Source organism: Ranitomeya imitator, chromosome 1 (genome assembly GCF_032444005.1).
Source record: "Ranitomeya imitator isolate aRanImi1 chromosome 1, aRanImi1.pri, whole genome shotgun sequence".
Classification (NCBI taxonomy): Eukaryota; Metazoa; Chordata; class Amphibia; order Anura; family Dendrobatidae; genus Ranitomeya; species Ranitomeya imitator.
The window spans coordinates 1,047,004,818-1,047,581,533 of record NC_091282.1 but is presented as its reverse complement, the minus strand read 5'-3'; the positions used below and the strand labels follow the sequence as shown (position 1 = coordinate 1,047,581,533).

The following is a 576,716-nucleotide window of genomic DNA, read 5'->3' as shown; positions in this document are numbered from 1 at the left end:
CGCCTCTTAACAGTTGTTGAAGAGATGTGTTGCTGCTAGAACTCTGACCTGGTCTCTAATCTGAGCTGCTGTTAACCTGCGATTTTCTGAGGCTGGTGACTCGGATAAACTTATCCTCAGAAGCAGAGGTGACTCTTGGTCTTCCTCTCCTGGGGCGGTCCTCATGTGAGACAGTTTCTTTGTAGCGCTTGATGGTTTTTGTCACTGCACTTGGGGACACTTTCAAAGTTTGCCCAATTTTTCAGACTGACTGACCTTCATTTCTTAAAGTAATGAAGGCCACTCATTTTTCTTTACTTAGCTGCTTTTTACTTCTGCACAACACAACTGATGGTCCCAACCCCATTTATAAGGTAAGAAATCCCACTTATTAAACCTGACAGGGGACACCTGTGAAGTGAAAACCATTCCCGGTGACTACCTCTTGAAGCTCATCAAGAGGATGCCAAGAGTGTGCAAAGCAGTCATCAAAGCAAAAAGGTGGCTACTTTGAAGAACCTAGAATATAAGATATAATTTCAGTTATTTCACACTTTTTTGTTAAGTATATAATTCCACATGTGTTAATTCATAGTTTTGATGCCTTCAGTGTGAATTTACAATTTTCATAGTCATGAAAATACAGAAAAATCTTTAAATGAGATGATGTGTCCAAACTTTTGGTCTGTACTGTATATATAAGCAGAGCACCATCTGAAGCCCCCCCAAAGGCCCACCCCGGAGTGCGAGTATCTCATTAGCTGAAAACTATAAATACAGATTAAACAACAACCACAAGACGGATTTCATCAACCCAGGTATCATTTTAATCAGTATAATGGCACCAACCTGACAGTGTCTGTTGTTTACCGATCACAATCTAGCTGACAGGTTCCCTTTAAGTATCAAAGCCAATTTTTTGTTTTTGCACCACTGCTTTCAGAAAGCCATAACTTTTCATCGATATAACCATATAATCGCTTTTTATTTGCAAGATGTGTTGTATTTTTCATTATCACCACATAATATATTGATGAAAGTGTACCTGTTGTTTCAGTTGCATTTTCAAAATAAGTTGTGGTGTCTGCACATGAAGCATTATATGAAATGCACTCAATTTTTTAGCAGTTTTCCCATTTTTTGATTGTCACTACAAGCTTCAGCAGTTTCTCCTTGTGTGTTCTGCCTTTTTCCCCTTCAGCATCTCCCCAGTCACAACTCTATAAATTTTTATCCTGTACTTGTAACTTGCAAAACACAGATTTGTAGACAGATTTGAGCAAAGAGTTAATGATCAGTGCAGGGAGAAAAGAAGTAACTAATGAGTTGGGAAAGAAACATATTTCTTTAAAAAGATATATTACAAATTTATTTTGCTTGTTCAACACGTTCGACTATCCCTTAAATACAGAACTTTCAACAAGACTAAGCGCTAAAATTGGTGCATCTAATGGATGTACCATTTCTGGGGTGGCTGAGGGCAATGATATTAGTCTGGGGGAGAGATCAATATCCATGGCCGCTTTCTAGCCTATTAATATCAGCTCACAGCTGTCTGCTTAGCCTTTGCTGGTTATTAAAAATATAGGGGACCCCATGCTGTTTCTCTAAATTTTTTAAATAAATAATTTAAAAAAATGGTGTGGGGTTTCAACATGTTTGATAACCTGCCAAGCTAAATCAGACAGCTGGGAGCTGGTATTCATAGCCTGGGAAGGCCTATGGATATTGGGTCCTCCCCAGCCTAAAAATAGCAGCCCGCAACCACCCCAGAAAAGGGGCATATGTTAGATGTGCCAATTTTAGCACTTTGCCCCAGCCTTTCCCACTTGCCCTTGTGCTTTGGCAAGCGGGGAAATATTTTGGGGTTGATGTCAGCTTTGCAATGTCAGCTGACATCAAGATCGGGGGTTAGTAATAGAGATGTGTCTATCAGATGCCCCCATTACTAACCCTGTAATGAAAATTAATAAAGATACACACAAAAAAGTCCTTTAATTGAACTAAAAAACACCCCAACAAATCCACTCTTTTTCCCATTTATTAATATAAAAATAAAAAAATTAAAGTAATCCTTATCTGTCTGCAGTTAATCTAAAATGATTATGTACCACAACAAGCATCTACTCTGCTACATCTGGTTGCATTGGTGAGCGGTGACATGTGTAATGTGACTGCTCAGCCCAGCAGCCAGAACACAGTGAGCTTAGCGTGAGAACGTGGCTGCAGTGGCGAGTGGTGACGTCATTAAGGTCTTGTTCTCACACTACGCTCAGGGTGTTCTGGCTGCCCGGGCTGAGTGGTCACATAACTTATGTAATGCAACCAGATGATTAAGAGTTGGTGTTATTCATGGGACATCATCATTGTGGAGTAATGTAGGACAGGTGAGGATCATTTTGACTTTTTATTTTTATGTTAATAAATGGAAAAAATTGTCAGGGAGTATTTTGTTCAATTAAAGGACTTTTTTTCTGGGTGTCTTTTTTACTTTTGACTACGGGGTTAGTAATGGGGGTGTCTTATAGACACCTCTCCATTACTAACCGCTGGGTTTGATGTTGGTGGACAAAAACAGCTGGCATCAATCCCAAAACAATTACCCCACTTGCCAGCGCATCAGAGCAAGTGGGAGAACCGAGGCTAAGGGCCAGAATTGGCGCATCTAATAGGTGTGCCATTTCTGAGGCTGCTCAGGGCTGATATTATTAGTCTGTGAGGGAACCAATATTCATGGCCCCTTGCTAGCCTATTAATATCAGACTGTAGCTGTCTATTTAGCCTTTGCTGGATATTATTTATATAATTATAGGCGCAACCCCGCTTCATTGTTTTGGGGGGGAAAGATTTCACTTTTTAATAATCATACTGCAACCACCGCGCTAAGCTCAGGCTAGAAAAAAAAAATCAATATACTTACTTCTGTTATGGCTGTTTTTGTACTATATGGTGACCCTTATGGGTAAAGGGTTACACCTAAATACAGCAATTCACTGAAAGGAAAAATATACAGGAGGTCGGTATATTGATTGGGGCCGTACAAATAAATTACCAAGGATATTGGTTAAGTAAACGTCAGCCCTGAGGAAGAGGGGAGTTACCCCTCGAAACTAGTTGGCAGCTTGTCTCTCTTGCGCTCCCGTCCCTGCTTTTTGTGATGTCACACTAGCTCCGCCCCCATCTTGGCACCGCGTCCTCAGCATTGCTTCCGGCCGGGGCACGCGAGGCGCAGGTGCTTCTCCTGCTACTCACTGGGACGTTACCGTCCAGGAACCTCAGCTTCAGGCACTGACCACACAACGTCTGCTGAGCTCATTGAGTGTTGCAACTGGCACCGCATTCAGAGGATCACTTTGCCATCTTCACTGCATGTTTTTTCCTAAGCAGGATTTGGTGAGTGCCAGTTGATTTCCATAGATACTGCTGCAACCTATGTGGTATTCAATAATCCAATGATTTAAGGTACCATTAGTATTATTTGCTCTATTTTTGCTTTATCTATTTATCAGCATTTGGTTTACTACACCGTGGAAACAGTAACGCTCAACCTCACACAATTACACTCCAGGTGCAGCCTATATGGTCTTATAAAAGGACTAAGTGTATTCCACCAATATCGCTGATAATTCATTTATACGGTCAAATCAGTATATCGATTTTTTTGTATATTTTATTTTACCTTCCAGCATTGGTTTATCACACCGTGGAAAGAGAAACACTTAACGCCACATAGGAACACCTTATACGGTCTTATAAGAGCAGTGAGTTTACTTAACCAATATCTTTGGTAATTTATTTGTATGGCCCCAATCAATATACCGACCTCCTGTATATTTTTCCTTTCAGTGAATTGCTGTAATTAGGTGTAACCCTTTACCCATAAGGGTCCCCATATAGTACAAAAACAGCCATAACAGAAGTAAGTATATTGATTTTTTTTTTCCAGCCTGAGTTTACCGCGGTGGTTGCAGTATTATTATTTAGTCGGCAACATTTTTTTTAACAGTGTCTTGCACAGAACCTGTTTTAACCACCTGCGGCTTCTGGGGCTTCCACCTTATCCTTTTCAGGTGATTTAGCGCCAGTGTATATACAATTTATACCTTTTTAATAATCACTAAAGGATATGCAGACAGCTGAGAGCTGATATTAATAGCCTGTGAAGCCCCATCTTCATTGCCCCCTTCCTAAAACAATAACACCAGCCCCCAGCTTTCTGCTTTCTCTCAGCTAGCTTTCTCTCACAACATTTTTTTTCTTTTATTTATTTGCTAAATGCATGTACAGTAAGCTACACACACACACTTTATATATTGCACAGACATCTATATTACTCTGCAAAGGCACCATCTTGTGAATACTCTCATCAGCTTTGCCTTCTTTTGCTGCTATAAGGGAGACCAGGAGTACGGTCATGAGAGTAGCACTCATCAGCCGATGCCTGACCGACAGTAAACTTTTCACCGCCTGTCACAGCTGCTGCCTCACACACTGTCCTCTGTGTGATAGCGTAGTAACCACAATGCTGTGACCGGCGGTAACATCAAGAAGGTTACCGCCGATCAGAGCTGCTGTTTCCCGCACTGTCACAGTAGGTGATAGTGTGGAAACCACCAGATAGAAGATAGCGAAAAGTGACACCATTCTAAATACTGCACCCCTCAAGGTGCTCAAAACCACATTCAAGAAGTTTATTAACCCTTCAGATGCTTCACAGGAAATTTTGAAATGTGGAAAAAATTGAACATTTAACTTTTTTTTCACAAAAAATTACTTTAGATCCACTTTTTTATTTTGACAAGGTAACAGGAAGAAATGGACCACAACATTTTTTATGTATTTTCTCCTGCGCATGCCAATACCCCATGTGAGGGAAAAAAAACACTGTTTTGGTGCACGGCAGAGCTCGAAAGGGAAGGCGCGCCATTTGACTTTTTGAATGCAAAAATTTGCTGGAACAATTGGCGGTCGCCATGTCGCGTTTTGAGTGCCTAAACAGTGAAAATTCCCCACAAGTGACACCATTTTGGAACTAACTTAGGGAGCTGATCTAGACATGTGGTGAGCACATTTACCCTCAGGTGCTTCACAGAAGTTTATAACATTGATCCGTAAAAATAAAAAAAAATCTAATTTTCCCCACAAATATGTTTTTAGCACAAAATATTGCGTTTTCATAAGGGTAAAAGGGGAAATCACACCACACAATTTGTTGTACAATTTCTCTTGAGTACGCCAATACCCCATATGAGGGAGAAAACCACTGTTTGGGTGCACGGCAGAGCCATGTCACGCTTGGAAAGCCTCTGATGTACCAAAACACTGGAAACCCCCCATATATGACCTCATTTTGGAAACTAGACCCCTCAATGAATGTACGTAGATGTGTGGTGAGCACCTTGAACCCCCAGGTGCTTCACAGAAGTTTAAATTATAACGTTGAGTCATGAAAATAAAAAAAAAATAACATTTTCTGCAAAAATTTTTTATTTTGGCCCCAAATTTAGCATGTTTATAAGGATAACAGAATAAATTGTTGTGTAATTTCTCCTGAGTAAGCTGATACCGCATAAGTGGGGGAATACTACTTTTGAAGCATAGTGCAAAGGTGTAAAGCTCAGAAGGGAAGATGTGTCATATTGGAGTTCAGAGTTGGCAGAGCCCTGAGATGCCTGAACAACAGAAATCCCCTATATGAACTCATTTTTATTGTTTATATATATTTTTATTCATATATTTATTTATATATACAATATCTTGATTTTTTTTTATTATTTATTTTTTAATATTTCTACAATTATTTAAAAAAAAAAAAACTAACTTTTTTTTTTTACTTTTTTACTTTGTCCCACTATGGGACTATCATTTTTTACAATCGAAATTATGTAATAATTTGTTCCTGGTTAAATAGGCCCAGGGCACAGGGATGGATTATTACGTCTGATGTCAGAAAGGGGTTAACTCCCCCTTTCTTTTAACAAAATATTCAAAAAGGTATTTTTTTACACCCTTCCCAAAAACTCAAAATAGTACCTGAAATACGACAATGTTTTACAGAAATAACATACAGCGATATAAATAGACAATTGAAAAAGGTATAGCTCTTCACACATGATGTAAAATAGATATTTTTGTGTGATTTTCTTGATTAAAAGAAGTTAAATTTAAAAAAAATTATAAATTCAATATCAATTTAATTGTATTGACTTGCGCAATATTAACTATAACATTATTTATCTTGTACGATGCACACTGAAGACAAAATACAAAAAATAAAAACAGAATTGTTGAATTTTGTTCATTGAGCCTCACAAAAAATGAAATAAAAAGTTATGAAGTAATATAAAGTGGCATGTAAAAGTTTGGGCACCCCTGGTCAAAATTACTGTTAGGCTGGTTTCACACATCCTGATATTTCAAGTACCGGAAAAAACAGTACCGGAGATATCAGTGTCCGTGTGTCCATCTGTGTACTACATGCGGCCCACGTGTGGCAACTGTGTGGAGCCCCCTGCGTGTGGTGCTGAACGCGGCTGTCATCCGTTCTCCCCTGCTTGGCCGGCGAGCAGGGGAGAATGAATGAACGAGAAGCAGCGGGCACAAGCTCAGTAACTAGCGCTGACGCCACTGAGTCTGTGCTCGCTGCCGGCATGAACTCCTGTGATATCAGGGCCGTGGGAGAATGCAAGTGATGGGGTCACGGCAGTTCAAGCTCTGTCACAGTGACCTCATCACTTGCATTCTCCCACGGTTCTGAGGTCACAGGAGTTCATGCCAGTGAGCGAGCACAGACTCAGTGACGTCACTGTTAGTTACTGAGTCTGCGCCAGCTGCGTATCATTCATTCCCCAGTAGTTTACAGCCGGGCAGTTGCATTAGCACCGCTCCCAGTTGTAAACTGTCTATCCCCTAGATAGGGATTACAGTGTGGGACTGACTGAACGCCGAACCGGTATGGGTATATTGTCGGTTTGTTCTTTCTTTATTTTTTTTTACAGGAGATTGAGGGTGTCGCTTGGATTACCAGTATAATAAAGATGGTAAAACTGTGTGGTGTGTGATTTCATTAAAAGACTATTCTTACTGTGTGGTGTGTTTAACCCCTTTCTATGAAGGATAAGCTTGGCACACACTGAGTGGGATGCAGTGAAAAAGATTTTAATGAGAAAAGTACATACAGAGTGACGTTTCGGTCAAACATTGACCTTGATCAATGTACCTCTCACAAAACCACAAAATAAAGTGGGTCACTATGATGATCATAAGTTGAAGCCCTGCCAGCTGCAGAGAAATGGAAGAGAGGATGGACGGCACAGGTGCCAGAGGAAGGAACGGACGCGGTTTCCGCCGCTAGTCCAGGGACTGAGTGTGTGCCAAGCTTATCCTTCATATTATAGGGTTTGGGCGCCTACTTGAGCACCACTGTACTAAAGCTGTGCCTACGGCTATCTACTTATACTGCTTTAACCCCTTTCTGACATCCAACCTACTATCCTGTCCATTTGGGCTGGGCCCGTCTGACCATGGACGGGAAAGTACGACGAAGCCGATCTTGGATGGGTGTCAGCTGATTCTCATAGATGACACCCGGCACTAAGTGCCAGGAGCAGTCACAGATGGCTCCCGGCACTTTAACCCCCCAGAACATTGCGATCAAACAAGACCAAATAAATTAACACAGTCTGAGAAAAAATAGGCAAAGACGTCTATTCATGAAATCCATAAACACAACCTCAATAATGAACATAGAGGTACGACGATAAATTGCAACGATGTTAAAGATTAAAAAATTTAATCTTTATTAACATTAGATAAAATTATATAATAGAACATACAAGGAGTGCGGGATCATAGGAAGATAATAAATAGCTGCACATAGGATATTGCACTACATGAAATAAGGTGAAAAGACTTTCCATACAAAAAATGAAACGTGGAATCAATTTCAATTCATGAATGTCATGTAAAGTGCATAGTGACAAGTGCATGAACAAAAGAAAAGCTAATGCACGCCCCCCTAAAAGAAGCATAACGCGAAACGGTGCTGTCCGGGTGAAAGCGCAAGGCAGCGGGGACTCTTGCATCCAGTACTTTATAGGTATTGTACCACACAAGATACTATGAGCTACACATTAGCTTTTCACTTTTTTTATTGACACTTGTCACTTTTCTATTGAGATTAGGCTAAGACCATGTACAGTTCATAAAAAAATGTCATTTGCACTATGCACTATGCATTTTACATGATATTCATGAATTGGAATTGATTCCACGTTTAATTTTTTGTATGGAAAGTCTTTTCTCCTTATTTCATGTAGTGCAATATCCTATGTGCAGCTATTTATTGTATCCCTATGCTCCCGCACTCCTCGTATGTTCCAGAGGCTTGATTTCACTTTATTCTATTATTCTTTTGTGACGCCCAGGAGAACGGGATACCCAGCACCGGACCAATGGAGTCTGTCTCTTGAGGGGGATGTCACGGGTGGCTTGACCCGGTGCTGTGGCCTCAGGCAATGCACAGTGTAAGGGGTATCATGAGGGGACAGGCACTTACTTGATCAGCAGCAGGTTCTCCCAGCGGTGACGATCCTGATCCTGGATAGATGGCTATTGTCCAAATGAAAGACTGAGGCACTGAAACGTTTAACCAGTTTACTTTAACATAAAAGGATTTACAACCAGTCCTGTCACCGGAGTCTGTATGGGAACTCTGAGTTACTTTGACCCTGCCGAGGTCTTTGCCTCTTATTGTGCGCAATTTCTGTGTGGCCCTGCTGCTGTATGTAAACTGGCTGCCGGCCCAATCTGTCCCCTCCGGGTCCTGGTTCGACGGGCAACCCGAGTCCTTTTATCAGCTTACCCCCTCCGGGAGTACAGCTGAACTCTGTATCTGTTGCTGCGTCCGGCCCTAGTGAAGCTGATATCACCTCACGTTTTTCCGGTTGCTGTATTATATATAATGAATACAGCCACGGATCCGGTATCCGTCTTTGCGCCTGTTCTGGGTAGTGATTAATGCTACCCGGTTCTCACAATGTCCTTTTTCTCTGTCCCTCTTCTCCTCAGGCCGGTGATTTAGGCCTGGAAACCGTCATAGGGCTGTTAGAAATTCAGCTGTATGACCTCTCACTTTCAGCTCCTTAGCCCAACTGCCATTTCTTCTCTCAGACCAGAATGGATCAAGGGGAGTCTCTGGAGCTCCCCCTTCTGGCCGGAGGTGGTAGTGCAGTCTTGCTATTTTAGTATTTGTACTTACTGTCAGTAACTATTTTTGTGGCAAATACCCCTAGGGGTGCCACATTCCCCCTTAGTTAAGAACAGTACTCCGGGACTGTGGGACGATAACATTTTGAAATAACAATTAATATGTACAGAGTCTTAAAAATGAAAAGTTACAAAAACCACTCAAGGAAACAAAAATAGAGTTCTGTAAAAAGTCACTTCAAATAGCGTCCATTAATACAGTTCTACCCTTGAAGGTACTCAATATAAAGTCTAAAGAAAGTTCAAAAAGAGCAAAAAGCAAAGTTCAAAAAGCAGTCTTTCCGGAGCTTTGATTTAGTGCCTCCGGGCTGATAACAAGTTCAAGAATATGCAAGAAGTTCATACAGACAAGTCTCTGTAGGCACTGGGCTTAAACGTTGAAGACTGATAACAATGACTATACTACATTTTCTGTTTAACTATATACGGCATAACATATATACAATTCACATTATGAGCTTTATAGTTGGTAATCTGCATACCTGGCCGGTAATTGACCCTGGGTACTACGCTGTGATCTACGTAATAGCGGTGTCTCTTCATGTGGTGTACTACTGTCTACTGCGGATGTAGTATCTGCCCGCTCTGCTAAAGATAATTCCACGACTATGGAGTTGGCAAGTCCACCGTGAATGGGATTACTCTGACCAGGAATCTGTTCTTCCTGGCCTGGAACCTCCTGTAGTACGGGGTCAGCCTCTTCCTGTCTTGGGACTTCTGGTATTGGGTTCGGTGTTGGGTAAAAGGCCACCATGGGAACCACTACTGCACCATGGTATGTTAGTAGGGTTTTGGGAAAGTCTCCTATACAGGTGTGATACACTTCCTCTTCTTTTTCCTTTACTGGTTGAACCTGTATGGGTTGAATAACTTCTGGTTCTGGCTGGACAACGTCTGGCTCTTTCAATGCTTCCGGACATAATTTAAGATTGTCTCTTGACACTAGTACAGATGTTAAGCCTCCGTTTTTGCTAATGAGACACATTTTAGGATTATCCACTCTTGTTGGTAAAACTGTGTAGGGTACGGCTTCCCACTGATTGTCCAGTTTATTGGTTCGACGATTTCTCTTGAGCACTTGGTCACCCGGTCTTAATGGGGTCGCTAGAGCATTCTGGTTGAAAGTTCGCTCTTGTCTTTCTCTAGTTTGCTGAAGGCTTCTTTCCACACTCTCTTGCACTTGGCGATACTGCTTTTGCCGTATGATATCCCAATTGGAGTCTTGAACTTCTGCGTCTGGTTTCAGAATTCCCATTTCTAGATCGATTGGTAATTGGCCGGGTCTTGCACGCATAAGGTAAGCTGGGGTGCAGTTGGTGGAGCTCACCGGGACATGATTATACAGATCCACCAAGTCAGGCAATTTCTCTGGCCATTGATTCCTTTCTGTCTCAGGTAAAGTCTTTAGTAGGTCTATTACAATATGGTTCATCTTCTCGCATAAGCCGTTTGTTTGTGGATGATAGGCCGTCGTCCGGATCTTTTTGCAACCATACATATTACAAAATTCTCTGAAGATCTCTGATTCAAAGGCTGTACCTTGGTCGGTGAGAACCTGTTCCGGATATCCATGGGGTCTACAAAAGTACGTTTGGAACGCTTTGGCTGCTGTTTTTGCTGTCAGATCTTTTACGGGTACTACTACCAAGAAACGTGAATAATGGTCCACGATGGTCAAGGCATAGACATAGCCGGACCGGCTTGGTGTCAACTTCACGTGGTCCATGGCTACAAGTTCAAGTGGTTGTTTGGTGATTATGGGCTGCAGTGGTGCTCTTTGGTTCTTTTGATCGTTTCTTCTGAGGTTGCACGGGCCACAATTTCTGCACCACTGTTCGATTGATTTTCTCATCCCGATCCAATAAAATTTTTCTCTTAGAAATACTTCTAACTTTTTCCAACCGAAGTGACCAGCACCATTATGGTAAGCTTCGAGGACCATCTTCACATCTTGTTTAGGCACAATAATCTGCCAAACCAATTCATGTGTTTTCGGATTGGTGTATCTTCTACAGAGCTTCCCTTGATACAGGAACATTTTGCCTCTCTCTTTCCAGAGTTGATGCGTCTCTTCTGGGGCATCCTCATCGGGATATGCACTTTGCTCAGTCAACAGTTCCTTCACCAACTTCACAGCCGGATTGCTGTCTTGGGTGTCAGCCCATCTATGGTGTGCTAACGGATTAAAATTCACCTCTTGTTGTTTCTGATAGGTACTTGACTGATGATGTTTTGCCTTGGGACGATGGAAGGCTGGTAGTTCAATTTCTTCAAGCTCCCCCGTTTCCTCTTCTACATCTCTCAAGTGTGGCATCCGGGATAGGGCATCGGCATTTCCATTCTTGCGACCTGCTCGATACTTGATTATGAAGTTGTAATTAGATAACCGGGCTATCCATCGCTGTTCTAACGCACCTAATTTGGCTGTGTCCAGGTGGGTCAACGGATTGTTGTCAGTATAGACAATAAATTCTGCAGCGGCCAGATAGTGTTTGAAACGCTCCGTCACAGCCCAAACTACTGCCAGTAGTTCCAATTTAAAGGAGCTGTAATTTTCTGAATTTCTTTCAGTAGGCCGGAGCTTTCTACTTGCAAAGGCGATGACTTTCTCCCGACCTTCTTGCTTTTGTGACAGCACCGCTCCTAGTCCCACATTACTGGCATCGGTGTAGAGGATGAAAGGTTGATGGTAATCTGGGTATGCCAGAACCTCTTCTCTGGTTAGTGCCTTCTTTAGTTGTTCAAAGGAGTCTTCCCTTTCGTCGTTCCACTGAAAAGGAGGGTTTCGGTTTGAAGGTTTCTTCGTCTGCCCTACCAAGGTGTCTTGCAAGGGTGCTGCCAACTTGGTAAATCCTTTTATAAATCTGCGATAGTAACCCACCAATCCCAGGAATTGTCTCACTTCTTTTGCGCTGGTAGGTCTTGGCCAATCCCTTATGGCACTTATTTTCTCGGGATCTGGTGCTACTCCCTCCGAACTCACGATGTGTCCCAGGTACTGTACCTTTGGCTTGAGAAGGTGACATTTGGATGGCTTGACTTTCATGCCATACCTGTATAAGGCTTCGAACACTTCTGCCAGGTCTATTAAGTGTTGTTCATAAGTCTTTGAGTAGACGATCACATCATCTAGGTACAGGAGGACGGTCTCGAAGTTCTTGTGTCCGAGGCAGCATTCCATCAGCCGCTGGAAGGTACCGGATGCGTTGCAGAGTCCGAACGGCATGCGATTAAATTCACATAGACCCATTGGTGTGGTGAATGCCGTCTTTTCCTTATCTCTCTCAGCCACAGGGACTTGCCAATACCCGCTTGTTAAGTCTAAGGTGGAAAAATAATTAGCAGATTTCAAAGCAGTTAAGGACTCTTCTATCCTAGGCAAGGGGTAGGCGTCTTTATGGGTGATGTTATTAATCTTCCGGTAGTCTACGCACATTCTCATGGTTCCGTCCTTTTTTTTGACAATCACTAGAGGGGCCGCCCAGGGGCTACAGCTGTCTCTTATTACCCCGGCCTGTTTCATTTCCCTCAGCATATCTTTTGCACATTGATAGTGAGCAGGCGGTATGGGTCTATATCTTTCTTTTATTGGGGGATGGTCACCTGTGGGGATTGTGTGTTCTACCCCTTCTATCCGTCCGAAGTCCAATGGGTGTTTACTGAAGACTTGTTCATATTCCGTCACTAGCCTATACACCCCTTGTTTTTGATGGGTAGGTGTTGAATTTATGCCCACGTGTAGCTGTTGGCACCAATCCTCCATTTCTCCATCTGAGCCATTGCCTTCCACCTGACAGGTTGGTTCTAAGGGCTCAATGGTTGTGATGGCATTGTTGTCAACAGTATATAGCTTTGCCATTGTAGCATACCTTGGCAAAGTGACCTCTTCCTCTCCACAGTTCAAAAGTCGTACCGGCACTCGTCCCCGGTGTACCTCGACTATCCCTCGTGCTGTGAGTATAGTGGGCCTGCTGTCGGTGTACACTGGTTCTATTAAGGCTTGATAATCTCGTCCCTTAGTACCAATGGCTGCTCTACACCACACCAGCATTTCTGTTTTTGGTGGGATTACAATAGACGTTGGATCACTTACCCTCGCACTGCCGATTTCTCCACCGGCAACTTCTACCTGCTGCCTTAACATCAATACTTTTATTTCCCTCCGGAGAACTCTCTGCTGGCAGGATTGGGCAGTTTCAGCAATTTGCTGTAAGACAGAAATGACTTCGGAAAAGCAGTTCTCTAACACATTCATTCCTATCAATACAGTTGGTTCACAGTTCCGCCGGTCAACATCAACAACAATTATACCCTGTTTCTTCAGTTCTACTTTACCAATCTTTATGGTCATCTCCCTGAATCCTAGTTTCGGTACCAACTTACCATTACTGGCCCATATATCTAGTTCAACATCAGAGGGCCCTTTATCAATATCTGCATCAGCCCAGTACCTCTTATAAAGGATATACGGTATAGACGAAATCTGGGAACCTGTGTCCAGCAAAGCGTTGAGGGGAATTCCGTCCAGCACGATAGGGATAATGGGTCGTCCTCCGATGTACCTGTCGTGCCAGGGTGTTGGGCCTTGAAAGTTCATTCCTGCGAAGCGGCCCGCATTCCCAGGGGATTCCCGTTTAAATCACAATCTCGTGCAAAGTGGCCCGGCTGCTGGCAACGGCGGCAAATGGGCTGTCCATCCGGTTGGTAGCGGTCGCGGGGTCGTCCTCTCCATGTCGGGTATCTCCGGGGTCTCATCCATGGAACATCCTCTCTACAGTTTGCCAACTCCATCTTGTGTCCTCTCATCTCCTGCATGGTTTTAGCCATTGAAGCAACAACATCAGCTAAAGAGTCAAGCTTTTGTTGAAGAGCCTCATTAGTACTGGGCCCCAGGGGCTTAGCAATGGCCCCAGACATAGCTGATGTCACTGGCACTCCCTGTTGTTGAGGTGCCTCTGCCATGGGTTGCGCAGGATCCTGATCCCGAGGTGCCTCTGCCAGCTGGAGACGTATAGCGCTCTCCTTTAATTGGGCAAATGTCAATTCAGGGTTCTTAAAAACAAGCATGCTCACATGCCCCCGGTGAGAAGGGGTGTAGAGTCCATCAATAAATTGATCTCTTAGCAGTTTATCCGCTCCGGTGTTAAAAATGGGTTCAGCCAGTGTAAGTGATTTAAGGGCTTCCTGCAGGTTTAAGGCAAAGTCTCTCACGCCCTCATTAGCTTTTTGTTTGCAATTAAAGAATTGTATTTTAGCTTTGCTGCTGGCCGTGGTTTCAAATGTAGCTTTTAATCCAGCAAATATGCGTTCAACAGTGCCTTTTAGATCAGCTGCCCATGCTGTGACTTCTCGTTTAGCATGGCCACTTAACTGCATCATCAGGAGACTAACACGCTGAACTTCACCCACAGGGAACATGTCAAAATGGGCCAGCATCTTTTCTCTGAAATCGTCAAGGGTATTAGGCTCACCCTCATACATTGGAAGCCATGGGCCACCCGGGGTATATGGCATCAGCACCGGCATGATGGGCGCCACTCCTTGCACCGCTGCGCTGCCGGACTCTCTATTGACACTCTGTCTTTCAGCTGCATTAGCGTTGCCGGGTGCTGCGGCGTCTCCGTGCTGCGACATACTGTGTCCCCTTAGTTAATCCGGACCCTTCCGGTCCTCCGCTTCCGTCAGGATAGTGTAGATTCGTTCCGCTGTGCAGCAGGATCGATTTTCCCCTTGCTCTGATGTCAGAGCGCTCAGCTTGGTGCCGCCCACAATGACACGCCCCCTGCTGCTCCCACCCACCGCGCTCTGTAATGGCGGATTCTGAAGTTTTTCAGTTAGACTGGGGCTCAGGTGATGGCGTAGCTCAATTAACAGTCTCGTGCCTAACGGTTATGAAGTGATTACCTCAGGGGATGGCGGCCATCTTTACTCCATTATAACCAATGGGGAAAAGTCACTTTCAATAGTTTTCAATGGGGAATGGATTTTTCTTTAATAAAGTCAATTTTCAAGATTTTTCATCCCAGTTTTCACAGTTTTGGGCTCCAATCACGGCACACAATACCCGGTATACGGGCTGGCTAGATCCTGTTCGTGACGCCAATTGTGACGCCCAGGAGACCGGGATACCCAGCACCGGACCAATGGAGTCTGTCTCTTGAGGGGGATGTCACGGGTGGCTTGACCCGGTGCTGTGGCCTCAGGCAATGCACAGTGTAAGGGGTATCATGAGGGGACAGGCACTTACTTGATCAGCAGCAGGTTCTCCCAGCGGTGACGATCCTGATCCTGGATAGATGGCTATTGTCCAAATGAAAGACTGAGGCACTGAAACGTTTAACCAGTTTACTTTAACATAAAAGGATTTACAACCAGTCCTGTCACCGGAGTCTGTATGGGAACTCTGAGTTACTTTGACCCTGCCGAGGTCTTTGCCTCTTATTGTGCGCAATTTCTGTGTGGCCCTGCTGCTGTATGTAAACTGGCTGCCGGCCCAATCTGTCCCCTCCGGGTCCTGGTTCGACGGGCAACCCGAGTCCTTTTATCAGCTTACCCCCTCCGGGAGTACAGCTGAACTCTGTATCTGTTGCTGCGTCCGGCCCTAGTGAAGCTGATATCACCTCACGTTTTTCCGGTTGCTGTATTATATATAATGAATACAGCCACGGATCCGGTATCCGTCTTTGCGCCTGTTCTGGGTAGTGGTTAATGCTACCCGGTTCTCACAATGTCCTTTTTCTCTGTCCCTCTTCTCCTCAGGCCGGTGATTTAGGCCTGGAAACCGTCATAGGGCTGTTAGAAATTCAGCTGTATGACCTCTCACTTTCAGCTCCTTAGCCCAACTGCCATTTCTTCTCTCAGACCAGAATGGATCAAGGGGAGTCTCTGGAGCTCCCCCTTCTGGCCGGAGGTGGTAGTGCAGTCTTGCTATTTTAGTATTTGTACTTACTGTCAGTAACTATTTTTGTGGCAAATACCCGTAGGGGTGCCACACTTTATTCTTTATTCTATTATATAATTTTATCTAAAGTTAATAAAGATTCAATTTTTTATTCTTTAACATCTTTTCAATTTATCGTCATACCTCTATGATCAAACAAGATTGCAGAGTTCCGGTGGCATAGAGAAGCATCGCGCATAGATGGAGCTCCCTGCATGCTTCCCTCAGACCCCCTGAATAACACGATGTGATAGCGTTGTTCTGAGGTTCTCCCTGCCTGCAGACCCCTGGATCCAAGATGGCTATGGGGTCCTTCTAGGTCCTGCAGGGAGGTGGCTTCTGAGTGCCTGCTGAGAGCAGGACCTGAGAAGCCTCCTTCACTGCATGTCAGATCGCTCATCTGACACAGTGCTGTGCAAAGTGTCAGAGCAGCGATCTGACTTTGTACAGTGATGTCCCGCCCCAGGAAAATGTAAAAAAGTTTTAAAAAAAATATTATACTATGTAAAAATATATTTTTTTAAATTCCTAAAGAAAACAAATATTGTTCCAATAAATACATTTCTTTATGTAAATAAAAAAAAATAAAAGTACACATATTTAGTATCGCCGCATCTGTAACGACCCGACCTACAAAACTGTCCCACTATATCAAATTACAGATTCAAAAAGCAGAAATAGCTAATCTTAGCCAGAAGCATTCTTGTACTTGCTCCTCTATCAATAGTAACTAACCTAATACAGATTAGTGGACAAGTCCATATAGCTACCACAAGATGAGTACCAAGTACCCACAGACCACTATATCACAATACTATAAAATCAATAAAGTTTATTGACAACAAATTTTAAAATTATACATAACACCATGTGAGTTTTATCAAAGAGAATTAGTCAAAATTCCATGAGCAGCGGAAATACCGCATCCAACCATGTCATGTCAAGCATTAAGATACATTGAGATCAATATTACTCTCATTTAAATATAAGATCCCCAGAAACATCCTTTAAGGTAATTTCAACATTTATTGTTCCCGGATGATGAGAATTCAATATATAATATGAGTGGATTCATGCTTACCCATAGTCAGTGCACCGCTGCCCAGGAACGCCCCGACGCGCGTTTCGCCCGTGCTTTTTCAAGGGGAGTGTCCCCTTGAAAAAGCACGGGCGAAACGCGCGTCGGGGCGTTCCTGGGCAGCGGTGCACTGACTATGGGTAGGCATGAATCCACTCATATTATATATTGAATTCTCATCATCCGGGAACAATAAATGTTGAAATTACCTTAAAGGATGTTTCTGGGGATCTTATATTTAAATGAGAGTAATATTGATCTCAATGTATCTTAATGCTTGACATGACATGGTTGGATGCGGTATTTCCGCTGCTCATGGAATTTTGACTAATTCTCTTTGATAAAACTCACATGGTGTTATGTATAATTTTTAAATTTGTTGTCAATAAACTTTATTGATTTTATAGTATTGTGATATAGTGGTCTGTGGGTACTTGGTACTCATCTTGTGGTAAAACTGTCCCACTAGTTAACCCCTTCAGTGAACACCGTAAAAAAAAATGAGGCAAAAAACAATGCTTTGTCATCATATCACCGAACAAAAAGTGGAATGACATGCGATCAAAAAGATGGACATAAATAACCATGGTACTGCTGAAAACGTCATCTTGTCCTACTTAAAACAAGCCACCATACAGCATCATCAGCGAAAAAAAAAGTTAGAGCTCTCAGAATAAAGCAATGCAAAAACAATTATTTTTTATATACACATACACATGATGGATACACATGATGAGAGCATTATACTGCCTCTGTACAAATCCCTAGTTAGACCGCACATGGAGTACTGTGTCCAGTTTTGGGCACCGGTGCTCAGGAAGGATATAATGGAACTAGAGAGAGTACAAAGGAAGGCAACAAAATTAATAAAGGGGATGGGAGAACTACAATACCCAGATAGATTAGCGAAATTAGGATTATTTAGTCTAGAAAAAAGACGACTGAGGGGCGATCTAATAACCATGTATAAGTATATAAGGGGACAATACAAATATCTCGCTGAGGATCTGTTTATACCAAGGAAGGTGACGGGCACAAGGGGGCATTCTTTGCGTCTGGAGGAGAGAAGGTTTTTCCACCAACATAGAAGAGGATTCTTTACTGTTAGGGCAGTGAGAATCTGGAATTGCTTGCCTGAGGAGGTGGTGATGGTGAACTCAGTCGAGGGGTTCAAGAGAGGCCTGGATGTCTTCCTGGAGCAGAACAATATTGTATCATACAATTATTAGGTTCTGTAGAATGACGTAGATCTGGGGATTTATTATGATGGAATATAGGCTGAACTGGATGGACAGATGTCTTTTTTCGGCCTTACTAACTATGTTACTATGTTACTATGTTACTATATATAAAAGCGCCAAAATATAAAAAAATATAAATGAGGTATCGCTGTAATCGTACTGACCCGAAAAATAAAACTGCCTTATCAATTTTGCTACACGCAGAACGTGATAAAAGCCCCACCCAAATGAAATTCATGAATTGCTGGTTTTTGTTCATTCTGCCTCACAAAAATCGTAATAAAAAACGATCAAAAAATGTGCCCGAAAATGGTACCAATAAAAACGTCAGCTCATCATGCAAAGAACAAGACCTCACATGACTCTGTGGGCCAAAATATGGAAAAATTATAGCTCTCAAAATGTGGTGATGCAAAAACTATTTTTTGCAATAAAAAGCGTCTTTTAGCGTGTGACAGCTGCCAAACATAAAAACCCGATATAAAAGCCGGCTTTAAATGCTAACTCAAACCCCCCTTTATCACTAAATAATAAAATAAAACAAATGTATTTATTGCCATTTTCCCATTAGGGTTAGGGCTAGGGCTAGGGCTAAAGTTAGGGTTGGGGATAAAGTTAGGGTTAGGGTTGGGGCTAAATTTAGGGCTGGAGCTAAAGTTAGGGTTAGGGTTTGGAATAGGGTTAGTGTTGGGATTACAATTACGGTTGGGATTAGAGTTAGGGGTGTGTTGTGGTTAGGGGTGTGTTGGGGTCAGGGTTGTGATTAGGGTTATGGTTAGGGTTGGGATTAGGGTTAGTGGTGTATTGGGATTAGGGTTGGAGTTAGATTTAGAAGGTTTCCACTTTTTAGGCACATCAGGGGCTCTCCAAACGCGACATGGCATCCGATCTCATTTCCAGCCAGGTCTGCATTGAAAAAGTTAAATGGTGCTCCTTTCCTTCCGAGCTCTGCTGTGCTCCCAAACAGTGGTTTACCCCAACATATGGGGTATCAGCGTACTCAGGACAAATTGGACAAATAATTTTGCAGTCCAATTTCTCCTGTTACCCTTGTGAAAATAAAAATTTGGTGGCTAAAAAAAATCATTTTTGTGGGAAATAAAAGATTTTTTATTTTCACAGCTCTGTGTTATAAACTTCTTTGTAACACTTGGGGGATTAAAGTTCTCAGAACACATCTAGATAAGTTCTTTGGGGAGTCTAGTTTCCAAAATTATGTCACTTGTGGGGGTTTTCTACTGTTTAGGCACATCAGTGGCTCTGCAAACGCAACATAACGCCCGCAGACCATTCCATAAAAGTCTGCATTCTAAAATTTCCTGATAGACAGATGTGCTGACTTTGGTCTTGATAAACCACAGTGGACCTACAACAGCAGATGACATGGCTCATTAAACCATCACTTATTGTGGAAACTTCATACTAGACCACAAGCAGCTTGAAATGTGTTCCTCTCCACTCTTCCTCCAGATTCTGGGACCTTAAATTCCAAATGAAATGCAAAATTTACTTTCATCGGAAAACAACACCCTGGACCACTGAGCAACAGTCCAGTTCTTTTTCTCCTTGGCCCAGGTAAGACGCTTATGGTGTTGTCTATTGGTCATGAGTGGCTTGCCACAAGGAATGCGACACTTATAGCCCATGTCCTGGATATGTCTGTGTGTATGGGGTTGTCACAGATCCCACCATGCTGCCAACATGTCACGGATTCCACCGTATATGTCAGGGATCCCACCAATCTGTCACAGTTGACGGGGAAGATACCTTTATCATCCCCACCACTCACACCAATTTGTCACGAACCGGGGTTGTTTGGTTGCCCCTGGTGACTTCTGAAGGGGATTTATCTATATCCCGCTTCCCAGTTGCGGTTTGGAACTGGCAGCACTCTGGCGCCCCCCTTACCCTCAGGTCAGACTAGGTACTGCACCTAGGTAATTAGTCACCAGAAAGGCTGCCTGCTATGTACTGGCTATTGGGTACACTGCAGCGATGACAATATAACTACTCCCACTCAAGTGGGAACAATAATTATCAACGCCGCCATCGCTACAAAGCCTCCCAAACGCACAGAACAAAGTATGCTGCCACCAGCTCCTATTCTCTTAGGATTAACGGGTCCAGAGCCAACCCAAACCAGTAATGTAATTCACTTCAGAGGACATGACAGTTCATTTAGAGAGCAGGGAGAGACAAGCTAGTAAATTATATTTTTTTACTCCAAAAAAGGTAGGCATTGTTTACAAGGTATAAAAAGATATTATAAAGAAGACAAAATCATGTGTACAATGCAATTACAAATAAACAAGGATTAATATTGAAAGAAGAACACTTACATTTCGTTCAGATCATTTAATCTTTTGACTGGTCGTGTGCAAAGGAGGGGGGGTGACATCTAGATGCATACCACACATCTAGACAGCAGCTAGACCCCAGACACAAAGACACTCCAAGAATGCTGTCTCACTAAGTTATTCTAGCCCAAAACCCAGGCTCTCCCCCTGTGGTGACATCACATAGAGGCTGACACCTCCCCTTTACTTAGAGCTATGATAACAATTTTTATGCTTAACTTGCTGTCTGAACCTCGCATAAGTACAATACCATACTCATGATGTTCCCCATGTCAGGGGCATTCTTTTAAGTGTGAACACAGAGTAATTACATGAACCGCTTACTGAGAAATCTGCACTTTGCACTCATTACGTTTAGCTGCTAGCGCTTTCAGTGAGTGATAGATCTATTGATGGACATCCAGAATATATAATTCTTATAACCCTAGCCCCGATAGGTGCCATTATATATCACATTAACAGAACAAAGAATCTCAACAAAGAAAGTACCAGTTTTGGCTGGTATTATGCGGGAGGAGGGAATGAGTAGTTTTAGGGAGAATGGTTTGATTGCAGCATAGAACCATAAAAATTCTTCTGGGAGGGGGAAATGAGAGGTTTAAGATTCACACACTCACAGCAGGCAGAATGAGAAAAGGGGGTCAGAATGGCCGGCAGCGTTTCTTGTAAAGTTAGGTAGATACTCAAACATGGCATATTCACATTATCGTGACAGGGGTATACTTTGTCCTTGCATTTTCTACTCATCCCGGTACTGTACGTTCCAATATATACATGGTTATTGTATTGTTTTACTGCCATTTGTTGCTATTATTAATATAAAGTGTTGTATGTATATTTTCTTGCTGCTGTGTACATGACGTTTTATAGGAAAGCATAGTAACCATTTGTAGGCCCTAAATGGGGGCATTTTAGTATACATGAATAAGATAGGATACAATATAGTAAACTGTAGGAGGGGTTAGCTGTGGAGTAAGTGAGGAACACTTCCTGGGAATAGGCAGAAGGGGCTAGGGAGCCTGAAGTGCCCTAGCTACACAGCACCTGCAACTTTTAAGGGAGTACCCAGCCATCCAAAGTCAGTGGGACAGCATAATGACAGACAAAACAGCCACAGTATCTTTAAGAACTTGGGGTACAGGATAAGTCACCGCAGCACAACAGGGCAGGTCGCTCACTGTTGTGAATTCTGTGGCTGAGTTCACTTCTGTGGTCACAAGTGGTATTGCAGTCTCTGGGCTTCCTCCCTCAGGTGTTTTGGTGAGCTCGTTGGCTGCCTTGCTATTTAGCTCCACCTGAGTCTGTCTTCCTTGCTCCTTGTCAATGTTCCAGTGTTGGATCTGAGCTACTGCATCTTTCCTTGGGCCTGCTGCTCTGCTAGATAAGTGCTTCTAGTTTGTTTTCTGTTTTTTTCTGTCCAGCTTGCTATTGTCTTTTGCTGGAAGCTCTGAGAAGCAGAGGGGTGCACCGCCGTGCTGTTAGTTCGGCACGGTGGGTCTTTTTGCCCCTTTGCGTGGTTTTCGTTTTAGGGTTTTTTGTAGACTGCATAGTTCTCTTTGCTATCCTCGCTCTGTCTAGAATATCGGGCCTCACTTTGCTGAATCTATTTCATTCCTACGTTTGTCTTTTCATCTTGCTAACAGTCATTATGTGGGGGGCTGCCTATTCCTTTGGGGTATTTCTCTGAGGTAAGTCAGGCTTGTATTTCTATCTTCAGGCTAGTCAGCTCCTCAGGCAGTGCCGAGTTGCATAGGTAGTTGTTAGGCGCAATCCACTGCTGCTTATAGTTGTGTGAGGATAGATCAGGTACTGCAGTCTACAGAGATTCCACGTCTCAGAGCTCGTCCTATTGTTTTTGGATATTGTCAGATCACTGTATGTGCGCTGATTACTGCACGCTGTGTTGCCTGATTGCCAGCCATAACAGTACAAGGAGCCACACCAATGATTCCCAATAGAGGGAAAAAAGAAATCCTGACATCATTTTTTTTTCTTAGCTCTGTCTTCAGTCTTTTTTTTCCCCTAGACATTAGAGTGCTTCAGGACACAGCTGTGGACATGGATATTCAGGCTCTGTGCTCCTCAATGGATAATCTCGTTGTAAATGTACAAAAGATTCAAGATACTATTGATCAGAAATCGATGCTAGAACCAAGAATTCCGATTCCTGATTTGTTTTTTGGTGACAGAACTAAGTTCCTGAGCTTCAGAAATAATTGTAAGCTATTTTTGGCCTTGAAACCTCATTCTTCTGGTAATCCTATTCAACAGGTTTTGATTATTATTTCTTTTTTGCGCGGCGACCCACAGGACTGGGCGTTTTCTCTTGCACCAGGAGATTCTGCATTGAGTAATGTTGATGCATTTTTCCTGGCGCTCGGATTGCTTTACGATGAGCCTAATTCAGTGGATCAGGCTGAGAAAAATCTGCTGGCTTTATGCCAGGGTCAGGATGATGTAGAAGTATATTGTCAGAAATTTAGGAAATGGTCAGTACTCACTCTGTGGAATGAATCTGCACTAGCGGCTTTGTTCAGAAAGGGTCTCTCTGAAGCTCTTAAGGATGTAATGGTGGGATTTCCTATGCCTGCTGGTTTGAATGAGTCTATGTCCTTGGCCATTCAGATCGGTCGTCGCTTGCGCGAGCGTAAATCTGTGCACCATCTGGCGGTATTGTCTGAGAGTAAACCTGAGCCTATGCAGTGCGACAGGACTATGACTAAAGTAGAACGGCAAGAACACAGACGTCTGAACAGACTGTGTTTCTATTGTGGTGATTCTACTCATGCTATTTCTAATTGTCCTAAACGCACTAGGCGGTTCGATAGCTCTGCCGTTATTGGTACTGTACAGTCCAAATTCCTTTTGTCCATTACCTTAATGTGCTCTTTGTCATCGTATTCTGTCATGGCGTTTGTGGATTCAGGCGCTGCCCTGAATCTGATGGATTTGGATTATGCTAAACGTTGTGGATTTTTCTTGGAGCCTTTGCGGTGTCCTATTCCGTTGAGAGGAATTGATGCTACACCTTTGGCCAAGAATAAGCCTCAGTACTGGGCCCAGCTGACCATGTGCATGGCTCCTGCACATCAGGAAGTTATTCGCTTTCTGGTACTGCATAATTTGCATGATGTGGTCGTGTTGGGGTTGCCATGGCTACAAACCCATAATCCAGTATTGGATTGGAACTCTATGTCGGTAACCAGCTGGGGTTGTCAGGGAGTACATGGTGATGTTCCATTTTTGTCTATTTCGTCATCCATTCCTTCTGACATCCCAGAGTTCTTGTCGGACTTTCAGGATGTATTTGAAAAGTCCAAGTCTGATGCCCTACCTCCGCATAGGAATTGTGATTGTGCTATCAATTTGATTCCTGGTAGTAAATTCCCTAAGGGTCGTTTATTTAATTTGTCCGTACCTGAACACACCGCTATGCGCAGTTATGTGAAGGAGTCCCTGGAGAAGGGACATATTCGCCCATCGTCGTCACCATTGGGAGCAGGGTTCTTTTTTGTAGCCAAGAAGGATGGTTCGCTAAGACCGTGTATTGATTACCGCCTTCTTAATAAGATCACTGTTAAGTTTCAGTATCCCTTGCCATTGATTTCTGACTTGTTTGCTCGGATTAAGGGGGCTAGTTGGTTTACTAAGATTGATCTTCGTGGTGCGTATAATCTGGTGAGAATCAGGCAGGGAGATGAATGGAAAACGGCATTTAATACGCCCGAGGGTCATTTTGAGTATCTGGTGATGCCGTTCGGACTTGCCAATGCTCCATCTGTTTTTCAGTCTTTTATGCATGACATTTTCCGTGAGTATCTGGATAAATTCTTGATTGTTTACTTGGATGACATTTTGATCTTCTCAGATGATTGGGAGTCTCATGTGAAGCAAGTCAGAATGGTTTTCCAGGTACTGCGTGCTAATTCCTTGTTCGTGAAGGGATCAAAGTGTCTCTTCGGTGTGCAGAAAGTTTCATTTTTGGGGTTCATCTTTTCCCCTTCTACTATCGAGATGGATCCGGTTAAGGTTCAGGCCATCCAGGATTGGACTCAGCCGACATCTCTAAAAAGTCTGCAGAAATTCCTGGGCTTTGCTAATTTTTATCGTCGCTTCATCTGTAATTTTTCTGGCATTGCCAGACCGTTGACCGATTTGACCAAGAAGGGTGCTGATTTGGTTAATTGGTCTTCTGCTGCCGTGGAGGCTTTTCAGGAGTTGAAGCATCGTTTTTGCTGTGCCCCTGTGTTGTGTCAACCTGATGTTTCTCTTCCGTTCCAGGTCGAGGTTGATGCTTCTGAGATTGGTGCAGGGGCGGTTTTGTCACAGAGAGGTTCTGGTTGCTCAGTGATGAAACCATGTGCTTTCTTTTCCAGGAAATTTTCTGCTGCTGAGCGTAATTATGATGTGGGCAACCGAGAGTTGCTGGCCATGAAGTGGGCATTCGAGGAGTGGCGTCATTGGCTTGAGGGTGCTAAGCATCGCGTGGTGGTATTGACTGATCATAAGAACTTGACTTATCTCGAGTCTGCCAAGCGCTTGAATCCTAGACAGGCCCGTTGGTCGTTATTTTTTGCTCGTTTTGATTTTGTGATTTCATACCTTCCGGGCTCTAAAAATGTGAAGGCGGATGCTCTGTCTAGGAGTTTTGTGCCCGACTCTCCGGGGTTATCTGAGCCGGCGAGTATCCTCAAGGAAGGAGTCATTGTGTCTGCCATCTCCCCTGATTTGCGGAGAGTGTTGCAGAAATTTCAGGCTAATAAACCTGATCGTTGTCCGGCCGAGAAACTGTTCGTCCCTGATAGGTGGACTAGGAAAGTTATCTCTGAACTTCATTGTTCGGTGCTGGCCGGTCATCCAGGAATCTTTGGTACCAGGGAGTTGGTTGCTAGATCCTTCTGGTGGCCATCTCTGTCACGGGATGTGCGTGCTTTTGTGCAGTCCTGTGGAATTTGTGCTAGGGCTAAGCCCTGCTGTTCACGTGCCAGTGGGTTGCTTTTGCCCTTGCCGGTCCCGAAGAGGCCTTGGACACATATTTCGATGGATTTCATTTCTGACCTTCCCGTTTCTCAAAAAATGTCGGTCATTTGGGTGGTCTGTGATCGCTTTTCTAAAATGGTCCATCTGGTGCCCTTGGTTAAATTGCCTTCCTCCTCTGATTTGGTGCCTTTGTTCTTCCAGCATGTGGTTCGTTTACATGGCATTCCTGAGAATATTGTTTCTGACAGAGGTTCCCAGTTTGTCTCGAGGTTCTGGCGAGCCTTTTGTGGTAGGATGGGCATTGACCTATCTTTCTCCTCGGCCTTCCATCCTCAGACTAATGGCCAGACCGAACGAACCAATCAGACCTTGGAAACATATCTGAGATGTTTTGTTTCCGCTGACCAGGATGATTGGGTGTCATTTTTGCCGTTGGCTGAGTTCGCCCTTAATAATCGGGCCAGCTCGGCTACCTTGGTCTCTCCATTTTTCTGCAATTCTGGGTTCCATCCTCGTTTCTCTTCAGGACAGGTTGAGTCTTCGGACTGTCCTGGTGTGGATTCTGTGGTGGACAGGTTGCAGCAGATCTGGACTCAGGTAGTGGACAATTTGACCTTGTCCCAGGAGAAGGCTCAGCTTTTCGCTAATCGCAGACGCCGTGTGGGACCCCGACTTCGTGTTGGGGATTTGGTTTGGTTATCTTCTCGTCATATTCCTATGAAGGTTTCCTCTCCTAAATTTAAACCTCGTTTTATTGGTCCGTATAGGATTTCTGAGATTCTCAATCCGGTGTCTTTTCGTCTGACCCTCCCAGACTCCTTTTCCATACATAATGTATTCCATAGGTCGTTGTTGAGGAGATACGTGGCACCTATGGTTCCATCTGTGGAGCCTCCTGCCCCTGTTTTGGTGGAGGGGGAATTGGAGTATATTGTGGAGAAGATTTTGGATTCTCGTGTCTCTAGACGGAAACTCCAGTATCTGGTCAAATGGAAGGGTTATGCTCAGGAAGATAATTCCTGGGTTTTTGCCTCTGATGTCCATGCCCCAGATCTTGTTCGTGCCTTTCATGTGGCTCATCCTGGTCGGCCTGGGGGTTCTGGTGAGGGTTCGGTGACCCCTCCTCAAGGGGGGGGTACTGTTGTGAATTCTGTGGCTGAGTTCACTTCTGTGGTCACAAGTGGTATTGCAGTCTCTGGGCTTCCTCCCTCAGGTGTTTTGGTGAGCTCGTTGGCTGCCTTGCTATTTAGCTCCACCTGAGTCTGTCTTCCTTGCTCCTTGTCAATGTTCCAGTGTTGGATCTGAGCTACTGCATCTTTCCTTGGGCCTGCTGCTCTGCTAGATAAGTGCTTCTAGTTTGTTTTCTGTTTTTTTCTGTCCAGCTTGCTATTGTCTTTTGCTGGAAGCTCTGAGAAGCAGAGGGGTGCACCGCCATGCTGTTAGTTCGGCACGGTGGGTCTTTTTGCCCCTTTGCGTGGTTTTCGTTTTAGGGTTTTTTGTAGACTGCATAGTTCTCTTTGCTATCCTCGCTCTGTCTAGAATATCGGGCCTCACTTTGCTGAATCTATTTCATTCCTACGTTTGTCTTTTCATCTTGCTAACAGTCATTATATGTGGGGGGCTGCCCATTCCTTTGGGGTATTTCTCTGAGGTAAGTCAGGCTTGTATTTCTATCTTCAGGCTAGTCAGCTCCTCAGGCAGTGCCGAGTTGCATAGGTAGTTGTTAGGCGCAATCCACTGCTGCTTATAGTTGTGTGAGGATAGATCAGGTACTGCAGTCTACAGAGATTCCACGTCTCAGAGCTCGTCCTATTGTTTTTGGTTATTGTCAGATCACTGTATGTGCGCTGATTACTGCACGCTGTGTTGCCTGATTGCCAGCCATAACAGCTCACCATGAGGCAGGTCATTGCTGGGGCTGATGCCCTCAGAGCCAGTGCGAAACGGGTGAGGGAATATCCGCATGCAGTGAGGCTGGTGTTAAGAAAGGCAATTCAGTACTACAATGGACATAGCGGTCAGAGCACATACAGTAACATAGTAACATAGTAACATAGTTAGTAAGGCCGAAAAAAGACATTTGTCCATCCAGTTCAGCCTATATTCCATCATAATAAATACCCAGATCTACGTCCTTCTACAGAACCTAATAATTGTATGATACAATATTGTTCTGCTCCAGGAAGACATCCAGGCCTCTCTTGAACCCCTCAACTGAGTTCGCCATCACCACCTCCTCAGGCAAGCAATTCCAGATTCTCACTGCCCTAACAGTAAAGAATCCTCTTCTATGTTGGTGGAAAAACCTTCTCTCCTCCAGACGCAAAGAATGCCCCCTTGTGCCCGTCACCTTCCTTGGTATAAACAGATCCTCAGCGAGATATTTGTATTGTCCCCTTATATACTTATACATGGTTATTAGATCGCCCCTCAGTCGTCTTTTTTCTAGACTAAATAATCCTAATTTCGCTAATCTATCTGGGTATTGTAGTTCTCCCATCCCCTTTATTAATTTTGTTGCCCTCCTTTGTACTCTCTCTAGTTCCATTATATCCTTCCTGAGCACCGGTGCCCAAAACTGGACACAGTACTCCATGTGCGGTCTAACTAGGGATTTGTACAGAGGCAGTATAATGCTCTCATCATGTGTATCCAGACCTCTTTTAATGCACCCCATGATCCTGTTTGCCTTGGCAGCTGCTGCCTGGCACTGGCTGCTCCAGGTAAGTTTATCATTAACTAGGATCCCCAAGTCCTTCTCCCTGTCAGATTTACCCAGTGGTTTCCCGTTCAGTGTGTAATGGTGATATTGATTCCCTCTTCCCATGTGTATAACCTTACATTTATCATTGTTAAACCTCATCTGCCACCTTTCAGCCCAAGTTTCCAACTTATCCAGATCCATCTGTAGCAGAATAATATCTTCTCTTGTATTAACTGCTTTACATAGTTTTGTATCATCTGCAAATATCGATATTTTACTGTGTAAACCTTCTACCAGATCATTAATGAATATGTTGAAGAGAACAGGTCCCAATACTGACCCCTGCGGTACCCCACTGGTCACAGCGACCCAGTTAGAGACTATACCATTTATAACCACCCTCTGCTTTCTATCACTAAGCCAGTTACTAACCCATTTACACACATTTTCCCCCAGACCAAGCATTCTCATTTTGTGTACCAACCTCTTGTGCGGCACGGTATCAAACGCTTTGGAAAAATCGAGATATACCACGTCCAATGACTCACCGTGGTCCAGTCTATAGCTTACCTCTTCATAAAAACTGATTAGATTGGTTTGACAGGAGCGATTTCTCATAAACCCATGCTGATATGGAGTTAAACAGTTATTCTCATTGAGATAATCCAGAATAACATCCCAGTGATCTGACAATAACCCAAAATCATAGAACGAGCTCTGAGACGTGGGAACTCTGCAGACCGCAATCCCTAATCCTCTCCAAACAACACTAGAGGCAGCCGTGGATTGCGCCTAACTCTGCCTATGCAACTCGGCACAGCCTGAGAAACTAACTAGCCTGAAGATAGAAAATAAGCCTACCTTGCCTCAGAGAAATACCCCAAAGGAAAAGGCAGCCCCCCACATATAATGACTGTGAGTTAAGATGAAAAGACAAACGTAGAGATGAAATAGATTCAGCAAAGTGAGGCCCGACTTTCTTAACAGATCGAGGATAGAAAAGGTAACTTTGCGGTCTACACAAAACCCTAAAGAAAACCACGCAAAGGGGGCAAAAAGACCCTCCGTACCGAACTAACGGCAAGGAGGTACACCCTTTGCGTCCCAGAGCTTCCAGCAACAAATTAGACAAACTGCACAGAAAAAATAGCAAACAAATAGCAAAGAAGAACTTAGCTATGCAGAGCAGCAGGCCAAAGGAATGATCCAGGGAAAAGCAAGTCCAACACTGGAACATTGACAGGAAGCCAGGATCAAAGCATTAGGTGGAGTTAAGTAGAGAAGCACCTAACGACCTCACCAGATCACCTGAGGGAGGAAACTCAGAAGCCGCAGTACCACTTCCCTCCACCAACAGAAGCTCACAGAGAGAATCAGCCGAAGTACCACTTGTGACCACAGGAGGGAGCTCTGCCACAGAATTCACAACAGTACCCCCCCCCCCTTGAGGAGGGGTCACCGAACCCTCACCAGAGCCCCCAGGCCGACCAGGATGAGCCACGTGAAAGGCACGAACAAGATCGGGAGCATGGACATCAGAGGCAAAAACCCAGGAATTATCTTCCTGAGCATAACCCTTCCATTTAACCAGATACTGGAGTTTCCGTCTAGAAACACGAGAAACCAAAATCTTCTCCACAATATACTCCAATTCCCCCTCCACAAAAACCGGGGCAGGAGGATCAACAGATGGAACCATAGGTGCCACGTATCTCCGCAACAATGACCTATGGAATACGTTATGTATGGAAAAAGAATCTGGAAGGGTCAGACGAAAAGACACAGGATTAAGAACCTCAGAAATCCTATACGGACCAATGAAACGAGGTTTAAACTTAGGAGAGGAAACCTTCATAGGAATATGACGAGAAGATAACCAAACCAGATCCCCAACATGAAGTCGGGGACCCACACGGCGTCTGCGATTAGCGAAACGTTGAGCCTTCTCCTGGGACAAGGTCAAATTGTCCACTACATGAGTCCAAATCTGCTGCAACCTGTCCACCACAGTATCCACACCAGGACAGTCCGAAGACTCAACCTGTCCTGAAGAGAAACGAGGATGGAACCCAGAATTGCAGAAAAATGGCGAAACCAAGGTAGCCGAGCTGGCCCGATTATTAAGGGCGAACTCAGCCAAAGGCAAAGAGGACACCCAGTCATCCTGATCGGCAGAAACAAAGCATCTCAGATATGTTTCCAAGGTCTGATTGGTTCGTTCGGTCTGGCCATTAGTCTGAGGATGGAAAGCCGAGGAAAAAGACAAGTCAATGCCCATCCTACCACAAAAGGCTCGCCAAAACCTTGAAATAAACTGGGAACCTCTGTCAGAAACGATATTCTCTGGAATGCCATGTAAACGAACCACATGCTGGAAGAACAATGGCACCAAATCAGAGGAGGAAGGCAATTTAGACAAGGGTACCAGATGGACCATCTTAGAAAAGCAATCACAGACCACCCAAATGACTGACATCTTTTGAGAAACGGGAAGATCAGAAATAAAATCCATAGAGATATGTGTCCAAGGCCTCTTCGGGACCGGCAAGGGCAAAAGCAACCCACTGGCACGAGAACAGCAGGGCTTAGCCCGAGCACAAATCCCACAGGACTGCACAAAAACACGCACATCCCGCGACAGAGACGGCCACCAAAAGGATCTAGCCACCAACTCTCTGGTATTAAAGATTCCAGGATGACCAGCCAACACCGAACAATGAACCTCAGAGATAACTTTATTGGTCCACCTATCAGGGACAAACAGTCTCTCCGCTGGACAACGATCAGGTTTATTAGCCTGAAATTTTTGCAGCACCCGCCGCAAATCAGGGGAGATGGCAGACACAATTACTCCTTCCTTGAGGATACCCGCCGGCTCAGACAAACCCGGAGAGTCGGGCACAAAACTCCTAGACAGAGCATCCGCCTTCACATTTTTAGAGCCCGGAAGGTACGAAATCACAAAGTCAAAATGGGCAAAAAACAGCGACCAACGAGCCTGTCTAGGATTCAACCGCTTAGCAGACTCAAGATAAGTCAAGTTCTTATGATCAGTCAATACCACCACGCGATGCTTAGCTCCTTCAAGCCAATGACGCCACTCCTCGAATGCCCACTTCATGGCCAGCAACTCTCGGTTGCCCACATCATAATTTCGCTCAGCAGGCGAAAACTTCCTGGAAAAAAAAGCGCATGGTTTCATCACTGAGCAATCAGAACCTCTCTGCGACAAAACAGCCCCTGCTCCAATCTCAGAAGCATCAACCTCGACCTGGAACGGAAGAGAAACATCTGGTTGATACAACACAGGGGCAGAAGAAAAACGACGCTTCAAGTCTTGAAAAGCTTCCACAGCAGCAGAAGACCAATTGACCAAATCAGCACCCTTCTTGGTCAAATCGGTCAATGGTTTGGCAATACTAGAAAAATTGCAGATGAAGCGACGATAAAAATTAGCAAAGCCCAGGAACTTTTGCAGACTTTTCAGAGATGTCGGCTGAGTCCATTCATGGATGGCTTGGACCTTAACAGGATCCATCTCGATAGTAGAAGGGGAAAAGATGAACCCCAAAAATGAAACCTTCTGCACACCAAAGAGACACTTTGATCCCCTCACAAACAAAGAATTAGCACGCAGGACCTGAAAAACTGTTCTGACCTGCTTCACATGAGACTCCCAATCATCCGAGAAGATCAAAATGTCATCCAAGTACACAATCAGGAATTTATCCAGGTACTCTCGGAAGATGTCATGCATAAAGGACTGAAACACTGATGGAGCATTGGCAAGTCCGAATGGCATCACTAGATACTCAAAATGACCCTCGGGCGTATTAAATTCAGTTTTCCATTCATCTCCTCGCCTGATTCGCACCAGATTATACGCACCACGAAGATCTATCTTGGTGAACCAACTAGCCCCCTTAATCCGAGCAAACAAATCAGATAACAATGGCAAGGGGTACTGAAATTTAACCGTGATCTTATTTAGAAGGCGGTAATCTATACAAGGTCTCAGCGAACCATCCTTCTTGGCTACAAAAAAGAATCCTGCTCCTAATGGTGACGATGACGGGCGAATATGCCCCTTCTCCAGGGATTCCTTCACATAACTGCGCATAGCGGCGTGCTCAGGCACGGATAAATTAAACAGTCGACCTTTTGGGAATTTACTACCAGGAATCAAATTGATAGCACAATCACAATCCCTATGCGGAGGTAGGGCATCGGACTTGGGCTCATCAAATACATCCCGGTAATCAGACAAGAACTCTGGAACCTCAGAAGGGGTGGATGACGAAATTGACAGAAATGGAACTGGCATAGGAAATCCCACCATGACATCCTTAAGGGCTTCAGAGAGACCCTTTCTGAACATAGCTGCCAGCGCAGATTCATTCCATTGAGTGAGCACGGACCACTTTCTAAATTTCTGACAATATACCTCTATCTCATCCTGACCCTGACAAAGAGCCAGCAAATTTTTCTCTGCCTGATCCACTGAATTAGGTTCATCGTACAGCAATCCGAGCGCCAGGAAAAACGCATCGATATTACTCAATGCAGGATCTCCTGGCGCAAGAGAAAATGCCCAGTCCTGAGGGTCGCCGCGCAAAAAAGAAATAACAATCAAAACCTGTTGAACTGGATCACCAGAGGAGCGAGGTTTCAAGGCCAGAAATAATTTACAATTATTTTTGAAACTCAGAAACTTAGTTCTATCTCCAAAAAACAAATCAGGAATAGGAATTCTTGGTTCCAACATAGCTTTCTGATCAATAGTGTCTTGAATCTTTTGTACTCTTGCCGAGAGCTGATCCACAAATGAAGACAGACTTCTAATGTCCATCGCTACACCTGTGTACTGAACCACCCAAATGTCTAGGGGAAAAAAAAGGCAAAACACAGTGCAAAGAAAAAAAAATGGTCTCAGAACTTCTTTTTTCCCTCTATTGAGAATCATTAGTACTTTTGGCTTCCTGTACTGTTAAGAAAGGCAATCCAGTACTACAATGGACATAGCGGTCAGAGCACATACAGTGATCTGACAATAACCCAAAATCATAGAACGAGCTCTGAGACGTGGGAACTCTGCAGACCGCAATCCCTAATCCTCTCCAAACAACACTAGAGGCAGCCGTGGATTGCGCCTAACTCTGCCTATGCAACTCGGCACAGCCTGAGAAACTAACTAGCCTGAAGATAGAAAATAAGCCTACCTTGCCTCAGAGAAATACCCCAAAGGAAAAGGCAGCCCCCCACATATAATGACTGTGAGTTAAGATGAAAAGACAAACGTAGAGATGAAATAGATTCAGCAAAGTGAGGCCCGACTTTCTTAACAGATCGAGGATAGAAAAGGTAACTTTGCGGTCTACACAAAACCCTAAAGAAAACCACGCAAAGGGGGCAAAAAGACCCTCCGTACCGAACTAACGGCACGGAGGTACACCCTTTGCGTCCCAGAGCTTCCAGCAACAAATTAGACAAGCTGGACAGAAAAAATAGCAAACAAATAGCAAAGAAGAACTTAGCTATGCAGAGCAGCAGGCCAAAGGAATGATCCAGGGAAAAGCAAGTCCAACACTGGAACATTGACAGGAAGCCAGGATCAAAGCATTAGGTGGAGTTAAGTAGAGAAGCACCTAACGACCTCACCAGATCACCTGAGGGAGGAAACTCAGAAGCCGCAGTACCACTTCCCTCCACCAACAGAAGCTCACAGAGAGAATCAGCCGAAGTACCACTTGTGACCACAGGAGGGAGCTCTGCCACAGAATTCACAACAGGCTGGCCTGTGATGACTCTGAGGGGCCATTGGAAGCGGAAAGATTAGGGAAAGATGAAATAACGTGTAACGTATATGCTGTCAATGATGTTGTAACCAGTCTAGATGTGCTGTGAAGACATGAAAGTAAAGTTATATGTTTTGAGTTGCACCTGGACTGTGTCTCTGTTTATTCAGAAGCGGCAGGAGGTGATCTTAAGGATTGGAGAAAAGACAACGGCACAGATGATGCAGAAACAAATAAACTTACAGTGAAGCCTGATTTATATGTATTGGGAGGCCAGGGCACGTAAGACCCGATGAGCTAAGCCACAACTACAGCCCTGGCTGACCTCTACGTGTGTGGTGGAAACTCCAGCAGCAGTCCACTCCTTGTGAATCTCCCCCAAATTTTTGAATGGCTTTTTCTTAACAATCCTTTCAGTTGTGCGGTTATCCCGATTGCTTGTGCATCTTTTTCTACCACACTTTTTCCTTCACTCAATTTACTGAGATAATGACTTTTGTGTTTTCATTGGCTGTAAGCCATAATCATCAACATTAACAGAAATAAACACTTAAAATAGATCACTCTGTTTGTAATGACTTAATGGAATATATGAGTTTCACTTTTTGTATTGAAGAACTTAAATACCGTATATACTCGATTATAAGCCGAGATTTTCATCCCATTTTTTTGGGCTGAAAGTCCCCCTCTCAGCTTATACTCGAGTCATATACCGGGGGGTCAGCAGGGGAGGGGGAGCGGGGGCTGTGTAATTATACTTACCTGCTCCTGGCGCGGTCCCTGCAGTCCCTGGCTCTGCAGATTCTTCCTGTACTGAGTGGTCACATGGTACCGCTCATTACAGAAATGAATATGCGGCTCCACCTCCCATAGGGGTGGAGCCGCATATTTATTGCTGTAAATGAGCAGTAACTGTGACCGCTCAATACAGGAAGAAGCCGGGACTGCAGGGACCGCGCCGGGAGCAGGTAAGTATACGGGGAGTGCAGCGCTGCGTGATATTTACCTGCTCCTCGTTCCAGTGCGGCTCCGTCTGCAGCATCCTCTGGGAGTGACGCTCAGGTCAGAGGGCGCAGTGACGTAGTCAGTGCGCGCCCTCTGCTGAGCGTCAGTGCTGGAGACGGAGCCGCACGAGGAGCAGGTAAATATTGAAAGCGCCGGCGTCCTGAGCGAAGAGAGGTGAGCATGTGATTTTTTTTTTATTGCAGCAGCAGCAGCATTATATATGGCACAGCTTTATAAGGAGCATCCGTGGGGCAATAATGAACGGTGCAGAACATTATATATGGCACAGCTTTATAAGGAGCATTCATGGGACAATAATGAACGGTGCAGAACATTATATATGGCACAGCATTATAAGGAGCATGTATGGGGCCATAATGAACGGTGCAGAACATTCTATATGGCACAGCTTTCTATGGAGCATCGATGGGGCCATAATGAACGGTGCAGAACATTCTATATGGCACAGCTTTATATGGAGCATCTATGGGGCCATAATGAACGGTGCAGAGCAATATATATGGGGCACAGCTTTATAAGGAGCATCTATGGGGCCATAATGAACGGTGCAGAGCAATATATATGGGGCACAACTTTCTATGGAGCATCTATGGGGCCATAATGAACGGTGCAGAGCAATATATATGGGGCACAGCTTTATAAGGAGCATCTATGGGGCCATAATGAACGGTGCAGAGCAATAAATATGGGGCACAGCTTTCTATGGAGCATCTATGGGGCCATAATGAACGGTGCAGAGCATTATATATGGCACAGCTTTATAAGGAGCATCTATGGGGCCATAATGAACGGTGCAGAGCCTTCTATATGGGGCACAGCTTTCTATGGAGCATCTATGGGGCCATAATGAACGGTGCAGAGCAATAAATATGGGGCACAGCTTTCTATGGGGCATCTATGGGGCCATAATGAACGGTGCAGAGCCTTCTATATGGGGCACAGCTTTCTATGGAGCATCTATGGGGCCATAATCAACGGTGCAGAGCATTCTATATGGGGCACAGCTTTCTATGGAGCAATAATGAACGGTGCAGAGCATTCTATATGGGGCACAGCTTTCTATGGAGCATCTATGGGGCCATAATCAATGGTGCAGAGTATTATATATGGCACAGCTTTCTATGGAGCCTCTATGGGGCCATAATGAACGGTGCAGAGCATTCTATATGGCACAGCTTTCTATGGGGCAACAATGAACGATATGGAGAATTATATGTGGCACAGCTTTATATGGAGCATCTTATGGGGCAATAATGAACGGTATGGAGCATCTATTTTTATTTTTGAAATTCACCGGTAGCTGCTGCATTTCCTACCCTAGGCTTATACTCGAGTCAATAAGTTTTCCCAGTTTTTTGTGGCAAAATTAGGGGGGTTGGCTTATACTCGGGTTGGCTTATACTTGAGTATATACGGTAAATTAAATTTTTGATGATATTTTAATTTAGGTAGAAGCACTTGTATATGTAGTCATTTTTTTACATTTTAAAAATTGCAAAAAGAAAAATGGGCAGTTGCAAAAGTTTGGGAGATTTGTGTGCTCAGATAATTTTGAACAAGTTTTCAAACCTTAATTAGCCTGTTACAGTTATGGCTTGTTCACTATCAATGTTAGCAAAGGCAAGATGATGCAAATTTCCTAGGTTTAGAAGATTCCAGCCTCCTCTAACCTTGTGCCAAAAAACAACATTCATGGGTTCTTTTAAGCAGTTGTCTAGCATTCTGAAAATGAAAATGGTGGAGGCCAACAAAGCAGAAGGCTATAAGAAGATAGCAAAGTGTTTTCAAATTGCCCTTTCCTCAATTCGCAATGTAATTAAGAAATGGCAGTTAACAGACACAGTGGAGGTCAAGATAAGGTCTGGAAGACCAAGTGAAATTTCAGTGACTGCTGCATGTAGGATTGCTAGAGAGTCAAATCAGAACCACCGCTTGATGACAAAAGACCTTCAGAAAGCTTTAGCAGAGTTTGGAGTTAAGGTACGCTTTTCTACTGTTCAGAGACCCCTGCACAAATATGTCCTTCAGGCCGGCGTCACACACAGCGTATGCAAATACGGTCCGTATATTACGGCCGTAATACGCTGAAAAGTCCCGAAAATAGTGGTCCGTAGCTCCTCCGTAGGCAGGGTGTGTCACCGTTTTTTGCGCATGGCATCCTCTGTATGTAATCCGTATGGCAGCCGTACTGCGTGTTTTTATCGCAGGCTTGCCAAACCGACATGTGTGGTTTTTTTTAACCCTTTCATTCATTTGGATTAATAATGGATAGGTGTCATAATTGACGCCTCTCCATTATTAATTAGGCTTAATGTCACCTTACAATAGCAAGGTGGCATTAACCCTTCATTACCCCATATCCCACCGCTACACGGGAATGGGAAGAGAGTGGCCAAGTGCCAGAATAGGCGCATCTTCCAGATGTGCCTTTTCTGGGGTGGCTGGGGGCATATGTTTTTAGCCAGGGGGGGGCCAATAACCATGGACCCTCTCCAGGCTATTAATATCTGCCCTCAGTCACTGGCTTTACTACTCTGGCGGAGGAGAAAATTGTGCGGGAGCCCACGCCAATTTTTTCCGCCATTTAACCCTTTAATTTAGTAGATAGAACGGCCAAATTTTGCAGAAACACACTACTGACATTAGTAGTGTGGAATCTGCAAAAAAAATGGAGAGAAGACCTGGTTTACTGTATGTAAACCATGTCTCAAATCATGTCGGGTTTAGGAAGGAGAAAGAAAAAGCCGGTAATTGAATTACCGGCTTTCAAGCTGTATAGCGCTGGAATAAATATTAATATATATACATATATGTGTCTCACTGACATATATATATATATATATATATATATATATATATATATACCTATTCTATGTGTACACATTTATTCTACCTATTGGACTGTAAGCTGTCAGTGTGATTTTACTGTACACCGCACTGAATTACCGGCTTTTCTCTCTAACAGCGCTGCGTATTTCTCGCAAGTCACACTGCTTGTCCGTGTGTAATCCGTATTTTTCACGCTTCCATAGACTTTCATTGGCGTATTTCTTGCGCAGTACGGTTACAAACGCAGCATGCTGCGATTTTGTACGGCCGTAGAAAGCCGTATAGTACTGATCAGTAAAATACGGCAGATAGGAGCAGGGGCATAGAGAATAATTGTGCCGTATTTTTTGTGAGTTTTACGGACGTAGTTTCTGCGCTCTTACGTCCGTAAAACTCGCAAGTGTGACGCCGGCCTCATAGAAGAGTCATCATAGGAAAACATCTCCTGCGTCCTCACCATAAAATTCAGTGTCAGAAGTGTGCAAAAGAACATCTGGGGACTGATAAGGTTAAAATAGAAATCTTTGGCCGCAATGATCAAACGCATGTGTAGAGAAAAAAGGGCACAGAATTTCAAGAAAAGAACATCTTGCCAACCATTAAGCATGGGGTGAATTAATCATGTCTGAGGTTGTGTTGCAGCCAATACAGGGAACATTTCATGGGTAAAGGGAAGAATGGATTCAATGAAATTTGGACTTTTGAACATTTCAACAATGAACAATTTCAACAATGAAATTTCTTGATCCAAACAAAACAACATCTGTAATAATGCTGAAGTTGAAAGGAGGATGTCTCCTACAAATGGATATTGATCCTAAACATATGACAAAATCCACAATAGACTACCTACAATAACAGTAGTTATGACCAGGGGTGCCCAAACATTTAGATACCACTGTATGTAACATCCCAGAAAAAAAGATCCTAATATAGCTATGTCAATGAAAAAATACAAATACTATTGCTCTCCTAAAATGTGACAGTGAAAAAAAATTATTCAAGGGAATCTGTCACCAGTTTTTTGCTATTTAGCCAGAAAACAGAATCATAGAAGAGCAGAGACCCTGATTCCAATGATGTGTCACTTATTAGGCTTTTTGCTTCAGTTTGAATGCATTCGATGTTTTATCAGCAGTAGATTATCACTACCTTTCTAGGTCTCATGTGCAACCCAGGCAGGCCAATCTGTGCAAATCCACCCTCACCACTGATTGACAGCTTGCTGACAATATACAGCAGGCACAAGAAGCTGCCCGTCAGTGGTGTGGGCAGGGTTATACACAGCTTATCATTGTGAGCAACGCTACATCTACAACAGAGAAAGCATGGGCTCTATCCAAACTACACCAAGTAGCCCAATAAGTGATACATCACTGGAATCAGGGTCTCTGCCCATACATCATGCTGCTTTCAGATAACATAACAAGAAACCTGCTGATGTATTCTATTTAGAAATGTGTCCAAAAGGCCCAAAGTATGCATATTCTTAAGGGGTTAATAATATGCCATCCGTGTAATTAAAAAAAATAAATAGATAAAAAGGAAGACTCATAAATGCAATAAAACCTGCTCATTCTGGAAATGACCTGAAAAACAGCTACATTTCTTTTTAATGCTGCGGAGAAGCTGAAGTACTGTAAAGTGTATGAAGAAATAAAACAATCTCTTGCCATCGTGGTAGAATTTACTAGCCCAGCTAAGAACACATTCATAAAACCTTCAGAGCATTAGCATAGGCACATAAAGCTATTCATCTGAGACCACGTGCCTGCAATGCAATAACAAGCTTTTTGTCGGAAATATAAATCGCAGCTAAGCCGTGGTGTTTATTTTCAAAGCAATGTCTATTACCTTGACAAATGTTCCTTCTCAGTGACATGACTGCACCAGATGCTGAGACTTTTTATGAGATTGTGCAATGGGATAAGGAAGGATAAGGCAGCCATTGATTGTTCTTTAACAAGACAAGGTTTTTTTTTTAACATAGGTGAAAATACGATGAAATTACTTTAATCTGGAATCCAAAAATTTGCAAAGTCTGATCATTTGGCATCTAATTCCAGGGTATGATACTAAGGCCGCGGTCACACTTGCAACTGCAATGCAAGAAACTCGCGCGAGTCTCTCGCATCAATACCCGGAACTGCCGCCGGCACTCGGAACCGGAGCGTGTGACCTTGGCCTCAAAAACATGACAGCGAGCTCGCCCATACCCGGCAGGTGATGGCTGTGTATTACAGCCAGGACCTGGCCCTAACAATCACGGGTGGAAGAGGGCTCCACCTACGATTGTTAACTTGCTAAAGGCTGCTGTCGATCTCTGAAAGCTGCATTATACACTCGCCAACGTGTGCGCACGTCATAATCTTCGCATTAGTGCGCCCGTAACATGATTGTGAGTTGCCTATGCATTGTCATGGCAGCCGGGGGTCAGCTGATGATCCCGTGACTGTCATTATGGAATTTTTCTTTTAAACACTGCCTGTGTCCAGGCTTCAAAGTAGACCGTGATTTCTTCTATGTGCAACGATGTATATCATCTTCAAGTCCCCTAAGAGGGCTAACAGTAAGAGTATAAAGTGAAAAAAGGTTTTAAAAAATAATAATGCCTTTTCCCCCAATGAAAATACAGGTAATAAAAAAATGCACATGTGGAATCATCACGTTCCGAAAAGTCCAATAACGCCAAAATTACCTGTTTTTTAGTCACCACAATTCCACAAAGAGAAAAAATGGAAACACAAAAACGGAAATGACTGCGGCATGAAGGGGTAAAGAATTCACCAATGGTTGGAATATGCTGATGTCAGCAGATGCTTTTCTTGATTGGATTGATATGACCAATGTGTACTAACTCATGAATGTTCTGTTGCATTAAGGGGATGGCTATGAGTGCTGCTTATATAGTTTTTACAAGTAACATTTTTATACACAGCCGATGACATAAAATCCACCAATCACAATAGGCAATGTCACAGCTCCCCCTGCTCCCCCTTCACAGTCACATTTGCACATGCTCATTACATGCTTCAATACAAAACATAGTTTCAGAGTCGGTTCATTGTGGCTAAAGTAAACGTGGATTGTCATGATCCATTCCGGGGTGTTGTTCCGTCTGCCCTTTTTTCCAGGTGCATCATGTCAAGGGTTAACTTTCCTCTGCCTCATTCTGGGTTCAGGTTTGTTATTTAGCTCTGATACATCCTGCTGGCGGTGTCAGCTATAGTTCTGCCTTCAGCATGTGTACCTGAATCTGGTAGATCTTGATTTGTCCTGCTGTGATCCCTGACTTGCCCTTTGTCTGTTGACTCCCTCTGTCTGCCTTTTCCCTGTAAGTTTGTTTGATTCCCTGGTTTTCACTTGGCTTGTATTCGGACTCGCTTCTGCCTTCTGTCTTTGTCTTATCCACTTCCGACCATTGCTGAACCCCCTGGCTTGTTCCTGATCACGTGTACTGCTGCAACCTCTGGTACTTCTGCTTCTGACTGTTTTTTGACTTGGCTTGTCTGACCACTCTATCGCCACTTGGTGGCACCTGTGCTGCTGCTCTGTGGCGCTACTCTGTGTGTGCAGCCTCACTTCCCTCACAAGCTCCCCCTGGTGGAGGTTGCGCTTTACTGCACTGCAGCAGCATGACATGGATTTCCTGAAACAGGAAATATGAAACCACCCCAGTGGCAATTGGGACAATTGCAAGATCTCTCTTTTTTATTTCTAATACAGATTGAATAAAGAAAAAAACATTGCCTAAAATCTTTAAAAAAAACATTTATCACAAAACTTGATTTAAATAATAGGTCATTTCTGATTACACATTCTCTTTAGCTAATCATGAGCAGCTGATTATGATAGAGCTGGCACCTGAAGTAAAACCTGTCAGCAGGTTTTTAATCTGAAGACAGAATAAGGTAAAGGCTCAGACACAAATTTCAGGGATATTCAATTATTAGGCTGTTTGCTGTTGTTTCCATACAATGAATGTTTTATCTCCCAGAGATTAGCACTTCCCAGACAAGCTTCCTCATACCAAGTGGTTAGACCACGCCCCTTTTTCTGATAAGCAGCTTACTATCAATAGACAATGCAAAGCCTGGAGGGTGTAGAGTTAGCTTTCTGAGCACTGCTACATGCTACATCTAAGAACTAAGTGATATGTTGCTGGAATCAGAGTCTCTTTTCCAACATTATGCTGCTCTCAGATAAGGAGGCAAAAACCTGCTGACAGATTCCCTTTCAATAGTATGTCATCGTCATTTTTTGCTCTAACCATACTTCCTACTTTTGAAGTTCTTTTGATTTGCATTAGAATTCACATTTTAGTTCCTCACAGACAACTAGATGATCTTTGCAGGATTGAAAATTACAGGATTTTTCAGCATTAAAAAAAGTCTTCTTTCCAGAATTGTAGTTCATCCCCATGTAAATTAATGCGCATACATATTAGTCCTCAGAATACCCTAGGCAAAAACATGGGTCACACGCCATAAGTATCACATCTACCCAGAACCAGTCACGAAACAAGCAGTGTATATAAAAGATCAGTAAAGTTTATTTATAACAAATACATAAAATCATTCAAGTATATACTGGATGCCTCAATCCAAACTAGAAAACAGTAGGTAAAAAACACACCAAAAATATTCCATATTGCTCAATATATATTAAATGACAGGGTAGTATATTCAATCAGGAGAAACAATCATACTTCATGGACAGACCTAAAATTACCATATATATTTGTATAATACAACCACTTAAGTCTCCATAAAGATTGCATCCCAAATCCCTATATCAAAATATACAAAAAATTGGCTTGATGCCTAGTATATACCCACAGTCTAAAGTGCATAAATAGCAAAAAATTACATATGTGGTGTGTGTTCGCTGCTGCATCAAACTCCGATGCATGTTTCCCCTGAAGAAGGATAGGCGAAACGCGCGTCGGGGTTTGATGCAGCAGGGAACACACGCCACATATGCTAATTTTAGGTCTGTCCATGAAGTATGGTTGTTTCTCCTGATTGAATATACTACCCTGTCATTTAATATATATTGAGCAATATGGAATATTTTGTGGTGTGTTTTTTACCTACTGTTTTCTAGTTTGGATTGAGGCATCCAGTATATACTTGAATGATTTCATGTATTTGTTATAAATAAACTTTACTGATCTTTTCTATACTCTCCATGTAAATTAATGTAGCCAAATTGCAGGAAAAAGTAGTGTTTCTTTTAAGCTGTCCTAGGCCAAACCGTACCTGGGGATGTAAAATAGCCCAGGCCAAACTGCACCCTCCAGGCTACAATATACCCCTGTATTTTATGAGCCCTTGTAAATTAGATGCCATTTTTTATCATTTAAAACTGACTTACACGTAGTGGGAAGGTATTTGTGTTGTTAATCACATGATGAAGATGGATCTTACAATACAATGTTACTGGTGATGGACACCAGTCATTACAGCTGAGATTACAATGCTGTCCGATAAGATAAGAGCTTTTACCTTAAGGTACCTTCACACTCAGCAACTTTACAACGAGAACGACAACGATCCGTGACGTTGCAGCGTCCTGGATAGCGATCTCGTTGTGTTTGACACGCAGCAGCGATCAGGATCCCGCTGTGCCATCGCTGGTCGTAGCTAGAAGTCCAGAACTTTACTTGGTCGTCAGGTCGGCATGTATCGTCGTGTTTGACAGCAAAAGCAACGATGCCAGCAATGTTTTACATGGAGCTAACAACCAGCTACAACGATAAGTGAGTCGCCGTTACGTCACAGGATCGCTCCTGCATCGTTCTGGAGCTGCTGTGTTTGACGTCTCTACAGCGACCTAAACAGAGACGCTGCAGCGATCGGCTCGTTGTCTATATTGCTGCAGCGTCGCTAAGTGTGACGGTACCTTTAGAATGCAACTGTAACTTGATCTTATCACTTCACTGGTTTTCTCTCCCTGTCTCTGATTGGTTGAAAAGTGTGTAGATCTCTTTCTATCATCCTCAGTCACACAGCTGCTTTTATTGTGTAACTACTGGGAAGTGCGGTAGGATTCTTTACCTCATTTTATTTTTGTAGAAGTCTAATATTTTTACTGATTTAAGTTTTTATGGTTCAAGTAACAAAAGTCGATTTATTTAGAACTTTAAGATTTAAGTCAGTTTTCTTCTCACATAACTTACCTGAGAAACTTGAGTCCCCAATAAGATTTTGAAAATTAAGTAATTCTTGTGTACATCACTCAACGCTGCTGATACCAAGGAGGATATAATGTAGCATGAAGGGATATGAAATGGCTTAGGCTAATTTATACCCAAGAGTATAAATTGGTTTAGGCCATAGTATACCAGCAGTATAATCAGGCCTAGGCCGATTTAACCTGGGGTATAGTCTAGACTCTGGGTATGCTGTGGCCTACTGTTTCATAGCAAAATTAGAGCTCTAAGGCTAGTTTCACATTTGCGTTTAAATCCGCAGCGTTTAAAACGCATCCGCAAGTGGTGGAAAAAACGCATGTAAACGAGTACAAACACAGCATTCTTTAGATGCATGCGGTTAAAAAACACCGCGTTTGTACGCGTTTACATGCGTTTTTTCCTGCGTTTGCGTTTTTGGTGCGCATGATGAGAAATTTCACAAGAGAAAAATCAAGATAACCAGACACCGCCAATGGGACTACAGAGGGCGTGTATTATGGGATCTCTATATATAGACCTTAGGGCTACTGAAATTTTAACAGTTTGCTACTGTATCCTGTGTCATGATGGATCTTCGCATGGAGAGCTTTTATTTCAACCTGGATTTCAGCTTCAAGCTGTTTCTGGCCTGTGCTTTTGCTTGGGAGCAAGACAGAAATCGTGAAAGATGGAGACAACGTAGGCGTTTTTGGAGGCACCCCATTATCGAACTACGTGAGAGCCGTGGAGCCTATCACACGCTCTATGCCGAGCTTAATGCCAACCCGGAGAAATTCCAGGAATACACACGAATGTCGCAAGACTCGTTCCGGGATTTGCTTTCTCGTGTCCAAGGAGCCATACTGTTATGAAAGGCAATTCAGTACTACAATGGACATAGCGGTCAGAGCACATACAGTGATCTGACAATAACCCAAAATCATAGAACGAGCTCTGAGACGTGGGAACTCTGCAGACCGCAATCCCTAATCCTCTCCAAACAACACTAGAGGCAGCCGTGGATTGCGCCTAACTCTGCCTATGCAACTCGGCACAGCCTGAGAAACTAACTAGCCTGAAGATAGAAAATAAGCCTACCTTGCCTCAGAGAAATGCCCCAAAGGAAAAGGCAGCCCCCCACATATAATGACCTATGGAATACGTTATGTATGGAAAAAGAATCTGGAAGGGTCAGATGAAAAGACACAGGATTAAGAACCTCAGAAATCCTATACGGACCAATGAAACGAGGTTTAAACTTAGGAGAGGAAACCTTCATAGGAATATGACGAGAAGATAACCACACCAGATCCCCAACACGAAGTCGGGGACCCACACGGCGTCTGATATTAGCGAAACGTTGAGCCTTCTCCTGGGACAAGGTCAAATTGTCCACTACATGAGTCCAAATCTGCTGCAACCTGTCCACCACAGTATCCACACCAGGACAGTCCGAAGACTCAACCTGTCCTGAAGAGAAACGAGGATGGAACCCAGAATTGCAGAAAAATGGCGAAACCAAGGTAGCCGAGCTGGCCCGATTATTAAAGGCGAACTCAGCCAAAGGCAAAAAGGACACCCAGTCATCCTGATCGGCAGAAACAAAGCATCTCAGATATGTTTCCAAGGTCTGATTGGTTCGTTCGGTCTGGCCATTAGTCTGAGAATGGAAAGCCGAGGAAAAAGACAAGTCAATGCCCATCCTACCACAAAAGGCTCGCCAAAACCTCGAAACAAACTGGGAACCTCTGTCAAAAACTTATATTCTCTGGAATGCCATGTAAACGAACCACATGCTGGAAGAACAATGGCACCAAATCAGAGGAGGAAGGCAATTTAGACAAGGGTACCAGATGGACCATCTTAGAAAAGCGATCACAGACCACCCAAATGACTGACATCTTTTGAGAAACGGGAAGATCAGAAATAAAATCCATAGAGATATGTGTCCAAGGCCTCTTCGGGACCGGCAAGGGCAAAAGCAACCCACTGGCACGAGAACAGCAGGGCTTAGCCCGAGCACAAATCCCACAGGACTGCACAAAAACACGCACATCCCGCAACAGAGACGGCCACCAAAAGGATCTAGCCACCAACTCTCTGGTACCAAAGATTCCAGGATGACCAGCCAACACCGAACAATGAACCTCAGAGATAACTTTATTGGTCCACCTATCAGGGACAAACAGTCTCTCCGCTGGACAACGATCAGGTTTATTAGCCTGAAATTTTTGCAGCACCCGCCGCAAATCAGGGGAGATGGCAGACACAATTACTCCTTCCTTGAGGATACCCGCCGGCTCAGACAAACCCGGAGAGTCGGGCACAAAACTCCTAGACAGAGCATCCGCCTTCACATTTTTAGAGCCCGGAAGGTACGAAATCACAAAGTCAAAACGGGCAAAAAACAGCGACCAACGAGCCTGTCTAGGATTCAACCGCTTAGCAGACTCAAGATAAGTCAAGTTCTTATGATCAGTCAATACCACCACGCGATGCTTAGCTCCTTCAAGCCAATGACACCACTCCTCGAATGCCCACTTCATGGCCAGCAACTCTCGGTTGCCCACATCATAATTTCGCTCAGCAGGCGAAAACTTCCTGGAAAAAAAGCGCATGGTTTCATCACTGAGCAATCAGAACCTCTCTGCGACAAAACAGCCCCTGCTCCAATCTCAGAAGCATCAACCTCGACCTGGAACGGAAGAGAAACATCTGGTTGACACAACACTGGGGCAGAAGAAAAACGACGCTTCAAGTCTTGAAAAGCTTCCACAGCAGCAGAAGACCAATTGACCAAATCAGCACCCTTCTTGGTCAAATCGGTCAATGGTTTGGCAATACTAGAAAAATTGCAGATGAAGCGACGATAAAAATTAGCAAAGCCCAGGAACTTTTGCAGACTTTTCAGAGATGTTGGCTGAGTCCAATCATGGATGGCTTGGACCTTAACAGGATCCATCTCGATAGTAGAAGGGGAAAAGATGAACCCCAAAAATGAAACCTTCTGCACACCAAAGAGACACTTTGATCCCTTCACAAACAAAGAATTAGCACGCAGGACCTGAAAAACTGATCTGACCTGCTTCACATGAGACTCCCAATCATCCGAGAAGATCAAAATGTCATCCAAGTACACAATCAGGAATTTATCCAGGTACTCTCGGAAGATGTCATGCATAAAGGACTGAAACACTGATGGAGCATTGGCAAGTCCGAATGGCATCACTAGATACTCAAAATGACCCTCGGGCGTATTAAATGCAGTTTTCCATTCATCTCCTCGCCTGATTCGCACCAGATTATACGCACCACGAAGATCTATCTTGGTGAACCAACTAGCCCCCTTAATCCGAGCAAACAAATCAGATAACAATGGCAAGGGGTACTGAAATTTAACCGTGATCTTATTTAGAAGGCAGTAATCTATACAAGGTCTCAGCGAACCATCCTTCTTGGCTACAAAAAAGAACCCTGCTCCTAATGGTGACGATGACGGGCGAATATGCCCCTTCTCCAGAGCGGCGTGCTCAGGCACGGATAAATTAAACAGTCGACCTTTTGGGAATTTACTACCAGGAATCAAATTGATAGCACAATCACAATCCCTATGTGGAGGTAGGGCATCAGACTTGGGCTCATCAAATACATCCCGGTAATCAGACAAGAACTCTGGAACCTCAGAAGGGGAGGATGACGAAATTGACAGAAATGGAACATCACCATGTACCCCCTGACAACCCCAGCTGGACACCGACATGGATTTCCAATCTAATACTGGATTATGGGCTTGTAGCCATGGCAACCCCAACACGACCACATCATGCAGATTATGCAACACCAGAAAGCGAATAACCTCCTGATGTGCAGGAGCCATGCACATGGTCAGCTGGGTCCAGTATTGAGGCTTATTCTTGGCCAAAGGCGTGGCATCAATTCCTCTCAATGGAATAGGACACTGCAAGGGCTCTAAGAGAAACCCACAACGCTTAGCATACTCCAAGTCCATCAAATTCATGGCAGCGCCTGAATCCACAAATGCCATGACAGAATACGATGACAAAGAGCAGATCAAGGTAACGGACAGAAGAAATTTTGACTGTACCGTACCAATGGTGGCAGACCTAGCGAACCGCTTGGTGCGCTTAGGACAATCAGAGATAGCATGAGTGGAATCACCACAGTAGAAACGCAGCCCATTCAGACGTCTGTGTTCTTGCCGTATAACTCTGGTCAAAGTCCTATCGCACTGCATAGGCTCAGGTTTAAGCTCAGGTAATACCGCCAAATGGTGCACAGATTTACGCTCACGCAAGCGTCGACCGATCTGAATGGCCAAAGACATAGACTCATTCAAACCAGCAGGCATAGGAAATCCCACCATGACATCCTTAAGGGCTTCAGAGAGACCCTTTCTGAACATAGCTGCCAGCGCAGATTCATTCCATTGAGTGAGCACGGACCACTTTCTAAATTTCTGACAATATACCTCTATCTCATCCTGACCCTGACAAAGAGCCAGCAAATTTTTCTCTGCCTGATCCACTGAATTAGGTTCATCGTACAGCAATCCGAGCGCCAGGAAAAACGCATCGATATTACTCAATGCAGGATCTCCTGGCGTAAGAGAAAATGCCCAGTCCTGAGGGTCGCCGCGCAAAAAAGAAATAACAATCAAAACCTGTCGAACTGGATCACCAGAGGAGCGAGGTTTCAAGGCCAGAAATAATTTACAATTATTTTTGAAACTCAGAAACTTAGTTCTATCTCCAAAAAACAAATCAGGAATAGGAATTCTTGGTTCCAACATAGCTTTCTGATCAATAGTGTCTTGAATCTTTTGTACTCTTGCCGAGAGCTGATCCACAAATGAAGACAGACTTCTAATGTCCATCGCTACACTTGTGTACTGAACCACCCAAATGTCTAGGGGAAAAAAAAGGCAAAACACAGTACAAAGAAAAAAAAATGGTCTCAGAACTTCTTTTTTCCCTCTATTGAGAATCATTAGTACTTTTGGCTTCCTGTACTGTTATGAAAGGCAATTCAGTACTACAATGGACATAGCGGTCAGAGCACATACAGTGATCTGACAATAACCCAAAATCATAGAACGAGCTCTGAGACGTGGGAACTCTGCAGACCGCAATCCCTAATCCTCTCCAAACAACACTAGAGGCAGCCGTGGATTGCGCCTAACTCTGCCTATGCAACTCGGCACAGCCTGAGAAACTAACTAGCCTGAAGATAGAAAATAAGCCTACCTTGCCTCAGAGAAATACCCCAAAGGAAAAGGCAGCCCCCCACATATAATGACTGTGAGTTAAGATGAAAAGACAAACGTAGAGATGAAATAGATTCAGCAAAGTGAGGCCCGACTTTCTTAACAGATCAAGGATAGAAAAGGTAACTTTGCGGTCTACACAAAACCCTAAAGAAAACCACGCAAAGGGGGCAAAAAGACCCTCCGTACCGAACTAACGGCACGGAGGTACACCCTTTGCGTCCCAGAGCTTCCAGCAACAAAATAGACAAGCTGGACAGAAAAAATAGCAAACAAATAGCAAAGAAGAACTTAGCTATGCAGAGCAGCAGGCCACAGGAATGATCCAGGGAAAAGCAAGTCCAACACTGGAACATTGACAGGAAGCCAGGATCAAAGCATTAGGTGGAGTTAAGTAGAGAAGCACCTAACGACCTCACCAGATCACCTGAGGGAGGAAACTCAGAAGCCGCAGTACCACTTCCCTCCACCAACAGAAGCTCACAGAGCAAATCAGCCGAAGTACCACTTGTGACCACAGGAGGGAGCTCTGCCACAGAATTCACAACACCATACGGCAACAGGACACCCAGCTCCGTAGAGCGATTCCACCCAAGGAACGTCTGCTGGTTACATTAAGGTACGTTCAAAATCTAAACCAATGACAGTCCAAATTTAGTGTTTTCTGACATGTATTTTTTGGGTATTTTCCTTTCTTTCTTTATCGTAACCACACCATAAAAGGAATTGATTGTAATTTTTTTTTGTGTTTGTTTTTCTTCCAGATTTCTGGCCACCGGAGAGAGTTTATCATCCCTCCACTTCCAATATCAGCTTGGAATATCCACCCTGTCCAGAATAGTTGTGGACACCTACCGGACTTTGTGGAATGTACTCCGGGATGAGTTTATACCCCTACCCACCTTGGACATGTGGCTTGAAATTGCGGAAAAATTCTGGAATGTGTGTGATTTCCCCAACTTAGGAGCAGTGGATGGAAAGCACATTTGCATTATCAAACCAACCAGAACAGGATCCGATTACTTCAATTACAAAAAATATTTTTCTGTGGTGCTCATGGCAATAGCCGATGCGAACTGTCGCTTCATCGCCGTGGATATTGGAGCTTTTGGCCGTGGCAACGATTCCCAGACTTTCAAGAACTCGGATATGGGCCGCCGTGTGTATGGCAACATTTCAATTTTCCACCGCCACAACCTCTCCCCAACACTCAAGGTCCACCGATGCCTTTTGTTATGGTTGGGGATGAGGCCTTTCAGATGTGTGAAAACCTACTGAAGCCCTATTCCAGTCAGGACTTGAACCACACTAGAAGGATCTTTAACTACAGACTGACCAGGGCCCGAAGAACAGTAGAGTGTACCTTTGGCATTCTGGTCACTAAATGGCACATTCTTGCATCAGCCATAAATCTAAAAGTGGAAACAGTCGACAAGGTGGTCAAAGCCTGTGTGGTTCTGCACAATTATATAATGGTTAAGGAGCAACCCAACATTGAACTGGATGAACCAGTTGCACACCCACTGCCCGATTTCCAGCATCACCCGCTGCGGTCAACTGCAGCCGTTGGTCACATGCGGGACCAATTTGCTGCCTTTTTTGATTCAGATGTTGGACGTGTGTCATGGCAGGACAATGTTGTGTAAATGTCCTGTTGTAATTACATTTGTACCAGTAATTTTCTACAATGATAATAATATTTCTCATTAATAAACTTTAGTTTTCGTTGTGTTGACCGTCTCTCCTATCTTTTTCCTCTCCAAACCAAGGCTGTCCTAAAACTGGCAGTATTTGATCTGTATTTAATATCAGTTTTTGTAATCCAAAATCAGGGGTGGGTGATAAAGGCAGAGGTGCTAGTTATTATGTTAATATCATAATTTACCTCTAATTGTTCCACTCCTTGTTTTGGCTTACAAATACTGATATAAAACACTGGCCACATACTGCTAGTAATGGCAGCCATGTTACTTTATTGGTAAGCTTGTTGACGTAATTCAAATCAAAAAATATTTTGTTAACAACTCAAAAAATTATTTTTTACTGCGCCGGCTTGGGGTAGAGTGATGTAAAGGGGGTGTGTGTGAAGAACTGAGGCCTGGCTAACCGTGGACGACGCAGAGGTGGCAGGAGAAGGGGCAATGAAACTAGAAGGGTCTGGAAGTTCGGGGATGGGGCTTGACACATGAGAGGCTAGAGACGCACTGGAAGGGTGAGACAAACCTGACATTACAGACACATTGGTAGGTGAAGGGGAAGGAATGCTCAGAGTCCTCTGTTTTTTTTTCTGTGCTTTTTTTTTGTTTGCCTGGTTGGGGGAGGTCTTGGTGGGTTCATATGGCGTGGCGTGTTGGTGGGTGACCTGTCAGGGTCCGGCTGCACTGTGTCAGAGTCCATAGTGCTCATAGATCGTGCAGCCATGCCAGAGTCCATAGTGCTCGTAGATCGTGCAGCCATGCCAGAGTCCATAGTGCTCGTAGAGCGTGCAGCCATGCCAGAGTCCATAGTGCTCGTAGAGCGTACAGCCATGCCAGAGTCCATAGTGCTCGTAGAGCGTGCAGCCATGCCAGAGTCCATAGCACTTGTAGAGCGGAAGGCCAGGCCAGGGTCCTGCTGCATCGTGGTGGTGGCGGTATGGAAGGCCATGCCAGGGTCCTGCTGCATCGTGGAGGTGGCGGTATGGAAGGCCATGCCAGGGTCCTGCTGCATCGTGGTGGTGGCGGTACGGAAGACCATGCCAGAGTCCTGCTGCATCGTGGTGGTGGCGGTACGGAAGGCCATGCCAGGGTCCTGCTGCATCATGGTGTCAGTGGAGGAGGTCCAAGCAGAAGCAGCGGATGTCATGGTGGTGGCGGTGGGATGTGGCAACTGTCCACACCCTCCCTTTTATCACCTTGATGGTGGGGGGTGGCTTATCAGTGTCTAGACATGGTTTTCTCAATTGAAACGCATGCGTTCAAAAACGCAACCAAACGCATGTGCTTAAAAACGCATGCGTTTACATAGACAGCAATGCGTTTTTTACGCAAACCTTGCGCAATCGAACGCATGCGTTTCCTGGCGGCAAATAGACGCCTCTAGAAATTACTACATGTTGCATTTCCACGCCAAGCCGCAAGCGATGAAATGACGCATGCATCATCAAACGCGGCAAAACGCAAACAAAAAAAACGCATGCGTTTTTAATGTTAAATATAGGAATACACGACGCATGCATTTATATGTGGTACAAACGCTGTGGCAAAAAACGCAAATGTGAAACCAGCCTAATCTATGTGTGCAACATAAAATTGCAGACAGGTTGCACAAATGTTTTTGGTCATGAATTGCTGGGAGCACACAGTGACATATTTTGCATGACAGCAATTCTCTATGATTTTGTTGTAAGAAAAAATTGCATAATTAGAGAAAATGGCACAGAAATTACGGTGACATGAGACTTGCAATAAAGTTAATGGCAATCAGTCAAATGCGAATAATGACCAATAAGAGAAATTCCAATCAATTTGGAAACCTTTGCGGCTTTGTGTTGCAAGATGTCACAGGTCTAAAAGCAACACCATAGGAAAATATTAGATGCTATGTTGCAATGTGACACTGCAATTTGAGTATACCACGACATGTCACTGTGTAGCCCTTGCCTAAGAGTGCTTTCACATTGCATTCTGGTGGTTCCGTCGGGGCTTACATCCAAACCCCCAGCAAAACTGCATTTGAACATATGCTCCGACTGGGCTATCTACTATATAATTGTCTAAGGGTCACTTCTGTCTATCTGTCTGTCACGGAAATCCCAAGTCGCTGATTGGTCACGGCAAAATCAGCGACGGGCAAAGTCCGGCAGCAAAATGGCCGCTCCTTACTTCCCGCAGTCAGTGCCCGCTCCATACTTTTCCCCAGTCAGTGCTCACACAGGGTTAATGGCAGCGTTAATGGACCGCGTTATGCGGCGGTGTAACGCACTCCGTTAACGCTGCTATTAACCCTGTTTGACCAACTTTTTACTATTGATGCTGCCTATGCAGCATCAATAGTAAAAAGATCTAATGTTAAAAATAATAATAAAAAAAAAATTAGTTATATACTCACCTTCCGTGGACCCCACGGATCCAGAAGAGGCCTTTCCCACTCCTCGCGACGCTTCGGTGACCGCTCTATGCATTGCAATCTCGCGAGATAATGACGTAGCGGTCTCATGAGACCGCTACGTCACCATCTCGCGAGACCGCAATGCACTCTTGGGACCGGAGTGCGCGAGGAGCATCGGTAAACGCTTCGCCTGGATCCGGGGGCCAACGGAAGGTGAGTATATAACTATGTTTTATTTTAATTCTTTTTTTAAACAGGGATATGATGCCCACATTGCTATATACTACGTGGGCTGTGTTAGATACTATGTGGGCTGTGCAATATACTACATGGGCTGTGTTAGATACTGCGTGGGCTGTGCAATATACTGCGTGGGCTGTGCAATATACTACGTGGGCTGTGCAATATAATACATGGGATGTGCAATATACTACGTGGCTGTACTATATACTATGTGGACTGTGCTATATACTACGTGTGCTGTGTTATACACTATGTGGGCTGTTATATACTACGTGGGCTGTTATATAAAACGTGGGCTGTGTTATACACTACGTGGGCTGTGTTATACACTACGTGGGCTGTGTTATATACTGCGTGTGTGGGCTGTTATATACTACGTGAGCTGTATTATATGCTACGTGGGCTGTTATAAACTACATGGCTGTGTTTAATGCTATGTGAGCTGTTATACACTCCGTGGGCTGTGCTATAAACTACGTGGCTGTGCTATATACTCCATGGGCTGTGTTATATACTACATGGCTGTGCTATATATTCTGTGGGCTATGCTATATACTCCGTGGTCTGTGCTATATACTACGTGGCTGTGCAATATACTACGTGGCTGTGCTATGTACTATGTGGCTGTGCTATTTACTACGTGGGCTGTTATATACTACGTGGCTGTGCTATATACTATGTGGCCGGCCGCAAACAATCAGCGACTGGTGCAATCCTGTGTATTCAATGTATTATTCTAAAATCTTTATATATAAACTACATACATATTCTAGAATACCCGATGCGTTAGAATCGGGCTACCATCTAGTAGACTATAATGGTGATGGTAGAGTGAACATGCATTCTACCGTGCATAATTTTCAAATGTATACGCCTACTGGAGGCAGACACTCAGGCGCAGTCTACTACATCTAAGGGTGTGCCACCAGTTGAGATAAACACTTGAAAATGATGCATGGCAGAGCACACGTTCGCTCTGCCGGCACCATTAGGGTGGAGGAAACCAGTTTTGTGGGTAATTCAGACGTAAGCCCTGATGGGGCCAATGGGTGCCGAAACGCAATGTGAAAGCACCCTGAGACTTCTACAGTCAGCCGATTTATGTGTTTCGGATTGCTCCTTCCTCAGGGTCTTGCAAAGTCCCAGACCTTGAGGAAGGGGCAATCTGAAACTTGTAGGTCATCTGTGTTGGTTCCTGTGTGTAGATTAACTTGCTTGGTGTTGGGACTGAAAGACATCTTCCTTATATCTGCAGGTGCTCCACTGCTGCTTTATGGGTTATTGAGGCAACAAAAAGATATATGGTTATATATACTGACTGTAGATGTCTTGGAAATGTATGGAAATAAAACGGAATGTTAAGCTGGACGCTCCATGTGACATTTGCTATACCACTTATTGTAGGGGTCTTCTTATACTGCCCAGTGCCTGGAGTACCCCCTTAGTTACTCCCTTGTTTATTCACTAATTGATATTGCAGTTCATTGTAATAACTCAGATCATGTTGAGCTAAACACAATGAAGTTCTGTATCACTAAGAACAGCCACTTGTCATGCAGTACACATTTCCTAAAAAAAAAAAGAAAAAATGGTATTTGCAGTTTATTGCGCACCCCCTCGGTATCTGTCTGCAGGTAATCTTCTCTGCTCCTCTGCCTCTGTTTGGCAAATACACGCTGTGAGCTGGATTGCATAATAATGAATTGTCTAATCTTTTACACTCTACAGAGCAGGAATATGCTTAAAAATATTCATTTGTGTCATTTTTCTTAAGCATTTATTCCTTTGCGGTATAGGAGGAGCCCACTGGAATAAAGAAATAAAAAAGAATAGGTGTCGCAGCTGTAAAATGCTATTCATCATGACACCGTTGCATCTTACCCTGCCTTGCATATCAAGTGCCTTCTTTACTGCAGGACAGATTGTGTCTAGGGCTGCAGAATGAGCTCAGTGGAAAGTGAGTACAGGGTCATCAAATATGGGATTTTAGGATTTTGCATAGAACAAAAATCAGAGACACACAACCCTGACGATGATAAAGTGGACATCTGCAATAATGGCCGGTTCTACACAGTCGCTGCTAAATGTGTCACAGTGAAAACCATTAGTGAAGTAATAGATCGGCATGACTTGTTCCTAATGGTAGACGCATACACTGACAATATCTCACAGAAACCATTTTTTTTCTATTAGTACAGTGTCCTTAGAGCCCATTACCAGAATTTCTGTCATTGAGCCTCATTTGCAGAAAGTGCAATGGTCAGGGGCAATTTTATAGAAAATGAGGACATAGTTATCAAGCAAAGAACATGTACGTAAAAAAAATGGACATCTGAATGAAGCCTTACATATCACATTAACTCTTCTCCTCCTACACAGCCGTAAGGCTTCTTGCCGACCACCTTAAAACACGTACAGATGGTATATATATCTCACATAGCTTTATTTTCACATGTTTGTCAAAGGTAAAAAACCCAACATAAAAAACACAACATTTTACAGTCCCGGCAAAGTGAGTGAGATTTCTGAAATCTCATGCAAATGCTCCTAATTTTTATCTTACAGGTTTGAAGCATCAAAGCATTTTTCAAACCTGTTCTTTCAGCATTTTTGCTGCTCTTTTCATTCAAAAGGGGAAAAAAACACAAGTAAAAATATGTAAAAAACATTCTGCTCTGTATTTTTCTTGCCAACATTCTTGCTTATGGTGCAGAAAAATCTGCAGAAAATACTCATAATGTAACCCACCAAATAATTTTTTTTAACCCTACTGTTTGCTAAATGGTGGCTCCAGTTTAAGCTCAACCAAAGGTGAAAAATGCCAGAATAATAAATTGCTATACAGTTATTTCACTCTAAGGCCACATTCACATGTTCAGTATATGGTGAGCTTTTTACCTCAGTATTTGTAAGCCAAAACCAGGAGTGGAACAATCAGAGGAAAAGTATAATAAAAACATATGCACCACTTCTGCATTTATCACCCACTTCTGGATTTGGAGGTAGAAACTAGCCAAATACTGAATGTGTGATTGTGGCCTAACAGAGCATAGTCCTGGGGATGTCTTCGAGACAGCTATTAGATCATAAAATGTAATTATTTATTGATTTTTTAATCCAATAATTTGGACGTGGGGGTAGTTTTACCATAACTCTATATTGTTATTTCAGTTCCTATGGTACAAATATGGAATATGTGTAAAGAAGACCGGTTTATCGAATTCACTCCACTATTTTCCCTTCTAATGTAAAGAATACAACACGGCCATTGTTTCTGCTATGAGGCATGATTTAGCGTAGCTGGTAACAGATTCATTAAAGTTGTGATGTTCACCAAGTTTTCAAAAGTGAGAACAGTTCAATGAGTCTGCCAGGATGTGCTGTCATGTGAAATGGCCCGTTTGGTCAGGGAAGGTTCCACGTTCCAGTTCAGCAATCAGGGTCGTACTATAATTTAACATGTCTTTTACTTCTGCATTTATGGTTTATTCCAGAGCATATTCCTAAACACATAAATTATTACTAATCTTTGACATAAATATGACATGGGTCGTGGAGAAATGAGTATGCTTATATATTGCATGAACCTGTAGCAACATGTTGATTTTTGATGTAAAGAACATTATCATTGTTTCATTCACATCTGAGCGGTGCACCGCTGCTTATCGATTATATGAAATGCACCATATGAAAGAAAATCACCACTACTGGAACCAGGGAGCAGCACAGACTTGGCGCCTCACATGTATCTTCTATTGTTGTTTTTCACAGATTGAAGAAGTACCCATTATTGCCTGAACAGTTCTGTTTGTCCACAAAATCATGGAAACGTCTGTCTGTGAGCAAAATCACTGATGTAAGTGTATGGGTCTGTGAAAATCACAGACAGCGCACAAATGACATCAGTGTAAAATCCATGTTCTGTCAGTTTTTCTCATTGCAGTATATAGGACAAGTTTTAGGATTATTTTCCATTTGCATACTAGAAAATCACCGAGGAAACACTGATAGCTAAAACTGACACACTGACAAGACGCTGATGAAAGTCTGATCCAAAACACTGATGAAAATTGGTCTGTTTTTTCACAGACATCTTAATGAGGCAATGATGGAAAATGCCTTTTCCACACCTGCCTCTGGAGCCCGCTAATGAACAGGCGACTTAGTGCAACAAGGGTGTCACTTACGTCCCACTGGAAGACCTGGAATTAGCTGGTCACGTCAGGTAATGAATCACAGGTCTTCTTTAGAGATGGTGTGATTCATGTCCATGCTGCTGAGACCATACAGCCTGGTTGTACATAGCTGTAACTACTTATCATTTACTCCCTGTATATATACTGGCGCTGGGCGGTTAGTCCCTTCCGGTGAGAGATTCGTCTTCCTGTGCTGAGTACTAAAGATGAATGGTTGGATTGGAGTTGTTGTAGTAGCGTTATGTGGTTTGCTGTAGTACGTGTGTGTTTATCTCCTGGCCCTTATTCCCACTTAGTTTATGCCTCCCTGTCCCTATCCTTCTAACTATTGTTTGTTTGTACTTTTGTATGATAGAGGTTTTCTGTTATCCCTGTTTCGTATTTGTATGCTGCAGATTTGAAATTACACAATATAGCCTTAAATCCATGCATGTTTTTTATTACAATATATAGGTTGGTTATTATGAGTATGATTTCTGCACTGAAAATCTTCACAACAGCATGCAAAACAGCCTTTAGTTTATGGACTGCTTTGGAGCTACATCTGTGCTGAATATGTAAGCAAACTGAAACAAATTAAGACAGATCACATTAAAATCATAAATATGTAGAAATAAATATACACCAGATGGGCACCACTCATCATTTAGTCCCATAGTCATGCAGCCTGCCTTTACAAAGATGTATGAAAGAATGGGTTGTTCTGAGCAACTCGCTAAATTTGAGCAAGGTCCTATAATAAGATGTCACCGATGTAACAAGTCAGCTCATGACATTTCTTACATCAGCAATATTCCACTACCTAGTATGAGTTGGAAAGTGGAAGCATTTCGGACCCACAACAGCTCGGCCATTAATGGTCAGACTACGTAATAGAATAGAGCAGGGTCACAAAGATCTGAGGCACATGGTACATATAAGTCACAAATGCTTTTCTGACTCATTAATTACAATTACAAAACAGCTCTTGCATTAATTTCAGCACAAAAACTGTGCATGCAAGCCTTACATCACCAAGCACAATTCCAAACATCATATAGAGTTATGTAAAAACATTGCCCTGGACTCTGGAGTAGTGGAAATGTGTTCTGTGGAGTGACAAATCACATTCTCTATCATGGATAAGTCCCTACAGTTTGACACTGGCTTGCAAGTTACTGTATATCATTTAAAGAGAACTTATTGATAAAATTATTAACGTGCCAGAATTGATGGCACCACTTTCTAATATCCAATAATGTTAGGGCTAAAGTGTCTATTTTCATGTGATAAAGTGCCCCATGCTAAAGAGGTTGTCTACTACTTTTTTTACGTTCACAGCCTATCCTTAGGATATGTCATCAATATCTGATCGACCGGTGACCGGCACCCAGCACCTCCACCGATCAGATGTTATTGATGTCGGTGCTGGAGGCAGCAGCCGCAGGCCGTAAGTGCTCACTTACCGAGCTGTCTACTTGTAGTAGCCACCGCAGGGTACTGCACATTCGCCTCCTACTCAAATCAATAGGAGGCGGATGTGTAGTACCCTTCAGCGGCCACTACAAACTAGATGGAGTAGCGCCACAAATGCATGCTTCCAATCACCACCGATAACAGCTACTTGGAGGGGTGTCGAGTGTAAGACCCCGGTTGATCAGACGTTGATGACTTATCCTAATAAATAGAAAATAATATATACAGATGAAGCAAAGCAGAGTTTATCATGACTCACAAGGTGCCATATTGATATCTTGTCACCAAAGGCTATCTCAGTTTAGTGTATGTAGATAACTTTGTACAAGCCGTTGACCAATAACAAGTAAGGCGTCAAATTACACTTATTTGTGCAGTGATATCTCAATACTATGTAAGGCTATGTTCACGTGTCCAGCAATTATCACTTAACATAGAACCAGCAGAAATCCACTGGCAAAAAGTTGTGCGGATACAACTTTTTAGTATGTTTTAAAAAACTGATCTCTGCTGGATCTGTTTTTTTTTAAACACTGAAGTCTATGGAAAATGGATCTGTTAATTAGCCATTCATTTTTCTTTCATTTGTAAAGATTCAGTTTTTTGCTTACTGGATCTGTTACAAATGGAAGAAAATTGATGGATAATTAATGGATTCATTTTCCACAGACTTCAGTGTTAAAAAACAGATCCAGCAGAGATCAGTTTTTTTAAAAACTGACTAAAAAGTTGGGTCTGCACAAGGTTTTTGCAAATGGATTGCTGCTGGATCCGTTCTAACTGATAATTACTGTACATGTGAATGTAGCCTAAGCCGTACTCTTTCTTTAAAATAGCCACAATGGTCACAATGACACATATGGTTCTGCTGTAAAACGTGTATCTTTGTGGTTTGTAGCATGGATCAGTTGGTGATGGGGAGAGCTTGCTCTATGCGATATTGATGCTACTGGATGCTGGTCACCTAGGGCATGGATCCCGCTGAATCACCTATATAATAGACCGGTTCAGCCCTGAGTAAGGGTATGTTTCCACGCTCAGGAAATGCTGCGTTTTTGATGCTGTGTTTAGATGTTACAGCATAGTGGAGGGGATTTCATGACATCCCGTCTCCACTATGCATTGAAAGACGCATGTGGCAGACCCGCGGAAACGCACATGCGGCACGTCTTTTAAGAACACAGCATGTCCTTACATTGCAGAAAAAGCACAAGGACAGCGCAGGTGACCTGCCAGTGACCTCTGGTGCAGATTAGGTCAGGATTTTACCTGCATAAAATCCTGACCAAATCCTGATGCAATCCTGAACGTGGACACATACCCTAAGAGGAGGAGGAGAAGAAAATGGAAGTGCAGAGCAGTGTGCACTTATTAGCACTGCCAGTCTGGGCAATGTGCTACCGCTGAGCTAGCCAGGAGGTCTGTATTAGTGATGATCATAGCAGAGCTGCTGGAAAAACCCCAGAGCAGCCAACAGACCTTAAAGAGGTGCCAAAAATATATTGTCCAACATCCTAGAAGTGAGAACTGATTGCTGTAAATTCTGTCTCACAACTGTGTGGTCTGCATTATATTCCCTGGTGGTCATCCAAAGGTTCCACTAGTCAGGTCCTATCCTTTTTATTATCTGTGTCGCTATTTTAAGGTTCCTACAGCCCTCAATGGTTGTTACTGTGCTGGACAAAAAATTCATACTACCAATTAGTCATACACATCTACTCTTCTGCAAAAGCCAGTCTTCCGATCTAGGGGGTATTGCAAACTAGAAGTGGAGCCATATCAGGAAAGATTGGACACTTACCGTAATAGAAAATGCAGCCTGTCCTGTGAAAACCAGATATTAAATTATAAATGTGACTAGACCAACATTGATTTCTGCAGAAAATTACAATGAATTACATTTAATTAAATGTAACATTTTCCTCAATTACATAACAATTGTCCGAGTAACAATTAAGCACAAAATGTGACCCCAACGACTGCTGTACTAGAATGATACACGAATATAAAGCAGCACATTGCTGGGGATGATTAACATAATTATTCTTATTGTGAAGAATAGGAGATCAGGCAATAATACAGAAAGTATGTTGGAGAATTTTACAGGATCCGAAGTAACAAGCTCTGTAACAAAGGTATGAAATGAATAAAAATAAAATGTATTTACACCTACGGTACTTAGGCCCTGACAAAAAATCATTACATTTACATGTCAAATGACATCACAATTGTGACCCTGAATATAATTTCTCAAATTAAAAGTAAAATCTGTTATCATTTTTACCTGACAATGACAATGTTGATATAAATCTTGCATACCTTGCTCACCTTAGATGTCATCTCCACAGGTATCTCCTCACAAAATCTTGTATGTATGATATTTCCTGATATAGGAAATTTTAACCTATTCTCAAGACAGATGTTAATTTGCTGATCACTGGGGATCTACCGTAAGTGATGGAACCCACACCAAAATACTCCATTACAATAGAATGGTGGCCACTTTATTCCTTGTCTATGCTGTAGTCTCTCCAGTAGCAGTTGGCTATCTTCATCAGCATGCATGGCCACCATTACATTCTAATAAGACATTTCAGAGCCCTGTTCTCGGGATTGGATCCCAGCATTTGAACCCAAAGAGTTCTGTAAGCTACTGTATATCCTATCTTTCAGACAGGTGATAATTTACCCAGTTGGTAACAACTCTTGAACTCTTTCCACATTAATATAATAATATACAGTACAGACCAAAAGTTTGGACACACCTTCTCTTTTAAAGAATTTTCTGTATTTTCATGACTATGAAAATTGTACATTCACACTGAAGGCATCAAAACTATGAATTAACACATGTGGAATTATATACTTAACAGAAAAGTGTGAAACAACTGAAAATATGTCTTATATTCTAGGTTCTGCAATGTAACCACCTTTTGCTTTGATGACTGCTTTGCATACTCTTGGCATTCTCTTGATGAGCTTTAAGAGGTCGTCACCGAAAATGGTCTTCCAACAATCTTGAAGGAGTTCCCAGAGATGCTTAGCACTTGTTGGCCCATTTGCCTTCACTCTGTGGGGTCCAGCTCGCCCCAAACCATCATCTGGCCAGGTCATCTGGCGTAGCACCCCATCACTCTCCTTCTTGGTCAAATAGCCCTTACACAGCCTGGAGGTGTGTTTGGGGTCATTGTCCTGTTGAAAAATAAATGATGGTCCAATTAAACGCAAACCGGATGGAATAGCATGCCGCTGCAAGATGCTGTGGTAGCCATGCTGGTTCAGTATGCCTTCAATTTTGAATAAATCCCCAACAGTGTCACCAGCAAAGCACCCCCACACCATCACACCTCCTCCTCCATGCTTCACGGTGGGAACCAGGCATGTGGAGTCCATCTGTTCACCTTTTCTGCGTCGCACAAAGACACGGTGGTTGGAACCAAAGATCTCAAATTTGGACTCATCAGACCAACGCACAGATTTCCACTGGTCTAATGTCCATTCCTTGTGTTCTTTAGCGCAAACAAGTCTCTTCTGCTTGTTGCCTGTCCTTAGCAGTGGTTTCCTAGCAGCTATTTTACCATGAAGGCCTGCTGCACAAAGTCTCCTCTTAACAGTTGTAGAGATGTGTCTGCTGCTAGAACTCTGTGTGGCATTGACCTGGTCTCTAATCTGAGCTGCTGTTAACCTGTGATTTCTGAGGCTGGTTACTCGGATAAACTTATCCTCAGAAGCATGGGTGACTCTTGGTCTTCCGTTCCTGGGGCGGTCCTCATGTGAGCCAGTTTCTTTGTAGCGCTTGATGGTTTTTGAAACTGCACTTGGGGACACTTTCAAAGTTCTCCCAATTTTTCGGACTGACTGACCTTCATGTCTTAAAGTAATGATGGCCACTCGTTTTTCTTTACTTAGCTGCTTTTTTCTTGCCATAATACAAATTCTAACAGTCTATTCAGTAGGACTATCAGCTGTGCATCCACCAGACTTCTGCACAACACAACTGATGGTCCCAACACCATTTATAAGACAAGAAAACCCACTTATTAAACCTGACAGGGCACACCTGAGAAGTGAAAACCATTCCCGGTGACTACCTCTTGAAGCTCATCAAGAGAATGCCAAGAGTGTGCAAAGCAGTCATCAAAGCAAAAGGTGGCTACTTTGAAGAACCTAGACTATAAGACATAATTTCAGTTGTTTCACACTTTTTTGTTAAGTATATAATTCCACATGTGTTAATTCATTGTTTTGATGCCTTCAGTGTGAATGTACAATTTTCATAGTCATGAAAATACAGAAAAATCTTTAAAAGAGAAGGTGTGTCCAAACTTTTGGTCTGTACTGTACCTTTGTATTACTCAGTGGCCGCTTTTTTCATTTTGGCTTATTTGTATTTGTAGTTAAATTAATTTAGCTTCAAAAAGACTTTTCAACAAAATGTATAAAAGTGACCATAGACTTTTACAAATCTGTTCAGCCAAAATCTATTCCTCTGAACTGCCTCATACACATATGCTTAATTTGGGTGAGCTGAGTGTTCTTAATATGGATAGGGGAATAAGCAGCTGCCAAACACCTCTGGTGGTCACTTATCTACCTTGAGAACAGAGGATATGACATGTTGAAATTCAGGTATGTCTAAAGGACCCTATAAAAATTAGATTAATGTTGGCCAAACCCACAGATATTGACTGGTTTGGCCCACAGTTTAATATGTATGGTGGCATCAGCTGACTGATGGTTGGGGAAGATGTTGATCAGGCATGTCCGATTTTGGACTGCCTATTGTTTTGTTAAGCCGTTGGTCGACATGTCAGTCAGCAGCTTTCTTATAATGAGGTTGTTAGGTGTCAAGTTCCCGCCTCTGCACAGGGGGAATCTCAAACCATCTCTGCTGCGGTCTCTCATTCTTCTCCAGCCACAGTGTAGTCTGCTCAGCGGAGACGTCGGTCCCAGCGTCTTGCTCAGTCTCACTCTGTGCATAGGGTTGCTGCTGCTTTTCCAGCTTCTTCCATTGAAGCCAGTGCTGGGCAGCGGCGAGCAGACGCTTCTGAGACTAAGTCCTACTTTGCACACACTGAGCATGCCCAGGGCAAGATCTCTCAGTGGAGATCTAGGGTCACATGCTCAGGTACTGCAGCGACTTCCATTGGTCCTTCTCACGGAAGGTCCTGTAGGTACTAGGACTAAGTTCTGCTTTGGACACTGAGCATGCCCAGGGCAAGATCTCTCAGTGGAGATCTAGGTTCACATGCTCAGGTACTGCAGCAATTCCATTGGTCCTTCTTTGAAAGGTCCTATACGTGCTGCAGCTATTTAAGGCTCGCATGGCCGCACGGCCATGCGCTAGTGTACATTTGTAAACATGTGTGTGTTGTGAGTGAAAGTCGCTCTTTAAATAACCCTCCCTATTGGATGACTGTTCGCGGAAGGTGTATGATTGCTATCTAGCGCCCGACTTATCCACTAATACAGCATCTAGTTGCTGTGTCTGCCAGTGCGGCGCCGTGCGCTTTCACAGCGCTTTCCTGACCCAAGCCTGGGTGGTTAGTGGTGTCCGCCAGTGCGGCACCGCACGCACTCTTGTGCATTCCTTTGTTATTATTTTGGTTACACTGACACCACAGTTGCGGTGTCGACTGCAAGTAGTCTACACAGACTCAGATCCCAAGTCTTAGGACTGAGCTGGGAGACTCCTTGCTTGTGCTCTTGTGTGCGGTACCGCGGCCCTGTGACTTAACAGGGGTTGCTTCCTTCACACAGGGTGAAGTTAACCCATGTATTCACATTGTACCACCATATAGTCCGTCATTACTTGGCAGCAGGTTCCATCTCTGCACGGTGCTCCCCGGGCTGCGAACGCACCTTACTCTACCTATCTTATTATTTGGTGCGTTCCACTAGCCCTAACAGAGGTAAACGAGCGCTCCTGAGAAAGGGAGTGTCAGCTGAGATGGTTGTCCACTGAGCGTTTGGCAGAGGCATCATTTGGCAAACAGCCACATAATGTGTATGGCTGGCTTAACTAAAAAAGATTAGTATACAAAACCTCTGACCATAAAGTTTACATTCTTGTCATTACATCTCATTTGCGACATGGTGTTTTCTCTTTGTGTGACCCTTTAAACACTAAAGGTGGTCATACACATTAAAAAAAAAGTTGGCTAAAGCCTCTAGTTACACTGCCCGAATTATCCAACGAGTATTGTCATATCCCTACTCTTCCCTATGCTAGTTGTTGGAGTTACGATAGAGTGAACATTTTGGATTTTGGCATTCCCAATCATTTTTTTTTATTCAGCATGAGATAACCTATAGCCAAAGGTGTCTGCCATCAGCTTACAACATTTCTCTATAAAAATCACATGCATGCTTGGCCAAGCTGTGCATGCATGTGTATGGAGGAATAGCTATGAGTATTCAGCCATCTAGCAGCTTTATTTTCATTTTCTGAAACCAATTGGGAGTTTCCTTAAGGTCTGGGTCACACTTGGTGAAATACATGCAGTCGCAAACTCCGGTCCCAAGTGCCGGCGGCAGTGCCAGGACTTGATGCGAAAGGCTCGCGCGAGTTTCTCGCATTGAACTCGCAAGTGTGACCCCGGCCTAACTGTGTGTTTGGAATCTTTGTCTTGCTGAAATGTCCACCCTCATTTCATCTTCATCATCCTGGTAGATGGCAGAAGAATCAAGAATGTCTCTACACATTTTTCCATTAATCCTTCCTTCAATTATATGAAGTTTGCCAGCGCCGTATGCTGAAAAACAGCCTTACACCATGATACTCCAACCTACAAACTTCACTGTTGGTATGGTATGTTTGGGGTGATATGCAGTGCCTTTTGCCCTCCAAACATCATGTGTATTATGGCATCCAGAGATTCATTTTGGTCTCATCTGACCAGACTGTATATTCCCAGTTTTTTGCAGGCTTGTCTCCAAATGTTGTTGTGCAAACTTTAAATGCGCTTGAATATGCTTATTGTTCAGTAATGGGGTCTTGCAGAGTGAGCGTATATTGAAGAAAACAGCCGCACTCAGGTTTGGATTTTTTTAATGTATAACAGGAGTAAAAAGTTTATTCAAGTCACCACAATGTTAAGGCAATTAGGAGAGGGACTCCGTGGTAGGTATAGGTAATGTTTCGACCCCGAGGTGGGTCTTTGTCAAACCTCACTTGAAAGAGGATAGAAATATTAAAATGGAGATGCAGTGTAGAGAAATCTGGAGAAATTCCCAGTACGGACTATAGTTAATGCATGTGGAGATCCGAAATGGCACGGAAGGGGTATATCCCTGGGAATAGTGCAGGAGCTGGAGCGGTGCCTGGTGGTGCGGTCCGGTCCGATGGGCATCGCAGGACCGGCGCCTCCCATCTTCATGCGAGGACGTCCTCTTCCTTGCTTCTGTCGCGGCTCCTGCGCAGGTGTAATTCTCTGCCCTGTTGAGGGCAGAGCAAAGTACTGCAGTGCACAGGCGCCGGGAAAGGTCAAAGAGGCCTGGCACCAGCGCACTGCAGTACTTTACGCTGCCCTCAACAGGGCAGAGAATTACACCTACGCCAGAGCCGCAACAGAAGCAAGGAGGATAACGACATTGTATGAAGATGGGAGGCGCCGGACCCGGACCTGCGACGCCCATCGGACCGGACCGCCCCCCAGGTGAGTATAATCTAACCTCTTTTTCTCATCTTTCAGGTTACATCGGGGGCTTATCTACAGCATTACAGAATGCTGCAGATAAGCCCCTGATGGTGGTGGCCGCAGTTTTTAAATAGATAAATGATAAAAACTTGCTTTGGCATGACAATTTTTTATTGGCAGGTATAAGTGGAATGAATTAAGCTGTAAAATAAGTATGAGAGATTATTTAAATAGTGAAAACACTTAATATGTAGCATAAGATGGTGAAAATTGTTTCAGGAACTAGTATTAAAGCATTCATGTGACATCTACTTTTACTTCGTCACTTTTCAAAAGTGGTGAATGTGATTTAAAAGAGCGAAAATGGAATAGAATGAAGGATAACTAGGACAAAGGAAAGAAAGAAGGTAGGAGTCCGAGGAGAAGAAAGGGGAGGACAACACGATGAGAGGGCTAGAAGGATGATTTGCCCCAGCATATATTAGGAAAGCAATTCTTGCATTAGTGTCCTATGGTTTGTCTACAATAAGTCAATTTTTTGAGCTGTGAACAATGTCTCTGTGACTTTTTTTATGTTATTGTTGTGTATTGATTTTTTATGGAATAGTTAATCATTCAGTGTACAAAGATCGACATCTTCTATAAAGTAGATACAATTGACTAATAAAATGATAAAGATTTATTACCAAAGAAAGCTTGTATTTATCAGTTCCTATGTTCTCGTACTTCTGGATGCTGATTTAACACATATTCTTTTAAGTATTTGCTTTTTCTAACTACAATGGTTGGTTCTGTGAATAACCGCTGTATATACAGACAGTATTTCCTTTCTCCACATTCAACTTATAGATGACCTTTGGGTCTCAGTTTCCACATGCACATGTGTTTGTACAATCACACAGCAAGGGGGCATCATATACAATTTTTGGTTGTTTTTAGTTTTGTGACAAACGATTATTGTTTAGTGCCGAGGGACTCACTAAACTCTAAACATCCTATTAATACACGGGTGATTTAGGCTGAAGCTGAGCATTTCTCCCTTTCACAACTTGAAGTAGACATTTCCTATAGGCACACATCTATATTCTGTCAAACATCTGTTATTAGAGTGAATTATGTGTCTAATACATAGGTCAATGCACTTGGGCAATTCATCATGACACTGCAGCCATAGGAGGATTTAGTTGCACAATGAAGTTTTTTATGTGTTCTTCATTAATGCTCATGTCATAGATACAGTACTTTTTAATCATGATATTACACAACCTTTATTTTTTATTTTTATGATAAATCAAATTAATGCAGCAACTTAGAAACTACTGCCATCTGCCACCAACTGGAAGCCTTCAGAAGTGTAGATATGATACAATGGCTTAATTAAAAGCATCTATATCATGTCTATGTGCAGTGAGGTCAGAAAGCTCAGATTGCCTTCATAGACCTTCTGAAAAAGAGGTGCAAGTGCCACTTGCACTTGTAAAACCCTGGCAGTCAACAACTCCAATGTTCCATATCTCATTTCTGATCATAGCAATCTAATATTCAACTGTATTTAAAACGTAACTTATCTTTTTTTTTTTTTAAAGGAGTTGGTCAGCATAAAAACTGAACTTAAATTTAGCCCCGTGGTACAAATTTTACTAATTTTATGTGAAAACAGATGTATCACATATGTAATTGAGGAAGCTTCAGTGCATAATTGGCATGCCCAACTGATTTATACACTGTTCCATCCCCTCAAATAACAACGTACACTCCTATTATGTTATTATTCAAATATTCTGTGTATGGGAATCCTGACTGAGCATTGAGCTTGGGAGCAGAGAGGCTAAAAAAGGAAAAGTCCAGTAATCAGACTCTTTGAATGGAGTATAAAAGTCTTTGCTGAGCAGCAGTTGTAAGCAGCTTCTAAAGGAGCATGACATTTATATGGAAACAGCACTGTGGTACATAATCTTATGTATGTATCACACTCACACACAGGTAAAGGGAGTAAGGAAGATTAGTGTTACAGGTTTTTACCATGACAGATAGGATCCAGAAGACAGCAGTGTCTGATTTTTTCTACTCCTGCACTGGTTAGAAGCACTTCACCTTCATAATAAACGGTGTAAATTTATTTTAGCAGTGCAGAGGTTTAGGCTTTCAGCTTTGCTTTTTTAGCCACTCCCATCAACTAAATAATCTGGGTCCTGGTTAGTTCTCATTATCAGAGTGAGCTTTTTTTGCATGCCTGGAGGTTGCCTTTGGTAGTTATTAGAGTAGGCGGTTGATGGATTTATCTGTGTCTGTTGTTAGGTTTTTAGTGTGTGATAATTCCCTTTCTTCTCCTACTTTGGTTTTTCCCCATCCTCCACTCACCAGTTCATCCTTCTGTTATTTGTGTGTATATTTGTATGTTTGGTATTTTTCATTACCCCTGTTCATATTACCTTGTTAGTCTGGTTGGTCTTTTACGGTACACTACTACTCCCCTCTTCCCTGGGTGGGGGAAGGGTACAGACTGAGGGTGGGTTCAGGAGCTAAGGCAAGGTACGCCAGCCACACAATTAAAAACACCACCTTGGACCAGACTCCCTAAAACACCGTCAAAGGGTTTCTCTTGCCTCCTAAAAACCAGAGGGGAGCCTTCAACACTGTTATGAAATTGACAGGAAAGTGTCCGGGTGGACATGAAGACCCAGGATGAGAAACTTAAACCACGTTCATAAAAGGGGAGAGAGCGAATTGTATAAAGAACCAAAAAATAAATGAAACTAGAATAACCTCCCAGAAACATAAGAGGTAAAATGAAAAGGTGCTGGGAAGGTAGACAAACAGACACACAGCAAGAATATAAGCTACTCAGCTCATATTCTTGCCGTGCAGTCTAGCAGGGAAAATTCCCTAGCTAAAGGGCTGGAACTCCTTAACACAACTCCACCTTGAAGCAGGGCCGGCGTCAGCACCCGGGCAAGTGCCGGGGCCCTGAGCAGGCAGGGGGCCCACTCGCCATCGGGGACACTGGCGCACTATAGTGCCAGCCCCCGCGAGTGGACCCCCCGCCTGCTCCGGGCCTCGGCACTTGTGATACTTACCTCTCTCGGTTCAAGCGCTGCAGTGTCTTCCATCCTCTGACTGTGACGTTCAAATCAGAGGGCGCGATGACACCACCAGTGCGCGCCCTCTGCCTGAGCAGTCGCAGCACAGAGAGCAGGAAGACGCCGACGGTGAGGAGTCCAGAGCAGAGCAGCGTCAAGCAGTATGGAGCATCATATGGGACCCATTCTGTATGGAGCAATATATGGGACTCAGTATAGTGTATGGGGCCAATCGTATACTGTATGGAGCATTATATGAGGCCCATTATATATGGAGCAATAGATGGGGCCCATCATATACTGTATGGAGAATTATATGTGGCTCACTATACTGTATGGAGCATTATATGGGGTCAATTCTATATGGAGCAATATATGCAGCTCATTCTGTATGGAGCACTCTGTGGTGCCCATTATACTGTATGGAGCATTATATGAGGCTCATTATTATTATTATTATTTTTTATTATTATAGCGCCATTTATTCCATGGCGCTTTACATGTGAGGAGGGGTATACATCATAAAAACAGGTGCAATAATCTTGAACAATACAAGTCACAACTGGTACAGGAGGAGAGAGGACCCTGCCCGTGAAGGCTCACAATCTACAAGAGATGGGTGAGGATACAGTAGGTGAGGATAGAGCTGGTTGTGCAGTGGTTTGGTCAATCGGTGGTTACTGCAGGTTGTAGGCTTGCCGGAAGAGGTGGCCACTGTACTGACCGCAATCCTGAACTTAACACCGCAACTAGAAGTAGCCGTGGAGTGTACCTAATACACCTAGACACCTCGTCACAGCCGGAGGACTAATTACCCCTAAAGATGGAAAGAGGAATACTATCTTGCCTCAGAGAAAATCCCCAAAGGATAGGCAGCCCCCCACAAATATTGGCGGTGAGTCGGAGAGGAAAAAACATACACAGGCAGAAAACAGAATTTAGCACAGGAGGCCACACTAGCTAAATAGGACAGAATAGGACAGAGTTCTGTGCGGTCAGTAAAAAACCTTTCAAAAACATCCACTGCAGAAATAACAAAAAATTCCCACATCTAACTAATAGATGTGGGAATAAAACTGAAACCAGCACACAGCAGTGTGCCACAGATACAAAGAGCCAAACACTTATCTTTGCAGAATTTGCAGCTAAGCAGGTGAGGCCAGGCAGAGATCCAATACTTCCAAAGAAACATTGACAAGGGCTAATGAATCCTGCACACTTAAATATCCCAGTCCGAACAGCAATTAGCAGATACACCTGGCCAAGACTGTGACTCAGAGACAATTGCATTCCCACCTACAACCACTGGAGGGAACCCAAGAGCAGAATTCACAACAGTTACAGTAGTCGAGGCGGGAGATGATGAGGGCATGGACTAGGGTTTTTGCAGATTCTTGGTTTAGGAATGTACGGATCCGTGAAATATTTTTGAGTTGAAGGCGGCAGGAAGTGGAAAGGGCTTGGATATGCGGTTTGAAGGAGAGATCAGTGTCAAGGATTACCCCGAGCCCGAGACAGCGAGCTTGTGGGACTGGGGAGAGTGGGCAGCCATTTACTGTAATGGATAGGTTCGTTGGGGGGGTCGCGTGAGATGGGGGAAAGACAATGAATTCTGTTTTGTCTATGTTAAGTTTTAGAAATCTAGTGGAGAAGAAGGATGAAATAGCGGATATACATTGAGGGATTCTGTTTAGTAGGGTGGTGATATCTGGTCCAGAGATGTAGATCTGTGTGTCATCAGCATAGAGATAATACTGAAAACCATGAGATTCTATGAGCTGTCCCAGGCCAAAAGTGTAAATGGAGAAAAGCAGGGGCCCTAGAACTGAACCTTGCGGGACTCCAACAGATAGGGGGTGAGGTGAGGAGGTGGTGTGTGAATGGGAGACGCTGAATGTTCGGTCAGTTAGGTATGACGAGATCCAGGATAGGGCCAAGTCTGTGATGCCAAAGGATGAGAGGGTCTGTAGTAATAGGGAATGGTCCACTGTGTCAAAGGCAGAGAACAGGTCCAGGAGGAGGAGGATAGAGTAGTGTCGCTTACTCTTGGTGGTTAATAGGTAACCTTTGGGCAGTTTCAGTGGAGTGGTGTGACCAGAAGCCTGATTGTAAGCGGTCAAAAAGGGAGCAGGAAGAAAAATGGGAGGACAGTTCAAGATGGACGTGTTGTTCCAGTAGTTTTGAGGCATAGGGGAGAAGTGATATAGGGCGATAGCTAGATACAGAGGATGGGTCAACAGAGGGCTTTTTGAGGATAGGTGTGATTGAGGCATGCTTAAAGGTTGAGGGGAAAACACCAGTTGTTAGTGATAGGTTGAAGAGATGAGTTAGAGTTGGGATGAAGACTGTGGCGAGGTTTGGGATGAAGTGGGAAGGGATTGGGTCAAGTGCACAGGTGGTCAGATGCAATCTTGAGAGTAGAGTGGAGAGTCGATCTTCTGTAATGGTGGAGAAGTTGGTTTTCGAGGTGGAGGGCTGGATAGTTGGGAGGAAGGGCTCTGGGGGTAGTCGACTAAAACTGTCTCTGATGTTCTCAATCTTCTGCTTGAAAAATGAGGCAAAGTCTTCAGCTGAGATGAGTGAGGAGGGAGGAGGTGCTGGGGGATGGAGGAGAGAGTTGAAGGTGTTGAATAACTGTTTAGGGTTGTGAGACAGGGAGGATATGAGAGATGAGAAGTAGGTTTGTTTAGCTGTGGTGAGCGTGGTATTGAATGTAGAGAGGGACTGTTTGAATGCGATAAAGTGCTCGTTGGAGTGGGATCTTTTCCATCTCCGCTCTGCAGCCTTGGAAGCTCGCCTCAGTTCTTTGGTCAGGCTGGTGTGCCAGGGCTGTCTGTTGATTTTGCAAGCTTTGGTATGTGTGAGAGGGGAAAGAGATTCCAAAGCTGCAGCTATTGTGGTGTTATATAGAGCGGCAGCGTCATCTGCATTGTGTAGGGAACTTATGTCTGTGAGAGGGAGGAGGGATTCAGAGAGTGAATGTAGATCAAGGTGTTTAAAATTTTTGTGAGGGTGTGCAAGTTTTTGGGGTGGGGTGTTATGATCAGGTGACTTTGGAGCAGCATGAATAACTTTCACTGGAGTAGGTGGTAGCTATACTGACCGCAAACCCTGATCTTAACACCGCATCTAGAAGTAGCCGTGGGGTGTGCCTAACAAAACCTAGACACCTCGACACAGCCGGAGGACTAAATACCCCTATAGATGGAAAAGGAATTTCTACCTTGCCTCAGAGCAGAACCCCAAAGGATAGGCAGCCCCCCACAAATATTGACTGTGAGTAGTAGAGGAAAAGACAAACGCAGGCAGGAAACAGGATTTAGCAAATGAGGCACACACTAGCTAAATAGGAAAGGATAGGACAGGATACTAAGTGGTCAGTATTAAAAATCCTTCCAAAAATATCCACAGCAGAAAATACAAAAACTCCACCATCTAACTAAAGATGTGGAGCGTATATCTGCAACTCCAGAGAATCCAACAAGACTGAGAAAACACTGACACAGTCTAAGCTGGACAAGAGAAAAACAAATGAATAGTACAGAATATAAGCACCCTGCATGTGTGCCACAGAAACAAAAAACCAAACACTTATCTTTGCTGAATTTGGCAGCTAAGCAGGAGAAGTCAGAAAGTGATCCAACACTTCACAAGGAACATTGACAACTGGAAAGGGCTAATGAATCCTGCACACCTAAATATCCCAGTCAGAATTGCAATCAGCAGATACACCTGGACAGGTCTGCGACTCAGAGACAACTGCATTCCCACCTACAACCACTGGAGGGAACCCAAGAGCAGAGTTCACAACAGTGGGGATTGTAGACAAGGAGTGCAGAGGGAAGAGAATGTGAGTAGATTGTGGTCAGAAAGAGGAAGAGGTGAGTTAGAGAGGTTAGATAAGGAGCAGAGGCGGGTGAAGATGCGGTGCAATGTTAGACCATCTTTGTGAGTGGCTGCAGAAGACCATTGAGTGAGGCTGAAGTAGGAAGTGAGAGATAGAAGTTTAGTGGCAGCTGAGAGGGAAGTGTCAATGGGGATGTTGAAGTTGCCCATGATGATAGTGGGGATGTCTGCAGAAAGGAAATGAAGTAGCCAGGTGGTGAAATGGTCAAAGAAGGTGGTGGCTCGCCCTGGGGGGCGGTAAAAGACAGCCAGTTGGAGGTTGGTGGGGGCATAGATGCGCACAGAGTGCACCTCAAAGGAAGGGAGGATAACAGAGGGTGGCAGTGGGATTGGGGTGAAGGAGCAAGTACCTGACAGGAGAAAACCAACTACTCCGCCATGCTTGCTGCTGGGGCGGGGTTTGTGAGAAAGGTGAAAGCCACCATAGGAAAGTGCAGCAGGAGAGGCTTTGTCAGAAGGGGTGAGCCAGGTTTCAGTGATGGCGAGGAAGGAAAGTTTGGTAGTAACAAAAAGATCGTGGATGTAGGAAAGATTGTTGCAGACAGAGCGAGCGTTCCACAGAGCTCCTGTTAGTGGGACTGGGAAAGTGGGGGCTGGGCGAATGGGTATAAGGTTAGAAAAGTTACGGAAATTTGTGATGGAGCGTGGATGGGAGGTAGAACTGAGTGTGGGGATGTGGTGAAGAGGACCAGGATTTGGAGAGATCACCAGCAGTGAGAACGAGCAGAGAAAGTGTTAGCAGGTGGGAGCAGGAGAGGGCATGAGGTGGCTGTCTGTGCTTGGAGACAGAGGATTGAATGTTAAGGAACAGTTCTGAGGAGGAGGTGAGATGAGTGGGGAGGATTGAAGAGGAGATGGACAGTTATTTACTAACTGTCCCTCTTGAAACTCGTATACATGTCCCGGTTTTCCGAGTCATCTGCTGGGACATTGGGTTCGTCTACGGACAATTACGAGGTGAATGCTATTTTGGGGTGCAAGGTGGTACATGGCAAAAAATTTTATTTGGTGGACTGGAAGGGTTATGGTCCTGAGGACAGGTCCTGGTAGCCTGCTGAGCACATTCGGGCTCCGCAGCTCATTGCTGCCTTCGAGTGTAGCGAGGTCCAAGGGGGGCCCTAGGAGGAGGGGTAATGTTCGGGGTCGATTTCCCGCCTCTGCACAGGGGGAATCTTGGGCCATCTCCGCTGCGGTCTCCCATTCTTCTCCTGCCGCAGTAGAGCCTGCTCAGAGGAGACGTCGGTCCCAGCACCTCGCTCAGTCTGACTCTGTACAAAGGGTTATGGCTGCTTTTCCAACTTCTGCCATTGAAGCCAGTGTTGGGCAGCGGCGAGCAGACGCTTTTGGGACTAAGTCCTGCTTTTCCCCTTCTGAGCATGCCCAGGGTAAGATCTCTCATTGGAGATCGAGGGTCACATGCTCAGATACTGCAGCAAGACCCATTGGTTCTCCAGGAAGGTCCTGAAGTTCCTCAAGCTCTGTGGCAGCCTCTCATTGGTCCTTCTAGGAAGGTCCTGCACGTGCTGCAGCTATATAAGGTTCGCATGGCCGCACGGCCATGCTCTAGTATCAATTTATGTATGAGCTCAGCGCCAGTGTGGTCATGTTTGTGTGCAGTCAGGTACCCGGCTGAAATAAGCCTCTAGAATGCTGGAACCTCCGGCGAGGAGTTTCGTGCATCTGCTCTAGTAAGTAGCTGTGTTCCTTTGTGAGCCAAACAGGGCACAGCGTTATCTTTTCTAACAGACTCTGTGAAGTAACAGAGTCTGTTTATACTGCTTTTTGTACCGCCATATCTAGCAGCAGGTGCTTTCCTGCACGGTGGATCCCGGGTTGCGAACGCACCAACTTCTTCTAATAAATATATATTCGGATAAGCCCCCGATGTATCGTGAAAGATGAGAAAAAGACGTTAGATTATACTCACCTGGGGGGGCGGTCCGGTCCGATGGGAGTCGCAGTCCGGTTCGGGGCCTCCTATCTTCATAGGATGACGTCCTCTTCTTGTCTTCACACTGCAGCTCCGGCACCGTCTTACTTTGTCTGCCCTGTTGAGGGCCTCTCTGACCTTTCCCGGGGTGGGGGTGACAGGTTCCCTTTAATAAATTAGGAATCTTAGACTGAAATGTCTCAACTCTAGCACTGGAATACATTTTTGGAGTAATTATTGCCAGTAAGGTAGCTAAACTTTCACAAATTTGAAGGGTGGGCATAGCCACGCCCTGCCCATTCTCTGTCAATAGTGGCATAGCTGGTCTGACTGAAGTGGAAATGCTAAATTCGCAATATTTTTGCTCAACTTCTTAGCTATGCAAAAAATTAGATTTTTTTAGGTGTTTTACACTAGAACTCTGGCATAAACACCTCAACCCCTTAACAACCGATATGCCTTTTAACGGCAGCAGTTGAGGGTACTTAATCCTCAGCACCACTTTTTAATGACGCTGAGAAATAAGGGTATAGCACCCCGAGCATCAGAAAATTGCTGGAGATCATGATTCGGCTCTGTTTTTACCATCCCCAGGGTTGCGATGAATAATGGCGACCGCAAAAAAAAAGTCAGATTTCCTATTTATTTCTTTCTCCTCTGATATGACCTAGCATACCAGAGGAGACAGAACTGGGGTCCCCCGAGTCCACCCCAGTGTCTCTGGTCCCTCCGGCTCTGTCCCCGAGCCCTTGGCATCTTATTCCAAGAAGAAAATGGCAGGCTCATCACAGTGCACCCGCAGAGATCTGCCTGCCAGCAGCTGGCAACAATAGGGGATTTTTCCTATTTGTTCATTTTGATCACTGTGATAGACCCTATCACAGTGATCAAAATGTTAAAAATAGTAAATCAAACCCCTCTTTACCACTCCCTTAGTTAGGTAAAAATAATAAAATAAAAAAAAATGTATTTTGTTCTGTTAGGGTTGGGGCTAGGGTTGGGGTTAGAGCTAGGGTTAAGGACAAGCTAAGGTTAGGGTAGGGCTAGGGTTAGGTTTGGGGCTAGGGTTAGAGCTAGGGTTAGGGTTGGCTCTAGGTTTGGGGTTAGGGTTGTGTTGGGGTAAGGATTGTGGTGGGGTTAGGGCTGTGTTAGGGTTAGACTTGGTGTTAGGGTGATGTTGAGGTTAGGGTTGCGGTTACAGTTATGGTTGGGATAACGGTTAGGGTTGGAATTAGTGTTAGGGGTGTGTTGGGGTTATGGTTGTGGTTAGGGTTATGGTTAGGGTTGGGATTAGGGTTAGGGGTGTGTTGGGGTTAATGTTGGGGTAAGGACTGTGTTATGGTTGGAGTTAGTGTTTAGGTACATCAGAGGGTCTCAAAACACAACATGGCATCTGCCATTGATTCCAGACAATTTTGCATTCAATAAGTCAAACGGTGCTCCCTCCCTTCTGAGCTCTGCCATGCGCCCAAAATGTGTCTTTCCCCCACATATGGGGTATCGGCATACTCAGGAGAAATTGTACAACAAATTTTGTGGTCCATTTTCTCTTGTTACCCTTGTGAAAATAAAGTTTGAGCCTAAAGTAAATTTTTTGTGAAAAAAGTAAAATGTTCATTTTTTTCCTTACACATTGCTTTAGTTCTCGTGAAGCACCTTAAGGGTTAATAAACTTCTTGAAGGTGATTTTGAGCACCTTGAGGGGTGCAATTTTTAGAATGGTGTCACTTTTGGGTATTTTCTGTCATATTGACCCCCCAAACTCACTTCAAAAGTGAGGTGATCCCTAAAAAAAAATCATTTTGTAAATTTTGTTGGAAAAATGAGAAATCGCTGGTAAACTTTTAACCATCAGGCTTTGTGCACACGTTGCGGATTTTGTTGCGTATCTGCAGCGTTTTTGGACACGCGGAATTGCACCAAATCCACAATGCAGTGCACAACCAATGTTAATCTGTGTGAATCCAAAATTGGTGTGCACATGCTGCAGAAAAATCCGTGTGGATTCACAGTGTTTTATTTTCCGCAGCATGTCAATTCTTTTTGACCCATTGACTTTCATTGAGTCGGTCAACTCCACAGCAAAACCACAGGTGTAAAAAGATTTGCGGATTTGTTGCGGATGTGCATGCGAAAAATGCTGAAGAAAAGCCGGAGGAAGAGTGTGTGGGCGGAGAATGTGTGTGGGCATAGACTATGCGTGTGCGAAGAAAATGGGCATGTCTGTGTGCAGGTGTCTGTGTGTATCTGGTTGTGTCTGCAGGGACCTGCGTGTGTGTGGGTGGCTGTGTGTGTGCGGGGCTGTGTGTAGGCAGGCATCGTCCCATGGGACTACTAGTCCCATCCGGCTATGTGTGCTGTCACAAAGAACAGTGACAACATTAGCCGATGATGGGATAGTAGTCCCATCATCCGGTTACTGTGTTGAATATTAGAAAAAAAAGAAACATTTACATATACACATACAGTACATACATATACACATAGAGTACATACTTACCAAACAGCAAATCCCCGACACCCTCGATTGCCTGCAAAAAAAATAAAATACAGTAATAAACCATCCCAATACTCCCTGTTCTAATGTAGCCCATTTAATAACGAGTGTCCCACGACGATATCCCTTGAAGAGCTGTCACATCGGGAGATGGGACCGCTCTACATGGGCTCCGGTGATACACTGAGAGGAGGTATCCTCCCTTACTGTATCACTCCGCCACTTAGAGGTCACTGGAGTTCGTTCTGTCACTTGCGGCACTGCTGCATGAAAAAATTATCACGCAGCTGTAGTGCCCTAAGGTGAGAGCACGAACTCTGATGAACTACACTGGGGGAGTATTGTCTCTGGTCAGTGTATCATCGGAGGACCCTGTAGAGTGGTCACATCTCCTCATGTGACAGCTCTACATGGGAGATCGTCGTGGGACACTTGTTATTAAATTGATTACATCAGAACAGGGAGTATTTGTGGGGGTTTTGCAGGAGATTGAGGGCGTCGCAAGGAATAGGCGTATAATAAATATGGGACACTGTGTTGTGTTTTATTTCACTAAAATACTTTATTCTGTATCTTTATTTAACATGTAACAACTATAAGATTAGTAATGGATAGGTGTTTTATTGACACCTCTCCATTACTAAGCTGTGGGCTTGATGTCACCTTACAATACAAAGGTGACATCAACCCCACAACTATTACCCAACCTGCCACTGCTACAGGACAAGTGGGAAGAGAGGCTAAGTGCTGGAATTGGTGCATCTTAGAGAGATTTCTGGGGTGGCTGAGAGCTGGTGTTTGTATCCGGGGGGCAATATCCATGGCCCCTTCCTTGGCTATTAATATCAGCCCGCAGCTGTCTGCCTAGCCTTTTCTGGTTATTAATTATAGGGGGACCCGAAATCATTTTTGGGGAGCTATCCTATTTTAATAGCCAGTAAAGGCTAAGTATACAGTTGTGAGCTGATATTATTGCCTGGGAAGCTCCATGGCTAATACCCCCTTCCCAGGCTATAAAAGTTGGCCCCAGTCACTGGCTTTCCGTCTCTGGTTTGGAAAATTGTGCAGGAGCCCATTTTTTTTAATGAAACAGATATTGCGTTTAAGGCCGGGGTCACACTTGCGAGAAACTTGCATGAGTCTAACACCTCAATACCCAGCACTGCCACCAGCACTCAGGGCCGAAATGTGCAGCTGCCTGTATTTCTATGCAGCTGAACGCTCCGGTCCAAGTCCTGGCAGCATTGCTGGGTAATGAGGTGCGAGTTTCTCACAAGTGTGACCCCGGCCTAACGCAGATTTTGTGTGTGTGTGTGTTTGTCTTTATTTAGCTCTTTATGTACCATTTTATTATGTTTATTACTAAACATCGGGCTTGGTGTTATCTATCTATCTATCTATCTATCTATCTATCTATCTATCTATCGCTACAGCTCTGGCAAAAATTAAGAGACCACTGCGAAATGTTCAGTTTGTCTGATTTTTCTCTTTATAGGTATAGGTATATTTTTGAGTAAAATGTAAATTGTTCTTTTATTCTTTAAACTTCTGACAACATGCCTCCGAATTTCCAAGCAACACATTTTGTAATTTTTTTCTGACAAAGAAAAATGGTCCAAAAAAAACAAACAGTGCTTTCAGACCTCAAATAATGCAAAGAAAACAAGTTCATAATCATTTAGAAACAACAATACTAATGTTTTGACACAGGAAGAGATCAGAAATCAATATTTTGTGGAATAACCATGATTTTTAATCATGCGTCTTGGCATGCTTTCCACCAGTCGTTCACACTGCTTCTGGTGCAAAAATGTAAGCAGTTCTTCTTTATTTGATGGCTTGTGACTATCCATCATCCTCTTGATTACATTCCAGGGGCTTTCAATGGGGTTCAGGTCTGGAGATTGGGCTGCCCATGACAGGGTTTTGATGTGGTGATCTCTTAATTTTTACCAGAGCTGTATAACTATCTCTATCTATTTATCTATCTATCTATCTATCTATCTATCTATCTATCTAAACATTATTTGTCAATGGAGTATGTAAAAGAAGAGATTGGACAAGGAAATTACATCACAATTCTTTTTTTTTATTTTTATAAATAATATATCTTTATTTAGCTTACAAAAACGCATGAAAATCCGCATCAAATCAGCGAGATTTTCAATGGCGTTTTCTGCCAAGAGAGGAATAATCCACTCAGAAAATTCCACATGCAAATCTGCAATGTGTGAACATACCCTTATAATGTCCTAACAAAAAAAATAATTTTTTCCAAAATTGTGCTGATGTAAAGTAGGCATGTGGGAAATTTTATTTTTTAACTATTTTGTGCAATATGACTCTCTGATTTAAGGGCACAAAAATTACAAGTTTGAAAATTGAAAAATTTTCCAAATTTTTGCCAAATTTCCATTTTTTTCATAAATAATAAAGTCATGTCGAATAAATTTTACCACTAACATGAAGTACAGTACGTCACGAGAAAACTATCTCAGAATCAGTGGGATTCGTTGAAGTGTTCCACAGCTATAACCTCATAAAGTGACACTGGTCACAATTGTAAAAATTGGCTTGGTCATTAAGTACAAAATTGGATCTGTCACTATGGGGTTAATGAATAGGACCCAATGATTTTTGTTCAAGTATTAACAAACCAATCAACGATGAAAGCGCCTGATTCTGAGCTTTCGTTTGGTGACTGGTCTTATGTTTACACTACCAGCTTTCATATTTATCATTATTGATGCTGTACACACCCATGCACACTCACTGAATCTGACACACAAATGTACACACACGCACACACACCCTGTATGTTGCACACACATGTATATATACAGTTATGGCCTAAAGTGTTGGCACCTTCAAATTGTTATAGAAAATTATTGCAATTACATATGTTTTGTTATAAACATGTTTATTTCCTTTGTGAATATAGGAATAACACACAAAAACAGAAAAAACTGCAAATTTGACATACCGTATATACTCGAGTATAAGCCGACCCCCCCTAATTTTGGCACAAAGAACTGGGAAAACTTATTGACTCGAGTATAAGCCTAGGGTGGAAATGCAGCATTTACCGGTGAATTTCAAAAATAAAAATAGATCATTCTTGCCCCATAGCTGTGCCATATAGTGCTCTGCACCGTTCATTATTGCCCCATAGCTGTGCCATATAGTGCTCTGCACCGTTCATATTGCCCCATAGCTGTGCCATATAGTGCTCTGCACCATTCATATTACCCCATAGCTCTGCCATATAGTGCTCTGCACCGTTCATATTTCCCCATAGCTCTGCCATTTAGTGCTCTGCACCGTTCATATTTCCCCTTAGCTCTGCCATATAGTGCTCTGCACCGTTCATATTGCCCCATTGCTCTTTCATATAGTGCTCTGCACCGTTCATATTTCCCCATAGCTGTGCCATATAGTGCTCTGCACCGTTCATATTTCCCCATAGCTGTGCCATATAGTGCTCTGCACCGTTCATATTTCCCCATAGCTGTGCCATATAGTGCTCTGCACCGTTCATATTTCCCCATAGCTGTGCCACATAGTGCTCTGCACCGTTCATATTTCCCCATAGCTCTGCCATATAGTGCTCTGCACCGTTCATATTTCCCCATAGCTGTGCCCCATATAGTGCTCTGCACCGTTCATATTTCCCCATAGATGCTCCACATATATCTGTGCCATTGCTGTTGCTGCTGCAATAAAAAAAAAAAAAAGCCACACTCACCTCTCTTGCTTGCAGCTCCCAGCGTCTCGTCCCGGCGTCTCTCCGCACTGACTGATCAGGCAGAGGGCGCCGCGCACACTATATGCATCATCGTGCCCTCTGACCTACACAGTCAGAGCGGAGAGACGCCGGGAAGATGGAGCGGCGCCGGGAAGATGGAGCGACGCCCGGCGGCTGGCACGGGGACAGGTAAATATGCGATACTTACCTGGTCCCGGCGTCCGGCTCCTTCTCCCGGACAGCTGGTCTTCGGTGCCGCAGCTTCTTCCTCTATCAGCGGTCACCGGCACCGCTGATTAGAGAAATGAATAGGCGGCTCCACCCCTATGGGAGGTGGAACCGCTTATTCATTTCTCTAATGAGCTGTCCCACGTGACCGCTGAACAGGGGAAGAACTGCAGCACCGAAGACCGTGGGACAGGCAGAGGGAGCGCCAGGATCGCTGGAAGCAGGTAAGTATGCCTCAGCGCCCTCACCCCCTCACCCGCCGACCCTGCCACCCACCTTGACTCGAGTATCAGCCGAGAGGGGCACTTTCAGCCCAAAAATTTAGGCTGAAAATCTTGGCTTATACTCAAGTATATACGGTAATTTCACACAAAATCCCCAAAATAGGCCAGACAAAATTGTTGGCACTTTACTAAAATAGTAGGCAAACAACTTTGTTTCAAGCATGTGTTAGGTGTCAAGTTCCTGCCGCCGAACAAGGGGAATCTCAAGCCACCTCCGCTGCGGTTTCCCATTCTTCTTCAGCTGCAGTGGAGCCTGCTCAGCAGAGACGTCGGTCCCAGTGCCTGGCTCAGTCAGATACTATGCGCTTGGTTACTGCTGATCTTCCAGGCTCAGCTATTGTTACCAGCACTGTTCAGCAGCGAGCAGACACTCCTGGGACTAAGTCCTGCTTTTCCTCTACTGAGCATGCCCAAGGGATGACCTCTCATTGGTGGTCGGGGTCACATGCTCAGGTCCTGAAGCAGTTCCTATTGGATCACTAGGAAGGTCCTGGAGAGCTTTCTCTATAAAAGGTTCGCATGGCTGCACGGCCATGCGCTAGTATCAACTTATGTTCTTGTGTGTATGAGCTTAGCTACTTTGTGGTCTGTGTCAGCATGTGCTCAGGGTCGGCTGTATAGCCACTAGAATTCTGGCACCTCTGGAGAGGAGTTTGTGTGTGTGAATTTAGGGCTGGCGTATAGCCACTAGAATTTCGGCACCAGAGGAGTTGTTTGTGTGCTGTTGCTAACTGTATGACCACTGTATGCTACATGCTCCGTTAGTGAGCTGTGATCCTCTGTGAGGTTAACAGAGCACAGTGTTACCTTTAATCCCGGCGACTCTGTGAAGCAACAGAGTTCACTTCTATACAGACCGGGTGACGGAACCCATGTCTATTCAGGCGTAGTACCACCATATAGTGCCACCATTTACTAGCAGCAGGTTCCACTCCTGCACGGTGGACCCCGGGCTGCGAACACACCTATACTATCTCCATATTTACTCGGTGCGTTCCGCCAGCCTTAACAGCATGTGATGCTCGTTCAATCTCACGTGTGGCAAGATACAGGTGTGGGCATTATGTAAATCCCACCTGAAACCAGATAAAAAAGGAAGAAGTTGACTCCATCTTTGCATTGTGTGTTTGTGTGTGCCACACTAAGCATGGAGAACAGAAAGAGGGGAAGAGAACTGTCTGAGGACTTGAGGACCAAAATTGTTGAACAATATCCACAATCTCAAGGTTACAAGTCCACCTCCAGAGATCTTGATGTTCCTTTGTCCACTGTGGGGAACATAATCATGAAGTTTATAACCTATGGCACTGTATGTAGCTAATCTCCACGGATGTCTACAGTAGAGAAAATTGATGAAAGGTTGCAATGCAGATTAGTAAGGATGGTGGATAAGCAGCCCCGATCAAGTTCCAAAGAAATTCAAGCTGTCCTGCAGGCTCAAGGTGCATCAGTGTTAGCGTGAACTATCCGTCGACATTTGAATTAAATGAAACGATATGGCAGGAGATCCAGGAGGACCCCACTGCTGTCACAGAAACATAAAAAAGCTTGACTGCAATTTTCCAAAATGTACATGAGTAAGCCAAAATGCTTCTGGGCAAGTGTCTGCTGGGTCTCCTGCCATAGCGTTTCACTTTATTCAAATGTCGATGGATAGTTCTCGCTGACAGTGATGCACCTTGAGCCTGCAGGACAGCTTGAATTTCTTTGAAACTTGATTGGGGCTGCTTATCCACCATCCGGACCAATCTGTGTGGCTACCTTTCATCAATTTTTCTGTGCCATCCACATCCAGGGAAATTAGCCACAGTGCCATGGGTTGTAAACTTCTTGATTAGGTTCCGCATCAAGATTTCTGGAGATGGACTTGTAATCTTGAGATTGCTGATATTTTTTAACAATGTTGGTTCCAAAGTCTTCATATAGTTCTATTCACTTTCTGCTCTCCATGCTTAGTAAGGCACACACAGACAATGCAAAGATTGAGTCAACTTCACCCTTTTTTTGTTTCAGGTGTGATTTTTTTATATTGCCCACACTTATTACTTGCCATGGATGAGTTTGAACAAGCATCACATGCTTGAAACAAAGTTGTTTACTCACATTTTTTTAAAAGATGTCAACAATTTTGCCTGACCCATTTTTGGGGTTTGGTGTAAAATTCTGTTCAATTTGCCTTTTTTTCCAGTTTTTTTTGTGTGTTGTTCCCATACACAAAAAGGGAATAAATATGTGTATAACAAAACGTGAAATTGCAATAATTTTCTGGGAGAAATACTTCATTTTCTGGAATAAATTCAACATTTCATTTTCAATCATTTCAACAGTTTCGGCCATGAATGTACATTCATTTATACATACACACAGCCCATTCACATGTATATACGCAGCACATACACATACTGTATGTATATACACAGCACATATATACACATGTGTATACAGTTATAATGGGGGCCAGGGTGGTAGCCGTACCGAGGGATTGCTGCTGCTTCCTCATCACACCCCAACGTTCTGCTACAGAAATATCATGTTCATTTTGTGGTGTGTTGTGTGTGACACGTATTTCACCCACCTGGGGGTCAGGGATCTCTTCAGCATGCAGAGCTCCAGTCCTTTTCAGACACACACAAATATAATCAGAGTCCTTGTTCTTTTCCAATGAAACTTTACAGAACTCAGGCTTCTTCATAACAGTTACAGTCCATCCATTTTCACAATACATGAGAACTCCATCTCCTGCGCTTTGCCTGGTCTGCTCCTTCTGCATATCTTCCTGCACCATGGTTTCCAGGCCCAAAACTGCCTGAACCATACAGTTAGCTGATACTGAGTGCTCCCGCGTCCACATCATGGGCGAAAAATCAGGTTCAGATCCAACCATGTATATACTCCAGCTCCAGATAAATGGTAAAAAACTTTTTCTTTATTGATCCAATGTAATAAAAACAGGATAATCCTTACAGATGGCAGACAGAATAAGTGATTGCGCAGAGAACGGCTACGCGTTTCGACCACAACGGGTCTTACTCATGCCTAGATAATCTCAGAAATGGTAGCTATATATATAGCACCCTAGAACCTATCACAAGCATTTCATCCGTCACATGACTAAATACACAGGTCCTGGAAGTGCATAAAAGACAAATACAGATAGTATGGTAGCTATATATATAGCACCCCAGAACCTATCACAAGCATTTCATCCGTCACATGACTAAATACACAGGTCCTGGAAGTGCATAAAAGACAAATACAGATAGTGCATATAAAAGTAAAATAACGCATACATAAATGCAAAATATAAAATTGTCAAACTTACCTATTGCCCTAATTAGCAATAATGGTAAAGTATTTCGTTTCTTTTATTCATACCCGCGGGGAAGCGAGTGTTCAGACTGTACATCCAAAACGCCTCCCTAGTAAGTAGGCGTCTTTTTATATCACCCCCGCGGCTTTGAGGAAAAACTCTCTCTATACCGTGTACTCTAAGAGCTGCGGTGTCTCCATTATGTGTCATACCGAAGTGTTTGGATACCATTGAGATATTCCTATTAATCATATTGTAATTTTTTGCGTCCCTGAGATGTTCGGAGACGCATGTTTTCAACTTTCTTGATGTGCACCCTATATATGAAATTTGGCAAATTAAACAGTCTATTTTGTAGATCACATTTTTATTGTGACAATTTATAAAACTATTAATTTTGTAACTTTTAGTTTTTTCGGTATTTTGAAAGGTGTTGCCTACACAAGAATGCGCACAGGTACTGCAAGCCGCAGTGCCGCATCTAAAGAAACCCTTGCATTCAAGCCAGGTTTTGGATCCTGATCTGTACGGTATAGTTGATGAACCTATAGCTAGTAAAACCTATGTAAAGCCCATCAGTGGAAATACTATTCTCCATGCGACCAGTAGCCACCCAGCCCACACAATCAAATCTATACCTGTGGGTGAGTTTACTAGGTTAAAACGTAATTGCAGTAGGGATGAGGATAAACTAAAAGAATTCAGTGAACTTAACGAAAAATTAAAAGCCCGTAAATACCCCAATTGGTCGATTAATAGGGCCAAAAATATAGTGGACAAAAAACGCAGAGAAGATTTTTTGGTAAATAGTGCTATGAGTGGATCTAATAAAAAGAGATTAAGTGATAAACCTCATGTATGTTTACAGTTCAGTTCTCAGTTTAATCATATCAAAAAAATTATCAATCATAGATTACCTATTTTATATGAAGACCATACACTCATGAATATTCTGAAAGATGGGGTTAATGTGGTGGCGAGAAGGGCTCGAACTATCGGGGATCTAGTAGCTCCGAATTCGTTTCTGACTAAATCAGGATCCAAAACCTGGCTTGAATGCAAGGGTTTCTTTAGATGCGGCACTGCGGCTTGCAGTACCTGTGCGCATTCTTGTGTAGGCAACACCTTTCAAAATACCAAAAAATCTAAAAGTTACAAAATTAATAGTTTTATAAATTGCCACAATAAAAATGTGATCTACAAAATAGACTGTTTAATTTGCCAAATTTCATACATAGGGTGCACATCAAGAAAGTTGAAAACACGCGTCTCCGAACATCTCATGGACGCAAAAAATTACAATATGATTTATAGGAATATCTCAATGGTATCCAAACACTTCGGTATGACACATAATGGAGACACCGCAGCTCTTAGAGTACACGGCATAGAGAGAGTTTTTCCTCAAAGCCGCGGGGGTGATATAAAAAGACGCCTACTTACTAGGGAGGCGTTTTGGATGTACAGTCTGAACACTCGCTTCCCCGCGGGTATGAATAAAAGAAACAAAATACTTTACCATTATTGCTAATTAGTGCAATAGGTAGGTTTGACAATTTTATATTTTGCATTTATGTATGCGTTATTTTACTTTTATATGCACTATCTGTATTTGTCTTTTATGCACTTCCAGGACCTGTGTATTTAGTCATGTGACGGATGAAATGCTTGTGATAGGTTCTAGGGTGCTATATATATAGCTACTATTTCTGAGATTATCTAGGCATGAGTAAGACCCGTTGTGGTCGAAACGCGTAGCCGTTCTCTGCGCAATCACTTATTCTGTCTGCCATCTGTAAGGATTATCCTGTTTTTATTACGTTGGATCACTAAAGAAAAAGTTTTTTACCATTTATCTGGAGCTGGAGTATATACAGTTAGGTCCATATATATTTGGACAGAGACAACATTTTTCTAATTTTGGTTATAGACATTACCACAATGAATTTTAAACAAAACAATTCAGATGCAGTTGAAGTTCAGACTTTCAGCTTTCATTTGAGGGTATCCACATTAAAATTGGATGAAGGGTTTATGAGTTTCAGCTCCTTAACATGTGCCACCCTGTTTTTAAAGGGACCAAAAGTAATTGGACAGATTCAATAATATTAAATTAAATGTTCTTTTTTAGTACTTGGGTTGAAAACCCTTTGTTGGCAATGACTGCCTGAAGTCTTGAACTCATGGACATCACCAGACGCTGTGTTTCCTCCTTTTTGATGCTCTGCCAGGCCTTCACTGTGGTGGTTTTCAGTTGCTGTTTGTTTGTGGGCCTTTCTGTCTGAATTTTAGTCTTTAACAAGTGAAATGCTGCTCAATTGGGTTGAGATCAGGTGACTGACTTGGCCATTCAAGAATATTCCACTGCTTTGCTTTAATAAACTCCTGGGTTGCTTTAGCTTTATGGTTTGGGTCATTGTCCATCTGTAGTATGAAATGATGACCAATCAGTTTGGCTGCATTTGGCTGGATCTGAGCACACAGTATGGCTCTGAATATCTCAGAATTCATTCGGCTGCTTCTGTCCTGCGTCACATCATTAATAAACACTAGTGACCCAGTGCCACTGGCAGCCATGCATGCCCAAGCCATCACACTGTCTCCGCCGTGTTTTACAGATGATGTCGTATGCTTTAGATCATGAGCTGCACCACACCTTTGCCATACTTTTCTCTTTCCATCATTCTGGTAGAGGTTGATGTTGGTTTCATCTGTCCAAAGAATGTTCTTCCAGAACTGTGCTGGCTTTTTTAGATGGTTTTTTTAGCAAAGTCCAGTCTAGCCATTTTATTCTTGATGTTTATGAGTGGCTTGCACCGTGCAGTGAACCCTCTGTATTTACTTTCATGCAGTCTTCTCTTTATGGTAGATTTGGATATTGATACGCCGACCTCCTGGAGAGTGTTGGTCACTTGGTTGGCTGTTGTGAAGTGGTTTCTCTACACCATGGAGATTATTCTGCCATCATCCACCATTGTTGTCTTCTGTGGGCGCCCAGGTCTTTTTGCATTGATGAGTTCACCAGAGCTTTCTTTCTTTCTCAGGATGTACCAAACTGTAGATTTTGCCACTCCTAATATTGCAGCAATTTCTCAGATGGGTTTTTTCTGTTTTCACAGCTTAAGGATGGCTTGTTTCACCTGCATGGAGAGCTCCTTTGACCACATGTTTACTTCACAGCAAAACCTTCCAAATGCATGCACCACACCTCAAATCAACTCCAGGCCTTTTATCTGCTTAATTGAGAATGACATAACGAAGGGTTTGCCCACACCTGTCCATGAAATAGCCTTGGAGTCAATTGTCCAATTACTTTTGGTCCCTTTAAAAACAGGGTGGCACATGTTAAGGAGCTGAAACTCTTAAACCCTTCATCCAATTTTAATGTTGGTACCCTCAAATGAAAGCTGAAAGTCTGAACTTCAACTGCATCTGAATTGTTTTGTTTAAAATTCATTGTGGTAATGTCTATAACCAAAATTAGAAAAATGTTGTCTCTGTCCAAATATATATGGACCTAACTGTACATGGTTGGATCTGCTGCTGCTTGGAGTCCCGGGTCAGGACTTACTTTCGTGCTCCACATCTGATGGTCTGGTTGGTGAGCTGGCTGCGGCTTTTGTTAGCCGCTTTTCTTTTTTTGAAAAATCAGGTTGCCTCTGCAATTCCTGTTCGGACCGTAAGTCCCGGTCGTCACAGGAGGTAACCCACAGACTAGCCACTGATTCTTCCAGGCTGCCTCGCTTCCCATGTGCTCCAAGATCTAACATCTCCAGACCTCCTTCCTTCAGTTCTCTTTCTGTCTCCTTCCACTATAACTCACCACACAACTACTACCGCTCCTTCTAGAACAATTCTCCTCACACTGCTCTAGCTCCTCCCACTAACTGAAAATCGCCTCAGGAAGACAATCTCCTGCCACTACACTGGCTCCGCCCCCTTTCTCCACTGTCACTACTCCTGCTGAAACCAGTTCTTATCTCAATCTAATGTCTAACCCTATAGTGCCCTCCACTGTGCTAAATCCTACATAACCCTGACTGAACACTAAACCTAACTGTATCACTACATATCCCCACCTCTATCCCTTACACCTAGAGACATATAAACATTACTTGCACAATGTATAAACACAACTAAATTGGCCAGCACTCTAAAATAGAATCAAATGCTACCATATTACATGGTACACATTTTAAAACATATAAATCGAACCCGGTTTTATTTGACAGGTATGCACAGGAATGCAGGGCCCAAACCATCCACCTGCACACCCCCTTACACACTCAACATTTACGTACACATGTATATACACATAGCTCATACACACATGTATATACACACAGCACATAGATATATATATATGCACAGTAGGTACACATATACATACACATGTATATATACAGAACATACATGCACGCGTATACACACACACAGACAAACACTACAGAGGACTTACCAGCCTGTCTCCTCTTATCGTCTAGTCTTCCGCAGGGTAAAGGACCTTTGGTGACATCATAGCCACATAACCATGCTGTCACCAAAGGTCCAGCTGCAGTGTTAACCTTTGAAACAATATTTATAATACACAACTTATGTTATCATTGCAGTTTCTGCTTGAAATGCTGGGGGAATGGGGGTTTGGGCAATTGCTCACTTTGTACCCCAGTTAAAACTGACCCTGATTATGAATTAATCAGGAGGATACTTTGTACAGGATCTTCATCTCTTGACCTAAGTGGAAAGTATAGGTACATGTGGTTTTTCCTGAAGAAGTAGTAACTATATACTCCGAAACGTGTTGAAATAAACCACCACCTTACTGTACCATACTGGTATATAAGTCTCAATTCCGTTGTCAGCGCGGAATTTGTCCACTAACTCCCTTTACAGTCTGAGAACATCCAGGTTGTATGTTTTCGTTTTGGATTGTAAATGATTTTTCATGTTTTGTGTGAAAATTTGCTTTAAATTTAGGTAAGAAATATAAAACTTCCCTATGCACTTACACACTACATTACAATCAACTAGAAAAAAGGGTGAATGAACAGCAGAAGGAATAACTAATCACTATGTGGAATTGCCATGCTTGATTTGCTTTCATATAAATCCAGAATACTGAAATGTACCCTCTGGGATAACAAAGACATCCTCCTCCCAAGCAACAGTTGCTTTGTGTGTATCCTTCACCTTCTCAAAGTACGATTACGGTCTTTTTTGGTAAAGGATTTTATTAACGTCCCTTGTTTGAATCTTCTGGGAACTAATTTGCTGTCCTCGTCCATGACTTCAAAATTTCAGCAAAATTGAAATTCTCATATTTGGCAATCCAGATAACTTGCTTAACTGAGCTCTTACGAATTCTTGGGCAGCATCAGTTTTCAGCTGTGTGAGACTTTTTGAGGTTTTGTATATTTTTATGCTTTAGTAAAACTGTCTTGAAACTTCCTTTTAACCCTGTTTGTATTACTCTGGGGGTCTGGAACATATCAGACAGGAAAGTCATTTAATATGGAGATAATTGCTCTATAGGCACTGTAGGATTTCCCCTGAATGAACTTGATTGAGTAACTGTTATGTTCAAAGTGTCTGAAAGATGAAAGATGAAAACTCACTTCTGCTGGGTATATTTACTCGGTATATTACGGGATTTCCTTGCAATGACAACAAACCTGAGCATTAGTTGCGCAATTAATAAGCTCTATAGTTACTGTAACAGCCAGACACAAATTGTTTGATCCTCTAATTTTCCCATAAACTTCAATTCCATCAAGAAATAAAAAAGGGAAGGTAGGGAAACAATAAGGATCTGGGGAGGAAGCTGTTTTCAGACAGCGCATGGTACATTTCAGGTTAGTTAAGAGACATGAGGAAACAATGTCTCCCCCAGCAGCAGGACATGGATTGTAACAAAACGCACGACTAATTTATTTTGCAGTTTTAAATCTGGAAATGTAATTCTTTGGATTACAGATCACTGTAAAAATCATCACTAAACATGAACAATATTGCACGCCAAGTTTGCATTCGCAAAACATTGACTCAAAGCAGTTTATCGAAATGTGTTTGTTTGTCTTAAACAACAAATGTTTAGTTTAGTAGAATTTGCGCTTTTGCAATTGCTGGTAGAGTTTTCCCATCATCTTTTTGCCAAGACCTTTTTATCTGGTGGCCCTGGGTGAAACCGTGTGGAACAATGCACTATCTGGATGGAGTTTGCATGCCTGCCTTGTGCTTGCTCTTGCCATGCTTAAGAAAGTGGCTTAGGTCAGATCCACACAGGGCAGCTTTGAATGTAATTGTTTTGATACAGTGCTCCTAATCTCAACACAAAGACATAAGTTTAAAGTGAACCTGACAGCTGATACATGCTACCTGATCCTTGGGCAAAGCATAGTGCTTGTATAGGGAGTTATCTAGGGGAGTGGGCAGGGAGAAGCCGCTGTAGACCTGCCTGTCCAACTAGTCTCCCATGCAGCACAGTCACTGATGGCATGCAGGAAGCATCCTCCCAGGGGCGGCTACAACATTGGTGCAACCTGTGCAGCCTCGTAGGGGCTCAAGAGGTAAGGGGGCCCACTTCTACTGATAAAGCAGGTGGAATATTACATTATAATGAGATATTGGACTGAAAAGCGACCAAATACTGTTCTTGCACAGGGGCCCGCTTCTGTCTGTGTCCGCCACTGCTTCCATAAAAAAAATTGTTAAGGACGTTATTCTCAGAATTGAATTGTATTACAGATGAAACGTATCTGAACACTTAGTGTTTTGTTGCTGGATCCTCTACGATCTCAAAATTTGGGTCTCGTGCCCAATTAAGTGGAATAGGAGAAATAATGGTATGCACTCAGATCGAAAATGTTCACGGTGCTGGTAAGACAGACCCGAAGGCCCGAACAGTCATATCAGAAAAAATACCGCACTCAGACTTGGTGTGATGCAAAAAGGTTTTTCAACACATTTATTGTAGCCAAAAAAAAGGAAAAGGTAATCATAGAAATACATGAACAGACGTGTTCAAATCAGACCAAACCCAACGTTTCGACCCACCTGGGTCTTACTCATGGGGTTGCTGGGAGATAAAGAAACAGTGTAAATAGCTGGTAATAATATGGCCATAATACACAAAATACAGTAAAGGAAGGTCAAACAATAAATAAAATATCACCAAAATATATACATAAGTGGAACAAATACAAGGATACAAAACCCAATATAAACACTATATACATTAGAAAAAACTCATGAGGTTCAAGTGAGATGTAAATGGATTTTCCATACTATATACAAGAGGGAGGTAGTAGGAAGGGAAAGAGGGATGGAGAACGAAGGTTGCACAAAGAAATGGTTACCTTGGTTTCCAGAGATATGCACATATATGGCAACTAAAGGAAGCAGAAGGGCAAATTCTCTAATACGAGTCCTGTCTCTGTGATAAACAAATGAGTGTTATAAAATAGTAAAAGCCTAGAAGTCCTAGCCATAGGTAGCTGAAGGGGAGGGGAGGGAGGGGGGGGGGGGTTGTGACAATATAATGTGGCCCAGTATGTAGTATAATGAACAGACTATGTAATATAAGCAAATAAAATATACCTGTACTGTCTACGTAGGGTTCTCCAGTGTCCAGGTATTCGACTGTATACAGTAAGACGATTATACATCTAAGGGAACTTAGTCTTATATAGCGTGATCCTGAAACATGAGGGAGCCATATGAGGTATATAGACAGGGATAAGAGATGGGAGGGGTGGGGGGAGGGTGTTTACCTAAGGTATTCTGTAGCAGTGGTGCCCGAAACAGTCCAGAAGGGTATACAGGAGTAAGAAGATCTACAGGCCCTATTAAATATAGCCGGGTTGAGCGTACTGCAAAAAAAGGAAAGTAAAAGGGGGAGGGGAAGCCTTGAATAGAGTGGAGTGTGAAATGTAACGGATAGTAAATGTATGGCATATTGTACCTGGATGGTCCTGTACAGACGGCGCACTAAAGCCAAGAAGGTAAAGCTTCAAAGGAATGATGGTGGGTGGTGGATAGTAGATGCCTAAAGTTCCTGTAGAGCCTGGAGTACTGGACCTAGAACGATGTTAATGCAGGGTGAGGTGCATGGGAAATCCATGCTGGCGCAATGCATGTGAGCAGTATAAACATCTGGGGTTCCCGATTAGAAGTGAGATAAAGCGGTGGAGCAGTAGCTCCTACTATGTATGAGGTCGTGTAAAAGGAGCAATATAGGTGGGAGACCAAAGGTGGCGCAGCGCAAAGGGGACGGCATAAAAACCCACCAATATTGCTCCTTTTACACGACCTCATACATAGTAGGAGCTACTGTTTCGGGCACCACTGCTACAGAATACCTTAGGTAAACACCCTCCCCCCACCCCTCCCATCTCTTATCCCTGTCTATATACCTCATATGGCTCCCTCATGTTTCAGGATCACGCTATATAAGACTAAGTTCCCTTAGATGTATAATCGTCTTACTGTATACAGTCGAATACCTGGACACTGGAGAACCCTACTTAGACAGTACAGGTATATTTTATTTGCTTATATTACATAGTCTGTTCATTATACTACATACTGGGCCACATTATATTGTCACAACCCCCCTCCCCCCCCTCCCCTCCCCTTCAGCTACCTATGGCTAGGACTTCTAGGCTTTTACTATTTTATAACACTCATTTGTTTATCACAGAGACAGGACTCGTATTAGAGAATTTGCCCTTCTGCTTCCTTTAGTTGCCATATATGTGCATATCTCTGGAAACCAAGGTAACCATTTCTTTGTGCAACCTTCGTTCTCCATCCCTCTTTCCCTTCCTACTACCTCCCTCTTGTATATAGTATGGAAAATCCATTTACATCTCACTTGAACCTCATGAGTTTTTTCTAATGTATATAGTGTTTATATTGGGTTTTGTATCCTTGTATTTGTTCCACTTATGTATATATTTTGGTGATATTTTATTTATTGTTTGACCTTCCTTTACTGTATTTTGTGTATTATGGCCATATTATTACCAGCTATTTACACTGTTTCTTTATCTCCTAGGCAACCCCATGAGTAAGACCCAGGTGGGTCGAAACGTTGGGTTTGGTCTGATTTGAACACGTCTGTTCATGTATTTCTATGATTACCTTTTCCTTTTTTTTGGCTACAATAAATGTGTTGAAAAACCTTTTTGCATCACACCAAGTCTGAGTGAGGTATTTTTTCCAATTAAGTGGAATGGCAGTAAAGTATTTTTAATGATGGAAATAGACAAGAGCCAATGTACCTGATAAAATCATACATAGGAACCCTTTGTATTCACACCAGGTATGCCAATAATTATTGTTTGTAATCCCTGTACTCTTAATAATGGGTGATAAATACTATATTGCTGGGGTAAATGTACTGGAAGTGAGATTACCCTATACTTCAGTCCTTCAGAAGGGAACCTGTCACCTGCAAAGACACTTTTTCTCTGCAATTATATTGCAAATCTGAAGGTAAATAGTGTTTGAATTATGTTTGGCTGCATTACTGGAGCAGCGGCTGCAGGTTGAAATGAAGTTATATCCTCCCGGTACCGCTTGCTTACAATCATCAGGGAAGTGCAGGGAGCTGTTATAGTCACCGCTCACAACACTCAAAAGTCCACCTGATGAAGACGGTACTTCTGTTGAAATGCGTTGTGGCTTAAACCCCATTCTGGTGTCAGAGTTTCCTTTCAGCACTCCTTTGACCGAGTTTCACCCTTTTCCAATTGAATAGAATGACAGTAAAGTATTTTTAATAATGGAAATAGAGAAAAATAATAGTCACTGCTAGAAATAGTCACTGCTCACAACACACTGATTTACAGCCTACACACACGCTGCACACATATGCTGAAGAACAGGCTGTTAGTCGAGCCTAGCGAGATGCAAATGAAAGCCACAAGGTTTAAATGATGAAAACACAGGTTATATGGACTTTTTTCTCACAAAAATATATATTAATCTACTCAGCTCCCCCTGCTCTATAACATGGTGCTTGCAGAATGGACAGCATTTTCATGGTGACAGCTTCCCTTTAAAGATCAGTCTGGGACCTTAGGCAAAGAAGAGACTAATCCGGTGTCAGCCATGGTTGGCTTTTCCCCACCATGCTCCAGGTGATTGACAGCTCTCTTCCATGTGTGTACTTCGCGGGAGACCTCTCAATCAACTGCAGGAGTGCATGGAAAAGTCTTCACATGGTGTTTTCAGTGAGGTGTATCAGCTGACTGGCATTATCAATTCCTTGGATATATTTTTGTATCCCTTTCCTGCGTTATACAATTCAACTACTCAGCTTTTTTGCACACACACTGATTACAAGCAAACATGTCACAGGTGAGAATGTTACCTTTAGCATCCATTCAGGCCATAATCACTAGGGTATGTGAACTTTTGATCAGGGTCATTTGGATGTTTTGGGTTGTCATTATGATTTAAAAAGAGAAAACACAGTAGTTTGACAATAAATGGCTTCACCTACTTTGAGCACAACTGTATACCTGACTACCATTGTGCAGCCAGGCTCTGATTTGTGCTGCCTGCAGGCTGGGCAGTATAAATCGGGTGATAGGTTCCCTTTAAAACCTAAATCCACTCAAAATGTGACTATCCTGGTTTCAGTCCGCCTAACCCCAGCCTCTCAATGCCCCAATGTCCTTGTTGCAGAAGTCCTTGGGTCTGTTAGGGAACGTTTCCATGTTCAGGATTTCCAATTAGGTATTTGAGGAAGAAGAAAAGAGGAGATCATAACAGCAGACACATATAAAGATTAGTCTGAAGCTTCTCCTTTTATTCTTCTTACTATGTGATGTCTGTTTAATTTCCTAAATCGAAAACTAATGACTGAATGGCTTTTGGTTTTCTTCTCTGAAATTTTCTCAGTTTATGTTGTTTTTCCCTAAAATAGTGAAAGAGGTGAACAGTAGGGTTGAGCGAAACGGGTCGAAATTGTTCAAAAGTCGCCGACTTTTGGCAAGGTCGGGTTTCATGAAACCCGACCCGACCCCAGTGGGGGGTCAGCCATGAAGTCGGCGATCTTTTGAATCTGGAATCGGAATTCCGATCCCGATTCCCGATATGTTTAAGATATCGGGAATTGGTATCGGAATTCAGATTAAAGTGTAAAATATAGAATTAAAATAAAAAATATTGCAATACTTACCCTCTGACGCGCCCTGGTACTAACCGGCAGCCTTCCTCCTTCGAATCCGCGCTTCTAGGACCTTGCCGTGACGTCGCGGTGATGTCGCGGCTTGTGATTGGCCGCGCGGCCGCCCATGTGACCGCTCGCGCGGCCAATCACAAGCCGCGACGTCACCCGCGACGTCACCGAAGGTCCTGGAAGGGCTGATTCTTAGGAAGGAAGGCTGTCGGAAGGAAGCAGGGCGCGAGCGGTCACATGGGCGGCCGCGCGGCCGCCCATGTGACCGCTCGCGCGGCCAATCACAAGCCGCGACGTCACCGAAGGTCCTGGAAGGCTGATTCTAAGGAAGGAAGGTTCCCGGTTAGTACCAGGGCGCGTCAGAGGGTAAGTATAAGGATATTTTTTATTTTAATTCTATATTTTACACTTAAATATGGATCCCAGGGCCTGAAGGAGAGTTTCTGCTCCTTCAGACCCTGGGAACCATGGAAACCCAATGCACTGCATTGGGTTTCGAGTTTCGGCCGACCCCGACCCCGACTTTTTTATAGGATCGGCCGATTTCACTCGACCCGACTTTTCCAAAAGTCGGGTTTCGTGAAACCCGACCCGATCCTATAAAAGTGAAGGTCGCTCAACCCTAGTGAACAGTAATAACGAGAAGTGTAATTATTTTCTGAATAATGATAAATTATAAAAGCAAAATAAAAATAAAACACTTATAGAATAATTATATATGGACAGCTCTTTTTATACAATTGTATGATGGGTGCCTAATAAATGGCCCAGAAATGATCTTTATTTTCTCAAACTGGATGGGAAGTGCCTGTTATATTTAAAAAAAAATGTCCTATTAATTAAAGTTAATCTGTCACCAGACTTTTGCTCTGTCATCTTACATAGCATCAGGTGTTATGAACTGGTGGTTTAGGAGCAACATGGGACGAGCTCTGAAGGAGGTGGTACCTGTACTGACCGCAGTCCCTAAGCTCAACACAACACTAGAAGTAGCCGTGGGATGCTCCTGTCACTCCCTAGGCACCTCGTCACAGCCTGAGAACTAACTACCCCTAAAGATAGAAACAGGAAAACTATTTTGCCTCAGAGAAAATCCCCAAAGGATAGATAGCCCCCCACAAGTAATGACTGTGAGTGGAGAGGGAAAAGACATACACAGAATGAAACCAGGATGTAGCACAGGAGGCCAGTCTAGCTAGATAGATAGGACAGGATAGAATACTGTGCGGTCAGTATTAAAAACTACAAAAATCCACACAGAGTTTACAAAAAACTCCACACCTGACTAAAGGTGTGGAGGGTAAATCTGCTTCCCAGAGCTTCCAGCTTAACTGAAATAATCCATACTGACAAGCTGGACAAAACATAGAAAGCACAGAACGAATAAGTCCACAACCTGTGGACAGAAAAGAGCAAGCAAGGACTTAACTTTGCTGAACTGCTCAGGATATCAGGGAAATCCAAGAGAGATGTGAATCCAACCAGGAACCATTGACAAGTGGCACTGCTGAAGGGAAGAGCCAGGCATAAATAGCCGAGCAGAAAGACAATCAGTGGAAGCAGCTGCACACTGCTAAATCCAAGGAGCAGCCATACCACTTAAAACCACCGGAGGGAGCCCAAGAGCAGAACTCACAAAAGTGCCACTTACAACCACCGGAGGGAGCCCAAGAGCGGAATTCACAACAGTACCCCCCCTTGAGGAGGGGTCACCGAACCCTCACCAGAGCCCCCAGGCCGATCAGGAAGAGCCAAGTGAAAAGCACGAACCAAATCGGCGGCATGGACATCAGAGGCAACAACCCAAGAATTATCCTCCTGGCCATAACCCTTCCACTTGACAAGATACTGAAGCCTCCGCCTCGAAAAACGAGAATCCAAAATTTTCTCAACCTCATATTCCAACTCTCCCTCAACCAACACCGGGACAGGAGGATCAACCGAGGGAACAACGGGCACCACATATCTCCGCAACAAAGATCTATGGAAAACATTATGAATGGCAAAAGAGGCTGGAAGAGCCAAACGAAAAGACACCGGATCGATAATTTCAGAAATCTTATAAGGACCAATAAACCGAGATAGGGGAAGAAACCTTCATAGGAACGTGACGAGAAGACAACCAAACCAAATCCCCCACACGAAGCCGGAGACCAACACACCGACGGCAGTTAGCAAAACGTTGAGCCTTTTCCTGAGACAACGTCAAATCGTCCACCACATGAGTCCAAATCTGCTGCAGCCTGTCCACCACAGAATCCACACCAGGACAATCAGAAGGCTCAACCTGCCCCGAAGAAAAACGAGGATGAAAACCAAAATTACAAAAGAAAGGTGAAACCAAAGTAGCCGAACTAGCCCTATTATTAAGGGCAAACTCGGCCAGCGGCAAAAAAGCCACCCAATCATCCTGAGCAGCAGACACAAAGCATCTCAAATAGGTTTCCAAGGTCTGATTAGTTGGCTCAATTTGGCCATTAGTCTGAGGATGAAATGCCGAAGAAAAAGACAAATCAATGCCCATCCTAGCACAAAAGGCCCGCCAAAACCTAGAGGCAAACTGAGAGCCTCTGTCAGACACAATATTCTCCGGAATGCCATGCAAACGAACCACATGCTGAAAAAACAATGGAACCAAATCTGAGGAGGAAGGCAACTTAGGCAAAGGTACCAGATGGACCATTTTAGAGAACCGGTCACAAACAACCCAGATAACAGACATCTTCTGGGAAACAGGAAGATCCAAAATAAAATCCATGGAAATATGCGTCCAGGGCCTCTCAGGGACCGGCAAAGGCAAAAGCAACCCACTAGCGCGGGAACAACAGGGCTTGGCCCAGGCGCAAGTCCCACAGGACTGCACAAAAGCATGCACATGGAAGGCCACCAAAAGGACCTAGCAACCAAATCTCTGGTACCAAAAATCCCAGGATGACCAGCCAACACTGAACAATGAACCTCAGAAATTACCTTACTTGTCCATCTATCAGGAACAAACAGCTTCCCCACAGGACAGCGGTCAGGCTTATCAGCCTGAAATTCCCGAAGCACCCGCCGCAAATCAGGGGAGATGGCAGAAAGAATCACCCCTTCCTTAAGAATGCCAACCGGCTCAAGGACTCCAGGAGAATCAGGCAAAAAACTCCTAGAGAGGGCATCAGCCTTAACATTCTTAGATCCCGGAAGGTACGAGACCACAAAATCAAAACGGGAGAAAAACAGGGACCATCGAGCCTGTCTAGGATTCAGCCGCTTGGCCGACTCGAGGTAAATCAGATTCTTATGATCAGTCAAGACCACAACGCGGTGCTTAGCTCCCTCAAGCCAATGTCGCCACTCCTCAAACGCCCACTTCATAGCCAACAACTCCCGATTGCCGACATCATAATTGCGTTCCGCAGGCGAAAACTTTCTGGAAAAAAAAGCACACGGTTTCATCAAAGAACCATCAGAATCCCTCTGAGACAAAACGGCCCCTGCCCCAATCTCAGAAGCGTCAACCTCAACCTGAAAAGGAAGAGAAACATCCGGCTGACGCAACACAGGGGCAGAAGTAAATCGGCGTTTAAGCTCCCGAAAGGCCTCAACAGCCGCAGAGGACCAATTCATCACATCAGCGCCTTTCCTCGTCAAATCAGTAAGGGGCTTAACCACACTGGAAAAGTTGGCAATGAAACGGCGATAGAAATTAGCAAAGCCCAAACATTTTTGAAGGCTCTTCACAGATGTGGGTGGAATCCAGTCATGAATAGCTTGGACCTTAACAGGATCCATTTCCATAGACGAGGGAGAAAAAATAAAACCCAAAAAAGAGACCTTCTGAACTCCGAATAGGCACTTAGACCCCTTCACAAATAAAGCATTATCACGAAGGATCTGGAATACCATCCTGACCTGCTTCACATGAGACTCCCAATCATCGGAAAAAATCAAAATATCATCCAAATATGCAACCATGAATTTATCAAGATAATTGCGGAAAATATCATGCATGAAAGAATGGAACACAGATGGAGAATTAGAGAGCCCGAATGGCATCACGAGGTATTCAAAATGGCCTTCGGGCGTATTAAATGCAGTTTTCCATTCGTCACCCTGTTTAATACGAACAAGATTATATGCCCCTCGGAGGTCAATCTTAGTAAACCAACTAGCCCCCTTAATCTGAGCAAACAAATCAGAAAGCAAAGGCAAGGGGTATTGGAATTTGACCGTGATCTTATTAAGAAGACGATAATCTACACAGGGTCTCAAGGAGCCATCCTTCTTAGCAACAAAAAAGAAACCCGCTCCCAATGGTGACGAAGACGGCCGAATATGCCCCTCCTCCAAAGATTCCTTAACATAGCTCCGCATGGCGGCATGCTCTGGCACAGACAGATTGAAAAGTCGGCCCTTAGGGAACTTACAACCTGGAATCAAGTTAATAGCACAATCACAGTCCCTATGTGGAGGAAGGGAACTGGACTTGGGCTCATCAAGTACATCCTGGAAGTCAGACAAAAACTCAGGGACCTCAGAAGAGGGGGAAGAGGAAATTGACATCAAAGGAACGTCACTATGTACCCCTTGACAACCCCAACTAGTCACAGACATAGTTTTCCAATCCAGCACCGGATTATGTTCCTGTAACCATGGAAAACCCAGTACAACAACATCATGCAGGTTATGCAACACCAGAAAACGGCAATCTTCCTGATGTGCTGGAGCCATGTACATGGTCATCTGCGTCCAGTACTGAGGTTTATCCTTGGCCAATGGTGTAGCATCAATGCCCCTCAAAGGAATAGGGCTCTGCAAAGGCTGCAAGGAAAAACCACAGCGCTTGGCGAATTCTAAGTCCATTAAGTTCAGGGCAGCACCTGAATCCACAAATGCCATGACAGAAAAGGACGACAATGAGCAAATCAGGGTCACAGATAAAAGAAATTTAGGCTGTACAGTACTGATGGTAACAGACCTAGCGAGCCTCCTAGTACGCTTAGGGCAATCGGAAATAACATGAGCAGAATCACCACAGTAAAAACACAGCCTATTCTGCTGCAAAACACTTAATAACCACCCACTGGAAGAGTGTATCCCACCCAACACTAGGTGAATGGTTCAACAAAATTGACCACATTTATAGAATGGAGGAACTATCGAGCTGGGAGACGCATGCCCATGATCGCTTTGTTGTGAACTGGCTTCCATGGAGAACATTTCGTTCAGTTGCTCCTTAACATTGCAACTTATGTCTTCTTAATACTGAGAATCCATGCTACCGTATTGTTTGCTTTTTGAGTGCTACAACCATGTGTACTGGAACTGTTATGTTCACTGTTTCCCCTTCCCTTTCTCCTATTTCCACTCCTCTAATCACTACTCCTCAGGTCACCCCCTCCCCTAACCCTTCCTTCCTTCCCCCTCCTCTCCCTTCCCTCTCCTACCACTTCCCAAAGTTTGTGGTCCGGATTCGCTTATAGCCATCTTTATAACAGTTATGATTTATTTACTTGTCTTAACATTACTTGCATGTAACGTCTCCGACCTTTACGTTAAATAAAGAATTAAAAAAAAAAAAATCACAGCCTATTCTGACGTCTGAATTCCTGCCGTTCTGTTCTAGTCAAAATCCTATCACATTGCATAGGCTCAGGACTCTGCTCAGAGGACACTGCCATATGGTGCACAGCTTTGTGCTCGCGCAGACGCCGATCAATCTGAATGGCTAGAGACATAGATTCGCTCAAACCAGTAGGCGTAGGGAAGCCCACCATAACATCTTTAAGGGCTTCAGAAAGACCTTTTCTGAAAATAGCAGCCAGAGCATCCTCATTCCATTTAGTGAGCACAGACCATTTCCTAAATTTCTGGCAGTATAATTCTGCCGCTTCCTGACCTTGACACAGGGCCAACAGGGTTTTTTCTGCATGATTCACAGAATTAGGTTCGTCATACAATAATCCGAGCGCTTGAAAAAATGCGTCTACATTCAGCAATGCTGGATCCCCTGATTCAAGGGAGAATGCCCAGTCCTGAGGGTCACCACGCAGCAAGGATATGATGATTTTAACTTGCTGAATGGGATCACCAGAAGAACGGGGTTTCAAAGCAAAAAACAATTTGCAGTTATTTTTAAAGTTCAAAAACTTGGATCTGTCCCCAAAAAACAAATCAGGAGTAGGAATTCTAGGCTCCAAAGCCGGAGTCTGGACAACATAATCTTGGATACTCTGTACTCTTGCAGCGAGTTGATCCACACGAGAAAACAAACCCTGAACATCCATGCCAGAGCATAAATCCTGAACCACCCAGAGATCAAGAGGAAAAAAAAGACAAAACAGAGCACAGAAAAAAAAATGGCTCAGAATTTTTTTTTTCCTTCTTTTGAGATGCATTTAATTCATTTTAGGCCACTTGTACTGTTATGAACTGGTGGTTTAGGAGCAACATGGGACGAGCTCTGAAGGAGGTGGTACCTGTACTGACCGCAGTCCCTAAGCTCAACACAACACTAGAAGTAGCCGTGGGATGCTCCTGTCACTCCCTAGGCACCTCGTCACAGCCTGAGAACTAACTACCCCTAAAGATAGAAACAGGAAAACTATCTTGCCTCAGAGAAAATCCCCAAAGGATAGATAGCCCCCCACAAGTAATGACTGTGAGTGGAGAGGGAAAAGACATACACAGAATGAAACCAGGATGTAGCACAGGAGGCCAGTCTAGCTAGATAGATAGGACAGGATAGAATACTGTGCGGTCAGTATTAAAAACTACAAAAATCCACACAGAGTTTACAAAAATCTCCACACCTGACTGAAGGTGTGGAGGGTAAATCTGCTTCCCAGAGCTTCCAGCTTAACTGAAATAATCCATACTGACAAGCTGGACAAAACATAGAAAGCACAGAACGAATAAGTCCACAACCTGTGGACAGAAAAGAGCAAGCAAGGACTTAACTTTGCTGAACTGGTCAGGATATCAGGGAAATCCAAGAGAGATGTGAATCCAACCAGGAACCATTGACAAGTGGCACTGCAGAAGGGAAGAGCCAGGCATAAATAGCCGAGCAGAAAGACAATCAGTGGAAGCAGCTGCAGACTGCTAAATCCAAGGAGCAGCCATACCACTTAAAACCACCGGAGGGAGCCCAAGAGCGGAATTCACAACAATCAGGTAGGGACAGGGATCCTGATTCCAGTGATATATCACTTAGTTTAATGGGTGCAGCAGTTGTGATAGAATAGAATCACATTTTTTTCTATTACTGATTTTGCAGAGCTGAAATGTCGAGCTGTGTATAACCCGCCACAACACTGATTGGCTGCTTTCTGTGTTTGTTGTATAGTTACAGAAAGCAGCTAATCAGTAGTTGGGGTGTGGTTAGACTAGGAGGCACAAGGCCAGTTGTCCTGGGGTAGTGATCTGTTAGCGGTAAAACACTGATTGTATTGAAACAGCATTAAACAGCCCTGTAAGAGACACATCACTGGAATCAGGCTCACTTCCCCTATATTATGGTGCTCACAGGTTACATAGCAAAAATCTTGTGACAGATTCCCTTCAATTCTTTATACGCAATGCATTTTTTAAGTCTTCTAGTTCAGATGATAGCATTGGCTAGAAATCTCCGTATAGAGCAGGGGTGGGGAATCTTTTTTTCTGCCAAGGGCCATTTAGATATTTATGCCATCCTTCGGGGGCCGTACAAACTCCGCCCATGGCGTGCATCATGACTATGGCACTGATGTCAGGATGTAATCTTTCATTGCATGCCCTTCAGTGTTCAGTAGTGAACACTGCATGTGTGTGCTAACAGAGCAAGAAGAAATTAATGAGCTGGTTGTAATCAAAATACAACTCTCTGCCCAAGAATTCGGTCCCTAAGAATCTGCTCGGGGGCCTGATAAAAGGACATCGAGGACCGTAAATGGCCCAGGGGCCTGAGGGTTCCCACCCCTGCTATAGAGTGATGATCCCCCATTCATTTATGCTCCCTCCAAAATGATTTTCTATTCTATTCCTCTGACGTTCAGTCGCAGCTCTGATTAAGTCAGGATATAATATACAGTATATGTATGTATGTATGTGTGAATATAATTTTTTACTAAAGCTTCATTGATTTTGGTTTAATAAGGCCAGATTGGCCATTGTCCTGTAAATGGAGTCACCTCATTATCTACTTATCCATTATCCACTGTCCAGATTATTTGGTTAACTAGGGTAACCTGTAGTAGACAATGTGCAGAGCCATTGAACATGTGTTCCTTCATGAACTCATCAATTTAATGTCTTTGTAGTGTAGAGATTAATATGGCAACCATCTACACCCATGGCCACACTTAGGCTCACTAATCATACATTCATCTGAAGGGCATCTAGAGCTCTCCAGGGATTTTTTTTAGTTATGAAGAAATCTAAAAACAAGGCAGAAATCCGTGTTGTGTACATTGGTGCAATATGTTTCTTAATTCCTATTTCAGACTCACTTCATGCTTCTTTCTTTTTTGCAATGCGTGATACCTAACAACCCCAAACACTTCATAACAGATTCATTTTATGAGACCATCTAGATTTGCAGTGAAGCGCTTTTGTCAGTTAAGTCAAATACTCCATGCATTGTAAAGCTATTTAATTTGCACAAAACCATTTACAGCGTTGCTGTGCCAAAGAATATTGTATATATCGGTCCTTCAGGAAATGAATTCAACGAGTTCTTGTAACTTTCTGTATTATCCTCAAACTTCAGGAGGTTTTTTCAAGGAAGAAAGCAAATTACTACAATTTAGCCAAATAGTGTGTTTGTGTGTCTAAGCAGACTGCAAACCTTAGGAGGGGGGAGCAGGCACATACTATAGCTGTGTACAGTATGGGGGACAGTATTGGGGACCCCAAAACATGTGGTCCTTCAAAAAAATGTTACTGGCTATCTACCTGTTATAAACTTGGAAAGGAAAATAGAAGTGTGATTTCTTGGAGCATTAGAAACTGAGACTCCATTCTGTTGTGAATTCTGTGGCAGAGCTCCCTCCTGTGGTCACAAGTGGTACTTCGGCTGATTCTCTCTGTGAGCTTCTGTTGGTGGAGGGAAGTGGTACTGCGGCTTCTGAGTTTCCTCCCTCAGGTGGTCTGGTGAGGTTGTTAGGTGCTTCTCTACTTAACTCCACCTAATGCTTTGATCCTGGCTTCCTGTCAATGTTCCAGTGTTGGACTTGCTTTTCCCTGGATCATTCCTGTGGCCTGCTGCTCTGCATAGCTAAGTTCTTCTTTGCTATTTGTTTGCTATTTTTTCTGTCCAGCTTGTCTAATTTGTTGCTGGAAGCTCTGGGACGCAAAGGGTGTACCTCCGTGCCGTTAGTTCGGTACGGAGGGTCTTTTTGCCCCCTTTGCGTGGTTTTCTTTAGGGTTTTGTGTAGACCGCAAAGTTACCTTTTCTATCCTCGATCTGTTAAGAAAGTCGGGCCTCACTTTGCTGAATCTTTTTCATCTCTACGTTTGTCTTTTCATCTTAACTCACAGTCATTATATGTGGGGGGCTGCCTTTTCCTTTGGGGTATTTCTCTGAGGCAAGGTAGGCTTATTTTCTATCTTCAGGCTAGTTAGTTTCTCAGGCTGTGCCGAGTTGCATAGGCAGAGTTACATTTCAAAAACCTGACCTGCACATCCAAACATAGACTGAGTGTGAACAGGTGCTGAACCCACAGTCGCCAACTCGTATATAGTTAAATAAATAGGGCAGCACACTGCAGCGCCAAAACATGCAAACTTGAAAAAACGAAATTTGAACTGCATTACTGCACTAGAAATATGAAAAATGAGAGCTTTTAGCGCACAAAAATGGCCAATTTTATGTGTACCTCGTAGCCACGTTAAGGCATCTCTCTTATACGAGGTCCTACGTTTGACCTACCTCACTGAGAATAAACGTCTCCATCTGAATGGGTACATGTAAAAACCTCTTCTTGGACTCAAATTCTCTCTCTATGTGGAGGGGTATTGGACCTACTATAATTAAAACACCTGAAGCTAGGAGGCGGGGAGTGCACGATCAGAAGGCTAGAGAATACATTTCAAAAACCTGACCTGCACATCCAAACATAGACTGAGTGTGAACAGGTGCGGAACCCAGAGTCGCCAACTCGTATATAGTTAAATAAATAGGGCAGCACACTGCAGCGCCAAAACATGCAAACTTGAAAAAACGAAATTTGAACTGCATTACTGCACTAGAAATATGAAAAATGAGAGCTTTTAGCGCACAAAAATGGCCAATTTTATGTGTACCTCGTAGCCACGTTAAGGCATCTCTCTTATACGAGGTCATACGTTTGACCTACCTCACTGAGAATAAACGTCTCCATCTGAATGGGTACATGTAAAAACCTCTTCTTGGACTCAAATTCTCTCTCTATGTGGAGGGGTATTGGACCTACTATAATTAAAACACCTGAAGCTAGGAGGCGGGGAGTGCACGATCAGAAGGCTAGAGAATACATTTCAAAAACCTGACCTGCACATCCAAACATAGACTGAGTGTGAACAGGTGCTGAACCCAGAGTCGCCAACTCGTATATAGTTAAATAAATAGGGCAGCACACTGCAGCGCCAAAACATGCAAACTTGAAAAAACGAAATTTGAACTGCATTACTGCACTAGAAATATGAAAAATGAGAGCTTTTAGCGCACAAAAATGGCCAATTTTATGTGTACCTCGTAGTCACGTTAAGGCATCTCTCTTATACGAGGTCCTACGTTTGACCTACCTCACTGAGAATAAACGTCTCCATCTGAATGGGTACATGTAAAAACCTCTTCTTGGACTCAAATTCTCTCTCTATGTGGAGGGGTATTGGACCTACTATAATTAAAACACCTGAAGCTAGGAGGCGGGGAGTGCACGATCAGAAGGCTAGAGAATACATTTCAAAAACCTGACCTGCACATCCAAACATAGACTGAGTGTGAACAGGTGCTGAACCCAGAGTCGCCAACTCGTATATAGTTAAATAAATAGGGCAGCACACTGCAGCGCCAAAACATGCAAACTTGAAAAAACGAAATTTGAACTGCATTACTGCACTAGAAATATGAAAAATGAGAGCTTTTAGCGCACAAAAATGGCCAATTTTATGTGTACCTCGTAGCCACGTTAAGGCATCTCTCTTATACGAGGTCCTACGTTTGACCTACCTCACTGAGAATAAACGTCTCCATCTGAATGGGTACATGTAAAAACCTCTTCTTGGACTCAAATTCTCTCTCTATGTGGAGGGGTATTGGACCTACTATAATTAAAACACCTGAAGCTAGGAGGCGGGGAGTGCACGATCAGAAGGCTAGAGAATACATTTCAAAAACCTGACCTGCACATCCAAACATAGACTGAGTGTGAACAGGTGCTGAACCCAGAGTCGCCAACTCGTATATAGTTAAATAAATAGGGCAGCACACTGCAGCGCCAAAACATGCAAACTTGAAAAAACGAAATTTGAACTGCATTACTGCACTAGAAATATGAAAAATGAGAGCTTTTAGCGCACAAAAATGGCCAATTTTATGTGTACCTCGTAGCCACGTTAAGGCATCTCTCTTATACGAGGTCCTACGTTTGACCTACCTCACTGAGAATAAACGTCTCCATCTGAATGGGTACATGTAAAAACCTCTTCTTGGACTCAAATTCTCTCTCTATGTGGAGGGGTATTGGACCTACTATAATTAAAACACCTGAAGCTAGGAGGCGGGGAGTGCACGATCAGAAGGCTAGAGAATACATTTCAAAAACCTGACCTGCACATCCAAACATAGACTGAGTGTGAACAGGTGCTGAACCCAGAGTCGCCAACTCGTATATAGTTAAATAAATAGGGCAGCACACTGCAGCGCCAAAACATGCAAACTTGAAAAAACGAAATTTGAACTGCATTACTGCACTAGAAATATGAAAAATGAGAGCTTTCAGTCCTTTATGCATGACATCTTCCGAGAGTACCTGGATAAATTCCTGATTGTGTACTTGGATGACATTTTGATCTTCTCGAATGATTGGGAGTCTCATGTGAAGCAGGTCAGAACAGTTTTTCAGGTCCTGCGTGCTAATTCTTTGTTTGTGAAGGGATCAAAGTGTCTCTTTGGTGTGCAGAAGGTTTCATTTTTGGGATTCATCTTTTCCCCTTCTACTATCGAGATGGATCCTGTTAAGGTCCAAGCCATCCATGATTGGACTCAGCCGACATCTCTGAAAAGTCTGCAAAAGTTCCTGGGCTTTGCTAATTTTTATAGTCGCTTCATCTGCAATTTTTCTAGTATTGCCAAACCATTGACCGATTTGACCAAGAAGGGTGCTGATTTGGTCAATTGGTCTTCTGCTGCTGTGGAAGCTTTTCAAGACTTGAAGCGTCGTTTTTCTTCTGCCCCTGTGTTGTGTCAACCAGATGTTTCTCTTCCGTTCCAGGTCGAGGTTGATGCTTCTGAGATTGGAGCAGGGGCTGTTTTGTCGCAGAGAGGTTCTGATTGCTCAGTGATGAAACCATGCGCTTTTTTTTCCAGGAAGTTTTCGCCTGCTGAGCGAAATTATGATGTGGGCAACCGAGAGTTGCTGGCCATGAAGTGGGCATTCGAGGAGTGGCGTCATTGGCTTGAAGGAGCTAAGCATCGCGTGGTGGTATTGACTGATCATAAGAACTTGACTTATCTTGAGTCTGCTAAGCGGTTGAATCCTAGACAGGCTCGTTGGTAGCTGTTTTTTGCCCGTTTTGACTTTGTGATTTCGTACCTTCCGGGCTCTAAAAATGTGAAGGCGGATGCTCTGTCTAGGAGTTTTGTGCCCGACTCTCCAGGTTTGTCTGAGCCGGCGGGTATCCTCAAGGAAGGAGTAATTGTGTCTGCCATCTCCCCTGATTTGCGGCGGGTGCTGCAAAAATTTCAGGCTAATAAACCTGATCGTTGTCCAGCGGAGAGACTGTTTGTCCCTGATAGGTGGACCAGTAAAGTTATCTCTGAGGTTCATTGTTCGGTGTTGGCTGGTCATCCTGGAATCTTTGGTACCAGAGAGTTGGTGGCTAGATCCTTTTGGTGGCCGTCTCTGTCGCGGGATGTGCGTGTTTTTGTGCAGTCCTGTGGGATTTGTGCTCGGGCTAAGCCCTGCTGTTCTCGTGCCAGTGGGTTGCTTTTGCCCTTGCCGGTCCCGAAGAGACCTTGGACACATATCTCTATGGATTTTATTTCTGATCTTCCCGTTTCTCAAAAGATGTCAGTCATTTGGGTGGTCTGTGATCGCTTTTCTAAGATGGTCCATCTGGTACCCTTGTCTAAATTGCCTTCCTCCTCTGATTTGGTGCCATTGTTCTTCCAGCATGTGGTTCGTTTACATGGCATTCCAGAGAATATCGTTTCTGACATTGGTTCCCAGTTTGTTTCAAGGTTTTGGCGAGCCTTTTGTGGTAGGATGGGCATTGACTTGTCTTTTTCCTCGGCTTTCCATCCTCAGACTAATGGCCAGACCGAACGAACCAATCAGACCTTGGAAACATATCTGAGATGCTTTGTTTCTGCCGATCAGGATGACTAGGTGTCCTTTTTGCCTTTGGCTGAGTTCGCCCTTAATAATCGGGCCAGCTCGGCTACCTTGGTTTCGCCATTTTTCTGCAATTCTGGGTTCCATCCTCGTTTCTCTTCAGGACAGGTTGAGTCTTCGGACTGTCCTGGTGTGGATACTGTGGTGGACAGGTTGCAGCAGATTTGGACTCATGTAATGGACAATTTGACCTTGTCCCAGGAGAAGGCTCAACGTTTCGCTAATCGCAGACGCCGTGTGGGTCCCCGACTTCGTGTTGGGGATCTGGTTTGGTTTTCTTCTCGTCATATTCCTATGAAGGTTTCCTCTCCTAAGTTTAAACCTCGTTTCATTGGTCCGTATAGGATTTCTGAGGTTCTTAATCCTGTGTCTTTTCGTCTGACCCTTCCAGATTCTTTTTCCATACATAACGTATTCCATAGGTCATTGTTGCGGAGATACGTGGCACCTATGGTTCCATCTGTTGATCCTCCTGCCCCGGTTTTGGTGGAGGGGGAATTGGAGTATATTGTGGAGAAGATTTTGGATTCTCGTGTTTCTAGACGGAAACTCCAGTATCTGGTTAAATGGAAGGGTTATGCTCAGGAAGATAATTCCTGGGTTTTTGCCTCTGATGTCCATGCTCCCGATCTTGTTCGTGCCTTTCATGTGGCTCATCCTGGTCGGCCTGGGGGCTCTGGTGAGGGTTCGGTGACCCCTCCTCAAGGGGGGATACTGTTGTGAATTCTGTGGCAGAGCTCCCTCCTGTGGTCACAAGTGGTACTTTGGCTGATTCTCTCTGTGAGCTTCTGTTGGTGGAGGGAAGTGGTACTGCGGCTTCTGAGTTTCCTCCCTCAGGTGATCTGGTGAGATCGTTAGGTGCTTCTCTACTTAACTCCACCTAATGCTTTGATCCTGGCTTCCTGTCAATGTTCCAGTGTTGGACTTGCTTTTCCCTGGATCATTCCATTTTTGCCTGTAGGACATTATTGCAAGAGAGCTTGGCTGAGTAGATTACACAAGAAGGAAAACACACAGCAAGTCAGCAGGATCTAGGAGCAACATGGCAGATGTGACAACCTACATGGTGAGCTGCAGCATGTGCTACATGTTCACAGATCGACCAGAAGAAGAATCCAATTTCACCTGTCAGAAGTGTAGACTAGTGGCCCTTTTAGAAGAAAAGGTGCGAGGTCTGGAAGAAAGAATAGCAACTTTGAAACTCATCAAAGAGAATGAAGACTTTCTAGACAGAACAGAAGCATCTCTACTGGTCACAGAAGGTGCAAAAAGTGTCAGAGAACCTCCAAAAGCAGATGAGTGGAAGCATGTGACCAAAAGAAGCAAGAAGACCATGGAGAAATCACCAACCACACAACTGAAGAACCGATATCAAATCTTTGTAGAGGATGAAGATGGCACACCTAAGAATGAAGCAATACCAGCAAGCAAAAAAGAAAAGGGCACACAGCAACAAGTGACAGCAAAAAGTACAGCCAAGAAGCTACGAAGAGTGGTGGTGGTGGGAGACTCACTACTGAGAGGCACCGAAGCAGCCATCTGCAGACCGGACATAACTGCAAGAGAAGTATGCTGCCTTCCAGGTGCGATGATCAAGGATGTGACCGATAGGATACCAAAGCTCTTCAGCTCCAAGGACGTCCACCCATTTCTTCTGATACATGTTGGCACCAATGACACGGCAAGGAAGGACCTACCGACAATCTGCAAGGACTTTGAAGAGTTGGGGAAGAAAGTAAAGGAACTGGATGCACAGGTAGTTTTTTCTTCTATCCTTCCAGTAGACGGGCATGGCACCAGGAGATGGAACAGGATCCTTGATGCAAACAACTGGCTAAGACGATGGTGCAGACAACAAGGATTTGGATTCCTGGACCACGGTGTGAATTACTGGTATGATGGACTCCTCGCCAGAGACGGACTACACCTCAACAAACCTGGGAAACACACATTCGCCAGAAGACTCGCTACACTCATCAGGAGGGCGTTAAACTAGAAGAAGAGGGGACGGGAAGAAAAACATTAGACTCGAACAAAGACGACCCAGGAAAACATACTCAGAAGGGAGGTAAGAACATTTCTAAAACAATCCACAGTGAGGAGATTGGAACAAAACAAAATCCTCTAAACTGCATGCTCGCAAACGCCAGAAGCCTGACAAACAAGATGGAAGAACTAGAAGCAGAAATATCTACAGGTAACTTTGACATAGTGGGAATAACCGAGGCATGGTTAGATGAAAGCTATGACTGGGCAGTTAACTTACAGGGTTACAGTCTGTTTAGAAAGGATCGTAAAAATCGGAGAGGAGGAGGGGTTTGTCTCTATGTAAAGTCTTGTCTAAAGTCCACTTTAAGGGAGGATATTAGCGAAGGGAATGAGGATGTTGAGTCCATATGGGTTGAAATTCATGGAGGGAAAAATGGTAACAAAATTCTCATTGGGGTCTGTTACAAACCCCCAAATATAACAGAAAGCATGGAAAGTCTACTTCTAAAGCAGATAGATGAAGCTGCAACCCATAATGAGGTCCTGGTTATGGGGGACTTTAACTACCCGGATATTAACTGGGAAACAGAAACCTGTGAAACCCATAAAGGCAACAGGTTTCTGCTAATAACCAAGAAAAATTATCTTTCACAATTGGTGCAGAATCCAACCAGAGGAGCAGCACTTTTAGACCTAATACTATCTAATAGACCTGACAGAATAACAAATCTGCAGGTGGTTGGGCATTTAGGAAATAGCGACCACAATATTGTGCAGTTTCACCTGTCTTTCACTAGGGGGACTTGTCAGGGAGTCACAAAAACATTGAACTTTAGGAAGGCAAAGTTTGACCAGCTTAGAGATGCCCTTAATCTGGTAGACTGGGACAATATCCTCAGAAATAAGAATACAGATAATAAATGGGAAATGTTTAAGAACATCCTAAATAGGCAGTGTAAGCGGTTTATACCTTGTGGGAATAAAAGGACTAGAAATAGGAAAAACCCAATGTGGCTAAACAAAGAAGTAAGACAGGCAATTAACAGTAAAAAGAAAGCATTTGCACTACTAAAGCAGGATGGCACCATTGAAGCTCTAAAAAAACTATAGGGAGAAAAATACTTTATCTAAAAAACTAATTAAAGCTGCCAAAAAGGAAACAGAGAAGCACATTGCTAAGGAGAGTAAAACTAATCCCAAACTGTTCTTCAACTATATCAATAGTAAAAGAATAAAAACTGAAAATGTAGGCCCCTTAAAAAATAGTGAGGAAAGAATGGTTGTAGATGACGAGGAAAAAGCTAACATATTAAACACCTTCTTCTCCACGGTATTCACGGTGGAAAATGAAATGCTAGGTGAAATCCCAAGAAACAATGAAAACCCTATATTAAGGGTCACCAATCTAACCCAAGAAGAGGTGCGAAACCGGCTAAATAAGATTAAAATAGATAAATCTCCGGGTCCGGATGGCATACACCCACGAGTACTAAGAGAACTAAGTAATGTAATAGATAAACCATTATTTCTTATTTTTAGTGACTCTATAGCGACAGGGTCTGTTCCGCAGGACTGGCGCATAGCAAATGTGGTGCCAATATTCAAAAAGGGCTCTAAAAGTGAACCTGGAAATTATAGGCCAGTAAGTCTAACCTCTATTGTTGGTAAAATATTTGAAGGGTTTCTGAGGGATGTTATTCTGGATTATCTCAATGAGAATAACTGTTTAACTCCATATCAGCATGGGTTTATGAGAAATCGCTCCTGTCAAACCAATCTAATCAGTTTTTATGAAGAGGTAAGCTATAGACTGGACCACGGTGAGTCATTGGACGTGGTATATCTCGATTTTTCCAAAGCGTTTGATACCGTGCCGCACAAGAGGTTGGTACACAAAATGAGAATGCTTGGTCTGGGGGAAAATGTGTGTAAATGGGTTAGTAACTGGCTTAGTGATAGAAAGCAGAGGGTGGTTATAAATGGTATAGTCTCTAACTGGGTCGCTGTGACCAGTGGGGTACCGCAGGGGTCAGTATTGGGACCTGTTCTCTTCAACATATTCATTAATGATCTGGTAGAAGGTTTACACAGTAAAATATCGATATTTGCAGATGATACAAAACTATGTAAAGCAGTTAATACAAGAGAAGATAGTATTCTGCTACAGATGGATCTGGATAAGTTGGAAACTTGGGCTGAAAGGTGGCAGATGAGGTTTAACAATGATAAATGTAAGGTTATACACATGGGAAGAGGGAATCAATATCACCATTACACACTGAACGGGAAACCACTGGGTAAATCTGACAGGGAGAAGGACTTGGGGATCCTAGTTAATGATAAACTTACCTGGAGCAGCCAGTGCCAGGCAGCAGCTGCCAAGGCAAACAGGATCATGGGGTGCATTAAAAGAGGTCTGGATACACATGATGAGAGCATTATACTGCCTCTGTACAAATCCCTAGTTAGACCGCACATGGAGTACTGTGTCCAGTTTTGGGCACCGGTGCTCAGGAAGGATATAATGGAACTAGAGAGAGTACAAAGGAGGGCAACAAAATTAATAAAGGGGATGGGAGAACTACAATACCCAGATAGATTAGCGAAATTAGGATTATTTAGTCTAGAAAAAAGACGACTGAGGGGCGATCTAATAACCATGTATAAGTATATAAGGGGACAATACAAATATCTCGCTGAGGATCTGTTTATACCAAGGAAGGTGACGGGCACAAGGGGGCATTCTTTGCGTCTGGAGGAGAGAAGGTTTTTCCACCAACATAGAAGAGGATTCTTTACTGTTAGGGCAGTGAGAATCTGGAATTGCTTGCCTGAGGAGGTGGTGATGGCGAACTCAGTCGAGGGGTTCAAGAGAGGCCTGGATGTCTTCCTGGAGCAGAACAATATTGTATCATACAATTATTAGGTTCTGTAGAAGGACGTAGATCTGGGTATTTATTATGATGGAATATAGGCTGAACTGGATGGACAAATGTCTTTTTTCGGCCTTACTAACTATGTTACTATGTTACTATGTTACTATTCCAGTGGCCTGCTGCTCTGCATAGCTAAGTTCTTCTTTGCTATTTGTTTGCTATTTTTTCTGTCCAGCTTGTCTAATTTGTTGCTGGAAGCTCTGGGACGCAAAGGGTGTACCTCCGTGCCGTTAGTTCGGTACGGAGGGTCTTTTTGCCCCCTTTGCGTGGTTTTCTTTAGGGTTTTGTGTAGACCGCAAAGTTACCTTTTCTATCCTCGATCTGTTAAGAAAGTCGGGCCTCACTTTGCTGAATCTATTTCATCTCTACGTTTGTCTTTTCATCTTAACTCACAGTCATTATATGTGGGGGGCTGCCTTTTCCTTTGGGGTATTTCTCTGAGGCAAGGTAGGCTTATTTTCTATATTCAGGCTAGTTAGTTTCTCAGGCTGTGCCGAGTTGCATAGGCAGAGTTAGGCGCAATCCACGGCTGCCTCTAGTGTTGTTTGGAGAGGATTAGGGATTGCGGTCTGCAGAGTTCCCACGTCTCAGAGCTCGTTCTATGATTTTGGGTTATTGTCAGATCACTGTATGTTCTCTGACTGCTATGTCCATTGTAGTACTGAATTGCCTTTCATAACACCATTCATCAAGAATGGCGTTGTTCAACCAAGTCTTCATGAAGAGGCATGTTGGAGCATGATGAGGGGACATGTTGGAGTCAAACCTCCTAATGAATCAGGAACATCTTAAAAATGCCCTTCCATGCACCTTGCCATAAACCTTATTGCAGTCAGTGACTGGAGTAATATTTGTGGCATAAGTTAAGCTGCAACCCACATGGTTTAGGCTACAACCAATATGAATTAGACAAGTGGTCATCATGATGTCCAATCTCACCCCAGTTCTGCACCATAGTTGTGGCATTGTGCAAAAATAATGTGACCTTTCAAAGTGTTTAACACAAGAAACTTGTCGTAAACACTTTGATGAATCAGCTTCTTAGTTTATGAACAGAAGTTAAACTCTAGATAGCAATGAATTAAATTTAATGTTGTCCATCATTCTTTTTCCTGTACCCATGGTGGCATATGTGTATTGGATGAAGGCACCATTACAGTCAGTGCACGCTGGACTGGCAGTCACAAGCATTAATAATTAGCCATGGTGCACACCGCTCCCCCTCAAATATCTAATTGGCGATGATGTGACCCAGCTATAAATAAGACATCACTGACCTCCTGATCGAACTTCCTGCATCATCTTCAGGCGATGATGTGACCCAGCTATAAATAAGACATCACTGACCTCCTGATCGAACTTCCTGCATCATCTTACAGCTGATAATTTGGCTCTTCTGACTTGGTTCCCATTGAAGGATGCAGACTGGATATTCCATGAGGGTTGGTAAGTAGACCATCTGATGGCTGACCTGTAATAGCAGAGCAGAAACAGTTGAGAAGTTGAAAATTCATGATGGGAATTAAAGTGAAATAAAATTCAGTGTAAGTTTAAATTGTCATTGTTACCAGTGCTTCCATCAGAGCTCAGCCTAGAGATATAGCAATGTAATGAGGGCCCATGCTAGTCTAGTAGGAGCGCAGCACAAGGAGCTAGAGCATCTTTATCTCTGGTGACAATCCGACCATGACTACCAATCATGAGAAGTTAAAGGACTTACCCCAAATGGACAGCACCTGCATATGTGCACTACTTTCCAGAGTTGTCACTCATCTGAGGTAGAGATTCAGTTCCCTAGTCCTATATCTAAATGTACTTGGGCAGGCAATGTGGCTTACTAGAACCCCTACTGGTGCCTGGCACCTAAATGACATGTCGGGCCGAACCCCCTCTAGTTTAACTGTTGTTGCTCATAGCCGTTCTCTGTAACCATAGAAAAGAGCTGCTGGGAATATATGCATCAGATGTCAACATCTGATAAGAAGTATCAAAGAAAACGCTGAGCCTTGAGGACAACTAGTTGAAGACATCATTGCAAGAGTGCAACGAGGATCCCAGATAGTGGATCTACTGGATCCTCCTTGTATTCCTGCAGTGATGTCTTCAACCAGCAGCACCCGAGGCTCAGCATTTTCTCTGATATTTGCTATGGATTGTTTTGCATGGATGCATTGACCTTACAGTAATTCTGAGCAGTTGCTGCGAATGGTTCCTCGTGAACACAGATTTGTGTATTTGCTAATTGCTTCCATTAGCCAAATAGTATAATCTTTTTGTGCTGTTTTGGCTAATATAAAAGTGGATCTGTCTCAATGCTATACAATATAGCTTTACACAGGGCAGCATAGTCTGATGAGCGTATTGCTTTAATGAACTCAGTACTTTTACAACCACTTAATTAGTCCATTGTCATAAGGCAGCAAAAAAAAAATACAGCTTTGCTAAATTGCCTGTATTGCACCAAATTTATGTCACCACCCAGAGAGAGAGATGTTAGAAATGTCCTGCCCATATCCCCATGTTTATAACTAGGAGAAAGTTGGTCAGATGCCTCCTCAATCCAGATATAGGTTTCATGATCATCACCACTAGGTATAGTTAATCATCATTCATGGTAACAATGTCAGGGGTTACTGTTGTTTCTGTAATCCTCTATAATGGTGCCTAATGTAGAAAGCTTCAACAAGACTCATATACTCCAGGAAACAAATCCACGGGACTCGGGCAGGAGTAATTAATCACATTTATATTTAATCACCTTGTGCAGGATAGGTAATTGCAAGGAAGGATCCACTACAGAATGCAGCCAAGAGGAGGCATCTGAGGATGTGACATGGCCATTGGTCACATACTGTATCCTGACAAATGCATGTCATGCACGCTATCATAAAATAAAGAAGCAATTGACTCAACCTTGGAGAGTGTTGTAAATTTGTCGAAGTATATTAAAGGGAACCTGTCACCCCGTTTTTTGAGATTGAGATATAAATACTGTTAAATAGGGCCTGCGCTGTGTGTTACTATAGTGTATGTAGTGTACCCCGATTCCCCACCTATGCTGAGAAATCACTTACCAAAGTCGCCGTTTTCGCCTGTCAATCAGGCTGGTCAGGTCGGGAGGGCGTGTTCACAGCGCTGGTTCTTCCTCAGCTTTACGTTGGTGGCGTAGTGGTGTGCGCCTGTTGAAGTGACTAATCCACTGTGGGCACGTGAACAAGCAGCGCGCGATCTGCGCTGTCATCCCTTTCGTCGGTGGGGGCGGCCATCTTCCTGGGGCCGCGCGTGCGCAGATCGAGTGCTCTGCTGCACGGGGCTTCAGGAAAATGGCCGCGGGATGCCGCGCGTGCGCATTAGAGATCGCGGCGGCCATTTTCCCAAAGCCGAGTTTGCATCTCGGCTTTGGGAAAATGGCCGCCGCGATCTCTAATGCGCACGCGCGGCATCCCGCGGCCATTTTCCTGAAGCCCCGTGCAGCAGAGCACTCGATCTGCGCACGCGCGGCCCCAGGAAGATGGCCGCCCCCACCGACGAAAGGGATGACAGCGCAGATCGCGCGCTGTGTCTTCACCACTACGCCACTACGCCACCAACGTAAAGCTGAGGAAGAACCAGCGATGTCACCACGCCCTCCCGACCTGACCAGCCTGATTGACAGGCGAAAACGGCGACTTTGGTAAGCTATTTCTCAGCATACATGGGGAATCGGGGTACACTACATACACTATAGGAACACACAGCGCAGGCCCTATTTAACAGTATTTATAGCTCAATCTCAAAAAACGGGGTGACAGGTTCCCTTTAAGGAAATATGCATCATGGTTCGTGCCTTCCTTCCTTTATTTTATTGCTTTCTCTTTCTGTCTTTCTCTTTCTGTCTCTCTCTCACTCTTTCTTTCTTTCTCTTTTTAAATTTGAAATTGTACAGAATAGTATTAAGTAGAATATGGGTACATATACAGTATGTATATATTTTTATATTTATTTTTTTAAACTGGCATTTCTATAAGGCCAGTTAAAAAAAGCTAAATGGTTTCACATGTGCCAATAACTGTAGTGATACCATTGTGGAATTTATAAAATATTTACCTAAGTTTTCTATACATGTATACACAGTTATATTGCCTGGATACATTTGGCTATGCTGTATCTTTAATATTCTCGGACTTGCCTGCTTTAACCTTGAAAACATGCAAGTCACGAAATGTACAGCTACCTACACATAATCATATCTTATTTTAAAACTGCAGCTGTGATTTATGTAAAACTATGATTTTAATATCCCAAATCCTGTTTTTCTCACACTCTTCGGCTCAGTTTTCCATTTGACAAATCTCATTCTCACATTTCTAACATGGTAACGGCCCAGCAGTCCCAGCGGAACTAGATGAGTTTACAATACGTGGGGCGATACAATTTACTGTATCTAAAATAAAAAATAATAACACACAACTATTAAGCTGGCAATTTTCTTATGTTTTATTTGATGGCATGGAAAACATAATTTAGGCAGAATTTGCGTTCTCTGCAATTATATAGTTTTTTCTCTATGAACTTTGATTGTAAGCAATCTGTTGAAAGTTTCTTCCTTGTGAGATGCCCAATCATTTCATCAAATTCGAACAATGATTGAAAATCTCCTGCCTTAAAGGGACTCTGTCACCTGAATTTGGAGGGAACAATCTTCAGCCACAGGGGCGGGGTTTTCGGGTGTTTGATTCACCCTTTCCTTACCTGCTAGCTGCAACATTGGATTGAAGTTCATTCTCTGTCCTCCGTAGCACATGCCTGCACAAGGCAATCTTGGAGGACAGAGAATATTGCAGCCAGCATGCAGCCGGCGGGTAAGGAAAGGGTGAATCAAACACCCGAAAACCCCGCCCCTGTGGCTGAAGATTGTTCCCTCCAAATTCAGGTGACAGAGTCCCTTTAAGTTTTCATTGAAGACACCCATGTAGGATAGCAATGATGATTGTGCTAAAAAATTGCAGACTGTAATTGTATAATTGGAGGTGCTTAACCTTTCCTAGGTCATGAACTATTTGCAAGCTCAATAGATGGTGGATAACAACCACATTAGATATTTTAAGAGAAAAATCAAGAGGTGGCAAAGCAATTTAGCTTTAATCTTAGTTTTTGAAGACATTGACAATTGTTTCAACAATATCTAGCAAGCTTATCAATTTTCCAAGGCAAGCATCTGGGAGGAGGAAAGACTTGTGACAATAGTGACAGAATTGCATACCTTTAAAAGGCAGAAATAAGAACATATATTTTGGCACTTACAAAGTAATTTCCCCTTAGTGTTCTCACGCACTACGATATCCTTTCATAGACCCTGTGAATGATGATACCAACAAAAATGCTCCGCAAACACAGTATTGTAGCCCCATAGTGAAATTTTTCACAGTACCCCATATGCGCAGAATGATGACCCCATAGTATCCTCTCTTCAAATTATGATGCAGTGACCCCAACAAAAAAATAATGGTCCCCACAGTCTCAAAACACAGTATGACAGCCCCCACAGTCCCACACCACACTATGATGAGGTCAGACATATAGGGAAATTGATGGAACAGGCAGATGATGGCTTCTTGTTTTATCATTGTTTTCTACTATATTTGTATCCAAGATGCAGATACTGTTGTGTGACGGTGAAGGGGTCGTGGTGGAGCATGTGGTCTGCCGCTATTGGCAGTACGCCACCTCTCTTGATTCTTGCTGTAGATATATAGGATGTTGGAACAAGTGGGTGGACGCTGTGGAGGGGACGGATCCTTTCAGCACCAGGTTCCCCAACTTATGAGCTCTGACTGCAGTACACCACCACTCGTTAATAACCAATTATTTTTTCATTTTGACCTACATTTTCCACATGCACACTAAATTTGTGTTGAATAAGTGCTCACAAATAGTATTTAGCTGACTATATGACTAATGGTATCTATAATTTGTCATGTGGTTGTATGGACCTGACAGGTACAGACATGAGAGTAATCTACTGAGAGATCAGTAAATTAGATAAACATATGTAAGGTATATGTGTGTATTATGATTATAGAACAGTATTTCTTACAGATGGTATTTCTATGATATGGAAAGCCTTTTCCGTTAGTAATTATTCTTTATTCCTTTAGGATTGCCCCATTGCCTCAACAGGACTTGAAATGGAAGAACCATGCTAGAAGATTGGAGAGCTAACATGGGTAAATAAACATATAGAATTATCTCTTCTGATTGATTTAATTCACATTATGGCTACTTGTTTACATATATTTATGCCTTTAAAAGATCAATTATATGTAAACACACAAAAAATGAAATTAGGCAGCACCAACAAATGACAAAAAATACGGTACAGACTAAAAGTTTGGACACACCTTCTCATTAAAAGATTTTTCTGTATTTTCATGACTATGAAAATTTTACATTCACACTGATGGCATCAAAACTATGAATTAACATATGTGGAATTATATACTTAACAAAAAAGTGTGAAACAACTGAAATTATGTCTTATATTCTAGGTTCTTCAAAGTAGCCACCTTTTGCTTTGATGACTGCTTTGCACACTCTTGGCGTTCTCTTGATGAGCTTCAAGAGGTAGTCACCGGGAATGGTCTTGTTTTTTGTTTGGCTTTTTTGCTAGGTTCACTGAATGCTAAAATTGACCTGCCATTTTGATTCTCCAGGTCATTACGAGTTCATAGACACCAAATATGACTAAGTTATTTTTTACCTAAGTGGCAAGAAAATTTCCAAACTTTGCTAAAAAAAAGGCACAATTCTCCGTTATCTGTAGCGTCTCCATTTCTCATGATCTGGGGTTGGGTGAGGGCTTATTTTTTACTCGTCGAGCTTACATTTTTAATGATACCATTTTGGTGAAGATACGTTCTTTTGATCGCCCGTTATTGCATTTTAATGCAATGTCATGGCAACCAGAAAAACGTAATTCTAGCGTTTAAAATTTTTTTCTTTCTACACCATTTAGCAATCAGGTTAATCCTTTTTTTTAATTGATAGATCGGGTGATTCTGAATGCGGCGATACCAAACATGTATAGGTTTTATTTTTTCTTATTTATTGTTTTACTTTGAATGGGGCGAAAGGGGGGTGATTTAAACTTTTTTTTTGTCATATTTTTTAAAACATTTTTTTTTAACTTTTGCCATGTTTTAATAGCCTCCATGGGAGGCTAAAAGCTGGCACCGCTCAATCGGCTCTGCTACATAGGAGCAATGCTCAGATCGCCCCTATGTAGCAGAATTACTGCATTGATATGAGCGCCGACCACAGGGTGGCGCTCACAGCAATCCAGCATCAACAACCATAGAGGTCTTCAATAGATCTCTGGTTGTCATGCCGATGCATCGCTGACCCCCGATCACGTGACAGGGTCAGCGATGCGCTCTTTTCCTACCCGATGGCCAGAAGCGCTAGTTAAATGCTGCTGTCAGTGTTTGACAGCGGCATTTAACTAGTTAATAGCGGTGGGTGAATCGCAATTCCGCCCCCCACTATTGCGGGCACATGTCAGCTGTACAAAGCAGCTGACATGTCCCGGCTTTGATGCGAGTTCACCGCTAGAGCCTTCATCAAAGCGGCAGTTCTGACCTTGGATGTACTATCCCGTCCAAGGTCAGAAAGGGGTTAAATAAAACGTTCCTGTGCTGAGATAATCTTATACGGCTGTGTGCACACGTTCAGGATTTTTCAAGTTTTTTTCACATTTTTTTCGCGAAAAAAACATGATAAAAATGCTTAAAAAATGCATACGTATGCATCCCATCATTTATAATGCATTCCGCAATTTTTGTGCACATGTTGCATTTTTTTCCACGAAAAAAACGCATCGCGGTAAAAAACGCAGCATGTTCATTAATTTTGCGGATTTTTTGCGGATTTCCCACTATATTATTGCATTGGGAACCTCTGGAAAAAAAACGCAAAAAATCTGCAAAAAAAAAACATGCAAAAAATGCGAAAAATCGAGAAAAACGCATGCGTCAATCCTGACATGTGCACATAGCCTAAATGTGCCCTTGCTGTGTACTGTGTACTGTAATGGCCGTGTCTGACCGTACAAGAACATGGTCTGATCATGCCACAGCTCCTGGGCAGGAAGGGGGAAGAAAAAGAGAGTATACAGGCATTAAAGCTGATTCTTTTTGTGAGGCAAAACATTTCCCTGCCTGTTTTTAAATAATATTTTACCTCAAAGAAAAAATCGGTTGTGATCCCGTGCTGTCCTGTCTGTACAGTATATTCTCTCCCCCCCCCCCTGCCTAGGAGCTGTGATATGATCAGACACAGCAGGAGCACATTTATAAGATTATCTCAGCACAGGAACATTTTATTTAAATGCATTCAATTGTGGAACTTATTATTATTCCAAGATCTATTGATTAAAATGAACTTTTGTTTGTGGGAAAACCCTCTTAATTGTTCACCAATAAATTAATATGAAAACATTATAATGTAAAAGTAGTATTACATAAATATATAATGGAATAGAGCATAGTATATCAAATAGGTGATTTCACAATCCATTATTGAATAACTCAAGATATATTTAGTGCATAACTTGTTAATGATAATACTTGTGGTGAATAATTAAGCTGGGAGATTCACTTAATCAATATATATATATTGATTTTAGATATCGTGCTCCAAAAGCAACTCATGTGAATACATAGTAACATAGTAACATAGTAACATAGTTAGTAAGGCCGAAAAAAGACATTTGTCCATCCAGTTCAGCCTATATTCCATCATAATAAATACCCAGATCTACGTCCTTCTACAGAACCTAATAATTGTATGATACAATATTGTTCTGCTCCAGGAAGACATCCAGGCCTCTCTTGAACCCCTCGACTGAGTTCGCCATCACCACCTCCTCAGGCAAGCAATTCCAGATTCTCACTGCCCTAACAGTAAAGAATCCTCTTCTATGTTGGTGGAAAAACCTTCTCTCCTCCAGACGCAAAGAATGCCCCCTTGTGCCCGTCACCTTCCTTGGTATAAACAGATCCTCAGCGAGATATTTGTATTGTCCCCTTATATACTTATACATGGTTATTAGATCGCCCCTCAGTCGTCTTTTTTCTAGACTAAATAATCCTAATTTCGCTAATCTATCTGGGTATTGTAGTTCTCCCATCCCCTTTATTAATTTTGTTGCCCTCCTTTGTACTCTCTCTAGTTCCATTATATCCTTCCTGAGCACCGGTGCCCAAAACTGGACACAGTACTCCATGTGCGGTCTAACTAGGGATTTGTACAGAGGCAGTATAATGCTCTCATCATGTGTATCCAGACCTCTTTTAATGCACCCCATGATCCTGTTTGCCTTGGCAGCTGCTGCCTGGCACTGGCTGCTCCAGGTAAGTTTATCATTAACTAGGATCCCCAAGTCCTTCTCCCTGTCAGATTTACCCAGTGGTTTCCCGTTCAGTGTGTAATGGTGATATTGATTCCCTCTTCCCATGTGTATAACCTTACATTTATCATTGTTAAACCTCATCTGCCACCTTTCAGCCCAAGTTTCCAACTTATCCAGATCCATCTGTAGCAGAATACTATCTTCTCTTGTATTAACTGCTTTACATAGTTTTGTATCATCTGCAAATATCGATATTTTACTGTGTAAACCTTCTACCAGATCATTAATGAATATGTTGAAGAGAACAGGTCCCAATACTGACCCCTGCGGTACCCCACTGGTCACAGCCACCCAGTTAGAGACTATACCATTTATAACCACCCTCTGCTTTCTATCACTAAGCCAGTTACTAACCCATTTACACACATTTTCCCCCAGACCAAGCATTCTCATTTTGTGTACCAACCTCTTGTGTGGCACGGTATCAAACGCTTTGGAAAAATCGAGATATACCACGTCCAATGACTCACCGTGGTCCAGTCTATAGCTTACCTCTTCATAAAAACTGATTAGATTGGTTTGACAGGAGCGATTTCTCATAAACCCATGCTGATATGGAGTTAAACAGTTATTCTCATTGAGATAATCCAGAATAACATCCCTCAGAAACCCTTCAAATATTTTACCAACAATAGAGGTTAGACTTACTGGCCTATAATTTCCAGGTTCACTTTTAGAGCCCTTTTTGAATATTGGCACCACATTTGCTATGCGCCAGTCCTGCGGAACAGACCCTGTCGCTATAGAGTCACTAAAAATAAGAAATAATGGTTTATCTATTACATTACTTAGTTCTCTTAGTACTCGTGGGTGTATGCCATCCGGACCCGGAGATTTATCTATTTTAATCTTATTTAGCCGGTTTCGCACCTCTTCTTGGGTTAGATTGGTGACCCTTAATATAGGGTTTTCATTGTTTCTTGGGATTTCACCTAGCATTTCATTTTCCACCGTGAATACCGTGGAGAAGAAGGTGTTTAATATGTTAGCTTTTTCCTCGTCATCTACAACCATTCTTTCCTCATTATTTTTTAAGGGGCCTACATTTTCAGTTTTTATTCTTTTACTATTGATATAGTTGAAGAACAGTTTGGGATTAGTTTTACTCTCCTTAGCAATGTGCTTCTCTGTTTCCTTTTTGGCAGCTTTAATTAGTTTTTTAGATAAAGTATTTTTCTCCCTATAGTTTTTTAGAGCTTCAATGGTGCCATCCTGCTTTAGTAGTGCAAATGCTTTCTTTTTACTGTTAATTGCCTGTCTTACTTCTTTGTTTAGCCACATTGGGTTTTTCCTATTTCTAGTCCTTTTATTCCCACAAGGTATAAACCGCTTACACTGCCTATTTAGGATGTTCTTAAACATTTCCCATTTATTATCTGTATTCTCATTTCTGAGGATATTGTCCCAGTCTACCAGATTAAGGGCATCTCTAAGCTGTTCAAACTTTGCCTTCCTAAAGTTCAATGTTTTTGTGACTCCCTGACAAGTCCCCCTAGTGAAAGACAGGTGAAACTGCACAATATTGTGGTCGCTATTTCCTAAATGCCCAACCACCTGCAGATTTGTTATTCTGTCAAGTCTATTAGATAGTATTAGGTCTAAAAGTGCTGCTCCTCTGGTTGGATTCTGCACCAATTGTGAAAGATAATTTTTCTTGGTTATTAGCAGAAACCTGTTGCCTTTATGGGTTTCACAGGTTTCTGTTTCCCAGTTAATATCCGGGTAGTTAAAGTCCCCCATAACCAGGACCTCATTATGGGTTGCAGCTTCATCTATCTGCTTTAGAAGTAGACTTTCCATGCTTTCTGTTATATTTGGGGGTTTGTAACAGACCCCAATGAGAATTTTGTTACCATTTTTCCCTCCATGAATTTCGACCCATACGGACTCGACATCCTCATTCCCTTCGCTAATATCCTCCCTTAAAGTGGACTTTAGACAAGACTTTACATAGAGACAAACCCCTCCTCCTCTCCGATTTTTACGATCCTTTCTAAACAGACTGTAACCCTGTAAGTTAACTGCCCAGTCATAGCTTTCATCTAACCATGTCTCGGTTATTCCCACTATGTCAAAGTTACCTGTAGATATTTCTGCTTCTAGTTCTTCCATCTTGTTTGTCAGGCTTCTGGCGTTTGCGAGCATGCAGTTTAGAGGATTTTGTTTTGTTCCAATCTCCTCACTGTGGATTGTTTTAGAAATGTTCTTACCTCCCTTCTGAGTATGTTTTCCTGGGTCGTCTTTGTTCGAGTCTAATGTTTTTCTTCCCGTCCCCTCTTCTTCTAGTTTAACGCCCTCCTGATGAGTGTAGCGAGTCTTCTGGCGAATGTGTGTTTCCCAGGTTTGTTGAGGTGTAGTCCGTCTCTGGCGAGGAGTCCATCATACCAGTAATTCACACCGTGGTCCAGGAATCCAAATCCTTGTTGTCTGCACCATCGTCTTAGCCAGTTGTTTGCATCAAGGATCCTGTTCCATCTCCTGGTGCCATGCCCGTCTACTGGAAGGATAGAAGAAAAAACTACCTGTGCATCCAGTTCCTTTACTTTCTTCCCCAACTCTTCAAAGTCCTTGCAGATTGTCGGTAGGTCCTTCCTTGCCGTGTCATTGGTGCCAACATGTATCAGAAGAAATGGGTGGACGTCCTTGGAGCTGAAGAGCTTTGGTATCCTATCGGTCACATCCTTGATCATCGCACCTGGAAGGCAGCATACTTCTCTTGCAGTTATGTCCGGTCTGCAGATGGCTGCTTCGGTGCCTCTCAGTAGTGAGTCTCCCACCACCACCACTCTTCGTTGCTTCTTGGCTGTACTTTTTGCTGTCACTTGTTGCTGTGTGCCCTTTTCTTTTTTGCTTGCTGGTATTGCTTCATTCTTAGGTGTGCCATCTTCATCCTCTACAAAGATTTGATATCGGTTCTTCAGTTGTGTGGTTGGTGATTTCTCCATGGTCTTCTTGCTTCTTTTGGTCACATGCTTCCACTCATCTGCTTTTGGAGGTTCTCTGACACTTTTTGCACCTTCTGTGACCAGTAGAGATGCTTCTGTTCTGTCTAGAAAGTCTTCATTCTCTTTGATGAGTTTCAAAGTTGCTATTCTTTCTTCCAGACCCCGCACCTTTTCTTCTAAAAGGGCCACTAGTCTACACTTCTGACAGGTGAAATTGGATTCTTCCTCTGGTCGATCTGTGAACATGTAGCACATGCTGCAGCTCACCATGTAGGTTGTCACATCTGCCATGTTGCTCCTAGATCCTGCTGACTTGCTGTGTGTTTTCCTTCTTGTGTAATCTACTCAGCCAAGCTCTCTTGCAATAATGTCCTACAGGCAAAAATTCGCGCGCCGTAAGGCGGTTTGGTGATGCTTTCGAAGCAGCTGGTCCCGGCTGTACCCAACGATCTTCTAGCTTAGGGAGACTTCGCTTCTCCCAGAAGGCACCTGGAATATGCAAATTAGCCTCCTGAAGCTTGAATCCCTGGTTTGGTGATGCTTTCGAAGCAGCTGGTCCCGGCTGTACCCAACGATCTTCTAGCTTAGGGAGACTTCGCTTCTCCCAGAAGGCACCTGGAATATGCAAATTAGCCTCCTGAAGCTTGAATCCCTGGTTTGGTGATGCTTTCGAAGCAGCTGGTCCCGGCTGTACCCAACGATCTTCTAGCTTAGGGAGACTTCGCTTCTCCCAGAAAGCACCTGGAATATGCAAATTAGCCTCCTGAAGCTTGAATCCCTGGTTTGGTGATGCTTTCGAAGCAGCTGGTCCCGGCTGTACCCAACGATCTTCTAGCTTAGGGAGACTTCGCTTCTCCCAGAAGGCACCTGGAATATGCAAATTAGCCTCCTGAAGCTTGAATCCCTGGTTTGGTGATGCTTTCGAAGCAGCTGGTCCCGGCTGTACCCAACGATCTTCTAGCTTAGGGAGACTTCGCTTCTCCCAGAAGGCACCTGGAATATGCAAATTAGCCTCCTGAAGCTTGAATCCCTGGTTTGGTGATGCTTTCGAAGCAGCTGGTCCCGGCTGTACCCAACGATCTTCTAGCTTAGGGAGACTTCGCTTCTCCCAGAAGGCACCTGGAATATGCAAATTAGCCTCCTGAAGCTTGAATCCCTGGTTTGGTGATGCTTTCGAAGCAGCTGGTCCCGGCTGTACCCAACGATCTTCTAGCTTAGGGAGACTTCGCTTCTCCCAGAAGGCACCTGGAATATGCAAATTAGCCTCCTGAAGCTTGAATCCATGGTTTGGTGATGCTTTCGAAGCAGCTGGTCCCGGCTGTACCCAACGATCTTCTAGCTTAGGGAGACTTCGCTTCTCCCAGAAGGCACCTGGAATATGCAAATTAGCCTCCTGAAGCTTGAATCCCTGGTTTGGTGATGCTTTCGAAGCAGCTGGTCCCGGCTGTACCCAACGATCTTCTAGCTTAGGGAGACTTCGCTTCTCCCAGAAAGCACCTGGAATATGCAAATTAGCCTCCTGAAGCTTGAATCCCTGGTTTGGTGATGCTTTCGAAGCAGCTGGTCCCGGCTGTACCCAACGATCTTCTAGCTTAGGGAGACTTCGCTTCTCCCAGAAAGCACCTGGAATATGCAAATTAGCCTCCTGAAGCTTGAATCCCTGGTTTGGTGATGCTTTCGAAGCAGCTGGTCCCGACTGTACCCAACGATCTTCTAGCTTAGGGAGACTTCGCTTCTCCCAGAAGGCACCTGGAATATGCAAATTAGCCTCCTGAAGCTTGAATCCCTGGTTTGGTGATGCTTTCGAAGCAGCTGGTCCCGGCTGTACCCAACGATCTTCTAGCTTAGGGAGACTTCGCTTCTCCCAGAAGGCACCTGGAATATGCAAATTAGCCTCCTGAAGCTTGAATCCCTGGTTTGGTGATGCTTTCGAAGCAGCTGGTCCCGGCTGTACCCAACGATCTTCTAGCTTAGGGAGACTTCGCTTCTCCCAGAAAGCACCTGGAATATGCAAATTAGCCTCCTGAAGCTTGAATCCCTGGTTTGGTGATGCTTTCGAAGCAGCTGTCCCGGCTGTACCCAACGATCTTCTAGCTTAGGGAGACTTCGCTTCTCCCAGAAGGCACCTGGAATATGCAAATTAGCCTCCTGAAGCTTGAATCCCTGGTTTGGTGATGCTTTCGAAGCAGCTGGTCCCGGCTGTACCCAACGATCTTCTAGCTTAGGGAGACTTCGCTTCTCCCAGAAGGCACCTGGAATATGCAAATTAGCCTCCTGAAGCTTGAATCCCTGGTTTGGTGATGCTTTCGAAGCAGCTGGTCCCGGCTGTACCCAACGATCTTCTAGCTTAGGGAGACTTCGCTTCTCCCAGAAGGCACCTGGAATATGCAAATTAGCCTCCTGAAGCTTGAATCCCTGGTTTGGTGATGCTTTCGAAGCAGCTGGTCCCGGCTGTACCCAACGATCTTCTAGCTTAGGGAGACTTCGCTTCTCCCAGAAGGCACCTGGAATATGCAAATTAGCCTCCTGAAGCTTGAATCCCTGAATACCTTTGCAGTGAAGTTACAAAACGCAAATAGAAAGGAATGGCAGAATCAGGGGAGTTCAGGGATTTCACCAAGGCATTTAATGGGTTTGTCCACTACTAGGATAACCCCTTCTGATTCCTCATGTTTGGCCCCATTAAAATTTGATTGCGCACAGGGCTCGTGTAATGTAACAACCTCACATGAGCCATGGGAACACGAGTGCCAACACCGCTGGAACGTTGCCGGCACGGGAGGTGAGTAAAGGTGTCTTTATTTTAATGAGGCCACACATGAGGAATGCGAAGGGGCTGTCCTTGTAGTGGACAACCTCTTTACTTCAATTTTTGAGCCAGTGATTGGCCCTCTTTAACACTGATAAAACATCAGCCTATGCATAGACTGTAAAATAAATTTTTAAGTCAATATACAAAAGAAAATGAATACATGGGTGAAGATTTGATTCACCCTTTAGCATCTAAAACATCTAACTCTGTCATAACAAAAGTATATAGGTATTTGTATGGGACATTGCCTATGCACTAAGTCATCAGTACAGTAGTAATTAGGTGTGGTAAATGTTCTTACCTTGTACAATGGAAAACATCACAACTTTGTCTCATTATATTTCATTTGAGAAAAATCCTAGTAATTCTTTGTGAAATGTCAGCAGACTTGGGTGAAGGGAAGAATTGTGCCATAGAGAGTAATGTTGCTCACGCTGACATCAGAAAGGTGAAGTGAGTTAATTGGCTGTGAACTCCCAGGACCTGACAGAAAAATGACTGGCACATTCAAACTAGTGTGAATACGTGCATACCAGGAGCAGCTACCTCCATATACAATATACAAAAAAAGGTTGCACTCTATCGTGGCAAAGCATGTCTAATATGAAAGACATGAAATATGAATAGAAAAATGGCATTTGAACCTTAGGAAAAATATTTGAGAGATGCTTTGCACAGGATTTGGCCAAATAGTGTGAGCCCATCAACCATCGTCAAGGTGGTCTCATTAATCTGATGGGTCCCTGACCACCCTGTCCAAATGTGAACACTTACCGAAGGCTAATATCTGTATGCTTGGGTGAATGTGGACACCTCTGTCAGCAAAGCCTACATATGGGTTAGTCGGGAGCAAGTGTGATTAGATGTAATTAAAAACCACATGGTGAAGGGAGGAGTGCTCAGTCAGTAAGCTAACATAGAAATGACAGAAAATCGACTGGCACATCCAAACTAGTGTGAATAGGTGCATACCAGGAGCAGCTACCTCCATATACAATATACAAAAAAAGGTTGCACTCCCAGGACCTGTTTGACGGCACTCGAGCAGGAGACCTTTCTCATGGTCGCGGTGCCATCAGATAGGTAATAGGAGTTCACAGGCAGACACTGAGCACACGAATCATGCAACCATGCAAGCTGCCACCTAGATGTAGCTGAGCTAGACCCGTCGTTGGACAAATGGATTATCATCTCTGCAGAAAAGTGAGGCATATTGTTGTTTGTTTCATTTAACTTTTTTTGCAGAAGACAATGGCGTCGGTGGACAATTCCTTGGATATCTCTTTGTATCCCTTTCCTGTTTTATACAGTTCAACTACCTTTTCCCGTAGATCCGTTGACAATTCTTTTGCTTTCCCCATGACTCTCAGTCCAGAAATGTCAGTGGCTGGATGAAAGCTGCAAGAGTCTGTCTGGATCCCTGAAACTCACTCAGCTTTTATGCACACACACTGATTACAAGCAAACAGGTCACAGGTGAGAATGTTACCTTTAGTAGCCATTCAAACCCATTTGTGTTAACTTCTGTGCATGCTACCAGGCCAAAATTACTAGGGTATGTGAACTTTTGATCATGGTCATTTGGATGTTTTGGGTTGTCATTATGATTAAAAAGAGAAAACACAGTAGTTTGACAATAAATGGCTTCATCCAACCACTAACCATGAGTGGAGAAAAAGTTTTGTTGTTATCATTCATATTCTCTGAAAAAAGGCCAAGAAAGCAAAACTGTATGTAATGTATATACATATATTTACGTGTGTGTCACTGACATCTATATATCTATCTATTCTATACGTATACAGTATATCTATTCTATCTATTCTATTCTAACCTGACACCCTGTGGTTTTACTGTACTCGGCAGATGAATTGATGGCTTTTCAAAGGACATCGGGGCATAAAAATCGGACAGCACTCGCATTGTCTGTGTGGCTTCCGAGTTTATAGCACCCATAGTCTTGCATTGGCTAGTCTTGGGTGATACACGCACATCAAATATACCTGAGAAAAAAACGCTGATGTGAGCTGCCCCATAGATTAACACTAGGCCGAGTTCTATGCAATGTTTCCTCGCATGGCACTTGGCCATATTCTACGGTAGTGTGACTCTGGCCTTACTCTCAATAACACTGACTAAGAGTAAACACAGGTACACTTAAACAGAATTAACAGTTAAAAGTGAGCAAAATGCAACACGATTAACCCTTACCAATACATTGACAGTATTGTGCCAGTACTCATTTACTAGCAGCATTTTTCAAAGTGTCTCTTTGAGAAGATATTTGCGCATATGGGTGGATGACAAACTCATATTCAGTAGCCAGTGTCAGACAGCTGCTACAAAGGCAAATAAAATAATGGGATGCATTAAAAAAGGCATAGATGCTCATGAGGAGAACATAATTTTACCTCTATACAAGTCACTAGTTCCACCACACTTAGAATATTGTGCACAGTTCTGGTCTCCGGTATATAAGAAAGACATAGCTGATCTAGAGCGGGTGCAGAGAAAAGCGACCAAGGTTATTAGAGGACTGGGGGGTTTGCAATACCAAGATAGGTTATTAGACTTGGGGCTATTTAGTTTGGAAAAACGAAGACTAAGGGGTGATCTTATTTTAATGTATAAATATATGAGGGGACAGTACAAAGACCTTTCTGATTATCTTTTTAATCATAGACCTGAAACGCATCCTATGCGATTGGAGGAAAAAAGGTTTAAGCATAATAACAGACGTGGATTCTTTACTGTAAGAGCAGTGAGACTATGGAACTCTGCCGTATGATGTTGTAATGAATGATTCATTACTTAAATTTAAGAGGGGACTGGATACCTTTCTGGAAAAGTATAATGTTACAGGGTTTATACACTAGATTCCTTGATAGGGCGTTGATCCAGGGAACTAGTCTGATTGCCGTATGTGGAGTCGGGAAGGAATTTTTTTCCCCAGTGTGGAGCTTACTCTTTGCCACATGGGTTTTTTTGCCTTCCTCTGGATCAACATGTTAGGGCATGTTAGGTTAGGCTATGGGTTGAACTAGATGGACTTATAGTCTTCCTTCAACCTTAATAACTATGTAACTATGTAACTATATACTGAATATTCAGATGTAAGATGGTAAGATGGTACCGGTATGTTCAGAAGCTGAAGTAGAAGGGTCCTTGCTGGGCTGAGTCCTGATTAACCAGAAATGACGTATTGAAGCTGATGAACTGAATGCCAATCTCTCCAATGCAGGGGTTCCCTAAAGGTACCGTTACACTAAATGACTTACCAACGATCACGACCAGCGATACGACCTGGCCGTGATCGTTGGTAAGTCGTTGTGTGGTCGCTGGGGAGCTGTCACACAGACAGCTCTCTCCAGCGACCAACGATCAGGGGAACGACTTCGGCATCGTTGAAACTGTCTTCAATGATGCCGAAGTCCCCGGGTAACCAGGGTAAACATCAGGTTACTAAGTGCAGGGCTGCGCTTAGTAACTGGTTACCATTGTAAACGTTAAAATAAAAACACTACATACTCACATTCCGATGTCTGTCATGTCCCCCGCCGTCAACTTTCCGCACTGACTGTGTCACCGCTGTGCTCTGCTTTACGGCCGGCGCTGACAGTCAGTGCAGGGAAGCTGATGGCGGGGGACGTGACAGACATCGGAATGTGAGTATGTACTGTTTTTTTTTTAAACTTTTGCAATGGTAACCAGGGTAAATATCGGGTTACTAAGCGCGGCCCTGCGCTTAGTAACCCGATATTTACCCTGATTACAAGTGAACACATCGCTGGATCGGCGTCACACACGCCGATCCAGCGATGACAGCGGGTGATCAGCGACCAAAAAAGGTCCTGATCATTCCCCAGCGACCAACGATCTCCCAGCAGGGGCCTGATCGTTGGTTGCTGTCACACATAACGAGATCGTTAGCGGGATCATTGCTACATCACAAAAAGCGTAACATTGCAACAATATTGTTAACAAAATCGTTATGTGTGAAGGTACCTTAAAGGGAACCTGTCACCCCAAAAATCGCGGGGGAGGTAAGCCCACCGGCATCAGGGGCTTATCTACAGCATTCTGAAATGCTGTAGATAAGCCCCCGATGTTACCTGAAAGAGGAGAAAAAGACGTTAGATTATACTCACCCAGGGGCGGTCCCGCTGCTGGTCCGGTCGGATGGGTGTCACTGGTCCGCTGCGGCGCCTCACATCTTCATTCCAAGACGTCCTCTTCTGATCTTCAGCCACGGCTCCGGCGCAGGCGTACTTTGTCTGCCCTGTTGAGGGCAGAACAAAGTACTGCAGTGCGCAGGCGCCGGAAAGGTCAGAGAGGCCCGGCGCCTGCGCACTGCAGTACTTTGCTCTGCCCTCAACAGGGCAGACAAAGTGCACCTGCGCCGGAGTCGTGGCTGAAGATCAGAAGAGGACGTCTTGGAATGAAGATGGGAGGCGCCGCAGCAGACCAGAGACACCCATCCGACCGGACCAGCAGCGGGACCGCCCCTGGGTGAATATAATCTAACGTCTTTTTCTCCTCTTTCAGGTAACATCGGGGGCTTATCTATAGCATTACAGAATGCTGTAGATAAGCCCCTGATGCTGGTGGGCTTACCTCACCCGCGATTTTCGGGGTGACAGGTTCCCTTTAAGTCTTTAGAGATGGAAATGCCATCTTGAAATTTTAGGGAATGCCAACCTCTCCAATGAAGGGCTTCCTTAAGTCCTTAGTGATAGAAACGCCATCTTGAAGCTCTTAGGGAATGTTGACCTGATTAAGGGAATGCCGATCTCTCCAACGCAGGACTTCCCTAAGTCCTTAGAGGTAAGACCTCACATGGCCTAGACCAAGATGCTTGCTGTGAACTAGGTATTCCTCACTGAGCCGGCTCATGTCAAGCCAAACAACGTGTCCCAAAACCAACAACAACAGATCCAGAGTCGCAGCGCCCGGACCCTCCTTCAACTCCTCGCAACCACCCACCAACCTTCTAGAGTCTCCAAGAATCTCCGGCCTCTCGCCTCTGCCCTCTATTGGCCAAATCATATATTACATCACAAATCTTCAACAATACAGTAAACTATGATTAACCCTTACATTAGGAAACTGTAAATTGTCTTGTAAATAATTAATAGCTACTGCTGTAAAAAAAAACAGATTGTATGCAGACTGTACACCAATAACAAGTGAGAGAAAAATTGTCCCACTTTTCTAGATGAAATGCAGAACAATGTTTTCTAAGGTCATGTGATCCTACCCTAAAATGGTAAGGTCTCAAGACTGTTTTCTCCACATCTGAGAAAAACGGTCTGATTATTCTGATCAGACTGACCAGAGTTTGATCAAAGTGGCACCAGGTTTTCTCGGACATGGAGGAAAAGAAAAGTTTCTCCACCTTTTCGATTCTGTCATTCTGTTAAAATCAGACTGAAGTTGGATGTTATTGAAGTGCGGTCTGATTTTTTTCCACTGACCCATAGACTTGTATTGCCTATTTGATCCGACGCTCAGATTAAAATCGGACATGTCTCCAATTTTTTTTCTGCAAATTTTTTTTACACTCACAACTCAATCAGAGGAAAAATCGGACATGTGCACAGGCCCATAGAGTAACATAGGTACAAATTCTATCAGTGAAAACCACAGCTAGCACTCGTCTGAGAAAATCGATTGTGTGTTTGAGAGTAATAATGGCAATGAATCCTTAAACATCAGTTGCAATACAGATGTTCCAATCTGTAGACTTGAATGGGCAATTTTCGTTCGAGACTCAGAAAAAAATAGTGCATGCTGTGATTTATTTCATACGGACACTCAGACATCTGAACAGTCCTATTGGATAACATTGGTGCTATCTGATTTTTACCAGCACCCATCAGTCATATACGTTCCTCTAAAGGAGCCCTAATACCAATCCTAAAGCTCCTGTATCTGTGCCACTTTGCCTCCCAACTTGTCAGAATCTTCAATGGTAATTGTGCTAGATAATATATAGCAATACATACAGTACATATTGTCTAACAAGCAAGTATGCAATTCAGGAAGCTGGAAAAAGCTATGTCAGGCCGTATTCACATGTTCGTTTTTATCTCCATAATTTTATCCTATTAGGGAGCAAATAAACAGAAATAAAATGGGTTTCAAATGGTTTTTCTCTTTTCTAAAAGTCATCTGCTTGCATCTGCGTAAGGGAGTCACGGTGGCTGTCCTGAACCCCTAGGCATTTCACGGTTCGCTGTGTACATTGTACAAAATGTATGTATATATATATATATATATATATATATATATATATATATACAGTCAATATATATATATTTATATTTACGTAATGTCATCAATGTGTGTTATGCAGGGAAAACGTAGTGTTGGTAATAGACCACAAGATGGAGGCATTTTGGTAGTGCATCAGTGTGAATAGGAGGGGGTAGGAGGGGTCACTGTAGTAAGGGGAAGCGAGCTTCCTGGTTAGAAGCAGAAGGACCTGGGTGCCCATTGAGCTCAGGTGGGCTATTAGCCGGAGCAGCTTAGATATCCCACAATGTTCCATTTAAGAGAGCAGCCCAGCCATCCAGAACTAGGGGATTAGCATAGCCCCAGCAACAGTAGCATCAGCAGCTTCACGAACTAGAGCCATAGTGAAAGGACACAGTAGGAAAGATGGGCAGGTCGTTCACCATGTGGCGGGTGATCGTGTTTGCTGATGCCCTCGGATCTGGCGCGAGGCGGTTGAGGGAGCTCCCGAATGCACAGAGTCTGGACGGGAGGACGCTTAGAAATGGTGTGATATGGTAGGACCCGGTCTCGAGCCGTGTGAGAAGGAGAGGAGTGAAGGGAAAGCTGTAGTGACGTGTAACGTGAAACCTGATGTTAATGCTGTGGCGGATCTAGATGCGCTGTGAAGAAGTCAGAGCAGGGCCGGACTGGCCATCGGGCAGTTCTGGCAAATGCCAAAAGTGCCGGTGGCAGTAGTGGGCTGCTCGAGTGTGCCGCTGTCGGCACACTGCCCCCATTGTCGGAACACTCCCCCCACTTTCGGCACACTGCCCCCGCTGTTGGCATACTCCCCCCGCTCTCGGCACACTCCCCCTGCCGTCGGCACACTCCCCCCACTCTCGGCACACTCCCCCCGCTGTTGGCACACTCCCTCCTGCTCTCGGCACACTCCCACCGCTGTCGGCACACTCCCCCTGCTTTCAGCACACTCCCTCCGCTGTCAGCACACTCCCCCCACTGTCAGCACACTCCCCCCACTGTCGGCACACTCCCCCCACTCTCGGCACACTCCCCTAGCTGTCGGCACACTCCCCCCGCTCTCGGCACACTCCCCCCGCTGTTGGCACACTCCCCCCGCTGTTGGCACACTCCCCCCGCTGTCGGCACACTCCCCCCACTGTCGGCACACTCCCCCCGCTGTCGGCACACTCCCCCCGCTGTCGGTACACTCCCCCCGCTCTCGGTACACTCCCCCCGCTCGCGGCACACTCCCCCCGCTGTCGGTACACTCCCCCCGCTCTCGGCACACTCCCCCTGCTCTCGGCACACTCCCCCTGCTGTCTGCACACTCCCCCCGCTGTTGGCATACTCCCCCCGCTCTCGGCACACTCCCCCCACTGTCGGCACACACTTCACCCACTGTTGGCATACTCCCCCCGCTCTTGGCACACTCCCCCCGCTGTCGGCACACTCCCCCCCGCTGTCGGCACACTCCCCCCGCTCTCGGCACCCTCCCCCCGCTCTCGGCACACTCCCCGGCATCCCGCATTCAACTATACCGGCATCTATGACGCTGGTACAGTTGAATGCAATGATGGAGGAGAAAGCGTCTGCTGTCGCTCCCTCTCCCATCATTCCCTGCTCTGCCTCTGACACTGCGGGTGCGCAATGACATCATATCATCGCGCACCTGCTGTGTGTCGGGCGGGCAGACTGCAGCTGCTGAGACCGGAGCCTGGAGCAGCGCGAGCACGAGGAGAGATGAGGAGAGTGTTTTTTTTTCTTATATATACATCAATGAGTGATAACTGGATTGTGGGGCTATGGGGGGGTGCTGCATTACATTCTATGGAGGCTGTGCTGCATTACATTCTATGGGGGCTGTGCTGTATTACATTCTATGGGGGCTGTGCTGCATTACATTCTATGGGGGCTGTGCTGTATTACATTCTATGGGGGCTGTGCTGTATTACATTCTATGGAGGCTGTGCTGCATTACATTCTATGGGGGTTGTGCTGCATTACATTCTATGGTGGCTGTGCTGTATTACATTCTATGGGGGCTGTGCTGTATTACATTCTATGGGGGCTGTGCTGTATTACATTCTATGGGGGCTGTGCTGTATTACATTCTATGGGGGCTGTGCTGTATTACATTCTATGGGGGCTGGCTGCATTACATTCTATGGGGGCTGTGCTGTATTACATTCTATGGGGGCTGTGCTGTATTACATTCTATGGGGGCTGTGCTGTATTACATTCTATGGGGGCTGGCTGCATTACATTCTATGGGGGCTGTGCTGTATTACATTCTATGGGGGCTGTGCTGTATTACATTCTATGGGGGCTGTGCTGTATTACATTCTATGGGGGCTGTGCTGCATTACATTCTATGGGGGCTGTGCTGCATTACATTCTATGGTGGCTGTGCTGTATTACATTCTATGGGGGCTGTGCTGTATTACATTCTATGGGGGCTGTGCTGTATTACATTCTATGGGGGCTGTGCTTTATTACATTCTATGGGGCTGTGCTGCATTACATTCTATGGGGGCTGTGCTGTATTACATTCTATGGGGGCTGTGCTGTATTACATTCTATGGGGGCTGTGCTGCATTACATTCTATGGGGGCTGTGATGTATTACATTCTATGGGGGCTGTGCTGCATTACATTCTATGGGGGCTGTGCTGTATTACATTCTATAGGGGCTGTGCTGCATTACATTCTATGTGGGCTGTGCTGCATTACATTCTATGGGGGCTGTGCTGCATTACATTCTATGGGGGCTGTGCTGCATTACATTCTATGGGGGCTGTGCTGTATTACATTCTATGGGGGCTGTGCTGCATTACATTCTATGGGGGCTGTGCTGCATTACATTCTATAGGGGCTGTGCTGCATTACATTCTATGGGGGCTGTGCTGCATTACATTCTATGGGGGCTGTGCTGCATTACATTCTATGGGGGCTGTGCTGTATTACATTCTATGTTGGCTGTGCTGCATTACATTCTATGGGGGCTGTGCTGTATTACATTCTATGGGGGCTGTGCTGTATTACATTCTATGTTGGCTGTGCTGCATTACATTCTATGGGGGCTGTGCTGTATTACATTCTATGGGGGCTGTGCTGTATTACATTCTATGGGGGCTGTGCTGCATTACATTCTATGGGGGCTGTGCTGTATTACATTCTATGGGGGCTGTGCTGCATTACATTCTATGGGGGCTGGGTGCATTACATTCTATGGGGACTGTGCTGCATTACATTCTATGGGGGCTGGGTGCATTACATTCTATGGGGACTGGGCTGCATTACATTCTATGGGGCTGTGCTGCATTACATTCTATGGGGCTGTGCTGCATTACATTCTATGGGGTCTTTGCTGCATTACATTCTATGGGGTCTGTGCTGCATTACATTCTATGGGGCTGTGCTGCATTACATTCTATGGGGTCTTTGCTGCATTACATTCTATGGGGGCTGTGCTGCATTACATTCTATGGGGGCTGTGCTGCATTACATTCTATGGGGGCTGGGTGCATTACATTCTATGGGGACTGGGCTGCATTACATTCTATGGGGCTGTGCTGCATTACATTCTATGGGGCTGTGCTGCATTACATTCTATGGGGCTGTGCTGCATTACATTCTATGGGGTCTTTGCTGCATTACATTCTATGGGGTCTGTGCTGCATTACATTCTATGGGGGCTGTGCTGTATTACATTCTATGGGGCTGTGCTGCATTACATTCTATGGGGTCTTTGCTGCATTACATTCTATGGGGGCTGTGCTGCATTACATTCTATGGGGGCTGTGCTGTATTACATTCTATGAGGGCTGGCTGCATTACATTCTATGGGGGCTGGCTGCATTACATTCTATGAGGTCTTTGCTGCATTACATTCTATGGGGGCTGTGCTGCATTACATTCTATGGGGGCTGGCTGCTTTACATTCTGTGGGGCTGGCTGCATTACATTCTATGGGGGCTGGCTGCATTACATTCTATGGGGCTGGCTGCATTACATTCTATGGGGGCTGTGCTGCATTACATTCTATGGGGGCTGTGCTGCATTACATTCTATGTTGGCTGTGCTGCATTACATTCTATGGGGTCTTTGCTGCATTACATTCTATGGGGGCTGGCTGCATTACATTCTATGGGGCTGTGCTGCATTACATTCTATGGTGGCTGTGCTGCATTACATTCTATGGGGGCTGTGCTGTATTACATTCTATGGGGGCTGTGCTGCATTACATTCTATGGGGGCTGTGCTGCATTACATTCTATGGGGGCTGTGCTGCATTACATTCTATGGGGGCTGTGCTGTACTACATTCTATGGGGGCTGGCTGCATTACATTCTATGGGGGCTGGCTGCATTACATTCTATGGGGGCTGGCTGCATTACATTCTATGGGGGCTGGCTGCTTTACATTCTATGGGGCTGTGCTGTATTACATTCTATGGGGGCTGTGCTGCATTACATTCTATGGGGCTGTGCTGTATATTATTCTATGGGGTCTTTGCTGCATTACATTCTATGGGTACTGAGCTGTAATGCTGGATACAGCTGTGAATATATGTTATAGAGTCGTGTTACACTCCCCTCACTTCTTGTAACCTACAAAGATATTATACAGTCACCATGCGACAAGTGGGCCTGTGTAACTTCAAATGCCAGGGCTGAATTTTAGTCCCAGTCCGGCCCTGAGTGAGAGTAACGTTTTGCGTTTTGAGGTGTACCTGGACTGTGTCTCTGTTTATTCACAAGCGACCGGGGGAGACCTTGAGGAACAGAGGAGAGGCCCTGTCAGCACAGAGAATGGACAGGCAAGAAAGCTGCCAGGGAAACATGATTTTTATGTAAAAGGAGGCCAGGGCACGCAAAGCCCAATAAGCTCGGCCATGGCCGACCTTTACAACTGTTCCATCCATTTTTTGAATGGATCAAAAATGTACAAGGTCAAATCTTTACAAGGTCAACAAAACCACAAAATCTTAAGATTCAAGTGTTTTATTGTGGATATTTTGTTACAATTAGTATTTCGTCATGTCACCCTCACATTTTACCACCATCTGCTGTCATAAGCCAGTTTTGCCATTAGACAGGGTTGATTATCTCCCCCATTCTGTGTACTTTTAAGAAGTGAAATCATGGCGCAATTTCTACACGTAAAGTTTTTTTTTTGCCGACACTGTAGTCTGCACAACTTTTTTATTGTTCCAAAAAAAAAAGGTAGTAGATTGATGAGTTTTTCTGAACATTAAATTCTACGGGAAACAAGTCAGAACGGATGGTCATCAGCTATGTCATCGATACGTTTCGTACTCAGTGCGCTGGCCCAGAACAATAGAGGTGTCCAGAGACATCTGTAGTAAAACCACATCTGTTCATAATGAAACAAAAGAGGAGGCAAACCGGTAAACAAAAACAAAGTATCCATTTTTACATTTTGTTGCATCCACGTTAAAAATAGAAACTTTGGTGTCCGTTTACATCAGCTGTTTTTACAAAGAAAAATAGAGCGACAAAAGTCCCAGATAAAAAGTAACAAGTTTTATTTAGACAAGAAATTGAAATCATAACAAACCTGCATGTGTTACAAGGGGATCCCAAACCGTCATGTGAACAGAACCTGTGTGCCTCGCGGTCCCAGCCATATTGGTGTAGAACGTAAGCCTGTAGACTGTAAGACGGCAACGTAAGCATGGTCAGTATAATTATTTATGTTTTGTATCACATGTACAGGACCATGTAATCAATGGTGTTATAAAAATAAACAATAATAATATTGGTTGTTAGGCTACGTTCACATTTGCGTTGCGTCGGGCGCAACCGCGGCGACGCATGCGTCATGCACCCCTATATTTAAGATGGGGGGCGCATGGACATGCGTTGTGCTGTGTTTTGCGACGCATGCGTTTTTTTTGCCGCAAGCGTGGGGCGCAGAGGACGCAGCAAGTTGCATTTTGTTTTGCGTCCAAATTTTGGCAAAAAAGGACGCATGCGTCACAAAACGCTGCATTTTAGCGTGCGTTTTGTTGCGTTTTTGTTTGCGTTGTGCGTTGCGTCTCCGACGCAACATCGCACAACGCAAATGTGAACGTAGCCTTAACCAGTTGCTCCTGGAAAGATGTAAGTGAAAAACTTCTGAAAATAGTTTTTAATAACTTTCTAGCAGAAGAAAGTTCAGGAACTTGTGATCATATTTTCTCTTTTGGGGGAAATGAGGATCCTATTATTATATATTTGGCATTTTCATGCATTTCATTAAACAAAAGCAGAAAGCACTCCTCTATCGCGTGCAGAGGACAGGATGTGATGTGAGGAGGTGTTAGGACACACTTTCCCCTGTCCTATAGCTGTGTGCAGGCTGTGGTGCTGCTAGCAGTGAGTGATAGATGCTTACTGCAGTGTGATGATGCTAGCAGAAGGCTTTGCCCTTGCTGGGATCACGTGACCAGGAGCAGGCACAGCAGCAGCACCAGGCAGCAGAGCAGAGAGGCACACTACACTGTCTGTGCTGGGAGGAGGTAGCACTGCAGGGACCAGGCTGCTGCCACCACACACTCACACACTTGTTATTCCCATCAACTTTTCCTGCTTCTTTTTCCTCTCTTATCTTTGCTCCAGAGGATTATATGATTTTCCTATTGACAATATCAGCATGCGATAATACAGAGCATGCACCTGATTCTATGGGAAAGGACAAAAACCCAGCAGAAGAAAACCAGATGTGAGTGGAAATATTGAAGGTTTTTTTTTTTTCTTTTCCTCATTTGCACATAGGACAAATACAGGAGACAGGATACTGCATTTCTTCCAGGAAGGAGGGAGTTATTTTTCTGGATCTCAGCATTAGTCTAACACAGTCTGCCAGGTCATCTGGACCTGAAGAACAGTCCTTGATTTTAAATAGGAGCTGCAGACACAAGAGGGGATAGTCTGGAGGTTTTATGCCCTTCACTCTGAGGATAAGTGTGGTCTCCCACTGACTGGCACAGGAGACACATGCATGGCACTGACAAAGCCTTTTGGAGACTGAGTCTTTTGGATTGCTAGGATGCCACGCAGAAGGTGCAGAGGTGATAAAGGCATGGGATGCTGCAGCCAGTCATTGCCCCTACTGCTGGTGCTGCTCTGCATGGGCACTGGCTGCAGAGCTCAGGTGCACAATCTCAGCCTGGCAGTGGATGAAGGACTACCACCAGGAACCTTGGTAGGGGATATCAGGGCTGGACTGCCAGAAGGGAGCCCTGGTGAAGGCTTTTTCCTATCTGAGGAGGATGGAGAGTCTCCAGTGCTCAGGGACTTTCACATTGACACCGAGACTGGCATTGTCAGGACACTAAGAATTCTGGACAGAGAGCGAAGACAACGCTACAGCTTTGTGGCTGCCACTTTACTAGGGGATGTTGTCCAAGTGGAGATCAAGGTGCAAGATGTTAATGACCACTCACCCACCTTTCCTGTGGAATCGCTGAGACTGCAAGTATCTGAGCTGACACCACCTGGAACCACCTTCAGGTTACCTGCAGCCAGAGACCTAGACACTGGGGAGTATGGACTCAGGGGTTACACTTTGATTAGGGGGAGCCAAAGAAGTGCCTTCACCCTCAGGTATGGGGAGAGTAGATCTGGCGTGGGTGCTGGGAAGGATTTTGAAGTTTTGGAGAAGGCAGAAAAGAATGCAGGGGTGCAGAGTGAAAAGGCTGATAGGGAAATATCAACTGTCCAGGAATGGCAAGAACAAGATAAGTTTGAGCAGGACAATGTGTATATTCATGTAGATGTTGCAGACTTTATAAATGAGACTAGTGAAGGGTTACAAGCAGAACATAGAGGGACATTGGTAGCAGAGAAGTCTTACAGTGAATTGGGTATACTGGGACAAAGTGGGAAATCAAGTGCAGAAGGACCAGAGCATACAGATGCTGAGCTTGAGTATGCAGATGGCATGTCCTTGATTACAGATACAAACCAAAATCAGCATGAATATACATCAGAGGGCCATGGCCCTAGTGACCAAGAAGGCTATCTATATGATTGGTATGCAGGGGAGAATAGTGACCGATCGGCTTCATATGGAAAGCTACAATCATATTCTAATTTTCATCCCTTGGATCTTGTACTAGTGCGCTGGTTAGATAGGGAAGAGCTTGACAGGTATCAGCTGGAAGTTGAGGCTTTTGATGGTGGCTATCCACGAAGGACTGGAAGACTTTTAGTAGACATCACAGTGTTGGATGCAAATGACAACCCTCCAACCTTTGACCAGCCAGAATATAAAGGATGGGCTTGGGAAAATGCTCCAGTAGGCACACCAATTTGCACAGTTCATGCAACTGACCCAGATTTAGGTAGCAATGGGGAGGTTAGGTACACACTACGATCTGATGAGGGCTACTTTTTAGTTGAAGAAAGCAGTGGAATTTTAAGGGTTAATCGACCCTTGGACAGAGAACAAAAGGCTCTTCATCAACTTGTGGTACAAGCCAAAGATGGAGGATCACAACCTGAAGTGTCAAGTGTCCTTGTATTAATAAAAGTTCTTGATGTTAATGATAACAAACCCCAAATACAAATTACACTTCTTACTGACAGTGGGCGCCCAGAAATATCCGAGGGAGCAAGGTTTGGCGAGTATCTTGCAAGAATTTCTGTATCCGACCCTGATTTAGAGCAACAGGATATTCCTTTGGAGACTCCTAAAAGTCAGGAAAGAAGGGAACAAGAAGATACTACTCTGTACAGTGATGCACTGGAGGAAAATGATGGCATAATAAGACAGTCATTATTTGATACAACACCTAACAGTAATAAGGAGCAAAGAAAACAATATAGGCACATAATGAGGGAACGGCAAAATGTTGACTATAGTGCACCACAGCAAGTGTCTCTGAGTTTAGAAGGTTCTGACGGCTCTTTTTCTCTGCGTTCTGTTGCACCTCAGATATATTTTTTGTGTGTTGAAGCACCCCTGGATCGTGAGCAGAAGGATTTTTATGAACTGAAATTACTTGCTAAAGATTCTGGCTCTCCTCCTCTACACACACTTAAAACTCTACTAGTTGCTGTCACTGATCTGAATGATGAGACCCCTGTTTTTACTCATCCTGAAGGATACCATGTCACAGTTTCTGAAGCTGCATCTGCTGGTACTGCTGTCCTGACCCTTAATGCCCAGGACTTGGACGATAATGGCCCAAATTCTAGGATCACTTATAGCCTCCAAGACAGTGCAATGTCTTCAGGCTTTATGGTAGACCCACTTACAGGTGTTCTCAGCATTAATAAAACACTTGACTTTGAGACAGAAGCTGCATTGAACTTAGTGGTTGTAGCTACTGACCATGGTATTCCTCCACTGTCTGCCACTTGTCCAGTGACTATAGTAATTGAGGACGTCAATGACAATGAACCCGTGTTCTTGCAACAATTCTATAATGTAACCCTGCAAGAACACTCCGCCATAGGACACTGCTTCCTTCAGGTAAGAATAAATAAAGTATAAAGTGTCATGAGACATCCCTGTTTAACTCCTCCCTGCTCAAATGACATTCACACAGGAGAGGCTGAGAACTATTACAGGTGTTTCCCATGATTAAATGTTAATCTACTCTGTTAGGTTAGGCAAAAACAATTTTTCAAAGAAAATTATTAAATGATTGCAATCCATACGTATTAGATCACCTCCTACTGTTGGTCATTGTGATGCTGAGATGAAGCCGATTCTAGTGTGCTGATTCCAACGGATGCACCCATACAATAGAAGGAATAACTCCATGGCCCGGGAGGATTTGGATAGTGGCATGGAGGCACAGTACTGACTTTGTGTGAGCACAAACATAGAACACAGGTGAACGTTCTGGTTTAAAAAAAAAAAAACACTATCAAGAACAAACATGTTACCGCAATATTTAGACACTGTCGAATTATTAAAATGTAATTCTGATTGAAAAATGTTTGTAATATTAAAGAGAATAAATTAATATTTGTGGGAACAACCCTTTAAATAGCTCCACCCACTGGACTCACACTGCACATGAATAACTTACACGAGCTGCAATGAGTAATTTCCCGCAGAACTATATATATCCAGCTTTTTAGCATTCTGCCTTCATATATAACTTGTATAAAAACTTGATTAAAGGAACCTGTCATGTTAAACTCTATTAACCTGCAGGTATGGGGTTAATCCGCAGGTTAATAGCGTTCAGAAGCTGTGTGGCTTCCGCACTGAAAGACTGGCTGTCTGGAGGAAATTAACTTTATTCACCCCCAGCAGCCTCCAGCTTTCAGTCATGGCGATGCGGCCAGCACGGGTTCCATCACCACCCAGTACATAGTGGTGGCTGAAATCAAACCCGACACTGACTGACAGCCTGCTCAGCAGTTCATCACGACAGAGCCAGCTGTCAGTCAGTGCCGGGGTGTGGTTACGGCTGCCGCTCACTCTGTACTGAGTGGTGACTGAAGCTACGTCGGCCACATCTCTATGACTGAAAGCAGGAGGCTGCTGGGAAGGAAAAAGTTAATTTCTTCCCAGTAGCCGGGCTTCTGACTGTTATTAGCCTTGTAGATTATCTTGAAGTTATCTGCAGGTTAACAGCGTTTTTTCACATGACAGAATCCCGTTATACAATCAGTAGAATTTGAACAGTATTCACTTAAATGCCTGCTCTCTCATGGGGAACTTGTTTCCCAATAATCGGGCAGCATAAACAGACTGCCAATCAGCTGACAAAAATGAAAAATGCTTGGTTGTAAGGTGAAAAGACTTTTAAGCTTGTTTAAAAATCATCGTTCTCGGAAGCACATCATTGTGTGAACACAATGTGCTGCCGAAAAGAATGACAATCTATACATAAAGAATGATCTATTACTAATTGTTCAGTGCACAGTCGCTATTAGACATTTGGTAATCAAGTCATTCAATAGCCACCACCAGCTAGTGTAAGCCCACCGTTAGACTATTTCTATGTTAAGTATAGAATACTATTCCTGTATTATGCATTGATAAGGTGTCTGAATATGGCATGAGTAAGTATGAGAAACTCAGCATCTCTTAGCACAAGTAGAGAGACAATCGCTGCTGATTATCCTGCTCCAATCACAGGTAAATCTGCATTAGCGCAATGGCTATGCTTATATTTCAGACTGTTGCTTTGAAAAGCTGCTGTGCCAACTTTGGAGGTAAAATGTCTGACAAATCTCATTTACAGATTAATATTTCACTATGACAGCCTGCAAAATTAATTCTCAGAAAAACATATATCCTGTGGTTGTTCTTGTTTGAAGCTATCAATTATGTCGCTAGATGTCGGATAATTATTTTTTTCTTTATTACTCTTTGTTTTTCTTTTTGATTCAGGTTTTTGGCTTTTGAATAGAAATGAGCAAATATTTCAATATTCGGTTCGGTTTGCGATCGATGTATTTGCAATATTTGCTGAACATAACTGAACGCCATTGACGTCAGTGGGAGTACTGATGAGCGAATAAGTTCGGAAACATCAAACATAAATTTGGCACGAATATGGCAAAATAGCCAATCGTTTTCCGAACATATTCACTGATCTCTACTTTTGAATCCACATTTTTTGGGGGCTATTGCATTAAAATGTCTTATTTGCGATGTGATTACTTTGTCATATTTACTCACAACAGGAAAACTCTAATTTCTCTATATTTTTACCAATAGCATTTTATCTAATACTATAGCTAAAAGGAGTTGTCTCAACATCATAAATGAGTGACATTGCAAAGTGCTTCTAAAAACCAACAACGTAGGAATTTTCTTGTTAAAAATCCTTTCTGTACATTAGAAATGGAAGGATTAATTCTAGAGTTTACTACTCAGTCTATCTACAATGGCTGGTCGCATCACTGAATTTGGACAGCTCCACTCCCCCTGCGCGCGCCACTGATGCTGCAGAAACAGCAAGGCCTCTGCATTCAACAGCAGCAAGCGCCAACTTTGGGTCAGTAGTGTAACCATACCGCTCGTCTAAATTTTCAATCAGTCAGGAGATCCTGCCCCCTAGGAACTGGAAAGCAATGAAGCTGTCCAATCCTCAATAATGCTATTGTAGAAGTGGAATTCATAACCATTTTTGGATTGTTAACCAAAATAACTGCTTGGAAAATTTTAAGGACCACAAAAAACTCTTCTTCCAGGAAAAAAATGCCACACCCTCCTATAAGCTGTTTCTTTAGTTCCATTCTGAGATGCAGTACCGCACATAACCCATGGACATGAGAGGTGCTGTTTTTTTAAAAAAAGCTGTCCCTTCTAATTCTAGTCAGACCTATTCAAATAATATTACACTTTTAAAAGTTTTTTATATGCCATAGCACCTAAAATACCCTGTAGATTGGTAAGTATTGGGTACTGAGACCACTACCAATTACTCAAAAGACAAAAGCTCCAACTCCTGCATGAGCATGAGCTTGTGCTCATAGACTTTCTATTGAGCTTGTATACTGCTATATGTGCTCTTATATAGAGGCTTAGCTTTTCTGCACAGTCTGTAGATTGGCCTAAGGGGGACCACAAGTTTGATTGCAATGTAATAATGCCTGCTTCAATGTCCTACAATATTGTATGCAGTGCCCAATGCTGCTGGGATTACTAGGATTACTATATTGAGCCTCTGAAAGCTCGGTCATGATTCAGCTAGGATCTGTTTTCCAAATATGGAGCACACTCACCACAATCATAAAGACTTGCATATATACATAGGCATGTAAAAGTTTGGGCAGCTCTGGTCAAAGTTACTGTTATTGTAAAAAGTTAAGCAAGTTGATGATGAAATGATCTCCAAAAGGCCTAAAGTTAAAGATGACACATTTCCCTTGTATTTTAGGCAAAAATATACATATACTAGTTAACGATCCCAGCGTTGCCCGGGCATCGTAACTGACTACAGTCGCGCTCTCTCCGCCTGCAGCCCCGCTCTCCACTCGCCGTCCTGCTCTCTCCCTCTGAAGCCCAGCTCTCCACCCGCTGTCCTGCATTCTCCCTCAGCAGACCCGCTCTCCATCCACCATCTCGCTCTCTCCCTCCGCAGCCCCTGTCTCCACTGGCCATCCCCCGCTCTCCCTCAGCATCCCTGCTTTTGCTCCACAGCCCCGCTGTCTAGCCTCCGCAGCCCAGCTCTCCATCCACTGTCACTCTTTCTCCTTCTGCAGCCCTACTCTCCAATCGCTGTCCCACATTCTCCCTCCACAGCACCGCTTTCTCTCTCAGCAGCCCCTGTCTCCACTAGCCATTCTGCTCACTCCCTCCACAGCCCCGCTCTCTACTGGCCATCTCACTCTTTCTCTTTGCAGCCCTGCTGTCCAATCGCCGTCCCACTCTCCACTCACTGTCCTGCTCTCTCCCTTCGTAGCCACTGTTTCCACTGGCCGTCCCGCTCTCTTCCTCAGCAACCCAGCTCTCCACCATCATCCCGCTCTCTACCTTAACAGCCCCGCTTTTCACTCGCCATCCTGCTCTCTCTCTCTGCAGCCCCGCTCTCCATGCGGCATCCCGTTCTATCCCTCCACAGCCCTGCTCTCCATCCATGTCCCGCTCTCACTTCACAGGCCCACTCTCTCCCTCCACAGCCCCATTTTCTCCCTCCACAGCCCCGCTCTCCACAAGCCGTCCCGCTCTATCCCTCCGCAGCCCAGCTCTCCATTCATGTCCCGCTCTCTCCCTTGCAGCTCCGCTCTCCACCCGCATCCTGCACTTTCCTTCTGCAACCTGGAGTGGGCATGGCTTGATACATACACACACATACATACACTCAGCTTTATATATATAGATTGTCATTTTTTGTTTTCATTTTAAAAATTACAAGAAGGAAAATGGCCCAATGCAAAAGTTTGGGCACCCTTGGAAATTTGTGTGCTCAGATAACTTTGACCAAGTTTTCACACCTTTATTAGCCTGATTTATGCTGCACTTTTCCTGCTAACATGTCTGTATTTGTGGCAGAAATGTCTGCAGCAAATACTTAAAGGGAGTCTGCTCAACGCATGTACGCCTGTTCAATGCATCATGCTGGGGCCAAACATTTAAGTGCATCTTCCTGCCTGCTTAGTTTTCCTCTATCTCCGCCCTTTTCTAGCTATATCAAACCAGAGCTGTGAATCAAGGAAGAGAGGAATGAAAGGGGCAGATAGAGGGAAAACATAGGTGGGAAGGTACATTTGCATGATTGACCCCGCCAAGGGTGCACCGAGCACCTGTACTTGGTTGGAACAGAGTCCCTTTAACATGAGCACATCCCTTTACCCTTTTCCTAGGCATGGATTGATATCAGATAATTGTGTCTTAATATTACTTGTGTTATTAGCTAAGTATTTATGTGTTTTCAAAGTATTTGCAGTGTAATCATTTGCAATATATGTATATACAAGCCCTGTCAAAAATTATGGAATCACCGGCCTTGGAGGACGTTCATTCAGTTGTTTAATTTTGTAGAAAAAAAGCAGATCACAGACATGGCACAAAACTAAAGTCATTTCAAATGGCAACTTTCTGGCTTTAAGAAACACTAAAGAAATCAAGAACAAAAAATGTGGTAATCAGAAATGGTTACTTTTTTAACCAAGCGTAGGGGAAAAATTATAAAGTCACTCAATTCTGAGGAAAAAATTATGGAATCATGAAAAACAAACAAACAAAAAAACACTCTAATGCATCACTAGTATTTTGTTGCACCACCTCTGGCTTTTATAACAGCTTGCAGTCTCTGAGGCATGGACTTAATGAGTGTAAACAGTACTCTTCATCAATCTGGCTCCAACTTTCTCTTGGTCCTTGTCATGGACCATTTTCTTCAACTTCCACCAAATATTTTCAATTGGATTGAGATCCAGACTATTTGCAGGCCATGACATTGACTTTATGTGTTGAATGTTTTCACACTTTTTGCTCTATGGCAGGATGCATTATCATCTTGAAAAATGATTTCATCATCCCCAAACATCCTTTCAGTTGATGGGATAAGAAAAGTGTCCAAAATATCAACATAAATTTGTGCATTTATTGAATATGTAATGACAGCCATCTCCCCAGTGCCTTTACCTGATATGCAGCCCCATATCATCAATGACTGTGGAAATTTGCATGTTCTCTTCAGGCACTCATCTTTATAAATCTGATTGGAATAGCACCAAACAAAAGTTCCAGCATCATCACCTTGCCCAATGCAGATTCATGATACATCACAGAATATGACTTTCATCCAGTCATCCACAGTCCACGATTGCTTTTCCTTAGCCCATTGTAACCTTGTTTTTTCTGGTTAGGTGTTAATGATGGCTCTCGTTTAGCTTTTCTGTATGTAAATCCGATTTCGTTTAGGCGGTTTCTTACAGTTTGGTCACAGACGTTGACTCCAGTTTCCACCCATTCATTCCTCATTTGTTTTGTTGTGCATTTCCTGTTTTGGAGACATATTGCTTTAAGTTTCTGGTCTTGATGCTTTGCTGTCTTCCTTAGTCTACCAGTATGTTGGTCTTTAACAATCCTCCCATGTTGTTTTTATTTGGTCCAGATTTTAGACACAGCTGAATGTGAACAACCAACATCTTTTGCAACATTGCGTGATGATTTACACTCTTTTAAGAGTTTGGGTAATCCTCTCCTTCCTCTCCTTTGTTTCAATTGCCATCTCACTTGTTGGAGCCATGATTCATGTCAGTCCACTTGGTGCAACAGCTCTCCAAGGTGTGATCACTCCTTTTTAGATGCAGACTAACGAGCAGATCTAATTTGATGCATGTGTTATTTTTGGGTATGAAAATTTACAGGGTGATTCCATAATTTTTCCCTCAGAATTGAGTGAGTCCATAATTTTCCCCTATGCTTGGTTAAAAAAGGTAACCATTACTGACTACCACATTTTTTGTTCTTGATTTCTTTTAGTGTTTCTTAAAGCCAGAAAGTTGTCATTTGAAATGACTTTAGTTTTGTGCCAGGTCTGTGATCTGCTTTTTTTCTTCAAAATTAACAACTGAATGAACATCTTCCAAGGCCGGTGATTCCATAATTTTTGCCAGGGTTTGTATATATAGAGATAGGCAAATGACATACACTGCCTATAACTATGGGTTTCTAAGCAATGTTAGCACAGGTTTATATTTTTTTACGACACCTGTTGGTATTTTTTTTATGACAGTCCCGTATCAATCAGTAGCCAGCTACTCAGAAAAACTTAATTGTCATTTCTGGAGACTATACATGGCTCAATTTACAATCCAAACATCGCGTTTTATACACCTCACTTAAGAGGTCATTAGATATCAACACAGTGGTTAAAACCACAAGCAAATTCTATTTATTAAAAGTTTTCGAACGGTTATTTATCCTGACCTCTCAATCAATATGTTAAAACTATAAAAGATATCAAATGTCAGAGTCTAAAGGGAATAGCAGATTCTCCCTTCCATGTGCGCTGTAGTTTTGACCTTCTGTTCAGTTCTGTGGCATATGGCAAAGTGTTAGAGACAGAGCATCTGGATGTCTTCTGACTCTTAATTGCAGAAAGCTTTTTATTTTTACTGTATTTTTTTACAATTATAAAGAATGTTTTACTGGGGTTTTTAATGTTTATGGTTTTCCCCTCATACATGTCAAACAATTCAATTTTTGAATATATTTTTACAATTAAATTACTTTCCCATGTAATACTATGCAGTAAATTAAGTAAAATGCATCTTACAGAATTCAGAATGACACAAAAAAGAAAAGAAAAATATGGAAACACACCTTTAGTATTAACTCCTTTACTCCCCAAGTTGGTTTGCACATTTAATGACCACGCCAATTTTTACAATTCTAAACACTATCAATTTATGAGGTAATAACTCTGGAATGCTTCAATGGATCCCACTGATTCTGAGAATGTTTTTTGTGACATATTATAGTTAATGACGGTGGTCAAATTTCTTTGTTATGACTTGAGTTTATTTGTGAAAAAAAGACCCTGAAATTTGACAAAAATTTGGAAGATTTTGCACTTTAAAACTTTGAATTCTTATACCTTTTAATTAGAGAATTATGTCACACAAAATAGTTAATAAATAACATTTTCCACATGTCTCCTTTACATCAACACAATTTTTGAAACATTTTTGTTAGGAAGTTATAAGGGTTCAAAGTTGACCAGAGATTTCTCATTTTTCCATAAAAATTTACAAAACCATTATTTTTAGGGACACCACACATTTTAAGTGACTTTGAGGGGTCTGTATGATAGAAAATGCCCCAAAGTGACACCATTCTAAAAACTGCACCCCTCAAGGTACTCAAAGCCACATTCAATAAGTTTATTAACCCTTCAGGTGCTTCATTTTTGGAATGTGGTAATAAAAAAAAGGAACATTTAACTTTTTTCACAAAAAAATTATTTTAGACCCTCTTTGTTATTTTTACATGGGTAACAGGAAAAAATTGACCCCAAAATTTGTTGTGTGATTTCTTCTGAGCATGCCGATACCCCACATGTGGGGGAAAACTAAAATTTGGGCACACGATAGAGCACGGAAGGGAAGGAACGCCATTTGACTTCTTGAATGCAAAATTTGCTGGAAAAATTTGCAGACACCTTGTCATGTTTGGAGAGCCCCTGATGTAAATAAACAGTAAAAATCCACCACAAGAGACACCATTTTGGATATTAGACCCCACAGAGAACTTATCTATATGTATGATGAGCACATTGAACCCCCAGGTGCTTCACAGAAGTTTATAAAGTTGAGCCATGAAAATAAACAAAAATCACATTTTCCCCGCAAAAATGATTTTTATTCCTAAATTTTGAATTTTTATAAGGATTACAGGACAAATTGCACAATACAATTTGTTGTACAATTTCTGCTGAGTATGCCTCTACCTCACATGTGGAAGAAAACTACTGTTTGGGCGCATGGCAGGGTTCGAAAGGAAGGAGCATCATTTGACTTTTTGAATGCAAAATTAGCTGGAATCATTAGTGGATGCCATGTCGCGTTTGGAGAGTTCCTGATGTGCTTAAACAATAGAAACCCCCACAAGTAACCCCCCCAATGGAAACTAGATCTATCAAGCAATGTATTTAGATGTCCGGTGACCCCCAGGTGCTTCACAGAAGTTTAAAATGTTGAGACGTGAAAATAAAAAAATAAAAATTCCCCACAAAAATGTTATTTTAGCCCCCCCCTTTTTTTTGCTTTATCAAGAGTAACAAGAGAGATTGATCCATACAATATGTTGTGCAATGTCTCCTGAGTATGCCAGTACCCTATTTGTGGGGGAATACTACTTTTGAGGCACAGTGCAAAGCTCAGAAGGGAAGAAGCACCATTTTGAAGTTCAGATTTTGCTGGAATGGTATAAGGGTGGAATGTCACATTGGCAGAGCTCCTAAGGTGCCAGAAAAACAGAAACTGCCCATGTGTGAACCCATTTTCCAACCTAAACCCCCCCGTGAATTCACCTGGGGGTGCAGTGATCATATTGACACCACATGTACCTCAGAGAATTTTATACCATTGAGTGGTGAAAAAAAGAATAAATTACATTTTTACCATTAAAATGTTGTATTAGCCCCAAGTTTTTAATTTTTCTAAGGGTTAATAGGATTTTTTTTTTACAACAAACTTAGGTCCCTTTTTTCCTGAGTGCGCCAAAACCCTATATGTAATCGGTGCAAAGCTCAGAAGGGAAGGCATGCCATACTTCAGTGTAGATTTTACTGTTATTGTTTGCAGGTGCCATGACCCACTGGGAGAGCCCCTGAATTGACAGAACCGCCGAACCTCCCCATAAGTGACCTCATTTTACAAACTACACTTCTCAATGAATTCATCTAGGAGTGCAGTGATCATATTGACACCACGGATATGTCACAGAATTTTATACCATTTGGCATTGAAGAGAAAATAATTACATTTTTCCCACCCAAATTTGGTTTTAGCCCCATATTTTACATTTTTGCCCAAGAAGTGGATAAAACTGACATCATAGTTTGTTCCACAATTTCTACTGAGCGTGGCAATACCCCATATGTTGATGTGCAGCACTGCTTATCCATACGGAAAGATTCGGGAAGGATGGATCGCTATTTGCCTCCTGAAGCGTAGATTTTCCTTGAATAGTTTGCACACTTCATATACAGACCCCCTAAGTGCTAAAAGAGCAAAATCCCTCCCTGAAGTGACCCCATTTTGGAAACTATACCCCCTTGGGGAATTTATTTACAGGTGTAGTGATAATTTTGACTCCATGGGTGCTTTCCAGAAACAAGCAGCAATGAATGTTATTGAGTGAAAATTGCAAACTGCAGTTGTAGTGACCAGTACACTGTTGTGACCAGCACATTGCAGTGACCAGTATGTTATGCCCAGCCCGTGCTTCTGGAGGCATGCACCCATAAATTAGGCAGGCCCTCATCGCTTCAGAAATGCCAAACATGTTGACTCCTTATGTGGTTTAGGTACACTGTGGGGCTCAGAAGAGAGGGGAGATTTGGATTTGATGGTGCAGAATTTGCTGAATTTCTATTGAGGGGTGAGGAGATATTTTGCTTTTTCCAGAGCCTTTGTACAACTAGTAACGTGGAAGCCTCTTATATCTCCGTTAAAAGTTAATGGACCTGAGTGGGGACTTGCTTTTTTGTGGATTGAGTTGAAACTTTTGTTAGGAACACACTTAACTGTCGCTCTACACTGAGCACTTATATCAAGGTTTCCATCAAAATATCTGAGTGACGTGATTCAGATGAAACACCTGAGGGATCCATTCACTATAATGAGGCAACAGTGTTACTCTGGAGATAGACTCCTCTGTTCAGCGGTGTCCTTTTCAGAAGTGCACAAAACTGGCTGACGACACTTTCATGCAATTCTAAAAAGACTGACACTGCCAGATCATGGGCTAGACTACGTCCAGAGTGCCTCCATCTGCCTCACTATAAGCAATCTTCCACCGGAGGTTCCTTTTTAATCACGTATTTCAGCGATTTACATGGAAACCTCCAGTTAAGTGCTAGGTGCAGAGCACAGGATAAATGTGCGCCGAGCCTTACTGCGATTTTTGGGAGGCAGAATGAAAAAATCAACAGCATGTGAAGAATTGGTTTAATTTTTTTTACGCTGTTCCTTGTATGGTATAAGTGATTAAACGTCTTTATTATTTGGGTTGGTGCGATTACAGCGATACTAGATTTATATTGTTTTTTTTCTGTTTGACTGCTGTCACCTACACTAAAAAAATGCTTTTTATTGTGCATCGCCATATTTTAAGAGTTATAATTTTTCCAGAGTCGTTTGAGGGCTTGCTTTTGCGGACCGAGTTGACATTTTTATTGGTACCATTTTCACTCACATGACATTTCTTGATCGCTTTGTATTCCGATTTTTGGAAGGCAGAATGAGCAAAAACCAGCAAAATGTAGTTCCACAAGTGGTAAAATTGATAAGGCAGATTTATTCTTCGGGTCAGTACAATTACAGTGATATTACATTTATATCTTTATTTACATTTTGGAGCTTTCCACAATAAAATCTATTTTATGGCAAAAATAATTTTGCTTTTTTCCACTGATGACGCTGTATGGCATCTTGTTTTTTTGCCGGACAAGATAAGGTTTTCAGCGGAACCATGTTTATTTATATCTGTGTTTTTGATCATGTTTTATTCCAGTTTTTGTTCGGCAGTATCATGATAAAGCATTGTTTTTTGCCTAGTTTTTTTATGGTGTTCAGTAAAGCGGTTGACTAGTGGGACTTTTATAGGTCGGGTCGTTGTGGACGCAGCGATACCAAATATGTGTATTTTTATTATCTGTATATTTATCACATTATATATATATATATATATATTTATTAAATTTTTTTAATCTTTTTTATATTTTTACAATTTTTCTTACCTTTTTTTTTAACTTTTTCACTTTGTTCCACAAACTGTCAGCTCTGTACTGACAGAGAAAGTTTTTGATCATGCTCTTAGCTGGCTTTGGTGACCCAGATGCCATCATGACGACATCAGGTCACCATAGCAACAATCGGGATCCCGCGATGATGTTGCGGGGTCTCTGATCCAAGGGCAGAGGGGCTTTCTTCCCTCTGCCTGCTCCCAAAATGCTGCGATCGATTTCAATCACAGCATTTAGGGGGTTAAAGTGCCGTACGACCCAGGTCAATAAGTACCATGTCACAGGGATGTATGGATGGGTGGGAAAGGGGTTAAATGAATGTACAGGTGTACAAATGTACTATGTGGCCAAAATGCAAAAATATATAAAACAGTACCTTCTCAATGCATCAGAACATTGCAATTAATGAATACATATACTTCAATATTGCTGCAAATGTTGAAAACATAAGGTGCTTAGTTATCGTTTGCTGATTGAAGAGCGCAACCACGTCAAGGTGACCTTTTAATATGGAATGTCCTACCATGGGGCTGATTTGGAAAGGAAGGACAGTTAGTGGTTAGAAACCTTCCATATTAAAACAGGGTTGGATGGCATTTGCGCTCTTTGATCAAAAAATGCTAAGTAAATTACGTTTTTAGGGTAAGTTCACACGTGCCGTTTTTGCCGCTTTTTTATGCTAATTTTCAGCTGCTTTTTACAATACCAGCAAAGGTTATGCGATTTCAGAATTCTCATGCACACACATTGGGTTTTTGTGTGATCAGTATTTTGTGCTTTGCAGCATTTTTTTGACAGGGCATGTCACTTCTTTCAGCGTTTTTCCAGTGTTTTTTCAGCGTTTTTCACCCATTGACTTGAATGGATGGTGAAAAAACGCTGCAAATATACAGGTTGACTTTTCTTGAAGCGTATTTGCTGCAGAAAAGTCAAGGACAGCCGGATGTGACGTCACACTCGGCTCTTCTACATCTAGATGGCAGGCTGCATGTTGCGTCCATACAGCCTGTCATCCAACAGAGCAGACCTGATGCCCATTCACTTGAATGGGGGGTCCGACAATGCAATGTTTGACACGCTGTCAGATGCATGACAGCAAGGCAAACACCACTTCTGATCGGCGGGGAAATCCTCCCCATCGGTCAGAGAGCCGCAGTTCCCACGTTGTCAGAAGACAGCGGAAGTGCTCAGCTGTGATCAGAGGTGTAAACTCACCTTCGATCACTGGTGTCAGCTGATGGGACAACTGCTCCCTTCATCTGACACATGCTACCGCTAATTACAATGAGAGCAGGAGCGGCGGATGGGAGTATTCATCTGCCGCTCCTGCGCTATAAATAAATTAAATAAAAAAACCAGTGTGGGTTCTCCCCTAATTTTGATACCCAGCTAGACAAAACTAACAGCTTGGGGCTGCAACCCCCAGCTGTCAGCTTCAGCAAGACTAGTTATCAAGAATAGAGGGGTCCTCATGCTTTTTTTAAAATTATTTAAATAATTTAAAAAAATGGCTTGGGGTCCCCCCCATTTTTGACAACCAGCCTTGCTAAAGCTCACAGCTGGGGGCTGCTATTCTCAGGCTGGTAAGGGGCCATTGATATAGGCCCCCCAGCCTAAAAATAACAGCCCGCAGCTGCCAAGAAAGGGTGCATCTATTAGATGCACCAATTCTGGGGCTTTGCCCGGCTCTTCCCACTTGCCCTGTAGCGGTGGCAAGTGGGATAATAAGAGGTTAATGTTACCTTGCTATTGTAAGGTGACATTAAGCCGGCTTAGGCTTCTTTGACACTTGCGTCATTTTAGATCCGTCGCAATGCATCATCTTGGGAAAAAACGCATCCTGCAAATGTGCCCGCAGGATGCGTTTTTTCCCATAAACTTGTATTGCCGACGGATCGCGACATATGGCCATGCGTCGCGTCCGTCGTGCACTGGATGCGTCGTGTTTTGGCGGACCATCGTCACGAAAAAACGTTCAAGGGAATGTTTTTTCGTACGTCGGGTCTGCCATTTCCTACCGTGCATGCGCTGCCGGAACTCCACCCCATCCTCCCCGAGACTTTAGAATGGGCAGTTAATGCATTGAAAAACTGCATCCGCTGCCCATGTTGTTTCAAATTGTCACAGCGTCCGTCGGTACGTTTGGCCAAGGCTTAGCGACAGCCGCGTATCAATGCAAGTGTGAAAGAAGCCTTAGTAATGGAGAGGTGTCAATAAGACACCTATTCATTACTAATCCTATAGTAATTAAAGGGTTAAATAAACACACACAGTAAGAAAAAAGACTTTTAATGAAATAAAACACTGCACAGTTTTGACTTTTTTTTATTGTTCTGCCGTTCCAAGCAAAGCCATGATCTTCTGTAATAAAAATAAAATAAAAATGCAAAGTATACTCCCTGATATGTCGTAGTCCGATATAATGAGTGTCCGACGCAGTATCTGGGGGAGATAAAGATTACAACGGGGAGCGCTGCTATTGTGACCGCTCTCAGCTGTAAGCGACTGGGGAATGAATGAGACGCAGCGGGTGCAGGGTCAGTAACGAGTGGTGATGTCACCGAGCCTCACTAACTCACAGCCTGACCTGAGGTAACCTCTGCACAATGGGAAAATGCCAGGGAAGAGGTGTGGCTGCAATGCCTGGCACACAGTGAGTGTGCGATGACGTCATCGCGCACCCGCAGTGTCAGGCGGAGCGGGGAATGATGGGAGAGGGAGCGTCAGCTGATGCTCTCTCCTCCATCATTGCTTTTAACTGTACCGGCAGACACAGGTATAGTTCAATGCGGCAGCGGTGGGGGAGTCGGCGCTGGTGGCAGGCGGGCCCCCCTGCCTCACAGGGTCCCCATAGCGGCTGCGTGATAAGCGTGATCTGGGGGCTTCTGAGAGAGTGGAGGCCCTAGGCAGCTGCTTGGTCTGCCTGCCCCTCACGCCGACCCTGCATGTAATAAATGTTGGTATGGATGTTCCCTGAATTGAGCTACAGAAAAGTATAATTGCAATATCTAGTTGAGGACGTTGAGCTACAAGAGAGATATGAGCTCTGAAGTATGCAGAATTATAACTCTGATCTTTTATACACTCAGTCTCCAAAGGTATCCTCCAAATTATGTTATTTTATACAATTGAAGTTTAATGTCCGCTTACAACTTAAGCTAATTTGGTCTGTCCAATGAAAGAGGTGAAGACAATGCAAACCTTTCTTCCACCCTATATGGCTTAGAATCATTGAATCATAGAATGGTAGAGTTGGAAGGAACCTCCTGGGTCATCTGGTCCAACCCTCTGCTCAAAGCAGGATTCACTAAATCATCCCAGACAGATGTCTGTCCAGCCTCTGTTTGAAAACTTCCATGGAAGTCCCAAAGGACAAGGCTTAAAATAACAATCCCTGTCCTCAAAGAGATCAAGCATGCCATATACAGTGGGAATAAAGTGTTGATACGTTGACATGACTGCAGAGTCTTCACCTCCTTGGTAGAATAGGTCTAATTAGCATATGTAGGAAAATTGAAATTAAATATTGTTTTATTGTTTTTACCAAAATGATACATTGACTGTGATTACAAGAACACCTTTGGTAGACTTCAGGAACTATTAAGTAGTGGTGGTGCTTTCAGCAAGCAAAAGCCTTCTGACAGATCCCCTTTATCCAGTAGGTAGGTATGTTACTTGTGAATCGGGCTTATTATACGTTCCCTTTGCCTGTGCCATTTAATTTCAGTATTTTATCATACGGCAATACAGGGCCATTATGTCTGTTCTGTAATATCATGCTGCATGGATATATTTAATCATTACGTTATTCATACTCTCCATTTCTTTTAAAATTACATTGGCTTTAAGGTGCTCATATACATTAGGGAAATGACGGCTTAACCCAACAACATCAAATTTTCAGGGAAAATTGGATCAGGCATGTTGGATTTCAACATGCTTTATCCTTTGTTTCCGCATGAGATACGCTTTTGCATGCCACTTTTGCATGCCACTGTACAGACAGATACAGACACAGAACCATATCCTTGTGTGGATTTGGGGAATATAATAATATTGATCGTAGTGAGAAGAAACTATATTTTATGCCATCCAACAAATGCTGTGTGTGATTAAGTACTATAATACTTCAGAGTTTTGAAGAGACATTGAGAATTAAGGACATAAGGTTTTGCCTTTAAAAGATGAGTTTGTGATCCATTGCGCAGTGATATATTTGTTGTGGTTGCTACTTGACAAGGCCACTTTGCAGTCTGGTTAACTCTTGAAACAAGCGGTCATCGTCTAGTGCCCTATTCTTAACCTGATACTGTGTTTATATTACGAGTAATGTCAGAAAGCAAAGAGCGTGAACAATTGTAAATCCTTTTCCACTTAGATGCTGTCAGTATTAAATTCTGATGTCCTGTGATAACTCTTAACCAGAGTGAATGTCCCTCAGCAGCCAACAACTGTTCTCAAGGTGCATCTCCTTTGATCAAGCAATTTTGGCATTCTTTTTTGAAACCCATGTAATGTGAAACATTCCTTTTTATAAATAAATTGTGTAATCAGTACAAGACTATCTGATCATGTGTCCCCCTTTGTTATCGATTTAGAGTCTTAACTGGACAAGGCTGTAGACATACATAAGCCTTTACTCAGTAGACATGTATGACCCCTTAAACAGTCGTAAAGATTTTTACTTCATAGGTCTACAAAGCAATCATGAATGTAAGATTATTTTATTGGCAGTCAATTTGCTTTTGGACTAGAAAAACATGAAACTCCTAAGTATGGTATACTAGTTAGTAATGAGGTTGGTCTTGAAGACCAATGTGAAATCTCAGAGAAATTCACAAAGTTCTCCAGAATCAATCACTAGTTACTGCTGAATTCATAATTGACCTAATTATTTTAGGATGTTCTTCAAACTCATTATTTATTTAGCTATGTACAGTATGTGTTGAACGGACAAACAAACATTTCACAATCACTTGGTCTGTGTCTGAGTAGTAGAATCTTTTAGTTGATGTTTCAAGGAAGAAAAGTGTGATCGGTTTTGGAGAAGAACCAAATCTTCATCATGAATGGTATTTTAAACTTTGATTTTGAAGAAAAGCTAAGATGGACTGGCAGGAGATAATTACAGACCTCCACACTCTTCAAGGAAATCTGACATTGTCTCTCACACTTAGAAGGACCACCAGCACTTGTAGCCTAGGCTAAGAGAATGAAAAAGATGATAGCTAAGAACTGCGGTAATGCTAAATGATCTATTGTATTTTGATGGTTTAATACGTGAGAAGGTCTAGAATAAACTAAACGCTAAAGAGACTTTAATTTGAGGCATTGGATTGAAATAGGATATATTGAGCCCTGGAATTGTGGGATGTCATTATATGGCTCCTGAAACTAAATTGATGAGATGCCATATGTAAAAACTACTTTTTTCTTGAATAGTTAGATTCTAAGTTGCAGGACTTGTACTCGTCTCCACTTTCATGCTTGTAATGACTAATGATTTTCTTCTGATCATCTTCTCCCATGCAGATCTTTGCATCTGATCCATGACTCCAACGCTCCATTACATTTTCCCTTAGCCTCTCAATTTTCAAAGAGTTTTTCAAACTTCATCCTCCTCCTCTTATTTTACTTATATTCTTGGCCCAATCTCATTAATTTAAGGTATGACATTATTTATGTTTCGTTTCAGAGTTTAGAATTTACACAAAATGTAACTCTATTTTGTATCTTCTTTTGTTCTACTTTTACTTCACTTGAATATTAAGAAATGCAGGTATAAAGATTTTTGAAGATAACCTAAATAATCTACCTGGTATAATTCTTGAAACAAATGTATGCATAGGAGAAGTAACACCAGATGTATCATAGGGATACGGAAGTGTGGGCTGAAGAATTAAAAGGGTTGTCCACTACTCGGACAACCCCTTCTGAATTCCCATGTTTCCCCCCTCTGAAAAATAATTACACCTACAGTATACTCACCTCTGGTGCCAGCGCCGTTCCAGCGTTCGTGGCACCAGCTCTCCTGGGGCTCACATGACATTATGTCACGTGATCCCTATGGTCAATCAGTACTGGCTTCACTCTCCCTGCCTTTGGAGAAATCAAGACATCCAGATGCAGCTCTCACTTCCTCCAGATGTGAATTACGTCCGTAGGAGAGTGGAGTCAGTGCTCATTGGCCACAGGGATCGTGTGACATTCCTAGGAGAGACAGTGCCGACACCTATGGAATGGAGCAGGTGCTGGTGGTATGTAAAAGTTTTCTTATTTTACAAGTGGGAAACATAGGGATTGAGAAGGGGTTGTCCAAATAGTTGACAATTGCTTCAAGTCCACATCACGCGGTTGTGCGTTGCAATAATCAGTCATCATAAAAAATGTGGCATGTTCTGTTAGATGCTAATTATTGAACTAAAACATGAAGCAGAACATCACACTATACGACTGCTGTACAGATGGTGGACTACTCTCCAAACACAAAGTAAACCAATGGCCACCTGCTATATCCGTATGTGGTTCCATATTCCCCACCATAGTAAGGGTCAAATTGAATGTTCCCAAGCCCTAAGGTAAATAAAGCCTTATCTGTTATCAAAATGTATAATTTATTGACTGGATAAGTGTTACTTGTCATATCAGTGGTATTCCAACTGCTGGGATTGCCCTTTCCTACTAGCACTATTCTGGTGGGGTGATTATAGATTAGTAGCTTCATACACTCCAGCAAGTGTATAAAAATATATATAAAAAATTAACATTTGGAAAGAAAAACGCAATTGCTATCAATCCCTGGTGTACAGTAAGTAATGGAGAGGTGTCTATCAGACATCCCCACTACTAGCCCAGACCTGGCAAGACCCAGCGACTCTGAAGATCGGTGATGGTAGTAACAATACCACTCTTCACAGTCGCCGAGCTCAGCGCAAGACCCAGAATATCTGAAGAGCGGTGACGTTACCGCTCTTCAGAGTCACCAGGTCTCATGCTGGGCAGCGGAACCAAAAGTGGCTGTAGGCAAAGTTTATGGAGCATCAGAATGAGGTTCCATAGCCTTTGGTCATCTCATCCCTTCATTATCTATGAGATCCAGTTATGTAGGTAAAGTATCGACTTTTCTTGGTACTGCAACTAAAAGCAAAAAATAGGACTGAGCTGTAATGCTGGATACAGCTGTGATTATATGTTATGTAGTCATGTTACACTCCCCTCACTTCTTGTACCCTACAAGTGTACAAAGATTTTTACAGTCACCTTGAGACAAGTGGGCCTGTGTAATTTCAAATGCCAGGGCTGAATTTTAGTCTCAGTCCGGCCCTGTTGAGAGGCCTCTAATGGGGGTGAATGTGGTAAGGTCTATCCTTGTGGAAAGTGCCATGCTGATGTGACGAGACTTATAAGCCATGTAATGCTCTTTGTGAAATCAAATATGCAAATCGTCTCTTCAGAGAGGACGAGGACATCAGCTCTAGTGCCACCTATTGGAAATAGCAATTTTAAAAGTCATATCCATCCTTTAGCAAACCTTGCCACATGACTTAGGATAAAAATGGAAATTCTTTGTGATAATTCTTTATCAAAAATTGGATAAAATGTGACCTTGCATTTGTTTGTTAAATAGTGACTTATGTATATGTTGTAAATATGCCATAATTATACCATTAGTTTAAGGGGTTTCCGGCCTTAGGCTACAAGTCTACAGTTACTGTATGTGACTGCACACATGTGACTCACAGTGCGCTCATGTGACTGCAAGTATGCTGTTTGCATACTCCTGGCCACAATCTGACTAGACGTGTCCAGCTTTGAATAATACACTTGCACTGGGCGAGGCCATGCACGTCTAGTCACGTGGCTATATGTATGCAAATCGCAACTCGCGGTTTTGCATCTACTGTTCCTGGCGCCGGCACTGGAGAATCCTCACAGTGTGCAGATTTAATCCTCTGTAAAATATATCTGGTATCGTAGCTCAGTTCCAACTACTATGCTGCAAAAAAAACTAAAAAAATGCAGTAATACCAGACACGTGAATGGACTAGAGCAGCACTGTATCCAGAAAACTCTGCAGAGTATTTTTCTTCGAACCAGTGAGAGTCCCAGTAGATGGATTTGCTGCATTCCCACCTTGATAACATATTCTACTTTTATGCCATGAATATTTAATAACACACAATCTATTTAACAATGCATTACAGTATAGTTTTCACATTTTCTGTATTTCTGAAAGAAAATAATACTTAAATTTAATAATTACTGCAGAATCTGGGGAGCAGAACAGACAATGAGGACCACAAGCCAGCTAATAATTTCTGGGTTGTTCATAAATGTTCATTCCATGATGTCCCACATTACTTTGATGTCAGTGTTTGGAATAGACTTTTTCATTTTTCTTCTATATGCAAAGAGAGTCATAAGATGAAAGACACTTCAGCTCAGACCTCTTTTCCTTTGGGATACACTACAGAAAAGGACTCTGGACATAAATAGGATTAAATATAAAGATTTATTCTGCGGGGGGCAGCATTTGATCTTTTTGGATGATAACTGGCATCTTTTGTGGGTTAAAACAAAGTAACTCACAGAGACCTGCCCAATGTAGCATCTAAAATTAATCCCTGGCATAAAACTATTTTTTTGGCTTCTATGTAACTCTTTCAGTAGCCTTTTTAGTTGGCCGAATGACTATCTTCTCACAACTGTCTAAATTGTTAAATTGCGTTTTGTGTTAAAAATTCTATATGGACTTATTGTTACAAGAAGATAATTGTTTGCTAACTGCATTGCTGTTCTAACCTTATATGTGTGTAATGGTATGTAAGATGGCGGAGACGGGGATAACAGGACATTGAACTGGGACCTGTGCTGTACCATGCTAGGAAAGGTCCAGTAAGAGACACACCGGAAGAGTACAGAACTTAAAGAAGCTGTCCCATTAAGTTTTTCATTGATTACATTTCTGTGTTTATGTGCATGTAGTGTATTGTGTGAATTGATCTAGTCACCGACCTCTACTCTCGACACTCCATGAGCTTACATTGTAAAAGTCACTTCTGGGTCACCCAGAGCGTAGCGTCACCCCAAGAGTCTGCAGAGCGGTGATACACTCAGAGGAGAAGAGGAGAAGAACGACGCTGGATCCCGGGGATAGCATCCGTAGGTAAGTATATTAATACACTCATACTACATTAAATGCATATATACACACATTTAATGAATAAAAAGCTTACTGGGAGTGCTTCTTTAAGGGGTACCTGTTTGTGGATTCATATTGCCTGAACCGGGTAGCATACATCAGACGTTGGCTGCATTATTGCGGCCAGATACACTTTAGTCTGAAACACTGCAGTGTTATATAAAAACTATACTTAGAAAATCCAGCTGGGGACTATGTGTTTTGGTTGACTATGCCAAGGGGGACCCCTGGCAGCATTCCTCTTAAACTGGCAGGTCTTTCTATAAATGTGTTTGTATATGGAAAGACCTGTCAGTACAGAGGAGATGGGCAGGGAGAAGCCACCCAGGACCTGTCATGGATTAGGTGAGCTGGAGTAAAATATGCCAAATTTACCAAAAGGCATCTGACTCTTAATGAATTCAGTTCATTCTCCAACTGCTGGGTGCAAGTGTAAGAAATGTTCTCCTGTCAATGACCAGAGTGCATTTTTGTTGTAATTTACACCTTTTTTTTGTCAATTGTGATAATGAATTTGTCTGGCTGTGCTCGGCCACAACATTATATGCTAAGCTCTGCCCACTTGTCAAAAAGTTGTCCGAGCTGGACAGTACTGATGTAAAAATGCTAAAAAGTCACTACATTTTTGCACAACTGTGAGCCTAGATATCTACTTACGTAGCCATTTTTTAAATCCCTTCTCATTTATTGGAGATAAAAAAGCAAAGACAATTTGCAAATATTCATCGTTAAACATTTCCTAAAGTGTTTTGTCTATTCTATACAGAGACAGACAGACCTTTGTGTTTCCATGGTAACAGGCATCAATTGTGTATAGTCATGTTGGACCTGTCTGCATACCACTTTTTCATAATATATGTCTGGTAGATTAATAATACGATTGGTGCGATCAGACAGGGGCCCAAGAGGTAAGGGAGCGCATTTTCACCTCTGAGACAGGTGGAATTCTGTCCTTTGTAGCGTACAGACATGAGAGAATACTACGGTAGAAATAGACTGCAAAGTGGTTATATGCCAATGCCATTCATTTTACCCTTCAAGACCAAACCCTGTGGCAAGCAGTGCTTGACTACAAAGTAAAGATGATCAAATCTTTTTAAATTCTAATTTGCCAAGGTTCATCAAATTCTTCCCCTAAAAATTAAATTTACAGCTTATTAATTTGCCACAAACCGTAATACTGCAAAGCCTCCAATCCCTGAAAGATGTGTGTAAGACACGGAGGTCTCCAAGGACAAGTGCGTTCAAAGTTAATAATGCAACAACAGCTCTTTTAATAACTTACTGACTTTTCATGTTTTTTAACATTAATGGACAGTCCAAAAATTATCACTCACAGTCATTTGTGAACAGGTGCATCATTGTTTGCAGATTATTTACTCAAACTGATGGTGTTGCTGTCAGAAATAACATCATCCTGCAATCATAACTGTGTTTGGTAGTAAAACTGCCCAGATGGCTGGTTCCAGAGATGCTTCTGCTGCTAGTAGTTTCCACATTCCTAGTGACAGTATGTTTTTTTTCCTTTTGCGCTACCCCATCCGTTGCCATTTTCACTTTTTATTTTACCATACATTACATACTACTGTAGATTTTGACAATCCCAATTATTCAACTTTTGCCATATATAACAAGGAATGCTAGGTAGATAGGTAAAGAAAGTAAAATGTGTTAGCAAGCCATTGTGGCATGTACAGGTGTCAAATTGGGCTAGTTAAACAGGTGTGCAAAATACGGACATGCACAGTTAAACTTCTACATTATTAAAAATATTTATTTTTCTCCAAATTCAATTTCTTCCCCAAGAATCGTGATAAGAAATGCCAGATGTGAAAAAATAAAATTGCTTGCACGCAACACACACTTTTTGTGAGTTAGTCAATATCAGTTAAAATGTCTGAATTTTTGGGAATTTTCTTTTGTATTTAAAAAAAAACCAAAACAAGTATTCTACCCTTCACAAAAAGATTAGCACAAAAAAATTCAAAAACTCGTTAGAGTCACTTGTGACAAGCAACCACTCCATCTGACACTGATTTAATATTTTTCTTCTGTTAAAATATTGAACTACTTTGCCTGTGCTGTTTTCTACCTTTTTATCAATTAATTAAAAAGGTGTAATACACCACCTGTAATACAGCAGGACACATCATCGATCAAACACATTGAGATTAGCACTGCTATCACTTCACCTATCACTTTTCTGTCTTTCGCCCTCTCCCTCCCTATTAATTAAATCTCTAAATTATTCACAGACTACTACTCATCTTATTCACTACTGCTGCAGTTATAGAACACATTGTTTTCTGGAATATTTGTTCAAGGCTTTAGGACTTCTTCTTCCTATCACTATTGCTGAGCTCTGATGTCTTCTCACTATCCTGAAATCACCCTAAAATAGCTTCTACATTCCCTGCTTAGGCTTTTATATAGGCTATAATAGTCTCTCCTGGTTGACTGTACTTTGCCATGTGACATGAGAGCTTGAAGACATTGCGGGGAAACTCACATGGTCGTGCCAATCTTCTGTGGCTGATGCAATCTAAAGGCAGTTAGCATATTTTGGGTGCAATTTGCATGAATCATGTCACAAATTGTTTAAATTTGCTGGGACCTGCAAATTTCAGGAAATTTGACTTCAATTAAATTAACATCAAATCAATTTGGTCATCTCTACTACAATTTAATTTTGTTATAATCTAGGAAAGTAAGTTGTTTGGTCCAATGCCAAATTCTTAGTAATCTAGACTATTGGAATACATTTTTTTTTACATGACACCTTGGGATAACGGGTAATCTTATCCACTTTATAACCTATGATGTATAGGTACCTCATAAGTCACCTGCCTCCCTTTGATGCGTGTTCCGGTGCTGAGCCTGCATCTTTTCAGGCGCATGACAGCTGATTTGATCAGCTGTCATATGTCCCCAACAGCCACGAGTGGAATTGCAACCCACCCACTGCTGTTAACATGTTAAATGCCACTGTCAATCTCTGATACCCGCATTTAACTTGCTCTTACCGGAAACATCATAGACCCGCCCATTGGCACCACTGTAACATGATTGCAGCGCTCTGATTGCTTGGTATGACAGTCGGGGTTCTGCCGAAGACCCCCATGCCTATCAATGTAGATCTCCCATGGGTGCTTGCCTGTTACCGGCATTCAAAGGAGATGGTTAATTCTGCTATACATAGCAGGGCTGAAGTCCTGCTTTAAAAATATTTTTTAAAGTTTTAAAAGTTTTTTACAAAATTTTAAAAATATAAAAGTTCAAACCACCCACCCATTTGACCCATTCAAAATAAAAAAATAAAAAACCCACACATTTTTGGTATCGCTTCATTCAGAAATGCCAAACTTTCAAAATATAAATTAAACTAATCCATAATAAACTATAAAAAAATAAAAACTGCTGAATTACTTTTTTTGGTCATTGCAAGATTGCAATAAAATGCAATAAGAGGATATTGGAACATCGTATCTACCCCAAAAATGTATCAATAAAAACGTCATCTCAGTGCACAAAAAGTAAGCCATCACACAGCCCCAGATCCCCAAAAATGGAGACGCTACGGGTCTCAGAAAATGTCGCCTTTTTTTTTTTACAAACTTTGGAATTTATGTTCACCACGTAAATAAAAAATAACCTAGACATATTTGGTATCTGCGATCTCGTAATGACCTGGAGAATTATAATACAAAGTCAGTTTTAGCATTTAGTGAACTTGTTAAAAAAAATCAAACAATTGGGGGATTGCACTTTTTTTGCAATTTTACCGGGCTTAGAATTTTTTTTTGCATAGTAAAATCAATGGTGTTGTTCAAAAGTACAACTTGACTCGCAAAAACAAGCCCTTACACGGCCATATTGACTGAAAAATGAAAAAAGTTATGGCTCTGAGAAGATGAGGAATAAAGAATGAAAAAGCAAAAATGATAAATCCCAAGGTTGTGAAGTTTTTAAAGAGGTTGTCTTATTGAGGCAATACCTTTTTATATTGAAGCTGGCAATTAGCTAATCATCGAAGGTCTGGCTTCAGAAATGCGTCTGATTTGAAGTTCCAAATTATTTTTTCTTTTTAGTAAGATTACCAACAGAGTTAGAAATATAGTTTATGAATCATAAATTCATATGATGATTAGATGTTACAATTTGTATGACATAGTGACTTTGGTCTTGATGAAACCACACTGAACAGCTTCCAAGCATTCATAATTACTAAGCGAGGCTCTTAAGACATGGCTCTTAATTACGGGTAGCTGACTAATGTAATGAAATCACATTTAAAAGGTTTAAATTGTTGAAATTAACTTTAATTAAAGGGAACCAACAAGTCATTTTATTGCAGTGTGATAAGTTATGTAAAACACAGCAGAGAAAGGTTTATTTTCATAGGGATGGAAAAAATATGGCTATCAAACTTGTCTTCCGCTTAGTCTACATCTCCCTGCCATTTAATGAACAGAACTGCAGATGTGACTCGAGTTTTGTTACCAATTAATCATTTTAATTTTAAAGGTCTGATGTTTGATTGTTTTGTTTTGTGCCATTAATATAGGCTCGTTGCATGTGTTTCCTCCGTTAATTGTAGCACAGATACCTGTATACCAGGCAATTAACAGTAAAAAGAAAGCATTTGCACTACTAAAGCAGGATGGCACCATTGAAGCTCTAAAAAACTATAGGGAGAAAAATACTTTATCTAAAAAACTAATTAAAGCTGCCAAAAAGGAAACAGAGAAGCACATTGCTAAGGAGAGTAAAACTAATCCCAAACTGTTCTTCAACTATATCAATAGTAAAAGAATAAAAACTGAAAATGTAGGCCCCTTAAAAAAATAGTGAGGAAAGAATGGTTGTAGATGACGAGGAAAAAGCTAACATATTAAACACCTTCTTCTCCACGGTATTCACGGTGGAAAATGAAATGCTAGGTGAAATCCCAAGAAACAATGAAAACCCTATATTAAGGGTCACCAATCTAACCCAAGAAGAGGTGCGAAACCGGCTAAATAAGATTAAAATAGATAAATCTCCGGGTCCGGATGGCATACACCCACGAGTACTAAGAGAACTAAGTAATGTAATAGATAAACCATTATTTCTTATTTTTAGGGACTCTATAGAGACAGGGTCTGTACCGCAGGATTGGCGCATAGCAAATGTGGTGCCAATATTCAAAAAGGGCTCTAAAAGTGAACCTGGAAATTATAGGCCAGTAAGTCTAACCTCTATTGTTGGTAAAATATTTGAAGGGTTTCTGAGGGATGTTATTCTGGATTATCTCAATGAGAATAACTGTTTAACTCCATATCAGCATGGGTTTATGAGAAATCGCTCCTGTCAAACCAATCTAATCAGTTTTTATGAAGAGGTAAGCTATAGACTGGACCACGGTGAGTCATTGGACGTGGTATATCTCGATTTTTCCAAAGCGTTTGATACCGTGCCGCACAAGAGGTTGGTACACAAAATGAGAATGCTTGGTCTGGGGGAAAATGTGTGTAAATGGGTTAGTAACTGGCTTAGTGATAGAAAGCAGAGGGTGGTTATAAATGGTATAGTCTCTAACTGGGTCGCTGTGACCAGTGGGGTACCGCAGGGGTCAGTATTGGGACCTGTTCTCTTCAACATATTCATTAATGATCTGGTAGAAGGTTTACACAGTAAAATATCGATATTTGCAGATGATACAAAACTATGTAAAGCAGTTAATACAAGAGAAGATAGTATTCTGCTACAGATGGATCTGGATAAGTTGGAAACTTGGGCTGAAAGGTGGCAGATGAGGTTTAACAATGATAAATGTAAGGTTATACACATGGGAAGAGGGAATCAATATCACCATTACACACTGAACGGGAAACCACTGGGTAAATCTGACAGGGAGAAGGACTTGGGGATCCTAGTTAATGATAAACTTACCTGGAGCAGCCAGTGCCAGGCAGCAGCTGCCAAGGCAAACAGGATCATGGGGTGCATTAAAAGAGGTCTGGATACACATGATGAGAGCATTATACTGCCTCTGTACAAATCCCTAGTTAGACCGCACATGGAGTACTGTGTCCAGTTTTGGGCACCGGTGCTCAGGAAGGATATAATGGAACTAGAGAGAGTACAAAGGAGGGCAACAAAATTAATAAAGGGGATGGGAGAACTACAATACCCAGATAGATTAGCGAAATTAGGATTATTTAGTCTAGAAAAAAGACGACTGAGGGGCGATCTAATAACCATGTATAAGTATATAAGGGAACAATACAAATATCTCGCTGAGGATCTGTTTATACCAAGGAAGGTGACGGGCACAAGGGGGCATTCTTTGCGTCTGGAGGAGAGAAGGTTTTTCCACCAACATAGAAGAGGATTCTTTACTGTTAGGGCAGTGAGAATCTGGAATTGCTTGCCTGAGGAGGTGGTGATGGCGAACTCAGTCGAGGGGTTCAAGAGAGGCCTGGATGTCTTCCTGGAGCAGAACAATATTGTATCATACAATTATTAGGTTCTGTAGAAGGACGTAGATCTGGGTATTTATTATGATGGAATATAGGCTGAACTGGATGGACAAATGTCTTTTTTCGGCCTTACTAACTATGTTACTATGTTACTATGTATTGTGTCCTTTTTTGCAGCGAGCTAAAGAAAAAAAACAGTAATTATTCTTGCTGCTCCCCTTTCTTTTTACTTTCTCTGTAATCCTAAAAATACACGACATACGGAGGCATTCAGAAACTTTAAGAGTAATGGCTATATGTGAAGCGCACTTTGAATGTATGGTGAAAGCAATTTGTGCAGACAATGAGAGTTCAAATGAGAAAGGAGTGTGGTAGATAGAACGACAGAGAATGGAGAGGCAGTGATGATAAATAACAAGCCGAGAAAATTCAGAGGAAGGAAAGAACAAGTTTGAGAACTATAATTTTACTGGTAAAAGCTTAAAACACTCAAGTCTACAAATCATAATAGTGACTTATTTACGTGGGGAGAAAGAACAGTGATTAGAACATACTGTACAGTATAAAGTGGAATACTAATTATTACAATAGTATTAGTATGTCCATTTTACCTGTCATCATCATAATCAAGCTCTAGAGCAGAGGTCCCGAACCTGTAGCTCCACATGTGGTGCCCTGTGCCATGAATTGTGGCTCGCGGCAGTATACCAGCTTGGGGCATTAGCTCCAAGTCTAGCAAACAGATGTGAAGAGCACATATCAAAATGGTGAATTTTGTGAGTAACCCTGCACAAAAGAGCGGATTTGGATGCACATATACTGGTCTTAGGGTTTTAGAGATAATTTAAGTATGTTAAGCTGGAGACATGATGATACTACCTGTCAGAGGAGGTGCTTGAAATGAGATACAACAGTGTGATGAGAGAATACTGAATGGAGGTATTATGGGAACCCTTAGATCTTGGTATTCTGCTTTGAGGTAATTTCTGTGGAAAAGCTTTGGTTACCATTATACTCGTAAAGGGGGCTTTGGTTTTTCACTACTGTGAGGGGGTGGGAGCTGGATGTGGTTCCCAGTCCTCTCTCAGACCTGGATGTGGCTCTCAAGGTCAGAAAGGTTGAGGACCATTAACCTAGAGAATCCTCGGACAATTTGAACACTTTTAACTGAAACAAATAAAGCCTGAATTATAAAATAAGTTAAAGAGATTTTTCCATTTCAATTACATTTCTCTTCTGGCTGCAGTTTGCTAAAAAAAAAAAAAAGCAACACATCACGCTATACTCACCTTCTTCAAAGCATTGGCCTAGTCCGGTTGTGTGGTATTGGCTGCAGTGATGATGTGAACTTGACAGTGCAGAAGCAAATCTGTGAGCTTAGCGGCTTTATTGAGGCGTGCCTGTGTTAATGGGATACCCCGTTCAGAGGCGTTGAGCTCACTGATTGGCTGCAGTGCTGTCAAAGTGATGTCAATGGCAGACACCAGTAGCAAAGACCCGGACCTGGTGGACTAGGCAAAGGTGAGTACAGCATGATTTATTTATTTTTAGTGCAGACTATAAAAGAGGTATTTAAGTGAAAGGGAACACCAAGCACCTTTAAGTACCGTACATCATATATGCTTATGCTTATTTTTTTTTTTAGAAAATTACAAATTGTGAAAATGCCACCCAAAACTTTATATTTATGGACACTTTCATGTATTTTGAGGCAAAACGTTTTACCCAAGCAAAGCCTTAGAAGCCCAAGGCATACTAAATATAAAAATTCAAGATGTGTAGAGTTCATTCATTCCTTTTTATATCATGTCCTCCTTCTCACCTTACAATATAGTTACCCAGACTAGCTAGGCCAAAAACTGGGTGATTATGTTTTGTCCAAATGCTGGTACACTTTTCAGATGAAATACGTCGCAGTTCGGATAAGGGAGGATTATAGCTGCATGTATTCGATAATTTGTAAGAGGATGATAACTAGAAAAGGTCCATGCCTCCCCCTGAGATCACTGAAGACTATACAAGTAAAGAGAAGACACTAGTAGGCTGTGGATGATAGCACCATGAAGAAAAGTCTCTCTCAGATATTCATGCAAAAATATATAAATCTTACACTGATCAGAGATAATGTTAAAGTATTTTTTGGAACCTCACCTAAATTTCTGCAATCATTTCATGTGAAGAAAGATCCAAGGATTGCGCAGCTCCAAAAATAACTTACGGTATGTGAAAAAAACTTAACTTTTATTCCATGACTAAAATAGTATAGCCACATTAAAAAGACAAGTTAGGCAATGTTTTGGCCATGTTTGGCCTTTTTCAAGCCAGAAAAAGTAACAATACAGCTTGGAACTTTTGCTGTTTCCTGGACGTGGTGAGAAGTTTTACTGAGTTAGCACAGAATCTACCAATGATGCATGAGATTTGCCCACTCAAATCGCTTCATGTGACTGCAGATTGGCGATTGCATGCAATGCACACACTGTCAGGATTCCCTTCAATTGCCAGATTGAGGGACTGGTCTTGTGAACACCAGAAAGCAATCTTATAATGGCGGTCACATGCTGACTAGATTATTGCCATTGAGAATGCTTGATTGATGCTCAGTGGAAAGATTTTCTATTGAGAAAAGTGGATAAAAATCTAGTGGGCATGTGACCCTCCGTCCACTTGATGTACCAATTGAGGGGAATCCTGACAGTGACTGTAGAAATTTAGTTTCAACCCCTTTAATTAAATTGTCATGTTAATGACACCAATGAAGAGATGGGATGTGTTAGGTAGCAAATGTATGGACAGTTCTTAAAGTTGATGTGTTGGAAGCTGAAGAAATGCCTAATCATAAACCTAATAGTAGCAGTGTAGTTTACCCAATGCCTTTTAATGGGTGAAAATACCAGACAAAAATTGAAACTTGCATAAAAGCATTACAACCAAAGTCATGGGGGTGCAACTACTACCTTTGCACCCATAGATTTATGCCTTTTAGCCGCGAATCATCAAAGCAATGTTGACAGAATTCGCGTGTAAATTGATTTGAAAAGTAGGAAATTTGTCGCAACTAGAAGTTGCACAAAAATGTTGCTTTTGGCATCTTCCCACCAGTTTCTCTAAGTGACGCAAAAATGATGGGCACTGGGGTGTGATGGGGCGTGGCGGTGGCGTGGCACTGGTGCATGATTTCCAGCGCGGTGCACAGAGGTGCATGCCGCTCGTCAGACGCTCCCGATTCATGAAGAAAGCGTGAAACTTTTCGTGACTCAGGAGTGTGTGGCGCCACCTCATCAAATCCAGTGAGAAAATTGCTGGTCTTGATGAATCAGGACCTATCTGTAATGATGAAGACAAAGTGTAAAAGTTTATTTGGATATTATAAGAAGTTTAAAAGGCGTAGTGTCCACTTAAAACACTTTTCGTTATTGTGGTAATGATAAAGTCTATACCTTTAGGTTGGAAAGCTGGACCCATTTCTTGTACAATATTAAATATTGTTTTGTACATTAATATTAATCATCTTTGTATTATGATATACATGCCACAAAGTAAAACTAAAGTATAAAGCAAAAATAAACAGTGTATACCCCCTGAGAGAGGAAGAACTTCTATTGTATATACCCTGCACCAAAATGCTGTTTATACAGAACATACAGTACTTGTGTTCTACATAGCAAAAACCTTAACAAAAATAACGATATGAAGCAAAATCACAAACAAGTCCTTGATAAAAGTGATGGAAACGCATATACAGCACAAGCCGACAAAAGGGATTCCAGACAAGGCTGTATATGTTTTCTGCTAGGATCACATTACTTCACTGCATGAGCAGCTTCTGAAGCATGGCTGATGATCTGTATTTACCGGATGTCATATACAAACAGCAGCCTTCTCTCTTTGTAGACGTCGTCCTGCTCACTGCGCGACATTTACAGTAATGTTCTTTATCAAGTGGATCAAGTATTCATAGTAAATGTAAACATGGTGGCTCTGAGGGTCTTATTCAAGGTTTACCCCTGGTTACTGCAGTGGAATTTGTTATGGTTTAGCTTGATAAAGATATTTCTGCTTCCAAATGTTCTTGTAAGTAGCAATGAATACAGAGCAGAGCAACTCTTTGATGTAGGGAAGAACTCCAGCAGAGAGAGACATAAACTCTGCTGTTAGTCTTCTCCAGTCTCCTTCAAAACCTGCTCATTAAATATAATAAATGAATAATAATTAAAAACATTGAATCAGCAGCAACATATTCTCTTCCACTAGGAGTTAAAGTAGTGGCACATGACATACACATAGCATAAACCATGTAAAAAAAAAATGTAAAAAAGAAACTACGCCTTAATTAACAAGTAAACAAGTACAAAAACATAAATCACACTGTAGTGAGCAACCAGGTAATGACAACACCTAAAATCAAGTAAAAGTACCCATAAAAACCTCTGCAGTATAATATATGGCTCAAATCACCCCAATGCAGTGGATGAGGATAAACCGTCCAGATAGAGCATGAGAGTAGTACCTACGATCCTCTGTTGTGCTCTGTTTTCTTGTCCGTGAGAGATGACTCAGCATCACATTATGTCTGGCTCAATGTGATGCTGAGTCACCTCTCACCGATAAGCCGTGAGGTGGGATAGTCAAGGAGTCTGAAGTCAGAAGCCAGGAAGGTACATCATAAACAGAAGGAAGAGAGAAAGCCGTAGTTAGATAATGTTTCGAGGTCAGAATACCAGGGGATAGCAGATCAGAGCAAAAAGGGTTAAACAGATGGACGATCAAAACGAGGTCCAAGGTCAGGCAACGAAAGATCAACAAACATAATGCAAGGCACAGAGAGAAATAACCACACAGTAGCTGAATGTACATCTGGCAGAGGCCTGGAAGAAACAGCCCAGTTAAGTAGCTTGGCATTCACCTGAGACAATGAACACCTGGAGACAGCCAGCACCTCTCCTTCTCAGGTTGGACAGCCCAGGGATTATCAACACACGGACAGCTCAGCACACCCTTGCACCAGACTGGACAATTGAGCTGACAATTAAAGTACTGACATCTTCAGCATGCCCCTGTACGAGATTGGATGGCCAAGCTGTTAATAACTGCATCCCAGACACACTGAAGGGTGGAACCGTGTCAGGCAGTACCCAAGTGTGGACCTGTTACTTGTAAAAAATTGGCCTCAATTGTCCCTCCCAATGTGTTTCGTCCCCAGTATCGAAGACTCTTTGGGGGAATGTGTTTTTGGGGGGAAGGAAAGAAAAACAGGGTCCTTTCGTGGTAGGGTACCCTGATGTAGGCATGCAGAGTGCTACATAGCCAATATAGGTGGGTGATATCTACTTACTTGAACCATTTATTATACTGCATAGTAATTTATGGGCACTACTACTTGATTTTAAGTGTTGTCATTATGAGTGATCACTACCATGTGATTTATGTTTTTGTACCAGTTCATTAAGGTGTAGTTCCTTTATTGCATTCTTTCCTTAAAAGTTAGGTTTTATATCCTATCAATTCATTTCGCTCTTTGATGTTGTTACTAGACTCTGGAAATCTTCCTAACTGGAGCTTCCTGTTATAAGGGCTCTGTGAGACAACTGCTATTCCCGTTCTTGTGTTTTTCATGGGCAGAACACGTACAGATTATAGTATAGGGGCCTTTTCACATGTGGGTTTTTTTGCACACTGATTGCCAAAAAAGTCATACCATTTTTCATCTGATTTGCAAATAAAATTCTCCCATTCAAATGAATGGATCTGTGACAAAAGCAACCCAACATAATCTGTCTTTAATTCGAGCACTTTCCATTTTGTTTTTACTGAACCTTTATAATTTTTTTAATGGAAGAAGAACAAATGATATATAGGGTATAAAAACTATCACACAAATCAAAAACTTATATCGCACACTGACATAAAAGGTACATTTTTCAAATGTGAGAAAAAGAATGTACTTCTGAATGAGGCCTAAATTTTAAGTTTTATTTTTACATTAAGGGTATGTTTCCATGTGCCGGATTACATCAGGATTTGCTGCGGAATGGACACTGCGTACAGCCACAGTGTCCAATTCCGCAGCATCCAGATGTTACAGCATAGTGGAGGGGATTTTATGAAATCCCATCTCCACTATGTGTGCACGGCCATATCCTGCGGCCCTGCGTATCCGGACATGCGGCGTGTCTTTATAGACTGCAGCATGTCTGTTTATCTTGCGGAGACGCTCCATCTCCGCAAGATAAATACCACAGTCAATGAATACGATGCGGTGGTTACGCATATGTTCAATTAACACATCTGCAATCACCATGCATAAAACAGGGGGCGGCACTTTGGGCGGAGCGGGGTATCCACTGCGTCCAAAGCGCCGCCATTATGCCCCGTGGACACATACCCTAGGTTTTTAGTTCTCATACAGATCAGTAACTTTTTTGTGTGTGAAAATGTCTGCTCTAAGATGGGGTAACAAAAATCTGGTGACAGATTCACTTTAATAGGGGTTCTGGTTCAACTACCCCCTCACTTAAATTCTGTCTAATTTAAATATTACTGTCAAATGGATGAATGGAGTATGCACAAAAGTAAGTGGTGGCCTAAGGACCCCTAAAATTCACCAAGGTGGCATTAAATCAGCAAAAGTTAGTAGAGTTTGCTCAAATTTGTTGCATTTTCCTGTAACCATCTAATGGAAAAAACTTTTAGTAGTAATAAATCTACTTGTTATGTGTAAGCTGGACATACCTGACACGTTAGTATCACGTCTAGTCTCCTGAGACTGTGCAGCTGTCATAATTGAATCCCATTTGTCTTTCACTTGCAAATCCTCCAGTTCTTTACTTTTCAATTCTAAAAAACATTAGTTACTAACTAATAAATCAGAAGATCAGTTCAAGCATAACAGCTGAAGGCAACAACATCCCGAAGCTAGCTGCCCCGGACGTGTTTCTGGCTAATAGCCCGTGGTTATTTCCTCTGAGTGGCAATTAGCCATAAAATTTGTTAGGAGTAGTGAGCTAAGGGACATCAGTGCTTTCGGCTGTGTTGATCTCTGGATTGTCAGAACTTTGGTTTGATGGATTTTCATCTCTTCTTCCTGCTGTTTCACTCTTAATGTAATGCATTCACCATACCAGTAAATCCAGTAAATGGTTTCAACTTATTTTCAAGCCTTAGTTGAATATAAAGAATTTAATAAAGTCTGTTACCTGCTATAGAGGTCATTCATTATTGCATTCCAGGCAAGGGTTGCATGTACTTGTGTAGTGTTACACATATATAGAGGTGTAATTTAAAGCTCCTGGGTTCCAATGCCACATTTGGAACATATAATACTGATACCCGCATATGTGGCAGAGAGGCTTCTCACTAATCTAATTTTAATTAGGTACTGACCATCCAGTTTATAGAGGTCTCCCACACCTTTGGAGACATTTATTTTTATTTTATTTACTTAAATGTAAGTGTATTGGGGTAAAAATAGTTTTTTTTCAATTTTGTTTCAGTAACACACACTTCCACCAGTTCACTAATGAATTCTCAGTTGACTCATTCTGTAGACAGCAATAGGATAGTGCAACACAGAACCTTTAGAAAGCAATGGGTGTAAAAGTTTAACAAAACCCATTTGCTAGAGTGACTTTTAACATCAAATATATTCATTTAAAGGAATTTTCCAAGAATGAGATACAATAGAGTGCCTGATATAATTCAAACTGCAGTCTGTCCTAGTCATGTGTCAGGACAGGATGCAGACTGAAGATTAGTGTTGAGCCACCTCCCTAGTGTTTGGGTTCGGTTCGTCGATCAGGGACGTGTTCGACGAAATGTTCGTCGAACGTTCGACGAACACCGTCGAACCCCATTGAAACCAATGGCAGGCAAACACAAACACATACAAACACATGGAAAACACATAGAAACACCTTAAAATGTGTCCAAAAGCTGACAAACTGCTCAGAAGACACAACAAACACATGGAAAAGTCACAACTACATATAGTCATGTGAAAAGAAAAGAGGTGAAGGAGTAAAAGGAGGAGGAGACACAGATATAGGCATAGATAAACTTGGCACACACAGAACGTAGATGTGGTGAAATTTAATGAGGTAACAGTACATACAGTAGACGTTTCGGTCAATTTTGACCTTCATCAATGTACCTCTTACTATTATATAAAGTCTCGGGGTCATACATGAGAGAATTCTCAATACTAATGGTTTAGCCGGAAATGTCGTAGCGACACCAGGTCAGGAGATGTAAGGGACGTGGGATGGACGCAGTATCCACTGCTTGTCCAGTGGTCACAGAGGATGAAGAGGACATGGATGCACTTGATGGGGCAGACGGTGGTTGACCCGGCCCACTAGGCCGCATTGTAGCACAGTGAGCTTCCCACTGCAACTTATGCCTCATATCCATGTGACGGTTCATGCATGAAGTACTCAAGCTAGTGATTTTTTGGCCTCTACTGAGATTTTGTTGACAAATCTTACAGACAACATGAGTTGGGTCATCCTTTGCGATGTCAAAAAATGCCCAAGCTATGCAAGGCTTAGAGCCCGTGCGACCTGAAGAGCCACCACGACTTCTGGTCTGAGGCACAGTTGGGGTTGAGGATGCAGTTGTTGATGTGCTTCCAGTACTCCGTCTCTGTCCAGGAAGGTGCACCGTTACCTCGTCATCAGACTCGTCACTAGCATCCTCCTCCACCTTCTCTGCTGACCTCATGGACTGGCGGACTGGGGGTTGACAGTAAGTGGGGTCTACAACTTCGTCATTATCATCCTGTGTGTTCTCACACCCGTCGTCGTCCTCAGAGCCAACCTCTTCCTGCCCCGACCAAAAAGTCAAGTTTTCGTTCCAATCAGGTATCTCAGTCTCATCATCATCTTTCTCATTGTCTCCACCAACAGGAGTTACAGTTTGGGAACGAGGGTCTACATTATGCTCAGAACCTTCTTCATCTGGGCCTGGATCTGACTCACAAAGATTCTGGGCATCAGTGCAGATCATTTCCTCGTCTGGATTCACAGAAGCTCTGGAGCAGACCTCTGATTCCCAGGCTATAGTATGCGTAAACAGCTCTACAGTCTCAACCATGTGTGTTACCCCATGCTCAGACGGGCAACTGGAGACTTGGGAGCTGTGAGGAAGCAAGTGCGATTAGGGTGACAACTCTGAGGACTGGAGTAGTTGTGATGTTGAAGTTGACATGGAGGAGAGCCCACTTGAACGAGCACTTGAAATCCATTTATGCACCTGCTGTTTTTGTGCCTCATCTGGAATTTTTGGCGATGCTTGTAGCGATGGTCGTAAGAAAGGGATCATATCAGATTGTCAACGAAAAGAAGTAAACATCTTACTTTGGCTGGAAGATGGTCTTTCTTCTGCAGATGTTACTGTTGCTTTACCACCTACCCCACAGACACAACCTTTCTTTCCCTTTCCAACACGCCTATTCCCCTTTAAACCAGCAGCAGGCTTTTTGCCACTCACTTTAGTGCTTAACTAATTGGCAACTCTGTATCTGTAGTTGTTGGCACAACAACCGATGGATGAAAAGTATAGTTTGTTTCACAGGCGGGCTACTCTGCTGATGTGCAAACACTGCTCCTAGGCCCAAAACTATTAACTGGATTAGATGCAGTGAAAATAGAGATACACAGGCGGTGTAGTTAGTTTCACAGGCGGGCTACTCTGCTGACCTGGAGACACTGCTCCTAGGCCCCAAACTAATAACTGGATTAGATGCAGTGAAAATTGAGATACACAGGCGGTATAGTTTGTTTCACAGGCGGGCTACTCTGCTGATGTGCAGACACTGCTCCTAGGCCCAAAACTATTAACTGGATTAGATGCAGAAAAAATAGAGATACACAGGCGGTGTAGCTAGCTTCACAGGCAGGCTACTCTGCTGACGTGCAGACACTGCTCCTAGGCCCTAAACTATTAACTGGATTAGATGCAGTGAAAATAGAGATACACAGGCGGTGTAGTTAGTTTCACAGGCGAGCTACTCTGCTGACGTGCAGACACTGCTCCTAGGCCCAAAACTATTAACTGGATTAGATGCAGTGAAAATAGAGATACACAGGCGGTGTAGTTAGTTTCACAGGCGAGCTATTCTGCTGATGTGCAGACACTGCTCCTAGGCCCAAAACTAATAACTGGATTAGATGCAGTGAAAATAAAGATACACAGGCGGTATAGTTTGTTTCACAGGCGGGCTACTCTACTGACGTGCAGACACTGCTCCTAGGCCCAAAGCTATTAACTGGATTAGATGCAGTGAAAATAGAGATACACAGGCGGTGTAGTTAGTTTCACAGGTGGGCTACTCTGCTGACGTGCAGACACTGCTCCTAGGCCCAAAACTATTAACTGGATTAGATGCAGTGAAAATAGAAATACACAGGCGGTGTAGTTAGTTTCACATGCGGGCTACTCTGCTGACATGCAGACACTGCTTCTAGGCCCAAAACTATTAACTGGGTTAAATGCAGTAAAAATTGAGATACACAGGCGGTGTAGCTAGCTTCACAGGTGGGCTACTCAGATGACTATCAGACAATGCTACTAGCCCAAAAGGATTGGCTGAGCTAGATTACACCAAATGCTGTGACAAACACTTGCACAGCACTGGCACAGACCTGCCTGGCAAACAGTGCTATGAACTGCTGTAACCTACCCTGAAAAGGGCTGATATTACAACTAGTCTTGACTCCTCTCAACTCCCTATACCTATCTCTCTGACAATTCGCTCCAAAAAAACACTCTTAGTCTGTATAGCGCCCACAGCAGCAGCGGTGCCGTCTAACACTAAGCTGCAGCAGTGAGGAAATGGTGGCGACGGGGCAAATGGCTGGTTCTTATAGGGCAAGGACATGTGACATACACAGCCAATGACACATGCCCTTACTTGTGTGCATCACATGCACATTGCTGTCTGTGTGTGCACTGCTGATAGGCTGAGAGACTGCACCGCCCCACTGTAAATGCGGGAAAGAAAAAAAAATGTAGATCGGCGTTATTTCAGCACAGATCTATCCATCGCCCCCCCCTGCCCACTATACACTGAAACAGTCTATTAACAATGATAAACAGTTTTAATGTGCAAATCAAGCTAGGCTTTTGGTGAACGAACAGTTATCAAACAGAAACTCGAACATCCGAATTTTAAGCAAATTGTTCGGGTTCGTCGAACGACTCGCACATCGCTCAAAACAGCTTGAATTTGAAATTGGCGAACAGTTCGACTCGAACACCGCTCATCTCTACTGAAGATATACAGCTCTTGAGACCTGTGTCTCAGTTGACAAGTGCTGCATCACACATACCTTTTCTGTTGCTGGGAGCATGGATGCTATATGTGAAGAAATACAGGTGCTACTCACAAAATTATAATATCATCAAAAAGTTACCGTAATTTATTTCAATTCTTCGATACAAAAAGTGAAACTCCTATATTACATAGAGTAATTACAAACAGATTGCTCTATTTGAAGTGTTTATTTCTGTTAATGATGATGATTATGGCTTGCAGCAAATGAAAACCCAAAAGTCATTATCTCAGTAAGTTAGAATAATTGACAAAAAACACCTGCAAAGGCTTCCTAAGCATGTAAAAAGGTCCCTTAGTCTGTTTCAGTAGGCTCCACAATCATGGGAAATCATGGAAAGTCTACTTCTAAAGCAGATAGATGAAGCTGCAACCCATAATGAGGTCCTGGTTATGGGGGACTTTAACTACCCGGATATTAACTGGGAAACAGAAACCTGTGAAACCCATAAAGGCAACAAGTTTCTGCTAATAACCAAGAAAAATTATCTTTCACAATTGGTGCAGAATCCAACCAGAGGAGCAGCACTTTTAGACCTAATACTATCTAATAGACCTGACAGAATAACAAATCTGCAGGTGGTCGGGCATCTAGGAAATAGCGACCACAATATTGTACAGTTTCACCTGTCTTTCACTAGGGGGACTTATCAGGGAGTCACAAAAACACTGAACTTTAGGAAGGCAAAGTTTGACCAGCTTAGAGATGCCCTTAATCTGGTAGACTGGGACAATATCCTCAGAAATAAGAATACAGATAATAAATGGACAATGTTTAAGAACATCCTAAATAGGCACTGTAAGCGGTTTATACCTTGTGGGAATAAAAGGACTAGAAATAGGAAAAACCCAATGTGGCTAAACAAAGAAGTAAGACAGGCAATTAACAGTAAAAAGAAAGCATTTGCACTACTAAAGCAGGATGGCACCATTGAAGCTCTAAAAAACTATAGGGAGAAAAATACTTTATCTAAAAAACTAATTAAAGCTGCCAAAAAGGAAACAGAGAAGCACATTGCTAAGGAGAGTAAAACTAATCCCAAACTGTTCTTCAACTATATCAATAGTAAAAGAATAAAAACTGAAAATTTAGGCCCCTTAAAAAATAGTGAGGAAAGAATGATTGTAGATGATGAGGAAAAAGCTAACATATTAAACACCTTCTTCTCCACGGTATTCACGGTGGAAAATGAAATGCTAGGTGAAATCCCAAGAAACAATGAAAACACTATATTAAGGGTCACCAATCTAACCCAAGAAGAGGTGCGAAACCGGCTAAATAAGATTAAAATAGATAAATCTCCGGGTCCGGATGGCATACACCCACGAGTACTAAGAGAACTAAGTAATGTAATAGATAAACCATTATTTCTTATTTTTAGGGACTCTATAGCGACGGGGTCTGTTCCGCAGGACTGGCGCATAGCAAATGTGGTGCCAATATTCAAAAAGGGCTCTAAAAGTGAACCTGGAAATTATAGGCCAGTAAGTCTAACCTCTATTGCTGGTAAAATATTTGAAGGGTTTCTGAGGGATGTTATTCTGGATTATCTCAATGAGAATAACTGTTTAACTCCATATCAGCATGGGTTTATGAGAAATCGCTCCTGTCAAATCAATCTAATCAGTTTTTATGAAGAGGTAAGCTATAGGCTGGACCACGGTGAGTCATTCGACGTGGTATATCTCGATTTTTCCAAAGCGTTTGATACCGTGCCGCACAAGAGGTTGGTACACAAAATGAGAATGCTTGGTCTGGGGGAAAATGTGTGTAAATGGGTTAGTAACTGGCTAAGTGATAGAAAGCAGAGGGTGGTTATAAATGGTATAGTCTCTAACTGGGTCGCTGTGACCAGTGGGGTACCGCAGGGGTCGGTATTGGGACCTGTTCTCTTCAACATATTCATTAATGATCTGGTAGAAGGTTTACACAGTAAAATATCGATATTTGCAGATGATACAAAACTATGTAAAGCAGTTAATACAAGAGAAGATAGTATTCTGCTACAGATGGATCTGGATACGTTGGAAACTTGGGCTGAAAGGTGGCAGATGAGGTTTAACAATGATAAATGTAAGGTTATACACATGGGAAGAAGGAATCAATATCACCATTACACACTGAATGGGAAACCACTGGGTAAATCTGACAGGGAGAAGGACTTGGGGATCCTAGTTAATGATAAACTTACCTGGAGCAGCCAGTGCCAGGCAGCAGCTGCCAAGGCAAACAGGATCATGGGGTGCATTAAAAGAGGTCTTGATACACATGATGAGAGCATTATACTGCCTCTGTACAAATCTCTAGTTAGACCGCACATGGAGTACTGTGTCCAGTTTTGGGCACCGGTGCTCAGGAAGGATATAATGGAACTAGAGAGAGTACAAAGGAGGGCAACAAAATTAATAAAGGGGATGGGAGATCTACAATACCCAGATAGATTAGCGAAATTAGGATTATTTAGTCTAGAAAAAAGACGACTGAGGGGCGATCTAATAACCATGTATAAGTATATAAGGGGACAATACAAATATCTCGCTGAGGATCTGTTTATACCAAGGAAGGTGACGGGCACAAGGGGGCATTCTTTGCGTCTGGAGGAGAGAAGGTTTCTCCACCAACATAGAAGAGGATTCTTTACTGTTAGGGCAGTGAGAATCTGGAATTGCTTGCCTGAGGAGGTGGTGATGGCGAACTCAGTCGAGGGGTTCAAGAGAGGCCTGGATGTCTTCCTGGAGCAGAACAATATCGAATCATACAATTATTAGGTTCTGTAGAAGGACGTAGATCTGAGGATTTATTATGATGGAATATAGGCTGAACTGGATGGACAAATGTCTTTTTTCGGCCTTACTAACTATGTTACTATGTTACTATGTTACTATGGGGAAGACTGCTGACTTGACAGATGTCCAGGCAGTCACTGACACACTCTGCAAGGAGGGTAAGCCACAAAAGGTCCTTGCGAAAGAAGCAGGTTGTTCACAGAGTGCTGTATCCAAGGATATCATTGGAAAGTTGAGTGGAAGGAAAAAGTGTGGTAGAAAAAGGTGCAGAAGCAACCGGGATAACTGCAGCCTTGAAAGCATTGTTAAGAAAAGGCCATTCAAAAATTTGGGGGAGATTCACAAGGAGTGGACTGCTGCTGCAGTCATTGCTTCAAGAGCCACCACACACAGACGTATCCAGGACATTGGCTTGAAGTGTCGCATTCCTTGTGTCAAGCCATTTATGACCAATAGAGAACGGAAGAAGCTTCTTACCTGGACCAAGGAGAAAAAGAACTGGACTGTTGCTCAGTGGTCCAAGGTGCTGTTTTCAGATGAAAGTAAATTTTGCATTTCATTTGGAAATCAAGGTCCCAGAGTCTAGAGAAAGAATGGAGAGGTACACAATCCAAGCTACTTGAGGTCTAGTGTGAAGTTTCCACAATCAGTGATGGTTTGGGGGGCCATGTCATCTGCTGGTGTAGGTCCACTGTGTTTTATTAAGACCAAAGTCAGCGCAGCGTAGAGCACTTCATGTTTCCCTCTGCCGACAAACTTTTTGGAAATGGAAGTTTCATTCTCCAGCAGGACTTGGCACTTGTCCACAGTGCCAAAAGTACCAATACCTGGTTTAAAAACAACAGTATCACTGTGCTTGATTGGCCATTAACATGAGAGAACATTCACAGCATGCTGCGATTGGCAGCAAGATTTGGCTCACTCGCACCCATAGATTTGTATGAAACATTGCACTACATTCAGATATCACCCGAATGCAGTCTAATATACGACGACGTCGGCAGCTGAGGAGATGGAGACATTACTTTCTCCACCTCTGTGAGAGAGGATCGGAGCACAGTAGCATGACACTCGGCCCCCGATTGCAGCAGAGCTGGAGCCGAGGGTCATTATTATATCACATCCAATGCCATATGCTGATGTGACTCCAGCCTAAAACAGATAAAGATGGAGGTGGATGAAGCTGGAGATAACTCCTTCTCCCCCACCTCTTGGGCTCAGTGAGGAACAGATATATTTCTTCACATGACAGCTCCCAGCTGCCAATGGAGGTATGTGTAATACAGCTCTTGTCAGTTACACAAGTCTCATGAGCTGTATGTCTTCAGTCTGCAGCCTGACTGACACGTGCTGTAAGTAGAACGGGCTGCAGTTTGAATTACATAGGGGAAGCCATTTTATCTCTTTCTCGGAGAACCCCTTTAAGTTTATAAAAACCCAAAGGTGGACAACTCCTTTAATCAATTCAGTAATGGCAAAATGTTCTTTTGGTGGTCTTTGGTCCGTTAAGATGTAGATAGGCATAAATTAAGAAGTGTTACATATTTTTGATGGTGCCACTTCATAACTTTATATTGAACATATAATATTAATATTCGATCAAACTTCGTTAAGCTGTGAGTATTTTTATATATTTTTCATATGGTATGCCCCCGTCATAATAATTGTATATTCAGGGGTAGAACGTGCTAAGCTGAAAGCCATCTGATGAAAACGTGGCAATGATTTATTTAGTGGAGGAATAGTACAAAGTCTTCCAATGTTTTTTTTAAGTGACAATGTATGTTTTGCGTGCCCTGATTCACCCTTCTGAACATGCCAACAATCTGGTTGATTTGGACTGAGGAGAGATTTTGCTTTTAAGACTGTTTAATTTTACACCATAACTGTCTAAATGAAATGCGTGTTTAAATAACATTTTTGTCACAGCTCCCTCTTATGTTCTTAGAGGAATAAACTTTAGGTGACGGGGTTACATTTCACTTTCAAACAATACAATTTTTGGCTATGGGTCAGTTAGGACTTTATATGCTGTATAAACAATGCTGGAGTGTCCTTTCTACGTACTGATCCTGGACTGAATTATCCTGCTGCCTAGATAATTCTGATAAGTGAGGTCTCATACACATAGTAAAAGGGAAGGACAAGAAAAATGCTCCATTTGTGAACCCTGACTGGTGAGGAGACTTTGATAAGTACAATGTTGCTTACCAGCAGTGGTTCTGCTGAGCAGGCACAACACTGACAAAGGCTGTATTAGATGTACCAGAGTCTGCTGAACCAACTGCAGGCTCTGAATGCCTAAACACTGGGAACTGAAGCCCGAGGCTTTATGAGGCTGCATTATACTCTATGGTGGGCTGCATTATACTCTATGGAGAGCTGCATTATATGACATGGGGCTGCATTATACTCTATGGGGGCTGCATTATACTTTATTGGGGCTGCATTATACTTTATTGAGGACTGCATTATACTCTTTGTGTGACTGCATTATACTCTAAGAGGCTGCATTAGATTCTATGGGGCTGCATTATAATATATGGGCTGCATACACTGTATTATACTCTATAGGGGCTGCATTATACTAAAAGGGACTGCACTATACTATATTGGGCTGCATTATACTATGTGGGGGCTGCATTATACCTCTATGGGGTCAGCATTTACTGTATGGGGGGCTGCATTATACCTCTGTGAGGGCTGTATTATACCTTATGGGGATGCATTGTTCCTTAGTTGGGGCTGCATTGTACCTCTTTGGGGGTTGCATTATACTCTATTGTGGACTATGGGGAGTGCATTATACTATATATTTGTATACATATGCTGGCTGCATTATACTATATGGAGGACTATGGTGTGCATTATACAATATGGAGGACCACGTAAAGTGCATTATACTGTATGAAGGACTATGGAGAATGCATTATACTATATGAAGGACTATGGTGTGCATTATACTATGGGGAGTGCATTGTACTATATAGAGGACTATGGGGAGTATATTATACAATATGGAGGACTACTGAGAGTGTATTAAACTATATGGAGGACTGTGGGGGTATATTATACTATATAGAGGACTTTAGGGCACATTATACTATGTGAAGGACTATGGGGATGCATTATACTACATTGACCTACTGTCTCTTTCCCCATCATCCTGTATCAGTCCCTCTGTATCAGTCTGTAATTGTTATTTTGCTTACTGTAACTGATATCTGGAATTTGTATGTAACCCCTTCTCATGTACAGCACCATGGAATCAATGGTGCTATATAAATAATAATAATAGTAATAATTGAGGACTATGTGGTATATTATATTATATGGAGGACTATGGGTTACATTATAATAAATGTAGGACTATGGGGTGCATTATACTATGTGCATTCATCGAGTGATTGGATTGCTTATGCCAGAATGAAAAATATTGTTCTCAGAAGCACATTGCCTCGTGAAAACTGCAGATATGCTGCTGATAACATGATACTGTATGGGGACAGATTGATCTACTAGTGATCTTTCTGTTACCCTCGTTTTTCCTCAGTCAATGTAAACAGGCCAGGAAACAAGTACTGAAGGACTTAAATATTGTCAATCATGCTCATTTAATGGCCTTAACTCAGTGCATGTAAAGAACACAAAAAGTACCCTTTTGTATAAACACGGAGGACCGTGAGAACAAAATAAACCTATACAAAAAGTAAGTCCAACAAATTTCCACATAAAATATAAATTTTATTGAGACATACATTTAAAAAAACTTTTTCTTAACCCCTTTACCCCCAAGGGTGGTTTGCACGTTAATTACCAGGCCAATTTTTACAATTTTGACCACTGTCCTTTTATGAGGTTATAACTCTGGAACGCTTCAACGGATCTCAGTGATTTTGACATTGTATTCTCGGGACATATTGTACTTCATGTTAGTAGTAAAATTTACTTGACATCACCTGTGTTTATTTGTGAAAAAAATGGAAATGTGGCGAAAATTTTGCAATTTTCTAAATTTGAATTTTTATGCCCCTAAATCAAAAAGTTATGTCACACAAAATACTTAATAATTAACATTTCCCACATGTCTACTTTACATCAGCACTATTTTGAAACCAACATTTTTTTGTTAGGGAGTTCTAAGGGTTAAAAGTTGACCAGCAATTTCTCATTTTTACAACATCATTTTTTTTAGGGACCACATCACATTTGAGGTCACTTTGAGGGGTCTATATGATAGAAAATACCCAAGTGTGACACAATTCTAAAAAGTGCACCCCCAAGGTGCTCAAAACCACATTCAAGAAGTTTATTAACCCTTCAGGTGTTTCACAGGAGTTTTTGGAATGTTTAAAAAAAGTGAACATTTTACTTTTTTTCACAAAAAATTTACTTTAGCTCCAATTTGTTTTATTTTACCAAAAGTAACAGGAGAAATTGAACCCCAAAGTTTGTTGTACAATTTGTTCTGAGTATGCTGATACCCCATATGTGGGGGTAAACCACTGTTTGGGCGCATGGCAGAGCTCAGAAGGGAAGGAGCGCCATTTGACCTTTTAATGCAAAATTGACTGGAATTGAGATAGGACGCCATGTCACGTTTGGAGAGCCACTGATGTGCCTAAACATTGAAACCCCCCACAAGTGACACCATTTTGGAAAGTATACCCCCTAAGGAACTTATCTAGATGTGTGATGAGCACTTTGACCCACCAAGTGCTTCACAGAAGTTGATAATGTAGAGCTGTAATAATAAAAAATCATATTTTTTCACAAAAATGATCTTTTCGCCCCCAATTATTTATTTTCCCAAGGGTAACAGAAGAAATTGGACCCCAAAATTTGATGTTCCATTTGTCCTGAGTACGCTGATTCCCCATATGTGGGGGTAAACCACTGATTGGGGGCATGGGAGAGCTCGGAAGGGAAGGATTGCCAATTGACTTTCCAATGCAAAATTGACTGGAATTGAGATGGGACGCCATGTCACCTTTGGAGAGCCCCTGATGTGCCTAAGCATTGAAACCCCCCACAAGTGACACCTTTTTGGAAAATAGACCCCCTAAGGAACTTATCTAGATATGTGGTGAGCACTTTGACCCACCAAGGGCTTCACAGAAGTTCATAATGTGGAGCCGTAAAAATAAAAAAACATTTTATCACAAAAATTATATTTTAGCCCCCAATTTTTTATTTTCCCAAGGGTAACAGAAGAAATTGGACCCCAAAAGTTGTTGTACAATTTGAACTGAGTATGCTGATACCCCATATGTGGGGGGGGAACCACCGTTTGGGCACATAGCAGAGCTCGGAAGGGAAGGAGCGCCATTTTGAATGCAGACTTGGATTGATCTGCAGGCGTCACATTGCATTTGCAGAGCCCCTGATGTACCTAAACAGTAGAAACCCCCCACAAGTGATCCCATGTTGGAAACAAGACCCCCCAAGGAACTTATTTAGATGTGTTGTGAGAACTTTGAACCCCCAAGTGTTTCACTACAGTTTATAACAAAGAGCCGTGAAAATAAAAAATATTTTTTTTCCCACAAAACTTATTTTTTAGCCCCCAGTTTTGTATTTTCCCAAGGGTAACAGGAGAAATTGGACCCAAAAAGTTGTTGTACAATTTGTCCTGAGTACGCTGAACAATTTGTCCTGAGTACGCTGATACCCCATATGTTGGGGTAAACCCCTGTTTGGGTGCATGGGAGAGCTCGGAAGGGAAGGAGCACTGTTTTACTTTTTCAACGCAGAATTGGCTGGAATTGAGATCAGACGCCATGTCGCGTTTGGAGAGCCCCTGATGTGCCTAAACAGTGAAAACCCCCCAATTCTAACTGAAACCCTAACGCAAACACACCCCTAACCCTAATCCCAACCCCTAACCATAACCACACCCCTAACCCTAATCCCAACCCTAATCCCAAATGTAATCCAAACCCTAACTTTAGCCCCAACCCTAACCCTAACTTTAGCCCCAATCCTAACCCTAACTTTAGCCTCAATCCTAACCCCAACCCTAACTGTAGCCCTAACCCTAACTTTATCCCCAACCCTAACCTTAACTTTAGCCACAACCCTAACCCTAACTTTAGCCCCAACCCTAACCCTAACTTTAGCCCCAACCCTAACCCTAATCCTAACTTTAGCCCCAACCCTAACCCTAAGTTTAGCCTCAACCCTAATCCTAACCCTAATGGGAAAATGGAAATAAATAATTTTTTTAAAAATGTTATTATTTTTCCCTAACTAAGGGGTTGATGATGGAGGGTTTGATTTACTTTTATAGCAGGTTTTTTAGCTGATTTTTATGATTGGCAACCGTCACACACTAAAAGACGCTTTTTATTACAATAGTTTTTGCGTCTCCACATTTTGAAAGCTATAATTTTTCCATATTTTGGTCCACCGAGTCATGTGAGGTCTTGTTTTTTGCGGGACGAGTTGACGTTTTTATTTGTACCATTTTCAGGCACGTGACATTTTTTGATCGCTTTTTATTCCGATTTTTGTGAGGTAGAATGAACAAAAAACAGCTATTCATGAATTTCTTTTGGGGGGGCGCTTATACCATTCCGCGTTTGGTAAAATTGATAAAGCAGTTTTATTGTTCGGGTCAGAACGATTACAGCGATACCTCATTTATATCTTTTTTTATTTTTTAGTGCTTTTATACGATAAACACTAATTTATACAAAAAATAATTATTTTTGCATCGCTTTATTCTGAGGACTATAAGTTTTTTTATTTTTTGCTGATGACTTTGTTTGGTGACTCACTTTTTTACGGGACAAGATTATGTTTTCAGCGGTACTATGGTTATTTATATCCATCTTTTTGCTCGTGTATTATTCCACTTTTTGTTTGGCTGTATGATAATAAAGTGTCATTTTTGCGTCGTTTTTTAAAATTTTTTTTATGGTGTTCACTGAAGGGGTTAACTAGTGGTACAGTTTTATAGTTCGGGTCATTACGGACGCGGCAATACTAAATATGTGTATTTTTATTGTTTTTTTAAATTTAGATAACAAAATGAATTTATTGGAACAATATATAAATATATTTTTCTTTATTTAGGATTTTTTTTTTTTTACAAATGTAAATGTTTTTTTTTTTTACTTTTTTACATTGCCCCAGGGGGGACATCACTATATATGATCAGATCGCTGATCTGACACTTTGCTGTGCGATCTGACAGGCACTGCGGTGAGGCTTCCTGGTGCCTGCTCTGAGCAGGCGCTTGAAAGCCACCTCCATGCAGGACCCGGAAGGCCCCCTGTGGCCATTTTGGATCCGGGCCTGCAGGGAAGAGGAGGTAGTAGACCCTCGGAGCAACGCGATCACATTGCGTTGCTCCGAGGGTCTCAGGGAAGCACACAGGGAGCCCCCTCCCTGCGTGATGCTGCCCTATGCCACCGGGTTACTGTCCGTGACCGCTCCTGGCATATTGTGCCGGATGTCAGCTGCGATAGTCAGCTGGCACCCAGCTGCAATCTGCCGCGCTCACCCCAAAGTACTTTTCCGTCCATGGGAAGTAGGGCTCACCCCACATGGACGGAATAGTATGTCCAATGGTAGAAAGGGGTTAAAAAAAGGAGATAACAATACACAAGACAAAAACAAGCCAACACTGAGCAGAGAGATGAAGTCCAAAATTATCTACTATAGAATTGTCTAAGGGTCACTTCCGTCTGTCTGTCTGTCACGGATATTCATTGGTCGCGGCCTCTGTCTGTCATGGAATCCAAGTCGCTGATTGGTCTCGCCAGCTGCCTGTCATGGCTGCCGCGACCAATCAGCGACGGCCACAGTCCAGCAGAAAAATGGACACTCCTTCCTCCCTGCAGTCAGTGCCCGCTCCGTACTCCCCTCCAGTCAGCGCTCACACAGGGTTAATGGTAGCGTTGACCGCGGTGTATCGCACTCGGTTAATGCCGCTATTAACCCTGTGTGACCAGCTTTTTACTATTCATGCTGCCTCACTTGCTTCAATTGTCTCCATGGGAGACTAGAACCTGCAGTTGTCTATTCGCCTCTGCTACACACAGGCAATGATCAGATCGCCTGTGTACAGCAGAAATGCTCATTTTCTATCAGTGCTGACCGCTGGGCGTTGCTCATAGTGATCCGGCAATGACAACCACAGGGGTCTCCTGCAGACCCAGGGTTGTCATGCCAACCCATCGGCGACATTAAATGCTGCTGTTAGAGATTGACAGTGGCATTTAACTGGTTAACAGCCGCAGGTGGATCGCAATTCCACCCGCCACTGTTAGGGGCACATGTCAGCTGTTCAAAACAGCTGACATGTGCCTGCAAGATGTGGGCTCATCGCCGGATCCCACATGAAAGGGAGGGACACAATGTTAGGACTGGCGGAACGCACCAAGAGAGATGATATAGATGCGTTCGCAGTCCGGGGTCCACCGTGCAGGTGAAACCTGCTGCTAGGAAATGACAGACTATATGGCGGTATCCAAAAGTATACACGCGTGGGTTAAACCTCACCCAGCGTGAAGAAAGCGATCCTGTTGCGTCACAGGACCGCGGTACCGCACATAGAGCGCGAGCAAGTGGTCAGCGAACTTAACCCCAACAGGGATTGTAGTCCGATTAGACCCTTGCTGGCACTACACCGCTACTGGGTGTGTAAGGAAATATATAATTATAGCACCGAAGTGCGAACTGTGCCGTGCTGGCAGGTACCACAAAGCACCCAGACGTGGGTCAGGAAGCGCACACGGGCGCGTGGCACCGCACTGGCGGTCACAGCAAAAGACGCTGATACGTGTGTGACACGTTGAGTGATTAGTCGGGCGCTAGATAGCAGCCATACACCATACGCGAACAGTCATACAATAGGGTAGGGGTATTTAAAGAACGACTTGCACTCACAACAAACACGTATTAAATTGTACACTAGCGCATGGCCGTGCGGTCATGCGCAGTTTATATAGTTGCAGGACAGGAAGTGGCCACAGAAACTTTGCCCTTCCAAGACCTGCCAAGAGGACCAATAGAATGCGCTGCAGAGTCTGAGCACATGACCCTCGATCTCCAACGGGAGATCTTGCCCTGGGCATGCTCAGTGTGCGCAGACAAGGACTTAGTCCCAGAGAAGTCCACTCGCTGCTGACCAGCACTGACTTTAATGGCAGGAGCTGAAGAAGCAGCAGTAACTCTCTGAACAGAGTGAGACCGAGCAAGACGCTGGGACCGATGTCCCTGCTGAGCAGGCTCCACTGCGGCTGGATAGGAATGGGGGACCGCAGCGGAGACGGCTCGAGATTCCCCCTGTGCAGAAGCGGGAACTCGAGACCTAACACACAACATGCGCTGTACATGTGCGCTGCATGTTGTAAAGGGATTAAAGAGAATCTGTCAGCAAGATTTTGCTATTTAATCTGAGGACAGTATGAGGTAGGGGGCTCTGAATTCAACGATGTGTCACTTATCAGCTGTATGCTTTTTCTTAAGGCCCCTTCACATTTAGCGACGCTGCAGCGATACCGACAACGATCCGAATCGCTGCAGCGTCGCTGTTTGGTCGCTGGAGAGCTGTCACACAGACCGCTCTCCAGCGACCAACGATGCCGGTAACCAGGGTAAACATCGGGTAACTAAGCGCAGGGCCGCGCTTAGTAACCCGATGTTTACCCTGGTTACCATGCTAAAAGTAAAAAAAAAAAAACAGTACATACTTACCTACAGCCGTCTGTCCTCCAGCGCTGCGCTCTGCTTCTCTGCTCTCCTCCTGTACTGTCTGGGAGCCGGAAAGCAGAGCGGTGACGTCACCGCTCTGCTTTCCGGCTCACAGCCAGTACAGGAGGAGTGCAGAGCGCAGCGCTGGAGGACAGACAGCTGTAGGTAAGTATGTACTGTTTGTTTTTTTTTACTTTTAGCATGGTAACCAGGGTAAACATCGGGTTACTAAGCGCGGCCCTGCGCTTAGTTACCCGATGTTTACCCTGGTTACCAGTGAAGACATCGCTGGATCGGTGTCACACACGCCGATCCAGCGATGTCTCCAGGGAGTCCAGCGACGAAATAAAGTTCTGGACTTTATTCAGCGACCAACGATCTCCCAGCAGGGGCCTGATCGTTGGTCGCTGTCACACATAACGATTTCATTAACGATATCGTTGCTACGTCACAAATAGCAACGATATCGTTAACAATATCGTTATGTGTGAAGGTACCTTTACAATTAAGTTTTTATCACCACCAACCATGCCCCCTCCTGTGTTAAGCAGCTCACAATCATTAGACAATGTACACAGAAAGCTGTAACTCGATGGTGTGGCCGTATCACAACTGCTGCACCCAGTAAACTAAGTGATACATCATTGGAGTCAGGGTCTCTTTTCCTACATTATGCTGCTCTCAGATAAGTTAGCAAAAACCAGGTGACAGATAGCCTTTAAAACACTTAATATCTGTCTTCACGGGTGAAATTGTGGTTAACATATCCACTATACCACTCAATTAGTCTCTTCAACTTTATAAGGACAGTCTTCTTTTTATTGAGTGTGTTTACATGGAAACATATAGTAAAGGAAATTCAGTATTGTGAGAATGCACTGCAGATGTATTGTGTGACTCCAGGACCATCTGTAAACAAGGACCTTATTAATTCAATGTGTGTGTGTAGCAATTCTGCACCCTACATTTTACTACTTCATTTAGTCAAAACATTTCAGTTTGATGGCAGTTTTTCTTCCCGATTCATCAATCCCAGCTGATTAAGTGTAGCTCACATCTGCTTCTCAGTCTCCTGGTTTCCAGTGGCGAAGCAGCAATGTGGAGCTCAGCTCCGAGACGATGTGCAATCAGTAGAGGAGACGTGCTGCTTATAAATAAAATACATCTTTAATAAAATTAATCACGCCAAGCTTAAAGAGGATACTGTGAAGGGATTATATTAACCTCTCTCTGTATTTTATCTTTCTGCTGTTCAGTACAAGATAGATAAGTGAATTTAGCCGATATTTAATTTTCAACAGTGACGGTGGATAATCTCGAGAAATGGCTGGGCAAGAGTTTTATGATAGCTCAAGAAATGACAGCTTACCATGGATAGAAGAGATATAAAATTACAAAACCACTTACCATTATCTGTCATTGAGTGGTGCTCTTCTGTCAAGTCTTAAAAAATATATTCATCTGTTCGGTAGCTTCATTAGTTGCCATATCACCTACAACATAGCTTTTTTAGGCAGCAGAAAAGTGAATCTGCTTAGTTAATCGCTGTCAGTTTTGATTATTTGATTGCAACATGTATTATCCATTGATTTTCTGGTAGATAATCCACTGTAAAATAGAGAGAAGTTCCATTGGGTGGGATAATCATGTCCCTACTGCAAGGGGGCCCCCGGACCTGGGCATTTTCTTTGTGCCCACAAGCCCCAGAGCGGTATTCTGTTGAATCTCTAGGTTTGATCTCTGATGAACCAGACAGGATCTAGGTCGCTGAGGCAAAGACCATGAAACTGACACAAGGGGGCCACACCGCTGAAGAATATTGTACAGAGTTCAGCAATGGTCCACTGATCATCTGTGGAATGATGCAGCAGTTCTGCAAAGGTCTTTCCAAATCTCTTAAAGGGAATCTGTCAGCAGGTCTTTGCTTTGTAATCTGAAGACAGCATGTTGTTGGAGTTAAAAGACAGATTTCAGTGATGCCTCTCTTATCAAGCTCAAAATTTTGGTTTATTAGTAAACATTCTTTTAGCACCAGGAGTTTATCATTTCTGGGACACAGTGTGCCTGGGTATCCGACATGCCCCCTCCTTTGATAAGCATCTCAGGGTCTATAGCATTGAGAGCCTGGTGTGGGTGGATTAGCTTTCTTATTCTGCTACATTGCTAAACCTAAAAGCTCTGATGTCAGAATGGCTGCACCCATTAAACTAAGTCATACATTGTTGGATTCAGGGTCTCTTTGCCCACTTCATGCTGCTCTCAGATGAAGTAGCAATGGCCTGCTGACAGATTCTCGTTAAGGGCAATCTGATTCTTCATACTCGACCTTGTTCTCTTGGGAAGACCATGACCCAGGCCATATGAATAGATCTCAGAATTCGGGATTTGGGAGAGGAAAGGTGAATACAGGGTGCTTTGGTCATTCCCTCTGAGACTATTTAGCTGAGGTGGAAGTCATGGAAGTTGGAGTTTTCAGCTCTCATGTTGTTGAGAGGAAAGGTCAGCACAATATCGGACTCTGCCTCTCCTGTTGACTAGCTGGGCACTTTCTTATGTATTGTTCGATCTACTCTCCAGCAAGCAAGTGTTTGGGAAATGCCTAAGTCTGAATAATTTCCTTGGGGGTCCCCATGATTTTTACTCCGACAAAGGACTGCTTAATGTGAAGCTACTTTTCAACAACCAGTCGTTTTCAGCATTAGCTTTCTTTGACTGCAGGTCTGCAGCCAACTTTATTGATTTGGGCTGGTTATGAAATTAGTATTAGGGACACCTCAATTGAATAGACTAAAATTTTTGCCTTTGATACCTTTACTTCAGAATCTTGTCAAGCTGTTCAAGGTGAAGTTCAGTACGTAAAATAGGGGGCAGGTCAATTAAGGATCAGTGACCTGTCATAAGCCATACAGATGAATATGTAAGCAGAGCACCACATGAAGATCCCCCACAGGTCGCCCCGAAGCATGAGAATCTCATTAACTGAAAACTGAAAATAAAGATTAAACAACCTGTAAGATAGTGCTTACTGCATGTGTTGGGAGGCACTCGCTTAGCAATGGGATTAAGGCACATGGGCACATTTTCTCACAAAACAGTCTATTTGGTTTATTTACACGTTATAAACTGCATAACGTAAAGTCCAGTACATTACATCCACTGAACATCATAAGCACCAACAGTCTGTTCCAATAGCAGACTTTTTAGCACATGGCTTTAATCAGTTTTCAGACACTACACCCACCAGTCCTCCTTTGACTAGTTCCCAGGGGTGCCCGTACACCATATCAATGTCTCTACTATCACAGCACGACATTAAGTTGCAGTCTTTAAACACGCCGGACCTCACTTCATCCAGTTACCGTGGGAGACCACACAGTTTGTAGTAACTGACTCTCGTCAGTGCACACAGTCCCCAATACTCTGGGTTACCTTCCCGGAAGCTCCTGCTCCACATGCTGACTCCTCATCAGTCCTCACTCATGGGGAAACTGCCTTACTGGGATCACCGTCCCGGACCATGCCTTGCTCACGAGGCCATCCGACAATTCCAGACCCACAGAAGGATGGTAGCTTTCCCAACACAGTAGCCATCACAGGCTCTGCAGGACCATGGCCTCACATGTGCTTTTCAGGAATCCGATCCTACTCCCAGGATCTTCCAACACAGGCCACTCAGGTACACGGCCTCTCCGTGTGCTATTCAGGGATCTGGTCCACACACAGGACCTCCCAACACACAGGCCTTCAGGTCCATGACCTCTCCATGTTCTCTTCAGGAATCCAATCCTACTCCCAGGACATTCCAACACACAGGCCATCCAAGGCCTTACACACTGCCCATCATGTGAACAGACCTCAGTCACATTATATACCTGTAACCACCCCCATAGTTGGGAGGTGTGTGTAGTTAGTCAGACCCACACAGCTCTCCGACTAACACTGTAAGCCTCCCTTATTATAAACTACACAAACACTTATTGGACTACAGGTCCCAGAACAACATTACTGGCTTACAGTGCAGAGAATCTCCTCTGCGACACATACCGGCCATTCACAATGATGCCAGTCACCGTCTCATTATCACAGTTATGCCTGTGACTGCCATGCACTCCCATGGCCTCAATACACCTCCGTGCATATTCTGGGGAGAACATACAGCGCCCCCTAGCTGTAACAGGGGTCACTGCCTCACAAACCACAAGACGGGTTTAACCAACCAAGGTATCATTTTAATCATTATAAAGGCACCAACCTGACAGTGTCTGTCGGCTACTAAGCACAATCTGCTGACTGGTTCACTTTAAAGAGTGTTTCATGTCCGCTCATGTGCTAATTCAATCCTATCTCCAATTGCCATTCATTCTGGAGGTTGATGATTCGGAAGTCTGGGTACGGGCCGCATTATCTCAGGGTCCACTCTGACTATCTTGCAGCCATGTGCATTTTTTTAGGAAATTTTCATCTGCCAAAATCAATTATGACGTTGGGAATCGCAAGCTACTAGCTGTTAAATTAGCTGTTGAAGATTGGAGTCATTTTTTGGAGGGGGCATTTCATCAAGTCATGTGGTCACTGATCATAAGAATTTAGCTTACGGTATATTGAATCATCTAAAAAGTTAACCCCAAGACAGGCCATATGTGCTTATTTTTTTCTACGTTCAATTTCACTATCACATTCAGGCTGGGGTCCATCATAGAGTCTTGATTCCATTTCTCCTATAAAACCTGCATCCTCCATTCTCAGGGCACAGTGGTTTCCATGGTATCATTTTAGATGGAAACAGAGTTACGTAGAATCCAGTCTTTTGCCCCTTCTGCTACTCCAGGGTCCAAATGATTTGCACCTGTGTACCTAAGATTGCATCTGTTATAAGAATGTCATGATTCTATCTTGAGTGTTAACCCTGGGATCACATTGCTAGGCTTTTTTGGTGACCTATATATAATGATGTTACAAATTTTGTTCCACTTGTGAAGAAGTCTGTCATAACCGGCTGGCCAGGAAAATGGCTCCACTGCCGATTTGAGAACGACAGTGGACTCATTTGTCCATGGATTTCATCATGGATTTGCCTTTCTCTGGTGGGAAAACTATTATTTAGCTGGTGGTTGACCGATTCAGTAAACAGGCATATTTGTTCCTTCATCGAGATTACATAATACTGGAACACTATCCAGGTTTATTAGTCATGTTGAGAGATTGCATAGAATTCCTATTAACATTGTGTCTGATAGGAGAGTGCAATTTGTCTCAAAATTCTGAAGAGCTTTTTGTAGTAAATTGAGGATTAACTTGTCTTTTTCCTCTGCTTACCATCCTGAAGCCAAAAGTCAGACATAAAGGACAAATCAATTGTTGGAACAAATTTTAAGGAACAAATTTTAAGGTGTTTTGTTGAAGCCCAGCAGAAAAATTGGTATGCATGTTACATCTGGCTGAGTTTGCCTTTAACAGTCGGGTCAATCAGTGGATTCTACTGGATTCTCACTTTTTTTTGTAATTATGGCTTTCATCCCCATTTTGGGGAATTCTCTAGGATGAGTTCTGGTTGTCCTGAAGTGGAGGTCGCCTCAGTGAATGATTGGTCAACCACTCTATAGAATGCAGGGGCATGTGGGGCTGTTAGTTTTGTGAATGACAGGCCAGCCGCCCAATCAGTGGCAGGGGCGTGCTGGGCTGTTGGTATTGTGAGTGACAGCCCAGTTGCCCAGTCAATGGTAGAGGCGTGCTGGGTTGTCAGTATTGTGTGTGACTGCCCAGCTGTCCATTTAGGTCAGGCATGCTGGGTTTCATCCAAGTGTCTCCCATTCTGAATGATTGCCTGGCTTTTTAGTTAGCTGACGATGGTTAGATCATGGCCAGTCGTAGTTTCATCTCAGTGGTGTGTGTGCTTTGTTCTCTAGTGCTCTGTTATTCTGATCTTTTGCTGTCCGACCTTGGACCTTGCCTTTGACCATCCATTTTCCTAGCCCCTGTGTCTGAATTCACTACCTCACTGGAATTCTGACCTGGAACTGTGATCTGTGTACTTCTTTGTCTTGCTCTTCTGTTTATGATGAACTTTGTATTTGATCCTGGACCTCTTGACTCCCCTGCCTCCCATCTTGTCCGTGACTAGTGACGTTTACAAGTGTCACAGATCCAGTAATTTTTTGTTTACATTTTTATAGTTAATATTTTAGTGTCAGATACATCTAAATCAGTGGATATCAGAGTAAGATCTAAGGAAAAATATATATTTTTGCTATATTGTTAGACATGCAATGTCATCTGTACATCTGTACTCATTTGTATATCGATGCATCCCTTTTTTTACAGTACATTTTTTTCTGTTTAAAAAGTTTGTCTGACCTGATGTGCACCCTGGCTTTATAATGTGGGGCTTTGAGAAATTGGCTTCATTGACCTTTGACCGTTGTGCACATTAACAATTTTTGAAATATTGTGTAAAATTGTTTTCTTAAATAGACATGTTTCATACATTTCTGATCTTCACAACCAGATGGATTTATAACTCCTTTCTGAACTCAAGGTCTATTTATTCAACTCGATTTCTACTCATTGCTGGATTAATATTCTGTCATCTACTAAGGCCAGAAAGTAAAAATTGTTCTGGATTTATCTGTTTGTCCATCTTCTCTCAAACCGTATTATAATTTCTCCATGATTAAATTGACATTATCCACTGTGTAAATTATGATGCATTTAACTGCTGATATTAATCATGTATTATCTAATATTTCTCTTAATTACAAAGATTTATTTTGATAATGTGGATACACATCACTTAATATATCAGGTAGCTCTAATAGGGTATCAACCCTTAATTCAATGTAAAAAAAACCTTTATATTTCAATTAATAATACTGAAAAAGTTTTAACTGTAGCAACCCAAAAATATACATAGATGACATTTTGTTCTTATAATGTAAACATTAATCAGACTTACCAAAAATAAAGAATCGGATGAAGGACTGCGTTATAAAACCAAAACGTCATAGATGTATTATTTTAGATTTTTTTTTTGCCTTTTTTATTATTGTAAATTGCTACAATTAAACTTTTAGAGCATTACTATTTGTAAAGTATATTTTTCAAAGTGATTTTTCATTGTTAATGAAGTGTTGGAAAAGATAACATGTTTGCGCAATTTTGTATGCTATTGACTCAGTTACAGAAAGATCATGGCAATGGTAGGCAATAAGATATGAAAAAAGTTATGATGGAACAAAGCCACCAAATCAGTTACATAAAGATTTCACCAGAGAAAGATTATAATATACAGCAAAAATGAGAATTAAAATATAACTTTTAATGTACCTAATAAAATGTAAAAGGAAAAATAAAGTGCCATCAAAATTTCCACTATGCTCAAAATACGTGATTTATGCAATAGACTTTCCCAATGTATACACCAAACTTGTAGCCCAATCACTATTATTTCATGCCAGACAGCTGACTTCCTTGGTAAATGATCATATACAATGTAGTATTGTTTTTTGTTTGTTTTTTTTCTAGAATCTACCGCTTTGAAATATGTACTTCTGAATATAACGAAAATAGATTTTCAACTTCCCGAATGTAATGCAAAAGAAACCACTCTAGTGTTTGTCAGGCTCGTCATAGGCTATAGATATCGGTAGAGGGTGCAGCTTAGGCTATGTTCACATTTGCGTTCTGCCGGGCTGCTTCGGGCGCAGCCACGGCGACGCATGCGTCATGCGCCCCTATATTTAACATGGGGGCGCATGGACATGCGTTGCATTGCATTTTGTGGCACACGCGTCAGAGCGCAGAGGATGCAGCAAGTTGCATTTTTTTTACGTCCAAAATCATGCCAAAAAAGGACGCACGCATCGCAATGCGTTTTGCATGCGTTTTGGTTTGCATTGTGCGTTGCGTCGCCGACGCAGCCCCGCACAACGCAAATGTGAACGTAGCCTTAGTAGGACCGTATTTTAAGACACATTGAGAATTGTCCTAATTTGTTGCCTTGGTCAAATACTTCACTTTTCCTCTCTTTTCTAGATGTCTACGCGTGGTTTCTGATTTTAAACATAAATGTAATATTAGACAAGTAGAATTTGACTACATCTAAAAGATAAAATATATCCAGCACCTAATATCATCCATGTAACTGTTCCCTTTTTACTAGTATCAATTAGCAATAACTGTAACTAAACATTTATTGCACTAAGAACATAAATGTTTTGATTGTTCTTTCACACCACTCTTTAAAAAATCTTAAAATCCCAATGAATTAAAGTTTTTTCCAAGGACATAGATAAATAGAAAGAGGTTAAAGAACAGGGGTGTTTGTAGAGATCACTGACCGCTCACATCCCTCCACCTCCGCCCAGAAGGCAGGGAATGAGCCGCTTGCTTCTAGAAGAATATAACTTTATTTTCTGCCTTTAATTTTGGCCTTATGTATGGAGGATCGGGAGAGTTGCCAGAAAGCCAACCAGTTATTCGGCAGTAAGTATCTAATGTTTATAGCCACCGATAACTTGGTGGACATCATAAAGACATTTTTGAGCAGGGGTTATGGCTCATGGTCCGATAGCCCTTTCCACAATGATAAATTCAGTGGACATGTACCATGTGATAAAACAAGAAGATGTCTCAAGCATAGGCCATAGTTTTTTACAGTTTTGAACAGTTTGCAGACAATTTACTAAAAAATGTCCTATATATTTATCACTTTTACATCTGGTGTTACCTTGAAAGGATATGTTCTCACATTTTCTAGAATCAGCAGTAAAATAACTATTTACAATACTGTACATAAACTTGGACGACATATTCATCTTTTGTTGGAATGTAGCATCAGAACCCAGAGAGAAGTCTTTGAGAAAGAAAGAGATTAATTCAAGAGATTAGGAGTAGTCAAACAACACCATCATGGTCTTGCTATAATTGCTGGATTTTCACATTTCTCTTGGCCTAAAAGAAGAAATAATGGTTTTAACAATGTTTTACCAATGACCCATATTGGATGAGTAATCAGATGTACTGGAGGAATTTTCAGTGCATTCAGGCCCAGTAATGTGAAGAACACATTTATTGAGAAGGATCAATCATTTTTACTAAAAGTATAATGTAACCTTGGCATAGACAGATGGATGCTGCGTTCACACTGACAGCCAGCAAGACAATTGGCCGTTCGTGAAGTAAGGAGGGGGTGGTAAATCTCCTATTTGTATGTGAAAAGGGAAACATAATTGTAAGGGGCCATCTACGATTTAAAAAAAACAGTTAAAAATAATAAAATGTGTAAAAATAATAAAATCATCATTACTCACTTATTCCATACAACTCTAGTGCCAACACTTTAATCTATGATCTTTGAGCTATTGGACCCACAGTGATCACATGCTTTAACCCCTTTACCCCCAAGGGTGGTTTGCACGTTAATGACCGGGCCAATTTTTACAATTCTGACCACTGTCCTTTTATGAGGTTATAACTCCGAAACGCTTCAACGGATCCCAGTGATTCTGAGACTGTTTTCTTGTAACATATTGTACTTCATGATAGTGGTAAAATTTCTTCGATATAACTTGTGTTTATTTGTGAAAAAAACGGAAATTTGGCGAAAATTTTGAAAATTTCGCAATTTTCCAACTTTGAATTTTTATTCTGTTAAACCAGAGAGTTAAGTGACACAATATAGTTAATAAATAACATTACCCACATGTCTACTTTACATCAGCACAATTTTGGAAACAAAATTTTTTTTTTCTAGGAAGTTACAAGGGTTAAAATTTGACCAGCAATTTCTCATTTTTACAACAAAATTTACAAAACCATTTTTTTTAGGGACCACCTCACATTTGAAGTCATTTTGAGGGGTCTATATGGCAGAAAATACCCAAAAGTGACACCATTCTAAAAACTGCACCCCTCAAGCTGCTCAAAACCACATTCAAGAAGTTTATTAACCCTTCAGGTGTTTCACAGCAGCAGAAGCAACATGGAAGGAAAAAATTAACATTTTACTTTTTAGTCACAAAAATGTTCTTTCAGCAATAATTTTTTTAATTTCCCAAGGGTAAAAAGAGAAAATGAACCTCAAGAGTTGTTGTCCAATTTCTCCTGAATACGCTGATACCCCACATGTGAGGGGGAACCACTTTTTGGGCGCATGGCAGGGCTTAGAAGGAAAGGAGTGCCGTTTGACATTTTCAAGCTAAAATTGGCTGGAATTGAGATCGGACACCATGTCGCGTTTGGAGAGCCCCTGATGTGCCTAAACAGTGGAAACCCCCCACAAGTGACCCCATTTTGGAAACTAGACCCCCTAAGGAACTTATCTAGTTGTGTCGTGAGCACTTTTATCCCCCAAGTGCTTCACGAAAGTTTATAACGCCCGGGCGTGAAAATAAAAAATCCTATTTTTTCCACAAACATGATGGTTTAGTCCCCAATTTTTTATTTTCTCAAAGGAAAAAGGAGAAATTGGACCCCAAAAGTTGTTGTCCAATTTGTCCTGAGTACGCTGATACCCCATATGTGGGGGGGAACCACTGTTTGGGTGCATGGCAGGGCTCAGAAGGAAAGGAGCGCCGTTTGACATTTTCAAGCTAAAATTGGCTGGAATTGAGATCGGACGCCATGTCGCGTTTGGACAGCCCCTGATGTGCCTAAACAGTGGAAACCCCCCACAAGTGACCCCATTTTGGAAACTAGACCCCCTAAGGAACTTATCTAGTTGTGTCGTGAGCACTTTTATCCCCCAAGTGCTTCACGAAAGTTTATAACGCCCGGGCGTGAAAATAAAAAATCCTATTTTTTCCACAAACATGATGGTTTAGTCCCCAATTTTTTATTTTCTCAAAGGTAAAAGGAGAAATTGGACCCCAAAAGTTGTTGTCCAATTTGTCCTGAGTACGCTGATACCCCATATGTGGGGGGGAACCACTGTTTGGGCGCATGGCAGGGCTCAGAAGGAAAGGAGCGCCGCTTGACATTTTCAAGCTAAAATTGGCTGGAATTGAGATCGGACGCCATGTCGCGTTTGGACAGCCCCTGATGTGCCTAAACAGTGGAAACCCCCCACAAGTGACCCCATTTTGGAAACTAGACCCCCTAAGGAACTTATCTAGTTGTGTCGTGAGCACTTTTATCCCCCAAGTGCTTCACGAAAGTTTATAACGCCCGGGCTTGAAAATAAAAAATCCTATTTTTTCCACAAACATGATGGTTTAGTCCCCAATTTTTTATTTTCTCAAAGGTAAAAGGAGAAATTGGACCCCAAAAGTTGTTGTCCAATTTGTCCTGAGTACGCTGATACCCCATATGTGGGGGGGAACCACTGTTTGGGCGCATGGCAGGGCTCAGAAGGAAAGGAGCGCCGCTTGACATTTTCAAGCTAAAATTGGCTGGAATTGAGATCGGACGCCATGTCGCGTTTGGACAGCCCCTGATGTGCCTAAACAGTGGAAACCCCCCACAAGTGACCCCATTTTGGAAACTAGACCCCCTAAGGAACTTATCTAGTTGTGTCGTGAGCACTTTTATCCCCCAAGTGCTTCACGAAAGTTTATAACGCCCGGGCGTGAAAATAAAAAATCCTATTTTTTCCACAAACATGATGGTTTAGTCCCCAATTTTTTATTTTCTCAAAGGTAAAAGGAGAAATTGGACCCCAAAAGTTGTTGTCCAATTTGTCCTCAGTACGCTGATACCCCATATGTGGGGGGGAACCACTGTTTGGGCGCATGGCAGGGCTCAGAAGGAAAGGAGCGCCGCTTGACATTTTCAAGCTAAAATTGGCTGGAATTGAGATCGGACGCCATGTCGCGTTTGGACAGCCCCTGATGTGCCTAAACAGTGGAAACCCCCCACAAGTGACCCCATTTTGGAAACTAGACCCCCTAAGGAACTTATCTAGTTGTGTCGTGAGCACTTTTATCCCCCAAGTGCTTCACGAAAGTTTATAACGCCCGGGCGTGAAAATAAAAAATCCTATTTTTTCCACAAACATGATGGTTTAGTCCCCAATTTTTTATTTTCTCAAAGGTAAAAGGAGAAATTGGACCCCAAAAGTTGTTGTCCAATTTGTCCTGAGTATGCTGATACCCCATATGTGGGGGGGAACCACTGTTTGGGCGCATGGCAGGGCTCAGAAGGAAAGGAGCACCGTTTGACATTTTCAAGCTAAAATTGTCTGGAATTGAGATCGCACGCCATGTCGCGTTTGGACAGCCCCTGATGTGCCTAAACAGTGGAAACCCCCCACAAGTGACCCCATTTTGGAAACTAGACCCCCTAAGGAACTTATCTAGTTGTGTCGTGAGCACTTTTATCCCCCAAGTGCTTCACGAAAGTTTATAACGCCCGGGCGTGAAAATAAAAAATCCTATTTTTTCCACAAACATGATGGTTTAGTCCCCAATTTTTTATTTTCTCAAAGGTAAAAGGAGAAATTGGACCCCAAAAGTTGTTGTCCAATTTGTCCTGAGTATGCTGATACCCCATATGTGGGGGGGAACCACTGTTTGGGCGCATGGCAGGGCTCAGAAGGAAAGGAGCGCCGCTTGACATTTTCAAGCTAAAATTGGCTGGAATTGAGATCGGACGCCATGTCGCGTTTGGACAGCCCCTGATGTGCCTAAACAGTGGAAACCCCCCACAAGTGACCCCATTTTGGAAACTAGACCCCCTAAGGAACTTATCTAGTTGTGTCGTGAGCACTTTTATCCCCCAAGTGCTTCACGAAAGTTTATAACGCCCGGGCGTGAAAATAAAAAATCCTATTTTTTCCACAAACATGATGGTTTAGTCCCCAATTTTTTATTTTCTCAAAGGTAAAAGGAGAAATTGGACCCCAAAAGTTGTTGTCCAATTTGTCCTGAGTATGCTGATACCCCATATGTGGGGGGGAACCACTGTTTGGGCGCATGGCAGGGCTCAGAAGGAAAGGAGCACCGTTTGACATTTTCAAGCTAAAATTGTCTGGAATTGAGATCGCACGCCATGTCGCGTTTGGACAGCCCCTGATGTGCCTAAACAGTGGAAACCCTCCACAAGTGACCCCATTTTGGAAACTAGACCCCCTAAGGAACTTACCTAGTTGTGTCGTGAGCACTTTTATCCCCCAAGTGCTTCACGAAAGTTTATAACGCCCGGGCGTGAAAATAAAAAATCCTATTTTTTCCACAAACATGATGGTTTAGTCCCCAATTTTTTATTTTCTCAAAGGTAAAAGGAGAAATTGGACCCCAAAAGTTGTTGTCCAATTTGTCCTGAGTACGCTGATACCCCATATGTGGGGGGGAACCACTGTTTGGGCGCATGGCAGGGCTCAGAAGGAAAGGAGCGCCGCTTGACATTTTCAAGCTAAAATTGGCTGGAATTGAGATCGGACGCCATGTCGCGTTTGGACAGCCCCTGATGTGCCTAAACAGTGGAAACCCCCCACAAGTGACCCCATTTTGGAAACTAGACCCCCTAAGGAACTTATCTAGTTGTGTCGTGAGCACTTTTATCCCCCAAGTGCTTCACGAAAGTTTATAACGCCCGGGCGTGAAAATAAAAAATCCTATTTTTTCCACAAACATGATGGTTTAGTCCCCAATTTTTTATTTTCTCAAAGGTAAAAGGAGAAATTGGACCCCAAAAGTTGTTGTCCAATTTGTCCTGAGTACGCTGATACCCCATATGTGGGGGGGAACCACTGTTTGGGCGCATGGCAGGGCTCAGAAGGAAAGGAGCGCCGCTTGACATTTTCAAGCTAAAATTGGCTGGAATTGAGATCGGACGCCATGTCGCGTTTGGACAGCCCCTGATGTGCCTAAACAGTGGAAACCCCCCACAAGTGACCCCATTTTGGAAACTAGACCCCCTAAGGAACTTATCTAGTTGTGTCGTGAGCACTTTTATCCCCCAAGTGCTTCACGAAAGTTTATAACGCCCGGGCGTGAAAATAAAAAATCCTATTTTTTCCACAAACATGATGGTTTAGTCCCCAATTTTTTATTTTCTCAAAGGTAAAAGGAGAAATTGGACCCCAAAAGTTGTTGTCCAATTTGTCCTCAGTACGCTGATACCCCATATGTGGGGGGGAACCACTGTTTGGGCGCATGGCAGGGCTCAGAAGGAAAGGAGCGCCGCTTGACATTTTCAAGCTAAAATTGGCTGGAATTGAGATCGGACGCCATGTCGCGTTTGGACAGCCCCTGATGTGCCTAAACAGTGGAAACCCCCCACAAGTGACCCCATTTTGGAAACTAGACCCCCTAAGGAACTTATCTAGTTGTGTCGTGAGCACTTTTATCCCCCAAGTGCTTCACGAAAGTTTATAACGCCCGGGCGTGAAAATAAAAAATCCTATTTTTTCCACAAACATGATGGTTTAGTCCCCAATTTTTTATTTTCTCAAAGGTAAAAGGAGAAATTGGACCCCAAAAGTTGTTGTCCAATTTGTCCTGAGTATGCTGATACCCCATATGTGGGGGGGAACCACTGTTTGGGCGCATGGCAGGGCTCAGAAGGAAAGGAGCACCGTTTGACATTTTCAAGCTAAAATTGTCTGGAATTGAGATCGCACGCCATGTCGCGTTTGGACAGCCCCTGATGTGCCTAAACAGTGGAAACCCCCCACAAGTGACCCCATTTTGGAAACTAGACCCCCTAAGGAACTTATCTAGTTGTGTCGTGAGCACTTTTATCCCCCAAGTGCTTCACGAAAGTTTATAACGCCCGGGCGTGAAAATAAAAAATCCTATTTTTTCCACAAACATGATGGTTTAGTCCCCAATTTTTTATTTTCTCAAAGGTAAAAGGAGAAATTGGACCCCAAAAGTTGTTGTCCAATTTGTCCTGAGTATGCTGATACCCCATATGTGGGGGGGAACCACTGTTTGGGCGCATGGCAGGGCTCAGAAGGAAAGGAGCGCCGCTTGACATTTTCAAGCTAAAATTGGCTGGAATTGAGATCGGACGCCATGTCGCGTTTGGACAGCCCCTGATGTGCCTAAACAGTGGAAACCCCCCACAAGTGACCCCATTTTGGAAACTAGACCCCCTAAGGAACTTATCTAGTTGTGTCGTGAGCACTTTTATCCCCCAAGTGCTTCACGAAAGTTTATAACGCCCGGGCGTGAAAATAAAAAATCCTATTTTTTCCACAAACATGATGGTTTAGTCCCCAATTTTTTATTTTCTCAAAGGTAAAAGGAGAAATTGGACCCCAAAAGTTGTTGTCCAATTTGTCCTGAGTATGCTGATACCCCATATGTGGGGGGGAACCACTGTTTGGGCGCATGGCAGGGCTCAGAAGGAAAGGAGCACCGTTTGACATTTTCAAGCTAAAATTGTCTGGAATTGAGATCGCACGCCATGTCGCGTTTGGACAGCCCCTGATGTGCCTAAACAGTGGAAACCCTCCACAAGTGACCCCATTTTGGAAACTAGACCCCCTAAGGAACTTACCTAGTTGTGTCGTGAGCACTTTTATCCCCCAAGTGCTTCACGAAAGTTTATAACGCCCGGGCGTGAAAATAAAAAATCCTATTTTTTCCACAAACATGATGGTTTAGTCCCCAATTTTTTATTTTCTCAAAGGTAAAAGGAGAAATTGGACCCCAAAAGTTGTTGTCCAATTTGTCCTGAGTACGCTGATACCCCATATGTGGGGGGGAACCACTGTTTGGGCGCATGGCAGGGCTCAGAAGGAAAGGAGCGCCGCTTGACATTTTCAAGCTAAAATTGGCTGGAATTGAGATCGGACGCCATGTCGCGTTTGGACAGCCCCTGATGTGCCTAAACAGTGGAAACCCCCCACAAGTGACCCCATTTTGGAAACTAGACCCCCTAAGGAACTTATCTAGTTGTGTCGTGAGCACTTTTATCCCCCAAGTGCTTCACGAAAGTTTATAACGCCCAGGCGTGAAAATAAAAAATCCTATTTTTTCCACAAACATGATGGTTTAGTCCCCAATTTTTTATTTTCTCAAAGGTAAAAGGAGAAATTGGACCCCAAAAGTTGTTGTCCAATTTGTCCTGAGTACGCTGATACCCCATATGTGGGGGGGAACCACTGTTTGGGCGCATGGCAGGGCTCAGAAGGAAAGGAGCACCGTTTGACATTTTCAAGCTAAAATTGTCTGGAATTGAGATCGCACGCCATGTCGCGTTTGGACAGCCCCTGATGTGCCTAAACAGTGGAAACCCCCACAAGTGACCCCATTTTGGAAACTAGACCCCCTAAGGAACTTATCTAGGTGTGTGGTGAGCACTTTTATCCCCCAAGTGCTTCACGAAAGTTTATAACATCCGGGCGTGAAAATAAAAAATCCTATTTTTTCCACAAACATGATGGTTTAGTCCCCAATTTTTTATTTTCTCAAAGGTAAAAGGAGAAATTAGACCCCAAAAGTTGTTGTCCAATTTGTCTTGAGTACGCTGATACCCCATATGTGGGGGGGAACCACTGTTTGGGCGCATGGCAGGGCTCAGAAGGAAAGGAGCGCCGTTTGACATTTTCAAGCTAAAATTGGCTGGAATTGAGATCGGACGCCATGTCGCGTTTGGACAGCCCCTGATGTGCCTAAACAGTGGAAACCCCCCACAAGTGACCCCATTTTGGAAACTAGACCCCCTAAGGAACTTATCTAGTTGTGTCGTGAGCACTTTTATCCCCCAAGTGCTTCACGAAAGTTTATAACGCCCGGGCGTGAAAATAAAAAATCCTATTTTTTCCACAAACATGATGGTTTAGTCCCCAATTTTTTATTTTCTCAAAGGTAAAAGGAGAAATTGGACCCCAAAAGTTGTTGTCCAATTTGTCCTGAGTACGCTGATACCCCATATGTGGGGGGGAACCACTGTTTGGGCGCATGGCAGGGCTCAGAAGGAAAGGAGCACCGTTTGACATTTTCAAGCTAAAATTGGCTGGAATTGAGATCGGACGCCATGTCGCGTTTGGACAGCCCCTGATGTGCCTAAACAGTGGAAACCCCCCACAAGTGACCCCATTTTGGAAACTAGACCCCCTAAGAAACTTATCTAGGTGTGTGGTGAGCACTTTTATCCCCCAAGTGCTTCACTAAAGTCTATGATGCCCGGTGTGAAAATAAAAAATTCTATTTTTTCCCCCACAAAAATGATCTTTCAGCCCCCAATTTTTTATTTTCCCAAGGGTAACAGGAGAAATTGGACACCAAAAGTTGTTGTTGAATTTGTCCTGAGTACGCTGGTACCCCATATGTGGGAGAAAACTACTGTTTGGGCACACTTCGGGGCTCGGAAGGGAAGTAGTGATGTTTTGGAATGCAGACTTTGATGGAATTGTCTGCAGGCATCATGTGCCATTTGGTGAGCCCCTGATGTGCCTAAACAGTAGAAACTCCCCACAAGTGACCCCATTTTGGAAACTTGACCCCCTAAGGAACTTATCTAGGTGTGTCGTGAGAATTTTGAACCTCCAAGTGCTTCACTAAAGTCTATGATGCCCGGTGTGAAAATAAAAAATTCTATTTTTTCCCCCACAAAAATGATCTTTCAGCCCCCAATTTTTTATTTTCCCAAGGGTAACAGGAGAAATTGGACCCCAAAAGTTGTTGTCCAATTTGTTCTGAGTATGCTAGTACCCCATATGTGGGAAAAAACTGTTTGGGCACTTCGGGACTCAGAAGGGAAGCAGTGACGATTTGGAATGCAGACTTTGATGGACTAGTTCTGAGGGCGTCATGTTCCGTTTGCAGAGCCCCTGATGTGCCTAAACAGTAAAAAAACCCACAAGTGACATCATTTTGGAACCTAGACCCCCAAGATCTTACTTAGATGTGCCCCCTCTTTGGAACTAATCTACTGGTTCCTGTTAAGTAAATTAGTAGTGCATGGAGGTGTGGTACAATTTGAAGCAGTCCTTCATACACAGGCCAGGTTTGTCGGGGCAGGTGTCGCATTGATAGATGGTGTCCTTGCGTACTCCTCTTTTGTAGCACACTCGGCACCTTTTTTGCGGCTTACTTTTTCTATCAGTTGGCGGGACCACCCCCGGAAAATGCTGACCTGGTATGATACGAGCACCCTCAGTTCCGGAAGTACTTGAGCCCGCTCCTTCCCTCGTGCCAAATATCAGGGCCTTAACCACTACCTCCTGGAACTGAAGGTACGACGTATCAGTGTGTCGTGCACATCGTGACAGCAGGAAAGCGTTGAGCATTGCCATTTGTACGATGTACACGGACAGCTTTTTGTACCACACCTTGGCCTTCCTCAAAGCACTGTACGGTTGGAGGAGTTGATCGGAGAGATCAACGCCCCCCATGTTTTTGTTGTACCCCAGTACACAGTCCGGTTTGCAGACCTGTGTTGAGGTACCCCGTACACTGCTGAGGGCACTGCCATCACCGTGTATGGTGGTCAAGAGAAGGACATCCCTCTTGTCCTTGTACTTGACCACCAGCAGGTGGTCGCTACATTGGGCTTTGCTCTCACCTTTTCTGAGCATCTGCCCAAGTAGCGTCTTCGGGAGGCCTCTCTGAATTTTGCGGACAGTACCGCAGGCTGCGGTACCTCGCGCAGAGAGGGATTTGTAGAGTGGGATGCTGGTATAAAAGTTATCAGTATAGAGGTGATAACCTTTATCCAGCAGTGGGTGCACCAAATCCCACACAATTTTCCCACTCACTCCCAGGATGGAAGGACACTCAGGCGGTTCAATCCTGCTGTCCTTCCCTTCGTACACTCTAAAGCTGTAGGTGTACCCTGAGGTACTCTCACACAGCTTGTAGAGTTTGATTCCGTACCTGGCCCTTTTGCTGGGCAGGTATTGACGGAATCTGAGCCGCCCCTTAAAATGAACCAAGGACTCATCCACACAGATGTCCCTTTTGGGCACGTACACTTCAGCAAACTTTTTGCTGAAGTGTTCGATGACCGGCCGAACTTTGTACAGACGGTCAAAATTGGGGTCATCTCGTGCGGGACACCGTGCATTATCGTTGTAATGCAAAAACTTATGGATGGCCTCAAAACGCGTCCGAACCATGACCATTCGGAACACTGGAGTGTTATATAAAATATCTACACTCCAATATTGCCGAATTTCTGGCTTCTTCACGATCCCCATATGGAGGACCAGGCCCCAAAACTGCATCATTTCAACTGCGTCCACAGGAGACCAGTTAGAAAATGATGAACGGGGGTTTTGCTCCAAAAATTGCCGAGCATACAAATTAGTTTGCTCCACCATGAGGTTAACGAAAGCCTCAGAGAAAAAGACTTTGAAAAAGTCTATTTCTGTGAGGCCGGTGGTGTCAAACTTGATTCCTGATTCTGCCACAAAATCAGGAATCAGTGGCTCGTAATTTTCGGGGGGCGAGGTCCATATGGGGTCCGAAGAGGGTCGCGCTGGTTCATTTTCAGGAGTGGGCGCTGCCTGATCTTCTCTCCTGGGGCGTCTGCGTGGCGGTTCCGCAGGACCCAAGGAGGAAGATGAGGAGGAGGAAGAGGATGAAGAATCTGAAGAGTAAAGGAATATGGGATCCTCTCCCTCGCTATCAGTGTCGGAGGCAAGGAAAGCATATGCCTCCTCCAATGAATAGCGCTGCTGGGACGAACGGGACATTTTTTGTGTGATTATGGTGCTTGGGTGTAATATTTATTGATAACTGTGTACGTATGGGGGGGGGGATAGTGTTTGGTGCAAACTATTCTGAAAGGAAAAAGCTAAAGGGAAAAAAAATACCTGTAAGGCTAGGTTCACACTAGCGTTGCGCCGCCCTGCGTCGGCGACGCAACGCGCGACGCACGTAAAAACGCGCGCAAACGCGCGCAAAAACGCGCGCGTTTTGCGACGCGTGCGTCGTTTTTGACGAAAATCGGACGCACAGAAAATGCTACAATGTAGCGTTTTCTTGCGTCCGACGCTAGCGTCGGAAACGACGCACGTGGCGAAAAACGCCACCAAAACGACGCACGCGTCCCCTATGTTAAACATAGGGGCGCGTCGCCGCTGCGTCGCCGCTGCGTCGCCGGCGCGTCGCCGGCGCAACAGCGACGCACATTGGCGGAACGCCAATGTGAACGTAGCCTAAAAGGAAAAGTCTAAAACAGCAGGCCCTAGCTCTGATAAGTGAACTGCGTCACTTATCAAAGTTCGGCGGCTGCTGGGTGTGTGAACGGGGATGTGTAAAAAAAAAAAAATGAAATGAAAGGCACGGGTTCAGATGCAGCGGCGGGGTGCGTGGATGGGGATGTGGGAAAAAAAAAAAAGAAATGAAAGGCACGGGTTCAGACGCAGCGGCGGGGTGCGTGGACGGGGATGTGGGAAAAAAAAAAAGAAATGAAAGGCACGGGTTCAGACGCAGCGGCGGGGTGCGTGGACGGGGATGTGGGGAAAAAAAAAAAGAAATGAATGGCACGGGTTCAGACGCAGCGGCGGAGTGCGTGGACGGGGATGTGGGAAAAAAAAAAAGAAATGAAAGGCACGGGTTCAGACGCAGCGGCGGAGTGCGTGGATGGGGATGTGGGAAAAAAAAAAAGAAATGAAAGGCACGGGTTCAGACGCAGCGGCGGGGTGCGTGGACGGGGATGTGGGAAAAAAAAAAAGAAATGAAAGGCACGGGTTCAGACGCAGCGGCAGAGTGCGTGGACGGGGATGTGGGAAAAAAAAAAAAGAAATGAAAGGCACGGGTTCAGACGCAGCGGCGGGGTGCGTGGACGGGGATGTGGGGAAAAAAAAAGAAATGAAAGGCACGGGTTCAGACGCAGCGGCGGGGTGCGTGGACGGGGATGTGGGAAAAAAAAAAAGAAATGAAAGGCACGGGTTCAGACGCAGCGGCGGGGTGCGTGGACGGGGATGTGGGAAAAAAAAAAAGAAATGAAAGGCACGGGTTCAGACGCAGATGCGGGGTGCGTGGACGGGGATGTGGGAAAAAAAAAAAGAAATGAAAGGCACGGGTTCAGACGCAGCGGCGGGGTGCGTGGACGGGGATGTGGGAAAAAAAAAAAAGAAATGAAAGGCACGGGTTCAGACGCAGCGGCGGGGTGCGTGGACGGGGATGTGGGAAAGAAAAGCGAGCACGAGTGTTGATCGGTGAACTGCGTCACCAATCAACGCTCGGCGGCTGCTATATTTGGGCACGGACGGACGCGGCGCAAAGTGGGGGTGGAGGGGGAAGGGGAAGGGGGGAGGGGTAAGGGGGGGTGAAGTAAGATCGGGCCGGGATCGGGGATGAACACTTACGGTTGTAGTCTCTCTTCTTTCTTCTGTCTTCTTTCTTCTGTCTTCTTTCTTTAGCAAGAATTGTGGTGTCACAGGCTACTGTGGCACCACAAGTCTCAGCACAGGAGGGGATCTGTCAGCGTGACCGCTCTTCAGGAATCCTCACCAAGTGTGAGGATTCCTGAAGAGCAGTCAGACAGGTCAGGGACAGGTGAGACAGGTCACAGAGCGGTCACACCGCTGCTGTGACCTGTCATTGGTGGGATCGAATGATCACATCGATCCCACCAATCAGAGGTGGCCCTGGTGACGCCGGTGTCGCTAGGCACCAGCCTATGATCGGAGCTCACAGCTCCGATCATAGGCAGGTCACCGGCAGGTCACCAGCAAGTGACCGGCAGGTGACCGGCAGGTCACCGGCAGGTCACCATCAGGGCACAGCGCGGGCACACCGCTGCTGTGCCCTGATTGGCAGAGCTGCAGGAGGTGGTGGGGGAGGTGGCAGGCAGATGAGGCTGGATTTCCAAGCAGGGCACAGCGCGGTAACACCGCCGCTGTGCCCTGCGATCGGCGCGATCGACGGCGATCGATGTGATCGTCGATCGCGCCGATCCGGCGGGACTGTTCCTGATTGGCGCGATCGACGATCACATCGATCGCGCCAATCACAGCTGCAGGAGCCGGAGCCTTCCTCAGCTGCCCTGCGGCTCCGGATCAGGCACTTTCAGGCAGGGCACAGCGCGGTAACACCACCGCTATGCCCTGCGATTGGCGCGATCGATGTGATCGTCGATCGCGCCAATCCGGGGGTTTTGGCCGGTGCCTGGGTTGCCAGGCACCGGCCCCAGGATCGAGTACATCGGTACTCGATCCTAGCCTGGAACCTCACTGTTTCAGCCAAGCTGATTGGCTGAAACAATGAGAAAGGCTGTGATTGGCTGTTCAGAATTGAACAGCCAATCACAGCGATCGGGAGGCGGGGGAGGGGACGCCATACCCCAGGATGCCGAGGCCATCTTCCCTGAGGTAAGATGGCGTCGGAATTTTAATGTGATCACCGCGACTTAAGTCGCAGTGTCGCATTAAAGGGCATGACGTACTATCCCGTCCCTGGTCATGGGGGCCCACCCCACCTGGACGGGATAGTACGTCTGATGTCAGAAAGGGGTTAAATCATTCACATGACCACTTCAGCCAATCAGTGGCTTCTGCTGTCACAAGGGCTAAACGTCACTGATGACGCAAATGATTGCGCATAGTGCAAATGCGAATAATGAATTTTGCTGCAGGACTAGAACAGATGAAGTGTTAAAATCCAAGACAGCCTCTTTAAATCTAGTTTGAATTACTTTTCCCTACTTGCTCCATCAATGAAAGAATGTATCAGTCTATTGCTTGTTCTTTTTTTACAAGGAAGCGAGTACAATATACAGTGTATAGATAGAAGATGAAGAGTATAATGAACAACTAATTAATGGATGCAATGATAGTCAACTGTGCTTTTGATAGAGGCCTCCTTCAAAGGAAACCTGTCATCATGAAAATACAGTCCAATCTGTAGGTATCATGTGATAGAGCAGGGGGAGCGGAGTAGATCGACGTATAGTTTTGTGGTAAAAGATTCAGTATAACTTGTGTTTTATTTATTTAATCCTCAGCTTTTTCTTGGATTTTGGGTCCAGTGGACGGTCTTATTAGTGACTGACAGCTATCTATGCATACTAATACAAAGCTGTCAGTTACTGATAGGACAGCCCACTGGACCAAAAATCCCAGAAAGAGCTGAGGATTAAATATGAATAAAACACAGGTTATACTGAATCTTTTCTCACAAATATATTTATCAATCCAATCCACCCCCTGCCATATAACATGATGCCTGCAGATTGGACTGAATTTTCCTGGTTACAGGTTCCCTTTAAGATTATTGAAATAGGAGGTGTTCCACCAGTAGCTTTCCTACTCTTGGAATAAAGGATGAGGCATAATAAAATCCACAACCTGATCCTCCTTTTCACACTATATCCTGGGAAAACCTAATACACATGAATCCTAAAGGGAGCTCTGAAATGCCCCATCTGAAAGAAATGGTGGCCAGCTATGCATACCCCCGTCACTATAATTGCCACCCCAATACGCAAGTTATTACCTAACTTTAGTTTGAACAATTGGAATAACCCTTTTAATAGTTGACTGGTCCTGACTAGGTTTTGATCACTTATATCTGTTGTGTGTTTGCACTTTACCTTTACCATTTTGTGTCTTATTCCACATTCACACTAGCAGTATTTGGTCGGTATTTTTCCTCAGTATTTGTAAGCCAAAACCAGGAGTGGGTGATAAATGCATCGTGCATTCTCATTTCACTACCTCCACTCTTTCCTCCTCCTCTTTCTAATGTACTGATTGTCATTTTTTACCCTTAATTTGCAATTTATTGATTATCAGAAATATGCCTGAATTGAATGAATTCACTTAGCATTGGAAAATTTGGGAACAATTGTCTAAAGATTTGAAGCGTTCTTTGCATATGTGAAGTCTGGATTCTCAAACATGTCCTTTATTGAGGCCACGCATTGTTTTAGTGATCATAAGTAACTTGTTACTTTTTTATAGAGCTAACTTGTTTCTTCAGATTTGATCCCTTTGTGCCGTGTAGATGCTGCATGCCCCAGCTTGTATTTTTGAAGTGAAAAGTGTTTCAGCCTCCAGCCTTCCGGCTAACATGTCAGTACTTGATTAAGAGATATTCACTGAGATGATTAGAGATACGTCTTGCAGTTTCTCACCTGTAATCCGCAGGATTACTTCTACAAGTTCTTAATTCACAGTTATTTATATTTGAGCTCCTAGCTGCCCATATTGGCAAGCAGCAATAAAGTGATTATGTGTCACAATCCCATTGTGTCTAGTGTATTAATTAAAGGTAGAATTCGCCTTTTATGCACATAGATATAATGGTCAATTTCTAATATACCATATAGCAACATTTTTCATTGAAGAAGAAAGCTCTGACATGGAGTCATGAAGACCCCAGATGAATCTCCAAAGCAAAAGGTTACGTGGGGGTTTAACACAAATACAAAGGCTTGCCTAGATATTTACACTTCAGTGATGCAAAGTTATAGCATTCTGCTTCCCTCTCTTGTACTGAAATTGTCTTCTTGACTACTTGCATATAAGGATATGGACATCTGCTTACGACATTTGTATGGAACCAATTTTTCAGAACGTAAGGGCTCATTCACACATTAGTTTCTGTGATTTTCATGAGTGTTTCATCAGAATGTCATCAAAGTTTGGTCAAAGCTCCATCAGCTTTTTATCACTGATGAGAAAAAAACGTTTCTCAGCCTTCTACCAGTCAATGAAAAATGGACTGCACATGGAGGGCATCTGAATGCTGTCAGATTTTTTCTCTGAATCATAGGCTTGCATTGCTGATTTTGATTCCACAATCGGATCAGTATTGGCCATGTCACTGGGATTCTGCACGGACCACCCAGTCTGAAGAAAAAAATTGGACATGTTAATAGCCTCATAGTCTGTCATAGGCCCTAGTGTTATCTTTGGAAAAACCCTGATGAAGTTTTAAAACTTCAAATATTTTCTGTATTTAACTCCTACGCAAAAAATGTGTCCTCACTTTTAGGCTATATTCACACATCAACACCTACAAGAAACAAAATGAGCAAAAACCTACTGTAACTAAATAAGCTAAAAGCAAAAGTGCATTTAAATAACACAGAGTTCTTACTAATACTGTTTTTAATTAAAAATAGCATAAAAGCCATCCCACCACGACAAGGTGACCCTGATTGGGACGGTCCTATGCTGTTTAATATTAAAAACCTTACCATGTGTCAGAATTAACGTCAGTGTGTGAATAAGGGCAGACAAAAGGATCAGGTCCCGACCTATGGATACCAGTCTGGGGAAGCCTTTAAATGTAATTTCCAGCTCAGGAGAGGGAGGCCACACCCTGTCTTGCACATAATGCAAAAGTGCAGAGGAAAAAAACACAAAAATTGAGCTTGGTTTAAGTTGGTATACATGCAGCACATAAACTCATGTTCACATTGGCCACAAAGCATACAAAAACTACAAGAAACAAAATGAGCAAAAACCCATCAGTATTTTTTATCATTATTTCATCAGTATTTGCTAAAACCAGGAGTGTTTCCAAACCACAGAGTAGGTGTCAGTCTTTCCATTATAGTTTCTATCTGTAAGTTCCACTCCTGATTTTGGCTTACAAACACTGATGCAAAATACTAACCAAATACTGATGAGTTAATTAGGCCTTACAGACATCAAACATACCTTATTGTTTGGTCCTGCATGTACCGTGTACTCCCTTCCACCCGCTCAGAAAGCAATGATCAGAGGGAAGAGTGAAACATGCTACAGGTTAGATATAAAGGCCTCTGATTCCTCACTGAATTAATCACTTTGCACCATTTTTTCTGAAATAAAAATACAGGTTCTAATACGTCTTATTCACTATTTAATTAGTGCCTTTTTATGTGAATTTTATGTGGCTTCTACTTTTTTTTTTGTTTGCACAATGTAGGTTTGGTTTTTCTTGTGACTTTTCAAAATGTCACACAATGTTGGCACGATTGTACTCCAGCACTGGACTACCAAATCTGTGTCTTTTTATTTTTGCATGGTGAAGACTAATTTGAGATACTTTGAAATATCATGCTATGTTTTTCTCTAAAAGGTGTAAAAGACAAAAAAAAATTGCAAGTTCATAGACCCACGTGTACCATTATGAAGAATTTAGTGCAGAAAACTGCAACTAATACCACAAGACAAAAAAGAAAAGTCCCTTAAAAACATACAAATCACTAATCAGGGACAGTATTTTCTGAAAGACACGTAGATGTGCATTGGCGGTCTATGGCAGGTCATTTATCAGTTTGTGGCGGATGGCATACAGTATTTCAGGAATAAAGTAGATCATGTGTGGATTGGTACACATGGAAATTTCATAAAAATGTTGTCCAAACATAATGTGAACATGGCCTAAGGCAGTAAAGAGCCAGAGATGTTCAGATTCAGGAGCTGGAAATGCCGAAGGCGCAGTCTTGGAAGCTCAAGAGCTGATGGCGTCGGCTGAGGATACTGACTCTTCTGACTGTTCTGAATCTCCCAAGTTGCACGTCATGTTAACAAGAAGTTCTGCTTCGAAACCTGCAAACACTTTTTACTTATATTTGGCTATAGATACACCATTTTTTGTGCTTTACTCAAAATTGAGCTATAAAAAGACAGCCAACACTTGTAAATTTACCCTAAAGCCAGCTGTTATTTATGGGTGAATAAGATGGCAACTCTGATCTCGCCTGAGGTAGAGCTCAGAAGTGGTCCCAATATATCCTACCGCTTTACCGATTATTTACACAGATTACTGGGATACAATAAGAATTTGTTCTAATCGCCCGCTATGTCCAAGTTCTAAACAAAATAATAATAATAACTAAACCTGTTTCCCCTGAGGTGTCTTCTGGTTTTTAATAGACTTTCTAGCTTAATTCCACTAATTGCTCTTTAATCACTGGCAGTTTATACTTTCGTAAATGGGACAAATCCTTATCCTTCTCTTTCCTAATGATTTATTTATAAAACCTCACTGGATTCACTATGATTGCCAGACAAACATTTCATATTTGGTTTCTCCGCTCCATACTTTTATTCCATCTAATGATCTGGATCTAGTTAAAAGCAATGTGGAAGAAAGAAGAATAAAACAGCAGAAGATTGAAGGCTGAGATTGTCCATTAACCATAATCCACTTGCGGGCCTCCAGCCGAAATGACATACTGTATTATTATGTACCAGCTTTGTTTTTTGCAGGTCTGTAATTTTAGATCTCTAAAATATGTAGTTTTACCGTTTATGTGATATAATGGAAATATCTATGGGGAAGCAAAGAAAATACACTCATAGACCCCGATTATTTAAAACTGGTGCTTCATACGCCAGACTTAAAGAGTAACCGTCATTTTAAGCAAATATCTCATAGATATTATCAGAGAAATCTGCTTCTTGCTCTGTCAAAATTAATCAGTCATTATCAAAGTTCTCAATTCTGAGGTAAAATCTGTAGTCAGTGAGGACAGATGTTCCCATTACTGAGACAGGAGATGGCAGGCGCTACTGATAAGATTATATGTAGATAAGAGGGAGGAGCTCTGTCTGTGGCTCCTCCCTCCTACCATCTACATATAATATTATCAGTAGCACCTGCCATCTCTTCTCAGTAATGGGAACGTCTGTCATCACTGACTACAAATTTTACCTCAGAACTGAGAATTTTGATAATGACTGATTACTTTTGGCAGAGAAAGAAACAGATTTCTTTGATAACATATAATACAAAGTTGCTTAAATTCAAGTGAACTCTTGATTTATGAAATAAAAAAATGACGGTTACTCTTTAACCCCTTAGCGACCGCCGATAAGCCTTTTAACGGCGGCCGCTAAGGGTACTTAAACCACAGCGCCGTTAATTAACGGCACTGTGGAAAAACTACATAGCGCCCCCCAGAGGCCGATTTTCTCCGGGGTCTCGGCTGCCGGGGGTAGCCGAGACCCCAGAGAACATGATTCGGGGGGGTTTTAACCCACCCCGCATTTGCGATCGCCGGTAATTAACCGTTTACCGGCGATCGCAAAAAAAAAAAAAAAACGCGATCTCTTTTTAATTTCTCTGTCCTCCGATGTGATCGCACAGAAAAGGGGTCCCAGCTGGCCCCCCAATACTCACCTAGCTCCCCCGATGCTCCTCGTTTCTCCCGGTGGGCGCCGCCATCTTCAAAATGGCGGGCTCATGCGCAGTGCGCCCGCCAGCTGGCACCGGGAGAATCTTTGGGGTCTCGGTTGCCGGGGGTAGCCGAGACCCCAAAGAGCATGATCGGGGTCGGTTTTACCGACCCGTTTTGCGATCGCCGGTAATTAACTGTTTACCGGCGACCGCAAAAAAAAAAAAAAAGTAAAGTGTAATTCTCTGTCCTCTGATGTGATCGCACATCAGAGGACAGAGAAATAGGTGGATTCGGGGACCCTACAATACTCACCTGTGTCCCTGGATCCTCTTGCTGCTCCTCCTGGCCGCCGGCAGAAGAAAATGGCGGGCGCATGCCCAGTGCGCCCGCCATCTGTCTCCATCTGCCGGCCGGCAGGAGAACAGCAGTTGGGGCTAAAATTAGGGTTAGGGGTAGGGGTAGGGTTAGGGGTAGGGTTAGGGGTAGGGTTAGGGTTAGGGGTAGGGTTAGGGGTAGGGTTAGGGTTAGGGGTAGGGTTAGGTGTAGGGTTAGGGGTAGGGTTAGGGTTAGGGGTAGGGTTAGGGGTAGGATTAGGGCTAGGGTTAGGGCTAGGGTTGGGGCTAAATTTAGGGTTAGGGTTGGGGCTAAATTTAGGGTTAGGGTTGGGGCTAAATTTAGGGTTAGGCTTCTTTCACACTTACGTCGGTACGGGGCCGTCGCAATGCGTCGGCCCGACATACCGACGCACGTTGTGAAAATTGTGCACAACGTGGGTAGCAGCTGTAGTTTTTCAACGCATCCGCTGCCCAATCTATGTCCTGGGGAGGAGGGGGCGGAGTTACGGCCACGCATGCGCGGTCAGAAATGGCGGATGCGACGTACAAAAAAACGTTTCATTGAACGTTTTTTTGTGCCGACACTCCGCCAAAACACAACTGATCCAGTGCACGACGGACGCGACGTGTGGCCATCCGTCACGATCCGTCGGCAATACAAGTCTATGGGCAAAAAACGCATCCTGCGGGCACATTTGCAGGATCCGTTTCTTGTCCAAAACGACGGATTGCGACGGAATGCCAAACGACGCAAGTGTGAAAGTAGCCTTAGGGCTAGGGTGAGGGTTGGGGCTAAAGTTAGGGCTAGGGTTGGGGCTAAAGTTAGGGTTAGAGTTGGGATTAGGGTTAGGGTTTGGATTAGGGTTGGTATTATGGTTAGGGTTGGCATTAGGGTTACGCTTGGGATTAGGGTTAGGTTTGGGATTAGGGTTAAGGTTAGGGTTGTGATTAGGGGTGTATTGGGATTAGGGTTAGGTTTGAGGTTAGGGTTGAGATTAGGATTAGGGGTGTGTTGGATTTAGGGTTTTGATTAGGGTTATGGTTAGGGTTGACATTAGGGTTGTTTTGGGGTAAGGGTTGTGATTATGGTTAGGGTTAGTGATTAGGATTATGGATCAGGTTGGGATTAGGGTTAGGGGTGTGTTGGGGTTAGGGTTGGAGCTAGAATTGGGGGGTTTCCACTGTTTAGGTACATCAGGTTGTCTCAAAACACGACAGCCAATTTTGCGCTCAAAAAGTCAAATGGTGCTCCCTCCCTTCTGAGCTCTGCCGTGCGCCCAAACAGTGGGTTATCCCCACATATGGGGCATCAGCGTACTCGGGATAAATTGGACAACAACTTCTGGGGTCCAATTTCTCTTGTTACCCTTGTGAAAATAAAAACTTGGGGGCTACAATATATTTTTTGTGAAAAAAAAAATATTTTTTATTTTCACGACTCTGCATTCTAAACTTCTGTGAAGCACTTGGGCATTCAAAGTTCTCACCACACATCTAGATAAGTTCCATGGGGGGTCTAGTTTCCAAAATGGGGTCACTTGTGGGGGGTTACTACAGTCTAGGTACATCAGGGGTCTGCAATCGCAACATAATGCCCACAGACCATTCTATCAAAGTCTGCATTCCAAAAAGGCGCTCCTTCCCTTCCGAGCTCTGCCGTGTGCCCAAACAGTAGTTTACCCCCACATATGGTGCATCAGCGTACTCGGGATAAATTGGACAACAACTATTGCAGTCCAATTTCTCCTGTTACCCTTGTGAAAATAAAAACTTGGGGGCTACAATATCGTTTTTGTGGAAAAAAAAATATTTTTTATTTTCACGACTCTGCATTCTAAACTTCTGTGAAGCACTTGGGCATTCAAAGTTCTCACCACACATCTAGATAAGTTCCTTGGGGGGTCTAGTTTCCAAAATGGGGTCACTTGTGGGGGGTTACTACAGTCTAGGTACATCAGGGGTCTGCAATCGCAACATAATGCCCACAGACCATTCTATCAAAGTCTGCATTCCAAAAAGGCGCTCCTTCCCTTCCGAGCTCTGCCGTGCGCCCAAACAGTGGTTTACCCCCACATATCGCGCATCAGCGTACTCGGGATAAATTGGACAACAACTATTGCAGTCCAATTTCTCCTGTTACCCTTGTGAAAATAAAAACTTGGGGGCTACAATATCTTTTTTGTGGAAAAATTTTTTTTTTTATTTTCACGACTCTGCATTCTAAACTTCTGTGAAGCACTTGGGCATTCAAAGTTCTCACCACACATCTAGATAAGTTCCTTGGGGGGTCTAGTTTTCAAAATGGGGTCACTTGTGGGGGGTTACTACAGTTTAGGTACATCAGGGGCTCTGCAATCGCAACATAATGCCCACAGACCATTCTATCAAAGTCTGCATTCCAAAAAGGCGCTCCTTCCCTTCCGAGCTCTGCCGTGCGCCCAAACAGTGGTTTACCCCCACATATGGCGCATCAGCGTACTCGGGATAAATTGGACAACAACTATTGCAGTCCAATTTCTCCTGTTACCCTTGTGAAAATAAAAACTTGGGGGCTACAATATCTTTTTTGTGGAAAAAAAAATATTTTTTATTTTCACGACTCTGCATTCTAAACTTCTGTGAAGCACTTGGGCATTCAAAGTTCTCACCACACATCTAGATAAGTTCCTTGGGGGGTCTAGTTTCCAAAATGGGGTCACTTGTGGAGGGTTTCTACTGGTTAGGTACATCAGGGGCTCTGCAAACGCAACATAATACCCGCAGACCATTCTATCAAAGTCTGCATTCCAAAACGGCGCTCCTTCCTTCCGAGCTCTGCCGTGCGCCCAAACAGTGGTTTACCCCCACATATGGGGTAGCAGCATACTCAGGACAAATTGGACAACAACTTTTGGGGTCCAATTTCTCTTGTTACCCTTGTGAAAATAAAAACTTGGGGGCTAAAAAATCTTTTTTGTGGAAAAAAAAATATTTTTTATTTTCACGGCTCTGCATTATAAACTTCTGTGAAGCACTTGGGCATTCAAGGTTCTCACCACACATCTAGATAAGTTCCATGGGGGGGTCTAGTTTCCAAAATGGGGTCACTTGTGGGGGATTTCTACTGTTTAGGCACATCAGGGGCTCTCCAAACGCGACATGGCGTCCGATCTCAATTCCAGCCAATTCTACATTGAAAAAGTAAAACGGCACTCTTTCTCTTCCAAGCTCTGCGGTGCGCCCAAACAGTGGTTTACCCCCACATATTGGGTATCGACGTACTCAGGAGAAATTGCACAACAACTTTAGTGGTCTAATTTCTCCTGTTACCCTTGTGAAAATAAAAATTTGTGGGCAAAAAGATCATTTTTGTAGAAAAAATGCAATTTTTTTTTTCATGGCTCTACGTTATAAACTTCTGTGAAGCACATGGGGGTTCAAAGTGCTCGCCACACATCTAGATAAGTTCCTTAAGGGGTCTAGTTTCCAAAATGGTGTCACTTGTGGGGGGTTTCCACTGTTTAGGCACATCAGGGGCTCTCCAAACGCGACATGGCGTCCAATCTCAATTCCAGCCAATTCTACATTGAAAACGTAAAACGGCGCTCCTTTACTTCCAAGCTCTGCGGTACGCCCAAACAGTGGTTTACCCCCACATATTGGGTATCAGCGTACTCAGGAGAAATTGCACAACAACTTTTGTGGTCTAATTTCTTCTGTTACCCTTGTGAAAATAAAAATTTGTGGGCAAAAAATCATTTTTGTAGAAAAAATGTGATTTTTTTTTTCACGGCTCTACATTATAAACTTCTGTGAAGCACATGGTGGTTCAAAGTGCTCACCACACATCTAGATATGTTCCTTAAGGGGTCTAGTTTCCAAAATGGGGTCACTTGTGGGGGGTTTCCACTGTTTAGGCACATCAGAGGCTCTCCAAACGCGACATGGCGTCCAATCTCAATTCCAGGAAATTCTACATTGAAAAAGTCAAACGGCGCTCCTTCACTTCCAAGCTCTGCGGTGCGCCCAAACAGTGGTTTACCCTCACATATGGGGTATCGACGTATTCAGGAGAAATCGCACAACAACTTTTGTGGTCTAATTTCTCCTGTTACCCTTGTGAAAATAAAAATTTGTGGGCAAAAATATCATTTTTGTAGAAAAAATGTGATTTTTTTTTTCACGGCTCTACATTATAAACTTCTGTGAAGCACATGGGGGTTCAAAGTGCTCACCACACATCTAGATATGTTCCTTAAGGGGTCTAGTTTCCAAAATGGTGTCACTTGTGGGGAGTTTCCACTGTTTAGGCACATCAGGGGCTCTCTAAACGTGACATGGCGTCCGATCTCAATTCCAGCCAATTCTGCATTGAAAAAGTCAAACGGCGCTCCTTCACTTCTAAGTTCTGCGGTGCGCCCAAAAAGTTGTTCACCCCCACATATGGGGTATTGGCGTATTCAGGAGAAATTGCATAATAAAATTTATGGTTACATTTCTGTTTTTACACTTGTAAAAATAAAAAAAATGGTTCTGAATTAAGATGTTTGCAAAAAAAAGTTAAATGTTCATTTTTTCCTTCCACATTGTTTCAGTTCCTGTGAAGCACGTAAAGGGTTAATAAACTTCTTGAATGTGGTTTTGAGAACCTTGAGGGGTGTAGTTTTTAGAATGGTGTCACACTTCATTATTTTCTATTATATAGACCCCTCAAAATGACTTCAAATGTGATGTGGTCCCTAAAAAAAAATGGTGTTGTAAAAATGAGAAATTGCTGGTCAACTTTTAACCCTTATAACTCCCTAACAAAAAAAAAAATTTGTTTCCAAAATTGTGCTGATGTAAAGTAGACATGTGGGAAATGTTATTTATTAACTATTTTTCGTGACATATCTCTCTGATTTAAGGGCATAAAAATACAAAGTTTGAAAATTGCAAAATTTTAAAAATTTTCGCCATATTTCCGTTTTTTTCATAAATAATCGCAAGTAATATCGAAGAAATGTTACCACTAACATGAAGTACAATATGTCACGAAAAAACAATCTCAGAATCAGCGGGATCCGTTGAAGCGTTCCAGAGTTATAACCTCATAAATTGACAGTGGTCAGAATTGCAAAAATTGGCCTGGTCATTAAGTACCAAATTGGCTCTGTCACTAAGGGGTTAAATCTGGCGTACAAAACACCAGTCTTAATGAATCAGGGGCTTTTCCAGAGTTCTAGGCACAGTGGTATTACAAAGGTACAAGAAATATTTTCTACAGAATGACTAAATAAATATCTACACAATGCTTTGAAACACTTACATCTACTATATAATTGTCTAAGGGTCACTTCCGTCTTTCTGTCCTTCTGTCTGTCACTGATATTCATTGGTCATGGCCTCTGTCTGTCATGGAATCCAAGTCGCTGATTGGTCGTGGCAAAATGCCCACGACCATTGCCACTACCAATCAGCGACGGGCGCAGTCCGGCGGCAACATGGGCACTCCTTCCTCCCCGCAGTCAGTGCCCGCTCCGTAGTCCCCTCCAGTCAGCGCTCACACAGGGTTAATGGCAGCGCTAATGGACCGCGTTATGCCACGGTGTAACACACTCCATTAACGCTGCTATTAACCCTGTGTGACCAACTTTTTTACTATTAATGCTGCCTATGCAGCCTCAATAGTAAAAAGATCTAATGTTAAAAATAATAAAAAAAAATAAAAAAATCATCATATACTCACATTCTGGCGCCTTTCCCGCTCCTCGCGACGCTCCGGTGACCGCTCCATGCAAGCGGCAGGTTCTGGTGACAAGGATGGTATGCGACAAGGACCTGCCATGAGGTCACGGTCATGTGACCGCGACGTCATCACAGGTCCTGCGCCCATACCAACCCTGCCACGTGCACCGCACACAGGGCCAGGACTTCAACGGAGGGTGAGTATATGTTTATTTTTTATTTTAAGTCTGTATACTACATGGCTCTGTGCTGTATACTCCGTCACTGTGCAACATACTACGTGGCTGGGCAATATACTACTTGACTGAGCAATATACTACGTGGCTTTGCAATATACTACAAGGCTGGGCAATATACTATGTGACTGGGCAATATACTACGTGACTGCGCAATATACTACATGGCTGGGCAATATACTACGTGGCTGGGCAATATACTACGTGGCTGGGCAATATACTACGTGGCTGGGCAATATACTACATGGCTGGGCAATATACTACGTGACTGGGCAATATACTACGTGGACATGCATATTCTTGAATACCCGATGTGTTAAAATCGACCCACCATCCAGTATTATAATACTTGTGTATTTTCCACATGTCACAGAGTGTCTATAAAAATGATTCACCCTCCGTCTAATGGACATGTTTTATTCTTTAACGACTGTGACTCATAATGGATATAATGAGTTTCCGTGATGCCGATCGACAGTAATTGAAATCATTTGATATCATAAATGGATATTTTACAATATATTGGAAAATATCTTCTGTATTACACAGTCCTTCCCTTTCTCCATAGACAATGGAATAATTAGGTCCTGCATGCTACATTGCACATATGGGAGTCTGAGAATAGGCAAGGGTTTTACCACTTCTGGGTGTTTTTTGTCTTTCGGCCTGCATACTAACATATGCCATTACTTACTCATTAGCAAGTTCACTGCTAGGACCCTCACAGTCCCCAAAACAAAGACGATACAGGAGTAACTGACATCCAACCTTACAAAATATGCCCTGCTGCTCTTGACTCAGTGTGACTCAGAAGAGATTTCCAGCAATAAATGGTCCCTAAAATTTGATGTTGGCTTTATACTCCCACCTACAGTGGTAGCAAAACCCTATAAATGTTGACTTACATACAGTATTTATATAGTGGAATGAAAAATGTACTATTGAAAAAATATCTTTTAGAAGACAGAAAAAAAAGTAGAAAATAGTGTCACTGTGAAAAGGGTTGTATTCTTTGGAAAGGCTTACTATGTTTTATCCCATTGCATCACCTCAGTAGCATAGCTAATGGGTGGGAAGAGGGGGTGGTTGCCCATGCCCCTGACCTGGAGGGGCCCACCCTTAACTACCGCTACTCCTAACTGTATCGGCGTTCATAGCATGGGGGCTACTACTTAGGGGGCCATCATAAGAATGAGGTGGCTACTGTTAAAGGGGCCATCATAATAGTGTGGGAGCTACCACTAAGGGGGTCATTATAATAGTGTAGGGGCTACTACTAAGGGGGCCAACATAGAAGTGTGGAGGCTATTACTAAAGGGGCCATCATAATAATGTGGGGGTTATTACTAAGGGGGCCATCATAATAGTGTGGGAACTACTAAGAGGGCCATCATACAGTGTAAGGGCTACTAAGCAGCCATTGTTCAACATTGGGCGACTAAGCCCTCACACATAGTAGGAGCTACTGAGCGGGCCCAAATGTGTGGGTTTGTAAGGGGGCCATGATACAGTGTGTGGGCAACTAAGGGGGCCATCATACAGCTTGGAAACTACTTGGAGGTTTTGATAAAGTGTTTGATGTACTAAGGGGGCCCTTCGCCAGAAAGGGGGCTATTAAGTGGGCCTTGCTACAGAGTTGGAGCTTCTAGTGGGGCCATAAGAGTGAGTGCGATTAAGTGGGCCATCTTACAGAGTGGTGGTACTACAGGGACCAATATACTGTGGAAGCCATCATACAGTTAAGGGACTACTGTGGGGACTGTAATACAAGTGAGGGGCCATCATACAGTGCGGATGCTATAGTGGGGACATCGTACAGTGTTAAAGCCATCAACCAGTGTGATGGCTACTAAGGGACCATTATAGAGTGTTGAGTCTGCTAAGGGACAATTATACCATGTGGAGGCTACTGTGAGGCCGTCATACAGTGTGGTGACTACTGTAGAGGCATCATATAGTTGCCGTGGCATTGTACTGTTTATAGTGGAGCTGTAGGGACATCATACTGTGTATAAGAGAGTTGTGGTGACCTATTGTGTAGAAGGGAGCTGTACAGGGGAAGCCTCAGGGGACACTATTAATGTTAAGAGGACACTTATTGTTATAGGGACACTTAAGGTATTTTGACTGTCAAAGTGAGACACAGGGGGTATTATTACTTTCTGGGGGGCGGCAAAATGTGGGCATTGTTTTCTAGAGCACTAGTGTGAGTAATATTTTCTAGAGGTCTCTGTTACCATTTAGAGGGCACAAAGAAGGCATTTTCCATTGTAAGTGGCACAGTTATGGCATTACTCTGTGAAGCACCAAAAGGAGCACTGTTTTCTACCACACAGTAGGTGCAGTAATAGGGACACATACAGCAGCAGCGGTTCAGTATTGGGGTATCAGCTGGATGAGCAGTTTGTTCAGATTGGGGATAGATGGGGAAGGTGCAGGAACTGTGAGAAGTCAAACATGTCTTTGTTGTAATCTCTACTGACAAGTTGTAGCTGGAGAAGTCGTCATGTCGATCTGGGCCAGATGGGAAAAGTGAATGACTCCATCAGAAAAAGCATCTGCTGTAAGTCACTATCTATAACTGTACTGTTATCTCTTATATGCTCTGGAGGACTGGTATCTAACACTATATGGTGACCATATGGTGGTAATATCAATGTTGGTCTTTGTATAGTGATTTAGTTTCAGTAGCAGCCTGATCATTGGCTGAGTTTCCCCTATACCAATTATTAGGGGGTGCTACCATAGTTGTAATCAGGGTTACCTGGTTAGGGGCCAGCTCAGATGTTTTGATCCCTGTAAGCTGAATCCCTAGCTACACCCATGCGTCTACTTCGTACACAGACAAAGTGGTTGATACATGCACATGGTCCTGCCTGGTCCACAGCTCAGTTCTATTCAATCCCATTAAAGTGAATGTAAATACCTATAGTATCAGGCACAGCCATCAGGTACACAAGTCACTTTGCTTCTGTTAACAACAACATTAACCCTTTTATTTTGCTGATTGGCAACGTTTCTAAAGGCCATACTCCCAAGTATTGAAAGTAGAAAAAACTTTTAAACTCTCCTCAAAGCTCTATGACACAAGCAGACATATAAACCTTTGTTTTCTTTAATTGCTTTATATTGAACGTTTAGACAGGTGACAATTTGATAGCTGGAAATCTAAAAGTTTTCCATAAGTCCAAGTATTGCAAAAAGGCAACTAAAAAAACCCTTCTGAGTAGAGTGCTTGCAGGCTTGTTCAGGAGTGACAGCCATTTCTGGATCATCTCAAGCATCTGTTTGGAAATTCTTAAGGATATAGCTTTTTCAGATCTTGCGTCCATGTGACTTCCTTATCGAAAATTGTACAGATCTGATTAGGAAAAGTAATTCATGCGGTTGATCAAATGAAGTCTGTGTTTTGACTTGGCTTGTTAACGCATATGGTACTCTTCTTGTTTTAGCAAGCTCCGGGAACCAACCCAACAACAATCCTGAATTAAAAGTACGAATTGCAAACAATCTGACACTAATTTGTAGATAAATGATTCAATGCGGCTTTTCATCTTGAATTTAAAGCACCTTAAAAAAAATGAAGCTCTAACAAGCATTTACGCAATGGAACGTTTTTGGGTTTTACACACATTCATTCATAATCCGCATCCAGATAAAAAAACCATAACATCTATTTTTGGATGCAATTACAACTAAAAATATATTTTTCGTGTTTGTGTTTGTTCTTTCCACTTGTTTAGTTTCATGGTTATGCATGTGAACTATTTTACATGTAAGTCTGCTGTTGGGCACCATACATGTCATGGCTACGGAATTTAAAAGATACACAAATATAGGTCACATATTATTCATTATGTAAGTTATTTACATAGAAAGTACTCCAGTCAAAAGTTTGGACACGCCTGTTCATGCAATATATTACCTTGTTCTTATTGGAATGTCCACATTGTAGATTCAGACTGAAGGCAGCAAATCCATAAAACAACCCACATGGAAACAAGTAGTACAGAGACAAGTGTGAACAAACATACATAGAAAATGGTAAGAAAAGCCCAAGAAGAGTAGATAATTTCAAAATGCAAAAAAATGCTTTTATTGAACATAATGTGGCTGCACATTAAAAATTACACAAAAATTACACAAAAAGACAAGATTCAAAACAAGTAGCGGGTGAACGGGCCGAGGAGATGTAACTAATGCAAGGGATAATATGATTAAATAAACAATGACAAATTATTAATCTCTAGTAATCAATTCAATTTCATATGCATGATTGATTATACCAACGAGAATGGGTACAAAAATGCATATACCGCAAGTATATATATCAAACTGTGTGATAAATAGTAATAATTAATCAACTTAACAATAATCAATTATCCATATACATATTGTAAATAATAATAAACTTCGTGATCAATGTACTATAGTGCAATACAAAGTGACCAGTGCAGCACAGAAATGGAAATGAAATTCAGCGATACCCAGGAAAACCAATTCATACTGACCCAGCTGCATGGTATGGTCTACTTCCCCTCACCGCATGTGAAACAACCCAGAATATGTGTTAAATCTTAGATTCCTCAGAGTACCCCCCTTTTACTCTGAAGTCAGCTTTACACCCCTTTGACATTCCTAAGGATAACTAAACTCTGGTAATGTACAGTATATTTATTGTTTCCATTGCTTTTATAGCGCCAACACATTTTGAAGCAATGTACAGAGATTGTCATCATTCACATCAGTCGCTGTCCACAGTGGGACTTAAACACACACTAGAGCCAGTTTGATAGGCATCCTATTAGGAGTGGCTTTGGCAATGGGAGAAAAAAACTTTTTTAAAGAAGTTGTGCACTACTTGGGCAACTTCTTCTCTTACTCCTCGCTTGGCCCCCACAAAGTTGTAAAGCCTGTACTCACCTCCCATGCTGGCGCCGTTCCCATGGCATAGGCACTCAGTTTCCCAGGGCTCTCATGTGGTGTTGTGACACATGACGCCAACGCCTAGTCAGCACTGATGTCAGTGTCCCTGCCTCCTGTTGAATTGAGCATGAAGAAGAGGTGAGAGCGCAGCCGCAGCCCGGACTTCCTCTTCATGTTCGATTTATCCAAATGCACGGACAGTGACGCCAGCGCTGGTTAGGGGCCGACGTCACGTGTCACAACACCGCATGAGAGCCCTGGGACCATGAGTGCCGACACCACGGGAGCGGCCCCAGCATGGGAGGTGAGTAAAAGCTTTATTATTATAATAAGTTCTTGTTCCTGATCATCGGCCCACGTAAACATGCTTCTGATCAGCCGTTTAACAGTGAAAACATGATAGAACAGTCAAAGCTGTCAAAATTTGGAGAACAGTCAAAAGCTTGGAAGGTTAATTGAATTATTATTATAAATTATTACGGGCAGCACGGTGGCGCAGTGGTTAGCACTGCAGCCTTGCAGCACTGGAGTCTGGGTTCAAATCCCACCAAGGACAACATTTGCAATGAGTTTGTATGTTCTCCCTGTGTTTGTGTGGGTTTCCTCCTGGTACTCCGGTTTCCTCCCACATTTCAAAGACATACTGATAGGGAATTTAGATTGTGAGTCCCATTAGAAACAGCGATGATAATGTGTGCAAACTGTAAAGCGCTGCGGAATATGTTAGCGCTATATAAAAATACAGATTATTGTCAGCAGCATATTGCCTTGTGGCTACACTGAGCATGCATTCTGTGTAGGGACAAAACATTCTTATGATGTCCACACTCAGTTTTGTTGGCTCGTATTAATAGGCTATTGAATGAATACCATTCAATTTGTATATAGTTTATCAATAGAGATGAGCGAGTTTGCTCAAGTCCCTGCTTATTCGGCGAGCTATAGCGCTTACTGAATAAGCTGCAGAGGGAACCCGGCTTCCTGGATCGTTCCGGCTGATCAGCTGTTCGGCTCTGCAGCTGCATGTCTCGCGGCTGTGTGACAGTCATGACACATGCATGGAGAGCCCAACAGGCTCTCCATTCATGTGTTGTGACTGTCACACAGCCGTGACACGTGACCTCGGCGTCGCCACCTCCCAGGGTAATCCAGGGTACAGGGATAGACTAGGTGCATGCTAGTGTGAGGATAGGGAAGGAGTTCCTTGCCCTGAGGAATTCTGCAACAGTACTGACTGTGACATTCAGGACATTTGCATATCAATTGAAACACTGATTTATCAGTAATGGAGGAATGGTCTGGCCATATAAAGGTATTTTTGGACTTATCTTTCAAAGAGTGCATGCACACATTAAAAGTTTGGGGTGTGAAAACTTGCTGATAGATTCACTCTAATGCTATGAAATTATTTTTGCTCTTAAGCTTTTTAAATGTCAGATGGTAACTCCCAGAAAAAGAAGCAAAGTCTTATACATTTCCTATGAGACTTGTTTGCTAATGTTCCTAACCAGTGAGGATGGAAACCATGGCACTCAATATCTTGTATTAGTAGAAAAAGATTTGGAATATGTTTAGAAAGAACCATAAGGTCTCCCTATCAGTAACATGCTCTTTAATCCAGTACTGGCTCAAAGTTTAGTCTTCTGATATGAAACACATTTAGAGAGTCATTCAGCTGCATAATGTAAAAAAAACTGCTTTTATCTGTCTCCCTCTTTTTGTCCAGTTTGTATCATCAGCAAGATTTGTATGTCTTACTGAACCTTAAATTTCTTGGAATAGAGTTTATTTTATTTACTGCATTCTTGAAGTCAACTCCTCGGTATACGCAAATGATGTTCTACTTTTGTCCAAAATTACTAGGCAATGACGACTTGAATTTTTTTCAGAACTGTACAACTTCAATGAAGTTCACAGTGAATTCCTGCTGCTCCATGGCATGTAGTATTGATATATGTTGCCAACATTAGGGTGGATTTAGCGATTTGTCCTAGTGGTTAATTCTGTGGATACATTTTGGTGCCTCTTTAGTCTGCCTAGAATAAGATTACACCATCTATTTTGTGATTTATTTTGTGCCAGAAATTTCCACCAAAACTTTTGCACATTATTTCCAGCACAGTATTTCACTTACAGTAGGACACACCTCATATTTGTTAGTATACTTTTCTTGTCCAGCAATCCACAGCAAAAATACAGATGTAAAAAGAGTTGCGGATTTGAGTGCCAAAAACGGTGCATTAAGGAAGGAGGAAGAGTGTGTGGGCAGAGAATATGAATGTGGGCAGAGACTATGTGTGAGCGGAGAATATGTGCGGGTCTGTCTGTGGGTGTCTGTGTGTATCTGTGTGTGTGTGGGTGTCTGTGTGTGTCTGTGTGTGTGTGACTGTGAGGCTGTGTGCAGGTGTCTGTGTGTGTCTGTGTGTGCGGGTGTCTGTGTGTGTCTGAGTGTGTGTAGCCAGGCATCGTCTGATTGGACTACTACTCCCATCTGGCTATGTCTGCTGTCACATATAACAGTGACAGCAAGAGCCGATGATGGGACAGTAGTCCCATCATCCGGCAACTGTGTTCTATTGTAAAATAAAAAAAAAATTCATACTCACTAAATACCTAATCCCCGACGCCAGTGTCTCCTGCAAAAAAAATAAAATGATAAACCACCATACGTGTGTGTGTCTTTAATTGTGTGTGTCTTTATTTAATATTAATGAGGGTATTTGGCTGAAGAGGTTGAATAAAGAAATTGCATAACTTTAAAAAAAATATTTTTAAAGGGAACCTGTCACCCCGAAAATCGCAGGTGAGGTAAGCCCACCGGCATCAGGGGCTTATCTACAGCATTCTGTAATGCTGTAGATAAGCCCCCGAAGTTACCTGAAAGAGGAGAAAAAGACGTTAGATTATACTCACCCAGGGGCGGTCCCGCTGCTGGTCCGGTCGGATGGGCGTCTCTGGTCCACTGCGGCGCCTCCCATCTTCATTCCAAGATGTCCTCTTCTGATCTTCAGCCACGGCTCCGGCGCAGGCGTACTTTGTCTGCCCTGTTGAGGGCAGAACAAAGTACTGCAGTGCGCAGGTGCCGGAAAGGTCAGAGAGGCATTTTTCATATGCGCATCTTTGGTCTACATTATCCAACAGCATAGATACTCAAGGCAAAAACAAACAATATACACAGAACAGTCATAAACATTATCTAACAAATAGTCTAAAGCATTTAAAAGGATATACAATCCGTATCCCAAACTAGCCTTTAATCAGGAAAAAGGCCTCCAAATACATTAGATCATTGTTGGCCAAACCTACACTTTTGGTACATCACAGTAGATAAAAGCAAACTAGGGTTGAGGTATAATGCAAGGTAATTTATAGAAAATGAAAAGCAATAGAGATGGTGTAAGGTGTCGAGTTCCCGCATCTGCACAGGGGGAATCTCGAGCCATTTCTGTTGTGGTCTCCCATTCCTCTCCTGCCGCAGTGGTGCCTGCTCAGCAGAGACGTCGGTCCCAGCATCTGGCTCAAGCTGATGCTGTGTGGCTGGTTACTGCTGCTCTTCCAGGCTCTGCCTTTGTAGCCAACACTGATCAGCAGTGAGCAGGTCTTTCTGGGACTAAGTCCTGCTTTTTTCATACTGAGCATGCCTATGGGACGACCTCCCATTGAAGGTTGGGGGTCACATGCTCTTGTCCTCTTGCGGCTCCTATTGGACCATCTGGAAGGTCCCGTAGCACTGCTGCTATAAAAGGTTTGCATGGCCGCTCGGCCATGCGCTAGTGTATACTTGAAAACGTGTGTGTGTAGATGTGTGACTGTCGCTCATTAATCATCCCCCTTCCTAGTGTTGTTGACTGCTCGCGAATGGTGGATGCATGCTATCTAGCGTCCAACAGTGCTATCTGCTCACTATGCACACGTTGCAGTGCCCGTCTCTACGGCACCGTGCGCCATATGTGCGCTTTCCTGACCTCCATCAGTATAGGGTGGGAATTCCCGCTTGAACTGAGCATCTGACTCGAGGCAGTCAGAGCCAGTTCAATCACCAGATTAGTGGGGGTGATTCTTAGGGATCCCACTAGTGTCTTGTAGCTGCACCTTGTGACTGCTAACAGGGTGCAGCGTATTGTGCGACTCTGTGATGCAACAGAGCTCACTACCATTTCACATGGGGTGAAGTCTAACCCATGTGTGAGCTAAGTGTCCATCCGCCATTACATAGCAGCAGGTCCCATCTCTGCACGGTGGACCCCGGGCTGCGAACGCACCTCGTATCAATTCCTTTATTATTTGGTGCGTTCCGCTAGCCCTAACAGATGGATAAGAAAAGACTTCAGATAGATGGTGAAGTCCGCATTCTCACATTGGGAATGTTCATTTAAAAAGTGAACCAAAAGTAGTAGCTGATGGTGGCCCTCTGAACCTTTGGGAGCCAGTTAGATGTTTGTTTAAATTGGACTGAGATCAGATCATTTTTTTCCATCTTCTCCTCATCCAAGAAAATCAGATCGCAGTATGATAAAACTCTGATCAGAGTATGATTAGCACAATCATATCCGATTCTCTCGGATGAGAGGAAACTTACTGCTGTGACCCTAGCTTAAGACTTAATGAAATTTTGAACCTTGGTTTGCTCATATAGCACCTTAAAGTCTTCAGATGAGAGAATAGGGGTACAGATCCTGCTATCAGATGAGCTCACTGACAGATATCGCTGCTAAGCCACTATGTAGTCTGCTACGAATAGTGAAAACTAAGGGCTGTAAAAGCCAAGCAGTAGAAATTTTACATAAAAATCCTATTACAAGAATTCTTTGCTGGCCAAAAATCCAAGGTTTACGTTAAAAAAAATTGCCTTCAACCTCCACTTGAATGTGTTTATATCCTTTAAAGGTTAGTAGGTGATGAAATGAGCTCAACTTGAATTCTAAAGAAACAAAGGAGCATGTAAGGCTAATATACGTCAGCCTCTGAAATAACATCAATTTATTCACCAATCTTTTAGGCTCTCTCTCCAATTTTACAAGTTGAAACAAGTGTGAGACGTAGCTTAGATAAAAATCTATATATATTTATGTGAGCTTCTTAGTCTTAGCCCCAGAACAATGATGAATATTGTGACGGATAAATGGTCTATTGCAGCTTTTCCTGCTCTCTGGTGAAGCCAATAAAAGACTGTTCTGCTGTAGTCTAGCACTAGAGATATTTATTAGTGACTGTTACGGTAGTAATTGTTCCTTTCTTATCAGGTGGGGTGGAAGGTACAGATTTATTAGCAAAACAGCTTATAAATGTGTTTCATGGAAGCCTGGAATATCCAGGGTCTTGTTTTTTTGTGTGTTGGCTTGCGTTTAATACTTGGGGGGTAGCTCTATTGCTAAAGTACACAGTTGAATACAGTACATGAAAAGGAAAACGTTTCCCTGCAATTTAAGTGCTCCCAGGTTTCTTTTTATGCGCTGCGCTTTGTACTTAGAAACATGTGCATAAGCACATTAAACAAGCCTAGACTGGTTGCTGAGAGGCAATTTGCTGGCACACATCAAAGATAGCTCAATATCACTTTGCACCATAAAACCCTCCCGTTTCAGAAGAGCCTTTGGCTGTGACACGTAACAAGGACTTGCATTCAAAGGCCCAGCAAACCCAAAAAGGACGCACAGGGGTCCTGACTCCTAACACAGAAATTTTACTTGCCAATTTTATTGCCGTTGCATGTTTATTTCTCCAACTGTTCTTACATTATATGTGGCGTGATATAATTGCTTGGAACAAGTCTCTAAAGGGTCTGGTTTACCATGAATAAAAGTATTGACCAGAGGCCTGACATTGGGATACTGGTATGTAGCCGAGTAGCCGGCAGCATTCACCTGCTTTACTCACTTTTACCACCTATTATAGTGTTACATGAGATGCAAACATAATAGAGGCATATATTCATACAAGTCTGTGTCTATTGCTACTTTTGTAAAAATTAAAAGAATAAAATAAAAAAATGTAATAAATATCAGAATATGCTGAAAACACTAGGCACGGCATTACAACCATTGCTGTCCATAGTTACATAACTAACAAGGCTGAAAAAAAGATACAAGCCTATTAAAACTGACCTGTAATGCTACAGAATTGATATGGAGGAAGGCATAATCGATATGAGGCAATTGCTCATATATTATCATAATGACAGTCATCCTATCCTGTGTATTTTTTGTATAATCAAAGCGTTGACCAAGAATTCTGGAGGTAAATTATTCTTGTGCCACTATTTTCTTAGGGAAATGTGGCATAAGAAGATTAGGTTGTTTAAATGAAACAAGCATATGATATCTGTTCGTTCAGCTCTGAGGGGACCACCGAACCCATACGAAAAATCCATCCACATTCCCTTTGGAGTAGGTATCTGTCATAATCTCCACCCCTCGGGTTTGGCTTTACTACCTGTAAAACAATGAACCCAATCTCTCTAAGGTCACCCTGATGTTTACAGTTCATGTGCCTGGCTCATGGGGTATCACGTTTATGTCTGATGTCCCCAACGTGCTCGCCCACCCTTCTCCTGAACTCTCTCCCAGTCTTGCCTATATAGTCCATAGGACATGTACATGTGGCCAAATAAATGACACCTGTGCTTTTGCAGATAGAAAAGCCTCTTTGATAGAATTTTTTGCCATTGAAGGAACTTCAAAATGATTTGCACGGCTTCATCCATTTACAGTTTACGCAATCACCACAATTAAAAAACCCGCAGAGTTTACGATCTAACCATGTACCCATTGGGGTCGGTTTTCTGAAGAAACTATGCACCAAGTTATCCCTAATGGACCCCCCTTTTCTGTATGTGATCAGGGGTGAAAAGCCAATCACATCTTTTAAATCAGGATGTGCAGTCAGAATGTCCCAGTGTTTCTTCAGGACTTCCATAACACGTTTATTCTGACAAACATAGGTGCCAATGACCCTGGTAAAGCCATAATCAGACTGATTAGATTTAATGCGACTTTGAAGTAACTTACTCCTATCACATGAGAGGGCATGTGTCTATGCAGATTCAATTACATGCATCGGGTACCCCTTATCATGAAACCTTGCACTCAAGTCAGAGGATTGTGCATGAAAGACATCCACGTCGGAACAGTTCCTTCTTAAGGTACCGTCACACTTAGCGACGCTGCAGCGATACCGACAACGATCCGGATCGCTGCAGCGTCGCTGTTTGGTCGCTGGAGAGCTGTCACACAGACAGCTCTCCAGCAACCAACGATCCCGAGGTCCCCGGTAACCTGGGTAAACATCGGGTAACTAAGCGCAGGGCCGCGCTTAGTAACCCGATGTTTACCCTGGTTACCATCCTAAAAGTAAAAAAACAAACGCTACATACTTACCTACCTCTGTCTGTCCTCGGCGCTCTGCTTCTCTGGTCTGGCTGTGAGCGCCGGGCAGCCGGAAAGCAGAGCGGTGATGTCACCGCTCTGCTTTCCGGCCGCTGTGCTCACAGCCAGACCAGAGAAGCAGAGCGCCGAGGACTGGTTACCAGTGAAGACATCGCTGAATCGGTGTCACACACGCTGATTCAGCGATGTCTACGGGGAGTCCAGCGACGAAACAAAGTTCTGGACTTTCTACCCCGACCAGCGACAGCACAGCAGGATCCTGATCGCTGCTGCCTGTCACACTGGACGATATCGCTAGCGAGGACGCTGCAACGTCACGGATCGCTAGCGATATCGTCTAGTGTGACGGTACCTTTAGCCTCAGAAATTAAGGGGAAGTGGATGATAACTATCCCATCTAAGTAAGCTGTTGGTACTAGTGGGTTTCCTGCAAATTTGAGTGTCCAGGCTACCATCTACATTTTTACGAATGAGAATGTCAAGGAAAGGTAAAGTGTCCATACCCACTTCAGAGGTGAGTTTGAGATTTTTAATGTTCACATTTAGTTCAAAATGTGGTATTAAAGGTATAAATGCTGCATCCGGACAAAAACTAAAAAATTAAATGTAAAATTATATTACAGAAACCCCAAACAGGAGTATATGGAAGAGCTTTAGTCACAAGCTGATAAGGACATTTGTGCTATTTCATTGTTTTTGTGGGTTTCTTCTACTGGAGGTGAGAAGGACGTCTTTGGCCTTTATTTCCATCTGGGAGAGGGAAATAGGATGGTCTATCTCATTTGAAACTTGAACAAAGCATTAATTTTTATACAAAGATTGTTTATTGATTATAATGTACAGGATAATAGTTGTTAGCTCCAGTATAGCTGATATAATAATCCATTCTTGCTCTATGCCATTTAAGCTTTCAACATATATTTTTGTTGGTGATGTATGAGAGCTAGAGGGGCATGAGTTATATTTACTGGCATTGTTGTCCAATGTTAAAACAGTTGTGAATTCTCAGAACACCACAATGAGTAACTTATCACTTGAAATGGCTCTACTATCTATCCTGCCTGGACCTCTGGCAAAATTTTGGAAATCAGCTTCTTCTCTACATGAGTTCATTGGGCCAACAAGGTACAGAGCAAAATGTGCACATCAAAACGTGGTCACTTCACAAAAGCTTTCTTATTCTGCATTCATCTATAGTATAGTTATTTTGAAAATAACTGAAAAAGGTTTCAGGTCGAACCAGGTCTACTTGAGTGTAGTGTGGAACTCCCATCATCTACAACAGCGCTGTCTTCTTCAAATTTCGTTCCTCCACCCTATACCCATTGTAATGCAAATTGTATCTTCTACCTGCTGGCATGACTTCAGCGGCGGATTTTAACACAGCATTTAATTGGAGGTGTGACAAGGTGATCATAGAATCATAGAATGCTAGAATTGGAAGGGACCTCCAGGGTCATCATGTTCAACCCCCTGCTCAATGCAGGATTCACTAAACCATCTCAGACAGATGTCTGTCCAGCCTCTGTTTCAAGACTTCCATTGAAGGAGAACTCACCACTTCTCGTGGCAGTCTGTTCCACTCATTGATCACCCTCACTGTCAAAAAGTTTTCATAAGCTAAACATTCCAAGATCCTTTAACCATTCCTTGTAGGACATACTTTGCAGTCCACTTACCATCCTGGTCGCTCTTCTGTGAACTTTTCAATGTCCTTTTTAAAATGTGCCCAGAACTAGGCACAGTATTTCAGATTAGGCCTGACCAAGTAGGAGTAGAAGGGGATAATTACTTCACGTGATCTAGACTCTATGCTTCTCTTAATACATCCCAAAACTGTATTTGCCTTTTTTGTTGCTGCATCACACTGTTGACTCATGTGCAGTCTGTGATCTATTAGTATACCCAAGTATTTTTCAAACGTGCTGTTGCTTAGTTCTATTCCTCCATTTCTATAGATGTAATTTTTGATTTTTTTTGCCCAGTTGTAAAAGCTTGCATTTCTCCCTATTAAATACCATTCTATTAGTCACTGCCCATTGCTCAAGCTTATCTAGATCTTTCTGAATCCTTTCTCTATCTTCTCTAGTGTTAGGGTACCGTCACACTATACGATTTACCAACGATCACGACCAGCGATACGACCTGGCCGTGATCGTTGGTAAGTCGTAGTGTGGTCGCTGGAGAGCTGTCACACAGACAGCTCTCCAGCGACCAACGATGCCGAAGTCCCCAGGTAACCAGGGTAAACATCGGGTTACTAAGCGCAGGACCGCGCTTAGTAACCCGATGTTTACCCTGGTTACCAGCGTAAAAAAAACCAAACAGTACATACTTACATTCCGGTGTCTGTCCCTTGCCGTCTGCTTCCCGCACTCACTGACTGCCGGCCGTAAAGTGAAAGCACAGCACAGCGGTGACGTCACCTCTGTGCTCTGCTTTCACTTTACGGCCGGCAGTCAGTGAGTGCGGGAGGCAGACGGCAAGGGACCTGACGGACACCGGAATGTAAGTATGTACTGTTTTTTTTTTTTACATTTACGCTGGTAACCAGGGTAAACACTGGGTTACTAAGCGCGGCCCTGCGCTTAGTAACCCGATGTTTACCCTGGTTACTAGCGAACGCATCGCTAGATCGGTGTCACACACACCGATACAGCGATGACAGCGGGAGATCCAGCGACGAAAGAATGCTCCAAACGATCTGCTACGACGTACGATTCTCAGCAGGATCCCTGATCGCTGCTGCGTGTCAGACACAGCGATATCGTATGGATATCGCTGGAACGTCACGAATCGTACCGTCGTAGCGACAAAGGTGCCACTGTGAGACGGTACCCTTAGATATCCCTCCTAACTTTGCATTGTCTGCAAATTTGATCAGTTTACCTTCAATTTCCTTATCTAGATCATTAATAAAAATGTTGAACAACACTGGGGCCAGGACAGAGCCTTGTGCTACCCCACTTGAAACACTGTTCTAATTAGATATGCAACCATTTATTACCACTCTTTGAGTATGATCACTGAGCCAGTTATGAATCCACATAACCGTAGCCTTGACAATCCCATACATGGTAATTTTTTCAATAAGTATAGTATGAGATACTTTATCAAATGCTTTGCTGACATCAAGATATACTATATCTACTGCAGTTCCTTGATCCACCCATTCAGTGATTCCATCATAGAAGGAAATTAGAGTAGTCTGGCATGACTTGCTTGCTACAAACCCATGCTGTCTCTGGTTAATTACTGTATTCTTATCCAAGTACTTACATACATGCTGTTTAATAATTTGTTCAACTTTGTTTTCTGGTATGGAAGCCAGACTCACTGACCTGCAATTTCCTGTCTTCTTTCCTTTTTTGAAGATAGGGAAAAACATTTGCTCTTCTCCATTCTTCTGGGACGTCTCCTGTTCTCACCTGACCACAACAAGGTGATCTAGTGAGCATTATCTCAGCTCTACCCTTAATGTACAAGTGTTACCCTGCATGCTCTTGTCTCCTTTCTGCCTTACTCTGAATTCTACTCCTAAATGACTTAAGGTACTGTCACACTAGACGATATCGCTAGCGATCCGTGACGTTGCAACGTCCTCGCTAGCGATATCGTCCAGTGTGACAGGCAGCAGCGATCAGGCCCCTGCTGGGAGATCGCTAGTCGGGGAAGAAAGTCCAGAACTTTATTTCGTCGCTGGACTCCCCGTAGACATCGCTGAATCGGCGTGTGTGACACCGATTCAGCGATGTCTTCACTGGTAACCAGGGTAAACATCGGGTAACTAAGCGCAGGGCCGCGCTTAGTAACCCGATGTTTACCCTGGTTACCAGCGTAAAAAAACAAACAGTACATACTTACATTCAGCTGTCTGTCCCTTGCCGTCTGGTTCCTGCACTGACTGCTGGCCGTAAAGTGAAAGCAGAGCACAGCCACAGCGGTGAGTCACCGCTGTGTGACTCACCGCTGTGCTGTGCTTTCACTTTCACTTTACGGCCAGCAGTCAGTGCAGGAACCAGACGGCAAGGGACAGACAGCTGAATGTAAGTATGTACTGTTTGTTTTTTTATGCTGGTAACCAGGGTAAACATCGGGTTTCTAAGCGCGGCCCTGCGCTTAGTTACCCGATGTTTACCCTGGTTACCGGGGACCTCGGGATCGTTGGTCGCTGGAGAGCTGTCTGTGTGACAGCTCTCCAGCGACCAAACAGCGACGCTGCAGCGATCCGGATCGTTGTCGGTATCGCTGCAGCGTCGCTATGTGTGACGGTACCTTTACTGGATGACCTACTGAGTTTCCACTCTGTACTAAATCTTGGGGATCTGATATTTTAGCTATGTATTATTGATACAAATACATGAATCATCCGAAGATTATTTCCATTAGTCGCACAATTCTTGATAGGCATAAGAATAATTTCTTTATAGTGACTAATCCTTCCCTTTCTATTTTTAGCTTTTCCTTTTTTTTCCATCTGTCTGATGTTGGAGGTCCTGTCTCCCAACTCTCTACTGCTTTATTACATGTTTCCTTATTTATGTCATTGAATGCTATGTATGATGTGATATTTAGGATGAATAGTAAATAAATTGCCTTAGTTAATTTTACTGCAATAAACTTTAATATAAGCTACAAATTTAGAGCAGGATGAGGTTAACCCTAGAATTCCATTCCCATTATGGCATACTCAAAAGAGTTTGAATGTGGGAAGCTGTTGGTCAGTTTCCTTAGCTTGAACAATTGATGGTCAGACGTCAATTTTTCTTTCAAGAGAAGTTGTTCCATATGGATTACTCTATATGGGAATTTTACTTATATTGACTTGAAGGCTTTCCTTGTATTTGCTTTCAGTTTTCATTTTATTCTAACATACAAATTAAAAATGATCAACTGCCTATATCCAAATGCTTCTCTTGGGACATTTCCAAAGATTGACTTTTGAACAAAAACAGTTTGTTTAGATTTATAAACTGTAGAGATGAGCTCATCTTTAAACATTCAAATGCGCCATCGTCACTGAATATTCATTAAAAATTCAATTCCCAAGAAATCGATTTGCAGTAAATTGCAAGTACTCAAAAGTGTCCAGTTGTCAAGAAAAGATGTGTAGCACACGGAGGTTTCCTTGAACTGTATTCAACCGATTTCAATCAAATGCAGCATTAGTAATGTCAATCTGAACTCAATGTACAGTACATGGCTATGGATGAATGGATGGTACCGATAACACAATGTCTGTCCTGTGACCTGTCTCTTATCTGTATAATTCTCTTTTCCACAAACAAATCTTTTTACACTGTTATGCTGTCATATACTATCTGTACAGTTTCTTCAGTGTTTTATGGCTTTCTCTCACTATCTCTATGGCTAAGCTGTGAGCTGTGACATTTTATCATTATCCATATTTACCATAAAATGGCCGCTGTATTCGGTGCTTATACTTTGATGCAGGATATGATAGCCCCTCCTAATTGGCTGAACTATACCATGTGATGTGATAGTTGCAAGAAATAGATTTTTCCTGGTTTAGTGAATTCCTAAAGTTTCTACACCAATTTAATTTGCACCTAATCGATTCGTTCTCAGCTAATAAGCTATAATGCAAATAATAACTATAACTATGGGCAGCACGGTGGCGTGGTGGTTAGCACAGCAGCCTTGCAGCGCTGGAGTCCTGGGTTCAAACCCCACCAAGGACAACATCTGCAAAGGGTTTGCATGTTCTCTCCGTGTTTGCGTGGGTTTCCTCCGGGCACTCCGGTTTCCTCCCACACTCCAAAGACATACTGATAGGGAATTTACATTGTGAGCCCCATCGGGGACAGCGATGATAATGTGTGCAAACTGTAAAGCGCTGCGGAATATGTTAGCGCTAAATAAAGATTATTATTATAATGGAAAAAGTTTTTTTTTTACTTCTTTGATGCATTTATCAATAAATGTCAGTAAATCAGTATATAAATATATAATATAAGGTATTTTTTTATTTTGGAAGATTTTTAAAATAAATGTTGTGGTATTTTTACTAAGATATACTGGTTTTAATTAAAGTGTACACTTACTTAGATTATGTCTTTAAATATTGTCCCCTGGAAAAGTTCTTTAATGTCTGAATTGTTAAAATAATAGCTGAAATAAAAGTAAAATTAAAAAAAGAAATATTATAGTAAAATCAGGAACCCAAAGGAAAAGAGAAAGGGCCTATACATTAATTTGCATGTGCTATTAACATAGTACATACAAACAGATAGCTACATATGCACATGGCTAAGTAAAGGAACTCATCATTCACCGATAGAAAAGTTAGATGCTATATTGCCTTTTTCAGTGGAAGTTTTTCATTTTGAATTATAGGTTGTAGTAAACATACTGATTACAAGTGAAAGCAGATGTAAATATGTTGTATTCCAAATTATAATGATAAAGCTTTAGAATTAAACTTCTCAGGTGTACAAAGCTAAAAATCATTCCAAACATAATCTATCCAACTAAAACAAGAAAACTGAAACAATAATTTATCTACACCACCTGCAGAACGTACAAAGCTCTAAGCATGAGGCTGAAATGAGTACATTTCCAGTATAAACCAAGTTCCAAAAATGGATAGTAATTTTGGATGAATATTTATAGATAAAATAATTAAAAAATATGGGTATTAATGTATCTTACTCTGATTGGATCACATCTAATAGGAGTGTGTATAAGGACCATTAATGGTCCTTCATCTTTGATCTAAGGAGTCAAGATGAAATATTTGTAGATGTTAGCGCTCTCAAGTTATCATCATAGAAGGAGACAGTATAGTATTATGGATGGATATTGGAAAGCTGAATGATTGGAAAGAGAAGTTACAAATGATGTTTAATGTGGATAAAGGTAAAGTTATGCACTTAGAATAATAAGAAAGCCCATTCATGTACTTCAGCTCTGGCAAAAATTAAGAGATCACCACATCATAATCCTGTCATGGGCAGCCCTATCTCCAGACCTGAACCCCATTGAAAAGCTCTGGAATGTAATCAAGAGGAGGATGGATAGTTACAAACCATCAAACAAAAAAGAACTGCTTACATTTTGGTGCCAGAAGCAGTGTGAAAGACTAGTGGAAAGCATGCCAAGACGCCTGAAAGCTGTGATTAAAAATCATGGTTATTCCACAAAATATTGATTTCTGAACTCTTCCTGAGTTAAAACATTAGTGATGTTGAAAGGAATTTTCCAAGCAGAGCTGTGTACTAGATCAGCCTGCAGCAAAGGAGACATCTCCCATCCCAGAGCCAGGTCAGGGCTCTAACTACAGGCAAGAGCCATATATAGCAGATTTAGAAGAGAATAAGGCTGATATATCAAGTAGTCCCTGCCTGTCTCAATTTGCAAGTAATACAGACCAGGAATTCTCTTCAGACTCTGAGTTTACAGCACCTGATGATGCTCATGATAAATGGAGCTCATATATGAAACAACTTCCCACAAAAGCAGATTTTAAATTGCTTATAGCTGAAGTGCGTGATGCATGCAGAGTGGAGATTGCGACTGTAAGGAGGGATATTCAACTTATTTCACACAGAGTTGAGACCCTAGAAGATGACCATGATCTAACCCGTACATATATTTCTCAGCTCCACTCCACGGTTATGGAGCAGCATGAAGCAATTTGTGACTATCAAAGACACCTGGAGGATTTGGACAATAGGGGTCGCAGACATAATATTAGCGTTCGTGGCTTGCGAGAACCTCACGGCGAGGAAAATCTTCCTAAGATTTTACAGAATATTTTTAACAAAATAATGGACGCTCCTCCTGCTCAACAGATCAAACTTGATAGGGCACATAGAGCACTACATCCTAAAGGATCATCTCCACTGCCCCGTGATATCATATGCTGTGTCACAGAATATGGACTAAAGGAAGAAATAATGTTCCATGCCAGGAGAAAACGGAGCATTGAGTTTGTGGGAAATCAACTCCAGATTCTGCCAGACCTCTCCTGGATCACTCTGCGTCTGCTACTTCCTCTTCTAACAACATTGAAAGATAACCAAATCATGTAAAGATGGGGGTTCCCATTCAGCCTTACAGCCATAAGAAATGGCCGCTCATCCACCCTTAGAGTTGCGGCTGACCTGCACCAGTTTTGCTCAGCCTTAGAACTTCCAGTCCCAAAACTACCAAACTGGGAACTGACCCCCCTGCTCCACTGCCGTCCCCAGCTTGGCAGCAAGTTTCAGCTAAAAAATGGCGTGCCTTCCCCCCGGTCCTATCTCAGGAGAAATACCACCACCCTTCTAGGCACTGATGGAAAATTAAGAGGATTATTTTGCCTCTGTCGTCAACATGAACAGACCCTGGGACTTGCACTACGGATCATCTTATATCTACAGAAATATGATCGCATAAAATAATGCTGCCTCAACTGCAAGGCTGGCAGGGAGTGCAAGAAGTCACTCTAATGGCTCAGACTACTTGAAATCTCCAGAATCTTCTAGTTCGTTTTTTTCCCCTGTTTTTTACCCCCCATTTTGACATTTCCAGTTTCCTGATGTCAGTTCGGGCGTCAGAGAAGTAATATGGTCAATGTGGGATTTAGACCATGGTTCAAAAAGTAATCAGACTTGTTTTTGGAGTCTAATTTCGAATGGGGTCACACTTGGTAACATGACCAAGAGTTTGTTTGTTCCCTACCTTCCCTTCTCCTTCCTCCCTTCTTGTCTTCCTTCTTTTCTTTTTCTTCTCCTAGGTAACGGCATCATGTATCTATCCCAGTATGGAGTGAGCAGCTTGGTGGGCAACTACTTGGTCAAGAGAGGGGGCCAGTGGACCTGGAAGGGGGTGAGATATATTGCTTCATCTCGTATATATTGTTTTTTTGGAGACAGTGGCTCTATCATGGTGCGTCTCATGTCATTAAATGTTAAGGGGCTCAACTTGGATGTTAAGAGACGCCTCCTTCTACGAGAATTGAAGTCTTCAAAGGCAGATAATGTGTTTCTGCAGGAGACGCACCATGATGGAACAGGATTCTTCAATTTTGCTAGGGGAAGATTTCCAATAGTATATACAGCCACCCAAAATAGGAAAAAAGCGGGAGTGGCGATTATGGTAGCTCAAAATTGCCCTTTGCAGGTTATTAGCTTGGACTCAGACCCTAATGGACGATACTTGATCCTAATGGGAACTTTGAAGGGAGTCCCTGTGATGCTATGTAACGTATATGTCCTCAATTCTGGACAGTTACTTTTCCTAAATCGGGTATTAGCTAAATTACATCAAACCCCATCACATGCGCTATATTTGGGGGGTGATTTTAATTTGATTTTTTTCAGCATTAAGGGACAGGCTTTCTGTAAGTGGCGCCCCAACCCCATTGACTTTGACTAGACAAATGAAGGCGTTCCGTGCGCTAATTCGAAAGCATGGCCTCTATGACCTGTGGCATACCTCTAAGCCGACAGCCAAGCAATACACATTCTATTCACATCCACACTCAACCCACACACGGATAGACTCTTTCTTTGGCAATCTCTTGGCTTTGCGAGGTACTGCAACAGCAGACATTGGCCAAATTACGTAGTCGGATCATGCGCCACTGGATCTCCGCCTGGCCTCCTCGTCAAGACGGGAATGTCATTGGAGGCTAAATGATTAATTACTCAAGCATCCAATGCATAAAGCCAAACTCCAAGAACAGTTGGAGGATTACTTTACTCAAAATAAAGACTCTGTCCCTTCACTCTCCTCAGTTTGGGAGGCGCATAAAGTTGTAATGAGAGGGAACTGCATTTCATTAGCATCACACATAAAAAGAGACAGTAATCATCAACAGATGACTCTTTTGGCACGTCTCAAAAAGTTGGAACAAAGAATGTCTGTGCAACCCTCTAAACGTACACTTAAAAAAATTGTTGAGGTAAAGGATGGGCTGAGGGATCTCGCTATCCAGAAAGTTAAAAAAATGATGGTGTATACTAAGCAAAAATACTATGAGAGGGGTAATAAGGCCCACTTTCACTTGGCAGCTCAGTTGAGGGAGAGATTGGTTCAGGCTTTCCGCTTTGCCATCAAAAATAAACAGGGACACCTCATATATGACCCACAGAAACAAGCAAACATATTTCAGGATTACTATTCCCGTCTATATTCATTACCCTCCACTCTGCCCATAGACCAGATTGATAGATCTGAAAGACTCAAAACATACTTGGACTCCTGTCCATTACCAACCTTGAGTGCGGAAGCCCTTTTAACACTAAACATCATAATAACCGAAGAAGAACTGGAGAATACAATTAAAGAATTGCCCCAGGGTAAAGCCCCAGGACCTGATGGGTTCACATATTTGTACTACAAAACATTCCAGAAAGAATTAATGGCCTTTATGTTACCGCTCTTTAATTCCTTCATGTCGGGTTCTCCCATTCCCCCCTCTATGCTGAGTTCACATATCACAGTAATACATAAACAGGGAAAGGACCCTGCTGATTGCACCAGCTATCATCCTATATCCCTACTAAATGCCGATCTTAAAATATTTACTAAAATCCTGGCTAATAGATTTAGTTTGCTTCTTCCGGATTTAATCCATCAGGTCGGTTTTGTGGCAAATAGGCAAGCGGGTGATAACACTAGACGCACGATAGATCTTGTTGATGTCCTTGAAAGAAAAGGGCAATCTGGTCTTCTACTCAGTTTAGATGCTGAGAAGGCATTCAACCGACTGAGTTGGCCTTTTTTATTTGCGTCTTTACGCAGGTATGGCCTATTGGGTCCATTTCTTCAGGCTATACAAGCTTTATATTCCTTGCCCAATGCTGTGGTTAAACTCCCTCATGCATCTTTCCTCTCGTATCAATATCTCAAATGGATCTAGAAAAGGGTGTCCTCTCTCTGTCCCTGCTGTTTGTCCTCTGTATAGAGCCCTTGGCTTCCAAAATAAGGAATAATCCAGATATCCAGGGCATTAAGGTACAGGAGAGAGAGTTCAAGTTGTCTCTATTTGCGGATGATATTCTCCTCACCCTCACCAACCCACACATTTCCCTCCCTAATCTCCAATATACCTTGACAGAATATGGACTACTCTCAGGGTACAAGGTAAATACAACAAAGACTGAAGCACTCCCTATTAACTTACCGTGCGCAATGGTGGACGCTCTGAAATCAAAGTTTAAATTTGCTTGGAAGGACACCAAAATTAAATATTTGGGTATTTTCCTGACTGGCTCTTACGACTCCCTTTATAGACATAATTTCTCGGCCTTCTTTCAAGAGATTAATGGGTTACTTTCTAGATGGTCTAAACTTCCTCTCTCACTTTTTGGCAGAGCAAATGCGATAAAGATGTCTATTATACCTAAGTTCTTATACATGGTGGAGGTTTTGCCAGTGCCGATCGCACGAGCGGTGTTGAGGAGGTTTCAGACTGTGCTTAATTTTTTTTTGGGTCAGAGACGACATCGGATATCCAAATCAGTCCTCACATCTCCAAAAACACAGGGGGGTATTGCCTTTCCAGACATCTGTAGATATTACTTGGCCATGCACCTTAGAAGAATACCAGCTTGGGCCTCCTTGCGGGCTTATAGCAAATGGGTAGAAATCGAGAAACTTTGGATGGCTCCAGCACATCCCAATTCATTGCTATGGGGAGATGGGAGTACATGCCCCTCAATGCCTCTGCTGGGCTCTATGGCATTTACAATGAAAATTTGGAGGATACGCAGCAAGACCTTTCCATTGATCTCCCCCAAGTCCCCTATGATCTCCTTCCTTTTTACACCCTCTATACCTGATAGTCTTACTGTAGCTATGACAGAACCATGGCTTCAAGCACAATTATTTTTTTACGCGGATATTGTAGACCCCTTTAATAGAAATATTCTTCCTTTTCAGACTCTTAGAGAGTGGTTTAAACTCCCACTTAGGACCTACTTCTCATACTTACAAATCCGCCACCTGGCCTTAACTTTATATAAAAACACAACGTTCTCCACCCCCACTCCCTTTGAGCGACTCTGTAAAGGGAATCCCTCTACAAAGGGTTTGATCACAGACATTTATAGTATGCTGTTCACTCCGCCATCAGACCCCCCTCCTAAACATGCTTACATGATAAAGTGGCAGAGATACCTGGGGAGGGAACTTCCGCTTCCTATCTGGCAGGTCATATGGTCTAAGGCAGCTAAATAGTCACCATGCATAGCACAAAAGGAAAATCAGTACAAGATACTGATGCATTGGTATCATACGCCGGAGGTTTTACATAATATTTACCCTGCCACATCGGATAAATGCTGGAGATGCCTGGGGGCTCATTGCCACATATATTCTGGGATTGCCAGACTCTATCCCCATTCTGGAAGAGAGTACAGGGGTTGATTTCTCAGGTGTTAGATGTAGAGATTCCTCTGGATCCTGTGACTTTTTTGCTTAATGTTCCCACCGTGCCCATGACAAAGGGCCCTGCCTGCTGCTCCTCCATATCCTAACATCGGCAAAGTGTCTATTAGCCTCGTACTGGAAGAAAAGATCAGATCCCGCTATGAAAAAACTCCAGATGAAGATTAAAGAAATGAGAAGTATGGAGAATCTTATGGCCTGTATTAATAATCATGGGATGACTATGTAAGTAAGCTAACCAACTGATGTTACGTGCCTTTTTTCTTTCTTTCTGTGTCTTTTCCCCTCCCTGACTTTTTCCCTATCCCTTCCTTGTACCCCACCTACTCTTAGATGATGCACTAGATGTTTGCCCTAAGTTTAGTAGGAGCAGCAGTGCTGCGCACTGTGCCACTGGAAGAAACATCTAAAATGTTTTGCAATGTTTTGCTTAATTTAGCTACAACTATACTTATGTTTATGATGTTATTTGAATGAGAAAAAGGAAAATTTTTCAAAAATAAACAGAAATGATGACAAAAATGCATCAGTTACCATAAGGCTGTAACTAGTCCAGAGCCAGTTCTAACATTTCATCGGATGTTGTGAACAGGCCACTGAACTATTGACTGCATCTGTCCAGCGTAAATAACTAATATGTCATACTGGTGCAAACAGTCCACCTTGCAAGCAATGGGATTTATTCCTCCATCAGTTTACATTTGGATTTTAAGTTAAATGCTGGATTGAAATTAAAAGAAAGCAGTCATATGTGATCACATCCTTAAAGGACTTGTTAAACGCAACAATCACTGGAACTGGAGTCAAATTTATAACCTATAGCTTGCCACAGCTCGTCATGAATTTGATGAGTGGGCGTCACTACATCTTGTTGCACCCCCGTCCTGCCCCAGCTTTGCCTATGTTTGAGAAGCTGGCCAAAATTGGTGTGAAAACGCCAAAAGTTGCAAAATTTTTGTGCAACTCTACATTGCTGATAAACTTAGTGAGTTTTTAGAACAATTTACACAAGAATGCTGGTGTAATTGCTTTGATGAACCAGGGCCTATGTACTTCAATTTTGCCTCCAAGGTGTTGGTGCAACTTGCGCGATTTTTCACCATGTCATAAATCCTGCATTTCTTTCTAATTAATAAATCTCCTGGTGTTTAGATGCAGCAGTACGAGTTACCATTGAAACAAGTAAGCAACCATTTTTATCACAAGGAGCACGTCTTTCAAAAATGACTTAGTATATGCAAAAAATATATTCAACATATCTGTATAAATATAAGGGGCATATATCTGTATGATGCGGATAGATTATAGGATAGCAAATCCACAACGGGTTAAGATTTTTTGGAGCTACTTCCTGTGGTTAGAGGATGGAGAAATGGTTTTGGCTGTAGAGGGCTGGGTATAGGTTCTTTTGGCAAACAGAAATCCCAGAGACAGGTCCCTGAAGTTGTAAGGATGACATTTAGATTTAATAAATGTCACAAACAGTTTCCGAAACGCCAAATGGGTTCCAAACAAGAGTGAACTAACTCACAACACATTTGTGTTTTTCAGACGGATTTTTAAAGTTCATCCAAGTTCTTCTGAAAGAAAAATCTATCCCCTTCTGGAATTTAGTTCACACTGTCTGAATTTATGCTTCACAGAAACACGATGAGCTAGAACAGATTAAGAAATTCAGTGCAAATTAAAAGACTTAGATGTCTGTCGGAGATGAGCTGTGAGGCCGTAGCAGACGTTAAGAGAAAAATTTCCTGTCATGACATTTGCTGAATTACGTAGAAAATTCTGTCAGAAGCTCCTTAGCAACAGACGGCAAACCGCTACTATGTCTGCAAGTCATGTTACTAAAATAAAAGTGTCATCTTGTCTGTTGATAGCGCGCGCTTGTGTCAGAAGATTAATGTCAGACGGTATCCCAGTGTGTTAGGAGTCGAGTTTCCTCTGCTACACAGAGGGAATCTCGATCTGTGTCTGCTGCGGTCTCCCATTCTGCATCGGCCACAGTGGAGCCTGCTCAGCGGAGACGTCGCTCCCAGCGTCTCACTGAGACTGGTACTGTGCAAAGGGTTACTACTGCCTCTTCAGGCTCTGCTATTATACCCTGCACTGATCTGCAGCGAGCAGGCTTTTCTGGGACTAAGTCCTGCTTTGCACACACTGAGCATGCCCAAGGCAAGATCTCTCAGTGGAGATCTAGGGTCACATGCTCAGGAAGGTCCTGTAGGTGCTAGGACTAAGTCCTGCTTTGCACACACTGAGCATGCCCAGAGCAAGATCTCTCAATGGAGATCTAGGGTCACATGCTCAGGTACTGCTGCAAATCCATTGGTCCTTCTTTGAAGGGTCCTGAACGTGCTGCAGCTATATAAGCTTCGCATGACCGCACGGCCATGTGCTAGTATACAATTGTTATCGTGTGTGTGTTGATGAGTGCAAGTCGTTCCTTAAAAAACCCATCCCTTGTGTATGACTGTTCGCGTAAGGTGTATGGCTGCAATCTAGCGCCCGGCTGAACTCACAGCTTTAACACACGAAGCAGCGTCTACTGCTGTGACCGCCAGTGTTGCGCCGTGCGCTATTAGAGCGCTTACCTTTCCCAAGTCTGGGTGGTTAGTGGCGTCCGCTAGTGTGGCACAGCATGCACTTCTGTGCATTTTAGTTACCTCTGATACCCCAATTGTGGTGTCGATCGCAAGAGGTCTACACTAACTCTAATCCTGTGTCCTGGGATAGAGTTCTGTGGTTCCTTGCTTGCGACGTCATTCGCAGGTCCTTAATTCCTAGAATTAGGAGTTTTGTGAATGAGAATGACGTCGCACCGGTCACATGGGCGGCACGCGACCAATCAGAAGCCGCGACGTCATTCGCAGGTCCTGAAGGCGCTCATTTTAAACAAAGAAGCCGGCCGGTTACCAGCGTGATGTCCAGGGGCCGCCGGAGAGGTGAGCATATCAATATTTTTTATTTTAATTCTTTATTTTACACATCCCTATTGATCCGATACCGATACCCGATACCACAAAAGTATCGGATCTCGGTATCGGAATTCCGATACCGCAAGTATCGGCCGATACCCGATACTTGCGGTATCGGAATGCTCAACACTAGTGACCACACATAATGTTCATCAATTCATGAGTATTCAAACAGCTGTTTGGAAGGTTTTTTTCCCCACAGTTTGGCTCTGCTATTTGGGCACCATACTATGTTGTAGAACTACGTCATAATCAGACATTGTTTGGTATGGTTATTCGCACACTGTATGGCAGTACTCTTCGTGAGAGAGTGCTAATAGAAGGAACAGCATATGTTACCCATCCAAAATAAACCCATTTCTATACCGAGTGACCTCACCAACTTCAGGAATAGCACAAAGGTTTTTTACACTGTGACTCAGAACATCACATCTTGCAAATTTTGTGGCTGAAGATGAAGGAATGCAAAAATGACAAAGTGTGAGATTCCCAGAAAATATCACAACAAACAAAAAGCTGAATAATTGGAAACACTTTAAATTTTTTTTACAGAAAATGAAAAACGCATGTAAAGAAAGGCTAAACTGGGTCAGGCATTAAAATATGCTCACGCATATGTATACAGTTGTTTAAGTACATGCAGATTAGAAGAAAACTACAATATACAGCTCTGGCAAAAAAATAAGAGACCACTGCAAAATGTACAGTTTGTCTGATTTTTCCCTTTATATGTATATTTTTGAGTAAAATGTAAATTGTTCTTTTATTCTATAAACTACTGACATGTCATGTCTCCGAAGTTCCAAGCAATACATTTTGTATTTATTTTCTGAAAATGAGAAATGGTCAAAATAACAAAAAAATGCATTGCTTGCAGACCTCAAATGCAAAAAACAAGTTCATAATCATTTAGAAACAATAATACTAGTGTTTTAACTCGGGAAGAGTTCAGAAATCAATATTTTGTGGAATAACCATGATTTTTAATTACAGTTTTCATGCGTCTTGGCATTCTTTCCACCAGTCTTTCACACTGCTTTTGGGTGACCTTGTGCCAATATTGATTTCTGAACTCTTCCTGACTTAAAACATTAGTATTGCTGTTTCTAAATGATTATGAACTTTTGTTTTTTGCATTACTTGAGATCTGCAAGCAATGCATTTTTTTTTTGTTATTTTGACCATTTCTCATTTTCAGAAAATAAATACAAAATTTATTGCTTTGAACTTCAGGAGACATCATGTCAGTAGTTTATAGAATAAAAGAACAATTTACATTTTACTCAAAAATATACCTATAAAGAGAAAAATCAGACAAACTGAAAATGTGGCAGTGGTCTCTTAATTTTTGCCAGAGCTATACTTATCTATTTATTATCCCTCTATATGTTACCTACAGATCCAGGAAAGTCTACCTCTAATATAAAGTTTAGATAGCATTGACATATCATGCCGCAAAACAGTGTAAATTGACTAATCGATTAACCTTCTGTGAGAAGTTATGGTGGGGAGTTGTGAGTCATGATAACATTTACTACATACGTGTCTATTTATCTATCCATCCATCTATCCAGCAATCGATCTCTGATCATCCCTTGATGGACGCTAGCTAAATAGATTTTACGTACTGCAAGTTGCAATATTTTCAATATTTAGATTAATCTGCTACATTTGACCAGACTTACACATTGTAACTTTGTATAAAGTATAATGCAAATAAAATTGTAAGCTCATTTGTGGTCTCAGACCCAAGTGGACATACTGAGGATGCGTGGGTGTAGATAGATTTTGCTAAGCTCATCAATAAGACCAATCTTTTTTGCTTACACACCCAAATAACAATTACACTAACTTATAAAAGACTTGTACTGACCATATAAGAGACTCTACTGCCTGCAGAAACCTATTCTGGATGACGTGCACACTCTGAGTGCTACAGAAATTAAGTATTGTGAGAGACAGATCATTAATTCTAATATTTAATTATCTACTATATAATTGTCTAAGGGTCACTTCCGTCTGTCCTTCTGTCTGTCACGGTTATTCATTCGCTGATTGGTCTCAGCAGCTGCCTGTCATGGCTGCTGGGACCAATCAGTGACGGGCACAGTCTGGAAGAAAATGGCCGCTCCTTACTCCCCGCAGTCAGTGCCTGTCGCCCGCATAGTCCCTTCCGGTCACCGCTAACACAGGGTTAATGCTGGCGGTAACGGACCGCATTATGCTGCGGGTAACGCACTCCGTTACCGCCGCTATTAACCCTGTGTGTCCCCAACTTTTTACTATTGACGCTGCCTATGCAGCATCAATAGTAAAAAATGTAATGTTAAAAATAATTTTAAAAAAATAAACCTGCTATACTCACCCTCCGTAGTCCGCTGAGCCGCCCCCGTCGGCCGCCATCTTCCGCTGCAGTTTCCGGTGGCAAAGATGGTATGGCAGAAGGACCTGCCATGATGTCACGGTCATGTGACCGCGACATCATCACAGGCCCTGTGTGCCTGCACTAGAAAGACCTGCCATGACTTCACGGTCATGTGACCGCGACGTCATCACAGGTCCTGCGCCCATACCAACACTGGGACCGGAAGCTGCTGTGGACTACAAGGGGCCTTCGGAAAGGTGAGTATATGTTTATTTTTTATTTTTTCACCTGTGACAAACCTGGCTGGGCAATATACTATGTAGCTGAGCAATATACTCAGTGACTGGCCAATATACTACGTGGCTCTGTGCTGTATACTACTTCGCTGTGCAATATACTATGTGGCTCTGTGCTGTATACTACGTCACTCGGCAATATACTACGTCACTGGGCAATATGCTACGTTACTGGCCAATATATTACGTGGCTCTTTGCTGTATACTACGTTGCTGTGCAATATACTACATCACTGGGCAATATACTATGTAACTGGGCAATATACTACGTGACTGGGCAATATACTATGTGGCTGCGCAATATACTACGTGACTGGGCAGTGGACTACGTAACTGGCCAATATACTACGTGGCTGCACAATATACTACGTCACTAGGCAATATACTATGTAACTGGGCAATATACTACGTGACTGGGCAATATACTACGTGACTGGGCAATATACTACATAACTGGCCAATATACTATGTGGCTGCGCAATATACTATGTCACTGGGCAATATACTACGTGGCTGGGCAATATACTATGTGGCTGGCCAACATACTACGTGGCTGGGCAATATACTACATGGCTGTGCAATATACTAGGTCACTGGGCAATATACTACGTGGCTGGACGATATACTACGTCACTGGGCAATATATTACGTCACTGGGCAATATACTACGTGGCTGAGCAATATACTACGTGGCTGGGCAATATACTATGTGGCTGGGCAATATACTACGTGGGCTGTGCAATATACTACGTGGCTGTGCAATATACTACGTGGCTGTGCAATATACTAGGTCACTGGGCAATATACTACGTGGCTGTACAATATACTACGTGGCTGCGCAATATACTACGTGACTGGGCAATATACTACGTAACTGGCCAATATACTACGTGGCTGCACAATATACTACGTCACTAGGCAATATACTATGTAACTGGGCAATATACTACGTGACTGGGCAAAATACTACGTGACTGGGCAATATACTATATAACTGGCCAATATACTACGTGGCTGCGCAATATACTATGTCACTGGGCAATATACTACATGGCTGGGCAATATACTATGTGGCTGGCCAACATACTACGTGGCTGGGCAATATACTACGTGGCTGTGCAATATACTAGGTCACTGGGCAATATACTACGTGGCTGGACAATATACTACATCACTGGGCAATATACTATGTCATTGGGCAATATATTACATCACTGGGCAATATACTACGTGGCTGGGCAATATACTACGTGGCTGGGCTATATACTATGTGGCTGGGCAATATACTACGTGGGCTGTTCAATATACTACGTGGCTGGGCAATATACTACATGGCTTTGCAATATACTAGGTCACTGGACAATATACTACGTGGCTGGACAATATACTACGTCACTGGGCAATATACTACATCACTGGGCAATATATTACATCACTGGGCAATATACTACGTGGCTGAGCAATATACTACGTGGCTGGGCAATATACTATGTGGCTGGGCAATATACTATGTGGGCTGTGCAATATACTACGTGGCTGGGCAATATACTACGTGGCTGTGCAATATACTAGGTCACTGGGCAATATACTACGTGGCTGGGCAATATACTACGTGGCTGGGCAATATACTACGTGGCTGGGCAATATACTATGTGGGCTGTGCAATATACTATGTGGACATGCATATTTTAGAATACCCAATGCGTTAGAATCGGGCCACCATCTAGTTCCATAATAACAGACTCAGTTCCAGAGGACTGAAGCAGAGCAAAAAGTGATGTCAAGATTGAAAAAGGGGTAAAAGACTGAGCCTAGAAACTATTGGCCAGTAAGTTTAACCTTTATTGTGGGCAGAATGTTTGATGGTTTTCTAAGAGATGCTATTATGGAATTTCACAATATAAATAACCTTATAACCCAGCACTAACATGGATTTGTGGAAAGGGTCCAAGTGCCTTGATTGATGTTGCCAATAATGAACTGTGCTGGTATAGTGTGGTTTGGTCACTGTTCTACCAGCACATTTCCAAACAAACTGCCGACTTGCATGCGTGTGATGTCACTATGTAGTACGGACTCTCTCTGGAAAGCCACTATACCGACAGTTCATTATTGGCCTCATCATTCAAGGCACCTGGAACCTTTCCACAAACCCAAATCCAAATGACGGACAGGTATGGTATATTGTTGGTTTATTATTTTATTTTTATTACAGGAGATCAAGGGCGTCACATGGATCAGGAGTAACAATAAAATGGTCAAACTGTGTTGTGATTTATTTCATTAAAAGACTTTGTAAATCAAATCGGATGCTAGGTGTGAAAATCGCATTGTACTCGCCTGATACTAGCATGGCACTCACATAGCACTAGTGATGAGCGAGTCTACTCGTTGCTCGGGTTTTCCCAAGCATGCTCTGGTGGTCTCCGAGTATTTATGACTGCTCGGAGATTAAGTTTTCATCACTTCAGCGGCATGATTTACAGCTATTAGCCAGCTTGATTACATGTGGGATTCCCTAGCAACCAGGCAACCCCCACATGCACTCAGCCTGGCTAGTAGCTGTAAATCATTCAGCTGCCGTGATGAAAACTAAATCTCCGAACACTAACAAATACTCGGAGGACACCCGAGCGTGCTCAAGAAAACCCGAGCAATGAGTACACTCGCTCATCACTACATAGCACTCATCCTTTTTTTCCGTCCAGAAATCGGACCTTTTTTTTTCTCGCATATTGGTATGAGCCCTTATTATGAGTCTTAGACCTCATGCACATGGCAGAATTGTATCTAGGATCTTGTACCCTAGTTCCTATTATAGAGCCAAAAATCCTGCGGGAACTGAATATAGAATTATTTGGTGAGATTTAGGAAAAATGTGTAAAAATGAAAGCTGTGTTGTAATTTTTTCATATGGGTGACAATTTATTTTCTCTTAGACAATTTTTGTACACCTGGCAATGCTTCTTGGGGAAGAAATATAACATGAGATGATTATACCGTATATCAAATGATGCAATATATTATGCATATATTACACTATGTATACTTCGGTTAGCCTTATATGATTTAGTATATTATTTTAATTAATTTTAATATTTTAAATTCCTTTTTTTTGTGAGCAGTTTTTACATTTTTATATTTAATATATCCTTTAAAAAAACTAATGTAGTGGAAGCAATAGCATCCACACAATGTGGGTGCCATATGTTGACGTAACAAAATGTAACACATTAATTATTTGTTTTTTCATGTAGCATTTTTAATTTCTTTGGAATGTGTTTCTTGGAGAGGTTAAATGCTTACAGAATCTCAAATTCCCATTTTGGTAATGTAATTTCTTGAAGTATGGAAATAACAGATATCAGCCACTTCAGCTAGGGTAAGAAGTGGTTTAGTGTCCAGGTCTACAATCCAAGTGTGTATCCTGTCCTCTGAAATGAACGCGCTTGGAATGTCTTTCTATTATCTGCGCCAACTAGTGGGAGTAAAATGCTATTTATAGAAAAAAAAAGGAAGAGGAAGCGAAGAAGGTTATTAAAATGCAATAAAAATTAGATTATGTTAGATCAATTAATATACCAGGGATGAAAATTCTACAGCTGAGTTTATGACATAGTGTGGTATTCTTGGATAACTGCTAAATTGCTGCATTTGCTCAAGGTTACAGCACCTTTTTATGTTGTGACTAGTCCATTCAGTGCCAAAGATAACTTTACAGCTTTTTTTAAATATGTTGGTTAACTGTTTCCCCATTAAAAATGTCCCTATAGCCGAAAATGGGACTACAGCTTTGCATAAATAGAGCAGCCCAGGTATTAATTAAGAAGGACTGTAAAAAGCAGAAAGCCGGCACTCATTCATATTTGTATGAACCATCAACATACCACCTATTAACTATCACTAATGTATGTTCAGTTTATGCATTAAAATACCGCGGTCTTTTGTTGCTTCCAGCTCTGCAGTTGACTGCAGTTGTGACCATCCGAATCACTTCAGCATCTTTTATGTGGACCAGAAGTCACTTTTTCAATGTAGGTCTACAAGACTCATATACTTATGTTAAGAAAGGAAATAATTGAGGGCGGTGTGAGCCAGAAAGAAAGAAATGCAGTTACATGATGCAGGAGAGTGATCGGAGCTGCTCTGGAGATGGTACAAGACAGCGACTGTATGTATTTTTACTGTGCAGCACATTGTATGGGTAACTAAAAAAATAACTTTTGGTAGGGATTGTCCATAGTGAAAAAAAAAACTTTATTATAAATATAATTAATGTATGATACATTAATGAGGTGTTAGAGATGGTATAGCCAATATTCCCAGTGCAAGATGGTGGCAGATGACATTTAGAAGTTTACTTACATGTATAACCTTTCACCTCTTCCCCATATGTAACATATGTACAGTGGGTACGGAAAGTATTCAGACCCCTTTAAATTTTTCACTCTTCGTTTCATTGCAGCCATATGGTAAATTCAAAAAAGTTCATTTTTTCTCATTAATGTACACTCTGCACCCCATCTTGACTGAATAAAAAACAGAAATGTAGACATTTTTGCAAATTTAATCAAAAAGAAAAACTGAAATATCACATGGTCATAAGTATTCAGACCCTTTGCTCAGACACTCATATGTAAGTCACATGCTGTCCATTTCCTTGTGATCCTCCTTGAGATGTTCTACTCCTTCATTGGAGTCCAGCTATGTTTAATTAAACTGATAAGACTTGATTTGGAAAGGCACACACCTGTCTATATAAGACCTCACAGCTCACAGTGCATGTCAGGCCAAAGGAGAATCATGAGGTCAAATGAACTGGCCAAGGAGCTCAGAGACAGAATCGTGTCAAGGCACAGTTCTGGCCAAGGTTACAACAGAATTTCTGCAATAATCAAGGTTCCTAAGAGCACAGTGGCCTCCATAATCCTTAAGTGAAAGAAGTTTGGGACCACCAGAAATCTTCCTAGACCTGGTCGTCCAGTCAAACTGAGCAATCGTGGGAGAAAAGCCTTGATGAGAGAGGTAAAGACGAACCCCAAGATCACTGTGGCTCAGCTCCAGAGATGCAGTAGGGAGATGGAAGAAAGTCAACTATCACTGCAGCCCTCCACCAGTCGGGCCTTTATGGCAGAGCGGCCTGACAGAAGCCTCTCCTCAGTGCAAGACATGTGAAATCCTGCATAGAGTTTGCTAAAAAACACATGAAGAACTCCCAGACTATGAGAAATAAGATTCTCTGGTCCGATGAGATGAAGATAGACCCTTTTGGTGATAATTCTATGCGGTATGTGTGGAGAAAACCAGGCACTGCTCATCACCTGCCCAATACATTCCCAACAGTGAAATGTGGTGGTAGCAGCATCATGCTATGGAGGTGTTTTGAGCTGCATGGACACGACAACTGGTTGCTGTTGAAGGACACATGAATGCAGCCAAGTACAGAGATATTCTGGATGAAAACCTCTTCTCTGGACCTTAGACTTGGCCAAAGGTTCACCTTCCAACAAAACAATGATGCTAAGCACACAGCTAAAATAACAAAGGAGTGGCTTCAGAACAACTCTGTGAGCATTCTTGACTGGCCCAGCCAGAGCCCTGAACTAAACCCAATTGAGCATCTCTGGAGAGACCTGAAAATGGCCGTCCACCAACATTCACCATCCAACATGACGGAACTGGAGAGGATCTGCAAGGAGGAATGGCAGAGGATCCCCAAATCCAGGTGTGAAAAACTTGTTGCATCATTCCCAAGAAGACTCATGGCTGTACTAGCTCAAAAGTGTGCTTCTACTCAATGCTGAGCAAAGGGTCTGAATACTTATGACCATGTGATATTTCAGTTTTTCTTTTTTTAAAAATGTGCAAAAATTACTACATTTCTGTTTTTTTTTCAGTCAAGATGGGGTGCAGAGTGTACATTAATGAGAAAAAAATGAACTTTTCTGAATTTTCCAAATGGCTGCAATGACACAAAGAGTGAAAAATTTAAAGGGGTCTGAATACTTTCCGCACCCACTGTATGTCACATTGTGGGTGGCAGGGTAAAGAGCAGGTTAAATGGAATCTGTCACCAAGTTTTTGCTGTTTATAAAGCACCATCATATTCCGCAGCGCTTTATATACATTATCATCGCTGTCCTCAATGTGGCTCACAATCTAAATTCCCTATCATTATATCTTTGGACTGTGGGAAGAAACCGGATAATACAGAGGAAACCACACAAACATGGGGAGAACATACAAACTGCTTTCAGATGTTGTCCTTGGTGTTTGAACTTAGGCCCCAGCATTGCAAAGCAGCAGTGTTACCCACTGAGCCACCATGGTGTGGGTGAGGTTATACACAGATTAACAACTAAGCTCTATAGATGTGAAGCAGAGAAAACTGTGATTTTATCATAACTAGTTCACCTAGCAAACTAAGTGATACATTGCTGGAACGAGGATTTCAGCCCCTACATCATGTTGCTGTTAGATTATATAGCGAAAACTCGCAGATTTGTTCCCTTTAAGGAGCTTGATACGTGATGGGTGCAAAAGTGACTCTGACTCTCTACCACTCTGTGGTCCCCGTGCAGCATGATGCCAGGAAATTATGGGTTATCATGGAAGTTGAATGAAGTACTTAGGGGAGTGCACCGAGAAGACAACACTGGTATTTCAGTGTACCAGCAATGATCACAAGTTCAAAAGAGGAATAAAAAATGTAAAAAGTTAATATAAGTTAAACATTTTTTTAATTTAAATAAAAAATCTAAAAACAATGCTGCATCTACTGTATAAAATGTGTAGGTATTAATTAAAATGTAATAAAATGCTACCCAAATTTTTCAAAATCCCGAAACGCTACCCGATCAAAAGACATTCACCCTGCCAAATACAAGCCCTCACACAGCTTCATCAACTGACAAACTAAATTTTTGGGGCTCTGAGAAAGTTGCAAAGCAAACCAAAATTTTTATTTTTTCGAAATATTTTGATTTTTTAAAAGCAGTAAAACATACAAACTATGACATTTTTCATTACATTAGATGGTAAATTAAAGGAAGACATTCTGCAAATACAAGTCTAAAAAAACCTAACTTTCATACCAGTCAGTTGTCAGAGAAGTAAAGAAGGTATAAATAATAATAAAGAAGGTATGGCTCTTAAAAGATTGAGATGAAAACAGAAAAGAGACAATAGTTGCAGGATAAACCAGTAACTCCATGTATGAATCGTATTTACAGTAAGTGTTTAGTTACTTTCATTAATGGGATTGACAATTTTCTATCTATAGTGTATATAAAATACATTTTCATTATTTCATTTCCCTAGTGTATAGGGGTAAGATTACCAAAGGTGAAAAAAAGATCATCGTATCATTTCCCCTTCATTAGACACATTTACTATTGGAGAATAATGTGGCTACAGTGAATGGAGGTAAATATGTGTTTAAAGCTTGATCCCTCTTCCCCTAAATGAAAAAACAAGCTTTGGATTATAAGTGAATATTTTACTGAACGCAGCTCAGTCCTAGCAACCACTGATTAAATTCTTTTCAGCTATATGACAGTTCTTTATTAGCTTCATTAATTACAGAACAGTCTCACAAATGGAACTCTTGATGATTAAAGGACCAGAGACCCCAGACCAGATGTGCTTGCATCTCAAATTGGCTCCAAATTTGCCATTTTATCCAAATACATCTTGAGAGAGGTGACGGTGCCTTGTGGGTGGTGCAAGTGCTAGGAAAAACAGAGTTTACAGCTGTACTAATAGCTTAATTTTGGTTGTAAGGAAATTGAAATTGCCTGCGTTATTAAGTTTAATGATTATCCACTATCTCATAAGACTAGAGATGGTCAGGAACAGTGTATAGGATGTTAAAGGGGTTGTTCTCTTTCAGTAAATGAATGTCCTCAGCTGCAGGTACTCACCTTCCCTTGGTCCACCGGCGAGTCTCACTGCCCCTAAGGGTGTCCAGCTTTGGCTGCATCTCTGACATCACTTCAACAGCGTGGCAACCAATTAGTGAGCTTTTCTGCTCAGAGTGGGACACTTGTGTACATTGAAGCACCCCGCTCAAAGCCGCTGAGCTCACTGATTGGCTGCCACACTATCGATGGGACGTCAGAGCCGCAGCCAAAGTAGAACATCGGGAGCAGTGGCATGACTTATCGGTGGACCCAGGGAAGGTGAGTAGGGCTTGGTTTGTTTCTTTAGTATTTGGCAGCCAGGAATTAAAGGTGTTGTCTGGGACTTTAACATTGATGGCCTGTTCGCGAGATAGGTCATCTGTGTCAAATCGGTGGGCGTGCGAAACCCAGCACTGCCACCAATCAGCTGTTCCCGGTGGCTGTGGCAGTCAGAATGGCTGAGTTGCTAAGCTGCACTTCACAGCTCTGTTGAAGGAATAGTGCTGCGGTCTGATACTGCACATCTGCTTCCTATGCAGATCAATAGGGGGTGGATAGGTAGTTTCTGGCCAAAGCCATTATTCCATCAACACCGGGAACAGCTGGTTTAAAAAGGCTATACATTATCAGCAGCCACTCAATGGCTAAAGGTGAGGTGAGCATGATTTTTTTCATTTTTAACCGTTTGCTAGCTCGCCACTGTTAAGCAGGATGGTGGCTGCAGCTATCTGCCATTTTGCTGAACTCACGGGGAGCGAATTACCAAAAAAGACCTCTATTCTCCATAATGCATATATTTGTAAAATTTGAGAAGATTTCAATCCCAATCAAATAAATCCGTCTCTTGATTCCAGCTATATTAAAACAAATATTTAGTTATCTGTATTTTTAATTGGTGCATGGAGTAAGGACAACTGGTGAAATGGCAGAAGAATCATTGCTTTTATTATTTATTTATTATGCTTTGCTTATATAGCGCCATCATACTCCGCATCTCTTTACATATATTATCGCTGTCCCCAATGCGGCTCACAATCTAAATTCCCTATCAGTATGTCTTTGGAGAGTGGGAGGAAACTGGAGAACCCTGAAGAAACCAAGCCAAACACGGAGAGAACATACAAATTCATTTGAGATGTTGACCTTGGAGGGACTTGAACCCAGGACCCCAGCACTGCAAGGCTGCAGTGCTAACCACTGAGCCCCTGCGCTGCCCAAAATCACTGAGTTAACAACTTTCAAACTCAAAGTTTATTCTGGCTGATTTAGAAAGATGCATTCTGTTTTCTTTTTCACCATGTGGCAGGCCTCACTAGTCCACAAGGTGTTTTGGCAGCACAAGGGAGTGCTATACAACATATGGGAGGTGGTTTTAATGTTATGCCTAATAGGTGCATATAACCACTAGGGTTGAGCAAAACGGATCCGACAAATTCAAAAATTGCCGACTTTCGGCAAAGTCGGGTTTCATGAAACCCGACCCGATCCTAGTGTGGGATCGGCCATAAGGTCACCGATCTGCGAGCAAAAGTCGCGTTTCATATGATGCTTTCAGCTCCATTTTTCAGCCAATGAAGGAGGACGCAGAGTGTGGGCAGCGTGATGACATAGGTCTCGGTCCCCACCATCTTAGAGAAGGGCATGACAGTGATTGGCTTGCTTTCTGTGGTGTCACAGGGGCTATAAAATGGCATGCACGCCGACCGCCATCTTACATCTGCCGATCTTAGCATAGGGAGAGGTTGCTGCAACTTCATCAGAAGAAGGGATATAGTTAGGGAGGGAAGATTAACCCCCAAACTGCTTGTGCTGTATCGATTTCCACTGTCCAACACCACCATTTTTTTGCAGGGACAGTGGAGGCTATATTTTTGTGCATCAGCTCTGTAGCTTATTAGGCTGCCTTATAAGGCTCCCTGATAGCTGCATTGCTGTTTGCACGCTGCTGTGCAAACCAACTGCTTTTTTAAAAGCAAAAATCCTGTTGCTCCTTTCTGCACAGTTATCTTGTTTATTTGTCCACACTTTTGTGTGCAGCAGTCCTTTTTATTGCTGCCATACTTTTCCTGAGATCATTGTAGGGAAATTGAAATTGTACTACATCCTTGTAAAAAAAAGGGAGATTCAAATTCTCACAAAGTGGATATACTTCAGTCCTGTTAGTTTGTCGTATATCAGCCAACCACTTTCTGCCATTTACATTGTGTTGTTTTATGCACAGGGCCTGAGTTTTGGTTCAGTCTCCCTCAAAAAAAGGGAGATTTAAATTCTCAACAAGTTTATATACACCTTCTACCTTGTTTTACAGTACAATATAACGGTTGTTATTTTGGTTAGATTTTCCAAAAAATGAGGAAGTCTGGTGGAAGAGCCCGTGAGCGGTGGTTGCCAGCTGGTACTGATGGTGGTGGTGGTGGTGGTGCATCTGGTGGTAGTGGCAAATGCACAATAGCACCTAAAGGTGCAAACTCTTCATTAAACCTTCATTAAAATGAAACAATCATGGATTTCAAATTATTTTGCCCCACCGTCTCCTGCTGACAGGTAGCTTGCCTGAAAAATGTCTTGCTTTTGGCCTCCTTTTACTGACTTCTCCATTTCCTCCATTTGCAGCTGCTGAATGTCCACCATAGGCCATTTTTATACCTCCCTAAATAGGCTGACTCCCCCCACAGGGCCGTGGTCACCACCTGGCGCAAGCACCCGTGCGAATGCCGATTGCCTGGACAGGTGGGTGTGCCCACTATTGGGCAATGGCAGCAGCACAGGTTCCCTCATAGTACAAAGAAGTGTCTCTGATGGTGGTGGTGCACAACCAACGTCAGACACACCGTTGTAATATGAGGGGCCCTGTGCCAGTACCGCCGCCCACGAGAGAGTGTTCCCTGTTATGAACAGGTGATTCAGAACCACAATGGACCTAGTGGTTAAGAGCACACAAAGTGACCTGATAGTTACTAACATAGGACGAGCTCTGAGACGTGGGAACTCTGCTGACCGCAATCCCTAATCCTATCATACCACACTAGAGGTAGCCGTGGATTGTGCCTAACACTCCCTATGCAACTCGGCACAGCCTGAGAAACTAGCTAGCCCTGAAGATAGAAAAATAAGCCTACCTTGCCTCAGAGAAATTCCCCAAAGGAAAAGGCAGCCCCCCACATATAATGACTGTGAGTTAAGATGAAAATACAAACACAGAGATGAAATAGATTTTAGCAAAGTGAGGCCCGACTTACTGAATAGACCGAGGATAGGAAAGATAGCTTTGCGGTCAGCACAAAAACCTACAAACAACCACGCAGAGGGGCAAAAAGACCCTCCGCACCGACTAACGGTACGGAGGTGCTCCCTCTGCGTCTCAGAGCTTCCAGCAAGCAAGAAAAACCAATATAGCAAGCTGGACAGAAAATATAGCAAACAAAAGTAACACAAGCAAAACTTAGCTTATGCAGGGCAGACAGGCCACAAGAACGATCCAGGAGAAAGCAAGACCAATACTGGAACATTGACTGGAGGCCAGGAACAAAGAACTAGGTGGAGTTAAATAGAGCAGCACCTAACGACTTAACCTCGTCACCTGAGGAAGGAAACTCAGAAGCCGCAGCCCCACTCACATCCACCAGAGGAAGCTCATAGACAGAACCAGCCGAAGTACCACTCATGACCACAGGAGGGAGCTTGACCACAGAATTCACAACAGTACCCCCCCCTTGAGGAGGGGTCACCGAACCCTCACCAGAGCCCCCAGGCCGACCAGGATGAGCCAAATGAAAGGCACGAACCAGATCGGCAGCATGAACATCAGAGGCAAAGACCCAGGAATTATTTTCCTGACCATAACCCTTCCACTTAACCAGGTACTGTAGTTTCCGTCTCGAAATACGAGAATCCAAAATCTTCTCCACTATATACTCCAACTCCCCCTCAACCAAAACTGGGGCAGGAGGATCAACGGATGGAACCATAGGTGCCACGTATCTCCGCAACAATGACCTATGGAATACGTTATGGATGGAAAAAGAAGCTGGAAGGGTCAAACGAAAAGACACAGGATTAAGAACCTCAGAAATCCTATACGGACCAATGAAACGAGGCTTAAACTTAGGAGAGGAAACTTTCATAGGAATATAACGAGATGACAACCAAACCAAATCCTCAACACGAAGTCGGGGACCCACACAACGCCTGCGGTTAGCGAAACGTTGAGCCTTCTCCTGAGACAATGTCAAATTGTCCACCACATGAGTCGAAATCTGCTGCAACCTATCCACCACAGTATCCACACCAGGACAGTCAGAAGACTCAACCTGCCCTGAAGAGAAACGAGGATGGAAACCAGAATTGCAGAAAAACGGCGAAACCAAAGTAGCCGAGCTGGCCCGATTATTAAGGGCGAACTCAGCCAAAGGCAAAAAGGACACCCAATCATCCTGATCGGCAGAAACAAAACATCTCAGATATGTTTCCAAGGTCTGATTGGTTCGTTCAGTCTGGCCATTTGTCTGAGGATGGAAAGCCGAGGAAAAAGACAAATCAATGCCCATCCTAGCACAAAAGGCTCGCCAAAACCTCGAAACAAACTGGGAACCTCTGTCAGAAACGATGTTCTCCGGAATGCCATGTAAACGGACCACATGCTGGAAGAACAATGGCACCAAATCAGAGGAGGAAGGCAATATAGACAAGGGTACCAAATGGACCATCTTAGAGAAGCGATCACAAACAACCCAAATGACCGACATTTTTTGAGAGAAGGGGAGATCCGAAATAAAATCCATAGAGATATGTGTCCAGGGCCTCTTCGGGACTGGCAAGGGCAAAAGCAACCCACTGGCACGAGAACAGCAGGGCTTAGCCCGAGCACAAATCCCACAGGACTGCACAAACGAACGCACATCCCGCAACAGAGACGGCCACCAAAAGGATCTAGCCACCAAATCTCTGGTACCAAAGATTCCAGGATGACCAGCCAACACCGAACAATGAACCTCAGAGATAACTCTACTCGTCCATTTATCAGGGACAAACAGTTTCTCCGCTGGGCAACGATCAGGTTTATTAGCCTGAAATTTTTGCAGCACCCGCCGCAAATCAGGGGAGATGGCAGACAAAATTACCCCCTCTTTGAGAATACCCGCCGGCTCAGACAAACCCGGAGAGTCAGGCACAAAACTCCTAGACAGGGCATCTGCCTTCACATTTTTAGAGCCCGGAAGGTACGAAACCACAAAGTCAAAACGGGAGAAAAACAGCGACCAACGAGCCTGTCTAGGATTCAACCATTTGGCAGACTCGAGATAAGTCAAGTTCTTGTGATCAGTCAAGACCACCACGCGATGCTTAGCTCCTTCAAGCCAATGACGCCACTCCTCGAATGCCCACTTCATGGCCAGCAACTCTCGATTGCCAACATCATAATTACGCTCAGCAGGCGAAAACTTCCTGGAAAAGAAGGCGCATGGTTTCATCACCGAGCCATCAGAACTTCTTTGCGACAAAACAGCCCCTGCTCCAATCTCAGAAGCATCAACCTCGACCTGGAATGGGAGCGAAACATCTGGTTGGCACAACACGGGCAGAAGAAAAACGACGCTTCAACTCTTGAAAAGCTTCCACAGCAGCAGAAGACCAATTGACCACATCAGCACCCTTCTTGGTTAACTCAGTCAACGGTTTAGCAATACTAGAAAAATTATTGATGAAGCGACGATAAAAATTAGCAAAGCCCAGGAACTTTTGCAGACTCTTCAGAGATGTCGGCTGAGTCCAATCATAAATGGCCTGAACTTTAACAGGGTCCATCTCGATAGTAGAAGGGGAAAAAATGAACCCCAAAAATGAAACCTTCTGAACACCAAAGAGACACTTTGACCCCTTCACAAACAAAGAATTAGCACGCAGAACCTGGAACACAATTCTGACCTGCTTCACGTGAGACTCCCAATCATCCGAGAAGACCAAAATATCATCCAAGTATACAATCAGGAATTTATCCAGGTACTCTCGGAAGATGTCATGCATAAAGGACTGAAACACAGATGGAGCATTAGAAAGCCCGAATGGCATAACCAGGTACTCAAAATGGCCCTCGGGCGTATTAAATGCTGTTTTCCATTCATCGCCCTGTTTAATACGCACAAGATTATACGCACCACGAAGATCTATCTTGGTGAACCAACTAGCCCCCTTAATACGAGCAAACAAATCAGACAGCAGCGGCAAGGGGTACTGAAATTTGACCGTGATTTTATTTAGAAGGCGGTAATCAATACAAGGTCTCAGCGAACCATCCTTCTTGGCCACAAAAAAGAACCCTGCTCCCAATGGCGACGACGACGGGCAAATATGACCCTTCTCCAAGGATTCCTTTACGTAACTCCGCATAGCGGTGTGTTCAGGCACAGACAAATTAAGCAGTCGACCTTTAGGAAATTTACTACCAGGAATCAAATCAATAGCACAATCACAATCCCTATGCGGAGGTAGGGCACTGGACTTGGGCTCATCAAATACATCCTAGTAATCCGACAAGAACTCTGGGACCTCAGAAGGGGTGGATGATGAAATAGACAGAAATGGAACATCACCATGTACCCCCTGACAACCCCAGCTGGACACAGACATTGATTTCCAATCCAATACTGGGTTATGGACTTGTAGCCATGGCAACCCCAACACGACCACATTATGCAGATTATGCAACACCAAAAAGCGAATATCCTCCTGATGCGCAGGAGCCATGCACATGGTCAGCTGGGTCCAGTACTGAGGCTTATTCTTGGCCAAAGGCGTAGCATCAATTCCTCTCAATGGAATAGGATACTGCAAGGGCTCCAAGAAAAACCCACAGCGCCTAGCATACTCCAAGTCCATCAAATTCAGGGCAGCGCCTGAATCCACAAATGCCATGACAGAATAGGATGACAAAGAGCAGATCAAAGTAACGGACAAAAGAAATTTCGACTGTACTGTATCAATGGTGGCAGACCTAGCGAACCGCTTAGTGAGCTTAGGACAATCGGAGATAGCAAGAGTGGAATCACCACAGTAAAAACACAGCCCATTCTGAAGTCTGTGTTCTTGCCGTTCAGCTCTGGTCAAAGTCCTATCGCACTGCATAGGCTCAGGTCCATGCTCAGATAATACCGCCAAATGGTGCACAGTTTTATGCTCACGCAAGCGTCAACCGATCTGAATGGCCAAAGACATAGACTCATTCAGACCAGCAGGCATAGGAAATCCCACCATGACATCCTTAAGGGCTTCAGAGAGACCTTTTCTGAAAATTGCTGCCAGTGCACATTCATTCCATTGAGTGAGCACAGACCACTTCCTAAACTTCTGACAATATATCTCTACCTCATCCTGACCCTGAGACAGAGCCAGCAAATTTTTCTCTGCCTGATCCACTGAATTAGGTTCATCATACAGCAATCCGAGCGCCAGAAAAAACACATCAATATTACATAATGCAGGATCTCCTGGCGCAAGGGAAAATGCCCAGTCTTGAGGGTCGCCACGTAATAAAGAAATAATGATCTTAACTTGTTGAACTGGGTCACCAGAGGAGCGGGGTTTCAAAGCCAGAAACAGTTTACAATTATTCTTAAAACTCAGAAACTTAGCTCTATCTCCAGAAAACAAATCAGGAATAGGAATTCTTGGCTCTAACATAGAATTCTGAACCACAAAGTCTTGAATATTTTGTACTCTTGCAGTGAGATGATCCATACAAGAAGACAGATCTTTAATGTCCATCACTACACCTGTGTCCTGAACCACCCAAATGTCTAGGGGAAAAGAAAGACAAAACACAGTACAGAGAAAAAAAAATGGTCTCAGAACTTCTCTTTTCCCTCTATTGAGAAGCATTAGTACTTTGGGCCTCCAGTACTGTTATGAACAGGTGATTCAGAACCACAATGGACCTAGTGGTTAAGAGCACACAAAGTGACCTGATAGTTACTAACATAGGACGAGCTCTGAGACGTGGGAACTCTGCTGACCGCAATCCCTAATCCTATCATACCACACTAGAGGTAGCCGTGGATTGCGCCTAACGCTCCCTATGCAACTCGGCACAGCCTGAGAAACTAGCTAGCCCTGAAGATAGAAAAATAAGCCTACCTTGCCTCAGAGAAATTCCCCAAAGGAAAAGGCAGCCCCCCACATATAATGACTGTGAGTTAAGATGAAAATACAAACACAGAGATGAAATAGATTTTAGCAAAGTGAGGCCCGACTTACTGAATAGACCGAGGATAGGAAAGATAGCTTTGCTGTCAGCACAAAAACCTACAAACAACCACGCAGAGGGGGAAAAAGACCCTCCGCACCGACTAACGGTACGGAGGTGCTCCCTCTGCGTCTCAGAGCTTCCAGCAAGCAAGAAAAACCAATATAGCAAGCTGGACAGAAAATATAGCAAACAAAAGTAACACAAGCAAAACTTAGCTTATGCAGGGCAGACAGGCCACAAGAACGATCCAGGAGAAAGCAAGACCAATACTGGAACATTGACTGGAGGCCAGGAACAAAGAACAAGGTGGAGTTAAATAGAGTGGCACCTAACGACTTAACCTCGTCTCCTGAGGAAGGAAACTCAGAAGCCGCAGCCCCACTCACATCCACCAGAGGAAGCTCATAGACAGAACCAGCCGAAGTACCACTCATGACCACAGGAGGGAGCTTGACCACAGAATTCAGAACAGTTCCCCCCCAGCTCGAACAGTGCTTTACCACTTGCAATACTTACCTCTCCCTGCTCCACCACTGTGTAGTCTGTGCTGTTAAATCCTTCAATGGCACTGCCAATACAAATTAGTTGAAATGATAGATGATAGTTAAAATATAAAGGGGCCCTGGCCTCCATTTAGACCAGTTAATACTTTGCGCATACTACCACTGTCTGCTACTCAGCAGAGGAGCACACCCTGTACCTAGCTATTCCACCTGTTTATTTATGACCAATTTTTTTGGCAGACATTTAGCCCACTTTATTATTTGGGCCTACTAACTTAGTCTGCTACTCATTACAATTTTCTGACACTGAACAAAGCAATGCCGCCTGTTTAGTCCTGTTACCAATTTTGAACTGCAATTAGCCTACTTTATTATTTGGGCCTACTAACTGTGTCTGCCACTCATTACAGTATTCCTCCACTGAACAAAGCAATGCCGCCTGTTTAGTCCTGTTACCAATTTTGAACTGCATTTAGCCTACTTTATTATTTGGGCCTACTAACTGTGTTTCCTCCTCATCCTGCCCATTGCTCTGCCACTGCTAGATGAGTCTGCTGGTACATTGACCCAGACCACTACATTCCCCTTGCACTCTACACAGCCAGAATCTGACCCTGCTGAAAGTCAGGTTCCCCTTCCCGCATACTATACCACCTTACACGGGGACAAAGAGGAAGGTGCAGATGAAAGTGCAGGTTCCTTCATCAGGTGGGGGGAATACTTGTTGGCGACGTCACTGGCACAGGGCCCCTCATAGTATGCAAAAGTGTCTCTGCCAGTGGGAGGCGCCACCAGCCGTCAAACACACCACCGTACTATGAGGGGCCCTGTGCCAGTGCCAACTAGTGGGCCCCCCTGCTTGCTCAGGATCACAGCACTTGCAAAGTTGAAATACTTACCTCTCCCTGCTCCACCGCTGTGATGTATTCCGCGTTTCCTAGGCCCACGAAAATCTTGAGTCAGCCCTACCCCCCACAACTTTAGCCAAATGACCCCCAGTTTTCAATGCCTAACTATTATTATAAAGTAAATTAAGATTGACAAGCTTAAGTAATAAGAATTTATGTTTTTGGCATTAAAATGGGCACTGTAGGTGTTTTCCTGTCCTCCATTCACTGCCGACTTTGATTCCCCATTGACTTGCATTGGGTTTCGTGTTTCTGTCGGCCCCCGACTTTTCGCAATAATCGGCCGATTTCACCCGACCCGACTTTTGACAAAGTCGGGTTTCGCGAAACCCGACTCGATCCAAAAAAAGTAAAAGTCGCTCAACTCTAATAACCACTATGTAGGTGTTACTCAAAGGCTAAGATGAATATGTAACATTTTCATATTAAAATAAATAAATTGCAATGGACAAATATCAGTGTTATTGTGCTTTTTCTGATATTCACACACATCTGTAGTGTAGTCCAGCATGGAGATGTTTGTCAGTGACAGTTACAATATATGAATGAGAAGAATAGCAGTGATCTGCTTTATTTCTACAGAAAGCCAGCATTTATTAGAAAAAGAGCTAGAAAGTCATGAGGACATTTTTGTGTTTGATTCCATTGTGTTATTCTCCTGGCAGTACCACCAAAGCCTCACAAAGACTCTTACAGCGTGTATTGCTGCAATGTAGACACAATGACATTGATTGGTCCAGTCTAATATTTTCTGTATCATTCTCTAGTTACCCAATAATATTAAATGCAATTATTTTGGAGTTTTTGATTGACTCGTTTATTATATACAAGTGTTATATTTTGTTATTCAATCATAATCGCACAATGACACCTTAGAGCAGTTTATCCGTAACGAGCTTCAAGGGTTTTACACTCTTCTATTGTGTGAAAAGAAAGGCTAATTATTTAGGTTTGGGTAACCATAGCAATTTTTTCCTAAAGGAAAATTTTAAGTCACCTTTTATTACTATGTCATTTTCAGCTCTAGAATTCTGTTCAGATTGATTTCCTAATATGTCATAGATCTGTGTTTCTGATACACAGGTGTCAAATCCATCACCAAAACATAGAATTAAATGCTAAAACTGTAGCTGTCTGCAGCCACCACAAGTGGCAGCATGTTGGCTTTATACAAACCGATTTGTGCGTTCAGTATTGTAAAAATACATGGTAAGCTCTTTTCCTTTTTTGTAGGGCTGACAGCAGTCAGATTTTCCTTCATCGATGTGATGCATTTGAAGATGTGTATCAGAAAAAAAACACAAATCGCTATATTAGGAAATTAATCAGCACTAAATTTTCAATGTTCTTAGATTAATTGCTTGAGGACCACCAAACGACTTTAAAACATATTACTATGGAATGATGTTTTAATTATGTTAATTAATACAGCTGCAAGAATGGGGAGCCGGCTATGAAACTCCCCATAGTGAAGACAGAGATGTTTTATTACCACCTCTGCCCTCCTGATCACTGTAAACAGCGCTGCCGGAGCTTCATCCTACAGTCCCACCAATCATGTGATCATTGGGTGCCAGGAATGAGCAGGAGCAGATAGGTCCTAACAGAGCCAGATCAGATCTGTAGTGCAGCCAGGAGGCTGAATTTGGCCTGTAACTGAAGCTAATAATACCAGCCCGAGTTAGTGAGGAAATCAGATCTCCGAAATACATATAGTTAAATTTTTAAATGCTTAACAAAGATCTTTTATAAAGTTATTGGGTACAATGTGTGTCTAAAATGAAAAAAAAAAATTACATAAAAAAACCCTAAAGTACCATTTATAATTAGTAGAGATGAGCAGGTTGAAGAAATTCGAATTTGCAAATCAAATGAATTTTACCACGAAATTTGTTTTACAGCATATTCTCTGTGAATTGAATGTCTCTTCAAACCAGAGAGTATAATAAACATGAGATGTAGAAAACCACACAAAAATAAGTACTGTAATTCCTCACTGCTCAACTCCACTGCTCTGTCCCGTATGGTCCTCAGCGCGTCTTCTTACCACCGCTTGAAACCCAGGCCATCTTCACGCTGGGCTGGGACTTCCAGCAATGACTGTAATCTCATGACATCATGACCTTACGACGCACATTCACCTGGCTGCCACTGGAAGTCCCAGCTAGTGTGAACCGGCCCAGTGTTGTGCAACGATGGTCAGAAAAAGCGCCAAGGACTGTAGGAGGGACAGTGAGTAGCGGATGTGGCCCAGAGTGGTGTTTTTTTTAGCCTTTTGCAGACCCTGTAGGATTCTGTAAGATGGCTAAGTGAATTTTTTTTTAAAACCCATATTCTGGAGAGTCCGTATTCTGGAGAATACCAATTTCTGTAAAATTCAATTAGAATTCAGTTGCATTTGAATATATCAGTCCATCTTTAATAACGACAAAAGTTTAATCTATCTTTTTTGTTATCCTGACAGCCGAAGTTTCTCTAATTTTTTTAGTTTATAGTAACGCTCTACAAATTTGTAGCAATAAACGTAATCTATACTGCCGGAAATAATTTCTCCATGCTGCAGTCGCATAAAAAGAATTTATGGGTTTTATTCTAGAAAAGTACGTTTTAATGTAGGTAAGTCTATGTAGCTTATAAAAATGCCATTATTAATAGGAAACTCATATGAACACTGGGAAATTCATTCGGACAAGCTATTTTGTGCAGAGAAACACAATATTTAATAAATGTGTCAGGAACACACTTCGCCTACCTGTATTTTATGGATGAAACTGCGAGGATCATATTCTAAAAAGTAAAAACATCTGAGTGACGTTTAGCTCTGGGTTGCCACTAATATTGTGCTGTTTTTATAAGTATATAGATTGTTTTATAGAAGTACAGTTAGTTTAAATACATTTTTAATAGGTTTTACATAAAGCTGGAAAAATATTATACCATTGCTCGGGTAATAGAGTTCCTTTTGTGCAGATCTGGTGCAAGACAAATCCCAGATTTGCACTATAAATTTAATGCAAATATATATAGTACCATTTAGTAACAATATCTTATTTAAAAATCCACAGTTCAGTAAAGGAGATGTCCAGTAAAATAAAATCATTTCATTTAGGGAATTTTAAAGAAACACTCCCTTTTAAAGTTTTTATTCTTTAATATATTGCAATTATCATATATAGCATCGTGTGCTTACAATTGCTCTTTTTGTCTTTCTACTTACCCAGTACTTACCCAGAGCCCCTCTATTTATAGTATGATGGCCTCCATAGGTTCCTATACATAGTGTGATTGTCCCTACAGCTCCCTATATACAGTATGAATACCCACAGCTTCGTATATACAGTGTGGGGGCCGCACAGCTTTCTTTATACAGTATGATATCCCCACAGCTACCTATATACAGTAGAATGTCCCCACAATTCCCTATAAACAGTATAATGTTCCCACAGCTTAATCTATACATTATTATGACCCCCACAGCTCCCTATATACAGTGGTTTGCAAAAATATTCACCACCTTGGATTTTTGCCTATTTTCTTTGTTAAATATTTTTGTAATCAGATTTGCATGTGATGCATCAGCAATACATACCGTATGTACTCGAGTATAAGCCGACCTGAGTATAAGCCGACCCCCCTAATTTTGCTACAAAAAACTGGGAAAACTTATTGACTCGAGTATAAGCCTAGGGTGGGAAGTGCAGCAGCTACCGGTGAATTTCAAAAACAAAAATAGATCATTCTTGCCCCATAGCTGTGCCATATAGTGCTCTGCACCATTCATTATTGCCCCATAGCTGTGCCATATAGTGCTCTGCACCATTCATATTTCCCCATAGCTCTGCCATATAGTGCTCTGCACCGTTCATATTTCCCCATAGCTGTGCCATATAGTGCTCTGCACCGTTCATATTTCCCCATAGCTGTGCCCCATATAGTGCTCTGCACCGTTCATATTGCCCCATAGCTCTGCCATATAGTGCTCTGCATCGTTCATATTGCTCCATAGCTCTGCCATATAGTGCTCTGCACCGTTCATATTGCCCCATAGCTGTGCCACATAGTGCTCTGCACCATTCATATTGCCCCATAGCTGTGCCATATAGTGCTCTGCAGAGTACATATTTCCCCATAGCTGTGCCATATAGTGCTCTGCACCGTTCATTATTGCCCCATAGCTGTGCCATATAGTGCTCTGCACCGTTCATTATTGCCCCATAGCTGTGCCACATAGTGCTCTGCACCATTCATATTGCCCCATAGCTGTGCCATATAGTGCTCTGCACCGTTCATATTTCCCCATAGCTCTGCTATATAGTGCTCTGCACCGTTCATATTTCCCCTTAGCTCTGCCATATAGTGCTCTGCACCGTTCATATTTCTCCATAGATACTCCACATAAATCTCTGCCATTGTCGCTGCTGCTGCTGCTGCAATAAAAAAAAAAATGCCATACTCACCTTTCTTGCTTGCAGCTCCCAGCGTCCGGTCCCGGCGTCTCTCCGCACTGACTGATCAGGCAGAGGACGCCGCGCACACTATATACGTCATCGCGCCCTCTGACCTGCACAGTCAGTGCAGATAGACGCCGGGAAGATGGAGCGGCGCCGGGATGATGGAGCGGCGCCCGGCGGCTGGAACATGGACTGGTGAATATGAAATACTTACCTGGTCCCGGTGTCCGGCTCCTTCTCCCGCACAGCTGGTCTTCGGTGCCGCAGCCTCTATCTCGGCCTTTACTCGAGTATATACGGTAGTCTAAGTTGATGAAGTGAAGCAAGAAAATATAGACATAAATTAAATTTATGGAATCAAAATAACTAAAATTTGGCATGTCCATATGTATTCACACTTTTTGCTATGAAACCCCTTAAAATTTCTGGTGCAAGCGATTACATTCACGTGTTTAGTGAAAGGAAGTCCACCTGTGTGCATGTCTGTCAGTATACAGCTATAGGGGCTTCAAAACCATTAGGCAAGAGGCTCCACTAACCAAAAAACACTAAAAAGACCAATGAGATCTCCACACAAGTCAGGGACAAAGTTGAAGAAGTAGAAGTCAGAGTTGGGTTATAAAAAAATATCCCAAACTATGATTATCCTCAGGAGCACCATCAAATCCATTATTATCAAATGGAAAGAACATTGTGCCACAACAAACTCTCAGCCCGGACAAGGTATATTTCAATGTAACGTTTCGGTCTTTATGACCTTCATCAGACTAGTGTACAAACAAAGAAAAAACAGTATCGTAACAGCCATATACAATCCATTATACACATGTTAATATAGCGGTGACCGGAGGGGAGTATGCAGGCGACAGGCACTGACTGCGGGGAGTAAGGAGCGGCCATTTTCTTCCAGACTGTGCCCGTCGCTGATTGGTCGCGGCAGCCATGACAGGCAGCTGGCGAGACCAATCAGCGGATGAATAACCGTGACAGACAGAAGGACAGACAGACGGAAGTGACCCTTAGACAATTATATAGTAGATATGAAATAAAGTAAACTGACTGAATGTTATAGGGGAGGGAAAAGACTGCCCTCACGGGCTTACAATTTAAAGGTTTATATTACAAGACTCTGCCCTCACAGGCTTACAATCTAAAGGGTTACATTACAAGCAATGTTTTTAATATTTATTCTAATTATTTATTTTTTTAAGTGAGTAAAATTTTAGGAGAACTTACACAGGGATTCAGATTTTGATGTGATGAAAACTATAAAAAATAAATAATTAAATAAATTAATAAATAATAATAATAAACTACAGGCAACATCAGCCTAAGGCTGTGTGCACACAAACAATGCGTTTTTGGTGCATTTTTGTGGTGATTTTTCAGCACGGAATTTGGAATCCTTATGCCAGAAAAGCCAATGAGAATCCAGTTCTGTGCACATAATCAGTAATTTTTTCTTTCCAGATTTGTGCTAAATCCGCATCATGTCAATTCTCTGTGTTTTTGCCGCATTTTTCACCCATTGACTTTAATTGAGTCAGTTAAATTCGCAGCAAAAACACAGGTATAAAAATGTTTGCGGATTTGCTAAATTTTTGCTTACATTATTACTGAATTCCTATTCCATCTGTGTGACAGCGCGAGAAACATCGGCGTGGCTGTTCTAATCGGCGGTAATGATACTGCTGGTATATCATAACCATTGGTCATAGCGCTGCGGGGTCATACTGTGAGATGACAACGTTACCCCACAGAATTGACTGTGATCCATGGTAAAAAAAACTTACAACAGGTCACCTGCTGTCACTGATTACTGCGATAGCAGGTTGCAGCTGATGGGTGTAGTCATCAGCCGGTGCCTATGCTCAAAGTAAAAAAAAACAAAGTTAAAAAATAAATATTGACATAAAATTAAGAAAACCACAGTATATACTCACCTTACACCTAATCGCTGAAACCCTTTGTCTCCTGTAAAAAAAACCTCACCATATATTCACCTTAACGCCTAATCCCTGATGCCCATGTCACCTGGAAAAGAGAAAAAATAATAAACCATCATTCACCTATCTGCCATAATCCATGATGTCTTACAGTGATTTGGATCACTTGCAGAGCAGTCACAGTCACATCAGTGACTGCTCTCAAAATCATCAGGATTGTAATGGAACATTATGGATTGTTATCTTCTCGCTGGACAGGTGAGGAATGTTGTAGTTTATTATTTTATTTCATTTACAAGTGACATTGGATTTAGTGGAATGAGCAATAATGTAAGTATGGTTTAATTTAGATTCAATAAAGGAGTCTGTGTCATTATTTCAATTAAAGGACTTTATTCTGTGTGTGTGTTTTTTATATCAATTTGGAGTAAGTAATGGGGACATCTTATAGATGCCTCTCCATTACTAACCTCTGGGCTTGATGTCACCTGACAATACAAATATGACATCAATCCCCCAACTATCACCCCATTTGCCACGATACCAGGGCAAGTGACAAAAGCCAGGCCAAATGCCAGATTTGGCGCATACTATGTATGCATTTTTCTGGGTCGGCTGAGAGCTGATGTTTTTAGTCTGGAATGGGGCAAATATCCATGGTCACTTCCCAGGCTATTGATATCAGCCCGCAGCTGTCTGCTTAGCCTTTGCTGGTTATTAAATATAGGGGGACCCATGGCATTTTTTGGGGTCCTCCATTTTAATAACCAGGAAAGGCTAAGTATACAGCTGTGAGCTGACAGTAATAGCCTTTGAAGCTCCATGAGTATTACCCTCAGGCTATAAAAATTGGCCCCAGCTGTCTGCTTTCCCTCTGCTGGTTATGAAAATTACGCTGGATTTTTTTCAGAAAATAATTTATTAATTAAATACATGTACAGTAAGCTGCACACGCACTGTACTAATTATATATGTCATTGACATCTTTATATCTATCTATTGTATGTGTTTATACAGTATCTATTCTATCTATTCTATTTTGTCAGATCATGCCGTGATTTTACTGTATGCAGCAGTTGAATTGTTGGGTTTTCAAGGACATCAGTGTGTAAAAATTTGACGGCACTTGCATGGTTCGAGTGACGTGCAATTTTTTTCTCATGTCCATTGACTTGTCTTAGCCAGTCTCTTCTGATATAGAGGACAATTGCAGCATGCTACAATTCTAAATTCTTGGTGTGTGTTTATTTAACTCTTTACTTGCAGGTTTACTAATGAGGGTGTCTGGCTGATAGCTCTTCATTACTAAACCAAACCTAAGGCTTGGTGTTAACCAGCCCCAGATTAAAAATACCAGCCCTCAGCTGCCCCAGAAATGGCACTTCATATATGAAGGGCCAATTCTGGCACTTAGTCCAAGCTCTTCCCCATGCCCTGGTGCAGGATAATGGGATTAGGGGTTGATGTCAGCAGCTGTCCCTCAACACACCAACAATTTTGCTCATACTGTATGATCAGCGTAGGTTACCAATAACATTATTTACAAATTGCCTAAGGCAAAGGATTTCGAACTAAAGATCCCTAAAGTAAAAAATAACTTTTATTAATTTTAATTATAATACGTAAGGTATATGCTCATTTAAAACCACATATAGTTTGAGATTACTAGACCACTCTATACTTTATAAGATAAGACAAAAGGAGATTTCACTTCTTTATAAAGGTAAGCTTTTATAAGATATTTTGAATGATAATAGTGTTTCCAAATATAGCACTATAAGCAGCTTTGGTATTCAGTATTAGTATAACTTGAAACGTAAAAAAAAACATATCACTGAGTGACAAGCTTAGGCCTATAATTCTATTGCCTAGTTTTTTAAGTGCTCTTGTGCTAGCATAGATATGACAATTTTCTGCAATATCTAGATTCACCTGAAATCTATCTGCAGTGTTTTATTATTGCACCATGTGGCCACAGACCACACGTTATTGCTCTGTGTCTATTAGCTCACACTATATTGCTTATTTAAAATATAGAACCAGCACCAATCCCTAATCCCATTACACGATGTGACTGCACTAGGGCATCAGGAAGAGCCTGGGCTAAGTTCAAGAATTGCCCATAATCCTGTAGAATGTAAGCCCACAAGCGCAGGGTCCTCTTCCCTCTGTACCAGTCGGTCATTGTTAGTTTTGTTTACTGTAAGTCATATTTGTATTTTGATGTAACCCCTTCTCATGTACAGCACCATGGAATTAGTGGTGCTATATAAATAAATAATAATAAAATAATAATAACTGGCGCTTCAAATATGAAGTGCCCTTTCTGGGGCCGCTGAAGGCTGGTATTTTTAACCTGGGAAGGGGCAAATAACCATTAAAAAGAAAGGTTGAATATTATTGTGCATATTTAGACCATATCAATCTGATGTCTTTATAACATTTATCATTAGTAAGGCCTAATAGGTTATTTATAAATTAACTCTTAAGAATTAGACCCTAATGGCAAGTGATCGACCAAACTTAAAATAGGTTATCTTCTGCTTGACCGTTGGGGCTCGGTTATATTAGAGGCCCACTATTGTGCAAGAATTTTGGCACAGCAGATGAACCTTTGGTACTCTGGTTGGCCAGTTAGGACCCTGGTTCTGAAGTAACCATTCACCATACTTGCCAACTTTTTACAGTTGGATACCAAGAGACGGAGAATTGGGGTGCATGAAATTCAGTACAAATTTTACTATTTGCATAACTAACCCCATTTGTAATGTCCCATATGCACTCTGTTCCCGCCACTTCTATATGTTGGGGTTCAGTGTTTTGGGAGGCATCTGATTGCCCAGAAGATTTGACAATTGTTTTACAAGTTTGTGAGTTTCCCCTTCTTCCGGGAGACTCTTAGACATTCATGGATAGTTGACAAGTGTGCTGTACACTATGTACTCACTCCTGCACAACAGTATGAAGTGAGCAGGTTGGCATATTTTATTCTTCTACTCATATAATATCTCTCTTATAGGATCAATAGTTCATGCATGTCACTTATTGAAAGTCATCAGTCTGTTTTGTTTCACTCATGTATAGGTGAACATGAGCAATAGTTTAAGTTATTCCCGAGGTATGGTCCAGTCTTGACAATCATTTGTGACTTTGATTGGCATTTCATGATTATTTCATCCTTGGATAGAAAGTTTGAACATTTTCTGTCTTTGATACATTTCATGCTCCTAATACTCAAAAAAGAAATAATAATACATTTATAATCGACATACATTATTAGAAGATGAAATATCATTTGTCACTTTCTTTTTCCAGCTGTACATTATGTGTTGAAAAAAAATCAGTACAATTTATATGTGAAAAGCAAATATAATTATTATTGAAACTTTAATAGGCATCCAAGGCAGACATCTTTTGAACTTCTAAGTGTTTCTTGTTAGCGTGACATGTGTCTTCATTGAAAATACGTTTTTGTTTTGAAGCTTTTTGTGTCTACACATTAAATCCTGAAATAAATACAGTAAATTAATATAAGCCATTATGAAGAGGCTGTTTTTTATTAGCACTCAATGTGATGCGAGTATTAAACTGAGGAAGGAATGTGGGAACCGGCCAAAATACTAGTGGCTAGTACTCTGCTGCAGATCTGTTATTTCACTTGCTAATATGAAAACAGAAAACACGGGTTTTGGATAATAGTATAGAAAATAAATGGTGATTTCTACAACATTTGCAGAAAAAAAAATAGTTTTGTCACTCTTGTCTGTTGTATAAAAAACTTATAGATTATGATCTGGAGTTTCCAGTAGACTCTTGGAAAAAAAGGGAGAACTGCTTGGTTCCTGTTGGAGTTGTCGAATTCACTGGGCACCACTAAATCCTCTTGAAACTGTTCTTGTGTGAAGGGGCCATGAAAGTGGTGTGGATGGGTAAGAGAAGTGGAGTGAAGAGGGCATGGGAGAGTAACGTAGACTAATGGGGAAGCATTTTTTATGACTGCCCCATGCACTGTTCCTCCAGAAGGGCTTAGCTAAAAGTTGTCAAGTATGATCTGAAGTCAAGAGCTGCACCCAGTATGCTTTTCCGCAATGGAGGATGAGAACCTGGTTTCATTGTCATACTGTGCATTCCTTTTAGAAGTACTTTATTTAAAATGACCAGTGACATTGTAGCTCCCCCAACTCTCTTCAACTTCTAGAATTGACACTAGTCCTCCAAGTACAGTATGTTAATAAGTGATCTGAAATGTGGCAAAAAGTGGTCTTGCAATCTTGTTTTTTTTGTACAAATTCTAATAAAAATTAAAAACTGAAATTGTATTGTGACAATGGTGCTCCTAATCACTGAGCCATCCCATTTATTTATATACTCTGCTCAGAAAATAATATTGCTGAATATACAGTAGATAGATATAGGTAGACAGGAATAGACTGACCAGAAATGGAACTTATTGGGAAGTTTAAAAATTCAAATGTTCCTGTAGAACATAATTCCAGGGATAGGCTTTTATTTTACTTTGTCTAAAACTTTAATAAAACTTAATACAACAATTATGCAGGAAATTATATCTGCTTGTGTATGTAAGAATCCAACTACTTGGGAGGTAATTGGCAGCAGGAAAACAAAGAATGCCTATAAGGCACATGCCATAAGCAAAATCCAATGTGTTTTCAATATGGTCTCAGCGCCTAGAAACATGGCCAATATTTTGACTTCTCCTTCATTAACAGTTGATTTTACTGACTTCCCATTAGCATCTACTAAAATAGACATTTACTGTATTTTACTGTAGCCATTATTCTTGCTTCTTATACGGTTTTTTTTTAACGATCATGTCACACTTTCAATCCCAGCTACTCTACTGGTGCTTTTGGTATATGTATTATATATACACAGGTGCTACTTTTCCAGAATAAGTTAATAGGTTATTTTAACATGTTATATAAAACAAGGGATACAGTCTAAAAAGGAAAATTAGTAACCATGTTTATCAGAATAACTTACAGCAAGTAGTCGATAAGCTAGGGACAACCATACTGCATAGTGTCCAACCCTAGCAAATACTTTCCAAGAATACTGCTATTGGGCCTATATTATTAGAGTTGGATAATACCACTATATGCTTAATATATAAAATGTTAGAAAATGAAAACCTAGAAAATGTCTAATGTTACCAATACAATCATAGTGTAGAAATGAAAACTGGTAAGTCCTATTTTTTTTGCAATTTCAGGAGTTTGGTAAACAAGGTATACATTGGGAAATGTATTTGGTAAAATACTGGGTAAACTCTATAATATAGTACACCGTGTCATCACCGTCAAATGTGAATAAAAAACTGCGATATATTGTTATGTTCTCAATTTGACTGACAATTCATCCATGTTGCTGACTTTTCGTCTTAAATGATGAGTGCATAAAAAGAATGCTATATATAACCCTATGGAGATTTAACCTAAAGTCCCCAAGCTCCAAAGCTAAATCTGTAATACTGTAGGGCCGTCATATAGCTCTGTTTACTCCGCAGCGCTTTACAGGCAAATTGTCATTTATAAGACTTGTGGCTTCTTATGTGTCAGAGATGTCTCTGAGTTATGACTGTTATCAGAGCCTGGGTACGACTGCTATGTATGGATCTCCTATAGCAATGTCATTGTCGTTTATCATTTGGTGTAATTGTTCTCGGTGACTCCTATTTTATGATGATTATTTAGGTATCATAGTATAAATAAATGAATTTACAATGATTGCAAGTGTAACATGTATGCAATGCATGTGTGAGTGATTGTGTGGTATGTATGTGTAGTGTGCGAGTGATCATGTGTGTAAGTTTTGTGTGTAGTGTGTGTATATGGTGTGTGTGTCTGTGTGTGTGGTTTGTCAGTCATTGTGTGTGTATGTGGTGTGTGTTTTGTGTCAGTGTGTGTATGTGGGGTGTGTATATGTGAGGTGTGTATGCATTGTATGTGAGTCAGAGTGTGTGTATGTGAGGTGTGTGTGTATTGTGTGTGAGTCAGTTTACGTTTATGTGTGGTGTGTGTGTCAGTGTGGGTGTGATGTGTGTATGTGAGTTAGTGCGTGTGATGGATGTGTGTGTGTGTGTTGTCTGTCTATGTGTGGTGTGTGAGTCAGTGTGTGTATCTGGGATGTGTATCTGGAGGTGGTGTGCTTGTGTATATCTGTATATATGGTGTGTGAGTCAATTTGTTTGGTGCATGTGTATATGTGGGTGGTGTGTATGTGAATTAGTGTGTGTGGTGTATGTAGGTGTGGTTTGTGTTTGGTGTTTATATTATTGGACATTAGATTTTAGCTTTACTTTACTATTCAGAAAGTTAACATGTGGATGATGAGATGATTACTATTCATATAGAGGGTCACAGCAACAAGCATTTTTTGTGTTAATTGAATTTAAATAAATGTGTTACCTCCTGTGTGTTGTGTTCTCCTGTATTCATTCATGGTAAGGGTACGTCTTCACGGGCCATATTATCGGTGCTTTGGACGGAGCGGCAACTCCGCTCTGCTCAAAGTGCCGCCGCCTTCTGTACGCGTTGTGATTCCGGATGTGTTCAATTAACACATCCGGAATCGCCGCATCCTACACATAGGACTGTGTTATTTACCTTGTGGAGACGGAGCGTCACCACAAGGTAAACAGACATGCTGTGGTCCAAAAAGACTCAATGCATGTCCGGAAACGCGGAGCTGACGGATGCGTGTTCGTACACATAGTAGAGACGGGATTTCATAAAATCCCCTCCACTATGCTGTATGGACACTGCGGATTGAACGCTGCGGCTGTACTCAGTGTTCAATCCGCAGCTAATCTAGATGTAATCCAGCCCGTGGAAACATACCCTAAGACACTAAAGAACAATAGTCAATAAGATCATTTAAAACGTTAGTTTTGTTCTGCATAATTAAAACACATATAGACAAACATTAAGTTACAATAAAGACAACGCCAGTATAAAAGGTAACAGAAACTGGATAACAACTACATATAGAGAAAAGTATTAGCCAGAGTAGTAAGCCATCACATATTGATTAATAAGAAAAGATTCAGGTTCAATTGTGTAAAGGGAACAAATAGCCAATCCGACCCACTGTATAGTATGCTGTGCCAAAAAATCTGCAAATTCATTACCGAGTCGTAAAAAATATTGAATATTTTGTGAAATTGCTTGCAAATTTCATTTGATTGCTGTTTCACATAACGTAGGCATTGTGCAGTGGGTCTTTGAAAATGTAATCCGATTTAAAAGGTCTACTTAGCCATGCTTAATACAGGATTTCTGGAGATTTTAGCAATTACATCTTACTTGTGCCTCATATTTTACCAACTCTATCACCTTTAAAAATAACATGAAACCTGGAAAAGTCATGCACATTATTATTTCTTTATCTAGTCCATACAGGTGCTAATACAGATACAGAACATGTGTGTCAAAGAGGCTCCACATTTAGTCCATTCTTCTTCACTAAGTTATTATAACTGTTCAGTAATTTCTGCTGAAATTGAAAATTTCCTGCAAGTGTCAGTAAACTGATTTTTTTATGCACAATCCAAAGCATACATACATTTTGCAGAGGGTACCACTGTGTATATATACTGTATATATATAGTAGTACATACAGTATATGTATCTATCTATGTATATTGACCACGCCACCAATTTTCAAAGTAAATATATTTCTAAAGGAGCTATTGACATGAAATTCTCCCCAGATGTCAGTAACAGCAACCCATCCAATCCACACAGGCAAAGAAATCAAACCATAAATGTCCATCAATCAAGCTATGTGTAATAATAAGAAATTACACAAGGAAAAAGTAATGAACGCATGAAGAAAGAAAGATGCAAAAAGTCATGAAAAGTCATGAGACCAGATGATATCAATCAGTAACACATACTGTTTATATATACAGTATATGCATTGGGGGAAATATGTACTTGATCCCTTGCTAATTTTGTAAGTTTGCCCACTGACAAAGACATGAACTATCTATAATTTTAAGGATAGGTTAATTTTAACATTGAGATATAGAATATCAAAAATAAAAAAACAGAAAATCACATTGTATAAATTATATAAATTTATTGGCATTTTGCAGTGAGATATAAGTATTTGATCCCTTAACAACCATTAAGAGTTCTGGCTCATGCAGACCAGTTAGATACTCCTAATCAACTTGTTACCTGCATTAAAGACAGCTGTCTTACATAGTCACCTTTATAAAAGACTCCTGTCCACAGACTCAATTTATCAGTAAAGGCCCCTTCACATTAAGCGACGCTGCAGCGATACCGACAACGATCCGGATCGCTGCAGCATCGCTGTTTGGTCGCTGGAGAGCTGTCACACAGACAGCTCTCCAGCGACCAACGATCCCGAAGTCCCCGGGTAACCAGGGTAAACATCGGGTTACTAAGCGCAGGGCCGCGCTTAGTAACCCGATGTTTACCCAGGTTACCAGCGTAAAAGTAAAAAAAAACAAACAGTACATACTTACCTACCGCTGTCTGTCCCCGGCGCTCAGCTTCTCTGCACTCCTCCTGTACTGGCTGTGAGCACAGCGGCCGGAAAGCAGAGCGGTGACGTCACCGCTCTGCTTTCCGGCTGACTGACGCTCACAGCCAGTACAGGAGGAGTGCAGAGCACAGCGCCGGGGACAGCCAGCGGTAGGTAAGTATGTAGTGTTTGTTTTTTTTTACTTTTACGCTGGTAACCAGGGTAAACATCGGGTTACTAAGCGCGGCCCTGCGCTTAGTTACCCGATGTTTACCCTGGTTACCAGTGAAGACATCGCTGGATCGGTGTCACACACGCCAATCCAGCGATGTCCACTGGAGATCCAGCGACGAAATAAAGTTCTGGACTTTGTTCAGCGACCAACGATCTCCCAGCAGGATCCTGATCGTTGGTCGCTGTCACACATAACAATTTCCTTAACGATATCATTGCTACGTCACAAAAAGCAACGATATCGTTAACGATATCGTTATGTGTGAAGGTACCTTTAGACTCTAACTGCTACAACATGGGCAAGACCAAAGGGCTTTCTAAAGATGTCAAGGACAAGATTATAGACCTGCACAAAGCTGGAATGGGCTTCAAAACCATAAGTAAGATGCTGGGTGAGAAGGAGACAACTGTTTGTGCAATAGTAAGAAAATGGAAGAAATACAAAATGACTGTCAATCTGGGGCACCATGCAAAATCTCACTTCGTGGGGTATCCTTGATCATGAGAAAGGTGAGAGATCAGCCTAAAACTAGACATGGGGAACTTGTTAATGATCTCAAGGCAGCTGGGACCACAGTCACCAAGAAAACCATTGGTAACACATTACGCCTTATTTAAAGCCTGCAATGCCCGCAAGGTCCCCTTGCTCAAGAAGGAACATGTGCAGGCCCATCTGAAGTTTGCCAATGAACACCTGGATGATTCTTTGAATGATTGAGAGAAGGTGCTATGGTCAGAGTAGACAAAAATTGAGCTCTTTGGCATTAACTCAACTCGCCGTGCTTGGGGAAGAGAAATGGTGCCTATGACCCAAAGAACACCGTATCCACTGTCAAGCATGGAGGGGGAAACATTATGTTTCGGGGGTGTTCCTCTGCTAAGGGGACAGGACTACTTCACCACATCTGTGGGAGAATGGATAGAGCCATGTACCGTAAAATCATGAATGACAACCTCCTTCTCTCCGCCAGGACATTAAAAATGGGTCGTGGCTGGGTTTTCCAGCAAGACAATGACCCAAAACAATACAGCAAGGCAATCAAGCAGTGGCTCATAAAGAAGCACATTCAAGTCATGGAGTGGCCTAGCCAGACTCCAGACCTTAATTCCATAGAAAACTTATGGAGTGAGATGAAGCTCCAAGTTGCCAAGCGACAGCCTTAAAATCTTAATAATTTAGAGATGATCTGCAAAGAGGAGTGGACCAAAATTCCTCCTGACATATGCGCAAGCTTCATCATCAACTACAAAAACTGACTGCTGTGCTTGCCAACAAGAGTTTTGCCACCAAGTATTAAGTCTTGTTTGCCAGAGGGATCAGCTACTTATTTCTCACCGGCATCCCTGGCTCCTTATTCCGGACAGATGGTCTCCGGGTGCCGCAGCCTCTTCCTCTGTCAGCAGTTACCGCTCATTAGAGGAATGAATATGCGGCTCCACCCCTATGGGAGTGGAGTCCATATTCATAACTTTAATGAGCGGTACCACGTGACCGCTGAACAGGGGAAGAGCTGCAGCACCCAAAGACCGTGTGACAGGCAGGGGGAGCACCAGGAGCCCTGGAAGCAGGTGAGTATGCGACAGACCTCTCTCCCCCTCACCCGCCGACCCTGCCGCCGACCGTGACTCGAGTATAAGCCGAGAGGGGCACTTTCAGCCCAAAAATTTGGGCTGAAAATCTCGGCTTATACTCGAGTATATACGGTATGTGCCTTTTTTCTCCTTTTTTTTTTCTAGCTGTTCCAACACACACAAAGGAAATTAACATGTGCATATCAAAACATATGTAATTGCAATAATTTTCTGGGAGAGATACTCTGGAGCAATTTCAAGGGTGCCAATACTGCCATGAATTTATATACATGCATAGTCATGTTTTTGAACATCCTGAACTAGACAGATAGGCTTTTTAGTGCCCACTGATATTCCACTGCTCCTCTTGCTGTGATGTCGAATCCCAAAAAGATTCTCCTTGCTTACTCTTCCAGCAGGAAAAAGCATGACAAGAACTCATGTGTATGCAGTTGAAACCAGAAGTTTACATACACTATACAAGACGCATATGCATGTTTTTCTCAATATCTGACATATCAGAATAAACCTTTCCCATTTTGGTTCGTTTGGGATTATCAGAATTATTAATATTTTCCAAATGCCAAAATAGTGAAAGAGATAATGTTTTACGGCATTTTTATTGCTTACTTCAAAGTAAAAAGTTTACATACACTAAGATTACTATACCTTTAAACAATTATGGACTGCCCATATGATGATGCCATGTGTTTTGGCAACATCAAAGTTAATATGAGACACACCTGTGGATGTATTTTAAAACACACCTGAAACACACTGCTTCTTTGTGCAACATCATGGGAAAGTCTCAAGAAATCAGCCAAGATATCAGGAAGAGAATTATGGACTTGCACAAGTTTGGCTCATCCTTTGGTACAGTTTCAATATATCTGAAGGTGCCTCCTTATGGGAATGTCCAGCAAACATACCGCTCAAGGAGACGGGTTTTCTGTCTCAGAGAGGAACATACAGAGAGGAACATGCATTCACATGTGCATATTAACCCAAGGATAAAAGCAAAAGACCTTGTGAAGACGAAGGCGGAAACTGGTAAGATTTTGTCAATATCCACAAAGAAACGAGTACTGTATCAACATGGGCTGAAAGGCCACTCTACTAGGAATCCATGACTCCAAAATAAACAAAAAAGCCAGATTAATGTTTGCAAATGCACACAGGAACAAAGACTTTATTTTTGGAGACATGTCCTGTGGTCTGATGAAACTAAAATTGAACTTTTTGGGCATAATAACTATCATTATGTTTTGAGGAAAAAAGGAAAAACTTCAAAGCCTAAGAACACATTCCAAATGTGAAACACAGGGGTGGCAGCATCATGTTGTGGGGTTGTTTTGCTACAGGAGGGACTGGTGCACTTCACAAAATAGATGTAATCATGAGAAAAGACGATTATGTGGCAATACTGAAGCAACATCTCAGGACATCAGCCAGGAAGTTAAAGCTTGGATCTTCCAAAAGGACAATGAGCCAAAGCATACTATCAAAGTGGTAATAAAGTGGCTTAAGGATAACATAGTCAATGTTTTGGAGTGGCCATCACAAAGCCCTGATCTCAATCCTACTGATTTTTTTGGCAAAGCTGAAAGGCTGGTGCAAGCTAGGCGACCTACAAACCTGATCAGTTAAACCAGTTTTATCAGAAGGAACGGGCCCAAATTGCAACCAACTATTGTGAGAAGCTTGTGGAAGGTTTATTATGATTTCATGTGAGATATTGAGCAAAACATGCATATGTGTCTTTTTATATAGTGTATGTAAACTTCTGGTTTCAACTGTATATAAAAAGAAGTCACTTATCCATATAATCCTTTTTCTAGTCATGCAGACATGTGATTGCTAACGTCAGTTACTGGTCACAGTGGACACATTCTGTCCCATGACAAAAGAGATAGCAATGAAGTCATTGGAGAACTCAAGCACCACTAGGTGATGCAGAGCAGATGATCGCTAAATTAGTTTGCCACCTAATATGCTTTTTAATGTGTTGTATATGCCTGATTAAAGTTTGATAATTAGAGCAGGTGAGAATCTGAGCGAATCGGGCCGATTATGCAAATGATACTGATCAAACGCCAATCAGTGTTTAATCAGAGTTTGAGCATGGTGCGATCTGATTAAACTCAATCTTCTCCATCGTCTTCATTGTATCAGTTCATGCAAATGTCATCCGAGTGCAGTCTGATGGTTTCAATGGACTCATTTATTTTCAAGGCCAAGTGCCATCTGAATATCAAATGAAACTCGAGCATGCAGCAAGATCGGACATGTGTATTGCCCCATAAAATAACATTGGTCCGAGTGCGATCCAATGTTTTTTCAGTACACACTCAGACCAAAAATACGCTCATCAGCACCTGTCCTTAATATCTTTATTTACTGAGATTATGACTATGTTAAATCTACATACCAGTAATAGAATAAAACTTGCTGAGGCGTAGACTAGCTGACTTTTTACAATTTGTTTATCATTTTGCCGATTTCCTTTTGCATTGCTCCTGCTTATTAACATGAATTAAATTATATAATAGTGATGAGTTTTTCTTAAATAAGCTCATCCATGCAATCATTTGTTTTCACCTTCCCATACTAGCTGTATTGCAAGTAACAAGCAGTTGCCTGTGTATATGAGGGGATGGGCTGACGATGAACGATGGATTTTATGTCAACATTAAAAATATGATCAATGAAAATGAATGAATTATCTTTCGATTGCTGGCTTGTTTAAACTGGACCTCGATTCTTGTAAATGATCATTTGGGCAGTTATTACCCATTTGTAATAAAGCTCTTATCAAGTGTTATTCTTCCTGATATTTGTAGGTGGCAGAAGCTATGCCTTTTCTTATATTATATATGACTGATTATTCTTTTATTCAATAAAATAACATAACATTCGCTTTTTTTTAATTAAAAAATGTACTAGTGGAATAGTTTGCATGAGAGGAAGTAAAACTTTCTTTCGTGCAAAATTTCAAGTTTCAAAATACGCTGGAATATTCATTTTATAAAAAAAAAAAACGTATTTAAGCTTATTTTTTACAGGTTTGTCTTAAATCTGGGTAAGACATAAGAAAAACATATACACAGATGTTCATTTAGCTATCACGGTATAGGAAAACAAATACATCCTAAAATATTAACTGAGCTAAACTGTCCCACACTTTCACTCAATTCAGAAAGTGAGTGCCATGGGAAAAGTGAGAGAGGTTTAAGCCTTGTTAATGCAGAGCAGTCTTTTGGAACATATTTGTCCACATGCCTTTTTACATGATTTTTTCCATAAAAAAAGTAAAATAAAATGAAAAGTCAATTTAACAAAACAAAATACTAAACCAGGCAGAGTTTATAAAAACCTGAAAAACTAAAGATTAGTATTTATTTTAGCGTTCTATTGGTTACCGTGTATTAATTCATTAAAGGGAATCTATCAGGCCATTTATGTTGTCCACACCCTGGCTTCACAGATACAGCCAGGCATTTTATTCTTTGAAACGGTCCGCAATTTCAAAGAAGATATACTTTAAAGATCTTGCCAGGGACCACAGCCGGAGATCAGACTAGCCTGGCACCAACCCCGGCCGCCTTCGCTTGGCGATGCTAGAGGTGATTGATAGATCTTTTCCTCCTGTGTACATAGGGAGAGACCTGTCAATCACCTGTAGTGGCTTTGATAAAAAGATTACAGCCAACTATTCTGGTCTCTGGCTATAGTCCACGGCCAGATCTTTGAAGCATATCCTCTCTAAAACACCAGGCTGGGATTCATACTGCCCACAGGTGACAGATTCCCTTTAATAAATGTCTTTAAAGGTCCAATCTGTGTTTTAATGATTCTGTTACCTTCGTAAATAACAGTAATCCTTTCTGCAGCTGATGATTGGCAGCGTTGGATATAGGAAGCTGTGCAATGCATTTAAATAACATTTGTTAGTCTAGTTTTACCCCTTTTTTGTACTTGAAAGGTTAAAGCTTATTTTTCAGCAAGTTACATTAGTTTTTCAACAAACTGCTGATCATATAAGTATTTCATGCTCAATAGTCTATATAGTTTACAGATTATGGTAAAACTGAAAAAATCCAGCGAGTACAAAGTCTAAGAGTAACTATGAAGGGATATATGGAGTGTGATGTGTCAAATCCAATAAGAGGCGCATACCTCCTAATCAATGTGGTGCATATTAGACTGTCCGTGGGCCACAATCCATTTTTCTGTTATACTTTATCCCACTTTCTATCTTTAATTATTTTAAATCTAACAGGAAGTGTATTTGGACACCCCGCTCTCACTAAGTCCATCCCATTTTTTAAGAATATTCTGCAGAAATCTCCCAAAATCACATAATATTTGCACAACTACATGTGGCATGTAAATTTGTAATTTGTCTGCCAGTATTATGGCATAAAACTAATTATTAATCCCTCTCCAGTTAAAGTTAGTTTTATCCATTGCTTTAGTACCAAGGCTGGAGAAAAACAATGAGATGAAGGTTTCTGCAGCGTTCTTCTAAACTTCATCTTAGCATACAGTTCTGTTATGCAACTACATTTTTTATATCATATCTCAGCATTTATCATTTTTATTTCAAGGTTACCAGATGTAGAGTACTAATCTGTATCTCATTTGTTTTTCTATTATTATCTAGATGGATCATTTGGAAACTTTAGATTCAGCATTGATTTATTATACTTGATTTATTCTTTTTTTATACTGTAATTTTCTTTTTGAACTTTAAACTGTAGTTTAAATGTCTTTATTGGTAGTCTCAATAATAAACAAAATGTCTGCAGATTTTACGTTTTTTTAACATTTTTTTCATTTTTGTATCTGAGTTTTATTTAAAAATATTAAATACACCAAATTAAATCACGGTGGGCATGCAGAAAATAGATGAACATGTTAAAGGTAAAGCCCAGTATAAAATATGTTCTCATTGCACCCACTTGACATCTAACCTTATTACAATTCTGAAAAACATGTAACCAGGAATAATCTTTCCATGTTTGGGGTTTGCAGGGATTTTACATTGATATACAAGGTTTATTTGTTGAAGGGCACATATCTTCTGTTACTAATACACTAAAAGTAATTTTATCCTGTCCATTTGCTTGACTAATATGTAGTATCTGCTCTATCATGGCAATTCCATCTCATTGCATATAAAAGCAAACATTCAGTTCTTGGTCTCAAACATTGTGTTTTTTGGAACCTACAGGGAAATTATTTTGGAGATGTGTGGAGGAGACAGATAACAGAAAGCTTTGAAAATCATTATCAGTAGTTTAAATTGGATTCACTCTGGAATGGGAAGCCAGTGAATGGATTGGCAGAAGGGAAAGGTGGATGAGTAGCTAGGGGAGAGATATATTAATTGGGCAAGGAAGTTAAGACTGGATAAGTGTGAGAGGATATTGCAGTAGTCAATTATGAAGGCATGAACTAACATTTTAGTAGATGAAAAATCTCCCAAAAAGATTCTGGAAATATTTTTGGTTGGAGGCAGAAAGAGGGGGTAATGGCTTGGATGTTTGGTTTGAAGGACAGGACATACAGTAGTCAAAAGCTTACAACCAATCATAAAACTTGTGATACAAGGGAAAATGTGATGTCATTTATTGTGATAGATCAGGTAGGAAGGTTGAGTGAGATGAAGGAAAAATTATGAGTTCAGTTTTGGACACATTGAATTTTAGAAAGTGTGATGAGAAGAAGTAAGATATAGCTGACAGGCTCTCTATGAGAGGTGACATCTCGACCAGAGAAGTAAATTGAGTGTCCCAGGCCTAGTATATAGATGAAGAAGAGTAGAGGTCCTAGGATAGAGTCTTGAGGAACACCAACAGAATGGGAGATGCAATTGTGCGATTAGTGAGGTATGAAGAGATGAACGAGAGAGCGAGGGCCAATATGGCTCTCCTTCCTTTCTGAGCTTTGTACTGTGCCTTAAAGTAGTTTTTGACCACATACGAAGTATTGGCGTACTCATGTGATTTTGCGTAACAAATTTTGCTGTTACATTTTCTCCTTTTAAAAATGTAAAACTTGGGGCCAAACCAACATTTTAGTGGAAAAAAATCTTAATTTTTCATTTACTGGCCCCATTGTTATATAAAATTCCGTGAATCGCTTGATGGTTGAAAATGCTCTCTACTCCCCTAGAACAATACATCGAGATGTGTAGTTTCCAAAGTGGCATTACTTGTGGGGATTTCTGCTATTTGGCATGTCAGGGGCTTTTTAAATTTGATATGATATCCGCAACCTATTCCAGCCAAAGTGGCCTCTCTTCTCTTGCAAGCCATGCACCAACACGGTAGTTTTCCACCACATATGGGGTATCAGTATACTGGTAAAATATTGAAGGAGATATATGTGTCGCTCAGGATGTTAGCTCTGAGATATAAACCTCGAAAAATATCCCAGCATACTAAGTGCTTAATAGGCCATATACATCCCAGCATACTAAGTGCTTAATAGGCCATATTAAGGCTGTTCACCATATCTCCACCCCAGTATGTGGTCCTGAAGGTAAATGTTCAGCCTTTGTACTCATGCAGTGGTCGCTGTGCGCATGTTAAAAAGGACTGATCCCCGCAGCTGCACAGACTGTACTGTATACTATTTTGCTTTTCCTGTTATTCCACATGGGCCTTCTTTGTTTACCTAACTTTGGACTGTTTGTACAGTACAGTTTTAATAAACCAGTTGAAAACTTAAACTTAAAGTGTAGAGATGGGCGAACCCGAACAGTAAAGTTCAGCATCCGTACCGAACACCTATTGTTCGGGCCCGGACAATGAACACAGACTTCACCAGGAAGTCCATGTTACTGTTCGGGTTCGGCTGCCCAAACATCGCGTGTTTGTCACCCTGTCATGTGCATGACAGCGCAGAAAACACAGCTTTTGATCGGCTGTGAAATCATCCACGCCAGTCAAAGAGCCCCTGTTATTGGTGTTTTCCTCCAGTCACTAGTGTATGCTTATGGGACAACTGCTCCCATCATTCGACACCTGTTGCCGCTAATAACAGCAAGAGTGCTGCGCAGTAAATAAATAATTTAAAAAAAAACCTGGCATGTGTTCCCCTGTATTTTTGTTAACCACCCAGGCAAAACTCACAGCTGGGGGCTGCAACCCTCAGCTATCAGCTTCAGCAAGGCTATTTATCAAGAATACAGGGGTCACCACGCCGTATATATTTTAATTATTTAAATAAATAATTTATAAAAACGGCGTAGGGGTCCTCCACATTTTTGCTTCCAGCCTTGCTAAAGCAGACACTTAGTGGCTGGCATTCTCAGGCTTGTAAGGAGCCATGGATATTGACCCACCAGCCTAAAAATAGCAGCCCGCAGCAGCCCAGAAAAGGCACATCTATTAGATGCGCCAATTCTGGCACTTTTCCTGGCTCTTCCCACTTGCCCTGTAGATGAGGCAAATGGGGTTAATATTTGTGGGGTTGATGTCACCTATGTATTGTCAGGTGATATCAAGCCCACGGCTGTTGGGGCTGGCAGAACGCACCAAGTAATTAGTAGAGTAGCATAGGTGCGTTCACAGCCCAGGGTCCACCGTGCAGGAGTGAGACCTGCTGCTAATAGATGACGGCACTATTTGGCGGTATAGACACGAGTTCTGTCACTCGGTCTGAATATGAACGGAACCTGTTGCTACACAGAGTTGTAAGATTCCATGTGGGAATAATACCCTAACTAGGGTTGTGCTTGCTCAGGAACTCTTCCATGCTAACCGCACACAAGAAGCAACCTGATGCTAAGCCAAGCAGCTAATTGCCCCCACTTGTTAGGTGTCGAGTTCCCGCTTCTGCACAGGGGGAATCTCGAACCATCTCCGCTGTGGTCTCCCATTCTTCTCCAGCCACAGTGGAGTCTGCTCAGCGGAAACGTCGGTCCCAGCGTCTTGCTCAGTCTCACCCTGTTAATAGAGTTACTGCTGCATTTCCTGCTTCTGCCATTGTAGTCAGTGCTGGGCAGCAGCGAGCAGACGCTTTTGGGACTAAGTCCTGCTTTTCGTGTTCTGAGCATGCCCAGAGTGAGATCTCTCAGTGGAGATCGAGGGTCACATGATCAGATACTGCAGCTAGCTCATTGGTCCTTCTTGGAGGGTCCTTGTTGGTGCTAGGACTAAGTCCTGTTTTGCACTCTGAGCATGCCCAGGGCAAGATCTCTCAGTGGAGATCTAGGGTGACATGCTCAGGTACTGCAGCAACTCCATTGGTCCTTCTCTGAAGGTCCTAAACGTGCTACAACTATTTAAGGCTCGCATGGCCGCATGGCCATGCGCTAGTATAGTCTTGATAATATGTGTGTGTTGATGGATGTATGTCGATGGATGAAAGTCGTTCTTTAAAATCCCCTCCCTATTGTATGACTGCTCGTGGAAGGTGGATGATTGCTACCTAGCGCCCGACTTAACCATTAGCACGTTACACTCATTACAGCCTCTAATTGCTGTGACCGCCAGTGCGGCGTCGTGCACTTTCACAGCGCTTTCCTGACCCAAGCCTGGGTGGTTAGTGGTGTTCACCAGTGCGGCACCACATGCACTCTCGTGCTTCTTTATTATAATTATTTCAGTCACTCTGACACCTCAGTAGCGGTGTCGAGCACATGAGGTCTATATGTACTCAAATCCTGTGTCTTGGGATTGAGTTCTAAGACTCCTTGCTTGCGCTTTTGGTGCGGTACCGCGGTCCTGTGATGCAACAGGGTTCGCTTCCTTCACAGAGGGTGAGGTTAACCCGTGTGTGTATTCATATTGTACCGCCATATAGTCCGTCATTACTTGGCAGCAGGTTCCATCTCTGCACGGTGGACCCTGGGCTGCGAACGCACCTTACTCCATCTGTCTTATTATTTGGTGCATTCCGCTAGCCCTAACACCACTGATGCTAACTGCCTGCCTGAGAGTATTCCCAAAGCTAGACGATCACACACCACATGTAGAGAGATTGGTAGTGTATCATGCAAATCTTCTATAGTTGCAGCAACTTCAGGGCCTTCCTAGAGGACCAATGGGAGTTGCTAAAGGACCTGAGCATGTGACCCCCGACCTCCAATGAGAAGTCTTCCTTTGGGCATGCTCAGAAGGGGAAAAGCAGGACTTTGTCCCAGAGGCGTCTGCTCGCCGCTGACCAGTACTGGCTACAATAGCTGAGCCTGGAAGAGCAGCACCAACCAAGTGCAAAGTATCTGCCTGAGCCAGACGCTGGGACTGACGTCTCCGCTGAGCAGACTCCACTGCGGCTGGAGAAGAATGGGAGACCGCAGCGGAGGTGGTTCGAGATTCCCCCGTGCAATGGCGGGAACTCGACACCTAACATTACCCCCCCTCCTAGGGCCCCCGTCCTTGGGCCTCGCTATGCTCAAAGGCAGCAATGAGCTGCGGAGCTCGAATGTGCTCAGCAGGCTCCCGGGACCTGTCCTCAGGACCATAACCCTTCCAATCCACCAAATAAAATTTTTTGCCATGTACCATCTTGCACCCCAAGATAGCGTCCACCTCGTAATCATCCGTAGACGAACCCGATGTCCCGGCAGATGACTGGGAAAACCGGGACATGTGTACGGGCTTTAAGAGGGACACATGGAAGGTGTCAGTGATGCCTAGGTGTGGAGGAAGGGCCAAATGGTAGACCACAGGGTTAACCTGTTTCAGGACCTTGCAGGGACCCAAGTAGCGAGGTGCAAACTTAGTGGACTCAACTCGCAGCCTGATGTTACGGGCAGAGAGCCACACTAAGTCGCCAGGAGAAAAGGTCAGAGTGGTGTGCCGATGTGCATCAGCGGAGGACCTCATTCTCTCCTTGGAGGCCTGGATGGCATCCTGTGTGCGGTCCCAAATGTCATGCACCTCAACAGCCCCGTCTGCCACCCTGGAGTCGGCGGAAGACACGGGCATGGGCACTGAAACCCACGGATGCTGGCCGTAATTAAGGAGTAATGGGGTCTGATGAGTGGAATCGGCTACGGCATTGTTCAGCGCAAACTCCACCCACGGTAGCAAAGATGCCTAGTCATCTTGCCTGGCTAAAAAATGTCACAGATATGTGACCAGGGTCTGGTTGGCCCTCTCTTCCAACCCATTAGTCTCGGGATGATATGCTGAAGAGAGATTCAACTCAATGCTGAGTAGACGTCAAAGCTCTCTCCAGAACCAAGATGCAAACTGGGGACCCCAGTCACTGACAATTTTGTCCGGCATACCGTGTAGGTGAAAGATATGTTTAATAGACAACCTTGTCAGAGCCCATGCAGAAGGTAGCTGTGGAAGAGGCACCAAGTGCACCATTTTGGTGATCACCCAAATAATGGTGCAGCTACGAGACTTGGGTAAGCCCACCACAAAATCCATCCTGACCATCTCCCAGGGCCTGTCCGCCACCTGCAGGGCATAAAGTAACCCAGCTGGCCGTTGTCGAGGAGACTTATTCTTGGCGCAGGAGACACACGCCCGAACATAGTCTCCGACGTCATGGGCCATATGCGGCCACCAGTATTTTCTTGCCAGCAGCTCAGATGTCCTTTTAGTCCAAAAATGTCCACCCACCCTGGACGAGTGAGCAAAAGAGAGAACCTCCGGATGAAAATTTGATGGTACAAAAGTCTTGTTCGGGGGCACAGACTCTAGCAAAACCGGAGCCACGGTTCTCAGACTCTCAGAAGGGACAATAAGCCAAGGCTCCTCCTCAGATGACACCACGGAGTGAGAGAGAGCATTGGCACGAATGTTCTTCTCCCCTGAGAGAAAATGGAGGGTGAAATGGTATCGGGAAAAGAACAGGGACCATCTAGCCTGGTGAGAATCTAGCCACTGGGTAGTCTGAATGTACACTAAATTTTTGTGGTCTATAAAAACTTGAAATGGAAAACTAGCACCCTCCAGGAGGTGTCTCCACTCTGAGAAAGCCAACTTCATGGCCAGCAACTCCCTGTCCCCGATGGAATAATTCCTCTCCACTGGTGTGAAGGTCTTGGAGAAGAAGAAGCAAGGATGCTTCCGACCTTGAGCATCCTTTTGGAAGAGGACTGCTCCAGCACCAATGGATGAGGCATCCACCTCCATTATAAATGGCTTACCTACATTGGGGCGATGTAGGATGGGAGAGCTAGCAAATTGAGACTTAATAGAAGTGAGGGCCTTGGAGACCTCCTCCGACCACAATTTGGGATTTGCTCACTTCTTGGTGAGGGCTACCAAGGGAGCTACCAAAGTTGAGAAATGCGGGATGAATTGGCAATAATAGTTAATGAACCCTATAAAGCGCTGCACCGCTTTAAGAGAACGGAGTTCTTGCCAGTCCATCACAGCCTGTAGTTTGGCAGGATCCATAGCCAAACCCTGGGCGGAGATGATATAGCCAAGGAAAGTTAGGGACTCCTGCTCAAGCACACATTTGGTAGACCACAGAGGAGGTGGTTGGAGATTCCCCCTATGCAGCGGTGGGAACCCGACACCTAACAACGGCTTAGTAATGGAGAGGCGTTTATAAGACACCTATCCATTACTAATTCTATTGTTGTAAATAAAGACACAGCCAAAATAAAGTCCTTTATTAGAAATAAAACAAAACAGTTTTCCTTTTTTATTTAAATATAACAAACACAGTTATACTCACCAAACGCTTATTCCACTGAAGCCCTTGTTCTCTGTGTAATAAAACTAAAGTAAAAAAATAACAATATCCCTCACCTCTCTGTCATTCTGTCCCACGCTGTAATCCATGTCTGAAAAACACTCACAGTGCTAGCGGGGATGTCACCGAGGTCACGGCAGTTCAGCCCCGCTGGGAACCTCTGGAGCCTCAGTGACCAGAGGTAACCTTGGTGATGTCACCTCCAGTCACTTAGGCTGCACTCGCAGCAGTTCAGTCACCAGTGGTTCTCAGCCTGGACGGTCGCATCTTGGCACCGTACAGGTTGAAAACTGTTTTTCCCCAGACATGGATTACGGTGTGGGACATAACATTTTTCACTCTTTGCTTTATTGCAGCCATTTGATAAATTCAAAACAGTTCATTTTTTTCACATTAATGTAAAGGATAAACTGAAATATCACATAGTCATAAGTATTTAGACCTTTTGCTCAGACACTCATATTTAAGTCACATGCTGTCCATTTCCTTGAGATCCTCCTTGAGATGTTCTACTCCTTCGTATGAGTCTAGCTGTGTTTAACTAAACTGATACGACTTGATTCGGAAAGTCACACACCTGTCTATATAAGACTTCACAGCTCACAGTGCATGTCAGACCAAATGAGAATCATGAGGTCAAAGGAACTGGCCAAGGTGCTCAGAGACAGAATTGTGGCAAGGCACAGAACTGGCCAGGGTTACAACAGAATTTCTGCAGTACTCAAGGCTCCTAAGAGCACATTGGCCTCCATAATCCTTAAATGGAAGAAGTTTGGGACGACCAGACATTATCCTAGACCTGGCCGTCCAGCCAAACTGAGCAATCGTGGGAGAAGAGCCTTGGTGAGAGAGGTAAAGAAGAACCCCAAGATCATTGTGGCTGAGCTTTAGAGATGTAGCAAGGAGATGAGAGAAAGTTCCACATAGCCAACTATAACTGCAGCCCTCCACCAGTCAGGCCTTTATGGCAGAGTGGCCCAATGGAAGCCTCTCCTCAGTGTAAGACATATGAAATCCCACATAGAGTTTTCTAAAAAAAAAGTCATGAAGAACTCCCATACTATGAGAAATAAGATTCTCTGGTCTGATGAGACGAAGATAGACTTTTTAGGTGACAATTGTAAGTGGTATGTGTGGAGAAAACCAGGCACTGCTCATCACCTGCCCAATACAATCCCAACAGTGAAACATGGTGGTGGCAGCATCAAGCTATGGGGGTGTTTTTCAGATGCAGGGACAGCACGACAGGTTGTAATTGAAGGAAACATGAGTGCGGCCAAGTACAGAGATATCTTGGGTGAAAACCTCTTCCAGAGTGCTCTGGACCTCAGACATGGCCAAAGCTTCACCTACCAACAAGACAATGACCCTAAGCACACAGCTAAAATAACAAAGTAGTGGCTTCAGAACAACTCTGTTACCATTCTGGACTGGCCCAGCCAGAGCCCTGACCTAAACCCAATTGAGCATCTCTGGAGAGACCTGAAAATGGCTGTCCACCAACGTTCACCATCCAACCTGACAGAACTGGAGAGGATCTGGAAGGAAGATTGGCAGAGGATCCAGGTGTGAAAAACTTGTTGCATCATTCCCAAGAAGACTCATGGCTGTATTAGCTCAAAAGGGTGCTTCTACTCAATACTGAGCAATGGATCTGTATGCTTATGACCATGTGATATTTCAGTGTTTCTTTTTTAATAAATTTGCAAAAATTACTATATTTCTGTTTTTTTCATTCGAGATAAGGTGTAGCGTGTACATTAACCCCTTCATGACCCAGCCTATTTTGACCTTAAAGACCTTGCCGTTTTTTGCAATTCTGACCAGTGTCCCTTCATGAGGTAATAACTCAGGAACGCTTCAATGGATCCTAGCGGTTCTGAGATTGTTTTTTCGTGACATATTGGGCTTCATGTTAGTGGTAAATTTAGGTCAATAAATTCTGTGTTTATTTGTGATAAAAACGGAAATTTGGCGAAAATTTTGAAAATTTCGCAATTTTCACATTTTGAATTTTTATTCTGTTAAACCAGAGAGATATGTGACACAAAATAGTTAATAAATAACATTTCCCACATGTCTACTTTACATCAGCACAATTTTGGAAACAAAATTTTTTTTTGCTAGGAAGTTATAAGGGTTAAAATTTGACCAGCGATTTCTCATTTTTACAACGAAATTTACAAAACCATTTTTTTTAGGGACCACCTCACATTTGAAGTCAGTTTGAGGGGTCTATATGGCTGAAAATACCCAAAAGTGACACCATTCTAAAAACTGCACCCCTCAAGGTGCACAAAACCACATTCAAGAAGTTTATTAACCCTTCAGGTGCTTCACAGCAGCAGAAGCAACATGGAAGGAAAAAATGAACATTTAACTTTTTAGTCACAAAAATGATTTTTCAGCAACAATTTTTTTATTTTCCCAATGGTAAAAGGAGAAACTGAACCACGTACGTTGTTGTCCAATTTGTCCTGAGTACGCTGATACCTCATATGTGGGGGTAAACCACTGTTTGGGCGCACGGCAGGGCTTGGAAGGGAAGGAGCGCCATTTGACTTTTTGAATGAAAAATTGGCTGCACTCTTTAGCGGACACCATGTCACATTTGGAGAGCCCCCGTGTGCCTAAAAATTGGAGCTCCCCCACAAGTGACCCCATTTTGGAAACTAGACGCCCCAAGGAACTTATCTAGATGCATAGTGAGCCCTTTAAACCCCCAGGTGCTTCACAAATTGATCCGTAAAAATGAAAAAGTACTTTTTTTTCACAAAAAAATTCTTTTAGCCTCAATTTTTTCATTTTCACATGGACAGCAGGATAAAATGGATCCTAAAATTTGTTTGGCAATTTCTCCTGAGTACACCGATACTTCACATGTGGGGGTAAACCACTGTTTGGGCACATGGTAAGGCTCGGAAGGGAAGGAGCGCCATTTGACTTTTTGAATGAAAAATTATCTCCATCGTTAGCGGACACCATGTCGCGTTTGGAGAGACCCTATGTGCTTAAACATTGGAGCTCCCCCACAAGTGACCCCATTTTGGAAACTGGACCCCCCAAGGAACTTATCTAGATGCCTAGTGAGCACTTTAAACCCTCAGGTGCTTCACAAATTGATCCGTAAAAATGAAAAAGTACTTTTTTTTCACAAAAAATTTATTTTCGCCTCAATTTTTTCATTTTCACATGGGCAATAGGATAAAATGGATCCTAAAATTTGTTGAGCAATTTCTCCCGAGTACGCCGATACCTCATATGTGGGGGTAAACCACTGTTTGGGCACACGGCAGGGCTCGGAAGGGAAGGCGCGCCTTTTAACTTTTTGAATGGAAAATTAGCTCCAATTGTTAGCGGACACCATGTCGCATTTGGAGAGCCCCTGTGTGCCTATGCAATGGAGCTCCCCCACAAGTGACCCCATTTTGGAAACTAGACCCCCCAAGGAACTTATCTAGATGCATACTGAGCACTTTAAACCCCCAGGTGCTTCACAGAAGTTTATAATGCAGAGCCATGAAAATAAAAAATAATTTTTCTTTTCTCAAAAATGATTTTTTAGCCTGGAATTTCCTATTTTGCCAATGGTAATAGGAGAAATTGGACCACAAATGTTGTTGTCCAGTTTGTCCTGAGTATGCAGATACCCCATATGTGGGGGTAAACCACTGTTTGGGCGCATGGCAGGGCTCAGAAGGGAAGGCACGCCATTTGGCTTTTTAAATGGAAAATTATCTCCAATCATTAGCGGACACCATGTCGCGTTTGGAGAGCCCCTGTGTGCCTAAACATTGGAGATCCCCCACAAATTACCCCATTTTGGAAACTAGACCCCCAAAGGAACTAATCTAGATGTGTAGTGAGCACTTTGAACCCTCAAGTGCTTCACAGAAGTTTATAACGCAGAGCCATGAAAATAAAAAAAAAAAATTATTTTCTCAAAAATGAATTTTAGCCCGCAATTTTTTATTTTCCCAAGGGTAACAGGAGAAATTTGACCCCAAAAGTTGTTGTCCAGTTTCTCCTGAGTACGCTGATACCCCATATGTGGGGGTAAACCACTGTTTAGGCACATGCTGGGGCTCGGAAGTGAAGTAGTGACGTTTTGAAATGCAGACTTTGATGGAATGCTCTGTGGGCGTCACGTTGCGTTTGCAGAGCCCCTGATGTGGCTAAACAGTAGAAACCCCACACAAGTGACCCCATTTTGGAAACTAGACCCCGAAAGGAACTTATCTAGATGTGAGGTGAGCACTTTGAACCCCCAAGTGCTTCACAGAAGTTCATAACACAGAGCAGTGAAAATAATAAATACGTTTTCTTTCCTCAAAAATAATTTTTTAGCCCAGAATTTTTTATTTTCCCAAGGGTTACAGGAGAAATTGGACCACAAAAGTTGTTGTCCAGTTTCTCCTGAGTACGCTGATACCCCATGTGTGGAGGTAACCCACTGTTTGGGCACACGTGGGGGCTCAGAAGGGAAGTAGTGACTTTTGAAATGCAGACTTTGATGGAATGGTCTGCGGGCGTCACGTTGCGTTTGCAGAGCCCCTGGTGTGCCTAAACAGTAGAAACCCCCCACAAGTGACCCCATTTTGGAAACTAGACCCCCCAAGGAACTTATCTAGATATGTGGTGAGCACTTTGAACCCCCAAGTGCTTCACAGACGTTTACAACGCAGAGCCGTGAAAATAAAAAATCATTTTTCTTTCCTCAAAAATGATGTTTTAGCAAGCAATTTTTTATTTTCTCAAGGGTAACAGGAGAAATTGGACCCCAGTAATTGTTGTGCAGTTTGTCCTGAGTATGCTGGTACCCCATATGTGGGGGTAAACCACTGTTTGGGCACACGTCGGGGTTCGGAAGTGAGGGAGCACCATTTGAATTTTTGAATACAAGATTGGCTGGAATCAATGGTGGCGCCATGTTGTGTTTGGAGACCCCCTGAAGTGCCTAAACAGTGGAAACCCCTCAATTCTACCTCCAACACACCCCTAACCCTTATCCCAACTGTAGCCGTAACCCTAATCACAACCCTAACCCCAACACACCCCTAACCACAACCCTAACCCCAACACACCCCTAACCCTAACCACAACCCTAATTCCAACCCAACTCTAAGGCTATGTGCCAACGTTGCGGATTCGTATGAGATTTTTCAGCATCATTTTTGAAAAATCCGCGGGTAAAAGGCACTGCGTTTTACCTGTGGATTTACCGTGGATTTCCAGTGTTTTTTGTGCGGATTTCACCTGTGGATTCCTATTGAGGAACAGGTGTAAAACGCTGCGGAATCCGCACAAAGAATTGGCATGCTGCGGAAAATACAACGCAGCGTTCCCGCGCGGTATTTTCTGCACCATGGGCACAGCGGATTTGGTTTTCCATATGTTTACATGGTACTGTAAACCTGATGGAACTCTGCTGCGGATCCGCAGCGGCCAATCCGCACCGTGTGCACATAGCCTAATTCTAAAGGTATGTGCACACGCTGCGGAAAACGCTGCGGATCCGCAGCAGTTTCCCATGAGTTTACAGTTCAATGTGAACCTATGGGAACCAAAAATCGCTGTACACATGCTGCGGAAAAACTGCACGGAAACTCAGCGGTTTACATTCCGCAGCATGTCACTTCTTTCTGCGGATTCCGCAGCGGTTTTACAACTGCTCCAATAGAAAATCGCAGTTGTAAAACCGCAGTGAAATGCTCAGAAAAACCGCGGTAAATCCACGATAAATCGGCAGCGGTTTAGCACTGTGGATTTTTCAAATCCGCTGCGGAAAAATCCGCATAGGACCAGAATACGTGTGCACATACCGAAACCCTAACCCTAGCCCTAACCCTACCCCTAACCCTACCCCTAACCCTAGCCCTAACCCTACCCCTAACCCTACCCCTAACCCTACCCCTACCCCTAGCCCTAACCCTACCCCTAACCCTACCCCTAACCCTAACCCTAACCCTACCCCTACCCCTAACCCTACCCCTAACCCTAACCCTACCCCTAACCCTAACCCTACCCCTAACCCTACCCCTAACCCTAACCCTAGTTCTTACCCCAACCTTAGTGAAAAAAAAAAAAATTCTTTGTTTTTTTTATTGTCCCTATCTATGGGGGTGACAAAGGGGGGGGGTCATTTACTATTTTTTTATTTTGATCACTGAGATAGGTTATATCTCAGTGATCAAAATTCACTCTGGAACGAATCTGCCGGCCGGCAGATTCGGCGGGCGCACTGCACATGCGCCCGCCATTTTGGAAGATGGCGGCGCCCAGGAAAGAAGACGGACGGACCTCGGGCGGCCAGGTAAGTATAAGATGGGGGAGATCAGGGCACGGGGGGGGGCGTCGGAGCACGGGGGGGTGGATCGGATCATGGGGGGGGTGGATCGGAACACGGGAGGGAGGATTGGAGCACGGGGAAGGATTGGAGCACGGGGTGAGGGATCGCTGTGCTGGGGGGGTGGATCGGAGCACGGGGGGGTCGCTGTGTGCGGGGGGGGGGATCGGAGTGCGGGGGGGTTTGATTGGAGCGCGGGGGGTGTGATTGGTGCACGGGGAAGCGGACAGGAGGACGGGGGAGCGGAGCACAGGACGGAGGGGAGCGGACCACAGATCGGGGGGCTGGGGGGGCGATCGGAGGAGTGGGGTGGGGGCACATTAGTATTTCCAGCCATGGCCGATGATATTGCAGCATCGGCCATGGCTGGATTGTAATATTTCACCAGTTTTTTAGGTGAAATATTACAAATCGCTCTGATTGGCAGTTTCACTTTCAACAGCCAATCAGAGCGATCGTAGCCACGAGGGGGTGAAGCCACCCCCCCTGGGCTAAACTACCACTCCCCCTGTCCCTGCAGATCGGGTGAAATGGGAGTTAACCCTTTCACCCGGCCTGCAGGGACGCGATCTTTCCATGACGCATATGCTGCGTCATGGGTCGGAATGGCACCGACTTTCATGACGCAGCGTATGCGTCAAAGGTCGGGAAGGGGTTAATGAGAAAAAAATGAACTTTTTAGAATTTACCAAATGGCTGCAATGAAATAAAGAGTGAAAAATTTAAAGAGGTATGAATACTTTCCGTAACCACTGTATATGTTTTTTTTTTTAAATGTTTCAATTCTGACATGAATGACTTAAAGGCATGTTATTTATAATTAAGAAAAGCTTTCTTCGAAACTTACATTACAATTGATGGAAATCGGTGTGGTCCTGATTTTTCCATTTAGAGAGTTAATTTTGTAATGTTTGCTTGCTTTTTTCATGTTTTTTTAGTCGTAAGATGGGTTTTTATAACAGTTGCTCAATCAGTCTGGAAGTTTAGCACAGATGTTACCCAAATGTATTTTTTTCTAATTTAGCTTGTGAATGTTTCAGAAGCATTCTAATTAAGGTATTTATTCAAGCTTTTGCATGTTTTTTTCAATTTTCAACAAGAAAGAATCATATAGCTATTGTAGGATTACTTATTGCAGAAGTCAATTTAAAGGAAAATTCCAGTGCTCACCTAATGTGCCCTCTTTCAAAATACATTATTTGAAAACTAAAATTATACTTATTTTTTATTTTTACCTTTAATGTGGAAGTATCTAAATACTACTATGTGACTTATATATGAGTTGCTGAGGAAAGTCTAGAAAACTGCACCAAATATCTACAATGGGAAATGTTTTATAGTTTTCTGTTGCACAGGTCGTACGACCACATTAAAAGTTAGTTTTTGAGAAAACAACGGGATCTTTCAGCACATTTTTACATATGATGGTATAGCTATATTGAAGCTTGTATCAAAAATAACAATGATACCTCTTTTGTAGAGATCTGATGTGTTGGTCATGAGAAATCTAATGCAGGAGAAGTCATATACAAATGAGTGGATGTGCTAAATTATGAAGAAACCCCATCTTGACTGAAAAAAACTGAAATGTAGAAAATTTTGCAAATTTATTAAAAAAGAAAAACTGAGATATTTAAACTGATAGGCCTTGATTTGGAAAGACACACACCTCTATATAAAGGCCCCTTCACATTAAGCGACGCTGCAGCGATACCGACAACGATCCGGATCGCTGCAGCGTCGCTGTTTGGTCGCTGGAGAGCTGTCACACAGACCGCTCTCCAGCGACCAACGATGCCGGTAACCAGGGTAAATATCGGGTAACTAAGCGCAGGGCCGCGCTTTGTAACCCGATGTTTACCCTGGTTACCATGCTAAAAGTAAAAAAAAAAAACACTAGATACTTACCTACCGCTGTCTGTCCTCCAGCGCTGCGCTCTGCTTCTCTGCTCTCCTCCTGTACTGTCTGTGAGCCGGAAAGCAGAGCGGTGACGTCACCGCTCTGCTTTCCGGCTCACAGCCAGTACAGGAGGAGTGCAGAGAAGCACAGCGCTGGAGGACAGACAGCGGTAGGTAAGTATCTAGTGTTTCTTTTTTTTTACTTTTAGCATGGTAACCAGGTTAAACATCGGGTTACTAAGCGCGGCCCTGCGCTTAGTTACCCGATGTTTACCCTGGTTACCAGTGAAGACATCGCTGGATCGGTGTCACACACGCCGATCCAGCGATGTCAGCATGGAGTCCAGCGACGAAATAAAGTTCTGGACTTTATTCAGCGACCAACGATCTCCCAGCAGGGGCCTGATCGTTGGTCGCTGTCACACATAACGATTTCATTAACGATATCGTTGCTACGTCACAAATAGCAACTATATCGTTAACAATATCGTTATGTGTGAAGGTACCTTTAGACCTCACAGCTCACAGTGCATGTCAGACCAAATGAGAATCATGAGGTCAAAGATTAGAGGATGAAGAGTTAGCAAGAAATACTGTGAAGAAGCGATCTGAGAGATAGTATGAGAACCAGGAGAGAATGGTTTCCTTGAGGCAGATGGAGCGGAGAATAGTGAGAAGGAGCTGATGATCCTCAGTGTTAAATGTGAGATAGATCCAGGGGAAATAGCAGGGAGTAGTGACAATTGGATTTTGCTGATAGTATCTCATTAGAGACATTAGTGAGGGCAGTTTCAGTAAAATGTTAAGAGCGGAAACCAGTTTTTAAAGGGTCAAGAAGAAAATGATCTGAGAGATAAGGGAGCTTAGTCACCAGAATTGAGATTCACACCCACATGGTTTGTGCTGAAGTTTGTATCCTCTATGCTACAAGTTTGTGAATAAAGAAATTTTATCTTCACGGATTTTGTGGAGCTGGACATTCCTTTTTTTTAATGTGCTAAATTACCCATGACTAACAGATCCCTACAATAAAAGATAATTTTTAAAAAGCCATCTCTGGACCAGAAAAGCCATCTCTGGACCAGAACTGCGCTGCTAACTACAATTCGGTCTCTAATCTTCATTTCATCTATAAACTCCTGGAACGCTTGTTCCACTCCCGTCTCATCTGCTATCTCTCAGATCACTTTTTTTCTTGTCCCTTTAAAATCTGGTTTCCGCTCTTCACATTCTACTGAAACTGCCCTCACTAATGTCTCTAATAAGATACTATCAGCAAAATCCAATTGTTACTACTCCCTGCTATTTCCCCTGGATCTCTCCCACATTTAACACTGAGGATCATCAGCTCCTTCTCACTATTCTCCGCTCCACCTGCCTCAAGGAAACCATTCTCTCCTGGTTCTCATACTATCTCTCAGATCTCTTCTTCACAGTATTTCTTGCTAACTCTTCTTCCTCTAATCTTTGACCTCATGATTCTGATTTTGGTCTGACATGCACTGTGAGCTGTGAGGTCTTATATAGACAGGTGTGTGCCTTTCCAAATCAAGTCCTATCAGTTTAAACACAGTTTAAATATTTCAGTTTTCTTTTTTAATAAATTTGCAAAAATTTCTACATTTCTGTTTTTTTCAGTCAAGATGGGGTGTAGAGCGTACATTAATGAGAAAAAAATAAACTTTTTTGAATTTACCAAATGGCTGCAATAAAATAAAGAAGGAAAAATTTAAATGGGTATGAATACTTTCTGTACCCATTATTTAGTATAGTTTTTAATAATTTTTTTATATACCTCAATAGAAACTTATATCTGATGAAAAAATGTAAACATTTTCTAAGGCCTGAGTTTCTGCATAATACAGAATAATTATTAATGGGGAAGATGTTGTCACTTCAGAAGATGTAATTCTGTATCTAACTTCCTATCCAGTACTAAAAGTGCTAAATCAATCTATATATGCTTTATGTTTTTTACAAATCCGGTATATGCCACAGAATAGATCAAAGCAGAGAAGTTCACATAAAGGAAAGTATTGTCTAAGTTATGGTCACGCCAAAGAAATTGAAGTAGGTGAGAACTTTCTTGACTGAACATTTTGGGGACTTTTTTTCATTGTCACAATTTACAGAGTGAAATTTCTATCTGAAATCCATCATTTCAACCACTCATAAATATTCCTATATTGTCATGTGAGTATCTGCAGCAGTTGTCACTGCTAAGTCAGGTTCTGGTTAATTAGAAAATTGCTAAAATTATACATTTATTAACTAATATTCTAGCTGTAGAAGGATTGGCAAACATTTGGGAAAATACATTAAACTGTCATAGAAAAGTAAACATTTTTGCGCTATGTGGAGTTATGTAAAATTGTTGTGAATTTTGATGGTTGGTGCCAGCTTGGCCAACTTTTTGAAAACTTTGAGGATCTTAGTGGAGGGTGGAGACTACTGCGGCCTGGCTGATTGTCTGTAATTTATTGCCACAAATGTGGACTAAATTATCGCAGACATGAACTACTGTCCATGACAGGAACACGTTTCTGATTCTCGGTCACGGTCAGCTGAAAGATTCGGCGAATTTATTAAGAGGCATGTGCCTCATTAGTAATTTGGTGCATCAAATACTCCGATGGGACATGGGTTAACACTGGCTTACAAAACACAAATCTTGATGAATTCCCTATGTACTTAAATTACCCCAAACTTCTTGTTTTGTAGAGTGATTTGATGAAATTTGCAATGTGGTGGCAGTTGTGTTAGCAGTTTTGCTTTTCTGAAAGGGAAATCCCTGATTTGAATCCATGGTTGGGCAATGTTGGCATCCAGTTTGTGTTTCCCAGATTCCAAAACCATTCAAAAACTATTTGAACCTTTTGGAATATGTGTGTGTGTTAATAGGTTTGTGCAGAGTTGTATTCTTTGCTGTAAAATGGAATTTGTTACTTGATTCCTGCTGCCCAAATTATGGACCAACATGATTGCAGCCAAGAATGAAAACAAAGTTTCAAGAGCTGTAGCTTGATGAGGACTGTAAGGAGAGATGAGACTAGTCCGACGTGGCCTGCCGGCTCCCCCCTCCAGTAAATTGACAGGTCTCTCCCATTTATGTACATATGGAGAAATTAAGAACTATATACTTGGTAGTTAAAGAGAACCTGACAGTAAGATTTTGCTTTGTAAACTACAGACTGTTCCAGTGAAGAAATCTGTTTTTGGGTCATTGTCCTGCTGGAACACTATGTTCTACTTTTCATACCCATAGTACTCTAGTGTATAAAGTAACTCATTTTGTAGGATATTCACATATAGCTTGGCATTGAGATCACTATTGCTCCTGACCCAGTATCCAATGCCTTTGGTTATGAAATAACCCCATATCATCAGGCTTCCTCCACCCAACTTCACAATTCCTTCAGTTTCTCGATCCACTAGCCCCTTTGTCCCTTCTTTCTTTCAGACCCATTTGCACCCATCATATCCTAGTCTATTGACTTTCGAGAACGATGGGCAACAGATGCGCAGATTCAGAATTAATATAGACTTTTAGATGCGAACGCCCATGCACCGCCACCGGTGCCATTTTGTGGGAGACCTAATGATTTTGCCACATTTTCATTAGTAAATCTTCCCCTTTGCTCCCATCAATATTCTTCTGATTTCCTCTGTTGGAAGAAGATGGATGTCATCTTGTAGCAAATGGCTCTTTTCTACATTAGAACTGCAAAACTTGTAGAACTGCCAAATACCAAAGATTTAGTGTAATTCTATATTTTATGCATACAAATAAAGTATATGAACTGAAAATGTATGTAATTAATGCAAATGTAAGTCATCATAAAGCAAAAAAACTGAATAAATTGAACCTGCCCACAAACTCTGCTATTTTAGCCTGGGAAAACAATCTGTCTTTTGTGAAATATCAGATGCCCTGATCCGCATCTGTGAGGTTTAAATGGAGCCAATAAGATTTTTGTTTGTTTTACAATCTTAATGAATCCCTTTTGCTATGAGTTTGTTGCAGAGGCAGGCGGCCAAGTAGAGCGCCTCATGTCTGTGTCCCTGTGACCAAGAAGACTTTGGATAATTACAAATGATACTCAGACTTTAAGGCAGAAAGCTGCATCAAAATGAACTTTGGCCACTTTAGTCTGTTACATCGTTTACTTTATAGCATAGTAGTTTTATACACCAAGTGCATCCTCATATTACTTATATCCTGCCGGTCATTACGTTACCTGACGTTTCTGACTTTGACCTTAGAGGATACCCCAGTGTGAGATACTGGGCACTAAAGGTTATACTCGTTAAAACTGGACAATAGCAATTACCTCATCTTCAACAACCTTTAGTAGATATAAAACCTCACAATAAACTTGTCCTGTGTTTCAGGGTGAAATCATTGTCTAAATTGAGATAACATCTTTATTTCCTCCATACTTCTGCATCTTTTCGACAAGTGGTATTAGTAGATTTGTAAAGTTTATAACATGGGAATGGTTTGGTTATAAAGCAAGTTCATGCAAAATATCGATAGATTATAGTAGGACTGTGTTCACAAAGGGTATTCCTGGTCCGATGGACTGTATTAGTAAAAGGAATATGTCATGTAAAATAATGCTAATAGCCTGTATATATGGAGTTAATCTGCAGGATAATAGCATTCTGAAACTGTTCGGCACAGGCGCTGAAAGCCCCACTGCCAGGAGGAAATGAACTTTATTCCCCACAGCAGCAAGTTCCCACAGCAGCATTTGGCTTCTATTCATAGGGGTGGTGCCAGCATGGTTTCAGCCAAACCTTTACACATAGAGAGTGATGGCTGTAAACGCATTCCCCGGGGGCCCACTGTCAGTGCTGGGGACTCAGTTACAGTCACCGTTCTCAATACACAGAACAGTGACTGAAACTGTACTGGCGCCACTACTATAACTTCCTCCCGGCATAGGGGCATTCAGTGCCAGCACCAAATAGAACTCTATTATCCTGCAGATTAAACCAATATCTGCATGTTAATAGCGTTATTTTACAAGTAGGGTCCCTTAAAGGGGTTGTCCGGTCAAAAACGATAAGTCTGTGTGCTGTGGGGATTCGCCGATTTCAGACCGGGCAACAGAGGGTGTTTATGAATTATATATACCCCTGTCCAGTGGGCACAGCTTGTTCCCCATACACATGCATTGAGCCAGGGCCGTGCCCCAACTAGTGATGCGGACGGCTAGTGGGCATGGCCGTTTAGAGAGCCCACCTTGCTCCATACAAGTGTATTGAGAGCGAGGCCACGCCCAATGGCAGAGGGTATGTATAACTTATGCATACCCTCTGTTCCCCAGTCTGAAGCCGGTGATTCATAAGTTTGCAGTCACACAGAGTGACGGCAGAGATATCTGGTTGAATTGCTATACACATCTACTCACTGAGGTCAATGTTAAAGAGTTTGTGCTGTACTAAGGTATAACATTGGAATAAGTCTTCAATTTGAGATCATGTTGGATATAAACTAGATAAGGCACGGCTCTGTAAATTGTTTTGCGGTCACTCCTTGGTGCTGCACCATGTGAATAGGAGATAATGTTAATTTCCTATCCTAAGGATAGGTCATCAATATGTTAGCACAGGATGACTCCTTTAAGGACTTAAGGGTTATTTTCACTGTATCCTTACATGGGTGAGACATGATTTATTTGTCATTGTTCAGACCACTGATGATGGTGCAATGGAAACAGCCTAGAGAGGCTAAAATTATTATTATTATACATTTTTAGAGCGCCATTTATTCCATGGCGCTTTACATGTGAATATGGGGCAAATATAGACAAATACATTAAACATGAGCAGATAACAAGGCAGACGGGTACATAAGGAGGGAGGACCCTGCCCGCAAGGGCTCACAGTCTGCAGGGGATGGGTGATGAAACACTAGGAGAGGGTAGGGCAGGTTGTGCGGCGGTTCAGTAACTTCAGGATCACTGCAGGCTGTAGGCTTGTCGGAAGAGGTGGGTCTTCAGGTTCTTTTTGAAGGTTTCTATGGTAGGCGAGAGTCTGATGTGTTGGGGTAGAGAGTTCCAGAGTATGGGGGAAGCACGGGAGAAGTCTTGGATGCGGTTGTGGGAAGAAGAGATGAGAGGGGAGTAGAGAAGGAGGTCTTGAGAGGATCGGAGGTTGCATGTAGGTAGGTACCGGGAGACCATGTCACAGATGTATGGAGGAGACAGGTTGTGGATGGCTTTGTATGTCAGTGTGAGGGTTTTGAACTGGAGTCTCTGGGCGATAGGAAGCCAATGAAGGGCTTGACATAGGGGAGAAGCTGGGGAATAGCGGGGAGACAGGTAGATTAGTCGGGCAGCAGAGTGTAGGATGGATTGGAGTGGTGCCAGAGTGCTAGAGAGGAGTCCAGAGAGTAGGAGTGGCTAAAATGTCCTATTTCTTTCAAATTCCTATAGAAATGGGTGTGACTTAGAAAAATGTCATAACACAGGGAGTTCCACCACTCCTCTTGGGCTATCTGCACAAAAGCTGTTCTACCCTGTATGCACACATGGATTTTTCCTCTCTGAACCCTGTACACACAGGTTATATACAGATGATCAGGTTTTTAAATACATCAGATAGGGATTGCATACATTAGTTAGGACTGCTCTGATAAGGGTATACCGTGAAGATTGGTAGAGCAGCTTAGTATACATTTTTTGCAAAAAACGTATCAACCAAATACCCTGTTTTTTACATCTTTTACTAGCACTTGCGGATTACTGCAACATTTTTTCAAACTGAGTGTTTTTGGTTTTACTATTCTCTTTTGTGTCTAATAAGTTTAATTGCAGAAAGAAAACAATGAAAATCGCTAAAAAAAATTTAAAATAGTGTACAAAGACACTTTAAAATACATATCAGAGAGGATCAGTGACCTAAAAATATATATAATAAATAAAAAGAAATAAAAGTAAGCCAGAAGACTTTTGTAAATTAAGAACATAAAGAAAGGGACAATAAAAAAGTCAATGAAGTCAATTGTAACAAAAGAAACAGTGCGCCCAATACATAAGCATAAAGTAATAATATTCCTGAAGAAGTCATATACAAAACACACATCTGAGTGTCAGGCATAGGAGCGGGACACCAGTAACTGCATAAAGCCGAGCGTTTTTGTATTTCAAATCTTGTGATTATCAACTGTTTTTTTCTAGAATAAAATGTTTTACTTAACTTTATTATTGTCTTATGCATCATTACACATTAGGATACTTTTTAGGCTTTTTATATATTTTGGGATACTTTCTGTCATTGTCATTGTTAGCACTGTTATGGGAGCAGTACATTTGTTATTGGAACTTTGCGGTTGGCACTTATGTGGCATGAGAGTTACTGGCAAAGTGTGTTGTAGTGTTTGTGTATGTCTTTACGATAAGTGCATTTATATGTTTGTGTATGTCCTTATGTTCCTGTTCTGTGGAGCATTTTCCTAAAGTTCTGTGGGCTCCCCTTCATATATACACGCATTGGATTATTACTTAATTCTACTTTTTAATTAAATACTCTGGTTTTTACTAAATAATATTTGCAAGCTCCCCAGGTCCTGCATCTAAAGCTAACAACTCTGGATATTAACCTCTAGTGTAGACTAGTGGTATCACTTCCCCTTTGAGAAAACAATCACGCAAAACGCACCTCAGGGGCTGTGGGAAGGCCACTTAGCAATCCGGACCAACTATGGGTGAGCAGACTCTTCATTCCATTACCATGTGTGAGTATAGGATGTATTAGATTAGATTACCACATGGGTCCATAGTGTTTTGTAGATGGAGCATTGGCTTGTGGCTACTAATACCTAAGCAGTTTTGCTTATTCACCCAGGTTATATTGTGGGCCTGTGTCCTACCTTTAGTGTATCGGTTGGTTCTTTCCTCCTCTTTGCATGTCGGATGTTTTATGTATTCTGTCATGTGTGATTTTTTTTGTATTACATTTTTAAGATTTGAATAAAAATGTACATTTTAATATTACAATTTGGTATATATATTCCTTCACGCAAGTTTTCAATATGTTCTAATTTGGAGTAGTGCACCTACTAATATATGGTATATTGCCTTCTGATTTTTGGGAGAGCCAAAACCATTGAATATGCTCTCGGCTATTTATATAACTATGTGCTTGTTGATTATTGTATCTGCAGCTAAAGAGAATGTGTCCTTTTTCCTGACATTTTCTGATTTAGTCCAGTAATGGAAGTGCATTGAACAGCAAGGTGGATTGCAGCTGTGGGGAAAAAGAAAAAAACAAAATCTTTAAATCTTCAGCTTAGCGAATGTGAACGAGCTGAGTGTGACCTGAGCGTAAGTTTGAACGCCGATAAGTGTGTGACTTGTGATTCAGTGACTTTGGATTCAGGGAGTTTCCAAGGGAGGAATTATTGAATTGCTAGCTGTGTTTTATCGATACTTTGCATTTATTTTTTATTTAACGTTTTTGTTTGGTGAAATCCCCATTAGGAAATGTGCTCCACTATTGTTAATGCCATCCAGCAGGGCCGCCATCAGGGCATTACAGCCGTGACTGGTGTATGGGGCCCGGTGGGCAGAGGGGGCCCGCATCGGGCCCCGTCTCATCTGCTCACCGGGCCCCTACCGGCAGCCGCAGGCTAAACCGGGCCCTTAGCGGCAGCGCTGCAGCTGTTTAATGCTTTTGACGCTCTCCTGCATAGTACACGCCTGCGCAAGGCAAGATTGCCTTGTGCAGGCATGTACTACGGAGGACAGAGAATGAACTTCAATCCAATATTGCATGCAGGCAGCGAGTAAGGAAAGGGTGAATCAAACACCCGAAAACCCCGCCCCTATGGCTGAAAATTGTTCCCTCCAAATTCAGGTGACAGAGTCCCTTTAAGAAAGAATAGAGGTACAGAGAGGAACATCAAGTGCATGTATACTGATGCCAGAAGCCTTGCCAACAAAATGGACGAATTAGAATTAATGTTGTTGGAGCATAATTATGACATGGTGGGGATATCTGAAACGTGGCTGGATGAGAGCCATGACAGGGCTGTTAACTTGCAGGGTTATAGTCTGTTCAGAAATGACCGAATGGATAGGCGATGGGGGAGGGGTGTGTCTATATGTAAAATGGTCCTTAAAACCCATCCGGCGTGATAATATAGGTGAATCTAATGAAAATGTAGAGTCCCTGTGGGTGGAGATTAGGGGAGGGGGAAAAATAATAAATTACTGATAGGAGTTTGTTATAAATCTCCAAAAATAATGGAAGCAAGGAAGAATATCCTCGTAAAGCAAATAGATGAAGCTGCGACTCAAGGGGAAGTCATTATTATGGGGGACTTCAACTACCCTGAAATAGATTGGGGAACGGAAATCTGCAGTTCCAGCAAAGGTAATCGGTTTTTGACAACTATGTGAGACAATTACGTTTCACAACTGGTTCAGGACCCAACAAGAAGGGGGGCACTGCTAGACCTAATATTAACCAACAGGCCAGACCGCATATCAAATATAAGGGTTGGGGGTTACTTGGGAAATAGTGATCACAAAATAATAAGTTATCATGTATCCTTTAAAAAGATGTGTAATAGAGGGGTTACAAGGACACTAAATTTCAGGAGGGCAAATTTCCAACGGATGAGAGATGATCTTGGTGCAATTAACTGGGACGATATCCTGAGACATAAAAATACACAAAGAAAATGGGAGACATTTATTAGCATCCTGGATAGGACCTGTGCACAGTATATACCGTATGGGAATAAACATACTAGAAATAGGAGGAAACCAATATGGCTAAATAGAGCTGTAAGCGGTGCAATAAGTCACAAAAAGAAAGCATTTAGAGAATTAAAGAAGTAGGTAGTGATGAGGCATTAAATAAATACAAAAAATGTAATAAATTCTGTAAAAAGCAAATCAAGGCAGCAAAGATTGAGACAGAGAGACTCATTGCCAGAGAGTAAAAATGATCCCAAAATATTCTTTAACTACGTAAATAGTAAGAAATTAAAAAATGATAGTGTTGGCCCCCTTAAAAATAGTCTGGGTGCATGAGGATGAGGAAAAAGCCAATATGCTAAATGACTTTTTTTCATCAGTATTTACACAAGAAAATCCCATGGCAGACAAAATGACTATTGATAAAAATTCCCCATTAAATGTCACCTGCTTAACCCAGCAGGAAGTGCGGCGGCGTCTAAAAATCACTAAAATTGACAAATCTCCGGGCCCGGATGGGATACACCCTCGAGTACTGCAGGAATTAAGTACAGTCATTGATAGACCATTATTTTTAATCTTTAAAGACTCCATAATAACAGGGTCTGTACCACAGGACTGGCGTATAGCAAATGTGGTGCCAATATTCAAAAAGGGGACAAAAACTGAACTCGGAAATTATAGGTCAGTAAGCTTAACCTCTACTGTGGGTAAAATCCTGGAGGGCATTCTAAGGGATGCTATGCTGGAGTATCTGAAGAGGAATAACCTCATGACCCAGTATCAGCACGGGTTTACTAGGGACCATTCATGTCAGACTAATCTGATCAGCTTCTATGAATAGGTAAGTTCCGGACTGGACCAAGGGAACCCAGTGGACGTAGTGTATATGGACTTTTCAAAAGCTTTTGATACGGTGCCACACAAAAGGTTGATACATAAAATGAGATTAATGGGGATAGGGGAAAATATGTGCAAGTGGGTTAAGAGCTGGCTCAGGGATAGGAAACAAAGGGTGGTTTTTAATGGAGCACACTCGGACTGGGTAGCGGTTAGCAGTGGGGTACCACAGGGGTCAGTATTGGGCCCTCTTCTTTTTAAAATATTTATTAATGACCTTGTAGGGGGCATTCAGAGCAGAATTTCAATATTTGCAGATGACACTAAACTCTGCATGTTAATCAATACCGAGGACAATTTTATATTACAGAATGATTTATGCAAACTAGAAGCTTGGGCTGATAAATGGCAAATGAGCTTTAATGAGGATAAATGTAAGGTCATGCACTTGGGTAGAAGTAATAAGATGTATAACTATGCGCTTAATTCTAAAACTCTGGGCAAAACCGTCAATGAAAAAGACCTGGGTGTATGGGTGGATGACAAACTCATGTTCAGTGGCCAGTGTCAGGCAGCTGCTACTAAGGCAAATAAAATAATGGGATGCATTAAAAGAGGCATAGATGCTCATGAGGAGAACATAATTTTACCTCTATACAAGTCACTAGTTCGACCACACTTAGAATACTGTGCACAGTTCTGGTCTCTGGTGTATAAGAAAGACATAGCTGAACTAGAGCGGGTGCGGAGAAAAGTGACCAAGGTTATTAAAGGACTGGGGGGTATGCAATACCAAGATAGGTTATTACACTTGGGGCTATTTAGTTTGGAAAAACGAATTCTAAGGGGTGATCTTATTTTAATGTATAAATATATGAGGGGACAGTACAAAGACCTTTCTTGTAATCTTTTTAATCATAGACCTGAGACAGGGACAAGGGGGCATCCTTTACGTCTGGAGGAAAGAAGGTTTAGGCATAATAACAGACGCGGATTCTTTACTGTAAGAGCAGTGAGACTATGGCACTCTCTGCTCTCTGCTCTCTGCTCTCTTAGTGATTCATTACTTAAATTTAAGAGGAGATTGGATACCTTTCTTGAAAAGTATAATATTACAGGGTATATATACTAGATTCCTTGATAGGGCGTTGATCCAGGGAACTATTCTGATTTCCGTATGTGGAGTCGGGAAGGAATTTTTTTCCCCAAAGTGGGGCTTACTATTTGCCACTTGGGTTTTTTTTGCCTTCCTCTGGATCAACATGTTAGGGCATGTTAGGTTAGGCTATGGGTTAAACTAGATGGACTTAAAGTCTTCCTTCAACCTTAATAACTATGTTACTATGTTAATAACTATGTTACTATTACACGTGGAACCAGAAACAGAATCCAGAAACACATGGGCTACTTGCACATTGAACAAGTCTGTAGGAACATGTTCACACACCACCAAGAAACTTGAAGACACAAAAGAGCACAGTGAGGTCAAAAATACTCTGTTGTAAAAAAATCACTGCTCTATATGGGTATACCTTGACGATTGGTGGAGCAGCTTAGTATACATTTTTTTGCAAAAAAACGTATCAACTAAATACCCTGTTTTTTCCATCTTTTGACTAGCACTCGCTTATTACTGTGATTTTTTTTACAACAGAGTATTTTTGACCTCACTGTGCTCTTTTGTGTCTTCTAGTATTACACGTGGAGCATTTTCTTAGAACTCTGGAATGTGCCGTTCCTCCTTTACTATTCCTAGAAAATTAGGAATAAATTGACAATGGGGTGTTACCATTCCTTCTAATCAAAGGGGGCGGGGTCTCTACACAGTCTAAAACTGTCATCAATAATTGGACAGTCCTAGGCTGTGTAAGGACACACCCCTAACTGGTAACACCCAGTTGTCAATGTTTATATATTCTCGGAGTGTTGCCATAGTAAGGTACAACACAGAGTTACAACACAAGATGCTGCCGCACTGTCATTTTATGGGAAATACAGGTATTTACTAAAACAGACAAGTCAGGAGTGGTGATGATGAGTAGAGATGAGCGAACCCAGATGTCTCCTGGAAGTCCATTTTACAGTTTGGGAGTCCGAGCAGAGAGACAGAGAGGGAGAGGGGGAGAAAGGGAGCGAGACATCCAAAGTTTGGGTCCCTATTGATTTAAAGCGGGTTCGTGTTCAGGTTCAAGTTTGTCTACAGCTCTGATACCTGAACCGAACTTTGGGCAACAGTTCAGTAGGGCACCAGAACCCAAACTTCCACGGATCCGCTCATCCCTAGTGATGGGTACTCTTTAACTTATTGACTAGAGAATTATTGGTGTTATGGGGAGCATTGTCTTAATTGTTTTTCTAATTTGTGGGAATATTGAGATCTTCCTTACTATATACATTGCAATCTAGTCTTGGAAAAGCGTAAAATTATAGTGCAATGTCATTAGCATTTTTTTTATATTCATCAGTTTATTTGAACTGTGAAAATTCTGTGCTTTGATTAATACGGTAACTGGTTTTATAAACAAAGCATGTAATGAACCTGCATTTCTCACTCCCATAGTCTTTCAGTATTTCATTATTCTGCCATCTACAACGACTCACAGCCAAAAGACTAACATTGCAGTCTAGTAAGGAAGACGAGTATCACAACAAACGGGGTAAAATCCCGGTAGCAATGCAGATATGACAAGGTAGCCTCCCGGCCTTCCCTATTGCTGCGCAGCTGGGCGATCCTACATGTCAGAGGGAATTTAATAGCACGGTGTAAAGCCAGTGCTGTTTTCATATGAAGAACTTCGTTCCGCTACATCCGTCTTCCAGAATAAGCATCTGCGGTGATTTTATTGTTTGCAGTTCTTTAAATCATGCTTCATTTGCCATTGAAAAGCCAATGCAATAAAACAGATCAATGGTATTAATGTAGGAGTGGGTGGCACTATTAATGAGAGCTCTGCTGCTTGTAAGACTGGGGTTCGAGTTACTTTCCTGTGGATGTACTATAAAGCTCTTATTGTGCTTAAACTACATATGCAATTAACTCCTTGCAGTGCAACTATTTCAGATTGCTGTTTTCTCTTATAAGTCTTTGAAATCCCTTGTCCCCTGCTGAGTTTGTTGTTTAAAAAAATTACTGTGCTTTACTCACCCTCTCCAGGTCCAGTGCTGAGTTTCTACAGTGCTGAGTTTGTCTACAGTGCTGATGTCGCATCCACAGCGCTAAAGCCAGTCAGTGAGCTCAATGGCCCTAAAGCCAGTCAGTGAGCTCAACGGCCCTAAAGCCAGTCAGTGAGCTCAATGGCCCTAAAGCCAGTCAGTGAGCTCAATGGCCCTAAAGCCAGTCAGTGAGCTCAACGGCCCTAAAGCCAGTCAGTGAGCTCAATGGCCCTAAAGCCAGTCAGTGAGCTCAATGGCCCTAAAGCCAGTCAGTGAGCTCAACGGCCCTAAAGCCAGTCAGTGAGCTCCACGGCCCTAAAGCCAGTCAGTGAGCTCAATGGCCCTAAAGCCAGTCAGTGAGCTCAATGGCCCTAAAGCCAGTCAGTGAGCTCAATGGCCCTAAAGCCAGTCAGTGAGCTCAATGGCCCTAAAGCCAGTCAGTGAGCTCAACGGCCCTAAAGCCAGTCAGTGAGCTCAACGGCCCTAAAGCCAGTCAGTGAGCTCAATGGCCCTAAAGCCAGTCAGTGAGCTCAATGGCCCTAAAGCCAGTCAGTGAGCTCAACGGCCCTAAAGCCAGTCAGTGAGCTCAACGGCCCTAAAGCTCCATGGCGCTAAAGCAGCTCTGAGGCGTGTGCGTAGTATACACAGGCAGAGCCATTGAGCTCACTTAATAATTGCAGAACTGTTGATGTGACATCAGCACTGTAGACAAGATGATGAGCAGCAGTGGACACACAGCACTGGACCTGGGAAAGGTGAGTAATGCAGTTTTTTTTTTTTTAAAACCATCCAGAGCTGGGTGACAGGGGTTTTCCAAAACCCCAAAAATCCCTTAAGGCTATATAATTATGACAACAGGGTAGAACAGAACTTTCTATCATCTTTTTGCTCCTTCAGGGAGTGCAGGAGACCCTAATACATATACCAAGGAAAGTGGTAGCGCTGATAGCTTCCAGGAAACCCCTAACTTGCTTCCAGGAATCCCAAAGGTCCCATAGAGCCATCGTTGGGAAACTCTTCCCTAGTTTTGTACATGTGTGTGTTGTGAAACGCCCAAAGAGATATTTTCAGCTAAAAAACAATTAATATGCACTGTATTAATTTCTGCTCGTTGCTTATTATTCCTACAACATTGAAACAATAAATCTGAAAAACAAAAAAATATTATTTTAAGATGTTATGGAACAATTTGGAACTTACAGCTGAAATTGTTTGTATGCTGCTATGTTAATATACAAAAAAAGATCTGAGCTACTACACAGACTCTGGATTAGGAGAGGTCCCCACTGCTGTGTCTGTGTGTATATGTACGGTATGTTTCTGTGCTTATGTGTCTGGTGGGTTAATATGACTTGATGAGTTTCTAGATTTCTCACATTACCATTTCTTAACATCAGCACATTTCTTCCTACTGCGTCTGCTAAAAACTCTCAAACCCTTTAATAAAAATATAATACCTTCCATCGTAAAAAGAGTGCACCTATTGTATTACCACACACTCCCCTTGAAACCTCTTGGCATTTTAACAGTTGGGGTGGGAAGAACAGATTTTAGAAGTTGTGACTTAATCTTTTTTTTGACAGCTTTATGCTCCATGTAAAATGTGTTTCAACACTACAGATGCCTTAGATCACCTTAGAGCTAATGTGTTTAATGGATAAGGATTAAAATACTGAGGAACAAAGATAAAGGGATAACAAAGGCTTATAAGTGCCATATGGGAGGAACATTCACGCACCCGCAGTTTTATAATAAATGTGTGTTGACTGCTTGGTTTATCTAAATTCTCAAATCCATCTGGATTTATACCTTTAATAAAGACTATAACTGTATTTTATTTCCCCTCCTTTTAGCCAACCTGTTAATACGTGTCTCAGCTGTTATGTATAGATGATAGAAATGGCAAACTTATCTCATGCATAATTGCAACTATTAATAAGGAAACACAATCATTGTCTGTGGCTAATCCAACAGCTCGAATTACAGGCAATCATCATTATACTTCTTTTTTCTTGTTTAGCTCCATTTTTGAGCTTTAGTCATATGTATGTAACTCATTATTTTACATCAGTATTTGTAATAGTCCATTTACACCTGCACTAAACAACTGATCATCAGCTACTTTGCTGATCAGTGGTCGTTTAATATCCTGTTTACAGGCAGACGGGTTTCAGACACACACTGAATGATCTGCAGTAGATCGGATCAGTGCGTAGAGGCTGCTATTGTTTTCGGTATTGGAAGGTGGGGTTGGAAGCCTTCCTTCTAGCGCTCTGTTGTAGTCCCTTGCTGCCTTAGACCTCACACAAGGTCCTCACGTTTCCTCTCTGTCCCCCTTATTGATCACACCAGCACCTGTGATCCGGTACCCTAGACTGTGGCTGCCTGAATCATACAGAGGTAAAGAGACTGCAAACCTGTGTCTTCCGTTTCTTTCTACACCACCTACCACCTGTCCCTACTACACCGGGAGCCCTGGGGACCCAGCTTCACCTGTGGGAAGCCATACCATCACTGCTGCCATAACATCACCCCAGTGGACCCCTTTAGGCAGTGTCAGTCAACCCTGACCGAATAGCACAGGTGGCATCAAGAACTTTTATTATTCAACTAGCCCCTTTAACATGGGCGCCCAGGGCCACGGACCGGTACTGAGTACCCCACAGCCCTGGCGGGCATTCCATATCCGCACCCTCTAATACCCCGTTTAGCATTTGCCTTCCAGGACTGTATTACCACTCCAAGCACCAAGTCAATGAAGCAATACTCTGGGTCAGATTCTTATTAGTCTAGTGTGTTCTCTGGTCCTAAAGCCGTCAGACTGATATCTGCTACCATGCTCCTTTCTCCATTTTTTTTTTTCATTTATGCTCCATCTTTGATTTTGACATACATAAACACTTGCAAAATTGACCAAAATACATTAGTTTGAAAGTGGCCTCACAAAATCTGTACTATAGGTTAAAACAGTTTTTAGGCATAATTATGTAATCAATATTGTTTTATGCAGAAGACATAGTATGCACAATATAACTAAATTGCGATGTCCTAAAGAAGTGCCACCTCTTTTTCCAGGTGAAGGCCAGCGATGCTGACTCAGGTTCCTTTGGCATAGTCCGCTATTCTCTGTATGATCGGTTCCACAACACTAAAGAGTCTCAGAAGTTCTGGATTAATCACGATTCTGGACGTATTTGTGTATCACAAGATATGGATAGAGAAGGAGAACCTGGAAGTTATGATCTTATTGTAAAAGCAGAAGATGGGGTAAGTTTCTATTCCTCCAGCTTTCCTTTAGAAAGTACAGTATCTTCTAAACAAGATGTCAGAATCTCATTTAAGAGTCTTAACTAATGAATCAATGATACTTAAAGGGGTTGTCCTGTCTAAATTAATAAGTCTGCAGTCACTCTCCATGAATAACCCTAGGATTTGCCGCTTTCTTTCAGTTTGTGGAAATTGGACTGTACTCAGATGTCATCCGAGTGCAGTCCAGTGGTTTCCACAGACTCACTGACTTGCATGATCGAGTACGATCCACATTTCAGATTAAAGTTGGGCTTATTGCCGTGGAAAAATTCTGACATGTGCCCGGCTCCATAATATAACGTTGGTCCGAGTGCGATCAAAAATTTTGTTGGATCGTACTCTAATCGAACATACAGTCATCTGCACCTGCCCTTAGGCTGAAATCAGGTGGACATTACTGGTCTGCAACCACAATGTGTTGTGTTTTTAAAGGGCATCCTATGTAGAAAAACTTATCCAAGCTTCTCCATTTATTTTGGCACCAAAAATACTTTTAACTCTTTTCCACTGGCACCAGCATTTTTCTAAAGATGGTAACGGTGTTAATAAAAAGAGCCATAAAATGGGCCTGCAGTGCGGCTTTCCTGGCACCTGACGGCACAGAAAAATGTCTTACAGGGGATGTCCAGCCTTAGGTTACAATTCTGCAGTCACTCTCTGGGCTCTCATCATTTTGACTCTTCCAGGAATAATTAGAATATATTTTATTAATTGTTATTCATAGAGTTTTATTCTTACATTAATCAAAAGTTACCTAACGTAAACGTAAAAAAAATCTGCACGTGTGGAATTTTTACATTTTCATGAAAAACTCCGGAATCTGTACCGTATGCTTGCCATCGACTTCTCATGATGGGAAAAACATCTTATTGTAAATGTATGTGCCAGTTTTTGCACGCTGTTAGGAGTCGTCTGACTAAAACACAATGTAAATGCCACCCTAGGCAAAATGTACAGCTTCGTTGGCTGTAATGGAACAAGTCAGAGTCAGGCATCACATGGCATAAAGCAATGTTTATAGGCATCGAGGACTTTATTGTCATTGATTGGATTTAATCATGGCATATGAAGCATGAAGAAGCGTGCCGTCACTATTACATTGTTCAGTGTTTATGTGACATAACGCCCCTTTACAATTAGATGGCACATATTGGAAGAAGTTTGCAAAGCACCATGTAATATGTTCTGCTTTGAATTTATATAAAAAAATAAAAATAAAAAAAAAGATTATAAAATTTTATAAGGCAAGAATATTTTAGGAAAAATAGACAGTTTTTAGAATGTTTGTATGCTTAGTTAGAATGATGTTTCTTGAATGCATTGTTTGGCTGTACATACATTTTACAGCATTTTGTTAAAATCTTTAAAAAAAATCATGACTTCCTCGTGTTTCCATTGCATCTTCCATTAATAACATGTATTTTGATGGTATTTTCAGTCCTGCAGAGGATCATAGAGAAAAAATGCTACACAAATATAGCACCTAAAAAAAATAGCACCTAAAGGGCAAGAATGTAGACGCTTCAATAAAGTCATTCTAAAGTCCCATGTAGCCTCACAGTTTACCATTTTGGCAAGGGGATGTTCCAAATGGCTTCTTAGGCCAGTTCACACGTCCAGATAATTCTGGTACCGGAAAAATCGGTACCGGAATTATCCGTGTCCGTGTGTCCGTGTGCTTATGTTGTACATCAGTGTGGCACACGTGCGGCAGCCGTGTGCCGCCCGTGTGCCGACTGAGGACCACACGGACCGTGCAGGAGACAGCGCTAGAGTTAAGCGCTGTCCCCTGCGTGCGGTGCTGAAGCCGGTATTCATCCCTTCTTCCCAGCAGCGTTCGCTGGAAAGAAGGAATGAATAATCTTTTTTTTTCATTTATTTTTGTTTTTAAAATAAAGTTGCCGGTAATCTGCCCCCTCCCACCCCCTGTGCGCCCCCCCGCTGGCATTAAAATACTTACCCAGCTCCCTCGGCGCTTACATCCTCTCAGCGTCGCTGCTTGTCCTGTATGAGCAGTCACGTGGTGCCGCTTATTACAGTAATGAATATGCGGCTCCACCCCTATGGGAGGTGGAGCCGCATATTCATCACTGTAATGTGTGGCACCACGTGACCGCTCATACAGGACAAGCAGCGACACTGAAAGGATGTAAGCGCCGAGGGAGCTGGGTAAGTATTTTAATGCCAGCGGGGGGGCACACAGGGGATGGGAGGGGGCAGATTACTGGCAACTTTATTTTAAAAACAAAAATAAATAAAAAAAAAAAGATTATTCATTCCTTCTTTCCAGCAAACGCTGCTGGAGAGAAGAAATGAATGGGGCTTCAGCACCACACGTGGGGGGACAGTGCTTACAGTAGCGCTGTCTCCTGCACGGCACACGGACTGCACACGGACAACATCCGTGTGTGGTATATGTTTTTTTTACTTTAATGGGTCCGTGTGATCCGTGCGCTCCCATGAACACTGACATGTCTCCGTGTTTTCCAAACGGACACACGGTCCGTGAAAACACGCTGACATGTGCAGAGACACATTGATTTTAATGTGTCTATGTGAGTCAGTGTCTCCAGTACTTGAGGAAACTGTCACCACACGTACCGGAGCCACTGACGTGTGAAACCAGCCTTAAATGCCCATTTTTTGAAGTTTACAATTCTTGTTACTTATTGATCTTATTGTTAGCTAGCAATGAAATGAGAGAAAATGAATTCATTTATAATTGTTTGCTGAACATCTCCAAATACTCTGCTGAATTAATTACCCCATGACAGAATAATCTGGCTGTAAACAAGTTTGATCTTTGTATATGCTATAAAGATTGTAATACATGAAGAATAACAGATGCTCGATGTAATGTCATGTTCTTTTTCCTAATAGAAATGCTCTTTATAAATACATGCTTAAGACATTACAGGAGTAGTTTGCAATTAAAGTTTATGATACACCTAAATCTCTATCTGTTTAATGTCAAAATAATTTTTTTCCTAATATACAGTACTTTAATTAAAAATTCCCTGACATCACTTGTGGGGGCAGCACTGGAATCTGTTCGCTTGTTCTTTACTTACATTGTGCAATGACAGTGCGCTCTGTTGCTTGTTGATCACAGACGGTGAGAGAACGCATTGTCACTGTGCATCGAGAAGAACAGTGCACAGTAAAAAGATCTTATCAAGCATCTGATGGAAACGATATCCAATGCATGCTCAGTACAGCAAGGACAATCCCAGTCCCTGAAATGGGCGTCACTGATTAAGGGGAGGTGTCAGAGGCTGCAGCATTGACCACAGCCTATGCCCCTGATGATAACTTGTTTGAGTATCCCAATATGCATTGGGATTCACAAAGGAAGTGTCACCAAAGAGGAAGTAGTAGAAAAAAATAAAGCACTTAAATAAACATGGGAGGATGTGGAATTTTTAATTAAAAAATATTAGAAAAAAGATTAGATTATGACATCAAATATAGATATAGGAGTAAAATAAAATGTATCCCTTTAACCTTTTCATTGTGTTTTCTGTGTATTCAAATTTCATTATGCTAGTATCTCCAGACAATCTGGTATCTTCAAAGAAGCACTTTATTTAGCCTGTGAATGGTGCCAGGAGGTACAAATAGTAAAAAATGTTGGGAAGTTTAATAAATGTTGAAAAGACCTTCAAATGGGACTCCAAAAAATCTTCTTCAGACCCAATAATGAAGCATTTACTTACCATTTCATGACAGGGCCTTTTTCCCTCATTTGTGACCAAATACCATCTCTGCCTTCTATATGGGTAATCTACAGTAAAGGAAATAAGTATTTGATCCCTTGCTGATTTTGTCAGTTTGACCACTGACAAAGACATGAACATTCTATAATTTTAAGGGTAGGTTAATTTTAATATTGAGGAATAGAATATCAAAAATAAAATCCAGAAAATCACATTGTATAAGTTATATACATTTATTTGCATTTTGCAATGAGAAATAAGTATTTGATTCCTCTGGCAAACAAGATTTAATACGTGGTGGCAAATCCCTTGTTGGCAAGCACAGCAGTCAGACGTTTTTTGTAGTTGATGATGAGGTTTGTGCACATGTCAGGAGGAATTTTGGTCCACTCCTCTTTGCAAATCATTTTGAAATCATTAAGATTTTGACGCTGTCGCTTGGCAACTCGGAGCTTCAACTCCCTCCATAAGTTTTCTATGGGATTAAGGTCTGGAGACTGGCTAGGCCATTCCATGACCTTAATGTGCTTCTTTTTGAGTCACCCCATTGTTGCCTTGGCTGTATGTTTTGGATCATTGTCTTGCCGGAAGACCCAGCCACGACCCATTTTTAATATCCTGGCTGACAGAAGAAGGTTGTCACTCAGGATTTTACGTTACATGGCTCCATCCATTTTCCCATTGATGTGGTGAAGTAGTCCTATACCCTTAGCAAAGAAACACCCCCTAAAACATAATGTTTCCACCTCCATGCTTGATAGAGGGGACGGTGTTTTGGGGTCATTGAGAACATTTCTCTTCCACCAAACACGGCAAGATGAATTAATGCCAAAGAGCTCAATTTTTGTCTCATCTGACCACAGCACCTTCTCTCAATCACTAACAGAATCATACAGTTGTTCATTGGCAAACTTCAGACGGGCCTGCACTTGTGCCTTCTTGAGCAGAGGGACCTAACGGGCATTGCAGGATTTTAAACTTCTACGGCATAATGTGTTAGCAATGTTTTTCTTGGTGACTGTGGTCCCAGTTGCCTTGAGATCATTAACGAGTTCCCCGTGTAGTTTTAGGCTGATCTCTCACCTTCATCTTGATCAAGGATACCCCACGAGGTGAGATTTTGCATGGTGACCCAGATTGATGTCGATTGACAGTCATTTTGCATTTCTTCTATTTTCTTACTATTGCACCAACAGTTGTCTCCTTCTCACCCAGCATCTTACTTATGGTTTTGTAGCCCATTTCAGCTTTGTGCAGGTTTATGATCTTGTCCCTGACATCCTTATAAAGCTCTTTGGTCTTGCCCATGTTGTAGAGGTTAGAGTCTGACTGATTAATTGAGTCTGTCAACAGGAGTATTGTATCATACAATTATTAGGTTCTGTAGAAGGACGTAGATCTGGGGATTTATTATGATGGAATATAGGCTGAACTGGATGGACAAATGTCTTTTTTCGGCCTTACTAACTATGTTACTATGTTACTATGTTAGGAGTCTTTTATAAAGGTGACTATGTAAGACAGTTGCCTTTATTGTAACAAGTTGATTAGAAGCATCCAACTGGTCTGTGGGACCCAGAACTCTTAATGGTTGATGGGGGATGAAATACTTATTTCTCACTACAAAATGCAAAAAAATGTATATAATTTATACAATGTGATTCTCTATATTTTATTTTTGATATTCTATCTTTCAATGTTAAAATTAAGCCACCCTTAGAGTTATAGACTCTTCATGTGTTTGTCAGTGGGCAAGCTTACAAAATCAGCAAGGGATCAAATAATTATTTCCTTCTCTGTACATAACTGTCAGACCTCGTGCAGTAGCTTACTAAGTGATATTTTGGAATGTCATTGCAGAGTTTGTCATGGCCAAAAGTGTTAGCACCCTTGAAATTATTCCAGAAAATAAAGTATGTGTCTCAGAAAAGTATTGCAAATACACATTTTTTGTTATGCATGTTTATATACCTTTGTGTTTATTGGAACAATACAAAAAAACAGGAAAACAAGGAAAATTGGACATAATTTCACACAAAACCCCCAAAATAGGTCGGATAAAAATGTTGGCACCCTCAACTTAATATTTGGTTGCACATCCTTTGGAATAAATAGCTGCAATCAATCACTTCCTATATCCTATAACCATCAACAAACTTCTTATACCTCTCAACTGGAGTTTTGGACCACTCTTCGTTTGCAAACTGCTCCAGGTCTCATATTTGAAGGATGTCTTCTCCTATACAGCAATTTTAAGATCTCTTCCCAGGTGTTCAATGGGATTTAGGTCAGGAACCATTGCTGGCCACTTTAGATCTCTAAATAATAACCATAGTCCTTTATGGAATGTACCAAAAAAGGACAAAAAGTGAGGTAAACAATTTCAATAAAATTAATATTTATTAATACAATTTTTAAAAATAATTAATTTTATAATAAAACAGACAGTAAAATGAGACCTCCAAAATATATAGGGGAAGGAAAGATGGCCAGCAACCAATGTGACAATAATTTATGACTGAAAAAATAGTCTAATACTATTGATGGTTACTCTAGAAATAATAAAAGTGCACAATAAGTTCCCATCCAAAGCGGTGAACCTTGGTATCCTAAAATTTCCACACCTCGATAAATAAATTATTAAGGGCAAAATGCAAGGCAAAAAGAGCTGATGCTAAATTTAGCTTGTAAAGCTGAGAAGGAATAAATCCTATGCTTGCCAAGGTATAGCTAATGAAGGAGGATAGAAATAGCAAGGATCCAAGGGGTTAAGTGTATGGAAATGCCTGTTTTGCACCATAGTGGAGGTAAAGGCAAGTGCTGTGGAGCTGTGCACGAGATCGTAGGTGCTGGCGATGCTTCCCCCTCACCCGACGAGCGCCGTTTCGCAGAAATGCTTCTTCCAGGGGCGGGTGAACTTTAGAACTCTCCAGCACTTTGTTTCCATCCATTTCTGGGTGCTTCTTGAAGTATGTTTCGGGTCATTGTTCTGCTGGAAGAAATATGAGTCAGGTCGCAAATTCAGCTTTCTCACACTGGGCACTGCATTTGGTAATCTTCAGACTTCCTGATACCTTCCACACAATCAAGGCACCCGGTGCCAAAGGCAGCAAACAACCCCAAAACATCTTTTGAACCTCCTACATATTTGACTGTAGGTACTGTGTTCTTTTCTTTGTAGGCCTCATTCCGCTTTTGGTAAACAGTAGAATGATGTGCTTTACTAAAAAAGTTCTATCTTGGTCTCATCTGTTCACAAGACGTTTTCCCAGAAGGGATTTAGCTTACTCACATACATTTTGTCAAACTGCAGATCAGCTTTGTTTATAACTCTGTGTCAGTAGTGGGGCAATCCTGGGTTTTCTGCCATAGCATTTCATTTCATTCAAATGTCAACGAATAGTTCTCACTGACACTGATGAACCCTGAGCCTGCAGGACAGCTTGAACTTCTTTGGAACTTGATTAGGGCTGCTTATCCACCATCTGGACTATCCTGAGTTGCAACCATTTTTTTCCTGCTGTTCACATCCAGGAAGACTAGCTATAGTGCCATGGGTTGTAAACTTCTTGATGATGCTGCGCACCATGGACTAAGGAACATCAATATCTCTGAAAATCGACTTGTAAATAGAGATGGGCGGACACCTGGATGTTTGGGTCCGGCCGAACAGTTACAAAAAGTTTGGTTTCGGGTACCAGAACAGTACCCGGACCCAAACCCGGACCTCATTCACTTGAACAAGGGGCCCAAACATCCAGTGTTTTGCTGCGCTGTAATGTGCAAGACAGCATGGCAAATGCTGCTTCTGATCGGCGGTGAAATTATTAATTAATTAAATAAATCATTTAAAAAATCAGCGTGGGGTCCCCCCCATTTTTGACAACCAACCTTGCTAAAGCAGACAGCTGGGGGCTGGTATTCTCAGCCTGGTAAGGGGCCATGGATATTGGCCCCCCCAGCCTAAAAATAGCAGCTCGCAGCCACCCAGAAATGGCTCACCTATTAGATGCACCAATTCTGGCACTTTGCATGACTCTTCCCACTTGCCCTGTAGTAGTGGCAAGTGGGGTGATAGTTGGGGGGGTTGATGTAACCTGTGTATTGTCATGTGACATCAACCCCACGGCTTAGTAATGGAGAGGTGTCTGTAAGACACCTCTCCATTACTAAACCTATAGTTGTTTTATAAATAAATACACAGCCAGAATAAACTCCTTTAATTGAAAAAATGACAAAGACTCCATTAATAATCTCATTTAAACCATACGTATGACCTTGCCTAATTCCACCGAAGCCCTCTATCTTCTGTAATAAACCAAAAATAAAAAACAACAATATACCATATGTACCTGTCTATTGCTGTGGCCCACCCGGTAATCCATGTCTGGGGAGAAATAGTTTTCAACCTGGACAGTGCCAAGATGCGACCATCCAGGTTGAGAACCACTGGGGAATGAACTGCTGCAAGCGCAGCATCAGTGACTGGAGGTGACCTCATTGAGGTTACCTATGGTCACTGAGGCTCCGTTCCCAGCCGTGCTGAACTGCCATGACCTCGGTGAGATCCCTGCTAGCAGCGTGAGAAAAACTCTCTCAAAAGGTTTAACAAAACGTATAAAACAATAAAGAATATACAATAATAATAATAATTTTTTATTTATATAGTGCCAACATATTCCGCAGCGCTTTACAACTTATAGAGGGGACTTGTACAGACAATAGACATTACAGCATAACAGAAATCACAGTTCAAAATAGATAACAAGAGGAATGAGGGCCCTGCTCGCAAGCTTACAAACTATAACGAAAAGGGGAGACACGAGAGGTGGATGGTAACAATTGCTTTAGTTATTCGGACCAGCCATAGTGTAAGGCTCAGGTGTTCATGTAAAGCTGCATGAACCAGTTATCTGCCTAAGTATGTAACAGTACAGAAACAGAGGGCTATTAACTGCATAAAGTGTATGAGAACATGATGCGAGGAACCTGATTATGTTGTTTTTTGTTTTTTAATAGGCCACACAGGGATAGTTAGGTTAATGCATTGAGGCGGTAGGCCAGTCTGAACAAATGAGTTTTTAGGGCACGCTTAAAACTGTGGGGATTGGGGATTAATCGTATTAACCTAGGTAGTGCATTCCAAAGAATCGGCGCAGCACATGTAAAGTCTTGGAGACGGGAGTGGGAGGTTCTGATTATTGAGGATGCTAACCTCAGGTCATTAGTGGAGCGGAGGGCACGGGTAGGGTGGTAGACTGAGACCAGAGAGGAGATGTAGGGTGGTGCTGAGCCATGGAGTGCTTTGTGGATGAGGGTAGTAGTTTTGTACTGGATTCTTGATTGGATGGGTAGCCAGTGTAATGACTGGCACAAGGTAGAGGCATCGGTGTGACGGTTGGTGAGGAATATGATCCTGGCTGCAGCATTCAGGACAGATTGGAGTGGGGAGAGTTTGGTAAGAGGTAGGCCAATTAGTTGAGAGTTACAATAGTCCAGACGAGAATGAATAAGTGAAACAGTAAGAGTTTACAATTACATGAAATAAAATAGGATTAACAAAAGAACTTACTACACCAATTCACAGAGATAATTCAGTTTAGCAAAGGAGAGCACTTCAATTGGAGACATTCAATGAAAGGAATTCATACATACACCGATGTGTATCTCTCTACAGGAACCTAACTTTTCTGGACCTTTTAACAGCACCTGAGTTACTCCCCTTTGATGGCCTCATGTGGGCCTGGATGTGAAATGTTCACACTCCTTCATGATTTTTTGAAATTCGCAGCTTATGAGATATCTTCACTCCTGATGATTGCAGAAGATTGCGATCACGTCATGTTTTTTTCTCAGCATTTTACCATTACCCAGAGACCAAACATGGCATGGCTGTTGTCAGCAATCTGCTCACTATTGATTTGTGGCTTATAGGCTAGGCAGGGGTTACAGTTATGAGAAAATATGTATCTTCTGCCTTGATTCATCCTGAATCTGAAAATGTATGTCCTATTACTATTGAATCTGTGCAAGCCACAATTTTCATAATTTTCTTTCGGAGACCCCAAGTCTGGGGGTACAGTAGCTTCTTCTTCATGTCTATGTGTAAACACATCTACCCTTGTTATCCAACCCTCTGAAAATACCTTTCCTGCCTTAATTACATGTCCAATCTATATACCTTTGTCTATGCACAATAGACATCCTTGTTGGCACTGCAGGGTCCATTGCTTCAAAAAGGAGCTGCCTTTGTACCAGTCTAATTCTAGTAGACTCAGACTATTAGCTATTTTTGCTACAGCAATTCCATGTGAGAGAAGTAGGATGGAAGGGGTGAAAGACCCTCTCACTAGGGGCTTCAGATATTTTTATATTTTCTATTACAATAGCCTTAATTAGTAGGGATCTGATCACATAAATGAGAAATGAGTCCAGCTTGTATCCTGGTGCTCCATGCAAAATTAATGTTCTGGTGATCAGTGGGGTCTGACTGGCAAGACCCTCACAATCATTAATATTTGTTATCCATCTTGCGTATAGGTGACAAACGCTTCCTGTTGGAATACTTTTTAGTACAATATTCTCAAAAAAGCTGTTACAATAAAAGTTTTGCATAAATGAAAAATTCTGCATACATTATGTTACTTAATTGTTGCTCTGCTGAAATCTCAAAGACTTTGTTATATGCACTTTATTACACCCGAAGATTAGTTTCCATATGGTACTTTTTAATCCAGCTCAGCATCTGTCTATAAAACATTATATCCAAGCAAACGCCATGTATGAATGGAGGAGTGAAGAAACATTTGTATATATAATTCATCATTTCCATTATAAAATGTCATCTCACTACATCAAAACTCCAGAACTTGACAGGTTTAATTAATTGTACTGAAAATTTGGGACACAGCGATACGACACGTTAGCCATTTTCCTCAGTTGCATTATTCTGAGGCTTTTTCTATTTCTACATTATCATTTTTTGCCTTTCTCCAATTGCTGATAAGGATTTCATGTTAGGATAATATGGATTGCCTTGAAGGAATAATTCATAATCTGAGTATTTTTTTTAGATTCTCTTGGTGTTTCAAGCTTTCAACATACCGTATTTTCCGGCGTATAAGACGACTGGGCGTATAAGACGACCCCCAACTTTTCCAGTTAAAATATAAAATCTTCTCAAAAGTCGGGGGTTGTCTTATATGCCGAGTGTCGTCTTATAGGGTGGGTGCGGAGCAAGCTGCGGTCGACGTATATAGTGGGGGGAGTGGTCCCGATGACGAGGTGAGGGAGCGCCTCACCAGGAAGGTGTAAGTGAAGCAAACTGTCAGCGTCTGGGATGCCAGGGTTATGCAAAAAAGAGATAGAGAGCGGTGCTGTGCCTAGAAAAACACTCCTCTTTCACTCATCTGGCTCGCCCTTGTATCCTATTATCTCCTTCTCTGCCTCTGCTTCACTTACACCTTCCCGGTGAGGTGCCCCCTCACCTTGTCATTGGGGTCGCTCCCCCCACAATATGTGGCGACCGCAGATTACTCCGCACCTGCCCTATAAGATGACACCTGGCGTATAAGACGATACCCGACTTTTGAGATTTTCAGGGGTTAAAAAGTAGTCTTATACGCCAGAAAATACAGTACTTTATTCCTATTTAATCCTCATTTAGATGGCCATGATGCGGTTACATTTTTGTAACCCTACTACAACAGGCAATAAAGCACCCTACATTCACTTACATTTTAATTCATGTATATTAATAGGAATACAAGTATTTAATATACCTTATTCTTCCTTTCTTAGCCATGTTAAAGCCCTTCTTTACCTTTTCTTTTGCTGTCAGTGATCCAGAACTCTATGAAATTTGTACCCTGAACAGCTGAGAAGTGGATACAGTTGTATCCAGTCTAGATAATCCTCCTGTAGGAAACAGTCTTGGAGCCAAACTGATACATTTTTCCTACACTGACACTTTGTAGTAAACTATCAGAAAGATTTGTGTTGCTGCTGAATTAATAGCCTGTGTTCACTGGAGTATCAATTTAGGCCACAAAACATTTGGCACCACTATACATGAATGAGTGCACTTCCTCTATTATTCAGACACTATTCAATCTTTAACCTTTTGTCATCTACCGGAGCAAAAATAATCTATTAATTTATTAAATAAGATATGGAATAGCCAGATAATGTATAAATTATTAGTGAAGTACCTGGAGTCTTTAGCCCTAACATCTCTCTTAGACACAAATAAAGGGAACCCGTCACCAGGTTTTCCCCATATACAGTAGGTACAGAACCTGTAAGCCCTCTATTACAGAATACTAGAATGCTATATATATGTCCCCAATCTGCTCTACAAGGCCCCCCAAAAAGCTTTTATTATACTTACAGACAGTGTGGTTTGGTCCGATTTGCGTCTCTGCCCTTAACCCAGTACCTCCTTTCTTTTTATTATTGCTGTCCTCCTTCAATACTTTGTGAGAATAAGGTGTCCAACATCATCCACACAGTGTCCTCCATCGCGCTCCTCTGCAGGAAATCTTCTCTCTGCCCTGCTAAGGGCAGATCACAGTACTGTAATGCGCATGTGCCGACTCCGGTTTTAACCTACAGGTCAACGGTGCGCTTTGTCCTTTCCCCAAGCATGCGCAATGCAGTACTTTGTTCTACCCTCAGCAGGGCAGAGAGAAATAGGCCTGCACAGGAGCATGACGGCGGACACTGTGAGGATGACGTAAAACAGGTCATCCGCATAAAGCAAAAAGGAGGACGGCGACATTAAGAAGAGAGGAGGCACTGGTTGAAGACTAGAGGTTGCCATTCAGACTACGCCTTCTGCAAGTATTATAGAAGCTATTTTTTATGCCTAGCATAGCAGAGTGGGGACATTTATACAGAAATCTAGAATACTGTATATGAGGGCTTTCAGGTACTAGCCCTACTTTATATGGGAAAAACGTGGTGACAGGTTCCCTTTTATCAAAAAAACCCATTGCCTTAAAGTATAATACACTGCTCAAAAAAATAAAGGGAACACTTATACAACAGAATATAACTCCAAGTAAATTAAACTTCTGTGAAATCAAACTGTCCACTTAGGAAGCAACACTGTTTGACGATCAATTTCACATGTTGTTGTACAAATGGAATAGACAACAGATTGAAATTATTGGCAATTATCAAGACACACTCAATGAAGGAGTGGTTCTGCAGGTGGGGACCACAGACCACATCTCAGTATTAATGCTTTCTGGCTGATGTTTTGATCACTTTTGAATGTTGGCTGTGCTTTCACACTAGTGGTAGCATGAGATGGACTCTACAACCCACACAAGTGGCTCAGGTAGTGCAGCTCCTCCAGGATGGCACATCAATGTGAGCTGTGGCAAGAAGGTTTGCTGTGTCTGTCACCGTAGTGTCCATAGGCTGGAGGCGCTACCAGGAGAAAGCCCAGTACACAAGGAGATGTGGAGGGGGCTGTAGGAGGGCACCAACCCAAAAGCAGGACCGCTACCTCAGCCTTTGTGAAAAGGGGAACAGGAGGAGCACTGCCAGAGCCCTGCAAAGTGACCTCCAGCAGGCCAAAATGTACATGTGTCTGCACAAACGGTTAGAAACTGACTCCAAGAGGATAGTCTGAGTGCCCGACGTCCACAGATTTGGGTTGTGCTCACAGCCCAACACCGTGCAGGACATTTGGCATTTTCCACAGATCACCTGGATTGGCAAATTCACCACTGGCACCCTGTGCTCTTTACAAATGAAAGCAGGTTCACACTGAGCACATGTGACAGACGTGACAGAGTCTGGAGACTCCGTGGAGATTGATCTGCTGCCTGCAATATCCTTCAGAATGACCGGTTTGGCAGTGGGTCAGTAATGGTGTGGGGTGGCATTTCTTTGGAGGGCCGCACAGCCTTCCATGTGCTCCCCAGAAGTAGCCTGACCGCCATTAGGTACCAAGATGAGATCCTCAGACCCCTTGTGAGACCATATGCTGGTGCGGTTGGCCCTGGGTTCCTCCTAATGCAGGACAATGCCAGACCTCATGTGGCTGGAGTGTGTCAGCAGCTCCTGCAAGATGACGTCATTGAAGCTATGGACTGGTCCGCCCATTCCCCAGACCTGAATCCTATTGAACACATCTGGGACATCATGTCTTGCACCATCCACCAACGTCATGTTGCACCACAGACTGTCCAGGAGTTGGCGGATGCTTTAGTCCAGGTCTGGGAGGAGAACCCTCAGGAGACCATCCACCACCTCATCAGGAGCATGCCCAGGCTTTGTAGGGAGGTCATACAGGCACGTGGAGGCCACACACACTACTGAACATCATTTCCTTGTCTTGAGGCATTTCCACTGAAGTTGGGTCGGCCTGTAACTTCATTTTCCACTTTGATTTTGAGCATCATTTCAACTCCAGACCTCCGTGGGATATTAGTTGTGATTTACGTTGATAATTTTTAGATTTTATTGTTCTCAACACAGTCCACTATGTAATGAATAAAGATTTACAACTGGAATATTTCATTCAGTGATATCTAGAATGTGGGATTTTAGTGTTACCTTTATTTTTTGGAGCAGTGTATATTAGAACCTCAACCAATCTAGTAATCATTTCCAAGTTGTTACATATAGTGTATATAGACTCTGAGAAACTACAGGAACAACTCGCAATGGATGTGTAGTCTCCAGTCCTGATGCTTATCAACAGGTGTCCTTCCCCATGGGGCCTCCATAGTCGTGTATCTCTTGTGTTTGAAAATTAAACTATGACCAGAGATAACATTGTCAAAGCACCGAAGCTGATTTACTTTTTCCCATAACATATGATTTCAGTTATTTAGTCCACTTAGTTTATTTGACCTGACTGTAGACCTTATCAAATCTTTAGTGGAATGACAGATGTGTATTCTTCATCCATGACATGCATATTTTTATTTCCTTTGCCTACTGAGAATATTTGATTTTATTTTCAGGCTAAATATCATCCTCTTGTAGCTACCTGTAATTTCCTTTACTTGATAAAGAATTTCTAGCTAACTGGTATTTAGCATTCCCTGTGATGGAAAATAGGAATACATTTTTAAAGGTTACCTCTACTTTTCTATAGATGGAGCAATTATTCAAATTATCTATAGTCAGATAGGCACTTATCTAATGAAAAGGAGACTCCAGCCCATTTACATTGTTAACAAAGTGCATTATGTGTATTATAAGGCAGATTATATGACTTCCAGCCCAATATCTAAAATGGTATTACCCACTGAGGTTTAAACGGAAACACTACAGTGGGAATTGAGAGACTCACCATGATATCATGGGAAGAACTCATGGAGCAGCAATTATTTAACAAGTGTTTGCCAAAGTATAAATCATTGGTTTCGTATGCAGTCATTACAGGGACTATGTGTATTAGATATGAAGTTTCATTAAATAAAACCTGTTATCAGGATTTTATATACCAAACTAAGGACATATAAGTAAAGATCTTCAATGCTTATTAAATCCTTACCTTTATTGTAGAAATCAATTTTGTTGTTTTAGAGACATCCATAATTGAAATTGCATGATAATGAGTTGAAAGCAGAGGCATAGCTAGGGTTTTGGTCCAAGGGGGGCGAAGCTTCTGAGTGGGCCCCTAACCAGATAACCTTGATTACAACTCGTGATGCCCCCTAATAGTGGAGGAGAACCTCAGCAGATGACCGCGCTGTTACTGAAGATAATCTCTATATAAAGACCAACATGGATATTACCAGCCCTACAGAACATATAACAGATCACAGCACAGTTACAGATAATTTCTTACCTCTGACGTTCTTTCTAATGGAATCGTTCATTTTTCCCATCTTTTCCATCTGGCCCAGAACGACATGACAACTTCTTCCAGTACAACTTGTCTGCAGAGATTACAACAAAGACACATTTAACTTCTCATATTCCAGCCCCATCACCATCTATTCCCAACCTGCACAAACTCCTCATCGTCTTTATACCCCAATACTGAGCCACTGCTTCTGTATGTGTCCCTATTACTGCACCTGATACCCCAATACTGAGCCGCTGCTGCCGTATGTGTCCCTATTACTGCACCTGATACTCCAATACCGAGCCTCTGCTGCCGTATGTGTCCCTATTACTGCCCCTGATACCCCAATACTGAGCCGCTGCTGCTGTATGTGTCCCTATTGCTGCACCTGATACCCCAATACTGAGCCGCTGCTGCCGTATGTGTCCCTATTACTGCATCTGATGCCCCAATACTGAGCCACTGCTGCCATATGTGTCCCTATTACTGCCCCTGATACCCCAATACTGAGCCTCTGCTGCCGTATGTGTCCCTATTACTGCCCCTGATACCCCAATACTGAGCTGCTGCCGCCGTATGTGTCCCTATTACTGCACCTGATACCCCAATACTGACCCGCTGCTGCCGTATGTGACCCTATTACTGCATCTGATACCCCAATACTGAGCCACTGCTGCCGTGTGTCCCTATTGCTGCACCTGATACCCCAATACTGAGCCGCTGCTGCCGTATGTGTCCCTATTACTGCACCTGATACCCCAATACTGAGCCGCTGCTGCCGTATGTGTCCCTATTACTGCACCTGATACCCCAATACTGAGCTGCTGCTGCCGTATGGGTCCCTATTACTGCATCTGATACCCCAATACTGAGCCACTGCTGCCGTATGTGTCCCTATTACTGCCCCTGATACCCCAATACTGAGCTGCTGCTGCCGTATGTGTCCCTATTACTGCCCCTGATACCCCAATACTGAGCCGCTGCTGCCCTATGTGTCCCTATTACTGCCCCTGATACCCCAATACTGAGAAGCTGCTGCCGTATGTGTCCCTATTACTGCCCCTGATACCCCAATACTGAGCCGCTGCTGCCGTATGTGTCCCTATTACTGCCCCTGATACCCCAATACTGAGCGGCTGCTGCCGTATGTGTCCCTATTACTGCCCCTGATACCTCAATACTGAGCCGCTGCTGCCGTATGTGTCCCTATTACTGCCCCTGATACCCCAATACTGAGCGGCTGCTGCCGTATGCGTCCCTATTACTGCCCCTGATACCCCAATACTGAGCCGCTGCTGCCATATGTGTCCTTATTACTGCCCCTGATACCCCAATACTGAGCCGCTGCTGCCATATGTGTCCCTATTACTGCCCCTGATACCCCAATACTGAGCCGCTGCTGCCGTATGTGACCCTGTTACTGCCCCTGATACCCAAATGCTGAGCCGCTGCTGCCATATATGTCCCTATTACTGCCCCTGATAGCCCAATACTGAGCCACTGCTGCCGAATGTATCCATATTACTGCACCTGGTACCCCAATATTGAGCCGCTGCTGCCGTATATGTCCCTATTACTGCACCTGATACCCCAATACTGAGACATTGTTGCCATATATGTCCCTATTACTGCCCCTGATAGCCCAATACTGAGCCGCTGCTGCCGTATGTGTCCCTATTACTGCACCTGGTACCCCAATATTGAGCCGCTGCTGCCGTATATGTCCCTATTACTGCACCTGATACCCCAATACTGAGACGTTGTTGCCATATGTGTCCCTATTACTACACCTGCTGTTTGGTTCTCTGTGCCCTCTAAATTCGAAAGCAACCCTCTATAGTATAGTAATGCCGGGTGCAAGTTCCCTAGAAAACAGTGCCCATATTTTGCCCCTAGAAAGTAATAATGCCCTGTGTGCCCTTTTGATAGCCACAGTAACCTGAGTTCCGCTATAACAATAAGTACCCACTTTACATTTAATAAAGTCCCGAGTCTCCCCCTGTACAGCTCCCCTATACACAGTATGCTGCTCTCTTATACACAGTATACTGACCCCTTAGTAGCCCCCAAACTGTTTGATGGCTCCAACAATGTATAATGACCCCCACACTGTAATCTCCATACTGTATGATGGCCCCCTAGATAGCCTCCATATACTGTAACATAATTATTATTATTATTATTATTATTATTATTTATTTATATAGCACCATTGATTCCATGGTGCTGTACATGAGAAGGGGTTACACACAAGTTACAAATATCACATACAGTAAACAAACTAACAATGACGGACTGATACAGAGGGGCGAGGACCCTGCCCTTGCGGGCTTACATTCTACAGGATTATGGGGAAGGAGACAGTAGGTTGAGGGTTGCAGGAGCTCCGGTGTTGGTGAGGCGGTAGCTCCGGTGTTGGTGAGGCGGTAGCTCCGGTGTTGGTGAGGCGGTAGCTTCGATAGTGATGAGGCAGCAGCGGTGTCAGTGCAGGCTGTAGGCTTTCCATAAGCCTACATAATGCACCAAATAGTCCACAATATAGTATAATGCACTCCCCATAGGCAGACTTTATAGCATACGGCAGCCCCCATAGGCAGACACTGTAATAAGGCAGCACCCTCATTGTCAGACCCTGTAATAAGGCAGCACCCCCATATTCAGACCCTGTAATAAAGCAGCCCCCATAGTGAGACCCTGTAATAAGGCAGCACCACCATAGTCAGACCCTGTAAAAACGCAGCCCCTGTAATAAGGCAGCACCCCCATAGTCAGACCCTGTAAAAAGGCAGCACCCCTATAGTCAGACCCTGTAATAAGGCAGCACCCCTATAGGCAGACCCTGTAATAAGGCAGCACCCCTATAGGCAGACCCTGTAATAAGGCAGCACGCGCATAATCAGACCCTGTAATAAGGCAGCCCCTATAGTCAGACCCTGAAATGAGGCAACCCCCATAGGCAGACCCTGTAATAAGGCAGCACCCCCATAGTCAGACCCTGTAATAAGGCAGCACCCCTATAGGCAGACCCAGTAATAAGGCAGCACCCCTCTAGGTAGACCCCGGAAGAAGCTCAGGGCGAAACGCGCGTCGGGGCGCACGAGGAGGGCACTGACATCTCGTACCCTACATCTTTGTTCGATTCATCTAGAAACAGCTGGCCCAAGGTATTGGATTGCATGTATAGGTATATGATACATTGACTAAGGCTGGCACTGTCTTTTCTTGGGGGCATATGATATAGATCACAGCACACTGGGATAAATTTAAGACCCAGCCACTTCACAAGGATATTTATATCGTATATAATATGGTCCCTATTGGTCCTATAATTTCATAATACAGTATAATAATACCTTCTGTTTGGCTAAGTTGTTATGGCTATACAGCCTTTATTGGTGTAAGCATTAAAATTTAGGTGTGACATTATAATATTTAAAAGTAATGGTATATTGATACCTGAACTTACCGTATCGATATTTTTGAGTGCAGGGTCCTTCAGTAACACTCTGCTTTTGTGATATCTTGTCTGTTTTGTAAAGAATGTCTTAATTGTGAAATTGTGAAAATAAAGAACAACAACTTTTTATTTATGGTTCTCTTCTTGCGGCCAAAACAATTTAAGTCAGCGGTGGTTGTAGAATAATTGTTTGAAGTGCCATAGTAGTGGATTGGTGTATGAGACATAGAGGTTTTGAGACCCTGTAATAAGGCAGCACCCCTAGAGGCAGACCCTGTAATGAGGCAGCACACCCATAGTCAGACCCTGTTATGAGGCAGCCCCCATAGTCAGACCCTGTAATGAGGCAGCACCCCTATAGTCAGACCCTGTAATAAGGCAGCCCCCCAGTAAGACCCTGTAATAAGGCAGCCCCCATAGTCAGACCCTGTATTAAGGCAGAACCCCTATAGGCAGACCCTGTAATAAGGCAGCACCCCCATAGTCAGACCCTGTAATGAGGCAGAACACCCATAGGCAGACCCTGTATTAAGGCAGCACCCCTATAGGCAGACCCTGTAATAAGGCAGCACCCCTATAGGCAGACCCTGTAAAAAGGCAGCACCCCCATAGTCAGACCCTGTAATGAGGCAGCACCCCTATAGTCAGACCCTGTAATGAGGCAGCACCCCTACAGTTAGACCCTGTAAAAAGGCAGCCCCCCATAGGCAGACCCTGTAATAAGGCAGCACCCCTATAGTCAGACTCTGTAAAAAGGCAGCCCTGTAATAAGGCAGCACCCCTATAGTCAAACCCTGTAATAAGGCAGCACCCCTATAGGCAGACCCTGTAATGAGGCAGCACACCCATAGTCAGCACACCCATAGTCTTCTTGGTTCCTGCGCTGCTCCCTCTGATCTCCTGACAGAGGGCGCCGGGCAGTGACATCATCGCACCCGCTGTCAGTGTCGGCAACGTCAGACGCCGACACTGACAGGGGGATGATGGGAGAAGGAACCTAGTGCTCCTTCTCCCATCATTGCGATCAGCTGTATCGGCTAAATGCCGATACAGCTGATCTTCTGATGACGGCGGGGGGGCCCACTGCTGGCACCGGGCCCCACTGCCTTCTCAGGGGCCCCATAGCGGCAGAGCAGGGAGATCGATTCTGCATGCACCAATACAGTTACAGTAGCGTAGCTTAGGGTGGGCCCCCTCAGAGCACCGGGCCTGGGTGTTGGCCCCCTCTGCCCCCCTGGTAGCTACGCTACTGGTTGAAAGTGCAGTGGGATGGAGAATATATCAGCTTCTCTACTTAATTCCCGCCTGCTACCTTCCTTCTGTCTCTGACTGACAGGTCACTGAAACAGAAGTGACCTGTAAATCAAAGACAGAAGGCAGGCAGCAGGTGGGGAATAGGGAGAGAAGCACATACTGTGGTAGATCGGTTCACTCAGCTGTACAGGGATGTAGATATGTGAACACTGTCTCTTTAAGATCTTTACTGGTTTCTACTATATAATTGTCTAAGGGTCACTTCCGTCTTTCTGTCTTTCTGTCTGTCCTTCTTTCTGTCACGGATATTCATTGGTCGCGGCCTCTGTCTGTCATGGAAATCCAAGTCGCTGATTGGTCATGACAAAACAGCCACGACTAGTGTTGAGCGATACCGTCCGATACTTGAAAGTATCGGTATCGGATAGTATCGGCCGATACCCGAAAAATATCGGATATCGCCGATACCGATATCCGATACCAATACAAGTCAATGGGACATCAAGTATCGGAATGTATCCTGATGGTTCCCAGGGTCTGAAGGAGAGGGAACTCTCCTTCAGGCCCTGGGATCCATAGTGAGGTGTAAAATAAAGAATTAAAATAAAAAATATTGATATGCTCACCTCTCCGGCGGCCCCTGGACATCACGCTGGTAACCGGCAGGCTTCTTTGTTTAAAATGAGCGCGTTTAGGACCTGCGAATGATGTCGCGGCTTCTGATTGGTCGCGTGCCGCTCATGTGACCGCCAAGCGACCAATCAGAAGCCGCGACGTCATTCTCATTCACTAAATTCCTAATTCTAGGAATTTAGGACCTACGAATGACGTCGCGGCTTCTGATTGGTCGCGTGGCGGTCACATGAGCGGCACGCGACCAATCAGAAGCCGCGACGTCATTCGCAGGCCCTAAACGCGCTCATTTTAAACAAAGAAGCCGGCCGGTTACCAGCGTGATGTCCAGGGGCCGCCGGAGAGGTGAGCATATCAATATTTTTTATTTTAATTCTTTATTTTACACATCCCTATTGATCCGATACCGATACCCGATACCACAAAAGTATCGGATCTCGGTATCGGAATTCCGATACCGCAAGTATCGGCCGATACCCGATACTTGCGGTATCGGAATGCTCAACACTAGCCACGACCAATCAGCGACGGGCACAGTCTGGAAGAAAATGGCCGCTCCTTACTCCCCGCAGTCAGTGCCCGGCGCCCGCATACTTCCCTCCAGTCACCACTCACAGAGGGTTACTGCCGGCGGTAACGGACCGCGTTATGCCGCAGGTAATGCACTCCGTAACCGCTGCTATTAACCCTGTGTGTCCCCAACTTTTTACTATTGATGCTGCCTATGCAGCATCAATAGTAAAAAGATCTAATGTTAAAAATAATAAAAAAACAAAAAACCTGCTATTCTCACCCTCCGTCGTCTGACGATGCGCTCGCGCCTGCCGCCATCTTCCGTTCCTGGCGATGCATTGCGAAATTACCCAGAAGACTTAGCGGTCTTCGCGTTCATCCTGGGAACGGAAGATGGCGGCAGCCGCGCGCGTATCGCCGGAGCTTCGCTGGATCCCAGGGGTGAGTATATAACTATTTTTTATTTTAATTATTTTTTTTAACAGGGATATGGTGCCCACACTGCTATATACTACGTGGGCTGTGCTAGATACTGCATGGGCTGTGCTATATATTACGTGGCCACTGTTATATAATGCGTGGGCAGTGTTATATACTACGTGGCTGCTATATACTGCGTGGGCTGTGCTATATATTACGTGGCCAGTGTTATATACTGCGTGGCCTGTGTTATATACTACGTCGCCTGTGCTATATACTGCGTGGCTGCTATATACTGCATGGGCTGTTATGTAGTACGTGGCTGTGTTATATACTGCGTGGCCACTGTTATATATTGCGTGGCCTGTATTAACGCATCGGGTATTCTACAATATGTATGTATATAGCATCCACATAGTATATAGCACAGGCCAAATAGTATTTGTCTGCTGTATACTACATGGCTCCTATATACTACATGGCCTGTGCTATATACTATGTGGCTGCTATATACATACATAAATACATATTCTAGAATACCCGATGCGTTAGAATCGGGCCACCATCTAGTATTATATATGAAGCATAAACCATAGTGAAGTCAAAAGAAAAATGGCCATTTTGTCAAAAACAGGAAAAGCAAAACAAAGAGGTAACATAAAGCACAGTCCTTGTAGTAGCGGGCATCCGCCCTCTCGGGGTTCAGCAAAAACATGCGGTTCTGGTTAGCCCAAGCACAAAACACTTCTCTGTAGTTAGCCTCTCCAGACACACTAAACACTGAACACCTCAGGAGATCATCTATTTAAACCCCAGACCACACCCTGGGGTGGAGATAAGGTGGACAACCTCCCACCCGTTCTATGGTTGCCCACAAAAACCCAGCCCACAAAATGACCGTTTAACCCCTCTCAACACCTAGTGTTCTGGAGCAAACATCTGGGTTTAAAATCACTGAAGCTAATATCCTCAGTGAAACATACTGTATCTCTCTTCCAGCACTTTGCCAGTGACTTTGTCACAATATACAGTATATGACTTCTTTTGAAAAGTAACCTAAATTGAGAGTCAAGCTTTATGTGCAAATATTTGAAATGGTAAATACATTCACAATTATAGATATATTAATATATGAGAGTGCATTATATATTTTGGGTGAATACTCAGAGCCTATGACTTAACCTTCATGGATCACATTCTAATACCCTGATGAATTTGTCGCAGAGGTCGGCTATTTATTTGGGTGAGATCAATCCTTTTTTCCTTCACTTTATACACAAAATGGATTGATTTTATGATGTGGATATACTGTTGATATCGAATACCCAATAAAATTGGTTTGTATTTATGGAAGGTACAGTATCAGTTCAATTTGAAATTGTTTATAAGGGAACTGTGACTGACTTTTGAGATAATTAGATGCATTTATTGTCTCACCTTATCACTCATTAATGAGTACAATGTACACAACACTATACTTAGTTGACAACTGATTGATGCACTGAAACTAGAGGTACTGTCACATTTAGCGACGCTGCAGCGATATAGACAACGAGCCGATCACTGCAGCGTCGCTGTTTAGGTCGTTGTAGAGACGTCAAACACAGCAGCTCCAGAACGATGCAGGAGCGATCCAGTGACGTACTTATCGTTCTCGCTGGTTGTTCGCTCCATGAAGAAACATTGCAGGCATCGTTGCTTTTGCTGTGAAACATGACGAATCACGCCGACCAAATAAAGTTCCAGACTTTCAGCAATGACCAGCGATGTCACAGCGGGATCCTGATCGCTGCTGCGTGTCAAACACAACGAGATCGCTATCCAGGACGCTGCAATGTCACGGATCGCTATCGTTGTCGTTCTCGTTGTAAAGTTGCTCAGTGTGAAGGTACCTTAGCATTGAGATAACTGGATTTACTGCATATCTCGCCTTTTTGACTGATTGATGAGTGGAATTACTGATGTTTTTTTAAACGTCAAGTTTCTTCTCGTTTCGTCTCTTTTTAGACCTTTTTAATTTATTAATTAAAAGTTAAATTTTAGTCCTAATTGCTGGTTCCCATTGTCATTATAGTTGGACTCATTCCTTTTGTTATAAAATGAATACTGGCTTTCTTTGTGAAATAATAGGGGCCATCATAAGGTTAAAAAAAATAAAAAGTATACTCACCTCTAGCCTCTCCGCTCGTTACTGTCACCTGTCCAGCCCTCATTGGATCTTCTTATCACCCTGCTGAGACCTGAGTCCCCATATCAGAATTGGAAGTCCCAGTCTAACATAAAGAGGTCTTGAACCATTGTGTGCATGTGCACAAGGTTATGGCGCAAATTGGGATGTCAGGAAGTTGTGATCTTTCGAGTGCTTGTGACTTCGCCTCATTAAAGCCAGAAGTTCCAGCCATGCATGAGAAACCAGGGATTTCAGAACGAGCTGCTACAATTAGAAGATGCGGCGAGGATTGTACAGGTGATGGTGAGGAGCAGAGGGACCGGAGAGGTGAGCGATAAGGAAGGTATAAAGAGTTTAGTTACTTTGTACATCTTACATATATTATCCTCTGGGGTCTAGAGAGATCCCAGGTGATAATAAGGGACATTAAGTTTGGGGAGAATAACTTACATGCGAATCCAATTTCCCCAGAAAATCCACATTAACAGGCAAATTAATATTTTGCGTGATCTGCACAATTGAAATATGTGACTGGAGAGTCATCACTTGCAATGATTCTTCTTGCTTAGCTTTGAGAATTGTCCTGATGGAAATGGCCATGAAATCCTTGTACAATTTTTAAACCCGGTTGCTCATCAAAAGTTGGAACATTGGAACATATTGGATTATATAGAAGATATTTTAGAATGATCAATGAATTAAATTATAGCAAGTCTTGCGATTGCATGGCTAGTACAAATGATGCATTTTTAATACTTTATTACCATATTTCGTTATTATTAAATTAAATGAATTTACTTGTAAAGCTTCACTATCTGTAAATTAATGAGCATGAGAAAATCACACTTGAATTACATAATTTTATAACTTTATAATGAAATGAGGATTTTACAATAGAAAACCCATATTTCAAGCACTCCCAACTCTTATTACTTCTGTACCAATTTTTTTGCAGACATTCAAAGACAAGGTCAATTATAATTGCAATCAGACTGCCAGACATTGCACTGTAAAAGTACATAGACAGTGAATTATTCTAACATTTATTAGTAAGTAAAACTAGTCACTCATTCCCTTAAAGGTTACCTTGTAAAATATTCTTAAAATCCATGTTTATAAAAAAAAACAAGAAAAAAAAAACATATTTCTGAGTTTTTAAACCAAGTGATTCCTAGCCGAAAAAGAACGCTTTGTGGTAGTTAAAGCTGTTAAATGGAATCTATCATGTAAAATAACACTATTAACCTGCAGATATGGGTTTAATGAGAACCCCGCTGTTGGAAGAAATTTAATCAGACACTTTGTACAAGTGAATTTGCATTGAATATACCTCAAAAAGAATGACCGACCTCTGAGCAGCAGATTCCAAAAATAATTAACACTGCACAGTGGATATAAAAAGTCTATATGCCCCTGCTAGGTTTTTATAACGTAAAAAAACATACCAAAAATAATTTTCAGTATTTTTCCCACCTTTAATGTCACCCATCTGTGCAAATCCATTGAGAAACAAACCAAAATCATTTTTAGAGGGAAAATAAAAATAACGAAACTAAAATAACGTGATTGCATAAGTGTGAACACCCACTTATAATTGGTGATGTGGTTGTATTCAGAATTAACTAATTACATTTATGCTCATGTTAAATAGTAGTCAGTAAGCATCTACCATCATTTATACTGATTCTGATTAACCCCATATAATTTTATCTGTTCTAGTAGGATTTTCATGACATTTTCTTAGTTGCATTTTACAGCAGAAACAGCTTACAATACAGCAAAGGGATCTCATTGTTGAAAGTTAGAAGGATGCAGAAAAATTTTAAAGGCTTTAGATATACCATGGGAAATTGTGAAGATGGTCGTTAATAAGTGGCTTAAATTTTGTACAAAAGTGATATTACCTATACCTGGACATCCCTCTAAAATTGAAGAACAGACAAGAACTTGTGCCAAATCTTGACAAAGATAACCAACAAAGTATCTCAACTCATTAAAAACACACACTTTGTGTTAGATGAACCTTTATTGCCTTACTATTTCCAAGGTAATCACCTTGTAGCTAATGAGGCAAAACACCGCTTATTGTCTTTTGGCTACTGGTCATTTTTTAATCCCTTTATGACCTCCTGACAGAAGGGAAATGCGTCAGGATACAGTAATGTGGAATGAAGATATCTGGGTTTCTGAGATAAGTCTGTCTTCTACAACCAAATCATTATTTGGCTTGAGGTAACATAGTAACATAGTTAGTAAGGCCGAAAAAAGACATTTGTCCATCCAGTTCAGCCTATATTCCATCATAATAAATACCCAGATCTACGTCCTTCTACAGAACCTAATAATTGTATGATACAATATTGTTCTGCTCCAGGAAGACATCCAGGCCTCTCTTGAACCCCTCGACTGAGTTCGCCATCACCACCTCCTCAGGCAAGCAATTCCAGATTCTCACTGCCCTAACAGTAAAGAATCCTCTTCTATGTTGGTGGAAAAACCTTCTCTCCTCCAGACGCAAAGAATGCCCCCTTGTGCCCGTCACCTTCCTTGGTATAAACAGATCCTCAGCGAGATATTTGTATTGTCCCCTTATATACTTATACATGGTTATTAGATCGCCCCTCAGTCGTCTTTTTTCTAGACTAAATAATCCTAATTTCGCTAATCTATCTGGGTATTGTAGTGACATGTGGTACTGAAGTGCTGGATATATGTCAAGGTATGTGATGGATTAGTTATATTGCGTGGTCTCTTAACTTTGGCAGTTTTATTATTGGTGCATATTGGGGCACTAGCAAGGAAGCTGACATTGGAGCGGGGCGATATATCGGTATATCGTTTATCTATCTAAGCTGCCAATCTCCAAAGTTAAGAAGGGCCTTCAAAAAGTGTTAAATATGAGCAGTTACTGGGTCTTTGCTCAGTATTTATTATTTTTTGCATATCTAATATCTAGTGGTGGATAAGGTGGTCACATTTGGCTGAGTTTCTCATATAGAATTTTAGTGTTCGCCATTCCAGTAGTGTCTTCTGATGCATTTGTCTGTCTTCCATTGTGCTCTTTTAGCTTTTTTGAGGGTGTGTATAATTTTTTTGTTTTCTTATATTTAATTGATACATATGTTCATACATAGTGCATGTCTTAAGTGTGTATAGCAATCACTTGGCCGATACAGAGGTCTTCTTCCACACTTATCTGGTACGCTGTTGTATAGGGTATTTACTCTATTTTCATTTTGTAAATTGGTTTTGTACGCGGGCTGGGTCTTTAATGTGGACTTTAATATAAATCAGATAAACTAGCTAGATGCAGTCTCCAGCATCCCTTACAAAGTCACTGAAAACGGTTGAAGGAGGAAGCAGAATGCTTAGATATCTGCTAAACTTTCTTTTCTCCTTCAATACAATTATTTTTCAGACTGTGGGATTGAGAGTTTCAAGGGCATGCATGAGGCTGTAAGGCAGCTCCGATAGTGTGCATCAATAGGGGGCTGCTGAAGCCCTCCCCATGTCCTAGGTATAAAACATTCTAAAATGCATTTTCAATTTTGGCTATAAATGCCTTTTGACTGAGTTTTAAATGATCGGTTTCATTAGAACAGTTTTACATTTTCAAGGTGTCTCCAAATTTTCATCTAAATTGCTTGTCCGTGTCCAGAATCTACATAATTGGCTTTTGATGGAAGCACGTTAGTCCTTGACACTGACAAGAATAGCCTCAGACTCTGACACAAATGTATACTCGATAAAATGTAAAACCCAATATAATGCAAATATATTCTACCCATAATAACAACATTATACCTGTCTCCTTGTCCCTGAAACCATTATTTAGTCAGCTGAGATATTCTTATATTCAGCCAGTGAGCAGTTTCCGATAACTGATGTGTTGTTTATTCCGGTAGATCAATCCACCATAATCAATATGCATTAACTTACCTTCAGAGAAAATTAACTAATATTTCTAGCACAATTGTCTGGTTGTGGCAGTGCGCACTCCTGCTCAGAATGCAAAGAAGAAGGATTCTTATCGATGGTCTAGAACATTTGCTGTCACTGTAGCCATAAAATGGCAGTTGCTGTCATTGCAGTGACAATGAGTTAAGATTTCTTTCTTCTGTTTTCTGGTTGTATATTCCTTGACACTCAAATAAGAATCTTAAGGGGATAAAAGATGTAGAATATAGAAAAAACGAATGCTTTTTTATATTTCAACTAGCTGAAGAGCCCGGCGTTGCCTGGGCATAGTAAATATCTGTGGTTAGTTATAGCACCTCACGTCTCTTATTTTCCCATCACGCCTCTCATTTTCCCAATCGCATCTTTCATTTTCCCCCTCACATCTCTCATTTTCTCCCTCACACCCCTCATTTTCTCCCTCACTCCTCTCATTCCCCCCTAACACTTGTCATTTCGACCTCACATCTGTCATTTTCTGATCACTCCACTATTTTCCCTCACTCCTCTCATTTTGTACTCACACCTTTTCATTTTCACCTCACACCTCTCATTTTCACCTCAGTATATACATGTTTGTCATCTCCCTTATATATATTATACACCTGTATGTCATCTCCTGTACATAGTATATACCTGTATGTCATCTCCCCTGTATATAGTATATACCTGCTGTGTGTCATCTCCCCTGTATATAGTATATACCTGTATGTCATCTCCTCTTATATATAGTATATACCTGTATGTCATCTCCTTCTATATATAGTATATACCTGTATGTCATCTCCTCCTGTATATAGTATATACCTGTGTGTCATCTCCCCTGTTTATAGTATATATATGTGTGTCATCTCCTCCTGTATATAGTATATACCTGTATGTCATCTTCTATATATAGCATATACCTGTATGTCATGTCCTCCTGTATATAGTATATACCTGTAGGTCATCTGCTCCTGTATATAGTATATACCTGTGTGTCATCTCCTCTTGTATATAGTATATACCTGTATGTCATCTCCTCCTGTATATATATGTACCTGTATGTCATCTCCTCCTCTATATAGTATATACCTGTGTGTCATCTCTCCTGTATATAGTATATATCTGTGTGCCATCTCCCCTGTATATAGTATATACCTGTGTGTCATCTCCTCCTGTATTAGACCTCGTTCACACGTTATTTGCTCAGTATTTTTACCTCAGTATTTGTAAGCTAAATTGGCAGCCTGATAAATCCCCAGCCAACAGGAAGCCCTCCCCCTGGCAGTATATATTAGCTCACACATACACGTAATAGACAGGTCATATGACTGACAGCTGCCGTATTTCCTATATGGTACATTTGTTGCTCTTATAGTTTGTCTGCTTATTAATCAGATTTTTATTTTTGAAGGATACCAGACTTGTGTGTGTTTTAGGGTGAGTTTCGTTTGTCAAGTTGTGTGTGTTGAGTTGCATGTGGAAACATGCATGTAGCAACTTTTTGTGTGTCGAGTTGCATGTGACAGGTTAGTGTAGCAAGTTGTGTGCAGCAAGTTTTGCGCATGGCGAGTTTTGCGCGTGGCGAGTTTTATGTGTGGTGCCTTTTGAGTATGTGCAAGTTTTGTGTGAGGCAACTTTTGCATGTGTTGCAACTTTTGTGCATGTGGCAATTTTTCCGCGTGTGCAAGTTTTGCGTGTGGCGAGTTTTCCATGAGGTGAGTTTTGCACTTGTGGCGAGTTTTGCGTGAGCCTAGTTTTTGCATGTGGCGAGTTCTGCGCGGCATGTGGCGAGTTTTGAGTGGCGACTTTTGTGTTTCGACTTTTATGTGGCGATGTTGGTGTATGTGTGGTGAAATGTGTGCTGAGGGTAATATGTGTTCATGCACGTGGTAGTGTGTGGCACATTTTGTGTGTGTTCATATCCCCGTGTGTGGTGAGTATCCCATGTCAGGGCCCCACCTTAGTAACTGTACGGTATATACTCTTTGGCGCCATCGCTCTCATTCTTTAAGTCCCCCTTGTTCACATCTGGCAGCTGTCAATTTGCCTCCAACACTTTTCCTTTCACTTTTCCCCATTATGTAGATAGGGCCAAAATTGTTTGGTGAATTGGTAAGCGCGGGGTTAAAATTTCACCTTACAACATAGGCTATGACGCTATCGGGGTCCAGACGTGTGACTGTGCAAAATTTTGTGGCTGTAGCTGCGACGCCTCCAACACTTTTCCTTTCACTTTTTCCCCATTATGTAGATAGGGGCAAAATTGTTTGGTGAATTGGTAAGCGCGGGGTTAAAATTTCACCTCACAACATAGGCTATGATGCTATCGGGGTCCAGACGTGTGACTGTGCAAAATTTTGTGGCTGTAGCTGCGACGCCTCCAACACTTTTCCTTTCACTTTTTCCCCATTATGTAGATAGGGGCAAAATTGTTTGCTGAATTGGAAAGCGCGGGGTTAAAATTTCACCTCACAACATAGCCTATGACGCTCTCAGGGTCCAGACGTGTGACTGTGCAAAATTTTGTGTCTGTAGCTGCGACGCCTCCAACACTTTTCCTTTCACTTTTTTCCCCATTATGTAGATAGGGACAAAATTGTTTGGTGAATTGGAACGCGCGGGGTTAAAATTTCGCCTCACAACATAGCCTATGACGCTCTCGGGGTCCAGACGTGTGACTGTGCAAAATTTTGTGGCTGTAGCTGCGACGGTGCAGATGCCAATCCCGGACATATACACATACATACACACACACACACATACACACACACATTCAGCTTTATATATTAGATTTACGCAATTTCATTTAATGAGAGGTTACTGGTAGAACATTGTGCGAATCGATTTGCAAGACCTAATCTATCAGCTAGGTCAGGAAATTGACCACCATCGGCCAAGTGAGTAATCTGAGGCTGCTAGGTGGGAGTGCTGAGAACCACATCCAACATGCCAGCATCCACGTTTCCTCTTTGGATGAAATGTTAGGGATGTGCGGCATGGTTCGCAAGTGATGTCGCGCCAGGTCAAAAGAAGAGTCATTGATGCTGGCAGGTTAGAAGAGGTTCTCAGGGCTCCCACACAGTGGCCTCAGATTGCTAACTTGGCCAATGGTGGTCCAGTGAGTCGACTTGCACCAACTCTAGTTACTGGTTTAGATTAACATGGCAAAACAAATATAATCATGATTTCCAGTATGCCAATTGATAGAGTTGAACAAGTTTACACAGTCATTAATTTCTTCCATTAAAGAAGCACTTCCATGTATACATTTTATTATTAAATGTGTGTGTGTATGTGCATGTAATGTAGTGTGTGTATGAATATACTCACCTACCACTGCTCTCTCCAGGATCCAACGACATTCTTCTCCTATTCTGAGTGACGCCACTGCTGTGCAAACTGTCCAAGTCGTGCTATGCTGTGTGACCCGGAAGTTCCTTATACAATGTAAGGCTATGGAGCGTCAGAACGAGACGCTACGGACTTTTATTGTAAAAGAGACTTCTTACTCACACATAGAGCATAGAGTGAGCCGGCTAGTGGTAATTGTGGTGACATCACTGGGAAGAGCAGAAGAATGAAGATAACGGCATCGGACACCAGAGAAAGCCGCGGTATACACTCACATTACATTACATGCACATATACTCACATTAAATTACATGCACATATACTCACATTTAATAAAAAAATACATAGAATTGCTTCATTAAGAATATTGCTTACAAACACCAAAAATTGTCCTTCAGAGAAGTCATCAATGCATTAGCCCTGTTCCCTGCAAGGTTTAGTATGATGTTAACGGTAACAAACTTAAGAGGTTGTCAGCAATAATTCATTATTACAACCTTCAAAATATCATGTAATTAAAATATGGTGTCATCTGAATGAGTCTTTTGTGATCTGCTGCTCACGGATTCAGAATACGTAGGCCAATACAACAATTGGTAGAAATAATACACCTCTTCAGTGGAATCATTTTCATCAGCTATGAAGATCATTTTACTGCCAATTCATCTGAAAAGGACAACCTTTTCTATTAAAATTTCAATGGGTTGTTTAAAAGTTGGAAAGAAGCCCTAATTAGACATTGGCACAGAAAGTCCCGAGTAATAGAGAAAGAAGCGTAAAATAGAGATTGAAATGACCCTGTTTAAAGGTAGCAAGGAATATTCTGGAAGCCAAATTGAAATATATTGCCTGATCTAATTATCACTGCTCATATAACAGGATGATTGAATAACACTCATGTCCTTTGATTTAGCTATAAATATGGAGTATTAATATACACTATTTTATGAACATCTTGAATGGGAAACCTGAAGGCCTCACAGCGACAGCTCTACTTATGATAAGCAATAATTGAAGGGGTTGTACAGTCTTATAGGGAAAGTCTGTAGTCACTCTATGAATTGTTACACTGCACACACCGCACACTGTCAGGATTCTCCATGCCGAGACTGCATGGTCATGTGATCTCAAGTATTCGATTTGCCACATTCTGACTAGACGTGCTCGGCCTCATTCAAGTCATTTGTATTGATCGAGTCCCAGCACGTCTAGTCCGCATGAGTTGTTTCTCTAAATTCAACACAAAATGGCACTTTTATTAACTACTACTGTCTCAGAATTAATTATCCCCCAGAATAGAATCCCTGATATGGTCATGTTCCCATGTAGCATAAATACTACATTTTTTCTGTTGCTTTTTTTGGGAGGGTGAGTGAGTCTGGTCTGTTTAACTGTCCAAGCAAAGTGAATAAGATCTTACAAAAACTCACGTCCAATGTGCCTGCGCTTCCATAAATGCTGCTCAAATGTGCATTTTTTATTTTTCTATCATCATCCTATATTTTTTTTAAACAGGGCGGTCTGAGTGCTCAAGCCTTTGTTCGAGTCGATATAGAAGATATAAATGACAATGCACCAGTGTTTGATCAAACAAGTTATGTGACAAGCATCAGCAGTCATACTCAACCAGGAACAGAGATACTTACCGTTGTGGCTAGTGATAAAGATGGAGGAATGTTTGGGGAGGTGCTATATGAGCTAATACCTGGAGATAAGACACCCATGTTTACTATCGATTCATCTTCAGGTAAGTGCCAGATTCTTACTGAGTAATGACTTTTTGCTATTATATCACATTATTGTCACAATTGACACAAATCCTTCAATCTATAATATAACCGGAGATGTATCCTTTTGTCCGAAACCTCCAGCGCCTGCGCAGTGTGAGTCCACGCATGCTGCACACCATTATGTAAAGGACATAAGAGAGTCAGGAGAGAGAGAGAGAGACAGGAAAAAGAGAGAGAAACAGGAGAGAGAGAATAGAGGGACCTATACTAGGATGGGGGGCATATACCAGGATGGGGAGCATATTCCTTTATATCTGCAGTCTGGTACCTCTGCTCCTTTCTCTGGCTGCACTTTGTTGCCTGCTCTCTGTTGCTGCTGCCTGTCCTGCACCCATGTCTGCTCTCTGCTGCCCTGTCTGTTCCCTGTTGCCCCGTCTGCTCTCTGCTGCTCCATCTGCTCTCTGCTGCCCCATCTGCTCTCTGCTGCCCACGTCTGCTGTCTGCTGCTCCATCTGCTCTCTGCTGCCCCATCTGCTCTCTGCTGCCCACGTCTGCTCTCTGCTGCTCCATCTGCTCTCTGCTGCCCCATCTGCTCTCTGCTGCCCACGTCTGCTCTCTGCTGCCCCATCTGCTCTCTGTTTCTTCGCCTGCTCTCTGCTGCCCCGCCTGCTCCCTGCTCTCTGTATGAGTTGTTTTTTGTAAACTAAAACCTCAGTTTTTAGGTTAAATTGTCCTGTTGGCACTTGCAATAAATAAGTTTGGTTTGAGTTCACTCTGTGTACTCAAATGAAGTGTCATCAGGGTGCAAAGTCTGTGGTCACCACTCCTTAAAAGTAATGCTTGTTTCAGGAGCTAAACTATTCCCTGTGCCCTGATGTGCTCTGTGTCATGTGCACAATGACAGCGCGCTCTCTGTTGCTGGCTCAGATCTGCAGTAACGAGCTGGCAGCAGAGTACAGAGTACAGCCACCTCATCGGGTCTTACACATATATTTTTTAATATATATTGTTTGTTTTGTTGAAAAAGCAAATAAGATTTTAGGGTGTATAAAAAGTGAGATACAATCCCATGATCAAAATGTATTATTACCCCTTTATAAATCACTGGTGAGGCCACATCTATTATACGGAATCCAGTTTTGGGCTCCACATGTTAAAATGGATATTCAGAAGTTAAATTAATTTCGAAGGTAGGCCACTAGATTATTACAAGGGATGGAAGGCCTCTCATGTGATGAGAGGTTGGAAAATTTGGCCGTGTTTAGCTTAGAAAAAAAACATCTCAGAGGAGATCTCATTTATATGTATAAATATATGTGTGGTCAGTACAAAGGACTGGAGCATGGCTTATTCCTTCCAAACACCATGTTAAGGACGATTACAGGTGGAAGAAAGGCTATTAGGGCTAAATGGGAAAGGGTTCTTTACAGTTAGAGCAGTTGGACTGTGGAATATTCTACCACAAGAGGTAGTAATGGCAGACACTATAACAGCTTTTAAAAAAGGGCTGGATGATTTCCTCAGTGCACATAACATGGTATATTATAGATAATTTAGTGACAAAGAATGTATAATTGGTGGAGAAAGGTTGAACTTGATGGACCTGGGTCTACTTTAAACCTACATAGCTATGTAACTATATATAGACATATCGGCTTTAAGGTAAAATTATACAAACATGTTTGGTCACCCCAAAAAAAAAAATCAATTAAATGTGTTTAAATAAGTTTTCCTTGCCATAAAAAGGTGATGTGATTTCTCCATGTGGTTTTAGATAGTCAATAAAGCACCTGAACAGAGCTGTTCATTTGATACGTGCAATTCAATTTCCTTCATATAGTTTTTCTATATGGAGATGAATTGCAGTGAGATACATTGAATTATTTTTTTTAAGGAATAAATTTTCAATCCTTATACATTAACATTGTAAAAAAGTAACATAAAATGCAATCTGTGATGAAGTAGAGAAGCTGAGGAGTGACAATGCCCACCCACTTTGTGGCTATCCCGCCGGATATAATAATAATTAGCCACGACATGTGAGTCATAACTCATATGTGATGATCCTGAAGAGCCAGTCCATATGGCAGACGCACGCACGCACATGCATATTTAGTGGAGGAGGCAGAGGCTGTTTTAAGTGTTCTCAGTTTAGGGAGTATGAAGGTTAGTTTACATAACAACCTGAGACCATGGATCATATCCAGGGTGCAGCCGGCAGGGCATTTGCTGGGTGATATAAAGGGTGCCAGGGAGGAGTTATTATATACGATCCTCCTAGAGTCCTCAGAAACTTTGCCTGTGGTTAACACCTGAATATACCACTACATGTGACTATGGCATTGATTTCTAAGGAAAGTCAAGTATATAAAGTCAGACTTTGGGGTTTCAACAGAGGATGAAATCAGCACTGTTGGCGTTTTTCTGCCCAGAGTTCTGCAGCACAGCTCCTTAAAAGTGAATGGTGTCTGGGAGCTCTGCTGTGCAGGGAAAACGTAGAAGAGGGTCAAATGCTGTGGACACTTTATTCTCCAGAAATTGTTAATAAAGGATGGTATGTCCTAGTGACAACTCTTCAAAGGGAATGTGTCAGCAGGTTTCTGCCATGTAATCCGAGGGCAGCATTAGGTAGGGGCTGAGAGCCTGATTTCAATGAGGTGTCACTTTTTAGGCCATGTGCTTTTGTTTCCATACAATCAGTGTTTTATCAGCAAGAGATCAAGTGTTTTTTTATAAGTGCTGGATCAGCTGCCCACCTGCCTCCTGGTCAAACCACACACCCAGCAGCAGTTTACTTAGAATATACAATGTACATCAGTGCTAATCATTGGTGTGGGTGGGTTCGGCTTTCAGAGCACTGCTATATATGCAGTAGAGAAAACTCTGATTGTATCACATCTGCTCCACCCAGTAAACTAAGTGATACATCATTGGAATCAGGGTCTTTTTCCCTATATCGTGCCACTCTCAGATGAGGTAGCAAAAACCTGTTGTCAGGTTCCCTTTAAGGGAATAACAATGTACTATTTGTCACCAAACACTGTTTTTTCCAGGACATGTCTTGCTTCTTAGCCCCCTTTATCTGCAGATGAAAACACTGCCTCTGATACTTACAGAATATGTAACTGTATCATTGAATCCGAGGTAAGAAAAGATTACCGCTGTAATGCGCCACGGTGTATTTTATCCTGCAGAACACGTCGTATGCGTGATGTGATAAATCATTTTAAAAGTTTTGTGGATGCAAGAATGGAAGAGATGTGTTTGGACCCTTGTATGACATCCCCCGCTGTTTTGGAGAAGCTGGTGGCTTTCATGTTTGAGTTAAGCACCTGTTCTCATTTCTAGAGTTGTAGAGCTCTGAACACTATTTGGTGCCTCTGTGCTCTGTCGGAGGGTCGGCTAACAGCCAGATTGCTGCAGTTGTGTGAGCGGAATATAATGTCTACAGTTACGATCGTCCGCCACGATAATTCCTTAGCTACGTGCACAAACTTGGAAACACTAGCAGATGAGATCAGCAGCTTTGCTCACAGATGTGGATAAGAAAGTCTACATTGCGAGCGACCGTCGTTTTTTAACATGATAAGAATTATTGCAGACACGTGATATCTGTGAAGTATACTTTATCTTGTGTTCTACCAGATGTATATTATATGTATGCACCTGTCCCATGATTTCTGAGTAGATGTCAAGAAATAAAAATAGGTCTCTGGAAAAACTAAACCTTTTTTTCTGGGCGGATAAACGTTTAGGTTTTTTTTTCCTTGTTCAAAGGAGAATATATTTTTTTTATCCTAAAAGTTAAATAAAATGAATGTTGGATATTATGCAAAAGTGAAGTAAATAAATATAAAATATTCACAAAGAAAAATGATGTGCATTGTTTAAGACAAGAAAAACAACCAAAGCAAGTGCAATAACGGACTCGGAAGCGCCTGAAGCCTACAAATGGGCCACTGCATCGGGATTGCTGATGTCTTTAGGCTGACTACACCTCAGCCAGGAATGGAACAAACTCTCTACATGCTCCAAGGAAGGGGTTTCTAGACCTGACCCCCTACACTGGCAGATCAAGTCCATAATGAAAACTATCAGAAGAGAAGCCTACAACTTAACTATGCCCAACCCCATTTTCAATAATTCCCGCCCCATCTCCCTCACTTTCCTCTTTCCATATAGCATTCCCTTTCCTTAACTTGAGTCCAGAACATTGGATTCATTGGCCCTGTTTCATCATTGCCCATTTTTTTCGTCTACTTTTGTGTGTTTTGTGCGTTCTTCTTGTTTGTACCCAAATTAATATTTTATTTGAGGTCTATTTATATGTGGGTCACATGTTTTATTAATTTTCTTGTTTTACACTTCGTGGGCAGAGTTTAGTGATTACGGATGTTTCCCCCCTCCCCCGGTTTTATCAATTGAGACTTTTTAAAAAGTTGCTAAATTTGGAGCAATTCCACTCCAGTACTCCTTGGTGTGTTTTTTTAAAAAGCTTGTAAAAAAGAGTTCATGACTGAAGAAAGAATGATCTTTTACTTTGAGCCAAATTCATGAATCACGTACACCACAAAAATTTGGCTCCTAAAAACGTCAATTAATATCGCGAGATACAAATGGAAAGTCTCTTAAACCCCCCACAAATGATGAATAGGGCCAAATATATTTTCTCTTTAAGCGCATAATTGGCTATAATTAATGTGAATATATACACTGTATTGATTTATGATAAATACATTTTGGGAATTTTCAGTGTGAAGTGTTCGACACAACACTAAAAACAGTGAAAAAAAAGTCCTAATGTGATAATAAATAATAATTTAGGATTAGGGGAAAAAGTAGGCAAGGAAAGCAAAAGTGGAAGTCATTTAAAATTATTATCCTTAATCTGGATAGTCTGGTGGACTTTTAACTTGATTATATCAGCCTTTTGTTTTTGGAATATGCAATTGTTACAAGACATTGTTAGCATGTGTAAGAGAAGTGAATATTGTTTCTGAGTTTTGGCAAAGTATTAACTAGGATTCAGTACTCATGATCTAAAGAGCTCCAAACCAGATGTCTATTGTCTCATTCACTTTTGAGATTTCCCATTTTCTTTCATTCTTAGTTTGTTTTTCCCAAAACAGTTATTTCCTACTTTGTCTCCAGTGACTATCTCTTCTTCGAAATGTGTGTAGAGGCCAAAATATCATAGACACACAAATACATAGCGTGAATGTCAACACTAGATTCACACCTGACATCTTTAGCATGCTGGAAAACAGAAGTCCCGATTTGTATGCTAGTCTTAATGAGGGGTTAGCAGGAGAGGCCGATGGCAGAGCCAAGTACTGTAATTCGCATGTGCAGGGAAAGGCCAAAGAGCGACGGTGCATGCGCACAACAGTACTTTCCCCTACCTTCAGTGGGGCAGAGAGAAGTACGGCTGCGCAGGAGCGCCATAGAGGACACTGTGTGGATGACGTAGGCTGTGTAATCCACATGAATCAAGAAGGATGATGGCAAGCGCAAGAAGAGTTGAAGCTTCAGATCGAGACCAACGATGCCCATCGGACCAGACAGCCCCGTAGGTGAGTATAATAAAATCTCTTTTTGTGTTATGCACAATGCATTAAAGACATATATACAGCATTCCAGAATGCTGTATATGAATGCTTACAGGTGCTAGCCCTACTTTATATAAGAAAAACCTGGAAACAGGTTCGTTTTAAACCTGTAATGGGCCTTCCACCCATAAGTAAGGATAAGAAGCCAAACCGGAAACTCGATTTGCTGTAAAATGTTTTGAGTTGTTTTTCCCTCATGAGTGCAAAGCAGGAGAACTGATTACATCTAGGTGAGAAGCCTCTAACAAGGGGTCTAAAGAGTAAAGTTTCTTATTTTGGATACTGACAAGTCAGCATAGGGTGCTTTATATATCAGTGAATGCTCAATTGAGAATGTATATATGCAAATAGTCTCTTTGCTGATCCTGTCATGTGACAAGACTCTTTAAATGCTTGGTATTGCCTTGTGGGATTGCCTCTTCCAGTGGGTGGCACTGGGGTTCCTGTTCTCTTCCTCTCTAAGAGGTTATTTGCCTATTTAAATTCCCAGGGGACCATAGCATGGCCTATAGGACCTCCTACACCAAATTGACATTCTCCACAAAGAGAAACTTTACCGCGTAGATGGTTTATTTTACCCACACTTAGTGCTCACACTGGCGATTATCCAGCGTATAGTGCTATCCAATGTTTCATCGCACGGCACTCGCTCCAATGTTATACCATGGAGCAGTGTCGACTAGTATTTATTTTCTTATGCCAAGTTGGCATGAGAAAAAAAATCACTCCATGCTGCGATTGGCAGCGTATATTGGATGGCGCACACACATGCAATAGAGGTGGATCACAGTAAAGTGATACTCGTCTCGCACTTGCGGCGGAGTTGGAGCCGAGGGTCATTTGCATAATGCATCCTATGCTGCGAGATCATCAGATGCTGCGAGATCATCAGTGTGAACAAGACCTTATTCTATAAAGTTCAACAGCTTGTAGGGGAAATCACTTAGACTGCATTCACATCTGCATTGGCGGCTCCGTTTTTTTTTATTTGACTTTACGTGGTGCCAATTTTAACTAGTTCCTTTTAATAAAATACTAAAGTTGATTTTTATTACTATTGTGATTTAAAACACACGGTTTATTTCATATTTAATTACTAGCACATTGACGTTCAAAAGAGAAAGGAATGCTAATTACAAGTGATAAATTGTTTTGTTGCATGACTTGCGGTACATTTGTTCATATTTTTATTACTATACACAACTAGGAAAGAAGACACATCGCCATTGTGCCGACTTACATGTTTGAACATATAAAGATGTTCTCAAAGTGCAGAATATAAAAAAGCAGCACAACAAAGGCAGCTGAGAGGGGACTGGGGAGATGGCCAGATGTGAGAGGTTTTTTATAAATACAACCAAAAAATAGAATAGTGTAGTTGTGAATGAGCTCAGCTTTCTTCCGTCTCATTGTAAGCCAGCGCCGTCCTCATAGGCCGTGTTCTAATGCAGGGCACTGGATAGTATTCATGCGTATCACTACCTGAACTAATGAAGCGTGTAATCTGATTTTATAAGCATACAAACAAGTTTGGGAAAATTTATGAAATATCATGCAGTATGTTTTTAAACCAAGGGCTCAGACCTCAAGCATAAAATGCAATTTATCATAGATAATAAAGGAAAACATACAAAGACTATGTAATTTCGGCATGGCAGTGTGCATTGCATTCCATGCTATATACATGTCTATGGAATGATGGAGACTGTCTATCGACTGTCTAGCGTACCTGCTCCACCACGTGACCAAATATATCTCTCATTACTGAAAAAATAATCTACTGTCTCTATTGAATGTCCATATAGAAATGTGGCAAAAAGGGTATTCCCAGAACTGAAAGATATTGATTGCTGGGAGTCCAACCACTGGAACCTCCAATGATTCCAAAAATGGGGCTCTACTCAGTGCCCTGTTCTTAGGATCTCTAGGGTCTCAGTATTCAGCTCCCCAACAATCAGCGAGTTATCCCTTATCCATTATAGGAATACCTCTTTAAATACTGTCAGTGGTTAAATGTGACTTCCAAAATTGCCAAAGTCAAGTAGCCGATGATAAAAGTATCATCATCATTGTCTGAGCTTTCTCTGAATGTTGAGCTGTGTATAACCCCTGTCACACCACCGATTGGCAGCTTTCTACGTACACTGGACAAGGACAAAAAGCTGCTAATCAGTGGTGTGGACGGGTATAGAGCTCAACATTCAGAGAACTGGTAGCTCTGCAGCTGATAAATCAGTGATTTTCAGTGATGGCAAGCAGCCCAGTAAGTGAAACATCACTGAAATCAGGGTCTCTGTCTCTACATTATGCTGCTCTCATATGAGGTTGCAAACACTTGGTGGCTATGTGTGCACGTTGAGTATTTGCTTGAAGAAATTTCCACAAGGTTTCTGCATCTCTTGGCAGTAAAAACGTTGTGGCAAAAACACGCGTTTTGCTGCGGTTTTGAATGCATTTTTTGCATGCTTTTTATGCATGCATTTTTGTACAGCAATGAACGCTTTTTTTTAGCCAAAATAAAGATATTAAAAAAAAAGTTTTGTGATGTAACGTGTTGGTTCAACACCACCTTTTTCATTCTGATGCAATAGCATCAGAGTACTGGGATTAGGGCTTGGTGTCAGCAGCTGTCATTGACATCATGCCCTAAGCTTAGTAATGAAAAGGTGTCAACTCCACATCCTCATTACTAAGGCGGTAAGTAAACACAAACACACACACAAACACACACACACAGAGTCATTAGCCCATGTAGCAGCATTAACAGAATGAACCTACATAGGCTGTAACCAAACAGCAACTCTTAATTTAAAGAAAAAAAATTGCTTGGGTTCCATCGTCATTTTCATATCCAACAGAGGAAAGCCAATGACTGAGGGCTGATGTTAATATTCTGGGAAGGAGCCGATAGCCATAAAGTTTCCCAGGCTATTAATATCACCTCACAGCTGTTTGCTTAGCCTTTACTGGCTAGTTCACTGGGGGACCCCATAAAAAAATTGGCATAGGGTCCCCTATAAAATCTAACCAGCAAAGGCTAGGCAGACAGCTGTGAGCTGATATTAATAGGGTAGGAAGAGGTCATGGATATTGGCCCCCTCTCAGATTAAAAACATCAGCTCTCAGCTGCTCCAGAAAAGGCACATCTATAAGATGCACCAAATCTGGCACTTAGCCTCACTTTTCCCACTTGCCCTGTAGCTGTGGCAAGTGGGGTGATGGCTGGGCGGGTTGATGTCACCTTTGTATTGTCAGGTGATCTCAAGCCCACAGGTTAGTAATGGAGAGGTGTCTATAAGACTACCCCATTACTAACCCCATAGTGATATTATAAAAACACGGACACCCAGAATAAACTCCTTTATTTGAATTAATGACACAGACTCCTTTATCGAATCTAATTTAAACTGTACTTACCAAACTCCTAATCCACTGAAGCCACCGTTTCCTGCAATAAAAATAAAATAATAAACCACAATATTCCTCCCCTGTTTGCAGAGAAGGTAATCCATAATGTCCCACGATGATCCTGATGACTTTGAGAGCAGTCACTGATATGACTGCTCTTAAAGACAGCCAATAATACACTGGCAGGAGGTAATCGCTCCTGCAGTGTTTTACTGACATGCTGTGAGAGAGTTCACCGGAGTTCATCAGCTGATCAGCTCCAGTGATCTCCCCAACGGCACCACTGCTGCGTGAGAAAGCTCTCGCTCAGGGGTAATGCCATAAGTGAGAGGATGGAGCTGATCATTTGATCAACTACGGTGACAGTTCTACACGTGAGATTGCCGTGGGAGACTCAGGATAACGTGGACTACAGAAGACAGGTGAGTATATGGTGCTTCATTATTTAAATTTTTTTTTATAGGAGACATGGGCATCCGGGATTGAGCACTAAGGTAAGTATATGTTGTTTTTTTATTTTACTTTTTATCTAGGAGATGAGGGCATCGGTGATTGGGCGTTAAGGTGAGTATAATGTGTTTTTTATTTTTATTTGAATATGTATGCAATTATTATACATGTTTTTTTTAAGTGTGAGCACAGATGCCGGCTGACGAGAGGCTACATCTCCCATCAGTGGCTTCTGCCATCGCTGTTCTCAGTGACAGCAGATGTAGGCTGATTGGAAGAGTAGTCTCATCAGTCCACGCCTGCTGACCTGTGGTAAGCATTCTCAAATCTCCAAGTAAAAAATAAGCAATGTGAGCATGACACTTTAGGAATCTCATTCATTTTGCTGGTAGTAGGATTTGTGACAAAGCTACCGAGAACAAACAACACAAAGATGCAACAAAAACGCAATGCGTGCACAGGCCAGTCGGCAGGTTTTAGAAAGTCACTCGTTATATAATAGGAATAAGATTCACATAGGAATGCACGCTGAGCCTTCACTTCTTGCTGTAGTTTTGGTAAAGCACTGCAGTTATCTGCAGTTCTACTACTACTCTCACTGATGAGCTCCTACTATGTAGTCCTCAATATTCATAAGCCATAGCCAACTACACCACATCATCATTGATTCCTAGTTTCCTGAGGTTGGCAGAGACTGATTCTGAAATTTCTGGGAAATATATTTACTCCCAAGAAACATACCTTGACAAGCCAGAGATGGTATGTCATTCTCCATAAGGAGAAACGATACCCCTTAGACCCCAGTCCAGAGCCTCTCACCTAGCCAAATTAGTTCTCATGCTTCGCACTGACGAGGGCCAACAGCCCGAAACACCGTGTCTGCGAATTGAGATACTAATTTGGCTTTTGTCCTAAGTCATATTGCACGACTCGTTAAAGTGTTGATTGTGACTTGTAGGATTGCTACTTCCAACAGGTGGCGCTATAGAGTTAAGTCCTCTTTTTCTCAGAAGAGGCAATTTGCATATAAGAAACATACAAGCAGAATACTGTTTTTTTTAGGATGATATTGTCATGGACTTGTATTCCAGATCCAAAAGTGACATGAATTTTTGGCATTTAACTTTAGCCTTATAACAAGTGATTCACCAGAAGTGAGACAGAGACACACGTGTACTTTAAGGTTAGGCCGGAGTCACACTGCCGTACAATACGGCTGAGTGCTGTGTGATAAAACATCACATAGCACTTGGACTGGTGTTATTCTATGGGGCAGCTCAGATCTGCAATTATTTTCTCATGCCGAATCGGCTGGCAGCGATACTCTGTTGAGTCTTGGCTCACTCGCACACATATAAGTCTATGGATGCGAGTGACACAACCAATAGCACTCCGATATCACCCGAGTGCGGTGCGATATATGCCGGCAACAGAGGAGATGCAGAAATTACTTTCTCTGTCTCCTCCTCCGCTGTTGTACAATCCTCTCTGTGCGAGATGATCGGAGCACAGAGTACTGACCCTCATCAGAGCAGGACCGGAGGGTCATTAGCATATCACATCGGATGCCATACACTAGTGTGACTCCAGCCTTACACCGCTATCAGTTTGAGAATCAAAGGCGACACTGAGACATAGTGTTCTGCTTAGTGCTGGGCCAGAGGGAGACTTCATGACACAGAAATGTTCTCTTTGGTGTTCTTTAAATCCATGTGTCATGCTTCGCTCCCTCAGGGCCTGAACGAGACAGAACACAATATATCAGTTTTACTATTTAAGAACTAAAAAAGCTTAAATTACATCTCACCAATTTTACTTTTATATAGCATGCAGAATCAACTGGACATGTCTTTGACACATCTTCAGATCAGGTTTGTAACATGTGCACCACACAACTGCTAAACTAAACTACGTGGGATGTAAATTTGCTTTGGTGTTAGAGAGAAATGGATTAAAGACAATTTGCCACCAGGTATTTGCTGCCTCATCTGAGAGCAGCATAAAAGAAGGGCAGAAACCCGGTTCTATGGCTAGGCCACTTCTATGCCAAGAAAGCTGTGTCGGCACATCCAAAGGATACTAAAATCTTCAGACTTTATTCCATTAGGATTAAAATTTCCACACGTTGATTAATAAAATATACTCATCAACATGTGGAAATGTTAATTCTAATGGATTAAAGTCTGAAGATTTTATTATCCTTTGGATGTGCCGACAGCTTTGTCTCACATGGACTTTACTGTCGGTCGGCAGTTTTTGGAAAGGCACTCATTATAATAGGCATAGGAGTTACATGGGAATGCACGTTGAGCAGCTTTCTGCCTATGCACAGATGTAAGCTTAGCTGAAGCTGATCACTGTGAGCACTAGTAGAACTTAAACTGGCTATTGAATCATTTTATCAAAACTGCAGCAAAGAGCCTGGTAAGTGACGCAGCCCCTGCTGCTCTCAGATAAGCAAAAATACACTTTTTGCAGAAGGGTGTGACTCTTAATCATTTTGGCACCCTGTACTCCACAACTCTTTAGGTCAAAGAGCTTTTCAATTACCGGTATTTAGAAATTCATTGCTTATCCTTAGTTTAGATTATTTATACCAATTAGGTAGAATTAGACACCAACACCCCTAACCAATCAGCTGTTTGCAGCACCAGCGGTGGTCAGATGGAGAAAGTCTAAACACAAAAATTGAGCTTGACTTAAGTTGGTACACATGCAGCAGATAAATGCATGTTCACATTGGCCATAAAACATATAAAACCTACAAGAGAAAAAATAAGCGAAAACCCTGCTGTAAATAAGTAAAAAGCAAATAGTGCATATAAATAACACAGAGTTTTTAGTACTACTGTTTTTGATCAAAAATAGCATAAAAGCCATCCCACCACGACACGGTAACTCTGACCAGGACAGTCCTACACTGTCTAATAGTGAAAATCTTACCATGCGTCAATGGGCAGACATAAAGGACTGGGCCCAACCAATCGAACACAAGTCTGGGGAAGCCTTATATATGGGGTGTGGCCACCCTTTTCTGAGCTGCAGAATGTATATAAAGCTCCCCGAGGCTGGTGTTTCACTGGTTGGGCCCAGTCCTTTTGTCTGTCCTGATTCACACTGAGGTCAACATTGACACATGGTAAGGTTTTTAATATTAGGCAGTGTAGGACTGTCCCGATCAGAGTTACCTTGTCATGTTGGGATGGCTTTTATTTTTAATCAAAAACAGTATTACTATAAACTCTGTTATTTAGATGCACTTTTTGCTTTTTACTTAGTTACAACAGGGTTTTTGCTCATTTTTTCTCTTGAAGGTTTTAGATGGAGACAGTCTGCAGAGCAGCACAGCTCCGTACGCTTTGTAGTGGCCATTCTTGGGTAATGCAGCTCAGCTATGATTTTCTTCAATGGGAGCTGAGCTGCGGTGCCTAAGAAGAATCACTATACAGTGTACAGAGCCATGCAGCTTTGCCGACACTGTGCAATTTTCACATCTGGCTACTGGTTAGTCATCAGTATCAGATTGGTGGGTGTCTGACACCTGGTACCACTTCTGATCTGATATTAATGACTTATTCTGAAGTGACCTATCCGAAGATCATCAATATATATTGGTTGGCGCATGAACTATTTTCATATGCCACTCGTAACGTAAAGGGAATCCGTCAGCTGGTTATTGCTATGTAACCTGAATGAGGTAGGGACAAAGACCCCTATTCCATCAATGTATCACTTATTATACTAGGTGCAACAGTTATGATAGTCGCAATTTTCTCTGCTTCAGATTCAGCAGAGCTCAGTTGATGAGCTTTGTATAACCCGCCCACACCACATCTTTCTATGTACAGTGTATAGAGACAGAGAGCTGCTAATCAGTGCTGGGGGTGTGGTTGGACTAGGAGGCACAAGGTCAGTTGTCCTGTCAAATAAAGTGCAGATTGTTTTGAAGCAGCAAAATACAGCCAGTAAAAGACACATCCCTGTAATCAGGGACTCTGCTCCTACGTTATGATGCTCTTAGATAGCATAGCAAAATCTGCTAACAGATTCTCTTTATAGTGTGATATAGTACAATGTGCCAACATTTTTATTAGGCACATGGACAGCCATGCCCTAGAAAAAAATAACTAGACCAGGTGTAAATTTGTAGTATAATTTTTGGCAATTTCCGTCCCTCCCACTCTCAAAAATTCTGGCCACTTCCTGTGTCAGATTTGGAAAGTAGTGAGGAAGCACAAGATGGCAATATTCACATTTTTTTTTACTACAGCCCTTAAAAAGCCCTCCCATTGCCCTTTTTTTCCCTCTAAACACGTGTATGTATGCAATGCCGTGTGTATTGTTAATATATTCAAAGAAGGGGATATAATTAAGCACACCAGTAGCGCTTCAGAAACTGTGAATCCTGCAGCGGATACAAATACAGTGCCACCCTTCTGTATTAGTAGCTATAAACAGGTATATATATAAAAATAATCCGCGCTGGGTTCTCCAGTTTTGTGACCACTAAATACCTCCAAAAAACAATAAATATTTGCACCTTTTATATGACAATAAAAAACTATTAAAAAATAATACGTTTGTGCTGTGTTTTAAAATAGCTCCACCGTGGAGCACAACATTACCATAAGGAAATTCTGAGCGAGATAATAAATTGATTTTTTACCTAGTGCGGTATAGTCGATAATATCAACAGTTCCCTTTAGTCGGTCTTTGTAAAAGTCCAAATGTGGAAAAAGGCGGCTTCGGTGGAGATTTTTTTCCTCTTTTGCTTTCACGTGAGCGGGCTCCAGGCAGTGCCCCGGCCGGCGGCAAACAGCCCTATGCTCGCTCACTGCTAGTAGTGACTAAGCGCTGTTGTGCAGCTCTCGGTTCTCTGCCTCTGCAGGACCTTGCGTGACGTCACGGACATGTGATTGCTCACGTGACTTGCTACAGATAGCACGGTGGACCAATTTCCTACTAGTTTTGGAATAGGACGTATTCCTTCATCAGGGATGGCCCGTTCTAGATGTCCTCCACCTATATAGCCCGCATTGGTCAGATATCCACATCATATATTAAAGGCGAAAAGCTCAATCTCACTATTCAAGCCCTTCGGTGCTAGAGTGTCCAGTTGAAATATTATTTTTATATATATACTTGTTAATATATTCACCTACCGCCATTTTCTCCAGGATCCAACGCTTTTCAGCTCCTCTTCTGAGTGATGTCACTGCACTTCAGACTTTCCGGCTCACTCCATACTCTACATGTGACCCGGAAGTCGCTTCTATCTTGTAAGCCTACGGAGCTTTGTTCTGATGTTTCAAAGCCTTAAATTGTTAAAGCCACTTCCAGGTCACACAGAGCGCAATGTGAGCTGTACAGTCTAAAGAGTGGTGACGTTACTGAGAAAAGGGGCAGAATGGCGCTGGTCACTGGAAAAAATGGCTGTATGTGAGTATACATACATACATACACTACTCATAGTCATATACACAGGTTTAACATTAAAAAAAACTTCATGGGACGGCTTCTTTAATAAATTTGAATCTATAAGTTTTCCCATGAGCTGATCCACTAGGCCTCTAAGGCCATGTTCAGAGGTTCAGTATTTTGTCAGTATTTTACCTCAGTATTTGTAAGCCAAAATCAGGAGTGGAACAATCAGTATAATAGCAACACGTCACTCACCACTTCTGTATTTATCACCCACTCCTGGTTTTGGCTTACAAATACTGAGGTAAAATACTGACCAAATTTTGAAAGCGTGAACGTGGCCTAATAGTTCAGAGTAGATGTTGCACCCAGTAGCATGCCCAGCCCAATTCTGTTGGTATAATTCAGCTACGTCTGCATTCTACTTGAGTGACCCCTATGTCCTTTTGTTGCAAGCAGTTTCTAAATGCGAGGTTATTTCAGAAGTGTATGTATGCAGAGAACAAATTGTACTGGGTTATATAAGCAGTAGTTGTATCTGATACAACACACAGGGTCTTCGGGGTAAGCGTTAAACAGCTGTGAGAATATCCCGTGTACGCAGTGACCTCGCCATTGCTTCCTGACACCGTGTTTGCTTATACAATGTTACTACCTGTGACATTTATGCAACTGTTTCTGTGATTTCTATTTTAACAGACCACTGTAATTTATCAAGGTAATACATAATGTATGAATTAAGGAAAGGTTAAAAATGGACTTGTTGAAACAAGATACAACTTAATTCCCTGGTTGCTTTAGACAAATAATAAAAAGCCCTTGTTTTACTTGAGACAAAGCATTTCAATGTATTTCTCCCCAAAATGTGATTGAGAAAGCAATGCATTAGGTATATCCGTGGGAATGGCCTGAATGAGTATGATAATTTCACGTGATGGTCTGATGGTTTGTGCAGAAACGTGACATCATGGGAAAGGTAAATAGTGCAATTGATAGAATAAACAGGATACACCAAGAGGATGGATGTCGAAAAAAGGAAATATGATGGTTATGGTAAACTTATTAAGATTCAATTAAATTTCATTTACATAAAATACAAGATCATTGTGTCTTAATCAGAGTCTTCTGATATTAAGCACCCGGATATTTATATATTGAGATGTAATGCAAGACTTTGACATAACTTATGTCTATGGGGGTGTAACTTATGCACTCGTGTAGGTGTGTAGCATAAATTAATATTCATTGCTTGCAGCTATTTTCAGTACTGGATGGTTCCTCGCAAAATAAAGTAATTACATGGATCCGTAGACTGATGTGCTATGCTAAAAGAAGCAAAAACCAAACTGTGATGCCCCAGTAAGACAGAAATTTACTTAACCCCTTAGTGACAGAGTCAAATTTTTGAAATCTGACCAGTGTCACTTTATGTGGTAATAACTCTGCAATGCTTCAACAAATCCCAGTGATTTTGAGATTGTTTTTTCGTGACACATTATACTTTATGGTAATGGTAAATTTAGGTTGATATGTTTTGTGTTTATTTATAAAAAATATCAGAAATTTGAAAAAAATGTTAAAAAATTAGCAATTTTCAAACTTTGAATGATTATCCCTTTAATCCCGATAGTCATACCACAGCAAACCATTAATAAATAATATTTCCCACATGTCTGCTTTACATCAGCACCATTTGCAAAATGTTATTTTATTTTGTTAGCATTTTAGGAGGTTTAAAAATGTAGCAACAATTTAATTTTTTTTCAAGGAAATTTGCAAAATGTATTTTTTTAGGGACTTATCCATGTTTGAAGTGAATTTGGGGGTCCTATATATAGGGAAATCCCCACAAGTGATACCATTTTAAAAACAGCACCCCCTGACATATTGAAAACTGCTGTCAGGTAGTTTTTTAACCCTTCGGGTGATTTTCAGGAATTAATGCAAAGTGGCATGAGAAAAATGAAAATGTGTATTTTTACCACCTAAATGTCTCTAACTTCTGAACAGATTACTACAGCCGTCAGACTCTAAGGCCACTATTTGGTCATGAATTGCCATGACAAACATCAGGACCACACAATCATGTGTGACCACCAAATGGGATAAAGAGGAAGCCACCACACTCTGTTAACCATTTATAATGATGTAGTCACTATTGACAGCAGCATCTAAGGGGTTAAACAGAGATAGATGGTGCAAACACTGATCATGGCTGATGCAGCAAGTTGTCAGCTATAGTGTATAGCCGACAGCTGCTGGATTGTCACCCGTATGGGGATATAAGTCTCTTATATCTCAGGTCAGTTAAAAGGCGTATTGGTGGTCATTAAGGGGTTTAAACCCCCAAATGGGGGGAGTTTCAATGCTCCCTAAATCTACTCGTCTACAGCAGCTTGTCGAGATAGTCGTTCTGTATAACGAGAGTTGCTTTTCCAAATTGGTTAAAGCGTTATGTTTGGCCATGTCTAGGTTGATATTTCAAATAATTATTACTTTTGAAATTTACTTTTTTTTTCCCTCCAATAGCTCTTCTTTTCCAATTTATTGATTATAATTAGTTGTCGAGAGGACTGGCCTCCATTACAAGACAGCAGCGGTGGCTGGTCCCCTGGCGCTGAACTGTAAATGAAAAAAGGGAGGCATTGTGAGAACAGAGAGTTTAGACAAAAAGCTAAATTGCAGTTCCCATTTAGTGAGGCTGGTCAGGACCTCCTAATCCTAGTTGCCTCTCATCAATCCCATTCAGTTGTATAGAACACCCCGTGGGCGCCCAGTAGCCTGGGAGCATTTTTACACTGTTGTTCACCTCCTGTTACCTCTGAAGCAGTTGAAATCTCATGTTCCTTGTTAGCTGCTAAGTTAGAGCAACTCTCACTTCCACTTCTAGCTGCTGATAGGACTTTTACAGTTAAAGGGGTTGTCTCAAGTTTGGACATTTTCCCCCATTCATAGGATAGGGGATAAATTCACAATAGATGGGGGCCCTCCTCTGTGACACTCACAAATCCCACAAACTGAGTCTCTAGAGAGCTCCGTGTGAATGGTGGTCGATCATGTGCACAGCCGCTACATTCATTCTTAGAAGACCAGTTGAGTTCAGTGCTTGGCTATCTCCAGTGGTCCCATTAAGAATGAATGAAGCGGATATGCACAAATCGACCCCCATTCCTTTGGCACAAAGCTCTTCAGAGAACTAGGAATCAATATCACCATTACACACTGAACGGGAAACCACTGGGTAAATCTGACAGGTAGAAGGACTTGGGGATCCTAGTTAATGATAAACTTACCTGGAGCAGCCAGTGCCAGGCAGCAGCTGCCAAGGCAAACAGGATCATGGGGTGCATTAAAAGAGGTCTGGATATACATGATGAGAGCATTATACTGCCTCTGTACAAATCCCTAGTTAGACCGCACATGGAGTACTGTGTCCAGTTTAATACTTAATATGTGAATGTGGCCTAATGGTACGATCTGAAGTTATGCGGGTTGGACACTGCGCACTTATGCAGCATCAAACCTGCAGCAGCCATATGTTAGAGCATAGTGGATGGGATTTCAAGAAACCCCATGTCCACTGTGCGTCCACAGATGGTAAAATACTGACCAAATACTGAACGTGTGACCGTGACCTCATTGGGAGTAAAAACTTTGATTAATCGGGACCAATGTCTTCCTATTTTTTAGTAATTTTTAGAAAATTTTCTGGGGAAAAAATTAAATTTGATATGTTGTCTATTTCCCAAACACAAGATAACCAACGGTGAGTAATCTAACTAAACCAGCATCATTACCGACCACAATAGAATAACCTTTCCAACTGCATATTGAAAAAAAAACTTGTAGAAATACTCTGTCTTGCTGGGAACAAGACTATTGTTTACTTATAAAGTTTTCGGATCCAGAAACTCTCATATCTGACCTTAGAAATTAGCCCAAAGAAGCAATCTTAACGCAGCTTTCCACTCTCTTAAGTCAACGGTCTCCAGCGTGCATTCCCTTAGACATCTTGAGAGCATTCAACAACAACTGGCTCGCTTATGTTATGATGGATGCGTAAAAAACTTTGAAACAAACAGATTGGCTTTTTTCTATGGTACTTTTGTTAATGGCGTGCTATAATAAGATTGCTTGGCACGGCATGACACGTTTAAATATTTGAGTTATATATAAACCTTTGTGGTGGATATGTTTTGGAGCTAAACTTAACTCAAAACTTGAGTGCTTGATCCTGCTTGTTTTTCCATTAGGCAAAAAATATGATGTATTTAATAAGAACCATGTGAAGACGTTAGACGATAGCTGCATGACTTTGGTTGCAGTTCAATACGCCGAAAAACATGCTGTTTTATATTATTTCATCAAAGGTACAAATAAGCTTCTGACCTTGGGCATGTTTATATATTTGCTTCGAAAACCACCCAACTGTTTTTTCATTGTCACAAATATTACACATCACGTCTGGAAGGGGAAAAAAAATCCTTACTTGTTTACCTGGCTAAATTAAGTTTTTATTGCAGAGTGATTGGGAAGGGGAATTATGGAATAAAACACAAACAAGACGTAGCACTTAGGAACATCAAAACACTACTTTCTGCATCCTTGCTTAACATAATCTATGGAATGCTGATTGTCAATTAGCGAAAAGTTTCAGCATCCATGTGTATGTCTGATTAAAATGCATGACAATTATGCCGCTTAATTAACACAGGTAAGAAAAAAAAGTCAGCAACACTGCAATATCAACTAGCTGGCTGCTGACTGCTTATTAAAAAAAAAGGTTACGGTAATTAGAAAATCAAGATTTATTTTTTTTCCAGTTTATTTAATCCTTGTTCAGAATATTACATCTAATATTTTACAGTGACAGAAAGGTATACATACAATACATCTTCTTACTTAAACACAAAACAGATGTTTGTTTGCTTTGTTGAATTACAGCTTCTTTGACATTTCTATTTTGAGACTTTTGAAGCATTTTTGCCTATACATGAATTCACTGGTAAAATTGGAGGTAGAAGAATGTTCCCTTATGTGCCCCATAATCTAATTCTTTCTTTAAATAACTTACAATTAAACATAGTATAGAAAATAAATATGTAAATTTGGTACATTGGGAGGGAATAAACATAGATAATTTATCTAAAAGAACAATCTTAGGACACAAAGTTACATTTGGTTTATGTACTTTGAAGAAATTAGCTAAACAATCTCACGAGAGCCTGATAGTGTCTGAATCCTACTGTACGGAACGAGGCAGCGGCAGTAACAAAGGGGTCTAAGAAACATTAAACTCTTTAAAGGAAAGTGACCAGCGGGGTTTATAGCAGGATAAGTTAGTGGTATTCTTTATGCTCTGCCGATCTGCTGTATCAAAATAGGTCAGCTCAGAGTAGGCAACCATAATCATACGTGGCGCTTGCATTTTGCTTAGCGGGCTCCAAGAGCTCTCTGAGTTTCACCCTTTAACATCAAAGCAAATATTTGTCCATTGCTGAAGGGAAAACTGGGTTGTGCTAGGCTGTGGCTCCAGGGTGACTTTGGCTGCGATACAAGCAGGTTGTAAAAAATCCTTTCTCTGACTTGCTTTTTGAAGTTGCTGTACCTTCAGGGTTGCAATGCGAACCCATTCACTTGTATTGTGCTGTCATGTACCAGTGACAGCTACCAATCTTTTGCCACATGCCTTGTGTTGTGGCCAAAGTCACTGTATAACCACAGCCTAAAGCAAATAAACTGGATTGTCACCAGAAAAAAACAGGGAAAAGGAGAAAATTTGGTAGAAATAGGGGGAGCTGGGTCTGGATCCAGAAGGTCAATCAATAGGCATAAAAAGTGTTAAGTAGTCCATGGGTAAAGTAAGTAAAGACATACAGTTGTCAATAAGTAGAAAGAAAAGAAACAGCTTGATAAGAGCACAGAAATTTAGTCCAAAACCACACTAGGGTAAAATGTAAAACAGCATATAATACCTTGTGTTAGGTGTCAAGTTCCCACCGCTGCACAGGGGGAATCTCGAACAATGTCCGCTGCGGTCTAACATTCTCCTTCAGCCGCAGTAGAACCTGCTCAGCGGAGACATCGGTCCCAGCATCTGGCTCAAGCTTATACCATGCAAATGGTTACTGCTGCCTTTCCAGGCTCTGCCTTTGTAGCCAGCACTGATCAGCAGCAAGCAGGCCTTTTTGGGACCAAGTCCTGCTTTACCCACGCTGAGCATGCCCACGGGACGACCTCCCATTAGAGGTCGGGGGTCACATGCTCAGGTCCTGTTTCCGCTCCTGTTGGACCATCAGGAAGGTCCTGGAGCGCTACTGCTATAAAAGGTTTGCATGGCCGCTCAGCCATGCGCTAGTGTAAACTGATTTACTTGTGTGTGTGTGTAGATGAATGCCTGTTGATGGATGAAAGCTCTGAATCATTCCCATCCCTAGTGTTGTTGCCTGCTCGCGAATGGAGGAAGCTACCTAGCATCAGACAGTGCTACTCTGCACATCCAGCACACAATTCAGTGTCTCTTAGCAGGGACCGCCAGTGCGGCGCCGTGCGCTTAGTGTGCTTTCCGGGCCCTGGTTAGGGTTGTTAGCGCCGTCCGTCAGAGCGGCGTTGTACGCACTCTCGTGAGATAAATTATTATTATTAGTTCAGTGTAGAGGAACTCTTTCCCTGTGTCTTGGGACAGAGTTCTGACCCTTTACTTGCACTCTCTGTGCAGTATCACAGCCCTGTGACGCAACAGGGTTCGCTTCCTTCATACCGAGTGAAGCTAATCCGTGTGTGTATTAACATTATACCACCATCTAGTCCACGATTACTGAGCAGCAGGTGTCCTTTCTGCACGGTGGACCCCGGACTGCGAACGCACCTTGTGCTGTTCAGTTTATCCTGATAGACTTTCAGCCATACATGGACATTTATGTAATGGTAATATACTTAGTTCTATCCTCTATTGTATTTGTTATACTTTGCTGCCATCTACTTGCCATTGCTGTATTACACTGTAATATTTTGTTATGGTACTTTCCCATAATACCGTCTATAGCTCCTCCTATCTTTTTTCTTCACTGCCTGTTTGTACTCCGTGCCATCTTAGAATACACATGTGCAGCAGAGCTTGAGAAAGGATTCTCTTGTTACCTCTAACCCGGAGCTTCTATTATCTCTAACCTGGAGCTTCTATTATCTCTAACCTGGAGCTTATATTGTCTCTAATTTGGTGCTTCTATAACAGCTCTAACCTACAGTCCTCACTTCTACCTCATCTTCATTCCTTCATCTTCCCTGACATCTCACATCATGTCATCAAGGTACTTAGGCTCGGACTGCCCACCGGAGAACCGGAGGATTCTCCGGTGGGCCCAGTCACTGACACCTGCTGGCATACTGGCCAGCAGCTGCATAGGGCCCCCACTGCTCCAGGGGCCCCTTGCCAGTGGCTATAGGGCCCCTGAGTCAAGGGGGCCCGCCCTGTGCCAGTAGCAGCAGCTGGAGACAGGATCCTGTCCCCGCTGCTAAAGCCAAATGAATATTCACGCTTCCCCACGCCCCTATGGGCGTGAAAGAGGCGTGAATACCATTTCTCAAATAGCGGGCAGCGTTAGCCGCAGGGTGCAGCTAACACTGCCCGCATGTAAAGCCACACCACACACACACACACTCACAAAGTACCGCACACCCCACCCACACACACACAGCACCGCACACATACACACGCAGGCACACAGACTCACAGAGCAGCTCACCTCCCGTCATCCTGCTTCCTGTCTGAGGCAGCCCAGCTGGATGACGTCATCATTCAGCATGCTGCTGTCTCAGTCAGAAAGCTTCCAGGAATCCAGCGAGGAAGAGGCTGCTGGAATGAGCTGCTGCTGTGGGAAGGTGAGCTGTGCTGCGTGCCTGCGTGTGTGTGTGTGTGAGTGAGTGTGTGAGAGAGAGTGTGTGTGTGAGAGCGAGAGTGTGTGTGTGTGAGAGAGTGTGTGTGTATGTGTGTGTGAGAGAGTGTGTGTGTGTGTGTGAGAGAGTGTGTGTTAAGAGAGTGTGTGTGTGATGAGCTGCTGTGAGCTGTGTGTGTGTGGTGAAGGACAATGATATTGGTGGGGGGAGTTAATGATGGAGGTGATGTGCAATGATGGTTGGGGGAGACAATGATGGAGGTGATGGGAAATGATGGTGGGGGGAATACAATGATGGAGGTGATGGACAATGATGGTGGTGGTGGAGAGGCAATGATGGAGGTGAGGGGAGGCAATGATGGAAGTGATGGGCAGTGATGGTGGGGGAGACAATGATGGAGGTGATGGGCAATCATGGTGAGGGAGGGAATTATGGAGGTGATGGGCAATGAGGGTGAGGGGAGGCAATGGAGGTGATAGGTAATGATGGTATGGGAGGCAATGATGGAGGTGATAGGCAATGATGGTGGGGAGGCAATGATGGAGGTGATGGGCAATGATGGTGGTGGGGGAAGGCAATGATGGTGGTGATGGGCAATGGTGGTGGTGGTAGGCAATGATGGAGGTGATGAAATGGGCAATGGTGTTGGGGGAGGGAATGATTGAGGTGATGGGCAATGATGGTGGCGGGGAGAGGCAATGATGGAGGTGATGGGCAATGGTGGTGGTGGGAGGCAGTGATGGAGGTGATGAAATGGGCAATGATGGTGGTGGGGGAGGCAATGATGGAGGTGATGGGCAAGGATGGTTGTGTAGGAGGCAATGATGGTGGTGGGGAGGCAATGATACAGGTGATGAAATGGACAATGATGGTGGGGAGGAGGCAATGATGCAGGTGGTGGAATGGGCAGTGATGGAGGTGGTGGGGGAGAATGATAGGGGTGGTGGGGAAGGCAATGATGGAGGTGGTGATGAGGACAATGATGGGGTGGAGAGGAGCTGCATTATACTTTGAGGGGGCTACATTATATTACATTATATCCCTGACCACACACAGCTGATAAGGACTAGAAACAAAGTGAATAACCAAAAAACAACAAAGGACAGCATAATTATAATAAATATCTATAAAGCTGTCACGGTATCCTATAAATTATATAGGGAGAACCACAATAAAGCAGAGGACTACGTAGCAGGACAAATCGCTGAAAAGATACAACCAAAGAGATTGGGTCACAAGGGCCCTAAGAAAACGACCTAAACGTCCATATAGAATGATATATAAAAACATGTATCTTTATTAATTCAAACAATTAAATACACCAAAATAGAAAATATATATCACATTACAAAAAACAGGCGAGGTACAGCGCTGCATGGTGTGCACACACACCACACAGGCGTGCAAGCATGTTAAGGGCGCTGGGATCCCAGGACAAATACACCCGCATTAATAAATGAATGGTCAAAACAACAAGAGGTTAATGCTCATCATATACAATCGTTTGCAATATATGCATCATAAGAAGAGCCATAATCACAAAGTACTGATCTACACAAGTAGTAGTTAGAAGGGTGATATGTCACCGGGGTCCGTGCGCCCTCCCCGACGCACGTTTCGGTTGTGACACCTTCTTCAGGGGGCATAGTGAGAGACAATAAAACTAGTGGTTTTATACCAATTTGTACCGGAAGTGACCGGGAGTAACCCGGAAGTGACTCATCGTCGCTATGGTAACTAAGCAACGCTACCCCTTCACCTTAAACCGGTGATCATATAAACATGGCGACCTATTGCCCGGATGAAGACCGGTGGAAGTGCCGCACAACGCCGACTCCCAGACAAACACAGGGCCCTGTGCAGTCTGGCAGTGGACGTGGAGACAGCACAAACGCCAGGAGGGCACAGAAGTAGGTGCGCATGCGCAGTAGCGCTCTAAACAGCGGTCGCCATCTTAGAAAAGGGAAAACTAAGCGCGCATGCGCAATAGTGTCCCAGATAGCGGTTGCCATCTTGAAAAGGACGCGCACGCGCAGTAGCGTTCTGAAAAGCGGTCGCCATCTTGGAAAAGGGGGAAACTAGGTGCACATGCGCAATAGCATTCAGAGACAGCGATCGCCATATTGGAAAGGGGGAAACATTACTACAGCAGCCCAAAGAAAGAGAACATATATCAAATATAAAAAAATACAAACACAGACTGCACAAAAACATAATACCACATGTGAACACATATATGACGTAACAAAACACGACAAAAAAAGTCTATAGCCGCCTAACTAAAACAGTTGGGAAAAAGAGAGAAATCAGAATAAATAAAGCTTTCCTCCTCAAGGGATAAGATGAGCCATTTGACCATAATCCAATGTCTATTTATATATATATTTTTTGGTCAAAGCTACAGTTGATGGATTCATAATTTCAGGATTGTCCTCCAAATATATCCTCCAGAGGTGATAGGAATCGTTATGAAGTTATACAAGACATTTGTGCCAAAAGTTGTTCCTTGGCACAAACCACATCCAGCTGGATAGTAGATGGCATAATAAAGACCACACGTGTCCACATGTACAAACTCGGACCAAAGAAAAGGAAAAAACACTATGTATAACCTAAAACACAAAATAACATAAATTAATAAAAGGCATATAAAAACAAGCTAAAAATGCTGACACGCACACAAACTCGGCAGTGACGCACGCGATGTAAAACAGGTGGGGATCACAAAAAGGATGAGAAACTCAATTGCTCGTTAAGGCCCCGTGGATGGACTGTACCCAAGGTACAGATCCATCGGGACTCCAGTTGTGCCAAGCGTTGGGAAATATTTCCCCCTCGGATTCCCGGATCAATCATATCAATACCTTTAACACGCAATCCCTTGCCATCACACATATGATGTGTCCTAAAGTGTCTAGGTATTGTTTTCAGGAGGGCTACATCCTCATGGCCGCCGGCTGCCTGAATGCCACGTACGTGCTCCGTGACCCTCACCTTAAGTTGTCATGTGGTGAGTCCAACATAGATCAGGGAGCACGGACAAGTGGCATAATAAATAACATTCTTGGATAAACAAGTGATGGACTTTTCAATTTTAAAGTTATTTTGGCCCGAAGAATCAGTAAATGAATCACTATGTTCAATATTTACACAGGCGAAACAGCGACCACAAGGCCTGCAGCCACTTCTGACTGGGATATTATTGAGAAATGTTTTTGGGGGAACCCTGTTGTAGTGGCTACGTATCAAGCGATTGCGCAAATTTCTGGCACGACGGAAGGTTATGGCAGGCTTCTTTGGCAACGCTATCCGCCATTGTTTATACAGAGATTCGTGATCACATCCCTCAGACACATCTTATCCACGTACTGTATATCGGTGGCAGAATACACCTCATATCCTCTCTAAATATTATTTGGTGCGTTCCGCCAGTCCTATCTCCTTGCACAGGTAACAGGGAATATGGAATTGAAATACAGGACCTGGAGTAAGAATTGGAGGGAATATATGAGATGCATATAAAGGATTAGTCTATTGTTAATAAACTAATACAGGTCCTAGAACTAGAGATTCAGAGATTATTGCTCTATGCTCTCCCTGGCATCTTGCTGAAATGGACATTTGTCATAATTATGAAAAAAATTGTGAGGAGAAATGTGTTTACCAATCAGCAGGTCTCATCCAATCAGTAGCACAAGAAGCAGCTGGTGGGTGGAGCTCTTCTCGCAATGCTCCTCCTTCTACAAGTACTTTTCAGCTACATGCCGGGCACTTTGTAATGTTCCCCTGAACTCAGGTTTTGTTACTTGTACAGTAGGCCCTGCAGCACTCATTAGCATGGTTGCCAACATTTTTCTTCTGGACATTTTCTGCAAAAATCAAAGACAAATAATATTTTAATAAGCAAACTCTAAAGCTATAATCAAATCAGAGACATACCGTGATATATACTCCGTAGCTCAATTTTCTGATATGAGCATATCAGTAGCATTTACTATAAACTGTAAAATGGTATTGATTCCAAAACAGGAATAAAAATTCTATCAGACGTAAAAGTTTTAAAATTATTTTTAGGAATATTGGAAAAAATTCTGGTCTCTACAGATGGTTGGCAATCCTAGCTATTAAATTAACTTTATAATGACTCTATAAATTGTTTTAAAGCATGTGTGCATCTTACCTTTAACCCCATTAGGATCACCCCACTTTTTATTTTAGTTTTCTTATTCTATAAAGAATGAAGTGGAGAATTACCGAACAGCATGATAGTCTCTTGTTGGAACGTGAGATATTTAGTTTATGATACCTGGTGCTAAGTATAAATACATATTTAGGTTGGATGAGTTTTTTCCCACAATGTGGCAAAATCCACTTCTCACCCAAAAAAGAAAAGAATTCATTGGAGTGAATAAAAATGCCGCGGGATGACACAAGCACTATATATCCCCTCTAAACTCCAGTCCAGATGCTTTTTACAGCAGGCGTGTTTAGCACCTGTATGCTTAACTTTACCCAAGTATGATGTATATACCCCATGTATAGTGCAGCTGTCCTTTCTTTCATAGATGCACATGTTGGAAATTGTCATAAGTCAGTCTTTACAATGGCACATTTACAAGCAGCAGTTCGACATGTGTTAACCTGACCCAATAAAATCCTTTAAAGACAAATTAGACAATTTCTAACATATGCGCAAAACATTTTAACTACATAAAGGTGTCTGAAAAGACAGCAAATAACTGATGGAAGTGTTGTCATGTGTAAATACTTCAAATACATCTCAGAAAGGAAGAGGCCATACTTGTCAATACCTGGCCAACATAGAAATATACTACAGGCCTCCATGATAAAGGCAGAGGCAACAACCACTATTGCGCATATTATGCATACAGATAAGGCTGGTATAAGGTGACAGTCACATCGATCCTTGTAGTGCACCAAGCCAGTCTGTGACCCACGGGTCTTGCCTGTACTATATGGGCACCCACTGTCAGACACAGACAGAAAAGGGAACCTGTGAAAGAACAGTATATTGGCCCTTTGCACTCCAATAGCTCACCAAGAGGCATAACTCCATTTGCTTTAAATTTAGAAATAGGTCCCTTTTCACCTTTAGCCTCTGTGGCCACCCAACAGGGGCAGACACTCCAATTCCCCACTCCAACCCTATAAGACCTGGCCCCATCTTAGGAAGATGAAAATGTACGTCAGGTATTAGTTGATATTTGGGCAAAATGTAGAAGCTCACAGACCGAGTCTTCATTGCCTTTAGTCTCTAAAATGAAAAGAACTTCATTGAAAACAACATCAAATCCTCCAATAAAATCACAGAGAAAACAACCCCACAACTTCAATAAACTGCAGGAGGCACATTACAAACGGAAACATAGGATTCACTTACACCTCACCACACGTCTTTACTTTTTTTTTTTTTCTCTAATCCACATTTTACAGGTACTAATCGTCTAGTGACCATCAGATACAATTCATCAAATAAAGATAATAGGTCAGGAAATCTGTATGGATAAAATAGCTTTTTTATTTCCAAGTAATATCTACTATATAAAGCTGAATGTGTGTATGTGTGTGTGTGTGTATGTGTGTGTGTGTGTATGTGTGTGTGTGTGTGTGTGTGTATGTGTGTGTGTGTGTGTGTGTGTGTATGTCCGGGATTGGCATCTGCACCGTCGCAGCTACAGCCATAAAATTTTGCACAGTCACACGTCTGGACCCTGAGAGCGTCATAGGCTATGTTGTGAGGCGAAATTTTAACCCTGCGCGTTCCAATTCACCAAACAATTTTACCCCTATCTACATAATGGGGAAAAAAGTGAAAGGAAAAGTGTTGGAGGCGTCGCAGCTACAGCAACAAAATTTTGCACAGTCACACGTCTGGACCCTGAGAGCGTCATAGGCTACGTTGTGAGGTGAAATTTTAACCCCGCGCTTTCCAATTCACCAAACAATTTTGCCCCTATCTACATAATGGGGAAAAAAGTGAAAGGAAAAGTGTTGGAGGCGTCGCAGCTACAGAAACAAAATTTTGCGCAGTCACACGTCTGGACCCTGAGAGCGTCATAGGCTACATTGTGAGGTGAAATTTTAACCCCGCGCGTTCCAATTCACCAAACTATTTTTCTCCTATCTACATAATGGGGAAAAGTGAAAGGAAAAGTGTTGGAGGCAAATTGACAGCTGCCAGATGTGACCAAGGGGGACTTAAAGAATGAGAGCGATGGCGCCAAAGAGTATATACCGTACAGTTGCTAAGGTGGGGCCCCGACATGAGATACTCACCACACATGGGGATATGAACACACACACAAAATGCACCACACACTACCACGTGCTTGAACACATATACCACCCTCAGCACACATTTCACCACACATACACCAACCTTGCCATATAAAAGTCGGAACACAAAAGTCGCCGCTCAAAACTCGCCACGCGCAAAACTCGCCACATGCAAAAACTAGGCTCACGCAAAACTCGCCACAAGTGCAAAACTCACCTCATGGAAAACTCGCCACACGCAAAACTTTTACACGCGGAAAAATTGCCACATGCACAAAATTTGCAACACATGCAAAAGTTGCCTCACACAAAACTTGCACATACTCAAAAGGCACCAGACATAAAACTCACCACGCGCAAAACTCGCCATGCGCAAAACTTGCTGCACACAACTTGCTAAACTAACCTGTCACATGCAACTCGACACACAAAAAGTTGCTACACGCATGTTGCCACACAAAACTCAACACACACAACTTGACAAACGAAACTCGCCCTAAAACACACACAAGTCTGGTATTAGCCTTCAAAAATAAAAATCTGATTAATAAGCAGACAAACTACAAGAGCAACAAATGTACCATATAGGAAATACGGCAGCTATCGGTCACATGACCTGTCTATTATGTGTATGTGTGAGCTAATATATACTGCCAGGGGGGAGGGCTTCCTGTTGGCTGGGGATCAGGCTGCCAATTTATCTTACAAATACTGAGGTAAAAATACTGAGCAAATAACGTGTGAACGAGGTCTAATACAGGAGATCACACAGGTATATACTATATACAGGGGAGATGACACACAGATATATACTATATACAGGAGAGATGACACACAGGTATATACAATATAGAGGAGGAGATGACATACAGGTACATACTATATACAGGAGGAGATGACATACAGGTATATACTATATACAGGAGGAGATGACACACAGGTATATACTATATACAGGAGCAGATTACCTACAGGTATATACTATATACAGGAGGAGATGACATACAGGTATATGCTATATATAGAAGATGACATACAGGTATGTACTATATACAGGAGGAGATGACACACAGATATATACTATATACAGGGGAGATGACACACAGGTATATACTATATACAGGAGGAGATGACATACAGGTATATACTATATATAGAAGGAGATGACATACAGGTATATACTATATATAGGAGGAGATGACATACAGGTATATACTATATATAGGAGGAGATGACATACAGGTATATACTATATATAGGAGGAGATGACATACAGGTATATACTATATACAGGGGAGATGACACACAGCAGGTATATACTATATACAGGGGAGATGACATACAGGTATATACTATATATAGGAGATGACATACAGGTGTATACTATATATAAGGGAGATGACAAACATGTATATACTGAGGTGAAAATGAGAGGTGTGAGGTGAAAATGAAAAGGTGTGAGTGCAAAATGAGAGGAGTGAGGGAAAATAGTGTAGTGATCGGAAAATGACAGATGTGAGGTCGAAATGACAAGTGTTAGGGGGGAATGAGAGGAGTGAGGGGGAAAATGAGAGATGTGATTGGGAAAATGAAAGATGTGATTGGGAAAATGAGAGGCGTGATGGGAAAATAAGAGAAGTGAGGTGCTATAACTAACCACAGATATTTACTATGCCCAGGCAACGCCGGGCTCTTCAGCTAGTCTACTATATAATCGTCTAAGGGGCACTTCCGTCTGTTTGTCTATCTGTCTGTCTGTTTGTCTGTCTGTCACGGAAATCCCAAGTTGCTGATTGGTTGTGGCATAACGGGCATGACCAATCAGCGACAGGCACAGTCCGGTGGCGAAATGGCCGCTCCCTACTCCCCTGCCATCAGTGCCCGCTCCATAATCCCCTTCAGTCAGCGCTCACACAGGGTTAATGGCTACGTTACACCGCGTTATGCCGCAGTGTAACGCACTCCGTTAACGCTGCTATTAACCCTGTGTGACCAACTTTTTACTATTGATGCTGCCTATGCAGCATCAATAGTAAAAAATCTAATGTTAAAAATAATAAAAAAAATTAAAAATCATTATATACGCACCTTCTGTCGGCCCCCCGGATGCAGCCCAGGCCTTTCCTGCTCCTCGCGACGCTTCGGTGACCGGTCAATGCATCGCGGTCTCACGAGATGATGATGTAGCGGTCTCTCGAGACCGCAATGTCATCCTCTCGCGAGACTGCAATGCACTCTTGGGACCGGAGCATCGTGAGGAGCATCGTTAATGGTGAGTATATAACTATTTTTTATTTTAATTATTTTTTTAACAGGGTTATGGTGCCCACATTGCTATATACTATGTGGGCTGTGTTAGATACTGCATGGGCTGTGTAATATACTACATCTCTGTGCTATATGCTATGTGGGCTGTGCTATATACTACGTGGCTGTGGTATATATTACGTGGCTGGGCAATATACTACATCGCTGTGCTCTATACTATGTGGCCTGTGTTATATACTGCATGGGCAGTGTTATATACTACGTCTCTGTGCTATATACTATGTGGCATAGGCAGCATCAATAGTAAAAAGTTGGTCACACAGGGTTAATAGCAGCGTTAACAGAGTGTGTTACAGCACGGCATAACGCAGTCCTTTAACTCAGCCATTAACCCTGTGTGAGCGCTGACTGGAGGGGAGTATGGAGCGGGCACTGACAGCAGGGGAGAAGGGAGCGGCCGTTTTGCCGCCGGACTGTGCCCGTCGCTGATTGGTCGTGGCCGTTTTGCCACGACCAATCAGCGACTTGGGATTTCCGTGACAGATAGACAAACAGACAGACAGACAAACAGATGGACGTGCCTCTTAGACGATTATATAGTAGATGCAAGCCCTGCATGGATGATAGGTGTGTGAGTGCTTATTTATCAGTATTTTGCGCCTATGCTGCCTCCGCCTTTTATCATGGGGGTCCCCTGCTTCCTGGAGCATATTTGCAAGATGGCCAAGTTTTGATAATTATGGCCTCTTTTTTATGTTTTGGATTTGGATTTGATGTTCATTTCAGTGAACTGAAACATACTTCACGTGCATAGCAAGGCATGCTTAGTGCATAGCTGGGACATGTGCAAGGTAAAATAATGACACATAGAAAACATAAAACAAAATGATAAATTCATTACTAACAGACCTAATTTTGTATCAGCATGTTCTTTACTGAACATTGAGTGCTTGAAAAAGGTTACGTTCTACTGAAAATAGTATTTAAAATCTGCCATACTGGGCCCTTTAAAGGACTAATCCTGTTCTGTTTATCTCCATCTTAAAGATTTTCCAATATATATAATTTGTCTGCTAGATTTTAAGGTTAGTTTGGGTGACAAACTGCTCACCCCTCTTGGCCATCTGCCTCCTGTCTGACTGAATTCTGGCTACTTAGTGGCTGTAGCATTGAGGCGACCTGCTATATTCAGTAGGAGATGCCACATTATTACAACATTAAATATATTTCTCAAATAAAATGATATAAGTGAATCTTGTAGCAATTGTTTTTCAGTTGACCCAGAAGAAGACGACTTATAAATCACAGTTAAGTGAATTTACACTTGCTTTAGGAACATATTTTACAGCTTCATTTGCAAAGCCTGACGTATTGGAAGTAGGCCCAAAGGAGAGATAGCTAAAAGTTTAATTGGACAATTACTCCTCTGTAATAAGTCATCTGCAGGTTGTCCTGATACTTGAAATTCATTTTGCACCATTTTTAGACCTCAAACGTGCTTTAGACCTCAGACATATTTCCTAAAATTTGTTCTGGGAAGTTGAGGAATAATTTTACGAAAATTATATTTTAGAGAAATACGTTGTCGTTGACCCTCATTATTGGATGTTTGAGGACAGACACCAATATATGTAGATCAATCTTATATTCATTTCTACAGTCTCATGAATTCACATAGGAAGTCTTATGTGTTACTGGGGCAGAAAATGGAGAACATTTGAAAAAGAGGCATTTGAAATCTGTAGACTGTATGCACTTTGCCATAGAGATGGGCGAATCTGACAAAATTAAAATGTACCTGTTAGGGAGGATTTTACTAGGAAACAGAGATGTTATTCTCTGTGAATTCAATGTCCCTTATACTCACCTCACTACGTCTAGGGACTCATAGAGTTACACCTGGACTCCTAAACTGGCAACAGAAAATTGCAGACATATGGACCATTTGTAACTACTCCTTTTACATCACTGGGTGAGATTGTTCCTTTATTTCCACTGGTGTTATATGTACGTCTGTTGTATCAGACAGGTACAATTTGAAACTGGAGTTATTATGGAGTGTTATTTGATAGTGGAGGTCTCGACTTTAAACAGACCATTTGGCTGAAACTGATCTGTGTCGGCCTCAGCCTTTACAGGGAGAGACTTTGTCATTTGTTTTTTCTATTTCATACCGTTGATCTGATTTTTTGGGAATAGTTTAACTATTAAAAAGTAAAAGTTAAATATATATGCCTTTATTCGCTTCTTTCTGCTGGAGTATGAGTGATAGACACAGAAATACATGCACTTATACGCCATGGCATGTTATCATGAGGTAATTAATGGTTGTCTGAGGAATGTTCTGCCAGACTCAATGCATTTGAGCAAACAAACCATCAAGACTCGCTGCTGGCAGCTCTCTTTGCACTTGCTCACCAATGGTGTCTCAGATGTGCTTAATTGGAGACAAGTCCGGAGACTCTGCAGGCTGTGGTAGCACATTTAGACCACACAAACTACTCCCAGTAGAATGAGTAACATGCAGCCTGGAATGGTTTTATTCTTAAACATTTTTCAGACAACCATTAATGACCTCATTGATAACATCCCAAGGTGTGTGAATGTATTTCTCCACATGATGCAAACAGTGTTGAACTGGAGAACACAGGGCCCACCTGAGAACATGATGAATTTACCAAATGGCTGCAATGAAACAAAGAGTGAAGAATTTAAAGGGGTCTGAATACTTTCCTTACCTACTGTATGTTCAATGTGAGGTCCTACTTCAATGGAGGTTGAAGTGTCAGCTCTCTCTCACTTCTCAAGTTATAATTAATCACATATGTTCAAGGTGGGAGTGATATGTCCCCTCTCTAGAGATGTCTTTATGGATTTTAATTTTTCTCTAAGTCATAGAGGTTTTAGAACAAAACATGCGCCCATCTAGACAACATGTATTTCAGGGAAGGCCTTGGGTATTTGTATCAAGACAATGCCAAACCATATTCTGCATTCATCACAACAGCTACAACAGTTTCTGGATTCACAGAAGAAGAGTTTGGTAAATGAATTAGCTGCCTTCAGTCCAGACCTTTCACCAATAGAAAACATTTGATGCATTATAAAACAAATAATTCGGCAGAGACCCAAAACTGTTGAGGTGCTAAATTCTACATCAGAGAAGAATGGGACATCAATCCTGTCCAAAAACTCAAGCAACTGGTCTCCCAACTTTGCAGATATTTGCAGACAGTTGTAAAAAGAAGAGGGGATGATTCACAATTGTAGGCATGGTCCTATCCCAAAGTTGGAAAAATGTCTGACTTTTACCTTCTAAATTGTGTGTTATGCTCCATGGAGAAGGAAATATGGCTATAAGATTTGTAAATCATTGCATTCTTGTCTCTTTTACATTTTACACAACATCACAACTTGTTTTTTCAAGTTGGGGTTGTACAGAGATTATACATAATTAGCAAACAAAAGAGGAAGAAAGGGGGGAATCTGCCTAAAGTGAATGGCAATAGGAAAAAAACAAAAGCCAAACTCTACTTTAGTGAAGGTTTGGTGGCAGGAACCTGTATCAGGAGCATGGCAAAGTTTTCAGAAGTTATTAGTTGCGTGAAATGACTAAAAACTGACTGAAATGAGTAGCAGAAAAAACAGTAAGATGGCTCATGTCATTAACAGCTAAACAGTAGAATTTGTAAAAAAAAAGAAGTCTGGAACTGTATCATTAGTGGTTAGGCTGCTGATCTCCCTCACTCTTTATACTGATTAGTTAATGTGTATGCGCACAAGCCCAACATAAGATAACCAGGAAGTCATTTCAAGTCAAGATGGCGTCCTTTACTGGAAAGATGTAATTATTACAAAATGATGTTAACAAACCCAATCACCTGTGAGAAAATTAACACTATAAAGTGCTTAAGGAAGGAGGGTGGAGGTTGTCCCCTTTCTGGATTATTAGCAATACAGATCTGTACAGTACACATTACGATTTCATTTCCAACAAACATTATCATTTGTAAGGACATTTCTGTGCAATATTTAATGCAGCTGAATGATGTTGTTTTTATTATTTTAGGTATTATTTATTTGATTGCTGCACTCAATCATCTGGAAGAATTACAAGCGACTTTTTCTGTATGTGCTCGGGATAAAGGTGGTCTTACCTCTGCAGTGAACGCATCCATAACTGTTAACGTACAAAAAACTACAGTCGCACCTCCAATCTTTGAAAAATCACGCTATACATTTGTAATATCAGAGGATGTTCCAAACGGCAGTGCTGTTGGTACAGTGAAGGCGAGAGAACCTCTAAGTAAGTACTGATAACTCAGAAGAAACATACAAGGTACAGCCAGTGCGGGTCAACTGGGACTTTCTCTGTTTGTAGTCATGTAGTTACATTTATTTTATGATGGTGGGAATCCTGTGTGTACAAGTTCTATATCTGACCTGTTCTGCCAAATGCAGACATGTTTGATTTCCATGGATATTATCCATACCTCAAATTCCAGTTTAGTTAAACGCTACTTGTCAACAACTGTGCTTTCTATAAATCATGGATCTTTACCGCGAAAATCATTCTCACGGTGGAAAGACCGTAAATAGGCAGCTGTGGGCTTATTGTGACGTGATTTGCAAAAACATCAGTATTAGAACTCTGACCCTGCTTAGTTTAATTGGAATGAATATTCAGCTTTTCTTTCCAAATACGCAGATTGTTACATAAATTGTGAGCCGTCACCAAAAGAAGCAATCCAGTTATGGATTGTATTAACTGCAGGTGCACATCCCAAATCATACTCAGGTGCATGGAAAGAAAAAATACGGCAACGGATTGATCTATAGAATTACACCAAAAAAAATGTAGATAGAAAATAGTGTGCAAGAATATATCCACAGATCAATAGCACACAGCGATCTGGACAGACATAGAAATTCACACATAGGATAGATAGATAGATAGATAGATAGATAGATAGATAGATAGATAGATAGATAGATAGATAGATAGATAGATAAATAGATGATAGATAGATAATAGACAGACAGATATAGATAGATAATAGAGAGATTTAGAGAGATAGATAATAGAGAGACAGATATAGATAGATAATTGATAGATAGATAGATAGATAGATAGATAGATAGATAGATAGATAGAGAGATAGATAGATAGATAGATAGATAGATAGATAATAGATAGATAATAGATAGATAGATAATAGACAGACAGATATAGATAGATAATAGATAGATTTAGAGAGATAGATAATAGAGAGACAGATATAGATAGATAATAGATAGATAGATAGATAATAGATAGATAGAGAGATAGATAGATAGATAGATAATAGATAGATAGAGAGATAGATAGATAGATAATAGAGATTTAGAGATATAGATAATAGAGAAATAGATAGATAGATAGATAGATAATAGATAGGCAGATATAGATAGATAATAGATATTTAGAGAGATAGATAATAGAGAGATAGATAGATAATAGAGAGATAGATAGATAGATAATAGACAGACAGATATAGATAGATAATAGAGAGATTTAGAGAGATAGATAATAGAGAGACAGATATAGATAGATAATAGATAGATAGATAGATAGATAATAGATAGATAGAGAGATAGATAGATAGATAGATAGATAGATAGATAGATAGATAGATAGATAATAGATAGACATATATAGATAGATAATAGAGATTTAGAGAGATAGATAATAGAGAGATAGATAGATAATAGATAGATAGATAGATAGATAGATAGATAGATAGATAATAGACAGACAGATATAGATAGATAGATAGAGATAGATAGATAGATAGATAGATAGATAGATAGATAGATAGATAGATAGAGATAGATAGATAGATAGATAGAAAGATAGATATTTAATAGAGATCGGTAAACAGATAGATAATAGAGAGAGAGATAAAGAGATAGATAGTCAGATAGTAAATAATTTTCTAACATTAATAATATTTCAGGGTAACAGTTGATTTTATTCTTTATTAGAAGAAATATAGTATTTAGACATTAACAACAAGGTTGTGACGTTTCCTGCAGATGTTTTAAATTTCCGCTGTTTTCCACAGTAACTATATGGATAATTTATTTGACAAGTCTGGTACAATATACAGTTCCATGGTTCTTAATCAGAAACATGAGAAGTCTCAGCAGAAATATTATTTATCTTAGAAGTGAATAGTGAGACCATATAAACTCGGCTGATAAACCCCCTGTTTTCATAGTTCGTGCCCGTCCCTCACGTACCAATGTAAGGAGCTGACGAACACTATCGACAGAGACTTAATTAGAACTACTGACTTTCTCTTACTCCTGAATGATGTGTTTTTAACAGATATATAGAAAATTGATGATTCTAACTTCTAGATTAAGTATAGTGTATTCTATCATTTTACTCAAATTGATTGTAATAATTTTCCATAGAAATTTGAGTGGGTTCAATTTGACCGAACAAAAAAAGAGAATGTAGAACTCAGAATTTGTTGTATAGTTAGTAGAGATGAGAAGATTGATGTACAGAGGATCGAGTTTGAGTCAAATTTCACGTGAATTAGAACAGTTTGAAATTTATTCACAATTTGCAAAAAAAAATCTTGTCTGTTCCCATTTCTCACAGTGCTGAAGCATCAATGAGTGGGCTAATGCCACTTTGCATTGCTGCTGGCCTCACTATAATGCCCTGCAGCTAAAGTGGCTTGTGAAAGTATTCACCCCCTTGGCATTTTTTGTGTTTCACTACTTCACAACTGGGAATTTCACAGTTTTTTTTGAGGATTTGCATCAGTTCATGTAAAGAACAGCTGTGAACATTTTGTTTAATTGTTATTTTGAAGTGAACAACAAATAGGACAAAATAACTGAAAACTTCATTGTGCATAACTCTTCATCCCCATAAAGTCAGTACTTTGTAGAGTCAACTAAAGCTGCAAGTTGCTTTGGATATGTCTCTTTGAGCTTTCCACATCTGGCCACTGGGATTTTTGCCCATTCCATAAAGGTACCGTCACACTAGACGATATCGCTAGCGATCCGTGACGTTGCAGCGTCCTGGCTAGCGATATCGTCCAGTGTGACACACAGCAGCAATCATGCCCCTGCTGTGATGTCGCTGGTCGGGGAAGAAAGGCCAGGACTTTATTTAGTCGCTGGCTCTCCCGCTGACATCGCTGAATCGGTGTGTGTGACACCGATTCAGCGATGTCTTCGCTGGTAACCAGGGTAAACATCGGGTTACTAAGCGCAGGGCCGCGCTTAGTAACCCGATGTTTACCCTGGTTACCATCGTTAAAGTAAAAAAACAAACACTACATACTTACCTACCGCTGTCTGTCCTCGGCGCTCTGCTTCTCTGCTCTGGCTGTGAGCGCCGGGCAGCCGGAAAGCAGAGCGGTGACGTCACCGCTCTGCTTTCCGGCCGCTGTGCTCACAGCCAGAGCAGAGAAGCAGAGCGCTGGGGACAGACAGCGGAAGGTAAGTATGTAGTGTTTGTTTTTTTACTTTAACGATGGTAACCAGGGTAAACATCGGGTTACTAAGCGCGGCCCTGCGCTTAGTAACCCGATGTTTACCCTGGTTACCGGCATCGTTGGTCGCTGGAGAGCTGTCTGTGTGACAGCTCTCCAGCGACCAAACAGCGACGCTGCAGCGATCCGGATCGTTGTCGGTAACGCTGCAGCGTCGCTTAGTGTGACAGTACCTTTAGAGAAAACCGCTTCAGCTCCTTCAAGTTAGATGGTTTCCTCTGGTGGACAGGAATCTTTAAGTCTGACCACAAATTCTCAATTGGATTAAGGACTGGGCTTTGACTAGGCCACTCCAAAATATTTACACGATTTCCATTAAACCACTTGAGTGTTGCTTCATTGTCATGTTGGAAGTTGAACGTCCACCCGAGTCTCAAATCACTGACAGACAGGTTTTGCCCAAGAATATCCCTGTATTTTGTACGATCCCTTTTCCACTCAACTTGGACCATTTTTCCTGTCCCTGCTGCTGGTGTTCTTAGGGTGATGAGCTGTGCTGGTTTGGTGCCAAACATAGCGTTTACCTTGCTGGCCAAAAAGTACAATTTTGGTCTCATTTGGCGATAGAACCTTCCTTCAATGATTTGGGGAATCTCCCACATGTCTTTTGGGAGACACAAAATGAACCTTACAATTCTTGTGTGTAATTAAAGGATTTTTTTCTGCCCACTCTTCCATAAATGCCAACTCCATGGAGTGTATGGCTTATTGTGTTCGTTTGAACAGATACTCCAGTCTCTGCATCGGAATTCCACAGCTCCTTCAGTGTTACCTTTGGTCTCTGTGCCGCCTCTCTGATTAATGCCCACCTTGTCCGGGCTGAGAGTTTTGGTTGGCGGCCCTCTCTTGGCAGGTTTGGTGTGGTATCATGTTCTTTCCATTTGATGATAATGGATTTTATGGTGCTCCGGGGGATCATCACAGATTGGGATATTTTTTTATAGCCCATACATGACTTGTATTTCTCAACAAATTTGTCCCTGACTTGTTTGGAGATCTCCTTTGTCTTCATGGGGTTGTTGGTTTAGTGGAGCCTCTTGTTTATTGGTGTTACCTTTTAGAAAAGGAGTGCATATACTGACAGACCATGTGACACTTAGATTGTACACAGGCAGACTTCCTTTCACTAACCATGTGACTTTTGAAGGTAACTGCTTGCAAAATAAATTTTTAAGGCTTTAGAGCAAAAGGGGTGAATACATATGCACATGCCAATTATTAGTTTCTTGATCCCATAAATTTAATTTATGCCTATATTTTTCTCATTTCACTTCACCAACTTATACTATTTAGTGCTGATAAATCACACACAAATCTGATTACAAAAATATTTTAGCACAGGTTGTAATGTAACAAAATAAGTAAAAAGCCAAGAGGGTGGATACTTTTGCAAAACACTGTATGGCTTATTACGGATTGTCTTATCTTGTATAGTGGTGGTCAGTACCTGTGGTTACAATTGGAGCATAGTTTGTATGGCAGAGCAGTTTTCCATCTCCAGAATCTCTGGATATGTCTTTCTCTTCTGTAGTGTGTCAGCTGTTATGGTTAGCAGGGTCATCTCTCTTGCTGTAGACTGTAGAGTGTAAGCTCTTATGGACACCATGTTCCTCTCTCTCTCCTGTAAAGTGCAAAGTCTTTTGGTCAATAGGGTTCTCGCTCTCATATCTCCCCCCCACATGTATTTTCAGAATAATTACAGGCTCTCCACTATTGCGATTCATACAAATTTATTACCAGAAATCTATTTTTTTTGTGAAAAATTTGGCGAAATCAGCAAATTCAAACTTTAATAGATCCATGTCATCCGGTCTCTCAACTTGCATGAGGATTAGTGCTGAGCATTCCCATACTGCAAGTATCGGGTATCGGCCGATATTTGCTGTATCGGAATTCCGATACCGAGCTCCGATATTTTTGTGATATCGGAATCGGTGTGTGCGGTGCGTGTGGTTCCCAGGGTCTGGAGGAGAGGAAACTCTCCTTCAGGCCCTGGAGTCCATATTAATGTAAAAAATAAAGAATAAAAATAAAAAATATGGCTATACTCACCCCTCTGGCGAACCCTGGCTGTCACCGCTGCTAGCCTCTGCCTCCATCCCTAAGAATGCAGCGAGTGAAGGACCTTCGATGACATCGCGGTCAGGTGAGTGGTCACGTGAGCGGTCAGGTGACCGGTCACCTGACCGCAACGTCATCGAAGGTCCTTCACTCTCTGCATTCTCAGGAACGGAGGCGGACGCTTGCAGCGGTGACAGCCAGGGTTCGTCGGAGGGGTGAGTATAGCCATATTTTTTATTTTTATTCTTTATTTTTTACATTAATATGGATCCCAGGGCCTGAAGGAGAGTTTCCTCTCCTTCAGACCCTGGGAACCATCCAGGATACATTCCGATATTTGTGTCCCATTGACTTGCATCAGTATCGGGTATCGGTATCGGCGAGATCCGATATTTTGCCGGTATCGGCCGATACCACCCGATACCGATACTTTCAAATATCGGAAGGTATCGCTCAACACTAATGAGGATACAAGAGCAGCAATAGCCACACATCACCAACATGGAAGTAAATAAATGAGAGGCCACAATCCCACTTTAGTAGTGTAGTCTCAGTGTTATCTAATGAGGAGACTTTTTAGAAATGAATACCCTTGGTCAGGTTGGGTGAACCTACAGCTTTGTCATCAGAAGATTTTGGTTGGCATCATGGCATAACACATTTTGACCATATGATTTCTATGCAGTTTAACATTGAATAACTGCATGTTAACCTAATAGAAATATTACCACTGCCAGAGTATTCAGAGCTTTAAGTGGAACTGGCAAAGATATAGCACAGATATAGCCGAAATAAATGTTCCATGTTTTTCTTAGATCTAGATAAAACACTACAGCATTGTAAACTGCACTTTCTTACAACTCTCAACATCGTTGAGCTCAAGATAATAAACTAGTAAATTTGCAGGTAATGTTTGTTTTTATTGTGCACATTTTGTCAAAATAATATGCTTTCCAAAGAAATAAATGAGAAATAACTATATAATGCGTAAAGCGCCTGAAGCTAACACAGTGTCCATAAAATAGAAGAAATATACAAAGAGTATGTAAATAATTACATCTGAGGGTACAGTATGTCATGGTGACAGATTGTTTAATATGTACATGTGCAGCTTAAGCTTAAGAGCAAAAAATAAAAAAGATGTAGGGATAAAATATATGTGGCTTTTCTGCATCAACTATAAAGTTCACTTAAGTTGAGAAGGGAGAAGCCTTGTTATATTTATTCATAACCAAGCATACTATTCTATTATATAACTTAAAGGGAACCTGTTACCTGGTTTGGCTGATAAGAGATATGGCCATCACTTTTCAGGGCTTATATACAGCATTGAATAATGCTGTATATCTGTCCCCAACCTGACCTGTGAGATAAGAAAAATTACTTTTATTATGCTCACCTGCGGGGCGGTCTGGTCCTATGCGTATCGCTTTTCTTGGTCCGGCGCCTCCCTTCTTCTTGCGATGCTGCCCTCCTGCTTGCTTCGTGTGGCTGACACATCTCTTTTGCCCTCTTGAGGGCAGAGCAAAGTACTGCAGTGCGCTGGTGCCGTGAAAGGTCAAAGAGCTCCGGCACATGCGCTCTGCAGTACTTAGCTCTACCCTCGACAGGGCAGAACCAGAATGCACATTTGGTTTTAGTTGTTTGTAGTAGAATTATAGGCAGATTATAATGAGAGCAATATGGGCTACTGCCGGGGGCCTATTACCAGATTGCCCACAATATAATGTTTGTGCGCCATGGTGCACATATCCCAGCAGGGGGCTTTCCTGGCACTCCACTGCCAACTATACAGAATGGCAGAGCAGCTCCAGGGGTTCTTCCATAGTCTCTGATGTGACATGCCAACAGTGATGTCATCAAGTGGTGCTGGTGCGCGCCAGCATGTATACGCTGGCCACATGTTGAAGTGGAGCCTCAGGTACTGGATCAGAGTGCGAGGGGTTTGGGAGCGAGGTGAATATGTGTTATTGTTTTTTTAAATTTGTGTATGGGATGTGAACCTATATATATGTTCTATGTGAGGGCTCATACTGTATTTAAGTTGCTATGTGGTGCCTCATCATGCATATAGGGAGTTATATGAGGTACATACTGTATATATGGGGATCATATTGTATATAGGATGCTATATGGGGCTCGTACTGTATATAGGGTGCTATGTGTGGGCTCATACTATATATAGGGGGCTATGTGAGGGCTCATACTGTGTATAGGGTGCTAAGTGGGTGCTCTGTTATGCTGTGCTATCAGGCAACACAGTGTGCAGTAATCAGCGCACATACAGTGATATGGCAATAACCCAAAAACAATAGAACAAGCTCTGAGACGTGGAATCTCTGCAAACTGCAATACCTGAACCTATCCTCACACAACTAAAAGCAGCAGTGGATTGCGCCTAACACTACCTATGCAACTCGGCACTGCCTGAGGAGCTGACTAGCCTGAAGATAGAAATACAAGCCTGACTTGCCTCAGAGAAATACCCCAAAGGAATAGGCAGCCCCCCACATATAATGACTGTTAGCAAGATGAAAAGACAAAACGTAGGAATGAAATAGATTCAGCAAAGTGAGGCCCGATATTCTAGACAGAGCGAGGATAGCAAAGAGAACTATGCAGTCTACAAAAAACCCTAAAGCAGAACCACGCAAAGGGGGGCAAAAAGACCCACCGTGCCGAACTAACGGCACGGCGGTGCACCCTTTGCGTCTCAGAGCTTCCAGCAAAAGAGAATAGCACAGCTGGACAGAAAAAACGGAAACAAAAACAAAGTAACACTTATCTAGCAGAGCAGCAGGCCACAGGAAAGATGCAGTAGCTCAGATCCAACACTGGAACATTGACAAGGAGCAAGGAAGACAGACTCAGGTGGAGTTAAATAGCAAGGCAGCCAACGAGCTCACCAAAACACCTGAGGGAGGAAGCCCAGAGGCTGCAATACCACTTGTGACCACAGGAGTGAATTCAGCCACATTATTCACAACAGTACCCCCCCCTTGAGGAGGGGTCACTGAACCCTCACCAGAACCCCCAGGCCGACCAGGATGAGCCACATGAAAGGCACGAACAAGATCTGGGGCATGGACATCAGAGGCAAAAACCCAGGAATTATCCTCCTGAGCATAACCCTTCCATTTGACCAGATACTGGAGTTTCCGTCTAGAGACACGAGAATCCAAAATTTTCTCCACAATATACTCCAATTCCCCCTCCACCAAAACAGGGGCAGGAGGCTCCACAGATGGAACCATAGGTGCCACGTATCTTCTCAACAACGACCTATGGAATACATTATGTATGGAAAAGGAGTCTGGGAGGGTCAGACGAAAAGACACCGGATTGAGAATCTCAGAAATCCTATACGGACCAATAAAACGAGGTTTAAATTTAGGAGAGGAAACCTTCATAGGAATATGACGAGAAGATAACCAAACCAGATCCCCAACACGAAGTCGGGGACCCACACGGCGTCTAAGATTAGCGAAAAGCTGAGCCTTCTCCTGGGACAAGGTCAAATTGTCCACTACCTGAGTCCAGATCTGCTGCAACCTGTCCACCACAGAATCCACACCAGGACAGTCCGAAGACTCAACCTGTCCTGAAGAGAAACGAGGATGGAACCCAGAATTGCAGAAAAATGGAGAGACCAAGGTAGCCGAGCTGGCCCGATTATTAAGGGCGAACTCAGCCAACGGCAAAAATGACACCCAATCATCCTGGTCAGCAGAAACAAAACATCTCAGATATGTTTCCAAGGTCTGATTGGTTCGTTCGGTCTGGCCATTAGTCTGAGGATGGAAGGCCGAGGAAAAAGATAGGTCAATGCCCATCCTACCACAAAAGGCTCGCCAGAACCTCGAGACAAACTGGGAACCTCTGTCAGAAACAATATTCTCAGGAATGCCATGCAAACGAACCACATGCTGGAAGAACAAAGGCACCAAATCAGAGGAGGAAGGCAATTTAACCAAGGGCACCAGATGGACCATTTTAGAAAAGCGATCACAGACCACCCAAATGACCGACATCTTTTGAGAAACGGGAAGGTCAGAAATGAAATCCATCGAAATATGTGTCCAAGGCCTCTTCGGGACCGGCAAGGGCAAAAGCAACCCACTGGCACGTGAACAGCAGGGCTTAGCCCTAGCACAAATCCCACAGGACTGCACAAAAGCACGCACATCCCGTGACAGAGATGGCCACCAGAAGGATCTAGCCACTAACTCTCTGGTACCAAAGATTCCTGGATGACCAGCCAGCACCGAACAATGAAGTTCAGAGATAACTTTACTAGTCCACCTATCAGGGACGAACAGTTTCTCGGCCGGACAACGATCAGGTTTATTAGCCTGAAATTTCTGCAACACTCTCCGCAAATCAGGAGAGATGGCAGACACAATGACTCCTTCCTTGAGGATACTCGCCGGCTCAGATAACCCTGGAGAGTCGGGCACAAAACTCCTAGACAGAGCATCCGCCTTCACATTTTTAGAGCCCGGAAGGTACGAAATCACAAAATCAAAACGAGCAAAAAATAACGACCAACGGGCCTGTCTAGGATTCAAGCGCTTGGCAGACTCGAGATAAGTAAGATTCTTATGATCAGTCAATACCACCACGCGATGCTTAGCTCCCTCAAGCCAATGACGCCACTCCTCGAATGCCCACTTCATGGCCAGCAACTCTCGGTTGCCCACATCATAATTACGCTCAGCAGCAGAAAATTTCCTGGAAAAGAAAGCACATGGTTTCAACACTGAGCAACCAGAACCTCTCTGTGACAAAACCGCCCCTGCTCCAATCTCAGAAGCATCAACCTCGACCTGGAACGGAAGAGAAACATCTGGTTGACACAACACAGGGGCACAGCAAAAACGATGCTTCAACTCCTGAAAAGCTTCCACGGCAGCAGAAGACCAATTAACCAAATCAGCACCCTTCTTGGTCAAATCGGTCAATGGTCTGGCAATGCTAGAAAAATTACAGATGAAGCGACGATAAAAATTAGCATAGCCCAGGAATTTCTGCAGACTTTTCAGAGATGTCGGCTGAGTCCAATCCTGGATGGCCTGGACCTTAACCGGATCCATCTCGATAGTAGAAGGGGAAAAGATGAACCCCAAAAATGAAACTTTCTGCACACCGAAGAGACACTTTGATCCCTTCACGAACAAGGAATTAGCACGCAGTACCTGGAAAACCATTCTGACTTGCTTCACATGAGACTCCCAATCATCAGAGAAGATCAAAATGTCATCCAAGTAAACAATCAGGAATTTATCCAGATACTCACGGAAAATGTCATGCATAAAAGACTGAAAAACAGATGGAGCATTGGCAAGTCCGAACGGCATCACCAGATACTCAAAATGACCCTCGGGCGTATTAAATGCCGTTTTCCATTCATCTCCCTGCCTGATTCTCACCAGATTATACGCACCACGAAGATCAATCTTAGTAAACCAACTAGCCCCCTTAATCCGAGCAAACAAGTCAGATATCAATGGCAAGGGATACTGAAACTTAACAGTGATCTTATTAAGAAGGCGGTAATCAATACACGGTCTTAGCGAACCATCCTTTTTGGCTACAAAAAAGAACCCTGCTCCCAATGGTGATGACGATGGGCGAATATGTCCCTTCTCCAGGGATTCTTTCACATAACTGCGCATAGCGGTGTGTTCAGGCACGGACAAATTAAATAAACGACCCTTAGGGAATTTACTACCAGGAATCAAATTGATAGCACAATCACAATTCCTATGCGGAGGTAGGGCATCAGACTTGGGCTCTTCAAATACATCCTGAAAATCAGACAAGAACTCTGGGATGTCAGAAGGAATGGATGACGAAATAGACAAAAATGGAACATCACCATGTACTCCCTGACAACCCCAGCTGGTTACCGACATAGAGTTCCAATCTAATACTGGATTATGGGTTTGTAGCCATGGCAACCCCAACACGACCACATCATGCAGATTATGCAGTACCAGAAAGCGAATAACTTCCTGATGTGCAGGAGCCATGCACATGGTCAGCTGGGCCCAGTACTGAGGCTTATTCTTGGCCAAAGGTGTAGCATCAATTCCTCTCAACGGAATAGGACACCGCAAAGGCTCCAAGAAAAATCCACAACGTTTAGCATAATCCAAATCCATCAGATTCAGGGCAGCGCCTGAATCCACAAACGCCATGACAGAATACGATGACAAAGAGCATATCAAGGTAATGGACAGAAGGAATTTGGACTGTACAGTACCAATGACGGCAGAGCTATCGAACCGCCTAGTGCGCTTAGGACAATTAGAAATAGCATGAGTGGAATCACCACAGTAGAAACACAGCCTGTTCAGACGTCTGTGTTCTTGCCGTTCAACTTTAGTCATAGTCCTGTCGCACTGCATAGGCTCAGGTTTACTCTCAGACAATACCGCCAGATGGTGCACAGATTTACGCTCGCGCAAGCGACGACCGATCTGAATGGCCAAGGACATAGACTCATTCAAACCAGCAGGCATAGGAAATCCCACCATGACATCCTTAAGAGCTTCAGAGAGACCCTTTCTGAACCAAGCCGCCAGTGCAGATTCATTCCACAGAGTGAGTACTGACCACTTCCTAAATTTCTGACAATATACTTCTACATCATCCTGACCCTGGCATAAAGCCAGCAAATTTTTCTCAGCCTGATCCACTGAATTAGGCTCATCGTAAAGCAATCCAAGCGCCTGGAAAAACGCATCAACATTACTCAATGCAGGGTCTCCTGGCGCAAGAGAAAACGCCCAGTCCTGTGGGTCGCCGCGCAAAAAAGAAATAATAATCAAAACCTGTTGAATAGGATTACCAGAAGAATGAGGTTTCAAGGCCAGAAATAGCTTACAATTATTTTTGAAGCTCAGGAACTTAGTTCTGTCACCAAAAAACAAATCAGGAATAGGAATTCTTGGTTCTAGCATAGATTTCTGATCAATTGTATCTTGAATCTTTTGTACATTTATAACGAGATTATCCATTGAGGAGCACAGAGCCTGAATATCCATGTCCACAGCTGTGTCCTGAAGCACTCTAATGTCTAGGGGAAAAAAAAAAAAAAACTGAAGACAGAGCTGAGGAAAAAAAAATGATGTCAGGACTTCTTTTTTCCCTCTATTGAGAATCATTGGTTTGGGCTCCTTGTACTGTTATGCTGTGCTATCAGGCAACACAGTGTGCAGTAATCAGCGCACATACAGTGATATGGCAATAACCCAAAAACAATAGAACAAGCTCTGAGACGTGGAATCTCTGCAAACTGCAATACCTGAACCTATCCTCACACAACTAAAAGCAGCAGTGGATTGCGCCTAACACTACCTATGCAACTCGGCACTGCCTGAGGAGCTGACTAGCCTGAAGATAGAAATACAAGCCTGACTTGCCTCAGAGAAATACCCCAAAGGAATAGGCAGCCCCCCACATATAATGACTGTTAGCAAGATGAAAAGACAAAACGTAGGAATGAAATAGATTCAGCAAAGTGAGGCCCGATATTCTAGACAGAGCGAGGATAGCAAAGAGAACTATGCAGTCTACAAAAAACCCTAAAGCAGAACCACGCAAAGGGGGGCAAAAAGACCCACCGTGCCGAACTAACGGCACGGCGGTGCACCCTTTGCGTCTCAGAGCTTCCAGCAAAAGAGAATAGCACAGCTGGACAGAAAAAACGGAAACAAAAACAAAGTAACACTTATCTAGCAGAGCAGCAGGCCACAGGAAAGATGCAGTAGCTCAGATCCAACACTGGAACATTGACAAGGAGCAAGGAAGACAGACTCAGGTGGAGTTAAATAGCAAGGCAGCCAACGAGCTCACCAAAACACCTGAGGGAGGAAGCCCAGAGGCTGCAATACCACTTGTGACCACAGGAGTGAATTCAGCCACAGAATTCACAACAGTGCTCATACTGTATATATGTGGGGGCTCATACTGCGTATAAGGAGCTATTTGGGGACTCATACTGTATATAGGTTATGTGCGGGCTAATACTGTATGTTGGAGTCTATATGTTTGTATATACATAATGTATATAAGAGGCTATGTGGGGGTCATACTGCATATAGGAGGCTATGTGGGGGCTTATACTGTATTTAGGGAGCTATGTGTGAGCTCATACTGTATTTAGGGAGCAATGTGTAGGCTCATACTGTCTATAGGGGGCTATGTGGGGGCTCATACTGCACATATGTGGTGGCTCATACTGTGTTTAAAGAGCTATTTGGGAACTCATACTGTATATAGGTTGTGTGCAGGCTAATACTGTATATATGTATTTATATACACACTGTATATAAGAGGCTATGTGGTGGTCTTACTGCATATAGGAGGCTATATGGGGGCTCATACTGTATTTAGGGAGCTATGTGTGGGCTCATACTGTATATAGTGGGTATGTGGGGGCTCTTACTGTATATAGGAGCCTATGTGGGGTCTCATACTGTATATTGGAATCTGTGAGGGCTCATACTGTACATAGGTGACTGTGGGGCTTGTATTGTATACATTGTATATAGAGAGTTATGTGGGGCTTCAAACTGTATGTAAGAGGCTATGTGAGGCTCATACTGTATCTAGGTAGCTATATGGGGGCTCATGCTGTATATAGGGAGCTGTGCGTAGAGTCATGCTATATACAGGGGTTTGTGTGTGGTCTCATACTGTATGTATGGGGCCATGTAGGGACTCATACTGTATATAGGTGGATATGTGGGGTTTCATACTGTATATTTGAATCTGTGAGGGCTCATACTGTACATAGGTGGCTATGTGGGACTTGTATTGTGTATAATGTATATAGGGAGTTATATGTGGGTTCAATCTGTATCTAAGGAGCCATGTGAGGCTCATACTATATCTAAGTAGCTACATGGGTCTCATGCTGTATATAGGGGTCTGTGTGTGGAGTCATACTATATATAGAGGGCTGTGTGTGGTCTCATATTGTATGTAGGGGCTCATACTGTATATAGGAGGTTATGTGTAGGCTCATCCTGCATATAGGGAATTATATGAGGGCTCATACTGTATATAGGTGGCTCTTACTGTATGTAGAGAGCTATGTGAGGGTCATATTGTATATAGGAGGCTATGGGGGTCTCACACTGTATCTATGGAACTATGTGCTGGCTCATAATCTATCCAGGGAGCTGTATGCAGGCTCATACTGTGTATAGGAGTCTATCTGAGGGTTCATACTGTATATAAAGAGCTATGTAGGGGCTCATACTGTATATAGGTGGATATGTGGGGTCTCATACTGTATATTGGAATCTGTGAGGGCTCATACTGTATATAGATGGCTATGTGGGGCTTATATTGTGTATAGGTAGCTATGTGGGAGCACATGCTGTATATAGGAGTCTGTGTGTGGACTCATACTGTATGTAGGGGCTGTGTGTGCTCATACTGTATGTACATGGCTATGTGGGGGCACATACCCTTATATAGGAGGACTGTGTGCGCACTCATACTGTATATTGAGAGCTATGGGGGGACCCTTATGTTATATAGGGGGTTATGTGGGTGCTCATCCTGCATATAGGGAGTTATGTGGGCGCTCAAACTGTATTTAGGGGGCTCATACTATATATAGGGTGCTATGTGAGGGCTCACACTGTATCTCTGGAGCTATGTGAGGGTTCATTCTGTATCTATGGAGCTATGTGGGGACTGTATATAGGAGGCTTATATTTTACATAGAAATCTATGAAAGGGCCCATACTGTAGATAGGGAGCTATGTGGGGATTTTACTGTATATAGGGAGTTATGTGGGGGCTCATACTGCGTCTTGGAGCAATGTGAGGGCTCATACTGTAGGTAGCTATGTAGGGGCTCATACTGTATATTACGGGTTATGTGAGGGCTCATACTGTATGTAGGGGGTTGTGTGTGGGTTCATACTGTATGTAATGGGCTATGTTAAGCCTCATTCTGTATATAGTAGGCTGTGTGGGGGCTCATATCATATGTAAGTTGCTATGTGGCTGGCTCATATTGTATGTAGAGGGCTATGCCGGTGCTCATACTATTTATATGTGGATGCCAGTTTGCTTAATTCCACTCAATAATAAGTAATATAAATATTTTTTATATTAATTTTAATTAATATGTTAATATTAATATTGAGCAGAATTATTTTCAACCTATTGGTTTGGCCTCCACAACAGTCACGGTCTCTCATGTGACCGCTTTAGAAAATAATCATCCACCCCTGCTGTATTTTGTATATCACTATGTTGTGTATAGTGCGTGGCGTGCTATGGGCGCCTCTATCTCTGTCGTTTTCCATCTACAGATGTGCACCAAAGCACCTGTGTGTTACTTACATGACCTTTCACATGATCTATCAAAGGGGATCATGTGACATGCCACGTGATACTTCGGATACCTGAGGGGGGAAGGGCACACCTGCTAAACTGTCCAGGGCTCTTAATCCGCCATTCTCTATAGCTATATAAAAAATATAAGTCTACAAAGGAGTCAGGACTAGGTGGGGACTCAAAAAACAAACCTGACGCAATGCTCCACCAGCCCATATGCAAAGTTTGCTGGTTTCCATATCTGTCTGCCAGTGCAAACCACACACCCTATATCTGTGTAGTAAAGTGAAGCTGGTTATTGTCGGGTCCTAGGCCCTCTCCTCTTCTCTCTATACACCACCCCTATTGGACAAGCCATCAGCAGATTTGGTTTCCAGTATCATCTCTCTATCATAGCTCTATGACACCCAATTATACACTTCTTCTTTTGACATCACCTCCACCTTAATACAAAATACCAGGGATTGTCTGTCCGCTGTCTTCAACATCATGTCCTCCTTCTATCTGAAACTGAGTCTCTCCAAAACTGAACTTCTCATGTTTCCTTCTCAGGTTCAACCATGACTCCCTGGCAGCACACTCTGTTTTGGGGTTGTATTTGTCACAGGACTATCCTTTATAACCTATATCCGATCCCTCATGTTACCTGCATCGTAAAAACATCCAGAATCTGACCTTTTCTCACCTTTGAAACTGCAAAAACTCTTACTGTCACTCTTATTCATTATCATCTTGATTAATGTAACTCTCGACTTATCGGTCTCCCGTTAACCAAATTTTATTCTGTCCAATCCGTCCTGAATGCAGCAGCCAGGGTCGTATTTCTGTTCTGCCGATGACTCCACCTTGTGCCAGTCGTTGCACTGTTAACCTATTTGCTAGAGAATTCATTATAAACTTATCACTCTCACCCACAAAGCTCTCCACAATTCTGCACCGCCCTATATCTCCTCTCTCATCTCTGTCTATCAACCTACCCATACACTCCGTTTTTGCAACTGATCTAAGACTAACATCCTCCATAATTTGAACTTCACACCTCCTTCTCCAAGACTTTTCTTGTGCTGCGCCAGTTTTCTAGAATGCACTACCCCAGCCGGTACGACTTGTACCTAACCCCACATTTTTAAGCGTGCTTTAAAAACACATATCTTCATACAAGCGTACCCCAATCTAATTCTTCTGTGTTCCCTCTAAATTTTTGTCAGAATCTGATCCCTCCTATTCATCTTTCTTCACATCCTCCGTGCTCGCATTCGCACTTGGTAACAGTACTTAGACAGATACTGGCTGGTGATCGGCATATTTGAAATGCCCTATTGATTATAATGATGGCTGGAACACACACGACCAGCACTTTTTACCTATTGTGTCCCCCATATTTCCTTATAGATTGCAAGCTTGTAAGCAGGGCAATTACTAATATTGTAACTGTTGAACGATGTGTTACTTTGTAATGTCTTTTTTGTTTGTACATGTCTTCACCTAAATGTAATTTGCTGCGGAAATTGTTGGCGCTATGAAAATAACATTATTATTTTTATTTTTACAAATAGCCTTTTGCTGCTTCCCCACTGAAGTATTTACGAAACTAAAGAAGAGTTTTTTCTCAGCATAATTTCACTTTGATTTGTCGTTTGCAGATGGTGCATCTAAGTAAACTTATAATTGCTTGTATAGTACATTTACTGCAGCGTTAGCTAAACAGTTCTGCAGCATGTATTATTCTCCATCTGTCACAGGATTACTTTTACTATAGTCTGAAAAGGCTGTTCTCGTATAACATTGCCAGCTTATGGTCTTCAGGCTGTTTTTTTTTGTAATTCATACAATAACTAATGAATTTTTCTTTGCCGTCAAATCTGCAAACAAATCTGCATGTCTAATGTGCCTATAGACTACTGCTAGCCAAATGTGTGGCAAAACTTTATGCTAAGTAAAGTACTTTTTCACAAATACTTGTATGGTTGGTATACATCCAAATATTTGCAAAACCGTATGCATCCGGGTTCGAGAAAGGTTGATCTTCAAGGAAATGATTTTCAATCTAATGGCAGGTTCAGACGTCCGTACTATGACATGGATAAGTCACGTCCATAAATTGGCTGGCTCCATGGGCAACACCATGTGCTCCTCCACATAGCAGATGAGCGCACAAGCTGCTTGTTATTGACCTGGACTAGTCTGGTCCATAAATCAAGTGTAATCTGTAATATTGGTCCACGTAAAAACGCATTGGTGTGCACAGGTCTGTTGGTCACTATTAGATCAGTGTGCTGTTTGTTGAGCACAAATATGCTAGGCCGAAAATACAGCCATCTGAATGAGCCCTAAGTGTCAGCATAATGTTGCTGTTGAAACTAATGGTATGATGGTAGAAAAATAAAATAAAAACAATACCTGTCTTTCAGTATTCTGATGTGTTGGCGCTGAGACATCAAGTTTTGAAGCCACATGCAAATTAGCTGGGAAGCGCATCGATACCCCCCCTAATGGAAATTTACACTTGGCTTCAAAGCTTGATATCTCAAGTCACCCCAGATTACTACAAAACAAGTATTATTTGTATTGTTGTACTACCCTAGAACTTAAATAGCCTTACCACTAGCTTCAATAGCCAAAACGTTCCCGACAAGTTCCCTTTAAATGGTAGTTAGACATTGGAGGTGGAGCTTCACATTAATAATTAGATAATTAGATAAATAATTGATTTAAAAGAAAAATCCCTTATTAGTAATAATAATAATAATCTTTATTTTTTATATAGCGCTAACATATTCCGCAGCACTTTACAGTTTTTGCACACATCATCATCGCTGTCCCCGATGGGGCTCACAATCTAAATTCCCTATCTGTATGTCTTATTATTGATATAAACTACATATATTGATGCACATAAAACAATATCATGTCAGTATACAGCTCTGTAGGTTGACATGCATTACTGTGAATACTTTTTGCCTTACCTGTTTGCCCGCATGTTGGGAGACAACTATTATAATGTATTGCTCTATTTAAATAACATTATTCTGTTTTCTATTGTTTTCTTCAGATTCCATTGATCTTGTATCATACAGAATTTTGTCGGGTGATCCACATCAGATGTTCTCCATAAATTCCCAATTTGGTATCATTACGACAAGCAAGCAATTGGATCATGAATCTCATCCCTTTGTTGTTCTCACCATACAGTCACAGCTAGGGAGCGCCCCTGTCTTCAGCATCACATACGTTAACATTACCATTACTGACGTTAATGACAACCCACCCATGTTTTCAAGGGTGAATGAAAGAATAGACCTACTCCAGACAACTCCTCCTGGCAGTGCACTGTACATTGCACAAGCAGAAGACATCGATGATGGCTATAATGGATTCATCACCTACAGCATAGTTAATGAAAAGCAAGACATGTTTACTATAGAGCCCAACCTCGGAATGTTATATCTCAACACAACTTTAACAATGATCTGTGAGCATATTCTCCTAATCATGGCAGAAGATAATGGACACCCTCCCTTGAGTTCCCTTTTAACATTAACTATCAGTGTCATAAGGAACAATCGTGGTCATGCTTTGACTTTCGGAAATTTGGTCCATCAAGTTGAAATCAGTGAAGATTTCACTATAAATTCTCGAATCATTCAGGTGAAAGCCTATCATGGCGGGACACAAAGTCAGCAGCCTAGAATCATTTACTCCTTACTCCCTGCAGATTTTGTTACGTTTGGAATAGATCGTAACACAGGATGGATTTTCCTACGTCTGTCTCTGGATTATGAGAAGACTAATTTATACAATCTGATTGTGGTGGCGAGAAGTGTGGACCCGGTTGAGGATCAGACTGCAACCACTTCTGTAATTGTGAAGGTTGTAGATGAAAATGACAACTTCCCAGTTTTCAATCAGCATATCTATTTCTTCACTGTTCCTGAAAGTCCCACTCCTCATGGTGTGATGGGGACAATCAGGGCACTGGACATGGACTCTGGGAGGAATGGACAGCTCTCATACTTTCTGCTTTCCGAGGAAAATTATTTCCATATCAACTCTAAGACAGGTAATGCCACACAAACAGCTAGTACTTAATATATTTTTGTATGATGGTGGAGAAGAACATGAGCCATTTCATGATCAGGTTGTGCAAGTACTATTACTTGTGCTATCTACGTTATTGTATCACTTTATGGAAACATCTGTCCTTGTGTCTTTACAAAACATGAGAACTAGGGAAACATTTGGAAGTTTTGCATACTAATTTTAGTTGTTGTTCTGGTTAGGATAGAAAGGATAAGGACCTAATCCAGGTCTCTTTTCCTTTTGTGTGTGATGCTCTTAGTGTCCACTCAAGAAAATACTCCAAATACAGAGTCCTTAGGTAGCAGTCATCCTTAATGTGTCATACAGTCCCAGGAGTAGGAGATATCATACCCTAATCACTGTGGCATAGCATGATCTGCATTTTGGAAAGTGACATCTTTATTCCATATGAAAATTGCATCTTGAGAGAAGAAAAGGACTTGAACTCTAGTTCCACCTTTTGGAAGTAACAATCCAAAACATTGTTATTGACCCTTTACTGATCCTTGACACTTGACTTAGTATAAAAGCAAAACCAGAATCCCAATTTGCAGACATGTGTTCCGGGGTGTTGCCACTCCTCAGTGCAAAGCATGAGATCTGATTTGGCTGTATGAGAGGCCTCTGAATGGGGTCATAGGGGTAATGTTTCTTCTTGTGGAAAGTGATATGCCTGACATGCCAGTGTAGGAAAACGTAGAGGTCTTTCAATGTTTTTCTGGGAAATAATATATATACAAAGAGTAATAGGACTTGAACTCTAGTGCCACCTATTTTAAAGTAGGATTCCTAAAAGTCAATATTTGAAGTCTATGGTTATTGGAAGGTAAAGTTTGGTGGGGAGGGAGGTTTTATATTTCTAGGGTCTTATCTAGATATGTATTTTTGAGCCTGTATTTATTTAGGGGCATGGCCTCTTCATTTTTTAAGGTCTGTATTTATTTAGAAGGCTCTGGTCTAAGTATGCATTTTTCCAGGGGTCAGCATTTAGTGTGGACTGTTTTCTGTCTAGTTATTCTCTGTTTTTTCTATGGAAAAGTAGATTTATTGTCTACTAGATGGTTACCCAATTCTAACGCATCGGGTATTCTAGAATATGTATGTATGTACGTCGCGCTTAGCACAGCCACGTAGTATATAGCACAGTCACGTATTATTTAACACAGCCACGTAATGTATAACAGCTACGTAGTATATAACACAGACAGCCACATAGTATATAGCACAGCCCACGTAGTATACAACACTGCCCACGTAGTATATAACACTGCCCACGTAGTATATAACACAGCCCACGCAGTATAAAACACTGCCCACGTAGTATATAGCAGCCAGGCAGTATATAACACAGCCCATGTAATATATAGCACAGCCCACGTAGTATATAACACAGGCCACACAGTATATAACACAGCTAAGTCATCTGGGTAATTTCGCAATGCATCACTGGGAACGGAAGCTGGCGGCAGCATCGTGTGCATCGGTGGACGTCGAAAAGTGAGAATAGCACAATTTTGTTTTCATTATTTTTAACATTATATCTTTTTGCTATTGATGCTGCATAGGCAGCATCGATAGTAAAAAGTTGGTCCGGGATGGGGCGACACACTGACAGAATGGAGGGGAGTAGGGAGGGGAACTGACTTGAGGAGAGTAGGGAGGGGCTAATTCACGGCCGGACAAAGCCTGTCCCTGATTGGTCGCGCCCGGCTGGCCATGACCAATCAGCGATGTGGGATTTCCATTACGGAAGTTAGTTACAGACAGACGGAAGTACCCCTTAGACAATTATACATATATAAGATTTCATGTGGGGTCTGGATAGACCTCATTATTTATATTAGGTTCTAACTAGAGCTCTCTATTTAGGGGTACATATTTATTTTTGGGTCTGGATTTATTTTATAATATTTACCATTTTTCTGGTCTGCATTTTTACTCAACTGAATTTAAATCGAGTCCCGATTCATCACGTGCATTTTTTAAAGCCATTTTTCTCTTTTTTTTTAGAGTTTTTTTAGCTTGTGATATTCGTTAACTTTTTTGAGCCAAATTCTTCCAAATGAAGCACCTGGTTCCTGAATCTGAAAAAAAAAATCCAAAATTCTATTTATTTTTGTCTTTTACTCTTTTTGTGACTTTTTAGTGCAAAGCATCACATTGGCTTCTAAAATGACACAACATTTATGTAAATATTTCAGGCATACATAAAACCACTTTGGCGGGAGGTAAGACTGGAATATGTTTGCTCCAAAAAGTCACAACTGATGGATCAGACAAAACCATCTGGAAACCCCCAAACTGCACCCATAGTAGCAAATATAAAAAATCAAACAAAATATGAAAGAGACATTAAAAAAATTGAAAGAAGAATAACGTGCAAATAAAAAATAGCTGAAAAAAAAAACAAAACAAAAAAATTCTGTAGATGCAATGATGAATCGGGCCTTTAGTCTTCTAGATGATAACAGACTGCGGACAATTTTATACGTTGAAATTCCTTATTGTCGTCACTTTTACTTTGCACAGGTGAAGTGATAAATTCTGAAGCCTTAGATCGTGAACATAAAGCGTATCATCACCTCAGTGTGTTGGTGACTGACCATGGCACGCCGCGCTGCAATGCCACAGCTGCAGTTTACATCACAGTCACTGACCTTAATGACAACAAGCCTTTCTTTCCACAGTTGTCATCAGGAAAGCAGCTGCATATAAAGGTTTGTCGGGGCTGAACTTTTATTTAGCGCATAAATCTGCCATCTAGTGGTTATATCATCTGCTTACAACAAATGGTCTTAAAACCCTAAAAAGTGTGTTATATAGAAATGTGATTTTCCATTTGTCCCATTCTAATCAATGATTTTGAAAACAAGCATGTAAAAAACAATAGCATGTAAAAGCCAAACAATGCTACAATTTTTAATGAAACCCATTTGAAAAAATGATTTGTAGCCTCCAATAGTTGTATTTAAGTTAAAAAACAATTGACCCCAGTGCAGGAAGAACCCTGTAAAGGAATAAAAGAATTCATAAAGTGTTTGTTTTTACTTCACTCAAAAACCCAAAGCGGTGTTATATGTAAGGCCTTAAGGTACCGTCACATTTAGCGACGCTGCAGCGATCTAGACAACGATGCCGATCGCTGCAGCGTCACTGTGTGGTCGCTGGAGAGCTGTCACACAGACAGCTCTCCAGCGACCAACTATGCGAAGTCCCCGGGTAACCAGGGTAAACATTGGGTTACTAAGCGCAGGGCCGCGCTTAGTAACCCGATGTTTACCCTGGTTACCAGTGTAAATGTAAAAAAGAACAAACACTACATACTTACATTCCGGTGTCTGTCGCGTCCCTCGCCGTCACCTTCCCTGCACTGTCTAAGCGCCAACCGTAAAGCAGAGCGGTGACGTCCCCGCTGTGCTCTGCTTTACGGCCGGCCGGCGCTGACACAGTGTGGGAAGCTGACGGCGAGGGGACGCGACAGACACCGGAATGTAACTATGTAGTGCTTGTTTTTTTTACATTTACACTGGTAACCAGGGTAAACATCGGGTTACTAAGCGCGGCCCTGCGCTTAGTAACCCGATGTTTACCCTGGTTACCAGGGAAGACATCGCTGAATCGGCGTCACACACGCCAATTCAGCGATGTCTACGGGAGATCCAGCGACGAAATAAAGTTCTGGCCTTCTAGCTCCGACCAACGATGTCACAGCAGGATCCAGATCGCTGCTGCCTGTCAAACTCAACGATATCGCTATCCAGGACGCTGCAACGTCACGGATCGCTATCGATATCGTTAAGTTGTTCAGTGTGAAGGTGCCTTAAGTCAGACGTCTATGTTCTGTCAGTATTTTTCATGGATACCACACACACCCATTATAATCTATGGGGCTATTCACATGTCTGTGTGCATGGATAAAAAATGGCCAAAACAAATCTGTGGGTCCGTGAAAAACATCTAGAGCACACGGACCCATAACTTGTCTTCGACATCCTGTGTGTCTCGCGGCTGGTCATCCCTGCTTGTGTTGTGGCTGTTGTGGGGTATCTGTGAAAAAGAATGGATGCCACACGTGCTGGAAGCATGGACATGTGAAATGGGCCTAATGCCTGCAAATAAACTGGTACAATGAATGTGCTACCAGACTGTGCTGGCTGTATTATCATTGGTGATATAGCGCCACCTACTGGAGCACAGTGAAAGGTAACATCATATTTGTATAATCTTTGCCTCAAAAGAGTGATGGGCAACTGGGTTTCTCTTAGAGATCCCTTGAATAAAATAAAAGACATCTATTTACTGATAGTAATAATTATGCTTTGACTACAAATAACTAGTATTCATCATTTTGGTATGAAATGTCAGAAATTAGCCACAATGGAACTTTCCTAGTTCCATAAGGCTACGTTCACATTTGCGTTGTGCGGGGCTGCGTCGGCGACGCAACGCACAACGCAAACGCATGCAAAACGCATTGTTTTGTGACGCATGCGTCCTTTTTTGGCATGATTTTGGACGCAAAAAAAATGCAACTTGCTGCGTCCTCTGCGCCCTGACGCTTACGCCCGACGCAGCCCCGCAAAACGCTAAAGTGAACGTACCCTTAGATGTGTTTTTCGGGTTCCGCCTGACACTTTCCTGAAAAAACTCTAAGAAATGCCAAAAAAAGAGTGAACGCATGCATAGCAATATGAAAACTACTTACTGTCTATATGTAACTTCTTATGACTGCTTTAGGCTTCAAAAGTCGTGAAGTGGCTAAAAAAGTGACTGATCCATTCTTCTGGTGGCTTACACTTAGACCCTGCCACTATCTTAGGCCAGTCTCACACGTCCAGATAATTCCGGTACCAGAGAAAATGGTACCGGAGTTATCCGTGTCCGTGTGTGCACGTAGGTCATCCGTGTGGGATCCGTGTGATGTCCGTGTGTCCGTTTTTATGGTCCGTGTGCTGTCAGTGTGCTGTAGGTGTGTCCGCGTCCGTGTATTGAAACATGTTTTTCAATTTTAACCCTATGACAGGAAAAACGCACATGAACAGCACACGGATGGCACACAGGCAGCATCCGTGTGCGGTACGTGTTTACACGGACCCATTGACTTTAATGGGTCCGTGTGATCCGTGCGCTCCCACGAACACTGACATGTCTCCGTGTTTTGCAAACGGACACACGGTCCGTGAAAACACGCTGACATCTGCAGAGACACATTTATTTTAATGTGTCTACGTGAGTCAGTGTCTCCGGTATGTGAGGAAACTGTCACCACACGTACCGGAGCCACTGACGTGTGAAACCGGCCTAATGCATGGAATAAGCAAAAATGGCAGAGGCAAAACTGCCACAAAAGATTATGTCAGAAAAGACACTTCAGGGAAAACACCACTAGTGTGTTCCTGAAGTATCTTCTACAGCGAAACGATATGTGTATGCCGGCGTCTAAAAACATTGTGTGCACATACCCCTATGACGGACTCTTCTACAGGGAGTCGGTGTCTGTCCATACTCCTGCAGCCATTGTGAGTTCATATGGACTATGTAATACATGAAATTGTTTAATTTCCTGGAGTGGGACCCACTCACATTGCTCTCTGTTCACACAGCGGGAGGGTCTCCTGTAATAATGCTCTTCTGCCCTAATAAGTCATATGGACACTGATTGTCATAATGTCATGGCTCTAAGTTGAATGAAAACCATGGAAGTATACAAACCTACTAGAAACCATATTTAGGCATGATAGATACGCCATTGCTCTCCCGCTACAGAGCTTAGTGCTCTCTATATATCACTCTATTTCTGGTCTTCATTATTAATTACTATCCTTATGCTAAGGTTCCAGATGGCCAGCCGGGACACATGTTCGTGACTGCAGTTTATGCCAAGGACCCTGATGCTGCTAATAATGGGACCGTTGTGTACTCCATGTCCTCAGGTAATGGCCGTACGTTATACCTTGTGTGTGGTTTTAAGGAGAAAATTCAGCAGAATGTGTTGTTGAATAGCAAAGGATGATATAGCATATTTTAGGGTAGATATGTGTGTCATAGTCCATAATACCACAAAAACTAGTTTCTTTGTCAGAGAGGGATACATCTGTGCTAAAGGAAAAAGCATGTGGTCTAACGAGGGGGTACCATGCATCATGGGCCGGTAACCACTAAGGCCGGGTTCACACCTTCGGCATTTGTTTCAGAATTTACATTGTAGAATCTGCCCCAAAATTCCACAACAAAGTGTAATACAATATAAGTAAAATGGGTTTAACCAACTTATACACATGTAGCTTTAAAGAAATGCAGTTAACTATGGACTAGTGACTGATTCCAAAATCCATAGCTTGCCCTATCTAATGCTGACATTTCGAGGATTTTGGCTATGTTCACATGTGGCATTTTTGCAAAACCTTCTCACTTGGCAGTAAATAAGCTGCAGAGAAAAAGTAGATTTTGCTTGGTTTTCCTTATGTTTTTTTGCTGCGTGATTTGTGTGCTTTTTCCTGCATTTTTGTCGTGCTACATTTGTGTCTTGTACATGCTGATAAAGTTTAGGGTTGAAAAATAAATCAAATTCTACTTCATAAGGTTTTGGCACAAAGAACGCAGCAAAACCTGATACCTCAATACCTGCATTTTTCAGTGTTTTTTTCACCACTAATTACTTTCAATGGGTGAAAAACGCTGAAAAAACACTGAAAGAAGTGACATGCTCTATTTATGCGAAAACCAAGCAAAGCACAAAATATGGGGGACAAAAAAAAACAAGCTGTGAGGGTTAGATCTCTGAAATCTCATAGACTTCGCTGGTGCTGTAAAACGCAGCTGAAAATCTGCATTAAAAAAACGCAGCAAAAACCCCATGTGTGAACATAGCCTTATACGGCAGATTTAATACGTTGTAGCACAGTCGGTTAAGTATATGGATAAATCTAAAAGTAGAAAAAACGCAATAGCACTCACCAATCAGTGGCAATTCAAACGTCCTTTATTGGAGCATATAGCAAAACATCTTCGCGGTTCAAGGGAGGGAGTGAGAGAGGGAGTGCGACAGGCAAGACGACGACGGCCGTTTCGTGCTAATTCCGAGCGCTTCCACGGTCCTGAGACCCATGGAAGCGCTCGGTATTAGCGCGAAACGGCCGTCGTCGTCTTGCCTGTCGCACTCCCTCTCTCACTCCCTCCCTTGAACCGCGAAGATGTTTTGCTATATGCTCCAATAAAGGACGTTTGAATTGCCACTGATTGGTGAGTGCTATTGCGTTTTTTCTACTTTTTTATTTATATGGACACTTTGTTTCATGCAAGCACCGCCTTTCATCTGACCGGACTACCTATTGTTGGGAAACTCTCCACATCGAGTTATTAATCTCTGGAAAGTCGAGCTGTGCCGCTTACTTTTTTTCTTTTCTTGGTTTGGATATGGATAAATCTGCAAAGATTCCTGTGTTCAATAAATGTGAACTTTAGGTTTTGGTGAAGAGTTCGTTGATGGTTGACAGGACTAATACTTAAAGGGAACCTGTCACCCCCAAAATCGATGGTGAGGTAAGCTCACCGTCATCAGGGCTTATCTACAGCATTCTGTAATGCTGTAGATAAGCCCCGATCTCACCTGAAAGAGGAGAAAAAGAGGTTAGATTATACTCACCCAGGGGCGGTCCCACTGCGGTCCAGTCAAATGGGTGTCTCAGGTCCGCTCCGGCGCCTCCTATCTTCATTCCATGATGTCCTCTTCTGGTCTTCACGCCGCGGCTCCGGCACAGGGGTACTTTGCCTGCCCTGTTGAGGGCAGAGCAAAGTACTGCAGTGCGCAGGCGCTGGGCCTCTCTGACCTTTCTGGCGCCTGCGCACTGTAGTGCTTTGCTCTGCCCTCAACAGGGCAGACAAAGTACACCTGCGCCGGAGCCGCGTCGTGAAGACCAGAAGAGGACGTCATGGAATGAAGATGGGAGGCGCTGTTCTGGACCCGAGACACCCATCGGAGCAGGACCGCCTCTGGGTGAGTATAATCTAACCTCTTTTTCTCCTCTTTCAGGTAACATCGGCGGCTTATCTACAGCATTACAGAATGCTGTAGATAAACCCCTGATGACAGTGAGCTTACCTCACCATCGATTTTGGGGTGACAAGTTCCCTTTAAAGCCCAGTCGTTGAGCCTAGCTTAATCAATGCACTGCAGCAGTGCTGTGCCAGTGATGGCGGCGCCACTTTACTCAGAGAGCCACTTGTGTGGCTCATGGCTGTAGCCTATAAGTGGCTGCTCGTTGGCTGCAGCTCATCCATATTCCATCACTTTGAAGAGATAGTAAATATTGCCACTCATTGGTTGGAGTTTGCACATCATGCTCTGCGAAGAGTGGTGCAGACATTCCTGGCACGGCGCCTCTACAGGAGGGAGGTGTACTCTGTTTGTATTCTAATTGGGGTCCTGAATTGATGAATTAATAAGGAATATTTGCTGCATGTGAATTGTTATTTATATTGTTTCCATTCATTTTTCCCAACAGATGATGGCCTGGATTTTTTCTTTATCAATACAAGTAGTGGGGAAATATGGACAACCCAGACACTGTCAGCCAACCTAAGGTCCCACTATCAGCTAACAGTGACTGCAAGTGATCGAGGTGTCACCCCTCTGCAAGAATTCGTCGTAGTGAACATTCAGGTAAGTCGTTTAATTTTGTTTTAGTTTTAGGAATCATACGTGTGTGTGCTCTAATTGTGCTTCTTTTTTGTGTTGTGTTTTATATCTTTGTTGAAGTAAAGCATACATTTGACAGGTTCCTAAGCATTAAGATTGTGATGTAATGCACATGTACAGTGTAGTAGTATGTATAGCATTGAATGGATAAAATATTAAAAGTATGTTCGCATAGAGTTTTTGACATGGAGTGAGTTTTTTAGCTTTAAAAAGAAACCTGGGCCTAATCCATCATCTGTGTTTTTAAAGGGACTCTGTCACCTGAATTTGGCGGGACCGGTTTTGGGTCATATGGGCGGAGTTTTCGGGTGTTTGATTCACCCTTTCCTTACCCGCTGGCTGCATGCTGGCCGCAATATTGGATTGAAGTTCATTCTCTGTCCTCCGTAGTACACGCCTGCGCAATGCAATCTTGTCTTGCGCAGGCGTGTACTACGGAGGACAGAGAATGAACTACAATCCAATATTGCAGCCAGCATGCAGCCAGTGGGTAAGGAAAGGGTGAATCAAACACCCGAAAACTCCGCCCATATGACCCAAAACCTGTCCCGCCAAATTCAGGTGACAGGTTCCCTTTAAATCACTTTTTTTTTATCCTGTCGTATTCGTTAACATTTTTTGTGCTAATATCTTCAAATGTCGCATGTCCGTCTCCGCGGGTGATCCGCTGGCGTCTCTGGACAAATATCGGCATGAGATTTCTTGAAATCTCGTACACTATGCTGTAACATATGGCCGCTGCAGGTTGGACGGTGCACAAGTACCCAACGTCCAACCCGCATTGTTTACTGATCATCTGCACACACCCTAAAATTGCATGTTTCAGTAAAATGTTGCAAAAAATCCAACCCACTCCCCCCCCCCAAAAAAAAAAAAAAAATTACTTGCGTATATACAAGGTTCTGGGGGCTGGAGTACATTTGCTAAAAAATTTGCAGCTTTTGAACAGATGGCAAATGATGAATCATTTGAAAACATCTGAAAATCCCAAACTCCACTGACAATGGCGACCTTAAAAAAACAGGCAACACATTTAAAATAGACTTTAAAAAGTATGCAAATGAAAAACTTCCAAAAAACACCAAACATGAGACAAAAAGCAGACACTAAAACAATAATGAATTATGCTCCGTGTTTTTTGGAGCAGTTTTGATGAGTTGTTGAACCTTTTTGTACTTTGGGGCATTTTGTTCAGCTTCAAATGATTCATTGGTCAAGCTTAGACTGTTTTAGGCAGAAATATCTCAAGCTTGCAAATAAGAAGTCTAAGGGTACCGTCACACTATAACATTTCGATCGCTACGACGGTACGATTCGTGACGTTCCAGCGATATCGTTACGATATCGCTGTGTCTGACACGCAGCAGCGATCAGGGATCCTGCTGAGAATCGTACGTCGTAGCAGATCGTATGGAACTTTCTTTCATCGCTGGATCTCCCGCTGTCATCGCTAGATCGGTGTGTGTGACACCGATCTAGCGATCTAGCGATGCGATCCAGCGATGCGTTCGCTTGTAACCAGGGTAAACATCGGGTAACTAAGCGCAGGACCGCGCTTAGTTACCCGATGTTTACCCTGGTTACAAGCGTTAAACTAAAAAAAAACAAACAGCACATACTTACATTCTGGTGTCCGTCAGGTCCCTTGCCGTCTCTGCTTCCCGCACTGTGACCGCCGGCCGTAAAGTGAAAGCAGAGCACAGCGGCTGTGCTTTCACTTTCACTTTACGGCCGGCAGTCACTGAGTGCGGGAAGCAGACGGCAAGGGACGTGACGGACACCAGATGTAAGTATGTGCTGTTTGTTTTTTTTTAGTTTAACGCTTGTAACCAGGGTAAACATCGGGTAACTAAGCGCGGTCCTGCGCTTAGTTACCCGATGTTTAACCTGGTTACCCAGGGACCTCGGCATCGTTGGTTGCTGGAGAGCTGTCTGTGTGACAGCTCCCCAGCGACCACACTACGATTTACCTACGATCACGGCCAGGTCATATCGCTGGTCGTGATCGTAGGTAAATCGTATAGTGTGACGGTACCCTAAGAGGAGGCTTAATAGCTGTCTACAAAAATCTGAAGAGATGTCACAGTGTAGAGGGATCCTTATTCTCATTTGCACATGGAAACACGATAAGCATTGGAATGAAACTGAAAGGAAGAAGATACAGATTAGATATTAGAAAAAAACTTTTTGACAGTGAGGGTGATCAACGAGTGGTACAGGCTGCCATGAGATATGGTGAGTTCTCCCTCAATGTAAGTCTTCAAGCAAAGGCTGGACAGATATCTGTCCGACATGGTTTAGTGACTCCTGCTTTGAGCAGCGGGTTGGACATAATGACCCTGGAGGTCCCTTCCTACTCTAACATTCTATGATTCTATGATTCTAAGCATTGATATTTTGCTTTTGTTTCCCGTTGAAAAAAAAAATATGAGAAAAAAACTGCATTTTAGGCTTGTTTTTTAAATATATAAGAGGCTAATTGAAAGAATATTTATAGCAATTTTTCATATGGATTTTAGAGGAGAATCCAATCCAAAATGAAAGTTAAAAAGCTCCTTTTGAATTCACCTTCAGATACACAGATACTATACATAGGACATAATCACTGAATCAGAAATGGCGTCACTTTTTAGCACTTGTAAGGTGCATAGGACGGTAGTCATGGGCGAGGGACACATCCTGGCACCCCACAAATAAATAGTGTCCTGATTATTCTGTGCTGTGGGTTTGGTCACAGGCCTCTGCTGTCTCTGGTTCTTCAACTTGCAGAACTGCTGCACGCACATTAGGGGACATCAAATTTGCTTTATAATGAAGAACTTCACTTAAAGGGACTCTGTCACCTGAATTTGGCGGGACTGGTTTTGGGTCATATGGGCGGAGTTTTCTGGTGTTTGATTCACCCTTTCCTTACCCGCTGGCTGCATGCTGGGTGCAATATTGGATTGAAGTTCATTCTCTGTCCTCCATAGTACATGCCTGCGCAAAACAATCTTGCCTTGTGCAGGCGTGTACTACGGAGGACAGAGAATGAACTTCAATCCAATATTGCAGCCAGCATGCAGCCAGTGGGTAAGGAAAGGGTGAATCAAACACCAGAAAACTCCGCCCATATGACCCAAAACCAGTCCCGCCAAATTCAGGTGACAGGTTCCCTTTAACTGTCCATTTTCATCCTATTGAAACACGCGGTATTGGGCACAAACTTTTGCACTTTGAAAGTCCATATCACAGTATGAGAATGAGAATAACTGTTTAACTCCATATCAGCATGGGTTTATGAGAAATCGCTCCTGTCAAACCAATCTAATCAGTTTTTATGAAGAGGTAAGCTATAGGCTGGACCACGGTGAGTCATTGGACGTGGTATATCTCGATTTTTCCAAAGCGTTTGATACCGTGCCGCACAAGAGGTTGGTACACAAAATGAGAATGCTTGGTCTGGGGGAAATTGTGTGTAAATGGGTTAGTAACTGGCTTAGTGATAGAAAGCAGAGGGTGGTTATAAATGGTATAGTCTCTAACTGGGTCGCTGTGACCAGTGGGGTACCGCAGGGGTCAGTATTGGGACCTGTTCTCTTCAACATATTCATTAATGATCTAGTAGAAGGTTTACACAGTAAAATATCAATATTTGCAGATGATACAAAACTATGTAAAGCAGTTAATACAAGAGAAGTTAGTATTCTGCTACAGATGGATCTGGATAAGTTGGAAACCTGGGCTGAAAGGTGGCAGATGAGGTTTAACAATGATAAATGTAAGGTTATACACATGGGAAGAAGGAATCAATGTCACCATTACACACTGAATGGGAAACCACTGGGTAAATCTGACAGGGAGAAGGACTTGGGGATCCTAGTTAATGATAAACTTACCTGGAGCAGCCAGTGCCAGGCAGCAGCTGCCAAGGCAAACAGGATCATGGGGTGCATTAAAAGAGGTCTGGATACACATGATGAGAGCATTATACTGCCTCTGTACAAATCCCTAGTTAGACCGCACATGGAGTACTGTGTCCAGTTTTGGGCACCGGTGCTCAGGAAGGATATAATGGAACTAGAGAGAGTACAAAGGAGGGCAACAAAATTAATAAAGGGGATGGGAGAACTACAATACCCAGATAGATTAGCGAAATTAGGATTATTTAGTCTAGAAAAAAGACGACTGAGGGGCGATCTAATAACCATGTATAAGTATATAAGGGGACAATACAAATATCTCGCTGAGGATCTGTTTATACCAAGGAAGGTGACGGGCACAAGGGGGCATTCTTTGCGTCTGGAGGAGAGAAGGTTTTTCCACCAACATAGAAGAGGATTCTTTACTGTTAGGGCAGTGAGAATCTGGAATTGCTTGCCTGAGGAGGTGGTGATGGCGAACTCAGTCGAGGGGTTCAAGAGAGGCCTGGATGTCTTCCTGGAGCAGAACAATATTGTATCATACAATTAGGTTCTGTAGAAGGACGTAGATCTGGGGATTTATTATGATGGAATATAGGCTGAACTGGATGGACAAATGTCTTTTTTCGGCCTTACTAACTATGTTACTATGTTACTATGTTACTATGGTCTGATGTCCGCTGTTCGCTCTTCCTGAGCTATAACTTTCCTCTCTGGCATTTCTGACACCTGGGACACTCTGTCCAGCTTTGCAGCTTCCATGAGTGTAGTCACAACTTTTTCATGCGATTCCCCCGTCCGACTTCCTCTCCTCAGAAGATATTGGGACATGCTTCTCAATGCCTTAGTTGGACCATAGGTCATGGATGCTCCAGAAATGTCCACTCTGAGTTTATGGCTGAAGTTCTCTTGCTGCTGAATAGCCCCTGCTCCTCTTGCCCTCAGACCTCCAAATACTGCTCTCTCTCTCCATCTAACCTCTTACTCTTACTGCAATAACCAGAAAGTGTTCCTCTTGGTAACTGTACCTGTCCCCCCACCACACAGGAGCTGTTCCTGAACACATTAACTGTTTCTATCCTAAACCTGTCTACTTCCTGAACTTATTGTGCCCATCACTGCACTATACCCAATCCTATCTTATAGCTAAATCTAAACCTATGTCCTATGTACTAATCTTATCCTTTCCCTGTATCTAATAGATTTATCAGAACACATTGAGTTATCCACATATTATAGCAATACATTAGCCATGCATCTTGGTGCCTATAAGGTTATATGCAATGTAAAACACTTTTTCGTACAGGATATAACCATTTTCTGATCAAGTGAGAAGTACATGACCGTCCCGATCACCCTCTTACACACTGATGGAGCACTGAACCTAAAGAATAACACTGGAGACATTTTACAGAAAGTAGTGATCATAGGGACAGCCATTTTAACTGACTTCTCCCCAAGTCATCATGTTACAAAAGCACAATATATTCTGTGCAGTTTTAAATCATCCCTCCAGTGTCTTTTTTTACCACTATATTGGTGTCACTAGTCTACATTCCTTGTCCCTATTATTGTACAGACCAGCCGCCATCATCATCTGTTCTCAACTGCTCCGGATGGACTTCTGCAGGTTATGACATTTTGGATCGCTCCAATGATGGCTGGTTAAGTCAGAAGTCACAAGTCCTCAATATAGCTCAGAACGAGGCTCTCATAAATTCATGGTCTAAGAGGCTTCTGTCAGTGCAGCACTGAAAAGTATAATGCAATGCTGTGCTACTGCATTGCAGTGCATTATACAAAAGAAGAGACTAATCAAAGTTAAAGTCTTATAGAGGTATGTTTCAAAAAAAGTAAAACAAAAAGTAAAAAAAAAATTGTAAAAGTTATTTTAAAAGAATCACAAAATAAAGTGAATTAAAAACAAACAAACAAATAATACACCAATAAATACCAATGTTTATGTGGGGAAAAAAAAAAAAGTCCACATATTTGGTATCGCCGCAGCCGAAGCAATACGGTCTATAAAACTGTCACACTAGTTAACCCATTCAGTGAACACAGTAAAAAAAAAAAAAAAAAAAACTGACAAAAAACTGCTTTTTCATCATGCCGTCCAACAAAAAGTGGAATAAAACGGGATCAGAAAGACAAATTTAAATAAAAATGGTATTCCTCAAACTGCCAATTTGTCCTGCAATATAAGTATATGTATCTGCCATATGGCTCTGTTAAAAATTAAAAAAGCTATAGCTCTCAGAATAAAGAGATGCAAAAATAATTATTTTTCTATAGCATAGTTTTTATTGTGTAAAAATGGTAACATAAAAAATGATAGAAATATGGTATCTAGTAGTGATGAGGGGGTATACTCGTTTGATCGGGTTTTCTCGAGCACGCTCGGGTGGTCTCCGAGTATTTATGACTGCTCGGAGATTTAGTTTTCATCGCGGCAGCTGAATGATTTACAGATACTAGCCTGCTTGATTACATGTGGGGATTCCTTACCAACCAGGCAACCCCCACATGTACTCAGCCTGGCTAGTAGCTGTAAATCATTCAGCTGCCGCAAAGAAAACTAAATCTCCGAGCAGTCATAAATACTCGGAGGCCACCCGAGCGTGCTCAGGAAACCCGAGCAACGAGTAGACTTGTTCATCACTAGTGGTATCACTATAATTGTAGTGAGCCGAAGAATAAAGCTGCCTTATCAATTTTACTACACAGAGAGCAGCAAACAAAACCCTAAACCATTCCTGATTTGCTGGATTTTATTCATTCTGTCTCCCAAAAAGTCATGTGCACAAAAATGGTACCAATAGAAACTTCGACTCGTCCCACAAAAAACAAGCCCTCACATGACAATGACTGCAGAAATGTATAAAAATGCAATGGTGATGCAAAAACAAGTTTGCATAATAAATAGCAATTTTTAGTGTGTGACAACTGCCAAAGATAAGAAAAACTAAATCTGGTATCGCTGTAATTGCACCGACCCAAAGAATAAAGTAGTTTAATCACATATACCGCTCAATGAACTGTGTAAAAAATAAATAGGACCAAATCTTCACCTGCTGTTGATTTGTTAATTCTGCCTCACAAAGATCGCAGTAAGGCTTGTCTCACATTTATCCTGCTCTCTACACTGAGCTCTTACACTGTGGTTTCCGTGCAAATTTCTGAAATACTGGATTCATGGAACCCCCAGTGGAAGCATGGTCCGACACAGTCTTGTGCACCTCTGAAATAAAGGACACCGCTGAACTGAAGCCAGATGGAGTTCAGAATAACTCTGCTGCCTCATAATAGTAAATGGATCCCTCGGTTATTTAATCTGAGTCACATCAATTGGAGGTTTAGATGCAAACCCCAATGTTAGTGCTTAGCATAAAGAACAGGATAAATGTGATCCAAAATGTTATGTAAAATGTCCCCAACAAAAGCTTCAACTCAATCCACAAAAAATGCAAGTCCCCACTCAGGTCTGTTATCTATTAATGGAAATATAAAGGGCTTCCACATTACTGGTAGGAGAAAGGCTCTGGAAAAGCGTTATGGCTTCTTGCCCCCCAAAAGAAATCAAGTGAATTCTGTTCTCCCAAATCCAAATCCCCATCTCCCTACTGAGCTTCAGTGGGCCTAAATGACATTTAGAGTCCACATGTTTGGCATTTCTGATGAGAGCCTTCTTAATTTACGGGTGCGTGGGCACAATGTATGGACACTACAATGTATGGACACTACAATGTATGGGCACTACCATGTACAGATACAAAAATGGCAGATTTTCCATTTACACCCATAGATAAATAACTTAAGAAAATTGCCAGAATTATGGGCAAAACCAAAGACTATAGCCCTAGAAATATTGTGGGGAACTCCCATTACAATTCAAACAAAACAAAAATGGAGTGAATAGACCCCAAAGTAGATAGGAAATTGTAGAAAAACCTATTTATTTAAAAATATATTTTTATTGAAAAGAGTTAAAATAAATAGCAGACAATAGGAAAAAGTATATGAACAATAGTAGTAAGTTAAGCAGTGAAGACACAAAATATGCAACATCACTTCTGGCACCCTAAAATCATGATAATTGCACATCAATAAAATGTACTGTCACGGGGTTACTGCAACAGAGAGGAGCCAGAAGACTGCAGCGTCTGATTACTCCTACTCCTGCACTGAAAAGAAGCACTTCTTCTTTTTAAATTTTTTAAATTGTGTTTATTACTTTTGGCAGAACAGGGGTTAATGGGCCATGTTGGAAACTGGGAGTATGAGGTCTCAGCTTAGCTCAGTTAGCCACTCCTATCCATTATATAATTTGAGTCCTGATTCAAACCCATGTCAGAGCTAGCTTTTGCTTAATGGCTTGGAGGAGAGGTGTTTATATGAGAAGGAGTTTTGGAGGAGTTATTTGTGACTGTTGCGTGGTCCTATCCTCCACTCCCCGATGCTTTCCTCTGTTTTATGTGCTTGGTATTTTTAGTTTACCCTTGTTTGTGTTGCCTTTTTCGTTGGGTTGGTGTACTTCGATCATGGAAGAGAACAGACGGAGGGATGATTAAGGAGATAAGGCAAGGGTGGCGGCTCTGACATCTTCATCTTCAGAATTATCTCATGGAATAGGGTGAGCTATGGCGCCCCCTAGTAGTAGGGACAGGGAAGGAGCCCGTGGTCCCGGGTCACCTGACAACTGGGTCATGACATGTACATTCTAAATAATCAGAATTATTAACATCAAGTTAATGATGTACTATAACCACTAGAAGGCACGACTATGTAATTGTGCAAGAGAATCATGTTAATAGATGGAGACCGATATAAGGAGACTAGCATTACAAATAATAATGACAAGTGCTTACCTATAAAGTGCTCTGTGTCTGTTTAAACAGTACAATGATGTGCTTTACCAAAAAGCTCTATCTTGGTCTCATATGTCTACAAAATGCTTTTTTAGGAGAATATTGTCTTGCATACAGTTTTTGCAAACTGCAGTCTAGCTTTCATATGCCTCTGCGACAGTAGTGGGGTCCTCCTGGCTATCCTGCATTTCAATTCATTCAAATGTCGACGGATAGTTTGCACTGACACTGATGCACTCTGAACCTTCAGGACAACTTAAATTTACTTGGAACTTGATTATAGCTGCTTATCCACCATCCGGACTATCCGGAGTTGCAATCTTTCATCAATTTTTCTCTGCCGTCCACGTCAAGGGGAATTAGCTTCAGTGCTATGGGCTGTAAACTTCTTTATTATGTTGCACACTGCAAACAAAGGAACATCAAGAGCTCAGAAGATGGACTTGTAACTTTGAGATTGTTGATATTTTTCAATAATTTTAGTTCTCAAGTTCAAGTCAGGCAGTCATCTTCTCCTCTTTCTGTGCTCCATGCTTAGTTTGGAACAGACCGACACAAAATGCAAAGATTGTTTCATCTTCTCCCCTGGATTCAAGTGTGATTTTCATATTGCCCACACTTGTTACTTGCCACAGGTGAGTTTTAACAAGTGTCACATGCTTGAAACAAAATTGTTTAACCACATTTTTGGAAAGGTGCCAACAATTTTGCCCGGACCATGTTGGGGGTCTTGTGTGAAATTATGTCCAGTTTTCCTTTTTTTTCCTCTATTTTTTGCATTGTTCCAATACCCACAAATTAAATAAACATGTGTATAACAAAACATGTGTAATTTCAGTGACCTGAAAAAGTATTCATGCATAGTGATCTTTTTCACATTTTTTTCACGTCGTAGCCACAAACTAAATTTATTTTCTTAGGATTTTATGTGATTTACCAGCAATGATTTGTGAAGTATAAAGGAAATGACACATGGTTTTCTATTTACCGTATATACCTGAGTATAATCTGACCCGTGTATAAGCCGAGGCACCTAATTTTGCCACAGAAAACTGGGTAAGCTTATCGACTCAAGTATAAGCTGGGTATGCATTGTCCCCTCATCTCTGTCCTGCTATGTGTGGCTCCCTTGGTCTCCTAGTTGTATGCATGGCTCAGCGTCCTCCCCGTCCTCCCCCTTCTATGTATATCTTGGCATCCTCCCCATCCTCCCATTCTATGCATGGCTTGGCGTTCTCCCCTTCTATGTTTGGCTTGGCATCCTCCCCATCCTCCCGCTGCTATGCATGGCTCAGCGTCCTCCTCGTCCTCCCCTTCTATGTGTGGCTCGAAGTCCTCCCCCATCCTCCTCCTTTAATGCATGGCTCAGTGTTCTTCCTGTCCTCCCCCTTCTATGCAAGGCTCAGCGTCCTCCATGTGTGGTCCTGCATGTCCTTTGTCCTGGAGCTGGCAGCGCTCCTCTCCTCTGCTCTGCTCAACAGTCACATGGTACTGCTCATTAATGTAATAAGTATGCGCCTCACGCCCATGGGAGTGGAGACACACATACATATTCATTACTTTAATGAGTGGTACCACATGACAACGGAGATGCAGGGACTTGCAGGACCGCTTGAGGAAGGTGAGTATTATGTCACAGCCGCCGAATCCTGCCACTGCTCCACCTCACCCGCCCCCTCCCTTGCTGGGTCTCTTGGACCGTGACTCGTGTATAAGCCGAGGGGGGGCGTTTTCATTAAAAAAAAGTGCTGAAAATCTCGGCTTATACACGAGTATATATGGTATTTTTAAAATATGAATCTGAAAATTTTAACAGGTATTCAACCCCTCCGAGTCAATACTTTTTAGGACCACCTTTCACTGCAATTAATGCTATAAGTCTTTTGGGATATGTCTCTACCAACTTTGCACATCTAGAGGCTGAATTTTTGCCCATTGTCCTTTGGCTAAGTGAGATTGGTTGGAAAAGGTCTGTGAACACAATTTTAAAGTCTTGCTAGATTCTCAATAGAATTTAGGTCTGGACTGTGACTGGACCATTTAAACACTAGAAAATGCTTTGATCTAAACCATTCCATTGTAGCTCTGGTAGTACGTTTAGGGTAATTGTACTACAAGCCATTTAAGCTATGCCCCAGTCTCAAGCCTTTTTCCAGTCTCTAACAGGTTTTCCTCCAGGATTGCTCTTTACTTAGCTCCATCCATTTTTCCATCAACTCTGACCAACTTCACTGTCCCTGCTGAATAAAAGCATCCACACAGCATGATGCTTTCACCACCATGTTTGACAGTGGGGATAGTGCTTTTAGGTTAATGTGCCGTGTTAACATTCCATCAAACATAGTGCATTGCGTTTTGCCCAACAAGTTCTGCTGTGGTATCATATGACCAAAGCACCTTCTTCCACATGCTAGCGGTGTCTTCTACATGGCATGTGGAAGAAGGTGTTATGGTCAGATGAGACCAAAGTAGTATGTTTTGTACTCCTAAAAGCCCCTTCATTAAGATTGGCATGTATTGCACCAATGAACTGGCCCTTTTTCCCCAGCACATTTAACTTTGATGTGATCCGTGGCCATAAATCAGGACTTAAAAAAATTACATGAAAGCATTATAAACTGCCCTATTGGACTGTCAGTATAAGCTCACTTATGGATTCTAAGTTAACCCAATTTGTAACAAGCAATAGTCAGTGCAACACAAGCTATAAATGGCAAAGAGTGGAAATTTGTTAATGAAACCCAATCTCAGAAATAATTTTTAGGCAAAAATGCATGTATTTAAATGAGAACAAAATGTCCCAAAGGTAACCAGCACTGAATGTTTATATTGGCAAGGATGTAAGTATCAGAACATACACACATACAAACAGGTGCTTCTCATAAAATTAGAATATCATCAAAAAGTTAATTTATTTCAGTTATTCAATACAAAAAGTGAAACTCGTATATTATATAGAGTCATTACAAACAGAGTGATCTATTTCAAATGTTTATTTCTGTTAATGTTGATGATTATACGTTACAGCCAATGAAAACTCAAAAGTCAATATCTCATCAAATTAGAATACTTTATAACAGCAGCTTGAAAAATTATTTTAAAATTCGAAATGTTGGCCTACTGAAATGTACGTTCAGTAAAAGTGCACTCAATACTTGGCTGGGCCTCCTTTTTCATCAATTACTGCATCGATGCGGCATAGCATAGAGGTGATCAGCCTGTGGCAGTGCTGAGGTGTTATGGAAGCCCAGGTTTCTGTGATAGAAGCCTTCAGCTCGTCTGCACAGTTGGGTCTGGTGTCTCTCATCTTCCTCTTGACAATACCCCAGAGATTCTCTATGGGGAGGCGAGTTTGCTGGCAAATCAAGCACAGTGATACTGTTGTTTTTAAACCAGGTATTGGTACATTTGGCAGTGTGAACAGGTGCCAAGTACTGCTGGAAAACGAAATTTCCATCTCCAAAAAGCTTGTCAGCAGAGGGAAGCATGAAGTGCTCTAAAATTTACCGGTTGACGGCTGGCGCTGACTTTGGTCTTGATAAAACACAGACCACTTCACACTAGACCTCAAGCAGCTAGACTCTTCCTCCATACTCTGGGACCTTGATTTCCAAATGAAATGAAAAATTTACTTTCATCTGAAAACAGCACCTTGGACCACTGAGCAACATTCCAGTTCTTTTTCTCCTTGTCCCAGGGAAGACGCTTCTGGTGTTGTCTATTGCTCATGAGTGGCTTGACACAAGGAATGCGACATTTGTAGCCCATGTCCTGGATACATCTGTGTGTGGTGGCTCTTGAAGCAATGACTCCAACAGCAGTCCACTCCCTGTGAATCTCCCCCAAATTTTTGAATGGCTTTTTCTTAACAATCCTTTCAAGTTATCGCGGTTGCTTGTGCCCCTTTTTCTGCCACACTTTTTTCCTTCATCTCAACTTTCCATTAATATGCTTGGATACAGCATACTGTGAACAGCCAGCTTCTTTAGCAAGGACCTTTTGTGGCTTACCCTCCTTGTGGAGTGTGTCAACGACTGCCTTCTGGACATCTGTCAAGTCAGCAGTCTTTCCCATGATTGTGGAACCTACCGAAACAGACTAAGGGACCTTTTAAATGCTTAGGAAACCTTTGCAGGTGTTTTTTGATATTTGTTCTATTTTAATGAGATAATGACTTTCAGGTTTTCATTGGCCCTAATCAACCTTAACAGAAATAAACGCTTGAAATAGATCTCTTTGTTTATAATGACTCTATATAATATATGAGTTTCACTTTTAGTAATGAAGAACTGAAATAAGTTAACTTTTTGATGATATTCTAATTTTGTGAGAGGCATCTGTATATATATATATGTATATATACTAGATGGTGGCCCGATTCTAACGCATCGGGTATTCTAGAATATGTATGTATGTATATAGCAGCCACATAGTATATAGCACAGGACACGTAGTATATAGGAGTACTACGTGGCCTGTGGTATATACCATGTGGCTGCTATATACATACATACATATTGTAGAATACCCAATGCGTTAATATAGGCCACGCAGTAAATAACACAGCCCACGTAGTATATAACACAACCCACACAGTATATAGCAGCCACGCAGTATATAATAGCCCACACAGTTTTTAGCAGCCATATAGTATACAACGCAGCCCATGCAGTATGTAACACTGGCCACGTAATATATAACACAGCCCACGCAGTATAGAACACAGCCCACATAGTATCTAACACTGGCCACGTAGTATATAGCAGCCACGCAGTATCTAACACAGCCCACGTAGCATTTAGCAGTGTGGCTACCATATCCCTGTTTAAAAAAAAAATTTAAATAAAAAATAGTTATATACTCACCCGGCGGGATCCAGCATAGATCCTGCGAACCTCTGGTGATGCGCGCGGCTGCCGCCATCTTGCGTTCCCAGGATGCATTGTGAAATTACCCAGATCACTTAGTGGTCTCGCGAGACAGCTAAGTCTTTTGGGTAATTTCACAACGCATCTCTGTGAACGAAAGATGGTGGCAGGTGCGAGCGCATCGTTGGACTACGGAAGGTGAGAATAGCAGGTTTTTTGTTTTTTTATTATTTTTAACATTAGATCTTTTTACTATTGATGCTGCATAGACAGCATCAATAGTAAAAACTTGGTCACACAGGGATAATAGCGGTGTGTTATGATCCGGTGGTTAGGACAAATAATGGACCTGATAGTTACTGATAATAAGGACGAGCTCTGGGACGTGGGAACTCTGCTGACCGCAATCCCTAAACCTATCAAAACACACTAGAAATAGCCGTGGATTGCGCCTAACGCTCCCTATGCAACTCGGCACAGCCTAAGAAACTAGCTAGCCCTGAAGATAGAAAAATAAAGCCTACCTTGCCTCAGAGAAATTCCCCAAAGGAAAAGGCAGCCCCCCACATATAATGACTGTGTGTAAAGATGAAAATACAAACACAGAGATGAAATAGATTTAGCAAAGTGAGGCCTGACTTACTGAACAGACCGAGGATAGAAAAGGTTACTTTGCGGTCAGCACAAAAACCTACAAAAGACCACGCAGAGAGTGCAGGGAAAAATACCTTCCGCACTGACTCACGGTGCGGGAGGCGCCCCTCTGCGTCCCAGAGCTTCCAGCAAGCAAGGCAATATTGACAAAAGCAAGCTGGACAGAAAAAATAGCAAACAAGCAAAATAGCAAAGAGGAAATTAGCTTCTGCTGGAGCAACAGGAACTCAGAACGATCCAGGAGCGAACTAGAGCCATAGTACAACATTGACAGCTGGCATGGGGCAGAGATCTAAGTGGAGTTAAATAGAGCAGCCCACTAACGAATTAGCCTCGTCACCTGTGGAAGGAAACTCAGAAACACCCACAGGCACCAGAGAAAGTCCATGGACAGAACCAGCCGAAGTACCATTCATGACCACAGGAGGGAGCCTGACAACAGAATTCACAACAGTACCCCCCCCCTTGAGGAGGGGTCACCGAACCCTCACGAGAGCCCCCAGGCCGACCAGGATGAGCCAAATGAAAGGCACGAACCAGATCGGCCGCATGAACATCAGAGGCAAAAACCCAGGAATTATCCTCCTGACCATAACCCTTCCACTTGACCAAGTACTGGAGTTTCCGTCTCGAAATACGAGAATCCAAAATCTTCTCCACCACATACTCCAACTCCCCCTCAACCAACACCGGAGCAGGAGGGTCAACGGATGGAACCACAGGCGCCACGTATCTCCGCAATAACGACCTATGGAACACATTATGGATGGCAAAAGAATCTGGAAGGGCCAAACGAAATGACACAGGATTGATAACCTCAGAAATTTTATACGGACCAATGAAATGAGGCTTAAACTTAGGAGAGGAAACCTTCATGGGAACATAACGAGACGACAACCAAACTAAATCCCCAACATGAAGTCGGGGACCCACACAGCGCCGGCGGTTAGCGAAACGTTGAGCCTTCTCCTGGGACAATGTCAAATTGTCCACTACATGAGTCCAAATCTGCTGCAACCTATCCACCACAGCATCCACACCAGGACAGTCCGAAGACTCAACCTGCCCTGAAGAGAAACGAGGATGGAAACCAGAATTCCAGAAAAACGGCGAAACCAAAGTAGCCGAGCTGGCCCGATTATTAAGGGCAAACTAAGCCAAACGGCAAAAAGGACACCCAATCATCCTGATCAGCAGAAACAAAGCATCTCAGATATGTTTCCAAAGTCTGATTAGTTCGTTCGGTTTGGCCATTTGTCTGAGGATGGAAGGCCGAGGAAAAAGACAAATCAATGCCCATCCTAGCACAAAAGTATTGCCAAAACCACGAAACAAACTGGGAACCTCTGTCCGAAACGATGTTCTCCGGAATGCCATGCAAACGAACCACATGCTGGAAAAACAATGGCACCAAATCAGAGGAGGAAGGCAATTTAGACAAGGGTACCAAATGGACCATCTTAGAAAAGCGATCACAAACCACCCAAATGACTGACATCTTTTGAGAGACGGGGAGATCCGAATTAAAATCCATAGAAATATGCGTCCAGGGCCTCTTCGGAACCGGCAAGGGCAAAAGCAACCCACTAGCACGAGAACAGCAGGGCTTAGCCCGAGCACAAGTCCCACAGGACTGCACAAAAGAACGCACATCCCGTGACAAAGACGGCCACCAAAAGGATCTAGCCACCAAATCTCTGGTACCAAAGATTCCAGGATGCCCAGCCAACACCGAACAATGAAGCTCAGAGATAACTCTATTAGTCCATTTATCAGGGACAAACAGTTTCTTTGCTGGGCAACGGTCAGGTCTATCAGCCTGAAATTTTTGCAGCACCCGCCGCAAATCAGGGGAGATGGCAGACAAAATTATCCCCTTTTTGAGAATACCTGCCGGCTCAGAAACACCCGGAGAGTCAGGCACAAAACTCCTTGACAGGGCATCAGCCTTCACATTCTTAGAGCCCGGAAGGTACGAAACCACAAAATCAAAACGGGAGAAAAACAACGCCCATCGAGCCTGTTTCGGATTCAACCTTTTGGCAGACTCAAGTTAAGTCAAATTTTTGTGATCTGTCAAGACCACCACGCGATGCTTGGCTCCTTCAAGCCAATGACGCCACTCCTCGAATGCCCACTTCATAGCCAACAATTCTCGATTACCAACATCATAATTGCGCTCAGCAGGCGAAAACTTTCTAGAAAAGAAAGCACATGGCTTCATTCCCGAGCCATCAGAACTTTTTTGTGACAAAACGGCCCCTGCCCCAATCTCAGAGGCATCAACCTCAACCTGAAACGGGAGCGAAACATCTGGCTGGCACAACACAGGGGCAGAAGAAAAACGACGCTTCAATTCCTGAGAAGCATCCACGGCCGCAGAAGACCAATTGACCACATCAGCACCCTTCTTGGTCAAATCAGTCAACGGTTTAGCAACACTAGAAAAATTAGCGATGAAGCGACGATAAAAATTAGCAAAGCCCAGGAACTTTTGCAGGCTCTTTACAGATGTCGGCTGAGTCCAATCATGAATGGCCTGGACTTTAACAGGGTCCATCTCGACAGTAGAAGGGGAAAAAATGAACCCCAAAAATGAAACCTTCTGAACTCCAAAGAGACACTTTGACCCCTTCACAAACAAGGAATTAGCACGAAGGACCTGGAACACCATTCTGACCTGCTTCACATGAGACTCCCAATCATCCGAAAAGACCAAAATATCATCCAAATACACAACCAGGAATTTATCCAGGTACTCTCGGAAGATGTCATGCATAAAAGACTGAAATACTGATGGAGCATTGGAAAGCCCGAATGACATCACCAGGTACTCAAAATGGCCCTCGGGCGTATTAAATGCTGTTTTCCATTCATCGCCCCGTTTAATACGCACGAGATTATACGCCCCTCGAAGGTCTATCTTGGTAAACCAACTAGCCCCTTTAATACGAGCAAACAAGTCGGACAGCAACGGCAAAGGATACTGAAATTTGACTAATTTTATTAAGAAGGCGGTAATCAATACAAGGTCTCAAAGAACCATCCTTCTTGGCCACAAAAAAGAACCCTGCTCCCAACGGTGATGAGGATGGGCGAATATGGCCTTTCTCCAAGGATTCCTTTATATAACTCCGCATAGCGGCGTGTTCTGGCACAGATAAATTGAACAATCGGCCCTTAGGAAACTTACTACCAGGAATCAAATTAATTGCACAATCGCAATCCCTATGAGGAGGTAGGGCACTGGCTTTGGGCTCATCAAATACATCCTGATAATCCGACAAAAACTCCGGAACTTCAGAAGGAGTAGAAGACGAAATTGACAAAAATGGAACATCACCATGTATCCCCTGACAACCTCAGCTGGACACAGACATAGATTTCCAGTCCAATACTGGATTATGGACCTGTAGCCATGGTAACCCTAAAACGACCACATCATGCAGATTATGTAACACCAAAAAACGGATATCCTCCTGATGTGCAGGAGCCATGCACATGGTCAATTGGGTCCAGTACTGAGGCTTATTCTTGGCCAAAGGCGTAGCATCAATTCCTCTCAATGGAATAGGATGCTGCAAGGGCTCCAAGAAAAAACCACAGCGCCTAGCATACTCCAAGTCCATCAAATTCAGGGCAGCGCCTGAATCCACAAATGCCATAACAGAATAGGACGACAAAGAGCAAATTAGAGTAACGGACAAAAGAAATTTAGACTGTACCGTACCAATGGTGGCAGACTTAGCGAACCGCTTAGTGCGCTTAGGACAATCGGAGATAGCATGAGTGGAGTCACCACAGTAAAAACACAGCCCATTCTGACGTCTGTGTTCCTGCCGTTAAGCTCTGGTCAAAGTCCTATCACTTTGCATAGGATCAGGCCCATGCTCAGATAGTACCGCCAAATGGTGCACAGTTTTACGCTCACGCAAGCGCCGATCGATCTGAATAGCCAAAGACATAGACTCATTCAGACCAGCAGGCATGGGAAATCCCACCATGACATCTTTAAGGGCTTCAGAGAGACCCTTTCTGAAGATTGCTGCCAGGGCACATTCATTCCACTGAGTGAGCACAGACCACTTTCTAAACTTCTGACAATATATCTCTGCTTCATCCTGACCCTGACATAGAGCCAGCAAGATTTTCTCTGCCTGATCCACTGAATTAGGTTCGTCATAAAGCAATCCGAGCACCAGGAAAAACGCATCTACATCACGCAATGCCGGGTCTCCCGGCGCAAGAGAAAATGCCCAGTCTTGAGGGTCGCCACGTAATAAGGAAATAATGATCCTTACCTGTTGAACAGGATCACCTGAGGAGCGAGGTTTCAAAGCTAGAAACAATTTACAATTATTTTTGAAATTCAAGAACTTAGATCTATCACCAAAAAATAAATCAGGAATTGGAATCGTAGGCTCTGACATCGGATTCTAAACCACAAAATCTTGAATGTTTTGTACCCTTGTAGTGAGATTATCCATCCAAGAGGACAAACCTTGAATGTCCATGTCTACACCTGTGTTCTGAACCACCCAGAGGTAAAGGGGAAAAGTGAGACAGAACACGCTGCAAAGAAAAAAAAATGGTCTCAGAGCTTCACTTATCCCTCTATTGAGATGCATCAATACTTTTGGCCAGCTGTACTGTTATGATCCGGTGGTTAGGACAAATAATGGACCTGATAGTTACTGATAATAAGGACGAGCTCTGGGACGTGGGAACTCTGCTGACCGCAATCCCTAAACCTATCAAAACACACTAGAAATAGCCGTGGATTGCGCCTAACGCTCCCTATGCAACTCGGCACAGCCTAAGAAACTAGCTAGCCCTGAAGATAGAAAAATAAAGCCTACCTTGCCTCAGAGAAATTCCCCAAAGGAAAAGGCAGCCCCCCACATATAATGACTGTGAGTAAAGATGAAAATACAAACACAGAGATGAAATAGATTTAGCAAAGTGAGGCCCGACTTACTGAACAGACCGAGGATAGAAAAGGTTACTTTGCGGTCAGCACAAAAACCTACAAAAGACCACGCAGAGAGTGCAGGGGAAAAATACCTTCCGCACCGACTCACGGTGCGGGAGGCGCCCCTCTGCGTCCCAGAGCTTCCAGCAAGCAAGGCAATATTGACAAAAGCAAGCTGGACAGAAAAAATAGCAAACAAGCAAAATAGCACAGAGGAACTTAGCTTCTGCTGGAGCAACAGGAACTCAGAACGATCCAGGAGCGAACTAGAGCCATAGTACAACATTGACAGCTGGCATGGGGCAAAGATCTAAGTGGAGTTAAATAGAGCAGCCCACTAATGAATTAGCCTCGTCACCTGTGGAAGGAAACTCAAAAACACCCACAGGCACCAGAGAAAGTCCATGGACAGAACCAGCCGAAGTACCATTAATGACCACAGGAGGGAGCCTGACAACAGAATTCACAACAGCGGTGGTAACGGAGTGAGTTACCCGTGGCATAATGCGGTCCGATACTGCTGGCATTAACCCTGTGTGAGGGGTGACTGGAGGGGAGTATGGAGCAGGCACTGACTGCGGGGAGTATGGAGCGGGTGCCGGGCACTGACTGCAGGGGAGTAAGGAGGGACTAATCGGACTGTGGCCGTTGCTGATTGGTCGCTGCAGCCATGACAGGCAGCTAGCAGGACCAATCAGCGACTTGGATTCCATGACAGACAGAGGCCTCGACCAATGAATATCCGTGACAGACAGACAGAAAGACAGACAGAAGGACAGACAGAAAGACGAAAGTGACCCTTAGACAATTATATAGTTTATATATATATATATATATATATGTATGTACAGTATTTATCTAGATTAATTTATATTATATATATATGTTTCACATAATTTCCTGCTTTAAAGAATAACACTAAGTGTGATTTGTTTTTTAGAAACCTTATAAACCTTGATAAACATACAACATATACATCCATTTGTATTTCTGTACATTTTCCACATTGTCCTGGTGTAATAGTGTGCAGGGCGAGGCTTATGATCTTTCAGACAGCAGCCCCTGTATTTTTACAATAACCTTCCTGCACCACTGGAATTGTCTCCCAGCTGACAGCATTGATTCCTCCTGCTGCTTCACAGGCAGGACACCGACTCCTGAGAAAATTATCACAAAGTCATGCATTTTATTTCAAGAACAAAAAGTTACAGCACGTAAAGATGAGTTCAGTGTCGGTATAAAACTTCACACAAGCAATAAAAAGCAGACTGTCAAGCTTCGTTCCCACGATGAGCTTTTACTTAGTTTTTGATGTTGCAGATTTTCTGCAACATTTCTGCGCCTACTAAGTAAAATAGGGTACTTACCGTTTTTCAAAAATCCACAGCATAAAAAGCTCACCAAATGCTCATTGTGAGAACATAGCTAATTTAACCTCTTTCCGACATCGGACACTTTCCCTTTGGACATCAATGTCAGACACCTTCCCTTTGATGTGGGCTCCGGCGGTGTGAGCCAACATCTTTTCCGGTTCATGTCAGCTGCTTTGAGCAGCCGATGTGTGCCGCTAACAGCAGCGGGAGAAATCGCGATCCCCAGGCGGCTGTTAACACGTTAAATGTCCCCATCAAACTCTGACAGCGGCATTTAACACGTGCTTCTGGCAAGCGTGCCGGAAATTTGTCTCATCGGCCCTCGTGTTACATCACCGCGGGTCGCCGATGGGTTGGTATGACAACCAGAGCTCTCCAGCGGACCTCTATGGTGTCACTGCCAGATTGCTATGAGCGCCGCTCAGTGGTCGGCGCTCATAGCAAGTCAGCAATTCTGCTACATACAGGTAATCTGATCATCGCCTGTATGTAGCAGAGGCAATAGGGTTATGGCAGCTTCTAGTCTCCCATGGAGAATATTAACCCTGCTGTTCTGTTCGGTCTGGGGACACCTATTTTGAACTTTGGTATTTTTTGGGGTGTTCAAGATGCGGTTCTGAAACTTGTGGTTGATTGACTTAAATGAGGATGGGTCGGTTGGCCACGGGTTTCAGAGCCGCATCTTGAATATTTTAAAGAATATTGAAGTTCAAAGTCGGTCATTTTTGACCAACAGAACAGCAGGGTTAATGCATGCTAAAAGTAAAAAAAATTTTTTTTTTTTTTTTAATATTAAATTTTTTTTTAAAAAAAGTCAAATCACCCCCTTTTGCCAATTGGTGTCTATGAACTCGTAATGACCTGGACTCCTGAAGGATTATAATGGCAGGTCACTTGTAGCATTTAGTGACCATAGTAAAAAAAAACAAAAAAACAATTGTGGAATGACACTTTTTTTTTGCAATTTCACCACACTTCAATTTTTTTTCCCATTTTCCAGTACACAATATGTTATAACCAATGGTGTTGTTCAAAGGTACATCTCGTCCCACAAAAATACAGCCTTCACATAGCCAAATAAAAAAGTTATGGCTCTGGGAAGAATTGGAGCAAAAAACAAAAACGCAAAACGAAAATACTTCTGGTCATGAAGGGGTTAATGTAACCTTACAAGCCTACAACTGTCCCCATCCTGTCATCACGTGTTTACTACTCCTGTACTGTGACATCACTTTGTGAATTAATCCTCTTCTTGTCATACTACAATTTCCAGCCATGTTCTGTAGCATTATCCCTGTCCTATGATATCACTGTGTACAGTATTCACATTGTATGACATTGTGTATATACTGTCAGATCACTGTGGTTTGTGCCTGTTGTGTGACATCACATTGTGCTTCATCCCTGTGAATACGCAATGATCTGTGTGCTTCATCGTAGTGATCATTATCTACTCTACTTGCTGTCATTTCACTGCATTTGATGTCTCTTCTTTCAACTGGGTACATATAGTACCAACACCTTTTTCTCTATATGCCAGTTTTGTAACATAACTGTATGCAACATTCATTTTTGCTATTTTCACACAGTTTAAAATTTTTGTTAAAGGGAACCTGTCGCCTGAATTTGGCAGGACCGGTTTTCGGTCATATGAGCGGAGTTTTCGGGTGTTTGATTCACCCTTTCCTTACCTGCTGGCTGCATGCTGGCTGCAATGTTGAAGTTCATTCTCTGTCCTCCGTAGTACACGCCTGCGCAAGGCAATCTTGCCTTGCGCAGGTGTGTACTACGGAGGACAGAGAATTAACTTCAATCCAATATTGCGGCCAGCATGCAGCCAGCAGGTAAGGAAAGGGTGAATCAAACACCCGAAAACTCTGCCCATATGACCGAAAACCGGTCCCGCCAAATTCAGGTGACAGGTTCCCTTTAATGTGAAAAAATAGATACATAGTTTCTACTGTTACTGGAAGACCTCTGATTGTAATCATATGGATCTGAATGGATCATTACCAGATTTAAGGACAATCAACTGTGTTTGATTATAGGTATCCCTTAACCCTCCGTCAGGGGCAACTGATCTGACAGGCGCAGGTCACTTAGTTTCATTTCTCTATTTTCAGTGGTTTGTCCGGGAAACACCATACTTTTATGGTTATTAAACATTTTTTTTTACACCTGATTATGTGTATTCTCATTTATTACATTCCTATTTAGGTAACTGATCACTTTTAGAGCATTGAAATTTTTTAAAAAGGAAAATGTAGCCAATTTTCTAGCCTGTGCCGGACAGGCGCAATGCCCCTAAACTCGTTATGAAACATATTGCCCCTGACGGAGGGTTAAACAGTGGCGTAGCTTAGGGTTGAGCACACATGTGGGGAGCGGGGAGAAACACACCTGAGTAGCCCCCAAACCAAGTAGCTCATAATCGCAATGATTGAGGCACACCTACCTCATGCTGTTACTTAATAAATCACTATACAAAGACCAATATCATTATTACAACCACACAGTGACCGCATAGTACTACATACCAGTTTTTCAGACCATATAAGTGATTGTAGTAGAGTTATACATAGTGACTTATAGGTGAAGTTCTCTCTGGTTGGATTTGTTCACTTTTCCCGTCTTTTCCATCTGGCCCAGTAATCCATTCACAACTTGTCTGCAAAGTTTGCGATGCACACACATGTCACTTCTGACCTTTCCAGCACCAACCCCTTTATTCCTAACCTGCACAAGTTCCCCATCCTCCTGCTACCCTCAATTCTGTGCCCGTTGCAGCCTCGGCTCTGCTGTGTTGTAGAGTACAATAACTATTGTTCTTCAGAAATATTGTCATTATAATGTCTCCTAGACAGTAACAATGCCCCATATATGCCACTTTAAAGGGTATAATTTATTGAGTTACTTATTATAAAGTAACAAGTTATGATTCTTGTAAAAAGAGGAAGAAAAAACACAGGCGTATACATTTTAAAAATTGCCCAGTTCTTAAAGGGTTTAATGATAGATGACATGTAATTCTTTGAAAACTATGTAATGTGACAGGATTGTCACTGGTTCTTTGGTAAAGAGAACTTGATTGGCATTGGGTATTACAAATAACTTGTCTACTAAGCTGTATTTCATATGTTTCAGGTTATTTCTACATCCACCGAAAAATCTAAAAACCTCATTGACGTGAAGTCAATAAAGGTTCCAGAAAATGTGAAACCTGCTGAAATGATTGGCTCTGTGAAGGTCCATGAAGATAAGATTTCGACCAATTCGAAGCTCAGATATCGTCTATCTGATGAAGACCGCAGCAGTCATGTTGCCATTGACAGTTTTAGTGGAGCTTTATACCTTTCCAGACCAGTAGATTATGAAACCATTACTCAATACATGGTACGTCTTAACATACAGGATCCCAACAAAATACCTCCTCAGAACCACTCTATCATCTTAAAGATGGATGTTGAAGACCAAAATGACCATTATCCTGTTTTTCCTGACCTCATTGTAGTCATAGGGATTGTAGAAAATGTCCCTATTGGAACCATATTGTATACTTTTAAAGCAAAAGATGGGGATGGCAACATAGCTAACAGTAAAATTAAATATTCATTAAATGTGGAAGGAGGAAAAGACAATCCTTTTGTTATTCACGAATGGGATGGAATCTTGACTACATCCCGAGCTCTGGATAGAGAAACAGAGGAGTCATTTATTCTGACAGTGATTGCAACAGACCAGGCAACTAACATTACACAGCGCCGACATTGTTCACTGACAGCTCGGATTATCATTCAGGACATCAACGACAACCGTCCAAGTTTCCTATCATCGCCTGCTGCTTCTGTAATGGAGGACGCAGAAATTGGCTCGCTCATACATAGAGTAGTGGCTGAGGATCTGGATGAAGGAAAGAATGGAAAAATCACATTTCACATCATGGATGGAAATTCAAAGCAAGTTTTTTCGTTGGATGAAACAACAGGTATTATACTTAATTTTTCAAGAGAAACAATATTCTTTGGAAGTAAATATGGCAGTATATATATTCACAACCTGGTAGTTGAAATAGGAAAATGTATTTCTGAAGACAGTTTTTAAGATGATCCATGTTCCCACTTCTAACTGATCGCACAGCTGCCAAAACCAAGACTTGGCTATGGAGATACTCAACACATCTGCTTGTAATTTATGGGAATGCTGTCTTCAAATAATGATAATAGATGGTGTGTGCCTGGCAACGTATTATCACATTTGTAGCATTATGGGACTTTCAATAGTAGTATTTTTTGGTTGCTAAAATAAATAAATGTAATTAATATGCACAAAGCATATCTGGAGGGAAGTGTGACCAGACTTGTCCATCGACCTCCTGCAAATGGAAAATATTGAACATTGGAAAGCTGTTTTTTTTGTGTTGGAGGAGACTGATGGACAGGACTAGTCACATGCTCCTCTATCAGCTGTCATTTTGAGAACAGAAGAGCATAGTTGTCTGTGTCAAAGCACTGATCGTTACAAGAGGAGAACCTGTAATACTTATATACTAGAAAGTGTCAGAAAATATGTAAATAATACGATCCGAAACACATATATGAGTCCACAAACGGACAGAACAACACTCCATAAATAGTATATAACATCCGAAAAAAGGAGTCACCAAACTGCCACTTCAGGTATAAAAAGTAACACACATAAGCTAGCGTGACTACACACACAACGCGGCTGACATGGGTGAGGTCCAGTCTTGTATATTTATTTAGATTTACATGCATCTATGGGTCCTGAGTGGGACTAGGTATGGAATACTAGTGATTACATACGAGCTTCTAGTGAACCTGAGACCTCAAGGCGCTGAGTTGGTTGTGTGTGGTGGTCTTGTTACCCTATTCATGATTCACAATAATTACCTTATCTATATGTTTGTATATTGAGCTTTTTTATAAGTTATCAATAAATAGTATTACTTTTTATACCTGAAGTGGCAGTTTGGTGACTCCTTTTTTCGGATGTTATATAATATATAAAGTGTCAGAAAATCATGTAAACAACACATCTCTTAAATTAATATGTGGCCAATTATTTAGTGGCCAATCCCATTAAAAATCATTTCTACAACTGAATCACTAGTAATGTTTGCACTTAAATATGGTAGCAGGAAAATTTACCATACTTGTTTACATAACATAAAAGATTTACTGCAGTTTTCAAAGTGCATTTCACTCATTCCTATGTAGATTTGGGTTGTCAAATCACGATTAGACACAGTCCTTTATAGAGTTGTGCAATATACAGTATATAGCTGTAGCTCAGCTCACTTGGCTGCACACAGAGATAGACTCGGTAACACTGTATCTTTAACTCTTCTACTGGTTTATTAAGTGTACTGCATAAACCAGTGGAGAGTAAGAAAAATAAACACGGCCTTTCTTGCCTAATGGAAGAATGAAACATAACAAATGGCACAGTACGTGTTGCTGCGAGGATCCGCCTGCTCGAGAAACAAACACAATGTTCAGCTCTCTTTAACAAGAGCACAGCTCTGGAGATCTCATCTTCAGAGCTACTGAATACTGAATGAGCCAGAAGACTCTGCATTTATCTTCTGGACTCCACCCAGCACTGGACATATGGTGAACAGCCTAGCCCTCAACATGGCTGATTAATCCCTCACAGCATTTAGTGTGCTGGAGCATTTTTCTAGGTTCATATCACTGAAGATAATAACCTCAGTGACATATATCTCCCCTTCAGTACTTTGGCAGTATATAAATATATATATATATATATATATATATATATAGTATGTAATTTTATATCTGCGCTAGATTCAATCCCTCCCTTGTTGTGTGGACAAATAGCATAAAAGCATTTACTTTGTAGTCAGTAATGGTGATCTAATCGTGTAAAGGAATAATGGACAAGAGAGCTTGCTTAGCCTATTCAGTCCCCTGCAGCTGCAGGAAAAAATATATAAAAGAAATATGATAAATATATATATATCTATTAAAAACATAAAAATATCACGTGGGGATCATAAAACACCCGCTTCCGGTATGACTGAAGTGAAATTACCTGATGCGCCTAGGTGTATAATTCACTATCTTCTGATCCTTTGATTTTACCGTTCCAAAAATCCGTATCAGGAGGTCATAAATGTTGCCTTACAGTGTAAGGACTGTGGGCGCAGCCCCGACCAGCGGCAGAACACCCCGAAGTCGTTACCAGTGTGAAGTAAATGAAAGCTGCACTGTGTAGTCGCTTGGTTCACTGTAGGTACAAGACCTTACGTGACGTCACGGTCACATGATTGCTCACGTGACTGGCTAAGGAGAGTGCGGTGGACCAATTCCTACGCGTTTCGGAATAGACGTATTCCTTCCTCAGGGATGGTCCATAGAAGGATGTCTGTACCTAAATCTCCAGCGGCGATCACATGACCTCTTTATGTGTTAAAGGCAAACAGCTCAATTTCGCTGTTGAGACCTTTAGGCATCAAAGTGTCCAATTCAAATATCATCTTGCTTTCTTCCCTTGACATTTGCTGGATATAATTACCTTTTCTCCAGCTTCTATGAACTAATTTCAAGCCAGTGATAATGTTGCCTTTTATTGAACATCCATGATGGGTCACAAAATGTTTTGATAACGGATGGCCTAGGAACTTATTGTTAATGTTCCGTAGATGTTCATTTATTCTAACATGAAGGGGACACTTTGTTCTCCCTATATATAGTTTCTCACAGGGCATTTGATTGAATAAATGACTCCTTCTGTGTTGCATGATATATAGTCCTTGATTAACCAGTCCCTAGTACCATTAGGGAATTTTTTTTTGTTTTTTTTGTCTTAATTTGCTTGCAAGGTTTGCATTTTAAGTACGGATAAAAGCCTGAACACTTGTAGTGAAAAGTATACGTTGTTGGAACGTGGAGATTTGGGACAGTGGGAGCTATTTTATTGCCCAGATTGTTGGCCATCTTGGATGTTCCGGTAGTTTTTCACCAATGATCTGAACATCTTCAGATAATTTCTAGTTGTCTCTTTTTTCATTATTTTAAAGTAAATGTGTTCTGGGCAACTTTTCAACTAATTGTTTTGCCATAGACAGAGAGCTCTGAGAATAGCCCTTATGAGCAAATTTGCTGGAAAAACTTTCTGCTTCCCAGTTAAAATCCTGAATTTTTCAACAGTTCCTGTGAGCCCAAATCAATTGGCTCCTGGGAACGTTCAATAGCCAGCTAGGAAGATGAGAACTTTCCAAGGAGATATAGTTATTAACATCTGTAGGTTTATGAAAGGTTTTGGTATGGATTTTACCTTTTTCAATAAAAATATTAAGATCTAAAAAATTTATAGATTCAGAACTGGTGGTACCCGAACAACTTAAAAAATACTCGTTTTTATTTAGATTAGTAATAAAATCTGACAATAGGTTAGGGCCACCAGACCCCTGAATGTTTCTTTTAACTGGTATAAAGACTTAAGCAGCAGATCATTTAAAAGAACCTGTGATGATGTGTCATCTGTGGACAGCATGGTATGGAGAAGGAGAAAATGAGCAGAATGATATATAAGTTTGTTGGAAAAGCTTCAGGATCACTTAGATTTTGTTTTATAAAAATAAAATGCAAGTTATACTGAAACTCTGCTCACAAAAACATTGATCAACCTGACTAGCTCTTCCTGCTCTATAACATCCTACCTGCAGATCAGATACCAGTTTGAAAGTTGAAGCTTCATAGAACCGACTAGCTTTGCATCATGTCCCACAGACAGAATTGGTATCTACGGAATTTGGAGACAAGTCATCACCTTGAACTCTTAGTCATGTTGTTCTAGTCAATCCTGAACATTATTTGCGGTGTACTCATATTCATGACATACTTCTGAAGTGATGCAAACACAAAGAATGTTATTCATATAGTAGTTATATCACAGGAATAAAATAAATTTAGTTTATTTCTTCAGGCAAAAGTAGTTTTGATGTTTCCACTCCTTCGAGTCTTTATCAAGGCGTCTCAACAACAGTGTGATAAATGGGTATGACTTCTACCGCACCAAGTAGAGATGTATAGTACCACTCTCACCCATGTTTTGCTGTTACTGCAACACCTTTCTAAATCTTGGGAAAGTTTAAAACTCAAAATTACTGTTGGCAGAAGCACAGAACAAAATGTATTTTAATCCTGTGATGTAACTACCGTATGAAAAATTACCTTGGAGGCAATTAATTAAGGCTGGTGTTGCAGATGCCTCTTAATAATTTAACACATGTTTTCAGTGGTGTATGTCTTGCAAAAAATGCAACTTCAGTCAAAGAGTGGACTAGAATTTTTGGTATAAAAAAATGCCATTTCTCATCTCGGCTCCTGTTCAGCACCATCTAGATCTGCCAATTTTGGCAGAGCTACAACAAGCTGGATTTGAAACATCAAAAGTTGCAAACTTGTTGCCTAGCAGTACAAAATTGCTACTTTTCAAGGCCTTTTTATACCAGTTTTCTTTGATGAATCGCTCAGTTTACGTTTGCCTCACTTCAGGAGTGTGCAGTGAATTTGACTAAATGGTCTATTTACACCCCATCTATTGAATACTGAGTGCATTCCAAATTACTATGGTTTTTCAGTGTGGCGGAGAGCTTTTTTCTGGTATGGAGGCCACTGTCATTAGGGAATACAATTTTCATGAAGGGGTATTCTTGGTCAGCAGCAATGTTTAGGTAAATGGTACATGCTAAAATGATTGCGACATGAATGTCAGCCAAGTATTGCTCAGAACATCACATTTCTCCATCATTTGTTCACATGTTATAAAAGAAACCTGATTTATCAGACCAGGGCATGACACCCATTCCTCCCTGGTCCAGTTTGGTGCTCATTTGCCCAGTGTAGGTACTCCCAATGGAGGACCATAACACCCCAATACACAAAAAGCTGCAATTCGCAAGCTAGTCTTTGCTCCCCACATGAATCAATGAATCTTGGGTGATCTTGACCTTGTCACTCGTTCATGGACCAATTATGGTAAATACTAACAACCAAATATCTGGAACCCCAATCCAGACCTTCCTTTTTAGAGGCTCTACGATCCAGTCATCTAGCCATGATGGCGTGATCTTGTCAAAATCCTTTTTTCTTGCTTCCAATACATCAACTTAAAAAATCATCACTTTTCATGTGCCAATTAGGTAAGCAATTTCTGTAGGTCAAATGTTTGTGGATTAATGTTAATGAAAATTATGGTTGATCAGTATTTATATCTATTATTCACCATATGATTTTATGAATAATCTGTCTGATAATCCCTATTAACATACATTTCTAAATCATCCTTAGGATGGCTCAGTTTATCCGCTGCAGTTGACCGTGAGATCCAGGAACACTATACTTTAACCATCTTGGCCACAGATACTGGAAATCCAGCCCTGTCTGCAACACAGATTGTTACAGTCACGATTACTGATGTAAATGATGTGTTACCGACATTTAGACAAGCCTTGTATGAAACTGCGATTCCTGAAAACCTAGAGCCGGGACAACATCTGATGAAGGTTGAAGCAGAGGACAGAGATTCAGGTGCCTGATTTCTCTTATGTGTCCAATAAATGGGATTAATGTTTTGGCTTACTCTTTCAGTATACCGGCAATTTATATGATCTGGTTTGACCTATTTCCCAAAATTCAGGACAACTTGTACATGAAACAGAAAACACAATTACAAAATCCTACAGTTACAGCACGATAGGGGGTTTTGCTATTATGTTATCAATGTCTCTTTGGAAAAAGAAGCTCGGTTTGTGACTATTAGTAAGCCTGTATTGCATAAATCTTGGATGACACAGTAATTCAAAATGAAGTACTCTTTACCTGTGTCCCTAACTCATGAAAAGAGGCCAAATCTTAGGCACCGTCTAACGACTGATATAATTTAAAGGGCATTTTCATGTCCTGCGTATGACAGAAAGGTAGGATAGGGTTAAAACCTAGCACCAGAGGTCCTGATTACATGCAACTGGCTAGCTATCATTTGAGCCAGGCTCTGATTCCAGTTGGTGTTCAGTCAGTTGGGGGAAGCTGAGCAGTCTGTGTTGGAGCTGGTGCGTGACCAGCAAAGGTGAGCTGTTCGGGAGGTGAACACTTTTCTGTGGTAGTGAAGCTGGAGAGAAGCCAGTGTTGATTTACAGATTGTGCCTGAGAAAACTAATGCCCATGTTGTTGTGTGAGAACTGTGTGGCTTATTATACAAGTTGGGCTTAAGAAAAGCTGTAATGCTTTATTTTCTTAGGCTGGAAAAGCATTTTCATTTGAAGTGCGTAGAAATGCAATAAACCTTACCTTGTTTTGCACCAAGACCCTCGCCTGTACTAAGTGAGTGCCTACTGCTGAGCATAAATGCATACACCTACATAAATGCATTACATAAATGCAACAACTGTTCAGCACATTTTACTCTCTCCTCATCCCACCACTGCCACCTCCAACTCCCTTCATCTCTTCCAAGGACTTTTCCACCTACTTGAAAAACAAGATCGACCAAACAAGGCAAACCTTTACTTGTCCACCACCCCAACCACTCCATATACCAGACCTCTGCCCTTCCCTAATAACCTCCCTCTCCAACATCACTGAAGGAGAGCTTACTCGCCTCTTTTCCAAATCACACCTCACCACCTGTGAACTTGACCCCATCCCTTCCCACCTGATCCCCAACCTCACTAACATGCTCATTCCCGCTCTAACCCATCTCTTCAACCTATCACTCTCTTCCGGTACCTTCCCCTCTGCCTTCAAACATGCCACCATCACACCCAACCTCAAAAAAACTAACCTTGACCCAACTGCTGTGCCCAGATATCGCCCCATATCACTGCTCCCGTTTGCTTCAAAACTCCTTGAGCAGCATGTCCATGCTCAACTTTCCTCCCATCTCTCATCTGACTCTCTTCTTGACAACCTCCAATCTGGCTTTCGCCCCCACCACTCCACCGAAACTGCCCTGACCAAAATTACTAATGACTTACAGCCAAAGCTAACAGACAGTTCTCCATCCTCCTCCTTCATGACCTGTCCTCTGCTTTCGACACAGTCGATCACTGCCTACTGCTACAGATTCTCTCTTCCCTTGGCATCAAAGACCTTGACCTGTCCTGGATTGCCTCATACCTATTCAACCGCACATTTTGCGTTTCCCACTCCCACACTACCTCCTCATCCCGCTCTCTCTCTGTTCTAGTCCCTCAAGGCTCTGTTGTAGGGCCCCTACTTTTTTCCATCTATACCCTTGGCCTAGGACAACTCATAAAGTCCCATGGCTTCCAGTACCACCTGTATGCAGAAGACACTCAGATCTACCTCTCTGGCCCAGATGTCACCTCCCTGCTGTCCATAATCCCGAAGTGTCTGTCAGCCATATCCTCCTTCTTCACCTCTCGCTTCCTTAAACTCAATGTAGACAAAACCGAATTCATCATCTTTCCCCCACCTCACGTATCCCCCCTACCTGATCTATCTATTATGGTAAATGGCATCATGCTCTCTCCTGCACCTGAAATCCGCTGCCTCAGGGTAACTCTCGACTCTGCCCTGTCCTTCAAACCTCACGTCCAAGCTCTTGCCACCTCCTTTCGCCTCCAACTCAAAAATATTGCCAGAATCTGTTCCTTCCTCAGCCCACAATCTACCAAAACTCTTGTGCATGCTCTCATCATCTCCTGCCTTGATTACTGCAAAATCCTCCTCTGTGGCCTCCCAGCTAACTCTCTTGCACCACTCCAGTCTGTCCTCAACTCTGTTGCCAGGCTAATCCACCTCTCTTCTCGCTACTCCCCTGCTTCTCCCCTCTGCAAATCCCTCCACTGGCTCCCAATTTCCCAACGAATCCAGTTCAAACTACTAACACTGATCTACAAAGCCATTCACAACCTGTCCCCTTCCTATATCTCTGAACTAATCTCCCAATATCTTCCCTCACATAATCTTCGATCCTCCCAAAACCTCCTACTCTCCTCCACACTTATTCGTTCCTCACACAACCGCCTCCAAGATTTCTCCCGAATATCCCCATCCTCTGGAATTCCATGCCTCAACACGTCCGATTATCCTCCACCCTCGGATCCTTCAGATGGAGCCTGAAAACCCATCTCTTCAGGAAAGCCTACAGCCTACAATGACCAAGCCACCGCCTCTCCGCCGCCAGAGCCGCCACCTCACCACCGCCAGAGCTGCCGCCTCACCACCACCAGAGCCGCCACCTCACTTTTACCTTCCGTCTCTTCCCCACTATCCCATAGAATGTAAGTCCGCAAGGACAGGTTCCTCTCTCCTCTGTACCAGTCTGTCACTGTAAACCTGTTTACTGTAAACGATATCTATAACCCTGTATGTAACCCCTTTCTCATGTACAGCACCATGGAATTAATGGTGCTATATAAATAAATAATAATAATAATAATAATAATAATAATAATAATACACCTGCTATAAACCTTCTTTTTAAGACCATAATGATATAATAATTATTTTCTAATACAGATATAGCTTTCCATAAACAAGAAAGTAGTTATAATTCAGAAGGTTAACACTTAAAGAGAATCTGTCACCGTGTGAAATGTGGCAAGCTTTTGCTGTTATTTTATTTCTTGTCAATCCACCATACGATTCCCGGTCTTACCATAATTATGGTACATGGAAAAATTTAAAAAGATAAAAAATGTCATACTCTGGAACAGCGGGAATAAAATTAAGAATACAATGGTGACAAGTCCTCTTTAACATAAGCCTTTGAACTCGTATAGTTAGGCGTCAAGTTACACTTTTCCGCATTGTGATATTTATGTCTTTTCAGAAAAGCTGCAATATTTTTATTATGGTCCGACCTCCACTATACTGATGCATAGCTTTATATCCCTTGTTTCCTATTCACAGCCATACAGGGAAAGTAGTGATATAGAAATCTGCACTAGGAAAGATCTTCTCTTCACAGGTGATTTAAATAGAAGAAATAAGTTTCTTTAGGCCTGTCCCACATGTCCAGATAATTCTGGTACCGGAAAAATCGGTACCGGAATTATCCATGTCCGTGTGTCCGTGCGTTTATGTGGCACATCAGTGTGGCACACGTGCGGCATCCGTGTGCCGCCTGTGTGCTGACTGAGAACCACACGGACAGTGCAGGAGACAGCGCTAGAGATAAGCGCTGTCCCTTGCATCTGGTGCTGAAGCCACCATTCATATCTTCTCTCCAGCAGCGTTCGCTGGAGAGAAGATATGAAAAATCCTTTTTTTTTTCTTTTTTTTTTCGTGTTTAAAATCAAGATCCCTGTCCCCAACTCCCTCCCACCCCCTGTGCGCCCGCTGTTAATAAAATACTCACCCGGCTCCCTCGCAGCATCCTGTCCTCGCCGCAGCTTCTCCTGTATGAGCGGTCACGTGGTGCCGCCGATTACAGTGATGAATATGCAGTTCCACCCCTATGGGAGGTGGAGCCGCATATTCATGACTGTAATCGGCAGCACCACGTGACCCCTCATACAGGAGAAGCTGCGGCAAGGACAGGACGCTGCGAGGGAGCCGGGTGAGTATTTTATTAACAGCGGGCGGGCGCACAGGGGGTGGGAGGGGGTTGGGGACAGGGATCTTGATTTTAAACACACACACAAAAAAAAAGAATTTTTCATATCTTCTCTCCAGCGAACGCTGCTGGAGAGAAGATATGAATGGCGGCTTCAGCACCACATGGGGGGGACAGCGCTTACTGTAGCGCTGTCTCCTGCACGGCACGCGGACTGCACACGGACAGTGTCCGTGTGCGGTACATGTTTTACACGGACCCATTGACTTTAATGGGTCCGTGTAATCTGTGCGCTCCCACGAACACTGACATGTCTCCGTGTTTTGCACACGAACACACGGTCCGTGAAAACACGCTGACATGTGCAGAGACACATTGATTTCAATGTGTCTACGTGAGTCAGTGTCTCCGGTACCTGAGGAAACTGTCACCTCACGTACCGGAGCCACTGACGTGTGAATCCGGCCTTAGAATAAGTGCTACAATTAAATAGATAAAGATAGACACCTGTATGAATATGAGAGCGAGACCTGACCTGCTGCAAAAAAGTGCAGTATTTATCTAAAAATTCTGTCCACAGCCATTGAGTTTCTGCACATGTCCACATCACAGAATGCTGCTCATCAGTGAAAATTAAAAAATGCATAAGTAAAATCTAAACAATCATTACTTTTCGAGGATCATTATATTTGTAGACACTTTGAGGCATCTAGTTTCTGTGAATAGATATTAAAGGGGTTCTCCAAGACCTCTTAATTAATTTAACATGGGTCTAAAAACTACAGGTAGTTGCTAACCCTGGCAACTACCTGCCTGTTCTACCTAGTTCCTGCTCTGAGCATTCACCTACCACTCCTGTCGGCGAACCAGCTGCTCTACATTAATAGAGTGCTGTTCTTCAGGACTGCTCGGCCAATGGGGTATGACTGCTGAATTCATGCTAAATGACAGCTCTCTTCCTGCAGTTAGACAGAGGGGAGCCGACTGTCAATCAGCATGATGTCGCAGTCACGCCCCGTCAATGGAGCACAGCGGAAGAGAAGCCGCTTATCTGTCGATGTGACATCAGCGGAAGCAGCTGAATCGCTGGCAGGAGCAGTCCATGACCGCTCTGTGCTGGCAGAGATCTGCACCGGCACAATAGGCAGGGTATTAGTTACCTGCCAGTTAGTTCCTAGGCCCATAGTGAAAACATTTAATAGTCCTGGATAACCCCCTTACTTAGAGAGAAGGTTTGCAGGCTTAGCCTTGGTTTCTTTTGAAACAAGCCATGATTTTATAAAGCCGGTATATGGCTGGTATATAACTAGTGATTTAGAATATTGGCAAATTATGGATTATAAAAGCTGTATTTATTATTTTCAATAATATGTTTAAACCCAGACTTCACCTATGTAGCAATGTAGCACATTTACTTTGTCGACTCTTATTTTAGAAAAAAATAAAACACAATGCCCAGCTAGATCCATTGCAAAACAGACACAAATGGTGCCCTATAAAAGCTATATAGACTTACATGGTCTGTTTGTTCAGTCAAATAGTCTGCCATTTGACCTGCTCATGTTTTATCTGACCGTAAGCACTAATTTACTTAGGGTGCTTATTTACGCCATGCCTTTCTGATCATGTATTATTATGCATAAATAATAGTGGAAATAATATGTGTAAATACTAGTAGTGTAGCTTCATATTCCATCTTTCTACTTTACAGTATCCAATAACAATTCAGTAGTGCAGCATCCAGTGACTATATCATGACTGTCCACTGTGTGGCACTGTTGCCCCATCTTCTGTTACTTTTTCGTCTGCTAATTTCCTTAAATTGCTTTTTTTTTTATGTAACCATAAATTCTAAAATATTAACCTCACTACAATTCTGCGTTTTCATGCTCTTTATAAAGCACCTAGGGGTTCGTTATGCTTTTAGTATATCATCAGTGGACTATGTGTAGGCATTTTTGGGTCACTTTTTGTGTTATTGGGCACAGGACAAATATTAGTCGACAATGTGATATGTATTTTATTTATGCTTTTTAAATGTATGCTAAATGCTTAACATATTGTGAAACACTTTATAAATGCAAGAAAAAATTACAAAGTAATAAACAAAAGAAGAATTCAAACAAGAGGAGTGATGAATTAAAGGTAACAAAAGAGCCCTTCTGCTAAGGCCTTGTTCACATGGAGTTTTTTGCAGAGATTTCAGAGCAGAAACTGAGCAGGACTTCCAAAGTTTTAAGAAGTGTCCAGTTTAAAAAGCCGGAAGGGGAGAGTTTCTGCTCAGTTTCTTCTCCAAAACCTCCTAAAAATAACCTGCCTGTGTGCACATTGCCCGTAGCTATGTTCAGACCGAGTTTCTCGAGGAGTTTTTTGTAGCAGATCCTCTTCAAATATTCTCCTCAAAAACAATTGGAAAACTCTTTTTTATAGGAAATGCACCTTGATATAAATTTGAAGTATTTTGGAGCTTTTTTTTTTTCCAAAAGAGGTTCTGAAAAATATCTGGTGGAAAAGAAAGGTGCATGTCACTTCTTTCCCGTGGACCCTACAGGAAACCTCTTCACTTGAGAACCATTTCAAACATAGATTCTGTCTTATGGATTCCTACAACTATATTTCTATTTGTATAAATACGTGTTGGTGCTCTATGAAGTGACCTCTCCCTGTGATTCCCTTGTCAGGAGTCAATGCTGCGCTCACATACCACGTCTTGCCAGGCCCGGCACATGCCTATTTCAGAATAAATCCTGATACCGGAGAGATAATCACAGCTGCGACATTAGACAGAGAGAAGCAGGACCAGTATATTATTAAGGGTAAGTCATATACATGATATTGTGTGTTAGTCTGTGGGGTCCCATCAAAGCCATTGTAGAACAATGTGCAGGATATTGGAGTATTGCGAGTCCTCTCCCACAAGCGACTGTACACTGTGGCACAATGACGTGCCTGTGGAGGGCAAGAAGAGAATATCTAACACATCGAAATATCGCTTCAACTTTAATGGAACAATCCTGGCATTACTCAAGACAATTCTGTTTGGTTGTAGATGTCATTTCCCATACAGTGCCAACCATTACACTCACGAGAAAGGCCTCTAAGAGTGGGTTGGAGCCTGAGCTTTCCTGGCAATGCTGCCAATCCCTTTGTAACAATAAGTCTGTCACCTGAAAACCTGCAGATATGGGGTTAATCTTCAGGGTAATTGAGTTCTGAACCTGCGCTTAGAAACCTGCTGCCGAGAGGAAATGAATGTTATTCCTCCCAGCAATGTTTGGGTTTCAGTCACAGAGGCGGTGTCGGTGCGGGTTCAGTTTCCGCCCTGTGTATAGAGAGTGGCGGTTTTAACCACGCCCCCTGGGGGCTCAGATACAGCCGCCGCTCTCTATCCCCAGAGCGGTGACTAAACCAGCGCCACCCCCGTGACTAAAACCCCAACGCACTAATCATAGAATTCCCCATAAAACTGAATTTTTATTATATAACTCTTAAAATGCCACCAACCTGTGGCTACTGACACTCTGAATCACCGTGAACACAACAGAACGTGCAAACAAAAGTGAAAAAATATCCGGTGGAAAAAAAAAACCCTTAGGTTGGGGGAGGATTTTGCTGGACCCTATTAATTTGTCTATGCTGATACCCCCCCGCTCAACGATGGCTTACCCTAGGATCCCTAGATACACCCTGCAGTGGATAGTAGCCCTTCTACCCAGAATACGGTTCTACAGGTTGGTGGCATTTTAAGAGTTATATAATAAAAATTGAGTTTTATGGGGAATTCTATGATTATTGCTATTGATATATACCCAATTGATAGTATTTGGATTATTGAAAGTTTAAAACCCCAACGCTCCTGGGAGGAATAAAGTTAATTTCCTACCACCAGCTGATCCCTAAGTGCGCTGGGCGGGATGAGAACACTCTAAACCTGTGTGAAAATTTGTGAGAAATTATGTCCAATTTGCCTTTTTTCTCTGGTTTTTATGTGTTGTTCCAATACACAAAGGAAAGTCTATAACAAAACGTGTAATTGCAATAATTTTCTTTGAGAAATGCTTCATTTTCAGGAACAGTTTCAAGGGTGCTAACACTTTCGGCCATGACTGTATACAGTGTAACATCCCGCTCTGTAGCTTGAACTCTCCCTTGTAGTGTGAAGTATCTCAGTATAAGTACAGTCTGAAGTCTGGACTATTACATGAGAACATATTTGTATTTTACAACAGTATAATTCATTCTTGTTTTGACTCATGCTATTTATTAATATGAAGAACATTTGTTCTTTATCTTCCATTGACACCTGTAAGTCACTATACTCTGTCCCATTACTTAGCTGACTATGTAATTACTGTCATTTCTTCCTGATTAGTAATGGTGACAGATGGCGGATCACCGTCCTTCTCCAGTTCAGCGACAGTTGTGTGTACGGTGTTGGACGAAAACGATAACGCTCCTGAGCTTCTATTTCCTGAGATTGAGATCCAGGTCCCAGAAAACCAAGATCTGGGAATAGTTCACAAAGTGTTGGCCGTAGACAAGGATGCTGGCAACAATGGCAGAGTACTATTCCAAATAATTGGTAATTAATGACGCTTGCTAAACTGTCTGAGCAGATGTTTAAATCAGCATTGCTTTCAGGATTTTACTAGCACGGAGCTGTTTATTATGTTAGACATCTCAGCAACTTTCTTCTTTTTCTTTTTTCTTTTATATATCACATCATTTGATCTAGTTTATGTATATGTATGAACTTGTACAGTATGTATGCCCCTTTCTATAGAAACTCAAAATATTGGATGACAATGACAATGAATAGATCCAAACTGTACATTCTGTTATTTATCATGGATGTCTATTATTAATGTGATGGTAATTATTTACACATAGAAGATGCCTCATCCTCTTCAGCAATATTGTGCTCATGTAGTCAAAATGAATTATTCACTGAGCAAAAAATGTTTAATATTAACAACTTACGGACTGCTCTTAAACTATAAGCATCTGGGCGGCCTGCATTATACAGTGACGATCTAAGATATTTCTGCGTAAAATAGAAGCTGCTCATCTTGTCTTGCTGCTGGAGCAGGGAGCTGACAGTCAGACACAGCCAGACTTGACATTTCGAAGGCACAGAGGCATTATTACCATCTCTGCCTTCCTGATCACTGTATACACAATGCTGTACAATCATTGTGTATACGATGTAGGAAGCACTGACAGTGCTTCCTCCTCTGGGCCCAGTGATCACTGGCAGTATGGCGGAAGCAGGAGCTGCTGGGTCCTAGTAGACCCAGTCATCTCTGTTATATAGCCAGAATACTGAATGTCCACTGTAACTGAGGCTACTATACCAAACCTAGTTACACATGAAATCAGATAAAAAAAAAACTATTTAAATGTTACAATGCCCCAAAGGTTCTTTAAGAGCTTATGGGAGGCACAATATGGGAAATAAATGAAAAATAAATAAAAAGCAGAACCCTCTACCAGCTCAAATTGCTGTTACTAGTCCCTCCCATATGGGAAAAAATGTTACATTTTAAGATGAATTTTAGTTGTCCTTTGTTGCCATAAAAAAATTAAAAATATTCAATACAGACACATTTTTTTTTAATTTTCCCACCATTATCTCCTGATAACATAAAAATTAGACCCCATGTATCACCAAAAAAGGATTGAGAAATTATTGTTATTTTTGAGGGAGAAAAAATGATCAGGTCTTTAAACTGCTTATTTTAAAATAAATGCTAAAATAGCCACTTCAAATATATCTCTAAATACTCTAAAAGAGCAGCACAAAAAAGATGACCGCCTCTACAGTTTTCCCCAGAAAGTAGAATAAAAAGATCTGATTTCACAAAATAAAACAAATTAGAAAAGAATATTTAACAGTTTTTAATTAGTAAAAAGTATCTAGATTTATTTAATAAAGCATATACAGGTATTTCATTTACTTTCAGCCTCTCATGCAGCTGGAATTATTTTTGTTCAGTGACACTTCAGACACCTGGGCCTACACAACACTCCTAATTCTCAGGATTGTCTCAGTACAACTGATCAGCATGGAAATCAGAAGTAAGAAACCTCAAGTCTGCATTTTTCAGAGCAGAATTAAAAAATAAATTCAAGATATTGAACTCCTAAATATTGACATTGTATTTTCTCATCTGTGATATGCCTCTTTGACCAAACCAATGTAGAGTCCAGCCTTTCTATGTCTATTTCCCCAGAATTACCTCCGGCAGTCCCATAGATAATTAATTGTGCAGAGGCACAAAGGCCTGTTCTTGGGGTTGCTAGGGGTCCCAGTGTCCATCGAGTTCTACCTATAGTCTAACATGTTGATCCAGAAGAAGGCAAAAACCCCATGAGACAGACGCTATTTGCCCCATATTAAGGGGAAAATTCCTTTCCGTTTCCACTTATGACAATCATACCGGTTCCCTGAATCAATGTCCCATCATAGAATTCAGTGCCCATAACTTGTAATATTATATTTTTCAAGAAAGGCGTCCAGGGCCTGCCTGTGATTATGATTAAACCTTATTTCCTCTAGACATAAGGGATACCGCCTTGTCACCATGGCAGGCCAAGGTGTATAAAGATCATTAGAAATATCGTTGTACTGTCCCCTCATATATTTATACATTGTTATAACATCGCCCCGGAACCTTCGTTTTTCCAAACTGAATAACCCCATGTTAGGGGTCGAGTTCCCGCTTCTGCACAGGGGGAATCTCAGACCGCTTCTGCTGCGGTCTCCCATTCCTCTCCTGCCGCAGGTAAACCTGCTCAGCAGAAACGACGGTCCTTGCGTCTGGCTCAGTCTCACTCTGTGCTTAGGCTTGCTGTTGCTTCTCCAGCTTTTGCCATTAAAGCCAGTGCTGGGCAGCAGCGACTGGACGCTTTTGAGACTAAGTCCTGCTTTTTCCCTTCTGAGCATGCCCAGGGTGAGATCTCCCGTTGGAGATCGAGGGTCACATGCTCAGATGCTGCAGTGGTTCCCATTGGTCCTCCTGGCAGGTCCTGAAAGTACTGCAGCTATATAAGCTTCGCATGACCGCACGGCCATGCGCTAGTGTACAATTGTATACGTGTGTTTGTTGTGAGTGAAAGTCGTTCATTAAATACCCCTACCCTATTGTATGACTGTTCGCGTATGGTGTATGGCTGCTATCTAGCGCCCGACTAACCACTCAACGTGTCACACACGTATCAGCGTCTATTGCTGTGACCGCCAGTGCGGCGCCACGCGCCAGTAGTGCGCCTCCTGACCCACGTCTGGGTTCTTAGTGGTGTCTGCCAGCTCGGCACAGTTTGCACTTCGGTGCTCTAATTATTACTGTTACCTAACACACCCAGTTGCGGTGTTGAGTGCTAGTAGTCTGATCGGACTTCAATCCTGAGTCTTGGGGTTGAGTTCGCTGACTCCTTGCTTGCACTCCTAGGTGCGGTATTGCGGACCAGTGGCTTAACTGGGTTCGCTTCCACCGCCATATTACGCTGCCATTTACTAGCAGCAGGTTTTCACCTGCACGGTGGACCCCGGACTGCGAACGCATCTATTAATATTACATCTTATTCTCGGTGCGTTCCGCCAGTCCTAACAGAACACTAGCGCCAGGGTCTGGCTAGTAAATGGCGGACGATCAGTGTTTACAGCGGTACATCCAGCAGCTGGGGGGAAGGTTGGCGGCTGTTAGGGCTAGCGGAACGCACCAAATAATGAGACAGATAGAGTATGGTGCGTTCGCAGCCCGGGGTCCACTGTGCAGAGATGGAACCTGCTGCCAAGTAATGACGGACTATATGGCGGTACTCATAAGTATACACACGTGGGTTAGACTTCACCCAGCGTGAAGGAAGCGATCCTGTTGCGTCACAGGATCGCGGTAGCGCACATAGAGTGCGAGCAAGTAGTCAGCGAACTCAACCCCAACTAGGATTGAAGTCCGATTAGACCCTTGCTGGCACAACACCGCAACTGGGTGTGTAAAGAAGCTAAATAGCAATATTAGGGCACTAGAGTGCATGCGGTGCCGCACTGACGAACGCCACTAACCACCCAGGCTTGGGTAAGGAAAGGCGCCGTACTGGCGGTCACAGCAACTGGACGCTGTAATGTGTGATTTGTGCTCTAGGATAAGTCGGGCGCTAGAAAGCAACCATACACCTTCCGCGAACAGACATTCAATAGGGAAGGGGTATCCAAGGACGACTTGCACTCACAACAAACACGTAAGCAAATGTACACTAGCGCATGGCCGTGCGGTCATGCGCAGTTTATATAGTTGCAGCACAGGAAGTGGCCACAGAAACTTTGCCCTTCCAAGACCTGCCAAGAGGACCAATGGAATGTGCTGCAGGACCTGAGCACATGACCCTCGATCTCCAATGGGAGATCTTGCCCTGGGCATGCTCAGTGTGTGCAGACAAGGACTTAGTCCCAGAGAAGTCTGCTCGCTGCTGACCAGCACTGGCTTTAATGGCAGAAGCTGAAGAAGCAGCAGTAACTCTCTGTACAGAGTGAGACTGAGCAAGAGGCTGGGACCGATGTCCCTGCTGAGCAGACTCCACTGCGGCTGGATAAGAATGGGAGACCGCAGCGGAGATGGCTCGAGATTCCCCCTGTGCAGAAGCGGGAACTCGAGACCTAACATTACCCCCTCTCCTAGGGCCCCCCCCTCCCTGGGCCTCGCTACGCTCGAAGGCAGCAATGAGCTGTGGGGCCCGAATGTCTTCAGCAGGCTCCCATGACCTGTAATGTGTGATTTGTGCTGTAGGATAAGTCGGGCGCTAGAAAGCAACCATACACCTTCCGCGAACAGACATTCAATAGGGAAGGGGTATCCAAGGACGACTTGCACTCACAACAAACACACGTAAGCAAATGTACACTAGCGCATGGCCGTGCGGTCATGCGCAGTTTATATAGTTGCAGCACAGGAAGTGGCCACAGAAACTTTGCCCTTCCAAGACCTGCCAAGAGGACCAATGGAATGTGCTGCAGGACCTGAGCACATGACCCTCGATCTCCACCGGGAGATCTTGCCCTGGGCATGCTCAGTGTGTGCAGACAAGGACTTAGTCCCAGAGAAGTCTGCTCGCTGCTGACCAGCACTGGCTTTAATGGCAGAAGCTGAAGAAGCAGCAGTAACTCTCTGTACAGAGTGAGACTGAGCAAGACGCTGGGACCGATGTCCTTGCTGAGCAGACTCCACTGCGGCTGGATAAGAATGGGAGACCGCAGCGGAGATGGCTTGAGATTCCCCCTGTGCAGAAGCGGGAACTCGAGACCTAACATTACCCCCCCTCCTAGGGCCCCCCCCTCCCTGGGCCTCGCTACGCTCGAAGGCAGCAATGAGCTGTGGGGCCCGAATGTCTTCAGCAGGCTCCCATGACCTGTCCTCTGGGCCATAACCCTTCCAATCCACCAGATAGAACTTTTTGCCGCGTACCACCTTGCACCCCAAAATAGCGTTCATCTCGTAATCGTCCGTAGACGAACCCGATGTCCCGGCAGATGACTCGGAAAACCGGGACATGTATACGGGTTTCAAGAGGGACACATGAGAGGTGTCAGTGATACCCAAGCGTGGAGGAAGAGCCAAACGGTAGACCACAGGATTAACCTGTTCGAGAACCTTGAAGGGACCCAAGTAGCGAGGAGCAAACTTAGTGGACTCAACTCGCAGCCTGATGTTACGGGCGGAGAGCCACACCAAGTCGCCAGGAGCAAAGGTCGGAGCGGGGCGCCAATGAACATCGGCGGAGGACCTCATTCTCTCCTTGGAGGCCCGAATGGCATCCTGCGTGCGGTCCCAAATGTCCCGTGCCTCCACAGCCCAGTCTGCCACCCCGGAGTCAGCAGAAGACACAGGCATGGGCACAGGAACACGCGGATGCTGGCCGTAATTTAGGAGGAATGGAGTCTGACTGGTGGAATCGGCTACGGCATTGTTAAGTGCAAACTCTGCCCACAGTAGCAAGGATGCCCAGTCATCCTGCCTGGCAGAAACAAAATGTCGTAAATATGTGACCAAGGTCTGGTTGGCCCTCTCTACCAACCCATTCATCTCGGGATGATATGCCGAAGAGAGATTCAACTCAATACTGAGTAGACGACAAAGCTCTCTCCAGAATCGAGACGCAAACTGGGGACCCCGGTCACTAACAATTTTGTCTGGCATACCATGTAGGTGAAAGATATGCTTGACGAACAAGACAGCCAACGCCCGTGCAGAAGGTAGCCGTGGAGGGGCACCAAGTGCACCATTTTGGAAAAATGGTCGGTGATCACCCAGATGATGGTGCAGTTACGAGACTTGGGTAAGCCCACCACAAAGTCCATCCCGACCATCTCCCAGGGCCTGTCCGCCACCAGCAGAGGATAAAGCAAACCAGCTGGCCGTTGCCGAGGAGTCTTGTTCTTGGCGCAAGAGACACACGCTCGAACATACTCTGCGACATCACGAGCCATATGCGGCCACCAGTATGTCCTCGCCAGTAACTCAGATGTCCTTTTGGTACCAAAATGTCCACCCACCCTGGACGAGTGTGCCCAAGAGAGAACCTCCGGTCACAAACTGGATGGTACAAAAGTCTTGCCCGGAGGCACAGACTCTAGCGAAACCGGGGCCACAGTTCTCAAGCTCTCGGTGGGGACAATAAGCCGAGGCTCCTCCTCCTCCTCCGCAGATGACACAACGGAGCGAGAGAGAGCGTCGGCCCGAATGTTCTTCTCCCCAGAAAGAAAATGGAGGGTGAAATGAAACCGGGAGAAGAATAAGGACCATCTGGCCTGGCGAGAATTCAACCGCTGGGCTGTCTGCAGGTACACCAAATTTTTATGGTCTGTGAAGACTTGGAAGGGAAAACGTGCTCCCTCCAAGAGATGTCTCCACTCCGAGAAAGCCAACTTCATGGCTAGCAACTCCCTGTCCCCGATGGAATAATTCCTCTCTGCTGGTGAGAAGGTCTTGGAGAAAAAGAAGCAAGGATGCTTCCGACCTTGAGCATCCTTTTGGAAGAGGACTGCTCCAGCACCAACAGAAGAGGCATCCACCTCCATGATAAATGGCTTATCAACATCGGGGCGATGTAGGATGGGAGCGCTAGCGAAGTGTGACTTTATAGAGTTAAAGGCCTTGGAGACCTCCTCAGACCACAATTTGGGATTCGCCCCCTTCTTGGTGAGGGCAACCAAGGGAGCTACCAAAGTTGAGAAGTGCGGAATGAACTGGCGATAATAATTAATGAACCCCATAAAGCGCTGCACCGCTTTAAGAGAATGGGGTTCCTGCCAGTCCATCACAGCCTGTAGTTTGGCAGGATCCATAGCCAATCCCTGGGCAGAGATGATGTAGCCTAGGAAAGGTAAGGACTCCTGCTCAAACATACACTTCTCCAACTTGGCATAGAGGGAGTTTGCCTGTAGGAGGTCGAAGACTTTGCAAACATCTCTCCGGTGGGAGTCAATATCTGGAGAGTAGATGAGAATATCATCCAGATAGACTACGACCGAGGTGGAAAGCATATCCCGGAAGATATCGTTCACAAAGTCTTGGAAAACGGCTGGGGCATTACAGAGCCCGAAGGGCATCACCAGATATTCATAGTGCCCATCCCTGGTGTTAAAAGCCGTCTTCCATTCGTCCCCCTCACGGATGCGAATCAGGTTGTAAGCACCCCGCAGATCTAGTTTAGTAAATACCCTTGCTCCCCGAAGCCTATCGAAGAGCTCAGATATCAAGGGCAAAGGATACTTATTTTTAACGGTGATGGCGTTAAGACCCCTGTAGTCTATGCATGGATGCAATTCCCCATTCTTCTTCTGCACGAAGAAAAACCCTGCCCCAGCAGGTGACACTGACTTCCTAATGAATCCTCTTGCCAGATTTTCCTGGATGTACTGTGACATTGCCTCCGTCTCCGGGAGAGATAGCGGATAGACTCGACCCCGGGGAGGCTCAGCACCAGGCAAGAGATCAATAGGACAGTCATAGGGGCGATGGGGCGGAAGGATCTCCGCCGCCTTTTTGGAGAACACGTCTGCATAAGACCAATACTGCTTGGGGAGAGAGGAAAGATCTGCGGGTACCTCTGTAGTAGCAACCTGAACGCACTCCCTCTGACACCTACCCCCACAAGATTTGCCCCATCCCAGGATTCTGCCAGAGGACCACTCGATATGAGGAGAGTGGTACCGTAGCCAAGGTATTCCCAACAGGACCTCATCAATTCCCTCAGGAATGACGAGCAGAGATATAATCTCCTGATGAGATGGCGACATGGACAGAGTAAAAGGGATGGTCTGGTGTGTTATCTGTGAGGGCAGTGTCGACCCATTCACCACTCGTACCGTTACTGGTTGAGCTAGCATAACCAGGGGTATTGCGTGACGTTGGGCGAAGGCAGAAGACATAAAATTGCCCTCCGCCCCAGAATCCACGCAGAGCTCTACCGAGTGGGAGAATGAGCCTATAGTAATTGTCCCCTTAAAGGACAATTTAGAGGCAAACGTCGCCGTGTCTAGTGTACCTCCACCTACTACCACTAGACGCTGACGTTTCCTCAACCGCTGAGAACATCTGGTGGCTAGATGTCCTGACTGCTGGCAAACATGACAGACCTTGAGTGCACAAGCGGTCCGGGACTTAGATCCCGCTTGTGACACTTCCCTGGCCTCATGTGACTCAGGAACCAGGACCGGAGATTCCAGAGGTTTGGCGAAGGTAGGAGCCAGCCGAAACCTCTGCCTACACTGGGCTCGCTCTAACCTCCGCTCGTTAAAACGGAGGTCAATTCGAGTGGAGACAGTTATTAACTCCTCCAGTGTGGCAGGAATCTCCCTAGTGGCCAGAGCGTCCTTAACGTGGTCAGCCAGGCCCCTCCAAAATATGGGGATAAGAGCTTTATCCGACCAATCCAGCTCAGAAGCTAAAGTGCGGAATTGGACGGCAAAATGACTGACCAAGGACTCACCCTGAGTTAATGCCAGCAGTTGGAGCGCAGTATCATGGGTGACTTGAGGTCCTAAAAAGACCTGTTTCAGAGTGCTCAGAAACAGCGGAGCACTCTGCACCACATGATCGCCACGCTCCCACAGCGGCGTAGCCCATTCCAACGCCCTGTCCGACAAGAGAGACACTATAAATCCCACCTTAGCCCGCTCTGTGGGAAAACGTGCAGCCAGGAGCTCGAGGTGAATAGAGCACTGACTCACAAATCCCCTACAAAATTTGCTATCACCAGAAAATTTTTCTGGCAGCGGGAGGCAAGAAAATGTCGGAGCAGGGGTGGCAATGGACAGGGTTGCTGCAGCCACGCTAGCAGCCTGTACAGCAACTGCGGTAACATCCACAGCTGAGGTTGCGCTCTCAAGAGCCACCAACCTACCCTCCAGCTGCTGGATATACTGCAAGGATTGCTGTTTGTCCGTCATTACTAGCCAGACCCTGGCGCTAGTGTAATGTTAGGGCTAGCGGAACGCACCAAATAATGAGACAGATAGAGTATGGTGTGTTCGCAGCCCGGGGTCCACTGTGCAGAGATGGAACCTGCTGCCAAGTAATGACGGACTATATGGCGGTACTCATAAGTATACACACGTGGGTTAGACTTCACCCAGCGTGAAGGAAGCGATCCTGTTGCGTCACAGGATCGCAGTACCGCACATGGAGCGCGAGCAAGTAGTCAGCGAACTCAACCCCAACTAGGATTGAAGTCCGATTAGACCTTTGCTGGCACAACACCACAACTGGGTGTGTAAAGAAGCTAAATAGCAATATTAAGGCACAAGAGTGCATGCGGTGCCGCACTGAGGAACGCCACTAACCACCCAGGCTTGGGTAAGGAAAGCACAGAGGAAGTGCACGGCGCCGTACTGGCGGTCACAGCAACTGGACGCTGTAATGTGTGATTTGTGCTGTAGGATAAGTCGGGCGCTAGAAAGCAACCATACACCTTCCGCGAACAGACATTCAATAGGGAAGGGGTATCCAAGGACGACTTGCACTCACAACAAACACACGTAAGCAAATGTACACTAGCGCATGGCCGTGCGGTCATGCGCAGTTTATATAGTTGCAGCACAGGAAGTGGCCACAGAAACTTTGCCCTTCCAAGACCTGCCAAGAGGACCAATGGAATGTGCTGCAGGACCTGAGCACATGACCCTCGATCTCCACCGGGAGATCTTGCCCTGGGCATGCTCAGTGTGTGCAGACAAGGACTTAGTCCCAGAGAAGTCTGCTCGCTGCTGACCAGCACTGGCTTTAATGGCAGAAGCTGAAGAAGCAGCAGTAACTCTCTGTACAGAGTGAGACTGAGCAAGACGCTGGGACCGACGTCCCTGCTGAGCAGACTCCACTGCGGCTGGATAAGAATGGGAGACCGCAGCGGAGATGGCTCGAGATTCCCCCTGTGCAGAAGCGGGAACTCGAGACCTAACAGGCGGCTCTAGAGCGTTCAACCTCAGCTGTGCATGTCACTGCTGTCGCTGTTCAGGCTGCAAGTGTAGCCGCAGCCAGTTTGTCCGCTGCCACTCCTGCTCCGACTTTATCCCGTCTCCCGCTTCCTGACAAGTTTGCTGGCGACAGTAAACAATGTCGCGGATTCGTGAGCCAGTGCTCCATACACCTTGAGCTCCTGGCGTCACGTTTCCCTACGGAACGGGCGAAAGTGGGATTTATTCTATCACTCTTGTCGGGCAGGGCGTTGGAGTGGGCAACGCCACTTTGGGAGCGAGATGATCGTGTGGTACAGAGTGCTCCTCTCTTCCTGGACACTCTGAAGCAGGTCTTTTTAGGACCTCGTGTTACCCACGATACCGTGCTCCAGTTATTGTCCATTACTCAGGGCTCGTCCGTGGTCAACCAGTTTGCCATCCAGTTCCGGACTCTAGCTTCTGAGTTAGAGTGGCCAGACAAAGTTCTTATTCCGGTGTTCTGGAGGGGACTGGCAGACCATGTGAAGGACGCCTTGGCCACCAGGGAGATACCCGCCACATTGGAGGAACTTATTTCTGTATCTACCCGCATCGACCTCCGTTTTCACGAGCGGAGGTTAGAGCGGACCCAGTGTAGGCAGAGGTTTCGGCTGGCTCCAACCTTCGCCAGACCTCTTGAATCTCCTGTCTTGGCGTCCGACTCCCATGAGGCCATGGAGGTTTCTCGAGCGGGACCTAAGTCTCAGGCCGCTCGAGTACCCGTGGTTTGTAAAAACTGTCATCAACTAGGACATTACGCCAATAAATGTCCGCGGCGGTCGGGAAACGATCGCGTCTAGTAACCATTGGGGGAGGTTCACTAGACACAGCTGCATTTTCCTCCAAACTGTCCTTTCAAGGGACAATCCTGTTAGGCTCCTCCACTCTAACAGTCGAGCTTTGTGTGGATTCAGGAGCAGAGGGAAACTTCATGTCCTCTGCTTTTGCTCTGCGCCACGCTATACCACTAGTCATGCTCGCCAAACCTGTAACAGTTAGAGTTGTGAATGGGGCGACACTTCCACTGCAAATCACACACCAGACAGTTCCATTCTCGCTGTCCATGTCCCCTTCCCACCAGGAGATTATTTCCCTTCTTGTTCTTCCCGAGGGAATGGATGAGATTTTGCTGGGAATACCCTGGCTCCGTTTCCACTCCCCACATATTGAGTGGTCCTCAGGGAGAATATTGGGTTGGAGTAAGTCTTGTATGGGCAGGTGTGTGAGTGAGTGTGTACAGGTTTCTACTACCAAGGTACCCGCAGACCTTTCTACTCTTCCCAAGTGCTATTGGTGCTATGCTGACGTATTCTCTAAAAAGGCTGCTGAGACTCTACCGCCTCATCGCCCCTACGACTGTCCTATTGACCTCTTGCCAGGAGCTTAACCTCCTCGGGGAAGGGTATATCCCCTCTCTCTCCCAGAGACGGAGGCTATGTCTCAATACATTCAGGAGAATTTGGCAAGAGGGTTCATTAGGAAATCAGTGTCTCCTGCAGGGGCGGGATTCTTCTTCGTACAGAAGAAGAACGGGGAATTACGTTCTTGCATCGATTACAGGGGTCTTAACGCTATTACCATTAAAAATAAGTACCTGTTGCCCCTGATATCTGAGCTCTTTGACAGGCTAAGGGGAGCAAAGGTTTTCACCAAACTAGATCTGCGGGGTGCCTACAACCTAATTCGCATCCGTGAGGGGGACGAATGGAAAACGGCTTTTAATACCAGGGATGGGCACTATGAGTATCTGGTGATGCCCTTCGGGCTCTGTAATGCCCCAGCCATTTTTCAGGACTTTGTCAACGATATCTTCCGGGATATGCTTTCCACCTCGGTTGTAGTCTATCTGGATGATATCCTCATCTTCTCTCCAGATATTGAGTCCCACCGGAGAGATGTTGGCAGAGTCTTCGAACTCCTACGGGCGAATTCCCTTTATGCTAAGTTGGAGAAGTGTGTGTTTGAGCAGGAGTCCTTACCTTTCCTGGGCTATATCATCTCGGCCCAGGGATTGGCTATGGATCCTGCCAAACTACAGGCTGTGATGGACTGGCAGGAACCCCATTCTCTTAAAGCGGTGCAGCGCTTTATGGGGTTCATAAATTACTATCGCCAGTTCATCCCCCACTTCTCAACTTTGGTAGCTCCCTTGGTATCCCTCACCAAGAAGGGAGCGAATCCCAAATTGTGGTCGGAAGAGGTCTCCAAGGCCTTCACTTCTATAAAGTCCCATTTTGCTAGCGCTCCCATCTTACATCGTCCCGATGTGGATAAGCCATTCCTTATGGAGGTGGATGCCTCATCCGTTGGTGCTGGAGCAGTCCTCTATCAAAAGGATGCTCAAGGTCGGAAGCATCCATGCTTCTTCTTCTCAAAGACCTTCACACCAGCGGAGAGAAATTACTCCATCGGGGACAGGGAGTTGCTAGCAATGAAGTTGGCCTTTTCGGAGTGGAGACATCTTTTGGAAGGTGCTCGGTTTCCCTTCCAAGTCTTCACGGACCACAAAAATTTGGTCTATTTGCGTACAGCCCAGCGGCTGAATTCTCGTCAGGCTAGATGGTCCTTGTTTTTCTCCCGGTTCCACTTCACTCTCCATTATCTCGCCGGGTAGAAGAACATTCGTGCTGACGCTCTCTCTCGCTCCCTTGTGTCAACTGAGGAGGAAGAAGAGGAGCCTCGGCTTATTGTCCCTTCAGAGAGTCTGAGAACCGTAGCTCCGGTTTCGCTAGAGTCTGTGCCTCCGGGCAAGACTTTTGTTCCCATCAATTTGCGACCGGAGGTTCTCTCTTGGGCTCATTCGTCCAGAGTGGGTGGACACTTTGGGGCAAAGAGGACATCTGAGTTGCTGGCGAGAATGTACTGGTGGCCGCATATGGTTCGTGATGTCAGAGACTATGTTCGGGCATGTGTCTCCTGTGCCAAAAATAAGTCTCCTCGTCAACGGCCAGCTGGATTGTTATATCCTCTGCCGGTGGCAGACAGGCCCTGGGAGATGGTCGGGATGGACTTTGTGGTGGGTTTGCCCAAGTCACGTGGCTGTACTGTCATTTGGGTAATCACCAACCATTTTTCAATATGGTGCATTTGGTGCCGCTTCCTCGGCTACCTTCTGCACGGGTCTTGGCAGCGTTGTTTATTAAACATGTCTTCCGCCTTCACGGTATGCCGGACAAAATTGTCAATGATCGGGGTCCTCAGTTTGCTTCTCGGTTCTGGAGAGAGCTTTGTCATCTTCTCAGTATTGAGTTAAATCTCTCTTCTGCCTATCATCCCGAGACGAATGGGTTGGTGGAGAGAGCCAACCAGACCTTGGTCACATATCTGCGACATTTTGTCTCTGCCAGGCAGGATGACTGGGCATCTTTGTTACCATGGGCAGAGTTCGCCCTTAACAACGCTGTAGCCGATTCCACCGGTCAGACTCCTTTCATCCTTAATTACGGCCAGCATCCGCGGGTTCCAGTGCCTATGCCCGTGTCTTCTGCTGACTCCAGGGTGGCCGACTGGGTGGTGGAGGCACGAGACATTTGGGACCGCACTCAGGATGCCATCCGGGCCTCCAAGGAGAGAATGAGGTCTTCTGCCGATGCACATCAGCGCCCTGCTCCGACCTTTGCTCCAGGTGACTTAGTGTGGCTCTCCGCTCGTAACATCAGGCTGCGTGTTGAGTCCACTAAGTTTGCTCCTCGCTACTTGGGTCCCTTCAAGGTCCTCGAACAGGTTAATCCTGTGGTTTACCGTCTAGCCCTTCCTCCACGCCTAGGTATCACTGACACCTTTCATGTGTCCCTCCTTAAGCCCGTGTACATGTCCCTGTTTTCTGAGTCATCTACCGGGACGTCGGGTTCGTCTACGGACGATTACGAGGTGAACGCTATTTTGGGGTGCAAGGTGGTTCGTGGCAGAAAATTTTATTTGGTAGACTGGAGGGGTTACGGCCCTGAGGATAGATCCTCGGAGCCTGCTGAGCACATTCGGGCTCCGCAGCTCATTGCTGCCTTCGAACGTAGCACAGGGGGAATCTCGGGCCGCTTCTGCTGCGGTCTCCCATTCCTCTCCTGCCGCAGGTAAACCTGCTCAGCAGAGACGACGGTCCTTGCGTCTGGCTCAGTCTCACTCTGTGCTTAGGCTTGCTGTTGCTTCTCCAGCTTTTGCCATTAAAGCCAGTGCTGGGCAGCAGCGACTGGACGCTTTTGAGACTAAGTCCTGCTTTTTCCCTTCTGAGCATGCCCAGGGTGAGATCTCCCGTTGGAGATCGAGGGTCACATGCTCAGATGCTGCAGTGGTTCCTATTGGTCCTCCTGGCAGGTCCTGAAAGTACTGCAGCTATATAAGCTTCGCATGACCGCACGGCCATGCGCTAGTGTACAATTGTATACGTGTGTTTGTTGTGAGTGAAAGTCGTTCATTAAATACCCCTACCCTATTGTATGACTGTTCGCGTATGGTGTATGGCTGCTATCTAGCGCCCGACTAACCACTCAACGTGTCACACACGTATCAGCGTCTATTGCTGTGACCGCCAGTGCGGCGCCACGCGCCAGTAGTGCGCCTCCTGACCCACGTCTGGGTTCTTAGTGGTGTCTGCCAGCTCGGCACAGTTTGCACTTCGGTGCTCTAATTATTACTGTTACCTAACACACCCAGTTGCGGTGTTGAGTGCTAGTAGTCTGATCGGACTTCAATCCTGAGTCTTGGGGTTGAGTTCGCTGACTCCTTGCTTGCACTCCTAGGTGCGGCATTGCGGACCAGTGGCTTAACTGGGTTCGCTTCCACCGCCATATTACGCTGCCATTTACTAGCAGCAGGTTTTCACCTGCACGGTGGACCCCGGACTGCGAACGCATCTATTAATATTACATCTTATTCTCGGTGCGTTTCGCCAGTCCTAACACCCCATGTTTGATAACCTGTCTTAGTACTGCTGTCTACACACTCCCTTAATAATATTGATTGCTCTTCTCCGCGCCCGTTCTAGTTCACCTGTGTCATTCTTATACACTGGAGTCCAAAATTGTAGACATTTTTCTAAGTGTGGCCACACTAGTGACTTGTATAGAGGCAAAACTATGTTCTTGTCATGAGCGTCTATCCCATTATTTTATTTGTCTTGGCAGCAGCTGCCTGGCACTGGTCACTAAAGTTTACATTGCGGTTCACCCATACACCCAAGTCTTTTTCAGCGACAGTTTTATCCAGTGTTTTACCCTTTAGGACACAATTATACATCAGTACTACAAGGTGATGGGAACACTCACACAGCCATGTGGATGACATCCTGGCATGTGCGGAATGACCAGGGAGGAAGAGAAGAAGCCATCCCTCTTCTCCTCCTCCCTGCTTTCCCCTCACATGCCAGTATGTCAGTTACACTACTGTGGGCATGCTTCTACTGAGCAGTGGCCCTGATTCACAGCTACTCCAGACCAGTCCGGTGACTGCAGGCAGGGAGAGCAGGGACAATTAAGCTTAGTTTCTTATATTTTGCGTTTAGGGCTAATACAGGCATCATTAAAGAAGTATTAGGAGACTGATAATGTGGCCCTAACACCACCTAGTAGTAAATCCTGATCTCAGGTTCTCTTTAAGTTTTAAGTCTCTATGTGTCAATCTAAACAGCTATATAGGCAAATGGGATAGCAAACACAGTCACCCCTACAGTCACAGTCCCAAGATCTAAGCAAAGGAAGAGAATATTAGGAAAAAAACAAACCACATTGAATGCTCAGCTAAATAATCCCCGGCTGTTCAAACCACAGAACCCCTACATGTGAATAGTCACCCTCCGAAAACTTTGACCTTTTAAGATTTTAAAGATAAAAGATGATATGCCCCAGTTGTTGCTTTCAAACCTTAAATCATTTTTGGTGTCTGTAGCAAAAATCTGCTCCGAATTGTTTGTTGGATAGCCACATTAAGATATATATATATATATTTTTTAAGGTGTGTCCAATTGAAAAAAGGCTTCACATCTGGGAAAGTCATCGCTCAGTAATGGATAAGGCATTCTGTATTTGCTGTCAGTGCCACCCACTGATTTAAATGAAATGCAGGTTTTAATTCAAACAGAAGGCAATCACATGCCAGAGACACTTAAACACTCGCTGTCCAAGCAGAAATACTTTGTGTTATTGGGCTTAACATATTTTTATGGTGTTGCCATGATATATATTTCCACTGTCTCCAAGTGTCAGCTTTTGTTTTACATCTCTTTCCTTTTTGAAGGTGGAAACACGGGCGGATATTTTGCCATCAATAATACATCAGGCGAGCTTTGGACCACCCGTAGCCTAGATAGAGAGGATGTCAGCAGTTTTACCATTATCGTGGAATGCCATGACCTGGGCAGCCCAAAGAAAAGTACCACAGCCAAGCTGCATATTAAAGTCTTGGACTTAAATGATAATCCACCTACATTTTCTAAGAGCCAGTACCGCTCATCTGTTAGAGAGAACCTTGTTTCTGGATCAATGGTTCTTAGTCTTCATGCAATGGATGTAGATGAAGGCTTAAATGGTGAAATAACATACTCCGTGATTGATGATACCCAAGGTGCTTTCATTATAAACAGTACAACCGGAAACATTATAACGGCTAAAGCTTTGGACCGGGAATTCAGACATCAATATGTTTTCCGTGTGGTGGCTAGTGACAGTAGCAAATATGGTCCACTGACTTCTACTGTGAAAGTTCTAATTCACATTGAAGATGTCAATGATAACCCCCCTTTATTCTTGGAGGATCCCGTTCAAGTTCTTGTGTCCTATCAAACCCTAGTCAATAGTGCGATTGCTACCGTACATGCCAATGACCCAGATCAAAGCTTGAATGGATCAGTAGTGTATAGTCTAGTAGAAAGCGATCCACTTTTCTTTGTCACCCAAGATACCGGGGAGATAAAACTTCGGTATCCGATCTCTCATAACTTCAGGAACACAGTTCTGAAAGTGAAGGCCTCAGATCTTGGTGTTCCAGCGAGGACATCAACAGGTCTTGTCACCATTGATCTACAAGGACAGGAAAAAGATATTTATTTTGTGAAGAATGTATATGAAGTCAGCGTAATGGAAAATAGCAAAGCAGGTCAGTACAAGCACCATAACTTCATTATAGCAGAGCGCCTATCTTTACGTGTCATAGGCTGATTGCACTACTTATATACTTCTGACTAACTGCATGCTTTTGTATGGCAACTATAATTCTTATATCAGTATATAACCATTTATATATATACTATTATAATATACCCAAGGATGTAACTTTAGGCAGTGCAGAGATTGAAGCCATGTCCTGTGGGAGCCTAAATAATCAAACTGACCCCTATGAGGGGGCAAAGTCTAAGTTCACAGGGTCTAGGTATCTCAAGTTCGGTCTTTGATCTAATAAAATAAGCTTTGCTCTCCCACTTTAATCACATGTAGTTGAGGCATATTCTCTCTTCTAGTAAGGAGTGATCCATGGCTACCTACAGATACACAGGACTGATGCTGATGTGTTGCTGACAGTACTCTTAGGGCCATACTTCATTTTACCTATGGGCACTCATGAATTTATGTTATAAGACAATGTGGTATATTTTTTATTATGTCTGTATTTGTGAATGTATGTGTGGGCTCTTTCAGACTTCTTTTTTTTGTATGGGTTCTATCTTTGGTTTCATAGATAGAACTTGTACCACAGCGTGACGCTGTGGACTAAGAGCATTGGGCGTGCTCGAAACGCGTTCAGCGATTACATGGCTGTCCTTTTGTAACAATCTTTTTAGCCACATGTAAGCAGCCTTTCAATACACAATAATGTGTATGGAGGCCTCTAGTTTTATACTGTATTTTTTAGCACATTTCATTGAATTTTATACTACTTTGTGTATTATCAATTTTTGTTATTTCTTACTTGCTAATTACAGGAACAGCTGTGTTGATGGTGGAGGCCAAATACTTCAAACCCTCTGATCAATCTGTATCCTATAAAATTATCAATGGAGAGAAAGACACATTTATGCTCAATTCTAAAACAGGTAATTCATAGAAAAGGAGTACAGAATGTGTTAAATATGTCTTAATTATGAGGATAACTATAGTTTTCAACATAGAAATTTCAACTGGAATGTAATCTTGAAAATAAACACTCGATAAACATGTTAATGTCATGTAAATGATAAAAAAATGGAATCGAAGATTTCAAAACCTCTTTATTCAGTTTTCAGTATGCGCTCCACACGTAGAAGTACCTGCACTTACAAGCCTTGGCATGCTATCAATTAGGTTGTTAATGTTTGTCTAAAAAATGTTGAAATCATCAAGATATGTTGCTGGCAGCTTCCTTTTTGCATTTTCTGACCAATGACATCCCCGATCTGCTCGATAGGAAATAAGTCCACAGACACAAATGGCCATGATAGCATGTTTAGTAATAAAAATAAGCTTGGCACTCAACTTTGGATAAAGGCAGAAAAGCAAATTACTTTAATGTACATCCATAAGCAGTACAACAAACATTTCAGTCAATCACTGACCTTCTTCAGTGTACTAAATAAATAAAATAATGATAACAAGAAAAGTAATATATGTATCAAGATAATTAAATCTGTCAAAAATAAAATAATGGAGAAAAACAAACAAGAAAAAACTCAACTGAGTTGGTGAAGATGAGAAGAAAAGGGGGAAAGGAAAGCGAAGGACCCACGAACACACTCAGGGAAAAAGAAAAAAATTCACGTTTAAAGAAAAAAGAGGCTGTAGAGAAGGGAATGCATACCTGGCTACATGAATGTAAGGAATATTGAATATGCAGGCTTTTGTATGTACCAAAAAGAAAAAAATAGAAAAATATATTAAAATAAAACTATATAAAAATAGTAAATATAAGTATATTAGTGCAACCTACCAAATAGATAATGATATAGTACTGATTGATAGGATAATTTCCAATGTGATGCCCTCTAGAAAAATGTTAATGACCTGAAAAGGGATAGAAAAAAGCTTTGTTTGCAATGTGGGGTCATGGATATGTTGAATGTAAAATATAGAAAAGGAATCACCTTGGGGCTCTATTATCCAGTCTCAGCCGGTAATGTGCTGAATTATGTAAAGATATATTAGTATCTCCATTGATAATATAATAATATATAGGAATCTCCATGGATTGAGTATAAGAATATCTGTGGTATACACTCACCGGTGCTGGTAGTGGGATCTGGTAGATCTGTAGGTGGGCCAGGGGCTAGGAGATACATGCTGTTCTTTATGTACTATAGTGGTAATGGTAGGTACGCACGTATCGGAAGTGATGTCACCGAAAGTGACATCACGAGTTGTGACGTGTTGCATTCCACTAGCAGGAAATGTCGGTTAGTTTGCACTCCAATGGCCCGGAGTATCGCTGTGTAGTCAAGGAAGCGCTGATAGTGTCATAGGCAGGTAAAAGTGTCCACATGGTAAATAGTCGGATTGCGACTGATGGCAAAAAACGAATGTGTGAAAGGGGCCTTATTGGTTTTAAAATGGACCAATGGTGATCCAAAAATTAAAAAGAAAATTAAAAAAACAGCACAAGCTCGCTGATCGGTGTGAGGTGTCAGATGACAATTGTCTGCAATGACTGGCTATAGTGGTCATGGTTCCTCTTTACTGTATAAAAAAGGTAGGAAAATTTTTATTCCAGTTCAAACACATGCCGGAAGAAGAAAACAGGAGACCAGTGGCAAAGCTGGCAACAGTACATAGATCCTGCTGGGTTTTGGTAGGTAGACCGCCAGGGTCCCTTTAAATTCATTTTGAAATTAATATGTAACCAGAAAAGTTGGTCATCAATTCATTATCTGCTTAAGTAAAGTTAATTAGAATGTCTGCCAAGTAAGTTCACACTGCCCTTGTGTAGCTGTCACGGAGTACCAAAGTGGTGGCCAGACCAGGGTAATATGAGTCTTTTTGTTCTTCTCAATTATGCGCTAACTATGCACTACATTCAAAAATGGCTCACAAAAAGACATGGATTTAAAAAAACATGACAGAAAAAGAAACTGCCTTACCAACACCAGGTCACATTTCCAATGCACAAGCAGGATGCAGTAGACCCCTGTGATAAAGACACAGGTGAAAAATACTGATTTAACAACCACTCACAAACCTACCAATTCATAGAGGGAGTGGTTGCTTAGTGTTAAAAATGCACAAAAATGAGACTTGCATCGGGCACCAGTCACACAGATTGGTTTGATGCACAGCGTCTGGCAGGGCCAGACTGGCCATCTGGCAATTCTGGCAAATGCCAAAAGGGCCTGTCTGGTTGTCGGCTGCCTTGTGTGCAACATTGTCAACAGAATCGGTGTTCTCAAGACACCCATACTGTTAAGAGTTGTGACAGAGCACAAAGTCGCTGACTCAGTCACTTACCCCAGCAGGCCACCGGTAACATTAGAAATATTGGTCTTGTAGTAAATCTTGCTTTCCTCTATCCAGGGTAATATTAGTAATATATCCTAATATATCCCATCTGGTCCTTGGGGACGGGGACAACATGGGTCTGTGTGATTTCAAATGCCAGGACTGAATTTCAGCCCCAGTCCATACCTGGCATCTGGCTTACAGCCTATTGATGACTCCTCTACTATTAGATCGGACAGACTGCTCAGTTCTATATAAGTGCAGCTCACAAGGGCAGCCATCCCCATTCACCCAGCCAACAATAAAGGGCCTGATTGCATCCTGCATAAAAATAGAAAAATGTTCAATAACTAACTACATACTGAAGAAAATCATTAACCCCTTCACGACAGAGCCCTTTTTTATTTTGCGTTTCTGTTTTTCACTCCCCTTCTTCCTAGAGCCATAACTTTTTTTATTTTTCCGTCAATATGGCCATGTGAGGGCCTTTTTTTGGCAGTTCAAGTTGTACTTTTGAATGGTACCATTGGTTTTACCATATCATGCATTCAAAATCGGGAAAAAAATTCCAAGTGCGGTGAAATTCCAAAAAAAGTGCAATTCCATAACTGTTTTTTGGATTTTTTTTACCATGTTCACCAAATGCTAAAACTCACCTGCCGTTATGATTCTCCAGGTCATTACGAGTTCATAGACACCAAACATGTATAGGTTCCTTTTTATTTAAGTATTGAAAAAAAATCCAAAGTTTGTTAAAAAAATTGCGTCATTTTCTGAGACCTGTAGTGTCTCCATTTTTCATAATCTCGGGTGAGTGACTGCTCATTTTTTGCGCGCCGAGCTGACATTTTTAATGATACCATTTTGGTGCAGATCTGTTCTTTTGATCGTCCGTTATTGCATTTTAATTCAATGTTGCGGCGACCAAAAAAAAAAAATTCTCGTGTTTTGATTTTTTTTCTCATTACGCCATTTAGGGATTGGGTTTATTCTTTCTTTATATTGATAGATTGGGCAATTCTGAAAGCGGCGATACCAAATATGTGTAGGTTTGATTTTTTCATTGTTTTATTTTGAATGGGGCAAAAGGTGGGTGATTTGAACTTTTATTTTTTTATTTTATTAATATTTTTTCAAACTTTTTTTTACTTTTGGCATGCTTCAATAGCCTCCATAGGAGACTAGAAAATGCCATATCCAGATTGCCTCTGCTACATACAGGCGATGATGATTGTTCACTTGCTATGAACACCGACCACCGGGCGTCACTCATAGCAGTCCGGCATTGACAACCATTGAGGTCTGCAGGAGACCTCTGGTTGTCATGCCAACCCATCAGTGACCTGCGATCACGTGACGGGGTCACCAATGGGCGGGATTTCTGGAGAGTTTGACAGTGGCATTTAACTAGTTAACAGCTGCGAGTGGATCACGATTCCACCCACAGCTGTTTCGGGCACATGTCAGCGGTTCAAAACAGCTGACATGTGTCGGGAAAGATGTGGGCTCACCGCCCATACATCAGAGGTGGGCACATGATATGCGCCGTACATGTACGGCGCATGTCGTGAAAGGGATAAACTTCTCCATCTCTAATATATGCTGTTCATAGTACTTATTACTTTAAGGACTCATGCACACTGTATGGCAGTGTATGTGGAGTTTTATGACAGTGTATGAATCCGGAGCTATCTGTCTTCCATACATTTCCATACAGACATCATTGGGTGTTGTATGTATGGATATATACTTCCCTAAAAGCAATGTGACAGATACAACTGTCACTATTATTAGGTCTGATTCCTCTGGAATCAGATGGAAAAATTATATGGCATCAAAGGCATATAGAGGTACAGTAAAACTAAATCAACTTGCAGGACACTGCATTTCGACTTGGAGCAATTCAATTTTTACATGTCTAATTTTTAATCTTTCATCAGGCCATAATGTAATTAATGTGTTAATGATTGACTACTCCAATGTTTTCTTCCAGGTGAATTGACAGTACAGGACCCATCACTGATTGACTTCGAAGCCAGAAATAGGATAAATGTAATCATCTCTGCCGAATCCAGACTGTCAGTGGCTTACTGCAGAGTGTCTGTGGAAATCCAAGATCAGAATGATAACCCACCAGTGTTTGACCGGGATCATCACATTGCATGGGTCTTAGAGGGCGAGGCCTACAACATGGTTGTTGTCCAGGTAAAGTAACAGTACTACATGACAGATCTGTGGTATAGAGCGAGTTATGGGGAATTTGTGTAAATGATGTTTGCCATATTTCTATATTTATAGATTTAGGACCTTGTATTTATACATTTTTTCCTAAGTCAGTAATAATTTCACAATTTACTTATTTACAGATTTCAAATTATAGGAAATGGAACAGAAACCAATATTGTGGTCTTCAAACCACATAGGAGATTAATACATATTTTACCACCAGTTGATATTCTCTCTCTGAAATTGTGTTTTGGACAAAACTACTGAATAGTCTATCTGTCAGCTATTTTCCTATCCTGTCGGAAAGTGAAATATTACCAAATACTAAAAATGACCTTGTTTTATTCTTCCACATGTGGTATGGCAGCTCTGTGTATCCTGTTTTTTACTCCAGGGGTTCGAATTTTGACTGATGGTTGTTGCAGCTTTTCTGACTGTTCATATACAGAATATACATTTTAGATGCTGTTCACATATGAACAAATTCATGGATTCTGATATAAACACCTCTTACCAGACTCTGCTGATTTGCAATCCACATCCATGGCTTTGTTGGGAAGTGTAGCTCTGCATGCTGCGCTATTCTTCTATTAAATTTGTGATAGAGGCTCACTTTGAATGGATTCTCTAGCACAGATGTCACCTCTAGCGCCTGCTCTAGTTCAGTTGTATCCTTCTTATACTCCAAAAAACAAAATTTTACACAGTAAGTGTGGCCGTATTAGTGACTTGTATAGAGGCAAAACTATATTCTCCCAACCTCCAGATTACTTAAATCCTTCTGTAATATTAAATTTTCCTCTGTGTTGACTACCCTGTAGAGTAGAGTTTAGTATCATCTGCAAATATTGAAATTCTACTCTACAAGGTTATTAAAAAAAAAAAAATATATATATATATATATATATATATATATATATATATATATTAAAAGAAGAGGGCCCAATACTGACTCCGGTGGTTCCCCACTGTTAATGGTGACCCAATCCAAGAGTGTTCCATTAGTAATTACCCTTTGTTTCCTATCACTGAGCCAGTTGATAACCCAGTTACACATATGCTCGATAGTCCCATTATTCTCATTTTTTGTACCGACCTTTTGTTGTTGCATCATATGAAAAGCCTTTTCAAAGTCCATATAGACAACATCCACTGCATTTCCCTGGTCCAGTCTAGAGCTTTTGTCCTCATAAAGGCCGATCACATTAGTGTTACAGGACCGATTTGTCAAATACCCATGTTGATACTGGGTCATGAGCTAATTTTTATTGAGATTCTCCAGGATAGCATCTCTTAGGAAACCCTCAAGCATTTTACCCACAGTAGAGATTAAATTTACCAGATTATAATTTCCAGGCTCAGATTTTGTCCCTTTTTGAATATTGGCATCATATTTGCTATGCGTCAGTCCTGTTGTACATACCATGTTATTATGGAATCTGTGAATATTAAAAAGTAAATAGTTTGTCTGCCATCCGGGCGAATGCTATTCTAAAAATGACCAAGAGGACAAATTTATGCGTATCATGAATGTAAAAGAGGTTATATGAGATTTGAAAATTATGTGTGCTTTATCTCAAGAAGCAGCACCACCCATGCACATGATACAAGTCTAGTGTTGCAGCTCAGATTCAGTTGCTTGAATTGGGCATTGCTACAGTATTATCTGACAACGCTTTTTGAGCGAGGAATGGTGCTGTTTATTTAAAAAAAAAACTAAAATAGTAACATAGTAACACAGTTATTAAGGTTGAAGGAAGACTTTAAGTCCATCTAGTTCAACCCATAGCCTAACCTAACATGCCCTAACATGTTGATCCAGAGGAAGGCAAAAAATCCCCATGTGGCAAAGAGTAAGCTCTACATTGGGGAAAAAATTCCTTCCCGACTCCACAATGGCATACCTGATTTATTAATCTCATATAACTTCCATGAAATGTTCTTGTTTGTTACTTGTATTAGTGCATTCCTACACCAACACTATCTTACCAGTGTAGCGGTGAATGTATGTGCGTGGATTATTGCCTTTCTGTGAACTGGATTAAAAAGATCGCTGTCTGCAGTTGTTCAGTAAGGAACTTTATTTTTTATTTCCAGTGGTTGAAAATCTGTCCTGGTTATACAATGGACATAGAGTATAAATGCATGGCTTCTACACAAAAGTAGCACTGCAAGGCCCGATTCACAGACAGCATTTTAAAGAGGTTGTCCTCTCTCTCTAACCAGCTCAGATAATTCCCTTCCGAGGATCCGAGCACCGTGCGAAACTCGGCACTTCTCGCCTTTCAAGCAATGCCAAGCACACTTGCCCATCAGTAGTGCTAATGTAGCAAAAACAACACATACTCATTTACTGGACCCCGGCACTTTTCAAAACATCTGCCAGTGTCCCCCATCTGTCTCCTGTTCTGGCTAGGGTTGTCAGGAGAAATCTAAAGTCAATCAGGGAATCCAAGCTGGAAGAAAGACCTAAGAGGCTAAGTGTTCGTTAACATGTCAGTTTTTTTGACGTACAAGAAAAACTAACCAAATTTCATCTGTGATTTTTATCAAAGTTTGGTCAGACTGTCCTCAGGTTTTTTCACTGATGAGAAAAAAAAATTTCTCCAGTTTCTATCAGTCAGTGAAAAACGGACAGCACATGGATGGCATCTGAGTGCTGTTTGATTTTTTTCATGGATCCATAGACTTGCATTGACACTTTTGATCTGACATGCAGATAAAAATTGGACACATCTCACGAGAGAGAGACAGAGTGAGAGAGAGAGAATTTAGATTTTTTTTTTCTTTTTTTCAGCAGTTCTGGTATCCATTATTTTCAATGGGTTTTGGGTCTCTGGTGGAAGTTCAGGTACTCTACTGGCACCTAGACAGAACTCTCTAAAAGGTTCTGGTCAGGTGCCAGAACATGACCTTCCACCGGTCTACCCATCCCTTGACCTAAGACAGGGCTTAACCACTGCAGCCAATCAGTAGCTGCATGTATGTGGTAACTCCACTGAATTTTATAGGGAACCTGACAGCATAGCTCAGAGAAGAAAATCCTCAATATCTACTGTTCAGTAAGTAAAACGTGTAATTATCATTATGTAATCTGCTTCATTCAATTCAAGTATTGAAGTTTATACAGCTTGGAGTTGGAAAATATACTTAAAAATGATAATATGGTCAAAATACTCACTTTCCTAATACTTGGGCACACAGTGTATGCTCTTGTCGCTGTATAGTTTGTAATCCAATGTAGTATTCTCTTTCACAGGTGTTTGCTAGTGATGCTGACAGTGGGCCAAATGGTCAGATAGATTACACTATTGTGGATGGCAATGAAAATAAAGAATTCACGATTGACTCACAGCGAGGCGTCCTCTCTACAAATGCTATCCTAGATCGGGAGATCAAATCCTCTTACAGGTTTGTTGTCTATACATCTATTATATGCAAATTATATAAAATCAATTGGCCAATGGCCTATCCTGTAAAACAGACATGTAAAATATGTAGCAGGCGCATAGAATTTTACCTACCTTTAGCCCATTTACACACGTGGTCAAAATTGTTGGTGCCCCTCGTTTAATGACAGAAAAACCCACAATGGTCACAGAAATAACTTGAATTTGACAAAAGTAATTATAAATAAAATATCTATGAAAATGAACAAATGAAAGTCCCACAATGATTTTCAACCATGCTTCCACAGAATAAAAAAAAAAAATAAAACTCATGAAATAGGCCTGGACAGAAATGATGGTACCCTCAACTTAATATTTTGTTGCACAACCTTTTGAGGCAATCACTGCAATCAAACGATTCCTGTAACTGGAAGGTATTTTGCCCACTCCTCAAGCGCAAACTGCTCCAGTTGTCTCGTGTTTGAAGGTTGCCTTTTCCAGACAGAATGTTTCAGCTCTTTCCAAAGATGGTCAATAGGATTTAGTGAAAAAAGCAAAACTAAATCAGTCTATTTGGAAAAATCCGACAGAATCCCACCAATGTAATAGGAACACAGCTATAGTAGGAATTAAAACATAACCTTTATTAGGTACGAAGTAAAATACTCAAAAACAACAAATAATGTCACCCCAAAACAAACGAAAATATAATGGTATTAAATGATGTAACCTGTCAGGTAAGACATCACTTATGGGTGATACCAATATAGACTAATAGTGAGGACAGTCATAATAAATTGTAAAATATACTGCCCCACATTCTCAAGATACCTCTAGTGAATGACAAAAGCACGTAAATGCAAAAAATGTTCAGCCAGGTAACCTTGTGTGTATAGGTATTGGCAGGTATCAGAAAAATAAATGCGCGGGAGGGGGGTAAGACAAATACGGTAGAAATCATATACAGTACCAATATTTAAAACAGGAATGATCTCACCAATTGCCGTGACTCAGGTCAGTGTAGCCCATGGTTCGCTGAGAAGGAAAAATCCATGAAGCAGCGATGTAAGGAGACAATACCCTGTCGATCCCTAAGAGGGCTAACCAAAAGCCTATATCCCCAAACTCCCGCCCTTACAAGGGCAGTCCACAGCTACCCCTGAGCAAAAATCATGCCCTGCACTCTCCCTGTAAGAATGTCCCGACGCGTTTCTTCGCAGGCCGTATCATCAGGGGACTTGCCTGCCTGGGAGCTAAAGTGCACGAGTGCTATGATAGAGGACAAAGGAACCTGCCACCCTCCATATTACTCAGAGTAACATGGAGGGTGGCAGGTTCCTTTGTCCTCTATCATAGCACTCGTGCACTTTAGCTCCCAGGCAGGCAAGTCCCCTGATGATACGGCCTGCGAAGAAACGCGTCGGGACATTCTTACAGGGAGAGTGCAGGGCATGATTTTTGCTCAGGGGTAGCTGTGGACTGCCCTTGTAAGGGCGGGAGTTTGGGGATATAGGCTTTTGGTTAGCCCTCTTAGGGATCGACAGGGTATTGTCTCCTTACATCGCTGCTTCATGGATTTTTCCTTCTCAGCGAACCATGGGCTACACTGACCTGAGTCACGGCAATTGGTGAGATCATTCCTGTTTTAAATATTGGTACTGTATATGATTTCTACCGTATTTGTCTTACCCCCCTCCCGCGCATTTATTTTTCTGATACCTGCCAATACCTATACACACAAGGTTACCTGGCTGAACATTTTTTGCATTTACGTGCTTTTGTCATTCACTAGAGGTATCTTGAGAATGTGGGGCAGTATATTTTACAATTTATTATGACTGTCCTCACTATTAGTCTATATTGGTATCACCCATAAGTGATGTCTTACCTGACAGGTTACATCATTTAATACCATTATATTTTCGTTTGTTTTGGGGTGACATTATTTGTTGTTTTTGAGTATTTTACTTCGTACCTAATAAAGGTTATGTTTTAGTTCTCAATAGGATTTAGGTCATGGCTTACAGAAGACCACTTCAGAATAGTCCAATATTTTCCTCTTAGCCATTTTTGGGTGTTTTTAGCTGTGTGTTTTAGGCCATTATCCTGTTGCAAGGCCCATGACCTGCGACTGAGACCAAGCTTTCTGACACTGGGCAGCACATATTTCTCTAGAATCCCTTGATAGTCTTGAGATTTCATAGTACCCTGCACAGATTCTAGAAACCCTGTGCTAGATGCAGCAAAGCAGCCACAGAACATAACAGAGCCTCCTCCATGTTTCACAGTAGGGCAGTAGGGACAGTATTCTTTTCTTGGTATGCTTCATTTTTCTGTCTGTGAACAAAGAGCTGTTGTGCCTTGCCAAAAAGTTCCATTTTAGTCTCATCTGTCCACAGGACATTCTCCCAGAAGCTTTGTGGCTTGTCAACATGTAGTTTGGCAAATTCCAGCCTGACTTTTTTATGTTTTTTTTTCAACAATGGTGTCCGCCTTGGTCATCTCCTATGAAGTCCACTTTGGTTCATACAACGATGGATAGTGCGGTCTGACACTGATGATCCTTGAGCTTGAAATTCACCTTTAATCTGTTTAGAAGTTTTTCTGGGCTCTTTTGTTACCATTTGTGTTATCCATCTCTTTGATTTGTCAGCAATTTTCCTCCTGCGGCCACGTCCAAGGAGTTGGCTACAGTCCCACATTTCTGAATAATATGTGCAGGTGTAGACACAGGAACATCAAGTTCATCAGAGATGGTTTTATAACTTTTACCTTTAGCATGCTTGTCTATAATTTTCTTTCTAATCTCCTGGTCCATGTTGAGTGTGGTACAGACCATGTCACCAAACAGCACAGTGACTATCTGTAGCCCTATATACAGGCCCACTCACTGATTCCAAGATTGTAGACACCTGTGATACCAGTTAGTGGACACACCTTGATTTATCATGTCCCTTTTGTCACATTACTTTCAGGGGTACCATCATTTCTGTCCAGGCCTATTTCATGAGTTTTATTTTTTTTCAATTCTGTGGAAGCATAGTTGAAAAGCAATGTCTGACTTTCATTTGTTCATTTTCATAGATCTTTTATTTATTATTACTTTTGTCAGATTCAAGTTATTTCTGTGACCATTGTGGGTTTTTCTGTCATTAAACGAGGGGTAGCCACAATTTTGACCACGTGTGTATATAAGTTTTAAGGTTGCTTTTAGCTGCTGGATTCTCATTAGTCTAATTTTTATGACAAAAGTATTTAATGAAACAATACAATACAATAAAACGCCACAATAAAGCTTATTTTCTAGATAGTGAGATTTTTTCCCACCTTTATTTCAAACTATGGCTTTTGTTTTTTTAGTTTTTTTGCTTTAAATGCCATTTTTTCAATGCAACAGCCTGTTGATGACATTGAAATATTTACTCTCGTATTCTTTAAATCTGAAACAGTCATAACATTCTAACTAATATAAAAGGAATATGTATTATGCTTTCTGCCTGTACCCACTGCATGGATAGCCATATCATTGTGGCTACCCCTTCTCCCTGTTACAAGAAGCCGAACCTCTTCACTTCCAAAACTCCACTTCTTACATTCTTTAAACATGTTGGAAGTCGAAACAAAAGTTTGATAAAGTGTTTTAAAATTAAGTTTGAGTTCTGTTTAAGATTAAATTGTGTAAAAACAACCAGGACAGCTAACAAATTCTACAATAATACCTGTATTCCAGCATGGGAAAACACAGACAGCCATCGTACTGGGAAATGAACACTTTACAAGATGTTAAACAGTCCATTAGTCCCACTTTTACGTATTTATCTAACATTTGTTATGCTTTGAAAAATGTTTTAAATCCAGAGGTGGTATTTTAGAAATAACAAGTCATTAATTACCATGCTGAGAAAACACTTTAGAGTGGTTTTGATTCTTCTCGCTGGCTGCTCTCCACATTTACACCACCATAGAACAATAAATCATATCCAAAGTCTAGCAACAAAAGTATGTTACAGTCTGAGGGAATGACTTACTATCCCTAATCTTGCTGTTAAGATGAAGTTATTTTTATGCCAGAGATTTCCATCTCTTTATTTCCTCCTTCAATCTACTCCAGAAAAATATAAATATGGCTAAACTAACAGAGCAATGGACGACTCATTTTCTAATATACTGTCCATAAAAATGTCTTTCCCCAAGCACCAGACTTGCAAACCACAGCAGTGGTTATATGCGTGCCCTATTACTTGGGTAACAAAACCAGCACACAAATATATCCAAACTAAGAATACTTAGTATTGGACTTGATTGTCAGCTATTGGGGAGGGAGGAAGTAGAGGTACTGCTTTTGTAGACTGACATCCATGAGTCCACTGTCTTTGTTTTTGTTGGCTAATATCCTTTGCCCAATATTTGGGATATTGCACTAATGGTCTAAACATATATACATTGTCCAGGACTTTTTTTGTTATGTGTCAAAAAACTAACAGGCAGGTAGTTGCTAACAGAGGCAACTATGAAAAACACCAAAAAAGGACACATTCAAGAAAAAACACCAAAAACAGGCAAAGATGCTTACCTGTCTAAACAGGCCTCAATACAAATGCACAAGCAGGGTGCAGCGGACCCAAACAAAATAGCAAATGCACAGGTGCGATACCTAATGAAACAGCCAGCCTTCAATAAGGGTTTGGCCGTGTGGTACACCAATGCACTAAGATAAAATACTCTGTATGTGGCGTGTTCACACAAGGAATGCAAAGCGTCTGGCTGCAGCCTATTAATGACGCCATATGGCGGGCTGCCCAGTGCTAAAATGCATCCTGTGTGAACAGAGGCCACAGTGTACAGAACAATTCGGGCCCAGCCGCACCCTGCAAAAAATATACGTGCAAAAAAACATATAAATATATGTAAGGTCTTAGTTGATATTAGGGCCATAATATGGAAGCTGGCAACCCACGCCAAGGGTCCTTACGTATTGCCAGTCCTACTCTAACATGAAAAACACCAAAAAAGGACACATTCAAGAAAAAACACCAAAAACAGGCAAAGATGCTTACCTGTCTAAACAGGCCTCAATACAAATGCACAAGCAGGGTGCAGCGGACCCAAACAAAATAGCAAATGCACAGGTGCGATACCTAATGAAACAGCCAGCCTTCAATAAGAACAGAGGCAACTACCTGACTGTTCTCAGAGCGGTCTCTGACTACTCCTGCTGGTGATTCAGCTTCTTACTGTCAGCAAGGCATGACTGCCAACATCAAGCTGATTGACAGCTGGCTCCCCCAGTTGGGCATAGGGGAGTTGGCAGTCAATCAGCATGAAGTCGGCATTTCCACCCTGTCAACAGAGCAAAGCAGAAAAGAAGTTGTTGCTCTGTTGACATAACCTTAGCAAAAGCAGCTGAATCACCGGCAGGAGCGACTACTCTGTGCTAGCTGAAGAACAGTGCTAGGCACAACAAGCAGGTTGTTAGCATCTATCTGAATGAAGGGGTACTGAGATTCAATGAAGGTCCTTAAAGGAGAAACCTTTACTATTATATTTATATATCTTATTACCCAAACAACGGGCCTTAAATCATAAGCTCATCCATAAATACATACATGTAAACCAAAAAAGAAATGGATCTCAGAGCAATAAAAATAGGAATTTTATTGATGATTATATAAAAACAATTTTATCATCATTTAAATAAATACATAAAAACATAAAGAACAAGAGAACAGGGTTCAAGTCACACCTAGTGTCACATTCAAAGGTGGTCAGTTTAATCAAAAGGGCATAATAAAACTACATGCATACTCGTATATATGTGCAAAATAGCAGACCCAATAATCTTATTAAAGGGAACCTGTCACCCCGTATTTTCAGTAGGAGATAAAAATACCGTTAAATAGGGCCTGAGCTGTGCTTTACAATAGGGTATTTTTTGTCCCCTGATTCCTACCTATGCTGCCGAAATACCTTACAAAAGTGTCCTTTTTCGCCTGTCAATCAGGCTGGTCAGGTCAGATGGGCGTGGTCACAGCGCTGTTTCTCCCCCACATCTTGCTTAAGTTCCCGTTGGTGGCGTAGTGCTTCTCGCATGCGCAAGTGCCGAATACACTGCGCAGCTGTAGAAAAAAAGCGCGTCGCTATTCAGCGGTTTCTCGGTGGGCGCGGCCATCTTCCTGAGGCCGCGCGTGCGCAGATGGAGTCTCCTGCTTCCCAGGGCTTCAGGAAAATGGCCGCGGGATGCCGCGCGTGCGCAGATGGACATCGCGGGAACATAAGCAAGATGTGGGGGAGAAACAGCGCTGTGACCACGCCCATCTGACCTGACCAGCCTGATTGACAGGCGAAAAAGGACACTTTTGTAAGGTATTTCGGCAGCATAGGTAGGGAATCAGGGGACAAAAAATACCCTATTGTAAAGCACAGCTCAGGCCCTATTTAACGGTATTTTTATCTCCTACTGAAAAAACGGGGTGACAGGTTCCCTTTAAGCAATATTTAACAGGCCGTAAGCTACAAAAAAGATCCATTTCTTTTTTGGTTTACATATATTTATATATCTGTAGTTGTGCTTGTAATAAGCCAGCCAGACCTTATTGTAATGTGTCACACCTGTAGATTCATGTAATATATCTATATACCATACATAGGAGTAATCTGCAGGTTATTTAGCATTTCAATGAGGTCTGGATGGCATATTTTAAGTGCAGCTGTGGAGAGAAAATCAAGTTACATTCTGACTGCAGTGGTCTGCTTCCAATCATTAGAATCATCCAGGAAGCTGTAAGTCACTGTGACAGCCTGCTCTGCACACAAGCTGCACACATAATCAGCAGAGCAAACTGTCAATCAAATTTCCAGTGAGTGGTTACTGTGCTCTTACTGTATATTGAGTGATGACACTTACAGCTCATTGCGCCTAATGATAAGTGGAAGTGAGTGGCTGCAGGGAGAATATAACTTAATTTTCTCCATGCAACTGCTGCTCCACTAAGCCAGCCAGTCATAATATAATGATATCTTTATCCCACTAATTATTAACAAATAAAAGGCAAATGTAAATCATTGGTGCCTTTTGAAGGTAAAGGAATAAAAATGGATGCCATTCTCCCTTATTTCACTGTTTTATTAGCTGGGGGAATGGAATGATCAATGATCTCCGTAACTAACAGTGTGAGAAATTCACTAACAACCACCCAGTATCTCTTTCCTAGGTAGATGTAAGCATGACATGGACTGTGGGATATTGGGGTTAACTACAGATGAATGTTCAGAGTTTGAACTTATGGCATCTTGCAGCAGTTCATTTGATCGACTGTCATATTGCAAGGCTTTTTCTTGGTTGCAATTTTCTACAAGCTTTGTATCTCACAATTGAATTTCTGCTAAGACATGGGAGTCAAACAGACTTATTTTCAGGATGGACTATAGGGAGAAACAAGAACTAGTGCTAATCATTGCTGGCAGTAGCTCTTCCAGTATTGTGCCCAGTAGCGAATGAATTGAACCCTAGCTGGAGACTGACCGCTTACCCCAACTGTGTGAAGCTGTCAGATATTGATATTGCTTCAGGACACTTGGCAATCATATACTGTAGATGTTTGGTATTGGAAAACTGTATTATGTAGCCAAACAATGTGATGACAAAATTAACTGTTTTGTGCTAAAATATTTCAGATTATTTTTTAATAATAATCATTTTTATTTCTATATGCCAACATATTCCGCATCACTAAGGGGGGGCTTGTAAAGACAATAAATACATTGTAGAATAACACATAAATCAACAGATACCAGTAGGAGTGAGGCTCCTGCTCAAAAGCTTACAATCTATGAGATCAATTTCCATAATAGTCAATAAAATATTCTAATAGAAGAGAATTTATTTCATGTGCTTCATATCAACATGTTTCCATTGTATGAAATGATTTCATGGAGCTTAAGCTATGTGAGCAATGATGACACAACATAGTTGTAGAGTTTTGCTCAAGGGTGTAACAGCCAAAGTAGCAGACATCGTTAAATCTAAGGTCCATCAGTGTAGATGGCTGATCTTAACATGGACAGAGGACACTAGTCATCATCTAGCACACACATGGTCTATTTGTAGCATGTGGCACTGCATTTCATGGGTCCTGTCTCTTACAGGAACCTCACTGATTATGGTGTGCCACTTAGTTAATGCTGAATTAGCACTGGTGCAGTACAAGACATAGTCCACAGACATGTTCTCTCGCGGTGTTAAACAACCCCAAACAAATACAAACCGTAGTATGCCTTTTAAAGTACCACTTTACCATTTTGTTTTGTTTTTCTTATCCCTTTGATAGGGTTCATGCATGTAACATAGCTCCCAATAATCACAGATTCAGGGGAACTGTCCTGACACTTCAGGGCCGGCTTCATGGCTCCTCCTAATTGGGGGGCAGTGTTGGCATCTCTGCCATCACATACATAAATAAAATAATCAATCTGCTCTTGCTGAGAATCAACCTCACAACCTTCACATTGGCAGGCAGTATCTCTAACTGTGAGCCACAGCCCACATTGTTGAAAGTAGGATACATTGGTAATCTCAAGCTGTATTGCAGACACTGACCCCAGAAGCAGATTATAGTGGTACATAGAGGTAGATCTGTACATAACAGTGAATTTATATGCCCCTGTATTCTAGAGGTAAAGAAAAGCTCAGTTTTTTTTTGTTCCTATAAAACTACTAAAGAATAATAAAATAATTACAAAAATGCTAATTTCTCCTTTTTTTGTGTGTGTCCCTGGGACTTGAACCCATAACCTCTACAATTTCAGACAAGAGATAAAGCTTTGAGGCTTTGAGGAACAGGCTCCAGTCACATAACTGGGAGAATTTTGTATACTAGAAGCTGCATTGCAGCTCCTGACTCCACAGGCCAATGATACTGGTACATAGAGATTCATCTGTACCGAGTAGTGTATTTCTATCAAAGTAAAAAAAAGGATTGTTCCAGCTTCCAAATAGTTCAAAAAGAGTGATTTATTTGCCTGCATATAAAAACCAGACTGTAAAAGGCAAGTTCACATGACCAAATAGCAACGTATAGCAGCTACGCGTTTCAAGCACACTGAGTGTTCTTTGTCAAAGCTTTGTCTTCTACTAGTGTATTTCTATTTCCCTATATTCTTAAGGGAGAATAAAATATATATATTTTTTTTTCTTCCTGTAAAATTACTAAAAATAATACAAATAAATTAGCCAGCCATTCTGTAATGCTGTAGAGAAGCCCCCGATGTAACCTGGCAGAGCAAAGTACTGCAGTTTGCAGGCAGCAGGAAAGGTCAGAGAGGCCCGGCGCCTGTGCACTGCAGTACTTTGCTCTGCCCTCAACAGGGCAGATAAAGTTTATCTGCGCAGGAGCCATGGCAGAAAGTAAAGAAGAGGACGTCATGGTATGAAGATGGGAGGCGCTGGATCCGTACGCGACGCCCATCGGACCGGACCGCGTCGGGACCGCCCCTGGGTGAGTATAATCTAACTTGTTTTTCTTATCTTTCAGGTTACATCGGGGCTTATCTACAGCTTTACAGAATGCTGTAGATATGCCCCTGATGCCGGTGGCCTTAGCTTATAGGCAAATTTTGTGGTGACAGATTCCCTTTAAATAATAAACATCACAAATCAGCAAATGACAGACATATTGGGTGTCCCTGTAATTGTAATGACCTGCACAACACAGAGATCAGATTATTTATGTTGATCAGTAAATGGCGTAAAAAAAGTCACAATTGATTTTTTTCTTTATTAAACCCATAAAAAAGGAATAAAAATGTAACATTGAGGACATTTTTCCATGTAGTGTAAATGCAGCATTTTTCTACTGATCTTTTTCTGCTTATTTTTTGCAGGTATCCTCACCACTCAACAAAATAACAATCTTCTCTGATTTTTGCTTGTTTGATGATTTTCTTTTTTTTGTTTTCCTGCTTATTTGATGCTTTTTTGGTGCAGATTTGAATCGATCTCGTTTTTAATGATTTTTAATAGTACAGAAAAGCTTTGATTAAAAATGCAACAGGTTTTTTTTTACCTACATGCGGTTTTCTCTTACATGTGTTTTTTTCAGGCTCTCTATAGAAACTTATAGAGAAAAAAAGTACCAAAACCGCACAGTTCAGCACCGAGGACAGGAGATTTCATGAAATCATATCCACTTTGCTTGGACATTTAGGCCATGTTTACAGGTAGTGAAAATGCTGCCTTTTTGTCTGCTGCTTTTTTTGCACAGAAATTCTTCTGTGTTTAAATGTCCAAACAAATTGGTTGTGAATGTGATGTATTGAAAACTGTGTCCGCTGTGCATCTAAAGACGCTGCTGAACTGTGAGGTTTTGATGCTTTTTTTTCTGTATGAGCAGCCTACAAAGTTTTTAAGTGCAGAATCAAAGCTTTTCTGTACTATAAAAAAAACTTAATAACCTTCCTGACCAAAAATGCATCAAATATGAGGGAAAAGGCATAACAATGGAGCAACAATGCAATAATCAGAGATGATTGTTATTGCGTAGTTTGGTGTGGATTTCTGCAGAAAAAAAACCCCATAGTATTAACGCTATGTGTGAACACGGCCATACAGACACCAAAATGCCAGACTTCGTATAGCAAACCTTACATCAAGATGAGAAAGTTCTGGCGGCTATGACTGTGAATGAATGAACAAAAAATAAATCCTCAGGTCCCAACTAGAGATAAGGAGGATGCACAGATATCATTTCGTCAGCCCTGGGTGATCAAAAGCCGCAAAGGCACTCCATAAGGTAACAGATTCACAATCCTCCCATCCAGATGCCAAATACCACTGACATAGATGCTGGATCGGAGTCCCTTTAATCGATCCGCTCATCTCTAGTCCCAACTGTCCCGGATACATCAGGTCAGTCCTGGATTTGAGTCTATGCCCTGCAGTCCTGAATGTCCCTCACTGCCAACGCACCCTCTGACATCTGACCCTGCTGCAAGTATAGAATGAAGTGGTAAATCGGTGTGGCTTGTTGTGTGGGTTATGGGCGTGGTCAAATTTTGCCACAGCACCGCATCATTTGTCCCCTTTTCTGTGTCAGTAGTTAGGAGGTATGATGTAGTCACATACCCATCAGTAGTCATCTTACCCGTTTTCAGCTCCACTCCCCCACCATGTGACTGCAGCAGTGACCTGCCAAGTCACACAATCATTGCTGTATAAAGTGGAGGTCGCTTTTTAAAATTTTCACAATTGAAATCTATCGGTATTCAGAATGAGGCCAATAGACTTGCATTGAGAAAAGCGACTAACTGAGTACACAACGATTCAACAGCTTACAAAAACTGTTACTTGCTGCCAGAGTGACCTGAGTGGGGCTGAAAACAGATGAAGACACTGACCGGTGAGTATGTAATTATTTGTTTTACCCTTACTTACCTGATCACTAATAAAGGGATATAAAATGCTGGATTGGGATAACCATTAGAGTATATTGTATATTAACCTATGGTTTAAAATGAACCTGTCATTTTGTACATGCAACCTTATCTGAGGGCGGCATGTTATAGAGCAGGAGAAAGTGAAAAGATGGATATATGCTTTTGTGGCAAAATATTCATTATTCCTTGTAATTATTTCATGTAGATCCCATTCGCTTTCTGTTGTTTGAAGTCCTCTGGGAGGTCTTAAATAGTGATTGACAGCTAAGTTTGAAAAGAGTAGTGCATGGAGGCTGGACACTGAAAAGCATGAGACTCGAATAAACGGTGACAAAATGTAACCTGCATTTTTTGAGAACATTTTGACATTGGTTGTAATTTTCACTTATTTTAGGCTAGTCCTTCAAGCGGCTGATAGAGGATCCCCCAGTCTTTCTTCAACGAGCACAGTTACAGTATTGGTTATTGATATTAATGACAATGCGCCTACAATACCGCCCTTGGAAACGGCATTTATTCCTGAAGGTATGCCAACAATTTTACAAACTGCAAGCTCATAGTGGTGGTAATAGTAATAGTATAAGGAACACTAATACTATATTGTAAAAGAAGAACATTTCGGCACGGCTAGCTCAGGTTTTTCACAGCAAGATTACATGGTGCTCCGAAAGGTTCTTCTTCTACTACATTTAGCTTTCTTTCCGGATGGCACTTTTTATGGGTTTGCAGTTCCCCCTTTCCCTATAATATACTAACACGATATTGGTATGAAAAGGGGTTTTCTGGGACTTTGGTGTTAAAGATCAATCCTTTAGTGATGAGCGAGCGTGCTCGTTACTCGAGATTTTTGAGCATACTCGGGTGTTCTCCGAGTATCTTGAGCGTGCTCGTAGATTATGTTTTTGTCGCCACAGCTGCATGATTTGCAGCTGCTAGACAGCCTGAATACATGTGAGTATTCCCTAACAAACAGGCAATCCCTGCATGTTTTCAGGTTGCAAATCATGCAGCTGCAGCGACACAAACATAATCTACTTGTAGATTAGATAAGATTAGATCAGATACTCGGAGAACACCTGAGCAGGCTCGGAAATCTCAAGTAACGAGCACACTCCCTCATCACTATTCCTAGACCATCAGATTGATCTGGTTTTACTCTGAGACCCTTACTGACAACCTGAATAAAGGGGTTGTAGGGTTTCTATGCATTTCTAGTGTAGTTGTAATTGGTGCTATGCATAAGTTATCATTATTAAAGGTAATCTGGCACCAGCTTTTTGCCACCTAATCTGAGATCAGCATAATGAAGAAAAAGATGATTCTAATGATGTGACATCACGTGCTGCATGGTGTAGTTTTGATAAAATCATTGTTCTGTTAGCAAGAGATCATTACAGTAGTAGAGGACTATTAAAACTGCTTCCACGTAGTCACCCATGTTTATAAGCTCTGAATAACTCCCCCCCCCCCCACTGATTGGCTGCTTTCTGCCTATGCACAGTGCACACAGAAATCTGCCAATCAGTGGTGTGGGTGGGGTTAGACAGAGCTCAGCATTCAGAGATCTGCTAGATCAACAACAGAAAAACTGTGATTTTACCAAAACTGCATCAAGCAGCTCAGTAAGTAACAAATTGCTGAAATCATGATGCCATCAGTTGGGGTAGCAAAAACCTGGCAATAGATTGGCTTTAAGTCCCCTAAAAATCTTTTCTGCATAGAAATGCAAGCCATTTTTCTACAAAAGTAGTAATAATGTATTTATTTAGAGCTTTACATTTGTATAGTATTTAATATTTTTCAAAAATGAAAACTTATAAAAAAGAGGGATTGTATGACCATGGCATGAAGGCCTGGTACTTATTTGCCTTTTATTTTTATACTCTTATTAATTTTTCCACAAAGGGTTTCTATTTTTTTTATGTTGCCTGTGAAAAGTTAAATTAGGATGAGACAAACATGACCTAGGGGTCCCCTCTCTATGGACCCTATATTAGTAGCAAAGGCTGGCTTTATAGCATATACAGAATGCCTTTACCCCATGGCACGCAATTTGACGTATTACAAAGATTGAACAATTAAACAGTACAAGAACATGTTTGGAGGATAATATAAGCAGTAATATTATAAAATATGTGAAAGTAAGAAAATAAAAATATTTAGAAGACTACACCAAAAATAGAGCAAAAGACATGACATTGGTATCTGAAGATAAACTTGCTTTATACCCTTACTGTTACATCAGCTATCATAAGAAAACATATGTTTTATTCAATATTTTAGATACTGCCCCTGGCTTCACTGTAGTTTGCGTATCAGCCAATGATGTGGACCTCCGGCCAAATGTAACGTATAGCTTTACTGAAGATGGAAATCCTGGAATGAAGTTTGCCATTGACAAATACTCTGGAGTTGTAACTCTCATTGGTGTGCTGGACTACGAGGAAACATCCCAATATTATTTGACGATTGAGGCCTCTGATTCGCTGCATCTGGCTGACGCTGAACTCTTCATTGTGATTCTAGATATTAATGATAATCCTCCATTATTTACAAAAGATTCGTACCAGGTAAGAAGTCTGGGGAACTCTTTTTCCAATCCAAAGAAAATCAGAGTTAGTAAAAAATAAATAAATAAATCAATAGTTCAAATGAAAATAAGACTTTTTTTAACTAAATTTTGTAAACAAAATTTGCTTTGTTGTTCGCCTGGACTGATCATTTATTCGCAACATTTTCAATTCATGGTAAAATCTGTTTTTAATGAATACAGACTTTCCCATTACTGAGATAGGAGATTTCAGCTAGTGCTCATGAAGGAGAGGAGGCGTAAGAGGAAGAAACAGACATTCTGCAGCAAGTTCCCCTGAAATGAGGAGTTGTCCAGGACTATATCATTTTTTACTACGGCCTAAGAACTAACAGTCAGGTAGTTGCCAACTAATTGCCTGTTGTGCCAGGGGCTGATTTCTGCTTGCACTTATCGATCACAGACAGCTCCTGTTGGCAATTCAGCGGCTTCTTCTAACGTCACGTTGTCAGAGCAGCAGTTTCTCAACCACTCTGCTTAGTTGGTGGGGCATGATTGTCAATGTCATGCTGATTGACAGTCGGCTCTCCGCTGCCTAACTGCAGTGAACGGCTGTCAATCAGCATGGCGTCAGCAGTAATACCCCATCAATGGAGTAACCTGGAAGAAGATGAGCTACGCTGTGGATGTGGAGCAGCTGAATCGCTGGCAGGAGCGGTCGGTGACCTCTCTGAGCCACCGCTGGGTAGAACGGGCAGGTAGTTGCCTCTGTTAGCAGTTACTTGCTGTTAGTTTTTAGACTCATAGTGAAAAAATATGATAGTCCTAGACAACTCGTTTAAATTCAAAATATCCTTCTCTTCTCTGACGTTATCTGTTTGTTCCAAATCATGTGTATGGGGATCTTCCTCCTCTTCTCAGTCTGTCCCAACTAAATGTTTTCAGAGCAGCACAGTCCTGTATTGCATGCTATCATTTTACGATACTATGTTTTGAAAAATGTAGTCATGCAAATCTATGCTGTTTCTCAGCGACAGGAATAAGATAGAGAGAATACAGTTTTCTATATCTAGCATGTGAAGTATACACAAGCCCTAATACCTTCTAGACACGTTGGCTACAGTTACTGTGTGTAATTTACCATTGTTAATATCACAATGTTTAATGCTACTCTGGAGATGTCATGTCAAGTTTTGACAGGTGTCTACTACAGTTGGGTCCTTAATCTGACTTTACTAGCCAGTGGGTCATACAAGAACACTTGTATCCTTCTGATGATTTGATTGAATATAAAAGTCTTTCAGTGCAATGAAAATATTGAATGGAGTTTACATTTTAAAAAGTGTTTTATTCATTCTACTGACAATACCTTAGATCACATAGTAATGATAAAGTTAACTCAATATAATTTTACTTACGGTACTTTTTCTTGTGTCCTGGGTATAGTAGAAGCCAAAAACCTGCTATACAATATGCTAACAGTGAATTGGCATGTGTTTTCATATGAGACCTTGATCGTGGTGAACGGAACAACACTTCAATTCAAACCTTACCCATATATTAATTGCCAGAGGTGTGAAAAAATGGTCTGAGATTCCAAAATATCTAAGTGCATACAATTAAGAAGAATATCTTCTCCTTTTTCCAAAGCGAGATATAACATTCCACAGCCCCCCAAAAAAACTTAAACAGAAATACATCTATAGATGTACTTTTTTATACAATCATAGTTGACTTAGTTTAAATGTTTCAGTCACACACGTAGTAAACTTAATAGTGTATTGATTAGGGTGTTTACACTAGAATTCTGGCATAAAGCATCTTAAGTCACAATATTTCTGCACTACTCAGAAGATGCTCAAAAATATTGTGAATTTTGGTGTTTCACACTAGTAGTCCTGGTCAGCTACACCAGCAAGGACCCATCAGATTCATGAAAAGTTACACCACTTTAGCGGCTTAACTTAGTCCAGACATTTAGGCCGCCGTCACACATGCGAGTTTTACGGACGTAAGAGCGCAGAATCTACGTCCGTAAAACTCGCAAAAAATACGGCACAATTATTCTCTATGCCCCTGCTCCTATTTGCCGTATTTTACTGATCAGTATTATACGGCTTTCTACGGCCGTACAAAATCGCAGCATGCTGCGTTTGTCACCGTACTGCGCAAGAAATACGCCAATGAAAGTCTATGGAAGCGTGAAAAATACGGATTACACACGGACAAGCAGTGTGACTTGCGAGAAATACGCAGCGCTGTTAGAGAGAAAAGCCGGTAATTCAGTGCGGTGTACAGTAAAATCACACTGACAGCTTACAGTAGAATAGGTAGAATAAATGTGTACACATAGAATAGGTATATATATATATATATGTCAGTGAGACACATATATGTATATATATTAATATTTATTCCAGCGCTAGACAGCTTGAAAGCCGGTAATTCAATTACCGGCTTTTTCCTTCTCCTTCCTAAAACCCGACATGATTTGAGACATGGTTTACATACAGTAAACCATGTCTTCTCTCCATTTTTTTTGCAGATTCCACACTACTAATGTCAGTAGTGTGTATCTGCAAAATTTGGCCGTTCTAGCTCTTAAAATAAAGGGTTAAATGGCGGAAAAAATTGGCGTGGGCTCCCGCGCAATTTTCTCCGCCAGAGTAGTAAAGCCAGTGACTGAGGGCAGATATTAATAGCCTGGAGAGGGTCCACGGTTATTGGCCCCCCCCTGGCTAAAAATATCTGCTCCCAGCCACCCCAGAAAAGGCACATCTGGAAGATGCGCCTATTCTGGCACTTGGCCACTCTCTTCCCATTCCCGTGTAGCGGTGGGATATGGGGTAATGAAGGGTTAATGCCACCTTGCTATTGTAAGGTGACATTAAGCCTAATTAATAATGGAGAGGCGTCAATTATGACGCCTATCCATTATTAATCCAATACTAGTAAAGGGTTAAATAAAACACAAACACATTTTTTAAAATTATTTTAATGAAATAAAAACAATGGTTGTTGCAGTATTTTATTCAACGCCCAATCCAGTCACTGAAGACCCTCGTTCTGTGAGTAAAAAAACATAATAAACCAACAATATACTTACCCTCCGCAGATCTGTAACGTCCAACGATGTAAATCCTTCTGAAGGGGTTAAAACATTTTGCAGCAAGGAGCTGTGCTAATGCAGGCTGCTCCTCGCTGCAAAACCCCAGGGAATGAGGCTAAAAATAGATCAATGATCTATATTTAGCTTCATTTGCGGTGAGGCGCCCTCTGCTGGCTGTTCATAGATCGTGGGAAATTACCTAGAAAGCCAGGGAGCTGTGCTAATGCAGGCTGCTCCTCGCTGCAAAACCCCAGGGAATGAGGCTAAAAATAGATCAATGATCTATATTTAGCTTCATTTGCGGTGAGGCGCCCTCTGCTGGCTGTTCATAGATCGTGGGAAATTACCTAGAAAGCCAGGGAGCTTTCTAGGTAATTTCCCACGATCTATGAACAGCCAGCAGAGGGCGCCTCACCGCAAATGAAGCTAAATATAGATCATTGATCTATTTTTAGCCTCATTCCCTGGGGTTTTGCAGCGAGGAGCAGCCTGCATTAGCACAGCTCCTTGCTGCAAAATGTTTTAACCCCTTCAGAAGGATTTACATCGTTGGACGTTACAGATCTGCGGAGGGTAAGTATATTGTTGGTTTATTATGTTTTTTTACTCACAGAACGAGGGTCTTCAGTGACTGGATTGGGCGTTGAATAAAATACTGCAACAACCATTGTTTTTATTTCATTAAAATAATTTTAAAAAATGTGTTTGTGTTTTATTTAACCCTTTACTAGTATTGGATTAATAATGGATAGGTGTCATAATTGACGCCTCTCCATTATTAATTAGGCTTAATGTCACCTTACAATAGCAAGGTGGCATTAACCCTTCATTACCCCATATCCCACCGCTACACGGGAATGGGAAGAGAGTGGCCAAGTGCCAGAATAGGCGCATCTTCCAGATGTGCCTTTTCTGGGGTGGCTGGGGGCAGATATTTTTAGCCAGGGGGGGGCCAATAACCGTGGACCCTCTCCAGGCTATTAATATCTGCCCTCAGTCACTGGCTTTACTACTCTGGCGGAGAAAATTGCGCGGGAGCCCACGCCAATTTTTTTCGCCATTTAACCCTTTATTTTAAGAGCTAGAACGGCCAAATTTTGCAGATACACACTACTGACATTAGTAGTGTGGAATCTGCAAAAAAAATGGAGAGAAGACATGGTTTACTGTATGTAAACCATGTCTCAAATCATGTCGGGTTTTAGGAAGGAGAAGGAAAAAGCCGGTAATTGAATTACCGGCTTTCAAGCTGTCTAGCGCTGGAATAAATATTAATATATATACATATATGTGTCTCACTGACATATATATATATATATATACCTATTCTATGTGTACACATTTATTCTACCTATTCTACTGTAAGCTGTCAGTGTGATTTTACTGTACACCGCACTGAATTACCGGCTTTTCTCTCTAATATATGTGTCTACTGACACACATATATATATATATATATATATATATATATATATAGACAGTATATATATATTTTCTTTTCTTTTTGGGACACATGGATCACTTCTATAGCGGTATGTTGGTTTTGCTAGCCTGCGAGAAAACCACGCAGTACGGATGCCATACGGATTACATACGGAGGATGCCATGCGCAAAAAACGCTGACACACCCTGCCTACGGAGGAGCTACGGACCACTTTTTTCGGGACTTTTCAGCGTATTACGGCCGTAATATACGGACCGTATTGTTTTACGCTGTGTGTGACGCCGGCCTTACCCTACTTCCTATTGGGTCTGTGTTTAGTAGTAACCATCTATTATGCCCCCTTTTAACCCCTTAATGACACAGCAAATTTTCATTTTTTTTGCTTACATTTTGTGCTCCTCTTCTTGAGAGAAGAACTTTTTTTACTTTTCCGTTGACATAGCTACACGAGGGCTAGTTTGTTGCGGGACAAGTTGTAGTTTTGATTAACACCATTCATTTACCATACAATGTATTGCGCAACAGCAAAAATATTCAAAGTGAGTTGAAATGGTGAAAAAAGATGCAATCCTGTTGTCATTTTAAAGCACTAATTGTTCATTAACAATTACATGGCAACATAATTCTCCTGGTCAGAACAATCATGCCAATATTAATTGTTCTTTTTCCCTTTTTTGCAATTTCAGTGGCTTAAAAAATTTCAAACTTTGTAAAAAAAATTAGTTTTGTGTTTACATATTCCGAGACTTAGAACATTTTCACTTTTTTGCTGATGGAGCTTTATTAGGGCTTGTTTTTTAAGCAGCTGAGCAGTAGATTTCATAGGCAACATTATAGGGTAGATACTGTATTTTGATTGTTTTTTATTGCATTTTTGATTAGTAGTGATGCTCAGCTATTTTTTTTTTTTGCAACATTTCCCTTACAGAAGAAACAATTTTAGATTTTGATAAATTGGACTTTTATAGACATGAGCATGAACATTACCAAATATGCTTATTTTTTAATTTTTTTTATTATTTTTAACTTGGGGAAAGAGCGATGATTTCCTTTTTTTTTCTATTTTAATATTTTAAAAAAAACTTTTTTTAATTACTTTTCACTATTTCACTATTGCATTATTTGATCCTAATGATGGTCTCCTATAAAGCCAGTAACACAGACAGCATCTGCCTTGTATAGATCAGGATCAGTTCCTGAACCATCTCCACAATGGTTGATACCTTTTAATGGCTAACTGAAAAGATGGTAACAAATTGCAAGCTTTCGAGACTACACAGGTCTCTTCATCAGGCATAGATTAATACAACATCTGAAGACTCGCATATTTATACACAACACAGCACAGAACTGTCATTATGGGAGAGTGATAAACAGCTGTGTCTCATAAATATTGGAACAGTTCCTTGGTAAGGAGTGAATGTTTTGTTGTCCTCTGATTAGGGTCTGGTTCTGTGTTATGATGCCTCATAAGGTCTGCAAATGCCTTAATTGATGTAAAAAAGACATAAATCCATGAGACACATTCATTCCTGCACTAAGTGTGTCAAAGGTTGTCATAAATTTATTCTCCTGTCTCTCTAAGATTTGAAGTTACCTTTCAATTCAAGTAATTTCAGGTCCATGGTGCTATGATCAGTAGTGTTGAGCATTCCGATACCGCAAGTATCGGGTATCGGCCGATACTTGCGGTATCGGAATTCTGATACCGAGATCCGATACTTTTGTGGTATCGGGTATCGGTATCGGATCAATAGGGATGTGTAAAATAAAGAATTAAAATAAAAAATATTGATATGCTCACCTCTCCGGCGGCCCTTGGACATCACGCTGGTAACCGGCCGGCTTCTTTGTTTAAAATGAGCGCCTTTAGGACCTGAGAATGACGTCGCGGCTTCTGATTGGTCGCGTGCCGCCCATGTGACCGCCACGCGACCAATCAGAAGCCGCGACGTCATTCTCATTCACAAAACTCCTAATTCTAGGAATTAAGGACCTGCGAATGACGTCGCGGCTTCTGATTGGTCGCGTGCCGGTCACATGGGCGGCACGCGACCAATCAGAAGCCGCGACGTCATTCGCAGAGGTGAATATATCAATATTTTTTATTTTAATTCTTTATTTTACACCTCACTATGGATCTCAGGGCCTGAAGGAGAGTTTCCTCTCCTTCAGACCCTGGGAACCATCAGGATACATTCCGATACTTGATGTCCCATTGACTTGTATTGGTATTGGATATCGGTATCGGCGATATCCGATATTTTTCGGGTATCGGCCGATACTATCCGATACCGATACTTTCAAGTATCGGACGGTATCGCTCAACACTAATGATCAGGCATACAAAAATGTTTGGCCACAGGTAGATCCATTCTTTTTTCTCTTATTGTGTGATGGTGAGAATTTATCCTTGTTCTCAGTTTCTGCCCTGACTCCCTTACATACAGACCCCCAGTTGGACATTTAGTACAAATAATTAAGTACACCACATTAGATATGATGCAGCAGATCACAAGAATATCAAGGAATCACCTGCTACAATACAAAGCTAAAGAAGAAAATAACCGGATACCTCTAGTAGTCACCTACAATCCAAATCTGGAGGTGCTAAGGGGAGCTGAAAGAAAATTACAACCTTTACTACAAAAAGATGCCCGAATACAATCCATTTTCCAGACCCCCCCACTACTGTGTTTTAGACAGTCCCCAAATCTAAGAAGCATCATTGTCAGAAGCTCCCTGTCTTCTCCAACAGCTGCAGGAACCTTTCCTTGCAACCAGAAAAAATGTAAAACCTGTCCATTTATAATGACCACGGACAAGATAAAGATCCCCAATTCACATCAGGACTACAAGATACCAGGTACCTTCAGCTGCATCACATCTAATGTGGTGTACTTAATTATTTGTACCAAATGTCCAACTGGGGGTGTCTGTATGTGGGGGAGACAGGGCAGAAACTGAGAACAAGGAATAATTCTTACCGCCACACAATAAGAGAAAAAAGAATGGATCTACCTGTGGCCAAACATTTTTGTATGCCTGATCATAGCACCATGGACCTGAAATTTCGTTATCTAGGAACTGTTCCAATATTTATGGACACAGCTGTTTATCACTCTCCCATGATGACAGTTCTGTGCTGTGTTGTGTATAAATATGTGATTCTTCAGATGTTGTATTAATCTATGCCTGATGAAGAGGCCGGAATAGTTTTGAAAGCTTGCAATGTGTTACCATCTTTTCAATTAGCCATTAAAAGGTATCAACCACTGAGGACTCTCAATTCTAAATATTTTTCTATCTACTGGCTAACATGGTACAAAGATATATATCTTTCCTGAACTAACTCTATGTACTCGAACCCACTGTATGGCTTAATTTTATGCATGGGTGTGGGAAAGGGTTTATAATTACCCTCAATGTGCCTCCTTATAATAATTAACCCCAGTTTGCCTACTTTTAGTAATGACTTCCCATTGTGTCTCCTCTTAATAATGCCCCCCCATTGTACCTCGTCATTTTGTCACTTCATAATAATGATGATAATAATAATAATAATAAAAGAAAGTTATCCTGTACCTGTCAAGGAATAAAAATAAACTGAAACTCCCCTCACCCCGCTCCCACTCCGAGTGTGAATGCATTCTACTACAGCAGGCTTTGCGGTCTGCCAGCTGGAAGCTGCCTGCAGCCTGCCTGAGTAAGATGTGAAGCAGGGCACTGTCTGCTCTGCTACAGAATGACAATACTTTTACAATTGTTGCAGGTACAGATGAGCGCATTGCTTTGTGCAACCCATCCCAGCTCAGTGCTTTCCAGACTAGGACAGGAACTGCACAAATGTCCTGAGCTTCTGTAATACCAGGCTCACCTTATAATTTGCTGTGCTGTCCGCCGTTAGCTGGGTGCAACACAGATGAAGTCACGCCATGCTGGTGAATCAAACATCGCACTGAGGAATCCAGAAAGTCAGGAAATGTACACATCTCCTGTCCACATTAGAGAGCATTGACATGAAGCTTGCACCTGGCTTGTGCAAAGCAATCCGCTCATCTTTGGTTGCAGGCCCATCCAGCATTTTTCAGAATTGCTAGATGGCCAGTCAGAACTTGTGTATAACTTCGTTATACCAAGAAAAAGAGATGATCGGCACAAAGTTTCACTATACCGCAATTGAAGATTTGCTTAAATGATCTGCTTCAGTAGGACGGATGAGATCTCCCTTAATATGAGCTGCGGGTGGTGCTATGCAATCATCAGAGCTTGTTCATGACCATAGAATGAGAAGAAAAAAGATGCAGCACTCACCCTTTCGCTTCTTCCAAGTGTGTTCTTTATTCAGCAAAACATGCTATGCATAGTATTGACCGGCATTCGCAGTGATCTGTGAGGGAGCGGGAGTGAGGAGAGATCGGACGACGGCCGTTTCGCGCTACGGCGCTTCTACAGGTCCATGGCCGTCGTCCGATCTCTCCTCACTCCCGCTCCCTCACAGATCACTGCGAATGCCGGTCAATACTATGCATAGCATGTTTTGCTGAATAAAGAACACACTTGGAAGAAGCGAAAGGGTGAGAACTTGTGTATAAGCTTGGAAGTCTCCACAATAAGAGACAGTATTCGCTAGATCTCTGTCAAAGGTCTTTGCTCTGCAGTGATGATTGGCAATAACCAAGAAACATCCATCTGCAATTGGATATCTTCTCCTTTTGGAGAAGGCTTTGGTTTGCCAATAACTTAAGTCATATTGAAAGGCTTGTTAAAGTGTACTTTCATTTGCATTTTTTTAAGTGATAGATACTATTTAACATGTTCTGCTGATCGGTGGGCACCTTGGGACCCAGACTCATCCCAATCTGCAAGACATGATACATTCAAAAACACACCTTGGTGGGATATGCATCTTCTCAAGCAGAAGCACTCAACTCTTGCCCTTGCATAAGCACAAAGTGAAGTATGGGCTTATAGAAAGTCTATGAGCTTGCACACAGTGCAGTACGACTACTTAGACTATCATCATCAGCTTTATTTTCTAGACTATCAATAGAGCCTATACACTTCTCTGTGCATGTGTTCAAGTCGAAGTTCAATGCTTCTGACTGTTGAGCAGTATACTGCAGATCTTCTGTGTGAGGAATTTCGAGTCCTGAATCTGCACAATGAGCTGCACATTTCAGGTAGTACCGACCATTTAAAAAAACAACATAAATGACAGGCGTTCTTTAAACAGTTAAACTATGAGTTTTAAGGTAGCTACCCCAAGTGCAGACCTTTTCTATAGGTGGGGCAAATCTCACTCTCCTGCCTGTGACTGTGGAGTATTAAATTAAATACCCCAAGAATTGTTACTAGAGTGGAAATGTTTTTCTTCTTGAAGGATAGCTAATTTGCATATGGTAAAAAGGGCATGAAATTTTGCTTGATAACCAATTTAGGGCATCATACTTATTTTGCAGAAGATGACTGAGGTTGAAGTAGAGATCTAAAAAAAGTATTTCATACTTTATTGTGTTATATGAGAAAATACACACCTGTCAGGGAGTTGCCTGTATACAGGTCCTTCTCAAAAAATTAGCATATAGTGTTAAATTTCATTATTTACCATAATGTAATGATTACAATTAAACTTTCATATATTATAGATTCATTATCCACCAACTGAAATTTGTCATGTCTTTTATTGTTTTAATACTGATGATTTTGGCATACAACTCCTGATAACCCAAAAAACCTGTCTCAATAAATTAGCATATCAAGAAAAGGTTCTCTAAACGACCTATTACCCTAATCTTCTGAATCAACTAATTAACTCTAAACACATGCAAAAGATACCTGAGGCTTTTATAAACTCCCTGCCTGGTTCATTACTCAAAACCCCCATCATGGATAAGACTAGCGACCTGACAGATGTCGAGAAGGCCATCATTGACACCCTCAAGCAAGAGGGTAAGACCCAGAAAGAAATTTCTCAACAAATAGGCTGTTCCCAGAGTGCTGTATCAAGGCACCTCAATGGTAAGTCTGTTGGAAGGAAACAATGTGGCAGAAAACGCTGTACAACGAGAAGAGGAGACCGGACCCTGAGGAAGATTGTGGAGAAGGACCGATTCCAGCCCTTGGGGAACCTGAGGAAGCAGTGGACTGAGTCTGGTGTGGAAACATCCAGAGCCACCGTGCACAGGCGTGTGCAGGAAATGGGCTACAGGTGCCGCATTCCCCAGGTAAAGCCACTTTTGAGCTACAGAGAAGCAGCACTGGACTGTTGCTAAGTGGTCCCAAGTACTTTTTTCTGATGAAAGCAAATTTTGCATGTCATTCGGAAATCAAGGTGCCAGAGTCTGGAGGAAGACTGGGGAGAAGGAAATGCCAAAATGCCTGAAGTCCAGTGTCAAGTACCCACAGTCAGTGATGGTGTGGGGTGCCATGTCAGCTGCTGGTGTTGGTCCACTGTGTTTCATCAAGGGCAGGGTCAATGCAGCTAGCTATCAGGAGATTTTGGAGCACTTCATGCTTCCATCGGCTGAAATGCTTTATGGAGATGAAGATTTCATTTTTCAGCACGACCTGGCACCTGCTCACAGTGCCAAAACCACTGGTAAATGGTTTACTGACCATGGTATTACTGTGCTCAATTGGCCTGCCAACTCTCCTGACCTGAACCCCATAGAGAATCTGTGGGATATTGTGAAGAGAAAGTTGAGAGACGCAAGACCCAACACTCTGGATGAGCTTAAGGCCGCTATTGAAGCATCCTGGGCCTCCATAACATCTCAGCAGTGTCACAGGCTGATTGCCTCCATGCCACGCCGCATTGAAGCAGTCATTTCTGCCAAAGGATTCCCGACCAAGTATTGAGTGCATAACTGAACATTATTATTTGTTGGTTTTTTTGTTTGTTATTAAAAAACACTTTTATTTGATTGGATGGGTGAAATATGCTAATTTATTGAGACAGGTTTTTTGGGTTATCAGGAGTTGTATGCCAAAATCATCAGTATTAAAACAATAAAAGACCTGACAAATTTCAGTTGGTGGATAATGAATCTATAATATATGAAAGTTTAATTGTAATCATTACATTATGGTAAATAATGAAATTTAACACTATATGCTAATTTTTTGAGAAGGACCTGTAGGGCAATTTTTAAAGTTGAACTCATCTCTTACTGAAACTGTGATTTTTTTCCCTAGTTTTTCTTTTCTTCTCATAAGATTAATATTAAGAAGCATAGTGCTGTTGTGACAAAGCATGGTTCACCATGACAAAGGTCACCAAAACGTATTGGTGGTTTTTGGCTACTTCGTAATTTTACAATGCAAAATTTTACAATGTTGTAATAAAGGTTGAATTTTTTTGTCATTCCTGTGAGCTTCACCACTTTCCTTTTCAGCAAAACAGTATGCTATTCCTTCAAACATAAGGCAAATGTATTTCTTTTACTTTTCTGTATAATTCATATATTTAGGGGGCGGTGGTTTGACACACAGTTGGCATTACTGTGCTTTATGGTCTATTTAGGTTTTCCATTAACAATAAAGAATATACCAATTACTGTGACTAAGTCCATTTGGTGTATAAAAATAACCATACATTATACCAATGCAGCATAGATAGATTGATGGACTCATAAAGCAAAAAGGAGGAAAAAAAGACTGTTCAAATAAGTATAGAGTCAATCAAAGTGATGAAGGTATGCAGAACACTGGAACATTGGGTATATTTACAATGGCATGTCAGCCGTAGCTTCATGACAAGCCAATATAGACAGAGATACTGTGTGAAGCCTTGCTTCTATTAGTATAAAATTACACTCGAGCACTGAACATCACAAGATCACTCTGAATCTGATGCCATCTAAATCCCGATCTTCAGCTGAGGAGTTTTAATAAATCACAAGGTACATTGGAAATAGCATAAAGTTAATAACATTTTTTTAATCCCATGCATAGATCAGCAACAAAAACACTGCAGGAATGGTATGTACTCTAGTCTTTTAAGTATCAAATATAAGAACGTTCTCAAACTGAGTGGTGAAATCTGATGGTGCCGGAGCTCTGTTTGACTGTTTTCTCTTACTTTTGTCCTAAAGGCATCAATACCTGAGCTGACTGCGCCTGATACATATATTCTAACAGTATCCGCTGCGGACAGAGACTCTGAGATGTATGGCCCTGTTTCTTATAGAATCATTTCCCCATTAAAAGGATTTTCTGTCAATCCAACTACTGGTATGTGAATTAATTTACTCTCACATTTTTACTGAGCCTTTTCAGGATTGGCTTATTTTTAAGCAAATGGTTTAAGCCTAAATTAAATTATTAAAGAAGCACTCAAATAAATTAAAAAACGATGTACTCCAATCAAAGTTTTTATCCTCTTAGCATACTGCACTCATCATATCATAAAGCAGTATGCATTTACAATTGCTCATTTTGCCCTTCTACCTAGATAATTATTCAGGGTCTATGACATCACATGATTAAAAACTGACTAGCTGAATCCTTCTAAACTCTATGTAGAAACAGGAGGTCAATTTTCACTTTAGGAGCTAAAGAGAGGAATGATTTATGCAGGAAAAAGAGGCTCACTGTTTCTAGAGGAGAGAAAAGAGAAGTATTAGCTAGGTATAAAGGCAAAATGAGCAAATGTACACAGTCCAATATAATAAGATGATTTCAATATATAAAAAGTATTAATACTTTGATGGGAGTACTTCAAGTTTATTCAATAAATTGACTTTAGATAATGTACAGTATTTTGTTATGCGTAATTGGGCCAAATTTGTATAAAAGGTGAAATTTGTCTTAGTTTCACAATAAAAAAAACCCCAAAAACTGTTAGAGGAGATGGTATCTATATATATAATTGCCTAAGGGTTTTTCCGTCTGTCTGTCTGTCTGTCTGTCTGTCCTGGAAATCCCGGCTGATTGGTCGAGGCCGCCAGGCCTCGACCAATCAGAGACCGGCACAGCATCGACGTAGAAATCCCGCGTCTCTGATTGGTCGAGGCCGCCAGGCCTCGACCAATCAGCAACGGGCACAGCGACGATGATGTCATAAAGGACGTAGAAATCCCGCGTCTGATTGGTCGAGGCCGCCAGGCCTCGACCAATCAGCAACGGGCACAGCGACGATGATGTCATAATGGTTGCCATGGCGACGATGATGTCATAAAGGCATAGTCTGCCGCGAATTCTGGAATCATCATTGTCCATATACTACGGGGACATGCATATTCTAGGATACCCGATGCGTTAGAATCGGGCCACAATCTAGTGTATATATATATATACAGTACAGACCAAAAGTTTGGACACACCTTCTCATTTAAAGATTTTTCTGTATTTTCATGACTATGAAAATTGTACATTCACACTGAAGGCATCAGAACTATGAATTAACACATGTGGAATTATATACTTAACAAAAAAGTGTGAAACAACTGAAAATATGTCTTATATTCTAGGTTCTTCAAAGTAGCCACCTTTTGCTTTAATGACTGCTTTGCACACTCTTGGCATTCTCTTGATGAGCTTCAAGAGGTAGTCACCGGTAATGGTTTTCCAACAATCTTGAAGGAGTTCCCAGAGATGCTTAGCACTTGTTGGCCCTTTTGCCTTCACTCTGTGGTCCAGCTCACCCCAAACCATCTCGATTGGATTCAGGTCTGGTGACTGTGGAGGCCAGGTCATCTGGTGTAGCACCCCATCACTCTCCTTCTTAGTCAAATAGCCCTTACACCTCCTCCTCTATGCTTCACGGTGGAACCAGGCATGTAGAGTCCATCAGTTCACCTTTTCTGCAAAGCACAAAGACACAGTGGTTGGAACCAAAGATCTCAAATTTGGACTCATCAGACCAAAGTACAGATTTCCACTGGACTAGTGTCCATTCCTTGTGTTCTTTAGCCCAAACAAGTCTCTTCTGCTTGTTGCCTGTCCTTAGCAGTGGTTTCCTAGCAGCTATTTTACCATGAAGGCCTGCTGCACAAAGTCTCCTCTTAACAGTTGTTGTAGAGATGTGTCTGCTGCTAGAACTCTGTGTGGCATTGACCTGGTCTCTAATCTGAGCTGCTGTTAACCTGCAATTTCTGAGGCTGGTGACTCAGATAAACTTATCCTCAGAAGCAAAGGTGACTCTTGGTCTTCCTTTTCTTGAGCGGTCCTCATTTGAGCCAGTTTCTTTGTAGCACTTGATGGTTTTTGCCACTGCACTTGGGGACTCTTTCAAAGTTTTCCCAATTTTTCAGACTGACTGACCTTTATTTCTTAAAGTAATGATGGCCACTCGTTTTTCTTTACTTAGCTGCTTTTTTCTTGCCATAATACAAATCCTAACAGTCTATTCAGTGGGACTATCAGCTGTGTATCCACTAGACTTCTGCACTACACAACTGATGGTCCCAACACCATTTATAAGGCATGAAATCCCACTTATTAAACCTGACAGGGCACACCTGTGAAGTAAAAACCATTCCCGGTGACTACCTCTTGAAGCTCATCAAGAGAATGCCAAGAATGTGCAAAGCAGTCATCAAAGCAAAAGGTGACTACTTTGAAGAACCTAGAATATAAGACATAATTTCAGTTGTTTCACACTTTGTTGTTAAGTATATAATTCCACATGTGTTAATTCATAGTTTTGATGCCTTCAGTGTGAATGTACAATTTTCATAGTCATGAAAATACAGATAAAAATCTTTAAAGGAGAAGGTGTGTCCAAACTTTTGGTCTGTGCTGTATATATACACAGAAACACACACACATATATATATATATATACAGTATATACATACTGTATATAAAGTGCATAAAAAAGCAGTCAAAACTAAGCCAAGACCCCAAGGCCATACTGGCACATAAGAAAACATTAGGATCTTCAAATTATACCTTTATTAGTTGCATTTTGAACATGAGTTGGTATCAGTTTCTCACACTAAATTTTACGTGTATTTCTTGCTGCTTATTAGTGATGAGTGTGTATGCTCGTTGCTCGGGTTTTCCCGAGCATGCTCAGGTTATCTCTGAGTATTTGTTAGTGCTCGGAGATTTAGTTTTCGTCACCTTAGCTGCATGATTTATGGCTGCTGGACAGCCTGAATACATGTGGGAATTCCCTAACAAACAGGCATTCCTCAAACTGAGGAAAACCCGAGCAATGAGTATACTCGCTCATCACTACTGCTTATATTACTTAATACTGTACAAAGATTGGCATAGCGTATGGGAATGTAGTCTCTACTGTAATACTCCAGGTGTTATCACTTGAATGCCATGTACTTAGAACCCCAGAGCTATTTTTCCCAACTACGTTGTTAACATAGTGTGAAAAAAAGCACTAATATCAAATTCTACTAATGATTGCCTTCGAAAAGTGAATAGGGATTATGAGATTTTGAGCCCGATTCATCATTTGCATTTTATTTGGAATTCACTTTTCTTATTTTTGCCTTTTGAAATTCGCTGGCTTTTTTGCACAAACATATCAACATTGCACATGTGACACATTAATTTTTTCACAAAATAAAAAATGTGGGTTTTTTTGTCCTTTTTTGAAATCACATGTTTTAAAAAATGGCACAAAATTTGCGCAAACATTTCTGGCTTACATTGTCACTCCTACTGAGGACTGGAGTACATTTGCAATAAATCTTTTGACTTTTAAAAAGTTGCAAATGATGAATCAGGCGAAAACATCTTGAAACCATAAACCATGCCCACACAGTGACCAACTGAAAACAAACAGTGGAACATTTATATAATAGACATAAGAAAGGCGCAAATGAAAAGGTGAATTTTTTTGCAAACAAAAAAAGGCGCAAAATGACAAAAACAGGAGCAAATACAATAAAGAATCATGCCCTTTGTGTAGAAAATTGAAGCATTGCAATAAAAAAAGTATTTTATTAGATTTGTGTCGTAAAAGATTAATTCCAATGAATAATATTCCAATAATCTGATTTTTGTAGGTACAGTGCATACAGACATGCCAGTGGGAATAAAGGATAAAAGTACTGTGATTCCAATTTTGATAGAAGCCAAAGATAATGGCAGTCCTTCTTTAACATCCACTACTATACTGGAGCTACAGATTCATGATGTAAACAACCACGTGCCCTTATTTTTAGAGAAAGTGTACAGAATCAATGTAAGTGAAGATGCTGTATTTGGAGAGGCTGTTCTTACCTTTACAGCTGAAGATTTGGATTGGACCCATGAGAATGCTTATATTGACTTTTCCATTGTCAGTGGAAATTCTTACAACCTATTCAACGTACAAGGCATTGGAATTCTTTCCCAGCCTCCATTTGTAGTCATTGGGAGACTTATTCTTAATGGGAAATTAGACTATGAGACAGACACAACGCACACATTAGTTTTACGAGCTTCGGACCGGGGATTCTACCCTTTTAGCTCTACTGCCACTGTTTTGATATCTGTTCTTGATGTCGATGACAATCCACCAATGTTTCACAATCTGGAGTACCATATTAGTGTCAAGGAACACCATCCTTTAAATACAGAAGTGATAAGTATACCAGCTTTTGACTACGACAGTGGAGATAATGCTGACATTGTATACAGTATTGTGTCTGGGAATGATGAAGCCATTTTTACAGTTGATTCACAAAATGGGACTATCAAGCTAGCAAAACCTTTGGATTATGAAAGTGTTATGAACTTTGCTTTGGTTTTAAAGGCTAGTAATGTATGGAGAACTAAACATGATGAGGCATTGACAAAACTCTACATTACAGTGCTTGATGACAATGACTTCCCACCTCAATTCTTGTTTAACAGTATAAGCTGTGCCCTGTCTGAAAATATGCCCCCCTTCTCACCAGTGTGCACGGTAAATGCCATTGACTTAGATTCCGGACCATTTGGTGCCTTGAGTTACTCTATTCAATCTATGTGCCTAAATGAGCCCAAGCAAGAGAAGTTTCTTATAGACTCATTAACTGGAGATATTTATACCAAACACAAAATTGATTATGAGACACAAAAGAAATATTGTCTTGTTATTCAGGTGAAAGATAGAAGTGAAGCCACAGCTTGTGTACTGGTTTACATCGACATAGAGGGGCAGGATGAGTTTCCACCTATTTTCCATGAAGACGAATACCTTTTTGAGTTACCACAAGAAAACAAGCCTGGACAAGCTATAGGCACAGTTGGAGCTTCAGACAAGGATGAAGGACTTGATGGAGTGATCTACTATAATCTTGAAAAGCCTTCCCAGTTTTTCTCTGTCAATGCAACTAGTGGTGTCATATTCTTGACAAGAAGTGTTCATAAGATACGAAGTAACACAAGGAAAAATGATGACATTGCTGAGTTTGTGGTAAAAGCCCAAAGCCCTAAATTAAACTCAAAGTCATCAACCTGCAATGTTCGAGTTAACATTTCAACAGCTCTAGAAGGTTACCCTGTTATGTCAGCAAACATACTTTCCATCAGTTTCAGTATTTCCTTTGTGGTATTCTTGCTACTGGCTATAAGCCTTATTGGAATAATTCTGAGATTTAAGAAAAAAGATGTTGTCAGTGCTTGTGGGATAAAAGAAGTCAGTATTCCCGCTCTCCCAAATACCAATGGTAAAGATTGCATGTCTGATGAGTGTCCAAAGTATGAAAATATCAAGAGCAGCATAGTTCCAGATACAGCAGAATGGCTGGGTTTAGTTGGCATTAGAGAAAAGAAAGACACTGGGAACAAATGCAGGAATTCAGACTCGAGTGGTCATGGCTCAACAGAAGGGGAAACTGCTGAAGATGAGGAAATAAAGATGATCAATGAATACCCCATTAGAAAAGAATCTGGCTCTGTTCTTAGCGAAAGAGCCTCTCGCGTTCCAGACTCAGGAATTCCAAGAGACTCTGACCTTCTGTCATGTGAGTCAGACGAAACAGATGTGGTGATTGGGTCAGAAAGCACTGAAAACGTAGTGATCCTTAAGGAGGAAGATGGAGAAGGCGAATGCCATGCATACTATAAAAGCAAAAAGGACTTACCAGCAACACTCCACAATAGTGAAAACAACCCAAAGGACAAGAACGGTCTACCCGAGACTGGTCCAGACTACATCTATGTTCCTATGTCATATGACTCCAGATATGGTTCTCTGGCATCTTTAGTGGCCTCTGATGAAGACTTGAGAGGAAGTTATAATTGGGATTACCTGCTTAGTTGGGAACCAAGGTTTCAGACACTTTCATCTGTTTTCTGTGATATTGGTAGACTGAAAGATGAAAAGATGCATAGACATGTACCTAAGCAAAAGAAACCTTTTATTTTTCCACCCCCATTAATCACATCTGTGGCACAGCCTGGAATAAGGGCAGTACCACCTCGAATGCCAACTATAATGTCAGGACAGACATTAGTAAAATATCCCCGTTCACCTTTTTTCTCTAATTTGGCATGCCAGCCTTCAACAATGACCCCAACCTTTTCACCTTCGCTGTCCATGCTCACAGTTCACACTCCATCAGCCTCACCTGTGCGATCAGACACAAGAATTAATGGAACATCAGTGCCTGCACTGTCTGAGGAACTGTTGATAAAGGAGTTCCAGGTATGAGACCCACATGCAGTATTTACAACTGTATAAACTTGTGGGGACCAAGTAAGGCATGTCTAAAGAAATCATTACGACTCTGCATTGTGTTTCCAAAGCTGCATTTCAACTACCTATATGGAATGGTACACAGTAAATTATAGCCAATTAAAATGGCTAAACTTGACTGTTCTGCTTGTCTTATTTGTCTGCAAGAAAACAATTTGTTCTGCTTACATTTTTGTAACGGTTTCCGGATTCTCCTCCGTCCACAATGCATGAACATGGCTGAACTGAAAAACATTTGTGCAACCAGTAAACTCATTATCATAGGCCAGTATTTACCAGCATTTAATGATATATTACTACTACTAGAGTTTAACAATATTTTATTTATAGTCTCCCTTTGGTTTTTTTGAGTGTAGTATGGATGATATATAATATCAGCCATAAAAGTGACATTAAAATGAACTGCTTTATTTTTAAACCCCTCTTACTGAGCCAGAAAAAGAAAAGGAAATGTATAGTGTCCCATGAAATGTCAGTTCGCTTATGAATTTGGGATAAGGTTGAAAAGCTTTTTTTTTTGCTTTAGACACAAGATTGCTTGGGTAGCAGGCTGCCCTGATTTTAATTTTGTAATTTTTTTGTTTTTAAGAAGATGGCATAAATATAAGTAAGTATATCTGACAGAATACATATTTTAAAATTAGTTTTATACTTTTATTTCTATAAACGGAATGAAAAACTAAACTGTTCAACAGTATTTATCGAACAGTTACAGTCTACATAAAAAGTTGAGCAATTTTGTATTCATTTTGTTACACAAACTTCCAATTGTTTCTGAGCCATTGGTCTCCTCTAATTTGTCTAAGGCCTCCCTCACACTTCCATTTAAAACATATATGTGAATAACCGGTAATGGTGCCATCAGTGTTTTTGGAAAAAAGGCTTGGGAGCAGAGAAAAAACGCAGTAGGGTTTTATCTGGTATAAATTTAGAGAATTAAAAAGTTTATGCTAACTTGGTTTGGTTGTGCTCACAAAGTTAAAGTATAGAAATCCCAGCTGCCTCAGGTCCATGAATCATCAGACCAGATGCATACGCACAGAAAGAAATTGTGGATGTTCCGCGTTGCTGGTAGGAGGAGAGGCAAGTCCAGGTGCACACAAAATGGTATTGCGGTTTTTATTATTGACATGTTTTGAAGTTTATATACTTCTTCTGGTCAAAAACCTGAAGAAGTATGTAAACTTCAAAACACGTCAACAATATAAATCGCAAACCTATTGTGTGTGATCCTGGACTTGTCTCTCCACTTACCAGCAGCACGGAACAGCCACAATTATTTTTTTTACGTATCATTGTTTTCGATCAGTGCTTTATCAGTGCGCCATCAGTGTGTCATCAGTGTGTCATCCGTGTATCATTCGTGTGTCTATTTTTACCATTTGTGTGCCATCTAGTGTTGAGCATTCCGATACTGCAAGTATCGGGTATCGGCCGATATTTGCTGTATCGGAATTCCGATACCGAGTTCCGATATTTTTGCGATATCGGAAATCGGAATCGGAAGTGTTCCCATTCATCTTCGGCGTGTGCGGTGCGTATGGTTCCCAGGGTCTGGAGGAGAGGAGACTCTCCTTCAGGCCCTGGGATCCATATTCATGTAAAAATAAATAATAAAAATAAAAAATATGGATTTACTCACCCCTCTGACGAACCCTGGCTCTCAGCGGTGCAACCGGCAGCCTCCGTTCCTAAGAATGCAGTGAGTGAAGGACCTTTGATGACGTCGCGGTCACGTGAGCGGTCAAGTGACCGGTCACTTGACCACGACGTCATCGAAGGTCCTTCACTCACTACATTGTTAGGAACGGAGGCAGACGCTTGCAGCGCTGAGAGCCAGGGTCCGCCAGAGGGGTGAGTATATCCATATTTTTTTATTTTTATTCTTTATTTTTTACATGAATATGGATCCCAGGGCCTGAAAGAGAGTTTCCTCTCCTTCAGACCCTGGGAACCATCCAGGATCACTTCCGATACTTGTGTCCCATTGACTTGCATTGGTATCGGGTATCGGTATCGGCGATATTCGATATTTTTTGGATACCGGCCGATCCCATCCGATACCTTTGAGTATCGGAAGGTATCGCTCAACACTAGTGCCATCAGTATTTTTCAATATATATTTTGTCAACAGCTCCTTAGGTTATAATGGGTTTGTGTGGTATCAGTGGAAAAAACGGATACCACACACACTGCAAACACAAATTTGTGAAAGAGGCCTAAATGTCCAACAAAACTAAAAAATATTTTTTAAATTTTTGATTGTTAGAAGTTCAGTTCACTGACTAGTAGATCACAGTTAGGGTTCATGCTTACAACTATATTATGGATCTTTGTTGTATGGATCAAAAAAATCATTGCCTATAGATTGCTTTGGGTTTACATATCATATTTTTCGGACCATAAAATACACTTTTTTTCTCCAAATTTGGAAGGAAAGTGTGGGTGCGTCTTATTGTCCAAATGTAACATGTGGAGAGAAGGGAGTGGGATCGCAGCAGCAAATGAATATTCCTTCACTTAAACAGCGGACCCATATGGTTTCCCCAGCACCGGATTCCTGCAGCGGCTGGGGAGATCATGTGTCCGGTGGAGGAGGGTGCTGAAGCAGGGTGCCACAGGAGGGATCGCTGCATACCTGACAGCACAGCCCTGGCCATGTTGTGCTGGATGCTGAGTGCTCCCTGCTCCGGTATATGACCTGTGTGAGGTCATGAAGAAGGCGGGCTGGAGCATAACATGACCGCATGAAGCCCTCCCTCTTCATTATGTCATCAGGTCCTGAAGTCATGTACTAGAATCTGCAAGCTTCTTATTACATGAGCTGTGAAGAGGCAATAAGAGGGAGGGCTCTGTGTGGTCACGTGATGCTGCAGCTCTTCATTACTTCACCACAGCGTGGCTGGCTGTGGGGCCTGAACAAGTAAGAAGTAATTAAAATTACAACACATAAAAATGCTCTCTGCCACTCCTGTGGTGAACTATAACTCCTAGCATGACATAGGATCTGCACAACATGCTGGGAGTTATAGTTCTCCCATGGGATCTTAAAGCAGCACTCCAGTGTTATTTTTCAGGGCAGGAGTGGTGCTTTAAATATAAGCCCTGTGCCCCCATTCTTATACTCACCCTCCAGCGTGTTGATATAGTACTTTACAGACACCACATTGGTCCCGCAGCACCATCTTCTACCCATAGCTTCCAACATAATAACATACTATTATATATAACACCACATATAATAGTATGTCATTTATGTTATTAAATATTTTACCGCATTTTTTGCTTGAAATATTTCCCTAATTTCCACCTCTAAAACCTGGGTGTCTTATAGTCCGGTGCGTCTTATAGTCTGAAAAATACGGTAGTACATTTCTGATTTTTGGCATTGCCAGAGTTTTTTTTTCTCACATATGTGAAATATATGAGAAAAAAAAATATTTAACTGCATGTCAGATTACTAAGATTTTTTTTAACTCCATGGACTACTTCAAGAGAATATGGTAACTTGTCCATGAAGGATCCTTGCATAAGCGCCATAAGCAGTGATCCTTAGAGTTAAGCTGTTTGGTCAAATTCCAAAAAGGTTATTAGAAAACAACAAGAACTAACTATAAAGTCAGCACAAGAAAAGAAAACACAAATGAAACCAGTCATTCCAAAGCAAGTAAACTTTTTATGTAGACTGAATTGTTGAAATTGGAATTATACACCATGATGGACATTTCTTAGACATGTTAGTGGGTGCATCTTTGGGTCGAAAACATTTGTGCAATTGGGTTCTATTAAAAAATTTGCCACATTTTTTTATAGGCTCTCTGTCAATCTGCACCTTTCTGGCTGCAGCATGAGTTAACATGAACTCTTCTGACAGAGTTGGAAACTCTTTCATTTGTCTTTTTCTAAACTCATCTGAGCTGATTTGTGTCCGCGGATAACATCAAAGTTGATTTTAACTTTGGTGTGGTCATACTCATAAGGCTGCTGAGAGGAGCTCAGAAAAAGACACATCATAAAGTTGCCCCCTCTCCATCCGAAGGAGCTCATTCTCAATGAACTCATTCTGCAGCCAGCAACATGCAGAGCCTGTATTACAGAGTGGAATTTGTAATAAAATTGCAAACTTTTTTTAGTCAAAATATATGTATATTAATGGAAAAAAATGCCCTAAAAGGCCTGAAACCTTTAGTATGGATTGTTATACGCTACCACCAGGCAAGATAGTCAAAATGCCTAAATGTGTCTAATGCTGAGGTTAAAACTCTTATAGAATTATACTTTTCACATATGAAGACCATTACTTATTTAACATAAATTGTGATGATAATGTAACTTATAGTACAATTGTTAATGAGAACTTTTTTTATTTATGCCTATGAGTAACAAAAAAAAATCATTAATTTTGTTTCTTAAAGGGAACCTGTCACCTGAATTTGGCGGGACTGGTTTTGGGTCATATGGGCGGAGTTTTCGGGTGTTTGATTCACCCTTTCCTTACCCGCTGGCTGCATGCTGGCTACAATATTGGATTGAAGTTCATTCTCTGTCCTCCATAGTACATGCCTGCACAAGGCAAGATTGCTTTGTGCATGTGTGTACTATGGAGGACAGAGAATGAACTTCAATCCAATATTGCAGCCAGCATGCAGCCAGCAAGTAAGGAAAGGGTGAATTAAACACCCGAAAACTCCGCCCATATGACCCAAAACCAGTCCCGCCAAATTCAGGTGACAGAGTCCCTTTAAAGTGGCCAATCAAATGCCCCACACCTTGTGCTAATCTGCTGTAAGATTTTATTAATGTATTGTGTGCAATCATCACTATTGCATCTCTATCCCCTTCCTGGCATGTGGAGCCTGCAGCATTCCTTAGCAGATGCCGGCTGTCTTACACAGCTGGCATCTGTCTGTAACAGCAGTGAATAGAGTATTCTTTTATTGCTGCTTTACTATGTGAATGCCATGTTCAATCACTGACAGTGACATTTAAATAACTCAATTTCTGGTGGGCACATGCATCTGCTCCTATAGTCCTCTTTGACAGATTTGTGTGGTACCCGTGTCTTGGCGGCCAGGTGCCTACTGAAGACCCTCATAGCTGCCATCTTATTCCATCTATGGCCAGACTTCATATGATATATAATTTAGACTATATACTGCATCAGCTTTGCAGTGTGTGTGTGTATATATATATATATATATATATATATATATATATATATAAAACAAGTGATTACAATTGTCACCTAGAAAAGTCAACTAGGAAGACTAAAAAATAAGGTAAAAAATAAAATGTGAATCAAACCAATCCACCTGTAAAAATTAAGAAGTAAAAAAATAAGCATATTTGGTATTGTTGAGTCCCAAAAACTGACCTTTTAAAAATATCAAATTAACCCTTAAAAATCTAAACTCCAGAATTAAAGGGTTTTGGTCATCGCGTCTTTTTTAAAAAAATCCAGTAATGTAAAAAAAAAAAATCTTCAGGTCTCATGACGACGAAAAACAATTTATTTATTTATTTTTTACAAATATCCATTTTTTTACCATTTTATTAATGACAAAACCTATACAGGTCCTTCTCAAAAAATTAGCATATAGTGTTAAATTTCATTATTTACCATAATGCTAGGTGAAATCCCAAGAAACAATGAAAACCCTATATTAAGGGTCACCAATCTAACCCAAGAAGAGGTGCGAAACCGGCTAAATAAGATTAAAATAGATAAATCTCCGGGTCCGGATGGCATACACCCACGAGTACTAAGAGAACTAAGTAATGTAATAGATAAACCATTATTTCTTATTTTTAGTGACTCTATAGCGACAGGGTCTGTTCCGCAGGACTGGCGCATAGCAAATGTGGTGCCAATATTCAAAAAGGGCTCTAAAAGTGAACCTGGAAATTATAGGCCAGTAAGTCTAACCTCTATTGTTGGTAAAATATTTGAAGGGTTTCTGAGGGATGTTATTCTGGATTATCTCAATGAGAATAACTGTTTAACTCCATATCAGCATGGGTTTATGAGAAATCGCTCCTGTCAAACCAATCTAATCAGTTTTTATGAAGAGGTAAGCTATAGACTGGACCACGGTGAGTCATTGGACGTGGTATATCTCGATTTTTCCAAAGCGTTTGATACCGTGCCGCACAAGAGGTTGGTACACAAAATGAGAATGCTTGGTCTGGGGGAAAATGTGTGTAAATGGGTTAGTAACTGGCTTAGTGATAGAAAGCAGAGGGTGGTTATAAATGGTATAGTCTCTAACTGGGTCGCTGTGACCAGTGGGGTACCGCAGGGGTCAGTATTGGGACCTGTTCTCTTCAACATATTCATTAATGATCTGGTAGAAGGTTTACACAGTAAAATATCGATATTTGCAGATGATACAAAACTATGTAAAGCAGTTAATACAAGAGAAGATAGTATTCTGCTACAGATGGATCTGGATAAGTTGGAAACTTGGGCTGAAAGGTGGCAGATGAGGTTTAACAATGATAAATGTAAGGTTATACACATGGGAAGAGGGAATCAATATCACCATTACACACTGAACGGGAAACCACTGGGTAAATCTGACAGGGAGAAGGACTTGGGGATCCTAGTTAATGATAAACTTACCTGGAGCAGCCAGTGCCAGGCAGCAGCTGCCAAGGCAAACAGGATCATGGGGTGCATTAAAAGAGGTCTGGATACACATGATGAGAGCATTATACTGCCTCTGTACAAATCCCTAGTTAGACCGCACATGGAGTACTGTGTCCAGTTTTGGGCACCGGTGCTCAGGAAGGATATAATGGAACTAGAGAGAGTACAAAGGAGGGCAACAAAATTAATAAAGGGGATGGGAGAACTACAATACCCAGATAGATTAGCGAAATTAGGATTATTTAGTCTAGAAAAAAGACGACTGAGGGGCGATCTAATAACCATGTATAAGTATATAAGGGGACAATACAAATATCTCGCTGAGGATCTGTTTATACCAAGGAAGGTGACGGGCACAAGGGGGCATTCTTTGCGTCTGGAGGAGAGAAGGTTTTTCCACCAACATAGAAGAGGATTCTTTACTGTTAGGGCAGTGAGAATCTGGAATTGCTTGCCTGAGGAGGTGGTGATGGCGAACTCAGTCGAGGGGTTCAAGAGAGGCCTGGATGTCTTCCTGGAGCAGAACAATATTGTATCATACAATTATTAGGTTCTGTAGAAGGACGTAGATCTGGGGATTTATTATGATGGAATATAGGCTGAACTGGATGGACAAATGTCTTTTTTTGGCCTTACTAACTATGTTACTATGTTACTATGTTACTATGATGATTACAATTAAACTTTCATATATTATAGATTCATTATCCACCAACTGAAATTTGTCAGGTCTTTTATTGTTTTAATACTGATGATTTTGGCATACAACTCCTGATAACCCAAAAAACCTGTCTCAATAAATTAGCATATTTCACCCATCCAATCAAATAAAAGTGTTTTTTAATAACAAACAAAAAAACCAACAAATAATAATGTTCAGTTATGCACTCAATACTTGGTCGGGAATCCTTTGGCAGAAATGACTGCTTCAATGCGGCGTGGCATGGAGGCAATCAGCCTGTGACACTGCTGAGATGTTATGGAGGCCCAGGATGCTTCAATAGCGGCCTTAAGCTCATCCAGAGTGTTGGGTCTTGCGTCTCTCAACTTTCTCTTCACAATATCCCACAGATTCTCTATGGGGTTCAGGTCAGGAGAGTTGGCAGGCCAATTGAGCACAGTAATACCATGATCAGTAAACCATTTACCAGTGGTTTTGGCACTGTGAGCAGGTGCCAGGTCGTGCTGAAAAATGAAATCTTCATCTCCATAAAGCATTTCAGCCGATGGAAGCATGAAGTGCTCCAAAATCTCCTGATAGCTAGCTGCATTGACCCTGCCCTTGATGAAACACAGTGGACCAACACCAGCAGCTGACATGGCACCCCACACCATCACTGACTGTGGGTACTTGACACTGGACTTCAGGCATTTTGGCATTTCCTTCTCCCCAGTCTTCCTCCAGACTCTGGCACCTTGATTTCCGAATGACATGCAAAATTTGCTTTCATCAGAAAAAAGTACTTGGGACCACTTAGCAACAGTCCAGTGCTGCTTCTCTGTAGCTCAAAAGTGGCTTTACCTGGGGAATGCGGCACCTGTAGCCCATTTCCTGCACACGCCTGTGCACGGTGGCTCTGGATGTTTCCACACCAGACTCAGTCCACTGCTTCCTCAGGTTCCCCAAGGTCTGGAATCGGTCCTTCTCCACAATCTTCCTCAGGGTCCGGTCTCCTCTTCTCGTTGTACAGCGTTTTCTGCCACATTGTTTCCTTCCAACAGACTTACCATTGAGGTGCCTTGATACAGCACTCTGGGAACAGCCTATTTGTTGAGAAATTTCTTTCTGGGTCTTACCCTCTTGCTTGAGGGTGTCAATGATGGCCTTCTTGACATCTGTCAGGTCGCTAGTCTTACCCATGATGGGGGTTTTGAGTAATGAACCAGGCAGGGAGTTTATAAAAGCCTCAGGTATCCTTTGCATGTGTTTAGAGTTAATTAGTTGATTCAGAAGATTAGGGTAATAGGTCGTTTAGAGAACCTTTTCTTGATATGCTAATTTATTGAGACAGGTTTTTTGGGTTATCAGGAGTTGTATGCCAAAATCATCAGTATTAAAACAATAAAAGACCTGACAAATTTCAGTTGGTGGATAATGAATCTATAATATATGAAAGTTTAATTGTAATCATTACATTATGGTAAATAATGAAATTTAACACTATATGCTAATTTTTTGAGAAGGACCTGTACAAGCTTGACATAACTAGAAGAATCATGTACCAGGAGAGAAAAAATACAGAAGCACAAAAATGAAAAAAAAAATGACATTGTCAATTCATGGAAGGAATTAAGATAACCAAGAATTTAAGACTATGCTCACACTATCAGTATGTGGTCAGTATTTTACATCAATATTTTTTAAACCAAAACCAGGAGTGGAACAAATAGAGTGGAAAGCTATACTAGAAACACATCACCAAGTCTATATTTTTGACCCACTCCTGGTTTTGGCTAACAAATACTGATGTGAAATGCTGATCAAATACTGATAGTGTGACCGTAGCCTAAGATATAGGGCCAAATATAACAAAAAATTAGATTATAAGTATGAATAAAGTTGGCCGGATGCATTTAGAGGTACTCTTTATGATGAGAAATCAAATACTAATACCATATTTTGGGATTATAAGATGTACCCCAAATTTTGAGGTGGAAAATAGGAATTATTTTTAATGTGTCAAGTCGGGGTCCTTTTTACAGTCTAAATTTATTGGGAGGTGCAGCAGTAGCGGGTGAGCGGGGTCACAGGAGGCAGGGTCGCCGATGCAGGAATGCGGCAGCAGGAGTGTCATCAGCCAATTTTTCACTCATTTAATAGAAAACTAAAGAACTGGTGCTATGCTGGTGGAATACACTGGATCCAACAAGGTGTAGATACCGCACCAGCTGAGATTGCATTAAATGGAAGCAAACATGAGAAAATATTGCTTTAATCAGGATTTTGTGTTAAATGTATTCTTTTTAGGTTTTTGGCAATTTTTCCCTATATCAAAGCTATATTAAAAATACACAGTAGAGAAATACCCAATGGCCCGTGTGGAAATTGCAAGACAACTTCCTGTTGTTTCAGGAAATCCACCTTTACATTAACCACAATGAACAGGCATTTGTTTTTAGGCATCAAACCGGCATGTGCAACTTTCATGGTGTAGCGAAGGGGCACAGGTTCAGGTGTGAAATTGCCTATTGAGACAGAAAAAGCATTGCCAAAAATGAAAAAAGGTAACCTATAAACCTGACATAACCATTTGATCATTTACTGATGCTAATCTCCTTTTAAGGTCTTAACAGTTGTACCACATTTACATTTTAGACAACATTACTTTATTAACTTTACAAATATTTAAAATAACTAAAACTTAGAAGAAAACACAGCGTAAAACACAAGGGGAGTAAATTCAAATGTAGAGATATTCATAATAAGCTTATTAAATGAACTTAGCATTAAAGTGGAGTCCAAATATTGTAATATACCAAAAATAACAAACAGAGCAGGTATTCATCTGCCCACGATCCAGCGCCAGCTCCCCGCCATTGCTCAAGTCTCAGTGTTTTGGACGTAGCAATGTTGTCACGTCGGCAAAGCTCATCACTGCTGTAGCCAATCACTCAGCTCAGTGGCTTGCGATACCTACCTTGGCTGAGCTACTGAGCTCGCTATTTGAGGTCCACCTTCCTGAAAGTGGGTAACCCCTTTTAATGGCTGTATCGAAATTCTTCTTTGATTAAAAAAAAAGAGATGAAAATTAAAGTGTGAGTTGTATGGGCACAGGAAATGTCATGTGAAAATGTACGCACAATTGAGAAATGTATCAAATTGTGTTTAGTGGGAAATTGATGCCTTTGCCTTTAGCATCCAATGAAATTGGTACTTATGTTTTCCAAAAGTCATCTGTAAAATGAGATCTTATTGGTTGCTATTGGCAATTTTTCAACTTTTGCATTATATTTGATAAATGTCCATTGTGGTTGGCTTCATCTTGTCTTGTTTGACTGGTGCTTAATGTAAATCAGGAATGGCAGTTTTCAACAGTCAGAGTCTACATTTTCCAATGGTAAGTTATAATCACCTTTTAAAAAAACTGAGTTCTAGAATGCTCAGTGGTGCAATGGTGGTAAATTGCCTATTCCTGATTCATTGCTTAATTATTGTCAGAAAATCTATTGTATAATCTTACCTCACTATGGAATCTATTTTATGATGTTGAGTGGGGCAATCTTACTAGCTGTAAAAGTAACTTTTAATGATGTTTACCAAATTATTTTCTATTTTGTAAGTACACAGCATTCAGGAAATATTATTATGAATAAATGAAAAAAGGGATATTATTTTTCAGACTGTACCAAATGTATTAAAAATAGCTGTGTTTTAAATGCAATGTTCATTTTATGCCAAAATAAAGACTTTGTATAAAACATTTTATATTTTTAATATTGTTTGCCTAAACTGCCTGGAGGAAATATGTTATTTTGCCAGTTATGCAATTGGTTTGGTTAATTTAAAATATCCATGATGTGAAGTAAGGTCTAACGATAAAGGAATTAATTTTTTTAATTCAAATTTGGATGGTAAGTGTTCCTCCCTCCTGCGCTGTCACATACTATCTGTAATGTACATTCAGTGTTTATGGCTTTTTCTTCCCGCTTCTATGGCTAAGCTGTGAGCTATGTTATCCTCTCACTATCCAGATTCATCCCAAAATGGCTGCTGCATTCCGTCTGTACTTTTATGTAGGCTATGGTAGTCTCACTGTGTGATGTGATAGCTGCAAGGAAGGAGGCCATGTGAGCCTTTTCTGGTTAATACTATCTTCTGCATTCTGTAAAATGTCAGCTAATATTTTTTTACAATACACGCAGATTGAATTGCAATTTTTTTTTAATTAGCTGGGATGAGCACAGTTCAAAAAATTTGACATAAACTCAATTTGCATCAAATTGATTCATCCTTCTCTAGTATAAAAATACACTGCTCAAAAAAATAAGATACCACAACCTAGATTTCACTGAATTAAATATTCCAGTTACAAATCTTAATTCATTACATTGTGGAATGCGTTGAGAACACTACAACATTCAAAATGATCAATGTAAATCAAAACTAATATCCCATGGGGTATGGATATGGAATGATACTCAAAATCAAAGTGGAAAATTAAATTACAGGCTTATCCAACTTCAGTGGAAATGCCTCAAGACAAGGAAATGATGCTCAGTAGTGTAGCCACCACGTGCCTGTGTGACCTTCCTACAACACCTGGGTATGCTCCTGATGAGGCGGCAGATGTACCCTATTTGCCGCAGCTTGCATTGATGTGCTATCCTAGATGAGCTGCACTACCTGAGCAACTTCTGTGGTTTGTAGACACCGCCTCATGCCACTGTACAGTAGCTCTAGGGGTGAGAGCAATGACACAATGCAAAAGTGACCAAAGCAGTTAAAAATGATGAGAACAGAGAAATCGTCTGTGGTCACCCGTTGCAAAACCACTCCTTTATAGGGGTTGTCTTGCTAATTGCCTATCATTTCTGCCTGTTGTTTGTTTCATTTGCAAAACTGCAGGGGAAATTGATTCACAATCAGTGTTGCTTCATAACTAGACAGGTTGATTTCACAGAAGTGTGAATGGGTTGGAATCACATTGTGCTCGATTTATTTTTTTGAGCAGTGTATATTCTTTTACCTATTATTTTGTCATGAAGTGACATAAGGTGAAAAAGACATTCTCTAAGACAAGCTTACATATTTGTATTTTGTTTTTTTCCTATTCCTGGTTTGGTTGGATGGGTGGAATATCATCTAGAGTAAAAAAAAAAAAATAGCGTTTTTTTTCTCTTTGACAATGGTGATAATAAAAATATACATATTTGTGTGATATAAACTACTCTGAGAATAATGGTCCACATTTACCTACAGTATACCATCTAATAGTTGGTCTAAACGTAGTGCAGGTAGTCAGAAGATGCTCCAAATGTATCAGTAGTGCATAATGTAGTTTGCGCCACATTTATCAAAATGTAGCATGTCGTATGCTGAATTGGTCGCAATACTAAAACAATAAAAGAACTTGAAAGTGAAATGAAAGAAACACCTGTTCATGGTCTTTTGAGACAAAAAAGATGGCAGATTTAAAGGGACAAATACTCTTGGTTGTATTTCCAACTTCTGTACCAATGAATGGAAACAGACGGTACATATGCCACCACTCAACTCGCTAGTGGTCGGATTTCACCTATAGCTTAGGATTCAAGGAGACTGTTCTGAAGATAGGTGAGGGTCTCAAAGATGGGATCTGCATCTATCAGATATTATGGTATATATAAACAATATTTTAATTTCTTCATCTATAACACTACAAACAAGTACATAGCAGATTAACACAAACAATGCAATATAATAAAAAAAAGGAAAAAACAGAATTGTTGATTTAATAAAAGCCCAAAATGTGACTAATGCCAACAAAAATCTGAACTTTTAGTTTTTCTGTTCTTCTTAATCTAATTTACGTCTAAACCAAAAGATGCAAATCACTCTAAAATATTCCAGTAAAAATATAATAACTAATGCCATTTCTCTTACTTAGCTGGATTCCTAAGAACACTTATTTTGGGGGAAAATTTGGTATACCCCAATAACAAGTAGAGATAATTTTTAGACTTGCCAAAACCATGAACTCTATTCTAGAGGCTATTCTAGTGATGCACACTCATCTGTTGTTTTTGGCAAAGATGAAGACATTCCAGCATTTACTCTGTGGATAATACCCTGGTGGAGTATTGCGATTGCTTCATTTTTATATTGAGTTTGGACTAGGATCATAGTTTTGTTTGTGTTTTGCTGGCACACTGAATTAATTTATTGTTTACTGATGTGCTATTTTCTTTGAAAAGTGTTCATTTTGGCAGAAATCATTAATACATTTGTCTGAATTGATTTGCGTCAAAAAGAAAATGCAACTTACAGAAGAATTGTCACTCACCACTAATAGAAAATGTAGTTATTTTACCTCTGCTACTAAAACATCACTATATTTAATAGCATAGCTGAATATATTGACGTTATATAAATTACACTATTACTATTTATTATTATACTCATATGGTATAGATTTTAACCTTTTTTGCAAAAAGTGTTTTAGCAAATTGTTCTAGGAAGAACTTCTAGCCCTTCAGTTCTTATACCATTGGGTTTGATGGACAGAAGAGCTTGGATTAAGGATGCAGTAGAACTGCGGGTAGAGTGGCCCAGCACACAGACTTGGAAAAATAATGTATTTACCTGAGTTATGGACAGAGTAATCTAGCATATAACTATGCCGATATGCTGTTGTCTTCTACATTTGAGACCAAAGTAGTGTGTGATTTGGCAAAATTCTAAGTTGGTAAAGAAGTATTCTGGCGCACGTTCATTCTAGAGATGTTGTTGTCGAACTCTGTGACCTGGCTTATAGCGAAACTGGCAAATAGATTGTCTTACACAAAGCAAACTGGATAAGATGAGATCTAGGACAGGTGGAATGCCAGTTATCATATTGAAGACCCTAGGACATTGTGAGCTAGTGTATTATTAAACCACGGCAAGAAATTTTACACGTAGGACAATTGTGGAAAGAGTGGTCTAGCACATAGGTGCCTGGGTTAGTAGAGTTCTGGCACACAAATGTGGCACCCCTAGGGGTATTTGCCACAAAAATAGTTACTGACAGTAAGTACAAATACTAAAATAGCAAGACTGCACTACCACCTCCGGCCAGAAGGGGGAGCTCCAGAGACTCCCCTTGATCCATTCTGGTCTGAGAGAAGAAATGGCAGTTGGGCCAAGGAGCTGATAGTGAGAGGTCATACAGTTGAATCTCTAACAGCCCTGTGACTGTTACCAGGCCTAAATCACCGGCCTGAGGAGAAGAGGGATAGAGAAAAAGGACATTGTGAGAACCGGGTAGCATTAATCACTACCCAGAACAGGCGCAAAGATGGATACCGGATCCGTGGCTGTATTCATTATATATAATACAGCAACCGGAAAAACGTGAGGTGATATCAGCTTCACTAGGGTCGGATGCAGCAACAGACACAGAGTTCAGCGGTACTCCCAGAGGGGGTAAACCGATAAAAGGACTCGGGTTGCCCGTCGAACCAGGACCCGGAGGGGACAGATTGGGCCGGCAGCCAGTTCACATACAGCAGCAGGGCCACACAGAAATTGCGCACAATAAGAGGCGAAGACCCCGGCAGGGTCAAAGTAACTCAGAGTTCCCATACAGACTCCGGTGACAGGACTGGTTGTAAATCCTTTTATGTTAAAGTAAACTGGTTAAACGTTTCAGTGCCTCAGTCTTTCATTTGGACAATAGCCATCTATCCAGGATCGAGATCGTCACCGCTGGGAGAACCTGCTGCTGATCAAGTAAGTGCCTGTCCCCTCATGATACCCCTTACACTGTGCATTGCCTGAGGCCACAGCACCGGGTCAAGCCACCCGTGACATCCCCCTCAAGAGACAGACTCCATTGGTCCGGTGCTGGGTATCCCGGTCTCCTGGGCGTCACAATTGGCGTCACGAACAGGATCTAGCCAGCCCGTATACCGGGTATTGTGTGCCGTGATTGGAGCCCAAAACTGTGAAAACTGGGATGAAAAATCTTGAAAATTGACTTTATTAAAGAAAAATCCATTCTCCATTGAAAACTATTGAAAGTGACTTTTCCCCATTGGTTATAATGGAGTAAAGATGGCCGCCATCCCCTGAGGTAATCACTTCATAACCGTTAGGCACGAGACTGTTAATTGAGCTACGCCATCACCTGAGCCCCAGTCTAACTGAAAAACTTCAGAATCCGCCATTACAGAGCGCGGTGGGTGGGAGCAGTAGGGGGCGTGTCATTGTGGGCGGCACCAAGCTGAGCGCTCTGACATCAGAGCAAGGGGAAAATCGATCCTGCTGCACAGCGGAACGAATCCTACACTATCCCGACGGAAGCGGAGGACTGGAAGGGTCCGGATTAACTAAGGGGGCACAGTATGTCGCAGCACGGAGACGCCGCAGCACTCGGCAACGCTAATGCAGCTGAAAGACAGAGTGTCAATAGAGAGTCCGGCAGCGCAGCGGTGCAAGGAGTGGCGCCCATCATGCCGGTGCTGATGCCATATACCCCGGGTGGCCCATGGCTTCCAATGTATGAAGGTGAGCCTAATACCCTTGACGATTTCAGAGAAAAGATGCTGGCCCATTTTGACATGTTCCCTGTGGGTGAAGTTCAGCGTGTTAGTCTCCTGATGATGCAGTTAAGTGGCCATGCTAAGCGAGAAGTCACAGCATGGGCAGCTGATCTAAAAGGCACTGTTGAACGCATATTTGCTGGATTAAAAGCTACATTTGAAACCACGGCCAGCAGCAAAGCTAAAATACGATTCTTTAGTTGCAAACAAAAAGCTAATGAGGGCGTGAGAGACTTTGCCTTAAACCTGCAGGAAGCCCTTAAATCACTTACACTGGCTGAACCCATTTTTAACACCGGAGCGGATAAACTGCTAAGAGATCAATTTATTGAGGGACTCTACACCCCTTCTCACCGGGGGCATGTGAGCATGCTTGTTTTTAAGAACCCTGAATTGACATTTGCCCAATTAAAGGAGAGCGCTATACGTCTCCAGCTGGCAGAGGCACCTCGGGATCAGGATCCTGCGCAACCCATGGCAGAGGCACCTCAACAACAGGGAGTGCCAGTGACATCAGCTATGTCTGGGGCCATTGCTAAGCCCCTGGGGCCCAGTACTAATGAGGCTCTTCAACAAAAGCTTGACTCTTTAGCTGATGTTGTTGCTTCAATGGCTAAAACCATGCAGGAGATGAGAGGACACAAGATGGAGTTGGCAAACTGTAGAGAGGATGTTCCATGGATGAGACCCCGGAGATACCCGACATGGAGAGGACGACCCCGCGACCGCTACCAACCGGATGGACAGCCCATTTGCCGCCGTTGCCAGCAGCCGGGCCACTTTGCACGAGATTGTGATTTAAACGGGAATCCCCTGGGAATGCGGGCCGCTTCGCAGGAATGAACTTTCAAGGCCCAACACCCTGGCACGACAGGTACATCGGAGGACGACCCATTATCCCTATCGTGCTGGACGGAATTCCCCTCAACGCTTTGCTGGACACAGGTTCCCAGATTTCATCTATACCGTATATCCTTTATAAGAGGTACTGGGCTGATGCAGATATTGATAAAGGGCCCTCTGATGTTGAACTAGATATATGGGCCAGTAATGGTAAGTTGGTACCGAAACTAGGATTCAGGGAGATGACCATAAAGATTGGTAAAGTAGAACTGAAGAAACAGGGTATAATTGTTGTTGATGTTGACCGGCGGAACTGTGAACCAACTGTATTGATAGGAATGAATGTGTTAGAGAACTGCTTTTCCGAAGTCATTTCTGTCTTACAGCAAATTGCTGAAACTGCCCATTCCTGCCAGCAGAGAGTTCTCCAGAGGGAAATAAAAGTATTGATGTTAAGGCAACAGGTAGAAGTTGCAGGTAGAGAAATCGGCAGTGTGAGGGTAAGTGATCCAACGTCTATTGTAATCCCACCAAAAACAGAAATGCTGGTATGGTGTAGAGCAGCCATTGGTACTAAGGGACGAGATTATCAAGCCTTAATAGAACCAGTGTACACCGACAGCAGGCCCACGATACTCACAGCACGAGGGATAGTCGAGGTACACCGGGGACGAGTGCCGGTACGACTTTTGAACTGTGGAGAGGAAGAGGTCACTTTGCCAAGGTATGCTACAATGGCAAAGCTATATACTGTTGACAACAATGCCATCACAACCATTGAGCCCTTAGAACCAACCTGTCAGGTGGAAGGCAATGGCTCAGATGTAGAAATGGAGGATTGGTGCCAACAGCTACACGTGGGCATAAATTCAACACCTACCCATCAAAAACAAGGGGTGTATAGGCTAGTGACGGAATATGAACAAGTCTTCAGTAAACACCCATTGGACTTCGGACGGATAGAAGGGGTAGAACACACAATCCCCACAGGTGACCATCCCCCAATAAAAGAAAGATATAGACCCATACCGCCCGCTCACTATCAATGTGCAAAAGATATGCTGAGGGAAATGAAACAGGCCGGGGTAATAAGAGACAGCTGTAGCTCCTGGGCGGCCCCTCTAGTGATTGTCAAAAAAAAGGACGGAACCATGAGAATGTGCGTAGACTACCGGAAGATTAATAACATCACCCATAAAGACGCCTACCCCTTGCCTAGGATAGAAGAGTCCTTAACTGCTTTGAAATCTGCTAATTATTTTTCCACCTTAGACTTAACAAGCGGGTATTGGCAAGTCCCTGTGGCTGAGAGAGATAAGGAAAAGACGGCATTCACCACACCAATGGGTCTATGTGAATTTAATCGCATGCCGTTCGGACTCTGCAACGCATCCGGTACCTTCCAGCGGCTGATGGAATGCTGCCTCGGACACAAGAACTTCGAGACCGTCCTCCTGTACCTAGATGATGTGATCGTCTACTCAAAGACTTACGAACAACACTTAATAGACCTGGCAGAAGTGTTCGAAACCTTATCCAGGTATGGCATGAAAGTCAAGCCATCCAAATGTCACCTTCTCAAGCCAAAGGTACAGTACCTGGGACACATCGTGAGTTCGGAGGGAGTAGCACCAGATCCCGAGAAAATAAGCACCATAAGGGATTGGCCAAGACCTACCAGCGCAAAAGAAGTGAGACAATTCCTGGGATTGGTGGGTTACTATCGCAGATTTATAAAAGGATTTACCAAGTTGGCTGCACCCTTGCAAGACACCTTGGTAGGGCAGACGAAGAAACCTTCAAACCGAAACCCTCCCTTTCAGTGGAACGACGAAAGGGAAGACTCCTTTGAACAACTAAAGAAGGCACTAACCGGAGAAGAGGTTCTGGCATACCCAGATTACCATAAACCTTTCATCCTCTACACCGATGCCAGTAATGTGGGACTAGGAGCGGTGCTGTCACAAAAGCAAGAAGGTCGGGAGAAAGTCATTGCCTTTGCAAGTAGAAAGCTCCAGCCTACTGAAAGAAATTCAGAAAATTACAGCTCCTTCAAATTGGAACTACTGGCAGTAGTTTGGGCTGTGACGGAGCGTTTCAAACACTATCTGGCCGCTGCAGAATTTATTGTCTATACTGACAACAATCCGTTGACCCACCTGGACACAGCCAAATTAGGTGCGTTAGAACAGCGATGGATAGCCCGGTTATCTAATTACAACTTCATAATCAAGTATCGAGCAGGTCGCAAGAATGGAAATGCCGATGCCCTATCCCGGATGCCACACTTGAGAGATGTAGAAGAGGAAATGGGGGAGCTTGAAGAAATTGAACTACCAGCCTTCCATCGTCCCAAGGCAAAACATCATCAGTCAAGTACCTATCAGAAACAACAAGAGGTGAATTTTAATCCGTTAGCACACCATAGATGGGCTGACACCCAAGACAGCAATCCGGCTGTGAAGTTGGTGAAGGAACTGTTGACTGAGCAAAGTGCATATCCCTATGAGGATGCCCCAGAAGAGACGCATCAACTCTGGAAAGAGAGAGGCAAAATGTTCCTGTATCAAGGGAAGCTCTGTAGAAGATACACCAATCCGAAAACACATGAATTGGTTTGGCAGATTATTGTGCCTAAACAAGATGTGAAGATGGTCCTCGAAGCTTACCATAATGGTGCTGGTCACTTCGGTTGGAAAAAGTTAGAAGTACTTCTAAGAGAAAGATTTTATTGGGTCGGGATGAGAAAATCAATCGAACAGTGGTGCAGAAATTGTGGCCCGTGTAACCTCAGAAGAAACGATCAAAAGAACCAAAAAGCACCACTGCAGCCCATAATCACCAAACAACCACTTGAACTTGTAGCCATGGACCACGTGAAGTTGACACCAAGCCGGTCCGGCTATGTCTATGCCTTGACCATCGTGGACCATTATTCACGTTTCTTGGTAGTAGTACCCGTAAAAGATCTGACAGCAAAAACAGCAGCCAAAGCGTTCCAAACGTACTTTTGTAGACCCCATGGATATCCGGAACAGGTTCTCACCGACCAAGGTACAGCCTTTGAATCAGAGATCTTCAGAGAATTCTGTAATATGTATGGTTGCAAAAAGATCCGGACGACGGCCTATCATCCACAAACAAACGGCTTATGCGAGAAGATGAACCATATTGTAATAGACCTACTAAAGACTTTACCTGAGACAGAAAGGAATCAATGGCCAGAGAAATTGCCTGACTTGGTGGATCTGTATAATCATGTCCCGGTGAGCTCCACCAACTGCACCCCAGCTTACCTTATGCGTGCAAGACCCGGCCAATTACCAATCGATCTAGAAATGGGAATTCTGAAACCAGACGCAGAAGTTCAAGACTCCAATTGGGATATCATACGGCAAAAGCAGTATCGCCAAGTGCAAGAGAGTGTGGAAAGAAGCCTTCAGCAAACTAGAGAAAGACAAGAGAGAACTTTCAACCAGAATGCTCTAGCGACCCCATTAAGACCGGGTGACCAAGTGCTCAAGAGAAATCGTCGAACCAATAAACTGGACAATCAGTGGGAAGCCGTACCCTACACAGTTTTACCAACAAGAGTGGATAATCCTAAAATGTGTCTCATTAGCAAAAACGGAGGCTTAACATCTGTACTAGTGTCAAGAGACAATCTTAAATTATGTCCGGAAGCATTGAAAGAGCCAGACGTTGTCCAGCCAGAACCAGAAGTTATTCAACCCATACAGGTTCAACCAGTAAAGGAAAAAGAAGAGGAAGTGTATCACACCTGTATAGGAGACTTTCCCAAAACCCTACTAACATACCATGGTGCAGTAGTGGTTCCCATGGTGGCCTTTTACCCAACACCGAACCCAATACCAGAAGTCCCAAGACAGGAAGAGGCTGACCCCGTACTACAGGAGGTTCCAGGCCAGGAAGAACAGATTCCTGGTCAGAGTAATCCCATTCACGGTGGACTTGCCAACTCCATAGTCGTGGAATTATCTTTAGCAGAGCGGGCAGATACTACATCCGCAGTAGACAGTAGTACACCACATGAAGAGACACCGCTATTACGTAGATCACAGCGTAGTACCCAGGGTCAATTACCGGCCAGGTATGCAGATTACCAACTATAAAGCTCATAATGTGAATTGTATATATGTTATGCCGTATATAGTTAAACAGAAAATGTAGTATAGTCATTGCTATCAGTCTGCAACGTTTAAGCCCAGTGCCTACAGAGACTTGTCTGTATGAACTTATTGCATATTCTTGAACTTTTTATCAGCCCGGAGGCACTAAATCAAAGCTCCGGAAAGACTGCTTTTTGAACTTTGCTTTTTGCTCTTTTTGAACTTTCTTTAGACTTTATATTGATAACTCCGTTGGAAAAATGGAACTAAATTCCTGGACACTAAGTACAGTGCCGTTCCTAATACCTTCAAGGATAGAACTGTATTAATGGACGCTATTTGAAGTGACTTTTTACAGAACTCTATTTTTGTTTCCTTGAGTGGTTTTTGTAACTTTTCATTTTTAAGACTCTGTACATATTAATTGTTATTTCAAAATGTTATTGTCCCACAGTCCCGGAATACTGTTCTTAACTAAGGGGGAATGTGGCACCCCTAGGGGTATTTGCCACAAAAATAGTTACTGACAGTAAGTACAAATACTAAAATAGCAAGACTGCACTACCACCTCCGGCCAGAAGGGGGAGCTCCAGAGACTCCCCTTGATCCATTCTGGTCTGAGAGAAGAAATGGCAGTTGGGCCAAGGAGCTGATAGTGAGAGGTCATACAGTTGAATCTCTAACAGCCCTGTGACTGTTACCAGGCCTAAATCACCGGCCTGAGGAGAAGAGGGATAGAGAAAAAGGACATTGTGAGAACCGGGTAGCATTAATCACTACCCAGAACAGGCGCAAAGACGGATACCGGATCCGTGGCTGTATTCATTATATATAATACAGCAACCGGAAAAACGTGAGGTGATATCAGCTTCACTAGGGTCGGATGCAGCAACAGACACAGAGTTCAGCGGTACTCCCAGAGGGGGTAAACCGATAAAAGGACTCGGGTTGCCCGTCGAACCAGGACCCGGAGGGGACAGATTGGGCCGGCAGCCAGTTCACATACAGCAGCAGGGCCACACAGAAATTGCGCACAATAAGAGGCGAAGACCCCGGCAGGGTCAAAGTAACTCAGAGTTCCCATACAGACTCCGGTGACAGGACTGGTTGTAAATCCTTTTATGTTAAAGTAAACTGGTTAAACGTTTCAGTGCCTCAGTCTTTCATTTGGACAATAGCCATCTATCCAGGATCGAGATCGTCACCGCTGGGAGAACCTGCTGCTGATCAAGTAAGTGCCTGTCCCCTCATGATACCCCTTACACTGTGCATTGCCTGAGGCCACAGCACCGGGTCAAGCCACCCGTGACATCCCCCTCAAGAGACAGACTCCATTGGTCCGGTGCTGGGTATCCCGGTCTCCTGGGCGTCACACAAACATGCAGAGTCGAGGACAAAGTGATATGATTAATCATTAAACTAGAGGAAAAAGTGGTCTGTCACTCAGTGATTTCGTTGTCTGGCTAAGAAAAAAAATTGCAGTATGCCACTCAGAAGTTTATGGCATGTGACAAGAGTGTGAAGAAAAGCTGTTATGATTATTAATGGCACATTTATAATTGCTGCACTGAAGAGAACAAGTAGATAGATGCTTATTAAATATATTTAATTAAAAGGAAATCTGTCAGGTGATTCATGCTGCCCAAACTGTGGTCAACATGTATAAGGCACTGTCTGTAGTTTCCAAGCCATGGATTTTTGTTTCGGAAATGCTGCGGCGTTTCAGAGCAAAACATACTTTTTATAGCTGCTGACAGTGACTGGCAAGCCACTGCCTACATGCGCGTATGGGCAGAGACATGTCAGTCACTGTCAGCAGACAGGGAGATGCTGCTAGGTCCCATCTGTACAACTAGTGTACAGCACGACTCGGTCCCCAATGGGTATAAAAGGCATGCTTTTCTCTGAAACACTGCAGAATTTCAGAGACAAACATACGTGGCTAGGATACTACAGCCAGTGCCTGATACATGTTGCCCATGGTTTGGGCAGAATGCATCAGCTGACAGGTTCCATTTAAAGGGAATATGTCAGTAATACCAGCCCTCCTAGGCCGTCTATATGGACACGAAGCTTATTGGAAGGTAAATAAAATGTTACCTTGATATCTGGGATCCAATGTTTTATTCCAGAGAAATCCACGTTTTTCTTATATGTAAATGAGCTGTTCCAGGCTAAGGGTTGGACATTGATATGCATGAGAATCTGCCTCCAGTGCTCATTTTACATGAAAGGGGCATTACGAGTATGACGTGTAATGGTCGCTCTTTGCTCTCCTCATCTCACTGTAGAGTAGTGTGTGATTATACCTGACACATCTGCAGGTTCCTCTCAGTTTCAGCTTCCATCTCAAAGGTGGACAGGGTTGCTATAGTGTTGCAATACAGCAGAGCTGTGAGAGCTTAAGCTGCTGACATGTTTGTTATGAGAAGAAGTTCAGTTCTTCTATCCTGTGTTAGTTCAGTTCTTCTAGTAAGAAAACCTGGCACACACCGTGTAGATGCTGTGAAAAATGTAATCTATAGTACAAACAAAAGTAGAAGTTTCGGTCGTGATGACCATCATCAATGTACTAGATAAAGAAAATAAACAGAGGTATATACAACAATGATGTACAGGGTCCATTAGGTTCCAAAATCTACAGCCATAAACATCAAAACATAATTGGAAAACAGCACTTGTCATAATATTGAAAACATGGTGTATACCCAGGGAAAACAACAACAATGCTTTATATCATGATATGATAGTAGAACCTACCTAAAGTAGTGTACTATGAGGTATAGAGAATGACAGTCAATCTGTTAGGGCAAAAAAACCTGTTAAGACATGGAGTCAGTATTGCAAAAAGTTGATTAGTGTATTGTAAAAAAATTATAGAGTGCTCAGAGGGATGTACATACCCTGTTATACGAACTAGCTTGTAAGCAGAGGGAGGGTTTGCCAAGATGGCAATGAATCTGCAGAGTAGAAAATTTGCATAATAGTAACCTAGTGTGGCAATATATTTTGGCACATACGGGTGGTACAGAGGTACTATTGATGCAGATAACACTTACCACTAGGGTTGAGCGAAACGGATCGGCCAATTTCATAAGTCGCCGACTTTCGGCAAAGTCGGGTTTCATGAAACCCGACCCGATTCCAGTGTGGGATCGGCCATGCAGTACGCGATCTTTGCGCCAAAGTCGCGTTTCATATGACGCGTTCAGCGCCATTTCTCAGCCAATGAAGGTGGATGCAGAGTGTGGGCATCGTGATGACATAGGTCTCAGTCCCCACCATCTTAGAGAAGGGCATTACAGTGATTGGCTTGCTTTCTGCAGCGTCACAGGGGCTATAAAGGGGCGTGCACGCCGACCGCCATCTTACTTCTGCCGATCTGAGCATAGGGAGAGGTTGCTGTAGCTTCGTCTGAAGCAGGGATATTGTTAGGAAGGGAAGATTTACCCCCAAACCGCTTGTGCTGTAGCGATTTCCACTGTCCAACACAACCTTTTCTTTGCAGGGACTGTGGAAGCTAGATTTCTGTGCATCAGCTCTGTAGCTTATAAGGCTCCCTGATAGCTGCATTGCTGTTTGTATGCCGCTGTGCAAACCAACTGCTTTTTTCAAAGCAAAAATCATGTTGCTCCTTCTTTTCTGCACAGTTCTCTTGTTTCTTTGTCCACACTTTTGTGTGCAGCAGTCCTTTTTATTGCTGCCATACTTGTCCTTTGATCATTGTAGAGAGATTGAAATTCTACTACAGCCCTTGTATTTTTTGATATATCTGCCAACCACTTTCTGCCACTCAAACTGTGTAGTGTAATACAGTGGGCCTGATTTTTTCCTGCATTCTCCCACACATAAAAAAGGGAGATTTATATTGCTACTGAGTGCATCTGCGTCAGTCCTGTTTGTGGCATCTGTCATCCACTTTCTGCCACTCAAACTGTGTAGTGTAATACAGTGGGCCTGATTTTTTCCTGCATTCTCCCACACATAAAAAAGGGAGATTTATATTGCAACTAAGTGCATCTGCGTCAGTCCTGTTTGTGGCATATCTGTCATCCACTTTCTGCCACTCAAACTGTGTAGTGTAATACAGTGGGCCTGATTTTCCCAGCAGTCTCACACACCTATAGAGGGAGATTTAAACTCACAATAAGTATACGTACACCTTCTAACTGGTTTTACAGTACCATATAACGTTTGTTAGTTGGGTTACATATTTCCAAGAATGAGGAAGTCTGGTGGAAGAGGTCGTGGCCGTGGGCGGTCATTGCCAGCTGGTAATGATGGTAGTGGTCGTGGAGCATCAGGTGGTCGTGGGAAAAGCAATAGAGCACCTAAGTCTCGAGTTGTTGAGCCAGCGTCATCGTCTGGCTACATAAGGCCTCGAATGCTCCCTTTTCTGGGAGTAGGAAAACCGCTTTTAAAGCCGGAGCAGCAGGAACAAGTTTTGGCTTTCCTTGCTGACTCTGCCTCTAGCTCTTTCGCCTCCTCTTCGGAAAGTGCAAAATTTAAAAGCAGTGTGTCATCAGTGGATGCTCCCGGTCAGGAACAAGTCGCTTCCTTGTGTCCTTCACCCAGAACAACAGAGAAGGATGCTTCAGGCGACACAACAGGTTACTCCATGGAGCTCTTTACACATACCGTGCCTGGGTTAGAAAGGGAAATTGTTAACAGGCCATGCTCATTACAAGATGAATCGGACATGGAATGCACAGATGCACAGCCACAGTTAGATTATTATGCTGTTCCATTGACTCAGATCACAACATTGCCCTTGCAGTGTACTGATCCAGAATCTGACCCTGATGAGACTATGGTGCCCCGTCCCGAATGCTATAGCACCGACTTACACGGTGACATAAATGAAGGTGCACAGGACATAGAAGATGAGGTGATAGATGACCCAGTTGTTGACCCCGATTGGCAGCCCTTGGGGGAACAGGGTGCCGCCGGCAGTAGCTCTGAATCGAAGGAGGAGGAGCCGCAGCAGGCATCAACATCGCAACAGCTTTCATCTGGCAGGCCCGTATCTGGCCAAAAACGTGTGTCAAAACCAAAAACAGTTGTAGGACAGCGTGGCCATTGGGTTAAAGTAGCTCAGTGTGCAATGCCTGAAAAGGTATTCGATAGTAGGAAGAGTGCAGTCTGGCAATTTTTTAACCAAGATCCGAATGATCAGTGCAAAGTCATCTGTAAGAAATGTTCAAGGACCTTTAGCAGAGGTCAGAATGTGAAAAATCTAAATACAACTTGCATGTGTAGACATTTAACCGCCATGCACTTGCAAGCCTGGAGTAACTACCAAACGTCCCGTAACGTTGTTGCACCCGCTCACAAGCTAGTCAGCAACGCTACATTCCTTCACTCACTGTAAGCACACCGTTTACCACAATCACGGAATCATCAGGTTCATGGTAGGAAACACTGTATTTAGGCCAACAGCAAGAATACCGTCACCAACCCTCTCTCAGTCTGCCATGTCCACCACCACCCCCGCTAGTTCCACCATATGCAGCTCTCCAGTCCAGCTCACCCTACAAGAGACTCTCGTTAGGAAAAGGAAGTACTCATCCTCTCATCCGCATACACAGGGTATGAAAGCCCACATTGCTAGACTAATCTCGTTAGAGATAATGCGCTACCGGTTAGTTGAAAGTGAAGCTTTCAAAGCCCTGATGGACTATGCAGTACCACGCTACGACCTACCCAGTCGACACTTCTTTGCAAGAAAAGCCATCCCAACCGTCCACCAGCATGTAAAAGACCGCATTGTCCATGCACTCCGGCAATCTGTGAGTAGAAAGGTGCACCTCACAACAGATGCATGGACCAGTAGGCATGGCCAGGGACATTATGTGTCCATCACGGCACACTGGGTTAATGTGGTGGATGCAGGGTCCACAGGGGACAGCCGGACTGGGACAGTTCTGCCTAGCCCACGGTCTAGGAAACAGTTGGCTGTAGGCGTTCGCCACCCCTCCGCCTCCTCATCCTCCAGCAGAAGTGATAGCTCATCCACAGACTGCAGTCGCACGACCACTCCATCCGCAGCTGCCAGTGTTGCACACAAGGTGTCCCATTATGGAACAGCTAGTGGTAAGTGTTGGCAGGCTGTGTTGGAAATGAAGTGTTTGGGCGACAACAGACACACTGTGGAAGTTCTGTCTGAGTTCTTGCAGCATGAAACTCAGTCATGGCTGGGCAGTGTACATCTTGAGGCAGGCAAGGTAGTCAGTGATAATGGAAGGAATTTTATGGCTGCCATAGCCCTTTCAGAACTGAAACATTCCTTGCCTGGCTCACACCTTGAACCTGGTGGTGCAGTGCTTCCTGAAAAGTTATCCGGGGTTACCCGACCTGCTCCTGAAGGTGCAAAGACTTTGCTCGCACATCCGCCGTTCGCCCGTACACTCCAGCTGTATGCAGATCCATCAGCGATCGTTGAAGCTTCCCCAGCACCACCTAATAATCGACGTTGCAACAAGGTGGAACTTCACACTGCACATGCTTCAGAGGCTGTGCGTACAGAGGCGTGCTGTTATGTATTTGTGGGAGGATACACATACACGGGCAGGCAGTTGGATGGCAGATATGGAGTTGTCAGGTGTGCAGTGGTCGAAGCTACAAGACCTGTGTCAAGTCCTTCAGTGTTTTGAGGAATGCACACGCCTGGTTAGTGCAGACAACGCCATCATAAGCATGAGCATCCCCCTAATGCGTCTGCTGATGCAAAGTTTGACGCACATAAAGGAGCAGGCGTCTGCAGCCGAGGACGACGGAAGCCTTGATGACAGTCAGCCATTGTCTGCTCAGGGAAGTCTCCTGGACGAGGTGGCGGACGAAGAAGAGGAGGACAAGGAGGATGATGGGGATGAATATTTTTTGGAGGAGGCAGCTTCTCGGGGCAGTAGAAACTGGTGGCGTTGCAAGGTCAGGTACAGGGTTTTTGAGGGAGACAAGTGATGTTGATTTGCCAGAAAGTGCTCCTCAACCCTGCACAAGCAGTGAATTGACACCTAGAACATTGGCCCACATGGCGGATTATGCCTTGCATATCCTAAAAAGGGACCCCTGCATTATCAAAATGATGACCGATGACGATTACTGGTTGGCCTGCCTCCTGGATCCACGCTATAAAGGGAAATTGCAAAATATCATGCCACATGAGAACCTTGAGCAAATATTGGCAACCAAACATGCAACTCTTGTAGACCGTTTGATTCAGGCAGGCGCTGATGGTTCTCACATGAGCTGCAGGGGGCAACATGGCACAGGTGTTAGAGGTGCACAATTCAGAAGTGGCATTGGACAGAGGGGTTTTATGACCAGGTTGTGGAGTGATTTTGCTATGACCGCAGACAGGACAGGTACTGCTTCATCAATTCAAAGTGACAGGAGACAACATTTGTCCAGTATGGTTAGTAACTATTTATCAATGTTCTCCCTCACACATCATTCCCATTTGATTACTGGGCATCCAAAATAGACACCTGGCCTGAATTGGCAGAATATGCATTGCAGGAGCTTGCTTGCCCAGCAGCTAGTGTGCTATCAGAAAGAGTATTCAGTGCTGCTGGTTCAATACTGACCAAAAAAAGGAGTCGTCTGGCTACCCAAAAAGTTGATGATCTAACCTTCATTAAAATGAACCAATCATGGATTTCTAATTATTTTGCCCCACCTTTCCCGGCTGACACCTAGCTTTCCAGTAAAAAGGTCTTGCTTTTGGACTGGTCTTACTGACTGTTCCAATTTCTCCATTTGCAGCTGCTGTATGTCCAGCATATGCCATTTTTGCACCTCCCTAAGTGGGCTGACTCCCCCCACAGGGCCGTGGTCATCACTTGGCGCAAGCAACCATGCGAGTGCCGTTTGGCTGAAGAGGTGGGTGTGCCCACTTTTGGGTGACGGCACTGGCACAGGGTCCCTCATAGTACAATGAAGTGTCTCTGGCAGTGGTGGTGCGCACCCAACGTCAGAGAAACCGTTGTAACATGAGGGGCCCTGGGCCAGTACCGCCGGCCATGAGAGTGTTCCCCCCCAGCTCAAACAGTGCTCTACCACTTTCAAAATTATCTCTCACTGCTCCACCACTGTTTAGTCTATGCGGTTAAATCCTTCAATGGCACTGCCAATACCAATTTGCTGACATGTATGATGTTACTAAAAATATTCTGGGGCCCTGTCCTACATTTACACCAGTTAATACTTTGCGCCAAATACCACTGTCTGCAAGTCAGCAGAGGAGCCCACCCCTGTACCTAGGTATGCCACCTGTTTATTTGTCAATTTTTTGGGGGCCAGATATTAACATCAATTTATTATTTTGGACTACTAACTGTGTCAGACACTCCTTCCAATTGTCCTCCGCTGACCACACCAATGGTGCCTGTGTACCCCTGGAACCTATTTAAAACTGCATAGAGCCTCCTTTTTTTATTTTAGGCCTAGTAAGTCTGTCTGCGGTCCCTCCTTCCAATTGTCCTCAACTGACCACACCAATGCTGCCTGTGTACCCCTGGAACCTATTTAAAACTGCATAGAGCATCATTATTTTAGTTTAGGCCTAGTAAGTCTGTGTAACAACTCTGCTGGCATCACAGCATGGCCTCACATCTCTCATACAATCTTACCCACTGCTCCAGGCCATGATGTGGTTTCTGTTTCTTGCCAGCTCCATGTTCTGTGTCTCTGCTCTGTGCATGCTTCATGGCTATGTGTATAGGGGGCCGGCGCCTGAACTCTCTGGTTCTTATAGGAATCAGGTGCATCTGTCTAATCAGTTCCTGACCAATTATCAAGAGGCCTCCTGTATATAGTGCAGCTCCACCCTGTGGTCTGGGCCTGTGCAATGTGTTAGCTCAGTTAGTGTTTAGCTGCTGAGTTTGCCTGGCCTTGCTCTGAGTTACTCCCTCTCTGGAGGCTTTTCTCTGTGCTATTGCCTTGATCATGTAGTCCACCCTTCAGGAGGCAGTATATCCTGGTCCCTGTGTCTTTGTCCCTGTGTCTTGTTCCATTGCCTTGTCTGTACCTTGTCTTTTCTCGGTCTCCTTGTCTGTGGCTTCCTTCCCTGCTTTGTCTTTCCTTGTGTTCTCAGTCTGCTTACACTCCGCACTCTTGCGGCTCTGCATTCAGACCTTGCTTCGCACTCTCTGGCTTTGCTCTGTGGCTCCGCTCTTTGCGGTTCTATCTGGCTCCGCTCTTTGCGGTTCTATCTGGCTCCACTCTTTGCGGTTCTATCTGGCTCCGCCTCCTGTGTTTCTACACTTGGCTCCGTCTCCGCTCTTGGCTCCGCCTCCAGCGTCTCCGCTCTTGGCTCCGCCTCCAGCGTCTCCCCTCTTGGCTCCGCCTCCAGCATCTCCGCTCTTGGCTCCGCCTCCAGCATCTCTGCTCTTGGCTCCGCCTCCAGCGTCTCCGCTCTTGGCTCCGCCTCCAGCATCTCCGCTCTTGGCTCCGCCTCCAGCATCTCCGCTCTTGGCTCCGCCTCCAGCGTCTCTGCTCTTGGCTCCGCCTCCAGCATCTCTGCTCTTGGCTCCGCCTCCAGCGTCTCCGCTCTTGGCTCCGCCTCCAGCATCTCTGCTCTTGGCTCCACCTCCAGCGTCTCCACTCTTGGCTCCGCCTCCAGCGTCTCTGCCCTTGGCTCCGCCTCTTGCGGCTCCACCCTTGGCTCTGCCTTCTCCTTCTCTTCTCTTAGTTCCACCTTCTACTCGTACTCAGCCTCCTGCGTTTCTGTTCTTGGTTCTAGCTCTTGTGCTTTCGCTCTGCATCCGCTCTTGCGGTCTTTCTCTACCTGTTTCACATACCTGCCTGCAGACCGGTTCTTCCTATGTTCCAGCCATACCCGCCTGCCTATCAGAGAGCCAGCCGTGTCCGCCTGCCCGCTAGTGTCTCTGTTGTACCCGTCTGCCTGCCTGTGTCCCAGCCGTGCCCGCCTGTCAGCCAGAGTGCCAGCCGTGCCCGCTCCGTTCCTTAGTGGGATCAGCAGCCACAGCCAGACATCACCCTGGAGTGGCACCTGGTAGCTTCCTATTGCACAAGTCTGACCTCACCATCAGAGGCTCCAGCGAACACCTAGGAAGCTACTTAGTCACGCCCCTTCCAGGGAAGTTTGGTCTGTGGTCCAGTGGGGCCACACCCCGTATGCCCACGCCAACCAGTCTGGGCGCGTGCGTGACAGTCTGTCTGCGGTCCCTCCTTGCAATCGTCCTCCGCTGACCACACCAATCCTGCCCGTGTACCCCTGTAACCTTTTTTAAACTGCATTGAGCCAACTTTTGTGTTTAAGGCCTACTACCAGTGTCTTTCTGCACCACTCAATACAGCTGTCCTCCTCTTAAAAAAGCTGAGCTTCAATTGTCAGGTTTTCAGCCTATCGGAATTTGAAAACTGCATTTGGCCTACCAGTTTGGTTGGGGCCTACTAACGGTGTCTGCCGCTCCTAGGTGTTCTCCTGGTTTCCTTTCCTGAGCGTCTATCTTCAGGCTTTCATTAAGTAGTTTTAATATTAAACTGCATTTGGCCTACTAGTTTAGTTGGGGCCTACTAACGGTGTCTGCCGCTCCTAGGTGTTCTCCTGGTTTCGTTTCCTGAGCTTCTATCTTCAGGCTTTCATTAAGTAGTTTTAATATTAAACTGCATTTGGCCTACTAGTTTGGTTGGGGCCTACTAACGGTGTCTGCCGCTCCTAGGTGTTCTCCTGGTTTACTTGCCTTAGCTTCAATCTTCAGGCTTTCATTAAGTAGTTTTAATATTAAACTGCATTTGGCCTACTAGTTTAGTTGGGGCCTACTAACGGTGTCTGCCGCTCCTAGGTGTTCTCCTGGTTTCCTTTCCTGAGCTTCTATCTTCAGGCTTTCATTAAGTAATTTTAATATTAAACTGCATTTGGCCTACTAGTTTGGTTGGGACCTACTAATGGTGTCTGCCGCTCCTAGGTGTTCTCCTGGTTTACTTGCCTTAGCTTCAATCTTCAGGCTTTCATTAAGTAGTTTTAATATTAAACTGCATTTGGCCTACTAGTTTAGTTGGGGCCTACTAACGGTGTCTGCCGCTCCTAGGTGTTCTCCTGGTTTCGTTTCCTGAGCTTCTATCGTCAGGCTTTCATTAAATATTTTTAATATTAAACTGCATTTGGCCTACTAGTTTGGTTGGGCCTACTAACGGTGTCTGCCACTCCTTGCTGTTCTCCACTGAACAAAGCAGTGCCGCCTGTTTACTACTGTTACCAATTTTGAACTGCATTTAGCCTACTTACTGATTTGGGCCTACTCACTGTGTCAGCCTCTCATTACAGTTGTCCTCCACTGAACAAAGCAATGCCGCCTGGTTAGTCCTGTTACCAATTTTGAACTGCATTTAGCCCTCTTTATTATTTGGGCCTATATCTGTGTTTCCTCCTCATCCTGCCCATTGCCCAGCCAGTGCTAGAAGAGTCTGCTGGTACATTGACCCACACCACTACATTCCCCTTGCACGCTACACAGCCAGAATCTTACCCTGCTGAAAGTCAGGTTCCCCTTCCCGCATACTATATCACCTTACACGGGGATAAAGAGGAAGGTGCAGAAGAAAGTGCAGGTTCCTTCATCAGGTGGGGTGGGCATACTCGTTGGCGACGTCACTGGCACAGGGCCCCTCATAGTACGCAAAAGTGTCGCTGCCGGTGGGAGGCGCCCCCGCCGTGCAAACACACCGCCGTACTTTGAGGGACCCTGTGCCAGTGCCAATACGAATGAGTGGGCCCCCCCTGCTTGCTCAGGATCAGAGCACTTGCAAATTTGAAATACTTACCTCTCCCTGCTCCACTGCCGTGACGTAGTCCACGTTTCCTGGGCCCACTAAAAACTTGAACCAGCCATACCCCCCACAACTTTAGCCAAATGACCCCCAATTTCCAATGCCTAACCATTATTATAAGGTAAATTAAGATTGACAAGCTTCAGTAACAAGAATGGATGTTTTTGCCATTAAAATGGGCACTGTAGGCAGCGTCGGACTGGAGCACCTTGGGCCCACCAGAGAAAATCATTCTTGGGGCCCACTATGTAGCTACATAGAAGTAGATACAAGACCACCAATTGTGCGGTAAAAAGCGCTAATATCAGGGTATAATATAAGGTAGTTCACGTCCTAATAATGTAGCAAGGGTTGGGGTAGCCCCCTCACAGAATATAATGTAGCCCCCTCATAAAATATAATGCAGTCCCCTCTCATAGAATATAATGCAGCACCCCACAAAATATAATGCAACCCTCTCAGGTATGACGCAGTCCCCACCATAGAATATAATGTAGCACCCCATAGGGTATAATGCAGCCCCCCCATATAGTGTAATGCCACCCACCACAGAATATAATGTAGTCCCCTGAGAGAATGCAGTTCCACCACAGAATATAATGCAGCCCCCCCATAGAGTATACTGTAGCCCCCTCATATAGTATGATGTAGCCCCCATAATATTATGTAGTCCCCTGAGAGAATAATGCAGCCCCACCACAGAATATAATGCAGCCCCCCATAGAGTATACTGTAACCCCTCATATAGTATGATGTAGCCCCCCATAATATAATGTAGTACCTTGAGTATAATGCAGTCCCCCCACAGAATATAATGTAGCCCCCCAGGGCCGTATTTAGAGTTTCTGCTGCCCTAGGCACTTTTAGCGCTGCCTCCCCTTTTGGTGAGTATGACACTATCGGCAGTGACTTTGGCAAGAATCGCTGATGTGAAAGTCGCCTTTTGCAGCAGATCGGGCAGTTTTTCTGCATCTGCCGTGTAACGGATCACTTATGGCAACACTGCGTTCGGCCTCATTCATTCCCTATGGGATTTGCGGCACTTGCCGTGATCTGGCAAATGTGGTACCATACCTCCCAACTTTTGAAGGGAAGGAGGTATTAAGTTTGCGGCGCGCGTAGTGCGCCGCAGCAAATTTTAGGCCACGCCTCTGACCAGACCCATTTCACAACTAGTCACACCCATATCCACGTCCCAACCGCAGCCATTTAGCACTGCTGATCACACTGTTTTATATACAATAATTATAAGCAAACAAAAATATGGCCACACATGATGCTCAATACTGTATAATGGCCACCACACATGATGCTCCATACTGTATAATGGCCGCACATGATGCTGCATACTGTATAATGGCCACACACACAGTTCTTCATACTGTATAATGGCCACATATGATGCTCCATACTGTATAACGGCCACACATGATGCTCAATACTGTATAATGACCCCCCTCCTGTATGCATGGCTCATCTCCCTCCTATCCCATATACATAGCTCATATTACCCCCTCCTGTATGCATGACTCATATCTCCCCATGTATGCATGGCTGATATTCCCCCCCTATGCATGCCTCATATCCCCCCACTGTATGCATGGCTCATATCCCCCCCCCTGTATGCATGGCTTATATTCCCCCCTGTATGAATGGCTCATAGTCCGCCCCTGTATGCATGGCTCATATCCCCCCCTGTAAGCATGGCTTGTATTCCCCGCTGTATGCAAGGCTCATTTTCCGCCCCTGTATGCAAGGCTCATTTTCCGCCCCTGTATGCATGGCTCATAGTCCCCCCTGTATGCATGGCTCATATTCCCCCCTGCATGGCTCATATTCCCCCCTGCATGGCTCATATTCCCCCCTGCATGGCTCATATTCCCCCCTGTATGCAGGCTTATCTCTCCGCACCCGCACCCGCTCCTGCTTGGCGCGCCGGCTTATGTCCTCCTTCATCCCCCGTCCCCCCGTCCCTCATACTCACCTGTCCCACTGCATGGCCGTGCCGACATCCCTCGCGCTCTGTCCCGACTCCAGGCGGCGGCGCCGTCGCAGCACCTTCTTCCTGTTTGAGCGGTCATGTGACACCATTCATTAAGATCATGAATATGCGCATATTCATGATCTTAATGAGCGGTGTCACATGACAGCTCGTTCAGGACGAGCTGCAGTGCAGATGCCGAGACCATCGCTGGAGCAGGCAGGGTGAGTATTCAAGGCGGGCGCGGCGGGGGAGGGGGCCCTGGAGCGGGGGGAGGCCCTGCCAGCAGGTGTCAGTGCCAGGGCCCACCGGAGGATCCTCCGGTTCCCCGGTGGGCCAGTCCGAGCCTGACTGTAGGTGTTTTCCTGGCCTCCACCCACTGCCGACTATGCTTCCCCATTGACTTGCATTGGGTTTCGTGTTTCGGTCGATCCCTGACTTTTCGCGATTATCCAATATCAAAAATTACCGCACACTTGAAGCTGGTATAATGCAAATATATAACAAGTTTATTGTGTTTACAAAACAGGTTGCCACAAAAAGGAAACAAAAAGTGCAGATAGAAACCCTATCTATCTGCACTTTTTGTTTCCTTTTTGTGGCAACCTGTTTTGTGAACACAATAAACTTGTTATATATTTGCATCATACCAGCTTCAAGTGTGCGGTAATATTTGATATTGGACTGTTTTGGACCACACGGTCTGTTTTACCAGCACCTATTTACCTCTGTCCTGAGTGCACACCATTATTTCCTTTATGACTTTTCGCGATTATCGGCCGATTTCACTCGACTCGACTTTTGAGATAGTCGGGTTTCGGAAACCCGACTCGATCCAAAAAAAGTAAAAGTTGCTCAACCCTACTTACCACTACCGTGATTCAAAGTAGGTCATGTGCTGGTATCAGTGTCAGTAGTGGTGCCTTTACAGCAAAATTCTAAAGTGAAAATACCACAAAACCGGAAGTGGCCGACCAGAAGTGACCTGTGTGTGTTCCAATGACCTCACTATGCGTACCACAGTCAGGAAGTAGGTGGATATAGAGCACGATGTAGGTGTGCCTTCCAAAAGGCTGTTGAAAAGTTGGGTGAACTAAATTTTGGGACTAAACACGGTGCCAGAAAGTGGAATAAAGGTGGTACTGATAGAAGATCTTCTGGGATATGTGGATCACATATTAGTAACGTTTCTGTAAAAAAGATAAAGAACATTAGTGCCCATGAGGTTTGGTATTTTATGCATTATAATAAATATCATGGTGTCAAAAGTATCATGATTAACAAAAGAGAACCTAGAATAATAAATTATAATATTATAGAAAAGATTGGAGATAGTAGTCTCTGTTCAGACCCTTCAGGGCCAATGTCTGGAGTTCATGAATCCAGTATGCCTCTTTTTCCTTCAGTAAATTATTCCTATTCCCATAGTCCTTTTTGAAACACAAGGCTGCAGGTCACTTCAAAAATCAATAAATTACATATTCAATTGTGGGATACCACAAGAGAAAAAGAAGTGAAGAAGGAAAAAGAAAAATGTTTAAAAGGTAATAAATTTATTGAAACAATGTGTTAAAAATAGTACAGAAAGCATTAACATGGGGGAGGAAAAAGGAATGGGAAGGGGGGGGGGGGGTATAAATCACCAGACTGGAGAAAACGGGTCTGCACGGTACCATACAGGGTTAAAGAAGTAAACCCAATAGGAATGTGATGGTAGTAATGGTACAAAGAAAAAAGCGATCTAGGTACACAGAGCAGAATTATATTAATATCCACATAGAGCAAAACACAATCCCCAGATGCATAATAGGTATCCTATTAATTGGTTAATGTCCAGGCACAGGGTAAGTACATGTCTATCCAGGAGTGCAAGACAAGGAAAAAACCTGCTAATGTACTGGAGAGTATGCCCGCAGTAAAGTGCCCAAGTGGAAAAGTTGCCAAAAGAAGGGTTTTATGCAAGGGAATGGGTTACCTGTGGTCCTCGCCCCTATTGAAGAAGCTACGGCGAAACAGCGCTTGTCGGGCACATGGGAACCGCATCTGCACCTTACCATCTGCGCTAGATACCACCGCACTTGCTTTACACCACAGGTAACCCATTCCCTTGCATAAAACCCTTCTTTTGGCAACTTTTCCACTTAGGCGCTTTACTGCGGGCATACTCTCCAGTACATTAGTAGGTTTTTTCCTTGTCTTGCACTCCTGGATAGACATGTACTTACCCTGTGCCTGGACATTAACCAATTAATAGGATACCTATTATGCATCTGGGGATTGTGTTTTGCTCTATGTGGATATTAACCCCTTAACCCCCGAGGGTGGTTTGCACGTTAATGACTGGGCCAATTTTTACAATTCTGACCACTGTCCCTTTATGAGGTTATAACTCTGGAACGCTTTAACGGATCTCGGTGATTCTGACATTGTTTTCTCGTGACATATTGTACTTCATGGTAGTGGTAAAATTTATTCGATATAACTTGCGTTTATTTGCGAAAAAAACGAAAATTTGGCGAAAAGTTAGAAAATTTCGCAATTTTCCAACTTTAAATTTTTATGCCCTTAAATCACAGAGATATGTCACGCAAAATACTTAATAAGTAACATTTCCCACATGTCTACTTTACATCAGCACAATTTTGGAACCAAAATTTTTTTTTGTGCTAGGGAGTTATAAGGGTTAAAAGTTGACCAGCAATTTCTCATTTTCACAACACCATTTTTTTTAGGGACCACATCTCATTTGAAGTCATTTTGAGGGGTCTATATGATAGAAAATACCCAAGTGTGACACCATTCTAAAAACTGCACCCCTCATGGTGCTCAAAACCACATTCAAGAAGTTTATTAACCCTTCAGGGGTTTCACAGGAATTTTTGGAATGTTTAAATAAAAATGAATATTTAACTTTTTTTCACACAAATTTTATTTCAGCTCCAATTTGTTTTATTTTACCAAGGGTAACAGGATAAAATGGATGCCAAACGTTGTTGTACAATCTGTACTGAGTACGCTGATACCCCATATGTGGGGGTAAACCACTGTTTGGGCGCATGGCAGAGCTCGGAAGGAAAGGAGCGCCATTTGACTTTTCAATGCAAAATTGACAGGAATTGAGATGGGACGCCATGTTGCGTTTGGAGAGCCCCTCATGTGCCTAAACATTGAAACCCCCCACAAGTGACACCATTTTGGAAAGTAGACACCCTAAGGAACTTATCTAGATGTGTGGTGACCACTTTGACCCACCAATTGCTTCACAGAAGTTTATAATGCAGAGCCGTAAAAATAAAAAATCATATTTTTTCACAAAAATGATCTTTTCGCCCCCAATTTTTTATTTTCCCAAGAGTAAGAGAAGAAATTGGACCTCAAAAATTGTTGTCCAATTTGTCCTGAGTACGTCGATACCCCATATGTTGGGGTAAACCCCTGTTTGGGCGCACGGGAGAGCTCGGAAGTGAAGGAGCACTGTTTTACTTTTTCAATGCAGAATTGGCTGGAATTGAGATCGGACGCCATGTCGCGTTTGGAGAGCCCCTGATGTGCCTAAACAGTGGAAACTCCCCAATTATAACTGAAACCCTAATCCAAACGCACCCCTAACCCTAATCCCAACTGTAACCCTAACCACACACCTAACCCTGACACACCCCTAATTCTAATCCCAACCCTAATCCCAACCGTAAATGTAATCCAAACCCTAACCCTAACCCTAATGGGAAAATGGAAATAAATACATTTTTTTTAATTTTATTATTTTTCCCTAAGGCTAGGTTCACATTGCGTTAGGGAAATCCGTTTAGCGCTAGCGGATTGCGCTAACGCAATGTCTTTTTAGGTGTCGCGTTTAGTGGTCGCGTTAACGTCCCCGCTCTGAAAGATCAAGGATCGGACCTCGGGCGCGCCGCGGACGCTGCAAGCAGCGTCCGAGGCGCGCCACAAAAGAACGGCACCTTGCTAGCGCGAGCCGAAAATGGCACGCTCTAGCGATGCGCTACACCCGAAAATCACATTGCTGTCAATGGGTGTGCTAACGGACCCGTTGCACGGCGTTAATTGTGACATTTTCGCCGTGCAACGCTGTCCGTTAGCGTTAACCCATTAACACAATGTGAACCTAGCCTAACTAAGGGGGTGATGAAGGGGGGTTTGATTTACTTTTATAGCATTTTTTATATCGGATTTTTATGATTGGCAGCCGTCACACACTAAAAGACGCTTTTTATAGCAAAAAAGTTATTGCGTCTCCACATTTTGAGACCTATAATTTTTCCATATTTTGGTCCACAGAGTCATGTGAGGTCTTGTTTTTTGCGGGACGAGCTGACGTTTTTATTGGTAACATTTTCGGACACGTGACAGTTTTTGATCGCTTTTTATTCCGATTTTTTGTGAGGCAGAATGACCAAAAACCAGCTATTCATGAATTTCTTTTGGGGGAGGCGTTTATACCGTTCCGCGTTTGGTAAAATTGATGAAGCAGTTTTATTCTTCGGGTCAGTACGATTACAGCAATACCTCATTTATATCATTTTTTTTATGTTTTGGCGCTTTTATACGATAAAAGCTATTTTATAGAAAAAATAATTATTTTGGCATCGCTTTATTCTCAGGACTATAACTTTTTTATTTTTTTGGTTATGATGTTATATGGTGGCTCGTTTTTTGCGGGACAAGATGACGTTTTCAGAGGTACCATGTTTATTTATATGCGTCTTTTTGATCGCGTGTTATTCCACTTTTTGTTCAGCGTTATGATAATAAAGCGTTGTTTTTTGGCTCTTTTTTTTTTCTTACGGTGTTCACTGAAGGGGTTAAATAGTGGGACAGTTTTATAGGTTGGATCGTTACGGACGCGGCGATACTAAATATGTGTACTTTTATTGTTTTTTTTTTTTAGATAAAGAAATGTATTTATGGGAATAATATATTTTTTTTCTTCTTTATTTAGGGATTTTTTTTTTTTTTTTTTTACACGTGTGGAAATTTTTTTTTTTACTTTTTCACTTTGTCCCAGGGGGGGACATCAAAGATCACAGATCTGACATACAGCCGGGCAGGATTAGAGCTGCAGCTGCAGCCTGATCCTGACCCGGAAGTGCTCCCTGCAGGACCCGGATGCAGCCCCGTGGCCATTTTGGATCCGGGGCCTGCAGGGAGAAGACGCTCGGTACACGGTGAGTACATCACCGTGTACCGATCGTCTCAGGGAAGCCCGCAGGGAGCCCCCTCCCTGCGCGATGCTTCCCTGCACCGCCGGCACACCGCGATCATCTTTGATCGCGGTGTGCCGGGGGTTAATGTGCCGGGAGCGGTCCGTGACCGCTCCTGGCACACAGTGCCGGATGTCAGCTGCGATAGTCAGCTGACACCCGGCCGCGATCGGCCGCGCTCCCCCCGAGAGCGCGGCCGATTGCATATGACGTACTATCCCGTCACTGGGAATTAAGTCCCAGGTCACCTTGACGGGATAGTACGTCATATGGGATTAAGGGGTTAATATAATTCTGCTCTGTGTACCTAGATCGCTTTTTTCTTTGTACCATTACTACCATCACATTCCTATTGGGTTTACTTCTTTAACCCTGTATGGTACCGTGCAGATCCGTTTTCTCCAGTCTGGTGGTTTATACCCCCCCCCCCCCTTCCTTTTTCCTCCCCCATGTTAATGTTTTCTGTACTATTTTTAACACATTGTTTCAATAAATTTATTACCTTTTAAACATTTTTCTTTTTCCTTCTTCACTTCTTTTTCTCTTGTGGTATCCCACAATTGAATATGTAATTTAGTAAATTATTCCTATTAACCCCCCTATGTGGAGTAGCAACATGTTCGATAACTTGAAACCATAACTGTGGAATCGTGTGGTCGTATGTGACAAAATGGTAAGGAATAGACAGTAGCATCTTATGGTGGTCTTATGTTTTGAGATGCGGTCCCTAATGGATTGTGTCGTTTTGCCAACATAGAGGAGTCCGCATGGACATTTGATCAAATAGATGACGAAGGAGGTTTCACAGGTGTAAAAATCTTTTATGGTGTACTTCCTGCCAGTCTGTGGATGGCAAAAAGTATCTCCTTTTTGGAAATAATTGCACTGAGTGCATTATAGGCATGAAAAGGTACCAAATTTGGGATTCATGAGAAACGTTGTCTTGATGGTTGGCGTGAAGGGCCTAAGTCTGCTTTTACTAGTATATCCGTACATTGCGTGGTCTCCTGCAAGGGGGAATGGTACATTAAATTATTTTACATTGGGATGAATGTAGGCCCCTTAAAAAATAGTGAGGAAAGAATGGTTGTAGATGACGAGGAAAAAGCTAACATATTAAACACCTTCTTCTCCACGGTATTCACGGTGGAAAATGAAATGCTAGGTGAAATCCCAAGAAACAATGAAAACCCTATATTAAGGGTCACCAATCTAACCCAAGAAGAGGTGCGAAACCGGCTAAATAAGATTAAAATAGATAAATCTCCGGGTCCGGATGGCATACACCCACGAGTACTAAGAGAACTAAGTAATGTAATAGATAAACCATTATTTCTTATTTTTAGTGACTCTATAGCGACAGGGTCTGTTCCGCAGGACTGGCGCATAGCAAATGTGGTGCCAATATTCAAAAAGGGCTCTAAAAGTGAACCTGGAAATTATAGGCCAGTAAGTCTAACCTCTATTGTTGGTAAAATATTTGAAGGGTTTCTGAGGGATGTTATTCTGGATTATCTCAATGAGAATAACTGTTTAACTCCATATCAGCATGGGTTTATGAGAAATCGCTCCTGTCAAACCAATCTAATCAGTTTTTATGAAGAGGTAAGCTATAGGCTGAACCACGGTGAGTCATTGGACGTGGTATATCTCGATTTTTCCAAAGCGTTTGATACCGTGCCGCACAAGAGGTTGGTACACAAAATGAGAATGCTTGGTCTGGGGGAACATGTGTGTAAATGGGTTAGTAACTGGCTTAGTGATAGAAAGCAGAGGGTGGTTATAAATGGTATAGTCTCTAACTGGGTCGCTGTGACCAGTGGGGTACCGCAGGGGTCAGTATTGGGACCTGTTCTCTTCAACATATTCATTAATGATCTGGTAAAAGGTTTACACAGTAAAATATCGATATTTGCAGATGATACAAAACTATGTAAAGCAGTTAATACAAGAGAAGATAGTATTCTGCTACAGATGGATCTGGATAAGTTGGAAACTTGGGCTGAAAGGTGGCAGATGAGGTTTAACAATGATAAATGTAAGGTTATACACATGGGAAGAGGGAATCAATATCACCATTACACACTGAACGGGAAACCACTGGGTAAATCTGACAGGGAGAAGGACTTGGGGATCCTAGTTAATGATAAACTTACCTGGAGCAGCCAGTGCCAGGCAGCAGCTGCCAAGGCAAACAGGATCATGGGGTGCATTAAAAGAGGTCTGGATACACATGATGAGAGCATTATACTGCCTCTGTACAAATCCCTAGTTAGACCGCACATGGAGTACTGTGTCCAGTTTTGGGCACCGGTGCTCAGGAAGGATATAATGGAACTAGAGAGAGTACAAAGGAGGGCAACAAAATTAATAAAGGGGATGGGAGAACTACAATACCCAGATAGATTAGCGAAATTAGGATTATTTAGTCTAGAAAAAAGACGACTGAGGGGTGATCTAATAACCATGTATAAGTATATAAGGGGACAATACAAATATCTCGCTGAGGATCTGTTTATACCAAGGAAGGTGACGGGCACAAGGGGGCATTCTTTGCGTCTGGAGGAGAGAAGGTTTTTCCACCAACATAGAAGAGGATTCTTTACTGTTAGGGCAGTGAGAATCTGGAATTGCTTGCCTGAGGAGGTGGTGATGGCGAACTCAGTCGAGGGGTTCAAGAGATGCCTGGATGTCTTCCTGGAGCAGAACAATATTGTATCATACAATTATTAGGTTCTGTAGAAGGACGTAGATCTGGGTATTTATTATGATGGAATATAGGCTGAACTGGATGGACAAATGTCTTTTTTCGGCCTTACTAACTATGTTACTATGTTACTATGATGAGCTGTCCCCAGGAGATGCCAGTGTTGTCTAATAGTTTTATGGATAATGTAGGCAAGGAGGTAATAACTATGTAAAAAGTTATACAGTCCTGTGATTCAGGCAGTAAAGATGTGGTGGTGTTAGATATGTCCAAAACATGGTGAGGGTAACCTCTTTTGGAAAATTTGTTTTGCATTTCTTGAAATCTTTGGTCACGTAAATCGTGGTGAGAAACAATTTTTTCTCGCCCTTCTGAATTGGGATTTTGGTATTGAGTTTTTCATTTTGGTTGGATGGAAACTGTTATAATGAAGAAGACTAGTGCGGTCTGTAGGTTTGATATACAGATCTGTGATGAGATGAACGGTGTCATCTGTTAGGAGTCGAGTTTCTGCCACTGCACAGGGGGAATCTCAAGCCATGTCTGCTGTGGTCTCCCATTCTGCTTCAGCCGCAGTGGAGCCTGCTCAGAGGAAACGTCGATCCCGGCGTCTCGCTCAGCCTGATACTGTGCAAAGGGTTACTGCCGCCTTTCCAGGTTCTGCTTTTGTAGCCAGCACTGGTCAGTGGTGTGCAGGCTTTTCTGGGACTAAGTCCTGCTTTGCACACACTGAGCATGCCCACGGGATGACCTCTCATTGGAGGTCGGGGGTCACACGCTCAGGCCCTGTAGCAGCTCCTATTGGACCACTTGTAAGATCCTTATCTGCTACAGCTATAAAAGGTTTGCATGGCCGCACGGCCATGCGCTAGTATCAAACCAAAGTCTATGAGATCAGTGCCTGTGTGGTCTTGTCTGGATGTGGTTAGGGTTTGACTGAAATAAGCCCCAAGAATACTGGCACCTCCGGTGAGGAGTTTGTATGTGTGTATTCAGGGCCTTGGCTGAAATAAGCCGCTAGAATACCGGGACCTTCGGTGAGGAGTTGTTTGCCTGTTTCTCTGACTGCATGACCACAATTTTGCTCTATTTGGTAGCTGTGTACCTCTGTGAGGTTAACAGGGCACAGCATCTTGTTTCTAGTGAATCTGTGGAGTTACCAGAGTTCGCTTATACCGCCATATAGCGCCGCCATTTGCCAGCAGCAGGATCCTCTCCTGCACGGTGGACCCTGGGTTGCGAATGCACCTATTAATACATATATATGTATACCTGTATATATATATATATATATATATATATATATATATATATATATATATATACATATACATACACGAGGGGCGATCCAAAAGTAATGATAATCAATACTAAACACAATGAATATAGTCAAAATTTTTTTTAATTTTTTTACATAGTCTCCTATCAAGTCTATACTGTACATTTAGTCCATCTCTTTTCTTGATCTTGGCCCTCAAAAAAAATCCCCAACAGCGGTTATCACGTCGCTATTGTCATCAAATTTCTTGCCCCGGAGGTGTTCCTTGAGTCGAGGAAAGAGAAAGAAGTCACTGAGGGCTAGATCTGGCCAATAGGGGGGGGGTGTTCCACCAGTTCAAAGCCCGCTTCTTGAATGGTAGCCATGGCAACTGCAGCTTTGTGAGCCGGCGCGTTATCTTGGTGAAACAGCACTCCAGCCCGCAGTTTGCCGCGCCTTTTCTCCTTGATAGCCTCCCACAATCTTCTTATTTGTTCTGCGTAGCAGGAGCCCGTAATAGTGGCTCCCTTCTCCAAATAGTCCACCATAATAATTCCTTCATCGTCCCAAAAAACAGATGCCATAACCTTCCCTGCTGAGCTTGACACCTTGAATTTCTTCGGCGTTGGTTCGTCGGCTCGTTTCCACGTCATCGATTGTTGTTTAGTTTCGGGATCAAAGTGGTGGATCCAGGTCTTGTCCATAGTCAAAAAACGTGACAAAAAATTTTCCTTGTCTGCTTGGAACTTTTCGAGATTTGCTATTGAAATGTCAACTCGTTTCTTCTTTTGCTCGTCGGTTAACATTTTTGGCACCCAACACGCGGAGACCTTTCTCATATGCAATTCTTTTGCAAGGATTCTTTGAATACTGCCATATGAGATCCCTGGGACCTCAGCTACATGCCTGATAGTCACTCTTCGATCTGCTAATACAACTTCTTCAACTTTTTTCATGTTTTCTTCATTGAGGGACGTGGATGGGCGTCCTTCACGATGTTCATCTTCCGTCGATGTTCTTCCCAGCTTAAATTCCTTGGCCCAGCATGCAGCTGTGGAATATGGAGGAGAAGAGTCCCCCAATGTTTCCACCAAGTCGCTGTGTATGTCTTTGGTAGTCATTTTTTTCAAGCAGAGGTATTTGAAGACGGCTCTGAGCTCGTTTTTTTCCATTTTGATGTTCACTCCTCGGCAGTTCATATTCAAATGAATGTAGCTCCCGGGAATCGTGGTCTATTTAAGTGATTTTTTTTTCCTTTCTTCCTGGACTAGTGGGTACCTAAGAGAGAAGAAAACATTTTATTTTAATTTCTGTGTGCAATAGAAATAACCGATTATCATTACTTTTGGATCGCCCCATATATATATATATATATATATATATATATATATATATATATATATATATATATATATATATATATATATATATATATATATGTATATATATATATATATATATATATATATATATATATATATATACATACACTCGGTGCGTTCCGTCAACCCTAACATTAGTCTTTAATGACTAATGTATCCAGAAAACTAATATGCATTAATCATAAACCTTTGTGAAATCGAGGCCCGGCCAGGAGGATTTATGCAATTCGAAAAAGAAGTCAAGATAGCTAGATTACCACCCCAGATACAACAAATATTGTCTATGTATCTCTTCCAGACCAGCGCATTGGTGCAGAAGAGATCATTGACGTATATGACACTCTCTTCATAGTCAGCCATGTAACAATTGGCGTATGGTGGTGCAGCGTTTCAGTCCATGGCTGTGCCCTTCTTCTGCGTATAGAAAGTATCCTCAAATAAAAAGTCTCTTTTAGTGAGGATAATGGTGAACCGATCACAAACTAGATTGATTTGCTCAGGGTCAAAACCAGCGGTGTTGAGAAGTCGACGTCATGACTGAATGCCTTCTGTATGTGGTATGGACATGTAAAGGTCTTTTACATCAAAAGATATAAAGATAGCCCCCTCAGGGCCATGGCCAAGGTTGCTTACAAGTTTAAGAAAGTCTCCTGTAGCCAGAAGGAAGGAGGTGTTTTTTTTAATAGAGGTGTAAGTATTTTTTCTAAATAAATTGAAATTGGGGATAGGATAGAGTCTGTTGACATGACTACTGGTCTCCTGGGTGGATTACTCAAGCTTTTGTGAATTTTAGGGAGTATATAGAAAACAGGAAAGATGGGGAATTGTTTAGTAAGGAACTCAGAGGTTTTTTGATTAATAGCCGCTTTGTTAGGTGTCGAGTTCCTGCCGCTGCACAGGGGGAATCTCGAACCACTACCGCTGCAGTCTCCCATTCTCCTCCAGCCGCAGTGGAGTCTGCTCAGCGGAGACGTCGGTCCCAGCATCTGGCTCAGGCTGATACTCTGAGCTTGGTTACTGCTGCTCTTCCAGACTCATCCATTGTAGCCAGTACTGGTCTGCGGCGAACAGACGTTTCTGGGACTAAGTCCTGCTTTTTCCCTTCTGAGCAAGCCCAAGGGAGGACCTCTCATTGGAGGTCGCGGGTCACACACTCAGGTCCTGAAGCAGCTCCTTTTGGACCACTAGGAAGGTCCTTGTCTGCTGCAGCTATAAAAAGTTTGCATGGCTGCACGGCCATGCGCTAGTATCAACCTATGTTATGAGCTTTGCTACTTTGTGGTCATATCTGCATGTTCAGGGCTGGCTGAAATAAACGCCTAGAATACCGGCACCTTCAGTGAGGAGTTTTGTGTGTATGAATTCAGGGCTGGCGTATAGCCAATAGAATCCCGGCTCCACCGGAGAGGAGTTGTTTGTGTGCTATGCTGACTGCATGACCACTGTTTGCTTTCTGCTCTGTTAGGTAGCTGTGATCCTCTGTGAGGTTAACAGGGCACTGCATTTTCCTATCTTAGCGATTCTGTGAAGTAACAGAGTTTGCTTATACCGCCATATAGTACCGCCAATTGCTAGTAGCAGGTTCTGCACGGTGGACCCCGGGTTGCGAACGCACCTATTATAACACATATATATATATATACTTGGGGCGTTATGCCCACCCTAACACGCTTGATTGGTATATTTGATCAATTTGTCATGAAACAGGTCTTTAATGGCACTAGTGGGGTCCCCTTTAAGAGGTATATAAATAGATGTGTCATTTTTCATGGAGGGAAAAATGGTAACAAAATTCTCATTGGGGTCTGTTACAAACCCCCAAATATAACAGAAACCATGGAAAGTCTACTTCTAAAGCAGATAGATGAAGCTGCAACCCATAATGAGGTCCTGGTTATGGGGGACTTTAACTACCCGGATATTAACTGGGAAACAGAAACCTGTGAAACCCATAAAGGCAACAGGTTTCTGCTAATAACCAAGAAAAATTATCTTTCACAATTGGTGCAGAATCCAACCAGAGGAGCAGCACTTTTAGACCTAATACTATCTAATAGACCTGACAGAATAACAAATCTGCAGGTGGTCGGGCATCTAGGAAATAGCGACCACAATATTGTGCAGTTTCACCTGTCTTTCACTAGGGGGACTTGTCAGGGAGTCACAAAAACACTGAACTTTAGGAAGGCAAAGTTTGACCAGCTTAGAGATGCCCTTAAGCTGGTAGACTGGGACAATATCCTCAGAAATAAGAATACAGATAATAAATGGGAAATGTTTAAGAACATCCTAAATAGGCAGTGTAAGCGGTTTATACCTTGTGGGAATAAAAGGACTAGAAATAGGAAAAACCCAATGTGGCTAAACAAAGAAGTAAGACAGGCAATTAACAGTAAAAAGAAAGCATTTGCACTACTAAAGCAGGATGGCACCATTGAAGCTCTAAAAAACTATAGGGAGAAAAATACTTTATCTAAAAAACTAATTAAAGCTGCCAAAAAGGAAACAGAGAAGCACATTGCTAAGGAGAGTAAAACTAATCCCAAACTGTTCTTCAACTATATCAATAGTAAAAGAATAAAAACTGAAAATGTAGGCCCCTTAAAAAATAGTGAGGAAAGAATGGTTGTAGATGACGAGGAAAAAGCTAACATATTAAACACCTTCTTCTCCACGGTATTCACGGTGGAAAATGAAATGCTAGGTGAAATCCCAAGAAACAATGAAAACCCTATATTAAGGGTCACCAATCTAACCCAAGAAGAGGTGCGAAACCGGCTAAATAAGATTAAAATAGATAAATCTCCGGGTCCGGATGGCATACACCCACGAGTACTAAGAGAACTAAGTAATGTAATAGATAAACCATTATTTCTTATTTTTAGGGACTCTATAGCGACAGGGTCTGTTCCGCAGGATTGGCGCATAGCAAATGTGGTGCCAATATTCAAAAAGGGCTCTAAAAGTGAACCTGGAAATTATAGGCCAGTAAGTCTAACCTCTATTGTTGGTAAAATATTTGAA

The 576,716-nt window shown here is 42.5% G+C and overlaps 2 protein-coding genes across 2 annotated transcripts; both read left to right on the top strand.

Annotated features, from left to right (window-relative positions):
• The first annotated feature begins 143,833 nt into the window (after positions 1 to 143,833).
• LOC138656671 (protocadherin-23-like) lies at positions 143,834 to 424,691 on the top strand. Its single transcript, XM_069743773.1, has 6 exons — positions 143,834 to 146,854; positions 333,311 to 333,502; positions 366,331 to 366,562; positions 401,964 to 402,200; positions 420,932 to 421,939; positions 424,489 to 424,691. The coding sequence occupies exons 1-6, from the start codon at positions 144,425 to 144,427 to the stop codon at positions 424,689 to 424,691; spliced, it is 4,302 nt and encodes a 1,433-aa protein (XP_069599874.1). The 5' UTR covers positions 143,834 to 144,424.
• Positions 424,692 to 427,795: 3,104 nt separating this feature from the next.
• Positions 427,796 to 529,525, top strand: LOC138656823 (protocadherin-23-like). The gene is made up of 14 exons (XM_069744096.1): positions 427,796 to 427,892; positions 430,464 to 430,621; positions 454,439 to 455,279; positions 460,633 to 460,872; positions 467,548 to 467,682; positions 469,239 to 469,448; positions 485,586 to 486,443; positions 487,267 to 487,377; positions 491,739 to 491,950; positions 495,231 to 495,382; positions 507,185 to 507,315; positions 509,074 to 509,360; positions 521,970 to 522,108; positions 525,849 to 529,525. Exons 1-14 carry the CDS (start codon positions 427,817 to 427,819, stop codon positions 528,461 to 528,463), a joined length of 6,165 nt encoding a protein of 2,054 aa, XP_069600197.1. The 5' UTR covers positions 427,796 to 427,816; the 3' UTR covers positions 528,464 to 529,525.
• The last annotated feature ends 47,191 nt before the right edge of the window (positions 529,526 to 576,716 follow it).

Bases quoted from the DNA above. Each gene is read 5' to 3' on its own strand.
- LOC138656671 (XM_069743773.1), top strand. From the start codon at position 144,425: ATGCCACGCAGAAGGTGCAGAGGTGATAAAGGCATGGGATGCTGCAGC. The intron at 402,201-420,931 runs GTAAGTACTGAT...TGTTTTCTTCAG, and splicing joins GAAGGCGAGAGAACCTCTAA to ATTCCATTGATCTTGTATCA. The intron at 421,940-424,488 runs GTAATGCCACAC...TACTTTGCACAG, and splicing joins CCATATCAACTCTAAGACAG to GTGAAGTGATAAATTCTGAA.
- LOC138656823 (XM_069744096.1), top strand. From the start codon at position 427,817: ATGTTCGTGACTGCAGTTTATGCCAAGGACCCTGATGCTGCTAATAAT. The intron at 487,378-491,738 runs GTAATTCATAGA...GTTTTCTTCCAG, and splicing joins TATGCTCAATTCTAAAACAG to GTGAATTGACAGTACAGGAC. The intron at 495,383-507,184 runs GTTTGTTGTCTA...CACTTATTTTAG, and splicing joins GAGATCAAATCCTCTTACAG to GCTAGTCCTTCAAGCGGCTG.